General features: G+C 38.7%; 7 protein-coding genes across 20 annotated transcripts; 3 read left to right on the top strand and 4 right to left on the bottom strand.

The window, feature by feature from the left end:
- The first annotated feature begins 23673 nt into the window (after positions 1 to 23673).
- On the top strand, positions 23674 to 37632 carry Cpr92F (cuticular protein 92F). Its single transcript, XM_067763691.1, has 2 exons — positions 23674 to 23922; positions 36066 to 37632. Exons 1-2 carry the CDS (start codon positions 23911 to 23913, stop codon positions 37206 to 37208), a joined length of 1155 nt encoding a protein of 384 aa, XP_067619792.1. The 5' UTR covers positions 23674 to 23910; the 3' UTR covers positions 37209 to 37632.
- A 56981-nt stretch (positions 37633 to 94613) lies between these two features.
- On the bottom strand, positions 94614 to 167957 carry Oamb (Octopamine receptor in mushroom bodies). 2 transcript variants are annotated; one of them, XM_067763729.1, is made up of 4 exons: positions 167706 to 167957; positions 166049 to 166285; positions 146995 to 147400; positions 94614 to 95729 (listed from the first exon to the last, which is right to left on the bottom strand). In XM_067763729.1, exons 1-4 carry the CDS (start codon positions 167955 to 167957, stop codon positions 94750 to 94752), a joined length of 1875 nt encoding a protein of 624 aa, XP_067619830.1. In that variant the 3' UTR covers positions 94614 to 94749. The 2 variants fall into 2 exon arrangements, with proteins under 2 accessions (XP_067619830.1, XP_067619831.1); XM_067763730.1 differs by lacking the exon at positions 94614 to 95729 and adding an exon at positions 112335 to 116783.
- Positions 167868 to 324719, bottom strand: LOC137238557 (diacylglycerol kinase theta). 7 transcript variants are annotated; one of them, XM_067763710.1, is made up of 19 exons: positions 323401 to 324719; positions 295448 to 296385; positions 287551 to 287630; positions 287359 to 287461; positions 285921 to 286027; positions 285149 to 285233; positions 282889 to 283089; positions 266594 to 268348; positions 261463 to 261675; positions 258249 to 258385; positions 257583 to 257872; positions 257182 to 257503; positions 255848 to 256077; positions 255638 to 255786; positions 255297 to 255566; positions 247578 to 247863; positions 247329 to 247485; positions 247087 to 247194; positions 167868 to 168007 (listed from the first exon to the last, which is right to left on the bottom strand). In XM_067763710.1, exons 2-19 carry the CDS (start codon positions 295557 to 295559, stop codon positions 167954 to 167956), a joined length of 4659 nt encoding a protein of 1552 aa, XP_067619811.1. In that variant the 5' UTR covers positions 295560 to 296385; positions 323401 to 324719; the 3' UTR covers positions 167868 to 167953. The 7 variants fall into 7 exon arrangements, with proteins under 7 accessions (XP_067619811.1, XP_067619808.1, XP_067619812.1 ...); XM_067763707.1 differs by lacking the exon at positions 167868 to 168007 and adding an exon at positions 234329 to 237960; XM_067763711.1 differs by lacking the exon at positions 167868 to 168007 and adding an exon at positions 234329 to 235149.
- Positions 324720 to 336819: 12100 nt separating this feature from the next.
- AP-1sigma (AP-1 complex subunit sigma-2) lies at positions 336820 to 388049 on the bottom strand. 7 transcript variants are annotated; one of them, XR_010949212.1, is made up of 6 exons: positions 387875 to 388036; positions 387031 to 387209; positions 381746 to 381854; positions 381511 to 381648; positions 359890 to 360055; positions 336820 to 336988 (listed from the first exon to the last, which is right to left on the bottom strand). XR_010949212.1 is itself a non-coding variant. In XM_067763687.1 (6 exons), exons 3-6 carry the CDS (start codon positions 387207 to 387209, stop codon positions 352751 to 352753), a joined length of 483 nt encoding a protein of 160 aa, XP_067619788.1. In that variant the 5' UTR covers positions 387275 to 387325; positions 387875 to 388049; the 3' UTR covers positions 352736 to 352750. The 7 variants fall into 7 exon arrangements, 5 of the variants coding, with proteins under 5 accessions (XP_067619789.1, XP_067619790.1, XP_067619788.1 ...); XR_010949213.1 differs by lacking the exon at positions 359890 to 360055 and adding an exon at positions 380971 to 381156 and having other exon boundaries at positions 387875 to 388035; XM_067763687.1 differs by lacking the exons at positions 336820 to 336988; positions 359890 to 360055 and adding exons at positions 352736 to 352807; positions 387275 to 387325 and having other exon boundaries at positions 387875 to 388049.
- Positions 388050 to 397294: 9245 nt separating this feature from the next.
- GluProRS (Glutamyl-prolyl-tRNA synthetase) lies at positions 397295 to 435555 on the top strand. The gene is made up of 10 exons (XM_067763685.1): positions 397295 to 397476; positions 397614 to 398564; positions 400275 to 400446; positions 400505 to 400738; positions 400803 to 401406; positions 401463 to 401693; positions 425126 to 426559; positions 426623 to 426985; positions 434327 to 435258; positions 435324 to 435555. The coding sequence occupies exons 1-10, from the start codon at positions 397434 to 397436 to the stop codon at positions 435478 to 435480; spliced, it is 5121 nt and encodes a 1706-aa protein (XP_067619786.1). The 5' UTR covers positions 397295 to 397433; the 3' UTR covers positions 435481 to 435555.
- A 22558-nt stretch (positions 435556 to 458113) lies between these two features.
- Positions 458114 to 460672, top strand: Jasper (JIL-1 anchoring and stabilizing protein). Its single transcript, XM_067763683.1, has 2 exons — positions 458114 to 458876; positions 459055 to 460672. The coding sequence occupies exons 1-2, from the start codon at positions 458258 to 458260 to the stop codon at positions 460071 to 460073; spliced, it is 1638 nt and encodes a 545-aa protein (XP_067619784.1). The 5' UTR covers positions 458114 to 458257; the 3' UTR covers positions 460074 to 460672.
- On the bottom strand, positions 460379 to 462131 carry spn-A (RAD51 recombinase homolog spn-A). Its single transcript, XM_067763684.1, has 5 exons — positions 461885 to 462131; positions 461356 to 461820; positions 461208 to 461299; positions 461028 to 461157; positions 460379 to 460970 (listed from the first exon to the last, which is right to left on the bottom strand). The coding sequence occupies exons 1-5, from the start codon at positions 461987 to 461989 to the stop codon at positions 460722 to 460724; spliced, it is 1041 nt and encodes a 346-aa protein (XP_067619785.1). The 5' UTR covers positions 461990 to 462131; the 3' UTR covers positions 460379 to 460721.
- Between the last annotated feature and the right edge of the window lie 19053 nt (positions 462132 to 481184).

The raw sequence follows: 481184 nt of genomic DNA, 5'->3' as shown, positions 1-481184 counted from the left end.
AAAACAGATGTGCATTGATTGGTTCGGCATACAGTGCTACAAGTTTTGTTGTTGCTTTTTGCGAATGTGCACTGAATCTCTTTGGCAACTCCCAGCGAGGTTGCCGTTTTCGACTTTTTCTATCATATCCTGCAGAGTTATTTTCCTTTTTATTTTTGGGAGGGCAGGAAATATGCCAGCTAGACGCGGTTTGGGCCCACTTGGTATTGGTCACCAACTTTGGTACTATATGCTCCATGGTCGGAGTCGTAAGTACTGTCTCCTGGCTCCACCACCAGGTTGAAAATACAGCTCTCTAGCTTCTGAATCATCCTTTCGCTTTGCTCTAATATCCTGCCATAGCTTCGTCCCTGGATCTCGTTAGGATAAGAGTTCGTACCTCCTTTCACTCAATGGCTAATATCACAATGTTATGCATGCCAGTAACATTCAGCGGCGGAGTGTTTACATTTTTTTGTTATTTTAATAAACCTTGATACAAGTAATACCGAATGTAGCATTTTTTATATTAATAGTTTCACCTGACTGACTGGTGTCCCGTACAACGGATGGGGTTTTTCACCCACATATACAAATATTTCAAGAGCAGGTTTCTATTTTTATTTAGACATGTACCACACAATAATAACGCACTAAATACTTTGAAAAATTTTTAGTTTTTCTTTAGTTTAGGTCTAAAAATGAGAAAAAATGTCCCGTGCCAACCGTAGAATGCTAAAGTAGTAATTATTGTGAAGACTAGGTGCAACAGTATCACCTTCGCTGGGTGCTTCAACGCTGCCTCCGTTTAAGGTGGCGTAGACGGCAGAAATTTTACGTGAGCTTGAAACCTTCCATCTTCCGCCGAGTTTCTGTTAACATTTTAAAATTTTCCCATACTCTGTGCCGTATTTTTCTACCGGGTTGTGGCCATGGGTAAATTTTCTAACGTTCTTCGCAATTAAAAACTGCAATATAACAATCGAATACGACACAAAATATGTTATGTTAGCAATTATTTTTGTTGTATAGGGAGAATGTTTATAACAGTGCTTCGCAAAATTTTGTATGTGAATGGGCAAGGCGTAATAAACTTCAATTGCCAAGCCTGAAGTTCCTTCATATTTACAAACGCAACATCTTGGTTGATTGTGGCGATGTTATTGGAATGCATAAGCTTGTGTTAAACGCATCTATATGAAAAATGTCATTGTGCCGCGTCCATTAAGGTTGACAATGTGTGGAACTCTCAAGACTTAGTTGAATCTTTTGGTTCTAAATTTTTTTTCTATTCGTCTTACAGTTTTACGATGGATTATGAACAACTACCTTGCAGTTACCAACGTGATTCGGTCATAAACATATAAAATGATATATTTTGCTGCTGTGGCTGCAGACAAATAACAGCTGCTGTTACAACTTTCATAATTGCACTAATTGAATACATATTTAATTTCTATTGTGACCACTTTTACTATTAAATGCATTCTTACATACAATTGTGCAACCATCATCCAAGTAGATTCAAACCAGGGATGAAAAATAATAATTTTTTTTTCGGAGTCGAAAAAGTACTAGTCAAAAAATTTCCCTAGGTGAAAATGTTTGAGTTCCCAGGTATCCCCATAGCAATATCATGTCGAATCATGAATCCTTTTTATTTTTAGAACCTTTTCCATAAAAGTCTACATATAAAAGTAAAATCTGTATTTTTATTTCTTGATTCCGATAGAACTAGTTAAACTCGGAATTTTAAAAATAAAAGTCCGGAAATAAAAGTTAAATCCGGACTTTTATTTTATAAGGCCAAAATAAAAGCCGGCTTGATAACAAATAAACGGCTTATCCGAATTAAATTTTTTCTTTTACTTCGGATACGCCGTTTCTTTGTTATAAAACCGGATTTTATTTTGGCCTTAAAAAATAAAAGAACGGATTTAACTTTTATTTCCGGACATTTATTTTTAAAAGTCCGAGTTTAACTACTTCTATCAGACTACGGTAATAAAAACCGGAAAATAATTTGTATCTTGATCCAAATATATGAAAAGTCTAAAATTAATAGTTTTGCAAGGAATTATATTATAAAAGGTATAACAGTTTCTGCCCCTAATTCAAACCAAATACCTTGTTTATTATGTACTGTGGCTACTAACTGGTTAAACCAGACGAAAATGTTGTATTGCGGAACGGTGACATGACTTAATCCCAAGTGGAATATCCTCAAATCTTTGTAACACTTGGACATTGTTTTTTTGCTTTATAAACAAGAAATGAAAATGAAATGAAACACTTGGGCATTGTTTTTATACCTTTCATGAACTTGAAATGGTATATTAACTTTGGTCCGATGTTTGTAACGTTAAGAAATATAGAAGATAGACTCACCATTAAATGTGCCGAATTGATCAGGGCGAGGACTGAGTTGATATAGCCATATCCGTCTGTCCGTCCGTCCGCCTGTCCGTGCGTCTGTCTGTTTGAACGCAAACTAGTATCTAAAATTTTGAGATATCTCAATGAAATTTGGCACAAGGATGTATTTTTGTATTATATTAGACATTTGTCGGATCCGGTACGATCGGACTACTATAACATATATCTCACAAACACCCGATCGTTCAGATAAGACGATTTTGGTCATTTCTGCGACAATTTAGAAAGTATAAACGTTAAACTCTGTGATATATATTCTAATATATCATAGAAGATATCCTGAAAAAATCACTTTGATTGGAGCTATATATAGTTGTATCCCATACAACCGATCGTTCAGATAGAAAGATTTTTGGCCATTTCTCCCTTAATTTAGAAAGTATAAACGTGAAACTCGGTAATATATATTTCAATATATCATAGAAGATTTTCTGAAAATATCACATTGATCGGAGCTATATATAGTATATACCCAATACAACCGATCGTTCAGATAGAAAGATTTTTGGCAATTTCTCCCTTAATTTCCAATATAAAAACGTTAAACTAGGAACATAGAAGATTTCCTGTAAAAATCATTTCGACCGGAGCTATATATAATATATATCCCATACAACCGATCATTCAGATAAGGGGGTTTTTTGCCATTTTTTTATATTTATCTTAAAATCGTTTAGGTATGTACATCTGTACACTATATATTTCTTTTCTTATGCAGCGCATTATTTGGAGATTACGAATGGGATAAGATTATTGTTCAGCTCTATTCATGAAAGGTATGAAGTCTTCGGCACAGCCGAAGACAGTCCCGTCCTTACTTGTTTTGCTTTATAAAACAACATAAGTTTTCTTCTTTTTATGCTAAAGAGTGACATTGTCCCAACTGGGGTTATGATACCTCGCAGGCTTCTGGATATGTACTCCTTTTTCCGTCTGTATTTCGATTTTCTACGGACGTTTTGCTCAAACTAATTTAAATATGAGGAGGGAATACTGTTCAAAAAGCGGGCAGATGCATTTCTTAAACATAAAATTAACTACAACCTTATTTAAGAAATTTAAATTTAGATCCAACACCGTGTTTTAATACTTTAAGGCCCGGTTTTTCACTGCGACTTTAGACTACAGTTGGAGTTGGTTAGAGTTTAGCCCTGCCACTTTGGCCGCTTAAGCTGAGATGAGCAGCAAAATTGTATGTTATCGAAGGAAGTGGCAAGGTTAAACTCTAGTCAACTTTAACTGGAGTTTAAACTTGCACTGAAAAACCAGACATAATTGAAGTAGAACAGTTGTTTAACCCTTAAGCACCTAACACCGTCTACATACTGTCATTACTGAAATCAAAATACAATGGAAAACAACGTGCTTTAAAATAAAGTTTTTCCATACCTTTCCAATATCTCATTATAATGGTGCTTAGAAAGTAAATATAGATATAAATATAGCCTATTTCTTACGTCGACGGTCATTTTAATTTTCTTTTATATAAAAATTCCGAATTTTGTCAAGATACAACAACTTTTCTTTAGGCGTGAGAAAATGCTTGGTCATAAAAGGGCGGTGCCACGTCTATTTCCAAACTTTTTTTGCTTATTCCTTTTCTTGTCATAAATACGCTTTATAGGTAAAATAGCATGGCTTTTCGCAAAGATATTAGACGCCGTGTTGAATGTAAACAGCCCTAATGATATAAGCTTTAAGTAGGAGCCCACATGGTAAATTTTAATAAGTTATCTCAAACTTTATTTGAGTTATAGTGTTTCCACACGAACATACATGGCTAAATGAATCTTGCTCATTTTTTCACTCTGATTATTTTGATACACGGAGGTCTATATATATCTCGATAAGTTTATGCTTTATAAGCTAAATAATTCTTATATATTACTCTCGGTAATGCTGAGTAACACAGCACTGTACTGTGTTATTGTGTTAACACTCAGTAATGTGCGGCACGCACACGCACACTTATCGATTAATTTATAACACAGTGGCACACTCGATGGCACAAAGCTGACTGTTTCTATAGCACAGAGAATGACACTCAGATCGTAAGTGCACATTCATACATACTAGTCCATTGTGCTTGTGTGTTGATTGTACTCATAATCCTGCCTGGGTATTACGTTTAAAAGATGTGGGCACAAAATGAAAATGAAAATGTTCTATTTAAACAAAAGTTGTGGTTATATAACGTAGATTCCCTAAACATGGGAGTATGAAAGAAGATAAATGTTGCCATGATTTACTTTTCTAAATGGCGTCAAACGTGGCGTTAGAGGTAAGTAACACAGTACTGTGCTCTGATATTGTGCCAACACTCATATCGGCTTTCGATAATCAGTTATAACACTATTGTGTCAACACAATGTGTTAACACTGCAAAGTGTGCCTGTGCTAATGTGTTAACACTCAAAAAATAGTGTCATTACCCACCACTAACTCTCGGTGCAGCTGTGAGAGCCAAGTGATGTTTCGTGAGCAGCTTTTCGACGTCAAACTTTCCTTGTGTCACTGCTTGCACTTTCGTCTAAACGAAATATTGTAAAATTTCGCCTTAATGTACTGAGCTCAGGGCTAAAAACCGCCTAACTGATTCGTCGCAAGTCACACCAGCTATCCCAGTTTTGCGATAATTGAGCACAAAGGGCGGTCAAGCCTCCCCCAACTGCCCCTTCTAACTCAATGGAGGTCCCCCCCTCCTCTGATGCCGAACTGCGGTGTCGGCTGAAATACTTTCTTGGCCGGAGTGTCTTAGCCCATTCGCATTACATGACCTATCCATCGGAAAGCTCATACAACACATCGTTATACCTCTTTCGATACTCGCTGTCGGCATCACGGACAGGAACATAAATATTCCGCAGAACTTTTCTCTCGAACACTCAAAGAGCCATCTCATCTTCTCTGGACACCGAGCAATACATCAGGACAAGCGTGATGAGCGACGTGTAGAGCGTGATTTTTGCTCGTCGAAGCAGGACTTTACTTTTCAATTACCGACTCAGTTCAAAGTAACTATTGTTGGCAAGTGTTATTATTCCCTGTTTAATTTCTAAGCATCATAGTCTTGTTTATATCTGTTAACAGTGACGTGGCTGTCAAGGCGCGCATGCGCTGATTCTTTCATCGATGACAGCAAGTACTTCGTCTTTTCCGAAGAGGTTTCGCAACATCTAGAAAAGACGTGGAAGCAAGCGCGGGGCTGCAAAACCTCGGAAATAATTTGCAAGTCTTATGACATTAAACTAAGAATTTTTATTATTCATTCACAAGTTCACCGTGTACTTTATTGTATATATATGCCTTTCTGACGACATTACTTTTGTATCGGAATCGCGGTGTCAAGAAGTGGTTAAAATGTTCCGTAAGGTTACTTACGGTCGAATACAGCAGATACATAAATACAATAAACTGAAAGCAAGCAAACTGAAGCAAAAAACCGTTCGACTAATTCTTAAAAAGGTGGTTCGCGATTAATCCCTATTGCCTACAGTGGGCGTAAGTTGATGGTAGGAAGTCGCTTTCCACCCGAAAAAAATGCTTTTATCGTCCAGATTGAAGAATACATGAAATAAAAAAAGCAAAAAGAGATAAAAGAAAGTTTCGCTATATTTTGTACTGAGTTTTCCGGGCGAATAGGGACAGACTTGATAAAAACTACGTCACGACGAGTAAGTCTCACATCTTTCTAGCCGATTTTCAAGAGTAGTGCAACAAAAATGCAAAGGTAGAGACAAGCAATGTTTTTACAATGAAATAAATGGCGCTTTTAAAATGGGAGGGGCAGATGATTTGAGTTCCTGTGATGTTTCACTTGTTAGACGGTCAAACCCGTTAGTGCCACTGAAAAAAACAACGCTCAGTTTTTGGCAAATCTTTATATTTTTTGTAATATAGTAATAACAGGGAGAAAAGAACATACTACAATTTATAGACAAATAACTCGAATGGAAAAACAAGTAAGGAAGGTTAAGTTCGGGTGTAACCGAATATTACATACTCAGTTGAGAGCTATGGTGACAACATAAGGGAAAATAACCATGTAGGAAAATGAACCGAAGGAAACCCTGGAATGTGTTTGTATGACATGTGTATCAAATGAAAGGCATTAAAGAGTATTTTATGAAGGAGTGGGCCATAGTTCTATAGGTGGACGCCATTTAGGGATATAGCCATAAAGGTGGAACAGGGTTGACTCTAGAATGCGTTTGTACGATATGTGTATCAAATGAAAGGTGTTAATGAGTATTTTAGAAGGGAGTAATCCCTAGTTCCATAGGTGGACGCCGTTTCGAAATATCGCCATAAAGGTGGACCAAGGGTGACCCTAGAATTTGTTTGTACATAATGGGTATCAAAAGAAAGGTGTTAATGAGTATTTTAAAAGGAAGTGATGCTTAGTTCCACAGGTGGACGCCGTTTCGAGATATCGCCATAAAGGTGGACCAGGTGTGACCCTAGAATTTGTTTGTACAATATGGGTATCAAAAGAAAGGTGTTAATGAGTATTTTAAAAGAGAGTAATCCTTAGTTCCATAGGTGGACGCCGTTTCGAGATATCGCCACAAAGGTGGACCAGGGGTGACCCTAGAATTTGTTTGTACAATATGGGTATCAAAAGAAAGGTGTTAATGAGTATTTTAAAAGGGAGTGAAGCTTAGTTCCACAGGTGGACGCCGTTTCGAGATATCGCCATAAAGGTGGACCAGGTGTGACCCTAGAATGCGTTTGTACAATATGGGTATCAAATTAAAGGTATTAAGGAGGGTTTTAAAAGGGAGTGGTGGTAGTTGTATAGGTGGTCGCCTTTTCGAGATATCGCCATAAAGGTGGACCAGGGCTGACTCTAGAATGCGTTTGTACGATATGGGTATCAAATGAAAGGTGTTAATGAGTATTTTAAAACGGAGTAATCCTTAGTTCCATAGGTGGACGCAGTTTCGAGATATCGCCATAAAGGTGGACCAGGGGTGACCCCAGAATTTGTTTGTACAATATGGGTATCAAAAGAAAGGTGTTAATGAGTATTTTAAAAGAGAGTAATCCTTAGTTCCATAGGTGGACGCCGTTTCGAGATATCGCCACAAAGGTGGACCAGGGGTGACCCTAGAATTTGTTTGTACAATATGGGTATCAAAAGAAAGGTGTTAATGAGTATTTTAAAAGGGAGTGAAGCTTAGTTCCACAGGTGGACGCCGTTTCGAGATATCGCCATAAAGGTGGACCAGGTGTGACCCTAGAATGCGTTTGTACAATATGGGTATCAAACGAAAGATGTTAATGAGTATTTTAAAAGGGAGTAATCCTTAGTTCCATAAGTGGACGCCGTTTCGAGATATCGCCATAAAGGTGGACCAGGGGTGACCCTAGAATTTGTTTGTATAATATGGGTATCAAAAGAAATGTATTAATGAGTATTTTAAAAGGGAGTGATGCTTAGTTCCACATGTGGACGCCGTTTCGAGATATCGCCATAAAGGTGGACCAGGTGTGACCCTAGAATTTGTTTGTACCATATGTGTATCAAATTAAAGGTATTAATGAGGGTTTTAAAAGGGAGTGGGCCTTAGTTCTATAGGTGGACGCCGTTTCGAAATATCGCCATAAAGGTGGACCAGGGGTGACTCTAGAATGTGTTTGTACGATATGGGTATCAAATTAAAGGTATTAATGAGAGTTTTAAAAGGGAGTGGTGGTAGTTATATATGTGAAGGCGTTTTCCAGATATCGACCAAAATGTGGACCAGGGTGACCCAGAACATCATCTGTTGGATACCGTTAATTTATTTATATATGTGATACCTGCCAAGATTTTAAGGGTTTTTTATTTCGCCCTGCAGAACTTTTTCATTTTCTTCTACTTAATATGGTAGGTGTCACAACCATTTTATAAAGTTTTTTCTAAAGTTATATTTCGCGTCAATAAACCAATCCAATTACCTCACCATGTTTCATCCCCTTTTTCGTATTTGGTATAGATTTATGGCATTTTTTTCATTTTTCATAATTTTCGATATCGAAAAAGTGGGCGTGGTCATTGTCGGATTTCGTTCATTTTTCATACCAAGATAAAGTGAGTTCAAGTAAGTACGTGAACTAAGTTCATTAAAGATATGTCGATTTTTCCTCAAGTTATCGTGTTAACGGCCATGCGGAAGGACAGACGAACGACTGTGTATAAAAACTGGGCGTGGCATCAACCGATTTCGCCCGTTTTCACAGAAAACAGTTAGCATCATAAAATCTATGCCCCTACCAAATTTCAAAAGGATTGGTTAATTTTTGTTCGACTTATGGCGTTAAAAGTATCCTAGACAAATTAAATGAAAAAGGGCGGAGCCACGCCCATTTTGAAATTTTCTTTTATTTTTGTATTTTGGTGCACCATATCATTACTGGAGTTGAATGTTGACATAATTTACTTATATACTGTAAAGATATTAATTTTTTTGTTAAAATTTTACTTTAAATTTTTTTTTTTTAAAAGTGGGCGTGGTCCTTCTCCGATTTTGCTAATTTTTATTGGGCATACATATATTAATAGGAGTAACGTCCCTGCCAAACTTCATCATGATATCTTCAACGACTGACAAATTACAGCTTGCTAAAGTTTTAAATTGCCTTCTTTTAAAAGTGGGCGGTGCCACGTCCGTTTTCCAAAATTTTACTAATTTTCTATTCTGCGTCATAAATTCAACTCATCTACTAAGTTTCGTCGCTTTATCTGTCTTTGGTAATGAATTATCGCACTTTTTCGGTTTTTCGAAATTTTCGATATCGAAAAAGTGGGCGTGGTTATAGTCCGATATCGTTCATTTTAAATAGCGATCTGAGATGAATGCTCTGGAACCTACATACCAAATTTCATCAAGATACCTCAAAATTTACTCAAGTTATCGTGTTAACGGACGGACGGACGGACGGACATGGCTTAATCGAATTTTTTTTCGATCCTGATTATTTTGATATATGGAAGTCTATATCTATCTCGATTCCTTTATATATGTACAACCAACCGTTATCCAATCAAACTTAATATACTCTGTGAGCTCTGCTCAACTGAGTATAACAACTTTTAATGGTAAGACACCCTACCATTACCTTTAAACATTTGTTTTGGTAAATAAGTAATTACAGATATGGACGAGACCATTGCACGTTGCGTATGCGCCATGGTGAACGTGAAATAACCTCGACACTGAAGCTGACAAAATGCAGCTTGTGATACAAATATGACATTACGCGTTTACAAGTTTGTGTGATCATGCGAATGCATTCATCATCTATTTTTTAGTTTTATACTTCACGCCGACAGCTGAAGGTAGCAGGCAGCAATGGAAGAATGGTATCAACTTATGTATCTAAATATAACATAGGCATGTACGCATGTGCGTGCAAAATACCATGCAAAAAATGCTGTAAAAAGCCAACCTAATATAAATGCACGCAAATCATTTTCTGTCAAAAATCTCTCATGCACATACAACTTGTATGAGAGCAACCCAAATTGAATTTGCTGCGTGAAAACCTAACTCGATTTCCAATTTTTGTTCTGCGTGACATTTACAGCCCTATTCTGCATTTCGACTTGGATTGGAATTTTTTCGATTTGGCAATTTTGGTATTCTGTGTCCAATCTCTTTCGATCCAACTTCGAATCGTTCGATTTTGTGTATTCTGCATTTCGTAGTTCCGTTTTTCTAAGTTGCAAATTTGTTGGCGGAAAATTATTTTCGTTTTATTTTTTTCTTAATTTATAACAGAATTTTAACAAAAATGTAGTAAAACTTGTTGAGAAACGTAAAAGGCTTCATGGTGATTGTTTTTTATATGTTTCCAACACAAGTGCAGTATGAGACGTTGGCTAATTTAATGGCAACAAAGCGGGATATGATGACTCCTGGGAAGCTAGCCTTCGCATAGAATTCTTGCTTCGCTTGTATATTCTCCTCTTCACTTTGTTCAAATGTTATCCACTGAGGGCATAATTTTGGTTGCATTACATCCAGAAACATAGACAGTGACTTTGACACTGCTGACTCTACCATTCCTACATTATAATCCACCCCTATTTCATGCTGGTGGCCACCGTGGTGTGATGGTAGCGTGCTCCGCCTAACACACCGTATGCCCTGGGTTCACTCCCCGGGCAAAGCAACATCAAAATTTTAGAAATAAGGTTTTTCAATTAGAAGAAAATTTTTCTAAGCTGGGTCGCCCCTCGGCAGTGTTTGGCAAGCGCTCCGAGTGTATTTCTGCCATGAAAAGGTCTCAGTGAAAACTCATCTGCCTTGGAGAGATAAAACATGTAGGTCCCGTCCGACCAATTTGTAGGGAAAACCAAGAGGAGCACGACGCAAATTGGAAGAGAAGCTCGGCCTAAGATCTCTTCGGAGGTTATCGCGCCTTACATTTATTTTTATTTTATTCCATGCTGGTAACTGGCTTCTGCAAAAAATCTCAAAGCAGCTACTACAATATTAAGGGCAGATGTCGATGCCGAAGTCCTTGGACGAATTTGCCCCACAAAAGTATCTAACACATATGTACTTGAAAGCATCCTTATTAAGACGAAAGTTTTTTTTTGAACCTAAGTAAGAAAATAAGTTATTAAAATTTACCACCTTTAAGTTCAATTTCTTACAATTCGTCACTCATCTCAAATGGATTACACAAATCTCGCAATATTTGCCTTTCCATTCTCGCCTGGCCATTTTCGTATGCGTTGCTCTCCAACTCCACAAATAATACAGCGGCTATAGATTCCATTATATAATTTGTGTCTGTTCGTTGGGTCCAGTTATATGCCAAAGCAAGCTGCCGGAGTAGCGGGAAGGTGAAGCGAAAACGTAAACAATCCTTGCAGAGAGAATAAATAAATGTTTATAAAGTATTCTAGGCCAGTGCAAAGAAATTATTATCTACAAAATTCAGAAAACGTCAACTATAATCGTCCAGGAATCTGATTTAACAAAACTTGGTGGCCACGGTAGGGGATTTCCCAAAAGAACGACAAAAACACACTTACAATTATGAAAGCACTTTACTCAAAAAAATATAAAACTGCGGCAATATATTATATTGCTTTTTTTGTACAAAATGGCGTGGATAATGAAACATAAACGTTTTTCAGTGTTTTTTAAAATTTTTTTTAAATTTATTTTGTTCCAATGTTCACACATTCCGTACAAACAGCTGATTTCGAAAAATCATTTGCTCTTCCTCTTCTCGTTACGATTCCGTCGTAATGCAGAATACCGAACTTCGATTAAAGCTGGAGTCATTGGTGCCGTTTGTCGTATCCCTAACGTAATCAGCTGTTTATCGTTACGACGGTAAACCAAAAACCAATTGGTTGGCTACGATACGGTTACGACCTTAGCGGCACCAATAATCGATTGCATTGATTCTCATAAGGTTGGTCGAATCAGCTGTTAAAAGGTTACCGATACGGTTACCGATAAAGCACCAATGTCTTCAGCTTAAAGCGGAGCGTAGAACGGGAACGTAATCGAAATGAAGAATAGGGGTGTTAGATTTGACGTTTGCACACATGCTTTACATTGTCGCAACGCATGCTTATTTGGGTTAGAGCAAAAAACGTCGGTTGTTTGCGTGCGCTAAAAAAACGCAGTGCGGTTTTATTAGGTTGGCTTGTAAGTCTGGGATGAATCCGGATGCGACTAATGCCAGCTCACTTTTGTTTTGTGTACCTAAACGAGTGTGCTTTCCATCAAATTCTATACAATTCATTCTTCGCCTTGAAAAAAATTGTTGAGAAAGAACTGTCAAAAATTTGCATGCGCAACACCAAAAGAGAAGTTGCCTATAGTGAGCAACAAAAATATTCGTTTGTAAACTCGGTCTAACAAAATATTTGCAATATTTTAGGATTGAATTGGTATTGAAGATTGTTCAAAAAATTAAAAAATTCTGTAACAGAGATGGAAAAAATTAAGTTTCCAAGTTTAAGTGGGCTTTTAAACTTTTTTTTTCAACATTATTCTGTTTTCATATGTATTTAATTAGCGAGCTTTGCTCATATTGCTTTACACAATGGTTTTTGTTATTAGGGGGACTCATGTAACCTTATAAATGCCTTATAAAGTATGTAAACGTATAAATTTATCTAGTGCCTAAACGAGCTGTCAAATTTTGTATGCAAAATCATTTACACAATTTGTATAAATTACCGCGCACATTTCATTGTGTAAACGCGGTAAACTCAAAGGAATGCAACCTTGCAGACATTACAGCAGGCATTTTCATCAGAAATCTCCAAAATTAGCAAGCAAAGACGTTTTAGTTTTGATTTTTCACTTAATCTTGGCATTTTTTAATTTGTATAACAATCAAAAAATTTTTGTTTGGCAATAATACAGATGATAAACAAACAATCAAGTTTATCAAGAATATTACTAGGTGCGTTCATATAACAGTGTGTGTAAATGGATATAATTTTACACCTTATTATGCTTTCATGAGTCCCCCATTCATATTAGAGAAAAATTGTAAGTTTACAAACGGCGATGGTTACTAGGACATGTTTCGGAATTTCACTTCTTCATCAGCTAGCTTTTCGGTAGCTGAGCATTAAACTCGTATCTCCAACATTCATATCAGTGTAAAGGCAGATGACTTTACTACCCAGCCATATTAGAAACCAATTGTGCAGCGAACAACGGGACATTCATATGGCTAAGCAGCTAAAGGCATCTGCCTTTGCACTGATATGAATGTTGGAGATACGAGTTTAATGCTCAGCTACCGAAAAGCTAGCTGATGAAGAAGTGAAATTCCGAAACATGTCCTAGTAACCATCGCCGTTTGTAAACTTACAATTTTTCTCTTGTATTTTTGTTTTTTAATTATTTATGGTAAAGGGATCGCCGTAAACTCTTTTTAACTGGAAAAACTAAAATTTAACAAATTTGTTGCCTTAAGCTGGGAGCAAGTGAGGATGGGGAACGCATCCTTTCCAACCATCCTAAAAATGGTAATGATCCAAGAAAAAGAATTGAAAGCGCGTTCTCTTCTGGGAAATGTGGCTCAAATCATTCAGATTTATTTATATCTATCCACATTTTAGTTAAGGTAACCTTGTATCTTTTAATTTAGGCCAGTATCGGAATATCCAATGCACCTTTTTTAAACATAAAATCAGCAATAACGTTTAAAAGCTGAAGTAGGGTTCATTGCACCCGGTCTAGTTAGTTTCTGGCAAATAAATATTGTTTGGTGCATATTTACAAACAACGCCTTACTTTAAAATTTTCATTGGAATTTACAAACAAAAGCTATGCTTAGAGCTAAGTGGCATACCACTTTCCTCTAAGCTCCTATAAGTACTATGTGAATCTGGTTTAAAAGAACCGGTTGGCGTGAATTTCTGATGTGTGGTAAAAAAAAAATAAATAAAAAAATGGTTTTTATTCTAATACAATTGGGCGGAGGCGGTTTGGCTTTACAAGTAAATTTGAAAGCATTTGGTGTTTTGTAATATCAATTAATTTGGGGCAATAGTTGTTGCCAAGCGAATTTTGTTTTCCCAACAGTTTGCTAAAGTCAAAAGGTGGTCAATTTCATTGAGTGAGGTCAAATTTAGCATGATTCACCTGGTGTACGGAGGGACAGTTTAAAAATTTCGATATTTCTAATGTTTGTAAGTGGTATGTTTAGTACAGTGTGAAGTAGAGTTGTGTAAGACCCGGGATATTAATAAAAAAGTCTTATTACAAATATTTTTATTTAAAAAGGAGCATCTATATTAAGTTGGAGATCGTCCCATTCAATATGACAAAATAATCTGTTAAGCCATATTGGGAAGCCGCCTGTCTTTCCACATAACTTCTACTTTCTAAGGAATAGAAAAGTTTGAAGAGATCGATATGTTGTGAGGGTGTCGGAAAAAAATTGGTTTCATCGTCCTTAGAACAGCCGAAATGATGTTTTATTATAAATTGGTTATTTTACATCCGATTCTGTAATTTATATACCGTAATCTTGGTATTGAGAAGCTCTATAATTCCTAGTGCCCTTCTGTAATCTGCAGCCGGTTTGAGTCAGTTTTTAGGGGGCTGCTACTTGTTTAGCAGACATAACTAGGGATAAACGATTGCAGAGCGGGAAACCTACACGATGAACAGGCCAAAAGCTGCCACCCTATACCACTTTCTCAAAAAGTCGGAGCTGCAATTGCAAGCTGACATAATGACAGAGCCTCCGTAAAACAGCCCACAATAGTGCTAATTGTGCTTTTGAGGGGAAAGAGGTAATAATAGAGCTATTGTAGTTGCACAGACATCCACGGGTTCTCTGCTTAACGTAGCTGAGGTAGGCTTTGGCAGAAACAAAGTAATCCAGTCACACTGCATTCCAAAGCTTTATCGACAAACATACTAAGCATCCGTCGCTTCTGCGATACTGCTGATAGAAAAGTTAGCTGCGGATTCTTTGTCAGATAGCTAATAAGAATATAAGAACAAAAGCTGGCACTAACTTAACCATCTACTTTATTTTGACTACGTGTCTACCATATGTACGATGCGCTTGATTTCCTATGATAGAAAGCAGGTGCAATCGGCCTTTAGCTCACAAACTATTTTATTATATGCAGAACTTTGCGGCTGCACATAGAAATGGCTCCTGCAAAAGAAATGTTCAGCTAATTTTGATTATTATTTGAAAATTTTATTTTTTGCAGCAAACTTGTTTATTTCTTTTAAATAATGAAGACATGGCGAATTCAGTACCTCGCCGTGATGTCAGTTAATCGAAATCAATTAAAATTTTCTTTTGATTTGGCATTCTTCTGCACGGCGAATTGGTTGAATTCGCTTTCCCACCACCCTGACTCTTTTTAGCTCTTTTCAGATAAACAGTTTTATGTAGATTCAATTTTAAGAACATTTAATGAATTTGGGCTAGATTTAAAAAATTCAAGGGGATAAGGAACAGATAATGTTGGCATTATGGTAGGCAGAAATCGAGGCGTAGTAACTTTATTAAGGCAACATCAACGCTATGTCAACAGGCATAATATTTTGAAAGATACCGCTGTGCATATACATATGTAATGCTCCTATATTGCTGCTACAGGCTGGGTACACTCACAAGCATCAAATTGCCGATATATTATTGTTTAAATGTTTTGGAGTAAAAATTAAATTAAATTTTGTATTCTGTTATGTCTTTTATGAAAAAAATTAATAAAAAAAGAAAGTTGCCTTAAACTTTTAGTTTTTTTCTTATACCGTTTTCACACATAAACTTTATCGAATCACAATTCTATTTAATGAAATAATTAAGTTTCCCTTTTCATACGGTAACTGTTTTCTGTGAAAATGGGCGAAATCGGTGGAAGCCACCCCAGTTTTTATACACAGTCGACCGTCTATTCTTCCGCTCGGCCGTTAAAACGACAACTTGAGCAAAAGCCGATATATCTTTACTAAACTCAGTTCGCGTACTTATCTGAACTCACTTTATCTTGGTACAAAAAATGGCCGAAATCCGACTATAACCGCGCCCACTTTTTCGAAATCGAAAATTACGAAAAATGAGAAAAATGCCATAGCGGTACCCGACAGATGATGTTCTGGGTCACCCTGGTCCACATTTTGGTCGATATCTCGAAAACGCCTTCACATATACAACTAAGGGCCACTTCCTTTTAAAAACCTCATTAATACCTTTAATTTGATACCCATATCGTACAAACACTTTATAGAGTCACCCCTGGTCCACCTATATGGCGATATCTGGAAAAAGCGTCTACATATAGAACTAAGGCTCACTCCCTTTTAAAATACTCCTTAACACCATTCATTTCATACCCATATCGTACAAACACATTCTAGAGTCACCCCTGGTCCACCTTTAGAACTATGGGCGACTCCCTTTTAAAATACTCTTTAATACCTTCCATTTGATACCCATGTCATACAAACACATTCCAGGGTCACCCTAGGTTCATTTTCCTACATGGTGATTTTCCCTTATTTTGTCTCCAAAGCTCTCAGCTGAGTATGTAATGTTCGGTTACACCCGAACTTAGCCTTCCTTACTTGTTTTATTTACCCTTTCTTTGTTAATCTAGCCTTTTTTCTGAAAAAGTTCTGGCAACACTGCTTCCAACTTTTGTTGCAAGCAAAGAAGAAGAATTTAACATTTGCTTTGGTTTAGGGTGCTTTCACACTCGTTGGTAACATTTTTGCAATTTAACAAATGAATAGGACACAAAATGTGTTAGTAAGTATTTTCCTTGTATAGTGAGAATGTTTATAACAGTGATTCGCAAAACTTTTTACGTGAATGGAGAAAGCGAAATAATCTTCAATTGCCAAGTCTGAAGTTCCTTCATATTTACAAAAGCAACATCTTGGGTGATTGTGGCGATGTTACTGGCATGCATAGGATTGCATCTATATGAAAAACTTCATTTTGTCTCGGTCATTAGTGTTACGCACAATACCGTAGATAGAACCTTACAACGACGGCGGTGTAGCCGCCACATCTGTCACATTATTTTTACACCTGTTCTTATGAACGTCGTTATTTTCGGCGCGAGAGAGCAGCACGACAATCAATCACGAAAGCTGTTGTAGCCAAATTAAACCTAATTCTATTTTTGGGGAGCGACAGTGAGTGGCGTCCTTTTTATTTTGTCAATAAAAACTAAAATAGAAGTAAATAACAGGCAATAAAATCTAAAATCATTCTTTCTTTTGGGCGTTTTTTAAACATAATTCATATTTTTTTTCTAAATTTGTCGCTACTGTTTGCCAATGCTTGGCTACGGTTGTCGTCAAGCTTTGCTTTATTGTGGTTGTGGTCTGTAGACGCCGTGTTGAATGTGATCAGCCCTATTGGCGTGGTTTGCGGCGCTTGCATTTCTAGTGGATGGTTAGGACACAGTTAAACCAAAGAGGATAAATACAATAAGAGCCGTTTTGTAATAAGTAATTGCATACATTTTCGTTTCCAGTTGGTAAACTTTTGCAGAATACAACAACAAATATTATTGGTCGAATTCCACACACACAGCATAACAACAAGCCCCCTCAAACGAAACAATTGTACATAGCAAGGTCGTTTGCTGATCCGCACCGCCGTACAAAACATAAAATAACCCAAAACCTTAGATAACTCACTATCTAAGTTTTGTTGGACACTTGTAAAGCGCAAGCGTTTCTACACTCGATTGTTTATTAATAAAACAACCACATTTAAATAGAAAATTACTATAAAGGAATTTCTAACGTTGCTTCGAGTGTTACAGTAATGGAGCAACATATTGCTAATAACTACTTATCGTCCAGCTCAAAATATTACGAAATTTGCTTTGATACCTCCGCCGTTGCACTTGACAAACTAACAGCGCTTCAAATTCATTCAACCGGTTTATTCATTACTACGAACGCAGACATGGGCGCAGCTAAAAAATTCAACATTACATACCAGTCAATGAATATAGGAAGCAGAATCAGTCTCAGAGGCTAATTAAAAAAAAAAAACAATATATGCTAGTTCCTTGGCATATGCAGACTTGAATATTTTCAAAATAAAATTTGCGACAATCTATAATTTTCATTCCAAAGGCGCCTTGTACTTTAATATGTCAATTAATCGAAATCAATTAAAAGTTTTTTCGTTTTGTCACCACCTGGTATGGATTCGCTTTGCGATAATTGTGAATTCATACCAAGGCGAATCTTTAACAGGTGGTGGGAAAGCGAATTCAATCAATTCGTCGTGCAGTTGAATGTCAAGTCAAAATAAAATTTTCATAGATTTCGATTAACTGACATTTTTTTGTACAAGGCTTTGTATGGAAAATTATCAAGAAGAAGCAATCAGCTGATGGGATAACACCACCTGTAATGAATTCGCCTTGATTCATACAAGTGAAAAATCTTTCTAATCCTCCATTGCCATGCCTACCTCTCAAATAATAACCGACAGCCATGGTGCAATAACCAGGTGAAGTAAGCCGTCAATTGTCTCGCTCTAAATTCTTCTTTGGTCTGCCATTCGACTATCTGAAAATTTTTCACCAATGTTGTCCCCGAAAAAGTGTTGTTTTTTGCATTTTCCAGGAGTAACATATGCCAATTTTAGTACTTTTTTCACATAAACTATTAGGTGAATATCGATGGACCTTTACTGGATTTACTTACAGAAATTCAACATTTAGGTATCTTTGGTGTTGGCCGTGCTAAACTAATACTTCCATATTTTTGATATTATCATTATATACATATGTTTGGTTTGTTCCAAAGAAATTTAAACAGGTCTTTGTTAAAACAAACTATTTGCATTCACGTCATGGCGTGTCATATTCAACCAAAGATCTTCCCCTGTACAGTACTACTGAAGACTTTCGAAAAATGTTTTTCTCATTCCTACAAGAACCCCAAAATTGTCGTATTATACCTAATTTTGAAAAAACTTCGCCTGTTCTAAATATACAAAAAATTGTAACTCACTGTTGCTGTTTAGCCCTAAAAATCAGAACAGTAAGATGAGGGGAATGTTACACTTAAGGATTGTAATTTAGAATATATGAATCTAGCTCGCTTCGGATCAGCCTCTTATGGTTCTAGGCCGAATGCCGCTGGGCTAGTCCATGATACAAAAAATGGAGGTAGTTCCATTTCGTGTGACGTTAGCCACTTGACTTTTGCGGGGACAATGACAATTTCACTAAAAACAAGCTACCAGATTGAAAAATATTGCGAATTTTTCTAATTTTGATGGATTTTATATTAACGAATACGACTAAATTACTGTCATAGTTATTTTAAATAAAAAAGAAACAAAAAATTAGCCCCATGCCTTCGAAATATTTTAATACGAAATATCAGCCTAGAAAAGGTTTTTAATGAGTTTTTCGAGCTCCCGAAAATTGTTTTGGTGGAAGAAACTTGGATCGAAACATACAAAGCAAGGAAATATAGCCTTCTTAAGTGTACGTACGTTTGCTCAGAAAAATTTGGCAAAACATACACGTTTGTCAATTGCTTGCTCAAACGAGGTCCTTATAAACCGACACCGCAATTTCTTGACAAATTGGCTACAAGTCCACATTTTTTATTTTTTTTATTTATTTCATAATTCTGTCTAGGGGTCAAGCTGCCATATAGATATGAGTCATTAACCAACGTATGAGTCATTATCCACTATTTTTCAATAAAATTGCATCTTTTACTGTATTCTCAATCGATATATATGCACATAAATCGTGCTAAAGCATATTATTTTTGTCTCAGATGATCATTTCGTTTTCATCCTAAAGGAAATTTGCATTTAGAAAATCACAATTTCGCCCTAAACAGTAACAGTATGGCAACGATTCTGGCCAAACAACAAACATTATGAAACTTCAAAAATCTCCAAATAAGTCAAACATTTTGAGTGGAACTACCTTCTGTATCATGGGCTAGTCTATCCCCTGATATAAATAAAAAAATAAATGTAAGGCGCGATAACCTCCGAAGAGATCTAAGGCCGAGCTTCTCTTCCAATTTGCGTCGTGCTCCTCTTTATTTTTCCCTACAAATTGGCCGGACGGGACCTACATGTTTTAAGCCGACTCCGAACGGCATCTGCAAGGCAGATGAGTTTTCACTGAGAGCTTTTCATGGCAGAAATACAATCGGAGCGCTTGCCAGACACTGCCGAGGGGCGACCCCGCTTAGAAAAATTTTCTTCTAATTGAAAAATCTTATTTCTAAAATTTTGATGTTGCTTTTCCCGGGAGTTGAACCCAGGGCATACGGTGTGATAGGCGGAGCACGCTACCATCACACCACGGTGGCCGCCGATATATTTTGGTAAATAATAACTTGGTAACATTAGTAATACCTACATCATGAATTCAACTGTCAAGAATTTTTGGGTTTGATTAAGTTTGCTATTATATATTAGAAGAGAATATGTTTTAATTCCGACATTTAAATCCGAAATTGAGATCAGTTAAAGTGGCCAAATTGAATTTTTTATTTTTATTCGATCCTAAAAGTAGTAATGTTAACTCGCACAGGTCCTTTGTATTCATTTTTGCATTGGCGTTAGATATGCTGTAAAAAGCAATTTCTGTAATGGCTTTCGTAGCAAGGTATTTATTTTTCTACTCCTATTTCCTATCATGCTGTCGGCCATGGTGGAATCACCAGGTGAAGTAAATAAAAAAAGACAGAAGATGTACACTATCTGAAACGGTAGTGATGTATTTTCGACGGTCAGAAGAGGGTAAAATTTTTACCCGCTTTGAAAAAATAGGTGTTGAAAAATAAATACCTTGCTACGAAAGCCATTACAGAAACTGTTTTTTTCAGCATATCAGTGCCACCTACCGCAAATGTAAAATTGAATACAAAGGACCAGTGCGAGTTTACATTAGTTTTAGGATCGAATAAAAGTAAAGAATTCAATTTGGTCACTTTAGCTGTAATGAGCAGTAAAATTCGATGAATGCGACCAAAGTAAACTGACCTCAACTTCAATTGCAGTTGAAATTTTCATTGAAAAAACGGACATAAAAGAAACATGTGTTAGTCATATATTGTAGGTATATACGTCAGTTATTTAGTTGAACTTTTCCGGGCTCGATGAAAAGTTTTATAGTCACACTTGGAAGTGATCGTGATACTCTTAAATGTGTTTCCATCCCTTAAAATTCACTGACATGTTCTGTTCATCTGCTTTGTTGATTTGGCGTTGAGAGTCGGGAGTGAAACATATGATCTTCCAAATAAAAATAACAAACTTAATCAGAAGATGCCCCAAAATTTCTTGACAGTTGAATTCATGATGTATTACTTATGTTACCAAGTTATTATTTACCAAAATATGTCAGGGCATACACTATCCCAGTTGCAGTCGGCCTAGAACCAGAAGATGTTGTTGTCGTTGCTGTTGTTGCATTAGCGATAAAGACACTCTCCCGAAGATTTGGTGGAGTGTTATCGATGTTGGTGGTCCTTTGCCTGATATAGATCCGGCACGTTCCAGTAACAAAGCAAACATATGCTCTTCCAAATAAAAATAACAAACTTAATCAGAAGATGCCCCAAAATTTCTTGACAGTTGAATTCATGATGTATTACTTATGTTACCAAGTTATTATTTACCAAAATATGTCAGGGCATATACTATCCCAGCTGCAGTCGGCCTAGAACCAGAAGATTTTGTTGTCGTTGCTGTTGTTGCATTAGCGATAAAGACACTCTCCCGAAGATTTTGTGGAGTGTTATCGATGTTGATGGTCCTTTGCCTGATATAGATCCGGCACTTTCCAGTAACAAAGCACCATTAAAATACTAGCCCGACCATCTTAGGAACGATTAGCAAATATGACCACATTAAACCTTCTAGGCCATCCCGCCGCAGAAGATGCTGATCAGAAGCGAGCTGGATTCATATATTCTAAATTACAATCCTTAAGTGTAACATTTCCCTCATCTTAGTTGTCTGAGTTTTAGGGCAACCGAGCAACAGTGAGTTACAATTTTTTGTATATTTAGAATAATACTGTTTTAGCAAAGTATTTTCAAAATAAGGTATAATACGACAGTTTTGGTGTTCTTGAGGTAGGAATGGCAAAAGCATATTTCTTCAGTAGCGGTGTACAGCCGAAGATCCTTGTTGGATATGACGTGAATACTAATAGTTTGTTTTAACAAAGATCTGTTTCGATTTTTTTGGGAACAAATTAAACATATATAATGAAGACATCAAAAATATGGACATATTAGTTTAGCACGGCCTTAGTAATGGAAAGCAATACCAAATGATGCATCTCGGTAATTAAATCCAGTAAAGGTCCATCCATATTCACCTAATAGTTTATGTGAAAAAAGTACTAAAAGTAGCATATTTTACTCCTGAAGAATGCAAAAAGCAACACTTTTTCGGGGACAACATTGCCCATCTGCATTTCAAATCAGTTTTATATATATACCAGTCGTCTACAAAACTGTTGCAAAAATCTATTGAGAAAATGATGCTATATTGCATTTTTAAAATTAACTCGATTTTATAGTGAATATTATTATGTAATCTGATTTTTTGTAGACACATTTAAAAGAAAAGTTGGTTTGAAACACAAATGGGCAATTCTTGGCACTTCAATTTATTAACCGCGAGCAAAAAACCAACCTTTCGTCCATTCTCTGGCTATTCGCGACAGCCGTCAGTTAATATTTGACAGGCAGGTATGGCAATGGAGGAATAGAAAGATTTTTCACTTGTGTAAATTCACAATGGGCGAAAGGAATGCTTGTTTCGCAATAGAGAATGAGGCCCCAAAATTATTTATTTGATATTTGTTTGTTCTTCTGAGTAGATACCAATAAAAGTAATTTGATACTCAAAATTGTTTAAAAACAATTGTTAATTCTTATTTTAATTGTTTCATTAAAAATGATTTAAATGTATCCAACTATGATAATTTAATTTTAAATAGTTCAATTCAGAAAAAAATTGTTTAAATTAATTGAAATTAGTTTTATTTCAATTAATTTAATTTCATAAGTTCAATGCAGTTTAATCAACGAATAAACTGAATTTACTAATGAATAAATAATTTAATAACATCCAAAAATGTTGGGATTATTTCGCCACAGTTTTGAATACTACACTGATTTGATATGGGGTTCAAACAAAAACTAGTTTTAGGTGTTTTAGGACCCAATTGTCGTGATTAAGCCTTGGATATCTTACTGTAGTTTAATTTCGTACTGAATATAACAGGCTCTAATTGGTATTCGTTAATGTAAAGCGTGTCCATTAGTAATGGTTGGGGGTTTTGCACTACGCCCATGTCTGTTTGATCGATCGGTTTCTGGTTCTCTGCTTCGTTACAATTCGATTTCATATTGCTTGACGATTACCAAGAGTAATTCGATTACTTTGTGCTTGTGTAAACGTAATTGTAACAATGATGTGGTTGTCTATTGTAATTAGTTTTTTTTTTTGTTGTATGTGGCATTCTGTACAGAAATGTTGATGCTGTTATATACATATATGCTTACATGCATAGTTTGGCTGTGGGCTGTGTTACCATTCTACTATTATTACTGTTATTGTTTTTGTTTTTGCAATTTTTGTTTTTGCCTTTGTTACAGTTCAACTTTGCTAAGCTAAGTCTATTTGTAACATTATTTACTGCTATTATTGTATACTTTTTCTCTTCTCGATATTTTTCAGTTTCGGGTTCGTTGGTATATATTTGTGGTGCCGGTGACTTTACAGCACAGTTCGTTAACAGTCCTAGTCGCGGTTCTAGGAGGTTTAACCAACATCATAAATAATTTAATACGTTTAAAAAATAATTAAAATTAAAATAAGCCAAGCGTATGCTTATGTAATATTTGAGTTGGCTGACAAATTGTACTTGCAGTTTAATCTCAGGATTAAAGTTTTGTGTTTCCTTAAGAGTTGTTAAGGATTTAACTGTGTTAATATAATTTTGGTGTAATTGAAAGAGATATGAAGCCATTAGTAAGTAAATAATAAAATACTTAGTTTTAAATATTATTGAAAATGGAACATAACGGAAACTCCCTACAAAATTGTTCGAATTTCTACAAAAATATGAAGGAGCTTAATATCGAATGTATTTCACGGTTTGTCCAAATAATTACATACGCTTCACCTTTGAGGCTAATACGAGCGCCAGCCATCGAAACTCTGTAAACATGTAACACAAATATCAATGATTTTTCGCCATAGGAATTTCTTCCTCAAAACCAGAGCTGCTCAACGTCCATACACTTTTGTTTTTGTTTTGTCCTGAATTATAGGCACAGATACATTTCAAATATAAAAAAAATATTTTTTATCGCACTTCCATATGCCCTCACATATAATTACGACATGATTCAATTACTAGAGGTGTGTTCTCCAATGATGACAGAGCTTTGACACTCCCAAATTTAAAAATCTGGACGCGTCGCTATTACGAAGCAAGTAAAACGGGGAATAATTAAATCTCCTTCAGCGAAAACTGTTGTAGAAAAGTACCTTTAGTAGTATATTAGTAGTGATAATAAATTTGTAAATGCCAAAAAGTTTTGGGGGAACAAATTCTTTTCTAATTAATATTTCGTGAATTGATAAAGAGTTATGTTGGTTTGGTCACTCTTTCAGAATTTGTTTGAAGACGTTAGAATTTTATTCAAAAATACACTATCTCAAAATTTGTTTCAAAAACTTCCTATGTGAGCATCAATGCATTTTAACATAAGAGAGAGTTAATGAAAAGCATTCTAAAATAAGGCTTTCTTTAATCTAATTCTAATATCTTTTCCGTTAAGTATTCATGGAAGTGTTCCGGATAAACCGTTAATTTGGAATATTCGGAACACGTTAGTTTGATACTACCTCAGGAGGTTCGAATATATAAAATAAATATATACATAATATTCTAAATATAAACCGATTCCACAAATTCAAAATGGAGATGAATGTTTCGAACATAAGGAATGAATAAATTAATATGCTCAATCTAAATTGATTCATAAAGAAAATTATAAATGAACCTAACGAACGAATCACGGAACCGGAATATTTTAAATATTTAAAACTTTATTTTGTATATCTTAAGAAACAAAAAAAAATCCATTGTATATACAATTTCGTACGTCTATTGTGATTTGAACATCAATATAAAAAATTTTGAACATCACTGCTCAAAACAATAAAACTTTTCTAAAAACAAACAAAAACCCCATAATGCATTAATAAAGGTGATGTCAACACACAACCTCACTTTTCGTCAGCTCTATTTGCAGGTATTTACGTGTACATATTTCAAAAGTAATAAATTTTGATTGCTTAAGTTTTGGTACCAATTCTTCAAAGAAATTAGATTTCTGCAAAATTTTGTCTATATTTCGTTAGGGAATACAAAGTTACGTTAATCTTTTTGTCTAACAAATTCTGGTAGCTGCTTATATAGTTATTATATTTCTAAACGTATAGTAAAATATACTCCGATCGTAGTACAATTCAAAGGCAGTTATGTACAAGGCGGAACCCTACAACATGGCAGAATGGCGACATACCTACACGACATAACATATGTAAATAAAAGTTCCATGTACTTTGTTTTTATAAATTCAACGGGCTAATGTAAAAATCGTACCGCGCCGGAAGTTAATGTCTGAAATCAAATGAAAATAATACAAATCGGCTGTCCCGTGCTACCACCTTGTATAGTTCCGCCATGGTTATGTATGATAGACAACCCTAAAGCCCCCATTACTGATACTTAGCATAGACTAGACTTGACTTGGCGTAAACTTGGCAACTTAGCCACGATTATACTCCACTTGGCGCATAAAATCTGGCATCATAATCAGCGTTGAAATTTATTTTTAAATAAATGTCAATTTGTATGACAAAATGTCAAAATGAAATGGAAACAAACAAATGGCATCTCAAAATGTAAACGTCACTTAGAACTTACATAGAAAATCAAAATTCAACAGACTTCTAAGTCAAGTTAAGTTTTGAGTAATCAGTAACATGCAATGTTCATTTAACAGAACTGTAAGTGACAGTTCGCAAGCCAAGTCAAGTCTATGCTAAGTATCAGTAATGGAGCCTTAAAATATGTATCATTGTGGATAAAACAAGTGTGATATCTTATCCGTCAACTGCCTGACAGGATGTTCGATATGGCTACTTTGAAGCGTTTTGACAGCGTGTTTAATATGGCGACCCTTAAGGTTGATAGAAAAAGATACAGAATGAAACAGCGATAGTTAATAAAAAATCAGGTGATCTATTCTATTTGTAATTTTGACGTTTATGCAGAAGTTATCACACTTGTCCAAGGCGAATTCAGTGCCAGGTGTTGTTATCCCAACAGCTGATTGCTTCTTCTTGATTATTTTCCATACAGCGCCTTGTACTTTAATACAAGGCGAATCCATACCAGGTGGAGGCAAAGCGAATTCAACCAATTCGCCATGCAGAAGAATGTCAAGTAAAAAGAAAATTTGAATATTGATTTCGATTAACTGACATATTAAATTACAAGGCGCTGTATGGAAAATAATCAAGAAGAAGCAAACAGCTGTTGGAATAACAACACCTGGTACTGAATTCGCCTTGTGTTGGGATAACAACACCTGGCACTAAATTCGCCTTGCTTATATGCATGAAAGTTGTCTTCATTTCATAAATTAATTGAAGAAAATTTGTCTTTGCCCAATGTTATCTTCTAAGGAAGTTTTTTTTTTAATGTTTATTTATCTTTGCACATCAGAACCACGACCACAAGGGCTTTTATATTGCTACTACAGGCTGAGTACATCAGAGTGCCGATATATTGCTTTTCAAATGTTTTTGTTTTCGATAAGAGCATGCAGGTACCTTAATTTTTTAAATTTGTTCTTATCACACTTATATTGCTACAATCACAAATATTTTGTAGGCTTTATTTGATTTCGAATTCAAAACTCATTGCCACCATAGTGTACTAGCAATATAGGAGTATTACATACATATATGGCTTCAACGTATTTTACTTAGAAGTTCGATGGCAAAGCGTATAGTGCGAGCATTCCATGGAAAATCGTAAAATTTCGCCGATTTTCGAATGGATCTCCTCAATGCCAGTATATCTATATATGTGACCCGGCCTATGAAAAGGTGGCTTATGACTCAAAAAAGAAATTGCGACAAACAGCTGTTAAAGATAAACAATGCATTTCTTCAGTTTCTTAGTAGTTTTCTTTTTTTTTTGAGTCATAAGCCACCTTTTCATAGGCCGGGTCACATATATAAAAGTCAAATTCTGTGGGTATGTGTGTGTTAGCTATGGAAACGTATTTCCCACACTTCAATCATCGCCAAATTTTGGCTATAGGTTCCTTCGATCAACACGAAGATTTTAGGCTAAAAATAATTTCTATATATAAAAGGGGCGTGGCACCTCCCATACAAACGGAATCTTTCGTACTGCATAAATCTGAAGGTATACATGCCAGAACATTGAAATTCAGTAAGGAGTTATATGAGGTCAATCCCTAACACCAGCAAGAAAATATGGAATTAGGAAAGAGGGGGCACCTGCCATACTAATGGAATATATCATACTGCATATCTCTGAATGTAGTAATGGTAGGATAATGAAAATTGGAAAGGAGCTATATGACGCTAACTCCTAACACCTCCAGTAAAATGTATAATTGGGAAAAAAGTGGCGTGGCACCTTCCCCACAAATGGGATTTTTCAGAACTTTGGCTGCCTTTCAAACTTAGGTTATTTTAACACCTAAAGTTTGACTGCAATGTTGAGTTTGGCTGTTATTCCTTCTGTACGTTTAGTAATCTGCCCCCGTTAGCTTCAGTCTATCTAAATCTTCTACAAAAATCAAATTCTGTGTGTGTGTTCCCTATGGAAACGTATTTCCCACACTTCAATCATCACCAAATTTTGGCTATAGGTTCCTTCGATCAAGACGGAGATTTTCATATTTTAGAATTAAGAATTTTAAATTAAAATTTTTTTTGGCTATGCGAACGAGCGATCTTAGCTCCCAAAAATGATCATGTTAACAAAATCAATGATCGAATTCAAAACCAAATTCCTGGTGAAGCGACGAAATATAAATCGGTCGGCACAGTTACAGATGAAGATCATATTGTGAATTATCCACTTGAATTTCTGAACTCTTTAGAACCACCTGGAATGCCTGCGCATATATTAACTTTGAAAATTGGCTCACAATTGCTTCTTCAGAATTTAGACCCACCAAAATTGTGCAATGGAACCAGACTTTGCGTTAGGAAATTAATGCCGAATGTAATCGAAGCAACAACCATCAGCGGTAAAAGCGAAGGTGAAGATGTACTCATACCACGGATCCCAATGATTCCTACATATTTGCCATTCAATTTTAAGCTCTTACAGTTTCCTGTACGCCTTGCTTTTGCAATTACAATCAACAAAGTACAAGGACAATCGCTTACTGTTGCAGGATTAAATTTAGAAAGTCCGTGCTTTTCCCATGGCCATCTATATGTTGCTTGCTCTAGAGTTGGAAGGCCAAAAAATTTGTTTATCTTTGCACCGAACGAAAAAACCAAAAATATTATGTACCCACATGCATTACAATAAGATACAATAAACGAACATTTCACCAAATATGCGTACAAAATTCAATTCAATTTACAGAACAATAAACTAAATTATCAACAAACAAAAGAGAAAAGATAACGCAGCATTCATACGCCGGGTAAAGCTAGTTCTAAATATATCCCACTTAAATGTTCAAAGGAAGAAGGATTTAAAACTAGTATCAGCTTGAGAAAAAAGTAAAAAAAAAAAAGATTTGTAAAAAAAAAACGAAAAATAAAAGAAGCACCAACCCTAATTTCCTTGGCAACCATTTTCTCTATTCCTCCATATTAATTAAAATGCTGGAATATGTAAATTTCGCGTAATATAAGCAAACTGGAACTCATTTGTTCATGTATAAATAAGCATTGTTTTGGGTAACCGCTGCATCATTTTTTCTATATAGTATAAGGGAAAATCAGAATTTAAATCTGAATTTCGTACGTTAAACAATTGTTTTTTTCGAAACTTTGTTTTGTTATTTTAACAAGTACTCCAAATCCATTATTTGTGTTTTTTTTTTTTGTTTTTTGTTAATTTTAAGTTTCGCTGAAATTTCACCAGAGCACAAAATCCGGTGGTTTTTTGATGTCTCATACAAACGCATTTGGGAATTTTCAACACATATACAAAGAGCAGGTTCTACTTTAATTTAGACATCTACTACATAATATTAATGCACTAAATAGTTTGTCTGAAAAGGTTATAGTTTTTCTTAAGGTAAGATCTAAAAATGGAAAGATGCATACGATTTGTTCCGTTCCAACCTTGGAATGCTCCGGTAGCAAATATTGTCAAAATCGGGTGGGCGCAACATTATCATCTTCGCTGGATGCTTCATTGCTGCCTCCGTTTAAGAGGACATAGAAGACTTCCCTCTATGATCTAAGTACTCCCTGAACATTGATAACGCTATAAATTTTTCCTATTTTTTCGATCATATTTTTTCAGCCATGTAGCTTCATGGATCTTAGAGCTGGAAATGGAAACGTTTCGGGAAACAGCGAAGTAGATTGTCCTCACCCCATTAATTAGTATCTAAAATTTCTAAGTAAATGTATTTTTATGAACAAAATATCTAAATTTTTTCATCATGTACATGGGAAAAGCGATACAGGCTACTGATACGCGTATTTTTAATTTTTATATAGAAAATGGGCGTGGTTATCAACCAATTTTGTGAAAAGGAAAGATGGATATTAAATTTCATCAAAAGATCTTCAGCCGTTCTTGGATAGATTTTCAAGAGATTCGAGCGGGCTTAGTGGCCTTGTCACGCCCGTCTTTTCCAAATAGTTAGTGTTTTTTAATAAATTTTTAGCATTGTAGCTTTATAAATTACGGAAATATCCCGTTAAGAATTGGACTATCACAGAATCATATTTTATTTTGAAATATTTGATCTATGAAAAGTGGGCGTGATAGAATACCTACTACGCCCATTTTCAGAAGACAGGAAGTAGTAGTATATTCAATTCCATAGCAGAACATTTCTTTAAACGAAAGATATTGCAAAAAACAAAAACAAAAAAAAATGTGATGAGACCCCTCGAACAAATAGGCTGAAGGATAGACCAATGAATGGATAAGCAATGCTAACCTTAACATTTTTTTCGGTTAAGGCTACCATTTTTTTCGGTTGACTTAGAATATAAAAAAATGGTCTTGTTTACAATTTTATTCTAAAAAATGAAAAATGTTGCGAACAAAGCGAAAATAAAATACGGCAGATGTGGCGGCCACCGTGGTGTGATGGTAGCGTGCTCCGCCTATCACACCGTATGCCCTGGGTTCAACTCCCGGGCAAAGCAACATCAAAATTTTAGAAATAAGGTTTTTCAATTATAAGAAAATTTTTCTAAGCGGGGTGGCCCCTCGGCAGTGTTTGGCAAGCGTTCAGGGTGTATTTCTGCCATGAAAAGCTCTCAGTGAAAACTCATCTGCCTTGCAGATGCCGTTCGGAGTCGGCATAAAAACATGTAGGTCCCGTCCGGCCAATTTGTAGGGAAAATCAAGAGGAGCACGACGCAAATTGGAAGAGAAGTCTGCCTTATTTTAAACCTGGCGGGCGCAGAACATGAACACAGAACATGCTCAACCTTTTCTTCTTACAGGCCTAACTTATAAGCTTGTGAGGGCAGAAGGCAGTGTCCGGTTAATAGGCCCATCGTGAGCATTGAGTGTTATCTCTTGAGAGATATATGTATGTCTAACTGGGTATAAAAATTTATGTTGATAGAGGATTTAGCTTTTGTCAAATATTTTAGGAAACTTTCAAGATGAGAATTCATGCCATTTGAGCTAAGTTTTAAAGCTGGTATTATTGTCTTATATTACAGGTAAGTCATTACTATCAAAGACTTAATTTCGTTTGAATTGCTAATGGAAAGTAAAGCAGTCAGCTTTTCTAGTGACATCGCTGTATTGCAAAGGCAAGTGCTTCATTTATGTCAGATATATGTTAGGTATAATTGAGGTATTTTGACTAATAAATAAAACTTAAATATGGAATCATTAGCAAACAATTTTACAGTTGTGCCTTTCATCTAGTTAATTTTACCGATGATGAAAATATATCAAGAATAGAACGTTGTAAGCAGCACTTTTTTTTTTAGCAAATATTGCCGAATTTATCTAGCGATTATTGTTTACAAAGTCCTGTGAGTACTCCAAACGTAAATTTGGAAATCATATGTTTCTTGTCGCTTTAAATGGGAGCGCCATATTGCTTAATGTGACAGTTTTTCAGTTTTTAATTTCATAAATTAGCTATTGAATCAAGGATTTTGATTTAAATTTGCCACGAATTGATTCAAATCTTGAAGGCAACTCATAAAAAAATTTGCCGATGAAGGCAACTCATGAAAACTTGCAAGCGGCTCGCAAAGCTCGTAAACCGTGTAATCTGCGGAAACTGATATGAAAAATGATTTCATTTGCAAGACTTCCATGGTGACGAGGTAATTGCGAGTTTGAGTAAGTGGCCTTTTTATACTCAGTTGATCAGAGCTCACAGAGTATAATAACTTTGATTGGATAACGGTTGGTTGTACAGGTATAAAGGAATCGAGATAGATATAGACTTCCATATATCAAAATCATCAGTATCGAAAAAAAATTTGATTGAGCCATGCCCGTCCGTCCGTCCGTTAACACGATAACTTGAGTAAATTTTGAGGTATCTTGATGAAATTTGGTATGTCGATTCCCGGACACTCATCTATTTAAATGAACGAAATCGCACTATAACCACGCCCACTTTTTCGATATCGAAAATTTCGAAAAACACAAAAAGTGCGATAATTCCTTACCAAAGACGGATAAAGCGATTAAACTTGGTTGGTGAGTTGAACTTATAACGCAGAATAGAAAATTAGTAAGATTTTTGACAATGGGGGGGACACCGCCCACTTTTAAAAGAAGGTAATTTGAAAGTTTTGCAAGCTGTAATTTGGCAGTCGTTGAAGATATCATGATGAAATTTGGCAGGAACGTTACTCCTATTACTATATGTATGCTATAAAAATTAGCAAAATCGGAGAACGACCACGCCCACTTAAAAAAAGGTTTTTTAAAGTCAAATTTTAACAAAAAATTTAATATCTTTAGAGTATATAAGTAAATTATGTCAACATTCAACTCCAGTAATAATATGGTGCAACAAAATACAAAAATAAAAGAAATTTCGAAATGGGCGTGGCTCCGCCCTTATTCATTTAATTTGTCTAGGATACTTTTAATTCCATAAGTCGAACAAAAATTTACCAATCCTTGTGAAATTTGGTAGGGGATTAGATTCTAGGGCGGTAACTGTTTTCTGCGAAAAAGGGCGGAATCGGTTGAAGCCACGCCCCGTTTTTATACACAGTCGACCGTGTGGCCTTCCGCTCGGCCGTTAACGCGATAACTTGAACAAAAATCGATATATCTTAACTAAACTCAGTTCACGTACTTATCTTAACTCACTTTGTATTGGTATAAAAAATGGCCGAAATCCGACTATGACCACGCCCACTTTTTCGATTTCGAAAATTATGAAAAATTAAAAAAATGCTATAATTCTATACCAAATACGAAAAAGGAATGAAACATGGTAATTGGATTGGTTTATTGACGCAAAATATAACTTTGGAAAAAAACTTTTTAAAATGGGTGTGACGCCTACCATATTAAGTAGAAGAAAATGAAAAAGTTCTTCAGGGCGAAATCAAAAGCCCTTTGAATCATGCCAGGAATACTGTTCGTGGTATTACATATATAAATAAATTAGCGGTACCCGACAGGTGATGTTCAGGGTCACCCTGGTCGACATTTTGGTCGATATCTCGAAAACGCCTTCACATATACAACTACCACCACTTCGCTTTAAAACCCTCATTAATACCTTTAATTTGATACCCATATCGTACAAACGCATTCTAGAGTCAACCCTGGTCCACCTTTATAACGATATCTCGAAAAGGCGTCCACCTATAGAACGCCCACTCCTTTTTAAAATACTCTTTAATACCTTCCCTTTGAAACCTACGTCATACAAACACATTCCAGGGTTACCCTAGGTTCATTTTCCTACATGGCGATTTTCCCTTATTTTGTCTCAATAGCTCTCAGCTGAGTGTATAATGTTCGGTTGCACCCGAACTTAGCCTTCCTTACTTGTTATTTATTGTATTGGGTCTACACACGGTGAGTCCGAGTTAAGGGACAGTTTGATGTGTTAGTGACACAAATATTACTCTGATTGACTCGTTAAAATTAAAGTGATTTGGATCGGCGAGTCAACGCGTATACAGATCACTTGCTAGTCAGGCGCAACGTGTGCAGACATATCAATTTGAAGAAATTTTCATCGTTGTTTTCGAGAACTTTTTGAAATTTTTCAAGTGAAAGAACAATTGCCGCGAAAACCTTTCTCAATGGGTAGGGAATAATGTCCGACGGAACTCGAATTTTCGGACGAATTAGAACCCGAAACCGGATTTTCGCTTTTTTCTTTAAGGCTCGACCAAAGGCGAACCGAACCCGACTTCCCCATATCCGAACATCCCACCATTCAAAACATTCTTATTCGTTTTCAGATTTCAGTGAATGATTTAATGTTAGGAAGGTATGTTTATGTACTCGTATACATATATATGTTTCAAGACTCTTAACGTATATGTCCATTTGTATCCACGTATCATAATTATACGGAGAATAACCACAACTGTGAGGTAACTTTTTATTTACTGTTGAATGCAATTCAATAATAATAACGAAATGCTGATATTTCGAATAGTCCAAACGTACAACGTAGATAAAGAATGGTCTGAAAGAAAATTGAATTTGCCGGTTGGAAAATAAAAATCGGAGCTAATAAATAGTATATGTGATTGAAAATGCAAATACATATATACATATGTATGTATGTACACATGGCAAAATATACTACATATATTAATCAAATTCTTACATAACTACGTGTGCATGCATTATGCGTATTAGAGTGTTTTATTTTCATGGCGAAACTATTTTCTGTTATTTATATCAAAGAAAAACCAAACATAGCACGGCGATAGTTCAAATGAATACTCCCTATTTAGCTTTGAGCTCCACCCAAACACCTGTACCTAGAGTGTGCAGTTAGTTCGCATTTATTCTGTTTACGACATTCCATTGTACAAAATGTTAACATAATATTAAATTATTATTGTAAATTCTCATTTGTCCGGACAATTGTTTGCTATGTTAATGGCGGTTTTTCAAACAACAACGTATTCCATAATAGTAAGCATCTTATAAAATTTCAAGGTTCTAGCTGTTAAAATCAAGGATAAATGGCGAAAAGCCTCTTATCTGAACAATCGATTGTATGGGACATAAATTATATATATCACCGACCTTGATAATTTTAGCAGACAACAATACATGCTGCTAGCTGTTAAAATGGGGAAGAAATGACGGAAACCCATTCAAACAGCCAAACGGACGTGCCTAAATCAACACAGCTCGTCATTATGATCATTTTGGAATACTTATTGGTGCGCCCATTTCATCTCATTGCACGACTTACAATTTTGATATTCTGGACAAACTTAATGTACCACTTAATTTTTATGAAAGGTATTAAAACAACAATAAAATAAATTTTTCGAACGAATTAGAAATAAATTCGTCCGGAAATTGTATACGATTAAAACGTCCGGATGTACATATACCGACAGTCAAATTATTATAGCATTAGCTCGTTTGCTTCAATATTTTATTATTGACTGGGAAATTCGCCGTGGTGTGGATGTAGCGTACACCGCATGACGCAACGAAGGTCCTGGGTTCAAGTCCAGGGCAAACTATCATAAAAAATATAAAAACAAAAGTTTTTTCAATTAGAAACATGTTTCTAAGTGGGTCGGCCATCGGCGCTGGTTTGGCAAACACTCCGAGTATATTTCTGCCATGAAAATTTATATGACGTTCGGAGTCGGCATAAAAGCATGTAGGTCCCTTCTTGACAATTTTTAAGAAAAATGTAAATGGAGCTCGCCGCAAATTGGAAGAGAAACTCTAATGTTGTTGCTGTTGTTGTAGCGATAAGGACACTCCCCGAAGGCCTTGGGGACTTTTATCGATGCTGATGGTCCTTTTCCGGGTGCAGATTCGGTACGTTCTGGTACCAAGCCCGACCATCTCGGGAACGATTTGTTATGACCACATGCGACCTTCTTGGCCATTCCACCCTCCCACCCCCTAGATCCATTAGGAGTTCGGGGTCGCCAGATACTCGGCTGTTAAAGAAACAGGATTCGCCACGGATAAGTGAGGTTGCCAATTGGGTTTGGAGAAGCTATATATTGCGCTAGCAACCTGAAAGGGTTGCACTACAAAACCCTTTGAATCTGGTATTTTAGTCGCCTCTTACGACAGGCATACCTACCGCGGCTATATTCTGACCCCCTAACCCGCTGAGGGAAGAAGCTCTAATCTTGGTATGCTCTCTCCTTGCACGATTTCCGCACAGGAAGTTTCCGTAGAATAACTTTACCACATAAAAAAAATTTAATTTGAGAATAGGATTAGTTCTCAAATGCACCTCGAATGCGAATTGTTTGGGTTTTATTCTTAATGCAAACTGCACATCCATGATACATATGCGATCGGAGATAGTTCGGCTTTTGCCGATGCAGGCATGGTAATGTTAATGACAGTTGCGTAGATATTTGTGCGATTATTCAAATCGCAGTGGATGTTAAGTTGATTATAACTTCTGATTGGAACCGATGGCCTATGCATCAGCTCCTAAGGCGATTCGGACGTACTGTAATTTGGTAGTTTAAGCTCGATAAAATACTGTTTTACCTTAATTTAATTACGTACCATCTTAGACTCAGTTTAAGTTGTTCTTTAACCCTGCAGCTTTTAAAGTAAAATTATGAATAAAATTCTGTGTAACCGGTTGTAGGGCCAAGTTTATACATTGGTAGCCTTAATTCCTAAAGTTTTAAAATAAAATTAAAAACATAATTTCTCTTTTCAGATAATTTTTGCTGCGGTACTAGTATCAGCATGCAGTGCTGCTCTACATGGTGCCGTATCAACACAATTTCAACACCTTGATCCTCATAGTCATACTTACTCTTACGGATATGCTGATCCCAACTCACAAAAGCATGAAACACGATCCCATGATGGGGTTACACGAGGTTCCTATTCCTATGTTGATGGTAGTGGACATGTCCAATCGCTATCGTATGTTGCGGATCCTCATCATGGCTTTAATGCTGTAGGCACCAATTTGCCGAAAGCTCCTGCAAATCCACCTACCCACTTTTCCGCTCACACTGCTGCCGCACACTCCTATGTGCCATATGCCAATCACTATCCACAACATATTCCAGTACTGACACATGATGGCGTTCCGGTTGATACTCCAGAAGTGCAACATGCTCGAGCTGAGCATTATGCTGCTTATTCTGCTGCCGCAGCAGCGGCTGCCGCTCATCCTGATCCTCATGAAGCGGAAGGACATCATTTGTACAAGCGTTCACTATATGGACACCCGTGGAATTATGCCCATCAAAACGCGCTAGCCCATGTACCGCTTACTCATGATGGTGTTCCTGTCGATACTCCTGATGTGCATGCTGCTAAGGCCGCGCATTTTGCCGCACATGCTAAAGCCTTGGGTCATGTAGCACATGGGCATGGCGTACCTGTTGATACACCTGAAGTAGCCCATGCCAAAGCTTCACATTTTGCGGCCCATGCTGCAGCTCGTGTAGGTCATCCAATTGGGAAAACGATACCTTATCATGGCTATCACATACCTGTAATTCATAATGGCGTACCTGTAGAGACACCGGAAGTGCAACATGCAAAGGCAGCACATTATGCTGCTATAGCTGAAGCGTCAGCGCGATCTAGTCACGGAGGCTCACATGACGATGGTGGTCACTATGATCAAAGTTGGAATGGCTCAAGCAGTGAAAGTCATGCTGGAGGCTATAAGCATCACGGCCCAATCCACATTCCAGTCATTCACAATGGTGTACCAGTAGAGCCGCCAGAAGTACAGCATGCTCGAGCTGCTCATTTGAATGCCTTAGCCGCAGCTAGTCATGGCTCAGAGCATGGACGTTATTACGAAGATGACGGCAAATACCACTCTCATTATTATTAAGTTGCATAGAATAATAAACAAAACTAATCTCATTGCGGCATAGCGGAACGGAAAGAAATCAAAATACATATGTAAACGAATTACGAATTGTAAACTGTAATATCTATATCTCACCGAGAGTGAACTGTACATACATTCATATTTTTAAAACATATTTATCTGTATTTCATTTTATATAGAGTAGCGACTGTCATATTTCCTTTCTTCTACTACTAAATCCAAGACTTCTTACCAATGATGCAATTCATTCTTTTGAATCAATTATCGAACTATTTAAAGCCTAAAATAGTACTGAATTGAAGGTACATCTTTGTTACGAATTTCAACTATACACTGTTTGTAAATTAAATATTGTTGGTATTAAGAAATACATAAAGTGTACTATCTTTTTGTTAATAAAATTGTGTACGAATAAGCAGCTCCATTATTGACTTATTGAGAATTTCAACTGCGATGTGACCATACCTTCGGTGTATCAAATTCGAAAAATCACTTCTATCCATTTAATTTGTATGGTAAGTATATTTGATGACAAATTTCTCTTAGTAAATGAAAAAAGATCTGTTCGAAAATGTTTTATAGGGGTAACCATCATCACAGTAGGGTTGGCAGGTTAATGCTTATGTTTATTGATATCAGAAGTATTAGCACAGGAAGATTATATATATTTATGATATATCAAGGTACGATTGGATGGTTCTTGATATACCATCCTTCTCCGACCATGCGTATATCAGCTTCAGCATCCCCCCTAAAGAGGGCAGAGAAGGGAAGATTCAGAGGAAAAGCAAAGCCGCCATGGTGGAGCAATGAGCTGAGTCTTCAAAGAAGACATATAAAAGAAATGTTTAAGCTAGCAAAGACCGAGGAAAGCGAATCGTGTCGGGACGAGTACATGGATCTACTGAGGATCTACAAGCGTGAAATGTCCAGGGCGAAGAGAATGTCATGGAAAAGTTTCTGTGCAGACATAGAGTGCTCCAGGAGTGCACCACGATTGAAAAAAGTCCTAGCAAAGGGAAACATAGTCCAGGGACTAATAAAAAAAATAGTGAGGAATCCCTTGAGGTGCTTCTCGATACACATTTCCCACCGGGAGGCGGTTTAGAAGAGCCAGCAGACATCACTCACACTTCGATCACGGAGCTAATAGTGCCGGGATTGGTGACCGATACCAAGATAGAATGGGCAGTGAAGACGTTTTCTAAGTTTAAATCGCCGGGCCCAGACGGTATATTCCCGGCCATGCTACAAGTTTCAAGTATGGCCGTCGTGGAATGGCTTAAAATAGTATCTGATGGGTGCATAAGGCTGAATCATGTACCGCACTCTTGGAGTACTGCTCGTGTAGCTTTCCTGCCAAAGGCGGGGAAGATCGGTCACATGTATTCCAAAGACTATAGACCCATTAGCTTAACATCATTTCTGCTCAAAACCTTTGAGAGGCTGATAGATGTGTACATAAAGTCCAACGTGGATGAAAAGCTGCTCTCCACAACACAGCATGCGTACACCAAAGGCAAGTCGGTAGACACCGCATTGCATAGGGTGGTAATAAGCATAGAGAAATCCCTGGAATATAAGGAGTATGCTCTAGGAGTCTTCTTGGACATTGCCGGGGCTTTCAATAATGTTGCAAAATGGGCGATTATGGATGGTCTAAATTACATTAAAGTACATCCAGCATTAACGAGATGGATCGGCTGCATGTTGAATTGCAGGAAGATTACATGACAATGGGGATTGTATGAGGCCACGAAATCAGTGAACAGGGGCACGCCGCAGGGAGGGGTGCTATCACCTCTGCTGTGGACGCTGGTCATCAACCAACTGCTCAGGCGATTCGATGGGGGACCCGTAAAAGTTATGGCTTACGCAGATGACGTTGCAATTGTCATAAGGGGAAAGTGCCTTCCAACGATTAGCTCTTTGATGGATCGGGATATTTATAACTGGGCATCTAATGTCGGGTTGACAGCCAACGCGGAGAAGACGGATATGGTCTTGTTTACAAAGAGGTACAAGGTCCCAAATTGGACCAGGCCTAAGTTAGGAGGGGTGACCCTACAAGAGAAACCTTGCACAAATTATCTAGGAATTATCCAAGACAGTAAGCTGTCATGGAATCTCAACGTGGAGGAGAGGGTGAAGAAGGCCTCAACGCCACTTTATGCAGGTAAAAGAATGCTGGGGTGTACTTGGGGTTTATCGCCCTCTCTTTCCCATTGGGTTTTTACAGCAATTGTAAACCCTATTATATACTATGGAGTTCTTGTTTGGTGGAAAGCCACACAAAAAACAACCTACCTCAAAAAATTAGAGGGGGTATGCAGGCTATCAATGCTTAGCATTACGGAAGCCCTGAAAACAACCCCGACGGCTGCTCTGTATGCCATTCTGCACATTCCACCTGTAGACTTGGTAGCAAAGAACATAGCGTTAGCAACTGCAACCAGGCTTAGTGCCTCGGGGCAGCTTGAGCGCCGACCATACAGCCATAGTAGTATAGCGTCATCAATTACAGGACGAACAGACTACCTGACTCCCTATCTGCGCTTCGAGGGAGATCGTAAGGCCACCATAGAGGTGGATGGTTGGCGCAGGGGTGTTCAAATGGTGGACGAGGCGATACATGTGTGCACAGATGGTTTGAAAGTAGTGGAAGAAGTAGGGTCAGCGGTGTACTGCGTTGATCCAGAAATAAGCAGATCCTACAAGCTGACAATTTACTGTAGCGTTTTCCAAGCGGACCAAACCAGTACAAAATACTGGAAGACAATAACTTAAACTGCAACCGTGTTAACTTTTATATTGACAGCCAAGCAGCAATTAAGGCAATAATCTCGCATAGCACAGCATGTAAAAGTGTGTTATACTATTTTCACACAGACGGCTTATTGAATAATAAAGGCAATTTTCTACATTAAGACGCTTATTGAGCTCAATCTTCCCTACAAAGTTCGAATCTATAATTATTTCATTAGTAGCTAATCGAATGCCTAATGAAGTCAAAAGCACAATGCAACTCTGTTGGCAGCCTTCCGCTTCTTAGTTTTTGGTGTCATTTGTCAAAGTAAATGTCATTGTCTACATGGTGGAACGATACAAGGTGGCCGCATCGAACAGCTGATTATAACCTTTTTTATTTGATTTGATACATCAACTACCGGCGCAGTACAATTTTGACATTTTTCCATCGAATTTACATGTACATGGAATTTTTTTATGTTTGTAGGTATGTCACCATGCTGCCTTGTATCGTTCCGCCATGATTGTCTGTCATATAGCATTGTCATTTTATTCGCTTGACATTTCATCCTTCATACTAATCGAGCAGTTACTTCTGTGTGAAAGCAAAAAATTTACGATTTCTTTAGAAGGTGAAATGAGATCATTAAGTATCTGTGTGAAAACAGTATTAGAGTTTAATCAGTCTCTGGAAAGAATCGGGACAGGGAGAAGCATACATCTATATTGGGTCCCAGGGCATATCGGAATAGATGAGAATAAAAAAGGAGATGAACTAGCTGAAAAGGGCTCATCCCTTGAAACTTGCTCCGTAGACGTCCCAATTGGATTGGGCGAGATTAAAGGAAGGCGAGAGGTGCACATGATCGACCAAGTGGGAATGGCGTGGGTTCAAGCGCGGGGCTGTAAAGTGTCGAAAATTATGTGTGTGTCTTACAACCTTAGACTAACAAAGTTGCTTCTATCATTGAAAAGAGAGGAATGTAGACTCCCGACGGATATTCTGACTGGATACTGCCTTCTTACGTCGTATGCCTTTAAATTGGGCTTGGTCAGTGATAGCAGATGTAGGAAGTGCTAGTTTGAGGAGGAAACCATCGAGCACGTTTTGTGCTCGTGCTCTGCGTTTGCCAGGCTAAGACTCCAGCTATTAGGAGTGATACAGCTGTCAGATCTAGAAGCAGCAAGTGGATTAAGTCCTATAAAGATTCTAGTATTATCCAAGAGGACGGAGTTATTTTATAATATAGGTCCTGGTTTTTGATAGGGACTTTTAGTTTGGTCGTTAAAATAAACTTCTGGTTAAACTAAGGACTCATTCAGTCTATGTGAGGTCCTCATGGACCGGCCAGTTCAACCAAACCTAACCTGATTTTTTAAGTGACTATTGTGATCTCATCCTTGTTGTAAATCCAAATTACAAATTTAATGTTTTATTCTGTGATCTCAATGGCAATACAAAATAAATTCTTATCATGGCGGAACGATACAAGGTGGCAGCATGGGACAGCTGATTATAAACTTTTTTTATTTGATTTGATACATCAACTTCCGGCGCAGTACGCTTTTGACATTTGTCCATCGAATTTACAAAAACAAAGTACATGGAACTTTTATTTATGTTTGTAGGTATGTCACCATGCTGCCACCTTGTATCGTTCCGCGATGATTCTTATATTCATTCAGAAAATTAATATGTAAAATGCAAAGCTAATGAGACAATTAGATTTACTGTCAAGTATATTTGTATACAGTTGCATTGATCGCCCACATTCCTCCCCTTTTAAAATCTAACATAGTCATTAATTTTTTTTGTTAGTCCTCTATTTTCCCGAACTGGATAACGATGTTGACCTTGAGCTGGTTCATAACCTTGACTTGTTCAAAGGTTTCCCACCATCTTCCAAATTCGCTATTCCTCCAGATTTATTTATCTCTTCAACTTCTGTTTCTGGGATAATGGTAGGCTCAATTTCACTTTTCCCCCTATTTTTTATCTTCCAAAATCAGGCTATCATCAAGATCTGGCGGTTCAAATATATCAACCAACTCGTTTTTAGAGTAACGGCGCTTAAGCTGATTGGCATGAGCTTTGACACTGCAATTACCATAAGGTGTGATATGTTTAACAAAATAATTAACAGATCCATTCCTTCCTTTAACTATACCATCAACCCATTTCCATTCATGTTAGAGGAATGAAGTTGATAGAAAACTTCATCATCAACAATAAATTCCTTCCTTTTTGCCCCGTGATGTTTATTAAATTGATCTGCCATTTTTGTACTGCAAATCGAATATAAAATCTTTGGTTTAAGAAGATCAAACTTTGTTCGCATTGTGCGGCCTGTCATTAATTCAAACGGCGACTTCATACCTAGATTGTAGGAAGGTGTATATTGCTACGAAAACAAAAATTCGCGTAAGTTCTTGTCGAGATTTCCTGATGCTTTTTGAATCCCTTTTTTAAATAATTCTACAAATCGTTCGGTTTGACCGTTTGACTGAGGACTATAAAACGAGGTTTTTAAATCTTTTATACCTTTGAATTTACAGAAATATTCAAATGTACGAGAAACATTATCGGTAACACAAATTTCACATAAACCTTAGTGTGCAATAACATCATCTAACATATCGAGAGTTTTTTCTCTAGTTGAAAACTTGGTTTGATAATCTCAATTTTTTGGCCAAAACACTTTATCAGCAGCCAAAATTTTCATGTAGAGCTCACGATTTCTTCTCGTTCTCGAACACAAGCGAGATTTTCGAGACCCGAGAAATCGAGAACTCTACTTTTCGCGAGATTCTCGTGTCTCGAAGTACTCGTAAATCTCGCGAGCTTCTCGACATACATATACTTTATCTCTGTATGGATTATTATACACTAGCCTTTACCCGCTGCCCCGTCCCCAAGGAGAAAATAAAATATAGGGGTTATTCACGTTAGTCTGTTTATCAAGTTATATGTTTAAACATTATTTTTATCAATGTATTTTATTTTTGTAATAGAGTAAAAAAAATAATTAAATAAGCTGAAAACCTGAAAGGCACGCTTACGTGAATAGTGCAATACAGTTTTTGCGAATTAAAAAATAAAGTTTGTTCCTAAGTTAAATTAATTGATATGACAGGGATGAAATATTACAAAAAGTGTGTTTATAGTTATTACAGTTCGTGACAGGATCCATTTAAAAAAATTAAAAATACATAGAACGAAAAAGCTGTGTTAAATTTTAAAGATAAAACATACCGAATTTTAATTACGAATAATTTGCAGCGAATCCATAGCCATAAAAGCTCATAATTTAATAAAACCGTTTCAAAAGGCATGTGTGTTGAACTATTTGTTTCGGAGAGACCTTAAATGATTCCCGAAGGGTCCCCAAATGATCCCGAAATAGTACCGAAATTACCCTCACGCGATCCCGGACGTATCTCGGAAACCATCCAGGAATGATCTCGGAAATTTCCCAAAGTAATCCCGAAATAGTTCCGAAAAAGTCCCGAAATTACCTTGACGGGATCCCAGACAAATCCCGAAAATCATCCAGAAATGATCTATGAGGGGTCTCCAAATTACCCCGAAATAGCCCCGAAATTAAAATGACGGTGTCCCGGACGGATCCCGAAAACTATCCAGAAATGATGCGGGAAGGATCTCAAAATGATAACGAAGTAGTCCCGAGAAAGTCCCGAAATGACCCTGACGGAATCCAGACGGACCTGGAAAACCATCCAGAAATTATGCCAAAATGGTCCACAAATGACCCCGAAAAAGTCCTGAAATTACCCTGACGGGGTCCCGAAAACCATACAGTAATGATCCCGGAGGGTCTAGAAAATATCCTGAAATAGTCCCGAAATGACCCTGACGGGATCCCGGACTGATCTCGAAAACCATCCAGAAATGTTGCCAGAAGGGTCCTGAAATGATGACGGATACCGAAAACCATCCCGAAATAATGCCGGAAGAACCCCAAATGATCCGGAAAAGTGCCGAAATAACCCTGACGGGATCCCGAAAGGCAGCCAGAAATGATACAGGAAGGATTCCCAAATTAACTCGGAATAGTGCCAAAAATGTTCGAAATGACCCTGACGGGATCCCGGACTGATCCTGAAATTATCTCAGAGGGTTCCCAAATGATCTTGAAATGGTCCAGAAAAAGTCGCGAAATGACCTCGACGGGATTCCGCAAAGCGTCCAGAAGGAATCCCTGAAGGATCCGAAATGATGGCGGAATACTCCCGAAAAAGTCCCGAAATAACCCTGACGGGTACCCGGACGGATCCCGAAAATCGTCCAGAAATTATACCGGAAGAGTCCCCAAATGATCACGAAATAGTCCTTAAATAACGCTCATGGGATCCCAGACGGATCCCAAAAGCTATCCAGAAATGATGCCGGAAGGGTCCCGAAATTATCCCGGAATAGTCCCGCAACTACCCTAACGGGATCCCGAATACCATCCAGAAATGATCCCGGAAGGATCCCCAAATGAGCCCGAAATAGTTCCGAAAAGTCCCGACATGACCCTGACGGGATCCTGGACGCATCCCGACAATCATTCAGAAATTATCCCGGAAGGGTCCCAAAATGATCCCGAAATAGTCTCGTAAAGGTCCCGAAATAATCCCGACGGGACGCCGGACGTATACCGAAACCATTCAGAAATGATCCCGTAAAAGTCCCGAAATGACTCAAATATAGTCCAGAAAAAGTGCCGAACTATGCCGGAATGGTCCCAAAATGATACCGCAATAGTCTCGAAAAAGTCCCGAAATGACCCCGACGGGATTCCGCAAAGCGTCCAGAAGGAATCCCTGAAGGATCCGAAATGATGGCGGAATACTCCCGAAAAAGTCCCGAAATAACCCTAACGGGTACCCGGACGGATCCCGAAAACCGTCCAGAAATTATACCGGAAGAGTTCCCAAATGATCCCGAAATAGTCCCGAAATAACCCTCATAAGATCCCGGTCGGATTCCAAAAGCTATCCAGAAATGATGCCGGAAGTGTCCCCAAATTATCCCGGAATAGTTCCGAAATAACTCTGACGGTATCCTGAAAGCCATCCAGAAACGATACAAGAGGGATCCCCAAATGATCCCGGAATAGTGCCAAAGATGTTCCGAATTGACCTTGACGAGATCCAAGACGGATCCTGAAATGATCTCAGAAGGATCCCCAAATGATTTTGAAATAGTCCAGAAAAAGTCAAGAAATGACCCCGTCACGATTCCGGACGGATTTCGAAAACTATTCAGAAATAATCCCGGACGGATCCTAGAAACCATCCAGATCTGATCCTTAAAGAGTCCCCAAATGATCCCAAAATGATCATGACGGGATCCCAGATTGACCCCGAAAGCCATGCAGAACTGATGCCGGCAAACTCTCCAAATGATCATTTATCATTTATTATTAGTTATTAGTTCCCGAAAAAATCCAGAAAAAGTCACGAAATGCCCCCACGGGATTCCGTAAGCCGTCCAGAAAGGATCCCTGAAGGGTCCCCAAATGATCCCGAAATAGTCCCGAAATTAGCCTGACGGGTACCCGGACGGATCCCGAAAATCATCCAGGGAACCGGAAGAGTTCCCAAATGATGCTGAAATAACCCTCACGGGATCCTGGAGGGATCCCGAAAGCTATCCAGAAATGACCCCGATGGGATCCAGAAATGCTCCCTTAAGGGGGTCCCAAAATCATCCCGAAATAGAAGGATTCCCAAATGAATGCGAAAAAGTGCCGAAATAACCCCGACGGGATCCCGGGTAGATCCTCAAAACTACCCAGAAATGATCCAAAAAGATACCGAAATAGACCCGAAATGACCCCGCCGGGTTCCCGGACGGATCCCGAAAACCATCAAGAAATGATCCCGGAAGGGTCTCGATATGACCCTAACGGGACTACAAATAAGGTGCAGCATGTTAATAAGCAGCAATCGCGTTGGATCGAATGAAGAGTTACATAGAAACAAACAGGGGAACCTAATAAAAGCGTGCTAATAAAAACAATTGAAGGATGGCGGAAGGCGGGAGGGGAAGGAGAGGACCATTGATCGTTTTTCCAAAATTGTTTATATCTCGATCTGTATGAGCCAGATACCAAAAATTATTGATAAAGGAGAAAATTTACATTGTGTTATAACAATATATAGATTTTGCACCCGAAGGTGGGATGAGGGGGGGGGGGGAATGGAGGGTGTCACTGCTCACTTTGTAAGCCCTCGACTTATTTGACCCATTGAGTTTGTAATTTTGGTGAAGGTCAGTATACGTAAAGTTATAATGTGTAAAAATTGTTAAAAAGTAATTAGGCGAAGGGGTCGTGGACCCTCCACCCCCCTTTCCATGTTCGAAAAACAATTTCGCCAGTATACTATTGTCTCTGTCCCTAATTTCATCAAAATCCGTGTAGCCGTTCTGGCGTGATTCAGTCTCAAAGACGAAAAAATACAATAATTAAATTATAACTGTTCCAAGGGGGCGATAACCTCCTCCCTTTTCAAAAAAATATAGCTAGTAGATTCTTCTAGACTATTGGCTATATGTGTGCCAAATTTCATCCAAATCCGTCCAGCCGTCCTTGCGTGATTTAGTCACAAAGACAAACGTCTGGACAAACATACAAACATCCAAACTTTCCCATTTATAATATACTAGCATTTACCCGCGGCCCCGTCTGCAAGGAGCAAATAAAATACATGGGCTATTCACGTTAGCCTGCTTATCAAGTTATCTGTTTAAACATTTTTTTCTGTCTAATGCATTTTATTTTTGTAATTGAGTAAAAAAAGAACTAAATGAGCTGATAACCTGATAGGATCCCCAAATGATCCCGAAATTAACCAGAAAAAGCGGCACGAAATGACCCCGACGCTATCGCGGACGGATCCCGAAAACCATCCAGAAATGCCCCGGAACGTTCTCCAAAAGTTCCCGGAATAGTCCCAAACAAACCCAAAATGACAACGACACGATTCTAGACTTATCCAGAGAACCACACAAATGATCCCTGAAGGGTACCAAACTGATCCCGAAATAGTCCCGAGAAAGTTCCGAAATGACCCTGACGGGCTCCCGGACGGATCTCAAAAACCATCCAGAAAATATCAAGGAAGGATTCTTAAATTATCCCGACATAGTCCGGAAAAGTTCCGAAATGACCGCGAGGGGATCCACGACGGATCGCGAAAACCATATAGATATGATTTCGGAAGGGTCCCAAAATGATCCCGAAATGGTCTGGGAATGACCCCGATGGGATCCCGCACGGATGCAGAAATGATCCGGAAGGGTCCCAAAACTATCCCGAAAAAGTAACAAAAAAATTTCAAAATTAATCCTACGGCATTCCGGACGGATCCAGAAATGACCTCGGAAGGGTCCCCAAATGATCCCAGATGGTCCAGAAATGACCCTGATGGATCCGGCAAACCATCAAGAAATGATGCCGGAAGGGTCCCCAAATGATCCCGAAATAATGCAGAAAAAGTCATGAAATAACCCTTAAGGGTCCCAAAATGATCCCGAAATAGTCCCGAAAAAGTCCCGAAATTACCCTGATGGGTTCCCGTACAGATACCGAAATCCATCCCGAAACGATGCCGGAAGGGTCCCCAAATTATCCCGTATTAGCCCCGAAAAAGTCCCGAAATTACCCCGACGGAATCCCGCACGGATCCCGAAAACCATCCAAAAATGATCCCGAATTAGTCCCGAAGAAGTCACAAAGTGACCCTGACGGGATCCCGGACAGATCCTGAAATCCATCCAGGAATGATCTTGGAAGGGTCACAAAATGATCCCGAAATAGTCTCGGAAAAGTCCAGAAATGACCCCGTCGAGATCCGCGACGGATCCCGGAAACTATGCAGAAACGATGCCGGAAAGTTCCTCAAATGATCCCTTAATAGTCCTGAAATGATCCCGGGCGGATCCCGGACAGATCCCTAAAACCATCCAGAAATAACGCCGAAAGGGTCCCCAAATAATTCCGTATTAGTAGAGAAAAAGTCCCGAAATGACCTGGAAAACCATCCAGAAATGATCCCGAAAAGTCCCGAAATGATCCCGACGGGATCCCGGACGGATACCGAAAACCATTCAGATGTGATCCCGGTAGGTACCCCAAATGATCCCGAAATAGTCCCGAAATGACCCCGTCGAGATCCCCGACGGATCTCGGAAACTATGCAGAAATGGTGCCGAAAGGGTTCCCAAATAATCCCCTATTAGTCAAGAAAAGGTACCGAAATGACCCTGACGGGATCCTGTACGTATCCCGAAGACCATCCAGAAATGATGTCGAAAGGGTGTCCCAAATGATCCCGTCTTAGTCGAGAAAAAGTCCCGAAATGACCCCGACGGGATCCCGGACGAACCCCGGAAACTATGCAGAAATGATCCCGAAATAGTCCCGAAATGAACCCGTCGAGATCCTCGACGGATCCCAGAAACTATGCAGAAATGATGCCGGAAAGATCTTCAAATGATCCCCTAATAGTCCCGAAATGATCCCCGACGGATCCCGAAAACCATCCAGAAATGGTGCCGAAAGGGTCCCCAAATAATCCCGTATTAGTCGAGAAAAAGTCCCGAAATTACCCTGACAGGATCCCGGACGGACCCCGAAAACCATCCAGAAACGATGTCGAAAGGGTGTCCCAAATGATCCCGTATTAGTCGAGAAAAAGTACCGAAATGACCCCGACGGGATCCCGGACGAACCTCGGAAACTATCCAGAAATGATCCCGAAATAGTCCCGAAATGAACCCGTCGAGATCCCCGACGGATCCCAGAAACTATGCAGAAATGATGCCGTAAAGGTCTTCAAATGATCCCCTAATAGTCCCGAAATGATCCCGGACGGATCCCGAAAACCATCCAGAAATGATGCCGAAAGGGTCCCCAAATAATCCCGTATTAGTCGAGAAAAAGTCCCGACATTACCCTGACAGGATCCCGGACGGATCCCGAAGACCATCCAGAAATGATGTCGAAAGGGTGTCCCAAATGATCCCGTATTAGTCGAGAAAAAGTCACGAAATGACCCCGACGGGATCCCGGACGAACCCCGGAAACTATGCAGAAATGATCCCGAAATAGTCCCGAAATGAACCCGTCGATATCCTCGACGGATCCGAGAAACTATGCAGAAATGATGCCGGATAGGTTTTCAAATGATCCCCTAATAGTCCCGAAATGATCCCGGACGGATCCCGAAAACCATCCAGAAATGGTGCCGAAAGGGTCCCCAAATAAAGCCCTATTAGTCGAGAAAAAGTACCGAAATGACCCTGGCGGGATCCCGTACGTATCCCGAAGACCATCCAGAAGTGATGTCGAAAGGGACCCCAAATGGTCCTGAAATGACCCCGACGGGATCCCGGACGGGTACCGAAAACCATCCAGAAATGATGCCGTGAGGTACCCCAAATTATCCCGAAATAGTCCCGAAATGATGCTGACGGGATCGCGGACGGATCCCGAAAGCCATCCAGAAATGATGCCGAAAAGGGTCCCCAAATGATCCCGTATTAGTCGAGAAAAAGTCCCAAAATTACCCCGACGGGATCCCGGACGGATCTCGAAAACCATCCAGAAATGATGCCGGAAGATACCCCTAATGATCCCGAAATGGCCCCGACGGGATCGCGGACGGATCCCGAAAGCCATCCAGAAATGATGCCGAAAAGGGTCCCCAAATGATCCCGTATTAGTCGAGAAAAAGTCCCAAAATTACCCCGACAGGATCCCGGACGGATCCCGAAGACCATCCAGAAATGATGTCGAAAGGGTGTCCCAAATGATCCCGTATTAGTCGAGAAAATGTTCCAAAATAACCCCCACGGGATCCCGGACGGATCCCGAAAACTATAAAGAAATTATAACGGAAGGGTCCCAAAATTATCCCGAAATAGTCCCGAATAAGTCCCGAAATGAACCCGGCGGGATCCTGGATGGATCCCGAAAACCATCCAGAAATGATCCCGGACCCTAACGGGATTACAAATAAGGTGAAGCTAATTATAAAACCATGTTAATAAGGCAGCAGGCACGTTGGAGCGAATGAAGAGTTATATAAAAACATACAGGTAAAGCTAATAAAAGCGTGCTAATAAAAACGATTGCAGGAGGGTGGATTGTGGGAGGAGAAGGAGAGGACCACTGATCGTTTTTCCAAAATTGTTTAGATCTCGATCTGTATGTACCAGATACCAAAAACTATTGATTTAGGAGAAAATGTATATTGAATTATAACCATTTATAGATTTTACACCAGAGAGGGAGAAGGGGAGAGGGGGGCGGAGGGTGTCACTGCTCATTTTGTAAGCCCTCGACTTATTGGTGAAGGCCCGTATACGTAAAGTTATAATGTGTAAAAATAATTAAAAAGTAATTGTTCGAAGGGGTCGTTGGAACCGCACCTCCCTTTCCATGTTCGAAAAAAATTTCGCTAGTAGACTTATTGTCTGTGTCCCAAATTTCATCAAAATCGGTGTAGCCGTTATGGCGTGATTGAGTCACAAAGGCAAACGTCTGGACAAACATCCAAACATCCAAACTTTGCCATTTATAATATACTAGCCTTTACTCGCGGCCCCGTCCGCAAGGAGAAAATAAAATATATGTGCTGTTCACGCTAGCCTGCTTATCAAGTTATCTGTTTAAAAATTATTTTTGTCTAATGTATTTTTTTTTTGTAATTTAGTAAAAAAAGAGAACTAAATGAGAAGATAAGCTGAAAGGCACGCTTTCATGAATAGTACAATACAGTTTTTTCGAATTAAAAAAATACATTTTGTTTTTAAATTAAATTAACTGATATGAAAGGGGTGAAAGAATTATTACTCATAGAACAAAGGAGTGAAACTACAATTAGCTAAAACCAAAGAGAATTTTTTAGATGAAAATACTGTTGCTTTTTCGGGTATTTAGTTGGTTAAAATATTACAAAAAGTGTAATTATAGTTATAACAGTTCGTTACACGATTTATTTAAAAAGCTCAAAAATAGAACGAAGAAGCTGTGTTAGATTGAAGATAAAACATACCGAATTTTAATTACGAATAATTAGCAGCAAATCAACGGCCATAAAAGCTCATAATTAAAAAGGCATGTGTGCTGAACTACCGGTTGCGAAGAGGCGTAAAATGATCCCGGAAGGGTCCCAATATGATACTAAAATTCCAGGACAGATGCCGAAAATCATCCAGAAATTAACCAGGAGGGGTCCCAAAATGATTCAGAAATTGTCCCGAAAAGTCCCGAAATTACCCTTATGGGTTCCCGTACAGATCCCGAGAACCATCCAGAAACGAAACTATGCCAAAATGATCCCGAAATGTTCCCGAAATGACCCCGTCGAGATCCCCGACCGATCCCGGAAACTATGCTGAAATGATGCCAGAAAGGTCTTCAAATGATCTCCTAATAGTTCCGAAATGATCCCAGACGAATCCCGGAAGCTATGCAGAAATGATGCCGGAAAGGCCTTCATATGATCCCCTTATAGTCCCGAAATGATCCCGAACGGATCCCGAAAACCATCCAGAAATGATGCCGGAAAAGGTCCCTAAATGTTCGTGAAAAAATCCCGAAATGATCCCGGAATAGTCCCGCAGATAACCCCGACGGGATCCCGGACGGATCCCGAAAACTATACAGAAATGATCCCGCAAGGGTCCCAAGATTATCCCGAAATAGTACCGAAAAAGTCCCGAAATGACCCCGGCGGGATCCCGGACGGATCCCGAAAACCATCCAAAAATGATGATGAAGGGACCCCAAATGATCCCGAAAAAGTCCCGAAATGATCGCGATGGGATCGCGGACGGATCCCGAAAACCATTCAGTAACGATGCCGAAAGGGTCCCCAAATAATCCCGTATTAGTAGAGAAAAAGTCCCGAAATGACCAAAACGGGATCCCCGACGGATACCGAAATCCATCCCGAAATGATGCTGGAAGGGACCCCAAATGATCCCGTATTAGTCGAGAAAAAGTCCCGAAATGACCCCGACGGTATCTCGGACGAACCCCGGAACTATGCAGAAATGATCCCGAAATAGTCCCGAAATGACCCCGTCGAGATCCCCGACGGATCCCGGAAACTATGCAGAAATTATGCCGGAAAGGTCTTCAAATGATCTCCTAATAGTCCCGAAATGATCCGCGACGATCTTAAATGATGCCCTAATAGTCCCGAAATGATCCCGAACGGATCCCGAAAACCATCCAGAAATGATGCCGGAAGGGACCCCAAATGATCCAGAAAAAGTCGCGAAATGACCCCGACGGGATCCCGGACGGATCCCGAAAACCATCCAGAAATGATGGCGGAAGGGAACCAAAATGACCCCGAAAAACTCCCGTAATGATCCCGGAAACCATCAAGAATTTATCTCTCAAAGGTACGCAAATGATCCCGAAAATACCCCGACTGGATGCCGAACGGATCCCGAAACCCATCTAGAAATGTTGCCGGAAAAGGTCCCTAAATGTTCGTGAAAAAATCCCGAAATGATCCCGGAATAGTCCCGCACATAACCCCGTCGGGATCCCGGACGGATCCCGAAAACTATACAGAAATGATCCCGCAAGGGTCCCAAGATTATCCCGAAATAGTACCGAAAAAGTCCCGAAATGACCCCGGCGGGATCCCGGACGGATCCCGAAAACCATCCAAAAATGATCCCAGAAGGGTCTCGATATGACCCCAACGGGATTACAAATAAGGCGAAGCTAATTGTAGAACAATTTTAATAAGGCAGCAGGCGCGTTGGAGCGAATGAAGAGTTACAAAGAAACATACAGGTAAAGCTAATAAAAGCGTGCTAATAAAAACAATTGATGGAGGGCGGATGGCGGGAGGAGAAGTACCGCTGCTCGTTTTTCCAAAATTGTTTAGATCTCGATCTGTATGTGCCAGATACCAAAAACTATTGATTTAGGAGAAAATTTATATTGCGTTATAACAATTTATAGATTTTACACCAGAGGGAGAGATAAAGGGGGGAGGGGGCGGAGGGTGTCACTGCTCACTTCGTAAGCCCTCGACTTGTTTGAACCCTTGAGTCTGTGATATTGGTGAAGGCCAGTATACGTAAAGTTATAATGTGTAAAAATTATTAAAGAGTAATTGTTCGAAGGGGTCGTGGGACCCCCACCCCCCTTTCCATGTTCTAAAAAAATTTCGAAGTAGACTATTGTCTGTGTCACAAATTTCATCAAAATCCGTGTAGCCGTTCTGGCGTGATTCAGTCACAAAGACGAAAAAATACAATAATTAAATTATAACTGTTCCTAGGGGGCGGTACCTCCCCCTTTTCAAAAAAATATAGCCAGTAGATCCTTGTAGACTATTGGCTATATGTGTGCCAAATTTCATCCAAATCCGTCCAGCCGTTCTCGCGTGATTGAGTCACAAAGACAAACGTGTGGACAAACACCCAAACATGCAAACTTTCCCATTTATAATATACTAGCCTTTACCCGCGGCCCCGTCCGCAAGGAGAAAATAAAATATATGTGCTATTCACGTTAGCCTGCTTATCAAGTTGTCTGTTTAAAAATTTTTTCTGTCAATGTATTTTATTTTTTAATACAGTAAAAAAAAGAACTAACTGAGCTGATGGGCACGCTTACATGAATAGTACAATACACTTTTTTCGAATTAAAAAAAATACATTTTGTTTCTAAGTTAAATTAATTGATATGACAGGGGTGAAAGAATTACTACTCATAGAACAAAGGAGTGAAACTACAATTAGCTAAAACCAAAAAGAAGTTTTTAAATGAAAGCAGTGTTGCTTTTTCGGGTATTTAGTTGGTTAAAATATTACATACATTTTAATTATAGTTGTAATAGTTCGTTACAGGATTCCTTTAAAAATAGAACGAAAAAGCTGTGATATATTAAAGATAAAACATACCGAATTTTAATTACGAATAATTTGCCGTAAATCCACGGCCATGTGTGCTGAATTACCGGTTTCGAAGAGACCTAAACTGATCCCGGAAGTGTCCCTAAATGACACCAAATAGTCACGAAATGATGCCGACGGGATCCTGGACAAATCTCGAAAACTATCCAGAAATGATGCCGGAAGGGTCCCAAAATAATCCCGAAGTAGTCACGAAAAGTCCCGAAATGACCCTGACGGGATTCCGGACGGATCCCGAAAACCATCCAGATTTGATTCCTGAACGGTCCGCAAATGATCCCGATATAGTCCGAAAAAGTCCCGAAAAAACTCTGACGGGATCCCGGACAAATCCCGAAAATCGCCCAGAAATTATCCCGGAGGAGTCCCAAAATGATTCCGAAATTCACGAAAAAGGCCCGAAATGACCCTGACGGGATCCCGAAAACCATCCAGAAATGACTCTGGAGGGATCCCCAAATGATCCCGGAAAAGTCCACAAACCATCCAGAATTGATCTCTGAAGGTTCCGCAAATGATCCCAAAATAGTCCCGAAAGTCACGAAAAACTCAGACCCATCTCGAAAATCATGAAGAAATTATCCTGGAAGGGTCCCAAAATTACCCCGAAATAACTCTGACGGGATCCCGGACAGATCCCGAAAATCATCCAGAACTGAGCTCTGAAACGTCCCCAAATAATCCAGAAATAGTCCGGAAAAAGTCCCGAAAAAACTCCGTCGGGATCCCGGACAGATCCCGAAAATCACCCAGAAATTATGCCGGAGGGGTCCCAAAATGATTCCGAAATAGTCCCGAAAAAGTCCCGAAATGACCTTGAGGGGATCCCAGACCGATACCGAAAACCATCCAGAATTGATCTCTAAAGGGTCCGCAATTTATCCCAGATAAAGTCGCGAAAAAACTACGAAGGGATCCCGAACAGATCCCGAAAATCATAGAGAAATTATCCCGGAAGGGTCCCAAAATGATCCCGAAATAGTCCCGAAAAGGCGCGAAATAACCCTGACGGGATCCCGGACGGATCCCGAAAACCACCTAGAAATGATCTTTAAGGGCAACTGATCCCGAATTAGTCGTGAAAAAGTTCCGAAATTACCCCGACGGGATCCCGAAAACCATCCAGAAATTATCCCTGAAGGATCCCCAAATGATCCAAGAACAGTCTCGAAACTCCCTGACATTTTCCCGAAAAAGTAAAAAAATAAACCCGACGGGATCTCGGACGGATCCCGAAAACGATCCAGAAATGATGCCGGAAGGGACCCCAAATGATCCCGAAAAATTCCCGAAATTCCCCCGATGGGATCCCGGATGGATCCCGGACCATCCAGAAATGATGCCGGTTGGTACCCCAAAATGATCCCGAAATAGGCCAGAAATGACCCCGTCGGGATCCCGGACGGATCCCCAAAAGTATACAGAAATGATGCTGGAAGGTGAAATGATCCCCTTAAAGAAAGATGAAAAATGAAATGATCCCCTTATAGTTCCGAAATGATCCTGACGGGATTCCCGACGGATCCCGGAAACTATCCAGAAATGATGCCGGAAAGGTTCCCAAGTTATCACAAAATAGTCCCGAAATTACCCTGACGGTATCCCGGACGGATCACGAAAACCATCCGGAAATGATGGCGAAAGGGTCCCCAAATGATCCCGCATTACTCGCGGGTTCCGAAATGACCCTGACGGGATCCCCGAAGGATCCCGGAAACTATCCAGAAATGATGCCGGAAAGGTTCCCAAGTTATCCCAAATAGTCCCGAAATTACCCTGACGGTATCCCGGACGGATACCGAAAACCATCTAGAAAAGTGGCCGGAAGATACCCCAAATGATCCCGAAAAAGTCCTGAAATGATCCAGACGGGATCCCGGACGAATCCCGAAAACTATCCATCTAGGTACCCCAAATGATCCCGAAATAGTCCCGAAATGACCCCGCCGGGATCACGGGCGGATCCCGAAAAAGTCCTGAAATGACCCCGACGGGATCCCGTACGGATCCCGAAAATCATCCAGAAATTATGAAGGTAGGTACCCAAATGATCCCGAAATAGTCCCGAAATGATCCCGACGGGATCTCGGACGGATCCCGAAAACCAACCAGAAATGATGCCGGTAGGTACCCCAAATAGTCCCGATATGACCCCGTCGGGATCCCGCACGGATCCCTAAAACTATCCAGAAATGATGCCGGAAAGGTCCCCAAATAACCCCCTAATAGTCCTGAAATTACGCCGACGGAATCCCGGACGGATCCGGAAACCATCCAGAAATGATGCCGGAGGAGACCCCAAATGATCCCACTAAAGTCCCAAAATGACCCCGACAGGGTCCCGGACGGATCCCGTAAACCATCCAGAAATGATGCCGGTAGGTACCCCAAATGGTCCCGATATGACCCCGTCGGGATCCCGAACGGATCCCTAAAACTATCCAGAAATGATGCCGAAAGGGTCCCCAAATGATCCTGTATTAGTCGAGAAAAAGTTCCGAAATGACTCCGACGGGATCCCGGATGGATCCCGAAAACCATCTAGAAATGATGCCGGAAGAGACCCCAAATGATCCCGCAAAGGTCCCAAAATGACCCCGACAGGATCCCGGACGGATCGCGAAAACCATCCAGAAATGATGCCGGAGGAGACCCCAAATGATCCCGCTAAAGTCCCAAAATGACCCCGACAGGGTCCCGGACGGATCCCGTAAACCATCCAGAAATGATGCCGGAAGAGACCCCAAATGATCTCGCAAAAGTCCCAAAATGACCCCGACAGGATCCCGGACGGATCTCGTAAACCATCCAGAAATGTAGCCGGAAGAGACCCCAAATGATCCCGCAAAAGTCCCAAAGTGACCCCGACAGGTTCCCGGACAGATCCCGAAAACCATCCAGAAATGATGCCGGGAGAGACCCCAAATTATCCCGCAAAAGTCCCAAAATGACCCCGACAGGATCCCGGACGGATCCCGTAAACCATCCAGAAATGATGCCGGAAGAGAACCCAAATGATCCCGCAAAAGGCCCAAAATGACCCCGACAGGATCCCGGACGGATCCCGTAAACCATCCAGAAATGATGCCGGAAGAGACCCCAAATGAACCCGCAAAAGTCCCAAAATGACCCCGACAGGATCCCGGACGGATCCCGAAAACCATACAGAAATGATGCCGGAAGAGACCCCAAATGATCCCGCAAAAGTCTCAAAATGACCCCGACAGGATCCCGGACGGATCCTGTAAACCATCCAGAAATGATGCCGGAAGAGACCCCAAATGATCCCGCAAAAGTCCCAAAATGACCCCACAGGATCACGGACGGATCCCGAAAACCATCCAGAAATGATGCCGGAAGAGACCCCAAAGTATCCCGCAAAAGTCCCAAAATGACCCCGATAGGATCCCAGACGGATCCCGAAAACCATCCAGAAATGATGCCGGAATGGACCCCAAATGGTCCCGAAATGACACCGACGGGATCCCGGACGGATACCGAAAACCATCCAGAAATGATGCCGGCAGGTACCCCAAATTATACCGAAATAGTCCCGAAATGACCCTGACGGGATCGCGGACGGATTCCGAAAACCATCCAGAAATGATGCCGATAAGGTCCCCAAATGATCCTGTATTAGTCGAGAAAAAATTCCGAAATGACTCCGACGGGATCCCGGACGGATCCCGAAAACCATCTAGAATTGATACCGGAAGGTACCCCAAATGATGCCGAAATAGTCCCGAAATGACATCGACGGGATCCCGGACGGATCCCGAAAACCATCCAGAAATGATGCCGGAGGAGACCCCAAATGATCCCGCTAAAGACCCAAAATGACCCCGACAGGGTCCCGGACGGATCCCGTAAACCATCCAGAAATGATGCCGGAAGAGACCCCAAATGATCCCGCAAAAGTCCCAAAATGACCCCGACAGGATCCCGGACGGATCCCGTAAACCATCCAGAAATGATGTCGGAAGAGACCCCAAATGATCCCGCAAAAGTCCCAAAATGACCCCGACAGGATCCCGGACGGATCCCGAAAACCATCCAGAAATGATGCCGGGAGAGACCCCAAATGATCCCGCAAAAGTCCCAAAATGACCCCGACAGGATCCCGGACGGATCCCGTAAACCATCCAGAAATGATGCCGGAGGAGACCCCAAATGATCCCGCTAAAGTCCCAAAATGACCCCGACAGGGTCCCGGACGGATCCCGTAAACCATCCAGAAATGATGCCGGAAGAGACCCCAAATGATCCCGCAAAAGTCCCAAAATGACCCCGACAGGATCCCGGACGGATCCCGTAAACCATCCAGAAATGATGCCGGAAGAGACCCCAAATGATCCCGCAAAAATCCTAAAATGACCCCGACAGGATCCCGGACGGATCCCGTAAACCATCCAGAAATGATGCCGGAGAAGACCCCAAATGATCCCGCAAAAGTCTCAAAATGACCCCGACAGGATCCCGGACGGATCCCGAAAACCATCCAGAAATGATGCTGGAAGAGGCCCCAAATGATCCCGCAAAAGTCCCAAGATGACCCCGACAGGATCCCGGACAGATCCCGTAAACCATCCAGAAATGATGCCGGAGGAGACCCCAAATGATCCCGCTAAAGTCCCAAAATTACCCCGACAGGGTCCCGGACGGAGCCCGTAAACCATCCAGAAATGATGCCGGAAGAGACCCCAAATGATACCGCAAAAGACCCAAAATGACCCCGACAGGATCCCGGACGGATCCCGTAAACCATCCAGAAATGATGCCGGAAGAGACCCCAAATGATCCCGCAAAAGTCCAAAATTACGCCGACGGGATCCCGGACGGATCCCATAAACCATCCAGAAATGATGCCGGAAGAGACCCCAAATGATCCCGCAAAAGTCCCAAAATGACCCCGACAGGATCCCGGACGGATCCCGTAAACCATCCAGAAATGATGCCGGAAGAGACCCCAAATGATCCCGCAAAAGTCCCAAAATGACCCCGACAGGATCCCGGACGGATCCCGTAAACCATCCAGAAATGATGCCGGAAGAGACCGTAAATGATCCCGCAAAAGTCCCAAAATGACGCCGACGGGATCCCGGACGGATCCCGTAAAACATCCAGAAATGATGCCGGAAGAGACCCCAAATGATCCCGCAAAAGTCCCAAAATGACGCCGACGGGATCCCGGACGGATCCCTAAAACCATCCAGGAATGATTACGGAAAGGACCCAAACTGACCCCGAAAAAGTCCCGTAATGATCCCGGAAACCATCAAGAATTTATCTCTCGAAGGTACGCAAATGATCCCGAAAGTACCCCGACGGGATCCCGGACGGATCCCGAAAACCATCCAGAAATGATGCCGGAAGGGTCCCCAAATGATCGCGAAATAGTCCCGAAATGATTCCGGAATAGTCCCGAAAATGTCCCAAAATAACCCCGACGGGATCCCGGACGGATCCCGAAAACTATACAGAAATGATCCCGGAAGGGTCCCAAAATGATCCCGGAAGGGTCCCAAAATGATCCCGAAATAGTCCCGAAAAAGTCCCGAAATTACCCCGGCGTAATCCCGGACCGATCCCGAAAACCATCCAGAAATGATCCCGGAGGGTCTCGATATGACCCTTACGGGATTACAAATAAGGTGAAGCTAATTATAAAACCATGTTAATAAGGCAGCAGGCGCATTGAAGCGAATAAAAAGTTACATAGAAACATACAGGTAAAGCTAATAAAAGCGTGCTAATAAAAACAATTGATGGAGGGCGGATGGCGGGAGTAGAGGAGAGGACCACTGATCGTTCCTCCAAAATTGTCTAGATCTCGTTCTGTATGTACCAGATACCAAAAACTATTGATTTAGGAGAAAATTTATATTGAGTTATAACAATTTATAGATTTTACACCAGAGGGGGAGATAAAGGGGGGTGGGCGGGCGGAGGGTGTCACTGCTTACTTTGTAAGCCCTCGACTTATTTGACCCCTTGAGTCTGTGGTATTGGTGAAGGCCAGTATACGTAAAGTTATAATGTGTAAAAATTATTGAAAAATAATTTCTCGAAGGGGTCGTGGGACCCCCACCCCTCTTTCCATGTTCGAAAAAAATTTCGCTAGTAGACTACTGTCTGTGTCCCAAATTTCATCAAAATCCGTGTAGCCATTCTGGCGTGATTCAGTCGCAAAGACGAAAAAATATAATAATTAAATTATAACTGTTCCTAGGAGGCGGGGACCACGCCCCTTTTCAAAAATATATAGTTAGTAGATCCTTCTAGACTATTGGCTATATTTGTACAAAATTTCATCCACATCGGTCCAGCCGTTCTTGCGTGATTGAGTCATAAAGACAAACGTCTGGACAAACATCCAAACATCCAAACATCCAAACATCCAAACATCTTCACATCTAAACTTTCCCATTTATAATATATATATATTAGACTAGCCTTTACCCGCGGCCCCGTCCGCAAGGAGAAAATAAAATATATGGGCTATTCACGTTAGCCTGCTTATCAAGTTTTCTGTTTAAACATTTTTTTCTGTCTAATGCATTTTATTTTTGTAATTGAGTAAAAAAAAAGAACTAAATGAGCTGATAACCTGATAGGATCCCCAAATGATCCCGAAATTATCCAGAAAAAGCGCCACGAAATGACCCCGACGCTATCGCGGACGGATCCCGAAAACCATCCAGAAATGCCCCGGAAGCTTCTCCAAAAGTTCCCGGAATAGTCCCCAACAAACCCAAAATGACAACGACACGATTATAGACTTATCCAGAGAACCACACAAATGATCCCTGAAGGGTACCAAAATGATCCCGAAATAGTCCCGAGAAAGTTCCGAAATGACCCTGACGGGCTCCCGTACGGACCTCAAAAACCATCCAGAAAATAGCCAGGAAGGATTCCTAAATTATCCCGACATAGTCCGGAAAAGTTCCGAAATGACCACGAGGGGATCCACGACGGATCGCGAAAACCATATAGATATGATTTCGGAAGGGTCCCAAAATGATCCCGAAATGGTCTGGGAATGACCCCGATGGGATCCCGCACGGATGCAGAAATGATCCCGGAAGGGTCCCAAAACTATCCCGAAAAAGTAACAAAAAAATTTCAAAATTACTCCTACGGCATTCCGGACGGATCCAGAAATGACCTCGGAAGGGTCCCCAAATGATCCCAAATGGTCCAGAAATGACCCTGATGGATCCGGCAAACCATCAAGAAATGATGCCGGAAGGGTCCCCAGAAAAAGTCCGGAAAAAATTTCGCTAGTAGACTGTTGTCTGTGTCCCAAATTTCATCAAAATCCGTGTAGCCATTCTGGCGTGATTCAGTCGCAAAGACGAAAAAATATAATAATTAAATTATAACTGTTCCTAGGGGGCGGGGACCACGCCCCTTTTGAAAAATATATAGCTAGTAGATCCTTCAAGACTATTGGCTATATGTGTGCAAAATTTCATCCAAATCGGTCCAGCCGTTCTTGCGTGATTGAGTCACAAAGACAAACGTCTGGACAAACATCCAAACATCTAAACATCCAAACATCCAAACTTTGCCATTTATAATATATACTAGCCTTTACCCGCGGCCCCGTCCGCAAGGAAAATTTTAAATATATGGGCTATTCGCGTTAGCCTGCTTATTATCTGTTTAAAATTTTGTTTTCTGTCTAATGCATTATATTTTTGTAATTGAGTAAAAAAAAGAACTAAATGAGCTGATAACCTGATAGGATCCCAAATGATCCCGAAATTATCCAGAAAAAGCTACGAAATGACCCCAACGCTATCGCGGACGGATCCCGAAAACCATCCAGAAATGCCCCGAAAGGGTCTCCAAAAGTTCCCCGAATAGTCCCAAAAAAACCCGAAATGAGAGCGACACGATTCTAGACGTATGTAGAGAACCACACAGAAATGATCCCTGAAGGTGTTCCAAAATGATCCCGAAAAGGTTTCGAAATGACCCTGACTGGCTCCCGGGCGGATCTCAAAAACCATCCAGAAAATATCCAGGAAGGGTCCCTAAATTATCCCGACTAACTCCGGAAAAAGTTCCGAAATGGCTCCGAGGGGATCCACGATGGATCGCGAAAACCATACAGAAATGATTCCGGAAGGATTCCAAAATGATCCCGAAATAGTCCGGAATTGACCCAGATGGGATCCCGCACAGATCCAGAAATGATCCCGGAAGGGTGCAAAAACTATCCCGGAAAAGTAACAAAAAATCCCGAAATGGCTCCTACGGCATCCCGGACGGATCCAGAAATGATCTCGGAAGGGTCCCCAAATGATCCCAAAATGTTCCCGAAATGACCTTGATGGATCCGGCAAACCATCAAGAAATTATGCCGAAAGGGTCCCAAAATGATCCCGAAATAATACAGAAAAAGTCACGAAACGACCCATAGAGGATCCCCAAATGATCCCGTAGTAGCCCCGAAAAGGTCCCGAAATAACCCCGACGGGATCCCGGACAAATCCCGAAAACCATCCAGAAATGATGCCGGAAGGAATCCCAAATGATTCCGTAAAAGTCCCGCATTGACTTCGACGGGATCCCGGACGGATACCGAAAATCATCCAGAAGTGATGCCGGAAAGATCCTCAAATGATCACCTAATAGTCCCGAAATGACCCTTAAGGGGTCATGGACGGATCCCATAAACCATCCAGAAATGATCCCGATATAGTCCCGAAGAAGTCCCGAAATGACTCTGACGGGATCTCGAAAGTCACGAAACGACCCATAGAGGATCCCCAAATGATCCCGTAGTAGCCCCGAAATGTTCCCGAAATAACCCCGACGGGATCCCGGACAAATCCCGAAAACCATCCAGAAATGATGCCGGAAGGAATCCCAAATGATTCCGTAAAAGTCCCGCAATGATTCCGAGGGGATCCTGATCGGATACCGAAAACCATCCAGAAGTGATGCCGGAAAGGTCCTCAAATGATCACCTAATACCAAAATGACCCTGACGGCATCCCGGACTGATCCCAAAATCCATCCAGAAATGATCTTGGGAAGGTCCCAAAATTATCCCGAAATAGTCTCGGAAAAGTTCAGAAATCACCCTGACGGGTTCCCGGACGAATCCTGAAAGCCATCTCTAAATTATCCCGAAAAAGTCCCGAAATGACCCTGACTGGACCCCGAAAGGATCCCGAAAACTATCCAGAAATGATGCCGGAAATGTCCTCAAATGATCACCTAATAGTTCCGAAAAGACCCTGAAGGGATCCCGAACGGATCCCGACAACTATCTAGAAATGATGCCGAAAGGGCCCGCAAATGATCAGGTATTAGTCGAGAAAAAGTCCCGAAATTAACCCGACGGGATGCCGGACGAATCCCAAAAACCATCCAGAAATGATGCCGGAAGGGACACCAAATGAACCCGAAAAAGTCCCGCAATAATTCCGACGGGATCCTGAGCGGATACCGAAAACCATCCAGAAGTGATGCCGAAAAGGTCCTCAAATGATCACCTAATAGTCCCAAAATGACCCTGACGGCATCCCGGACAGATCCCGAAATCCATCCAGAAATGATCTTGGGAGGGTCCCAAAATTATCCCGAAATAGTCTGGGAAAAGTCAAGAAATTACCCTGACGGATCCCGGACGAATCCTGAAAACCAATCTTAAATAATGCCGAAAAAGTCCCGAAATGACCCTGATGGGACCCGGAAAGGATCCCGAAAACTAACCAGAAATGATGCCGGAAAGGTCCTCAAATGATCTCCCAATAGTTCCGAAAAGACCCTGACGGGATCCCGAACGGATCCCGACAACTATCCAGAAATGATACCGAAAGGGCCCGCAAATGAGCCCGTATTAGTCGAGAAAAAGCCCCGAAATGACCCCGACGGGATGCCGGACGAATCCCAAAAACCATCCAGAAATGATGTCGGAAGGGACCCCAATGATCCCGAAAAAGTCCCGCAATTATTCCGACGGGAATCTGAACGGATACCGAAAACCATCCAGAAGTGATGCCGGAACGGTCCTCAAATGCTCACCTAATAGTCTCAAAATGACCCTGAGGGCATCCCGGACAAATCCCGAAATCCATCCAGAAATGATCTTGGGAAGGTCCCAAAATGATCCCGAAATAATCTCGGAAAAGTCCAGAAATTACCCTGACGGGTTCCCGGACGAATCCTGAAAGCCATCCTTAAATGATCCCGAAAAAGCCCCGAAATGACCCTGACGGGATCCCGAAAGGATTCCACAAACTATCCAGAAATGATGCCGGAAAGGTCCTCAAATGATCCCCTAATAGTTCCTAAATGACCGTGACGGGATCCCGAACGGATCCCGACAACTATCCAGAAATTATGCCGAAAGGGTCCGCAAATGATCCCGTATTAGTCGAGAAAAAGTCCCGAAATGACCCCGACGGGATCCCGGACAAATCCCAAAAACCATCCAGAAATGATGCCGGTAGGTATCCCAAATGATCCCGAAATAATCCCGAAATGACCTCGTCGGCATCCCGGGCGGATACCGAAAATTATCCAGAAATGATGCCGGAAAGGTCCACAAATGATCCCCTAATAGTCCCGAAATTACCCTGATGGGATCCCGGACGGATCCCGAAAACCATCCAGAAATGATGCCGGAAGAGCCCCCAAATGATCCCGAAAAAGTCCCCAAATGACCCCGACGATATCCCGGACGGATCCCGAAAACCATCCAGAAATGATGCCGGAAGAGCCCCCAAATGATCCCGAAAAAGTCCCCAAATGACCCCGACGAGAACCCGCACGGATCCCGAAAACCATCCAGAAATGATGCCGGAAGAGCCCCAAATGATCCCGAAAAAGTCCCCAAATGACCCCGACATACTCCAGAAAAGGTTCCGAAATGGCTCCGAGGGAATCAACGACGGATCCCGAAAACCATCCAGAAATGATCCCGGAAGGGTCCAAAAACTATCCCGGAAAAGTAACAAAAAATCCCGAAATGGCTCCTACGGCATCCGGGACGGATCCAGAAATGATCTAGGAAGGGTCCCCAAATGATCCCAAAAGTGGTCCCGAAATGACCCTGATGGATCCGGCAAACCATCAAGAAATTATGTCGGAAGGGTCCCCAAGTGATCCCGAAATAAAACAGAAAAAGTCACGAAACGACCCCTAGAGGATCCCCAAATGATCCCGTATTAGCCCCGAAAAAGTCCCAAAATGACCCTGACGGGATCCCGAAAGGATTCCGAAAACAATACAGAAATTATGCCGGAAAGGTCCTCAACTGATCCCCCAATAGTCCCGAAATGACCGTGACGGGATCCCGACAACTATCCAGAAATGATGCCGAAAGGGTCCGCCAGTGATCCCGTATTAGTCGAAAAAAAGTCCCGAAAGGACCATGACGGGATCCCGGACGAATCCCAAAAACCATCCAGAAATGATGCCGGTAGGTATCCCAAATGATCCCGAAATAGTCCCGAAATGACTTCGTCGGCATCCCGGACGGATCCCGAAAATTATCCAGAAATGATGCCGGAAAGGTTCCCAAATGATCCCCTAATAGTCCCGAAATTACCCTAATGGGATCCCGAACGGATCCCGAAAACCATCCAGAAATGATGCCGAAAGGGTTCCCAAATGATCCCGTATTATTCGCAAAAAAGTCCCGAAATGACCCCGACGGGATCCCGGACGGATCCCGAAAGCCATCCAGAAATGATGCCGAAAGGGTTCCCAAATGATCCCGTATTAGTCGCGAAAAAGTCCCGAAATGACCCCGACGGGATCCAGGACGGATCCCGAACACCATCCAGAAATAATGCCGGATGAGCCCCAAAATTATCCCGAAAAAGTCCCCAAATGACCCCGACGAGATCCCGAACGGATCCCGAAAACCATCCAGAAATGATGCCGGAAGAGCCCCCAAATGATACCGAAAAAGTCCCCAAATTACCCCGACGATATCCCGGACGGATCCCGAAAACCATCCAGAAATGAAGCCGGAAGAGCCCTCAAATGATCCCGAAAAAGTCCCCATATGACCCCGACGAGATCCCGCACGGATCCCGAAAACCATCCAGAAATGATGCCGGAAGGGTCCCCAAATGATCGCGAAATAGTCCCGAAATTATTCCGGAATAGTCCCGAAAATGTTCCAAAATAACCCCGACGGGATCCCGGACGGATCCCGTAAACTATACAGAAATGATCCCGGAAGGGTCCCAAAATGATCCCGAAATAGTCCCGAAAAAGTCCCGAAATTACCCCGGCGTAATCCCGGACCGATCCCGAAAACCATCCAGAAATGATCCCGGAAGGGTCTCGATATGACCCTTACGGGATTACAAATAAGGTGAAGCTAATTATAAAACCATGTTAATAAGGCAGCAGGCGCATTGGAGCGAATAAAAAGTTACATAGAAACATACAGGTAAAGCTAATAAAAGCGTGCTAATAAAAACAATTGATGGAGGGCGGATGGCGGGAGTAGAGGAGAGGACCACTGATCGTTCCTCCAAAATTGTCTAGATCTCGTTCTGAATGTACCAGATACCAAAAACTATTGATTTAGGAGAAAATTTAGATTGAGTTATAACAATTTATGGATTTTACACCAGAGGGGGAGATAAAGGGGGGCGGGCGGAGGGTGTCACTGCTTACTTTGTAAGCCCTCGACTTATTTGACCCCTTGAGTCTGTGATATTGGTGAAGGCCAGTATACGTAAAGTTATAATGTGTAAAAATTATGAAAAATAATTTCTCGAAGGGTCTTGGGACCCCCACCCCTCTTTCCATGTTCGAAAAAAATTTCGCTAGTAGACTACTGTCTGTGTCCCAAATTTCATCAAAATCCGTGTAGCCATTCTGGCGTGATTCAGTCGCAAAGACGAAAAAATATAATAATTAAATTATAACTGTTCCTAGGGGGCGGAGACCACGCCCCTTTTGAAAAATATATAGCTAGTAGATCCTTCTAGACTATTGGCTATATGTGTGCAAAATTTCATCCAAATCGGTCCAGCCGTTCTTGCGTTATTGAGTCACAAAGACAAACGTCTGGACAAACATCCAAACATCCAAACATCCAAACATCCAAACATCCAAACATCCAAACATCCAAACATCTAAACATCCAAACATCCAAACATCTTAACATCCAAACTTTCCCATTTATAATATATATTAGATTAGATATTAGATATTAGATTAGATATTAGATATTAGATATTAGATTAGATAATATATTAGATTAGATTAGATTAGATATAATTTTGTTCACAATATTTTATTTTTTTAACGAGACGTCGAGAACACGGCTTCTCGCGAGATTCTCGAATCTCGAAATACTCGTAATACTCGCGAGCTTCTCGACTTTCAATTCAGTCGCTGCATTGGCCCTATTATAGCCATTTCGGTGTTTTTTACTTGTGGTTTTGTGGACATTTTCGCTTGTGCTCCAGAAGAAATCGTAAGCTCTATATAAGAGAGCCAATGAATCGATTAAATTGGATGTCGAGAAGCTCGCAAGCTTTACGAGTAATTCGAGAATCCTGCGAGAAGGCGTAAGCTCTAGTTTCATGCGATGCACACCTGGATGGCCCTCGTGAAAACTTCCAATAATTTGTGCCCGTATTTTGGAAGGAATAATCAGTTGTTCGCCTCTAAACAAACAACCTAGCACTTCCTTTAAGTCATAATATGGAAAATGTGGATATGAAAAATAAGCGGCTACATCAATATCCTTTATTTGCTTAAATAATTTGGGCCATTTATCTTCTCGAACTAAATCTCCTTTTTTTTTAAGTCTATGACAATCATTGGTGGCTACTTGAAGTTTAGTTTAGTTTATTAATAAATTTTTACAAGTGAGACTATTGTCTCATAACGTACATCAACATTCGGGAATTTACCAACAATGTAATATTTTTAATTTCTAAATTTATTTTTAATATACATATCTCATGTTAAATAAATAGATTATGAAAACTAATTGCCCAATTAGTTCTCGAAATATGTGCAACGACAGTATCCTCATCTGGTTTGGTAAATTTGGACATTAATCTTGATACAACATCAACACAACCGAAGCTATTTCTACCTATGACCTCAAAATGAATATCGTATGCTAAAACAATCAATGCCCGTATAAACTGGAATCCCATTCTTTGATCCAAAAATTGCCAACAATGGCTTGTGGTCTATTTGTACGAAGAAACGTCGACCTGCGATGTAAAAGTAAGATCGTTTCAAACCAAATATTAAAGCACGCGCTTCTTTTTTTTTTTTTCTATTACCCTGGAAGAGAATAGCTTAAGCTGCAACCGTGTTAACTTTTATATTGACAGTCAAGCAGCAATTAAGGCAATAATCTCGCATAGCACAGCATCTAAATGCGTGTTAGAGTGTAAGCAGTCTCTGGAGAGAATCGGGACAGGGAGAAGCATACATCTATATTGGGTCCCAGGACATATGGGAATAGATGGGAATGAAAAAGCGGACGAATTAGCTAAAAAGGGCGCATCCCTTGAAGCTTGCTCCGTAGACGTCCCAATTAGATTGGGCGAGATTAAGCGAACGCGAGAGGTGCACATGATCGACCAAGCAGAAAAGGCGTGGGTTCAAGCGCGGGGCTGTAAAGTGTCGAAGATTATGTGTAGGTCTTACAACCTTAGACTAACACAGTTGCTTCTATCATTAAAAAGAGAGGACTGTAGACTCATTACGGGTATTCTGACTGGACACTGCCTTCTGGCGTCACATGCCTTTAAATTAGGCTTGGTCAGTGATAGCAGGTGTAGGAAGTGCGGGTTGGAGGAGGAAACGATCGAGCACGTTCTGTGCTCGTGCCCTGCACTTGCCAGGCTAAGACTCCAGCTATTAGGAGTGATACAGCTGTCAGATCTAGAAGCAGCAAGTGGCTTAAGTCCTAGGAAGCTTCTAGTATTTGCCAAGAGAACGGAGTTATTTTATAACATAGGTCCTGGTTTTTGATAGGGTTTTTCAGTTTGGTCGTTAAAACAAACTTCTGGTAACACTACGGACTCAATCAGTCTATGTGAGGTCCTCATGGACCGGCCAGTTCAACCTACCTACCTTCTTTTTCTATTTGTGAGTAATTATTCTCCGCTTCATTGAATGTTGCAGCAAAACGCATTATGGGATGTAAAGATTTATCTTTGAAACGATGCATTAATGCGACCCCCATGCCATCTTTTGATGCATAAGTTGCCAGTACAATGTCAATTTTCGAGTCAAAATGTGTAAGAGCTAAATCAGATGATACATTTTTTTTTTTGCAATTGATCAAACGGTTCTTGATGAATGCTTTGCAGAGCTGTAAAACTGTGCAATCATTTGAAATTTTAAATCAATGGTTTAAGAATGCTTGCTCTTCATTCATTCATTCCTTGTTAAGGAATGTGACTTAAAAGTTAACCCATTCTTCATTCAGGAGTGGAAAAAAAGAATGCACTCCTGAACTCATTCGAAAAAAGAATGAAGTAATTGAATGAAACACAAACATTTTTCAACACAGAATAAGCATTGAGTGTGCACACACTTTTCTAGTACCAATCAGTTATGAAAAATGTCGTACATGCACAAAACCCGCTCAAATATCACATGGTTGCATTTAATTAAAGCCACTTCAAACTATCTACACAAAAATTTAATTATTCTCCGTGATGACCAGTTTATTCGTTATTTAAATGGTAATAAAGCACAAAGAAGTTAACTGGAAAAGTATTCTTATTGAAATTTTCCTAAAAATTTAATAATAAAAAAAGTAAATGACAAAGATTTCAACATCTCTGTTCCGAAAATTGTCATCGTTCTAAATAAGTGCTGCCAATGTGGCATATAAAAGGCTTGCATGAAAAAGTACTAATCTACACTTGAACGTCCTCAATTATTGATTAAACAATTGAAAGTTATATATTATAAAAGCTCTTAAGTTCCCTCATATATTCTTCCTAGGGGTTTATGGTCAAATACTGTATCTATACTGGTTTGTGAGTTTCCAAATTGCAATAGCAATATAGGTACTATTTTTCTCTATTTTCTAAAAAAAATATTATTCTAAACACAATAGTTTGTAATTACAGTCATTTAAAGTAGACTCTATAGGTAGTTGTAGTTTTTTGATAGGAAAGAAAATTAACTTTGAATACAAATGTGCTCAAGTAAGATAGAATTCAACCTACAAATGCCATGCAAATAGGCAGAGAGACGTCCTTCTCAATCACTAAGGTTCTCTATTTATATTCCGTCAAACACTGTCAAAACATCAGCTGTAAAAAATTGTAATCCGATGGAGCCAGTCAATCTCTTTGTGGGGAGGAAAATTAATAACCTCTGGAGAGTTTCTCCCAATGAAACATTTTTTTTGTGGCACATATGAAGGAAAACTGGGAAAGTGACTCAGGTGAATAGAAAAATGCTGAATCGCTGTAGGACGATACCATGGAATTAGACATATATTTATCGAAATTCTCGGAATTAGGAAGCTCCAACGAAATCGCCGATAGACCTATGTACTTTGATGTATTTATATTTAAATGACTTAAACTCAAGTATCTGTTTTTGTTATATTATCGACAAAAAATATCCACAATTTACTCTATTTGGTCAATGCACAATGTGTTCATTTACAAATTCCATTTTACTACAATAGCAAAATAAGTAGGACATATAGAACCATTTTGATATATAGCAAGAAAGCAATAGATTGTGTTTGCGAAGTTTAAGATAAACTGAAAAGAAAGAAACATTTACTGGCATATTGCGATGATTTAAGGCAATTGCAGTTTCACTATGTGATTCGCGGTTCGAATCTTGGTGAAACCTTTGATAACATTCGAAATTACCTGATGATTATTATGTGGCGGTCTTCGAAATGTTAAAATCGCAGTATGCCAGTAAATGTTTCTTTCTTTTCAAAAATAATGATTGGATATTCAATTATTACAAGCCGGTGCTAAGCTCATTAATTCTTAAATATTAAACTACTTGAATAATTAGAAGGGGCTATTATTTCTATTGATAAATTTTACGCCTTTTTTGCACCCAACTCCAAAATTGATTTAACATATCTGGTGGCAATGAATGTATACCAAAAAATAACCTTGGGGAAAAAGTATTTAGTACTGAATGGAAAAAAAGTGTGCATTCATTTCAAGTTTACATTCATTAAAGATTGGGAATGGTTCCTACATTCCCACTCTATATTGAATTATATTTTACCATTCAATAACACACACACTTTAGCTTTGAGTTAAAGTATTTTGAGCCATTCAGGAATGGAGATTTATAATATGTAACCGAAAAATCACAATTTTTTAAAAGAATGCTGAGAGAATGCACACTCAATTGATTCAATCTTTTTACAGCTCTGTATTCCGCTAAATTTTCCTATAATCTTTTGGGGCATACAAAATTACGTTAACCTTTATGTCTAAAAAAATTCTGGTAAACGTATAGTAAAATCTACTCCGATCGTAGTAGAATTCAAAGGCAATTATGTATGATAGAAAACCCTTTAAATTATGCATGCCGAACTTGTCAAAATAAGGGAAAACATCAACGGGATGAGAACACCTGAATACTCATTTCATCATGGCCGACCGTGTTTATGTCAAAATGCTGCCAAATTGCTAAGAAGTAGCCATCTTGAACATCCTGTCAGTCAGTTGGTGGAAAAGGTGTCACGCTTGTTCCTTGATTCAATCACAATCAATTGAGCCATGATCGGAAGCCTCGTGTCATTATTATTGTATACAAGTATAAACAGCCTGACAGGATGTTCAAGATGGCTACTTTTTAGCGTTTTGACAGGATGTTCAATATGGCGACGAACATGGTCGGCTATTTACGGCGAGTGATAGAAAGAGATACTGGATGAGATCACGATAGTCAATTTAAAATCAGGTGATCGGTTCTACTCTATGCAGAAGTTATCACACTTGAATTACCCACAATGGTTATTATCATGAGGGCAGTTGGCAAGCTGGCATTACATGTATGACTTATGTCGTTCGTTAAATCTCAGGACGGTGCTAATACCTAAGATCGGTGCATCATGATCCGACATTTTTATCAAAATGAGTTTTTTTATACTGCCTCTACCAAATAAAACGAAAAATTTGTACTACGCCCCAATTCATTCTTACAGCCATTACCCTGAGATGATTATTCATAGAATGGCCAGTGGACTTGACTGGTCTCAATGCAAAATAAAAAATTGCCCCTACATAAGCTCACAGTATCTTATTTTTTTATTCGATCGAAAGTCTTAAGCATACATACATAAAATACACAAGGATCGAGAGCAAATAATTAGGACCTTCGTTGGCATACCCACCGCTCATCGCTACTGAACGTGTCCGGGTCACTGTGTAGTGTAATGCAACAAATTTCGTTGACGGCATAGTATTCGGAGAACAATGCCGGATTAACTCATCTACCAGCTGCAAAGTTATGTTAAGACAGACCATGAAACAATTTGGAATATGAACGTTTTCCCAATTTCCAGCGGCAAGCATACATTCAAACGTATTCGGATTCACAACTTTTAATTTAATGCAGTCGTGTAGCTGACTTTCACCAAAAGTTAAAAAGTGTTTATTCGTTTCATTTCCATCGAACTGAAAAACTGTGAAGGGATCTTTGGATCTCACCATTTCATCTTGATATTTTATTATCAAATCTATAGGATAGTTGCTTCTACAAACTTTTATCAGCTCATGCGAATGTAAAACTTTACAACGAGAACTTAATCTACGGCTTTGTTTTGTAGCTGATAAATCAATGAATAGGAACAGCTGCACAAATAAAATTTTGAAGGAAAACATTACAAAATGTGTCACAGACTGGTAAAAAAAAAATTTAAAAGTGAAATTTTATTTTAGTTTGTAAACGTTTCAAAGTAGGTTTGTTTCTTTATTAATTGACAATTAATCACGGTGGTTGTGAATCCAGTAAAACGAAGACTTTACCCAGATCCAAACAGCGATTGACGATGTTATGGTAATCCTCAGGGCCGGCTCTACCATATACGCGAACTACGCAACCGCCTAGGGCACCAAATTCGATAAACACTTTTGTACTAAAAATCTTTTTGCAAAAAAAAAAAAAAAGAACTTTTGTAGGGGCGCTATATTTAGTTTCATTAAACAAAATTAATTTTCACCTTAGTTATATTTTACAACACAACTTGTCTGGTCTCATGCCCAATTTAGTATTTTGTTGATGATACCAATGTCGGTTGCGAGTGGTGAGCGTAGCTTTTCGAAACTGAAATCAGGCATGCTTAACCAACGAACCGATATCATTTCGTTACGATAATTAACGTTAATAAACGAAACAAAGTCATTTCGTTTCGTTTATTAACGTTAAAAACGTCAAATTAACGAAATGATTTCGTTTCGTTTTCTGCCATATCAAAACGGAATCAAATCGTTTATGTTCATTATTAATTTCAAACTATGCTGGCAAAGCTGATTGATGGCGGAGTCATTAAAGGTGAAAGCAATAGCCAAGCTGATTGCAACTTTTCTCATGAATTTTGACAGTACGAACATTTCTCAGAGTGTTTTTGACATTACCACCAACGAATTACACAAACAAATTATATGGAGTTTGTGTGTGTATGTGCGCTCGTTGTTACCACCTTACGGCTTCACCATGGCTATAGCATTGCCAGCACAATTCAAACATAAAGTATCACGTTTTTGTTAACGTTTTTAACGTTAACGAAAGCTTTTCGTTTCGGTTAAAAACGAGATACAATTTATCTTGATAATTTCTTTATCGATAATATTTCGAAGTGTTTCAACGGAAACGGTGGAAATTTTTTGATAAACGATTAGCTTAACGTTAAGGTGCATCCCTGACTGAAATTAATCAAAACGTACTTGCGTTTGGCCATGACTGAAGAAAGGCTTGCCGCTTTAGCATTGCTATCAATAGAGCAGGAAATTGCGCAAAAATTAGATTTAAGTAAAATTATATCAACTTTCTCTGACTTGAAGGCGCGTAAAATGAAGTTTTAGTAAACTCTAAGATAATCTATATATATAAAAATGAATGTCCGTTTGTGTGAGCCTTATAGAATCAAAAACATAAGTTGCGTATACCTCACGTGGTGGTTTGCACGTAGGTTTGGTTGCGATCGACGCACAGGGTCTCGAGATATAGCCCAAAACGTGAACCCGGGAACCCCTAGAATGTGTTTATAGAATATGGATAACATATGAAAGCTGTTGATGAGTGCTTTAGCAGAGGGTAATTTTCATGCCCCTGGGTTACTAGGGTCTCGAGATATAGGCCATAACGTGGACCTGGGTACCCCCAGAATGTGTTTATATCATATGCATAACATGTGAAAGATGTTGATGAGTGCTTTAGTAGAGGGTAATTTTAATACTCCTGGGTGACTAGGGTCTTGAGATATAGGCCAAGACGTGGGCCCGTTAACGCATAGACAGTATTTTTACATAATGGGTATCAAATTCGGGCTGTTGATAAGTGCTTCAGTACAGGGTAGTTTTCATACCTATTGGTGACTAGGGTCTCGAGATATTGGCCACAACGGGGATCAGGGTAACACTGGTATGTGTGTGTATTATCAATGTCAAATGAAAGCTGTTGCTGAGAGCCTTAAAGTAATTTTCATTGTGATATTCGATTTAGTCGCATCAACCTGGCAAAACTGATAAATATGCATGCGAAGCCGAAATAAAGACATGAATCAATAATACCCACATACCTATTTACATACGTCTTATTCGATTTGCCTGAAATTTGGTATATAAATTTGCCTATATAAGTGTTTACGATCCTTTTTTCCGGGAAGTGTACCAGAGAAGGACTGGGACTGGGATTAGGACTAGGACTGGAACTGAGACTCGGAGTGGGACTGGACTGAGACGCGGAATGGGACTGGAACAAAATACATACCTCCCTCTGGGACTGGCAATAAGGGATGAAGAGGAATGAAAAGGACTTGAGAGAAGAGAAAAGAGAGGAGACTGAGAAAGAGATAGAATGAAACAAAGATGAAGATATATGAAGTGAAAAAGACGGAGTGAGGAGTGAATGAACGGATTAGGAAAAAGTGTAGAAGGGGAGGGCAGAGTTAGACGGAAAAGGCTTATTAAATGTATGCAGATAGACCAAATTTAGGGCAGAACAACGTCTGCCGGGTCTTCTAGTTAAAAATACTTTTGTGTGTTAATATTTCGTTCTTTTGTTGAAAAAAAAATATATTTAATATGTATTTTAATATTTTTTTGTTTTATTGACACTAAGTTTGAATTTAATATTTCTGATCTCCAATTTATTTCTATATATACGGGAGAAAGGGGCCGCAAATAATAACTAGCCTATGGCCCAAAATTCTCTTGAGTCGGCCCTGGTAATCCTTTGCTTAAGCTCACAGCTTCTAAAATATCCCAAATTTATCGGGAGAGGTGTCGGTAATAGTCTAGAAGAGGGGTCGACAAAAATAGCAAGAGAAGTGTTAAAAGACGCGTATTGACCTCGACAACAATAATCCTAAGGCGGAAAAGAAAACGTTTAACTTAAAGATATTAGCGTAAAATCGAAACCTGAGATGGGATCCATAGATTTTTTGCGCAGGACACCTTTAAGCGTTGATGGCCTTCGGCCACGCTTATAAAAAATTATCCCTGGCTAATGCACTAATGGGGTGGGATGAAATTAAATGCTATTGGACGCGTATTAACAGTCGACCCCTGTTCTAGACTTTTATCGAGGTGTCAGAAGATGCGCTTTGGAGGCATGACAACGAATCAGGAGGAAATTTAAAAATTTAGTTTTTAACAAATGTCGATCTATACGAAAATTTGAGTCGGATCTATAGTATTTTTGCGCAGAACAACTTCCTGCATTGGCAGCCTCAGCCGTTTTTGAGTAAAACCAGGGTGAATGCTAATAACCGCTGTTTTCTCCAATAATCGATATACGCCTCAATAGATAATACATTTTTATTCAATTATCGGTCAAAACATTATACGTTATATGTATGTGCGTATGTATGTATTTAAGTACAGAGTTATATGTATAAAATTGGGAACGAAAGTGATACCCCAGATATGAGAAAGTGATGAGCCGATGCGAAGGCCATTGGATCTAGGAAGTTCATTTCTACTGTATTGCAATGCCACAAAAACCGAGGGGTTTATTTTTTCCTCTGAACACAATCTTAACATATCATCTACTAATTGCAGATGTTGAGAAACGCAGCCCATAATGGATACTTTCAAGTCGATTATTTGCTGTTTCCCATCTTTAGTCGTACAGTAATACTTAGATAAATTGATTAGTTTGATTCCAGCACAGTTTATTAATGGGCTTGAATAGTGAGAGATGAAATAGCGGTTCGTGGCAGCAGTTAGTTGAAATATAGCATATTGTGTTCCGATCGTTACCCTTTCATCAAGATATTTAAATAATATTTCTTCTGGATATAGTCCAATGCAAATACGCTTCATGTCAGCATTTCTAAGGATTTCACAGTTGCGCGGAACTGAATTATATTGGCCATTAGAAGTATCTGCTATGAGCAATAGTATAAAGAAAACTAAAATTTTACGGCAAAACATATGTATGTATGTATATAAAATCTATTGACAAAGCACTAAATTAATCCAGCTGACATTTTCTGAAGATTAAGCTGTAAACACAATGCGGAGCGACGACGATATACGCCACAAATTACCGCTCTGAATAAAAAGCGTCAGAAAATTTCACCCGGCATTGTGTTTTGAGTATTCGAAATATCTGCGCGTAGTATGAGAAATTTCAGAGCCCGACGCGGAGTACGCTGCGGAATATTATAGTGTGTGTACTTCATTGTAAATTTTACCAAGTAGTGCAACTAACAACTGATCGGTGAAAATTCGCACATTCACACGCACAGTTCTCGACTCAATTTCAAAAACAAACTTTAGATTATTTAACTCAATTTTTAAAGTGAGATAATCCTTACGAATTTATGTATATAGAATATATAAGGCCTTTTTGTTGTTATTAAAACAATAGTTTTATTTATATTAAAGCTTTTAACATTTTTTTTTTTAACTTTGAAAAAATTCCGAACACCATTCCTTCATTATATGACATTCGACTGCCTAGTCCACTGCCTTCCACTCTATTCGCAACATAACCTCTATTTAAGCTGCCAAACTATATAGTAATTACATTGTTTAAACAATGGTGTACTTATTGCTTTTGATCATTGTGAATTCATACAAGTGAAAAATCTTTCTCTTCCCCCATTGCCATACCTACCTGTAAAATAATAGCTGACAGGGAGAACGGCTGTCGCGAATGGCCAGAGAATGGAAAAAAGGTTTGTTTTTTGCTCGCCGTTATTAAACTGAAGTGCCATGAATTGCACATTTGTGTTTCAAATCAGCTTTTCTTTTAAATGTGTATACAGAAAATCAGACTACATATTGACATTCATTCCTAAAATCAGGGATGCACCTTAACGTTAAGCTAATCGTTTATCAAAACATTTCCACCGTTTCCGTTGAAACACTTCGAAATATTATCGATAAAGAAATTATCAAGATAAATTGTATCTCGTTTTTAACCGAAACGAAAAGCTTTCGTTAACGTTAAAAACGTTAACAAAAACGTGATACTTTATGTTTGAATTGTGCTGGCAATGCTATAGCCATGGTGAAGCCGTAAGGTGGTAACAGCGAGCGGACATACACGCACAAACTCCATGTAGTTTGTTTGTGTAATTCGTTGGTGGTAATGTCAAAAATACTCTGAGAAATGTTCGTACTGCCAAAATTCATGAGAAAAGTTGCAATCAGCTAGGCTAATGCTTTCACCTTTAATGACTCCGCCATCAATCAGCTTTGCCAGCGTAGTTTGAAATTAATAATCAACATAAACGATTTGATTTCGTTTTGATATGGCAGAAAACGAAACGAAATCATTTCGTTAATTTGACGTTCTTAACGTTAATAAACGAAACGAAATGACTTTGTTTCGTTTATTAACGTTAATTATCGTAACGAAATGATATCGGTTCGTTGGTTAAGCATGCCTGCCTAAAATCAAGTTAATAGATTAAATTTGAGCAGCCAGCTATGCAAACAATTTAAAATATGTAAATAATGCAATATACCAGTCGGCTACAAAAATATTTGAAAAACACTATTGCGCAAATGATTTAAGTAATCGAACAGCGATTGAACAGGTGATCGAGGCTGTTTACTATCATAAACAAATCAGCAAAGATCCCGCATTCCGGAATTGTTGTATTTGTAATCGAATTTGAAAAAAAAGTTTGATGACGTAGCGCTTTTGAAGTTTTTCGATTTATTACATTTCTCTCATATTTCGCTACCAGTGTTCGGAATATTTAAACCTGTTACCTGAGTAAACGACTACGGCGGAGTAAAAATAAAATTTGCGGAGTATATTTTTTTTCCTTTTTCAAAGCGGGCAAACAATTAACATCAAATTGGTTTGGTAGCTTGGCAATACCTTCGATTGTGTTTTCGTCATGAAAAGTTTCTCAGCAAAAAAGTTATCTGCCTTATCAGATGCGCATGGAGTCGGCCTAAAACGTGTAGGATTACCAAATAATGTTCCCATTAGCACACACCATTCTGGAAGAAAAGTGGGCTCTATCTCCCCGGATATATATCGCGAAAAATATTATTTTTGGTTTGTCATACATTTTCATACTCTTTTAATGACAGAAGGTTTCAAGACCGGGGCAGATTTCTGTAGGAATGATAATGGCCACCTGATAATTGACGTACAGAGTGTGGGGGAAGACGAACCTGCCCCGGTTGCCGATGATGAAAAACACACTCCGGCATCCAACATTGGCGAAGTGAGAATGGCAATATTACGGCTAAAAAATCACAAGGTGCCAAGTAATGACCGGATACCCCTGTTCAAACATGGAGGCGAAGAGCTGGTATAAGATAAAGAAACAAAAAAAGTGGGTCTTGCAGTAAATATGGACAAGACGAACTACTTGCTGTCATCGTGGCCTTTGTAGCCACGTCACTGTTGACGGATTCAAAATTGAAGACAGCGTAGGATTTCGTCCATTTGGGAAGCAGCATTAGAAGCAAAAACAATGTCGGCCTAGAAATCAAACGGAGAATAACTTTTGCCAATTAGTGCTTCTTTAAGCAATTGAAAAGTAAAGTCCTGTCTCTACGAACAAAATTTTCGCTCTATAAGTCACTCATCATAATTGTCCTGATGTATGGCGCGGAAAGATGGAAGGTGTCGAAAGAAGATGAGATGGCTCTTGGGGTATTCGAAAGAAAAGTTCTCCGGAGGATTTATAGTCCTATCCGTGATGCCGACGGCGAGTATCGATGGAGGTGTAATGATGAGCTATATGAGCTTTTCGCAGATATTACGATAGTGCAGTCAATAAAAACAGAAAGCTTCGATAGCTAGGTCATGTTATGCGGATGAACGAATACGCTCCGGCAGTTTGTAAACATAGGAAAGACACGAACAATCATTTCGTCCAATCGTTACTTTTAAATAATCAGCTTTTCATACGTACATATGCATTGAAAACTTAAACCAAAAGATATTAGGTAGTAATACTATTTAGTTTTCAACCCGACCCAAATAAACCTTTAAGTTAAAAAATGTAGTAGGAGGTAAGAGCGGAGCAAAATACTCCGATTGGAATAAAGTCTGAACACTGCGTCGCCAATAAAACATGTTGTCAAAAGCGTGACGTCACGCCAAGAAATTTATTTCCCAGCCAACTTTGATTTTTCGCTCTCATTTTTTAATGCGGGATCTGTTTATTGGTTCATGGTTTACTATTGTGAACGTTTTTATCAAACATTCGCCACTTGTATGAATTCACAATGTTCTTGATGTTGCAACCGCAAATGACGGAGTTTTACATTGTGGATTCGTATGAATTCACAATGGTGTTTTATTTCAAAATATAAACTATTTTGCACAAATTTAAAATTTAACTTTAAACAAAATTTTCAAAAATTGGTTAATATTTTTTCCTTTTCGACATTATAGTCCGGTTCTTTATGAGAGCTGTCAAACTCAATCACACTTGGTTAAATACCATGATTCAATCACAAGAGGTTTGCTCGACAGACACATTTTTTGACAATGCAGCCATTTTGCTTCAAAATCGAATTGACATCCGTTAACTGTGTTGTTTCTTTGCGAATTTTCGAAAAATTATAGTAGTAGAAATAGGAAGCAATCAGATAAGTACTTAACTGCATCCTTAGAACATTTATTTTAATTTTATGATGAATTTTTTAACTATGCCATGATCTATTAGTGTGGCTGAACATAGGTTTTATGAAAAGTACGAACACCAAGGAATCGTGCACTTTCGTAAACCTATGAACATACGAAACCCAAACCAATTCAAAATTCATCATTCAACGTCAAAACCTCGACTATTAAATCGATTCACGTAAAAATTCATTAGTAAATAATGGAGATGCCATAACGAAATGTACTCATTGGGCATGTTAACTTATTCAGGTAAAGTCCAGAACAGGAGTCTACTGCTAATACGCGTCCAAAAATATCGAGAGAGGTGACCTCGACAACAATAATTCTAAGGCGGAAAAGAAAAATTTATTTTTAATTTTTATTATTCTTAATTTATTATATATTTGCAGTTGAAGTTGGCAATTTTCAAGTGGTTGTTGTAATGCTTTTGTGCACTTAAAGATTTTGTGTACAAAGGGAATTTGCATACCTTTAATTTTGATCCCTCCTCATGGGTGGACCGGCCAGGGTAATTTTTTATAAGCTCGGCTGAAGGCCGCCAACGCGACCCGGGGTCATTTTTGTCAATATCTTTTGAACGAACTAAAACTTTTATTTCCGTCTTCGAATTTTTGTTATCGAGGTCAATGCGCGTCTTTTGATACTTTTCTCGATATTTTTGGGCGCGTATTAAAAGTCAACCTTGTGTTCTATTAATTCCGTATTTTCGGAACATTCGTCTCCATTTAAGAATTTTGAGAATCGGTTTATATTTGGAATATTGTGCATATTCGGACCTCGTGAGGTAGTACCAAATGAACGTATTCCGAATATTCTAAATTAACGGTTTATCCGGAACGCTTCCATGAATACTTAACGGAAAAGAGCTTTCCGAAATTTCAGAATAAAAAGGTGAATACTCCCGCTCAAAAGCTTAACTCTTCTGTCAATGTCAAGGTAGGAATATAAGGTTCTAAGACAATAAGCTATTTTCTTTTATTTTTGTTTTTGTCAGTTCCTTGCGGCTGCTGAGTAGTGTAACCCCATGTCGGCTGCCTGTTCAAAATCAAATCTCAAAATATTTTTCAAAAATTTCTCAATTCAGGATTTGTCACAAAACCGCCCTATATTAGAGTTAGATTGAAGAACGCTTCATCTCAGAATGCTTTTCATTAACTCTCTCTTATGACAAAATGCATTGAACTTATGCTCATGTAGGGCGTTTTGGAAACAAATTTTGAGATAGTGCATTTTTGAATAAAATTCTAACGTACGGCATTCTTCAAAAAAATTTCTGAAAGAATGAACCATAGCGGAATGATACAAGGTGGCAGCATGGTGACATACCTACAAACATAAATAAAAATTCCATGTACTTTGTTGTTGTAAATTCGTTGGACAAATGTCAAAATGGTACTGCACCGGAAGTTGATGTATCAAATCAAATAAAAAAAGTTTATAATCAGCTGTTCCATGCTGTCACCTTGTATCGTTGCGCCATGGAATGAACGAACCAACATAACTTTATCAATTCACGCGTTTTGGAAACAAATTTTGAGATAGTGCATTTTTGAATAAAATTCTAACGTACGGCATTCTTCAAACAATTTCTGAAAGAATGAACGAACCAACATAACTTTATCAATTCACGAAATATTTAGTAGAAAATGAATTATTTCTCCAAAACCTTTTGGCATTTACAAAATTATTATACTACCAAATATACTTGTCTACTACAATTTCACTTAAGGGAACTGAATTATGACCCGTTTTCCTTACTTCGTAAAAGCAACCCGTCCAAATTTTTCAGTTTGGGTGTGTCAAAGATCTGTCATCATTGAAGAATAAACCTCTAGTAATTGAATCATGCTTTGAATACAACAATTCCGGAATGCGTGGCATGGTGGAATCACCAGGTGAAATAAATAAATAAAGACAGAAAATGTGCGCTATCTGAAACGACAGGGATGTATTTTAAACGGTCATAACAGGGTAACATTTTTACCCGCTTTGAGAAAATAGGAGTAGAAAAATAAATGCCTTGCTACGAAAGCTCTTACAGAAACTGTTTTTTTTCGCATATCACCTAACGCCAATGCACAAGACCAGTGCGAGCTTATATTACTTTTGGCATCGAATAAAAATAAAAAACTTAAACTGTGATGAGCAATATAATATAATAATGCGTCTAAAGTAAACTGATCTCAACTTCAACTGCAGTTGAAGATTTCATCGAAAAACCGGACATAAAAGGGAGAGGATTGTCTACTGCAGTAACCTTGCGCACTTAAATCGGATTCGGGTTTGATGAAAAGTTTTACAGTCACACTTGGAAGTGATCATAATACTTTAAATGTGTTTCCATCCCGAAAAATCCATTGTTATTTCCATCTGCTCTGTTGATTTGTCGTTAAGATTCGGAAGTAAAATATATGTCCTAATATATCATATAAATTTGATCAGAAAATCCCCCAAAATCTCTTGACAGTTGAATTCCTGATGTGTTACTAATGTTACCAAGTTATCAGGGGATATTATAGCCTCGCGGCAGTCGGCTTAGAACCAGATGATGCTGATGCAATCGAGCCGGATTCATATATTCTCAATTACAATCCATAATTGTAACATTCCTCTTATCTTAGTGGTCTGTTTTTAGGGCAAAACAACAACAGTGAGTTGAAATTTTCTGTAACTATGTTTATAATCCATTGTTTTAGCGAAGTTCTCACATAAATAAGGTGTAATACGACAGTTTTTGTATTCTTGATGCAGGAATGACAAAAACATTTCTCGAAAGTCTTCAGTAGCGCTGCACAGGTGAAAATCCTTAGTTGGATATGACGTGAATAGAAATAGTTTGTTTTAGCAAAGACCTTGTTAGTAAAATTCCCAATGATAAGAATAGCTTTGCATTGACAACACTGACAAAATTGTAACACTTTTCTCTCTTCTGTTTTTCTCCTTACATTTTATATGAGTTAGTTGCTGTTAATAAATCGTGCGATGCACATTTAATGTTTGAGTGCGTGTTTAACTTTATTTCGTGGGTTTGACCTAACAATTGTTATGGGCCCAGACGAGATCCCGTTTCAATAAAAGCGTTTTAAAGTTATTGACGCGGTAAATGTTTTTTGTAATACTTCCGAAATAAGTTCGGGGCTATATCAAATTGAAAAATTAGATGAAATTAACTATGATGGATGGAAAATTCTTATCAAATCCGTGTTAGTGCATTGCGATTTATGGAGCAGGTTGCTGCAGAAAAATGGAAAAATTTGGACGAAAAAGCATTAGCTACATTGCTTTTGTGCATAAAACTGAGTCAATTACTGAATGTGAAAAATGCTAAAACTTCGAAAGAAGCATGGGAAAAATTGGCTGCAGTTCATGCACCTAGCAGTCCAGCGCGGAAAATTACAATTTTCAAGTCGTTGGTCAACTTGAAAATGGGTGAGGAAGATCCCATGGCAGAGCATTTAAACAAATTTTTTGATCTGTTCAAGAAACTTGTTGAGTTGGACATAAAGTTGCAAGACGAATTACTTGCAATTGTTATGCTTTCCAGTCTGCCGAAAAGCTATGAAAATTTCATTGTTGCGATAGAGTCTCGAAACAGTTTGCCAAGTACAACTGTACTTAAAACCAAATTATTAGAAGAAGAAAAAGGGCGAAAATCTGAGTGTGTGAGGTCCGAATCCAATGAGGTTGCATTTTTGCGAATAAGTCCCGCAATCAATCTCATCAACAATGGCAAGCGCAACAACAAAACAGAACATTCAAGGGAAAATGTTATAAATGTCATAAGAGAGGGCATTGTGCCTCGTCTTGCAAATTAAGTAACATAAGCAAACCGAGTGTTAATTGCGCTATGCTCAATGTTTCTCAGCATCGAAATAAGCTGAATAAGTCTATTTGGGTTTTGGACAGTAGATCGTCGTGTCACATGAGTTGTGAAAAATTGTCTTTCACTCAATTTTCCGAGCATCGTGAGAAGATAGAGTTAGCAGGAAATAAGTTCATTTACTCCGAAGGTATTGGTATTGTACGCGTAGAGACGAATTCTAGCACAATTATTTTACATGATGTACTTTATGCTCCGCAGAATGGCTGTAAAGTAGAATTTGGCAAAGAGACTGCAAGAGTGATGACACTTCATGGTGTAGAAGTATTGCGAGCGAACAAAAATGGTGATCTCTTTATATATGAAATGCAATCAAATAATTTGTGCTTTGCGACAGCAACAAATAATTACATTAACGCTTTTAAATGGCATAGAAAGTATGAACACTTGAATATTAAAAGTTTGGAGCAGTTGTCAAAGAACAATATGGTGCGCGGAATGAGCATAAAACCATTGGAAAAATTTGAATGTGACATTTGTTTAAAAGGCAAAATAAACTCATTGCCGTTTGCAAAAAATTATGATAAATAGTAAAAGTGTTTTAGAAATCATTCATAGCGACGTTTGTGGTCCTATGCGTACTCCATCGCTCAGTGGTGCTAAATATTTTGTATCGTTCGTCGATGATTTCACCAGAAAAATCTTTGTGTACTTTATAAAGCAAAAAAGTGAAGTGCTTGAAAAGTTTAAGATATTTAAATCTGCTGTAAAGCGCGAGATGGGTAGTAAAATAAAAATCAAGGCGAATCCATACCAGGTGGTGGCAAAGCGAATTCAACCAATTCGCCGTGCAGAAGAATGTCAAGTCAAAAGAAAATTTTCATTGATTTCGATTAACTGACATCAAGGCGAATCTATACTAGGTGGTGGCAAAGCGAATTCAACCAATTCGCTGTGCGGAAGAATGTTAAGTCAAAAGAAAATTTTCATTGATTTCGATTAACTGACATGTTGCAGTACAAGGCGTTGTATGGAAAATTATCAAGAAGAAGCAATCAGCTGATGGGATAACACCACCTGTAATGAATTCGCCTTGACTGACATATTGTTTTACAAGGCTTTGTATGGAAAATTATCAAGAAGAAGCAATCAGCTGTTGGGATAATACCACCTCTACTGAATTCGCCTTTATAAAAATATTTCATTCGGATAATGGCCGAGAGTACGTGAATAATGATTTTTGCAATTTCCTAAAGAAAGAAGGGATTCGCATAGCAAAGCGAGTAAATCGAACGTTAGTTCAGATGAGCCGCTGCATGTTGCTTGATATTTTTGTGGGCAGAAGCCATCAATATAGCTGTTTACGTGCGAAATCGTTCGCCGACAAAAATATTGCAAAATATTACACCACATGAGGCATGGACTGGCCGTAAGCCAGCTGTTTCTTACTTCGAGATATTTGGCGAAAAAGGCATTGTTTTGAACAAATTTCCGCAAAAATCAAAGTTCTCCGCAAAAGGAAGAGAATGTTTCATGGTGGGCTATGCAAGTGAGGCAAAGGCATACAGGTTGTATGACCCCAAGCAACGAACTGTGGTGATTGTACGTGATGTAAAATGTTCACAAGGTGAGCGTTTTTCCGAGGCGGTAGGTGATTTCACACCAGAAGATGTGTATGTGTTTGACAGTACGACCGAAGTACCAGCAGTAAATAGCAAAAAAGAAGTAAGTGAATGCACAAGCGACGCTAGTAGTTCAATATGCATAGATTTTATAAATTCTGAATGCACAAACGACGCTAATAGTTCAGTATGCACAGATTTTGTAAATTCTGAAGAATGCGACACGACCGTCCAAGCCGAGAATACTGAAAATAATGATGAAGTACTTCCAAAGGCAAGTTACGCTGAAGCCGAAAACATAAAAATGAAACTAAGCCCACAAGTAAATTTAATGAAAACGGATAATCCCTTAACAGTGGAAAATGCAATGCAACGAGAAGATGCAGACAAGTGGAAGTCTGCTATGCAGTCTGAATTTCAATCGCTTAAGTACAAAAACACGTGGACTTTAGTCGATTTCCCAAGTAAAGCCATAAAATCAAAGTGGGTGTTTAATGTCAAACGTGATAAAGATGGCGTTGCTGTTCAATTCCCTTGGTATTAGCGCTCGCTGCAGAATACAATTTGTTCGTACATACCATTGATGGGATGTTGGTACGGCATACCTTAATGGAAAGTTGGATGAAGATATATTTATGGTGCAACCAGAAGCATTCGTTGACAAAGATAACCCAAATAAAGTGTGCAAATTAAATAAAGCATTATACGGTCTTAAGCAATCAGGACGGCAATGGAATGAAGAACTTAATATTGCACTTATGAAACTGAATTTTGTAAAGTGCAACGGGGACGCATGTGTGTACGTTAAAAATGTTCCAGGCGAAGTAATAATCGCTGCAGTTTATGTCGACGATATATTGATTGAATGTTCGTGTGTCGATATGCTTGAAGAAATAAAACACCAAATATCTGTGCAGTTCGACACGGTAGATAAAGGACCCATTGATCAGTTCTTGGGTATGGAGGTTTCTAGAAATAGAGAAGGTATTCAGATATCGCAAAAGCAGTTAATCCGAGATTTACTTAAAGATTTCGGTATTTCTGAATGCAGAAATTGCTCAACACCTTTAGACCCTGGCGTAAAATTTGAAAGATGCGATGGTGGACCCAATTGTGTATTGGTAGACCAAAAGAAGTACCAGTCTGTCGTTGGTTCCTTAACTTATTTGAGCATATGTACCCGGACAGACATCACGGGAGTCCAAGGAAACTAGCTGTTTCAGCAGGAGTAGACCATAATGAAAGGAGTGTTAGAGGCGTTGGTTCTACATTAGAATTAAAGAGATGGTTGGTGTCATGTGGAGACACACTGCAAGCAGGGTATACATTTGGTATGTCGGGGTTGATTCTGGATTTGTAAGAGTTTAACCTGTTACCTGCGTTCCTCTTCCGAAAGTTTTTGGTACTGTTCTTTGAGTACTGGATTCACCGGGCAATTCCTGGCATAAAGGTCCGACGCCTGTTTGTGGAGTTGACCTAGGCGGTGTTGGCTCATCAATCAGATGTCTGTTGGGATGCCCAGGTTTCTGGGTAATGCCCGTGGCGATTCTGAGAGCAGTATTTTGGCAGGCGTGTAGCTTATTCCAGTGGGTAATTTTTAGGCTTGGCGACCATATAGGGGACGCGTAGCATGCAATCGGCAGGCCAATTGCTTTGTATGTGGTAATGAGCGTTTCTTTGTCTTTTCCCCAAGTACTGCCAGCAAGGGATTTGAGGATTTTATTACGGCTCTGTATTTCGGTACAATTGTGGCTGCGTGCTCACCAATATGTAGATCCTGATCAAACGTCACACCCAAGATTTTGGGGTGTAGGACAGTCGGTAGTGTAGTGCCATCGACGCGGATGTTCAAAATGGTCGACATTTGGGACGTCCATGTTGTAAATAAGGTCGCCGATGATTTGGTCGGTGATAATGTCAGGTTTCGCGAGGTGAAGAAACTGGAGAGATCAGGGAGGTAGCCGTTTATTTTGTTACATAGTTCATCGATCTTTGGGTCTGGGCCTGTGGCCATTATTGTGCAGTCATCGGCGTAGGAAACGATAGTAACTCCTTCTGGTGGCGAAGGTAGCTTAGATATGTAGAAATTGAACAAAAGTGGGGATAGGACACCAACCTGTGGCACCCCCTGTTTAATTCTTCTTGGTTTTGATGTTTCATTTCTAAATTGCACCGATGCCTGCCGACCACCCAGATACTTTACGGTCCACCTTTTAAGACATGGGGGAAGGGTAGACCCTTCCAGGTCTTGCAGTAACGTGCCATGGTTGACCGTATCAAAAGCTTTTGATAGGTCTAGCGCAACGAGTACTGTTCTATGGTGGGAGTTTTGATTTAAACCGTAATTTATCTGGGTGCTGATGGCATTTAGCGCGGTGGTGGTGCTATGGAGTTTTCTGAAGCCATGCTGATGGCAGGCTAGCTGCAAATTTGCTTTGAAGTAGGGGAGCAAAATGGCTTCAAGCGTCTTGGCTACTGGCGATAGGAGAGATATCGGGCGATATGACTCTCCTATGTTAGCTGTCTTCCCAGGCTTTAGTAGCGGGACCCCTTGGCCATTTTCCATTTTTCGGGTATGACAAATGTGGAAAGAGACAGGTTGAAGACATGTGCTAAATATTTGAAACCCTCTTTCCCTAGGCTTTTAAGCATCGGCATGGCTATGCCGTCTGGGCCCACTGCTTTGGATGGTTTAGCATGACCGATGGCATCCTCAACCTCTTTAGCGGTGATGGTAATTGGCGACAACAATAATCCTAAGGCGGAAAAGAAAACGTTTAACTTTAAGATATTAGCGTAAAATCGAAAAATTACGCCGGGTCCCTCCGAAATTGGGGTGGGATCCATAGTATTTTTGGGCAGAACAATTTTAAGCGTTGATGGCCTTCGGCCACGCTTATAAAAAATTACCCCTGGCCGGTCCACTAATGGGGTGGGATCAAAATTAATTGCTATTGGACGCGTATTAACAGTCGACCCCTGTTCTAGACTTTTATCAAGGTGTCAGAAGATGCGCTTTGGACGCATGACGACGAATCAGGAGGAAATTTAAAAATTTAATTTTAACAAATATCGATCGATACGAAAATTTTAGTCGGATCTATAGTATTTTTGCGCAGAACAACTTCCTGCATTGGCAGCCTTAGCCTTTTTGAGTAAAACCAGGGTGAATGCTAATAACCGCTGTTGCTGTTTTCTCCAATAATCGATATACGCCTCAATAGATAATATATTTTTATTCAATTATCGGTCAAAACATTATACATTATAGGTATGTACGTATGTATGTATTTAAGTACAGAGCAGAGCTGTAAAACGGTGCAATCATTTGAAATTTTAAATCAATGGTTTAAGAATGCTTGCTCTTCATTCATTCATTCCTTGTTAAGGAATGTGGCTTAAAAGTTAACCCATTCTTCATTCAGAACATTTTTCAACACAGAATAAGCATTCAAATGAATGCAGCCTTTGCTGAGTGTGCACACACTTTTCTAGTACCAATTAGTTATGAAAAATGTCGTACATCCACAAAACCTGCTCAAATATCACATGGTTGCATTTAATTAAAGCCAATTCAAAATATCTACACAAAAATTTAATTATTGTCCGTGATGACCAGTTTATTCGTTATTTAAATGGTAATAAAGCACAAAGAAGTTAACTGGAAAGAATACTTTTTATTAAAAATTATTTAAATTTAAATTTTATTGAAATTTTCCTAAAAATCCTAATATATAAAAAACACGTGTCACAAGTTTGAGGCCAATGGACTCCTAAACTACTGAACCGATTTTGAATTTGTTTTGCACCCCGTGTGTAGTTCAATCTAACTTGAAATATAGGATAGGTTATATCTCAGTTTATAGTCGCAATATTATTTTATTGCAAATTTTTTTATTTGTTTATACATAATAATAAAATGTTACGTATACGCACCGGCACTCATATTTTCAGGTGGGATATACTTCCGTTTAATTGGCTGGTATTTAATTAAACAACGTTCTTATCAATAACAAGTAAAGAAGGTTAAGTTCGGGTGTAACCGAACATTGCATACTCAGTTGAGAGCTATGGTGACAAGATAAGGGAAAACAACCATGTAGGAAAATTAACCGAAGGTAACCCTGGAACGTGTTTGTATGACATGTGTATCAAACGAAAGATATTAAAGAGTATTATATGAGGGAGTGGGCCATAGTTCTATAGGTGGTTGCCTCTTCGAGATATCGCCATAAAGGTGGACCAGGGGTGACTCTAGAATGCTTTTGTACAATACGGGTATCAAACAAAAGGCGTTAATGAGTATTTTAAAAGGGCGTGGGGCTTAGTTCTATAGGTGGACGCCTTTTCGAGATATCGCCATAAAGGTGGACCAGGGGTGACTCTAGAATGTGTTTGTACGATATGGGTATCAAATTAAATGTATTAATGGGGGTTTTAAAAGGGAGTGGTGGTAGTTGTATATGTGTAGGCGTTTTCCAGATATCGACCAAAATGTGGACCAGGGTGACCCAGAACATCATCTGTTGGATACCGCTAATTTATTTTTATATGTAATACCACGAACAGTATTCCTGCCAAGAACTCAAGGGTTTTTTATTTCGCCCTGCAGATCTTTTTCATTTTCTTCTACTTAATATGGTATGTGTCACACCCATTTTACAAAGTTTTTTTCTAAAGTTATATTTTGCGCCATCAAACTAATCCAATTACCATGTTTCATACCTTTTTCGTATTTGGTATAGAATTATGGCATTTTTTTCATTTTTCGTAATTTTCGATATCGAAAAACTGGGCGTGGTAATAGTCGGATCTCGGCCATTTTTTATACCAATACAGGGTGAGTTTGGATAAGTACGTGAACTGAGTTTAGTAAAGATATATCGATTTTTGCTCAAGTTATCGTGTTAACGGCCGAACGGAAGGACAGACGGTCGACTGTGTACAAAAACTGGGCGTGGCTTCAACCGATTTCGCCCTTTTTCACAGAAATAAGTTATCGTCCTAGAATCTAAGCCCCTACCAAATTTCACAAGGATTGGTAAATTTTTGTTCGACTTATGGCATTAAAATTATCCTAGACAAATTAAATAAAAAAGGGCGGAGCCACGCCCATTTTGAAATTTTCTTTTATTTTTGTATTTTGTTACACCATATTGCTGGAGTTGAATGTTGACATAATTTACTTATATACTGTAAAGATATTAAATTTTTTGTTAAAATTTGACTTTAAAAACCGATTTTGCTAATTTTTATTAGGCATACATACAGTAATAGAAGTAACGTTCCTGCCAAATTTCATCATGATATCTTCAACGACTGCCAAATTACAGCTTGCAAAAGTTTTAAATTACCCTCTTTTAAAAGTGGGCGTTGCCACGCCCATTGTCCACAATTTTACTAATTTTCTATTCTGCATCATAAGTTCAACTCACCTACCAAGTTTCATCGCTTTGTCCGTCTTTGGTAATGAATTATCGCCCTTTTTCGACTTTTCGAAATTTTCTATATCGAAAAAGTGCGCGTGGTTATAGTCCGATATCGTTCATTTTAAATAGCGATCTGAGATGAGAGCTCAGGAACCTACATACCAAATTTCATCAAGATACCTCAAAATTTACTCAAGTTATCGTGTTAACGGACGGACGGACGGGCATGGCTCAATCAAATTTTTTTTCGATTCTGATGATTTTGATATATGGAAGTCTATATCTATTTCTATTCCTTTATACCTGTACAACCAACCGTTATCCAATCAAAGTTAATATACTCTGTGAGCTCTGCTCAACTGTAATAGCGAATGATATCAAGTATAGCACATCACCAGGCCCGATGAGAGGGGGGGGGGGGGTATTACCCCTGGACCCGGGGTTTCTGGGGAGGACCGCGATTTAGAGGTACTAAGAAATTTTTTTTATTTCAGCAATTTGTATCTGCATTTCGTTTTAATTAATATTATAGTGAAGTGTGAAAAATAAAAATCTATATATATAGTCGCCCGCTTGCCAGAAGCATGAATGTGCCAAAATGAAAATGTTGGGAAATCGAGTTTCAAAGTTTATTGCTCCTTCAAAATTAGAAGAATTAGTTTCTAATGTAAAAGTGTATCTATATATTATATTCACACAATGCTCTTTCAACTGAGATACTCGCTCTGCTCGCATCCCTTCTATTTTCCAAGATTTAGCACATTCATTTTTCTGGCAGAACAAAAATTTTAAAAACTTATCTCATTTTTTGTTAACACATATATACAAAAAAATTAAAAGTAGCGGGATCAGGTAAATTGGCTCATGCTTTCTAGGCATTTTGATGCGGTAAATCCAAATACGCTATAAGAATTGGCCCAAGTGGTCATGTTATGGCCTTAACATCAAACCACGTAAAAAAATCACTGCAGATTGATTTTTAAATAATGTTAGGGCCAAGCGAAGACTTAGCAGGTCTATTCTGTTGGCGGATTGGGATTCGGAGCATAACAGTACTTGAGAAAACATCCGCGGTTGTGACTTATCGAAAGTATGTATGTAAATGAAAAAAATAAACACATTCAATTCAATTTCAATTATTGTAAACTTAGAACTAGTTCTTATTTTCATCAGAATCAGAATCTTCTGAAATGTTGGGTTCGGGTAAAGCGTTGCCCTCTGGATTTTTATGATAAGAACGATATGCTCGGTATAACTAGTTTTTTATACATTTTGTCTTTTAGTTTTGATTCGGCAAGAGGCAACGGCTTCGAATAAACCGGTTTGCCTTCAATTAAACAACGACCTTTTCTCATATATTCAGCTATTAAAAATTCTTCATCGGTATACTTTTTTTGAAGAATACATTATACAGCTCATCTTGTGTGTATCTCAACTAGCATATATATCGCTTGGGTAGTTATATATCTCCCTGGGTAAAATAATTATAAATAAAAAAATGGTCATACAATTGTATGTGAACCTCGAATAGTTTTGGTGAGTTACGAACTCCACTAATTTGTGCCCAACCTTCAGGTACGTATATCTGAACATACGAATGTGTGCTGTTTTTACTTTTTTTTCAAAAATTGTTGAGCCATATCAACGAATGTGTCATACAAACAGGAAAATCAGTACCTTGTTGCCAGCTAGAAACATGAATGTGCCACATTCATTTTTCTGGCTCAACTTTGTGTGATTGAATTATACGTTCGTGAAAATGGCATTGCAAATTATTGGGATTTCCATGTGCGTAGGAAGCTCTAGATTTAAGTAGAACCTAGAGAATCTAAAGGGTAATACAAGGAGGCCTATAACACAAAATCGACAAAATTGCACATTCATGCTTCTGCTTGGTGGGCGACGATATATATATATTTTTTTTTTTCAAGTTTCGGCTCGGTGGAGACCATCACCATTGCATTATATTTATTATGTAAAATTTTATAAATTGAAGTTGACAATAATTAATTCAGCAAATATAAGCGCGGATTTGCGTTGGCGGTAAGAAAAACATTTTGTTGCCAAAGAACCACGCTCGTCCATGTTACGGTATAATGTAATAATAATAATAATGATATGCAAATTTATGAATTCCAATTTGAACTGCGATCTGCATAAATAAGTTATATTCTTAATCAGAGCTTATGCTGCTATAAAAACTCGGAGACTTACAACAGCTTATACAGTGCTTCTTGGTATGCAGTTTTAAAGACGTGGTGTGCAGATAAATCTTGACGCAGAGCAAATATGAGGACCGCTACGGTAGGAGTAAATGAAGATAACAATTATCTACATATTAAAATATATATTTCCTAAATATATTTATGGTATGTAGCCTATGCCGTTTTTTTTTTAATCTTTGACAGGTAGCTGCCTTAGCCAGCCTTTATCTTCCTTCATTCGTTCACACTAGAGCTCATGTAATACCCTTGGTTGGTGCTCATTACCGGCTATAACTGTAGTGAGATTAGACCATTCCCACAATGACGGTCAGTGGAAACCTGTACCAGGATTGGAAGGTGAATATGTGACAGGGGGAGAAAATCAAGGTGACAATGTTGAAGAAGAAAAATAAGGTGATACAATCGATTCAGTGGTGAACGAGAGTAGTAGCAGCAGTGAGAGTTCTACGGATAGTATAAATAGCACTGAAGATGCAACTGAAAAGATAAATGGCGCTGGGACTGCAGCCGAAGTAGAAAATGCAACAAGTGATCTCGCCGGTTCCGGTACATCTGCTGCTTCTTCAGGAATATACGAAAATATCAACACTACGGGGAACTCTACATATAGTAGTGTTTTTTTGGTATATCAATTAGGGCCCAGTTTTAATATACAAACATTAGATGCTGGGGAGGCCGAATCACTAAACGCTATAGAAAGTAATAGTTCTATGGCTACAACAAAAAGCATCACTGGCATAGATAGAAATAGCGAAGTTGTTAGTGAGACAGGTGGAAATGTTGAGGCAGGTGGTGCAGGCGGTGGGGGTGGAAGTGCTGGAGGGGCTACGCGTGCGGATGGAACTGCTGGAGCCGCAGGTGAAGCTGGATTGCCCGGGTGGAATGGGGAAGAGGGCGGATCTGGAGGCCCTGGTGCTCCTGCGCCAACTTGGTTGTAGGACATGCTATCTTATCTAGCTCCCGAAACTATTCGAAGTGTTATAAAATGTGATTTAATGTTACACAATTTTGTTAAGTGAATACATACAATTTCAATATAAGTTAATATGTAAATCATTTCCAAGATGGTCGGGCTTGGACCTTAATGGTGGTTGTTGCCGGAAGTACCGGATCTACATATATCCGGTAAGGGACCATCATTATCGATAATATTCCCCAAAACCTTCGAGGAGTGTATATTACTACAACAACAACAACAACCAAATTGAATAATTCAATTCTGCATTGATTAAACATAATCTTAAATCATAAAAAATCAAATCGGTTTATGAAGCTCCTTTAATTGAAACATTTTATAGAAGTGTCATTTTATAAAGCATTTTTAATCTAACATATAAAATATATACATACATATGTATTTTTATATAAATAGTTATCCTGAAAGTTTGATATATTTTTCATAAACTCCTCTAACAGCTTGATTCAGTTTTGGTCAATTATCATCTTCTTACTATAGGTAGATCCATTTCATTTTCGCTTCCTAACGATTGTGCAGCTGCGCTTGGTGTAATGCTGAGCGTACGTTCACGCACTTCACACTCGTCGCCTAGGGAATGGGCTGCTGCGCTTGGTGTAACACTGGGCGTACGTCCAAGATAACGCCCCGCGGATATATCGCTGCCTCGTCTAGAATTCTTTAAAGAAATACTTTCCTGCGAGCAAGAGCAATGACAAATTATTGTTTTGAAAGCAAATCGAAAATCTTTGGAGAAAAGGGCATAGATCATTGGGTTAGCGGCGGAGTTGCAATAGCCGAGCCAAAATAATATAGAAAAGACTAACGGATCTATACAGTCTTGACAAAAGGCTCGAATAACATAAATTGTAAAAAACGGCAACCAGCAAAATATGAAGAGTCCTACAATAATAGCGAGCGTTTTAGCCGCTTTAGTTTCCATACGAAAACGTTTCACTTGTGTAATAAGATTTCTCCGCCTGATTCTTTTAGTTCGTTGTTGTTGAGATGCAATCGTTGACAAATCACTGGTTGGTGATTGTCGTTGCATGATCTCTGGCATACTGCGACCAACTAGTGGATAACTATGGTAATTCCTTTGATACGGATATAAATGAGATTCGATTGTTTCACGACCATTAACCGAGTTGTGCACAGCGTACAGCATCGAACTACTGGCAAAATGTTGAGGTTCTTGAGAACAGGCTGACTCACTACCAGTCAGTACATTGATGTTTTGACTGGATGCATAAGAAACAGATATCTTAATTTGGTCGTGGTAAGGCAACCGGCGTGTAGTATATTTTGAAAGTCGTTCTGGCGAAGGTGTACCTATTGATGTGGTAGTGGTGCTCTGAGTACTACCATTACTGTATGTTGAATCGTTCTGTTTCGAACAGCGCCCGTGGTGAATTCTCAGTGTGAGACGCTGCTCGTCAAAGCGCGAACCGATGCCTTTAGATCCTGCATGAAGATAAAATTATATATTATGAAACGCCCATGTTATTATTTATAATCAAAGTGACCCGCGAAATACAATGAAACAGCACTCGTGTTCTTGCAAGACTCGCTCACACGCGGCGTAGAAAACAGAATTCAATCCAGATAAACTTGAAGCTAGGGTCATGCCGCTGTTCAATAACCAATTTAATTGCATGAAAAATATCAAAGTTAATGCAGGAGTAAAAAAATATTTGCGAAAAATGTATTTAAAAAAGGGTTAACAGCACTAAACTTGGCGAATTTCATGTAAATTATTCTAGTTTCCCACAATTGCTTATGTTGGTTCTTTTCTGTATCTTCAAGTTTATCTGTTGAATCTGTTCGTTTCCAAAAGCTCACATTAGTTTAAATTTTTTCTAGCGAACTTAGGCTTCCTAGCAACACGATTATGGCTTCACTGTATTTCGCGGTAACTTTATTGGGTACTATTGGTGTAGGATAATACTTAATTCTTATGCTCTGCCATCAAATCAAGGCACGTTGAAGTAGTAGCATTATAGAAAAATAGAATACCTGCACTTTTTTGTCCCCTAGGGCATAATTACGTATAAAATTAATAAAAATTAATGTAAGCGTTTTAAAGAAGTAGACGTTCACTCGCCTAGGAGTATTCACACGTACATACATATTCAATCTTATCGCCAACAGCAAGAGTAGAAGATCAATAATTTTTATTAAGGTTTATGAAAACATTAAACGTAGCAAGTTGATGCCGCATAGTTCAATGAAATATGTAGGCCCGCTGAACATATGGAAACTTTTTAAAGCGTAATGAGTACAATACCGGCAAATAGGCATGCTTTACTGCGTATGTATATTCACTATTCACTCTCTCCTTCAAGTTAAGCTTCCCGACATCTTACTATCTAGAATTATTCCAAGATATTTTGTACAAGGTTTCTACTGTAGAGGCACCCCTTTGCAAAAAAAGATAGCAGTCGACCGCTGTTCTATGCATTACCAAATAAATAAAATATCATTTTACAAGAATTAGAAAATACCGGAAGATGAAGAACTTAATTTTGGCATCTTGGAGGATTTCTTCACCAAACCTTTAACATATTTTCTGTTTACGCGTGGAGCACTAATCGAAAATTTGATCAGTTATAAAAAAATTTTAGCAATTTCTTCCTTAACTTACTATGTAAATAACATCAGTTTTCTTTTAATATACGAACTATTTAACTAGATATTTTTACAGAAATACTGTAACGACAGCCTGTGGTAGTGGATGCAACATAAATTTATCAGAGCCCTAGGAAACACGTCAAACCAAATCGGCCCATCCTCGAACATATAAAGCAACATCGAACAGTCAAACCAGTTGCCAATGCCTAGTGCACAACCATGTCAAACCCTACTTCGTGTGTGTGAATGTATGTATGCATGGAAAGTATTTTCCCTTGTGAAAGCGTGAATGTCTATATAGATAGCTTGTAGGTGTCGGTTTTAGTGGCTGTGTAGGCATGTATGTATCTGTGAATAACGTTTATTGGCAAGAATGTATAGGTTATTCCTTCGGGTAATGAGTGAAAAACGGGCGAGGGAAACCTGCCTTTCTACTTTGGCGATGGCTGCGCTTAATAGCCGAAATAAAATATAAATTAATGATCGAAGTGTCCAAGACCGAAAAGGACGTCTTATATATAACTAGTGCGGGAAAATATAAAAAAAAAAAAAAAAAAAGTTTTTTTATAAAGTGGAAGAATAGCCGAATTTTTTTTGTACTGCAAGTGACCGCAAGTTTACGGAACCGGCCACCGGTACACTCAAAACGGACCTGCAACAAGCTTTAAGGTAAGTTAAAAGTACCGGTTGTTTAAATCAATTGAAATATAAAATATAAAAATTTTATAAAACCTAAAAGTTAATAAAATTTACAATTAAATTACCCTAAAATTTAATAAAGATATAAAATCAAATTAAATCTAAAATTTACTTAAACTTAAAATGTTAATGAAACCCAAAATTCAGTAAAAAGCGAAAATGTGATAAAAGCTAACATTAGTTAAAACCTAACGTTGAATAAAATCAAAAAATTTAATAAGATTCTAAATTTAATAAAAGCATAAAAATACATAAATCCTAAAACTAAATTAAACCTACAATAAATAAATAAACTAAAATTTAATTAAATCTAAAATGAAAGTAAATCGAAAATTTAATAAAAACCAGAAATCTAATAAATCCAAAATTTAATTAAACCTAAAATTAAATTAAATCAAAAAATTTAATAAAAACCAAAAATTCAATAAATCTAGCATCTAATTAATTAAACTTAAAATTTTATAACACCTAAAATTTAATAAAATCTCCAATTAAATTATCCTGAAATGTAATAAAATCTAAAATTTAATAAAATCAGAAAAAAAAAACTATAAAATTTAAAATTTTATATATACCCTAAAATTGAATAAAATCTAAAAATTTATAAAACCTAAAGAATGAAATAAAATCTACAATTTAATAAAATATAAAATGTGATAAAACCCAAAATTAAATAAAACCCAAAACCAAAGGAAACATTAAACAAATAAAACCCTAAGCAAATCAAGTTTTATAAAAATACTGCTATTTTTATAAAATAAATTACACCAAAATAAATTTAAGAAAAAAGAAATAGTAGTTTCCATTTTCCAAATAAATTAAATTTATAACCACTGTCATACCATAAATTAAATAAATAAATAAATTAATTAAATAAATAAAAGTATGAAATAATTAATGCGAATAAATAAGACACACATCTACGTAGCCACATATACATACATACACAGTATGAAATACAAATAAATAGAATTAATAAATACAAACAAATAGAATTTTTAGTAAGGTTTTGTTCTATTTCTATAACAGGTCCCCACCCGGCGGGGTTATCCCTGGACCGCATCCACCCAAGAAGTTTGGTGTTAAGTTAATTGCGTCAAAGCCGACGGCAAATCCGCATAGAGGAAACATCGTAGAAATAAAAACCTAGCGCAATGTTATTTTGAGCAGTCGGATGGAAAATCAACCACCAATAAGCCGGAGAAGGAAAGACAAAGGCAGCGAAAACCACAACATCCACAGAGAGGACGGAGAGACTGGCAGCGCTTTGTTTTTTTTTTTATATAACTGCTGTATATTTTATGTATATGTGTATAATTTTTTTTGTTATATGCGCCAGCGAATTTATTGTATTTTTGCAAGGAGAATTTAGTCTGGGGGCAATTCCACGGTTGGGGTCTGATTTTATCTTTGCACTAACTAAACTTTCGGTTGAATTTTTTTTATACATTTTTTTTTTTTTACACAAATCGTTTGTGAACTCAACCCGATAAATTTGATTTTTGAGATAGCCTTCTCTTACTTTTGGCGAGTTTTGAATTTAGATTTCTACTTGTTAGTTGCACCAACTGCAAGGCCTTGTAGCTTAGCACAGCTCGAAGCAAGAAAAAAAAAAACAAAAAAATATATAGGCGTTAAGGAGCAAACCAACAAAATAATTAAAAGTAGCTTTTAAATCGCAGTTTATATAAATATACATGTATACATAGCTATACATATATATATATGTATATATATATGAAGTCTGTAAAACACTTCTTTAAGCCAGAAAGCTCATTCCACTGGGCAAATATTTATAATTTGTTATCACAATCTACTTCACTACTATTTACTTAGTTAATCACCTACAATTTATTATTTGCATGGTTCCGGAACCAAGTTAAATACATGTTTTTTTTTGACCCCGTAATTGGGCTACGGCGTTTCAGCCCCATGACCGCGTGACTAAAAGCGGAAACTCATCCAAAGTAGCTCCTCTCTATAATTCATCTCGTTAGGCATTGGAAGGCAGAGCTCTTTACTATCTGTCCTTATCCATCGTTAGGTAAATACATAAGTGTTCTATTGTAACTTTTCAGCACGGCTCTCCGAGATGCGGCGCCTCATCGAGGGATAAAGCGGTAAGTGCAAGACAACAATATACCACGTTTACCTATTTAGTACACGCGTCTTTGCTGCGTGCGTATGTATATTCTTTGCTTTGGTTTTCTATTTTTTTTTGAAACTGCTTGAGGAAAGGGAGAGGAATTAGGTTGGATTGGGAGAAGCCTACAGCAGCGGCCGTGGCTATAGAACCAAGTAAATGAACAGGCGATAAGAATCGCAAATATAATTCCTTTTACACACTTTTTTTTTGCGGGTATCTTTACATTTCTATCTTGAAATTTAATGTTAAAGTAGCCGTTTTTCTTTGAAGTAAGGCACATATCACAGATAGATTTTGGTAACAATTGGAGAAAAGTTAGAAACACCTTTCAGCTAGTTTAAGCCTAAACATGAAATTTGAGTTGAATTCTTCGTTATATAATTCTTAGAGGTTTAGGCACATAGGCTTAAGAACCATTAAATTGTTTTTTTTTGGATTTGGTTATTATCTGAAATATACACTAAGAAATGCGTTTATAACGTTCAAAAAAAAAAAAAAATATCGATTTGGATTATTTCTAATTCTTCGGTATCTTCTTTGGGTTAATGGGTTGAAGTACCGCCATGAGTAGATAGGATTCCCCTTTCGTTTGGTGTAGGCGTTGCGCAGGTGCGGAAGAGGGGGCGTGGGTATGTCGACTGACAAGGACGAATGTGAGGGTAATTAGGGACTTTTTAGACTTTTGACGGACGGACTAGTGTCAGGCTAAGGGGGCTTCGCTCGGGATAAGGAGTCATAGCGAAGCCCAAGGCTACATTCCATATGTAGAAGAGGGAGGGTAGACTCCACCTGACCTGGACGGGCCTTCACTCTCCTATCACCTTGTCTCTTTCTCACCCTATCTCTATATGTACACACAGGCATGAATCCCTCTATATTTGTTTACGGGTACTGAAGGTGAGGGCGGTGGAAAAGACCCCCCTAACCGACGAGCTAGCCAGGGCTCGCAAGCATGCCTGCTTGCCACCGTCCCTTACCACAAAAACAGACAGTAACGTAACAATGGCGCCCAACGATATAGCCCAAATCTTTTCATTTCTTTTAGCATGATTTTCTGTTTCTCGTTCTTTTTACTTATCGTCTCCTTGAATAGCTTCGTTCATCTCTACCTCTAAGTCTATTTCATTTGCTATCTATCTAATACTTCCCTTCCTATCTTTTGTTTTTTTTTTGACTTGTTAGGGTTACAGTAGCAACGCAGTTTGGATCAGTCAAAACTGTTAGTGCTGCTATAACGAAAAAGGGGGGGTATATCTGTCTGGCATGGGGAGTACCTTGCCAAAGCTTCAACGTTTTTGCAAGTGGAATCCTAAGGCCTTACTGGTACTAAAAGGGGGATTATATTGAGAGTTTTGTTTTTGCTTAGTCGGCCACTGCTCAAGCTACCGTGGACGCAGTCCAGCATTGCGTGCACGTGAGGTTTGCAGTGAGTCGGCACAATGGGGGTAAGGGGTGTAATGGGTAATGGGAGAATGTGGCTACCAGATTCGGACTCAGGAATCGAACACTGTTGGGCCGCATTCGACACTGGGGGAACTTAGCTGACTGGGACTTGGGACGGATGACAACAAACCATACGGACTCAGCATAGCCACTACGACCTTGCTAAGGTGCAACGCCGTAAATACACCAAATGATTTTTTTTATGCACATTTTGTTTCAATTTTTTTTGTATAAGAAGAGGACCAAGTTGAACTTCTTTTAAACATACACGCTACGTACGTAGAACTACACGTATATAAATTTTAGAAATACGTATATTATTGATTGGAAAATACCCCCATGCACATTTATATTATTAAATTTATATAAATACATATGGATATCTTTTTTTGAAATAAATATATGAATAATTTTTCGGCACATGCTAAACACACAGGTATTTAATTAGTTCACATTATTGATCTGGATTTTTTTTTTTGATTGTTGATTAGTTTTATTTTCTTTGCAATAAAAACGGAATTAACTACGTGTTGCTTTTCTTTATACGAAATTTCACAAAAAAAAAAAAAAAAAAAAGAATTTATTATCTTTTTAAGTTTTTTTGAATTTGAAGAAAACTCTGCCGTTCACAGGCACATTTAAACACATCTAGCCATTGAAACTAATTTCGGTATTTGCATAGCTTAATATTCGGAAATGAATCAAGTTATTTTTGTCACTTCCGCACTTTTTAAAGTTTGGCAAAGTTTCCAAAGTAGATCATAATTAGGCTACACTTAGTTTTAATGGTATTTTTATTTTTTTTATTTTTTTATGGAAATCTGTATAAAATTAAGTTTAACTGGAATTAGTACACATATATACATTATTTATAAGTAAATCTTGGAATATTCCTTTTTTCTTCTCTTTTCATTGTATTTATTTTATATATATTATTATTTTTTTTTTTTTTTTTTTCGCAAACGTTTGGAAGTTTTGAATTTTTGAATTTTTAGATTTATACCTAGTTGTTATATTTTTCTTTTGTTGTTTTTTTAATCTTATTGAATTATTTTGTCTTCAAATTCGATTGGAATTTTTTTTTGAAGTTTTTTTGCACGATTTGCCTTCGAATTTAATGTACTGAATTTATTTTAGATACCTTTCAAAGATCTGATTTAGTTGCGAAGTTTGCGGTATTTGATACATAGTCGAACATCTTTTCTAAGGTTTCGATTCACCTTTGGTAGCGATCGGTGCAACGTTGTTTTATTTCGTTTTGCACCAAACCAACCAATTTCGGTGTTGATAAGTTCGGCTTGTGAACCCAGGTGTGCCAAATTTCCCTCGCTCGTGTGTTTGTGTGAGTGAATGGAGGAGGGAGACCACCCAGATAGAGTTACTGGTGGGTTGGGATTGTTTAGTACTGATAGGCGTATCACCAGGAGTGTGACTAGGCAGCTAGCGAATCAGGTGGCAGGATCCCTGTTTAATCAAATAGATACGGGAATACCATTCCCAGTTGACTTTGTACCTACCGACCTTTTTAATCGGTGTGCAGCCAGAATTTTCGGAACGAGTGAGAGCGATACAAGTAGACGTTCTACAGTGTCGATCATCAACCAAGTGGCCATCAACGAATCTAATAACAGCCTAAGTTTTTCTACAAAGATAGAGCGACTATTAAATATGCCAGAAACCGGAACACCAAGAGTTACCGGAGGAGCGGATGCCGGGCAAGATGGACAGCCAGTGAATTCGGGTGCTGGTAGTTCGAAGGCCTCAGGAAACGGACCAAGTGCAACTGCCGCCGGCACCGAACAGCTAGAGCGGATGATGGAGATGATGGCTACACAAAACCAAGTTATGGCGCAGTACATGAACGCGGTTCGTGACCTGAGGACCGACGTTTCGCACCTTAGCAATCGTATGGGGGACTTAGAAGTTTCGGCTCAAGCGCTGAACCAGCAAGCCGCTAACGCATCCACTCCGCAAGGGGGGAGAGATAGGGGCCAAAACAGAAATAATGCCGACGCTGCTACGGGTCAGGGCAGAAATGGGGAGCCATCGCACCCACATTGGAGGAAGGTCGACCTAGACAAGTGGCACGTCAAGTTCGATGGGTCTGCTAAGGGGATCACCGTGGAAAGCTTTTTATTTAGAATAGAGAAGTTAAGGGCTCAGTATGACATCTCCTACAATCGTCTCTTCACTGATTTCCATTATCTCGTGACAGGCTCCGCGCTTAAGTGGTACTGGCAGGTTCTTGAGGATCATGCCGACGACCCTGCTTTTGGCTACTTCGAGCTCAAGGCAGAGCTGTTGGCCCACTTTAAAACCGCTGAGTCTGATTACGAGATAATCAGGGAAATCATGGAGAGGAAGCAGTCAGGTCAAGAGAGTTTTGATGATTTTTATGGCGAGGTCCACGACTTGACGTTCAGGCTAAAGCAGAAAATCCCGGAAAAGGAGCTGGTGGGCATCATTAAGGGGAATTTAAAGCCTTATTTGGCAAATTTAACGTTCGCAGCAAAAATGGATACCTTGGCCGATCTAAAGACGGAGTGTCGGCGTGCAGAACGTCTAATCAAGGAGAATAGGAGTAGGTCGGCAAGGGCAGTGAGCGAGATGGTATTTCCCGCAGCACAAGTTGAGGCTGAAGTAGATGGGGGGAAGCTCGTCGAGGCACTCGAACAGCCAGCCAAACCGAGACTAGGGTTTAATCAGCCACTTAACAGTAATAATCCTGGGCCTTTTTCCACTGCTGGTGGTATGTCTGTTGGAACTAACTCCACGACCGGTCCCAAACCCACTGTTAACTCCTTCTGTACGTCTCCATTCCACTTAATGTTATGTGTTACGTGTGGTATGCCTGTGAATTACTTTGTCATGAATCCGTCGGAGGCGTTGAAAGAAAATAGGTGTAAGTCTCGTTTTCACAGTATGGTTTGTTTTGCTTGTGGCAGTGCCACGTCTTTTTGTGTTTTTAAGCCCGGGAAGGGAAACTCCACACTGGCGGAGATTTCCGGGACCTCCAGCCAGGAACAGGCACAACCGGAAACCAACCGGAATACAGGGTTTTGAAAAGGGATAGAACTGTTGGTGGTACAGAGGAAGTAGGATCTGGAGTGAAAACCGATTTAAAAAGTTTGCACCAAAGGAAAATTGATTATGAAGCAGCACGTAGGAGAATTTTTTGTGAGGAAATAATACTAGAGAAAAAGAAACGAAACTTTGAGAAAATAAGAAAGATGAGAGAAAAGGCAAAAAGAATTAAGAGGATTTGTAATAAAATTATCTCAACGATAGTAACGGTTAAGGGAGACAATAGGATCTTTGCCCAAACAACCATTGGTGGCCGTGACGCGGTAGCTCTTTTGGATTCGGGTGCGGGGGCTAGCTGTTTAGGAAAAAATTGTCAAAGGCTATTAGAGGGCAAAGAAAACTTAATACTCCCGATAAGTGGGCAAAACATTCGTACCGCGAACGGTGGAGAAACGCCAGTTGTGGGAGTAATCACCCTTCCCGTGCATTGGGATGGAATGTGTAAGGAATTGGAGTTTCTGATTGCCCCGGGGTTGCAACAGGAAGTGTATCTTGGTATCGACTTTTGGCAGGTGTTTGACTTGAACGTGGTGAGTAGGAGGGCTATGTTGCGTTCGGGACAGGTTGGCGTTGCAGAACTCATGCCCGCCGAAGGGGACTTGTCCTTTGATGCCGTGCAGCACACGTTGACGCTGGAAGAGAGTAAAGCGTTGGAAAAGGTGAAAGCGAAGTTTCCATCTTTTGCGATGTTAGGTTTAGGGCGTACAGATGTAGAGGAACACATCATTGAGGTCGTTAATGAAAACTTACCCGTTAAGCAGAGACATTACCCGATCTCGCCGGCGATACAGAAGCTTGTGTACCAGGAATTAGACAGAATGATAGATATGGGAGTGATAGAAGAGAGTAATAGTAGTTGGAGTTCTCCCGTATCGTTAGTAATTAAAGGAACAAAAAATAGGCTCTGTCTAGATGCGAGAAAAATTAATGAACGCACGGTGAAGGATGCATACCCTCTTCCCCACATCGACGGGATTCTTAGCCGTTTGCAAAACACACGTTTTATTTCCGCGATAGATCTTAAAGATGCATTTTGGCAAATACCACTGGAGCAAAAGTCCAGGGAAAAGACCGCTTTTACTGTGCCAGGAAGACCCCTTTACCATTTTACTGTGATGCCCTTCGGTCTTTGTAATGCTGCACAAAGAATGTGCAGATTAATGGACAAAGTTATACCCGCTTCTTTACGTGAATGTGTTTTTGTGTATTTAGACGATTTGTTAGTGTGTTCGGAGGATTTCTTGTCTCATTTGTCCTTGTTAGAAAAGGTCGCTCGGTGTTTGCGAGAAGCAAAACTAACAATTAATGTCGAGAAAAGCAAGTTTTGCTATAAGGAGGTCCGATACCTAGGATATGTAGTGGGAGACGGATGCATTCGTACTGATGCCAACAAAGTAGCCGCGGTGAGGGACTTTCCGGAACCCAAAACGCCGAAGCAATTACGACGGTTCCTCGGGATGTCCGGCTGGTACCGAAGATTTATCCAGGACTACGCGACGATCGCAGCGCCGCTGCACGACTGCCTCCAAAAGGACAAGATTAAGCGATTTACAATGACCGAAGACGCACGAAAGTCCTTTACCCGACTAAAACAAAGCCTGATTACTGCCCCTGTACTGACCCATCCGGACTTTTGTAAACATTTTTACATCCAATGTGACGCGTCGACGAACGGAGTGGGTGGGGTTTTGTTTCAATTAGACGAGGACGGCAACGAACGACCTATAGCATACGTTTCCGCTAAGCTCAATAAAGCTCAAAAGAATTATAGCATCACCGAACTTGAGTGTTATGCTGCTATCGTTAGTGTAAAACGATTCAGACCCTACGTAGAAGGGCTTCCGTTCACCATAATTACTGATCATGCCAGCCTTAAGTGGCTGATGAACCAAAAGGATTTATCAGGCAGACTGGCACGATGGAGCCTAAAACTTCAAGGGTATGACTTCGACATCCAACACCGGAAAGGTTCGCAAAATGTAGTGCCCGACACCTTGTCGAGGATGAATATGGACGAACTAGGCTTGAGTGAAAGGAATGTCGAAGTCTGCCTGAACTCACCTTGCTTTAAATCGGACGAATACTTGGAACTCCTAAAGATTGTTGACGGAAACAAAGACAGACTACCTGACCTGTGTACCTCGGACGGTTACGTTTATCGACGAACGCAATTTGACCGGGGAGACGGACTCCAATCGGACCAGACGTGGAAACTCTGGGTTCCGTCGGGATTGAGAGCGGGGTTAGTGGAACGCGCCCACAGTTCGCCATCTGTTGGTCACGGAGGTATCCACAAAACCCTAGCACGAATCCGCGAGAAATACTACTGGCCAGGGATGGTGACTGATGTACACAAATTTGTTAAAGAATGTGATATTTGTAAGGGGAATAAAAATCGTAATAATTTTCATAAGCCAATGATGGGAAAACAGCACATCACCGAACGGCCGTTTCAACGTGTGTTTATAGATTTCATGGGTCCATACCCACGTACTTGTGATGGCAATGTTTATGTGTTTGTATGTCTTGATCACTTTTCAAAATTTGTGTTTCTGAAACCAATGAAAAATGCGACTTCCGCGGAGGTAATAAAGTTTTTAGAGCGCGACGTCTTTCATGTCTTTGGTGTCCCTGAGTACCTCCACTCGGATAATGGGAAGCAATTTGTTTCTGAGTTATTTTCAAAGTTCTTGGAAAAATATGGAACAAAGCATATAAGGACAGCATTTTATTCACCACAGGGCAACGCCGCCGAAAGAGTTAATAGATCAGTTCTTCAGATAATTAGGTCCTTCGTAAATGAGAATCAGCGTAATTGGGACAAATGCATCAGCGATGCAGCATTTGCTCTCCGTAGTGCGGTGCATGCATCCATCAACTGTTCTCCTTACTATGCAATTTTCGGCCTGCCGATGATGCAACACGCGGCGTCTTACGAAATTTGTCGAAAACTTCATTCCGTGAAAAATGTAGATTTCCAAGTGGAGGCAGGGACAGACCGATTGCAACATATTCGCGAAAAGATCATGAAAGAATTAAAACTAGCGCATGAAAGAAGTCAGAAAGTTTATAATACAAGGGGTAAGGACATAAGGTTTCAGATAGGACAAGTGGTATACCGCCGAAATTTCAAGCAAAGCTCTCAAATCGACTATTACAACGCGAAACTTGCCCCAAAACAAGTCAAGTGCGTAGTGCTACGGGCGATAGGGAACTCCATGTACGAGCTTGGTGATTCCAATGGCAAGAAAATCGGCGTATACCACGCTAAAGATATGTTTGCTGTTTAGGTAAATGTTTAGTGCATGTTGCGATGTTCGTTACTATGTATGTAGGTTCCTTGTGATTAATGTTATCTGTACCTTTTTGGACGAACTACACCAGTAGGAATGAATTTTATCTAACCACAATGTAATTATTGAGGCGTTTTTTTTTATTGATGTAGATGTAGATACATATTCACTTGACAATCCCTTAAATCACTTTTTCGCTTGATTTATTTCCAGTTGTTTATTTATCCCTATTTTTTGATTTTTTTATTAACTTTGACCGACTTTCTTACTGCATTATTCTCTTTAGTTTAGTTATAGTCAGAAACCTGTGATATAGATTTGGGCTTTTATCTGTGATATACATATTTACTGACCTAGTATGTGATATAGCACGTAGTGAATCGAAATAATTTAAGTGCATGGTGTACACGTAGCTACTTTCGAAATTTTGTGAGCAATGCTAAGGCAACCAGATTAGGTAAAATTATGAAGCCCGGCTTTGGGGCATGGGTCGAAGCCACACGTTTGGTTAGGAAAATAGGCTACAGGCTGTGTTTATAATTTTTTTACGCACACGTTCCAAGTTGCGGGCAACCTCGACGACTGCGAGCCTGTAACGACAGCCTGTGGTAGTGGATGCAACATAAATTTATCAGAGCCCTAGGAAACACGTCAAACCAAATCGGCCCATCCTCGAACATATAAAGCAACATCGAACAGTCAAACCAGTTGCCAATGCCTAGTGCACAACCATGTCAAACCCTACTTCGTGTTTGTGAATGTATGTATGCATGGAAAGTATTTTCCCTTGTGAAAGCGTGAATGTCTATATAGATAGCTTGTAGGTGTCGGTTTTAGTGGCTGTGTAGGCATGTATGTATCTGTGAATAACGTTTATTGGCAAGAATGTATAGGTTATTCCTTCGGGTAATGAGTGAAAAACGGGCGAGGGAAACCTGCCTTTCTACTTTGGCGATGGCTGCGCTTAATAGCCGAAATAAAATATAAATTAATGATCGAAGTGTCCAAGACCGAAAAGGACGTCTTATATATAACTAGTGCGGGAAAATATAAAAAAAAAAAAAAAAAAAGTTTTTTTATAAAGTGGAAGAATAGCCGAATTTTTTTTGTACTGCAAGTGACCGCAAGTTTACGGAACCGGCCACCGGTACACTCAAAACGGACCTGCAACAAGCTTTAAGGTAAGTTAAAAGTACCGGTTGTTTAAATCAATTGAAATATAAAATATAAAAATTTTATAAAACCTAAAAGTTAATAAAATTTACAATTAAATTACCCTAAAATTTAATAAAGATATAAAATCAAATTAAATCTAAAATTTACTTAAACTTAAAATGTTAATGAAACCCAAAATTCAGTAAAAAGCGAAAATGTGATAAAAGCTAACATTAGTTAAAACCTAACGTTGAATAAAATCAAAAAATTTAATAAGATTCTAAATTTAATAAAAGCATAAAAATACATAAATCCTAAAACTAAATTAAACCTACAATAAATAAATAAACTAAAATTTAATTAAATCTAAAATGAAAGTAAATCGAAAATTTAATAAAAACCAGAAATCTAATAAATCCAAAATTTAATTAAACCTAAAATTAAATTAAATCAAAAAATTTAATAAAAACCAAAAATTCAATAAATCTAGCATCTAATTAATTAAACTTAAAATTTTATAACACCTAAAATTTAATAAAATCTCCAATTAAATTATCCTGAAATGTAATAAAATCTAAAATTTAATAAAATCAGAAAAAAAAAACTATAAAATTTAAAATTTTATATATACCCTAAAATTGAATAAAATCTAAAAATTTATAAAACCTAAAGAATGAAATAAAATCTACAATTTAATAAAATATAAAATGTGATAAAACCCAAAATTAAATAAAACCCAAAACCAAAGGAAACATTAAACAAATAAAACCCTAAGCAAATCAAGTTTTATAAAAATACTGCTATTTTTATAAAATAAATTACACCAAAATAAATTTAAGAAAAAAGAAATAGTAGTTTCCATTTTCCAAATAAATTAAATTTATAACCACTGTCATACCATAAATTAAATAAATAAATAAATTAATTAAATAAATAAAAGTATGAAATAATTAATGCGAATAAATAAGACACACATCTACGTAGCCACATATACATACATACACAGTATGAAATACAAATAAATAGAATTAATAAATACAAACAAATAGAATTTTTAGTAAGGTTTTGTTCTATTTCTATAACAGGTCCCCACCCGGCGGGGTTATCCCTGGACCGCATCCACCCAAGAAGTTTGGTGTTAAGTTAATTGCGTCAAAGCCGACGGCAAATCCGCATAGAGGAAACATCGTAGAAATAAAAACCTAGCGCAATGTTATTTTGAGCAGTCGGATGGAAAATCAACCACCAATAAGCCGGAGAAGGAAAGACAAAGGCAGCGAAAACCACAACATCCACAGAGAGGACGGAGAGACTGGCAGCGCTTTGTTTTTTTTTTTATATAACTGCTGTATATTTTATGTATATGTGTATAATTTTTTTTGTTATATGCGCCAGCGAATTTATTGTATTTTTGCAAGGAGAATTTAGTCTGGGGGCAATTCCACGGTTGGGGTCTGATTTTATCTTTGCACTAACTAAACTTTCGGTTGAATTTTTTTTATACATTTTTTTTTTTTTACACAAATCGTTTGTGAACTCAACCCGATAAATTTGATTTTTGAGATAGCCTTCTCTTACTTTTGGCGAGTTTTGAATTTAGATTTCTACTTGTTAGTTGCACCAACTGCAAGGCCTTGTAGCTTAGCACAGCTCGAAGCAAGAAAAAAAAAAACAAAAAAATATATAGGCGTTAAGGAGCAAACCAACAAAATAATTAAAAGTAGCTTTTAAATCGCAGTTTATATAAATATACATGTATACATAGCTATACATATATATATATGTATATATATATGAAGTCTGTAAAACACTTCTTTAAGCCAGAAAGCTCATTCCACTGGGCAAATATTTATAATTTGTTATCACAATCTACTTCACTACTATTTACTTAGTTAATCACCTACAATTTATTATTTGCATGGTTCCGGAACCAAGTTAAATACATGTTTTTTTTTGACCCCGTAATTGGGCTACGGCGTTTCAGCCCCATGACCGCGTGACTAAAAGCGGAAACTCATCCAAAGTAGCTCCTCTCTATAATTCATCTCGTTAGGCATTGGAAGGCAGAGCTCTTTACTATCTGTCCTTATCCATCGTTAGGTAAATACATAAGTGTTCTATTGTAACTTTTCAGCACGGCTCTCCGAGATGCGGCGCCTCATCGAGGGATAAAGCGGTAAGTGCAAGACAACAATATACCACGTTTACCTATTTAGTACACGCGTCTTTGCTGCGTGCGTATGTATATTCTTTGCTTTGGTTTTCTATTTTTTTTTGAAACTGCTTGAGGAAAGGGAGAGGAATTAGGTTGGATTGGGAGAAGCCTACAGCAGCGGCCGTGGCTATAGAACCAAGTAAATGAACAGGCGATAAGAATCGCAAATATAATTCCTTTTACACACTTTTTTTTTGCGGGTATCTTTACATTTCTATCTTGAAATTTAATGTTAAAGTAGCCGTTTTTCTTTGAAGTAAGGCACATATCACAGATAGATTTTGGTAACAATTGGAGAAAAGTTAGAAACACCTTTCAGCTAGTTTAAGCCTAAACATGAAATTTGAGTTGAATTCTTCGTTATATAATTCTTAGAGGTTTAGGCACATAGGCTTAAGAACCATTAAATTGTTTTTTTTTGGATTTGGTTATTATCTGAAATATACACTAAGAAATGCGTTTATAACGTTCAAAAAAAAAAAAAATATCGATTTGGATTATTTCTAATTCTTCGGTATCTTCTTTGGGTTAATGGGTTGAAGTACCGCCATGAGTAGATAGGATTCCCCTTTCGTTTGGTGTAGGCGTTGCGCAGGTGCGGAAGAGGGGGCGTGGGTATGTCGACTGACAAGGACGAATGTGAGGGTAATTAGGGACTTTTTAGACTTTTGACGGACGGACTAGTGTCAGGCTAAGGGGGCTTCGCTCGGGATAAGGAGTCATAGCGAAGCCCAAGGCTACATTCCATATGTAGAAGAGGGAGGGTAGACTCCACCTGACCTGGACGGGCCTTCACTCTCCTATCACCTTGTCTCTTTCTCACCCTATCTCTATATGTACACACAGGCATGAATCCCTCTATATTTGTTTACGGGTACTGAAGGTGAGGGCGGTGGAAAAGACCCCCCTAACCGACGAGCTAGCCAGGGCTCGCAAGCATGCCTGCTTGCCACCGTCCCTTACCACAAAAACAGACAGTAACGTAACAATACACAAGCTAGTATGTATGAAAGACTAAGTGGCCTAGAATATAAAATATAGACATAAAAGATGTATCTGAATAAAAACTTCGTTGTACAAAAAGGTATTCGTTTTAATCTTTAAATTCAAAGTGCTGCAACCAGGTGGTGGGCCAAGGCGAATCCATACCAGGTGGTGTGGCAAAGCGAATTCAACCAATTCGTCACACAGAAGAATGTCAAGTCAAAAGAAAATTTTTATTGATTCCAATTAACTGACATGTTGTAGTACAAGCAAGGCGAATTCAGTAGAGGTGGTGTTATCCCAACAGCTGATTGCTTCTTCTTGATAATTTTCCATACAACGCTTTGTACTTCAATATGTCAGTTAATCGAAATCAATGAAAATTAACTTTTGACTTGACATTCTTCTGCACGGCGAATTGGTTGAATTCGTTTTACCACCACCTGGTATGGATTCGCCTTGAGTACCAGGCGTTGTATTGAAAATAATCAAGAAGAAGCAATTAGCTATTGGGATAACAACACCTGGTACTGAATTCGCCTTGGCTGAAACTTAAGCGTTCAGGAGAAATTGCTGGATATAAATTTGACAAACATAAATTTTTCAAAATTTCCCTGAAGTTGTAGAGTAATTGCATTTTACTTGACATTTTTCTCCACGGCAAGTTGGCTGAATTCGCTTTGCCATCACCTTTTATAGATTCGCCTTGAGTAATTCAAAGAATTTCTGGAGATCAAAATTTATTTACTAAGTACGCCGTCGCCTGTGGTTTACGAAGTATTCGCAGTCGAGGTCTACGCGACCATTACCCGCTATATTTCTTTATTAGTCCCTCGACTATCCTCCAGCCATGATTTTCCCCCTTACCCCGCTGGACATGGAGTGTGTCTGTACAGAAATGTATCCATGAGATTCCCTTGGCCCTGTACATATCACGCTTATAACTCCTTAACACATCACTACATGCGTCCCTGCATGCTTCACTTACCGTGAGCTTGCCAGGTCCTTCCCTGTCTTCTAAAAAGACTTTGCTCTTTGCTCCAACATTGTGGCATTGTTTTTTCTCTGAATCCTAGGGCAAGCTCTATTATAGACATTCTTTAGAGTCTTTGATGAGAAGTTATTGGATTTCTCCAGTTCCTCAATATTGGCGATCCCTTTATGTTCTCCAAGTTTTACTTCTAAAAGCTGTTGGAACTTGGTGTTGTTCGTTGTTCTAGGGTTTTTAAATGTTTTCCTCTTCTCTCCCGGGTACCGAAGCAGACATACGCCTGGTCTCAGAAGGATGACCTCTTAAGAACAAAGCAATCATATATGTATATGCTTATATTACGTTCGGAGCTCAATGCGATATTAAAAGCATTGCTGGATGTTGGACCAAAATATGTTTGAATACCACCTTTGTTGACTGTCTGTATATTGCTCTGCATATATCAATTGTACTGCCTCTGTTCCACACGCCTATAACCAGACGCCCGTGCCTTTCCTATTACACTAGTCTATTGCACTCTACTGGTGGTGCTTTCGCATTACGGGCCATATAGCAGGATGCCAGAATAAAAGCCTGCTTCTTTCTTGGTCGACGGCAACCACTGCTAGATCATCAATAGTAAAACTAGGAAGTTTACTCTCACTCACCCTGTCTTACGTTTGTGTATAGTAAAAGAACCCGAAGTGGACAGTTATTCAAAGTAAAACCATTTTGACGAAATAAAATATTTTATGATTAAGAAAAGCAAGTTTAGTGAACCAAAAAGAAATAAACCGAAGTGAAATTATATTAAATTATATAAAATATCTTGAACTAGAAAACCTTGCAATTCAATTACAGTTACACTCTTTATTGTCACCCGTTATACGCTTTTATTTATTGTAATATAAATAAATACAGCATTTTATATTATAATTTTTAGTACATTTGTATGTATAGCAAGCATATTGATAAATAACAGTATTTTCCAAACATATTTTCTTTTGCTTCTTCAAATACTTGGCAAATTTTCGAAAATTTCGTCTTAGTTCAAATGCTATTTATGTACGTATTCGAAATAGGTATATCAAAATATGCGAATTAAAATAAAGAACGACGGTTTTTGCTTTATTAGTATTTTTAAAATTTCCACTGAGTTACGCTTAGGCCTGGTTTTTCAGTGCGAGTTTAAACTAAAGTTAAAGTTGACTAGAGTTTAACCCTGCCACTTCGGCCGCTTAAGCCGAGATGAGCAGCAAAATTTTACGAAGTCGTACAAAGTGGCAAGGATAAACTTTAGTCAACTTTAACTGGAGTTTAAACTCAAATTGAATAACCAGGTCTTAAAAATGGAATGAATGTCGCATGCAGATTTCCGAAGGCCATATTATTTTCAAGGCAAATCAGTTTACTAATCTAATTTTATTTGTTTGTGACCTATTCAAGTGACAAAGATGAAGTATTTAGTTGGTAAGGGCCCCATTACTGATACTTAGCGTAGACTTGACTTGGTTTGAGAACTGTCACTTACAGTTCTGTTAAATGAACATTGCATGTTACTGATTTCTCAGAACTTAGCAACACTTAACTTGACTTAGAAGTCTGTTGAATTTTTATTTTCTATGTAAGTTCTAAGTGACGTTTACATTTTGAGATGCCGTTTGTTTGTTTCCATTTCATTTTGACATTTTGTCATACAAATTGACATTTATTGATTATGATGCCAGATTGTATGCGCTAAGTGGAGTATAATCAAGGCTAAGTTGCCAAGTTTACGCCAAGTCAAGTAAAGTCTATGCTAAGTATCAGTAATGGGGCCTTAAGATTCTTCCTTTTTCGGTTACAGTTTTTATTTATATGGGAAGATCTGTATCTTTATAATTATATTTATGTTTATATAAATTATCTGTAGATGTTTATGAAATTTCAACTGAATGGTCCTGAGGTGTTATAGAGTGTATGTTGGCAATGTTTTTTTAAGGATGAGGATACCTCGGGAAAGTTTCTTTCCATCTTCTACCGCATGATTCAATCACTAGAGGTTTTCTCGGTAGACACATTTTTTACAAATTTTCGCCATCTTCCTCCCTCGGATTGACATCCACTGACTGCGTTTGCAAATTTATAAAAAATCATAGTCCATGGTAGAAATATAGGGTAAACAAATTGAAATTGCCAGCTAATTACTGGATAATTCCGTAATATTATTGTACAGATTTGATTGGAAATTTATTAAATATACCAGGGGCTGCATTCAGTAAGTGTGAGTTTTTTCTGCACAGCGAATTGGGTTGAATTCGCTTTGCCATCACCTTGTATGGATTCGCTGGTCACAGGCTTGAAGATATACCTCGTCAAGGCAAATCCATTCCAGATGATGGCAAAGCGAATTCAACCCAATTCGCCGTGCAGAATGTCAAGTCAAAAGAATGTTTGTAGCAAGGCGAATCTATACTAGGTGGTGGCAAAGCGAATTCAACCAATTCGCCGTGCGGAAGAATGTCAAGTCAAAAGAAAATTTTCATTGATTTCGATTAACTGACATGTTGTAGTACAAGGCGCTGTATGGAAAATTATCAAGAAGAAGCAATCAGCTGATGGGATAACACCACCTGTCATGATTTCGCCCTGTTTTGTATTGATTTCGATTGAATGACAGCTTGTTGTATGAAAAATAATCAAGAAGAAGCAATCAGCTGTTGGTATAACAACAACTGGCACTGAATTCGCCTTGATTGCGGTGAATCGAATGAACAAACAAACTTGTTAAATATTTCGAAAATAAATTCCAGGACGTATGACTTCACTTCAAACGACCGTTTGAGGTTCATGCGCGGCTGCATGTCGATTGCGTTATTGTTATTGTCCAGCTAAACGTCGCCCTTACTTTAACTCAGATTAGTTTATCGGATAATCCTTATCAGCGTTTAATCCACATAGGTTTGAATTCAGATAAAGTTTATGCCACCATCCTCGTCATCCGAACATCCTGAAATGGTTTTATGGAATGTGGCAGGCACCATAAATGCACGAGCAGCGATCATTTGGAAATTTTCTGCAGCACGGAATCCACTACGAGTACACACACAACGGCAAATAATTCGCTTAAATGCGACCCGAAACTCATTAGAAAAGAGAGCATATATAAGCGGGTTCACCGCTGAGTTGCAATAACCAAGCCAAAATAGAACTGAAAATATAGTTGGTTCAATGCATTCTTCGCAAAAGGCGCGTATCAAGTAAATAGTGAAGAACGGAAGCCAGCAAAAAATGAAGCCTCCAACAATAATGGCAAGTGTTTTGGCAGCTTTCGTCTCCATTAGAAAGCGTTTGATTTGAAACTTGGCATTGCGTTTACCCCCACGCCGTTTTGCTGACGAGTTGCTGCAGCTGTCTCCACACGTCTCTCTATCTCGTTTATTGTCGTCCAAATTGTCTGCTGTGCAATCAGCACGATCAGCTGAACCAAAAACTGTCTCGCCGATCTCGAACAAACTAGTTTTAAATGAAGCGCGCGGACCGTTCGTTAACACTGATTTGTTCCGCTGAGCTGTCACCAACGATGGTGAATAAGGCGGAAGCGAGCTGGGAGTCCCTGTTTGTATATCAAGTACATTTTCCGATGAAGGAAATGAAACTTTAATAGATATTTTCTCATGCCGCTGTCGATGTACCCACATCGAAGTCGCTCGTCTGGGCATGTTCGATTGGCAAGCAGAATCAGGATTATGGAACGAGTTGAACCGATCTTCACCATTGCTGTTAACACTAAGCGTGGATGACATGGAATGTACAGAGAGGGGAGTGCGCTGTTGCGCGTGGCATGGACGACCACGGTGTATACGTAGTACCAAGGGAGTGTCGTTGACTCCACTATTGCTGGCATCTCGAGGACTACCTGAAAGTATATAATTGAGGTTTGGCACTACAGATGCCTTTAACTGACTAAATATACAATAAATGTATTATATTAAATTTTTTCTTTCATAATTTTTCTCCAAATTTAGTGGGTGACACCAATTTCGCCATCGACTTAAATGCCAAATTTAAATAAAATTTGAACATTATTATAATAGTGTGCCTATTGAGAATACATATGTAAGATACTCACATATATACATATACAACCATTTTCTAATTGTTGATATGACAGTCGTTCGTTGTAAATTTACAAATTAGCGGGAGTTGCTTTGCCAACTAATAGTTTAGTAAACAAGTTTCTATCCAGAGTATTTAGATATAGTACAGAGAGCTACGTTGATTCCACACAAAGCCTTCCACTGCAGGCTTACGAGTTTTTTATCGTACTAGCAATGCTTAATACTTTACGCTAGATCCAAGGCTATAATCAAAAGTATAGGCTTGATCATTCGATGCCTCGGTGAGAGCCCCAGGAAATACACCCGGTATCAGAACATGTCGAAAAAGGCTCATACCATTCATATGTAGTCCTGGGCTTATATCGTGTCTTCCGTGAGTGAGATACTCGTCTCCTAAAATTTCTTAATTGGTTTCGTGCCATACGTGAACGTATACATGATATCGTAATTTGGTACTATCAGATCAGTTAATGTGCTCTAAAAGTTGTCAAAATCAATAAAATTTATTCGATAGCAAGAAAGCTTTCGAGTACTCTGCAATTTGTTTCTAAATTTTGTACTCTCTTCCATCTCATAGCGTTTTTCGAATACTTGTTTTCTTATATTTCCTTTTATTTCAAAAATCCACTTTCACAGGGCATTTGATACATATGTGTTCGGGGTATTTTATGCTCCGTACCTTCATAAAAAAAGGTTTTTTATTATTCATACATTGGTTCATTGGGCGCCGTTGTGGAAGTTCCTGGGTTCAATGCCCGGGCAAAGCCACATCAAAAATTAAAAAAAAAGTTGTTTCAATTAAAAGAAAGCTTTTCTAAGCGGAGTCGTCTCTCGCCAGGGATTTGGCAAGCACGCTGAGTGTATTTCTGCCCTAAAAATCTCCTCAGTGAAAACCCATCTGCTTTCCAGATGCCGTTCGGAGTCGGCTTAAAACATTACCTACATGTCCGTCCCGTAAATTTGTAGGAAAAATTAAATAAATGTAGCACGATGCAAATTGGAAGAGAAGCTCGGCCGAAAATCTCTTCGGAGATTATCCCACCGTGCATTTATTTTGGTTTAGAACAATACGAAATTATTTAGCTTCCACTTAATTTATAATGGGTGATAGTAGAACTTAACTTCAGTAAGAGGGACCATCCTTCAACAGTGTCACTTAGCAGTACCAACTCTTCTGTGTCCAATTACTTCTTGGCATTGCTTCGAACCTATGTAAAGTAGAAATTTGTTTTTTTTTCGACCGACTGTCATTCCGAGAATCAGAATTAGGTCAATAATATTGAATTCAGTGATTTAATATTTTGTCAAGTAAATCTATTTACTATTTTATATATGTATGTATGTATACAAAACCAATATGGGAAGTATTTAATTAATGGATAATGGATTAATGGTCTTTATTATTTACATATCCATATGTATAGGTAGTTACGTATACGTACGATTAAAAATTTGAGTCTATATTTTATACCGTTCATTGGTTTAAGCAGTTTTTACAACAATTTTAAAGTTTTCTTGTATTCACCTTTATTTTTAAAACTAAACCATCAAAGTCTAAAATTGCTTATAGACAATTTTATTTGTGTGCGTAAAAGGAAATTTAGTCAATTTATTCAAAAACTCTATGTCACATGGAGATTGTAAATTATAACAAAGATTTATTCTAGCAACAAACCTAATTAACATACATACATAAATATTACCTCTTGTAACTTTTTTTTGGTTTTAGCCTGTAAGAATCTTTCCATTGTATCTTAGCAATGACCACAGCAAAAAAAAGTGTTTATTTTTACTTTGTGCTTCTTTTCGGGAAATACTTATTCGATTCATTCAGTCTGTCTGTCTGTCTCATGGACCGGCCAATTTTCAACCGCACTTATGGAAACTGGAACTCAATTGAAACAGAAAGAACGAAGCATTTCAGCTGATTTTTTTAGTCCAAGTAAATGAAGAAGAAGGAAAGTTTGTATTTTAAACCACTTTTGGTTTGGTCATATACATACATTTGTATATAGTACAAAAAAGTTTTACATTAAGGCTCAAACTTTTAATCGTGTGTATATATGTAAACTTACATATATTAATATGATTAAATGTGTACGTATGTCCATGCAACAAGATGCAGGAGACCTCTCTTTTACAAAACGACCCACATCGTTGCGAATATGGAATCAAGTTGACAGATGAACCCAATTACATTACAAATAACTAAATGTCACGTAAGCAAATCTTCCTACCATTTGGTAGATTTTTCGAATTTAAGTATTGTAAAATCAGGCTAACACTAGACTTCATCTGTTCGGGAATCAGCGTATATACCGTAAGCAATGCCAGCTTGTAACAGGAAATCACTCTTGATTGACTTAGAAAAAATGGGAAATGACATGGCCGCTGGAGTATTTGAGAGAAATGTTCTCCGGTATATTTTGGGGCCTTTTCGTGTTGTCAAGCCGGTATGTGGAGGAAAAATTCTATAAATGAAGCCGAAATCGTAACCCTAAATGTAGGATGGGGAGCGGTAATAGTATTTTTTTTTAATACCGACAATATAATTTTTGAGCAAGACAGCGTCTGCCGCGTTATATTTATAAAAAATTAGTTCGGTCATAGCCTATTATCTGGTATGTGCCTTCTTAGTTCAAATACATGCTTTGTAAATATTTTAAAAATGGTTTCCATCAACGTCAAAATTGGTATTTTTTTTACAAACTTATCTATTATTAATGCCTTTTATTTCAATGTGTGATATATTACAAAAAGGATATTCACCAAATACAGTTTTTTTTCTTGTTCTTCTAAAGCCGGCCACTCGATTATTATTATTAAGTGATAATTAAATTTTCCATTATAAATAAACAATTTTTTGGAAGAGGAGTCGGTTAATCACTTTCTTTACCGATGTTCAGGACTGTAAAGAAATACTCACATTTCGGGGCGCACAGTTTTTCGACTGTATGGCAGAGGTTAGGAAGGTGGATCTTTCACTTCTACTTGGATTCAACAGCCAGTGGTTCGTTGAGGACCGCTAGGAAGTAGTCCGCTGGGACGAATATTCCGTCACCCGGGACTCACTGAGGGCACTCACAATGGACCTTCGGGGAGAGTCCTTATCGGCACAGCAACAACAACAATGTACAGAAATGTCTCCGAGTGAAAATGTGGAAAATTCCCACACATTACCTTTTAACCTAACCTTACTGACAAACTATAATCAAACATATACCTTACGTAGCTTGCATATTTTTTTTTTTTTGTCTCGGACGTTGTGGCAGCGCACTGCCCTCAAGTGGCCCGATGAAACCAGGCTAATCCTGTTTTTGTTTTTTTTTGTATCCTAATTCTTATTTATGTGTTATTTATAATTTTTTTGTTACCGAGTCTTTGAGAGGCAGTGGCTTCTTAAGCGCCGAGATCTAAAACCGCTCAGCTACAGAGAAACTCATCAGCTGAGAAATATAGATTCACAAAATACAATAGATTAAAAGTATAAATATAATTTTTTAATTATTAAGAGAAGATAGAACCGTCTGTTTTACATATATGTAATACTTCTATATCGCTACTACTGAACTGTGCAGCCTGTCAAACATTACAGTACAGATATACAACGAGAGAAGGAGACAAAATCTCAAGACTGTCGTTTAATTTTTGTAGAAAAGGGGCGTAGATATATGTATATTTCAACAAGCCGTCTTGCTTCTATCAATATTGTAAATTAGGCTATTCGGCTATTTTTATTGTTTTAAGAACCCCGCAGGATAGCATTACCGATTTGTGCTGAGTGTGCAGATATACGTATGTAAATGAGCCCTTAGCTGTTTTTTGAAACGAAAAAAAGCACGGACGAAAAAGAGTATGTTAGAAAAAAATTTACAAAATTGATATTATTTCAACACCAATAGCAGCCAGCCCAGTACCTACTCATATTTTGTTTACTTCATCAAAAATTTACTTCCTTAAAAACTCAAAATAAGTAAAATTTTGAAAACGTTTATATATCGTTTGTTCAAGCTAATTCACTTAAAATTATTTTTAAAAACGTTTAAAGAAATGCTTGTTGGGATATATGTATAAGTATAATTTTATACATGAATATTTGAATTTTTTTCATTTCAAAAATATGAATTTTTCGCCTCGTTTTTTTTTTACTATTTATGTAAATAATGTACTTTGTATGGCTGCAGCCCATGCTTAAATAAGAAATACATCAAGCCTTGTATTGTATTTGTTGGCCTTTTCATTGTTTAATCGACTAAACTGAGATTTTATAACAATTAGTATGCAGAAGTTGGGTAAAGGGGATAGTGACCCGTTTAACCCCTTTAATACTTTTTTTACACACGCTAATACAATTCACTAACACAAACAAAGCCCGCACATGCGCAGAACATACATTTGCACAGTTTCAGCAAATAATAGGGGGACTCATGATAGCATATAAACTTATAAGGTGTAAAATTATATCCATTTACACACGCGGTTATATGAACGCACCTAGTAATACTCTTGATAAACTTGATTGTTTTTCAGCTGTATTATTTCCAAAAAAATTTTTTTGATTGTTATACAAATTAAAAAATACCAAGATTAAGTGTAAAATCAAAACTAAAACGCCTTTACTTGCTGATGTTGGAGATTTTTGATGAAAATGCCGTCTGTAATGTCTGCAAGGTTGCATTCCTTTGAGTTTACCGCGTTTACACAATGAAATGTGCGCGTAAATTTATACAAATCGTGTAAATGATTTTTCATACAAAATTTGACAGCTCCTGCGTAAACTAGATAAATTTATACGTTTACACACTTTATAAGGCATTTATACGGTTACATGAGTCCCCCTAATGATTGACAGAAAATTTGCACATAGGAAGATAGGAAGGTATTGATATAGAAGTATTATATATATGCTTTTTTATGGCAAAGAGCGTGTCCGAAACATCAATTATTCTCGAGTGAGAGTTATAATCTTCACACAAACATAGAAAAGGTTCGTGTAGTTGGAAATTGCTTCTGCATTGTTTAAGAATTATAGGTTTATATTGCCTTGAAACTCGGCATGGAACATTCAAGTTTACTTCGTTCAAAAGAAATGGGCTTGAAATCGATCCATTTAAAAGTCTAGCCATAAATAGTACACCTAGCATTTCTCTACGACTTGCAAGGGTAGGAAGATTTATTAGTTTTAATCGATTAGTGTAAGGAGGAAGATTATACGGAGAGTCCCATTGAAGATTCCTCAAGACGAAAAGTAAAAACTGTTTTTGAATTGATTCTAGTCTATCCACATGAACTTGATAACGCGGATTCCAAATTATCGATCCATATTCTAATATCGGCCTCACCAATGATGTAAAAAGGGTTTTTGGAACGTAAGAATCACTAAACTCTTTTGCCCATCTTTTCACAAATGCTAAAACTCCTCTCGCTTTATTGACTGTGGCATTAATATGAGGGTTGAAACTAAGTTTGCAATTCATTGTAACTCCCAAGTCGACAAAAACATCAACGCTTTCCAGAGTTTGGCCATTAATTGTGTAGGAAGCTGGCTGTATGTTCGCACGTGAAAAACACATGGATTTACATTTTTGTATGTTGAGAGGCATAAAATTCGCATTACACCAAGTAAGTAAACGATTTAAATCCACCTGGAGTACAGAACGTTCTTCAACCGACGCGTATGACTTAAAAAGTTTTACGTCGTCGGCATACATTAAAATTTTAGAATATTTTGTAGTTGTGGAAACATCGTTTATAAAGATCAAAAACAGAATAGGACCGAGATGGCTGCCCTGAGGCACACCGGAGGGAACATCGATGACATTCGAACAAATGTTTTTGGGAGATCCAGCGAGTTAGGTCAGGTTTAAAACCAAGCAATTCGGGTTTATAAACAAGTAATGAGTAACAAAGAAAAATTAGCTCACTTTAGTGTTTGACGGATGTGAAAAGTTACATTGGAAGCCATTAAGTGTGAATTAATTTCAACTGACTGCTTAGCTGTAAATATTTATTTTAAAAAATGCTTAATAAAATGGGACTCCAGGAGAATCGGTTTATCTGCTATGGAATCGTAACATCTATGATCGTATAACTCGTCTCGTAAAAACTTTCGGAATATAACATACGTGATCGTACTACTTGTTTCGTATTCGGCATGATATGTATATGTATGTGAACGAGTGATTGAACGTAATCGCTGAATGATTTATTTTTTTGGTATTTTTACAACCAATTTGACGTTTTTGCGTATATTATTTGAAATACATATGTTCCAACATACTTTTGGTTCTGGAAAGAGCAATTCATTCAAAATAATCCGAGATTTGTTTGCTATAATATATAATCCCATTTAACTTATAGGACTAACATTTTGCCTAATTTTCTTTTGTATCGTATTCTATCCGTGTTACGATTCGATCCGTGCTATATGTTTTTCATGACTTAGAAGACAATCATTTAATTCCAGTTTTTTATCCGTAGTGTTTTTTTAGGCGGAATAAGCCAGGATGCACTTTGAATTCAATTTAATGTTTTGTTCACTAGATAATATAAGAATGCCCATTGGAGTCTGTTTTCAGAGATATATGAATCTGTGAGATCCATTTAGAGGTTGTTTAAGGTTAAAACTGTTAGCCTAAATTTTAAAACATTCATCTGTTTAAGCAGTTCTTGGAGCTTTTTGTACTACAGTGGAAACCTCTTAATTTACTACTGTGTTTTTTTTATTGTATTCTTTTTAAATTTCAGACATATTTAAACAATTCGCCTGAAGTCTCAAAACTAAACATAGAAAATTGTACAGACTTCTGCTTTTAAAACAAAGCTCAAAAGTTTAAAATGGTTCTGCAAATTTAAAGATAAAAATTTTCATTTTTGAAAAATGCTGTAAGTCATAGATCTTTTTTCCATCATATTTTTATACATACGAATGGTTATTATATGTTTTATTACAAATATGTGTTAGGTTAGTGGGTACAGCACATCGGTCCGAAACCTTGCCACCGTCCACCAGATTTTTCTTTTTTAAACTTCACTGGTTTAAAATATAAACCCAATTCTCCGTAACCATTTTCACGAATCCCTTAAATTTGAAATCAAATTTTCGTATCAATGAAGTAAAAGACCCCGTATGAAAGGGAAACTTAATTATTTCATAAAACGGTTGGGTTTTGTTTCAAAATCATAAGCGTTTACAAGTTGCTACTTTTAGATTGTTGAAAATTTTTGGTTTTGTTTCAAAGTTGATATTTTTAGGTCTTTGTGACTTTTTTGGTTTTTTAAGTCGCTGTTTACCCACAAATATTTTTGTTACTGAAACTGGTTACTAGAAGAAGAGGAGGTGACGACTAGTTTTGTGCTGTCTTTCTTCTGTTTCCAAATTCTCACTTTTGTAATTATTTTTTTATTGAAGAATTTTTTGTTGATTTTGAATACAGATTTTTATAATTTTTATTGATATTTCTAATATTTTACAATAATTTTACAATAATTCAAAAAAATAAAACAAATTTTTCGAACGAAGTGAAATATAATGTCAAATTGTTGCTTAGAAAGAGTCGCCGTGTTTAAATATCGAGGCGAACTCGCCTTGTGTAAATATGATACACAATTCCAAGGCGAATCCTAAATTCGCCTTGCGCAAATCCAAAAGAATCAGCAATCATGATTCAATCACAAGAGGTTTGTTCGACGGACACATTTTATGAAAATTGCAGCCATTTTGCTCCCAAATCGAATTGACATCCGTTAACTGTGTTGTTTCTTTGCGAATTTTCGAAAAATATTAGTAGTTTACAAATACCCTATAAGTACTGAACTATAATCTATGTATATATAAATCTAAATCTATAATTCCTTCAAACATTTTTTTTTTATTTTATAGCATATATGTAATACTATATTGCTACAAAAGGCTAGGTACATTCCCAAACATCAGAGCGCCGATATATTGCAGTTTAAGCGTTTTTGTTTTTGTATTCAATAATCGAATGCACCTAAATTTAAATTTTTTCTTGTCACACTTATGCTGTTACAATCACGAAAATTTTATAGGCTGTCTTGTTTTGATTTCGAATTCAAAACACATTTCAAGTGTTTTCTATTAGCAATATAGGAGTATTACATATATGTTTTATAGTGAATTTATTAACTATGCCTCGATATATAAAAATTGAACATAGTGTCACGGATATTAGCATCACTAAGTTATCCCATCACTAAGGCGATGCTAAGGCCATGCCAAGCAGTATTTACGTTAATAATCAAATCAAGTGGCGGCCACCGTGGTGTGCTGGGTAGCGTGCTCCGCCTATCATACCGTATGCCCTGGGTTCAACTCCTAGGCAAAGCAACATCAAAATTTTAGAAATAAGATTTTTCAATTAGAAGAAAATTTTTCTAAGTGGGGTCGCCCCTCGGCAGTGTTTGGCAAGCACTCCGGGTGTATTTCTGCCATGAAAAGCTCTCAGTGAAAACTCATCTGCTTTGCAGATGCCGTTCGGAGTCGGCATAAAACATGTAGGTCCCGTCCGGCCAATTTGTAGGGAAAAGCAAGAGGAGCACGACGCAAATTGGAAGAGAAGCTCGGCCTTAGATCTCTTCGGAGGTTATCGCGCCTTACATTTTTTTTTTTTTATTTAATCAAATCAAGTATACACATATATAAGGCAGCCCAGAGAGATGTAACACACAGATGCATTTACTTATACGCCTATGTGCGCGCGAGAGACTGTAAACTACAAACATTCACATCAATAATTCAATCTTTATGTATCTACATAAACGAATAAATAATTGCGTCTACACATATGTACCATTTACGAATACAAGCAGCGGAGAATCAATGCGCAAACACATGCATATATCTGAGAAGTTTGAGAGCTCATGGGCAATGCTAGTACATTCTGGAAAAATGCGAACGAGGAAACCAAAGGGTATAAAAGGCAACAGATGAAGAGGCGCTGTAATTCAGTTTGAGTTGAGCTATCAATCAGTTTGATTAAGCACGCGATCTGGCGGCCAATAGTAGAGTTTCATTTGAGTTATCAATCAGTTTGGTTATTAAGCCAGCGAGTAGCAAAGTATAAGTGTATTGTGAAGTACTTTAATAAAGGCCATTTTTCCATTATTCAATATTGGAGTTATTTATTCAACAGTTTAGTGATTCGAACTTAGCAGAGGATTGCAAATAAGAGGATTTGCAAGCAATTTCGTTACAATTGGTGTCAGAAGAGGAATTGTTGAATAAATTCCAGAGGACAACAAGGACATGGCAAAGTTCAGTGAATTGAAGATCCAGCAACTAAAGAAGGAGTTGGAGAGCCGTGGATTGAATACAAGCGGCGTTAAACTTGAACTTCAGGCACGGCTACGAGAGGCAATGGAAGCGGAAGGAATTGATGTGGAAGAGTATGACTTTCATCTTGATGGTGAGGAAGTAACAAAAATTGAAGAGAAAAACGAAACATCGCAGACAGTTACGAGCACAGACTTGAACATGATTTTGGCTGCAATATCTGCTCAAACATCGACAATGTCATCACAGATGGAATCCCAAGAGACACGAATTACATCCAAGATTGAAGCACAAGAAACGCGTATGTCAGAAATGTCGACACAGATTACATCAAAGATGGAGACACAACTGAAAGAACAAGAGGCACGCATAAGAGTACAACTCGAAGCGCAAGAGGCGCGTATATCATCAAAACTCGAAGCACGTATGGACGAGAAAATAACGCAGTTTGAAGAAAAAATCGAAGCCGAGGTGGATGCTTTGAGAGGTTGTTGTTGTTGTTGTAGCAATGCTCGCCCCACCTAATAGCCGCGACCGATCACAAATTGTCATCAATATCCTCTAACGGGAGTCCAAGGAAACTTGCCGTTTCAACAGGGGTGGACCATAAGGAAAGGGGTGTTAGAGGCGTTGGTTCCACATTACAATTAAAGAGATGGTTGGTGTCATGTGGGGACACATTGCAAGCAGGGCATACATTTTGTATGTCGGGGTTGATTCTGGATAGGTAAGAGTTTAACCTGTTACAGTATCCAGAACGAAGTTGAGCAAGAGTGACACGCGTTTCCCTGGGGAGTATTCGTTCCTCTTCTGCGATTTCTGGATATTTTTTTTCAAGTACTGGATTCACCGGGCAATTCCCGACATAAAGGTCCGACGCCTGTCTATGGAGTTCACCAAGGACCTGCTTGTGTTTTTCCGCTTCATACGGCTGGGTTCTCAGGTGCCGTATTTCCTCAAAATGCTTACGGAGATGACTCCTTAGCCCCCTAGGCGGTGCTGGTTCGTCAATCAGATGTCTGTTGGGATGCCCAGGTTTCTGGGTATTCAACAGAAACTGTTTGGTCAGCATCTCATTTCTCTCCCTGATGGGGAGTATTCTCGCCTCATTATGCAGATGGTGTTCTGGGGACATAAGAAGACAGCCCGTGGCGATTCTGAGAGCAGTATTTTGGCAGGCCTGTAGTTTCTTCCAGTGGGTGGTTTTTAGGCTTGGCGACCATATGGGTGACGCGTAGCACGTAATCGGCTGGCTAATTGCTTTGTATGTGGTCAAGAGCGTTTCTTTATCTTTTCCCCAGGTACTGCCAGCAAGGGATTTGAGGATTTTATTACGGCTCTGAATTCTTGGAACAATTGCGGTTGCGTGCGCACCAAAATGTAGATACTGATCAAACGTCACACCCAAGATTTTGGGGTGTAGGACAGTCGGTAGCGTAGTGCCATCGACGTGGATGTTCAATATGGTCGACATTTGGGGCGTCCATGTTGTAAATAAGGTCGCGGAAGATTTAGTCGGTGACAATGCCAGGTTTCGCGAGGCGAAAAAACTGGAGAGATAAGGGAGATAGCCGTTTATTTTATTGCATAGCTCATCGATCTTTGGGCCTGGGCCTGTGGCCATTATTGTGCATTCATCGGCGTAGGAAACGATTGTGACTCCTTCCGGTGGTGAAGGTAGCTTAGATATGTAGAAATTAAACAAAAGCGGGGATAGGACACCACCCTGTGGCACCCCTTGTTTAATTCTCCTTTGTTTTGATGTTTCGTTTCTGAATTGCACCGATGCCTGCCGACCACCCAGATAATTTGCGGTCCACCTTTTAAGACATGGGGGAAGGGTGGACCCTTCCAGATCTTGCAGTAACGAGCCATGGTTGACCGTATCAAAAGCTTTTGATAGGTATAACGCTACGAGTACTGTTCTATGGTGGGGATATTGATTCAAACCGCAATTTATCTGGGTGCCAATAACATTTAGCGCGGAGGTAGTGCTATGGAGTTTTCTGAAGCCATGCTGATGAGGGGCTAGCTGCAAATGTGCTTGGAAATAAGGGAGCAAAATGGCTTCAAGCGTCTTTGCCACTGGCGATAGGAGAGATATCGGACGATATGACTCACCTACGTTAGCTGGTTTCCCAGGCTTTAGTAGCGGGACCACCTTGGCCATTTTCCATTTCTCGGGTATGACAAAGGTGGAAAGAGACAGGTTGAAGACATGCGCTAAATATTTGAAACCCTCTTTCCCTAGGTTTTTAAGCATCGGCATGGCTATGCCGTCTGGGCCCACTGCTTTGGATGGTTTAGCGCGACCAATAGCGTCCTCAACCTCTCTAGCGGTGATGGTAATTGGTGACGCGCTGAGTTTGTGTTTATGTGTCTATTGGCTCTCCGTCTATCTTTGTCGACCGTAGGATGCATTATATATTGTCGGCAGAAAGCGCTCGCGCATTTTTTCGCATCCGACAGCACCTTATCGCCAAAGGCGATGGAAACTTTGTCTTTGTGCTTAGTCGGATTCGATAGGGACTTTACGGTGGACCAAAGTTTACCTACACCGGTAGAGAGGTTACAACCTCTTAGGTGCTCTTCCCATTTCGCCCGCTTGTGTTCGTCCACAAGCAGTCTGATGCGTTGGTTTATATCCCTTATTTGGGGGTCGCCTGGATCAAGCTGTCTTATAAGGTCGCGTTCCTTCGCTAAGCTCGCGGCCTCCGCCGGGAAGTGGGGCCGGATTTCGGGAATTCTCCCGGCGGGAATGAAATGTGCCGAGGCGGATTCAATGACCTTACGGAAGGCACGCTCCCCTTGGCGGGCATCAGTCGGGATAGGGAGGGCAGCAAAGCTGCTGTCTGTTGCAGATTTATATTCTTCCCACTTTCCTTTTTTGAAGTTTATGAAAGTGCGTTTTTCGGTGACGATGAAGTCGGCGGTACGCTCGAACGAAATAAGTATGGGCAGGTGGTCGGATGCCAATGTTACCATCGGCTGCCAGTTGACGCAGTTTACGAGTTCTGCGCTTACGATTGAGATATCTGGCGAGCTATGACAGCTTCCTACCATACGTGTGGGGCCGTCTCCGTTTATCGTGCAGAACGTCGTTTCGTCTATTTGAGCCGCCAACATCTCACCCCTACTGTCCGCCCGCAGGTTTGAATGCCATAGGTCGTGATGGGCATTGAAATCGCCTAAGATAATGCGATTGTTGCCAGTGAGTAAGGCCTCGATATTAGGGCGGTATCCACTGGGGCAACAGGTGACAGGAGGGATGTAGATGTTGATGATTTCTAGATTTGCATCGCCTGACCGGACAGATAGGCCTTGACGTTCTAAGACATTGTCACTGCGGTAGATGCCAGGATCAAATATATGATATTGCACAGAGTGGTGTATAATAAACGGGAGGCCTCCTCCATTTCCGCTCTCGCGGTCTTTCCTGTGGACATTATAACCAGAGCAGGTCTGCAATGCAGATCTTGCTGTGAGTTTAGTCTCTTGAATCGCAGCAATGCGGATGTTGTGCCGCTTCATGAAATCGACTATCTCCGTAATCTTCCCAGTTAGTCCATTACAGTTGAACTGCAGAATTCTGAAGTGCATGAGGGGTGACGCCGCCACTCTAGGGGTAAGTGAGGGGTGACTACGCCTAGGTTGTGGAAGGCCAGGACGCAATTGCTGTTGTGGCCTTGGGACTGGGCGCCCTTGGGCAAGCATTGGGGTACCCGGATGATTTGGGTTTGCGACCTGGCAACATGGCGCGATGAAACCCGTCGAGGGGTTGCCGTCGCGGAGACCAGAACATCTAGGAAAGTGGCACCATCCAAGGCAGGAGCTGCATTGAGCGGATGTCGCAAACCTATATATTCTGTGCTGGCAGACGGTGCAAACGGAGGCAGGGACTAAGAGTCTGTTTCCCTGACCTGCACTATTGCTGCCAGAAAAGAGGGGGGGAGAAGAAGACGGGGGCAGGGGCTGATGCTCAGCATTGCTACCAGCTCTACTACGAAGGTAGTAGTTATGAGTGGTATCAGCTGTTTGAGTTGTTGGCGCCGTGGGGCGCGAGCAGCAGCGGGTACTTGTTGTGGCTTGCTGAGCAGCGAAGCTGCTGGAAGGTAGTGGGGATACGCTTAGGCGTAGACTACGGGACGCCCTTGGGCGTGAACAGCAAGGAGCCACAAAAGATTTATAAAAGTTACGTGGACGTCGGGTTTTGGGATCAAGCCCAGAACAACCTGTCCGATGCAACCATCCCTTGCACGAGACACACTGAACAGAGTATGACCGTCCTAAAAAGATTCTTTTCTGGCAGATGCAGCAAAACCATTTCTCATGGCCGGGGTCAGGAGACGGACCCGGATTGGGTTCGATACCTTCCCGGAGTAAGAGAATATGTAGCAGTCCTGCTGCAAGGAGCTGCTGGGAGGATGACAATTTGTGAGAGGGACGAAACAAATTAAATGGGGTCACACTGAAATGACAGTCCTTGGTCGGGAAAAATCCCGAGTCGCTCCGGTACATAGAACCGACTGCCTTGGGAAGCGTGAGAGGTCGTATACAAGAGTTGCAATTAAACCGCCCAGCTGTTTCAGCAAGCAATACAAAGGTAAAAACACCATCCTTTGACGGTTCTGTTCCTTTCCAGGTCTTTAAGCTACAGTTTGAGAAGACCGCAGCAGTGAACAACTGGAATGCGGAAGATAAAGTTGCTGCACTGTTCGTGGCATTGAAAGGGCCTGCCGCGGAAATCTTACAGACCATCCCAGAGTACGAGCGGAACCACTACGAAACATTGATGAGCGCTTTAGAGAGACGTTACGGAAGCGAGCATAGGAAACAGATATTCCAAATTGAGTTGCAAAACCGCTACCAAAAAGCAAATGAGACATTGCAGGAGTTTGCTTCAGATATTGAAAGATTGGCTCATCTTGCAAATGCAGACGCACCCGTGGAATACACTGAAAGGGTAAAAATCCAGAGCTTCACAAATGGCATACGAGATGTGGAAACGAAGCGGGCTACATATGCGAATCCAAAACTAACGTTTGCTGAAACGGTATCGCATGCACTGACTCAGGAAACAGCCTCACTTTTGCAGAAGGAGATGAGCAAATCTCCAAGACAAATCAATCGTTAAACTAAAGCGAGTCAGCAGCAAGGGGCGACAGCTGACTCCCTCAATTGAATGCCCCATAATCTCTATCTCACAAATTGGAAGAAGGTCGAGCAATCTTACTGTCGGAGGACATGTGGATGGAAAAGAACGTTTACTGACTGTAGATACGGGTGCATCTCATTCCATCATTCGAGCGGATTTAGTCAACAAGAAGATAAGACCATTGCATGGAGCAATATTGCTTACAGCCACTGGAGAAGACACCCAGGTAATTGGAGAAGTAGAATGTGAAGTAGCAATTGGGAACGTCACGGTACTACACAATTTTATAGTGGCAGGTATTGTTGATGAAATCATGATTGGAGTGGACTTCTTAATCAACCAAGGCATCAACATCGATATGCAAAGCAAGACGATGCGATATAAGAACATGGATGTGCCACTTAATTTCAGCTACGAGAGAGGCTACAGTAGTAAACGAGTGATGGTGGAAGAGAGTCAGCAAATACCACCAAAATCAGAAGCAGTCATCTGGGCAAAGGTTGATGGAGATTGTGGGACAAACAAATTGTGGGTTGTCGAAGCAGCAAATAAATCAGCACTGAACATACTTGTAGGAAAAACCTTGGCTATGACAAAACAAGATGGACGTATTCCGGTAAGAGTACTAAATGAGTTCAAGTCACCATTCAATTTGACCAAAGGAGCTATTTTGGGAAGATGCCAAGAGGCCGAAGTAGTTATTAACTGTGAACAGCTCCAGGAACACGTTTCATCTAGTAATACTGATCCTTCAAATGATATCACGGCATGGACGCATGGGCTAGAGGAATCCTATCAGAGAAAGGCAAAACAATTGCTCATAAAATACGCGAACATATTTGACCAGGATGGTTCCAAACCAGGCCGCACCAATGTTGTGAAACATCAAATTGTTCCACTAGCGAAGCGGGAAGTTGTGAGTCAAATCATACAAGAAATGAGTGACAGCGGCGTTATCGAACCATCAGCTAGTCCATGGAGCTCACCGGTAGTACTTGTAAAGAAGAAGGATGGAAAAATGAGGTTTTGCGTGGACTACCGGAAGTTGAATGACGTTACGAAAAAGGATAGCTACCCGTTGCCAAGAATTGACGACACTCTGGACTCGCTATCTGGTACGAAATGGTTTTCCACACTGGACTTGAAAAGCGGCTACTGGCAAGTTGAGGTGAAGGAGGAAGATAAAGAGAAAACAGCCTTCAGTGTCGGTGATGGTCTTTGGCAATTTACAGTGATGCCTTTTGGACTTTTTAATGCACCAGCTACTTTTGAGAGACTCATGGACCAGGTACTGAAAGGACTACATTGGAAAACATGCTTGGTGTACCTGGACGACATCATCGTATTGGGCAAGAGTTTTGATGAACATCTTAAGAACTTGGAGGAAGTTTTCCAGAGAATAGCTCGCGCTGGTCTGAAGTTAAGTCCCAAAAAGTGTACGCTGTTTAAAAAGGAAGTAAATTATTTGGGCCACAAGGTAACTACAGAAGGTGTCTGTACAGCGAATGAAAAGATAGAGGCAGTAAAGGATTGGCCAAGACCACAGAACCTATATGAATTGAGAAGTTTTCTTGGGCTGTGCACATATTACCGCCGATTTGTACCAAATTTTTCCAGCGTAGCCCATAGCCTCCATGAGCTTACAAGAAAAAACAAAGCTTTTGAATGGAAGAAGGAGCAAGAAGTGGCTTTCCAAACATTGAAGGAGCGTTTATGCACTGCCCCAATGTTAGCATATCCAATTCCAGGAGCAACATTTATTCTAGATACAGATGAGAGTGGATATGCTATAGGAGGCGTTTTATCACAACTGGTCGATGGACAGGAGAAGGTAGTTGCATATTACAGCCGTTCGATTGGAAAACCAGAGAGGAACTACTGTGTTACGCGGAGAGAGCTGTTGGCATTGGTAGAGTTCATTAAACATTTTCACAAATACCTCTACGGCCAGCGATTCCGTGTCAGGACAGATCACGCAGCGTTGAAATGGCTTCTGCAGTTCCGTAATCCGGAAGGACAATTGGCACGGTGGATCGAGCGACTACAAAGCTACGACTTTTCCATTGAGCATCGAAAAGGTAGTACCCATGGAAATGCTGATGCAATGTCACGAAGACCATGTAGTTTGGAACGCAAGCACTGTTCAAAAGCCGAGGCTAAAGAAGACATTATAGATGTCCGGCTAATGAATATAACATGTACAGATGAATGGGACAAGGAACAGCTAAGAAAGTGCCAGCTAGAAGATGCATATCTGTCACGTGTTATGCAAGGGCTCGAACGAAATGAAAGACCAAACAGAGAAGAGATGTCAGCAGAGAGTCCCATTGCGAAGTCATATTGGGCACAGTGGAACAGTTTAGAATTGATATCCGGTTGCCTTCATCGAGTATGGGAGAGTGAGGATGGTAAATACAAGAATAAACTGATAGTTGTTCCCAGAAAGAGGATTCCTGACGTGCTCAGCGAGCTGCATAATGGTCCAAGGGGAGGTCATCTTGGAATCACGAAGACGCTCGAGAAGATTAAACAGAGATTCTATTGGGTTGGTTGCCGTCAGTCGGTCACTGAGTGGATTGCGGACTGCGAGGTTTGCAGCAGAGCGAAAGGGCCCAGAACACGAAGTCATGGCCAGATGAAGCAATATAACTCAGGTGCGCCATTTGAAAGGATCGTCATGGATGTCGCAAGGTCCATTTCCTACTAGCAACCGCGGAAACAAATACGTACTGGTGGTTATGGATTATTTCCCAAGAAGCAGAAACAGTAGCAGAAGTGGTTAAAAACGAATGGGTTGCAAGGTATGGTGTACCAATGGAGTTACATTCTGACCAAGGCAGGAATTTCGAATCAGCTGTGTTCCAGGAAATGTGTAAGTCATTGGGCATTCGAAAAACACGGACAACTGCATTGCATCCTCAATCCGATGGTATGGTAGAACGATTCAATAGAACATTGGAGGAGCACTTAAGGAAAGTAGTAGACAAGTACCATAAAGAATGGGATACCCGCATACCATTATTCTTGATGGCTTACCGATCAGCAGTGCATGAGACAACGGGCCAAACCCCTGAAAAAGTAATTTTTGGCAATGACCTTAGACTGCCAGCTGATTTGAAGTTTGGGATAGATGCCAATGCGGAGAGAAATGTCAGGAAATCCACTAGTGATTTGGAAGAAGAGCTAAGAGAAATGCATGATCTGATAAGGCAACGAACAAAGATTATGAGTGACAAGATGAAAGCCAGATATGATAAAGCAATTAATTCAGAAGGTTTTCAGGAAGGAGATTTGGTGCTGTTATACAACCCACAACGTAAAAAAGGTTTGTCCCCGAAATTGCAGTGTAATTGGGAAGGCCCATACAAAGTTGTAAAACGGATCAACGATGTAGTGTACCGCATACAAACCATCGGTAAACCACGAACCAAAATGAAAGTGGTCCATTTGGAAAGGCTGGCAACGTTTAGATCGAGAGATTTGTCTGATCGGGACGATCAGACCTAGGTGGAGGGCAGTGTCACGGATATTAGCATCACTAAGTTATCCCATCACTAAGGCGATGCCAAGCAGTATTTACGTTAATAATCAAATCAAGTATACACATATATAAGGCAGCCCAGAGAGATGTCACACACAGATGCATTTACTTATACGCCTATGTGCGCGCGAGAGACTGTAAACTACAAACATTCACATCAATAATTCAATCTTTATGTATCTACATAAACGAATAAATAATTGCGTCTACACATATGTACCATGTACGAATACAAGCAGCGGAGAGTCAATGCGCAAACACATGCATATATCTGAGAAGTTTGAGAGCTCATGGACAATGCTAGTACATTCTGGAAAAATGCGAACGACGAAGGAAACCAAAGGGTATAAAAGGCAACAGATGAAGAGGCGCTGTAATTCAGTTAGAGTTGAGCTATCAATCAGTTTGATTAAGCACGCGATCTGGCGGCCAATAGTAGAGTTTCATTTGAGTTATCAATCAGTTTGGTTATTAAGCCAGCGAGTAGCAAAGTATAAGTGTATTGTGAAGTACTTTAATAAAGGCCATTTTTCCATTGTTCAATATTGAAGTTATTTATTCAACAGTTTAGTGATTCGAACTTAGCAGAGGATTGCAAATAAGAGGATTTGCAAGCAATTTCGTTACAATAGGTAATTTTATAAAAAGTGAGGACACCAAGAAATAGTGCACTTTCGTAAACCTCTGAATATACGAAACCTAAACCAATTCAAAATTCATCGTTCAACGTCAAACCCTCGACTATGAAATCGATTTACGTAAAAATGTCATTAGTACATAATTGAGATGCCCTAACGAAATGTACTCATTGGCCATGTTAACTTATTCAGGTAAAAGTCTAGAATAGGAGTCTACTGCTAATACGCGTCTAAAAATATCGAGAGAGGTGACCTCGACAACAATAATCCGAAGGCGGAAAAGAAAAATTGTATCTCTGTCCGGAGATATTTGCAGTTGAAATTGGCAATTTTCATGTGGTTGTTGTAATGTTTTTGTGCACGAAAAAAGATTTTGTGTAAAAAGGGATTTTGCACGCATTTAATTTTGATCCCACCTCATTGGTGGACCGGCCAAGGTAATTTTTTATAAGCTCAGCTGAAGGCCGCCAACGCAACCCGGGGTTATTTTTCGGTTTTTCGTCAATATCTTTTGAACGAGCTAAAATTTTTATTTCCGCCTTCGAATTATTGTTATCGAGGTCAATACGCATCTTTTGACACTTCTCTGGATATTTTTGGGCGCGTATTAAAAGTCGACATTCTGTTCTATTAATTCCGTATGTTCGGAACATTCGTCTCCATTTAAGAATTTGGGGAATAGGTTTATATTTGAAATATTATGTATATACTTATTTGATATATTCGGATCTCGTGAGGTAGTATCAAATGAATGTATTCCGAATATTCTAAATTAACGGTTTATCCGGAACGCTTCCATGAATATTTAACGGAAAAGAGCTTTCCGAAATTTCAGATTAAAAAGGTGAATACTCCCTGTGTGGCAGTACCGCACAAAAGTTTAACCCTTTTGTCAAAGTCAAGGTAGGAATATAAAGTTCTAAGACAATAAGCCATTTTCATTTATTTTTGTTTTTGTCAGTTCATTGCGGCTACTGAGTAGCGTACCATCCCATGTCGGCTGCCTGTTCAAAATCGTACTATCTCAAAATATTTTTCAAATATTTCCTATTTCAGGAATTGTCACAAAACCGCCTTATATTAGAGTTAGATTGAAGAATGCTTCTTCTAAGAATGCTTTCCATTAACTCCCTCTTATGACAAAATGCATTGAAATTTTGAGATAGTGCATTTTTGTATAAAATTCTAATGTACGGCATTCTTCAAACAATTTCTGAAAGAATGACCAAACCAACAATTCACGAAATATTTAGTAGAAAATGAATTATTTCCCCAAAAACTTTTGGCATTTACAAATTTATTATCACTACTTATATACTACCAAAGATACTTTTCTACTACAATTTTCACTGAAGGGTATTGAATTATTCCCCGTTTTCCTTACTTAGTAAAAGCAACTCGTCCAGGATTTTCAACTTGGGAGTGTCAAAGATCTGTCATCATTGGAGAACAAACCTCTAGTAATTGAATCATGATCAGCAATAAAACTTTTTGTATGTAAACAGCGAATAAACAAATTTTGACATTTTAGACGAATTGTTCAAATAAGTTTAAAATCTAAGCCTAAGGTGAATAAAACTAAAAAAACTCATTGGTAAATTGAGAGGTTTCTAATTTAGTACAAAAAAGTTTCAATAATTCCTCAAACCGATATCTAAATATTTAACGTTGTATAAGGATTTACTTTTTTATTCTCATTACCACTATGAACTTGTTTAATTAAGTATTCAAAGATATAAATATATTTGATATAAAAAATTATAGCTTTTAAATAGAGCCATTTTTTTGCAAAATAAATAGGCGATTTTGTACTTTCATCGACGGAATGTTTTGTTTGTGTGCACACTCTAAACAATTAATTCCATATTAATAGATCATATTTTTTTGGTGTTTTTTTAGCATTTTATATGTGTAGTTAGACATGATATAGGGAGTAAACATAGAGATATTAAGAATTGCATACCCCTCAGTAAACATGGAACTTGAAATGACACATTTCAAATGCAATTCGAACCAACTGTGATCACAAAAAAATCAGGAAAAATTTAGGTGGGTACAAAATATATGTTTATGGGTTAGAAGATATTTTGAGAATTTGGATTGGGCTTATGTACATATGTATGTAAATTAGTTATCTTATTTACTACGATTTCTTTTTTCGATTCGGTGGTTTTCTATAAGGGCCGGCTTCACCAACTCTGGTTAGGTTATAATTTAAATGGAGAATAACAATCCTTCAGATAGCTTGATTGGACATTTCTGCTCCCCAGTGAAATAGATAAGTGTGAATATTATGTGAAAAAAATTACAAAAATCCATCCATTGGGTATACACGAAAACCAGCATAAAACCTGACTTTCACACTTTTCACTTGGATCGTTCATTTAGTTGCTTCTCTGAAGATTGTGAACTACGCTACTGTTGGCAGCTATAATTTCGAAATAGTAAAAGACTTCGTTTATTTGGGAACCACTATCAACATTAACAACAACATCAGCTCTGAAATCCAGCGAAGAATCACTCTTGCCAATAATTGCTACTTTGGCCTAGGTATATAAGCAATTGAAAAGTAAAGTTCCTTTCTCGGCAAACGATAATCATACTCTACAAGTCACTTATCGTACCCGTCCTGATATATGGTCAGAAGCATGCACCATGACATCTTCAGATGAAGTGGATCTGGGATTGTTTGAGAGAAAAATTCTTCGAAAGATTTATGGTCCTCTACGCGATGGCGATGGCGAGTACCGAAGAAGATTTAACGATGAGCTGTACGAGCTCTACAGAGGCTGCGCTGACTAGGCCATGTTACGCGAATGAAAGATGACGCTCCAGCTAAGAAAGTGTTTCTATCGGAACTGGCCTATGGAAGCAGAGGTAGAGGTCCGCTCCCACTCCGCTGGAAGGATCAGGTGGAAATGATTTAAATTCCCTTGGTGTGACCAATTTGCGCCAGTGGGCAGAGAGAAGAAGCGACTGGCGCGCCTTGTTGGACGGCCATACCGTTTAAACGGTTAATCTCCAATTAAGTAAGAAGAATAAGAAGTAATAGTGAGACAAGGTGATCATCATGAGGGTGATGTCCTATTTGTCATATGTGCCATATTAAAGAAAAATGGTATAGGAAACCATCACTCTCTTAAACATTGTGGAAATGCCAAACCAAAGTAAACACAAAAAAATTGTTGATTTAACATTTTTCACTTTTTTAAATGCCAAAAAAATAAAATGCTTATGAAATAAGTGAAAAAATATTTCGAAAAATTTTGAAATCAGTTTTTATGTACATATATGGCAAAAAAATTAGTTGCAAATATAATGGATGCCTCAACACGTCCTATTTTTGCAAGGGGACAAAAGAAAAGGCCTTACTTCTTAACCTCTTCTAATTAAGAAGCGAATGTTGGAGACCACCCCTATTGATTTTTCATTCATCCTTCTTCACTTGGTTGATACGTCTTTAACCCTTAAATATGCCGAAACTTCACTTTATAAGAGATCGTCAGTCTCAAGTGTCCTCGCTACTGCGAAAAAAAGATCTTGGATATTCTTTGGTTTGTTTTGGTCCTTTTCCTCGCGGTTGGAAGATGCATTTTTTAATTGGCGCTTAACCGTTTAGGAGATGCTGGTCGTTGCATAACAAGTCACTCCAGCTAACCCTGTTTTTCGATAACTGACGCCAAACGGGGGCTCCAAGAGAGATCAAAGTCTTCCCTCACCTGCTTCTCCGAACCCACGCCAGCAAAAGCCCTGTAGCTCTTCGCTGCTTAGCTAAACATCATCGTACAGTCGGAGTATGATAGTTCGGGGAGGCTGAATTTACCGGCTGAACGGTCAAAGTCTGCCGCCGTGGTGTAGAGCTAGTGTGTTGGCCTATCCATCAAAATATTTAAGAAAATTTGTATAAATGGTATTGATTGTCCCTCGGCATTACCTTGGCACCAAAAGTTCGTCCGCCTTAGCAGCCTTCAATTGGATGGAAAGCTAGACCTTAATCTCCTCAGATATATATCTCACCAAATTGTTATTATTAGTAGATATGTATCTCTTCCGTAAACCTTGGCGGTAAGTCGGGTTTTTCTTGTCATCGCACAGACGCAGATAAATTACTAAACGATTTGTTGAAGAAAATTCCTCAGAAGAGGATCGTGGCCTGATGCTTCTTTTTGCGGGAAACCACAATACAATTATCGAATTGAGAATTCTGGATTGCGGTTGACCGTTGAGATTTCTTTCCCACCAAAAAAATTCGGTTTTGGACAAAATATCATAATATTAATGTTATAACGCAAAAATATACGGTAATTATATACGACAGCATGACACTGGTAATACGCGTCCAAAAATACCGAGAGAGGTGTCAAAAGACTCTAATTGACGTCGGCAACAATAATCCGAAGGCGGAAAATAAAAATTTTAGATCGTTCAAAAGATATTAACGAAAAACCATAGTATTTTAGCGCAGAACACTTTTCTGCATTGGCGACCTTTGGCCGCGCTTATAAAAAATTACCTTGGGTGGGACCAACACCGGTTTGGAGAGCAAAACTATATCTGCGCAAAACACTTATGTTCCCAATTTTTTTTTGTGGGCACCACAAAATCAAAAAAAAAACAAGTAGGGAAGGCTAAGTTCGGGTGCAACCGAACATTACATACTCAGTTGAGAGCTATGGAGACAAAATAAGGAAAATCACCATGTAGGAAAATGAACCTAGGGTAACCCTGGAATGTGGTTGTATGACATGTGTATCAAATGGAAGGTATTAAAGAGTATTTTAAGAGAGAGTAGGCCATAGTTCTATGGATGGACGCCATTTAGGGATATCGCCATAATGGTGGACCAGGGCTGACTCTAGAATTTGTTTGTACGATATGGGTATCAAACGAAAAGTGTTACTGAGCATTTTAAGAAGGAGTGGGCAATAGGTCTATAGGTGGACGCCTTTTCGAAATGTCGCCATTAGGGTGGGCCAGGGGTGACTCTAGAATATGTTTGTATGATATGGGTATCAAATAAAAGATGGTAATGAGTATTTTAAAAGGGAGTAATCCTTAGTTCTATAGGTGGACGCCTTTTCGAGATATCGCCATAAAGGTGGACCAAGGGTGACTCTAGAATGTTTGTACGATATGGGTATCAAACGAAAGGTGTTACTGAGCATTTTAAGAGGGAGTGGGCATTAGGTCTATAAGTGGACGTCTTTTCGAGATATCGTCATTAGTGTGGGCCAGGGGTGACTCTAGAATGTGTTTGTACGATATGGGTATCAAACGAAAGGTGTTACTGAGCATTTTAAGAGGGAGTGGGCATTAGGTCTATTGGTGGACGTCTTTTCGAGATATCGTCATTAGTGTGGGCCAGGGGTGACTCTAGAATGTGTTTGTACGATATGGGTATCAAACGAAAGGTGATACTGAGCATTTTAAGAGGGAGTGGGCATTAGGTCTATTGGTGGACCAGGGGTGACTCTATAATGTTTGTACGATATGGGTATCAAACGAAAGGTGTTACTGAGCATTTTAAGAGTGAGTGGGCATTAGGTCTATAGGTGGACGCCTTTTCGAGATATCGCCATTAGGGTGTGCTAGGGGTGATTCTAGAATGTGTTTGTACGATATGGGTATCAAATGAAAGGTGGTAATGAGTATTTTAAAAGGGAGTAATCCTTAGTTCTATATGTGGACGCCTTTTCGAGATATCGCCATAAAGGTGGACCAAGGGTGACTCTAGAATGTTTGTACGATATGGGTATCAAACGAAAGGTGTTACTGAGCATTTTAAGATGGAGTGGGCATTAGGTCTATAGGTGGACGCCTTTTAGAGATATCGCCATTAGGGTGGGCCAGGGTGACTCTAGAATGTGTTTGTACGATATGGGTATTAAATGAAAGGTGGTAATGAGTATTTTAAAAGGGAGTAATCCTTAGTTCTATAGGTGGACGCTTTTTCAAGATATCGTCATAAAGGTGGACCAAGGGTGACTCTAGAATGTTTGTACGATATGGGTATCAAACGAAAGGTGTTACTGATCATTTTAATAGGGAGTGGGCATTAGGTCTATAGGTGGACGCCTTTTCGAGATATCGCCATTAGGGTGGGCCAGGGGTGTCTCTAGAATGTTTGTACGATATGGGTATCAAACGAAATGTGTTACTGAGCATTTTAAGAGGGAGTGGGCATTAGGTCTATAGGTGGAGGCCTTTTCGAGACATCGCCAATAGGGTGGGCCAGGGGTGACTCTAGAATGTTTGTACGATATGGGTATCAAACGAAAGGTGTTACTGAGCATTTTAAGAGGGAGTGGACATTAGGTCTATCGGTGGACGCCTTTTCGAGATATCACCATTAGGGTGGGCCAGAGGTGACTCTAGAATGTTTGTACGATATGGGTATCAAACGAAAGGTGTTACTGAGCATTTTAAGAGGGAGTGTGCATTAGGTCTATAGGTGGACGCCTTTTCGAGATATCGCCATTAGGGTGGGCCAGGGGTGACTCTAGAATGTGTTTGTACGATATGGATATCAAATTAAAGGTATTAATGAGGGTTTTAAAAGCGAGTGGCCCTTAGATGTATATGTGAAGGTGTTCTCGCGATATCGACCAAAATGTGGACCAAGTGATCCAGAAAATCATCTGTCGGGTACTGCTAATTTATTTATATATGCAATACCACTAACAGTATTCCTGCCAAGTTTCCAAGGGCTGTTGATTTCGCCTTGTAGAACTTTTTCATTTTCTTCTACTTAATATGGTAGGTGTCACACCCATTTTACAAAGTTTTTTCCAAAGTTATATTTTGCGTCAATAAACCAATCCAGTTACCATGTTTCATCCCTTTTTTCGTATTTGGTATAGAATTATGGCATTTTTTTCATTTTTCGTAATTTTCGATATCGATAAAGTGGGCGTGGTTATGGTCGGATTTCGCCCATTTTTTATACCAAGATAAAGTGAGTTCAGATAAGTAGGTGGGCTAAGTTTAGTAAAGATATATCGTTGTTTGCTCAAGTTATTGTGTTAACGGCCGAGCGGAAGGACAGACGGTGGACTGTGTATAAAAACTGGGCGTGGCTTCCACCGATTTCGCCCATTTTCACAGAGAGCAGTTACCGTCATAGAATCTACGTCCCTACCAAATTTGAGAAGGATTGGTAAATTTTTGTTCGACTTATGGCATTAAAAGTATTCTAGACAAACTAAATGAAACTGGGCGGAGCCACGCCCATTTTAAAATTTTCTTTTATTTTTATATTTTGTTGCATCATATCATTACAGGAGTTGAATTTTGACTTAATTTACATATATACAGTAAAGATATTAAATTTTTTGTTAAAATTTGAATTTAAAAAAAATTTTTTTTAAAAAGTGGGCGTGTTCTTCATCCAATTTTGCTAATTTTTATTTAGCACATATACAGTAATAGTAGTAGCGTTCCTGCCAAATTTCGTCATGATATCTTCAACGACTGCCAAATTACAGCTTGCAAAACTTTTAAATTACCTTCTTGTAAAAGTGGGCGGTGCCACGCCCATTGTCCAAAATCTTACTAATTTTCTATTATGTGTCATAACGTCAACCCATCTGCCAAGTTTCATCGCTTTAACCGCCTTTGGCAATGAATTATCGCATTTTTTCGGTTTTTCGAAATTTTCGATATCGAAAAAGTGGGCGTGGTTATAGTCCGATATCGTTCATTTTAAATAGCGATCTGAGATGAGTGCCCAGGAATCTACATACCAAATTTCATCAAGATACCTCAAAATTTACTCAAGTTATCGTGTTAACGGACGGACGGACGGACGGACGGACGGACATGGCTCAATCAAATTTTTTTTCGATCCTGATTATTTTGATATATGGAAGTCTATATCTATCTCGATTCCTTTATATATGTACAACCAACCGTTATCCAATCAAACTTAATATACTCTGTGAGCTCTGCTCAACTGAGTATAAAAATTACAACAACCACATGCAAATTTTCTTTTGCAAATATCTCTTGACAGACCCAAAATTTTTAACTCCGATTTCGGATTCGCGATCCTGGATCCAAAGCGCGTCGTTTGATACCCCTCTTGATATTTTTGGACGTGTATTAAGAGCGTCATGCTGTCGTATAGAATTACCAAATATATTACAGTTTGTTATATTTTTGTTTCGAAAACAAAACCAAAATAAAACAGTTCGGCTATGCCAAAGACTTCATACCTTTCATGAATGGGGCTGAACAATAATCTTATCCCGTTCGTAATCTCCAAATAATCGGATGTATAAGATAAGAAATATATAGTGAACAGATATGTACATACCTAAACAATTTTTAAGATAAATATAAAATAAAAAATGGCAAAAAACCCCCTTATCTGAACGATCGGTTGTATGGGATATACATTATATATAGCTCCGATCGAAATTATTTTTACAGGAAATCTTTTATGATATATTAGAATAAATATCAGCAAGTTTCACGTTTTTATATTGGTAACTAAGGGATAAATGGCCAAAAGTGTTTCTATCTGAACGATCGGTTGTATGAGCTATATATTATATATAGTTTCGATCGAAATGATTTTTTCATGAAATCGTCTATGATATCTTAATATATATATAAAACACGTGTCACAAACTTTTTTTCTGAGGGGGCCCGCGATTTAGAGGTACTATGACATTTTTTTTAATTCAGGAGAGTCTTTAGGTGTGTAGAGGGTAATTTTGATACCCCTGTGTGTCTAGGGTCTCGAGATATAGGCCAAAACGTGGGCCAGTGAATGCCTAGACAGTGTTTATACAATATGGATATCAAATGAAAGCTGTTGATGAGTGCTTTAGTACAGAGTAATATATTATCCAGAGACGGACTGGGACTGGGATTAGGACTAGGACTGGGACTGAGACTCGGAGTGGGTCTGGGACTGGGACTGGAATAAAATACATACCACCCTCTGGGACAGGCAATAAGGGATGCAGAAGAATGAGAACAAATTGAGAGAAGAGAAAAGAGATAAGGAGAAGGAGATTGAGAAAGATATAGAATGAGACGAAGATGGAGATAGATGAAGCGAAAAAGACGGAGGGAGGAGTGAATAAAAGGATTAGGAAAAAGTGAAGAGGGGGGCAGGGCAGAGTCAGACGGAAAAACCTTATTAAAATGTATGCAGATAGGCCAAATTTAGGGCAGGAAAACCTCTGCCGGGTCTTCTAGTATTAGAATAAATATCAACAAGTTTAACGTTTTTATATTGGAAATTAAGGGAGAGGTTGCCAAAAATCTTTCCATCTGAACGATCGGTTGAATGGGATATATACTATATATAGCTCCGATCAAAGTTATTTTTTCAGAAAATCTTCTATGATATATTAGAATATATATCACCGAGTTTCACGTTTATACTTTCTAAATTATGGGAGAAATGGCCAAAAATCTTTCTATCTGAACGATCGGTTGTATGGGATATAACTATATAGCTCCGATCAAAGTGACTTTTTCAGAATATCTTCTATGATATATTAGAATATATATCACCGAGTTTCACGTTTATACTTTATAAATTGCGGCAGGAATGACCAAAATCGTCTTATCTGAACGATCGGTTGTATGGGAGATATATGTTATAGTGGTCCGATCCTACCGGATCCGACAAATTTCTAATATAATACAAAAATACATCCTTGTGCCAAATTTCATTGAGATATCTCAAAATTTGAGGGACTAGTTTGCGTTCAAACAGACAGACGGACGGACATGGTTATATCAACTCAGTTCGTCGCCTTGATCAATTCGGTATACTTAATGGTGAGTCTATCTTCTATATTTCTCAACGTTACAAACATCGGACCAAAGTTAATATACCATTTCATGTTCATGAAAGGTATAAAAATAAAAATGTGAGAACAGTGAGAATTTTAAAGTTTTTTTAAACGTCATTTCGGCTCTCACCGGTTTTACCTTGTAATATTTGTATCATGGAAAGGACATAATGTGTGGTGATTCCACCATGATTCAGATATTTTTCTTGAAATGTCAAATAAATAAATCGATATGGAAAAAGCAACAAATTCTATCACTGGGTGAGACATCTATGTGAAAAGGTATAGTATAAAGGGAAATGACAGGAGGAGGATGAGAGAAAGTGCTACAATAAGATATGGAGCAGAGGAAGAAAAATTTAGCAAGGAGACGGAGAGGAAGGGAGACATGCATTATATTTTAAACATAATTGCAAGAAAACAATTCTATGTTATAAGAAGCGAAAAAAAACTAAATGCAGTTACCAAAATAACTTTTTTAAGAACTTCGCAAAAATATAAATATATGGTGTTATTTTTTTTAAAAGTCAGCATTTTGCCCATATGTACTTACACTTTTAGAGCACTTAGGCTGTTATCGCTTTGTACAAATACATACAGTTTTGGAGGAGTTTTATATTGGTATAACGTATAACTAAGTGATGAATATGATTTTCAGAAATATTTTGGTAAAGGTTATAAAGTACATATAACCAGTGAAAAGTAACGAGTTTAATTAGATAATAGGCATAGGAATTTATATACGAAGAAGACATTTACACTTTATTTAATAAAGAAAGGAGAAGAACAAACACGGAACGGTTCGGACTTGGGTTTCTTTTTTTATGCAAACTATTTAATTATATTAAAAGTTCAGTATAATATATCTGCTTTACTTGGGATATTTGTAAATATTTTTGTTTTGCATAACCAAAACGGATATACATACATACATACATATGTATGCTGTACTCTTATTTAGTAAAAATATGTTTTTTTACATGCTTGTGTTACAAAGTCTAGTTTTGACTTAGAAAACGACCTATTCTAATAGAAAGGTCGCAACTTAAAAATGTTATTAAACAGGACGCCTTTCGGCAGTTACAGAAAGAACGTCGTATCTCAGAAACACCGATTAAAATATCAGTATAATCTCTTCTATAATAGACATATTCAAAAATCGAAGATCAAAGTTAATATATGCATATAAAGATTATTTGGCTTAACTCCTAATCGGTTTTTTTATTAACTATATTCCCCATAAACGGTTTCACTCTCAATAATTAGTAATTATGAACAAATGGAATTACGAAATAAAAGAGAAAAGTGAAAAGTTGCAGCTTATAGTCTAGTTTCCTGGGATGGAACTTATATGAACGCTTACGTCAACTTTTTTATATTCATTATAGATTAGTGAATGTGTAAACGTGGTCTAGATCTTTGAGGAAAAATTTCATTTCCATAGCTGCAGCATTTTTAAGCGGACTCCTGAAATATAACTTTATTAATGAATTGGTTTACGACCTTTCTTTTAGCATAGAACGAAATATAAAAAATTAACAAATTTAAAGCAACTCATTGAAACTTACCTTTAGTCGTTTTGAAGCCCTGTTTGATGGCCCGCGTTGTTCGAACCGCCGCTTTATATATGCGCCAATAGAAAAATAGCATCACAAACATCGGAATGTAGAAGGATCCAAGTGCAGAATACAGTACGTATCCACGATCATTTGTCAATTCGCACTTTGACTGACACATGGGACTCCCATAAACAAATTTTGCAGCTGTTGTGGTCTCAATTACCTCTCCTATTTCCAGAGGCATATAGGCAGGATCATTATAACTTAGTTCGTTAACGACTGGCATTGTATTAAATATCTGCCGCTGTTGTTGTTGCCGCTGAGTACGGTCATGTTCTATCATTAACTGTGCTGGCGATAAAACTGTTGTGGAATACATGAGCGTATAATTTCCCCGAGTAAAGGTTGGTTGTACCTTTGGCAGGTAATACATTTAAAATACAATTGGAAAAAGAAAGAAATCATTCATTTAGTCGAAGAACTTAAACACTTTTGTTTTCTTTTTTATATGTATTTTTACATAAACACCGCCGCCGCCGTCGATTTTTGTCGTCACAACAATCTGGCCGTCTGGTGTCGATGACGAGTATACCATGGTGGTTAATACATATGTATAAGGGCTAGCCCAGAACATCCCCTTCGGGGAAACCACGCCTTGCACGAGACATACAAGGTGACAAGGGTCTCGAGATATAGGCCAAAACGTGGACCTGGGTACACCTAGAATGTGTGTATAGAATATGGGTATCAAATGAAAGCTGTTGATGAGTGCTTTAGTAGAGGGTAATTTTCATACCCCTCGGTGACTAGGGTCTCGAGATATAGGCCAAAACGTGGACCCGGGTACACCTAGAGTGTGTTTATAGAATATGGATATCAAATGAAAGCTGTTGATGAGTGCTATAGTACAGGATAATTTTCATACAACTGGGAGGCTAGGGTCTCGAGATATAGCCCAAAACGTTTAACGGGTACCCCTAGAATGTGTTTATACAATATGGATACCAAATGAAAGCTGTTGATGAGTGCTGTAGTACAGGGTAATTTTCATACAACTGGGAGGCTAGGGTCTCGATATATAGCCCAAAACGTGGACCCGGGTACCCCTAGAATGTGCTTGTACAATATGGATATCAAATGAGAACTGTTGAAGAGTGCTATAGTACAGGATAATTTTCATACAACTGGCAGGCTAGGGTCTAGAGATTTATCTCAAAACGTGGACCCGGGTACCCCTAGAATGTGTTTATACAATATGGATATAAAATGAAAACTGTTGATGAGTGCTATAGTACAGGATAATTTTCATACAACTGGGAGGCTAGGGTCTCGAGATATAGCCCAAAACGTGGACCCAGGTACCCCTAGAAGGTGCTTATACAATATGGATATCAAATGAAAGCTGTTGATGAGTGCTATAGTACAGGATAATTTTCATACAACTGGGAGGCTAGGGTCTCGAGATATAGCCCAAAACGTTTACCGGGTACCCCTAGAATGTGTTTATACAATATGGATATCAAATGAAAGCTGTTGATGAGTGCTATAGTACAGGATATTTTTCATACAACTGGGAGGCTAGGGTCTCGAGATATAGCCCAAAACGTGGACCCGGGTACCCCTAGAATGTGTTTATAAAATATGGATATCAAATGAAAGCTGTTGATGAGTGCTATAGGACAGGATAATTTTCATACAACTGGGAGGCTAGGGTCTCTATATATAGCCCAAAACGTGGACCCGGATACACCTAGAATGTGTTTTTACATTATCGGTATCAAATTGAAGCTGTTGATGTATGCTTTAGTACAGAGTAAGTTTTACACCGCTGGGTGACTACGGTCTCGAGATATAGGCCAAAACATGGACCCGGATACTCCTAGAATGTGTGTGTATTATGGATATCAAATGAAAGCTGTTGCTGAGAGCTCTAAAGTTCATTGTGATATTCGATTTAGTCGCATCAACCTGGCAAAACTGATAAATATGCATGCGAAGCCGAAATAAAGACAAGAATTAATAATACCCACATACCTATTTACATACGTCCTATTCGATTTGCCTGAAATTTCGTATATAAATTTGTCTATATTAGTATTTACGATGCTATTTTCCGGGACGTGTACCAGAGACGGACTGGGACTGGGATTAGGATTAGGACTGGGACTCAGACTGAGACTCGGAGTGGGACGGGGCCTGAGGCTCGGAATGGGACTGGAACAAAATACATACCACCCACTGGGACTGGCAATAAGAGATGAAGAAGAAGGAGAAAAACTTGCGAGAAAAGTGTAGAGGGGTAGGGCAGAGTTAGATGGAAAAAGCTTATTAAAATGTATGCAGATAGGCCAAATTTAGGGCAGAACAACGTCTGCCGGGTCTGCTAGTTATATATAAGATAAAAATAAACCTCACTTAATGTTATAAAATATTCCTATTATTTGCTTACTAACTCATCTGGCCATTTTCAGGAACTTTACTGAGCTTGAAAGCTTAAAGTACGAACCGAAGGTTTGAGGAGTCAAAAAAGTTGTTTCCTCGGCGGCGGAATGGTACTGCAAATTACTTTTCTATGTACTATAATCGATCGAATCTCATTTGCCTGCCCAATTCAAAGTAGTAAAACAAGCAAGCAAAAGGATCATAAAGGCCACGTCCCGAGCATAAGAAAATCAAATTATTTATACCGCCGGCGCCGGTATACTACGAACACTACACCGCTTCGCCCGATAAAGATATCGGTGTAAACCTATACATATCTTAATATATAAAAAACACGTGTCACACAATTGAGGCCAATGGACTCCTAAACTACTGAACCGATTTTGAATTTGGTTTGCTCCCCGTGTGTAGTTTGATCTAACTTGAAATATAGGATAGGTGACTGGGTGACTAGGGTCTCGAGATATAGGCCAAAACGTGGACCCGGGTACCCCTAGAGTGAGTTTATAGAATATTGATATCAAATGAAAGATGTTGATAAGTGCTTTAGTAGAGGGTAATTTTCATACCCCTCGGTGACTAGGGTCTCGAGATATAGGCGAAAACGTGGACCTGGGTACACCTAGAATGTATGTATAGAATATGGGCATCAAATGAAAGATGTTGATGAGTGCTTTAGTAGAGGGCAATTTTCATACCCCTCGGTGACTAGGGTCTCGAGATATAGGCGAAAACGTGGACCTGGGTACACCTAGAATGTATGTATAGAATATGGGCATCAAATGAAAGCTGTTGATGAGTGCTTTAGTAGAGGGTAATTTTCATACCCCTCGGTGACTAGGATCTCGAGATATAGGCCAAAACGTGGACCCGGGTACCCCTAGAGTGTGTTTATAGAATATGGATATCAAATGAAAGCTGTTGATGAGTGCTATTATACAGGATAATTTTCATACAACTGGGAGGCTAGGGTCTCGAGATATAGCCCAAAACGTGGACCCGGGTACCTCTAGAATGCGTTTATACAATATTGATATCAAATGAAAGCTGTTGATGAGCGCTATAGTACAGGGTAATTTTCATACAACTGGGAGGCTAGGGTCTCGAGATATAGCCCAAAACGTGGACCCGGGTACCCCTAGAATGTGTTTATACAATATGGATATCAAATGAAAGCTGTTGAGGAGTGCTATAGTACAGGATAATTTTCATACAACTGGCAGGCTAGGGTCTCGAGATTTATCTCAAAACGTGGACCCGGGTACCCCTAGAATGTGTTTATACAATATGGATATAAAATGAAAACTGTTGATGAGTGCTATAGTACAGGATAATTTTCATACAACTGGGAAGCTAGGGTCTCGAGATATAGCCCAAAACGTGGACCCAGGTACCCCTAGAAGGTGTTTATACAATATGGATATCAAATGAAAGCTGTTGAGGAGTGCTATAGTACAGGATAATTTTCATACAACTGGGAGGCTAGGGTCTCCAGATATAGCCCAAAACGTTTACCGGGTACCCCGTGTTGTGTTTATACAATATGGATATCAAATGAAAGCTGTTGATGAGTGCTATAGTACAGGATATTTTTCATACAACTGGGAGGCTAGGGTCTCGAGATATAGCCCAAAACGTGGACCCGGGTACCCCTAGAATGTGTTTATAAAATATGGATATCAAATGAAAGCTGTTGATGAGTGCTATAGTACAGGATAATTTTCATACAACTGGGAGGCTAGGGTCTCTATATATAGCCCAAAACGTGGACCCGGATACACCTAGAATGTGTTTTTACATTATGGGTATCAAATTGAAGCTGTTGATGTATGCTTTAGTACAGAGTAAGTTTTACACCGCTGGGTGACTACGGTCTCGAGATATAGGCTAAAACATGGACCCGGATACTCCTAGAATGTGTGTGTATTATGGATATCAAATGAAAGCTGTTGCTGAGAGCTCTAAAGTTCATTGTGATATTCGATTTAGTCGCATCAACCTGGCAAAACTGATAAATATGCATGCGAAGCCGAAATAAAGACAAGAATTAATAATACCCACATACCTATTTACATACGTCCTATTCGATTTGCCTGAAATTTCGTATATAAATTTGTCTATATTAGTATTTACGATGCTATTTTCCGGGACGTGTACCAGAGACGGACTGGGACTGGGATTAGGATTAGGACTGGGACTCAGACTGAGACTCGGAGTGGGACGGGGCCTGAGGCTCGGAATGGGACTGGAACAAAATACATACCACCCACTGGGACTGGCAATAAGAGATGAAGAAGAAGGAGAAAAACTTGCGAGAAAAGTGTAGAGGGGTAGGGCAGAGTTAGATGGAAAAAGCTTATTAAAATGTATGCAGATAGGCCAAATTTAGGGCAGAACAACGTCTGCCGGGTCTGCTAGTTATATATAAGATAAAAATAAACCTCACTTAATGTTATAAAATATTCCTATTATTTGCTTACTAACTCATCTGGCCATTTTCAGGAACTTTACTGAGCTTGAAAGCTTAAAGTAAGAACCGAAGGTTTGAGGAGTCAAAAAAGTTGTTTCCTCGGCGGCGGAATGCTGCAAATTACTTTTCTATGTACTATAATCGATCGAATCTCATTTGCCTGCCCAATTCAAAGTAGTAAAACAAGCAAGCAAAAGGATCATAAAGGCCACGTCCCGAGCATAAGAAAATCAAATTATTTATACCGCCGGCGCCGGTATACTACGAACACTACACCGCTTCGCCCGATAAAGATATCGGTGTAAACCTATACATATCTTAATATATAAAAAACACGTGTCACACAATTGAGGCCAATGGCCGTGTGTAGTTTGATCTAACTTGAAATATAGGATAGGTGACTGGGTGACTAGGGTCTCGAGATATAGGCCAAAACGTGGACCCGGGTACCCCTAGAGTGAGTTTATAGAATATTGATATCAAATGAAAGATGTTGATAAGTGCTTTAGTAGAGGGTAATTTTCATACCCCTCGGTGGCTAGGGTCTCGAGATATAGCCGAAAACGTGGACCTGGGTACACCTAGAATGTATGTATAGAATATGGGCATCAAATGAAAGCTGTTGATGAGTGCTTTAGTAGAGGGTAATTTTCATACCCCTCGGTGACTAGGATCTCGAGATATAGGCCAAAACGTGGACCCGGGTACCCCTAGAGTGTGTTTATAGAATATGGATATCAAATGAAAGCTGTTGATGAGTGCTATTATACAGGATAATTTTCATACAACTGGGAGGCTAGGGTCTCGAGATATAGCCCAAAACGTGGACCCGGGTACCTCTAGAATGCGTTTATACAATATTGATATCAAATGAAAGCTGTTGATGAGTGCTATAGTACAGGATAATTTTCATACAACTGGGAAGCTAGGGTCTCGAGATATAGCCCAAAACGTGGACCCGGGTACCCCTAGAATGTGCTTGTACAATATGGATATCAAATGAGAAATGTTGATGAGTGCTATAGTACAGGATAATTTTCATACAACTGGCAGGCTAGGGTCTCGAGATTTATCTCAAAACGTGGACCCGGGTACCCCTAGAATGTGTTTATACAATATGGATATAAAATGAAAACTGTTGATGAGTGCTATAGTACAGGATAATTTTCATACAACTGGGAAGCTAGGGTCTCGAGATATAGCCCAAAACGTGGACCCAGGTACCCCTAGAAGGTGTTTATACAATATGAATATCAAATGAAAGCTGTTGAGGAGTGCTATAGTACAGGATAATTTTCATACAACTGGGAGGCTAGGGTCTCGAGATATAGCCCAAAACGTTTACCGGGTACCCCTAGAATGTGTTTATACATATGGATATCAAATGAAAGCTGTTGATGAGTGCTATAGTACAGGATATTTTTCATACAACTGGGAGGCTAGGGTCTCGAGATATAGCCCAAAACGTGGACCCGGGTACCCCTAGAATGTGTTTATAAAATATGGATATGAAATGAAAGCTGTTCATGAGTGCTATAGTACAGGATAATTTTCATACAACTGGGAGGCTAGGGTCTCGAGATATAGCCCAAAACATGGACCCGGGTACCCCTAGAATGTGCTTGTACAATATGGATATCAAATGAGAACTGTTAATGAGTGCTATAGTACAGGATAATTTTCATACAACTGGCGGGCTAGGGTCTCGAGATTTATCTCAAAACGTGGACCCAGGTACCCCTAGAAGGTGTTTATACAATATGGATATCAAATGAAAGCTGTTGATGAGTGCTATAGTACAGGATAATTTTCATACAACTGGGAGGCTAGGGTCTCGAGATATAGCCCAAAACGTTTACCTGGTACCCCTAGAATGTGTTTATACAATATGGATATCAAATGAAAGCTGTTGATGAGTGCTATAGTACAGGATATTTTTCATACAACTGGGAGGCGAGGGTATCGAGATATAGCCCAAAACGTGGACCCGGGTACCCTTAGAATGTGCTTGTACAATATGGATATCAAATGAGAACTGTTGATGAGTGCTATAGTACAGGATAATTTTCATACAACTGGGAGGCTAGGGTCTCGAGATATAGCCCAAAACGTGGACCCGGGTACCCCTAGAATGTGCTTGTACAATATGGATATCAAATGAGAACTGTTGATGAGTGCTATAGAACAGGATAATTTTCATACAACTGGCAGGCTAGGGTCTCGAGATTTATCTCAAAACGTGGAACCGGGTACCCTAGAATGTGTTTATACAATATGGATATAAAATGAAAACTGTTGATGAGTGCTATAGTAAAGGATTTTCATACAACTGGGAGGCTAGGGTCTCGAGATATAGCCCAAAACGTGGACCCAGGTACTCCTAGAAGGTGTTTATACAATATGGATATTAAATGAAAGCTGTTGATGAGTGCTATAATACAGGATAATTTTCATACAACTGGGAGGCTAGGGTCTCGAGATATAGCCCAAAACGTGGACCCAGGTACTCCTAGAAGGTGTTTATACAATATGGATATTAAATGAAAGCTGTTGATGAGTGCTATAATACAGGATAATTTTCATACAACTGGGAGGCTAGGGTCTCGAGATATAGCCCAAAACGTGGACCCGGGTACCCCTGTTGTTGTTGTTGTTGTTGTAGCAATGCTCGCCCCACCTAATAGCCGCGACCGATCACAAATTGTCATCAATATCCTCTAACGGGAGTCCAAGGAAACTTGCCGTTTCAACAGGGGTGGACCATAAGGAAAGGGGTGTTAGAGGCGTTGGTTCCACATTACAATTAAAGAGATGGTTGGTGTCATGTGGGGACACATTGCAAGCAGGGCATACATTTTGTATGTCGGGGTTGAGTCTGGATAGGTAAGAGTTTAACCTGTTACAGTATCCAGAACGAAGTTGAGCAAGAGTGACACGCGTTTCCCTGGGGAGTATGCGTTCCTCTTCTGCGAGTTCTGGATATTTTTCTTCAAGTACTGGATTCACCGGGCAATTCCCGACATAAAGGTCCGACGCCTGTCTATGGAGTTCACCAAGGACCTGCTTGTGTTTTTCCGCTTCATACGGCTGGGTTCTCAGGTGCCGTATTTCCTCAAAATGCTTACGGAGATGACTCCTTAGGCCCTAGGCGGTGCTGGTTCGTCAATCAGATGTCTGTTGGGATGCCCAGGTTTCTGGGTATTCAACAGAAACTGTTTGGTCAGCATCTCATTTCTCTCCATGATGGGGAGTATTCTCGCCTCATTATGCAGATGGTGTTCTGAATTCTTGGAACAATTGCGGTTGCGTGCGCACCAAAATGTAGATCCTGATCAAACGTCACACCCAAGATTTTGGGGTGTAGGACAGTCGGTAGCGTAGTGCCATCGACGTGTACAATATGGATATCAAATGAGAACTGTTGATGAGTGCTATAGTACAGGATAATTTTCATACAACTGGGAGGCTAGGGTCTCGAGATATAGCCCAAAACGTGGACCCGGGTACCCCTAGAATGTGCTTGTACAATATGGATATCAAATGAGAACTGTTGATGAGTGCTATAGAACAGGATAATTTTCATACAACTGGCAGGCTAGGGTCTCGAGATTTATCTCAAAACGTGGAACCGGGTACCCTAGAATGTGTTTATACAATATGGATATAAAATGAAAACTGTTGATGAGTGCTATAGTAAAGGATTTTCATACAACTGGGAGGCTAGGGTCTCGAGATATAGCCCAAAACGTGGACCCAGGTACTCCTAGAAGGTGTTTATACAATATGGATATTAAATGAAAGCTGTTGATGAGTGCTATAATACAGGATAATTTTCATACAACTGGGAGGCTAGGGTCTCGAGATATAGCCCAAAACGTGGACCCGGGTACCCCTGTTGTTGTTGTTGTTGTTGTTGTAGCAATGCTCGCCCCACCTAATAGCCGCGACCGATCACAAATTGTCATCAATATCCTCTAACGGGAGTCCAAGGAAACTTGCCGTTTCAACAGGGGTGGACCATAAGGAAAGGGGTGTTAGAGGCGTTGGTTCCACATTACAATTAAAGAGATGGTTGGTGTCATGTGGGGACACATTGCAAGCAGGGCATACATTTTGTATGTCGCGGTTGATTCTGGATAGGTAAGAGTTTAACCTATTACAGTATCCAGAACGAAGTTGAGCAAGAGTGACACGCGTTTCCCTGGGGAGTATGCGTTCCTCTTCTGCGAGTTCTGGATATTTTTCTTCAAGTACTGGATTCACCGGGCAATTCCCGACATAAAGGTCCGACGCCTGTCTATGGAGTTCACCAAGGACCTGCTTGTGTTTTTCCGCTTCATACGGCTGGGTTCTCAGGTGCCGTATTTCCTCAAAATGCTTACGGAGATGACTCCTTAGGCCCTAGGCGGTGCTGGTTCGTCAATCAGATGTCTGTTGGGATGCCCAGGTTTCTGGGTATTCAACAGAAACTGTTTGGTCAGCATCTCATTTCTCTCCATGATGGGGAGTATTCTCGCCTCATTATGCAGATGGTGTTCTGAATTCTTGGAACAATTGCCGTTGCGTGCGCACCAAAATGTAGATCCTGATCAAACGTCACACCCAAGATTTTGGGGTGTAGGACAGTCGGTAGCGTAGTGCCATCGACGTGGATGTTCAATATGGTCGACATTTGGGGCGTCCATGTTGTAAATAAGGTCGCGGAAGATTTAGTCGGTGACAATGCCAGGTTTCGCGAGGCGAAAAAACTGGAGAGATCAGGGAGATAGCCGTTTATTTTATTGCATAGCTCATCGATCTTTGGGCCTGGGCCTGTGGCCATTATTGTGCAGTCATCGGCGTAGGAAACGATTGTGACTCCTTCCGGTGGTGAAGGTAGCTTAGATATGTAGAAATTAAACAAAAGCGGGGATAGGACACCACCCTGTGGCACCCCTTGTTTAATTCTCCTTTGTTTTGATGTTTCGTTTCTGAATTGCACCGATGCCTGCCGACCACCCAGATAATTTGCGGTCCACCTTTTAAGACATGGGGGAAGGGTGGACCCTTCCAGGTCTTGCAGTAACGAGCCATGGTTGACCGTATCAAAAGCTTTTGATAGGTCTAACGCTACGAGTACTGTTCTATGGTGGGTATATTGATTCAAACCGCAATTTATCTGGGTGCTAATGACATTTAGCGCGGAGGTAGTGCTATGGAGTTTTCTGAAGCCATGCTGATGAGGGGCTAGCTGAAAATGTGCTTGGAAATAAGGGAGCAAAATGGCTTCAAGCGTCTTTGCCACTGGCGATAGGAGATATATCGGACGATATGACTCACCTACGTTAGCTGGTTTCCCAGGCTTTAGTAGCGGGACCACCTTGGCCATTTTCCATTTCTCTGGTATGACAAAGGTGGAAAGAGACAGGTTGAAGACATGCGCTAAATATTTGAAACCCTCTTTCCCTAGGTTTTTAAGCATCGGCATGGCTATGCCGTCTGGGCCCACTGCTTTGGATGGTTTAGCGCGACCAATGGCGTCCTCAACCTCTCTAGCGGTGATGGTAATTGGTGACGCGCTGAGTTTGTGTTTATGTGCGTGTCTATTGGCTCTCCGTCTATCTTTGTCGACCGTAGGATGCATTATATATTGTCGGCAGAAAGCGCTCGCGCATTTTTTCGCATCCGACAGCACCTTATCGCCAAAGGCGATGGAAACTTTGTCTTTGTGCTTAGTCGGATTCGATAGGGACTTTACGGTGGACCAAAGTTTACCTACACCGGTAGAGAGGTTACAACCTCTTAGGTGCTCTTCCCATTTCGCCCGCTTGTGTTCGTCCACAAGCAATCTGATGCGTTGGTTTATATCCCTTATTTGGGGGTCGCCTGGATCAAGCTGTCTTATAAGGTCGCGTTCCCTCGCTAAGCTCGCGGCCTCCGCCGGGAAGTGGGGCCGGATTTCAGGAATTCTCCCGGCGGGAATGAAATGTGCCGAGGCGGATTCAATGACCTTACGGAAGGCACGCTCCCCTTGGCGGGCATCAGTCGGGATAGGGAGGGCAGCAAAGCTGCTGTCTGTTGCAGATTTATATTCTTCCCACTTTCCTTTTTTGAAGTTTATGAAAGTGCGTTTTTCGGTGACGATGAAGTCAGCGGTACGCTCGAACGAAATAAGTATGGGCAGGTGGTCGGATGCCAATGTTACCATCGGCTGCCAGTTGACGCAGTTTACGAGTGCTGCGCTCACGATTGAGAATCTGGCGAGCTATGACAGCTTCCTACCATACGTGTGGGGCGTCTCCGTTTATTGTGCAGAACGTCGTTTCGTCTATTTGATCCGCCAACATCTCACCCCTACTCACTCTGAGTGTGGATTTCGCTGTGTACGGACGTGTTTTGTAGTCGCGGACAGTTGTGTTGAAAAATTCAGTGTGTATACCTAAAGAGTATGCTTAGTGCGTTTTTGTAGCAAAACAAAGGGACGTAAAAACCTTTGTTTGTGTGATTTACTGTAAGTATTGGACATTTGGAGCCCCAAGTTAGCGGTCAGCCGAAGGTCAATCTCCGGCGGAGCCCTAATTTCTGTGCGCGTGTTTTGGTTGTTACCAATTTTCACCCTAACCTCAAAGTGCTTGCACGTGGAGGTATACTTGTGTGTGTGCGCGCATTCAATCGGCTGTGAGTGAGTACCCAGGTGAAAACTTGTGTGTGACTACACACTGTTCCGCTTGGGACCAGTGTTGGTCTACTTGCTCAGTGAGCAATTGTGGACTGCCTGCGTAAGGGGGCATAAACCCATACTCGAATTAGTGGCAGTATCAGCTGTAGCGTTTATAGTCTGCCCGTTCAGCTCGGCGTAGCTTCGTGCCGGTCGACTCGTCCCCGATACGGGGAACAGTGTTCCGTCCGTCGGGGCGGTGGTAGTGACCACGTCAGCATTTTGCTGACAAACAGCGTACGAGCTACGTCACCGCGCTTTTGCTATAGCTGACGGGTTGGGCTGCTACTGCTGCTGACCACTGGTTCTGAGTGGTTATAGCCCTCTAATTTAGGATAGCCTACATTCGCCCAGTGGGCATCGGTCTTCTCCTGGTGATTACTTCCACATCCGTGTCGTGTAAGTGTGACCAAGTTTGTCTCTGGCGACAGGCGCTTTGGGGAAATGAAGGGCGGTACAAGGGGCGGTGTAAGGAAGCGTCCGGGGCCGCGTTCCGTCGGAGGTCGTTCTTCTGCGGCCGCTGATGGGTCGACCTCGGGGGATGAAAAAGGGGTGAGTTCGCGGCAGTTCCTGAAAACGAACACCGGGAAGGCTACCGCTGTGCAAATCGGTCGCAAAGCGGGAAAGGAGACGGGTAAGTCGGGGATACCGGTGGCGTCGGGGAGGGCGACCACCTCAAAAATCGCTGAACGGGGAGGCAAGGGCGGGCCGAGTAAGTCCGCGAAGTCAGAGGATGAGGAGAGTACGCTCCCGAAATCCGAAATTATTCGCCTACCCTCCAAGGAGGAGCGGGATAAAGTCCTCGCCAATAAGAAGTTTTCCGAGGTGGGATTAGAAGTGTGCGAAAACCGGAAGCAAGGCACTGGGGTGGTCATTCGGGGGGCTTACGCGCAAATCTCCCCTGATGAATTCATGGAGGAGGTCTTTCGTCTGAACCTCGCGAAGGTTGACCCTGAGTGTCAGAAGTCAGAGGTTAGGCTGATCAGTCGACCTTGGAAGGCAGACGTCGAGGGAGCAACGGTGACCGTCACCCTGGAGGGACCGGACAAGTTAATGTCCCCCCTCTTGGATGCGGGCCGTTGCTATGTCAAATGGTTTTCCTTCCCGGTTCGGCCGGAGAGTCAAACCTATAGCTGCTTCCGTTGTCTGAGTTTTGACCACCAGGTGAGGGACTGTGGGTTGAAGGCTGCCGTCTGTCGGAGGTGCGGACAGGAAGGGCATATTGAGGCAAAGTGCCCTAATGGGGTACATTGCCGAAATTGTGCATTCAGGGGCAGACCCGCCGCACATCTTATGATGTCGGCGGAATGCCCGACATATGCTGCCGTTGTTGCCCGTGCACTCGCCAGACATTGATGGGTTTAGTCCTTCAACTCAATTGTCAGGGAGCGTACTCCGTTGTGTGTGAATTGGGGGCGCGCATGGCCGAGGAGAGTTGCAGTATTGCCCTGCTCCAGGAACCCTACACTACCAATGGTGTGGTGAGAGGGCTTCCTGGAGGGTTTAGGTCCTTTTGTGACCTTCGGGGCAATGCTGCGGTTGTGGTGAATGAGCCAAATTATGAATGCTTGTTGTTGAATGCGTCTGAATGGGGAATATGTGTGAGCATTGAGGGCTCCTTCGGGAGAGCCGTCTTTGCAAGCATATATTGTAAGTTTGGAGAACCCATGGAACCATACATCCGATACCTCGATACGGTGCTACTACTTGGGAGTAGCACGCCAGTTATCATTGGTGTGGATGCCAATGCCGTATCCCCTATATGGCATAGCAAAATATCCAGGACTTCTCCTGGATATGCTAGTTATGGACGGGGCGAGGCGTTGGGCGAGTGGGTACTCACCTCTCACGTTCATGTTGTGAACGAACCGAGTGGGTGGTACACATTCGATGGGCCCATGGGTAGGAGTGACATTGATGTTACTCTCATGAATGAGCCAGCAGCGAGAGCGTTCAGTTGCGGATGGAGAGTAAGGGGGGTGAGGGGATAAGCGACCATAATCTCATTGAGATTGTGGTTGCTCCCCGTACCACCCCGGATGTGCTTGGTACGCCTTCCGTAATGGGGTGGCGTACTGCCGGGGCAAATTGGACTCTGTACGGGTTATACGTCGAGCAGGAGGTGACTGCTACACCCCTCGATGTATTTGCAGAGCTCCCAGTAGATCAGCAGATTGCCCTCTTGAACGCCTGTATCTGGCGGGTCAATGACAGCATGTTTGAAAGGTGGAAGAAGGAGCGTTTTCGCTGTGTCAGGTGGTGGACGCGCGAACTGACCCAGAAGAGGAGATCTGTCAGGCGCCTGAGACGTCGGTTTCAACGCGCCCGGCATATCGATTCCGATGGTCTGTCCCAGGTTAGAAGTCAATTAAGTGTGGAAACGCGTGAGTATAAGAGAATGGTTGTAGAGGTGAAAGAGGAACAATGGCGCAACTTCGTGTCAGAAAATTCGAACGACCCCTGGGGACAGGTCTACAAGATCTGTAGGGGTCGCCGCCAGACCGAAGTTAATTCCCTCCGTGTGGGCGAGCGAACAATATCAACATGGAGGGAATGTTCAGAGCTGCTTATTGAAGGGTTCTTTCCTAGGGCGGGGGTCCAGGTGCCTCCCCTTGCACGGGACGTACCTGTACCTCCACTAGAAGTTGAAGAGCTGGATTATGCATTTGGCCCGGTTAGGTCTAAACGGTCTCCGGGTTTGGATGGAATAAACGGAGAAATGTGCAAGTGTTTGTGGAAGTTTATTCCGGAATACTTGGAAGCCGTTTATGATAAATGCATATGGGAGGGTTACTTCCCACGTGAGTGGAAAGCTGCTAGGGTTGTCGTTCTCTTGAAGTCGCCTGACAAAATAAGATCTGATCCTTGGTCTTACCGAGGTATCAGCCTTCTTCCAGTGCTTGGTAAAGTGCTGGAGAGGGTTATGGTTGAGCGGCTTCAGGAGCTAGTTGGGGGTAACCAATCGGATAGACAGTTTGGGTTCAGGAAAGGACGCAGCATTGAAGACGCCTGGATGCATGTCCAAGACTGTGTAGAGAGAAGCTCCAATAAGTATGCCCTTGGCATATTTATTGACTTCAAGGGGGCGTTTGACTTCCTGCGCTGGGACAGGGTTATCGAGCGGTTAGTGGAGCTCGGCTGCCCGGAAATTGCTTTGTGGCAGAGCTATTTCTCGGACAGACGAGCTACTATCGTTGGTGCCTGCGAAAGTGTGGAAAGGGAGGTGGCTCGTGGTTGTCCGCAGGGATCCATCTGTGGTCCATATATATGGAACATGATGATGGACTCCTTGTTAAGGCAACTCGAGCATCTTTGCAAATTCAGCGCCTATGCGGATGACCTCCTCTTATTAGTAGAGGGGGATTCTCGCGCCAGTATTGAGCGTACCAGCGAGTCACTATGTCAAGTAGTGGCTGGCTGGGGCGCCCATGTTGGCGTAGAGATTTCGGTGGACAAAACTGTGATGATGCTGCTCAAGGGCAGATTGTCACAGAATCGCCCACCGGTTGTCCGTATCGGCGGGGTTAGCATCAGATACGCGACGAAAGTCAAATACCTGGGGCTGACAATGGGTGAGCGAATGAACTTCCTGCCACACTTGGATGCTGTCAGGGATAGGATGCAGAATGTTTCGGGGCAGTTACGACGAATCATTCGGAGTGACTGGGGCCTGAGTCGCCGTGCCGTTCGCACAATATATCGTGGCCTATTCGTAGCATGTGCTACTTTTGGTGCCGCCATATGGTACCGAACGGTCATGACTGCTCATGGTCAGAGACGCGTGCTGAGCATACAGAGGTGCATGATGCTCCCATGCATGCCCTTGTGTCGTACCGTTTCCACGGATGCGATGCAGGTGCTTCTTGGTGCACCCCCTCTCGACCTGGTGGTTATACAGCTTGCTGTTTCCTTCAGGCTGAGAAGGAGGGCAAGTTTGCCGCTGTTGGAGGATGAATGGGCCGCCGACGATAATGTGGAGAGTGGATGGTTGGAAAATAGGCGTCGATTAGAAGGGGTGGTTAGAGGGAAGTGGCAGGAGCGCTGGGACAATAGTCCCAACGGCAGAGTAACGTACGGGTACATCCGGGACGTTTCATTTGTGGCGGAAAATCCAGACTTCAGATTTAGTCTGAGCCTGGGTTTTCTGCTTACTGGTCATGGTCCTCTTAATGCATTCTTGCATAAGAGGAGCTTGAGCGAAACGGAGGGGTGTGTATGTGGGGCTGCATATGAGGATTGGTTGCATGTGTTGTGCGAGTGCCCGGAGTACTCGGACATAAGGGATTTGGGTAGTTTTGGGGTTAATGTTGATGAAGGTAGAGTTGATGTGAGTGGAGCGCTCTCCACTAGTCGGACTATTGATTTGCTCAATAGGTATGCTTTTGAGGTGTTTAGACGGAGGAGACGTGGTGGTGACCGTGGTGGTTAATTTGTGTGTGTGTTCGTGGATGTGGGGGTTCTAACCCCAACTCACCCCTAGGCGGCCGGTCCGGAGTAGGTGGATACTCAACCGGAAGTGGCTTCGGCTGCGAAAGTCAGACCAAGACTTTAAAGTGGTACCACGGGGAACAGATAGCCCGCGGAGCTTGCTCCGTTTCTGTTCATTTGCGGTTGGCCCCTTTGGGAGCATCGTGGTGGCTGTGGTTGATATCCGAATGCGGTAAGAGTTGGTCAGCTCGAATGTGGAGTTGCATTGCAACCGGGTGCCATGACCCATAGAATGGAAGAGGTGTTAGATAGGCCTCCAACCCCACCAAGGTGATGATGTGTCCACTCACATTATCGATTGGTACCAAGGTAAGCGAGCCTTGGGGGCTGGTCAGACCCGCTTTGACCTGTGTACTTGGTACATGCGTGAGGTTAGGTCTTCGAAGATAGGCACTCACGTAAAACCTACACTCGCTCACCCCTACTGTCCGCCCGCAAGTTTGAATGCCATAGGTCGTGATGGGCATTGAAATCGCCTAAGATAATGCGATTGTTGCCAGTGAGTAAGGCCTCGATATTAGGGCGGTATCCACTGGGGCAAAAGGTGACAGGAGGGATGTAGATGTTGATGATTTCTAGATTTGCATCGCCTGACCGGACAGATAGGCCTTGACGTTCTAAGACATTGTCACTGCGGTTGATGCCAGGATCAAATATATGATATTGCACAGAGTGGTGTATAATAAACGCGAGGCCGCCTCCATTTCCGCTCTCGCGGTCTTTCCTGTGGACATTATAACCAGAGCAGGTCTGCAATGCAGATCTTGCTGTGAGTTTAGTCTCTTGAATCGCAGCAATGCGGATGTTGTGCCGCTTCATGAAATCGACTATCTCCGTAATCTTCCCAGTTAGTCCATTACAGTTGAACTGCAGAATTCTGAAGTGCATGAGGGGTGACGCCGCCACTCTAGGGGTAAGTGAGGGGTGACTACGCCTAGGTTGTGGAAGGCCAGGACGCAATTGCTGTTGTGGCCTTGGGACTGTGCGCCCTTGGGCAAGCATTGGGGTACCCGGATGATTTGGGTTTGCGACCTGGCAACATGGCGCGATGAAACCCGTCGAGGGGTTGCCGTCGCGGAGACCAGAACATCTAGGAAAGTGACACCACCCAAGGCAGGAGCTGCATTGAGCGGATGTCGCAAACCTATATATTCTGTGCTGGCAGACGGTGCAAACGGAGGCAGGGACTAAGAGTCTGTTTCCCTGACCTGCACGATTGCTGCCAGAAAAGAGGGGGGGGGGGGGGGGGGGAAGAAGACGGGGGCAGGGGCTGATGCTCAGCATTGCTACCAGCTCTACTACGAAGGTAGTAGTTATGAGTGGTATCAGCTGTTTGAGTTGTTGGCGCCGTGGGGCGCGAGCAGCAGCGGGTACTTGTTGTGACTTGCTGAGCAGCGAAGCTGCTGGAAGGTAGTGGGGATACGCTTAGGCGTAGACTACGGGACGCCCTTGGGCGTGAGCAGCAAGGAGCCACAAAAGATTTATAAAAGTTACGTGGACGTCGGGTTTTGGGATCGAGCCCAGAACAACCTGTCCGATGCAACCATCCCTTGCACGAGACACACTGAACAGAGTATGACCGTCCTAAAAAGATTCTTTTCTGGCAAATGCAGCAAAACCATTTCTCAGGACCGGGGTAAGGAGACGGACCCGGATTGGGTTCGATACCTTCCCGGAGTAAGAGAATATGTAGCAGTCCTGCTGCAAGGAGCTGCTGGGAGGATGACAATTTGTGGGAGGGACGAAACAAATTAAATGGGGTCACACTGAAATGACAGTCCTTGGTCGGGAAAAATCCCGAGTCGCTCCGGTACATAGAACCGACTGCCTTGGGAAGCGTCGGGTACCCCTAGAATGTGCTTGTACAATACGGATATCAAATGAGAACTGTTGATGAGTGCTATAGTACAGGATATTTTTCATACAACTGGGAGGCTAGGGTCTCTATATATAGCCCAAAACGTGGACCCAGATACACCTAGAATGTGTTTTTACATTATGGGTATCAAATTGAAGCTGTTGATGTATGCTTTAGTACAGAGTAAGTTTTACACCGCTGGGTGACTACGGTCTCGAGATATAGGCCAAAACATGGACCCGGATACTCCTAGAATGTGTGTGTTTTATGGATATCAAATGAAAGCTGTTGCTGAGAGCTCTAAAGTTCATTGCGATATTCGATTTAGTTGCATCAACCTGGCAAAACTGATAAATATGCATGCGAAGCCGAAATAAAGACAAGAATTAATAATACCCACATACCTATTTACATACGTCCTATTCGATTTGCCTGAAATTTCGTATATAAATTTGCCTATATTAGTATTTACGATGCTTTTTTCCGGGACGTGTACCAGGGACGGATTCGTACTGGGATTAGGACTAGGACTAGGACTCAGACTGAGACTCGGAGTGGGACGGGGCCTGAGACTCGGAATGGGACTGGAACAAAATACATACCACCCACTGGGACTGGCAATAAGAGACGAAGAAGAAGGAGAAAAACTTGAGAGAAAAGTGTAGAGGGGTAGGGCAGAGTTAGATGGAAAAAGCTTATTAAAATGTATGCAGATAGGCCAAATTTAGGGCAGAACAACGTCTGCCGGGTCTGCTAGTTATATATAAGATAAAAATAAACCTCACTTAATGTTATAAAATATTCCTATTATTTGCTTACTAACTCATCTGGCCATTTTCAGGAACTTTACTGAGCTTGAAAGCTTAAAGTACGAACCGAAGGTTTGAGGAGTCAAAAAAGTTGTTTCCACGGCTGCAGAATGGTACTGCAAGTTACTTTTCTATGTACTATAATCGATCGAATCTCATTTGCCTGCCCAATTCAAAGTAGTAAAACAAGCAAGCAAAAGGATCATATCATAAATGCCACGTCCGGAGCATAGAACTACTATGTATTTGAAAACAAATTTTGTTTTGTTTTCCAATGTTTACATTATTTGAATGCATACCTTTTGATCCTTCCAACCAACAAGAGGTGGAAAACAGATAACAAATGATAAAACCCAAATTCCAGCAATCAACACTTTGGCTCGCTTTGTAGACATTATATTTGGGTAAGTAACAGGACGAGTAACGGCTACATATCTATCAAGGGAGATGGCACATAAATTCAAAATAGATGCTGTGCACATCCAGACATCAACAGCAAGCCATATACGACACCAGATATCTCCAAATATCCACACCTGTAAAGAAATAAAAACAGTGAGATCACTAAAAAATAATGATGATATTATCACTAGTTCTTAAACATGACATTGTTAATACGTTTTGGTATAAACAAAGGATAAAAATCATTTTGTCTGTATTGAGGAAGTGATGCTGTGCTTTTTTGTTGAACTTCTCAGAAGATGATATTTTGCCTTACACTTTATTTGCAAGCGAACTCTTCCTATCAGAACGGTAGGATATCCTAATTTAAATATATTTCTTATTCTACCTCCATAATTGAAAAGGTCCATTCCTGATATGATATGCAAGACATGAACTTTGCTATTTCAGAAAAGGACTTTTACTAATTCGCATTAGCCTGCTTTGCGCTTCACCCCTTATCAGGCAAGTTGGCAAAGAAATGGCCCCAAATCTGAAATCGAACAATTGCAAATGACAGACTAGTATTTTAAATGATTAACTTAAAAAAATGTAATATCAGAGATGAAGGATTACATGCAACAAAGGTATAAGTCACAGCGACAATAGTATTTTACGAAAATTTAGTAGAATAAATAATCGACACTTTTATTTTAAACGCTATAACATCCACCAGAATATAAGTAAATAACTATCATACTTAAATATTTGTTACAAAGATCTGCATTCTTAGGGCGTTAAGGTTCATATGCCCAATAAAAAACATTTTTGTGTACACAATTTTTGTTTAAAAATTTGTTTCAAGTTTCTAACTGGGCATGTATATCAAATAATATTTACAAGTAATTAAGTTAAAAATTCTTACTTAGTTCCATATGTATGATCCAAAATAAAGTGCAAGTCTCGAAAATCAAAGAAGGAAGTTTCAAGTCTAAAATTATCGGTTTATATTCTTTGAAAAATGATTTCAACCTCTATATTTTGTATTTGTATTTGTTGTTGTTGTTGTCGAAGGCTTTGGGGAGTGTTATCGATGTTGATGGTTCTTTGCCGGATATTGTTTCGGTACGCTCCGGTAAGAAAGCACCATTAAGGTACTAGCTCGACCATCTTTGGAACGATTTATATGACCACATTAATCCTTCAGGCCATCCCTCCCTACCCACCCCTAGTTCCATGAGGAGATTGGGGTCGCCAGAGCATCGCCTGTTAATGAAACAGGATTCGCCGCGGCTAGGTGAGGTTGACAATTGGGTTGGAGAAGCTATATATTGCGCTGGCAACCCCTTGAGAGGGTTGCGCTACACAACCCCTTGAATCCCATTTCCTATTTTGTATTTTCATATTTTGTAAAGGTTGAGATAAATTAGTAGTTCTTCACATGTCAAAATACCAGTTATTTCTATCTTCTATTATTGCAAAATGGAACGAATTTATAAAAAAAAATTTATTTACAAAAATTCTGTCATTGTTTTGAAAACATCATTTACATATACATATATACAAATAACTCACCTTAAATACCTCCCATGTCGCGGAGAAAGGTAAAACCGCTAATCCAACTAACAAATCTGCCACAGCTAAATTTACAATGAAATAATTTGTGACGCTACGTAGCTTGTTTGAACAGAATACAGCAGCTATAACTAGGGAGTTTCCCGATATGACCAATAAAATGATAAATAAGAGTACAGTTAGCGAGATAACATTCGCGGGAGCTGACCATTTTAATGTTTTTATCATATCATCACACTCCGTACCATTCATAGCGGTGACTTAATTAATGGCATTAGAAATTGCGCGTACGAGTTCATTGCCTGAAAAGATAAAATCATCTAAAATTTAAAGAAATTGAATAACTTGTTATCATAAAAACATAATATTATTAATTGTTTTTTTTTTTTTTTTAATTTGCCAATAATAATTTTATCAATACGAATTTCTCATAAAATACGCTGCACAATAAATTTTCCGTACTCAACGTTAATTTATAACTCTAGACCCTCTTGCTAGATGTCGTCAGTAAGAAATCGATATTGCTAGTTTTTGTTATCGTGCGGAAATTTTGAAAGTCTCAGTTTTCGTATGGCCGTCGATATGTAACTAAAAATCTATATAAATTATTTTTTTCCCACAGAATTTACCTACTTTCAGTCCATAACTTAATAATTTCTGATTTTATAATTTGTGAAAGGGACTGCAACAACGGGAATTACATGAATGTAATGAACTTTGCGGCAAGATTTGAAGTGCAATCTGAAGGACGTTTGACCCCTACAATTTGTTTGACTGGTTTCAAAAAGTTTCGATATAGCAGAGTCAGACTATAAGTAAACTTAATTTTTTTCCGCAACCTTTACCACGGACGGAAGTTCATTGTAGGTGGACAAAAGTGATAAATTCGAAGTGCGGAAACCGGTTTTTTTCTCCTACTCACATTTATTTCAGGGCAAGGGACTTCGTTGGTCCTGTTTGAAATGCTTTTCAGACAAAAGCGGAACGGTCAAACCAGGTCAAACACACGAAAATTTATTCGTGTCGTGTTTTGAATAAGATACTACTGAGGACGACTTAAAGTTCTACATCGCGTCTAAAATGAAAGCTGATAATGTAGTAATAAGAAAACCTAAATTTATTTATGAAAGAGATATTTCGTCATTTAGAATTGACGTACTTGTAAAAGGCTTTGATTCCTTGTCGAACAGTTTTTTGTCATCCGGTGCTCTAGTGCGGGAAGTTGAGTAAAGGCCGAATACAAAAATTTAGGGCTTAGTAACGGTTTCGAGTAATAAGGACGCTCAAAAAACCAAGTGCAAAGACTTTGAGCATTTATTATCAAAATGATAGAGGTTTGAATATCAAGTTAGCGGACCTTCCTTTAAAATCGATTCACTGCAAATATAACATCACAACCTTTACAGAAACGTGACTCAAACCACATACCTTTAATGCTGAAATTCTTTAAAATGATTACCCAGATGTTTATAAATGACCGCATTGACAGAGTCGGAGGTGGAGTTCTGCTAGCTGTTCATTCTTCCTTACCATCTGTTTTCGATTTCATGGAATTTAATGCATTCGGATACACATAGACAAATCCCTTTATATCTACTTAGCTGTTTGCTTTATTCCTCCCGCATCTGATATAGACTATATGGAGCATATCGCCTTGCTTAAACTGTTAGATTAATGACTAAAACTTCCGATTCTATGATTGTTTTGTCGACTTTAACTTGCCTCATATCTCATGGAGTACGTTTGACCATAAAAGTGGCGTACAATGAATTTTTGGATGAAATGTGGGAGCTTTGTATTCATCAGATAAATCTAATTGCAAACAAGTTTGAAAAGATTTTAGATTTAACTTAGGTATGTCGACGATATATCTAAATTTTCTTTGAGTCGGTGTGATCCCTTGGTCTTACCAGAAGATGTTTACTATCCTTCGTTAGAAATAGTTTACGAGATAATAACTTATGTTCAAGGGTGTGATGTCAAAGCAACTAAATTTAATTGCAGCTTTGACTTAAATTTTTCTATATCTAACTTCAAAACAAATAAATAAAGAGCTATCTAAAAACAGGATTAAAAATAGATTACTTAAAGTATGCAACTGTGCGTCTGAAGTACCTTGCACTAAACAAAAGATGCTACAAAGCTTATTCAAGCAACATTCAAAAGAATTTAGCGACCCTTTTCTAAATAAAGCTCTTCATTAGTGAGACCGATACTTGAATACGTTTCAATAATTTAGAACCCAAATTACCAGGTCCATATAGATATAATTGAATCAGTCCGGAAACAGTTTTTACTTTTCGCGTTAAGGGACCTTCATTGGCATCCTTTGTATAATCTGCCCCATATACAATTCGTACCCTTCCTAGTAGAAAGGAAATGCTTGGAATCATTTTTATTATCAAACTGCTTAACGGTTTGGTTTCTAGCCCATTTCTCTTGAGCGAAGTGAACTTTAACGTTCCCTCCCGGCCATAATGATATTTCAAACCTGTTTCTGAAGCAGTGTCGAACTAATTTTGAATTAAATGAGCATTTCCTTTGTTTGTGTCAGAATTATTACTCTCACTATGCCACATTTTATATTTGGGACTCAATTTTTATCATTAAGAAAACTGTTCTTTCCTCCCTTAATAATTAACAGCTTTTCGGAGTCATAATAAGTAAATATAATAATAATATAATAAATGTAAGGCGCGATAAACTCCGAAGAGATTTTAGGCCGATCTTCTCTCCAATTTGCGTCGTGCTCCTTTTAATTTTTCCTACAAATTGGCGAGACGGCACCTACATATGTTTTATGCCAACTCCGAACTAGTACCTAGGACCTACCTAATTATTTTATAGGTTTTAGTATTATTATTACTTCATGTAAGTATTGTTTTCAATAAAACCGTTTAACTTAAAAATTTTTTTTTATTATTTTATTTTCAAGTTTTTAGTCTTAATTGCCTATTATTTCCCCTTGCATTTAGTTCATTTAGTGACTGATTATTACAAGGACTCTCTCCTGACAATTTGTTACAATCTAAGTCCTCAATACATAATCCTTCCAAAGACTTTACTCGACTCTGCGCCACGTATGCTTGTCCCTCCTCGAACTCCAAAATATTTCGATGTCACTTCTACCAGACTGTATGTAATATTTGTTCCAAATATGGACCAAATCGGACCATAAATACAATTTTTTTCAATATCTCGATCCTTGCGCTACCAAGCGGCGATTTTTTTCACAGGCAGTTTTCTATTCATGTATGGATTATGTGTTCCAAATATGAGCCAAATCGGACCACAAATACGTTTTTTTATATCTCGATCCTTGCGCCACCTAGCGGCGATTTTTCTCTGTAGGTCTCTTTCTATTGTATGTATTATGTGTTCCAAATATGAGAAAAATCGGACCACAAATACGATTTTTTTGAATATCTCGATCCTTGCGCCACCTAGCGGCGATTTTTCTTCATGGGTCGCTTTGTATTCTTTTATGTATTATGTGTTCCAAATATGAGCCAAATCGGACCACAAATACGTTTTTTTAATATCTCGATCCTTGCGCCACCTAGCGGCGATTTTTCTCCGTAGGTCTCTTTCTATTCTTGTATGTATTATGTGTTCCAAATATGAAAAAAATTGGACCACAAATACGATTTTTTGAAATATTCGATCCATGCGCCACCTATCGGATATTTTTTCTTATTATTGCATTGGCATCGAGTTCTGAACTATATTCCAAGTTTCAAGCTTGTAGCTTATCGGAAAGTTACTTAAATTTTAATTAAAACATTCGTTCACAACGGCCGTGCGTTTAAAAAACAAAAGTACGTGTGGCACTCGGGGACTGCCGCGGTAAAGCTATTGCATATTATCATCTTATGCAATTATAATATTTATGCAACATTTTGTTTTCTTTGATATTAGTTCAAGTTTTGTCTTTGATATGAATTCAAGTTAACCTTTTTAAGCGTGGTGACCGATAAGAAAACAAATTTTTTAATTTTATTGAATAAATGAGAAGTTAATATTTAACTTTCACTTTAACTTTAACTGTATTCTTAACTTTAACTTTCACTTTAACTTTAACATTCACTTTAACTTTAACTTTAACTTTAGCTTTATTTTTAACTTTAACTTTAACATTAACTTTAACTTTAATTTTAACTTTAACTTTAATATTCACTTTAACTTTAACTTTAACTTCCACTTTAACATTCACTTTAACTTTAACTTTAGCTTTAACTTTAACTTCAACTTTAACTTTAACTTTAAATTTAACTTTAACCTTAACTTTCACTTTAACATTAACTTTATTTTTGACTTTAACTTTAACCTTAACTTTAACTTATACTTTAAATTTAACTTTAACTTCAACTTTAACTTAACTTTAACTTTAACATTAACTTTAACTTTAACTTTATTTTTAACTTTAACTTTCGCTTTAACTTTAACATTTACTTTAACTTTAACTTTATGATTCGGGGTGGGCGTGAGCTTAGCACCTGCTAACAAGCCAACCTATTATAAACGAACGCAAGTCATTTTCTGTCAAAAATGTCTCATGCACATATACAACTTGTATGAGAGCAACTCAAATTGAATTTGCTGCGTGAAAACCTAACTCGATTTCCAATTTTTGTTCTGCGTGACATTTAGATTTGACGTTTGCACACATGCTTTACAAGCCAACCTAATAAAACCGCACTGCGTTTTTTTAGCGCACGCAAACAACCCGGCCCCCCAAAGCCCCCATTACTGATACTTAGCATAGACTTGATATGACTTGGGGTAAACTTGGCAACTTAGCCACGATTATACTCCACTTGGCGCATAAAATCTGGCATCATAATCAGCGTTGAAATTTATTTTTAAATAAATGTCAATTTGTATGACAAAATGTCAAAATGAAATGGAAACAAACAAATGGCATCTCAAAATGTAAACGTCACTTAGAACTTACATAGAAAATCAAAATTCAACAGACTTCTAAGTCAAGTTAAGTTTTGAGTAATCAGTATCATGCAATGTTCATTTAACAGAACTGTAAATGACAGCTCGCAAGCCAAGTCAAGTCTATGTGCTAAGTATCAGTAATAGCCCAAATAACCAGAGTCCTTTTTAATTTCGAAGTTCACAGTCCACATTTTCTTTTAGCAGACTGTGGGGAGTTGTCACTCAATTTTTACACACACTTATGCAATTGTTTTAGTATTTGTGTGGCCGGCTCCGCTTTAAAGCATGTGTGCAAACGTCAAATCTAAATGTCACGCAGAACAAAAATTGGAAATCGAGTTAGGTTTTCACTCAGCAAATTTAGTTTGAGTTGCTCTCATACAAGTTGTATGTGGTTGAGACATTTTTGACAGAAAATGACTTGCGTGCGTTTATATTAGGTTGGCTTGTTACATTGTCGCAACGCATGCTTATTTGGGTTAGGGCAAAAAACGCCGGTTGTTTGCGTGCGATAAAAAAACGCAGTGCGGTTTTATTAGGTTGGCTTGTAAAGTGAAAATCAACGACAGCTCTTTTAGTTTGGTTTCGATGGTCGTACGTTGAGTAAGTGTCGCACGCGCGCTTAAAACAGAGTAACAAACAGTGCGCGTGACTCGTATTCACCGTTGAAGCATTGAAATCAAACTAAATAAATAATTGATTTTGCTTTCGTGCTCGCTACGCGTTCGTGTTTACTAACACATTCTCAATTTGGTAACCGTGTAAATGTAGTGGTGCCCACCGCTGTTTATGATAGAGATCCAATTTTGTGTATTTGGCCTTTTGCTAACACCGAACCTTTACGAACCTTTTCGGTTTTTTTTTTTTTTTTGATGTAGTTGCCAAGTCCGCGATAAAATCTATGCAATAGCTTAAACAATCTTGGGGCCTCATTCTCTATTACGAAACGAACATTCGTTTCGCCCCAGGACGAATCGCTAGTGTATTTGCACTATGTTAAACACTTCATTTGACACTTGCTTTCGCCGTTATGTTTGATATAAAGGAAGAAACGTAAAGGCCGAACGGAAATATTAAAGAAAACCTTTGCTAGATGAAATCGTTTGCTAGATGAATCGTTCATCTGAGCTCTCGTTCGAATGAACCCCTTACATGTATTTTACTTAGTTGATGAGTAGTTTTAGATCTCGGCGGTTAACAAACCTTCGCCCTTCAACGACTCGGCAATCGAAAATAACAAATCCGTGCGTCATATGGATGCACCCCTCGTGTCGGTTGGGCAGGCTTTGGTGGGTAATTCCTTGCGTTTATTATTATTATCTATATATTAATACGCTAACAAAATTTCCATACAATCAATTGAGAGGCTGTTTCGCATAGTTAGCGTACGTAAAATCATATAAAAGTTATATGAATAGATTCGTATGGATCAGCCGAAGTGCATAGGCATATTTTTGTTAACAAATGTTACTCTATTTGTTTATAATTAATAGAAAAAGTTTTCTGTAAATTCGAAAATCCGTGCAAATATCGAAATTGCCATCTGTAGGACCCATTATGGTCAGAAACCCCCTGAATTCAAAATTCCAAAAGCTGCATTGTCGCATTGCTCAAATGTTTCATCTACATATGTACATATTCATACGCGCCAAACGGTGAGAGAACTACTGCCTCACTCATTTTCAGTTCAAATAAATTATTGTTTCCCATTGTTGCCACTTACCTATATTGGTCTGTACCAAAATCCTTAAAAAATTGTTCTAAAATAATTGTTAGCGCACAAAAAAACTTTAAAGAGAAGTAACAACTTAACCGGCCTATTTTTTTGGACAAATTTTACTTACACGTAAATGCATAGGTCTTTATTTAACAGATTCTTTGTTTTTCATTTCAGTTGCTTTCAAAAAAAATTAAATCACAAATATTAGGTCAACTTTTGTTCAAACTCACTAAATTTATTTATTTATAACAATTAATTGCAAATTTGACCCAAAATGTTTTTTGCATTTCTAGATTTTATGCTCATTTTAGATAAAGTACGTCTTATACTGAACAAAAAAAAAATAAAAATTTGCTACAAAAAATAACATTAAATTTTATATATTGTCTTTTATGCTAATTTATTTTATTTCTTATTTTATTATATATTCTTTTATTTCAACTTAGTTTATTATTATTTAAATGCAACTTGAGTGAATCGAAAATTGAAAAAAAAATACAAATTGATCGAATTTCGACCACAGACGATACTAGTTATTATTATTATTATTGAATTTATTTGTTGAGTACCTCCTTATTGGGTATAAATCATACACTTTGGAGGCCATAACCTAAAACAAAATGTACTAAATTAACAGTTTCTATTTTTGTATATATGTATATGTATATGTGTTTGTTCAAGCCAGGAAGTTTCTGGTGATGTGGCAGGTATCGATGGTGACTGACTTCTGGTTATTGTTAATCAGGCTTTCTTGCAACCGAAGCATGTCCGTATTTGTTCTGAGATGCTTGTCGATTACGCCTTCAGCGTAATCAGCACCAGCACCACTGGGATAATTTTTATTTCTGTAAGGTTACAGTTCCTCTTTGTTTCAACGGCTATCTCTGCATACCTACTGATCTTTTCGGCCTATGTACGAGTCATGTTTCTTGTAGCCGGAACTGCAACATCAATGAAGAAGCCTCTACTTTCTCTTTTACTGAGGATCGAGATATCGGGGCGGTTATGGAGTCTCGTGTGGCCTGAGTATATTGTTCTGTCATAGTACATCTTCACGTCTTCATTTTCCATAACTGTTTCTGGGTTGTATCTGTAGTACGGCGCGTCACCTACATGGATGTTGTATTTGCTAAGCAGGTTCTTGTGGAGAATTTTTGAAACGTTGTTGTGAAATTATATGGTCAATGGTTTCGGTTTGACTCATACACCTTCTACAAGTATCACTAGTGACATTTGGATCCTTTATTTCATTCTTTATGTAGTTATATCAATCATAAAAGCCTCGGTCTCAGCAAACAAGTTTCCATTCAATAACCATTTGTTTGACATCAATTGGTAAAGCTTCCCTTCAAATTTAGGGGTGTTAAGTTTGTATCTGCTTCAGTTATTATTTTTATCAGGCGAGATCTTTCAGATTGTAGCTGGAAGTACCATCGAACAGATTCTATTTGATTATCATGGAGTGTTTGGAGATCAACAAGCCCTCGTCCTCCATCTCTCCTTGACATTACCATTCTTTCACAGCATGATTTGGGATGATGGGATTTATAGGATGTAAGTTAGGGCGGGTCGATTTAAAAATCGCTCATTGCTCTGTGAAAATCGTCTTCTAGGGATCAAAATAAGAAACTTTGCCGAAGGAACTATACCTCTAAAACGAATTCTGGTGTCCCCCCCCCCCCCCCCCCCCTTTGGGTCGAACTTTTGGGTAGGGGCAATTTCAATTCTGTGTCTTGTGGTGGCTTAAAAAAAACAACACAAGCAATTTTACGATCTGCAATTGTGTCACAGTGATACCTTCATTTTTTAAAACGGTTGAATAAAAAACCCACACAACTATGTTTACGACATGCAAATGCATCACAGTGATGCCTTGGTTTTAAAAGGTGGTTGTAAAAATTTTTTTTAATTTCTTTTCTATTACTAAGTTAAATTCATTTTTTCATTTACATATGTTCTGACTAAATAAATTTCTAAAGAGAAAAATAAACTCCAAAAAGAAAAAAAATAGGCATTTCAAAGTGGGATTTTTCAAAATTTGCCCCTACGACCCAAAGGGGGGACATCAGAATTCGTTTTAGAGGTATGGTTCCTTCGGCAAAGTTTCTTATTTTGATCACTGGAATATGATTTTCACAGAGCAAAGGGCGATTTTTTTGCCTCCCCACAAATCAACCCGGCCTAATGTAAGTATAGTTCTGATTCTTCTTTGTAGCGATTGAATATCAGTTGCTGTCCATTTTATAATACCAAAACTGTACAAAAGGACAGGTATTGCAAATCTATTTATTGCTTTGATTTGGTTTTAGCTATTTTATGTATTCGAGACGTAAACTCCCTAGTCAGATTATCTTTGACTTTTACCTTAGCAATACGTTTATTCTGCGCCATCCCTAGATATTTATATATTTCTCCTTCTTCCATTTGTTTAATATTTTCGGTGTCTGCATTCTGGTCATCATATCTCGATATCTTGGTAATATATATTTTTTTACACCTTTCCAGTCCAAATTTCATGTTGATGTCATTGCTGAACATGGCTACGATTTTTGTTAAATGGTCCACGCTCTGGCGCGTGGATGCGTATATCTTCAGGTCATCCATATATAAAAGGTGACTCAGTACTTTTTGGTTGGAACCACCTTTAATTTTGAATCCATACTAAGTGGGTTGAGTGCAATGCAGAACCAAAGAGCAGATAAGCAGTCGCCCTGGAAAATTCCACATTTTATGTTGATAGCTGAGGTTTGAACCATTCCTGTATTTGTAGGTATTTGAATATTTGTCCGCCAGTGTTGCATATTGTAATATCAAAATTCAATTATTTAGGAGTTCACTTTGTAGATCTTCAGAACTTCTATTAGCCAGCTATGTGGTACACATGCATTTAACTTTTTTAACTTTCTAGATTGGCTGAAGGTCTGTTCTAGTACAATTTGGTCAATGGTTAGCTGTTCCTTACATCCTTTACTGCATCCTTTTTGTTCTACACAAATAATATCATTTTGCGTTAGGTGGCTGTCAATAAAGTGGTTAAGGCAAGCTGTCATAATTTTGTATATAGTAGGCAGGCAAGTAATAGGCCGCCCGTTCGCGGGATTCCCATTAAATCCCTTGTCTTTTGGGAGCAGGTATGTGACACCCTGTGTAAATTCTTCCGGGAATTTCCATGGATTCTGGATGCAAGGTGGTTTCTTGACATATCTTCAAGCCGCTGGTATCTCCTTCTCTCCTCATTAATCCAGTTTGCTTCAATTTTATGGGTTATTTCATTTGACCATATGGACGACCAGTACCTCTCTGCGTCTTCTTTATTCGGGTAACTATCTGTTTCGGTATTAGATGAGGTTGCCTTTCTAAGATTTCTGTAAAAGTTCTTCTCATTTACGCAAAATTTTTTGTTATTTTCACGCCTTTTATTGGATAGTTTGTACTTTCTCAGCCTTGCCGTTTGCACATTCAATTTTTTTTTATAGTATCTCTTGTTAGTACTGCATACTACTGTACTATAGTATGAACTGCCTAATTATTTTTTTTTTTTTATAAATAGACACAAGAGTAAATATACGGTGGTCGAAAAAAGGACGAAGTAGGCAATTGAAAAGTAAAACATTCTTTCGTACGGTGTGGAAAAAAGAATGGATGGCCCTTGAAGTGTCACTGCCATGAAATCAACGGCATTTATTGAGTAATGCTAGTGACGATCTGTAGGAGCTTTACGCATATACATATGATCATAATGCAACATTGGCAGTTATTGCTAAGAAGAAATAATTTATGTATGTACGTCGCAAAATGCCGCTGGGCAAAGTTCTGGGTCTGGTAAGGTATGTCGAAACTAAAAATTAAAGTATCGAAAAATAAAATGCCGAAAAAAAATGTCGAAACAATGTAAGGATTTTAACGATTCGGCCTTTTGTGTTTCGACAACTTATTTTTCGACATATCGTACGGATCCCCAAAGTTCTCGTTTTGCTTTGAACTCACAATGAAAGGGAGAAGAAAATCCATCACAAATATTTGTAATTGTTGCATCTAAATGTGTCAAGTAACAAATTAAAGTTTGAGCTCATTCCACTATCAAAAATAGAAGCAACAAATAAGGAAGGCTAAGTTCGGGTGTAACCGAACATTACATACTCAGCTGAGAGCTTTGGAGACAAAATAAGGGAAAATCACCATTTAGCAAAATTAACCTAGGGTAACCCTGGAATGTGTTTGTATGACATGGGTTTCAAATGGAAGGTATTAAAGAGTATTTTAAAAGGGAGTGGGCCATAGTTCTATAGGTGGACGCCATTTCAGGATATCGCCATAAAGGTGACTCTAGAATATGTGTTGTACGATATGGGTATCAAATGAAAGGTGTTAATGAGTATTTTAAAAGGGAGTGGGCTTTAGTTCTATAGGTGGACGCCTTTTCGAGATATCGCCATAAAGGTGGACCAGAGGTGACACTAGAATGTGTTTATACGATATGGGTCTCAAATGAAAGGTGTTAATGAGTATTTTAAAAGGGAGTGGGGATTAGTGCTATAGGTGGACGCCTTTTCGAGATATCGCCATAAAGGTGGACCAGAGGTGACACTAGAATGTGTTTGTACGATATGGGTATCAAATGAAAGGTGTTAATGAGTATTTTAAAAGGGAGTGGGCCTTAGTGCTATAGGTGAGGCCTTTTCGAGATATCGCCATAAAGGTGGACCAGGGGTGACTCTAGAATGATTTTGTACGATATGGGTATCAAATTAAAGGTATTAATGGGGGTTTTAAAAGGGAGTTGCCCTTAGTTGTATGTGTGAAGGCGTTTTCGAGATATCGACCAAAATGCAAACCGGGGTGACCCAGAACATCATCTGTCGGGTACCGCTAATTTATTTACACTCTAATACTAGGTTCAAACACACACCAAATTGGCAATTTATACTCTTTGGGCAATTTATTACGCAATTTGTCATATAATAAATTGTAATAATAAATTGCCAATTTAAAAAAAATTGCGTAATAAATTGTTTCAACCTGCAAATGCAACATTGTAAAGTGTGTTTATTGAGTATATTTAAACGTCACTTACGCATGGCTGAACTATATGGTTGGCTCATTTCATCAGCTGATTTTATGTCTTTCATTTCACTGGAGTAGGGACTGTCAAAAGAAGATGGCAAAATCAAAATGAAAACAAAACACTGAACACATTTTCTTACAACACACAAAAATTTCAAAGTTTTATGTTTTCATTCCTTCTATTCACCTAATACCAACACGCACATTTTGACAGTCTCAACAAAGATATGTTGCTACTGTAGGGATGAGCCAACCAGCTATCAAATTACTATTGTGTAAGCTAAATAGAGTTGTATGAACACCACTCAATTTAAATCGAAATAGCCTCAATTTATTTTTCTGTTTGAACATAGTATAAACTTTTTGATTAATTTAAGGACAATTATCATGGTCATTTTATGTTGAATCTCTTGCTGCTGCTTAAAATCATATTCGTTTCTGCCTAGTTTCCGCGAAGAGTCACAAATGGTATAATTTCAAACACAAAGTATAACAAACTTAGATTTTGCTACTGAGAATGTTTAGTAATTAAACATAAAATGCTGAAAAATTTTAAATGTGACGAAAAATGCACAATTAACGTAGCGTTATGCATATATTTGCAATCAAATATGCGTTAATGCTCTCAGCGAGCGCTCTGCTCTCAACATGCAACGCATTCTCGCTCTTAGTTCTGAAAAAAATTTTACCGAGAAAAGACGCGTTTGCAAATTCGGTCGGTAAAAAATATTCTTATATTGTGTAGTGAGAAGATAATTTAAGATATTAATTTAAAATATATATAGAAATATAATGAAACTTACCATCGCCATATGTACGCCCATAGGGACAGCGACACTTGCAATTTTGTTTGTTTTCACGACAATTGTAATAAGAGTTTTCTTCTTATAATTGTTACAAGGTGCATTTCTCACGAAATCACTGAAATATTTACAAAGTGCATCACAGAAATAATATATTTTCCTCAGAAAGTTACCAATGCATTGTGGTTGTTGTTGTTGTTGTAGCAATGCTCGCCCCACCTAATAGCCGCGACCAATCACAAATTGTCATCAATATCCTCTAACGGGAGTCCAAGGAAACTTGCCGTTTCAACAGGGGTGGACCATAAGGAAAGGGGTGTTAGAGGCGTTGGTTCCACATTACAATTGAAGAGATGTTGGTGTCATGTGGGGACACATTGCAAGCGGGGCATACATTTTGTATGTCGGGGTTGATTCTGGATAGGTAAGAGTTTAACCTGTTACAGTATCCAGAACGAAGTTGAGCAAGAGTGACACGCGTTTCCCTGGGGAGTATGCGTTCCTCTTCCGCAAGTTTTGGATAATTTTCGTTAAGTACTGGATTCACCGGGCTTTTCCCGGCATAAAGGTCCGACGCCTGTTTATGGAGTTCACCAAGGACCTGCTTGTGTTTTTTCACTTCATACGGCTGGGTTCTCAGGTGCCGTATTTCCTCGAAATGCTTACGGAGATGACTCCTTAAGCCCCTAGGCGGTGCTGGTTCATCAATCAGATGTCTGTTGGGATGCCCAGGTTTCTGGGTATTTAACAGGAACTGTTTGGTCAGCATCTCATTTCTCTCCCTGATGGGGAGTATTCTCGCCTCATTATGCAGATGGCGTTCTGGGGACATAAGAAGACAGCCCGTGGCGATTCTGAGAGCAGTATTTTGGCAGGCCTGTAGTTTCTTCCAGTGGGTGATTTTTAGGCTTGGCGACCATATGGGTGACGCGTAGCACGTAATCGGCCGGCTAATTGATTTGTATGTAATCATGAGCGTTTCTTTATCTTTTCCCCAAGTACTGCCAGCGAGGGATTTGAGGATTTTGTTACGGCTCTGAATTCTCGGAACAATTGCGGCTGCGTGCTCACCAAAATGTAGATCCTGATCAAACGTTACACCCAAGATTTTGGGGTGTAGGACAGTCGGTAGCGTAGTGCCATCGACGTGGATGTTCAAAATGGTCGACATTTGGGACGTCCATGTTGTAAATAAGGTCGCGGAAGATTTAGTCGGTGATAATGCCAGGTTTCGCGAGGCGAAAAAACTGGAGAGAACAGGGAGGTAGCCGTTTATTTTATTGCATAGCGCATCGATCTTTGGGCCTGGGCCTGTGGCCATTATTGTGCAGTCATCGGCGTAGGAAACGATTGTGACTCCTTCCGGTGGTGAAGGTAGCTTAGAAATGTAGAAATTAAACAAAAGTGGGGATAGGACACCACCCTGTGGCACCCCTTGTTAATTCTCCTTGGTTTTGATGTTTCGTTTCTAAATTGCACCGATGCCTGCCGACCACCCAGATAATTTGCGGTCCAACTTTTAAGACATGGGGGAAGGGTAGACCCTTCCAGGTCCTGCAGTAACGAGCCATGGTTGACCGTATCAAAAGCTTTTGATAGGTCTAGCGCTACGAGTACTGTTCTATGGTGGGGGTATTGATTTAAACCGCAATTTATCTGGATGCTAATGGCATTTAGCGCGGTGGTAGTGCTATGGAGTTTTCTGAAGCCATGCTGATGAGGGGCTAGCTGCAAATTTGCTTGGAAATAGGGGAGCAAAATGGCTTCAAGCGTCTTTGCCACTGGCGATAGGAGAGATATCGGACGATACGACTCACCTATGTTAGCTGGTTTCCCAGGCTTTAGTAGCGGGACCACCTTGGCCATTTTCCAATTCTTTGGGCCTGGGCCTGTGGCCATTATTGTGCAGTCATCGGCGTAGGAAACGATTGTGACTCCTTCCGGTGGTGAAGGTAGCTTAGAAATGTAGAAATTAAACAAAAGTGGGGATAGGACACCACCCTGTGGCACCCCTTGTTTAATTCTCCTTGGTTTTGATGTTTCGTTTCTAAATTGCACCGATGCCTGCCGACCACCCAGATAATTTGCGGTCCACCTTTTAAGACGTGGGGGAAGGGTAGACCCTTCCAGGTCCTGCAGTAACGAGCCATGGTTGATACGGTCATTTAGAGCGGTGGTAGTGCTATGGAGTTTTCTGTAGCCATGCTGATGAAGGGCTAGCTGCAAATTTGCTTGGAAATAAGGGAGCAAAATGGCTTCAAGCGTCTTAGCCACTGGCGATAGGAGAGGTATCGGACGATACGACTCACCTATGTTAGCTGGTTTCCCAGGCTTTAGTAGCGGGGCCACCTTCGCCATTTTCCATTTCTCAGGTATGACAAAGGTGGAAAGAGACAGATTGAAGACATGCGCTAAATATTTGAAACCCTTTTTCCCTAGGCTTTTAAGCATCGGCATGGCTATGCCGTCTGGGCCCACTGCTTTGGATGGTTTAGCACGACCAATGGCGTCCTCAACCTCTTTAGCGGTGATGGTGATTGGTGACGCGCTGAATTTGTGTTTATGTGCGTGTCTATTGGCTCTCCGTCTATCTTTGTCGACCGTAGGATGCATTATATATTGTCGGCAGAAAGCGCTCGCGCATTTTTTCGCGTCCGACAGCACTTTGTCGCCAAAGGCGATGGAAACTTTGTCTTTGTGCTTAGTCGGATTCGATAGGGACTTTACGGTGGACCAAAGTTCACCCACACCGGTAGAGAGGTTACAACCTCTTAGGTGCTCCTCCCATTTCGCCCGCTTGTGTTCATCCACAAGCAATCTGATGCGTTGGTTTTTATCCCTTATTTGGTGGTCGCCTGGATCAAGCTGTCTTATAAGGTCACGTTCTCTCGCTAAGTTTGCGGCCTCCGCCGGGAAGTGGGGCCGGATTTCGGGAATTCTCCCGGCGGGAATGAAATGTGCCGAGGCGGATTTAATGACCTTACGGAAGGCACGCTCGCCTTGACGGGCATCAGTCGGGATAGGGAGGGCAGCAAAGCGGCTGTCTGTAAAGGATTTATATTCTTCCCACTTTCCTTTTTTGAAGTTTATGAAAGTGCGTTTTTCAGTGACGATGAAGTCGGCGGTACGCTCAAGCGAAATAAGTATGGGCAGGTGGTCGGATGCCAATGTTACCATCGCTGCCAGTTGACGCAGTTTACGAGTTCTGCGCTCACGATTGAGATATCTGGCGAGCTGTGACAGCTTCCTACCATACGTGTGGGGGCCTCTCCGTTTATTGTGCAGAACGTCGTTTCTTCTTTTTGATCCGCCAACATCTCACCCCTACTGTCCGCCCGCAAGTTTGAATGTCATAGATCATGATGGCCATTGAAATCGCCTAAGATAATGCGATTGTTGCCAGTGAGTAAGGCCCTGATATTAGGGCGGTATCCACTGGGGCAACAGGTGGCAGGAGGGATGTAGATGTTGATGATTTCTAGGTTTGCATCGCCTAACCGGACAGATAGGCCTAGACGTTCTAAGACATTGTCCCTGCGGTCGATGCCAGGATCAAATATATAATATTGCACAGAGTGGTGTCTGATAAACGCGAGACCACCTCCATTTCCGCTCTCGCGGTCTTTCCTGTGGACGTTATACCCAGAGCAGGTCTGCAATGCAGATCTTGCTGTGAGTTTAGTCTCTTGAATCGCAGCAATGCGGATGTTGTGCCGCTTCATGAAATCGACTATCTCCGTAATCTTCCCAGTTAGTCCATTACAGTTTAACTACAGAATTCTGAAGTGCATAAGGGGAGACGTCGCCACTATGGGGGTAAGTGACGGGTGACTACGCCTGGGTTGTGGAAGGCCAGGACGCAATTGCTGTTGTGGCCCTGGGACTGGGCGTCCTTGGGCAAGCATTGGGGTACCCGGATGATTTGGGTTTGCGACCTGGCAATATGGTGCGATGAAACCCGTCGGGGGGTTGCCGTCGCGGAGACCAGAACATCTTGGAAAGTGGCACCACTCAAGGCAGGAGCTGCATTGGGCGGATGTCGCAAACCTATATATTCTGTGCTGGCAGACGGTGCAAACGGAGGTAGGGACTAAGAGTCTGTTTCCCTGACCTGCACGATTGCTGCCGGAAAAGAGGGGGGAGAAGACGGGGGCAGGGGCTGATGCTCAGCATTACAACCAACTTTACTACGAAGGTAGTAGTTATGAGTGGTATCAGCTGTTTGAGTTGTTGGCGCCGTGGGGCGCGAGCAGCAGCGGGTACTTGTTGTGGCTTGCTGAGCAGCAGGGCTGCTGGAAGGTAGTGGGGGGGGGGGGGGGGGGGGGCGCTTAGGCGTAGACTACGGGACGCCCTTGGGCGTGAACAGCAAGGAGCCACAAAAGATTTATAAAAGTTACGTGGACGTCAGGTTTTGGGAGCAAGCCCAGAACAACCTGTCCGATGCAACCATCCCTTGCACGAGACACACTGAACAGAGTATGACCGTCCTAAAAAGATTCTTTTCCGGCAGATGCAGCAAAACCATTTCTCAGGACCGGGGTCAGGAGACGGACCCGGATTGGATTCGATGCCTTCCCGGAGTAAGAGAATATGGAGCAGTCCTGCTGCAAGGAGCTGCTGGGAGGATGACAATTTGTGGGAGGGACGAAACAAATTAGATGGAGTCACACTGAAATGACAGTCCTTGGTCGGGAAAAATCCCGAGTCGCTCCGGTACATAGAACCGACTGCCTTGGGAAGCGAATGCTTTGTGGTAAAATGCAAGTATGTTGGACTCAGCATCAAAGAAATATATGTACAAGAGTTGGTAACCTGTTGCCTACCATTATCGCTGTAAAAACAGCCAAACAAGTTTAGAGTGTATATATGTAATACCAGGAATAGTATTCCTGCCATATTGCAAGGGCGTTTCATTTCGCCCTGCAGAACTTTTGTAATTTTCTTCTACTTAATATGGTAGGTGCCACACCCATTTTACAAAGTTTTATCTAAAGTTATATTTTGCGTCAATAAACCAATCCAATTACCATGTTTCATCTCTTTTTTCATATTTTGTATAGAATTATGGCATTTTTTCATTTTTCGTAATTTTCGATATCGAAAAATTGGGCGTGTTCATAGTCGGATTTCGGCCATTTTTTATACCAAGATAAAGTGAGTTCAGAAAGTACGTGGACTAAGTTTAGTAAAGATATGTCGATTTTTTCTCAACTTATCGTGTTAACAGCCGAGCGGAAGGACAGACGGACGACTGTGTATAAACACTGGGTGTGGCTTCAACCGATTTCGCCCATTTTCACAGGAAACAGTTAACGTCATAAAATCTGTGCTCCTACCAAATTTCAAAAGGATTGGTAAATTTTTGTTCGATTTATGGCATTAAAAGGATTCTAAAAGAATTAAATGAAAAAGGGCGGAGCCACGCCCATTTTGAAATTTTCTTTTAGTTTTGTATTTTGTTGCACCATATCATTTACTGGAGTTGAATGTTGACATAATTTACTTATATAATGTAAAGATATTCAATTTTTTGTAAAAAATTTTACTTAAACATTTTTTTTTTTAAAGTGGGCGTATTCGTAATCCGATTTTGCTAATTTTTCCTTAGCACACATATAGTAATAGGAGTAATGTTCCTGCCAAATTTCATCTGATATCTTCAACGACTGCCAAATTACAGCTTGCAAAACTTTGAAATTACCTTCTTTTAAAAGTGGGCGGTGCCACGCCTATTGTCCAAAATTTTACTAATTTGCGATTCTGCGTCATAAGTTCAACCCACCTACCAAGTTTCATTGCTTTATCCGACTTTGGTAATGAATTATCGCGCTTTTTTAGATTTTTCGAAATTTTCGATATCGAAAAAGTGGGCGTGGTTATAGTCGGATTTCGCCATTTTTTATACCAAGATAAAGTGAGTTCAGATAAGTACGTGAACTGAGTTTAGTAAAGATATGTCGATTTTTGCTCAACTTATCGTGTTAACGGCCGAGCGGAAGGACAGACGGACGACTGTGTATAAACAATGGGCGTGGCTTCAACCGATTTCGCCCATTTTCACAGAAAACAGTTAACGTCATAAAAGCTGTGCTCCTACGAAATTTCAAAAGTATTGGTAAATTTTTGTTCGATTTATGGCATTAAAAAGATTCTAGACGAATTAAATGAAAAAGGGCGGAGCCACGCCCATTTTGAAATTTTCTTTTAGTTTTGTATTTTGTTGCACCATATCATTACTGGAGTTGAATGTTGACAATTTTTTTTACTTATATACTGTAAAGATATTAAATTTTTTGTTAAAATTTGACTTAAAAAAAAATATTTTTTCAAAAGTGGGCGCGTTCTACATCCAATTTTTCTAATTTTTTTTTTAGCACATATACAGTAATAGTAGTAACGTTCCTGCAAAATTTCATCATGATATCTTCAACGACTGCCAAATTACAGCTTGCAAAACTTTGAAATTACCTTCTTTTAAAAGTGGGCGGTGCCACGCCTATTGTCCAAAATTTTACTAATTTTCTATTCTGTGTCATAAGGTCAACCCACCTACCATTTCATCGCTTTAGCCGTCTTTGGTAATAAATTATCGCACTTTTCCGTTTTTTCGAAATTTTCGATATCGAAAAAGTGGGCGTGGTTATGGTCCTATTTCGTTCATTTTAAATATCGATCTGAGATGGGTGCCCAGGAACCTACATACCAAATTTTATCAAGATACCTCAAAATTTACTCAAGTTATCGTGTTTACGGACGGACGGACAGACATGGCTAAATGAATTTCTTTTTTCGCCCAGATCATTTTGATATATAGAAGTCTATATCTATCTCGATTAGTTTATGCCGTTATGAATTACCGTTATGCGAACAAAGTTAATATACTCTGTGTGCTCTGCTCATCTGAGTATAAAAACATTGATGTTTGGGAGAGTCATTGCGTGTATGTACGTAATATGTAGCGAAATTACAGCGCAGTATTACATTGTTATACAGTTGGAACTATGTACATACATATGTTAATTTCCATGCAATTGATTGAACTCGAGGTTCGTTGGTAAGTTTTCAGCTTCGAAAGGTAAAATCTATCATTATGTCGTCTCTCTTATTAGTACGCTGACATTGTATGTACATACATACTGTGGCGAATTTTAGCATCACTATGTTGTTAGTAAATAAAGGCACAACAACAATAAAGTAAGCTGTCACTCTTGTGTACATGAACAAATCAACACGTGTAATCATCAGCCGAAAAACTCTCAATTACACCCGCATATGGCTGTAAATAAACATAAACTACAAATATACATGTATATAGATGGTAACCAAGCACAGGATACAAAAGTTCTAGAAGGTGAAATGTTTAGACCTTAGGAGAAATATGCGAACGAAGTAATGGAGAGTATAAAAGCAGCGCAAGCTGAGTAATCAGTAATCAGTTTTGATTTAAACACGCTAATGGATGTGAAGAATAATTGTTAAGTACTACTCCCAAAGTAATCTAAATAAAGAGCAGTTTTCAATATTGAATATTGGAGTGATTTATTCAACAGTTTAGAGATTCGAACGTTAGCGAAAGTGCATAAATAACCAGGATTTCCCTAAATTCGTTAAAATATATTAGCAAATCGTGGGCTGATAGGTAAACAGGCTAAAGGCTCCATTACTGATACTTAGCATAGACTTGACTTGGCTTGCGAACTGTCACTTACAGTTCTGTTAAATTAACATTGCATGTTACTGATTACTCAAAACTTAACTTGACTTAGAAGTCTGTTGAATTTTGATTTTCTATGTAAGTTCTAAGTGACGTTTACATTTTGAGATGCCATTTGTTTGTTTCCATTTCATTTTGACATTTTGTCATACAAATTGACATTTATTTAAAAATAAATTTCAACGCTGATTATGATGCCAGATTTTATGCGCCAAGTGGAGTATAATCGTGGCTAAGTTGCCAAGTTTACGACAAGTCAAGTCAAGTCTATGCTAAGTATCAGTAATGGGGGCTTAAATCTATTTTTTATCAAAAACGATTTTGCAGCACTTTGATGAAGGGAAACCTGCATCAACCAGGCAAAAGATTTAAGGTACTTTACGTGTATATTAAAACAAGTAAACCAATTTAATTTTGTATTTATTTTAAATGTTTGCAATGAAGAATTTTAATGGTCTTTTGCCAGTCATGTCAAATGTTTTGTTTGTGAGTAAGTGGGTTTATACTATAAGCCGACTAAAGAGTTTTACATTTATCTGTACGGAAAGTACTTAATAATGTAAAACATGCTATCCCACGTGCGCACCATACGATGGAAAATTCAGTTTCACAAACAAAGGCGGTTCAATACTTTTTACGTACAATCACCACCAAATGTAAGGCTACAACCAGAAACACTATACGGCAGAATACATTTTTTTTTCATTCATTGATATACATACATATGTATGTTCATAAAAAGAACTTAGAATAATTATAACTAGTATCGCCTGTTGTCGAAATTCGACCAACTTGTATTTTTTTCAACTCAGTCTATGCATCCAGTGTTGGGGGTAGTGCAATAATGCGTTAATAGTTAAGCAGTGAGTGGAAATATAGCAAACTGGTCTAACTTACTTAAATTTCTCATTAAGAGGTTGTAATTTTTGATTGTATTTTCTTAAATTGTCTACAAAATTTTCAAATGTAATTATAACGTTTTGGTATGGAGCTCCTTAAACAAAAATATAAAAAATATGTAAAATCAAAAGAAATTGACATAGAATTATCGTGAAATTACTTGAAATTAAATTGAAAAATAGCTTTTTACACACCACCCGGGAGGTCCCCGTTGGGGCGCTACCGAAGTTAGTTTTGTGTGATCGGTTCCCCAGTAGGCCTATATCACCCATATACATATATCGCCCATTTATTTCAATAGTATCATAATTCAAAAAACACGAACTTTTAGTTAAAAACGAAGAAATGTGCTAAAGGAATTTAGCCTATTTCACGTCACCCGTTAGGTGTGCAATTGGCGCTTTACGGAGTTTAATTTTGTATAAATACATATGTAATATGTAAGTGTGACACAAAAGGAAACTTTCGAATAGAATAGAGGATACCTTCATAAAAAATAAAAATATAAAAGAATTATGTAATGAGAAAGAAGGCAGAGTTTACTAAAAAAATTTAAATGAAAGAAAAAAAATAAAGTACTTAAAGTGCGAAAAAATTAAGTGAAGTGAATAAACAGTTCCATATAAAAACGCAATAAGTGCACTTAGACTTTTTTCCGGGTTTTAATGTCATCCTTGTGGAAATATAAAGACCCTAATATTCGGATATTTAATGTTGGGATTCCCATTGAGATCTATGTACGTAATTAATTTGTATTAAGTTTGTAAACACTCCATTTCATGAATATATATGACCATATCTACCATAAAATATCGTCTGTGAACGATATAATACTAAGATATAACAAAGCAGAATAAATTAGAAAGAAAATAAAAACAAACAAAAACATTGAAATTATTCTCGCAATAATATTTACTAAAATAAAATTGATTTCATAACCTTAAGCGACATAAACAAATTAGGATTATGGGATCTAAGCATCCGATTAATGGGCATATAATCCAACAAAGTTAGCCTAATAATAAATATAGTGGGTAATATACTGCCTATGCACTATTTCGACATAAAATCGAAAACGTTTTTGGGTCGTTTTTTTCGTTTAATATACAACGTGAAATTTTTCGATGCAATCAAGTTGCATTTAAATAATAATAAACTAAGTTGAAATAAAAGATAATATAATAAAACAAAAAAAGAAATATCAAAATAAATTAGCATAAAAGACAATATACAAATTTTAATGTAATATCTTTGTAGCAAATTTATTTATTATTTGTTCAGTATAAGACGTACTTTATCTAAAATGGGCATAAAATCTGGAAATGCAAAAAACATTTTGGGTCAAATTTGCAATTAATTGTTATAAATAAATAAATTTAGTGAGTTTGAACAAAAGTTGACTCATTATTTGTGATTTCATATTTTTTTTTAAAGCAACTAAAGTAAAAAACAAAGAATCTGTTAAATAAAGACCTATGCATTTACGTGTAAGTAAAACTTGTCCAAAAAATGGGCCGGTTAAGTTGTTACTTCTCTTTAAAGTTTTTTTGTGCGCTAACAATTATTTTAGAACAATTTTTTAAGGATTTTGGTACAGACCAATAGAGGTAGTGGCAACAATGTGAAACAATATTTTATTTGAACTGAAAATGAGCGAGGCAGTAGTTCCCTCACCGTTTGGCGCGTACGAATATGTACATATGTAGATGAAACATTTGAGCAATGCGACAATGCAGCTTTTGGAATTTCGAATTCAGGGGGTTTGTGACCATAATGGGTCCCACAGATGGCAATTTCGATATTTGCACAGATTTTCGAATTTACAAAAAACTTTTTCTATTAATTATAAACAAATAGAGTAACATAGAGGACTATGCACTGCGGCTGATCCATACGAATCGATTCATATAACTTTTATATGATTTTACGTACGCTAACTATGCGAAACAGCCTCTCAATTGATTGTATGGAAATTTTGTTAGCGTATTAATATATAGATAAAAGGAGGTCATTGTGGATAAAACAAGTGTGATATCTTATCCGTCAACTGTCTGACAGAATGCTCAAGATGGCTACTTTTTACCGTATTGACAGGATGTCCAATAAGGCAGCGCATAGGGCCGGCTATCTTCAGCGGGTGATAGAAAGAGATACTGAATGAAAAATAGTCAATTAAAAAATAGGCGATCGGCTCTATTTGTAATTTTGACGTCTATGCAGAAGATATCACACTTGTCTTATCCACAATGAAGGAGGCAGTCATTGAAAAACGGAGAAATCAGTTCTTTGTATCAATATTACAGATAAAATTAAAAAAAAAAAATAACTAAATAGATACATTCTAAGATTAGAAAAGTTCATTACCGTTTATATATAACTTGAATTTTCTACAAGACTTTCGTAATATAGCCATTAGTGATGTTTGTGGCTGTGTGCTAATTTTGAGCGATCAGCTGTTAGTTGCGTTCATGTTTGCCACACCATGTTTTCAGTTAGGACCAAAATTCATCGAAAAGAAAAAAAGACCAAATCTCAAAAAAAGGTCCGAACTTTTTTTTATTTTATCGACATACAAACAGTTCGGCAATTTACAAGAGGATGTTTCCATAGTTTCCTATATAAAATTTTACTAAATATAGCGAATAGGAAACTTGGCTTTTATTCAAACTGTACAAACAAAAATTAAGCGCACCGTCGGGTATTACATTTTCACATTTCTGGAATAAGTCTATGTCCTTGACCAACCAAATATTGTGAACCTAGTTTTGCTCACAAAGCTCTTAATTTCAAGATTATGTTATTGGTTGCAATGAAATAAAATGTTAAGCGCAGGTTTCAATAAGGAACGGTTCAAAAATTTGCGTTCTGGTGTTGTCGAACATGTGGTCAGTAAGTTATAAATGAAACCAAGCAATTATGTTAGCGCTATATTTATAAATGCTTACTTTTTCTCTAAACGTTTAAACTTCATACCAGAGCCTTGATTTGGTAAGTGTGAGTTTTGAACTCACATTTACTGAATATAGCCCCAGGCCTCAGATTAAAAATCAAACGCCTTTAAAGTTTCAACTGTGCAATAACGGAACTGGATTACATGTAATCAGGTACAAGAAATTAATTAACAGTGGTATTAAAGTTCATGGCACCTACAGGAATAATTTTACACAAAACACTTCTTCCGAAATCAAATCTCTTTTGCATTTGCTTCAAAAGCTGAACATAAAAATAAATTTTTTTAATTGCAATTTGTTGTAAATTTATAAAGTTATCGCTTTCATAAGGAATTTCTGCCTGACATCAAGTTAAAATATTCCTGGTGCCAAGATACTTCGTTTTCAAGTATCTTGCGTGGCTTCACATCATGATAGTCGTGGAATTCCTTGAACTCATTGAAAGATGTCGAAGTGCCAAAAGAGAAGTATGTAATGCTTTAAAATATTTGCATAAAATGTTTTGAAAGTGTTACTTTTTGTTTGTTGTCCCTCATAAACCCTCAATATCTCTCGGTATGCCTGCACATAAGTTAAGTGAATGGCAAGTACACCTAATAAAACACAAATTATATTCATTCTTTTATAAGTCCGTTGTTTCATCAATATTTTATAGCAATGTGTTTGCCCTAAGATCCAACACTTCCGTAATTAATGACTCAACTAAATTATCACTTTAGTGAAATGTAATTGTTCTGCTACATTGTATTGACTGAGCAATTTTCGTGGTAAGACTTCCATTGAAGTAAATTGAAAATTATATGTGGGTTAATGACTGTGTGGGAAATTTTGAGCAGTATTGTGAATTTTTACCTCAGCGAAAAAGAAGTAAAAGTACCAAAATCTTGGCTAGTGCCTAAAAAGGACCAAACTTGAATAAAAGGACCAGCTGGCGAAATAGGGTTGGAATGGTACAATTTTGGTCCAAATAGATCAAAGTGGGAACCGTGGTTGCGCTACTTGTTAAATATTACAATGATGTCGGCACTTTGCTGTTTGAGAGTATTACATACATATGTGCTTCTTTCACTGCATATTGTAAAAAAAAGAGTTCACATTTTCGATATTCTTTCATTTCTGGGTATAAATAAGGTTTTAGGCCAATATTTACATATGCATATACATACATACATACCTCAACCTATGAGAAGGAGGTTCATGTGAAACAAAAACGAAAAATTCATTTTTCTATTTATCTTCTGGTAGGGTGGATTATTTGTAGGAAAGGTAAAGTAGCCTACTCGATTTCCAATGTTTATTTTGCGTGACATTTCGGTTTGCCGTTAACATTTTTTACATTTAATGCTATCTGGGCTAAACAGCTTTTAATTTGAGCCCCGATACTAGGTGTGATTGGAGCTTCTAAAATACTAAACGGAAACTCCGCATAGTGTTCATCTTGAAGCTGTGAGTCTCGTGAAAAAGACTTGGATATGCTATCATATTAACGCAACCATAATAATTTTGGGCAAAAATTAATTAAATATTTTATTATAAAAAGTAAGAACTTGGTTTCACTTCAGTTTCGCAACCTCCCTTTAATCCGTCACTGAAAAATGGGTGCACGTATGTATGTATAGTATACATTGTATACATACTCTAATAAAATAAACTATAGCCCACATGTGACACGTTTCCTACCTGTTGTTATATCATATTTCGTGAATACCTACATATGTACACACAGCTCCACACACATATGATTATTGTTGCATCGTAAATTTTGTGTTGGTTGAAAACAGAAAAATTCATAAGAACAAAGTTTAAAAGAAACATGTAGCTCGAAAAAACACTTACATACATAGATATATTTACATGTCCACGGCAAAAAATTTGCATTTTATATAGGACTTTGACTGTGTAAACAATTGAAAAGTAAAGTTCTTTTTCGGCAAACGAAGAACATGCTTTACTAGTCATCGATGAGGCGGATCTGGGTATGTCCGAAAGAAAAATGCTTCAATAGATGCACCGGCGACGGCGAGTACCAAAGAAGATTTAATGATAAGCCGTATGAACTGTATGCGTATAGTGAATCAAAACACAGCGGCTACGCTCATAGGAAGAGGTCTACTGGAAAGACCAGGTGGGAAAAATGCCCTTGGTGTTACCAATTGGCATCAGTTAGGACAACGAAGAAGCGACTGGCATACTGGACGCTCCATACGAAACTTGTACGCTTCATGAAAGTTATAAAGCATGAAAGCTTAGCGTACAGCAATGCTAAAAGCCTTGTTTAGACATTGTTGAAGTGATTAAATAACTGGAAAGTGTTCCAAACTAGAAATCCCTCTTTTCACTAATCCACGGTGGTGTAAAGTTGCTTTTCATGATTTTCAAATACATGGGGATGCACACAACTTTTCCCACTTATTTTGTTTTTGTTTCGATGACAAATCTTTGGGCAATTCACAAGGTCTCCTATTCGCCGTATGTGCCGTACTTTAATCAAATTTTATATTGGAAACCATGGAAACAACTCCAAACCTAAAATTGTATATGAATACGACACTCTTTCGATTATAATTATCTAAATAAATAAATTTAGTACTTTTTTCACAGATTGTATCAACGCTTCGTGTGCAGATGTTGGGGCGTAGAGGAATCGTGGCTACATGAACTCTCTTGTACACGTCTATGATGCTATGCCTCGTGTACATCTTACCTAATACAATTTTTAAAACTACATTTTTCACTGCTTTTGGTATTATATTCAAAATCTATTGTACTAATAACAACGGAGCTATGCCATTTTAGAAAAGCCATATCTGAATGTAGTGAATGTAAAAATTAACGATTTTCTCTTATCCTCTAAAATTTTAAATTTGTTGGTTAGGCCATTTTTGAATAGAGCTTACTACATATATTTATATGTGCGCCTCATTGCCATAGGGGCGATGTTTTTTCCTACCATATCAAAGCTTACACGTTCATATCCTAAGACAAGTAAAAGAAAACACGTGAACTTGATCCAGAGAAGTTCTTCAAAACGGATCCGTCCCTGGTGACATGGGCATAAATAAACACTGCATGTCTCACCAATTGGTTGCACAAAAATAAAAATAAAAATATATAAAACAACACATTGAAGAGGAAACACTGGCCTAAATTGCCTTGGCGGAAAATCGGCCCAGTTTCAATTATTATAGCCTACTCACACAACTATTTATTAAAAACTTAAAAACTTTGTACCTAATGCACATTTTTCATATATTTTATGACTGATAAATAAATATGTAGGTACATATGCGGGCAAATAAGTAAATTTGTATGCATTAGGGTGACCTTTTTACCATTTAAAGTTATATTTTGAATGTCATAAATGAATGTCCTGTACAAACACAAAACAAAAAATATTTAATAAATTTAATTTTATACAAATTCAAGGATAAGCTTGATAAAATAGTGAGCTTCCTTGCTCCCAAAGCAGGGTATTCAAAGTAATACTTTCTGAGAGACGCACGACTACTGCGCGGTCAGCGTTACGCTCACCGTTAATATTAAGGCGAGACTGTACTTCCATAAAATCAATTTCACACAACACAATTTGTTTTCAAGTTGTTATTCTGGAACGTCTTCGTACCAAGTTCCAACGTTATTAAACTTGTTAGTCAAACGCTATCGGCTTCTCCAGATCCCATACCCATAGGTGGTACCATGCCTACATTATCAATTTATTTGTATGCACATGGACGGTACCACGCCCTTGTCGAACGTTTTTTTTATATACCTACCCGGAATGGTGCTGTCTGTGTATTTATATTATAAAATTTCGTTAGACCCTAAGCAGCGGCTGAAACTGGAAGTTGGAACAAACATATGTACATACTTACATGCTTTCATAAATATACATGTAACTGATAGCCAGATATATTTGTTTGTTGATGTGTTGAATGCTAAATTAAAACAATTTTTAAGCCATGTTTTCGCCTGCGGTGCAATTTCTGAGTGTTAAAGACAATTATTAAAATTCGGCCTTGTTTAAGCTTAGTGCACACTGTAACGTGTTACGAAGCTTGGATTCCGATAAAAAAATTCAAAGCTCGCGATTGATTTAGACTAGCGATTTAGTTGTGTTCTAGGGTGAGCTCGTGATATATACATATATACAATGTTGTGTATAATAAAAAAGAAACATTTTATGCAAAAATACTTGCAGGCGCTGTGTAATATTCAGCATCAAAGAATTGCTTAGTCCAACAACGGCCGATACTTTCACCCAGTAAATATCATATTTTGCTAAAAACGGATATAAAACGAATGCAGATGCCAAAAGGTATCGAATAAGAGACAGTATCGCTGCTACTTTACGTAGCAAGTTTTACGTAGCTTGAGTTGGCTTAAATTGGCAAGTTAACCTTGATTATATTTAAATGTTGTTGTGGTTGTATTATCGGCAAAGACACTCCCCGAAGGTTTTGGACAGTGTTATCGATGTTGATGGTCCTTTGCCGGATACAGATCCGGTACGTTCCGGTAACAAAACACCATTAAGGTACTAGCCCGACCATTTCGGGAACGATTAATATGACCACATCAAACCTTATAGGCCATCCCTTGCCCCACCCCCTAGTTCCATGAGGAGACTGGAGTCGCCAGAGCCTCACCATGTGCATGATACATTCATACTTGTAACAGGATTCCCCTCGCGGAGGCGAGGTTGACAGTTGGGTTGCAGAAGCTTTGAAGCTATAAAGTTTTGTATTGCGCTTATAAACCCCTTGAATCCCTATTATATTCACCCCTATTATGGTTGTCAATAGGGAGAAAATTAGTGTTGACGCTCATGAATTGGTATCGGCGTTGTCAAGGTCGATAACTATTGATGGGTGTTGATGCTTTTTTGGTATCGGCTAAAACAATTTTGAAGTTGTGTTGACGTGACGTGACACCAAATGTGTCAACATAGTTTTTGGTGACAACCGCTGCAATGCAACCAAATTTTGGAATGCGCTCGGACCGCCACCTAAAATGCTGAAGGTTGGCAAAAGGTGAAAAAATATTTATTTTACTATGTATGTGTATAGTTTAACTTTTTGTGAAATTCAAGGTTTGGAGAGACCTTAAAAGCATGGTCAAAAGAAAGCTTGTCCACAATAAACAAGCGTGCCACGGGTGGGGAGGATACAGGCAATTGGTGCTGAGCCCACTGGAGGAGCACGTAACGAATTTAGTACATTTTAAATCCCAAATTTTACACTAAACATCAAATAACAACCATACAAGAATATTGACTATCATATGACTATCATCTGATTGTCAGCAATGTCAACCTAATGATCAGCGCCTCATACAAACTTTCTATCACGAACTTAAGGGGACTTGCGCAAATGTGATGTAAACAACTGTGTACGTGTGAGTTTTTGTCTCCTTCTTATACACCAACATGGCCTTCTGATTAAGTATATAGCCGTACTGCTCACTCTCATTCCTTTTCCTGGATCAGTGCTGACACTCTAACTATCAAAAAGTGTCATAAATGATAGTTTACTGTAGATATCAGGTTTGACTGTTATACTATCATAACTGACCATTGTTATATTCCGCCAAAAATGAAACAATGCTTTTTGCTTTTTATTTACTTTATTTCATTACGTTTTTAATTTTGTACGTGATAAAGGCATACGTGTTTTTTATTTGTTGAAAATAAATAGTTTTATAAGAATTCGAGTTCAGAATGTTCAATTTAAATTCAGAAAATAACAAAACAACAGAAGAGCGCCTTCCTCATGCGGAAACACATTTAAAAATGAATCACCACTAACCACTATTACTTTTCGCGTATCAATTTTTTGAGTGCGCCCCATACATTCCGACAGCTTTTGGTGTTTTTTAATATTATATTCGATTTTTTTTCTTTTAGCATGGAGCTTTGAAATGCTCTCTTTTTCATTTTTTAAACTTATTTTTTATATGGTTTTCGTCGGTTGAAAATGGCGGAATTTAAAAAATAACAAAACAACCGTGATAATCATTTGATTGTCATATGACAGTCAGTAGTGACAACATGATTAAATCGGATAAACTGTTCTCGCATACATAAAATTCCTTTGAGAATTATGTATCTGTCTCACATGCATAATGGTATATGCTGTACGTTCTTTTGTTCTGTACCAGGTGTCCGAAGCTTTCCCAGTTTGATTCCTGTCGTCGGGCTGTCGTCGGGAACATGCGGACATGCGTGAGCGAACAAAGGAACATACATAAATTTGAGTATCAATGTTTACGTCATCGCAGGATCAGCATTGTCAATTACAAGTGTGAGTGTATTAGTAAAACTATCAGCGTTTCTTGTAGGGAACTGAACAAATTGTAAATAAACAATTGTCAAAAGTATAGGGATCACAGTTTTTCTATAAAATTATCGATAACACGTCAACATCAATACATTGTTTTAGTAAATACCCATTCTGCATTGACGTGACGTTGATGTCGATGAGGATACGAAGTGATGGTTGACATTGACAACCATTTAGTCGTGTTACCATCTCACAAAGTTCAAAAAAATAACGTCAGAATATATGTTTGCTCTCAAATAAATGCCAACAGAAATGATAAAATGAGATAAAAAGCATAAATGGTGTCCTAAAATGTTGAAATTATTTAGAGTTTATGAAGAAATTCGAAAGTCAACAAAGTTCTAAGTCAATTCTTTATGTTTTGAGTAGTCAGTTACACGAAAATTTTATTCAACTGAACCGTAAGTAACAGCTCGGAACTGAGTTCAATCCACATAACAAACTTTTAAATAATACACTCACACTGTTCAAGTCTTTTAGCACACCTCCCTCTCTGGTCCAGTCATGTTGAAACTGCATGGCCATGTCAAAGTGCACCGAAAAAGCAGTTATGTTTGCTGCTACGGAAACTGCTCCACTTATTTACATTTTTACACAATATTTCCTTAACCCACGATCACTTAATTATTTCATCACATGCAAAAAGGTAAATATGTAAGTTGCTTGGGTATTTTAAAATTTTAATACATATATTTTTTTGATGTGTATGTGGGTGTGCACAAGGATATTCGCCTTGCTACTACTGTACATTTACATTCACGTATAAACAGTGAATAACACTCTTGTCATCACTAGCCAACAGCTTTTATAAAGGATTTACGTAACGAGCACTGTTAAAATTACAATATGAAGTAAATATTTCGCATTGACCGCGAAGAGAATGCTTTTTTATAACTTTAGACGGCGTTGATCAAGGCCGCTGTACATAATTATTTTTACATTGAGAATATTTATTTTTCAATTGATACTGTATTATGTGGATATCATATTAAAAATTTGCGACAACGACTTCAAATTTGTTCGGTCAACGAGTTTTATTGTATATATTAAGGCGATGCTTTTGGACAAACTGGCAAACACCTTACTGTATTCAACAAAAGCACGTCAGCAGAAAAATTGCTACTGTCCACACTAATCCAAAGCTATTTTCGTTTACCCACCAAAAAATGGTATACACAACATGAAATACGCTAACAGCGCTTATTGCGCTGATTTGCAGTCCGCCTTATACATAAAGTTTTCCCCTTTGCTCAAAATAGTATCGCGACGGTGAATTGCTTATTATTGTTCGCCCCTCCAAAGTTGTTGGTTCAGTGGAATAGCTCCATCATCAGACCTATTCCGAGATAGCTGGCGCTAATTTGGAGCACCAAGAAATATCAAGTCCCCCTCTACCTATCTCTATCGCCTCTGCTTCCACAAACGGGTGTCGATTGGAATATCTTCTGCGACGTAGCGAATTCATCCATTCGTGTTACATGGCCAGAAAAGCTCTCGGCCCTTTACTTTGCTGATTTTTAGACTTTCTTTTATAAAAGCCGTTGATTTCACGGGAGTATTCATAAATCCTTTAGAGATATTTCGGATAAATCCTAGCCGCACATCAAGATGAGTATGCTAATAGATTTATAGAATGTAATTTTTCTTCACAGGGAGACAACTTTGCTTTTTAGTTGTCTACTCACTCTAAAGTAAAGGCCGCGGCACAATGACATTTTTCATATAGATGCGTTTAACACAACCTTTTGCATTCCAATAACATCGCCATTGCGTTTGTAAATATGTAGGAAATTCAGACTTGGTAAATGAAGTTTATTTCGCCTTGCCCATTCACATACAAAATTTTGCGAAGCACTGTTGTAAACATTCTCCCTATACAACAAAAATACTTGCTAACATATTTTATGTCGTATTCGATTGTTATATTGCAGTTTTTAATTGCGAAAAATGTTAGAAAAGTTACCAACCAGTGGGAAATATTATTTCACTATGCCAACACCGTTAGCCAAAGCAAATGTCAAATTCTTCTTCTTATGATTTGCTTGCAACAAAATTTGGGAGTTAGCTACTTTTCCCTATCAGATGGCGCCAGTGTCGCTCAATCTACCGTTCTCCATAAAAACGAGCAATCTACTCATAATGTATAAGCTTGTGTTAAACTCATCTATATGAAAAACTGCTTATGTGACGGAGCTATAACAGTTGCTGATAATAGTAAAAGCCCCGTCACATAAGCAGATTTACATATAGATGCGTTTAACGCAATCTTACGCGTGATGAGTAGATTGCACGTATTTTTATGGACACCGGCAGAACGAGTGACACTGGCATCATCTGATATGAAAAAGTAGCCATCTTCCAGCTTTTGTTGCAAGCAAAGCACTTGTTGGTATTTTTTCCAACATTTCATAGTTAAAAACTGTAATTTAACAAATGAATAGGACACAAAATATGTTAGCAAGTATTTTTCTTGCATAATGAGAATGTTTATATCAGTGCTTCGAGAAATTTTTAATGTGAATAGGCAAAGCTAAGCAATTGCTAAGTCTGAAGTTCCTTTATATTGACAAACGCAACATCTTGCGTGATTGTGGCGACTTTACTGGCATGCATAAGATTGCGTTGGACGCATCTATATGATAAGCTTCATTGTGACTCGGCCTTAATTCTCGGTTGTATTTCTAAGCTAACATTTTCAAATAGCTTTGAAACAAAACGCAAATTCATTTCATTTTATTTGTAAAAAGTTTTTAAAATTTTTCCCAAAAATTGCTCAGTGGATATAGTCCATGAGAAGAAAAAGAATTGTTAAATTTTAAACCAAATTTGGCTTGGTCACATATGTATAAGGCACAACAAATTTTCAGATTTAGACTTAAGTTTTAAACCATGTAAGGATTGAAATAAGGTAAAAAATATGTATACCTCGTCTAAGATTTTATGAACTGTGCTGTATTGTAGTCTTAACCAATTTCATGTCTGAAATCAGACGACTTATAATCAAATGATATACGAAAAATATTATATACCTATTATTTTTTGATGGGTATCCAATGAATGTCCTTACCACACTAACACAGTAATAAATATTTTTTTGAAAACATGCACACCTACGCACTGTCATTGATGCCGCTTTCCATGATGTCCGTATACATTTACAAATTTGCATTTTCTTGTGTTTGTTGTATTTTTGTCACCTCTTTGTTCACTCCCGCTAGCAGTTCAAGCGTCACTTTCATTTACTAATAAATACTCTCTCACTGTAATAACAATAAAAACAAGCGTACCAACAAACTATACTATATGCATTCAAACTTATACTAACTGCTTTTAATTAAGTCCGTTCAGAATATACGAGGAGCTTTATAAAGCTTTTGTGGATATTGTTACATTCCACAGGCAGATACTTTGAATCATATACATAAAGTTAGAAAGCAGTCATGGTGAATTCGGTGCAACTGGACCTTTTTTGGTACATTGCAGGAGCGTAATGTATAGTGTATAGTGGTAGTACACCAGTTAATTTCTGTATACGTTCTTTGGTACTACCTACCCCTGTTTTCCAACCTCTAATGATAGATGGCGACTCGAGACACACTGGAGAAATATAGCGTTCTTAAACAAAATGGGACCTAAATATCAATCGAGAAAAATAAAAGTTCTCTAATCGAACTCTTACATATTAGAGATATACGCCGCCGCCGCCGACAAATGTCAAAAATATCGGCGCGTTACTACATTTTCTACTCTTTTAAGACTGTCTAGGCCATTTATTGTTCATCTCGAAAATTGGTCCGATATGGAGGAAAGGGGTATCAAGGGATGCGCATCACGGCCAGTTATAAAACACCAATTGCGAAATTTAACCCTTTCTAACCGTTCAAAAGTTATTTGAGAAAACAGGCGCTTTCAATGCCAACTTAATACGGATTTCGCATCACCGAATTCACCAAGTTATTAAAACGAAACACTTAAAGAAAAGTTATATAATAAATTTAAATGCTCACTTCGCACAATTTTTTCAAAAAATTAATAAAGTACAATGAATTTAAATAAAGTGTCCCAAGTCGAACATATTTTCAAATTGTCCTTAAGTTGTTAAAAAGCAAGTTACCCGAAAAAGGTGTCGAATTTTATATCCCGATTTGCTGAAAGAATACGCGAAATCAATGATGCAAAATCTTTTAGTAGGTTCCAGTGGTTTAAATTCTCCTTTGAAATGATTCTCAGCTCATACTTAAGTTGTATATACAATGAATGTGGGTCGATTTGTATGGACGAAAGTTAACCGATATCGTGCTATCGATTTTTCGATAGGATTTGGGCTCAGGAAGAAAGTTCCACTACTCATACCCAAAAAAATATTTTTCGAGCCTGCGAAATTTAATTTTTTTGACTTTTTTCGACTTTGATTTTTAAAGTTTTTAGGTTTTTTTCATGACGAACTAAAAAATGTTCATATGTATACCCTGTCCGAACCAAAAATGTCCGCTAAAAACGTTGGCGATAACAGGGTATACATGAAAGTTTTACAATCAAATGAAAATTTTTTTAGTAGGTCATGAAAAAAACCTTAAAAATCAAAGTCGAAAAAAAGTAAAAAAAAATGAAATTTCGCAGGCTCGAAAAATTTTTTTTTGGGTATGTGTAGTGGAAATTTTTTTCCTGAGCCCAAATCCTATCGAAAAATGGATGGCGCGATATTGGTTAATAAATCGACCCAGTCTAATATACATATCTTCAACACGTATGAGAAGGGTTTGAAAAATCACTTTATTTGCTGAACTATAAAATAGCGTCTGAAATCTTAATTTTTATTTTCACACTTCATCATTCAACACCCAAGTCTCTCGGTTTGACATTTCCTAAAGTTGGCCGCCCTATCCCCAACTAGTCCCTTGGAGTGAATCACGTTGGATATAACCTATCAACCATGTTTAAATATGACCAACACGTGACGGCTTCTGTTACAAATGTGAATACGTAGGCACATTTTTTAACTAGGTTAGGCTTTGTCCTTCGCAAGAACACTCAAAGTGGTGAAGCAAAAGCTTGCTCAAGATAGTCGAACAAATGACCGGGTGTTCTACTAGTCTAACGTAGGGGTAGTCGAACTAGTCTGAAAACTGAAGGCGGTCATCCATAATGAGCTCTTATATCATAAAGCAGGAAACGAAGAGTATTGAGGTCAATATATCGAACACAAACGTCTGCAAATTTTGGTCTACATTTTAAGACTATTATCCACGGTCCTTGTAAAGTTTAAATTGTGTAGATGCGCAAAGGATTATGCGATTTTCACCCATGTGTTACGCAATGATACCCACTTAGACTGCTTATGATTTCGAGGGCTGCATCCTTGGCCGAATAGTTACTCCCTAACGTTTCAATGTGTTTTTTTGGTGTAGCTCGGAAGCATAGCGCGACAAAAACATCCGTTAGAAAGGCTTCGGAGCTACAACTAGAGCTTATAGGAAAGTTACGTCGACAAAGGTATGAGTTCGAAGTCGCAGTCCTATGGATTATGTGCTAGCATATGTTATAAGGGTCAGGATACGTGGTGGTCGGGATTGCTGCTGTTCGCACATGGGGAATTGTAGCTCTTAAAAACAGCCGAAAAAACTGAAGGCGCCCTTTGGCGCGATCAACAATAATCCAGCATTGATGCTAATCATTAAAACTGTGCCACGAGAATCATGACTATTAGAAGATAATTTATAGCAACCGTAAGTCGCCTTTGTGCGTGACCAGCATGGAGCCACAAATAATTTAAAGAAATCGTGCCGACGACGGATATTAGAGTTAGCCTAGAACATATCCTTCGGTAAAACTACGCTAAAAAAGTGTGACCTTTTAAAGTATTTCTCCCTCTCTCCGCAAGGAGCTACTCCCGAAATTTTTTTAGCGATCCACGAGATTTTGAGGCAAAAACCTTGGATCTTTCCGAAATGGCCGAAACGTCGATTTCCTTAAATACGTGTAAACAAAACTTTTCCAAGTATTATCTTTTTTTAATTTTCGCTTTACATGCCTCCCAGATACTGATCAGCAAGTTAATGATATTGTTCCAGATCGTCAAACATACCATTGACGTCAGCAGTATTCATTAGTTGTGGGCAATGTGATACTCTGAAGCAGGGGCGTAGCGACGGGTAGTTTTGGGGGTTTAAACCCCCCCAACCCCCTTGCCACAGGATCATTTGATTGTTGAGGTCCTTACAATTCAAATATTTGATGTTTTTATGTCTATGTTAATAAATTTCTTTATAATTCTGCTACGTATTTACTTTGTTGGTGATATTATATTTTTAATATGCAAGCATATGTATGTACTAAGTGAACACTTATATTTTAATCATATTCTGTTTCATAATAATTCTGCAATTTATTAAATATACAAATGTACATGTTAACTTTTACAATAATTTCATAAAGAAGTTTCCTTCTAAATTTGCCTAACGACCATCTACATACATATCAGAGAACAGCAAAAATCGAACACAAGAACGTTCGATTACATTCGGCAACATGATCGTGTTCAATGATCCAACTTGCTTAAACGAACATAATCGACATTGATTTAAAATCAACCAACTTACATGCCAACCTAATATAAACGCACGCAAGTCATTTTCTGTCAAAAATGTCTCATGCACATACAACTTGTATGAGAGCAACCCAAATTGAATTTGCTGCGTGAAAACCTAACTCGATTTCCAATTTTTGTTCTGGTTGACATTTAGATTTGACGTTTGCACATATGCTTTACATTGTCGCAACGCATGTTTATTTGGGTTAGAGCAAAAAACGCCGGTTGTTTGCGTGCGCTAAAAAAACGCAGTGCAGTTTTATTAGGTTGGCATGTTATTGCATGCGTGAATATAATCAATTCAGGCGTTTGTTTGCAACCGCGATTACATTCATCCAGGCATGCTTAACCAACGAACCGATATCATTTCGTTACGATAATCAACGTTAATAAACGAAACAAAGTCATTTCGTTTCGTTTATTAACGTTAAGAACGTCAAATTAACGATAAGCATGCCTGCATTCATCGGAGAGAAAAGGCAAATATGAAAACTCCATGCGTCTGAATATATGCATGATTCTTCTGCCCTTACGTCACGGCGACAAGCTACATATAAACATTGCTTACGGTTCTGTTTGTTTGCCGAACTAAACGATACTAAATCTAGTGCTTTGATTTTATTCTCCACATTTAAATAATCACCCCTATTACGGTTGTCAACGTCAACCATCACTTCGTATCGTCGTCGACATCACGTCGTATCAACATCAATGTCACGTCAATGCATAATTGGTATTTACTAAGGCAATGTATTGATGTCGACGTGATATCGGTAAAAATACGATCCCTAAATTTTTGACAGTTGTTTATTTACAATTTGTATTGAGCAAATTTTTTGTTTAGTGGACAAGTTGTGGATCTAAATAACTGCTGAAATCTATTAGTGCGCAATTAAGCATTCCGGGCAAAATAAACACAAGGAATTTGTTTACGAACTTTAGTGAATATATTGTAGATGATTGGATTTCTCTTTAGTACACCATTAGCAACTCCCTATTTCCCAGAGCGTGGTGCACTAATGGAAAACTTAATCGAATTCGGGAGGGGTATCAAAATACCCGAATTGACCTCGGTATTAATAATCTGAAGGCGGAAATAAAAAATCCTTGAAATTTCACAAAAACCTTTTAATGAACCACTTGAAAGCTTGCAACTGTTTTTGCAAATATTTCCTAACGCAAGTAAAATTTTTATATTCCGCCTTCGGATTATTAAAATCGAGGTCAATACGTGTCATTTGGTACCTCTCCTGGGGTTTTTGGACGTGTTTTAGCAGTCGACAGATGCCCTAGAACATTACCACAATTCTACTAAACTGACTGTTTTTGGTTATTTTGACTATTTTCTGAAATTGAATAAAAAATTAATAAATAAGAAGCATAAACATCAATAAAAATCTTATTTTTTGAATTTTTAATAGCTGAATTCTGTATTGCCGCACTTGTCGTCACCAAAAACTGTCGACAAATTTTGTGTCGCGTCACGTCAACACAACTTCAACATTGTTTTGGCCAATACCAAAAAAGCGTCAACACTCGTCAATAGTTATCGACGTTGACAACGCCGATACCAATTCATGAGCGTCGACACTAATTTTCTCACTATTGACAACCGTAATAGGGGTGAATGTTAAATTTACAGCATTTTTTCGAAGTACCCATTTCCTAGTTTGAAATATTGATGTATTTATTTATTAGTCTATGATATACAGAGAATCCTACAGACTAGATTACATAAGAATTTATATACTTACTATCCTTTACCCGCGGCCCCGTCCGCAAGGAGAAATTTAAATATATCGGCTATTCGCGTTAGACTGCTTATCAAGTTGTCTGTTTAAAATTTTGTTTTCTGTCTAATGCATTTTATTTTTGTAATTGAGTAAAAAAAAAGAACTAAATGAGCTGATAACCTGATAGGATCCCAAATGATCCCGAAATTATCCAGAAAAAGCTACAAATGACCCCCACGCTATCGCGGACGGATCCCGAAAACCATCCAGAAATGCCCCGGAAGGGTCTCCAAAAGTTCCCGGAATACTCCCAAAAAAAACCCGAAATGACAACGACACGATTCTAGACGTATCCAAAGAACCACACAGAAATGATCCCTGAAGGTGTTCCAAAATGATCCCGAAAAGGTTCCGAAATGACCCTGACGGGCTCCCGGGCGGATCTCAAAAACCATCCAGAAAATATCCAGGAAGGGTCCCTAAATTATCCCGACATACTCCAGAAAAAGTTCCGAAATGGCTCCGAGGGGATCCACGACGGATCGCGAAAATCATACAGAAATGATTCTGGAAGGATCCCAAAATGATCGCGAAATAGTCCGGAAATGACCCAGATGGGATCCCGCACAGATCCAGAAATGATCCCGGAAGGGTCCATAAACTATCCCGGAAAAGTAACAAAAAACCCCGAAATGGCTCCTACGGCATCCCGAACGGATCCAGAAATGATCTCGGAAGGGTCCCCAAATGATCCCAAAATGGTCCAGAAATGACCCTGATAGTACACCATTAGCAACTCCCTATTTCCCAGAGCGTGGTGCACTAATCGAAAACTTAATCGAATTCGGGAGGGGTATCAAAATACCCGAATTGACCTCGGTATTAATAATCTGAAGGCGGAAATAAAAAATCCTTGAAATTTCACAAAAACCTTTTAATGAACCACTTGAAAGCTTGCAACTGTTTTGCAAATATTTCCTAACGCAAGTAACATTTTTATATTCCGCCTTCGGATTATTAAAATCGAGGTCAATACGTGTCATTTGTTACCTCTCCTGGGGTTTTTGGACGTGTTTTAGCAGTCGACAGCTGCCCTAGAACATTACCACAATTCTACTAAACTGACTGTTTTTGGTTATTTTGACTATTTTCTGAAATTGAATAAAAAATTAATAAATAAGAAGCATAAACATCATAAAAAAAGCTTATTTTTTGAATATTTAATAGCTGAATTCTGTATTGCCGCACTTGTCGTCACCAAAAACTGTCGACAAATTTTGTGTCACGTCACGTCAACACAACTTCAACATTGTTTTGGCACAGATCCAGAAATGATCCCGGAAGGGTCCAAAAACTATCCCGGAAAAGTAACAAAAAACCCCGAAATGGCTCCTACGGCATCCCGAACGGATCCAGAAATGATCTCGGAAGGGTCCCCAAATGATCCCAAAATGGTCCAGAAATGACCCTGATGGATCAGGCAAACCATCAAGAAATTATGCCGGAAGGGTCCCCAAATGATCCCGAAATAATACAGAAAAAGTCACGAAACGACCCCTAGAGGATCCCCAAATGATCCCGTATTAGCCCCGAAAAGGTCCCGAAATAACCCCGACGAAATCCGGCAATGATTCCGACGGGATCCCGAACGGATACCGAAAATCATCCAGAAGTGATGCCGGAAAGGTCCTCAAATGATCGCCTAATAGTCCCGAAATGACCCTTAAGGGGTCCTGGACGGATCCCGTAAACCATCCAGAAATGATCCCGATATAGTCCCGAAGAAGTCCCGAAATGACCCTGACGGGATCTCGAACGCATCCCTAAATGACCCTGACGGGATACTGGATAGATCCCGAAAGCCATCCAGAAATGATCTTGGGAGGGACCCCAAATGATCCCGAAAAAGTCCCGCAATGATTCCGACGGGATCCTGAACGGGTACCGAAAACCATCCAGAAGTGATGCCGGAAAGGTCCTCAAATGATCACCTAATAGTCCCAAAATGACCCTGCCGGCATCCCGGACTGATCCCGAAATTCATCCAGAAATGATGCCGGAAAGGTCCCCAAATGATCCCCTAATAGTCCCGAAATTACCCTGATGGGATCCCGGACGGATCCTGAAAACCCTCCAGAAATGATGCCGAAAGGGTTCCCAAATGATCCCGTATTAGTCGCGAAAAAGTCCCGAAATGACACCGACGAGATCCCAGACGGATCCCAAAAACCAACCAGAAATGATGTCGCAAGAGCCCCCAAATGATCCCGAAAAAGTCCCCAAATGACCCCGACGAGATCCCGGGCGGATCCCGAAAACCATCCAGAAATGATGCCGGAAGAGCCCCCAAATGATCCCGAAAAAGTCCCCAAATTACCCCGACGAGATCCCGGACGGATCCCGAAAACCATCCAGAAATGATGCCGAAAGGATCCCCAAATGATCCCGTATTAGTCGCGAAAAATTCCCGAAATGACACCGACGGGATCCCGGACGAATCCCGAAGACCATCCAGAAATGATGCATAAAGGGACCCAAAATAACCCCGAAAAAGTCCCGTAATGATCCCGGAAACCATCAAGAATTTATATCTCGAAGGTACGCAAATTATCCCGAAAGTACCCCGACGGTATCCCGGACTGATCCCGAAAACCATTAATAAATGATGCCAGAGGGGACCTGAAATGATCCCAAAAAAGACCCGATATGACCCCGACGGGATCCCGGACGGATACCGAAAACCATCCAGAAATGATACCGGAAGGGACCTCAAATGATCCCAAAAAAGTACCGAAATTACCCCGACGGGATCCCGGATGGATACCGAAAACCATCCAGAAATGATGCCGGAAGGGACCCCAAATGATCCCCTAGTAGTCCCGAAATGGCCCTGACGGGATCCCCGACGAATGCCGAAAACCATACAGAAATGATACCGAAAGGGTCCCCTAATGATCCCGTATTAGTACCGAAAACCATCCAGAAATGATGCCGGAAGGGACCTCAAATGATCCCAAAAAAGTCCCGAAATGACCCCGACGGGATCCCGGATGGATACCGAAAAGCATCCAGAAATGATGCCGAAAGGGACCCAAAATGACCCCGAAAAAGTCCCGTAATGATCCCGGAAACCATCAAGAATTTATCTCTCAAAGGTACGCAAATGATCCCGAAATTACCCCGACGGGATGCCGGACGGATCCCAAAACCCATCCAGAAATGATGCCGGAAGGGTCCTCAAATGATCGCGAAATAGTCCCGAAATGATTCCGGAATAGTCGCGAAAATGTCCCAAAATAACCCTGACGGGATCCCGGACGGATCCCGAAAACTATACAGAAATGATCCCGGAAGGGTCCCAAAATGATCCCGAAATAGTCCCGAAAAAGTCCCGAAATTACCCCGGCGGGATCCCGGACGGATCCCGAAAACCATCCATAAATGATCCCGGAATGGTCTCGATATGACCCTTACGGGATCACAAATAAGGTGAAGCTAAATATAAAACCATGTTAATAAAGCAGGAGGCGCATTGGAGCGAATGAAAAGTTACATAGAAACATACAGGTAAAGCTAATAAAAGCGTGCTAATAAAAACAATTGAAGGAGGGCGGATGGCGGGAGGAGAAGGAGAGGACCACTGATCGTTTTTCCAAAAATGTTTAGATCTCGATTTGTATGTACCAGACACCAAAAACTATTGATTTAGGAGAAAATGTATATTGAGTTATAACAATTTATAGATTTTACACCAGAGGAGGAAAGAAGGGGGAGAGGGGGGCGGAGGGTGTCACTGTTCATTTTGTAAGCCCTCGATTTATTTGACCCATTGAGTCTGTAATATTGGTGAAGGCCCGTATACGTAAAGTTATAATGTGTAAAAAGTAATTGTTCGAAGGGGTCGTGGGAACCCCACCCCCCTTTCCATGTTCGAAAAAAATTTCGCTAGTAGACTATTGTCTGTGTCCCAAATTTCATCAAAATCCGTGTAGCCATTCTGGCGTGATTCAGTCGCAAAGACGAAAAATATAATAATTAAATTATAACTGTTCCTAGGGGGCGGGGACCACGCCCCTTTTCAAAAATATATAGCTAGTAGATCCTTCTAGACTATTGGCTATATGTGTGCAAAATTTCATCCAAATCGGTCCAGCCGTTCTTGCGTGATTGAGTCACAAAAACAAACGTCTGGACAAACATCCAAACATCTTCACATCCAAACTTTGCCATTTATAATATACTAGCCTTTACCCGCGGCCCCGTCCGCAAGGAAAATTTTAAATATATGGGCTATTCGCGTTAGCCTGCTTATTATCTGTTTAAAGTTTTGTTTTCTGTCTAATGCATTTTATTTTTGTAATTGAGTAAAAAAAAGAACTAAATGAGCTGATAACCTGATAGGATCCCGAAATTATCCAGAAAAAGCTACGAAATGACGCCAACGCTATCGCGGACGGATCCCGAAAACCATCCAGAAATGCCCCGAAAGGGTCTCCAAAAGTTCCCCGAATAGTCCCAAAAAAACCCGAAATGAGAGCGACACGATTCTAGACGTATCCAGAGAACCACACAGAAATGATCCCTGAAGGTGTTCCAAAATGATCCCGAAAAGGTTCCGAAATGACCCTGACGGGCTCCCGGGCGGATCTCAAAAAACATCCAGAAAATATCCAGGAAGGGTCCCTAAATTATCCCGACTAACTCCAGAAAAAGTTCCGAAATGGCTCCGAGGGGATCCACGATGGATCGCGAAAACCATACAGAAAGGATTCCGGAAGGATTCCAAAATGATCCCGAGATAGTCCGGAATTGACCCAGATGGGATCCCGCACAGATCCAGAAATGATCCCGGAAGGGTGCAAAAACTATCCCGGAAAAGTAACAAAAAATACCGAAATGGCTCCTACGGCATCCCGGACGGATCCAGAAATGATCTCGGAAGGGTCCCCAAATGATCCCAAAATGGTCCCGAAATGACTCTGATGGATCCGGCAAACCATCAAAAAATTATGCCGAAAGGGTCCCAAAATGATCCCGAAATAATACAGAAAAAGTCACGAAACGACCCCTAGAGGATCCCCAAATGATCCCGTATTAGCCCCGAAAAGGTCCCGAAATAACCCCGACGGGATCCCGGACAAATCCCGAAAACCATCCAGAAATGATGCCGGAAGGAATCCCAAATGATTCCGTAAAAGTCCCGCATTGATTCCGACGGGATCCCGAACGGATACCGAAAATCATCCAGAAGTGATGCCGGAAAGGTCCTCAAATGATCACCTAATAGTCCCGAAATGACCCTTAAGGGGTCATGGACGGATCCCATAAACCATCCAGAAATGATCCCGATATAGTCCCGAAGAAGTCCCTAAATGACCCTGACGGGATCTCGAACGCACCCCTAAATGACCCTGACGGGATCCCGGACAGATCCCGAAATCCGTCCAGAAATGATCTTGGGAGGGACCCCAAATGATCCCGAAAAAGTCCCGCAATGATTCCGAGGGGATCCTGATCGGATACCGAAAACCATCTAGAAGTGATGCCGGAAAGGTCCTCAAATGATCACCTAATAGCAAAATGACCCTGACGGCATCCCGGACTGATCCCAAAATCCATCCAGAAATGATCTTGGGAAGGTCCCAAAATTATCCCGAAATAGTCTCGGAAAAGTTCAGAAATTACCCTGACGGGTTCCCGGACGAATCCTGAAAGCCATCTCTAAATGATCCCGAAAAAGTCCCGAAATGACCCTGACTGGACCCCGAAAGGATCCCGAAAACTATCCAGAAATGATGCCGGAAATGTCCTCAAATGATCACCTAATAGTTCCGAAAAGACCCTGACGGGATCCCGAACGGATCCCGACAACTATCTAGAAATGATGCCGAAAGGGCCCGCAAATGATCCCGTATTAGTCGAGAAAAAGTCCCGAAATGAACCCAACGGGATGCAGGACGAATCCCAAAAACCATCCAGAAATGATGCCGGAAGGGACACCAAATGATCCCAAAAAAGTCCCGCAATAATTCCGACGGGATCCTGAGCGGATACCGAAAACCATCCAGAAGTGATGCCGAAAAGGTCCTCAAATGATCACCTAATAGTCCCAAAATGACCCTGACGGCATCCCGGACAGATCCCGAAATCCATCCAGAAATGATCTTGAGAGGGTCCCAAAATTATCACGAAATAGTCTGGGAAAGGTCCAGAAATTACCCTGACGGATCCCGGACGAATCCTGAAAACCAATCTTAAATGATGCCGAAAGTCCCGAAATGACCCTGATGGGACCCGGAAAGGATCCCGAAAACTAACCAGAAATGATGCCGGAAAGGTCCTCAAATGATCTCCCAATAGTTCCGAAAAGACCGTGACGGGATCCCGAACGGATCCCGACAACTATCCAGAAATGATACCGAAAGGGCCCGCAAATTATCCCGTATTAGTCGAGAAAAAGTCCCGAAATGACCCCGAAGGGATGCCGGACGAATCCCAAAAACCATCCAGAAATGATGTCGGAAGGGACCCCAATGGTCCCGAAAAAGTCCCGCAATTATTCCGACGGGAATCTGAACGGATACCGAAAACCATCCAGAAGTGATGCCGGAACGGTCCTCAAATGCCCAACTAATAGTCCCAAAATTACCCTGAGGGCATCCCGGACAAATCCCGAAATCCATCCAGAAATGATCTTGGGAAGGTCCCAAAATGATCCCGAAATAGTCTCGGGAAAGTCCAGAAATTACCCTGACGGGTTCCCGGACGAATCCTGAAAGACATCCTTAAATGATACCGAAAAAGCCCCGAAATGACCCTGACGGGATCCCGAAAGGATTCCAAAAACAATCCAGAAATGATGCCGGAAAGGTCCTCAAATGATCCCCTAATAGTTCCGAAATGACCGTGACGGGATCCCGAACGGATCCCGACAACTATCCAGAAATTATGCCGGAAGGGTCCGCAAATGATCCCGTATTAGTCGAGAAAAAGTCCCGAAATGACCCCGACGGGATCCCGGACGAATCCCAAAAACCATCCAGAAATGATGCCGGTAGGTATCCCAAATGATCCCGAAATGACCTCGTCGGCATCGCGGACGGATACCGAAAATTATCCAGAAATGATGCCGGAAAGGTCCACAAATGATCCCCTAATAGTCCCGAAATTACCCTGATGGGATCCCGGACGGATCCCGGACGGATCCCGAAAACCATCCAGAAATGATGCCGGAAGAGCCCCCAAATGATCCCGAAAAAGTTCCCAAATGACCCCGACGAGATCACGCACGGATCCCGAAAACCATCCAGAAATTATGCCGGAAGAGCCCCAAATGATCCCGAAAAAGTCCCCAAATGACCCCGACATACTCCAGAAAAGGTTCCGAAATGGCTCCGAGGGAATCAACGACGGATCGCGAAAACCATACAGAAATGATTCCGGAAGGATCCCAAAATAGTCCGGAAATGACCCAGATGGGATCCCGCACAGATCCAGAAATGATCCCGGAAAAGTAACAAAAAATCCCGAAATGGCTCCTACGGCATCCCGGACGGATCCAGAAATGATCTCAGAAGGGCCTCCAAATGATCCCAAAATGGTCCCGAAATGACCCTGATGGATCCGGCAAACCATCAAGAAATTATGCCGGAAGGGTCCCCAAATGATCCCGAAATAAAACAGAAAAAGTCACGAAACGACCCCTAGAGGATCCCCAAATGATCCCGTATTAGCCCCGAAAAAGTCCCAAAATGAGCCTGACGGGATCCCGAAAGGATTCCGAAAACAATACAGAAATGACGCCGGAAAGGTCCTCAAATGATCCCCTAATAGTCCCGAAATGGCCGTGACGGGATCCCGACAACTATCCAGAAATGATGCCGAAAGGGTCCGCAAATGATCCCGTATTAGTCGAAAAAAAAGTCCCGAAAGGACCACGACGAAATCCCGGACGAATCCCAAAAACTATCCAGAAATGATGCCGGTAGGTATCCCAAATGATCCCGAAATAGTCCCGAAATGACCTCGTCGGCATCCCGGACGGATCCCGAAAATTATCCAGAAATGATGCCGGAAAGGTTCCCAAATAATCCCCTAATAGTCCCGAAATTACCCTAATGGGATCCCGGACGGATCCCGAAAACCATCCAGAAATGATGCAGAAAGGGTTCCCAAATGATCCCGTATTAGTCGCGAAAAAGTCCCGAAAAGACCCCGACGGGATCCCGGACGGATCCCGAAAACCATTCAGAAATGATGCCGAAAGGGTTCCCAAATGATCCCTTATTAGTCGCGAAAAAGTCCCAAAATGACCCCGACGGGATCCCGGACGGATCCCGAAAACCATCCAGAAATGATGCCGGATGAGCCCCAAAATGATCCCGAAAAAGTCCCCAAATGACCCCGACGAGATCCCGGACGGATCCCGAAAACCATCCAGAAATGATGCCGGAAGAGCCCCCAAATGATCCCGAAAAAGTCCGCAAATGACCCCGACGATATCCCGGACGGATCCCGAAAACCATCCAGAAATGATGCCGGAAGAGCCCCCAAATGATCCCGAAAAAGTCCCCATATGACCCCGACGAGATCCCGCACGGATCCCGAAAACCATCCAGAAATGATGCCGGAAGGGTCCCCAAATGATCGCGAAATAGTCCCGAAATGATTCCGGAATAGTCCCGAAAATGTTCCAAAATAACCCCGACGGGATCCCGGACGGATCCCGTAAACTATACAGAAATGATCCCGGAAGGGTCCCAAAATGATCCCGAAATAGTCCCGAAAAAGTCCCGAAATTACCCCGGCGTAATCCCGGACCGATCCCGAAAACCATCCAGAAATGATCCCGGAAGGGTCTCGATATGACCCTTAAGGGATTACAAATAAGGTGAAGCTAATTATAAAACCAGGTTAATAAGGCAGCAGGCGCATTGGAGCGAATAAAAAGTTAGATAGAAACATACAGGTAAAGCTAATAAAAGCGTGCTAATAAAAACAATTGATGGAGGGCGGATGGCGGAAGTAGAGGAGAGGACCACTGATCGTTCCTCCAAAATTGTCTAGATCTCGTTCTGTATGTACCAGATACCAAAAACTATTGATTTAGGAGAAAATTTAGATTGAGTTATAACAATTTATGGATTTTACACCAGAGGGGGAGATAAAGGGGGGCGGGCGGAGGGTGTCACTGCTTACTTTGTAAGCCCTCGACTTATTTGACACCTTGAGTCTGTGATATTGGTGAAGGCCAGTATACGTAAAGTTATAATGTGTAAAAATTATGAAAAATAATTTCTAGAAGGGGTCGTGGGACCCCACCACTCTTTCCATGTTCGAAAAAAATTTCGCTAGTAGACTATTGTCTGTGTCCCAAATTTCATCAAAATCCGTGTAGCCATTCTGGCGTGATTCAGTCGCAAAGACGAAAAAATATAATAATTAAATTATAACTGTTCCTGGGGGGCGGGGACCGCGCCCCTTTTGAAAAATATATAGCTAGTAGATCCTTCTAGACTATTGGCTATATGTGTGCAAAATTTCATCCAAATCGGTCCAGCCGTTCTTGCGTTATTGAGTCACAAAGACAAACGTCTGGACAAACATCCAAACATCCAAACATCTTAACATCCAAACTTTCCCATTTATAATATACTAGCCTTTACCCGCGGCCCCGTCCGCAAGGAAAATTTTAAATATATGGGCTATTCGCGTTAGCCTGCTTATTATCTGTTTAAAATTTTGTTTTCTGTCTAATGCATTTTATTTTTGTAATTGAGTAAAAAAAAGAACTAAATGAGCTGATAACCTGATAGGATCCCAAATGATCCTGAAATTATCCAGAAAAAGCTACGAAATGACCCCAACGCTATCGCGGACGGATGCCGAAAACCATCCAGAAATGCCCCGAAAGGGTCTCCAAAAGTTCCCCGAATAGTCCCAAAAAAACCCGAAATGAGAGCGACACGATTCTAGACGTATGTAGAGAACCACACAGAAATGATCCCTGAAGGTATTCCAAAATGATCCCGAAAAGGTTCCGAAATGACCCTGACGGGCTCCCGGGCGGATCTCAAAAACCATCCAGAAAATATCCAGGAAGGGTCCCTAAATTATCCCGACTAACTCCAGAAAAAGTTCCGAAATGGCTCCGAGGGGATCCACGATGGATCGCTAAAACCATACAGAAATGATTCCGGAAGGATTCCAAAATGATCCCGAAATAGTCCGGAATTGACCCAGATGGGATCCCGCACAGATCCAGAAATGATCCCGGAAGGGTGCAAAAACTATCCCGGAAAAGTAACAAAAAATTCCGAAATGGCCCCTACGGCATCCCGGACGGATCCAGAAATGATCTCGGAAGGGTCCCCAAATGATCCCAAAATGGTCCCGAAATGACCCTGATGGATCCGGCACACCATCAAGAAATTATGCCGAAAGGGTCCCAAAATGATCCCGAAATAATACAGAAAAAGTCACGAAACGACCCCTAGAGGATCCCCAAATGATCCCGTATTAGCCCGAAAAGGTCCCGAAATAACCCCGACGGAATGCCGGACAAATCCCGAAAACCATCCAGAAATGATGCCGGAAGGAATCCCAAATGATTCCGTAAAAGTCCCGCATTGATTCCGACGGGATCCCGAACGGATACTGAAAATCATCCAGAAGTGATGCCGGAAAGATCCTCAAATGATCACCTAATAGTCCCGAAATGACCCTTAAGGGGTCATGGACGGATCCCATAAACCATCCAGAAATGATCCTGATATAGTCCCGAAGAAGTCCCGAAATGACCCTGGCGGGATCTCGAACGCACCCCTAAATGACCCTGACGGGATCCCGGACAGATCCCGAAATCCATCCAGAAATGATCTTGGGAGGGACCCCAAATGATCCCAAAAAAGTCCCGCAATGATTCCGAGGGGATCCTGATCGGATACCGAAAACCATCCAGAAGTGATGCCGGAAAGGTCCTCAAATGATCACCTAATACCAAAATGACCCTGACGGCATCTCGGACTGATCCCAAAATCCATCCAGAAATGATCTTGGGAAGGTCCCAAAATTATCCCGAAATAGTCTCGGAAAAGTTCAGAAATTACCCTGACGGGTGCCCGGACGAATCCTGAAAGCCATCTCTAAATGATCCCGAAAAAGTCCCGAAATGACCCTGACTGGACCCCGAAAGGATCCCGAAAACTATCCAGAAATGATGCCGGAAATATCCTCAAATGATCACCTAATAGTTCCGAAAAGACCCTGACGGGATCCCGAACGGATCCCGACAACTATCTAGAAATGATGCCGAAAGGGCCCGCAAATGATCACGTATTAGTCGAGAAAAAGTCCCGAAATTAACCCGATGGGATGCCGGACGAATCCCAAAAACCATCCAAAAATGATGACGGAAGGGACACCAAATGATCCCGAAAAAGTCCCGCAATAATTCCGACGGGATCCTGAGCGGATACCGAAAAACATCCAAAAGTGATGCCGAAAAGGTCCTCAAATGATCACCTAATAGTCCCAAAATGACCCTGACGGCATCCCGGACAGATCCCGAAATCCATCCAGAAATGATCTTGGGGGGGTCCCAAAATTATCCCGAAATAGTCTGGGAAAAGTCCAGAAATTACCCTGACGGATCCCGGACGAATCCTGAAAACCAATCTTAAATGATGCCGAAAAAGTCCCGAAATGACCCAGATGGGACCCGGAAAGGATCCCGAAAACTAACCAGAAATGATGCCGGAAAGGTCCTCAAATTATCTCCCAATAGTTCCGAAAAGACCCTGACGGGATCCCGAACGGATCCCGACAACTATCCAGAAATGATACCGAAAGGGCCCGCAAATGATCCCGTATTAGTAGAGAAAAAGTCCCGAAATGACCCCGACGGGATGCCGGACGAATCCCAAAAACCATCCAGAAATGATGTCGGAAGGGACCCCAATGATCCCGAAAAAGTCCCGCAATTACGACGGGAATCTGAACGGATACCGAAAACCATCCAGAAGTGATGCCGGAACGGTCCTCAAATGCTCACCTAATAGTCTCAAAATGACCCTGAGGGCATCCCGGACAAATCCCGAAATCCATCCAGAAATGATCTTGGGAAGGTCCCAAAATGATCCCGAAATAGTCTCGGAAAAGTCCAGAAATTACCCTGACGGGTTCCCGGACGAATCCTGAAAGCCATCCTTAAATGATCCCGAAAAAGCCCCGAAATGACCCTGACGGGATCCCGAAGGGATTCCACAAACTATCCAGAAATGATGCCGGAAAGGTCCTCAAATGATCCCCTAATAGTTCCGAAATGACCGTGACGGGATCCCGAACGGATCCCGACAACTATCCAGAAATTATGCCGAAAGGGTCCGCAAATGATCCCGTATTAGTCGAGAAAAAGTCCCGAAATGACCCCGACGGGATCCCGGACGAATCCCAAAAACTATCCACAAATGATGCCGGTAGGTATCCTAAATGATCCCGAAATAATCCCGAAATGACCTCGTCGAAAACCATCCAGAAATGATGCCGGAAGAGCCCCCAAATGATCCCGAAAAAGTCCCCAAATGACCTCGACGAGATCCCGCACGGATCCCGAAAACCATCCAGAAATGATGCCGGAAGAGCCCCAAATGATCCCGAAAAAGTCCCCAAATGACCCCGACATACTCCAGGAAAGGTTCCGAAATGGCTCCGAGGGAATCAACGACGGATCGCGAAAACCATACAGAAATGATTCCGGAAGGATCCCAAAATGATCCCGAAATAGTCCGGAAATTACCCAGATGGGATCCCGCACAGATCCAGAAATGATCCCGGAAGGGTCCAAAAACTATCCCGGAAAAGTAACAAAAAATCCCGAAATGGCTCCTACGGCATCCCGGACGGATCCAGAAATGATCTCGGAAGGGTCCCCAAATGATCCCAAAATGGTCCCGAAATGACCCTGATGGATCCGGCAAACCATCAAGAAATTATGCCGGAAGGGTTCCCAAATGATCCCGAAATAAAACAGAAAATGTCACGAAACGACCCCTAGAGGATCCCCAAATGATCCCGTATTAGCCCCGAAAAAGTCCCAAAATGACCCTGACGGGATCCCGAAAGGATTCCGAAAACAATACAGAAATGATGCCGGAAAGGTCCTCAAATGATCCCCCAATAGTCCCGAAATGACCGTGACGGGATCCCGACAACTATCCAGAAATGATGCCGAAAGGGTCCGCAAATGATCCCGTATTAGTCGCGAAAAAGTCCCGAAATGACCCCGACGGGATCCCGGACGAATCCCAGAAGCCATCCAGAAATGATGCCGGATGAGCCCCAAAATGATCCCGAAAAAGTCCCCAAATGACCGCGACGAGATCCCGGACGGATCCCGAAAACCATCCAGAAATGATGCCGGAAGAGCCCCCAAATGATCCCGAAAAAGTCCCCAAATGAACCCGACGAGATCCCGCACGGATCCCGAAAACCATCCAGAAATGATGCCGGAAGGGTCCCCAAATGATCGCGAAATAGTCCCGAAATGATTCCGGAATAGTCCCGAAAATGTTCCAAAATAACCCCGACGGTATCCCGGACGGATCCCGTAAACTATACAGAAATGATCCCGGAAGGGTCCCAAAATTATCCCGAAATAGTCCCGAAAAAGTCCCGAAATTACCCCGGCGTAATCCCGGACCGATCCCGAAAACCATCCAGAAATGATCCCGGAAGGGTCTCGATATGACCCTTACGGGATTACAAATAAGGTGAAGCTAATTATAAAACCATGTTAATAAGGCAGCAGGCGCATTGGAGCGAATAAAAAGTTAGATAGAAACATACAGGTAAAGCTAATAAAAGCGTGCTAATAAAAACAATTGATGGAGGGCGGATGGCGGGAGTAGAGGAGAGGACCACTGATCGTTCCTCCAAAATTGTCTAGATCTCGTTCTGTATGTACCAGATACCAAAAACTATTGATTTAGGAGAAAATTTAGATTGAGTTATAACAATTTATGGATTTTACACCAGAGGGGGTGATAAAGGGGGGCGCGCGGAGGGTGTCACTGCTTATTTTGTAAGCCCTCGACTTATTTGACCCTTTGAGTCTGTGATGTTAGTGAAGGCCAGTATACGTAAAGTTATAATGTGTAAAAATTATGAAAAATAATTTCTCGAAGGGGTCGTGGGACCCCCACCCCTCTTTCCATGTTCGAAAAAAATTTCGCTAGTAGACTACTGTCTGTGTCCCAAATTTTATCAAAATCCGTGTAGCCATTCTGGCGTGATTCAGTCGCAAAGACGAAAAAATATAATAATTAAATTATAACTGTTCCTAGGGGGCGGGGACCACGCCCCTTTTGAAAAATATATAGCTAGTAGATCCTTCTAGACTATTGGCAATATGTGTGCAAAATTTCATACAAATCGGTCCAGCCGTTCTTGCGTTATTGAGTCACAAAGACAAACGTCTGGACAAACATCCAAACATCCAAACATCTTAACATCCAAACTTTGCCATTTATAATATACTAGCCTATACCCGCGGCCCCGTCCGCAAGAAGAAAATGAAATATATGGGCTATTCACGTTAGCATGCTTATCAAGTTAAACATTTTTTTCTGTCTAATTCATTTTATTTTTGTAATTGAGTAAAAAAAGAACTAAATGAGCTGATAACCTGATAGGATCCCCAAATGATCCAGAAATTATACAGAAAAAGCCACGTAGTGACCCAGACGCTATCGAGGACGGATACCGAAAACCGTCCAGAAATGCCCCGGAAAGGTCTCCAAAAGTTCCCGGAATAGTCCCAAAAAACCCGAAATGCCAACGACACGACTCTAGACTTATCCAGAGATAATACAGAAAAAGTCATGGAATGACCCCTAAAGGGCCCCCAAATGATCCCGAAAAAGTCCGCAAATTACCCTGATGGGTTCCCGTACAGATCCCAAAATCCATCCAGAAGTGATGCCAGAAGGGTCCCCAAATGATCCCGTATTAGCCCCGAAAAAGTCCCGAAATGACCCGGACGAATCCCGAAGACCATCCAGAAATTATCCCGAAATGGTCCCGAAGAAGTCCCGAAATGTCCCTGACGGGATCTCAATCGGATCCCTAACTGACCCCGACGGGATCCCGGACAGATCCCGAAATCCATCCAGGAATGATCTTGGCCCAAAATGATCCCGAAATAGTTTCGGAAAAGTCCACAAATTACCCTGATGGGATCCCGGACGAATCCTGAAAACCATGCTTAAATGATCCCGAAAAAGTTCTGAAATTACCCCGACGGGATTCCGGACGGATCCCGAAAACCATCCAGAAATGATGCCGAAAGGGTCCCAAATGATTCCGTATGAACTGAGAAAATGTTCCGAAATGACCCCGACGGGATCCCGGAAACTATCCAGAAATGATGCCAGAAAGGTTCCAAAATGATCCCCAAATAGTGCCGAAATTACCCTGACGGGATCACGGACGGATCCCGAAAACTATCCAGAAATGATGGCGAAAGGGTCCCCAGAATATCCCGTATTAGTGGCGAAAAAGTCTCGAAATGACCCCGACGGGATCCCTGACGGATCCAGAAAACAATCTAGAAATGATGCCGGAAGGTACCCCAAATGATCCAGAAAAAGTCCTGAAATAACCCCGACGGGATCCCGGAAGAATCCCGAAAACCATCCAGAAACGATGACGAAATGGAACCCAAATGATCCCGGAAAAGTCCCGAAATGACCCCGACGGGATCCCGAACGGATACCGAAAGCCATCCAGAAATGATGGCGAAAGGGACCCCAAATGATCCCGAAAAAGTCCCGAAATGACCCCGACGGGTTCCCGGACGGATCCAGAAAACCATCTAGAAATGATGCCGGAAGGTACCCCGAATGATCCCGAATTAGTTCCGAAATGACCCCGACGGGATCCCGGACGGATCCCCAAAAACCATCCAGAAATGATGCCAAAAGGGACCCCGTATGATCCCGAAAAAGTTCCGAAATAACCCCGGCGGGATCCCGGACGGATCACGAAAACCATCCAGAAATGATGGCGAAAGGGACCCCAAATGATCCCGAAAAAGTCCCGAAATGACCCCGACGGGATCCCGGACTGATACCGAAATCCATCCAGAAATGATGCCGCTAGGTACCCCAAATGATCCCGAAATGACCCCGTCGCATCTCGGACGGATCCCGAAAACAATCCAGAAATGATACCGGAAAGGTCCTCAAATGATCCCCTAATATCCCGAAATGACCCTGACGGGATCCCGGACGGACCCCTGGAACCATCCAGAAATGATGCCGAAAGGGTCCCCAAATGATCCCGTATTAGTCGAGAAAAAGTCCTGAAATGACCCCGACGGGATCCCGGACGGATCCCGAAAACCATCCAAAAATGATCCCGAAATAGTCCCTAAGAAGTCCCGAATTGTCCCTGACGGGATCTCAAACGGGTCCCTAACTGACCCCGACGGGATCCCGGACAGATCCCGAAATCCATCCAGGAATGATCTTGGCCTAAAATGAACCCGAAATAGTTTCGGAAAAGTCCACAAATTACCCTGACGGGATTCCGGACGGGTCCCGAAAACCATCCAGAAATGATGGCGAAAGGGTCACAAATGATTCCGTATCAGCTGAGAAAAAGTTCCGAAATGACCCCGACGGGATCCCGGACTGATCCCGAAAACTATCCAGAAATGATGCCGCAAAGGTCCTCAAATGATCCCTTAATAGTCCCGAAATTACCCTGAAGGGATCCCCGAAGGATCCCGGAAACTATCCACAAATGATGCCAGAAAGGTTCCCAAATGATCCCCAAATAGTGCTGAAATTACCCTGACGGGATCCCGGACGGATCCCGAAAACTATCCAGAAATGATGGCGAAAGGGTCCCCAAAAGATCCCGTATTAGTGGCGAAAAAGTATCGAAATGACCCCGACGGAATCCCGGACGGATCCAGAAAACCATCTAGAAATGATGCCGGAAGGTACCCCAAATGATCCCGAAAAAGTCCTGAAATGACCCCGACGGAATCTCGAAAACCATCCAGAAATGATGGCGGAAGGGACCCCAAATGATCCCGAAAAAGTTCCGAAATGTCCCCGACGGGATCCCGGACTGATCCCGAAAACCATCCAGAAATGATGCCGAAAGGGTCCCCAAATGATTCCGTATCAGCTGAGAAAAGGTCCCGAAATGACCCCAACGGGATTCCGGACGGATCCCGGAAACCATCTAGAAATGATGCCGGAAGGTACACCAAATGATCCCGAAATAGTCACGAAATTACACCGGCGGTATCCCTAGCGGATCCCGAAAACCATGCAGAAATGATGCCGGAAGGGACCCAAATAATCCTGAAAGAGTCCTGAAATGACCCTGATGGGATCCCGTACGGATCCCGAAAATCATCCAGAAATGATGCCAGAAGGGACCCCAAATGATCCCGAAAAAGTCCCGAAATGACCCCGACGGAATCTCGAAAACCATCCAGAAATGATGGCGGAAGGGACCCCAAATGATCCCGAAAAAGTTCCGAAATGTCTCCGACGGGATCCCGGACTGATCCCGAAAACTATCAAGAAATGATGCCGGAAAGGTTCTAAAATGATCCCTTAATAGTCCCGAAATGGCCCTGAAGGGATCCCCGACGGATCCCGGAAACTATCCAGAAACGATGCCGGAAAGGTTCCCAAATGATCCCCAAATAGTGCCGAAATGACCCTGTCGGGATCCCGGACGGATCCCGAAAACTATCCAGAAATTATGGCGAAAGGGTCCCCAAAAGATCCCGTATTAGTGGCGAAAAAGTCTCGAAATGACCCCGACGGGATCCCGCACGGATACAGAAAACCATCTAGAAATGATGCCGGAAGGTTCCCCAAATGATCCCGAAAAAGTCCTGAAATGACCCCGACGGGATCCCGGACGAATCCCAAAAACCAACCAGAAACGATGCCGGAAGGGAACCCAAATAAACCCGGAATGACCCCGACGGGATCCCGAACGGATACCGATAACCATCCAGAAATGATGCCGGAAAGGTCCTCAAATGATCACCTAATAGTCCCGAAATGACCCCGGCGAGATCCCGGACCGATCCCGAAAACCATTCAGAAATGATGCCGTAAGGGTTTCGATATGACCCTAACCATGTTAATAAGGCAGCAGGCGTGTTGGAGCGAATGAAGAGTTACATAGAAACATACAGGTAAAGCTAATAAAAGCGTGCTAATAAAAACAATTGAAGGAAGGCGGATGGCGGGAGGAGAAGGAGATTACCACTGATCGTTTTCCAAAATTGTTTAGATCTCGATCTGTATGTGCCAGATACCAAAAACTATTGATTTTGGAGAAAATTTATATTGCTTTATAACAATTTATAGATTTTACACCAGAGGTGAGGAGAAGGGGGAGAGGGGGGACGGAGGGTGTCACTGCTCATTTTGTAAGCCCTCGACTTATTTGACCTATTGAGTTGTAATATTGGTGAAGGTCAGTAAAGGTAAAATTATAATGTGTAAAAATTGTTAAAAAGTAATTGTTCGAAGGGGTCGTGGAATCCCCACCCCCCTTTCCATGCCCGAAAAAAAATTTTGCAATTAGACTATTGTCTGCGTCCCAAATTTCATCAAAATCCGTGTAGCCGTGTTGGCGTGATTCAGTCACAAAGACGAAAAAATACAATAATTAAATTATAACTGTTCCTAGGGGCGGGGACTTCCCCCCTTTTCAAAAAAATATAGCCAGTAGATCCTTCTAGACTATTGGCTATATGCGTGCAAAATTTCATCCAAATCGGTCCAGCCGTTCTTTCGTGATTGAGTCACAAAGACAAACGTCTGGACAAACATCCAAACATCTAAACATCCAAACATCCAAACTTTGCCATTTATAATATACTAGCCTTTACCCACGGCCCCGTCCGCAAGGAGAAAATTAAATATATGGGATATTCACGTTAGCCTGCTTATTAAGTTATCTGTTTAAAAAGATGTTTCTGTCCAATACATTTTATTTTTGTAATTGAGTAAAAAAAGAACTAAATGAGCTGATAACCTGACAGGATCCCCAAATGATCCCGAAATTATCCAGAAAAATCCACGAAATGACCCCGACGCTATCGCGGACAGATCCCGAAAACCATTTAGAAATGCCACGGAAGGGTCTCCAAAAGTTCCCGGAATAGTCCCAAAAAACCCGAAATGACAACGACACGATTCTAGACTTATCCAGAGAACCACAAAGAAATGATGCCTGAAGGGTACCAAAATGATCCCGAAATAGTCCCGAAAAAGTTCCGAAATGACCCTGACGGGCTCCCGGACGGATCCCGAAAACCATTTAGAAATGATGCCGAAAGGGTCCCCAAATGATCCCGTATTAGTCGGGAAAGGGCCCCGAAATGACCCTGACGGGATCCGGACGGAACCCGAAAACCATCCAGAAATGATGCCGAAAGGGTCCTCAAATGATCCCGTATCAGTCGAGAAAAAGTCCAGAAATTACCCCGATGGGACCCGGACGGATCCCGAAAACCCTCCAGAAATGATGCCGAAAGGCTCCCCAAATGATCCCGTCTTAGTCGAGAAAAAGTTCCGAAATGACCCCGACGGGATCCCGGACGAATCCCGAAAACCGTCCAGAAATGATGCCGGAAGGGTCCCCAAATGATCGCGAAATAGTCCCGAAATGATCCCGGAATAGTCCCGAAAATGTCCCAAAATAATCCCGACGGAATCCCGGACGGATCTCGAAAACTATACACAAATGATCCCGGAAGGGTCCCAAAATAATCCCGGAATAGTCCCGAAAAAGTCCAGAAATGACCCCGGCGGGATCGCGGACGGATCCCGAAAACCATCCAGAAATTATCCCTGAAGGGTCTCGAGATGACCCAAACGGGATTACAAATAGGGTGAAGATAATTATAAAACCATGTTAATAAGGCAACAGGCGCGTTGGAGCGAATGAAGAGTTACAAAGAAACATACAGGTAAAGCTAATAAAAGCGTGCTAATAAAGGCAATTGAAGGAGGGCGGATGGCGGGAGGAGGAGAGTACCACTGATCGTTTTTCCAAAATTGTTTAGATCTCGATCTGTATGAGCCAGATACCAAAAATTATTGATTTTAGGACAAAATTTACATTGAGTTATAACAATTTATAGATTTTGCACGAGAGGGGAAAGGGGGGGGGGGGGGGGGTGTATCACTGCTCACTTTGTAAGCCCTCGACTTATTTCACCCATTGAGTTTGTAATATTGGTGAAGGTCAGTATACGTAAAGTTATAATGTGTAAAAATTGTTAAAAAGTAATTATTCGAAGGGGTCGTGGGACCCCCTTTCCATATTCGAAAAAAATTTCGCCAGTAGCCTATTATCTCTGTCCCAAATTTCATCAAAATCCGTGAAGCCGTTCTGGCGTGATTCAGTCGCAAAGACAAAAAAATTTAATAATTAAATTATAACTGTTCCTAGGGGGCGGAGACCACGCCCCTATTGAAAAATATATAGCTAGTAGATCCTTCTAGACTATTGGCTATATGCATGCCAAATTTCATACAAATCCGTCCAGCCATTCTTGCGTGATTGAGTCACAAAGACAAACGTCTGGACAAACATCCAAACATCCAAACATCTAAACATCTAAACATCCAAACATCCAAACATCCAAACTTTGCCATTTATAATATATATTAGATATTAGATATATTAGACTAGCCTTTACCCGCGGCCCCGTCGCAAGGAGAAAATAAAATATATGTGATATTCACGTTAGCCTGCTTATCAACTTGTCTGTTTAAAAATTGTTTCTGTCAATGTATTTTATTTTTTAATACAGTAAAAGAAAAGAACTAAATGAGCTGATAGGCACGCTTACATGAATAGTACAATACACTTTTTTCGAATTAAAAAAAAAATACATTTTGTTTTTAAGTTAAATTGATTGATATGACGGGGGTGAAAGAATTACTCTTCATAGAACGAAGGAGTGAAACTTCAATTAGCTAAAACCAAAAAGAATTTTTTAAATGAAAGTAGTGTTGCTTTTTCGGGTATTTAGTTGGTTAAAATATTACAAAAATTGTAATTATAGTTGTAACAGTTCGTTACAGGATTCATTTAAAAATAGAACGAAAAACTGTGTTAGATATTAAAGGTAAAACATACCGAATTTTAATTACGAATAATTTTCAGTAAATCCACGGCCATGTGTGCTGAATTACCGGTTTCGAAGAAACCTAAAATGATCCCGGAAGGGTTCCTAAATGACACCAAAATAGTCACGAAATGATGCCGACGGGATCCCGGACAAATCCAGAAAACTATCCAGAAATGATGCCGGAAGGGTCCCAAAATAATCCCGAAGTAGTCACGAAAAGTCCCGAAATGGCTCTGACGGGATCCCGGACGGATCCCGAAAACCATCCAGGATTGATTCCTGAACGGTCCGCAAATGATCCGGAAATAGTCCAGAAAAAGTCCCGAAAAAACTCCGACGGGATCCCGGACAAAACCCGAAAATCACCCAGAAAGTATCCCAGAGGGGTCCCAAAATGATTCCGAAATAGTCACGAAAAAGGCCCGAAATGACCCTGACGGGATCCCGAAAACCATCCAGAAATGACTCTGGAGGGATCCCCAAATGATCCCGGAAAAGTCCCCAAACCACCCAGAATTGATCTCTCAAGGATCCGCAAATGATCCAGAAATAGTACGGAAAAAATCCCGAAAAGATTCCGACGGGATCCCGGAAGATCACGAAATCACCCAGATGTTATCCCGGAGAGGTCCCAACATGATTCTGAAATAGACCCGAAAAAAGCCCGAAATGACCCTGGCGGGATTCCGAAAACCATCCAGAATTGATCTCTGAAGGGTTAGCAAATGATCCGGAAATAGCCCGGAAAAAGTCACGAAAAAACTCAGACAGATCCCGAAAATCATGAAGAAATTATGCGGGAAGGGTCCCAAAATTACCCCGAAATAACTCCGACGGGATCCCGGACAGATCCCGAAAATCACCCAGAAATTATGCCGGAGGGGTCCCAAAATGATTCCGAAATAGTCCCGAAAACCACCCAGAAATGATCTTTAAGGGCAACTGACCCCGAAATAGTTGTTAAAAAGTCCCGAAATTACGCCGACGGGACCCCGAAAACCATCCAGAAGTTATGCGGAAATGGACCCCAAATGATCCCGTATAAGTTGAGAAAAAGTCCCGAAATGACACTGACGGATTCCGGACGGATCCCGAAAACCATCCAGAAATGATGCCGGAGTTGTTTTTACAAAAAAATAAAAAAATAAATATAACATATATATAATAAATATAACTTATATACATAAATATACATATTTTGCATTTTGTAAGGCAGAATTTAAAAGCCGTACGTTTTTTTCCAATTATTTTTAATTGACGTAATTCTCTGTTTTATTAGAAAAATAAGCTTTCACCGAAGAAAATCGTAAGATAAATACGAAAGTTATAAACGATGAAATAAATATATCCACATTTCGTTATGTATGAACAGGGCATCATTCTGTATTGCAAACCAAAAATCAGACGCTTACATTTCCACTCCGCAGCCTGGATACCAAAATTACAAGCAGTGATAGATTTTTCTCCCTACGTTCTTTAATTATTGGCAACTCTATCAAACCATAAACTTCAGTTACTGTTTGCTTTTTAGTTTGTGAAGACGTTTTTTAGACCAACAAGTGCATAATTATTAGAAGTAAAAATAATGTCTGATGTTTTGCTTAAAACGCTTAGTGAGTGGAAATTGGAAAATGTTTATGAACATTTAAATTGTAAGTTATTTAACTAAATTTACGGCCTTCCCCAAAATTGCATTAATATTAAGACAACAATTTATTGCAGAAACAAATATGTACTCCTCGCAATGCTAAAGGAACTTGCTGTTTGTGTATGTTTGAAATTTTCAGAAATGCAAAAAATTGGTGAATGCATACTGAGCTCCACAGAATAATATTAATGCATTTTTGGAAAGAGCCGGTGCTTTGCATATTCTCTTGATTGCTATTTCAATAATTTATTGTTTTTTTACAAAGCTTTTGGAATTGCAGACTATGAAACGTTTTTGTATTTGACTGAAAGTGACGTAGAAAAAATCTTCAAGGACGACTTTGCTACAAAATTAAAATTTCAGTCGAAGCTTAAGCCATTACAGAGACAAAATGTAAAATCTTGAAACCTTAGTATTTCCGAAGATTACATAATTAAATATTTTAGGAAACTTATGAGATAAAAAATATCCTTGCACGCATAAAAGCCAGCTTCAAAAGTTTTTGCATTCTACCACAACACCGGGTTCTAAGGAATTCCCTTTAGGGGCTGCGGACTTTGTAAGTATAGAATTTAAAAAAATATATCTGCTTATGAATTATATTTTCACATTTAATTTCTCAGGATTTAGAAAAATATTTATCAACGAAGACTGAAAGTTTGTTAAAACACTTCATTGTGGAAACGAATCCATCTATTTTAACACAAAGAGGCCGATCAAATATTATTGAAAATGCAGTAGAATTTTATACATCACGATCTAAATTAATGCGAGAAAAAGATTTTTTGTGCGTTGCAAATTAGATTTGTGCCAAATTTCCTAGAGAAAAAGTGGTAAGCTGACTATTAAATGTATAAAGATTATGAAGATATTGTGAATATTGTGAATATTGCTAAAGCCGATATGACACTATGTTTTTTTCATGTATTTTTGGGGTATTTTTTCTGTTTTTTGTACGAAGGGGATGGTCTTATACAATACCCGAAAAATACATGAAGAAACGTAGTGTCATACCGGCATAATGTATTAGTTCCTTGTTATCCTTTTGAAATCAATTTGAAATTAAATTTTAAAAGGATTACTACAACAAGAGCAGCAAATATCCAAGTGGAAAATTGTACCATTTCATTAAAAATTTAGTTGCACGCTTGCGCAAGGAAAGTTTGTTTGCTGCAAAAAGGACTGCATTTCAATCGCAATTCGATTATTTGCCCGAAGATATCGAAGAGATTCCAAGTTCTTCAGCGACTGTCTTCGAAGATCACAAGGAGTGGCTCCGACATTTTTGTGAACCTTGGGAGGAGGTACAAAGACGTTGGTCACAATATGTTGTGCGACGCAATGCCATTCGGACCGTGATAAGATATCATGATGACCATCTGTAATGAAATGATTGATATCTTATGTAATGATACGATGTGATATCATGCGCAATTATTGGATGTAATGATATGACGTGATATCTTCTGTTATAATATGTTGTGATATTATATATTATGGCGTCCTTTAATTGATAAGTATATCGTTAAAATTTAGAGAGGTTTGTACCTGTAATATTTTTTTAAATCTCTTTACCAAGAAATAGTTAAGTCCTTGATCCTTTTGTGCTGGTACAGCTTTCCAAAACTGATTTCGAAATGACATTGTAATGTACCAAAGAGCAGAGTGAAGGGCGTTTGCTCTTGGATAGATTGAATTCACAAGCGAGAAAATTAAAATATCTTAAAGGCAATGGCAAGAAAAAATAAATGTACAAGCAACAATAAATGTATAAGCAACACACTATGCAAATGTGCTATTTTGGTCAGGTTGTATTTATTGTTACCGGGTGCTAAATATTGTGGCGAATATTCACACCACTATGCTGCTAGTAAATAAATGCACAGCAAAAGGCCGCGGCACAATACATTTTTCATATAGATGCGTTTAACATAAGCTTATGCATTCCAGTAACATCGCCACAATCAACCAAGATGTTCCGTTTATAAATATGAAGGAACTTCAGGCTTGACAATTGAAGTTTATTTCGCCTTGCCCATTCACATACAAAATTTCGCGAAGCACTGTTATAAACATTCCCATATTCTATAAAAAATACTTGCTAACTTATTTTGTGTCCTATTCATTTGTTATGTTGCATTTTTTGATTGCGAAAAATGTTAGAAAAGTTACCAACGAGTGGGAAAAATAATTTCACTTGCAAAGTGTGCCAGCACCCTTAGGCAAAGCAAATTTCAAATTCTTCTTCTTATGCTTTGCTTGCAATAAAAGTTGAAAGTTGGCAACTTTTTCATGTCAGATGGCGCTATTGTCGCCCCGTCTACCGTTCTCCATAAAAATACGCGCAATCCACGCATAAGATTGAGTTAAACGTATCTACATATGTCAAAAACTGCTTATGTTACGGGGCTTTAAGAGCAGAAGTTATTACTCTTATACACCCGCGTATAACTAGAAGACAAAACGTGAATATCAGACACATACAGGAAAAAAAATTAGCAGCTGTTCGCGAAAAGTCTAGACCTTACAAGAAATATGCGAAAGAGGCAACAGGGAATATAAAAGCAGCGCAAGCTCTCTTTTAATGAAGTAGGCGAGTATTGTAATTGTGAAGTACTACTACAGTAGAGTTGTAAATAAAAGGGTAATGCTGTAATCGCCTCTGTCTCATTAAAACCCTGCCACGTCTCCAACTACATTATAAGTTGAGCTCAGCTCCTAATTAACGCCCTACCTTACCAGGGAGACCTCTTTTTTTAGGCGACTGAAAACGTTATGAAATCAAAAAAGCAACAAGAGCGAGAAGAAAAGAATGAAATTGGGCTATTTAGACGAAGCAGAATGCAACGATGACCCCACAATAGGCAGAAATCCTCACAACGGGCGACGATTCCCCAAATAGTCTGGGTGAATTGCATAATGAGACAGAACGAAACGATAAAGATATGTTTCCAATGTTTTAGTCCAAAACACACTACCTGGAACCGCGAAGATCCCGATAGAAAAGATCAAGTAATTTGGGGAGGAGAGCTCCAACCCCACAAAATGCTGCTTACTTACGGCAGCAGAACCGACCAGAAGAGATCATATACCTGAGGGAGGTGCGCGATGTACAAGGGACATGTTAAACCAACTCGATAATTGTATTGCATGGCGGCATGTACAGAAATAAAACTAAAGACGCGCTCTTAATCAGCGAGCAATATAAAAGGAAAGGCACCGACTGCTGGTTGGACGGCCGCACTTTAGTAGCGCTTTTAAAACATACATACATATCGCACACCTAGATCAATAGTTAAGTCAAAAATCTGAAATTTCGAAGTTATGAGGACCTCTACTAATAGCTCCAGGAATCAGCGACAAAAACTTTGTAATAATAAAAGTTGCATTGGCGCTTATGGGGGAGTTCTCTCGTTTTTTGAACATTGAGATTTTTTTAGTTATTCTAGGGCTACCTTCCTTGCCTCGTCATGACATCGAAATTGTGCTTATCGGCTTGATTGTCAGAGCGGGCGAAGATGACGCCTTTGGTCATATAATTACGAAAAATTCAATTTTCACGATGTAACACCTTCTTTTTGATTGCCTTCGATGCCCCTCGAAATATGGTAGTATTTTCTTATATTTGCCGATAAAGCTACAGTGAGCCTGGAAGAAGGGGATGCCAAAGGGGGTTAACTCTGTAATCAATTATATTTCTTCATACGGAGCTACTTCAACATAGACTGCATCATGCCTGTTGCACCAGGAAATCTGGAAGTGAGCTTTCCAAATCATTACAATGAACACGAGTTTAAAGGTCATGAAGGTAGTTTGACTCCAACTCAGTATGAAATACATTGATCTATTTGTTAAAACTCCTCTCTCAAGATAACGAAAGAGCCAATTTGTCAAGAGTCCCCATGGTACTCGAGGAATGGGGAAATAAGTTGGAGATCAGCATCAAGAAGGTCAAAACAAAAATTTCATGAAAGGATTCAAGCTGTTGTAGTGAACTTTACCAAAAAACAAATAACACTTAGATAAAACTGCAGACTTTTTGCTCATCATGTAAACGTTGTCGTATACGGATGCTTCCACATTAATGGAAAGCTCGGGTCTGCTGTTTACTGTGTCGATACAGGAATAAGTAAATCCTTCAGGCCGCCGTCTTTCAGTTGGAAATTATAGCCGTAATTAAAGCGGCAGACATTCTGGAGGAAGCGTGCTTAAGGTGCAGTCACGTCAATATATATATTGGCAGTCAGGTAGCGATTAAGGGAATAGTCGCACACAGTACTTCATCAAGAAGTGCTCTGGAACGCAAAGATGCATTGGATAAACTTCGCTCAGGCCGGACCATACATCTATGCTGGGTTCCCGATCATAAAGGGATAGAAAGTAACGAAAGGGACAATGAGTTGGCAAAGGAGGGTGCAGCCCTCGCTGAATCGACGATAGCCGTCCCAATCCGTTTGGGATAAATAAATAGGAGACAGCAATTGCAAGCAGGAAAGGCGTGGACAGAAGCACGGAGCTGCAAAATTTCTAAGATCGTGTGCAAAGCCTACGAAGTGGCTCATATATCTGAAGAGAGAAGACTTAAGGCTCACGATGGACATAGTAGCTGGACACTGTCTTCTGACGTCACATGCTGATAAGTTAGGCCTCGTCAGTAACAGCAGATGTAGGAAGTGCGAGGTGCAGGAAGAAACGGTTGCGCGCGTTCTGCGTTCGTGTCCTGCGCTCTTCAGGTCAAGGATCCAGCTATGAGGGGCAGCAATTAAGCTAGGTCCTGCAAAACTTCTAGCATTTACCAAGAAAACGAAGTTATTCTATAACATAACTTCTGGCACCTGATTGGGGTTCTTCCGTTTGGTCGTCAAACAAATTCTGGTATCACTATGGACACATTTAGTCAATGTGAGTTCTTTATTGAGCGTCCAGTTCAACCTAACCTATACGCTGTCGTAATAAATCTGTGTTCACGTAGGTTTTTTTTTTTTTTGTAATACTTACCAAATTCTTACTTTTCCCTCTTTAAATACACACATTTTGTTTTTGTTTTTTTGCTTTACCTCAATTTATTTCTTCAATTTTTTAATATAGTTGTTATATAGTAGCTTTATTACTTATTTCTAAACAGTACATCAATTTCTAATGTTTAGGTAATTAATTTTTAGTTGTTAAATTTTTGTTGGTATTTATGTTTTGGACTTCTTTAAATATTTGCATGTGGTGTAAGCATTTCCTCAGATTATACTTACATAACATTCTGAGTTTTCTTATAAATAAAGGAATTATTTTTTTTGTTTTTGTTAATTAACGTAAAAATGTGAAATTAGAAGTATTTGCTTAGATAAATTTTTTTCCTAAATTTTGTGTCAAAATCGCCCATCAGCTGCAGATTTTTTGTGAATGCAGTTAATCGATAGATTGGCCATGACACAATTATCTTGTCAACGCATCCACCAAATGTCAACAGTTTAATTTAAAACAAAAAATATTAAAAAATATAAAAAAATTTTAGAGTTTGGCTTTGTTTCATGCCAAAAAGGTGTTGCAAGTGAAAGATACGTTGTAAGATCAGCATTACCTGTGTTGTGTATGATAGCCACATGGGGTTTTCACGGAATTTGAATAAATGGTTGATTACCCGCATTCACTGAGCCCCTAATCGTCGCAGCTAAAGTCGATTTTTTACAATCATTATTTTTTATTTACTTTTGTTTAAATTAAATACATAGATTTTCATAAGAGTTTTTGAAAGAGTAAAATTAGGCGAAAATGTTTATTTTTATTAATAAAAATCCTAATGTTTATTTACGCCTAAGTTCCGTGAGCCTTAGCCGATATTGATTGTTATAGATTTTCCTGTTTTTATAAAAAAAAAAAAAAAAGATTTTGTGTTTACCAATTGTAGATGAAATGAAATAACTTCAACTAAATTTTTTTTCGTAATACATATATTTTGCACTATAGCGCAAAACACGTATATATATATATATCTGTTTCTTTTTTATTTATTTTTTAATAATTTAATAAACGAAATTTTCTAACTTGAAAAATTTTTTTATTTTAAAATTTTAAACATTTGTTCATAATTTCCACATCTCCTTTAGTTTCTTGGCTTCTTTATTGGTTTATCAGGGCGTCAATTCGTTTTCTGTGAAGTGATAAAATGAAAATGAATTTTCTTTCATTTGAACAAATTTTTGTATGAGTTTTTTTTTTTTTTATTTTATTACTTCACACAACGTGAATTGGCTCCCAGAACTGGTAATCATTATTTTTTTGAGAATAGAAATTCCTACGTAGTTGTTTGTTGTGGAACATTTCATTTGTTATAAGCATTTAATTTTTATTAATTAAAATTTTTAATTTTGACTTAAATTCATACAACGCGTATGTCTGTGTTGTTTCTTTTGTTTTTTTTCTTCTTTTCTTTACAATGTTTACAAAAATCTTTTGTATAAATAAACATTTTAATGAAAGAGTTTATGAAGCAATCGCCTTCTACTGACGAACTGCACAAATTTTAACTGAAATTTTCTTTTTTTACTTAAATACAACATTTTACTTTCCAATCATTTTTTTTTTTTTTAAACTAACACAACTTGGATAAATCAAAAAAAGTTTAATAAATTTTTCTGAAGCTCTGATAGAAAACTTAAAAATGTTTCTTTAAAACTATTGAAATAGTTCGCCCTACATTTATTTATGTAGCATCATCCTTGGGCAAATTAAAAAAAATACGTTCATGTAACGTAAATTTAAATAATTTCAAGGATAAAATGAAGGTCAGTTTTTTTTTAAGTATTCATTACCCCTTAGAACATTACTATTCATCCTTGCTTGCCTTATCGAAATGCTGACCAGAATTCAAATTAAATTTTAAAATATATATAATACGAATTTAAAACTTAGAAATCTAGAGAGTAATGCAAATTTTATATCATTCCGATAATTACTGTCAGCAACAGAAATTTTTTTTTTCACTTTTTATTTATACATACTATGTACCTGAGTATGTAAATTTTTGTATCTTTCACTTTTTTAAGTCAATTCCTTGGTACTATGCTCTTAGATACATTTTACTTCATTTCTTTATTTTCTACGACACTTGTAGTTTGCATTGATTTAGTTTTGCCAATCGTTTTTAAGATGAGTACGATTAAGTACCTTGCACACATACAAATATTTATTGTAACTTCCTATTACTATTTTCGATATTTTCTTGCATTGCTTTGCTTGAGGTACATCCACAATTTGAGTGTGGTTGTTCAGAATTTAGCCTTGTTTGTTGAATTTGTTTATTTAAATACAATATACAGTTGTGAACACGAAAATGGCAGCAAAATGTATTAGCAAATATTAGGAGTTATCATCGTCATTTATTTATATTGGTGAATTTCAGAAGAAGATTTATTAAATTGTATAACGAAAACAATGGAAATGAATTTTAAAAACAATTTTCTTGGATAATGTTCCGGAACACTTTCGAAAAAGATCGAGAAATGTTAAGAAATCTTCATGAAAATATCGAAACTTTTACATAGACTTTTCAGAAGCTTTTTGTACACACAGTTTTGTAGTCCGAACAAAACAAGTTAGCAGTTTCTAAAAATTTATATTCATTTTTAACAAATTTGTTTTTTTGAATGGTGTTTCTGATTTTCTACCCTTTAAAAAAATTCATTTGCATTTATGGAAGGAAACGTATTACCCTTTTTAGATTTTTTTTTTAAATAAATGCAAACTATGCGAGATACCACACTTACACTTCGTTAAAATAAAATTTACCACAAAACGGTATGCTCCACCACAATTTTTCTTTTTTAGAAAACGTTTTTCTAAGAGATCTAACTGAAAAAAAATAACTTATAAAATTGGGTAATCGGGTTTTGCTGTTTTTTCATGTTCACAGCTGTGCACACATCTCTAATACTACAATGCAATTATATAAAGTAGATCTACTTCGAATAATGATCTACGGATGTACATATTTATTTATGTACATTGTAGGTGGTATAGTATATGTATAGTGAAAATGAATAAAATTCAGAGAGCGGCATGTATTTAACGTACTAATTTCGTATATGTGTATATGTGGCCACATGCAATAACCGCCTAAGTCCTACCTTTTTAAACGGGACTTAAGCAATTATTGCTTATGACCATAGATATGTGGGTATGTGTGTACTATGCGTGTACTATGCGTGTATGCATTCGGTAAAAAATTAAAAATGTGGAATGTTTTCTTTTGTTATGAATGATAATATAATTAAAACGAATGTAATTATGAAATTAAAGAAATTCATGTAGGTAACCGCTATTAAGTTTTCACATATGTACAGATATATGTATGTACTATATATAAATATACATACATATGTATGCATGGAAGTATGTATAGAGTTGGATTAATTGTATGTAATAATTGTCATAAATAAAAAAAATAATTTGATTAGCACGTTAAATCAAACGCTCACTATACCATATTCAGAAATCTGTGTTGTTTTGGGCATTCTCAGTGTCAGTGTCTCCGGTGCTGGTGTCACTGCTCGTTGCCATTACGGCAATTGGCGCTAGTGAAAGTTGCGATGTTCCTGTGCCGGAGACTGCCATCGAGGGTTCGGTATTGCGCCGCTTCATTTTGCTTTTATTCTTCTTCAACATAGTTGCCTATTTATGGCATTTTTCGCATTTGGTTTTTTAACGTTTTTTGTTTTGTTGTTATTTGGAAATTACGTTAATTTTGTAAAAGTTTCCGTCCGGTACATTTACATCGATAAAACAATATTTATGAGATGTTCAATATGGCCGTTATTATTTAAAATTATTGTTTATTTACAGTTTGTTTGCATAAATGTTCGAAATGGTTATGGCAATTGGTAAATGTTTATGTTTTTTAAAGGTGTGAATATTTTTTACGGGTTTATAGATATCCAAAGAATATTGCAAAAATATGGCAAGACATAACAAGAATAAGAAAAAAAGGAAATTATTATCAAAAAAATGTTAATGCATTATATTTTACTACTTAATTGAAAAGTTATAGCGTTTAAATTAGTTTTGGATTACAATTCAATATCTGTGAAGTTTAATATTTAGGCTAAGATTTTAAAAAGTACCTTCATATATGTACATGTGTACATGTCCATTTGTATGCAATATTAAAGATGAATACGTACATATATACATATATGTACATACAATCCACTATTCTATGCGGGTCTTCCAAACGAAAGTGGTGTATATATGTACATACATACACACATATATAAACAGATTTTAATTTCCAACGAATTAATGACAAAAACTAACTGCCTATTTCTATTTTTTCCCCAAAAATAAGCATAACCAATCCTTAGAATAGAAAAAGCGGCGTTTTTGTCGATATCTTTGTTTTTAGGTACATCTCTGGTAAATTAAAAGAACTGGGATTATCACCTTGTGGCTTACAAAAATTGTGAGCGAGATCGATGCAGTTTTCAATATTTCATAGGAATTATATGTGATGAATTTTATTAAGTTTCGCACCATAAGTAAGTAGGAGGTAATTAAAGCTACACACCCACACATACGCAGTAACGAAGTCTGCTTCTATGGTGGCAATGAGTATTCGAAAATGTGATTCACGGATGATCCTAACGCTCATAGAAGCTCACGCAAGGCTACGCATACATAAACGGAGTTAAACCAATGCATGACAATGAGTTTGATTTTAACTCGTGATAAGTGAACTACATCCTTTTGGGACGACGGTTAATGGCTGCAACTACTTTAGATATCGACTAAATTCTGACTGGTACGAGTACAGTCCAAAAAAATCTATTAATATCACTTTTTTGGGAAATTTTAACGAAAATCGATCAGGGTAGAACTATTAATATAAAAAGAAAATTTGGGGACAGCCGCATATTTATATTCGAATACACAGCGGGTTGCCCTAAAACATCTTGTAAGCAAGGGTTAAATACAATTATCGTTCGCTTTACAAAAGATTGCGTATTTTGTAAGCTTCAGGTGATTTTTGGGGATCGAACTGTTAGCAATATTAATTGAATATATATGTAGGTATGTGATTGACTGCACTACGATTGCGACTACTTTATTCGGAATTTCTCACTTCTTCATAATCACAATCGCGGTATAAATATTATTATGTACTGCACCTTCAACTGTGATAGTTCCCATACGAAATAAAAAAAATCAAAAGTCCGTCCCTAAATCTGGCGCTTATGTTAAGAGGTTCTTGTTTATTTTTAGTATTTTTCTTCCTGGCAAATACAGCCGAAATTATTTTTTTATTGTAGCTTGATTATTTGACAATCAATTTTTAAAATTGATATATGTATTTTGATATTTTTATCTTGAAAAGCTCTTTAAGTCCATCTTATCCCTATTTCAGTTCTGCAATCTTCTTCATACTTTAGCCATTTTGTCTTAATTTGATTAAAAGAAAATCATGCTTTAAGAGGTAGAACTGGTTTAGTTGGCAAAACTATAAGAAAACGACTTCCGAGCGCAAAACGGCATGTGAAGGAATTATAGAGCTTCTCAAGACAAAAATAATGGCTTACCAATTTAAAACAAATGGTTCTCAAATAGTCGGCAGTTAAAAAAAACTGTCGCCTGTACTTGCATAAATCATCAAAAAAAATTGTTTTTATTTTTCCAGGAGCCTCTGAACATAACCTTCAATTGTAGAGGCGGACGTTTGCAAATTTTTTTACGATAAAGTCCACTGTACTTAGTCGTGATTAAAAAATAGTTTAATTTACGATTATTACAATGGTATTGTTTGTCATCCAGCTTTGCTGTGCATGTACAAATCTTTGTACATATGTATGTATGTATATTTTATTGCTAAATTTAGGGCACTAATTCAATTCAAGTATTCATGAACTAAGTTGTGCAAATATTTATATTGAAGTGTGAAAAAATATAAGTAAAAAAAAAAAAAATTACGGGTCTGATGGTCTTATGAATTTCTAAAATAAAAAAAAATAAGTAGTTGTTCATAGTTTTGAGATAATAGGGCAATTAATATAATCTTGTAACCTTATACACCACATATACTTGGAAAAACTTTATGATAAAAAAAACATCTTTATAAGGTTTATACAGATATGAGGCACGTACAAGTTTACACCAATATCATTAACTTTAAGGAATTTACATAAATGTCTCATAACTGCATAGATTTGATTACGGTCTTGGTTAGGGCGGGTCGATTTAAAAATCGCTCATTGCTCTATGAAAATCGTATTCTAGGGATCAAAATAAGAAACTTTGCCGAAGGAACCATACCTCTAAAACGAATTCTGATGTCCCCCCCTTTGGGTCGAACTTTTGGGTAGGGGCAATTTCAATTCTACCTCCTGTGTCTTGAGGTGGCTTAAAAAAAAACACAAGCAATTTTACGATCTGCAATTGTGTCACAGTGATACCTTCATTTTTTAAAACGGTTGAATAAAAAACCCACACAACTATGTTTACGACATGCAAATGCATCACAGTGATGCCTTGGTTTTAAAAGGGGGTTGTAAAAACGCTAATTTCTAATAATTTTTTTTTAATTTCTTTTCTATTACTAAGTTAAATTCATTTTTTCATTTACATATATTCTGACTAAATAAATTTCTAAAGAGAAAAATAAACTCCAAAAAGAAAAAACATAGGCATTTCAAAGTGGGTTTTTCAAAATTTGCCCCTACGACCCAAAGGGGGGGACATCAGAATTCGTTTTAGAGGTATGGTTCCTTCGGCAAAGTTTCTTATTTTGATCCCTAGAATATGATTTTCACAGAGCAATGGGCGATTTTTTTGCCTCTCCACAAATCGACCCGGCCTAGTCTTGGTCCATCTACAAGTTTTCTAGTTTTATATGTTAATAAGCTTTTAGAGACTTAAAATTTGTTTAACAAATAAATATTTCATTTTGCAAAATCAACTACATTTTATGAAAGTGCCTCACATATATTAAATTTGGAAAATTCCAAAAAATACAAATTATTCAACTGACTAAGAAACAATTTCTGTAACGAAAGATTATAACCATTTTCTTTACTTTATGTTCACTTTTAAAGTACATTTTTAGCTATACCTTTTTTTTGTTTTTTTGTTATATGAATTTATAAATTTTTTACGGCATTGAGCTTCTAGTTTTTGATAAGACTTTATAGCTAAATAAGAAGTTGGTATATTTAACAAAATTTTAGTAGAAGATTTTTTGTAGTTGTATGCTTTTTGGAAGTTGTTTTTGTAAATTTTGTTGTTTGTATTTCTGTTCATTTTCTTTGCCTAACTTAAGCCTGTTGTAATTGCAATTTTAATTGTTTTTTTTTTTTCATTTGTGCTGTTTTTATTAGTTCGTTTGCATTTTTAACAATCATAAAAAGCAAGAAAACAAAATACTTGGACCGGACGGACGCGTTCTCTATGTGCCAATTGCCGGCTCACGATCGCGGTCACCATTTTCTGGTGTGGATCCCATATGGCTTTGTCCCAGTCCACTACAGGCACCTGCACTGGTACTTATTTGATTGGCACCCTGTACTGCTGCAGATGATGCGGTCGCTGATGCTGATAAGCTACTGACAAGTACGGCTGGTGAAATATGTGGCTCAGTAAGACGGCGTTTACCTCTATTCTTCTTCAGCATTGTGGCCTGTATTGGAAATGTTTGGGGAAGGAATGTTGAGAGGATGACCAGATAAGCTACATAGTCAAAAATCTTACTCATATTTCTTGTCATAAGTCGTGTGTGCTACTTTAAATATAGCTTTAAACTATTTACTTAATAAATTAATACACGTTGCCGTTGCATGTTGCTGTTATACATACACATGTACATATCGTCAATTAATCTACAAAACCATCGCTAAGCAGAAATATCTCCTGAAACTTGAAACTTATGAATTAAGGAAGAGCTTCATTGCTGTCAAAAATCAAACAGCAAGTTCCCACTAGGTTTTCAATTCTTTTTGTTATATATGTACGTACATCCTGTTTGCTTTGTTTTTACAATTTTTTTATTGGAAACCATGGGAACAGTATTCAACTTATAATATACATACATACATACAAGATATATCTACGTACAGATTTAATGAATTAAGAGCGTAAACGCTAGTTCTTTTTAATTGGCCTAGAAAAAATTGGATTACATGATGCCGGATATTAAGTTTTTTAATTGATAGTTTTGCAAATGCAATGACAATATATTAAACGTATTTTTTACAGCATAACATCAAACATATATTATTAGTATGTTCACCGTTCTCTTTTCTCAAAAAGACATTCACCATATTACCAATGAACTTTATAAAAAAAATGCTGTGTTTAGAGATTAGCATACAAGCAGGAGATTTGGTTATCTCGGTTCATTATCCGTTACTTTATTTTAAAAAATAAATGAGAGCTATACAAGAAAATCTTGTAAAATGCATAGTAAATTTACAGTGGCATGGTAGTCGATTTTTACATACATACATACACAAGTAGGCAGACTGAAACATCAAGACATCTCGCCTGCCGTTTCGAAAAAGCTTTTTAACAAGCTTTTGAAAAATGCTCTTTATCAGAGTTTAGAGCTGGGGCTTTTATGAAAAAAAAGGTTAGATGAGGCATAATTGAAAGCGATTCTGAGATTGGGTTAGGTTAAGTTCGGTTGAACCGGCCGGTTAATAAAGATCTCACATAGACTGAATGTGTCCATAGTGTTACCAGAATTTGTTTGACGACCGAACGGAAGAACTGCAAACAGGTGCCTGGACTTATGTTATAGGATGTGACGCCAGAAGGCAGTGTCCAGTTAGTATGCCCATCGCAAGCTTTAAGTCTTCTCTCTTCAGAGATATGAGCCACTTTTTGAGTCTAATATCGTACACTTTAATGATCTTAGAAATTTTGCAGCCCCGTGCTTACGTATGTCCACGCCTGTTCTGCTTGAAGGATCATATACAACTCCTCTTCCCTTTTAATTTCTCCCAAACGGATTGAGGCGTCTATTGTCGTTTCAGCTAGTGTTGCACCCTCCTTTGCCAACTCCTCAGCCTTTTCGTTACCTTCCATCCATTTATGACCGGGAACCTAATATAGATGTATGATCCAGCCTTAGCGAAGTTTTCCCAATGCTTCTTTGCGTTCCGGAACACTTCTTGATTAAGTACTGTGTGAGATTATTGCCTTAATCGCCGCCTGACTATCAATATAGATATTGACGCGATTGTAGCTTAAGCACGCTTTCTCCAGAATTTGTGCTGCTTTCTTCACAGCTATAATTTCCGCCTAAAAGACGCATCAGTAATCTGGCAGCCTATAGGATCTACTTATTTCTGGATCAACACAGCAGACAGCAGACCCTTCCATTAATTTGGATCCAGCCGTATACACGTTTATAGTATGTTTTTGCCATTTCTTGCCCCTGGCACCAACCCTCCGGCTGAATTGTGGCCCGCCCCAAGATCTCTTTCGAAGCTCAGGCAAGGGACCATATATTCCGTTTGCCCGATATTAGATGGTGCTATATTGCTATGGTCATAAGTCCTGCACTTAAGCTGGCTCGAGGCCATAAGCCATGTTGCCGTCGCTATCGCGATGTTTTCGGCCATTAGGTATGCAGGCAGGACGTCTAGAATGGCATGCAATGCTGGTTCAGGGGTACTTTTTAAGGCTCCCGTTATGCTAATCATTGATACTCTGCATACCACCTTAAGATTTTTTGGTATACGTACTTTTTTGTGTGGCTTTCCACCAAACAAGAACTCCATAGTAAAGTATGGGTTTTGAAAATTGCTGTAAATACCCAATGAGAGATAGGGTGTTCTTAAATCAAATTCTGAGATAGATTTTTCCAAACTTACAGCTGCGATGGAGTGATATTGCTCTAAGACGCCTATATATTGATCGCAGAGAGATAATCTCGAACGCCATTGTTTTGAGAAAAGAAAACGGTCGGAGTAACTCATATCTAAATTTGTGTGTGGAAAATGTTGGTAATTATGCAATTGTGTGACTAATACTACGTACCTTAATTCGTGTGTAAAGCTATTAAGGCCTATACAAAGAGCTACATACATACACATGTACATACATGCATATCGTCGGGCAACTGAAAAACATTCAATGTCAATTTTGCCATTTCGCGTTCTAGGACCGATTATTTTAGATCAATACTTTTATGACGTATCACTTCAAGATGACCTCCATTGTTATTCATTTAGATAATTTTTCGTGGTCCCTACAACCCAACTCGTCAGAGCAATTTTTGTGTTACAGTGTCAAACATTTTAAAAAGGGGCGGTGCCACTCCCATTGTAAACTTAGTTACTTAGTTATTCTGTCAGCTGCACAAATATTTCGATGGTAACTTGTAAAGCCTTTTGACCACTTTGGGTTAGGGTCCCATACCACGCTCTTGCAATAATCATTCTGTTGACAGGAGTTCACAACAGATTCAACCAAAATCTAGTTTTGTTGTTGAATGCCCCATTAATAAAAAATAATTTTTATATTTGCTTGTATGAAATATATGAAAATTATACACATATGTATTCATTAGGCCCAGAGTTTTGTTATACATATGTATGTATTTTAAATTTATTTTTTTTACTTCTTTCTTTTTTTAACGAAGTTACTCCAACAAATTGCTTGCTAATTCGGACGGATGGGGAAGATGTGGGCTAATTTTTCTGCGGGGACCCCAATCTAAGCTACTTGTAGCCTAGAATATGAGAAACCGTGTTCAACTTTCCAAAGTAATGCAGTCTGTATATACATTTTTTGATACGCAAAATTAAATAATTTGATCACGATTATCCACATGGATGGTTTTTAACTTTATGTTGCTGGATCCAAAGTCTTCCATGCAATTTAGATTAATTTTAAAAAAATATACTTAATTACTTAAGTACTATGTATATACTGAGCGTACTGTTAAAGAAATTCATAGACTGAGGGATGCCTATAGTGGGATCATCCACAACTATGGATACTACAATAAATAGAATTAATAATCCTGTCCCATCAATGAAAATGAATATGCCATCCATATTCTAATGATAATCCATTATTAAATCCCCATCCATACAAAATGTTTGCAGGAAATAGCGTGTATGTATATTTACATTTTTACATTTATGTAGATAGTTCAAATAAGGCTTTATCAAAACGGTATTGATGATGTAGAAACTGAATTTTTATAGGAAACAATTAAAATTTAATAACATGCTCCATAGAAATGGATATTGAATAAAATACGGCAGCACCAATAACGAAATCGACACATCAGCGAAGACATTTTCCTCAGGGTAACAAACTTAATTCGTCTCCCGTTTGAATCACCCTGCCGTCCTCCGCTGCTAGTTCGCGTTATCTACGAATTTGTTTCAAATGTATTGAACTTATGCTGAAATGGGGCCTTTTTGAAACAAATTTTTATGTGGCAGCAAGTACTGGGTGATATTTCACTCTGTAGTCGATTTACTAAGTAATAATTGAGCAATTTCGAAAGCAATATTCCAAAATTTGATTGAAAGTTGTATTTCGTTAGTTTTGATGAGTACATACATATATAATAAAAAAAAATGTTTTTTTCCTGCCTAAATTTATGAAAAATAAACAAAAATTATTGTTTAAATGAAAAATTTGGTTGTAATGAAGGTGATAGGTGAAATTTTGCTTAGTGAATATGTGAGTATTATGTGTAAAATAATTAGATGTGGTTTGATTTATGAGAATAAAAAGCCAAATATAGAGTTATTACCATATCACCCTGTATATATTAAAAAAAGAAACACTTAAATTTTTCTCGTAAGAAGTAGACTTGAAATTCGCGTATGCAAGATACATGCAATGCAATGCAAATTGTTCGACCAAGTTTCTGGCTACTACTAAACTTATTAATACTCGATTTTATGTCGTAAAAAATAGTCTGTGTTCGGAAAATCAAACACCCTACCTATATAGATCTTTAGAGCCGGTTTCCAGAAAAATACTTTTTTCTTCGCCTGTCGTAGCACTCCACTTTTACCCTTCTTACTATATATATTCAAGAACTATTCATAGGGAGGTACATTAGGGTAGGCAAAATTTGTGTCCGATTCAGCGTATGGTAAAATCTTGATTTTTGAGCAATTCGCAAAAATTTGAGCAAATAACCATGGCTCTTATTCATTCTTAACATGTATCTATAATGGAATATTTAAAAACTTTAGTCTTGGTTTACCCACCAATAAACAATGGTGCGGAGTTCCTTTTTTCCCCAGGAAGTCTAAGTTTGTTTGATAGTTGAAGTATATATTTGTATTATTAACATTTCATGCAAAGTACGCAAGGTATTTGCCAATCTATCTATTATGAAGTCAAAATTTTTTTATAGAATATACCATACTTATGGAAAATTATGCAACAACAAAATCAACAAAACATTAAGATTGCGGTTACTTTATCAAATTTGTATATGTTTATTGCACGTTGATAATTTATTTTTATTATACGCTAATCACATTTGTTCGTCGAAAGCAAATTGGCTCACCCTAAAATACGTCAGTATTTTTAGTATATATCTTACTTTAAGTACTTAAATTAACATTTGGTGGAAGTTAAGAGTACTTAAAGAATAGGAAAAAACTAAGATATGGTAAAGATGTATGTATTTATGTACATTCATACATAGGTACTATCAATGATAGGACTTGATCGAAATAATAGCAAATTGAAGATTGAACGTTAGACAAAAAATAGTTTATCATAATACGATATACATATCATACATACATATTTATGTTTATAAATACTCACTTTAAGTGCAGATTTCAAGACAACAACGTCACCAGGACTTTGTACCCAAGGTTCGCCATCAACTTGTACGGGCATATCTGAGTATAAATGGATTTTAATGTGACCACCCTATGAAAGAAGGAAATTAATAAATTATTTTATTTTACACCAAATGACTATGTATCTTTAAAACGTATATAACTAAATTTGTAGATTTTTCAAATATACATATTTACAATGTGCTAATAAATTTGGTTACAAACCTGTGCGATTCTCGTTGCTGTACGTATTCCAGACTGTATTTGCCCCAAATGTACAACACCCGTAACACCAACAATCTCCAATACGCCATCGTAATGATTTGGTGTAGAAAAATTGTCATCTTTATCCGGACCCCAGGGATTGGCACCACTGCCCCAACTATGTAAGACATTTATTCATTTATTTGTAAGTCTTAACTTGTAATCTTAAGAATTAACATTTTTTTAAAACTTAAATGAATTTTTATTTACCTTAAAATATTCAAGATGATAATACCTTCAACCGGTGGCAATTCCACAACTTTACCATCAACTTCCAATTTTAATTCCTTGTGCAAATCTTTTACTGTCTTACGGCCAACAATTTTCCGTAGTCCCATTTTAACGTAATAACCTTTGTTGTGGAGACGTGAATTGAATTTGTTGGGATTCTCTTCACGTGCATTGTGGAAATCCAGACAGAGATCGGCATCAATGCCAATACCGAAATAGTTATTCATGACAAAAATTTGGGAATTATCTTCATTCTGAGCGCCACCTACAATTTCAAAATGCATTAAGTATTTAATATATAATTAATTTGGTGGATTAATATTTGGCTGAGTTAGGAATTGTATAATACAAGTAGACACAGAAATTTTAAGATATATACATACACACATACATATATACATATATATGTACCTATTTATGTGGGTGTACATTAGGGCGTATCACGCTGTATGCAAAAAAAAAAGTTGTATTTATACATACATATATTGATAGCGAAATCGATAGTTAGATTAATGACTTCTATGGACAAAATCCGCTCTGAGTGAATATATTTACAACAATACATACACCTTCCATAGAAATCAAAGAACATGTAGATAAACTCGCTGTGCTAAAAAAAATGGTCCCGAATCTACACAGAGTAAGGCTGACGGCAAAGTGGACGCGAGAAACGTTGAAAATGATTTCTTATGGAAAATTGTAAAAGTTGTCACAGTGCCAGAAACGGTTCAAGCTTGTAAAATTTATGAAAATAAAAATGCTTCTCGCCTAGCATAGCTTGTAGTGAGCACTCTACAGTCAGTCTGAGCATTCGATCCAGGGTGGCACCTTTTCAGTTTTCTTGTAGTGATACGATCTTATATACACCGAGCCAGTGTTTTGATAATTGTTCGCGACTTGCGATAAATATGTGGCTCTCTTCCGAATCTCACAAATAAATACCATACAACAGGCCTCTTGGTAAGTTTGGTGCACTCGTCAACCATTTTCCGCAAGTTATTTTTTCCACCACGCAACTAGTGCTCGACAGTTTAGTGTCTGCTCTAATAACGCGACTGAAATACTTAACAAAACTTTGAAATTTATCTACCTTTCCCGATCAACTTTGCCTCTACATTTTACTCAAAGGGTTGATTTGATTCGTCGAAAGTTCTCTCATTGTTTTCTATGACATGAATGTCGTGTTATATCGTCGAGGCCAAGATAAAATCTGATAGCTCAATCTAACAAATTTTACAGTAGAACTAAAACACCTCGATTGAATGAAGGCGTTGAAATTTTAAAGTGCATTCAAAATGTATAGAGTTTGCAGGTTTTCTTTATTGATTGTGGTTACCAGCGATCACTAGAAAACAACTGGTACGATGATGAATGCCGCGTTGCAGCCGAAAGAAAAGACGCTATCTACAGATCTACGTTGAAAGCGAGCGAAAGCTACCGCGAGGAAGAGAGATGCCAGGAAATTGAACCTCTAGCCAACAGGAATAACTCCTGCAAGTTTTATGAAAAAATTCGGCAACAGACGGAAGGTTTTAAGTCCGGAATAAACTCCTGTTCGAACGAAAATGGCGAGCTTGTAACTGATGTCCAATGTTCCCCCACCAGATTATAACGAAGTCAGAATAGCATAACCAGATTTGAAAATGTGCCGTGTTAGCTGACGGATTGTCTGAGAAGCTATTGAAATACGGCAGCGAGGAGTTGGTAAGGTGCATGCATCAGCTTCCTTGCAAAATATTGCACGCCTGACGATTGGAATCTGAATGTTCTTTACCCAGTCCAGATTCAGCCTAAGTAGTATTGCATATAATATTGAAGCCCACCGTGAATCGGTATGGTAAATTTATCATCGTCACGATTTTCACTATGCGCAAAACCTTGCAAAAAAGCCCACGTAAAAATAATTGAGACACTACTTCGAAAAGGTGCTGATTACATGTCCCTATTGAATTTGGTTTCCTCCCAAAATGCAAAATGACGTTAAGCGACACCATCAGCTCAGTCAGAAGTGGGAAGGACCTCTCCGAGCCGTTCGAAACTAAACGAGGGTTCAGAAGGGGTGGCCCTCTATCGTGCGTTTTCTTTAATTTGATGCTGGAGAAAATAATAAAACAACCTTCAGAACTTAACCGCTCTGGAACAATGTTCTATAAAAGAGTGCAATAACTGACGTATGTTGACGACATTGATATATCAATTCCCGCGTCGTAAGTTCTGCTTCCTCCTAACTGGAAAAAGAAGCGGATTTGATGGTGAATGAGGACAAAGAGTCAGCGCATTTGCGCCTTGCCAACCACCCCAATATTGGCCATTTATTTGGGAACCAGCTTTAACACAAACAACTAAAATCAGGTTCGAAAACCCGCGAAGAATCACTCTTGCCAAAAAATGCTACTTTGGACTAAGTAGGCAATTGAAAAGTAAAGTGTTCTCTCTAATCACTTATCGCACCCGTCCTGATATATGGCGCAGAAGCATGCACACTGACAACATCTGATGTGGCGGCTCTGGGAGTGTTCGAGAGAAAAGTAAGTCTTTTTACCGGTCTCTACGCGTTGGCGACGGTGAATACCGAAGGAGATTAAAGATGAGTTGCACGAGCTTTACCCAGAAATCAATATAAGTAGTCCAGCGAACTAAAACATAGTGGCTATCCTAGCTAGGCCATGCTATTTTTCAAAACATTTTACTGGTACATACAAACGTTCTTATGTTCTTTTTTAACACTTTTATAGCTTCACTTGTATGTACGCTTGTTGGTACCTCTCTAGGCTAGGCACGTAAAGGATAGTTAAACCCACCTAGCGGCAATCATGAAGACTAGCGGAAGTGGTAAAATAACTCGATACAAAACGAGTTGTGCTTAAAGCGGATACAAGAACCTCTGTGCAACGGTGCTAGGTGCTATCAACATCAAATATCTAAGTGGATTGTATATACTAAAACGGCACCATATTTGCGTGTTGTTTAGTTTTTTTAAACTATATTTATTTATTCTCTTTGGGATCATATAGATTAGTAAGATATAAAATATGGGTCGCCCAGCTACGCCTACGATTAAAGTTCATATTTGTTGCAGGTCTTATCGTACCATTTTAAATAATACCATTATTTCGAAACCTTCGACAGTTCTACCAATATTTTTACCAACTGCAGTATCAGCAAAGCGCCTGAGATATACATACACACTTTCCTGTGATGAAATATGTATAAGCGTTTAATTCACGAATTCGTAACTGTAGCCACCGCTTTGTTGCAATAAATAGGTACTTGAAGAAACAATAACAGGGGTATAAAGCTATTTATTATATCCCAATTGAGCATAAATATATAAATCAATCCGATCATCATCATGACAGGATTAAACTGATTTTAGATTTAAACTTAATTTAAACCCGCACTACCCAATGGAATTGCGAGACATTTACCATCAAGTGATAAAAACATATTTTTACTTACATATATGGTTACACATACATATGTAAATAATAGTTTCATATTTTCTATCGAACTAACACTCAGCATTATCATTTACCAAAAACCGTTAGCCAGTTTAGCCTTATTTGTTTTAAATTTTTTTCACATTTTTTAATAAACGGTGCAACATAGAATGAATGGAATTCTTTTTGCAACGTCATAACTCGAGGAATATAAGATTTTATTTAAGGATCTAAAAGCCGAAATATGATAATAGAACTTGCCAGGGTTAGTAATCGGGGTCGCCCCTCGACAGCGGTGTGGCAACTCCAAATGTATTTCTGCCATGAAAACCTTCTAAGTGAACATTCACCCGCCTTACAGATGCCGTTCGTTATACCAATTTATAGAAAATAATTAAGAAGAAGCACGATGCAAATGAAAAGAGAGGCGTAATCTTAATATTCTTTTTTTTTAATTCTAAAATTTAATGCAAATTTTCGACCGCTAATTAGTATTTATTATACGAAAAAAGAATCTGTATGACTCAAAAAATGTGACAAATCTTATTATGTCATGGTGTATGTGTGTATGTATGGTTATCGACTGCTTTTAAATTATGATGGATTCGAGAAAAAAAGGAGACCTTAATGTGCATGCATTCTTTTAATATTATAAAAGATTAACTTAATATGTTCATTTGTACCTACGTTTTAATTTATACGCAAGTAAAATATTTACATGCACGTAGGTTTGTATAAGTGCGAGAAAATAGTTATGTAAGAAGATATGTATGTATTGATATGTATTGAATGAAGTAACGTACAGAACCACGACTCATCCAGCAATTCTTCCTTAGACCCAGGCTACGTATAGGTAAGGTTAGGTGGTAGCGGTCCTGATAAGGAAAGCTCACTTGGACAACACGAAGGTCCGTTGTGATACCACATACAACAAAAATAACGGTGACCTTGATCTAGCTACTTAGAGAATCGTTGGGTAGCAACAACAAAGTTCCGAGTGATACCGATCTCAACCTTGGATAAATCCCCGGGAGATCCAAGTGAGTCGCGACCGAAGTACTTTCGCCTAGTTCTGGCAAAAGCTGGGCAATCAATCATAAAGTGATTTGGTGATTCCACCTCATCATCCTCCCTGCAGCTACAGCAGGATGGAGTTTCCAGTATATTGAGACGTACCGTATGGATACCAATGGGACAGTGCTCTGTCAAAACCCCAATGACCATTGATAGGTGAGCCGTAGTGAACCCAATTATTTCGGCAGACCTCCTACCATCTACTTTCAGCCAGAAAGATTTTGCTACCCTGCAAGAGGTGGTGTCCGCCCAACGTTTGCTGAGCTGATTCGAGGACCAGGTATGGAGGAGCAAACCACAAGTGGCCAGCGGAATCCTGAAATCCCTACAGCCATCTTCATCCGGTGGCCCGGGACCCAGATAATCTTAATTATAAAATAGTTCGATGCAATCGCAAGCGAGGTCAGGCACTCCCAGACCACCCTCGATCGCACTGTAGTTGAACTCAAGACCTTGATAGCCGCTTGGCTATCAGAGTAAATGTTAAATTCTTCCACCGCATCCTCAATCGCAAAAACTTCCGCTTGGATTACACTGCAGTGATCAGCCAACTTAAACTTGCGGTTCACATTTAGCTCTTGCAAAAGACCCCCCCCCCCCCCCCCCCCCAACCTTTCCGTCCCACTTCGACCAATCCGTGAACAAGTTAACCGGTCCCCTGGCCCAGATAATTCCTCTTCTCCACTCCTCATTGGGGTGAAGGTTGTATAGGGAGCAGTTATCGGCATACAATAGTCCATCCTGTCCGGGATAAAGTCGAAACTGGTAAGAAGGCTAGAGTGGCCGAAGTCAGAAAGTCCATAGCCCATATCACGAAGCCTGACCAACGACCGGGCCGCCCAAAGATCAATGAGCTTTGCAACAAAATAAACGGCTACCTCCCTGATCTCTCCGGTTTTTTCGCCTCGCGAAACCTGGCATTATCACCGACTAAATCATCCGCGACCATATTTACAACTTGGACGTCCCAAATGTCGACCATTTTGAACATCCACGTCGATAGCACTACGCTACCGACTGTCCTACACCCCAAAATCTTGGGTGTGACGTTTGATCAGGATCTACATTTTGGTGAGCACGCAGCCGCATTTGTTCCGAAAATCCAGAGCCGTAATAAAATCCTCAAATCCCTTGCTGGCAGTACTTGGGGAAAAGACACAGAAACGCTCATAACCACATACCAAGCAATTGGCCAGCCGTTTGCGTGTTACGCGTCCCCTATATGGTCGCCAAGCCTAAAAACTACCCACTGGAAGAAGCTGCAGGCCTGCCAAAATACTGCTCTCAGAACCGCCACGGGCGTCTTCTTATGTCCCCAGAACACCATCTACATAGTGAGGCGAGAATACTCCCCATCAAGGAGAGAAATGAGATGCTAACCAAACAGTTCCTGTTGAATACCCAGAAACCTGGGCATCCGAACAGACATCTGATTGATGAGCCAGCACCGCCTAGGGACTTAAGGAGTCATCTCCGTAAGCATTTTGAGGAAATACGGCACCTGAGGGCTCAGCCGTATGAAGCAAAAAAACACAAGCAGGTCCTCGGTGAACTCCACAAACAGGCGTCGGACCTTTATGCCGGGAATTGCCCGGTGAATCCAGTACACGGGGAACAGTACCCAAAACTTGCGGAAGGGGAACGCATACTCCCCAGGGTAACGCGAGTCACTCTGGCTCAACTTCGTTCTGGATACTGTAACAGGTTAAACTCTTACATATCCAGAATCAACCCCGACATACAAAATGTATGCCCCGCTTGCAATGTGTCCCCACATGACACCAACCATCTCTTTAATTGTAATGTGGAACCAACGCCTCTAACACCCCTTTCATTATGGTCCAACCCTGTCGAAACAGCAAGTTTCCTTGGACTCCCGTTAGAGGATATTGATGACAATTTGTAATCGGTCGCAGCTATTAGGTGGGGCGAAACATTGCTACAACAACAACAAGTACAAAATGTGCAGGATCGTTTCCTCCTCCAACCAGCACTTTCAACATTTTCTATCACTGACTAAGCCTTATTTAAATGCATGTTATGCCAGAAGGCAGTGTCCAGTCAGAATACCCGTCATAAGTCTACATTCTTCTCCTTTTAATGATAGGAGTAACTTTGTTAGTGACCAGTTGTAATATCTACACATGATCTTCGGTACTTGGCGGCGCAGGTAAGGAATCAGGTAGTCTGTTCATCCTGTAATTGATGACGACGTAGCGCTTAAGCTGCCCCGCGGCACTGACTTTGACGCTGCGTTCTTTGCCACCAGGTCTACAGGCACCGTACCGTAATGCTAAGCATTGATAATTTTTTGAGGTAGATTCTTCTTCGTGGTGTGGCTGTTCACCAAGCAAGGACTCCATAGTATAACGTACACCCCAGCATTCTTTTACATGCATAATAGGCCTTCTTCGCTCTTTCCTCCACGTTGAGCTTCCACGTTAGTTTACTGTCTGCAATGATTACTAGAATTATTTTTGCAAAGGTTTTTCCTGCAGAGACGCCCCCCTAGCTTAGGCCTAGTCCAATTTGGGCCCTTGTACCTTAGGCACCTATCCTTATATACTCTTTATGGGCGCACTTGACTGGGTCGGTGTCCACGCAAAACGCTTGGGTGATAGTTTACAACAGCCAAAAATTTCTAAAGGGGCAAAAGACACGGTTTGACCTCAGTATCAACAATCCGAAGAAGGAGAAAACTTTACTTCTGACTATTACCACAGTTTTAAATAGATCACACAGGATGAACATTTGTATCCTCCTAAATTCACTTCAGGGTAAGCTTTCATTATAGACAACATGTAAAATGGATAATTCTTTTAAGTATCTTGGGGAGATCACTCGTCAAGTTATGCAGAGTACTTCATAGAAAAATTCCGTAAATGTTTAGTTGATATAATACAGGATAGATTAAAGGATTAATGAAAATATATTTGAGGTTTCCTTTTTAAAAGATTAACGCTAGATTACACTTTGTGCCTATTTTATTAATTATTGGACAAAATCATCAGCAGTCGATATCTAATATCACTTGTCTTGGGAATGATTCATTACCGATTTGACTTCAGGGTAATAATTATAAAAGCAAATAGCAATAATCTTAGTGGTAAATTGTAATAATAATAGAAATAAGTTCGGGAAAATAACCATCGTAATAAATATTAAATTTTGCACATCAAATGACCTGAAATTTCAGTTGATGTTATGGCCGGTAATTGATGATGCTGATTTGTTTGTTGCGATAGATGTGCTTGATGAGCCTTCTTCTTCTTACCAGTTGTATTTGAGGGTGCCTTTAATGCAGGCTCTTCTGGTTTATCTTCGGGATGAAATACTACTGTCCAACGGTCTAGGCGTATCTCTTCAGCCTCTATAACATCGCGCAATAAATTCAAAGGATCTTCACCGCCAGTATATCCGGAACCCCAGCATAGTACACGAGCCAGATCATTACCTATTCAGATCAATTGGAATATAGGCAAAATTACAAACGATATGTATTTTTACAGCCTCTTAATTACTTACCAGTACCCAAAGGTACTATAGCACACGGTGGGCTGGAGCATTCAGAATCTTGTCCTACATTGTCCAGGCATTGTAACACCCAACCTATAGTGCCATCACCACCGCATACTAAAATCTTGTAGTTGGCAATTTGACGGAAAACATATAACCTAAAAAACATTAAAAAGTAAATCAAATTGGCTATACAAAAGTTAATATCAAATTGTTTACCCCGGCAGAGGTCCGCCATTATCTAAGTCAAATACTTGGTATGGATTGAGAAGTTTTCTAAAGCTCGATATAAGTTCAAGGCCTTGGCAACCGCCCGATTTAACATTTACAAATACAAGTAACGGTCGTACATCCGGTGGGACCATGTTTGGTTCAATGTTTGGCAATAGCATAACGAGAAGTTTTTTATCCTCTATAATAGTTTCCCGTAAGTTATAGAAAGCTCGTACCTGGTAATAGAAAAAAAAACATGAAATTGATTTATGCATATGTATATGTAATACTCCTATATTGCTACAAAAGGCTAGGTACATTCCCAAACATCAGAGTGCCGATATATTGCTGTTCAAACGTTTTTGTTTTTGTATTCAATAACCGAATGTACCTAAGGGAACGTACCCAAACTACGTGACCCATTTTCTACAACTTTTTATCCCCCTCCCACCCTCGGTGACCTACGGTAGTATATTTTAAGACCCGCATCTCCCTTTAGTTTTCACGTAGTAGCTCATAAGTATGATTTTAAATTATTTTTTGTTAACTTAAAGAAAATTGTATTTGATTAAATTTGTTTTTATTAATTTGGCACCCGCCGCGTTACGCGAAGCGTGCGTGCGTACATATCATTATAAGTTAATAATATTAGGAAAAAAATGGATTTAAAAACATATTCGAACAACAACTTAATTTATAAAGTCTTTTTCTTTTTTATTTCTTTTCATCTAATTCAACTTTAACGAATACGCTTCCAGCATCAAGCCACTGGGATACATCCTAGATTATGGGAGCAGTAGCATCAGGCAGTTTCTTCAGACGTGATCATTTTTCCCTCGTCGACAGCTTCGATGTCTAACCACTCCGCGCTTAGCTCCACGATACATAAGATCTATTTTGGTCTCCTGGAGAGGACCTGCAGAGGTCACACGCGAGACACGTCGTCCACTGCATTACCGTACACGTTTTTCTGATGATTTTTTATGGAAATTTTTGACGTGAAATAAATTCCACAAAAAAATTGCAAGATTTTCTAGAGATTATTGACTACGTGACAAAGTCTCAATCCCTCCCCTCCCCCCTGTGACCAGGTGTAATACCTAAAGAAACCCCACCTCACCCCTAAAGGGGACACGTAATTTGGGTACGTTCTCTAAATTAAAATTTTTTCTTGTCACACTTATGCTGCTATAATCACAAATATTTTATAGGCTGCCTTGTTTTGATTTCGAATTCAAAACACATTGCGAGCATTTTCTATTAACAATATAGGAGTATTACATATAAGATCACAGTTAACATTCAAAGTGTTTAAATTCAATTTGTGGTATAATACTTACTGCCTTTGGTGCATCTTCGAATGATAGTACAACTGAACCATATTCATAGTATATAGGACCAATGCTTGTGAATTTGTTTTCGTCGGTCATATATTTATTTAAAATTTGTTCGTAGTTCCTTTGTGATAAGCCGGGTGGCAAATTTCCAACGAATAGTGCAATATTTGGGCCATGCGGATCTTGTTTATGTTGCATATAAAATCGCATTAATTCCATTTGCCTAATTGAATCTTTGCCTAATTGTTTCATAATATCCCATGGACGTTCATTCCATGACAATATACGTTCAGTGACACCACGATCTAATAATACTTCAGAACATCTACATTTGGGGAAATATTATAAATAAGTAAAAATCGACATTCAACAGTGCTTAGTACTGCAAATACATTTATATTCACCTGTAATCTTGAATTTGATTATCTTGTAAGCCGAACCTATCTAAAGCGTCTCTTATCAAATCTTTAATGATGGTGGTATTTTCAACCGGAACGCTTACATAAGGCTCCTCCAAGGAGCATTGCAACTTGCCTGGATATACGCGAACGAATCCCTTATCTCGGTCATGAAACCTGATATATATGGCTGGCCGTTTTCCTTCCAAATGTGTTAAGTTCATGACGGGGGTTGGATCTAACAATGGTGCATCTTCCATACCGGCTTGAGCATACAAATCAGTCATATAAAAAGCCTACATAGGCATATACGCATTTGTTACTTTTATATGTGTATTATTTTATTTGAATATTAAAAATTAGTGAGGGAGTTCAGAGTTTTATACATTAATTGTAAAAATATACTACGGCGTTTTATGTTGCGTAACTGTAATGTCGTAGCAAATATAATGCGGTATATTTTGTTAATGTATTATAAAAATAAATGACACCAGTTTGCAAATGCAATGATGTTGGACCATTTGTACAGAATACTGAGCTCCCTTATTGTAAAATTATTCGGGATATTTCTGAAGTCAGACGATATTTAAGTTAAAACAATCAGCAATCGTAAGCAGACGTTTAAATACATATATCGTTCCGTAACAGTGCTAATATTTATGTTTAACTTACGCTTGGATCTCGTGTTATATGGAAAGCTCTTAAAGCAGTTGTTAATAGTTGCTCTAAAGTGTATGTACGCGGTACAGTAATTACTCGATAGAGTTGACGTCTATATGAATTATTACCATCAAACACTTTGATCGTTTCTGAAAATAGGAAACCATTAAGCATGATACAATTACTGGTGGTTTGTTCCGCAATGACAGCAGAGCTTTAACTTTGTCGAATTAAAAAAATCAGAACAGGTCGCTTTCACGATGCAGGGAAAAGGGGGATTTATACAATCCACTTTAGCGAAAATTTAGTAAAATTTTGTAAATGCCAGCAGATTTTGGGGAAATTGTTAATTTTTGCTAGATATTTCGTAAACTGATTAAAAGCTATATATGTATATGGGATCTCACAAAAAGAGAAAAAATTTTGATTTAATATAGGACTTAATACTCCAACTTTGCCTTTGACAGAAAACCTCAATGAACAGTTCAGGTGCGGTATTATCGCTCAGAGTTTGTTAAACGCAAAACGGAGTAATAATTGTATCTATTCTTAAACGCCGCCGCACTAATATGTCAAAAGGAATCTTTTGCCAATCGCCGGCATACCAGAAAAAAACTGGTCACAAAATATTACATTATCATTAGAGGTTAATTTCATTTATTTTTGACAATTTTTAGAATTAACTCTGAAAAAAGACTTAACTTTTCGTTCTGCTTTTCCTCAAATTAATGAAAAGTTGTATACAAAAATAAGAAATTCTTGCTTATTACCATAACGTAATAAAACCAGACAGGTGAAGTCACAAGTACAATAACAAAAATTTTACGGCCACCATAATCCGGTCATGAATTTTGAAGTAGTAGGGAGGGAAATTTCTTGGTACTATTTTGCTACTTTTTTACTCTCTTAATTGAACTCGATAAATCTCCACATTTAAAACGGGACATGAAAGAAAAGAGAAGGGAAAACAGAGGAAATGGGAAGGAAAAGTAAAGAAATCTGGAGGGAAGGGGGAAAAGTAAAGAGAACAAAAGGAAGAGGGAGAGTAAAAGTAAGAATAAGGGTAATGGTTTAGGGCAAAGAATTAATAAGAGGTTTATAGGAGAAGTAAGAATAACATAAGGATAAGATTAGGAGTAATACGGATAGTTAGACTTGGATAAGAGCAAGAGTAGGAAGAGAAAGAGGAAGAAGGGAAGATTTACGGAAAAATGTAGGGGTTGGGGAAGTCGAATGGGCCGATTAAGGTAAACTGAAAAATGGAGGGGAAAGAGGAAATAAGAGACGAAGAACAGGGTTAGCCAAAGGAGAGGCGGGTGGGTAGATAGAGAAAGTCGGAACCATGTCTGTCGGGTTTGATCATACGGCTATTTCATGTTTGTCGAAACGTTTGCAGGGTCCACGAGAGCTGGTTAAAATAAAGTTCTGACAGGCCACTTATTTATTTTTTGCTATCAATGAATTTCTATAAGTTATGATTTTTTGGAACATCGTTGCTGTAAAACATCTGCCGCTTTATATTTTAACGCCAGCCACCTTTATGCTCAATACCTGCCTCTTAACGCTCCGTTACATATATAAATGTTGGATCTTGGGACCGTATACTGCCCATCCCGTTTAGCTTATTTGACTAAAACTTTTCCATTTCAACTCATGAATAGGAGGTAACACCCTCCCACAAAAGGTAATACAGACCACAGGCGTTGTTTTCCTGCACGTTACTTCATATTTTAGAAAGGCAATAATGTAGTATTTTTTATGATACTAAAAAAATCAATGCTGGAGATTAGTCAAGAAGCAATACTTAAATTTATGAGGGCGCGTATTGTCAAATGCAACTCCATTTTGTAATAATGACTTCACGTGTCTGGTTTATTGCATCATGCTCATTACATTGAAATTTTCCCAATTTAGGAACATTTTTTTAGGAAATGTTTTTTCTCATTTTTGGTAACTTTATTTTTTTGTTTTTTTTTTTTTGGAGTATGGGCCTTAGATTATCCTTCTTAAAGTCAGTTGTTAGGTTAAATACAATGAACGCGGCCTGAATATTACAATTATATACAGTGATTCCACAAACACTTAAATGGAAAATGGAGATGAATGTTCAAAACATACGGAATGAAACAGTTAACACGCTCAATAAGGGCACCATTCAGTATAAAGTGCACAATTCTTTGACTTGCGTAGTTTTCACACTAGTTGATCCAGAAAATAAAATATGTACTCCACAATTAAGTTGTTCAGTAGGAACTTCGCGGACAATTATAAATTTTTTACATCCTATGTTACTACGACTATTTTCATAAAAATCTTTGATTTGAAATACCCAGTTGAGATTACTGATAAGAATATCTTCTAGCACATCTTGATCAATCTATCCTCGTAGGTCGGAGAGAATAAATCTTAATTTTGTAATTCACTGACATTAATATTTAGCATACTTTTTTCAGGAACCGGCCGCCGTGGTGTGGTGGTAGCATACTCCGCCTATCACACCGAAGATCCTGGGTTCACGCGGGCAAAGCAACATCGAAAATTTAGCAAAAAGTTTTTTTCAATTAGAAAAAAGTTGTTCTAAGCGGGGTCGCCCTTGGCAGTGGTTTCTGCTATGAAAAGCCTCTTAGTGAAAACTCATCTGCCTTGCAGATTCCGTTCGGAGTCGGCATAAAACATGTAGGTCCCGTCCCGCCAATTTGTAGGAAAAATTAATAGGAGCACGATGCAAATTGGAAGAGCTCAAATCAATTCGTAGGCTATCGCGCCTTACATTTTTAAACGAGAATAAAGAAAAACTAGGGGAGAAGAAAGAGATAAAGTTGGACGAAAATATGGAAATAGAGATAAAGGGAGTGGAGGAGTGGGAGCTAGAGGGAGAGAAAGGGAGAGATCGAATAAGAAGTCATGCTGATAATCTAAAGTTAGGTCAGAAAGACGTGTGACGGGTCTGCTGGTTTTATATATTTTTGAAATCTTATAAATTGTATCCAATTAAACCACTCGAACTATAAAAATGGAACTTTGTTTTAACTTTATAATGTCCACTTGCAGAACGTCAAGCTATTTTTATTAGCTCAGAGTTAGTTAAAATTATTTTAAAATTTATAGCTTTGACCCTCATGTCAGGTTAACTCTGATTGGGCAAAATGTTGTGTTTTTCAGCCTAAAAATGCTCTGCTTTAATGCATTTTTTCGTTAATCTTATAAATATTTTTCTTCCAAATACCTATGTCCTTCTCATCGCTTTCTTTTTCTTTTTTGGTTTTATCCTTGTCTGATTTATCCGATTTATGTGAAGTCATTTCTTGCCGATAGTATGACGATGTACCGCTTCCTCCACTAATGGCACTAGCGTGCATTGCCTCAGATTTATTGATCGAGTCTTCATCTTTGAAACGTGGTGTATCGCCGCTACTGAATTCCTCAGATATACTTCTTGCTGTATAGCGTTTTGAATAACGACGTTAATAAGATAAATTATTTATGTAAAATTATATGTTGATCTTTAAAACACAATAAATATAGAAAATAAAAACTTGTTATATAAGTAATTCAAGGAGGTGTCATAAAAAATCATAGAACCATGAAATTTTCATGTTTTAGTCATGAAATGAGGTTCTAACTCATGATCTTACGTTACCACTTTGAATTACACAAGTTTTTACAATTATTTACAAATGTTAGTTGGGTTAGATGTTAAATTACAATACTTATACTTTCATTAGCGTACTACATTTCATACTTTTTTTATTTAGTTCTACTTTTAACATTCAATTCAACTGTACTAAGGCACTAGAATTTAATAAATTTTTGTTAGTATCAAATGTACCCATTCGTTCATGCCTTGGTTCCCCTATCAAATATTTTTTAATGTCATGATTGAAATGAGAATCCTGGTGGCACGACCGAAACGAGAGATGTCCTCCCATTTGTGGGATATAAAAACTATATTATAAACGAGTAAAAGCGTCGGCTTGCTGAAGAAAAAGTTGGAATTTTCAGTTAAACAGTTTTCCAATGCTAGTTTAAACTACAGTTAAAGTTGACTAGAGTTTGGCACTTTGGCCGCTTAAGCCGAGATGAGCAGCAAAATTTTATGTTATCGAACAAAGTGGCAAGGTTAAACTTTAGTCATATTTAACTGGAGTTTGAACTTGCACTGAAAAAGTGGGCATAAGGCCTGTTATGTCTGATTTTGTTTTAATTTGCTATTAACTGGTATTTAATTTCTTAATTACATATACAGATTTTGAAATAGAAATCGCATTATGGCTCTTGCACTTCTAACGATAACATGGCCAAAGGAAAGTGTTTCCAACATATTTGGGTAATGGGAAATGTAAGTGAAAGAAAATACCCTGCAGAGAAAAGTGGGTGACAGTCGCGCAAACGTTTGTGCATATATATTTTTTTATGTATTACTATGTACATAATTTGAAACAAAAATAGTTTTGAAACTATTAAAATATATGTATAAGTATATTAAACATTGGATTCAGAGCAACACTGAATTTATGCTCAGACAGGGTGTTTTTGTAACAAATTATGTATGCACCGTTTTCAAAAGTGTTCTGAGATAAGACGTCTTTGAAACGGCTGCCGATGTATGTAAGTACTGTGATATTCCACTCAGCAGTTGAAATAAAATCAACAAAAAAAGTTATTTCTAAGCGGAAACCATAGTTGGGCACAGTGCAGTTGATTTTCAATTCTATTATCACAAAATTTTTAATTTTAGGGAACAAACCACAGTGATAGTAACAAAAATGTTCACTACCACAAAAAAAAATAGTAAAATTGTTATAGTAGAAAGGTAATTTCACAATTTTTTCCACAAACATTTTTCACGCCTGTGGAAGGAATAAGCTAGTGTATATGAATTTCCACTACATTATAAAAATTGTGATACTGGAACGTTATTTTCAAGTAATCATATTCACTACTTTCCATAAGCTTCAAAAAATTTAAGTGATAGTGAAAAATATTTCCACTATCACTGAAAATTTAGAGCACTGTGTGCGACTTTGGCGGGAGCTACCAATGCAATTTAGTTATAAGCACAAAAGCGTCGGATTTCAGGGTAACACCCAAATAAACATAAGTAGGTATGTGTTTATGTACTCAGGTAAGTATGTATGCACTATTATACAAATGGCTGTTAGTAGTTTATGTTTTAGTTTAGTGTTAATATTAGTAAATTGTGCTGACAATGAAAGCAGATTTTAAAAGTGATGTTCCGTAATGCGCCGTTTGTAGGCGCATAGCAATCGTTTGATCGCATACCATTATGTGAGATTCCGCCTCATGATCAGACTTATCAAGTTAAACTAGGAACGGCACAGGTATAATCTCGAATCGGGGTAACACCCAAATAAATATAAGTTTATAATTTTAACAATAAGTATGAGGTAAAAAGATAACATGTAAATGGGCTCAAATGAATTTTTTAAAATGCTAATGCTGAGAGTACGGTGCTTTCGAAACGCTTTGCTAGTGGATATTTGTTTTCAAATATTTGTCAAATCGAAAATTTTGTATCACTCTGATGACTTTTACAATTTTCCTTAGAGAATATTGCTTATGGCTTCCACCTAAAGCTTTGAGCCTCCTCGAAACCTGACATAAATATTTTTAATAACATCTATGTATGTATGGTCAAACGTGCGATTTATTAGTTACAAACTGAAATGTCAGCTACTACCTAATTTAAATGATATGTATGTATATTTATATGTATGATATGCATTATATGAAGTACGATTAAATAATATTGGAAGAACACCTCTCAAGTGAATAATCCCATGTAACATTCTGCGCAGGCGCTCGATGGGAGTCATAAAAAAAGCAACTGAATTGCCTTCTAATATTTTTAATGAGTTTTTAGAGATAAGTTCCGAAACTCGTTTTGAACTCATAGATGTAGCTTTTTGAAATCCTAGATTCGATTTTTATTCACTTATATTCCAAATTTAGTGGCTGGAAGGTATATACCATATATTAGGGTGTCCGTTATTTATCAACTCATTTTTTCACACATCGCCCTAAAACTTTTAGTTTTAGACTTAAAACGACTTAAAAAATCCAAAAAAGTTAGAAACTTTCATTTCAAACCATGCCACATAAACAATACACCCTTAATTCCCAAAAGCCCTAACCAACAAAATTAAAATTTTAGAACTGGCATTTCGGGACTTTTTCCTGACATAAGATATAGTTTAAACACTCTTTTAACTTTGAGTGGAATCTATCAGTAAATAACTCCCGAGATCATTTCTTAATGGTTTTCGGGATCCCGTCAGGGTCATCTCGGGACTTTTTCGGGACTATTTTGGGATCATTTGGAACCCTTCCGGGATAATTTCTGGTTGGGTTTCGGGATCAGTCTGGGATCCTGTGGTGGTCATTTCGGGATGTTTTCGGGACTATTCCAGGATCATCGGGGGACGCTTCCAGAATCATTTCTGGATGGCTTTTGGATCCTTTCGGTATCATTTCGGGACTAAAGATATAGTTTAAATTCTCTTAACTTTGAATGGAATTTGTCTGTAAATAACTAAGGCCTTATTATAATTTTATTTTTATGTGATTACTTATCTTTGATTATTTGATCCTCCACTACTGTAATATTAAGTCAAAAACTATTCTCTTTTTTTTTAGTTCGGTTAGCTATTAAAGCGTGTTTTTTTAGTTTTTTAAACCGTTATTTATAAATCTTGATAACTCTGAATCTATTTGACCTAGACCAATGATATTTGATATATGGTTCAAATGGATCGGGACTACACAATTTTGGAAAATTAGGATTATTTCTGGATCGTTTCTGGACTATCTCCAGGTCATTTGGGGATTGTTTTTGTGATCATTTCGGGACTATTTTCAGATAATTTGTGGATTCTTTCCAGATTATTTTCGAGATTATAAGGGGACATTTGCGATATCATTTCAGAACAATCTGCAGATAATTTCGGGATAATTTCAGAACTATTTCGGGAGTATTTTGTGACTATCTCCAGATCATTTTGCGCTTATTTTGGGATAATTTCAGGTCCATTTCGGGTCTATTTCCAGATAATTTCAAAATTGTTTCAGGATGGTTTTAGGACTATTTCCAGATCATTTCGTTAGTATTTTTGGGATTATATCGAGACAATTTCAAGATAATTTCGGGACTATCTTCAGATCGTTCTAGGATTGTTTTCGCGATTATTTCTGGACTATTTCGGGACGATCTCCGGATCATTTTGGGATTATTTTTCAGGCTATATCTTCAGATCATAGGGGGATTGTTTTCAGGATTATTTTTAGAATTATTTCGAAACTATTACGGAATGGTTTCGGGTTTATTATCGGATCATTTTGGAATTGTTTTCAGGATCAATTTCTGCCTATTTCGGGATCCTTTCGTCTCATTTCGGAACTATGTTGGCATAGTTTAGGGATAGTCTCCGAATTGTTTTCGGGATAATTTTGCAATTATTTCGATATTGATTTGGGATTGTTTTAGGAATCATATAGGGAGTATATCGATCCATTTTAAATACAAACACACACAAAAAAGGAATGCGGATGTGGTAATTCTATCAAAATTTAGCTAACGCCAGTGATTTTTTTCTACTTTTTGAGGTTGGGGATGGACCTGAAGTCTTAACGACAATCCTGATACCGGATTCAACAAGCCAACATGTATGCGAATACATGTGTCCCATTACCAGATCGGGATACTTTTTTGTGCCTGGGTAATGCAAAACAAACACGACCCTATGCCATTGATTTGTTTCAGTTTTTGGAGGTTAGAACAGAGATCCGTTTAGCCAATTCTGATACATAATTCGGATTTGGCATCCCAAAATGTATGCAAATACATATATATATATATATCCCATTACTATTTCGGGGTACTTCTCATTTTTTTTGTGATGTACAATGTAAAACAAACTCTACCCAATCGCCAATGATTTTTGAGGGTGAATCGCCTACATATATTATATTTTCTCCTTGCAGACGGGCCGCGGGTAAAGGCTAGTTTTCAATAAACTCCCGCAATCAAAATTCATTCGAAGTTACAACTGAGTCATCTAAAGTTGGTAAATAACGTACACTCTAATATGTGTTAACATACATATATCAAAATATTATACATAAACTCGAAAGGTGTGACTGCATCTTCTGAAAAATTATAATTCAATGAGATAATTTAAAAAAGTAAAAATAATATAACGGTTAGGATAAGAAATAGTTTGCTCGTTTATATGTAATTACTTGTATAACTAATGTTAGCGAAAGACAAAACAGCACAGGACATTTGTTAGATTTTTTTTTATTTAATAATTTGCCGAAAATATCGTTATTGAAATCACCTCTTCGTTTGTGATATCGTTGCTTTCGCCATCCGAGTGATATGCCCTGCATGCGGCGTAATAAACGCCCGAACATGTGTTCTTCATTGTCACTGGTTCGCGAGCGGCTGCGACTGCTGCCACCGTCACTTATATCACCACCAGCAGCATCATCGCTGGCTCCACTATATGGCGGAACATCGAAATTTCGGTCAAAATTTGTAGGACTGCTAGTCCCACTACTATGCGTATGCGTAAGAGATTTCGGATCCTTACTTTCGATCAAATCAACATCGAACTCATCATCATGGCCGGTAAAAATTTTGCCACGACATCCGCTGCCCACATCCTTTAGCGTGAAGTAATCATCATCGTATGGCTGATAGTTACCATCCTCATCCTGAATTGTTATCTCTATACTTTGTCTCGCAGCATTGAGGCTGTAGGCACTCTTCGACGCCTTCGTCCCGGTTGACTCGCTGGGTATTTTTTTGGAACGGCGTCGGAAAAGACGATTATATTTTTTTTTACGCGCATATTGTTTAACTCCGGGCTCTTGAAATGATTTACTACGACTAACTGTAGTGTTGTGCGGTGTGATGATTAAGTGTTGTTCCAGGGGTTGAGGGGAATGCGATGATAATTCACTTGAATTTGGTGAACAACTAATGGAGCTGCTACCTTTGATTGTTTCTCCCTTTAATGGGTTTAGATTTTGAATTTTTGCTTTCATTGAAGCACCAGTCTTAGAGATTTTTTCTTGTGCACTACTAATACCTTTTGGATTCATTAGCTCATCTGTTACCAATTTTGGAACATTCGTGCTTGTTGATTGGTTCTCCGCTGCACTTAATGCTAATGGCACATTTTGAGCATTTTTATTTTTTTCACTTAATCTATAACGATTCTCTATTGATGTATTACTATTACTACTATTACAGCTTAAATTACTAGTTAAATTCATACTGGAGTTCAGATCAACATCGTCCGTCGTAGTTGTCATTTCACCACCCGTATCGGATGTTTCATAGCAGCTTTCATGCTTTCGCTTAATTGTGTCAGTCTTGCCTGTGTTTGCGTCACTTTGCTTTTTATCATCATAAGCTATAATTGGATTATCGACATTTGTGAGGAAAGTTTGCTTCGTTAGCTGAATATCACAGTGATCGTATTCATCACTCATATCACCGCAACTAACATCACACACGTCCACGTCATCAGGTTCATCCTCATCTGTGTTTGAGGAGAAATATTTCCGCTGGCTTGGCTGCATTCGTCGAAAAAGATTCGAGTACAAAAAATGGATCGAAGAGGATGTCGATGGGGATTTTTGAATATAAGTACATGGTAAAATCTCACTTGATGGTTTCGTATTGGTCATGTGTACACGATTGTCCTCGTTTGAATCTTGATAGCTTAATATATCTGTGCATTTTTCTGATTTTTGTATATTGACATTGTCTTCACTGCATTTTGAACTTGGACTCATGTTGTCACCAACTAATTGCGGGCAGGACATTGGTAGAGGTGGATATGTTTTTGGTGTAACATCCGGTGATATAAACGAGGGTGTAATGGACCGAGGTGAAGATGAAAGTAGAAAATTGTGTTTGGATATTTCACGGCGTTGTCTTTCGATAAATAAAATCTCTCTTAAACTTAGTTCGGGGGTATTATTTTTCGAATCGTCAATCTCTTCAACAGCAACGCACTCATTAGCGCTCATGCTCTTTTCAAAATTGGTGCCAACAAAGCAGTGTATTGTACTCAAATTCTCTAAAATTTCGACGAGTTTCCAAAGTTTTCAATAAAGAAACAACAAAAACAAAAAAAGGTAAAAGAAAAATAACTCTCAAATAAGAAACGAAATATTTTTATATATATGTACACACATTTATGACTAAGAATTAGTTTTCTAGATTAAACCAAGACCTTTCAGACCAATCCGCAGGAACCGCGCGCATCGCGTCAGCTCCTTTCTCAGCACGTCATGTCAGCCTCTTATTGGGCGTATGTATAGGTATACAACATTCATACTTTCTTGCAATCTACAAGTTAAGCCATTGTAGAAATGCATTAGAGCGGCTTCATCTCTAGGGAATGGGATGGTAAGCCCTTCGAGTGCATTACTAGCATAAAAAGCTTATCCGAAAAATGCATCGGCGTTGCAGAGGCCGTTCGCATAAAAGATTTCTGTCATGCCAATTTGTCGGAAGAAGTAAAAAAGTAGCACATGGAAGTTGGAAGATACGCTCAGTCTAAATCTTCTGACAGCCAAGAGCATACGTGAATGGATCATTATGACAAGAGCTTAAGAAAATTCTTACGGCAATTTTGGCTAGGCGGTCGTTTGTTTTAATCACCGGCGAAACTTATTTAAATTTTTATCGTTCTCAATCACATTTGTGGGTACAAACATAAAAATAGAAATAAATGCCCGATTTTGTATTTTATGAGATCATAATTGTATAAAGAAAAATGTAATATAGTTTATTATCAAAACTCAAAAGATACATAAGAAAGTATTCAATACACATAATAAATTTTAAAATAAGATATATGTATATGCACATATATGTAAAGGTAATGATGTTTTCTCGAATGAACAATGAAATTCCGATGCGTTGTTATGAGAAATCTGTATTTGTTATATTTGGCTTATCTGAGAAACTAAAAATGGGTAAAGTAATCGTTTAATGGTTATGTCCGCAAATTGTACAAGGAACACCACTGTGACTCCGGAAGTCGAACTAATGAACAGGTGTTTGAGGTTATTCAGCCTAATATGTTAGTTTAGTTAAAATAATAATTATTTGTCGATTTTCCTTACTCTTTCTAAAAAATTTACTGTTGACTTAATGTTGCATAATTTTGTAAAATAAATTTTAAATAAAAGGAAGACGAAAAAAATTTAAACAATTGACTTATACATACATATGTATATATACATATATATAAAAAGGAGCAGTACAAAAGATAGGAGCTAGCCAAGTTTCTAGAACAATGAGACGTTACTTAAAACTCGATCGCAAGATTCCACATTCCCTGAAAAGGTTTTCCAAAGATCTCTAAATATCTCGATTCCTGACTTACGTAGAAGATTTTTTAAAACTTATTATTTTAATAAAACTTTAAGTTATATTCACAGTTTCAAGTCCCTATCTCATCGGAAAAATACTTAAAACTCTACCGTAAAATTTCAAATTCGGACGAGTTTTTAAAATATTGAGATCCCTTCGCCACCTTCGCAAGATTCCCAATTTTGTACTGAAATTTTTGGACGAATATGAAATGAACCTAACTTAATAAAGAAAATTGATGACTTAAGAAAAACGTCATGAAATAACAAAAAACGTATATTGCAACCGAGAACAAAGACGTAAGTGAAATACATACACATGTATATGCAGAAAATATGTAATTTATATAAAAAAATAAAAATGAAGTTGGATGCGTGGATGGAATGTATATGAATACTTGGACTTCCAGTTAGTGAAAATCCGACCATAAAATGGTCTTTTGTTAATAAAAATGGTTGCACTACAATATGATGTATGTATGTATGAATTCAGGTTGTGTTGAGTTTAGTTTAATTTGATTTTAGTTGAATAGCAGAATATATCGCACACCTATGTTCATTAGGGTGGCCCTTATTTTCCAAAGTGTTCCGATTATCGATCTCACCCCCTAGAAATATGCGAATAGCCTAAAAACTAGAATATACAAAGTTTTAGGTCAATCGAAAAAGGGTTAGAGGTGGCGCAAAGAGCTTGAAGTCCTGAAAAATTACGAATTTTTACAATTTCTTAAATTTGGTCAACCCTACTTCATTTGTTATGGGTGAAACGTAATTTATCGTGTTTTAGTAAGTTCTAGAGATATTTGACTTTCAAATTAATCTATAACAACAAAAATTGGTCAAATAATAAAAAAGTTATAAAATAAATTATGCCTTAAACACGGTGTCATTACTTCAAGAATGTGTATATAATGAGTATACGTAAATGAGTTTTTTTCAAATTTTTTTATTATACATTTTTTTGAAAACACATTTTTAAAACATATACATATAACTTGTGAAACTTGCTGACACGTATATAATATGATATTATTTCCTGGGATCTAATTAATGATGATTTAGTATGTGATTCAAATAGTTTTTTCTAATCAGTTACAACTTGTAAAAAATATTGTTTTTCTTGTTCGTCGTTTGTAAGTGTTCTATTATATTCTTCCATAAGCTTTACTCCCCCTTCTGCTGTATCCTTAACTACTTTTATATTTATAACAGTATCCCTTGCTTTTTTATAGGTTCCTGTATCCCCCCAGTATACCTCCAGAAATTGAGATGATATCCCAAACCGACCAAAAAAATCAATTGTATTTCCTGTTACAAAATCGTGTAGTTCTTTTTCTATGAATTTATTGATTTCACTGGGCCTTAAGTGTAACATCTTTAAATATTCTGTTTCCTTGTCGCAGTTGTCTATGCTTTTGATTTTTTCCACAATCTTTTTCTTCATGGTACAAGAGACGTCATCATCGAACAATGCCAATGCAATACATTTTTCAGGCAGGTACCATAGGTGGTTACAAAACTTTTTTATTGCAATGTCAGATATTTATTATCATTTCTGTATTTATAAATTTCTTTAATAAAAGATAAGTCTTGAAGAGGTGCTCTATGAGCATAGGTACAGTAAAACCAAAACTTAACATAGAATTGTATAATAAACGCGCATATTCTTGCTATCGAATTCTCTTCATACTCCGTTAGTTTAAACTGTTCACGAAATAAATAGATTTTTAAGCAATACAATGCCTTAGACATCCACGGAGCATGATGAGTAGGCTTTGGTGTACGAAACTTTCTGCCATCACTTGCTCCTAGACATATAGACGTTAAATAACCCTCAGCAGAACTTCATAAATATGATGACGACAAGGTAGATAAAAAAAATTGTCCCTCAAGTTTTTTTCTAATAACGTTGCAGCTCCTTTTATAACGCCTGTGCTAACCGATGTCGTATCAAAACAACAGGCCACAATATCATCATTCAGATCCCATTCAAATAACAGTTCATACAACGTATCAGCTATTTCCGAGCCTGTTGCAGCATATAATTTTGAAGCTCCTATTAACTGTTCACCATTCCTGTAAGTAACAACAACTGGAAGTCGTTTCACCTTTTCACGACCTGTTATTTCTGGAAGTGGCTTTCCATCCCAATACAAAGTGCCGCAATTTATCTATTTAAAAAAAAACCTACTATTCAAAATTTGTTCATTCAAGAGCTGTTTTAATAAGAAAACGTCAAAGAAATTTTTTGTAGTTGTTTCCAATTTTAAAATATATATTTTCATTTCTTTATACTTTTTTTTTAATTTCTTTCGACATGCTTGTTGCAAGAACAAGTTGCAGTACAAGTGTAGCATTAGCAAAAATATAGTAAAGTATCCTATGTGGTTGGGGCTTTAGTTGTACTTGACAGGCGCACGCAGTGGCAACACGCATGGCAAGTACAACTGCAGCCAACGTCACACAAAGAAAGTAAAAATGAGAAATAATAAAATACGAGCGGTAATTCCAATTTTGTCCGGCTTCGGCATTGTCCGCAAATTAATTAATAAAAAGAAATTAAAAACTAAATAGTGAGTTTTTTTCTAAAACGTTATTAATAACAACAGTTGACTTGATGTTATGGCGGCGAAGGCCCCCTCGCGTAATATAAATACCGATACCACAAAAATGGCAACAATTTGGAGGCGGCGACCTCCCAAAAGAAGGCTTCCATTTTTGGAACGCCATATGGCGACCGTGAGGCTGGAGCCTCGGTCATTTTTAATTTGGCAGCGACGGTGAGTAGAGTGGAAAAAGTGGTGGTACAGTGAAAAAGAAAATTTTAAAACATTAAATAAAACGCTAACAAAATAATTTCAACTTGATAACAATACAAAGTTAATAAAATTTTTCTAATAAAATTTTTCTAATAAAATAACTTAAATTTATTTAACAAAAACGGAACTAATAAAAAGATTTCTAACAAAATATTTTAAAATTATAACAAAAACAGAGGTAGCAATTTTTCTAATAGAACATTTTCAAAATGTATAACAAAACGGAGGTAATACAATTTTTCTAATAAAATGTCCTAAATTTATATAACAAAAACGGAAGTAATAAGATTTCTAACAAAATATTTTCAAATTATAACAAAAACAGAGGTAACAATTTTTCTAATAGAACATTTTTCAAAATTTATAACAAAACGGAGGTAATAAAATTTTTCTAATAAAATAATTTCGAATCTAATAAAAACGGAATTAATACAATTTTTCTAATAAATATTTTCAACTATATAACAAAAAACGAAATACAACATTTTAAAATTTATAACAAAACGGAAATAATAAAAATTTCTAATACAATATCTTCGAATTTATAACAAAATACAGAGGTAATAAAATTGGCTAACGAAATACTTGCAAATATATACAGAGAAATAATAAGAAAATTTTAGAACTAAATCTACGACTACAAATACACATTAAAAGAAGCAGAGATAATACAAATTAAAGAAAAGGAAATAATAAGATCTAGTATAATTCGGAAAAACTTAATTCGCCTATTTAAGGGCAACTGTACCACCAAGCATCGACAGTAACAACGGCATTCCTCTACTCACCTAACAGCAGAAAACCACGCCATATATCGATATATATGCAGCAACAACACCAGCAGCGCATAATACTGGCAGCGCAGTAGCAGCAGCAGGACCAACATCGGGGCAGCAGCGCAGCAGAAAAAGCAGCGGCGGCTAGGCAGAACCTCGGAAGCAGCATTTAAGTATATTACTTATATATGTATATGTAGTTTTTGTGCAAATTTTTTTCGACATACACACATTTACATATATACATAAAATATTTTGGATTTCGATTAAAACGGTAGTACTGTTGAACAACCAAATACATTTTTGATTAAAGCGGTGCGTCCGTCTAAACTTAACAATTAATACTTTTTCATTTTTCAACAATTCTAAAATTTTCGAACCATTTTATAAAATTCAACATTTGCAAATTTACATTTAAATTTTTCTCTCAAGTTTCAACTCATTTTACGAATTCACATTTTTCTTCAAATTTTTAATATTTTCAAATTTCTAATTTAAAAGCTTCTCAACTCATTTTACAAATTCCCATACTCTCAAGCTTCAATTTTAATTTCAAATTTTCAAATCATTTCACATATTTTTCTTTCAAAGTTTCACATGTCTGTATTTCCATTTTTCAAATTTTCATTATACTTCAGTTTTTCTTTAATACTTACATTATTCAAAAAATTATTTTCACTATATAAGTGAACTAGATAAGCAGTTCACGTGTAATCTATAAATTTCGTAATTTTGATATAAACATTGGTTTGTGGAAAACCAATTCAGATTTTTTTTTTAAAAAACGGTGGTCCCGTGAAAAACCAAATGAGATTTTTTTAACAAAGCGGTGCGTCCGTGATTACTACATTACTGAGATTTTTTTGCCATTCATACTTTTAAATTTTGAACCCATTCTAAATTCAATTTCTTCTTTCAGCTTTTTAGTATCAATATTTTTGTTTCAATTAGATTCTCCAGTAAATTACAAATACTTCGCTAGCGACAATTCACTGTAAACCAGTTCCCTTTCCAACTTTTTTTTTCCTTTCAACATTTCAACTTCAAGTATACATCCAATAAGTGCTTCATTAATTTCATAGTAGTTTAAACTTAATTCTTTTGCTATTCTCATAACTACATGTACAACCTTAGAGATAGGAAGCGAGCCCACAAAACTTCAGATTCAGAAACAGATTCCAACAAATTAACGTCAAGCTCGGAAAGTTTAACTTCATCGTCGACCGAAAAATTCACAAAACAGGAAAATAAATTATCCTTGTCAGCAGATTTCGAAGGCTTCGAAGATTCTATCAAAAATTTAACTTCTAATTTAGACTCAAATCTCAACGATTCCAATAGTGCAAAATTAACTTCAACTTCTTCTAACTTAAACCCAGATCTTAACGATCCAATTAGTGCAAACATTGCCTCAACTTCTTCTAATTCAGCTTCAGATCTTAACGATCAAATCATGGCAACACTCGAGCAAAAGAGATCTTTCATTACCATGTGTGCTACTTCTATTAGAGAAAACTACAGCGGCGATCCATTAGCGCTTGAGTCCTTTATAGACAAAATTGAATTACTTGAAGAGTTCGCCGATGAAAATTTAACTGGTACTTTCATATCATTTCTAAAATCGAAACTCGAGGGTAAAGCACGCGAAGCAATTCCAACTGAGGTAAATTCCGTTAGTCAAATTAAAGCCGCGTTACGAAGTAGAATCAAACCCGACAATTCAAAAGTTGTCGCGGGTAAAATCGCGTCTTTACATGTGGTAAACAATAACTACTCGGAATTTGCCAAGCGTGTTGAAGAATTGTCAGACTCATTAGAACGTTCCCTGATCATTGAAGGTATGACGCAAGCGAAAGCTCACGAAATGGCTGTAGAGCAAACAGTTAACGTATGTAGGCTGAACACTCGTTCAGAATTAGTTAAGTCAATTTTAGCATCAACTACTTTCAGTGACTCAAAGGACGTAGTTGCAAAAATGATAGTTGAGCGTAATAATTAAGTTAAAGAACGTCAAGTGCTAGCGTTTCAGTCGCGTATTAATAGGCCAAATAGTTTTCGAGGCGGATTTAGGGGACATAATTACAGTAATAGGTTCAATAACAATAGCAGTCGTTTCAATAATAATAACAGCCGATACAATAATAATGGAAACAGTTATAGGTTTAATAACAATAGTAGAAGAGGCCACAGTAATAATTCTAATAACAATAATTCGGGCAATCGATCTAGTTCTCGGGGAAACAATAGTAACAGACGTGGAAATGCGAGTAATAATGCTAATGTGCGTGCTTTAAACGCGGATGCCCCTCAGGAGCGAACACTGGGGGAGCAAGAGCTAGAATACTAGATGAAAACTTTCCTAAAAACGCTGTTTACTGTTTGAATCTCAACTATTCCGATTTCATCGAATTAAAATGTAGTGATTCTTATCAGCCATGCACTTTTCTCGTAGATTCTCAAGCTGATATTTCCTTAATTAAATTTTCAAGTTTAATAAATAGAGTTCAAATCAACGTTAAAGATATTATTAACATAACAGGTGTAACAACAGATTCGGTTTCAACGTTAGGTACAGTAAATACAAATTTAATTGCATCAAATTTTTTCATTCCGCATAAATTACACGTAGTAAGTGACGATTTTAACATACCTTCGGACGGCATACTCGGCAAGGATTTTCTAAAACCATATAAGTGCATAATCGACTACGCAAACAATAGCATAACAATTAGCATTGGAACAGAAACTCATAGTATAAAAATTTTACATCGTATGACCACAGACACTTTAGTGATTCCTCCAAGATGTGAAGTTTATCGGTTGTTTAATTTGAAGAAATCTAAAAATCCTGTTTTTGTAGACGCGCAAGAAATTTGTAGTGGTGTTTTTACCGCAAAGTGCATTGTTGACACAAATAACCCAATTTTAAAAGTTTTAAATATAACCGATGAGGTAAAATATGTCAACAAATGCAATATAGTAACCGAAGAAATTACCAACTTCAACGTATACAAAATCAGTGAAACTTCAGAAAATACAAAACGTCTGGAAGAATTAAAAAGTGTTCTACAAAAACAAATGCCAAAATATGACCAATGCCAATTGCTTGATTTATGCATAAAATATGCCGATGTATTTGCTTTAAAAACGGACCGTATGACTCTTAACAACTTTTACGAACAGAAACTTAGATTGACTGACAAAAATCCGGTTTACATTAAAAACTATCGTTTGCCTTATTCACAACGGGAAGAAATAAATAGACAGGTTGATAATTTACTGCAGAACGATTTAATAGAGCCAAGTTTTTCAAATTACAATAGCCCACTAATTTTAGTTCCAAAAAAAGATCCCACAGGTCAAAAGGCATATCGTATGTGCGTAGATTTTAGAGCGGTTAATAAAAAGCTTATCGCTGACAAATTTCCGTTAGCACGCGTGGACGATATACTTGACAACCTTGGTAGGGCAAAATATTTTTCAACTTTAGATCTTTTTTCTGGTTTCCATCAAATTCCATTGCATCCTAACTCCAGGGACGTAACATCTTTTAGTACTGATAGAGGAGCTTTTCGGTGGAAAGTCTTACCTTTTGGTTTAAATGTAGCACCCAATTCATTTTCGCGTATGATGTCACTCGCATTTTCAGGCATCGCGCCTAATCAAGCATTCATGTATATCGACGATATTATCGTCATAGGGTGTGGCGAGACACATCATGTATATCGACGATATTATCGTCATAGGGTGTAGCGAGACACATCATTGTAAAAATTTAGAGAAAGTTTTTGAAACTTGTAGAAAATTCAACTTAAAGCTGAATCCCAACAAATGTAATTTCCTTCGTTCCGAGGTAACTTTCCTAGGACACAAATGTTCCTCGAAAGGATTACTGCCAGACGATTCTAAAATAAACGCGATTAAAAAATATACAAAGCCTACTGACAAAGATGCCGTTCGGCGCCGAACGGCATCTTTGTCGCCTTTGCAAACTATTATAGACGATTTATTCCGAATTTCGCAATGCTGGCAGCACCTCTCAATCGTTTGAGTAGGAAAAAAGTGGACTTTGTTTGGGACGAAGCTTGTGAAGTTGCTTTTTCGAAATTAAAATTAGCTCTAATGTCTCCTCAAATTTTACAATATCCTGACTTTAGTAAAGGGTTCATAATTACAGTTGATGCTTCAAAAGTTGGATGCGGTGCTATATTAAGTCAACAGCATGAAGATGCTGACTTACCAATCTGTTTTGCTTCAAAATCTTTTAACAAAGCAGAACAGAAAAAACCTATCATTGAGTTAGAACTTTTAGCAATATATTTCGCAATTAAACAATTTCGTCCGTACGTTTACGGTACACATTTTATAGTAAAGTCCGACCATCGACCATTAGTTTATCTTTTTAATATGAAGGATCCGTCATCCAAACTTACAAGAATAAGATTAGAACTTGCAGAATATAATTTTACAATAGTATACGTTAAAGGCAAATCGAACGTTGTGGTTGACGCGCTTTCACGAATAACGATAGACGAAATAAAAGACTCGACGAAACATGTTTTAGCAGTTACAACAAGGTCAAAGTCAAGACAGACAAAACCACAAAATTACGACAAACCCAAGACAGACGAAAGTAGTGAAACACAAGCAGTACAGGTTTACGACAAATTTTCGTACGACTTCTCGAAGAAAATACCGCGAGTTAAAACACAAATAACCTACGATAAAAGCGACCAAATTTCAAATTTTCAACTATGTGCACATTTAAAACACAAAAAAATCGAGTTACTTAATTTTGCGAATGCCAACGAAATAACGAATTTAGATGAGTTACTTTTGAGGCTTGAAAAAGTAGCCGACATTCACAAGATTAAGCAGTTAGAATGACCAAAAAATGATACATTTTTCAAATATTTCACAATCACAAATTTAAAAGATAGAGGAAATCAAATTTTAAAAAGTTTACAAATTATACTAACAGACCCAGTAGAAACAGTAACAGAGAACGACAAAAAACAGAAACTGATGAAAATTTTTCACGATGACCCACTTCTAGGCGGACACTGCGGTACGAAAAAACTATATGCAAAATTGAGAACTAAATACTATTGGAAATATATGAGTCATGATATAGCTAAATTCGTAAAAAATTGCAATAAATGTCTTTTAAATAAAGCGAAACCTAAAACAAAAGAACAATTAGTTATCACACCTACACCTTGCAAACCATTTGATATTTTAATAATAGATACAATAGGACCTTTACCAGAATCCAAATATAGTAACAGGTTCGCAGTTACCATGATTTGTGATTTAACTAAATATCTGGTAACAGTTGCAATACCAGATAAATCAGCTAAAACAGTAGCATCAGCAATTTTTGAGAGCTTCATTTTAAATTACGGAATAATGAAATCCATTAGATCTGATTTAGGAACAGAGTTTAAAAATGAAGTATTTTTCGAATTAACCAAACTTTTAAATATTAAACATGATTTTTCAACGGCCTACCACCATGAAACGGTTGGTTCAATTGAAAGAAATCATAGAGTTTTTAATGAATATTTAAGGGCATACCTAGATGAAACATTTTCCGATTAGGACACATACCTGAAATACTTCACATTTTTCCATAACACAACAACACATGCAGCTTTCAATAACCAATTTACTCCCTTTGAGTTAGTATTTGGGAAAAAGGCTACATTGCCACACGAATTAAAAAAAGAACAAATAGATCCCATTTATAACGTGGAAAACTATAGTAAAGAAGTCAAATTTAGAATGCAAAAATCACATGAATTGGCAAAACATTTAATAAATAAGCATAAAATTGAAACTAAAACACATTTTGATAAAACGGCACGTCCGTTATCTATCCAAGTAGGCAACAAGGTTCTTTTACAAAAAGAGCCTCATCAAAAACACGAAAATATATATCAAGGTCCATTTACGGTAACTAAAATAGACGGGCCTAATGCAACAATTTTTGATGAAACAAATAAAAAGGAAAAAGAAGTACACAAAAATCGACTTATGAAAATAAAGTAATATTTTATATAAAAAAAAAAAAAAATCCAAAATATTCTAATAATTTAATTGTTAGGTAAATAAGCACTGTTAAATAGCCAAGAAAGCACACAAAAAAAAAATCTGGAAAAAAAAACTAATTTAAAATGTATATACTTATATTTTTCTAATGTAAAATCAAGAAAATGAAAATTCAAAGTTAAATTGTATTATCAAAAATTACAGAACCAAAAAATAATCACTAATGTATAATATCATGGTAACTATTTAAATAGTATCTAAAAAATTTATTTCCTATGAAAATGAAAAATTTAATATAAACCAAATCGTTATACTAAATTGAATATGTACAATTTGTAAAAAAATTTTTTTTTCTAATATATATGTTAATATAAAAGTAAGAAGAGGAAATTCATACAATCTATATGTACATAAAAGAGAAAAAAAATACAAAAACGAAAATTCTCAAAAACCCTCATGTAATATTTAGATAACAATAAAAATTTAAAATTTCTTCTAATGAACGAATTCAAAAGGAAGGTACACCCTAATATATTCGTTCATTGGAACCAATTAACTATATAGAATGCAAAAAGAAGAATGTGGCAAAAATGATCAATTTGCCAAATTCCTCTTTTTTTCAAAGGAAGGGTGATGTAGCATTAGCAAAAAATTAGTAAAGTATCCTATGTGGTTGGGGCTTTAGTTGTACTTGACAGGCGCACGCAGTGGCAACACGCATGGCAAGTACAACTGCAGCCAACGTCACACAAAGAAAGAAAAAAAAGAGAAATAATAAAATACGAGCGGCAATTCCAATTTTGTCCGGCTTCGGCATTGTCCGCAAATTAATTAATAAAAAGAAATTAAAAACTAAATAGTGAGTTTTTTTCTAAAACGTTATTAATAACAACAGTTGACTTGATGTTCTGGCGTCGAAGGCCCCTCGCGTAATATAAATACCGATACCACAAAAATGGCAACAATTTGGAGGCGGCGACCTCCCAAAAGAAGGCTTCCATTTTTTGAACGCCACACAAGCTTAAATTTCTTGTGGCATCACGCATTTCCACCTGTAGACCTGGTAGCAAAGAACATAGCAACCATAGTAGTATAGCGTCATCAATCACAAGACGAACAGACTACCTGATTCCCTATCTGCGCTTCGAGGGCGATCTTAAGCCCACAATAGAGGTGGACGGTTGGCGCAAGGGTGCTCAAATGGCGGACGAGGCGATACATGTGTACACAGATGGTTCCAAAGTAGTGGAAGGAGTAGGGTCTGTGGTATACTGTGCTGATCCGGAAATAAACAGATCCTACAGGCTGCCGGATTACTGTAGCGTTTTCCAAGCGGAAATAGTAGCCGTAACCAAAGCAGTAGAAACCCTGGAAGAAAATAGCCCAGGCTGCAATCGTGTTAACTTTTATATTGACAGTCAAGCAGCAATTAAGGCAATAATCTCGCATACCACAGCATCTAAATTCGTGTTAGAGTGTAAGCAGTCCCTGGAGAGAATCGGCACAGGGAGACGCATACATCTATATTGGGTCTCAGTGCATATGGGAATAGATGGGAATGAAAAAGCGGATGAATTAGCTAAAAGGGGCGCATCCCTTGAAGCTTGCTCCGTAGACATCCCAATTAGACTGGGCGAAATTAAGCGAAGGCGAGAGGTGCACATGATCGACCAAGCAGGAAAGGCATGGGTTCAAGCACGGGGCTGTAAGGTGTCGAAGATTATGTGCAGGTCTTACAACCTTAGACTAACAAAGTTGCTTCTATCATTAAAAAGAGCGGACTGTAGACTCATGACGGGTTTTCTGACTGGACACTGCCTTCTGGCGTCACATGCCTTTAAATTTGGCTTGGTCAGTGATAGCAGATGTAGAAAGTGTGGGCTGGAGGAGAAAACGATCGGGCATGTTCCGTGCTATTGCCAATCGTTTGCCAGGGTAAGACTCCAGCTATTAGGAGTGATACAGCTGTCAGATCTAGAAGCAGCAAGTGGCTCGTAGGAAGCTTCTAGTATTTGCCAAGAGGACGGAGTTATTTTATAACATAGGTCCTGGTTTTTGATATGGTTTTTCAGTTTGGTCGTTAAAACAAACTTCTGGTAACACTACGGACCGGCAGCTTCAACCTAACCCAACCTAACGCATTTCGAAAGAAAATTTAAATAAATAAACTTCAAGTTTGGCTTCAAGGGATATATGTATTTGTGTATAAAAAAGTTTATTTGAGCGTTTTTTACCCGAATACCACGATTCACTGATAAACACATTTGCACAGACTTAATTTACTTTTCATATTTGTTTGTCGAAAGCAATATATATTTTGCCCTGTAACTCTGTTATTGATCGACCGATTTTGAAGATTGTGGCCATTTTAGAAAAGCAAGAAAATACAGATCTTATTACGGTATGGAAAAGCAGTAAACTTTCGTAGGGTCTAGAAATATGGAAGCCTGAAACACGAAATTTTAAAAATTCGTCATTTTTCAGGATTTCAAGCCCTTTGCGCCACCTCTAAATCTTTTTTGATGGGCCTAAAACTTTGTATATATTTGTTTTTGAGCTATTCGCATATTTTTAGGGGGTGAGATCAAGAATCCAAACACTTTTTTTTCCTCCATACAACGAAGGGCCACCCTAATGTACATATGTGACCTGGAATCATGAAACGACCCTATTGCGCGAAAACAAGTTTTCGAGAAAAATGCGTTTAAAGTTTTTGTTTAGCTTGACTCTGCGTAGCGGCTGGCCATTGTGAACGAATTTTGTAATTGAAATTGAAGTAACTTCCCGATAAGCTACAAGCTTGAAAGTTGGAATATAGTTCAGAACTCGATGCCAATGCAATAATAAGAAAAAAATATCCGAGAGATGGCGCGTGGATGGAAATATTTCAAAAAATCGTGTTTGTGGTCCGATTTGGCTTTAAATGCGGTTTGTTCCATTGGAAAGAGCGTTAAATTTCTTATAAGAATCACTCAAAAAGTGAAGAACGGTATTTTCGCAAAATAGGATCGTTTCATGATTCCAGGTCACATATATAGATAAAAAAAAACAGAGATCAACTCAAACCAACACAATGTTTAGGAGAGGCAAATAAGTAATTGACCATATACGCCAATGGAATTTTTAGTTTTCAAAAACCCATATCTGTGCCCTCTTTGGGGGGTAGTGGAAGTAATATTTAATAGTGTAGGTAGGTATACAAATAGGTATTGAATTGGGGAACCCGGTGGTGTGCATAACTAAAAAATTTCATATTTTTTACTTAACTATTTATTGGTCTAGGTGTGCGATATGTTTTATTCGATATTTTGTATATGATATGAATGTATAATATGGAAACTTAAATGGAGTATCACCCTATCCCGACTACCAATTAAAAATGGGCCTATCTCTTTAAAACGCATTAAACTTATGCTGATAGACCATTTTTCAAACAAATTTTGAGTTAGGTTATTCTTCTGATGAGGTCTTTTGGTGTCCTTACTATATTTATATATCTCCTTAATGCTCAAAGCCACCCTAGTGTACATACGTGCATACAGAGTGTAAGTATTTCTGTAATTGAATGTGTGTATGTGAGTAAATACTTACGGCATGAGTAATCTCGCACTAATGTTGTTTTTGATTTAACTTGTACCCCAATAATGGCTTCAATTGGCACCTCGGTACGGGGGATAGAGACCGAATGTGGAGGTAAATATATTGGTTGGAGTACACCGAAAGTACATTCGGTCGGCAGGTACATGCGACATCCTCCATGTGTGGTCATGCCGCACCATTCGCAACGGTATCCTGTATAAATAAATTGAAAAATTGAATTACTTCCAAGTAGTATTTGTCACGAGGCTAAATGTTTGGGTCTAAATATGAAACTTTTTTATACCAAATTTGATTTAAAATTTAGATTATACCGATCTTCGTGAAAATTAGTGCGCAGAACTGGCTCTCAATTTTAAACTAGGAAAGTCTTGCAATTAAAAGAAAAAAGAAAAATCTAGTGAGCGGGGACCTGATTTCGGTCCGTGGCCAATTAGAAAAAGTTGTCTCAAAATCAAATTTTTCTGCAGCGGTTGGAGTTATCCAACAAAAACTGCTTGAGAGGCCAATTTTTTACGATATGAGAAAAATCCTATTTGGATCAAAATTTCAAAACTCAACATTGAAAGCAGTTTTTTAAAAACTATTTTTCGTTTGTAATTCTTGCTCATACATATAAGTAAATTGCACTTCAAACGATGGCATACACTGTTGGTATTTGTTGGTACTTTCCGCGAAAATTATTGTTTGAAGAGATATCTTTTTACACCTTTGTGTTCAGCATCTCATAATTTACTAAAACGATTTTTAGTTTAAAAAACGTTTTTAAATTATTTAGTATTTGAAAATTCTTTGAAATTAATAATTAATTTGTAACGAAGTAAAATTTCGGCAAATAAATTTATTTGTACATATTTAAAGTAAACCGTTTTGTTGGAAGTGATAACTTTTTTAACATATTCGGGTTCAGCGTCCCAAAATTTATAAAAGATTTGATTTTTAAGGAACAGAAACAGTTAAGTTTTCTATTTAATAATTTGGGAAAAACTTAAAAAAACGTGACATTAGGACGGCCAAGGCGACAGCTGTTTCGATTATACCTTGTAAATCTCTTCAAAGCCTTTTCTCCCGGGAGTGGGATTTGAACCCGCACTCCTACGATGGTTGAAGTGTTACAAACGCAATCAGCCACGTCACCCATTTCTATTAGAATACAAAAAAGGGTAAACATTTAAATGATATTTTTCAAACAAGTTTTTCAATATTTAAATTTTTATGTTTGACATTTCTAACCTTAACCGTTGCCGAGAAATTTTGATTTGCGACAACTTTTTTCAATTTACTAATTGTGCGACGGCCCTCAGATTGCAGTAGTGTGCTCTAACCATTGAGCTACCACTTTTGTGCAGTGATGCCAAATCGGGGGATGTTTTAATAAAAAATTTCCTAAAAGAGGAAATTTTCTTATGCTTACTGAACAAAAAGTGGTATATTTCAAAATTCATGTTTTTTTGTATTGCATTTTTTTAATTACTTCTCAAGCACTTATTCAAGGCTACTTGAATTGAATCGAAACACTTAGCCCTTTCAAATCGGATATGAAACACGGCTAACCCAAATTCTTTCGAATGAATTTGAGTGAGAATTTAAGCAATGGCTGATGCCAGTGGAAGATGATCTCAAAGCATTTATGAAGATATGAGGTGTAAGCTTTCAGTAAAGCAAATTGGAAATGCTGAGGCTTAGAAATTCATAACAACATACAAAAAAAGTCTGCAGATTTATGTACATTTATAATGTTAAATAAGTAATTGCCCATTTTGCGTCGGTTATGGTTAAGACAGGATTTTCTGTTTAAGTCGGATGTATGTACATATACATATGTCTTTGGGCTGCATGGGAACACATGATGGAATTTCTCGCTCGAATGGGGAAAAAATTCGAAAAATTGAGTCATTTTGTGGGATTATTATTCTTGTTTCTATGGCATCACTGCTTCTAAACAAAACAAAACATATCCATAACACTTCATAAGTATAACAACATGTAAAAAAGAATATATGTACATGAATAAATTTTTTATTCCGCAATAAGTCTAAACTTTCGGACTTTGTTTTAAAACCAGAAGTGTATACATATTTCTATATTTATATCTTTTTGTCCCCAATATTCTAACATTAGTTTTTTTAACACTTTGGTGTTTAGATCTTTTGAATGGTTTAAGATTCAGGCTCAAACCATTAACCGTGAACATTTTTAAAGAAATACAAATTAAATCAGCGTCATTTGTTAACTTGGCTTCTGTTTCAATTACCTGTTAGGCATTCCGATGACCAGCACGTCTTCTTGCAGTAAGCACATTTCGACGTTGTTGGTAGATTGCCCTCTCGCCAATGATGCTATTTATTGTAAAGTAAAAAAATTATTTATGTTAAATTGTTACCTAACCTTACATTTTTAAATAAAATTAAACGTTATGATATAGTAAAAAAATTAACAATAAAGGAGTAAAGTTTTTAGAGTACGCCTTATTTTCTCAGTATGCGGGCCATAGTTCTTCGACCCATATAAGCGAGTGCTGCAGCAGAATTCAAGATGAGTTGTATGGGCTTTACGCAGGCATCAAATGCCGCACGCATTGATTGAAACAGGGAGCAACTAAAAAAACGCCATTTTCAGAAAGCTCGAGCAACTGATTGCTTCCCCCATATGTGCCGAAAATGGCTTCTCCCTGATAAGTGCAGGTATTATTAAATCAAACAGATATTGCATTGGGAAGCCCGCAGGTACATATAATTCCGAAATTTCATACTTTTCAGTTAGCTGCCTTTAGATCTAGGTGTGCGATTTATAATTCAGCTAATTGAAACCAAGTGACTAAATTTGGGTCTCTTGTTACTATCCACCAATTCTTTACGAGTGTTTTGGACACCAGTTCAACATCCGCCCATATACTGGCCTTTTGGGTACCTACAACCATTCACCATTTACCTGTTCCGCCTTCCTAAGCCCCATCGGTCAGTAGCTCCAATTTTATCCGTCGTTATAATAAGAAACTAAAATATTGAATTAAATTCGAAACTTACCTGATGTTTTACACATTGTAATTCTTTGCCGGGTACATACGTCGCATTCTCAGTGCAATCAGGCACTGCAAAATCTTGGCACTCAATATGGGCGAAATATTCACAAACTAGCAAATTCGTACAGAAAAAATAAAAATGTTTATTAAAAATGGTATGTAGTTTTTGTGTAAAGAAGTGATGCAGAGTATCAAAATAATAACGCTCACAGAAAATTAACAAGTCGTCTGGACTTTTAACCCGACCCGTACTGTATCCATAACAAAAAGTCCTAGACTGAAGCCCGGGAAAAGCCAAATACAAATCTTGAGAGGAAAATTTTTCAATAATTTTTTTTTTATTAGATTTCAGTTATTCCCGCACCTTGGCTAGGGAGGTCGATTATTAATATTAATTAATAAATCGGATTTTTGGCCCAAATAGCTTCACTTGTATGCAGGGTTGAGTCATTTTGAAATAAAACTAATCAAAATAAAAAATAAAAAATTATTCATCATTTTAAATTTTTTGATTGATGAATAAAAAGTTATTTTGTTATCATGGCGGAACGATACAAGGTGGCAGCATGGGACAGCTGATTATAATCTTTTTTTATTTGATTTGATACATTAACTTCCGGCGCAGTACGATTTTGACATTTGTCCATGGAATTTACAAAAACAAAGAGCATGGAATTTTTATTTATGTTTGTAGGTATGTCACCATGCTGCCACCTTCTATCGTTCCGCCATGTTTGTTATTCAAGTATTTTTGAATAATGAATAACATTTTATCCATGGTTCAAGTATATGGTTGGCTCATCTGTACAATAACAAAATATGTCTGTTCAAATTGTCAAAATCTGTGTATTGGTGTTGGTGCGAATGGTATGCAATGGAAACATAAAACTTAGCAGTTTTTGTATGTGTAAGAAAATGTTGCCAATGTGTTGGTTTCATTTTAAATTTGCCATTTCCTTTAGACAATCCCATTGACCATGCAATGAAATAAATAAAATCAGCTGATGAGATGAGCCAACCATATAATTGAGCCATGATTTTATCGTTATTCAAAATATCCTGAGTGATGATAATCGGTCATTCTTATTTTTGTAAATTTTGAATAAAGAGTTGAGTTATTATTCCTTATTTAAAAAATATGAAATAACAATAAAATTTCAATTTTTATTCAGTTATTCAAAAATAAAAAATAACCCCCCAGAAGCTCTGAAAATAAACCCATATGCGTAACAAGTTCGCTTGTAGTTCTAATGCTTCTTAGGGTAATATTGAGATGATTTTGGGGAGTATTCCCGGGGTTTTTGGGGTAGTTTCGGGGACACCCTCTGGATCCTACTAGAGTCTTACGGGGTTCATTTTGGGATCATTTCGGGATCAGAATAACGCAAATGTTGCATTTCTTATTATTTTTGACAAGTGAAAGAAAAAGTTTTGAAACGTACTTAGACAGTGCACCGCTGGGCTGTCATCCAAACGTCTACGGCAAACTGTACAGAACTTTTTTTTATGATGTGTAGGTTCAGACCAGCAATGAGCGACAGGATTCTGCAAAGCGATAATAAAAACACAAAGATTTTTTTGAATTATATTGTCTTTGCTTATTTCTTTTTAATAAAAGTGTTTTCATAGCTCACCTTTATAATACATGGTGCAATTCCAGAGCATGGCGTAACCACATTTGACACACAGCGATCATGAATGACGAAATTACACACTGAAAGATATGAAATATTTTTGTATTATTCTTATAACGCAATGTCTGTAATGCCAAAATTAAAATTTGTAATCTTATTAAATTGTAATTGCAATCGTCGGTAGAAGGGAAATACAAAAATATAGGATTTTTTGTTAAATGGTGTTAGTGATGCCCAAAATACTTTGAAAGAAGTTGCAAATTACTGCTGGAGAGAAAAAATTCCGAAAAAATGGAAAAAATGCGATAATTCACTACCAAAAAAATTTGCTCTCTTAAAGCTTTTAATGCCACAGTCGAGCAAAAAGCGACGAATTTTAACGAGATTTCTATGGTAGTAACTATTTTATTTCTTCTTACAGAAGACGATATTAATAATATAGTTAATAGTAGACTTCAGCCTAAATATTTTTAATGTTCGTTACATATCTCTTTAAATGTATACATATATCCAAAATATACATATATGACGGAGCTGTCAATAAAATTTAGAGTATGGGGGCATACTTTGATGAAGTGACGCGCACTGTTTCATAAAATACTTGTTGTAAAGTTTACATACTAAAAATTAGTAGGCGAGAAAAACAAGAATGAAAATATTTGAGTAGTTAAAAATATGAGACAGAGTGAAATTATTATTTGTTGAAAGTGCGTATGCGTCAATTCCCCTTAGACTTGTGATAATGACTTCGCATCCTGCGTCAACAGAAGCGGGCAATGAGCTAGAAGAGTTAAATAGTGAAAATAGTGTATGGACAAAATTATACGAACAACAAAATAAAGAGTTAAAAGCATTTGGTTGGGCTTCCAGTCCAAATAGTGATGTGTAGCTGCCGGAATTTGATCCAGATGGATTTAATGTAAGTGCACGAGCCTGGATAGCCATCGCAGATATGTGCATGGCAGAGAAGCCCTTAAAGGTTGCATCTTTAATGTTGGTTCTTACTCGTGCTTTAAAAGGACAAGCTGCAAATTGGCTAACACACATTTCGTACCCCGATATGACTTGGAATGAGTTCAGAGATGTTTTCATTTCAAGATCCGACTTTTCGGAGATAAACACTGCTTTCCTTATCAATTTAAGCAATAAAAAAACGAAAAGAAGATCAATGCCTTGCATCTTATGCAGCAACAATAATGACGTCATTATCGACAAAATGGAAAAATTTGCCACGAAAGAAATTGTCATTTTAACAGTGCTGGCACATGTGGCTCAGTTCGAGCTTCGTATTCATCGATTGGCTTTCACATCAAACGTGGGAACAAGAAAGCTTTTACAGCAAGAACTAAATTCGATGTCGTTCATCCAGAGGAAAATTTCAACAATGAGCAGTGAATGTGAACGAATTGATACCAAACGTCAGAAGTTCCATTTGCTGTCAAATGTTTCATCTGTGGTGAATCAGGACACAAAGCGGTGATGTGCAAATATAAATTGGATAAAACCACACAATTAACACCCCACCCAAGAAGGAATTACCAAATGGGAGTTCTTTTAATCCAAACAAGGCATCAGTCAAGTGTTATCGTTGTCAGGGTTTGGGGCAATACGCCAAACGTAACCGAAAATTTTAAAAACAAAACATCGAGCAGTATTGCTAATCGTAGAGTCGATATTTGTGCTGTAAAGTCGCCATCAGGTGTTTTACGAGAGTCAGATAGTGAAGATGAAGAAAATGAAAGCAATGACATAGAAATGTAAGAACACAATTTCCAAAAATTTAACACATCCTAGTTATCTATTTATTTTATTTTTAACGAAAAATTAAATTTAATCACTGGTGCAAGTGGTGGATAATGAAATGTAACCACTGGTGTAAGTGGTGGAACGAGATTGTGACACTAGTGTAAGTGGTAACATTGGTGATATCACCACTGATGTAAGTGGAGGAAAATGATAACGTGGCTTAGCGGACCGATATGTGTAATGAATTTAAATATCTTTATTTATGTTGAAGGAAAATCGTAGTTCTTATTATAAAACAAGTAAGGACGGGACTGTCTTCGGCTGTGCCTAAGACTTCACACCTTTCATGAATAGGGCTGAACAATAATCTTATCCGGTTCGTAATCTCCAAATAATCGGATGTATAAGATAAGAAATATATAGTGAACAGATGTACATACCTAAACGGTTTTTAAGATAAATATAAAATAAAAAATGGCAAAAACCCCCCTTATCTGAACGATCGGTTGTATGGGATATATATTATATATAGCTCCGATCGAAATGATTTTTACAGGAAATCTTCTATGATATATTAGAATAAACATCAGCAAGTTTAACGTTTTTATATTGGAAATTAAGGGAGAAATGGCTAAAAATCTTTCTATTTGAACGATCGGTTGTATGGGATATATATTATATATAGCTCCGATCAAAGTGATTTTTTCAGAAAATCTTCTATGATATATTAAAATATATATCACCGAGTTTCACGTTTATTCTTTTTAAATTGCGGCAGGTGTCAGTAAATAATAATTACCTGTAAATATACACACATATTTTTACATATTACATATTTATACTTTTATTTATTTGAAATTTTTCTTTCTTTCTACAAAACAATATTTATTTTTCTTGTTTGTTTTGCCATTTTGTTTAGGATTTCTTCGTGAGTTACTTCAATAGTAGAGTGAATGTTGAGTAGAGCCAGCCTGGCCCATTGTATTTCTTAGATAAGTTTTTAGCCTTCGAAGGGAAGAGAAAGAGCGTTCGCTAGGAGCAACGGAAACTGGAAGCGTCGCAGTAATTTTTATATATCGATGTACCGTAGGGAAAAAGGACACGGAACAATTATTTAATGCATCAATGAACGTGCTTGGTCGCTCCTCCTTTGGGATTGTCAAACAATGCCTTAAAAAGTTTTGCTATGTTTTTTATTATGGCGTAATACAAAAAAATATTCTTGATCATGTTTTCATTTGATTTACTTGATGAGAGATTTCTTTCATTGTATTTTTATTGAGAGGTGGGTAAAGCCGCGGCAAAACTGCATATGTTTTTTTAATTGATCTCTAGAATTTCAACAACGAAGCAACAATGTATAGGTAATGTCGATACAAAATTGCACTCTTCGAGACTCCTCTTCGTTTGCAAGAAAACATTTTTTTTTAATGGAACATTTTAGTGAAAAGTTAATAACTCGCCTGTATATTCATTTTGTAGACAAAACATTTGCCTACTCTCAAAAAAAAAAATTTATAGATTTATTGCAAAAAGCCTGCGAGTTATTAACTTTTCATTAAAATATTCCTTTTTTTTTTTAAACACTGTATCTTGCAAACGAAGCGGAATCTCGAAATATCGCTCAAGTGTATTTTTGTATCGACATTTCCTACATATCTTTGCAGTCTTTGTTGAAATGCCAGAGATCAGTGATCAGGGGTGGTTTGAACCCCCAACACCTGACTCCGAGTGTATTTCTGCTATGAAAAGCTCTCAGTGAAAAATCATCTGCCTTGCAGATGCCGCTCGGAGTCCTTATAAAATGTGTAGGTTTGGTGGTTAACCAAATATTTAAATATTTATTTTTAGAAATATTATTTTATTTACTTTTGAGTTTGAATATTTTCAAACTAATTAGAATTTTCTTTTTTTGAAGTTATTCAAAATTTTAAGTTAACACGAAAACTTAATTAAAATTATTTTAAAAATTAAAGTAAAGAGTACAAAGTAGTTAACACTATAGTAGGTTCCGTCCCGCCAATTTGTAGGAAAAATTAAAAAGAGCACGACGCGAATTGGAAGATAAACTCGGCCTGAAATCTCTTCTGACGTTGTCGCAACTTTTATTTTATTTATTATTATTATTTTTTTTTTTTTTGAATTTTTTCGGACAAAACCCAAGTCGACAACCACCCTCTATTTCATAAGAGTATAATTTAACCCAGATATGGACAACTTTTTTTAAAGCTTTGCAGTTGTATTCGGAAAAATGACAGTAAAAGAACGTTGTCATTATGGATTTATAAAAAACTGGATTTGATAGCCGTCCTATTTATAGGACACTGGGCACATAGCACACTGTCAACTGGTTTCAGAAAATGTATCAGAGGGATTTAAAAAGTAGTTAGCCGACAGTCTAGTTTGATTTTGAACATGTTTCACAAACAAGATTATTATAAATTTCCTTAAAGCGTTCCAATACAGACCTTCCCATGAGTATATAAATACACTTAAAAGAAATACCCTTATGAAGCGCTTAATTTTGCCAATGTTTACCTGTAAAGTTATATATTTCTGGGATAAATATCGGTCAGTCTCATTTTACAATAACTGTAAAAGAAGCTTAAAGTCATTGGGTGTCTAGAAAATGGTATCACTCTGAAAGTACTTCCGCATAGTGGTACAATAACTTTTTTTGACTTTTTCTTAACGAAACCTAGCATACCTTGGCTCAACCGTTTATCGCCATCTGAGTACCATTGATTGTTTAAATGAGACAAAGCTTTATGCCGGGAAAATTCTCTAAAATAAGTATGAAGTATGTTATATGCCCAATGTCCTACATATAGGACATTTAGATGTTTGATAATATAAAACCAACACCGGAAACAACAAATTCGAAAATCTTACTAAATCACTTAGACTATCTATTTTTTTTTGAAGGTGAATAAAATCGAAATATAATATTATTAAAAAAAATGCTTACAGTGGAAGTGTTACACAATAATCCAACTTTTTTTAAAAAATTGATAATTTTCGATTCAATATCACACAAGTTCTAGCAAAAAACTAACTGCTCGTAGTGTGGACCGTGAGTTACTTACAAACACCAAATTAATAAATTAAATAAACGCTATATAATAATGTCCTGTCTTGCTTTTGAAGCACGCATCTGTGTGTCCTATATATAGGACATTGGTCATATCTGGATTAATGTTGTTGTTGTTGTTGTAGCGATAAGGACACTCCCCGATGGCCTTAGGGAGTGTTATCGACCCGACCATCTCGGGAACGATTTGTTATGACCACATGCGACCTTCTTGGCTATACCGCCCTCCCACATCCTAGATCCATGAGGCGTTCGGGGTCGCCAGAGCCTCGGTTGTTAATGATACAGGATTCGCCACGGATAGGTGAGGTTGACAATTGGATTTGGAGAAGCTATATATTGCGCTGGCAACCTGAAAGGGTTGCGCTACACAACCCCTTGAATCTGGTATTTTAGTCGCCTCTTACGACAAGCATACCTATCGCAGGTATATTCTGACCCCCTAACCCGCTGGGGGATCTGGATTAATGTCTTTGTTAATATTTGAACATTAAATAATATTGTTTCTCATAACAGAAATATAATTTCAAGGAAATACTTCGGTTTCACTCGAACTTCTACTTTCTTAATTGTATTAGTTGATTGTATGAAAAAGAACAGTTGGTATACTAGTTGGGCTTTGGATTCATTCTAGTTGTGAGGCAGTTTCCAAGTAGTTGGCTTGATTTGAAACGCATTGTAGCGGAACTTACCAAACACTCAAGTACGATATACATATGCACATTATAAGTGGTATGCACTTATTTATGAACGACTGTGTATATATTCATACTATTATGGCCACCGCTGCGAAGCAAAGTGCCGAAATACTTCTGCATATGTACTAAGTGTGAACGTTTGTATATGCATGACTAGATATATGAAGCTGCATGAATGGCGACAGAATTGTGCATACATGCATACATATATATGTATATCATTTATACATATCTGCGTTTGTATGTATTTATTTACAAAAAAACGCTCACCTCGACTGTAAATGAGTTCATTCGTGACGTCAACGAACAAAAAGCTGTAGGTCAGCGGCCTACTTTCGCCTTATTAATGTGGCATTGCAACCTAGGGATGTTCAGCATGTGGGGTTTTAACATAGGCAATGTCAAGTAGTTTTAAAAAATTAGTTTGGAGCGACCGATTTTTTTTCTTTACTTTGACAACGTTCCGTTCCTGTTTAGTCAAAAATCCCGAATATAACGAAACATTTCTTACATAGTCTTTGTGGTTTTCACTGTTTTTATAAACTTGTTCCATTTATTGCCTACTTATTTGATGTGAGAGTGTGCATCCAAGCATCCTCTTGCGTGCATTCCTTAGCCCTATCTTCCACATCAACCTCGCACAACAATTTACTTTGATATTTTTTTGCTGTACTTTTCTTGCTCTTACTTTTCCCATCTCAGGCGTTGACCAATTAGGGACCTTATGTTCCTTGTAAATAAAAGTAGATCGATTTTATCCGAGATGACAGTTAACCCGACTCTAGATGCCAAGCCATGTACACACCAGTGAGCTGCAATTATTCATCTTTTAAGGTTATTAGTTGACTAACCAAAAAATGAGTATTAGTGCGTACACAAACAAAGAATATCAAGCACTTATATCCACTAAAACACGTTTACATAGTCATGCATCGTAAAATGAATAAGCGCTCATAAGCCACGAAGCAGATCAGTACTCAATTGTCTTATTGAGCAAGAAAGCCAACTGTGTTATACGAAAACACTAATTGGAATCAGTAAGACTAATAGTGCAATAAAATGAATATACTCATATCAGTCTTCTGAAGCTAGAAACACAACGATGTACACGAAACTAAACTGAATACAGCGCTAAAGAAAAACCGATAGTAAACGAAGTACACAGTGTATTACACACGAAACCAACATGCTACTGAGTTATAGCGACTATGATTTCAGTTTATACTCAACAATGTCATATATGTATGGGACATATGTGTTGCGGGGCACTCATAAGTATTTTCTATTTTATGTGCTAGTCACTCATAGTATTTTTCTGTACTTGACTAAGTACACATTTAGACACAATTTTTTGGCTCATGACTAAGTGCACTAATTTTATTAGTACTCAAAGCAGATCTCTGGTACACACCGAATCGCCTGGTCGATAGGAAGCAGATTGTTGGCAGACATCTGCCACTTACTTATGATGACTGAAACGTCATTCCATAGCCCGTGAGTTTGACTGGTTCCATGTCGAACCGCCTAAGCAATTGGTTGATGGCCAGCGTCCACAGTATTGGTGATAATACCCCACTCTGTGGCGGATTTAAATCCTTCATGCATATAAAATTAGAGGCATATATGTACATAGGTATGTTCATAAAATAATCATGAAACGCCGAATATATGACTAAAATCCGTTTTTGGCTGTATGGGCTGCATACTCATATTACATTGAAAGGCTTAGGTCTAATTCCTTCGGCAGTTAAAACCAAACATAACAAGGTTCCAGAAAAAGTGTTTACCGTACTGTGGTCGCAAGTGGCAGAATCTTTCGAAGGTGTTCCTGATATGATATTATTACTCCTTATTTTGAGACTGCAAAAACTTTTTCCCACTAAATATTTTGGATTCTAGATCTATTAATTTATGGATTTGTATCAGCTCTATCAAGGTAATATTTCAACCTCAATATTCTATTGGTTACCCCAAAACCAGCCACATAATTGTAGATTTCTATAAAGACTTCATCAACTATGTAAAACAGAGTCCCACATAGCATATGAAGAGTTATTCAAAACGTACCCTAAGGTCCGTTTTCTTATGTGAACTTCACAATTCATCTACCGTGCAAAGACAAATTTTGTTCAGAAAAAAATATTTTTTATCGGACAGATAAAACTTAAAATTTACCTAAGAAAACGGCTCTGAGCCCTATAAGCTGTATAGGCTCTACTTCATCGGCTACAACCCTAGGTGTCGAACACATCTTTCACCTAGATTGTTAGCGTAGCCTAGAACGAGCAGTAAAACTTTACCACATACACTGAAATATAACTAATTATTAGATGAGTTGCCAACAAAATTTGACCTTACTTACCTTCACATATATAACCGATCTGAATAATACCCCAAATTAAATCTGAGCAGTGATGACAATACGTAGGCTTTCCAAATGTTTTCTTTACGAAGGTATGGCCACCATCCGCCATTTTGCGATTTCTCTTTTGATATTTTCGAACTTTGCACGTATCGTTGGATCGCTTGTTGACGCCACTAAAATACCAAAGTACGACAACAACAACGATCCACGATCAGCGTTAGCAACTGGTTGCTTTTATTATGGCTTTTCTATAAATTTTCTGTACTCTTTGCTGTTTCAAAATACTTTTCTCAATCTTTTTTCGTATAGCAACGAATCGAATACTCAAATGGAATAAGTCAAATAAGAAAATTTGTTTGGATTAGTTTTGAGGCTCCTACTGTCTTCGTCGTCACTAAATGTGCCCCTGCTATCTTTCCAGGCCTCACAAAACCAGATTTTAAAAAAGGTATCGATTTGTTGGTAACAGAAGAAATTCGATATCGTCGTGTTACTGCCTTTAAAATGTGCGAATGTGTTTGTTCGAAAGCCAATTTTATGTGCGGCTTTGGTTGTTTTTTTTCTTCTAATTTTTTGCCGTTTCGTTTTAATAGTTTTTTTATTAATATATTGTTTTTGGTAGTTTTCACTTGGATCTGTATTAGAACTTGTTGCTTTTTTGACTCTTTGTACTGATTTAATTTTTTGTGTTGTTGTTTTTGTGCTCGATAGTAATGGTGACAAAATGGCGACGACGACGACAAAAATGACAGCGACGGCGGCATTTTCATCCATTTGTGCTCTTCATCCAGACATTTGTACTGGAAACTCAAACCAAATACAAAGCCAAAATGACTTTTCTTTTGTTAATATCCAACACGGATTACATTCAAAGATGTTTCACCTGATCTTTGGCGATGCTTCCTTTCACATAATACTCCTGGTTACCTATAAACCTATAAGAATAGAATTGCGACTTTTATTACTTATTTATTGAGCTGTAGACAAGTTCAATGTTAAAGTGGTTCAAAAAACCTCCTAATTTTTTATTTTTTTACTCTATTTTACTTTATAATCAACAAAAAACCCAACAAATATATATGACAACGATAAATACAAGTAACTTCAACTTGAATAAACTCGTTTGGTTTTGTAAACACTTTAAAGATAAGCAACAGGGTCAGAACATTCGACACTTTTTTGGAGGAGCACGCGTATCAATTTTTATTTAATGTTATATCAATACTTGTGGATAAAGATTTCTGTCAGTGTACAATTTAAAATGTCTCCCATTTTAAAATTCGATTAAAGAACGTTCTTTCTTGCTCAAAATTGTATTTGAATTTATGCTGAAATAGCGCTCTCTTCAAACCAATTCTGATATAGGCCATTTTCAAAACGATCTCTTCCTGGACGCCGAGTGTAGGGGCTGGTGCTGGAATATACAGAAACTTGAGATTAACTTTTTTAAGAATGACAAATTTATCTAAAAGAAATATATTTCTTGCATTTTCTTCTGGTCAGATTCCACTTCAGTATTGTATTTAGCATTCGCACATGGACATTAAAAAAAATGTTAGGCGCGATAGCCTCCGAAGAGATCTAAGGCCGAGCTTCTCTTCCAATTTGCGTCGTGCTCCTCCTGATTTTCCCTACAAATTGGCTGGACGGGACCGACATGTTTAATGCCGACTCCGAACGGCATCTGCAAGGTAGATGAGTTTTCACTAAGAGCTGTTCATGGCAGAAATATACTCGGAATGTTTGCCAAACACTGCCGAGGGGCGACCCTGCTTAGAAAAATTTTCTTCTAATTAAAAAAAATTGTTTCTAAAGTTTTTGATGTGGCTTTTTCCGGGACGCGAACCCAGGATCTTCGGTTTGGTAGACGGAGCACGCTACCATCAAAAGGACATTGCATCCATATTAATTGAAGGGATTATCAATTTTTATTTGATGTAATATCCATAGATTCTTTTCAGTATAAAACTTATTTACCTTTTGAAACAAAGCTTTGAAAAGAATCAAAGTTACAAATATTTTTAAAATTTTATTGGGCTGGGCGTATGAGTAACATTTGTTGCATTTTAATCTAGTTTAAGCGCAAGTATGTATGTACATATGTAGTACACTAAATTTTAAGCTAATTTGAGAGGAGTTCTGTACAGTAACTTGGTTGGTGAGTATAAAAACAGCTGAACAACGCTCACAGAGTATATTAATTTTGGCGAGGAAACAATGCAACTACGAAAACCAAATTCCTTGTGGGTTTTAAAATAGCTAGCGAGGCTTCGCCCACTTCTAACAAATTAATTAATCAAATATTATTAGTTGTCAACACAAAACTCGGTCAACTGATTACCCTTGGCACAAGAAATAACCGTGGAAAATATTAATGAAATCGGCTAAGGACCGCGCCCTCTTTTACATAAAAGATTTTTATAGGTACCTGAGGCAAAAATTACTTTTTTTCAAGGCTATTTCACTTCGAAAATACCATTAAAACGATAAATTTAAAAACATTTTGAAATGGGCGTGGCATCGCCCCCTTTTACCAATCATAATAATAAAGAGCCATGTAATAATAACATTATTATTATTATTTTTTTTTTGTTGTACATTTCCTCCTTATGCTTTATGCACTAACCGGGTTGTTAAGCCTCGGTGCTACTCTCTGTAGCAGCGAGCCTCTCCGAGTATAGGACTCCCTTTCTTTTTCTTCATGGGCTACCTACTAAAACCTAACCTCCCACGGCCCGCGCATTTTCCTCACCAGGGACAGCGTTTAGCATAACTTCGGGTACGGAAGCACGCTACGTGAGCTCTCTGGCTACTCTCACGTTATTGGGCTAAGCAACCATCTTGCGGTTTAGCGAGGAGAATATTCCTTGCATATCTGCTGACCATGTCCCATCTTTCATTTCCGCAGGTCATTTTATGGATGACACTGCCCGGGGATAGGTCGCCTAGTGTTACTTCCACTCTTCTTCGTTGCTGTGCGAAGTGATCGCATTCGAAAAAAGTGTGGCATACGTCGTCTATGAGCCCACAGTATAAGCAACTCGGATTTTCCCGGAAGTAGCCGTGGCCACTTAAAAACTGTGTCAGGTAGAAGTCGACCTCTCCATGTGGCCGTTCTAACCATGGCTCCAGCTCGGGAATCAGCTCCCTGGTCCACTTGCCTGCAGTATTGCAGCTCCATTGCTGTTGCCAGTGTCGGATAGAATCTTTTCGCGCCTGCGCGGCAGTAACATCACTGCATACTTCTCCTCGGAGGTGGTAAATTGATTTCCTCTCATAATAATAAGAACTGCGTCTGCGGATACCGTGCGGTAAGCTGAGGCAATTCGTTGCGCCCCTCTGCGTTGGACAGAAGTATGAGCTGCTCGGTACTTTCGGAATTTCATTGCATCCGCCCAAATTTCTGCACCGTACAAGAGTATAGAATCCGAAGCGGAAGCAAGCAGCTTTCTTATACATGGCCTTGTCCCGCCTGTTTGCCATTAATCGACTTAAGTATCCTATGGTCTGTGCAGTTTTCTCGCAGGCTTCTTGAAAGTGTTCCGAGAAGGTAAGCTTGCTATCTAGCCTCACCCCAAGGTATTTCGTGGAGCTGCGTGTTTGCACTTGTTGTTCTCCAACCATCATATTCATAATGGTGGCAATTCGTCTCTTCGTGAGGATTACGATCTCAGTTTTCGCTGTCGCGAGCTGAAGTCCCTGATCACTCATCCATCTATTTACACTGCGCATTACTTGGTTTAATTTAAGCTGCGCCAGCTCGCAGTTGCGTGCTGTAATTACGGCAGCCACGTCGTCTGCGAAAGCGACAAGAAAAGCACTTTCTGGCATGTGCAAACGAAGGAGGCTGTCATACGAAGCATTCCAGAGGTCGGGACCTAACACCGATCCCTGGGCTGCTTCGCCTGTTATCCTCACCTTTCTCTGACCTTGATTTGTTTCGTACGTGAGCCAGCGATCTTTTAGGTAGTCCCTTAAAATGGCTAGTAGATAAGGAGGTACCTTAAAAGAGTGTTTCAGCGCATGGAGCATGTCGTCGCACCTGACGGAATCGAAGGCATTTTTCACGTCCAGCGTGGCCAGTAAGAGAACCGGCCTAGCTTGGTGGCACGCGGTTTCGGCTTTCCTTACCGCATTTACAACCTCGGCTATGGCATCTATTGTGGAGTGACCTTTCCGGAACCCATGCTGCCGATGGGACAGACCACCTCCATCTTCAATGGCTGCTATCAGCCGTTGTTTAAGGAGGCTTTCCATCATTTTTCCGGCCGTGTCGAGCATGCATAATGGTGGAAAAGACGACGGGGAGTTCGGGTCTCCCTTGCCTTTCGGGATTAGCACGAGGTGCGCTGTTTCCACCTTGTAGGAAAGATCCTGGCTTCCAGGCATTTGTTATACATATGCAGCAGCAACTCAGGACTGCTCTTAGCAGCCAGTCTTATTGCTTCATGTGGTATCCTGTCCGGTCCTGGCGCTTTACCGGGCTTTATTCTGTGTAGGGCCGCTTTTGGCTCACCTTCACTGAACGGCTGCACGTCGTGGTCTTCGTGGGTGACGTGGTCACCTTCTCTGCTTGTGCGAGTGAGGAACAGAGCATCTACTATAATTTGCATCTTTCCCTCATCCATCGTTTGGTTCGGTGGGCGGAATTTCATCATTACTATTTTATACCCTTGTCCCCAAGGATCACGATCAACTTCTTTGCAAAGCTTTTTCCAGCTATCAAGTTTGCTTTGCTTTATGGTGGCACAGAGAACCTGTTTTGCTCTTTTGTATGCCTCCGCATGCTCTAGCGCGTCAGACATGCTGCGTGCGCGGGTTGCCAGCTTTCGCTTTCTATGGCATACCCTGCGTAGTTCGGAGATTTCGCTACTCCACCAGTGCACTTGTTTTTTACCTCTCCTAGGCCCTTTTCGTGGCATTGAGGTCTTGCATGCGTGGTTCAGGCAACGCATGGTGGCTTCTACCGTAGCGTTCGCTGCTTCGGCACTGTCGACTATCTGTCGTGCGCTCGCTTGTACAACAGCGGAGAACTTTGCAGCGTCAACCCTAGAGGCGTCCCATTTTGTTTTCATACGGGGCGGTCTCCCTGTCCGATTTTGCCCTGAGTCATTAAGATGGAAGGTGATGTAGTTATGGTCTCTACCGTGAGATCCTCCATCATCCTCCATGCAGCCGCCTTTGACAGCAGGTTTTCCGATACTAAGGTAATATCAGGGATATAGTGTCCAAAGCCTGGTCGCCGATATGTCGGGGTCGTGCCGGTATTCAGAATGACCAATCCAAGTCGGGCAGCCATTTCAAGCACTAGCCTTCCTCTGGAGTTAGTCTGGGGCATTCCCCACTCAACAGCCTTTGCATTGAAATCTCCAGGGACGACCACGTTACCGGTTTCATCACGCAAATCGTCTTCGAGTAGTTCTGGCTTATCTTTAAACCCTTGAATTAGATCGTTTGGGGACAGGTAGCAGCTCATTAGTGTGGTGTGTGCCACTGTTACGCGTACGTAGCCGTCTCCGACAACACGGCTTCATACGTGGGTGCCAGCGTCTACGATCCAGATCGCAGCAGCACCTGTTAAGTCTACGTGCCAGTCACTCCTGACTCTATAAGGTTCGCTGATGATGGCATAGCTGGCTCTGTTTTCAAGAACCAATTGGTCCAGCAGACTATCGGCTAACCTGCTTCGGTTCAGGTTGCATTGGATGAACCTGGTCACATGCGCGCCTGTTTGGCCTTTGCGGCAGCGAGTGCCTCCCTGAAGGTGCTGCATGCTCCAGACCCGGGAAGGTGGTCGACCTTCTCTGACTGGCATAAAAAGCACTTTGGAGTTTCCGTGCAAGCCGAGGCCTGGTGGCCACTCTGTCCGCACTTCCAGCAAGCACTGCTTCTATCAGGGCCTTTGCAGTCTGCTTTTTGGTGTCCGTAGCCTAGACACCTGAAGCATCGCTAGACGTCCACCCTCTGTCTAAGCCTGCATTGCAGCCAGCCGATACTGATCTTGGCCTTGGCTAGTAAAAGGACGCCAACAGCTTCGTTCACTTCAATGGCTGCCGTCTTCTGTTCACGCTGGTTTGCCGAGAAAATAGACACACGGACCTGTCCCGTCATTTCCCCGCCAGCAGCTTTCCTAGCAGCCTCGGCAACTTCTTCATCGATTGCCAGACAGTCCATGCCCAGCACCTCTATCCGCATTCGCCGTATAAGCTGCTTGGTTTCGCCCGCTTCTCCAACAGCGCTTCCTATCGCTTGGATGAACGCTGATTTATCGCCGCAACGAGCAGTTTCGATAAGTACACATTTGGTTTTTCGGACGGCGTGTATGACGGTCCCTGTATCTTCAGGCCGAAGCTCGCCCCGGATGGCTCCTACGACTTCGCCGTAGTTCTTTCCCTGGGCTGGTCTAACTACGAAAGTTGCCGGCCGTCTGTTTCTGGGCTTGCCTCTTCTTTTTGTCTTCTTGGCTTTCCCAGGTGGTGTCCTTTGTTCTTTCTCAGGGCGTGGTTTGGCTTTCCGGTTCCTTACGGTCGTCCAAGCCTCGCCCGAGATTGTCTTCGCAGAACCCTCATCGCACTTTTTCTTGGCCTCCGAGGCCCCCGTTGCGAGCCAAAGTTGATTCGTGCTCTTTTGTTCACACGAGCCGCTTTCGGTTCGGTGTATTCTGGGATTTTACCCTCTAATAAAGAGCGCATGCGACTCAGTGACTCTTCAAGTTGTGCCATGCTGTTCTTTATTTCCATCGACACATTTTTCTGTTTGGCCGCAGCAGCCTGCATGCTGCGCAGCACAACTCTTGCATACTCGAGGAGGTCAACTTGACTTGTCCTCCCCGGTGTTGCGCCGCATACGGAGGTTTCCCGCCCGTCATTGCCGTCACCTTGCTGTCCAGGGGTAGATGGGGTGGCATCTACTTTCCTACTGTTTTCTCTATCTTTTGTCCCCCCTTGCGTTCGCCGTGGGGTGTCCCTGGCCATTGCTGACCCGCCACCTTGTTTCTCTGCTGGTGCTATTGTCGCATTGGTAGCGGCTTTTAACACCGGCGATCGGAGCACCTTGCTGCTCCTTTGAAAAACGGTTACGCCGCTATCATTTACATCGTTACTTTTACGCATTTCAATTGTTTGGCTCATTTCTTTTCAGTTGGGTCCCCGCTCCAAGCCGCTATCTCCGCCCGATGTGCAGTCGCCGTTTTAGATTCCCGTGGTTATCTTTGCATGTGCAGGGAGGCCACGCGAGGGTTAACACAGGTCCTTATGAGAGTCTGTGTTCAGAGCCAGCGTAAGTCAGGAGTCATCTCAACTGAGCCTGCACCGCCAACTTAATGGTGACGTGGCTTCGAACGTACATACTTGGAGACCTGCCAAGGTTTTAACGAGACGAAGACGATATTAGCCCACCAGCCGTTTCGGCGAGGTGTCACCCTCGGCTACTAAGATGGTAGAAGTCCACGACAGCCCATAGCAATATTTTCCTTAACATTTTCCAGTTGTCGCCGTCAGGATCTTACTGGGCTCGATCCTGCGGGTGCTTATTGAAGTTTTAGGGCGGCCCCCACTCGCCCTGCCACCAAGATTCATTGGGTATGTGTGGCCTTTTGCGCCACGCCCTCCTCTATGGTCGCTCTTGGTAGGGGACTGCCTATTGGGTATTCGCAGCTAACCTACTAGATGCCGTTCACGATCCGCCACCTTGTGACCCCGGTGGAGCCCTGAGCTCAGCCATATTGTTATTATTATTATTATTATTATTATTCTTATTATTATTATTATTATTATTATTATTATTCGTTGAAGTTCGAACCATAGATGCAAGCTCCCGTTTTTCCGTCATCAAATTTTGATCCCACTGTTAACTAGACCTCTCGAGAGAGAGGCATAACTGGGAGAAAAGGTTGACCACCGTGAAAAACACGTAATATTTTTATTCTTTTTAAGAGACTAAGTGGAAAAATCGTTTAATGTACACGCCCAGCTTTGTTAATAATGACTGTCAAAAACCGAAACCAAATGACAATGGAAGCTCTCAGCTGAGTATATAATGTTCCATTACACCCGAACTTAGACACCCTTATTACTTTTTTATACCAATTCGTAAGTCATACGGAGATGTTTCAGGTTATTCGTTGTTTTGTCTAATGTAACTCGCTGTTAAACTTTACATAAATCTAAATTAAAATATATGTGTGTACATTTTTGTGTGTGCGTGTGTGTTTTTATACACATTCGTACAATACACGATCAACATAGGCGACATCTATGAATCGAAAAAATAATAGAGGAACACATGGTACTTTGTATCTGATAATTGTTTAACAATGATGAAAATCAGAGTTTAGCTCAAATCGCCTTTATTAAGATATAGATATTATTTGTTTAAATTTTCCCATTATCTTCATTTCAGAAGAAACGAAGGGAAATTAAGAAGGTAAGCAAAAGTGGAAAACCTACATGCAGTAACCATTCACAATTCACGTGATTTGCAGTATAAATTTGAAGCAGATGGAAAGCTAGAAGTAATATATGTATGTACATAATTACTTCTTATTCAGGTGCCACAACACTGTTTCCAGACCAAGTTTTGTTTCTTACTATTATTTGACTTCTTATAAAATGGTAAGGAGAGTCAAAGCTATTTAACTCAAGTGGCTCAAATACAATGCAGACAATTAGCTTACTTCTAGACTTCTTGTTGTTGATGTTGTGGGTGCTGCTGTAACGGTAAAAGCACCGAAAGGTTTTAGGGAGTGTTATCGATTATAAATATGAGCGCTAACAGCTTATGCTACCACCACAAATAACACAGGACCGATTTGTCCTTCGGGTTGCTTTTGTTGTTGTTGTAGTGATAAGGACACTTCCTGAAGGCCTTGGGGAGTGTTATCGATGTTGATGGTCCTTTGCCGGATGCAGATCCGGTACGTTTCGGTAACAAGCACCATTAAGATACTAGCCCGACCATCTCGGGAACGTCTGTATCTTATATTTGCAATTTCAATTGAAACGTGATTTATTTTGTGTGTGGGCTTAAGTTAATTACAGTTTAAACCTGCTCTTCTATAATGAGTAATGAGGGACAAATTTTATCATATTGAGATTAACTTTTAACACCGAAATATAGAAGAACTTGTGTCCATTGTCACAGCAAATTAGCCCAAAATTAGGTAAAACATTTTCATACAAATCACATTTGGTTGAGCTGACCGGCTTATGTGTTCATAGTGCTGCCAGAAGTTTTTTTAACAACCAACATTTATGTTATAAAACAATAGGATTTGAAAAAGTCTATAAATGTGTGAGTCTGCACCGTTATAAAAAATTAAAGATCTTACAAAAGCTCCTAAAAAGATGGGTATCTTTTGTGAAAAAATTCCAGGTGTAAGTATTAAAAACGCGAATATCTCCTAAACAAGAACTTTAGAAACAAATTATGGCATGGAAAGTTTTGTGACGAATTGGGCCATACATTTTGTACTACTTCCTTCCTAATGAATGTAGGACACACATGAGAATAGAGGATTAAGTTAACCCAATTTCTATAAATAAAATTTACAAGGCGGTACCGCCAGTGCGTATGAGCAACTTATACCCTTATTACAAAAATTAATGAAAGATATCTAATATCCACGCATCAATAATTTTCCACTTGATGTATAAAAAATCGATCCACAGAAAATTTTCTATCTGATGTAGGGATTATTACCGGACATATCTGCTTTCTAAGTGTAGACAATTTTGGTGTAAATGGCTAGCGCAATTTGGGGATTTCATTAAATTTTGGGAAGAAATTACACAACGCGACGTCAGGGGCCTTTTCATAGAAGTGGCCATTGTGACAATTGTTTTAATTACATTAGAGAAAATTATTGCCGACAATTTTTCTGTTCCATGGATATTTGAAGACAACTACGACAAAACTAGAAAATCGACTTGAACTTAATCGACAATTATCGGTTAGCCGGTCTGACAAAATTGTCGTGACCATAATGACAAAACCAAATAGCTCTGTCGGAATAAGAGGGCAAACTTTGACAATTTATTTGCATGATATTGAATAGAAATAATTGTTTGTTTGCTATTGTTTTAGAGAAAAAAAGAAGGAAATGAGATTAGACACTGCGAGGATTCTGAAACCCGACAGGGACAATGTTGTGACTTTTTTGATGAAATTTCGCAAATTTTAACTGTCTCTGACAAAGCGGCAAAATTCTATCGCGACAAAGTTAACCTTCTCAATTCTATGAAATACATTTAAAATAAGTTGTTTTTTTTTTTTTAAACGGTTTTATTTAGCTTGACTCTGTGTAGCGGCCAGTAGGCCGGCCGCCGCACAGTGTTTCGTGTAGAACAAGCTAGCTGGACAAAAACAAAGTTCTTATTCCAAGAAAAGTGTAATGAGAAATGAAAGAAAACAAACAAAATAACGGGATTTTTGCTTTTTTTTGATATTTTTGGTCATATAAATTGAGTAATTGAAGTAAGAAGGCAGGAGTGGCCGTAAAATGCATTGATTAATTTGCAAAATTCTTGTTGAATATTAAGCTTGATATTTCTTTTAAGTGAACACTTTTATATAATTTTTTTGATGGATTCTAAGCTCGAAGGTAGGTAAAACTTTTTAATAGTATTTCTTTCGCAATTAGAGTATTTTCAATATATTTAACATTCCGTTATTAAGAAGAAAAGGTATTTTTTCTCTATATTTTTAACTTTAGGGACAAAAAAATTACATACATCCGCGGACATCCGGGCTAAATTTTACATATGTTATAGTCGCAAGTATTCTCTAATAGTTGAAAGAAAAAACCATTGCGAATTCTTTGCACATCTATTTTTAATTTTTTTTTTGTAGATTTAGTTATCTCTACATATAAAATAGGATGTATGTACGTACCAGCTCCGACGAGATATTTGAACCTTTAAATCTGATCTACAAACGGCAAACCAATTCCCAGGTACAGGGAACAAACACGTAGCCATAAAACACACAAAAATAAACGCGAAAGGTCAACAAGAGCACACCAAAAGCAAAAAGGCGAAGATCACTGACTTCAACCTGCCACTACCTACCGCACCAGTCACCAAGGCATAAAAACAGGTACATACAAAGCAATCCTAATGCAGGTATAAACACACAGGAACGCTACACAAAACAACCACATTTGGTAGCATCTACGCCAATACCTGAATGTAATATAAATACTGCACAACTGATAACAAATCAGAACGATCAACGACACTTAAGATGGCAGCACAACAATCATCAACTATTCACCCTGTCGGAAAATCAACAACACAAAGCAGTTTAGTTATAACCGTACCAAGAACGGAGTTTTTTGACATTTGGGTTCAACATTCGAAGGAGACCAGATATAAAGAATTATTGAGTTTTGTTTTACTTAAGTACGATTTAAGCGAAGCAGCGGAGTATTCGATACAAAGTTTAAGCATACAAATATCGGCATATTCGTCGAAGTTGGATCAAAAGTAGAACACTTCTGGAAGACATAAGGAGCGATTTTTGAATAAAAACTCGTAGTGGCTTTCGGGTCCAGACTTCACATTTACAATAACGGTGGATTCAAAGTTGCCATCAGGCCAACCAACCACTTCTTCAGGTGGTTCGCCCCGGAAGACGAAAGAAGGACTTTGTTAGCTGCAGTGAAAAACCAAACGGCGTCGAGTGGATGACCTCTTGCAATCTAGAAGTCCTGGTGAGTTACTTTATGCGGCAGAAGTATCAACGCGTATATCCGGTAACAGAAATGTTGCTAACATTATAAAAAAAATCACAGGAAACCACTCAAATATCCGAAAAAAAGATGACATGTGAGCCAGATGCAAGATGCTTGAGCAATGTAGAAGCTTTAGCATACTACGTAGATAGCAAGTCGACGACTCATGGGTACAAAGCGACTCGGAAGTGGAGCATCAAGGCAGGCCATAAGGTTTATCCATCATTTTATAGTCTAAGAAAAGCTAAGGCAGAATGCTATCCAAATGAAATTGATGAGGGTGAAACACGTGCGGAAATTAAAGTCCAGTCCGTATTAGAAAAAACTGTTGAATGAGTTACCTTTTCTGGACTTAATGCTCAAACATAATACCGACGGAGGGATCGAATTCGATATATATCGTAAGCCAACATCGACTGATCGATTTATCCCAAATAGAATCGAACCATCACTACTCGCATAAATTAGCTGCCTTCAATTCTATGGTTCATTTATTAAGAATGTCGTGTTTATATCCTAACTGCTTAGTAAAAAGTGAATCACATCCCTTCGTGGCATGCTGGCTTTGCGATCGGCTTGCTCATATGAAGTGCGCCGGTTTATCAGCACGAGTGGTTGACGCACTTAACGATAACGATAAGGGAGTACGTTGGGCTTGTTTGAAATGTAGGCCTACCCAAATTGACCTTTTCAAGGTCTTCAAACAGGCCCGAGATGGATTTTCTGAAATAGGCAAAGAGATTTCCGCTTTATCCGAGAAGTTTAAGCATTATGAAAGCTTATTTAAGTCTTTCAAACATTCAAATGTGAACATTCCGGATAATAATCGTAGGTCTATCGATGTTTCTCTTCCAGCTCCGACTACGGATGCTGATCCCAAAGTTCCTTCACCTCCAGATCTTCCACCCCCAACTACTGAATTGATAAATCTGTCCTCTCCGAGTCCCTTGGCAGTTCAACCATCGACATCGAATGCTCATTCAGCTGTATCTACTGTACCCTCCACAAAAAGGAACCAGGTTCCCCAAAACCCCTCTGCGGAATCTGAACCGCCGGCTGGTAGATTGATTACTGTCCCGATTAAAAAGTCGATTTTCGTCTCCAGATTCGAGAGAGACACTACAGAAGAGGACCTGAAGTCGTACATCATAAGTAAACTTAAATCTGAAAATGTGTCTATTCGTAAATTTAATTTTAATTATCCTAGAGACATTTCGTCATTTAGGATTGACGTATCAGCGCAACATTTTGAAACAATTTTGAATAATTCATTTTGGCCACCCGGAGCCTTTGTACGTGAATTCGAGCATAGACGCAACGTTAATATTCGTAATCTTGCTACCGTTCCTCAAACCAATAATGCTGCAAAAAACTAAATATTAAACCTGTCCTTAATATATTTTATCAAAATGTAAGAGGCCTAAACACAAAACTAACTGATCTATACTTGAGATCATTTAACTGTAATTACAATATCATCGCTTTTACTGAAACTTGGTTAAAGCCTCATATTTTTAATTCGGAGATTCTTTGCAATGATTACCAAATATATAGAAATGACCGCTTGAACAGAGTTGGAGGTGGAGTTTTGCTCGCGGTACATTCTTCTATACCTTCCGCTGAGGTAAATTTACCTGTTATTGAAGCTACGGAATTTAAGTGCATTAGAACCCAGCTGGGAATAGGTTTTACCTATATTGCCATTTGCTATATCCCACCATCTTCAGATCCCTCGGTGTATATGAACCATATTTCGTTACTGAAAGATATCAGTTCATTGTTGAAGCCTATTGACTCGATAATTGTCTTGGGTGATTTTAATCTTCCGCACGTATCATGGACCACATCCGACCATGGTATTGTACCGGTTTCTTCAAAATTCTCCAGCATCGACTTTTTAGCAGAAATAACTGAACTTTGCCTAAGACAGATAAATATAGTTCCAAACATGTACGGGAGGGTACTTGATCTGGTATTTGTTGATGATACTTCAAAATCCATTCTTAGGAGGGGTGAACCTCTTACTGTACCTGAGGATCCTTACCATCCTTCGCTGGAAATAGTTTACGAATTGGAAGAAAGTTCTCGGAGTTGCACTACCACAGAAACCGACTCTAGTTTTAGATTCGAATTCGCGAAGGCTAATTTTAATAAACTCAACCAAATTTTATCTACAATAGTTTGGCCCAAATACGGTGCAGATATTGACAAAAACGTTTCTGACTTCAACGCCGTCATTCACGCTATTCTGGACAGACATGTACCTAAGCGTAAACGTGTTTTCACTGAACTAGTCCAAATATGGTACACCAAAGAACTGAAATCTTTAAAAAACAAAAAAACGCGTTCCTTCAAGCTGTACAAGAAGACGGGGTCACACTCCGACTACTTGAAGTACTCTATATTGCGTCATAAATATTTTGAATTAAATAAAAAGTGTTACAATACCTATCTCTGTGCCATGAAAAAGAAAATAACTTGCAATCCGAAAGCTTTCTATAATTTCGTGAACTCTAAACGTAGGGTTAAAGGCTTTCCTTCTGGTATGAAATACCGTGATGATTTCTCTAGCGACGATCAAGTTATTGCTAATTTATTTGCACAATTTTTCAAATCTAACTATTCCGCTGAATTAATTTCTTTGTCTAGTGAATACCCGTATGAACTTGACTCACTTAACGCAATTAATATTCCATCAATATCTCCAGAAGAGGTTCTTACATATTTAACTTCTTTGAAGGAATCTTATAAATACGGTCCTGATCTAATTCCCACATGTTTTCTCAAAAGATGTGCAGAACACATTTATCTGCCCCTAACTGATTTATTCAACATGTCCCTAAAACATGGAGTTTTTCCTTTTGCTTGGAAGGAATCTTTTCTAATACCCCTCCACAAAAACGGCAGTAGGTCATGTGTAGAAAATTATCGAGGAATTGCAAAATTGTCTGCCATCCCAAAGGTGTTTGAAGCCATTGTTACTAATCAGCTAACATTTTCCATTTCTGCATTGATTGCAAACTCTCAACATGGATTCTGTAGAGGCAAATCTACCATTACCAACCTACTTGAATTCACAACGCATGTTTCTAATGGATTTAGAGAAAATCTTCACACCGATGTTATTTACACTGATTTCAGTAAAGCATTTGACAAAGTTTCCCATTCATTGCTTATCCACAAGCTAGATCGACTTGGTTTCCAACCAGGTCTCACTCAGTGGATATCTTCTTATCTCTGCGGTAGAACGCAACAAGTAATTTTTAAAAATACTCTTTCAGAGGTCATTAATGTTCCCTCTGGCGTCCCACAGGGCAGTCATCTCGGTCCAATTCTGTTCTTGCTATTTATTAATGATATTTGTACCATAATAAAATATTCCAAAATTTTAATGTATGCTGATGATGTAAAACTTTTTAGGTCTTATGAGTCTATTGAAGAACGTCCATTGCTTCAAGCGGATTTAAACTGCTTAGTTGCTTGGTGCAACGCGAATTCAATGCCGCTGAACATCAATAAATGTAAGTTCATGTGCTTCTCTCGGAGATCTTTGCCAGCAGCCTCTTACGTAATTGATAATTTTTGTCTTGCATCAGTAAATTATTTTGTTGACTTGGGAGTTACGATGGATGCTAAACTTAGTTTCAACCTTCATATTATGACTACTGCCAATAAGGCTAGAGGTGTTCTATCATTCGTGAAGAGATGGTCTAAAGAATTTAGTGACCCTTATGTAACCAAAGCCCTTTTTAACACATTGGTTAGGCCGATACTAGAATACGGATCAGTAGTCTAGAATCCGCGATATCAAGTTCATGCAGATAGGCTTGAGTCAATACAGAAGCAATTTTTACTTTTTTCTTTAAGGAATTTTCATTGGGACTCTGCATATAATCTTCCACCTTATACTAGTCGGTTAAGGCTTATCAATCTTCCAACTCTCGCTAGCCGTAGAGAAATGCTAGGAGTATTATTTATGGCTAAACTACTGAATGGACTAATTTCTAGCCCCTTTCTTTTGAACGAAGTAAACTTCAATATCCCATCACGAGCGTCAAGACATTACAAACCTCTTCTTTTGAGGCAGTGTAGAACTAACTTCGAATTAAATGAACCTTTCCGGTGTTTGTGTTATGATTTTAACTCTCACTCGAATTCATTTGATATAACGGATTCACTTTTTACTATAAGGAAAACTGTCCTATCCTATCTTAACTCGTAACAAAATAAAAATAAAAATAAAAAATAAAAATCTTTATATGCTAAATCCTTAACTTATTTAACAATTTACTATATGTATAATTTTCTACTGTTATGTATATAATACTCAGCTGATGATTTTTATTCTGTAGCTGAGCAGTTTTAGATCTCGACGCTTAACAAACCTCCGCCTATCAACAACTCGGCAAAAACAAAAACAAATCCGTGCGTCATGCGGATGCGCCCCTCGTGTCGGTTGGGCGGGCTTTGGAGGGTATTAATCCGTTGGGTTTATTATTATTATTATCGCCTTATTAACGTCCCACTAAGCTGTGCTGCTTACAACAAAGAAAAACACAAAATAGTGAGCATCGCAGAAACTAATGGGTATTGCGCCAGCATGTTAGAGCAGCTAATAAGAAAACACCAGCGCAAAAAATTGCAAAAAGAGTGCAGTTCGTTTTTCGGCACAGTGGGCGAAAAAGACAACATGACTTGGTGCAGCATGACTTACGACCCATATTATTTTTCTGATATGAAACATATCTTTAAAAAAGCTCGTTTAAATTTGGCTCCAAAATCAACAACAAAACTGAAGGCCTTATTGAGATCATCTAAGGATAAAGGTGACATTTTGGACAATCCTGGAGTGTACTCAATCACTTGCTCTCATATAAATGACGACGGAGTAGAATGCGGTGCAAAGTACATAGGCCAATCGACGCGCACTGTACGAATCAGGTTCAATGAGCATTTAAAATACATACAAAGTATTGAGCCCAAAAGTGGCATCGCCGAACATGCATTATCGAATCAACACTCGATAAGTGAAGACGACTGTAAATTAATTAAAATAGAATCTAATATCAGTAGATTAAATATTTTAGAATCCCTACATATTTATGTAAATAAAAGTGTGTCAGTGAATCGTGATAGTGGCCCACTGTATACAAATCTTTACTCAGCTTTCTATTAAACTTCGTTTGATCCATATTTTGTTATTACTTAATTTTTTTTGTTGTATTATACTCTCTTTATGTCTTTTTGCTTTTTCATTGTATTAGCCGATAATATTTGACAAATTTGGATAGGCTTATTTTGTTACTTTGTTATTTCTGTTGACAATGGTTAGTTGAAAACTAGCAACTGAAGAAGACACCACGCGAGTGTTGAAACATTTGTCTTGTTAAAATAAAAACAAAAAACTTAAACGACTAAAAGGTGTTGTTTCACTTTCTTTACGGTGTCGAAAGTCGTTTAGCACTCAAAAATAATTTAATTTAATTTAATTAAATAATTAATTTTAAGTTTTTGTAATAAGTAATTTTCACATAATTAATTTAATTATATACATTGTTATTATTATTATTGTAATTCACTTTTACATTCCTGACTGGTACTATAAAATAATTTTGTAAAAATTGTAGTGCCAGGATAAATACTCAAATAAATACAAAATATGTATGTACAAATGTACAGTCACTCACATAAATAAGTAGACACCCCTTTTAGGCCAATTCTTACAATTTTCGCTTTCGCAAATTTATTTTAACTAATTTCCCATAAGAAAATTTGTCACGATCTATAACAAAAACTAAATTATATTTAAAAAATGTTTGAAAAATTCGACGAATTTTCATAAAAAATTTAAATTTTTTAAAGTATTGAGATTTGCAGTCCATTCAATTTAAGTACAATAAAGTAATATTCTTAAGTCCTTTAAATTTTTTTAGATCTATGTCACTTATTCACATGAGTTACTGTATATGAAATAAGCAAATGTATGCATATTTATTTATTTATTTATTTATTTATTTATTTATTTATTTATTATTTAAAGTCGACGACAAACTATGGTCGACTGCATAATATAAACGATATATAAATATACAACTCAAAAGATAAAATTTAAGATATATCGAGCTTTCAACAATGTTATATTACAAACAAAGAAATATTAATGAACATTACTATTTAATTTCAGAATATAATAATAATAAGAAATATGAGCAGAAATAAGATCTTATGCAGAAATCTTATACTGGCGGAATGCATCAGATTCCGCTCAGCATGATTTCGGAATGCAGTGGATTCCAATCTCCCTGTTGGAATGCAACAAGATTCCAATCAGCATGTCATGGGAATCCGGCAGTGCTAAGAGTAGTGTAATGAGGATACGCCATCACAAGGCATAAAAAAGTAACATGACCTGTGTTGTTGGAATGCACCGGATTCCAATCAGCTCGATGCCTGACCCATAAGATTATACTGCCGGAATGCATACGATTCCGGTCAGTGACTCATGAAAAAGCATGTTTTTTACGTTGTTGGAATGCACCAGATTCCAATCAACACAGTACTGTCTTGTTCCTTCTTAATGATACATGTTGATAAATGTTCCTCCATCCTTAAGCGAGATAGTTCCTGTGTTTTATCGAAGGAATAAAATGCCGGCAAATTAAATTAGCTTGTATCTCTTAAATTAGATAGGCAAGTATTGCATTACGTATAGTGGCAAAAGTACATTCAAGACTGATGCAGCTATACAAGTCATTGTAGTGCGCGCACCAGATAAGAAGAGGATTATTTTTAGCAAAGTTTCGTCGACAAAGTGGTAAATAGAAAGGAACGTAGTGTCTGGATACTCTAGGGGGAACCGCAAAAAACAAGCGGCTGAGGAGGTCCGCGGAATCAATTTCTCCAATAATGAGCTTATGGATGAACAATACCCCCAGTAATATTCTCCGATTTTCCAGAGTGGGTAAGTTAATAAGAAGAAGTCTACTTCTGTATGGAGGAAGGTGGAGACTTGAATCCCAATTAAGGCCGCGCAATGCAAATATCAAAAATTGCTTTTGAACTGACTCAAGACGCTTTATATGCTTTTGAGAAACAGGGGACCAAACGCATGAGCAATACTCGAGTATTGGACGAACCAGCGATGTGTAAAGAACCTTAGTGAGGTACGGATCATCGAACTCTTTAGCCCATCTTTTAACAAATCCAAGTAAACCCAACGCTTTGTTGGCTATAGATGAAATATGCATGTTAAAATTCAATTTCGGATCAAAAAGGACACCTAGATCATTTGCAATAGATATACGCTCCAAAGGCGTACCATCTATTACATAAGATTTCAATGCTGGCTTCACTCGGTGAAATGTCATATGCTTACATTTAGAGCAATTTAAAGCTAGTAAATTTGTTGTGCACCAACATTGAAACGAGTCCAAGTCGGCCTGAAGAAGATCCAAGGAACTCAAATCGGTAGGACAGTAAGTGTAGCAAAGTTTTACATCATCCGCATACATTATAGTATGGGAATATAATATTGTCTGTGGCAAGTCATTAATGAAAAGGGCAAAGAGCAAAGGGCCTAGATGACTTCCCTGGGGTACGCCGGAGGAAACTCCGAACGATTCCGACAAATTGCACTTGAACAGGACTTTTTGGGTCCGGTTAGAAAGATAGCTTTTCAGCCACATTAATAGGTGAAACGGAAAGCCCAGTAAATCAAGCTTATGAATAAGCAACTCGTGGTTGACGGTATCAAATGCTTTGCTGAAGTCCGTGTAGATGACATCCGTTTGCTTGTTCGCTAAAAATCCTTCCATAACTATAGAGGTGAATACAAGCAAATTTGTAGTGGTAGACCTTTGACGAATAAAACCGTGTTGACATGGAGATAAAAGACTAGAACACTGATATTGCAGTTGATTGGTGACAATCTGTTCAAAGACTTTAGGAATGACTGAAAGTTTAGCAATACCCCTGTAGTTTTCAACTTTTGACCTACTACCTTTTTTATGCAGGTGTATAATAAAAGACTGTTTCCAAAGTGCCGGGAATGACGCAGATCCCAGAGATAGCTCAAATAATTTTAAAATAGGCTCATACATGTTTTCGGCGCAGTACCTAAGCACGCAACTAGGAACACCGTCCGGTCCCGGAGAAAAGGTGGGCTTCAAAGATTGAAGACTCTGAAGAACAATATTACCATCAATAGCAGGATTCCTAATGTAATTCGAGCTATCTAAGCGATAGGGATATTGACCAGAATGAAAACCACTGGATGAATACGTGGACTTAAAGAACTCAGAAAATAGTTCAGCAACGTCGTCATCAGTGCAAGCTTTTTTACCTCCAAAGGTTAATGAGGAAGGATACGCAGAAGTTTTCCGCTTTGAATTTACGAAACTGTAAAACTTTTTGGGATTTCTAAAAAATTGGGCTTTACAACAACTCAAGTAATTTTTATAACAAAGCTGATTAAGACGGTGAAATTTAGAACGAGCTATTAGATATTTAGAGAGGTCTGCAGATGCTCCAGATTTCTTGAACCTCTTATAAAGCCTAGATTTGATGTTATTAAGTCTGATAAGTTGCCTTGAAAACCAAGGGGGCTTATTCGAACATAGGGTATAGCGAGTAGGAATGCAGGTATCAAAGAAGCTATCAAGCGTACTGTAAAATATAGAGATAGCCGAATCGACATCAGTGCAAGCATAGAGATCCGACCAATCATGAGAAGCCAACAGGTCATTGAGCATAATGAATTTCGCTTTGTAGAAGCATCTAGATGAAGTAAAATTTTGGAAAAAAATAAAAAAAAAGAACATATGGCTAAAAAAAATGACGTAGTTGTAATAAATGACTGCATATGAAACGGAAAATCTCATAAAATAATTTTGTCCAGCTAGCTTGTTCTACACGAAACACTGTGCGCGTACAAATTTTCTGTGTGTGAACGAATTTTGTAATTAAAATTTAAGTAAGTTCCCGATAAGCTACAAACTTGAAACTTGGAATATAGTTCAGAACCCGATGACAATGAAATAAAAAAAAAAACTCCGAAAGGTGGCGCATGGGTCGAAATATTTCAAAAAATCGTATTTGTAGTCCGATTTGGATCATATTCCGGTAGAAGTGACATCAAAATACTTTGGAGTTCGAGGAGAGAAAAGCATACGTGGCGCCGAGTCGAGTAAAGTCTTTGGAAGGATTATGTATTGAGGACTTAGAATTGGTCCGATATGGTCGAAATGGGTATCAACGGATGCACATCACTGCCAGTTATAAGAATCAAATTTTATTCTTTCTAACCGTTCAAAAGTTATTTAAAAAAACAGGCGTTTACAGTGTCAGCTCAAAACGGATTTTGTATCACCAAATTTATAAAGTTATTAAAACAAAACGCTAAAAGGAAAATTATAAAACAAATTTAAATGCTCACTTTGCATAATTTTTAAGAAAATCAATTAATGAATTCAAATTCAAATTGAATGATACATGTCGAACATGTTTTCAACTGGTCCTCAAGTTATTAAAAATTCAAGTTGTCCAAAAAATTGCAGATTGTTTTCAAAAATTATATATCCCGATTGCCAAAAGAATAAGCGAAATCAGTGATGCAAAGTTCTTTTGTAGATTCCAGGGGTTTAAATAGGGAAGATCTACGTAGGCCGCCCTCCACGAGCTAACGGGCTTTGTGGAAAGATCACTACACTACAAACAATTCACACTAGCAGCTTTCCTAGATATAGAAGGCGCCTTCAACAACATCGAAACCGGCACAATTATGAAAGCCCTGTAAAGGGCCAGAGTTGACAACCACATTTGTGGATGGACTCAATAAATGCTGGAAAACAGAACCATACAAGCGGATATGGGCTCAGTGACAATGACCCGCAAAGTTGGTAGAGCTACACCGCAGGGCGGGGTCCTCTCGCCACTGCTCTGGGTCATTGCACTGAACGAGATACTACTCGAACTCGACAAGAATGGTGTTAAGGCAGTAACATACGCAGACGACGTGGTCATTGCAGTCTCGGGGGCTTTTCCCTCCACGCTTAGCGACATCCTTCAGGGTGCGCTAAGCAGGCTACATACCTGGGCGGCATCGTGCGGCCTCAACACCAACCCTAGCAAAACACAACTGATACTGTTCAGTAACAGAACGAAAATACCAACATTTCGACTGCCCTCACTAGATGGTACGGAACTCTCGCTCTCAACTAGAGTTAAGTATCTAGGCGTCGTAATAGACAACAAGTTAAATTGGAAAACCAATATCGAAAAAGGGGAGAGAAGGCGTATATCGCATACTACTCGTGCAAGAGAATAGTCAGCAGAAATTGGGGGCTAAAGCCAAAACTCATGATGTGGCTCTATACGGCGGTCATAAGGCCTATCCTGACGTACGGAGCCATAGCATGGTGGCCTGCCCTGAACAAGCAATACAAAACTAAAAAACTAGACAAAATACAAAGGGCAGCATGCGCAGGGGTAACAGGTGCACTTAGATCGTGCCCGACGGATGCACTAAACGTTATACTTAACCTGCTGCCACTGACCCTCCACATCAGATCTATAGCGATCAGCACAGCCATCAGGCTAAGGGAGTCTGGATGCTGGACAGAAAAACGATATGGCCACAGTGACATCCTAACAAGGCTCGCCGATGTGGATTCGACAACAGATAACCTCTCAAAAACACTGATCTTCGACAGAAATTACAAGGTGCAGATACCCTCTAGAACGGATTGGTCGGCCGACAAAGTTGGCAGGGAGGGGGTCACCTCACTCTACACTGACGGATCCAAAATGGACTGCGGCATCGGCGCAGGTGTCTTCTCCAACCAACTAAACGTCGCAATCCCCATCCGCCTGTCAAACACAGCCAGAATCTTCCAAGCAGGGCTGCAAGGAACAGAGAGGGCCTGCATCTTCCTGCTGCAGAACCGGATAGACGGTGAGGTAGTCATATACTCCGACAGTCAAGCGGCGCTAAAAGCGCTAGAATCACCGTACACATCCTCAAAAGCCGTCGAAAACTGTAAGAGGGTGCTACGTGAAGCAGCTAACCAGGCAGCTATCACACTCAGCTGGGTACCCGGCCACAGGAACATTGACAGCAACGAAAAAGCGGATGAAATAGCAAAGGCGGGAGCGTCGTTAGACATCACAGAAGCAGTCGCCGTGCATCGACCACTCACATCAATTAAAAGAGACATTCTCACCTATCTTAGGAAAATAGCAATCCGTGATTGGCACTCTACGGACACCTGTTGAACCACCAAACTAATCTGGCCAGAGTACAACCAGAAAAGAACCGATGATCTACTACTTGGGCCCGGCTCCATAGCCGGGCAGCACAGCAACCAACCAACCAACTCCCTTGAAATGATTCTCATCTCATACTTAACAAGGTAATTTGAAAAATTCCTTGATCTTATATTCAAACCTCTGTTTTTTATTTGCGAAACTATACAATAAAATCTGAAATGTTGATTTTGATTTTCACACTTCATCATTCCAAACCCAAGTCTCCCGGTTTGAAATTTCTTAAAGTTGGCGGCCATATCCCCAACTACTCCCTAGCAGTGAATCACATTGATCATAGCCTCTCACCTACTCGTTACGGCTCCTGTTACAAATGTGAATACGTAGGCACGTATATTTACCAGATGAAGCTTTATTTTTCCCAAGAAGACTCAAATTGGTGAAGCAAAAGCTTTCTCAAGACAGTCGAACAAATGGCCGAGTGTGCAACTAACCTAACGAAGTGGACAGTCGAACTAGTCGGAAAACTGAAGCTACGCGGTCATCCATAATGAACTGTTATATCATAAGGCTGGAAAATGTATTTTATTTTATGCCGATTCCGAGCGGCATCTGCAAGGCAAATGAATTTTCACTGGGAAGCTTTTCATGGGAGAAATTGCCGAGAACCGATCCCGTTTAGAGACACTTTTTATATCAGAAAAACAATTTTTTTTTTAAATGCCATAAGTCGATCAAATTGACCGGCGCCGTGGTGTGATGGTAACGTGCTCCACCATCCACACCGAAGATCCTGGGTTCACGCGCCGGGCAAAGCACACCAAAATTTTAGAAACAATTTCAATTAGAAGAAAATTTTTCTAAGCGGGGTCACCCCTCGGGAGTGTTGGGCAAGCACTCCGAGTGTAATTCTGCCATGAAAAAGCTCTCAGTGAAAACTCATCCGCTTTGCCGTTCGGAGTCGGCATAAAAGAAGTAGGTCCCGTCCCGCCAAATTTTAGGAAAAAAATCAAGAGGAGCACGACACAAATTGGAAGGGAAGCTCGGTCGCGGCTGCGGAGGTTATCGTGCCTTACATTTATGTATTTGTTTTTAAGTCGATAAAGAATCTTCTTAATCCTTTAATGTGTGAGACGTTTCTCTTTAAATATATCTTTAAAATATATGTAAGAGCACACAAGGGCCTTGGCTAAACTCAACAGGGATGTGGCCTGAGGTTAAATCCCGACAAGACGGACCTGCTTCTCTTCACGAGGAAGTACAAGCCACCTGCTTTCAGACTACCATTCTTAAACGGCCAGCAACTAACCCTGTCATCGAGTACCAAGTATCTGGGACTAACAATTGACAGCAAGTTGAATTGGAAAGTATGCATCGAAGAGCGGGCACGGAAGGCCTGCATCGCCTTCTATGCCTGCAAATCAATGTTTGGTAAGAAATGGGGACTCAAGCCAAGCATCGTACTTTGGATGTACGTGGCGGTGGTGCGACCGGTGCTTACCTATGGTTCCATAGTCTGGTGGGAAGCTCTAAGTTAGAGCTACAATCTCACCAGCCTGCGAAAAGTTCAGCGCCCTGCGTGCGTTGGTGCCATAGGGGCCGGATGCACATGCCCCACAGCTGCTTTAGACCCCATTTTGCACCTGCTTCCGATCGACTTGCATATACTTTGTACATCGTCACAAACCGCACTGAGACTGAGAGAGTCTGGGTGTTGGAACGATACTCAGCAAGGGCATAATAGTATCCTAAAGTAACTTTCGGTTGGTACATGTAGTACCGAGGCAGATTACTACCCTCGCAAACTGAAGTTTGAGTACGGTTGTAATACCGTCATTCCAAGCATGAACGAGTGGAAGAGAAACCCGTGTATAAGGGTCGACGACATCCAAATCTACACCGACGGCTACAAGATGGAATCGGGAGTGGGGGCCGGAGTCTTCTCTGAGTCCCTAGATTTGTCTGCATCATTCAGACTCCCATCGCACTGCAGCGTGTTTCAAGCAGAAATCCTCGCGATTTGGCAAGCCTGCAAATCACTGGAGGGCTCGAATATAGCTGGTAAAGTTTGCATCCTGCCGGATAGCCAAGCAGCGATAAAAGCGCTTTCCTCGCCACACATTAACTCAAAATTAGTGTGGGCTTGTAAGCGACTCATATCCCAGTTATCCACCAATCTAGAACAACGCGTTATCTGGGTCCCGGGTCATAGGTGGATAGAGGGTAACGAGAAGGCCGACGAGCTAGCACGCAGGGGCTCATCGGAGATGAACGAGGAAATAACCATTGTCGAAGTAGGCATACCCTTAGCAGTAGCCAAGGGGAATATCCAAAGTTTCTACTTGAAGAAAGCACAAACAAAGTGGAATAACATCACCACCTGTGCGATATCAAAATCCATTTGGCCAAACTATGATGGAAAGAGGACGAGAAGTCTTCTGAACAAATCCAGGGCTAAAACACGCAAACTGATAGCAGTCTGCACCGGTCATTGGACAGTAGGTACGCACGCGGAAAAGATGGGCATTCCGTATAACGACTACTGCAGAAGCTGCAAAGATTCAAATGCCAGGGAGACAGTAGAACACTTTATGTGTAAATGCCCGGCTCTAGCTAGAGCCCGGCTATGGTTCCTTGGAACCCCGTTTCTAGAAGACCTCAGAGGGTTATCTGTGATAGCAATCCCGAATATTCTTAATTTTATCAACAACTCTGGCTGGTTGTAATACATTGACCGTAACATTCCGTAGGATTAGGCATCAAAACGGCTTTAAATAGCTACTTGGGCGACCAGGATCGCAGCCATTTCACCTACTTACCTACCTACACAAGTGGGTATATAAACTTAAATTTTCTTGCTTGTTTCAAAATATACGCTCTTATTTTAAAAAAGTTCCTTCACTTTTGGTAAATATTCCGAAGTACTCATTTGGTTCGAGTATACTCGATACTTTTTACTGAGTATGAGTACTAGCATCGATACGTTGATTATATATATACCGGTATCGATACTTTTTCTAAAAGTTCTAGTGACGGAACAACCAACAAAAGCCTAAACAGGAACTAATTTCAACTTAAATCTGAATACCTAACCGCATGCTTTGTTTTTGTAAACACCTTTTGCATCAGTAATAAAAATCATACGCTCTTTAATTAACCTGTAGATGGCATATGTATTTGCCTTGAATTGTGTAATTTCGATCATATCAACTCTACCCCGTACCCCGCTCCAACATTGCACTCCATACAGCATTCCAATTCAAAATACTGCGCCTGCATTTATATTCCATATGCATCCCCCATATAGCATACCTCTTACAAAGACTACGCTTACGCTTACACTTACATCTTATGCTTACATTCAGGATTCACCCATACCGTGAGCAAAGATGCCTACACAATGCCAACTTGAGGCTTTCGCCATAAAGATTTACTTCTTTACTTACTTTTATAACAAATAATAATCTTTAAATAAGGAAATTTACAAATTTATTGGCAGTTTTGCACTTTCACCGATTATTTCTATGTACATAGCATTGTTACGCGTTTGTCTTGGGTTTCATTGGTTTTCTCAATGTATCGCTCGTCTATTTGCTACCTCGCAACTTTATTTATTCGTTAAACCAACTCGCTCAAACTTTCTTTTATTTTGCTTTCCTTCGGCATGTACCGTTATAATCGTTGCTACTCTATCTGTATAAAATACTTATTTGGAATGGTAAATCCTTACTGCTCAACACATGCCTATATACATACATATGTATATACTCATGTTTGCATGTATATATGTATGTTTGTTTCCTAACTTGTGTGTGCAAGTCCTCGTTGCTTCTGTTGTTTTTCCTGTTGGTCATGTTGGTTCTCGTGTCCACATTCGTTAAGGTTTACGTTGACGTCCTCGTCAATGATTTTGCTATCTTTAAGGTCGATTGATGTAGAAGTACATAAGTGCGTACATATGTACATATATACATACGACTGTATGTTATGTATGTACATATGAATGTCTGTATGTTGTACATACGTATGTGTGTATGTGTTTGTGTATGGATATGTAAAATGGTTTAAGCGAAGCTGCGAACTTCATTTTCTTTGACTTTTACTCCTATACGACTGCTTTGCATTGCCATCTCCACATATGCATATGTATGTGCATATGTATTAGACCGGTTCGATTTGTGGGGAGGCAAAAAAATCGCCCATTGCTCTGTGAAAATCATATTCTACGGATCAAAATAAGAAACTTTGCCGAAGGAACCATACCTCTAAAACGAATTCTGATGTCCCCCCCTTTGGTTCGTAGGGGCAAATTTTGAAAAATCCCACTTTGAAATACCTATGTTTTTTCTTTTTGGAGTTTATTTTTCTCTTTAGAAATTTATTTAGTCAGAATATATGTAAATGAAAAAATGAATTTAACTTAGTAATAGAAAAGAAATTAAAGAAAAATTATTAGAAATTAGCGTTTTTACAACCCCCTTTTAAAACCAAGGCATCACTGTGATGCATTTGCATGTCGTAAACATAGTTGTGTGGGTTTTTTATTCAACCGTTTTAAAAAATGAAGGTATCACTGTGACACAGTTGCAGATCGTAAAATTGCTTGTGTTGTTTGTTTTAAGCCACCACAAGACACAGCAGGTAGAATTGAAATTGCCCCTACCCAAAAGTTCGACCCAAAGGGGGGGCATCAGAATTCGTTTTAGAGGTATGGTTCCTTCGGCAAAGTTTCCTATTTTGATCCCTAGAATACGATTTTCACAGAGCAATGAGCGATTTTTAAATCGACCCGCCCTAATATGTATGTTTATTGTAAGCATAGAGATGCAGACTGTTTTTATTATAAGGTTTTTTTTTTTCTTTTTTTTAACACTAATTTAATTCACTTAGATATGTATGTAGATATGTTTTTTTAGTTCTCTTAAACGAAAATCCGAAATTTATTTTGTATCAGTACCTCTCTAGATGGCTTTATCCACTTGTTCGAATAAATTCCCTTTTTTTCTAATTATTTTCACTTTGCTTGCTCTCTCTGCTCCATAGTTTTCATATATTGTATGCATGTACATATGTATTTGCATTTGTGTGTGTGTGTGTGGTATTAATTTTCTGGACACCATAGGTTTTTCTTCGGCACGTACTCATACATTTTTTATATATAATGTGAACCGTTTTTTTCGTATATTTTTCAAATATTTCCACTTTTTTCAAATTTTTGCTTCCAGAGCTTTATTTATTTATTTCGTGTTGCTTTTTTGCAGCGATTTACATTTTCACTTTCCACATCATTCATCATATAACTTTAATTTATGAATGTACATATATTTGTACATACATACATATGTATTTATGTATGAATGCATGTAGGTAAATGTGTGTGCATATGTATGTCACCTTAACTCTCTCACTCGATGATTCTGACGACTCTGCTTCCAAATTGCACATTTGGGTTTGTGGTAAGAATTTGCAAATGCACACTTTTTATAGAATATTTACGAACACGTAACATTTTGAAACAAGAAATTGTAAATTAAATCTGTCACAAAATTTCGTCTTTTAATAAAACATGAAAATCAGTAATTTTCACTTATTTTCTATTTAACTGATGTATACACACATTTGGTGGAACTTTTTTAGCTTTGCAGAATTGCTGATTTTCGCTGATCGTTTCCCCCCTCTTCGCGCACTATTAACACGTATTTTACTTATATATACATATTTTTATGTGTGTGTATGTAAGAACATTTATACATATATATATATATATATGTATATACGTATGTAAATATGTACCAGTGCGTGGAAATGGGATTTGATTTTTCCTTTCACATACTGGGTATAGAAAAGTTTTTTTGCCCAAAATTTCCTGCTGCTCCTGCTTTTTAACAAGAATTTTTTTCACATAATGATTTCACTTTGTTTTTTAACGTTTTCATTATTCAAATTAATTAAAAAAAACTAAAAGCCCATACAGAAATTTATGAAAATTTGTTTCTTTTCAATTTTTTTCCATTTTCGTAAAATTTTTCAATTGGAAAATATTTGTATGGCAATTTTTCTTATTGATTTTATGTAAATTGTTATTTAACAGTTTTTCAACATATTTTTTTTCTTTTGTTTAATTTTCCACACTGGTTGTGAAAACTGAATAAATCTACTTGACTAAATGAAATTTCTTTTCGGTAGGTATAAAGTTTTTGTGTGAATTTTTCAATACTTTTTCTATGTGCTACCCGTACAAAGAGCACACCGCTGGTGCTCTGTGTGTGCTCGCTCGCTGACGGTAGTGCGCTCTGCGCTGTGAAAATTTAATCGCATCTTTCGAACTCTATGAAAAATCTTCAAGACCAGTAATGCCAATCGTTATCACAAAGTTGCATTGTCGGCATAGTCGAGCAAAACGCACGAGCAAGAAGTTAACGGCTTCGCATTTTTGGGAGAACTTAATACTCATTCGCCCTCAATGAAAAACTGTCTTACAAACAGAAATGCTTTCCGCCACAAAGTTTCTGAAAATTTGTATGAATGTGTGTGCGTGTTGTATGTTGAATGTTTCCATACGCCACATTTGGATCTCCTATCAATTCAGTTTTTGTTTTTTGCGAGTTAAGAAATTAACGACGTTTGTTTAAATATATGTATATATGTACGTCTATGTATGTGTGTGTGTGTCCTACATATGGCCAAGAGTGGTTAATATTCATGTTATAATAAATGGTATTCGCATTTTATTATTTTTATTCACAGAGTTTATTGATATTTTATATAAAGTATAAATCAAAACTTCGACCCCCTGCTCGAACTTTCAAAGTATGGCGCTCATTAGATTCTCTGACAAACAGGCTACAAGGAAAAAAAATATACCTGTTGGAAGTAGTCGGCAATTATTCGTCAATCTACGTAAAAGCGTGCTCAAATATACATACATACGTACACACATACATTCATATATACACCCATATGTATGTTTCCTACAATATGGTATGTAAGTCAGTGTTGTCATTTCGTAAGATTTTGCCCTTAGCTCGTAAACATTTCATTTAAATGCTGTTATTCATAATCTTGTACCATCGACAACGCTTTTATAAAAACTTGTTTGCGAAAAAAATTATGGACGAAAAAGGCCTAAAAATTAAGCGATTCATTCCTTCAAAATGGAATAACTTTTTTGCTGTTAATTTTTGAAAAAGAAAAAGTTTGCATAGGGAGGGTTCAGGATTTTCTCAAAAGTAGTTAAACTTAAAGTGAATTTAACAAAGTGTGATTGACAGCTGAATATGATTGTCTTGTAAGGGACTATTATGTATATCAAAAAAATGTGCCCAGATGAATTAACCCTATGTGGTGCATGTAGCATTTTATCGATGTTTTTTGTTTTTACATTTTACCTTGAGTGTCATAAATAATGCAACTACAAAGAAAAGGAATATGAGAACACACAAGTTACATTTGTCTATCTGGCATTATATTAAAAGGGAATTTTGCTAATAATAAAACACAATTGTTTACAAAACCGTTTAAGCCATTTTTTTGTATTTGATTGCCCAAGATTTATGCTTTTCCGCATTATTTATCTACCCATACCCACTTCCAGGACTAATTTTTGTTAGAACTTTTATCTTTATACTCCTAACCTCCTGGAGCCTTTCTTCTATGTGTCATATTTTCTCCTCTCGAAAACTGGTTTCGAAAGGTTTTTCTGTTTGCTTAATTGTACCCAATTTGAAGGACTCGGTTCGATTGGAATGGGAACAGCTCCTGGAAACAACCGAGTACGTTTGTAAATACTTAGATCTGACTGACAGCTGATAACATCAGTTTCCCTAAGGAGAGTGCGTTCCTGTTCTGCGAGTTCTGGGTATTTTTCTTTAAGAACTGGATTCGCCGGGCAATGGATATCACTGAGGACCTGCTGGTGCTTTTTTGCTTGATACGGCTGTGTTCTCAGGTGCCGTATTTCCTCATAATGCTTACGGAGATGACCCCTTAAGCCCATGGGAGGTGTGGCCGCATCAATCAGATGTCTGTTGGGATGCCCAGGTTGCTAGGTATTTAACAGAAACTGTTTGTTCAGCATTTAATAAAATGCGTAATGCCATCGACGTGGATGTCCGACATTTGCCGTGGATGGTCGACATTTGCCGTGTCCATGTTGTAAATAAGGTCGCAGATAATTTGGTCGGTGACAATGTCTGGTTTCACGAGGCGAAAATCGCTTCCCAAGGCAGCCGGTTATATGTACCGGGGCGACGTGGGATTTTTCCCGACCAAGGGCTGCCATTTCAGTGTAACCCCATTTAAATTGTTGCGTCCCTCCCAAAAATTGTCATCCTCCCAGCAGATCCTTGCAGCGGGACTGAGCCATATTCTCCTACTCCGGTAAGGTATCGAACTCAATCCGGGACCTGTACCTAACCCCGGTCCAGAGAAATGGTTTTGCTGTTTGCCGGAAACGAATATTTTTATGACGTTCACACTCTTGTCAGTGTGTCACGTGTAAAGGATCGTTAGACCGGACGGGATGTTCTGGGCTAGACCCAAAGACCCGTCGTACTTAACCCAGCGGGTTAGGGGGCTTAGAATATACCCGAGGTAGGTATGCCTGCCCTAAGAGGCGACTAAAATACCAGTATGAGCAAGGGGTTGTGTAGCGCAACCCTCTCAAGTGGTTGCCGGCGTAATATATAGCTTCTCCAATCGAATCCTGTTTCATTAACAGCCGGGGCTCTGGCGACCACGAATAGATCTAGGGGGTGGGAGGGCGGTATGGCCTAGAAGGTTTCATGTGGTCATACCAAATCGTTCCCGAGATGGTTGGGCTAGTACCTTTATGGTGCTTGGTACCGGATCTGCATCCGGCAAAGGACCATCAACATCGATAACACTCCCCAAGGCCTTCGGGGAGTGTCCTTATCGCTACAACAACAACAACAACAAAATAATCCCGTCGTCCTCGTAATTATTAAAAAATCGTTTGTGTCACCTTGCTGTTCACGCCCAAGGGCGTCCAGTAGTCTGCGACGGAACGCCCCCCACTACCCTCTAGCACCCCGCTGATCAGCAAGCCACAACAAGTACCCGCTGCTGCTCGCGCCCCAAGCGAACCCAAGTTCCTCATGGAACTAGGGGTTGGTAAATAGTTCCCGGATGGTCGAGCTTGTACCTTAATGGTGCTTGTAACCAGAATGTACTGGATCTATGTTCGGAGAAGCACCAACAACATCAATAACACTGCCCAAAACTTTCAAACAGTGTCTTTATCGCTGCAACAACAACATGGGCCTGTAAGTGGCGAAATATTATTAGTGCACATGTACCATACTGTTCTTGGCGTCCTCTTATCGCAAATGACGGTGTTTTATTTATAAACAAAAGCTATCTTTCACAAATTTATAATTTCATAATTTTCAAAATTTTTCAGAAAGGGTTAAGATTTTTTTGTTTTTGACATTGAGAGAACTGTCAAATTAAATCACACTTTATTTAATACACTTTGGTTATACTTGCTATAGCGACCAAATACCAAATGCACAAAACTCTGAACTGCCGCATTATTTTAAGCTCTTTTTCGGTTTTTTAAGAGTGGGTTAAAATCAGAAACTGGAGTTTTCGGCTATTTGTGAGAAATTATATAATTAATTTTGCCATTTTGCAATAACATTCAATGTCAGAAAATATTGACTAAACCTCGATCCTTAAAATATCCGAAAACTAGGAATGGAAATACACCCTGTAAAGTTTTTTTTTTTAAATATCTTCCGTAGCAGTGCATGTAAGAAGTAAAAGCAATATAAACTAATGAAAGCAAAAAACTTTTTGGCCGATTATCTGGAGGAGTAAAGCGCGATATTTCCCAAAACGGCAACTTAAAAAGATAAAATAAAAATTTAACTTACTGTTGTTTTGCGTTGAGGTTCCAAAACACCTCAAACTATAACAAAATAGTGGCGAAGAAATTTATATTGTAACGAATTTACTGCAATTCCCCTTAACTAACGTTCGTATCGCTAAACTGTTGAATAAATAACTCCAATATTGAATAATGGAAAAATGGCCTTTATTAAAGTACTTCACAATAACACTTATACTTTGCAACTAGCTGGCTTAATAACCAAACTGACTGATTGATAGCTTAAATGAAACTGATTACTTGCCTCCACTGTTGTCGCCCTTTTATACTGTCCGACCTCCTTGTTGCATATTTCTAGGCTTTTCTAATTCCAGAACTTACTAGTTAGTTATAAATTTCCCAGCTACAACTACAGATGTATAATTTTTATAGCTTCTCTCATACCCCATGCGCTTGTATGTGTGAGCGATACTTCCACAATCACAATTGCATACCTTTAGGAGCATTTCAGATAAGATATCTGCGTTGCTTCTCCGCCGCATGCACGCGTATGTGTAGACATAATGATTGAATTATTGATGTGAATTCACGTCACTGCTTAGCATCGGCCTAGAGATGGCAGTACCCCTTAATGTTGCTAATATTCGTAACACTGCCCTCCACCTAAGTCTGATCGTCCCGATCTGACAAATCTCTCGATTTAAACGCTGCTAGCCTCTCCAAATGAACCACTTTCATTTTGGTTCGTGGTTTGCCAATGGTTTGTATACGGTACACTACATCGTTGATCCGTTTTACAACTTTGTATGGGCCTTCCCAGTTACACTGCAATTTCTCCTTCCTGAAAACCTTCCGAATTAATTACTTTATCGTATCTGGCTTTCATCTTGTCACTCATAATCTTTGTTCGTTGCCTTATCAGATCATGTATTTCTCTTAGCTCTTCTTTCAAATCACCAGTGGATTTCTTGACATTTCTCTCCGCATTGGCAACTATTATTGCCAAAAATTACTTTTGCAGGGGTCTGGCCCGTTGTCTCATGCACTGCTGATCGGTAAGCCATCAAGAATAATGGTATGCGGGTATCCCACTCTTTATGGTACTTGTCTACTACTTTCCTTAAGTGCTCCTCCAATGTTCTATTGAATCGTTCTACCATACCATCGGATAGAGGATGCAATGCAGTTGTCCATGTTTTTCGAATGCCCAATGATTTACATATTTCCTGGAACACAGCTGATTCGAAATTCCTGCCTTGGTCAGAATGTAACTCCATTGGTACACCATACCTTGCAACCTAATTGTTTATAAACACTTCTGCTACTGTTTCCGTTTCTTGATTTGGAATTGGGTATATCTCTGGCCATTTACTGAAATAATCCATAACCACCAGTACGTATTTGATTCCGCGGTTGCTAGTAGGAAATGGACCTGCGACATCCATGGCGATCCTTTCAAATGGTGCACCTGAAATATACTGCTTCATCTGGCCATGACTTCGTGTTTTGGGCCTTTTCGCTCTGTTGCAAACCTCGCAGTTGACAATCCACTCGGTGACCGACTGACGGCAACCAACCCAATAGAATCTCTGCTTAATTGTCTCGATCGTCTTCGTGATTCCAAGATGACCTCCACTTGGACCATTATGCAGCTCGCTGAGCACGTCAGGAATCCTCTTTCTGGGAACAACTATCAGTTGCTTCTTGCATTTACCATCCTCGCTCTCCCATACTCGATGAAGGCAACCGGATATCAATTCTAAACTGTTCCACTGTGTCCAATATGACTTCGCAATGGGTCTCTCTGCTGACATCTCTTCTCTGTTTGGTCTTTCGTTTCGTTCGAGCCCTTGCATAACATGTGACAGATCTGTATATTCTAGCTGACACTTCCTAGCTGTTCCTTGTCCCATTCATCTGTACATGTTATAGTCATTAGCCGGACATCTAATATGTCTTCTTTAGCCTCGGCCTTTGAACAGTGCTTGCATTCCAAACTACATGGTCTTCGTGACATTGCATCAGCATTTCCATTGGTACTACCTTTTCGATGCTCAATAGAAAAGTCATAGCTTTGTAGTCGCTCGATCTACCGTGCCAATTGTCCTTCCGGATTACGGAACTGCAGAAGCCATTTCAACGCTGCGTGATCTGTCCTGACAAGGAATCGCTGGCCGTAGAGGTATTTGTGAAAATGCACTCTACCAATGCCAACAGCTCTCTCCGCGTAACGCAGTAGTTCCTCTCTGGTTTTCCAATCGAACGGCTGTAATATGCAACTTCCTTCTCCTGTCCATGGACCAGTTGTGATAAAACGCCTCCTATAGCATATCCACTCGCATCTGTATCTAGAATAAATGTTGCTCCTGGAATCGAATATGCTAACATTGGGGCAGTGCACAACCGCTCCTTCAATGTTCGGAAAGCCACTTTTTGCTCCTTCTTCCATTCAAAAGGTTTATTTTTTTTTTGTAAGCTCATGGAGGCTATGGGCTACGCTGGAAAAATTTGGCACAAATCGGCGGTAATATGTGCACAGCCCAAGGAAACTTCTCAATTCATGTAGGTTCTGTGGTCTTGGCCAATCCTTTACAGCCTCTATCTTTTCGTTTGCAGTGCAGATGCCAACTGCCGTTACCTTGTGACCCAAATAATTTACTTCCTTTTTAAACAACGCACACTTTTTGGGACTTAACTTCAGACCAGCGCCAGCTATTCTCTGGAAAACTTCCTCCAAGTTCTTAAGATGTTCATCAAAGTTCTTGCCCAATACGATGATGTCGTCCAGGTACACCAAGCATGTTTTCCAATGTAGACCTTTCAGTACCTGGTCCATGAGTCTCTTAAAAGTAGCTGGTGCATTACAAAGTCCAAAAGGCATCACTGTAAATTGCCAAAGACCATCACCGACACTGAAAGCTGTTTCCGCTTTATCTTCCTCCCTCACCTCAACTTGCCAGTAGCCGCTTTTCAAGTCCAGTGTGGAAAACCATTTCGTTCCAGATAGCGAGTCCAGAGTGTCGTCAATTCTTGGCAATGGGTAGCTATCCTTTTTCGTAACGTCATTCAACTTCCGGTAGTCCACGCAAAACCTTATTTTTCCATCCTTCTTCTTTACAAGTACTACCGGTGAGCTCCAGGGACTAGCTGATGGTTCGATGACGCCGCTGTCGCTCATTTCTTGTATAATTTGACTCACAATTTCCCGCTTCGCCAGTGGAACACTACGTGGAGCTTAACGTATCGGCCTCGCGTCTCCAGTGTCAATTTGATATTTCACAACATTGGTGCGGCCTGGTTTGGAACCATCCTGGTCAAATATGTTTGCGTACTTAAGGAGCAGTTGCTTCGTCTTTCTCTGATAATCTTGATCTAGCCCCTCCGTCCATGCCGTGATGTCATTTGAAAGATCAGTCTTGCTAGTTGAAACGTGTTACTGGGGCTGTTTACAGTTAATAACTACTTCAGCCTCTTGGCATCTTCCCAATATAGCTCCTTTTGTCAGTTTTAGTGGTGACTTGAACTCATTGAGTACTCTTACCGGAATGCGTCCATCTTGTTTTGTCATAGCCAGGGTTTTTCCTACAAGTATGTTCGGTGTTGATTTGTTTGCTGTTTCGACAACCCACAATTTGTTTGTCCCACAATCTGCATCAACCTTTGCCCAGATGACTGCTTCGGATTTTGGTGGTATTTGCTGACTCTCTTCCACCAGCTCTCGTTTAGTGCTGTAGCCTCTCTCGTAGCCAAAATTAAGTGGCACATCCATGTTCTTATATCGCATCGTCTTGCTTTGCATATCGATCTTGATGCCTTGGTCGATTAAAAAGTCCACTCCAATTATGATTTCATCAACAATCTCTGCCACTATAAAATTGTGTACTACCGTGACGTTCCAAATTGCGACTTCACATGCTACTTCACCTAGAACCGTGGTGTCTTCTCCAGTGGCTGTACGCAATCTTGCTCTATGCAATGGCCTTATCTTCTTGTTGACTAAATCCGCTCGAATGATGGAATGAGATGCACCCGTATCTACAGTCAGTAAACTTTCCTTTCCATCCACATGTCCTCCGACAGTAAGATTGTTTGACCTTCTTCCAATTTGCGAGATAGAGATTATGGGGCATTCAATTGAGGGAGCCAGCTGTCGCCCCTTGCGGCTGACTCGCTTGGTTTTAGGTTTGCGTATGTGGCTCACTTCGTTTCGACGTCCCGTATGCTATTTATAAAGCTCTGAATTTTTACCCTTTCGGTGTATTCCACGGGTGCGTCCGCATTTGCCAAATGTGCCAACCTTTCAACATCCGAGGCAAACTCCTGCAAAGTCTCATTCGCTCTTTGGTGACGGTTTTGCAACTCAATTTGGAATATCTGTTTTCTATGCTCGCTTCCATAACGTCTCTCGACAGCGCCCATCAATGCTTCATAGTTGTTCCGCTCTCCTTCGGGAATCGTCTGTAGGATTTCGGCTGCTGGCCTTTTCAATGCCACAAACAGAGCTGCAACTTTATCTTCAGCATTGCAGTTGTTCGCTGCCGACGTCTTTTCAAATTGGAGCTTAAATACCTGGAAAGGAACAGAACCATCAAACGTTGGAAATTTTACTTTCAGAGTAGACGTTGACGTTATTGGACAGTTCAATTGTAACTCCTGAATACGATCTTTTAAAGCATCTATCTCGGCCTCCATTTTATCTTGTCGACCACTGAACCCTTCCTGAAACTGCGTTAGTTTCTCTTCCATACGTGATTCTAGTCTGCGATGATACCTATGCTGAAATTTGTGTCGACATTTCTGATATACGTGCCTCTTGTGCTTCAATTTTAGATGTTATTTCTGACGACATTTCTGAGATACGTGTCTCCTGTGATTGCAGTTGGGATGCCATATATGTCTTTTGCTCTTCCAGTTGTGATGACATGTTTGTGGATATTTGTGACGACATTTCTGAAATGCGTGCCTCCTGTATTTCCAATTGTGATGCCATATCAGCCAGTTGAGATGACACTGTCCATGTTTGAGCAGATATTGCAGCCAAAATCATGTTCAAGTCTGTGCTCGTAACTGTCTGCGATGTTTAATTTTTCTCTTCAATTTTTGTTGCCTCCTCGCCATCGAGAGGAAAGACATACTCCTCCACGTTAATTACTTCTGCTTCCATTGCCTCTCGTAGTCGTGCTTGAAGTTCGAGTTTAATGTCGGTTGTATTCAATCCACGGCTCTCCAACTCCTTCTTCAGTTGCTGGATCTTCAATTCACTGAACTTTGCCATGTCCTTGTTGTCCTCTGGAATTTATTCAACAATTCCTCTTCTGACACCAATTGTAACGAATTTACTGCAATTCCCCTTATTTGCAATCTTCTGCTAACGTTCGTATCGCTAAACTGTTGAATAAATAACACCAATATTGAATAATGGAAAAATGGCCTTTATTAAAGTACTTCACAATAACACTTATACTTTGCAACTAGCTGGCTTAATAACCAAACTGACTGAATGATAGCTTAAATGAAACTGATTACTCGCCTCCACTGTTGTCGCCCTTTTATACTGTCCGACCTCCTTGTTACATATTTCTAGGCTTTTCTAATTCCTGAACTTAATATCTCAGCTACAACTACAGATGTATAATTTTTATAGCTTCTCTCATACCCCATGCGCTTGCATGTGTGAGCGACACTTCAACAATCACAATTGCATACCTTTAGGAGCATTTCAGATAAGATATCCGCTTGTGTTGTGCGTTGCTTCTCCGCCGCGTGCACGCGTATGTGTAGACATAATGATTGAATTATTGATGTGAATTCACGTCACTGCTTAGCATCGGCCTAGAGATGGCAGTACCCCTTAGTGTTGCTAATATTCGTAACAATATGAAAGAGTCGTAGATATCAGCGTTGTATGCAGAAAGAATATACTCAAAAATCGAATATTTTCAAAATGGCGGTCGCTGGACACAAGATCCCGCCCCATAAACTCAAACTTAAGCTTACGGTGATGAGTTTTATCGGATGCAAAAATAAAACTGCTGCCTCTGTGAAATGCAAAGTTGAATCACCTTTTTACTGGACTATTTTTGATATCAACGAAAAAAATTTTGTTTTTGATATAATTATTTTTTTTTTATATCCATAATATTAGCCATATTTTTTTACGTGTGAAGTGGAGAATAGTGTAGATATAAAAAGGAGAGACATTTTTTAGTTGTAACTGAGTATAATGCGTACTAGAGATGATACTCATTCCTTTTCGTTTAATATAATCTACCTATGACTGAGAATTATTTACTCCGTACAGTGTTCAGGAGTCTGCGCATTTTAGATTTTTGCTGAAGTCAATTTCCTGTACCTAAGAAAGAGTGCGTCCGGAAATACAGTACAAAGCGTTATTATTTTTTGGCCGTCGAAAATTTCATGATCTTATTTGGAAAGTGATATGTTACAGGAACCATTTTGCAAAAATTTCCGCTCAGTGGCACACGTTTCGATATTCGGAAAACTTGTATTAACGCACTAGGTTTAAACTCGTACACGTAAACATCTCTTTGCGTTACATTTGTGTTTACAGATCATTTTACTTAGTAGAAAATCCAAATTATGTTCTCAAGCAAGTTTAATTTTTGGTATTTTTTAGCAATTCTTGACATTTAAAACACCTAACTTCCATTTCACCGGCATCAAAAAAGCCGTTTTGAGGGAAAAGTGGAGTAGTAGCTTTTCCCGCAGCTTCGACGACATATTAACCCATTCGAATCATTTGTATACAATGAGAACCATAAATTTACCGCTTTTGCTGACGCTAGGGTGCCGATGGAACTAGTGGGGACACGATATCGTATGCAAAGAATCGATACGTGCTCATATTTATTGTTTAATTTGCCGGCATTATTTCTTCCGTAAAAAGCAGGCACGATATCGTATAAGGATGGATTGGATACATGGGTTCTTCAACCTGAATATTTAAAAGTACTGTGTTGATTGGAATCTGGTGCACTCCAACAACGTTAAAAACATGCTTTCTCATCAGATACTGACCGGAATCGTATGCATTGTGATGGCATACCTCATTACACTACTCGGAGTTCTGCCGCATTCCCACGACATGCTGGTTGGAATCCAGTGCATTCCGAAATCATACTGAGCGGAATCTGATGCATTCCGCCAGTATAAAATCAGTATAAGATCTTATTATTGCTCTTATTTCTTACTATTATATTCTGAAATTAAATTGTAAAGTTAAATAACATATTTCTATTTTTAATATAACATTCGATGTATTTAAATTTTAACTTTTGAGTTGTATATATATACATACATATCTTTTATATCATGTAGTCGACCATTTTACTTTTGTTGTCGACTTTAAAATAAATTAATAAATAAATATTAAGTATCGCTCTACAAGTATCGGATATTTGATAGTATCGAATCAAAAAGGCTTGATACTCAAAGTAATCGAATCTGAATTGAAATGCTATCTCAGTATGTAAAGGTAATTCTTCAGTGCTAACTTGTTTTCGATTCGTGAAACAAATGAGAGAGGAACAAACATACAGATCAGTCTATTTGATCGATTAGCTCCATACTTACGTGAATTCCGCCATCTTCAGCACAGACGTCAAAACAACAAATAGATTGTATCACTCGATCTTTAATGTTACTATTGTAGTCTCTTTCTATCACCCGCTGAAGAACAACCTGTCAAAACGATGCATTAACGGTAAAAAGTTGCCACTTTGAACATCCTGTCAGTTGACAGATAATCACACTTGTTTTATCTTTAACCGCGAATTGCATATAATACTGCGGTCGAAATACTCGATGGCAAAAAGTATCGGTATCGAATGTCAAAAGTATCTTATCGAAACTCGTGTGCTTTGGTGATCATGTTGCACTAGCGGGAGGTTTATTTTCAGCAAAATTTTTTTCTGAAGTTAGGTTGTAGATTGCAATCGAATTAAAGAGCACGATTCCTGAAATTTATTTCTTGTTTTTCGTGTAATACGACCTTTCTGATTTTAACTGGCGCCCGAACAGGGCCAGAGCGCGAAAGGCTTAATAAAAGGAGGACCGTACGACCTGGGCCCGTATTACATTCCACGATCAATGACAGAAAACCATTTTTACTCAAACAATAACTATGCAACTGTTAGAGAATTTCAAAAAAAAAATTATAATAAATTATGGATCTAACGAGTATTATTTGTGGCTAGTTCACACATGTCATTATCCGAACCACCATTTCAGAGCTATTGTGATTTAAAAGACGAGTTTCGATTACGGATCGTAAAGCGTAATATATGTCCTCATTCGCCGGGACGTTAGTGGAAAACAAGTACATGAAATTTCGTCGTGGAGGTGGGGAGGCGCAATTATGCGCGCTCTAGGAACTCGTCCAGCTTCAGAACTACATAACTAGAATTCAGCTTTGAACCTCTGTTCGACTACGAACCTGACGCCGAAACTCCGCATATCTGCATGAACATTGTGATCTCAAATAAAGACATTTTTTTAAGCACAATATGTTTTTTACACGTTTTTAACATTTATTTATATTTTATTATGAAATTATATTGTATTTTAATATAGGATTTGAAATGACGTACGACATGCAGTTGCAAAGGTGGGTTATTGATGGACCATTTACTTATCCGAGGCCGTGATCGTCGAAAAAGCCCTGTGGAGTCTCGTCCTAAAATGAATAGCAAATAATTTTTAATTTATAAATTAACATCCCGGTTCCAATATTAAAATGTGTACGAAATATGGTACATTTTTGAAGAATTACAATTAACTGTTAACAAAGACTGATAATTGAAAATGTATTAAATAGCCTGTAATTTTTCAGTTGACTTTTAAGTGCCACATCAAAGAAAGAAAAAATGTACGCATTTATTCTAGTTAGAAATCGTTATCAGGTTATTAGAATAGAATGGTGGTTTCTTTGTGTTTTCAATTTTTTTTTTTTTGTACACACATATAAACACTGAACACATACTACATATTTATAGCCGTATTCTGAAGAGCTAGCAATAGATTTAACAAGTAAGGAAGTCTAAGTTCGGGTGAAACCGAACATTACATACCCAGCTGTACACTTGAAATGCTGTTTTTGTTGTTTGTTTTGTGTGCTTAATAGTGTTACAAGGCTGCGCAATAATACATATACATATGGTTCTATTCTGAACTAATTTTTCTTCGAGTTATGGCTCCCGAAACATTGCATTAATGATTGGAGCCAAAAGGATCTAAGTGCGCTCCTCCAAGCAATAAAATTTAATTGCTCGGCCAAAAGAACATGCAGAATTTTTTCAAGTATGCAGTTTTGTAGCCCGTTTAATTTTAGTATAATAAAGTGCTAAACTTAAGTTCGTAGTAAGTCTCGCTGATTTGAAAGAAGTGAAGAAGCCTCTTCCCTCTCTCGTCTGTGCCGCAGACTTGGGTTCAATACTTGACTAATGTAAAAGCAGGCTTACATGAAAATACATCATCGTATAGCAGTGACAAAATAAAATAAAATGAAACTGACGTTTAGAAAGTCAGCTGTTATTACAAAAAATTTTCATCTAATTCGTGGTATCAAATTTACATATTTTGTGTGCCTACGGCATTTTTGCTCAAGTTAAAGTGATTTGAAATGAGTGAACTAAATAACATTCACCCTTATCGCGAAGTTCACGCGGAAAAGTGTTCGCCTTCACTTTTTTGTTCGGGTGAACTTTTTCCGCCTATCGGCAATTTCGGGCGAACAAAAGTTCACTTCGAAATTGCTGATGCTCTATTGTGAACTAGCAGTGAACAAATAATTTACTTGCAATTGTGTAAATTTTGTAACCAAGCATATATTTCCTTAAAATACAACAAAAATAGAAATAAAAAAATGTATAAAATGTTTAGTATTGCACTTAGGTTGGTATTGATTGAGCGCGAGGAGAATATAAATGTGAAAGCGATTCGGAGGCAATTAAGGAACAGTTCTAACCCTTTGAAGCTAAATGATTCACTGTAAGCTAAAAATTACTATTTTCAGCAGTTTTAAATAACAAGTTATATTTTTTTCAATTTACTTAGCAATACAGGATTTTCACTTTTTTTCCACTCAGCTTCCGATTGTGCAATATTTATTGATTTATTTCTAATCATAAAAGTACATATAATTATAAGAGTACCAAATTTCAGAACAAAAAATTACTTACATTTTGTTTTCCTCTCGTTCGCCTGTAAAATATAAGTGAACAAATTTGGGTTTCCCCGCTGTTCACTTCGCCCGAACAAAGAGTTGCCGATAAGGTGAAATCTTTTTCGAAAACGAAAAATTCTTTCGCCACCCTCTGCGATAGGGTGAACAAAAACTGTGATTATTTCCCGTAAGTACTTGTGTTATATTAATCACACAAAGCTAAAAATATTTAGTTATTTAATGAAAATGTTTGCTTCTCGGTTTTCTAGCCTACAATTTTATTTACTACTAGGCGATACAGAATCTGAGGAATCAGAACCTTATGAAACGGATGATACCAGCGACTACTTTCCTCTGAGTTGTAGCTCATCATCTGGCGAAACTGTAAGGCCAAAAATCAGCGAGACTTCCCACGAACTTAAGTTTAGCACTTTATTATACTAAAATTAAACGACCTACAAAACTGCATACTTGAAAAAATTCTGCATGTTCTTTTGGCCGAGCAATCAACGTTCGAAATTTTATTGCAACAATTTTTGGAGCCAAAAGGGTCTAAGTGCGCTTGGATCCAGAAAAAAAATTGCCAAAAATCAGCGAGACTTCCTACGAACTTAATTTTAGCACTTTGTTATACTAAAATTAAACGGTCTACAAAACTGCATACTTGAAAAAATTCTGCATGTTCTTTTGGCCGAGCACTCAACGTTCGAAATTTTATTGCAACAATTTTTGGAGCCAAAAGGGTCTAAGTGCGCTTGGATCCAGAAAAAAAATTGCCAAAAATCAGCGAGACTTCCTACGCACTTAAGTTTAGCACTTTATTATACTAAAATTAAACGGGCTACAAGACTGCATACTCGAAAAAATTCTACATGTTCTTTTGGCCGAGCAATCAATGTTCGAAATTTTATTGCAATAATTTTTTACAGTTATTTTCCATCTGCAGTAAACATCCTTTGAATTAGTTGACTAACCTGCATTCATTTAGACAGGAATCATTTCAAACGCATTTACTCAGAATTTACAATAAGTAATTTACATTAACCTTAATTATCTCAATTCAACGTCGATGTTACTTAGATCCTTTTGGTTCTAAGCCCTTCATTTGTAAAATTGATTTTATCACAAGTGGGCGGTGCCACGTCCATTTTAAAAAATTTTTTCAAATTTTTATCAAGTCTCAGTCCACACATCAAATTTCAACATTCTAGGTGTATTATTTATTAAATAATCAGGTTTTTTGTGTTTTCCAAAATGTTATATATATAAAAAGTGGTTATCATCCGATTTCGCTCATTTTCAATACCAATCCATTCTGAGTCCAGATAAGCTCGTGTACCAAATTTGGTGACGATATCTCAATATTTACTCAAGTTATCGTGTTAACGGACAGACGGACAGTGGGACGGACGGACGAACATGGCTCAACCAAATTTTTTTTCGATACTGATGATTTTGATATATGGAAGTCTATATCTATCTCGATTCCTTTATACCTGTACAACCAACCGTTATCCAATCAAAATTATAATACCCTGTGTACAAGTACAGCTGGATATAATAAGTTTGAAACTTGATTTATAGTAAAATGCCGTCAGGTGATGCGGGGGGTTGAGAGCTTCTTGTGTTGTGAAATTTTGCAGTGAAAAATCTTCGATAACAGACTAAAAGTTGCTTTAAGTCATAATTTAAAAAAACTTACAAACATAGCCAGCTCATCAGAACAGGGACATTAATATCGTTACTTAAACGAAAACAAGTAAGGAAGGCTAAGTTCGTGTGTAACCGAACATTACATACTCAGCTGGGAGCTTTGGAGACAAAATAAGGGAAAATCATAATGTAGGAAAATGAACCTGGGGTAACTCTGGAATGTGTTTGTATGACATGGGTTTCAAATGGAAAGTATTAAAGAGTATTTTAAAAGGGAGTGGCCATAGTTCTATAGGTGGACGCCATTTCGGTATATCGCCATAAAGGTGGGCCAGGGGTGACTCTAGAATGTGTTTGTACTATATGGATATCAAATAAAAGGTGTTAATGATTATTTAAAAGGGAATGGGCCTTAGTTCTATAGGTGGACGCCTTTTCGATATATCGCCATAAAGGTGGACCAGGGGTGACTCTAGAATGTGCTTGTACGATATGGGTATCAAATTAAAGGTATTAATGAGGGTTTTAAAAAGGAGTGGCCCTTAGTTGTATATGTGAAGGCGTTTTCGAGATATCGACCAAAATGTGGACCAGGGTGACCCAGAACATCATCTGTCGGGTACCGCTAATTTATTTATATATTCAATACCACGAACAGTATTCCTGCCATGATTCCAAGGGTTTTTGATATCGCCCTGCAGAACTTTTGCATTTTCTTCTACTTAATCTGGTGGGTGTCACACCCATTTTACAAAGTTTTTTCTAAAGTTATATTTTGCGTCAAAAAACCAATCCAATCACCATGTATCATCCTTTTTTTCCTATTTAGTATTGAATTATGGCATTTTTTCGAAATTTTCGATATCGAAAAAGTGGCCGTGGTCATAGTCGGATTTCGCCCATTTTTAATACCAAGATAAAGTGAGTTCAGATAAGTACGTGAACTAAGTTCAATAAAGATATATCGATTTTTGTTCAAGTTATCGTGTTAACGGCCGAGCGGAAGGACAGACAGTCGACTGTATATAAAAACTGGACGTGGCTTCAACAGATTTCGCCCATTTTCACAGAACAGAAACAGTTATCGTATGTAACGCATTCTACGGTTGACAAAGCCAGACGGCGGGCAAACAGACGCGCACACAAGCATAAATACAGCGCGTCCCCAATTACCTTCACCACCAATGAGGTTGAAGATGCCATCGTCCATGCTAAACTATAGCAGTGGGACCAGACGGCATAGCCATGCCGATGCTTAAAAACCTAGGCAAAGAGATATTTAATTACCTAGCGCATGTCTTCAACTTGTCCTTATCCACCTTCGTCATCCCCAAAAATTAAAAATGGCCAGGGTGTTTCCGGTATTAAAGCCTGGGAAACCAGCTGACATAGGAGATTCTTATCTTCCGATATCCCTCCTATCGCCAGTAGCCAAGACACTTGAAGCCATTGTGCTTTCCGATTTTAATGCAAATTTGCGACTTGCCAATCATCAAAATGGCTTCCGAAAATTACATAGCACAACCACCGCGCTAAATACCATTAGAACTCAGATAAATTGCGTTACGTTAGACCTGTCAAAAGCTTTTGATATGGTCAGCCACGGCACGTTACTGCAAACCAAGGGTCACCCCTTTCTGGGCGAAAAAAAAAAATTCATTTAGCCATGTCCGTCCGTCTGTCCGTCCGTCCGTAAACACGATAACTTGAGTGAATTTTGAGGTATCTTGATGAAATTTGTTATGTAGGTTCCTGGGTGCTCATCTCAGATCGCTATTTAAAATGAATGAAATCGGACTACAACCACGCCCACTTTTTCGATATCTAAAATTTCGAAAAACCGAAAAAGTGCGATAATTCATTACCAAAGACGGATAAAGCGATGAAACTTGGTAGGTGCGTTGACCTTATGACGCAAAATAGAAAATAAGTAAAATTTTGGGCAATGGGCGTGGCACCGCCCACTTTTAAAAGAAGGTAATTTAAAAATTTTGCAAGCTGTAATTTGGCAGTCGTTGAAGATATCATGATGAAATTCGACAGGAACGTTACTCCTATTACTATATATGTGCTAAATAAAAATTAGCAAAATCGGATGACGAACACGCTCACTTCTAAAAAAAAAATTTTTTTGAATATCTTTACAGTATATAAGTAAATTATGTCAACATTCATCTCCAGTAATGATATGGTGCAAAAAAATACAAAAATAAAAGAAAATTTCAAAATGGACGTGGCTCTTCCCTTTTTCATTTAAATTGTCTAGAATACTTTTAATGCCATAAGTCGAACAAAAATGTACCAATCCTTGTGAAATTTGGTGAGGGCATCGCTTCTATGACGATAACTGTTTGTGTTCTGTGAAAATGGACGAAATCGGTTGAAGCCACGCCCAGTTTCTATACACAGTCGACCGTCTGTCCTTCCGCTCGGCCGTTAACGCGATAACTTGAGCAAAAAACGATATATCTTAACTAAACTTAGTTCACGTACTTATCTGAACTCACTTTAGCTTGGTATAAAAAATGGCCGAAATCCGACTATGACCACGCCCACTTTTTCGATATCGAAAATTACGAAAAATGAAAAAAATGCCATATTTCTATACCAAATATGAAAAAAGAGATGAAACATAGTAATTGGATTGGTTTATTCACGCAAAATATAACTTTAGAAAAAACTTTGTAAAATGGGGTGACACCTACCCTATTAAGTAGAAGAAAATGAAAAAGTTCTGCAGGGCGAAATTAAAAGCCCTTGGAATCTTGGCAGGAATACTGTTCGTGGTATTGAATATATAAATAAATTAGCGGTACCCAACAGATGATGTTCTGGATCACCCTGGTCCACATTTTGGTCGATATCTCGAAAACGCCTTCACATATACCTTTAATTTGATACCTATATCGTACAAGCACATTCTAGAGGCACCCCTGGTCCACCTTTATAGTGATATCTCGAAAAGGCGTCCACCTATAGAACTAAGGCCCACTCCATTTTAAAATACTCATTAACACCTTTAATTGGTTCCCATATTGTACAAACACATTCTAGAGTCACCCTGGTCCACCTTTATGGTGATATCTCGAAAAGGTGTCGACCTATAGAACTAAGGTCCATTGCCTTTTAAAATACTCATTAACACTTTTCATTTGATTCCCATATCGTACAAGTACATTCTAGAGGCACCCCTGGTCCACCTTTATGGCGATATCCCGAAATGGCGTCCACCTATAGAAATATAGCCCCCTCCCTTTTAAATACTCTTTAATACCTTCTATTTGAAACCAATGTCATACAAACACATTCCAGGGTTACCCCAGGTTCATTTTGCTAAATGGTGATTTTCCCTTATTTTGTCTCCAAGGCTCTCAGTGTAATGTTCGGTTACACCCGAACTTAGCCTTCCTTACTTGTTTACAATACAATTTGAGATAACTTTTAGTTTTCAATTGTCACAAAAAAAAAATGTTTAATAAAATTCATGCATAACACTTACACTAAAAAATACACAAAAGCGTGAATACCTTCATCCAATTTTATTAATCTTTCCAAGTACGTACAGTACAAATATTAACATCTATACAAAAATGTTACATAATTTATATGAATATTATTTATTCAGTTTTGGGCCCTTTTGTAGCCTGCACCAGTTAATTTGAAAATAATTTTTGTTGCATCCATACTTTCTCGAAGTATTCTCTCCAGTTGAGCCCAATACCGCTCGATGGAATTCATTCGCTGGATTCGAATTTAATTTTTCTTATAAAATTGTTGCTAACACTTTGAAGGAGCATCAGATTGGAGCTTGTGTAATCGGCTGAAGCTATGCCAAGTCAATAGAACCTAAATGTTTTTTATGAATGACCCAATCTTTGATATTCAGGTTTGACTGAAACGTGTTTTAAAATGTTAATGTTTCATTTCTCAGATATGCTTTTGTTGGACTTTTAAAATGAATTTTGTTGGACTGCCGGCTACATCCGCAGTTTAGTACCACTTCCAACCTGGTAAATCTACCCACCAAATATGAACTATCACCAAAACCCTTGATATATATTAAATATCAATGCAGCTTTTATGTGGTCAAAGAAAAGCTGCATGAATGCAGCTTTGTATAAATTTGTTTTCTATAAAAGAAGGTATTGAACAACTATAAGGGATCAGTGATATCTTGGAAATGACTCAAAAAACTACGAAAAGGACATGACGCTCTACTGGCATTTTGACAAATTTTTGTTCTCTGAAATCGGATCTCATTATCTAACGTTTGTGAATGGGATACATAAAGGAATCAAGGGGTTGAGAAGCGCAATACAAAGCTTTGTAGCTTCAAAGCTTCCGCAACCCAATTGTCAACCTCACCTACGCGAGGGCAATCCTGTTACAAATATGAATGTATCATACACATGTTTAGCAGGCGAGGCTCTGGCGACCCCAAGTTCCTCATGGCACTAGGGGGGCGTAATGGCCTAGAAGGTTTAATTTGGTCATATTAATCTTTCCGGAGATGGTCGGGCTAGTACCTTTATTGTGCTTTGTTACCAGAACGTACCGGATATGTATCCGGCAAAGGACCATCAACATCGATAACACTCCCCACGCTTCCCAAGGCAGTCGGTTCTATGTACCGGAGCGACTCGGGATTTTTCCCGACCAAGGACTGTCATTTCAGTGTGACCCCATCTAATTTGTTTCGTCCCTCCCACAAATTGTCATCCTCCCAGCAGCTCCTTGCAGCAGGACTGCTCCATATTCTCTTACTCCGGGAAGGCATCGAATCCAATCCGGGTCCGTCTCCTGACCCCGGTCCTGAGAAATGGTTTTGCTGCATCTGCCGGAAAAGAATCTTTTTAGGACGGTCATACTCTGTTCAGTGTGTCTCGTGCAAGGGATGGTTGCATCGGACAGGTTGTTCTGGGCTTGATCCCAAAACCCGACGTCCACGTAACTTTTATAAATCTTTTGTGGCTCCTTGCTGTTCACGCCCAAGGGCGTCCCGTAGTCTACGTCTAAGCGCCCCCCCCCCCCCCCCCACTACCTTCCAGCAGCCCCGCTGCTCAGCAAGCCACAACAAGTACCCGCTGCTGCTCGCGCCCCACGGCGCCAACAACTCAAACAGCTGCTACCACTCATAACTACAATCTTCGTTGTAGAGTCGGAAGCAATGCTGAGCAGTAGCCCCCGTCTTCTCCCCCCCCCCCCCCCCTCTTTTCCGGCAGCAATCGTGTAGGTCAGGGAAACAGACTCTTAGTCCCTACCTCCGTTTGCACCGTTTGCCAGCACAGAATATATATGTTTGCGACATCCGCCCAATGCAGCTCCTGCCTTGGGTGGTGCCACTTCCCTAGATGTTCTGGTCTCCGCGAAGGCAACCCCCCGACGGGTTTCATCGCGCCATGTTGCCAGGCCGCAAACCCAAATCATCCGGGTACCCCAATGCTTGCCCAAGGACGCCCAGTCCTAGGGCCACAACAGCAATTGCGTCCTGGCCTTCCCCAACCCAGGCGTAGTCACCCGTCACTTACCCCCAGAGTGGCGACGTCTCCCCTTATGCACTTCAGAATTCTGCAGTTAAACTGTAATGGACCAACTGGGAAGATTACGGAGATAGTCGATTTCATGAAGCGGCACAACATCCGCATTGCTGCGATTCAAGAGACTAAACTCACAGCAAGATCTGCATTGCAGACCTGCTCTGGGTACAACGTCCACAGGAAAGACCGCGAAAGCGGAAATGGAGACGGTCTCGCGTTTATCATACACCACTCTGTGCAATATTGTATATTTGATCCTGGCATCGACCGCAGGGACAATGTCTTAGAACGTCAAGGCCTATCTGTCCGGTCAGGCGATGCAAACCTAGAAATCATGAACATCTACATCCCTCCTGCCACCTGTTGCCCCAGTGGATACCGCCCTAATATCAGGGCCTTACTCACTGGCAACAATCACATTATCTTAAGCGATTTCAATGCCCATCATGATCTATGGCATTCAAACTTGTGAGCGGACAGTAGGGGTGAGATGTTGGCGGATCAAATAGAAGAAACGACGTTCTGCACAATTACGGAGACGCCCCCACACGTATGGTAGGAAGCTGTCACAGCTCGCCAGATATCTCAATCGTGAGTGCAGAACTCGTAAACTGCGTCAACTGGCAGCCGATGGTAACATTGGCATCCGACCACCTGCCCATACTTATTTCGCTTGAGCGTAACGCCGACTTCATCGTCACTGAAAAACGCACTTTCATAAACTTCAAAAAAGGAAAGTGGGAAGAATATAAATCCTTTACAGACAGCCGCCTAGCTGCCCTCCCTATCCCGACTGATGCCCGCCAAGGGGAGCGTGCCTTCCGTGAGGTCACTAAATCCGCCTCGGCACATTTCATTCCCGCCGGAAGAATTCCCGAAATCCGGCCCCACTTCCCGGCGGAGGCCGCAAACTTAGCGAGAGAACGTGACCTTATAAGACAGCTTGACCCAGGCGACCCCCAAATAAGGGATATAGACCAACGCATCAGATTGCTTGTAGATGAACACAAGCGGGCGAAATGGGAGGAGCGCCTAAGAGGTTGTAACCTCTCTACCGGTGTGGGTAAACTTTGGTCCACCGTAAAGTCCCTATCGAATCCGACTAAGCACAAAGACAAAGTTTCCATCGCCTTTGGCGACAAAGTGCTGTCGGACGCGAAAAAATGCGCGAGCGCTTTCTGCCGACAATATATAATGCATCCTACGGTCGACAAAGATAGACGGAGAGCCAATAGACGCGCACATAAACACAAATTCAGCGCGTCACCAATCATCATCACCGCTAAAGAGGTTGAGGACGCCATTGGTCGTGCTAAACCATCCAAAGCAGTGGGCCCAGACGGCATAGCCATGCCGATGCTTAAAAACCTAGGGAAAGAGGGGTTCAAATATTTAGCACATGTCTTCAATCTGTCTCTTTCCACCTTTGTCATACCTGAGAAATGGAAAATGGCCAAGGTGGTCCCGCTACTAAAGCCTGGGAAACCAGCTAACATAGGTGAGTCGTATCGTCCGATATCTCTCCTATCGCCAGTGGCAAAGACGCTTGAAGCCATTCTGCTCCCTTATTTCCAAGCAAATTTGCAGCTAGCCCCTCATCAGCATGGTTTCAGAAAACTCCATAGCACTACCACCGCGCTAAATGCTATTAGCACCCAGATAAATTGCGGTTTAAATCAATACCCCCACCATAGAACAGTACTCGTAGCGCTAGACCTATCAAAAGCTTTTGATACGGTCAACCATGGCTCGTTACTGCAGGACCTGGAAGGGTCTACCCTTCCCCCATGTCTTAAAAGGTGGACCGCAAATTATCTGGGTGGTCGGCAGGCATCGGTGCAATTTAGAAACGAAACATCAAAACTAAGGAGAATTAAACAGGGGGTGCCACAGGGTGGTGTCCTATCCCCACTTTTGTTTAATTTCTACATATCTAAGCTACCTTCACCACCGGAAGGAGTCACAATCGTTTCCTACGCCGATGACTGCACAATACTGGCCACAGGCCCAGGCCCAAAGATCGATGCGCTATGCAATAAAATAAACGGCTACCTCCCTGACCTCCAGTTTTTTCGCCCCGCGAAACCTGGCATTATCACCGACTAAATCTTCCGCGACCTTATTTACAACATGGACGCCCCAAATGTCGACCATTTTGAACATCCACGTCGATGGCACTACGCTACCGACTGTCCGACACCCCAAAATCTTGGGTGTGAGGTTTGATCAGGATCTACATTTTGGTGAGCACGCAGCCGCAATTGTTCCGAGAATTCAGAGCCGTAACAAAATCCTCAAATCCCTCGCTGGCAGTACTTGGGGAAAAGATAAAGAAACCCTCATGACTACATACAAAGCAATTAGCCAGCCGATTACGTGCTACGCGTCACCCATATGGTCGCCAAGCCTAAAAATCACCCACTGGAAGAAAATACAGGCCTGCCAAAATACTGCTCTCAGAATCGCCACGGGCTGTCTTCTTATGTCCCCAGAACACCATCTGCATAATGAGGCGAGAATACTCCCCATCAGGGAGAGAAATGAGATGCTGACCAAACAGTTCCTGTTGAATACCCAGAAACCTGGGCATCCCAACAGACATCTGATTGATGAACCAGCACCGCCTAGGGGCTTAAGGAGTCATCTCCGTAAGCATTTTGAGGAAATACGGCACCTGAGAACCCAGCCGTATGAAGTGAAAAAACACAAGCAGGTCCTTGGTGAACTCCATAAACAGGCGTCGGACCTTTATGCCGGGAATTGCCCGGTGAATCCAGTACTTAACGAAAATTACCCAAAACTTGCGGAAGAGGAACGCATACTCCCCAGGGAAACGCGTGTCACTCTTGCTCAACTTCGTTCTGGATACTGTAACAGGTTAAACTCTTACCTATCCAGAATCAACCCTGACATACAAAATGTATGCCCCGCTTGCAATGTGTCCCCACATGACACCAACCATCTCTTCAATTGTAATGTGGAACCAACGCCTCTAACACCCCTTTCCTTATGGTCCACCCCTGTTGAAACGGCAAGTTTCCTTGGACTCCCGTTAGAGGATATTGATGACAATTTGTGGTCGGTCGCGGCTATTAGGTGGGGCGAGCATTGCTACAACAACAACAACAACATAACACTCCCCAAGTGAGTGAGTGCCTTTATCGTTAATACAACAACAACACACATAAAGGACCGCCTTCTGTACTGAAACATTTTAATAATGGTGAATGATAGGGAAGACACGTTTATAGACACTTTGTAGAAAATCAACCTTATATACCCAAGCAAGATACATATCGTTGCTTAACTCCGAAAGGCCCTAACCAACAAATTTTAAATTTTACAGGAAGAAGAATGCCTTTTATTTTCACATTCACTACATGCAGATGTGTCGGAACTACTTTAAATTTTATTTAATACAAAATTTCAACAAAATCTGCCAAAACGCAGTTTCAGCTCTGTGAATTCAGCAATCGATTTTGAGGATTTACTATCGACCTGTCCTAATGGAAGGGTCGCATCTTGAAATATTTGTTAAAAAGCGGGTATTTCAACCACAAGAAGCAGACTAAAAAGGTTGTATCTCAATAATAAAAATTGACAAAAGCGATATGAATTCAGTTCAATTTATTTCCTTTTCTCAATTTACAAAGGATTTTTGTAAACTATTTTATAGAAGAGCTATAAAACTATATTATAGTTTAGCAAAGGCCAAAAACTTTTTTTTTTTTTTTCAGTTACTACATTCTCATAGTAGTTCGTGAGATGCGACTTTAATTATGGTTCCCCAGAGATCTGCCCTTTTTAAGGAATTTTCTGAGATACGTCCTTGTTAACAAAAGTTTTAAGTTACGACCTTTCTATTAGAACACGTCGTTGTGTAATCAAAATCATAGAACATTTACATTTACTGTGGCTAAATATTGCAGTTTATAAGTTCTAGTACCTACGGATATTTGAAAGAAAATTTAGACTAGAAATTAATATTTCCAAAATATATATTTACAGGTGCCTACTTTATTAATAAACTTCTTAATTTATTAAATATTCATTATCTCAAAAACGTGTAGAAAAATTTGTTGCGCTTTACATTACGGAAAGTATAGAGTATTTTACAGAAGTCCAATGTCTCTTAAAGTGCCCTCAACAGCTTCGTCCTGAAGTACACAAGAAAACAAAGTGAGTGTGTGCAATGTACATAGAAAAATGTGACAAAAAACAAGAAAACAACAACATGTATGAAATATTAGTAACTTAATTAAAATAAAATTTTAATATTTTAGTACTATTTGAGTAAACATGAATGAGTCGCTAACTCCATAAACGTTGAAAAAAATTTCGGATAAAGTTATGTATGTATGTATGCATGGCAAATGTTTGAAATAATTGATAAGTGTAATTGGTGATGGCCAAAATGGGAACACAAAAAAATCCATTGAGAATAATCTATTGCCCATAATATATTAACCAGGGAGACAAGAATTACGACACATAAAAAGATTACGATTGTATTAATGATAATTTTATTTGCCTAAATTAACAGTTATAGGAATCGTAATTGAGAAAATTGACAACCACCGATCACTCATACACAGGGTGATGAATAACTGTTACGTTCTTTTAAAGGGATAAGCAGAAAATGAATTCATTCAGTGTAGAAAGTTTTAGAAAGGTCAATTCAAATACAAAATTCATTGTTTTATTTTTTCCATCTACTTGGATCCACATCCAGTTGATAGCTGCATATGGGATTAGATTGTGGAGATGATGAGGACCATAAAACAATTTGAGATACAACAATTCAAGCAACGCTTAAAGTGGACATTGAACTAAACTCTCGGCCTGCACTGTTTTCATACGAAAACGCAAATGAGAAAGAAAATTTTAACTAATGATTAAACATAAAACTTAAGGGCTACTGAAATATAAATTACATCGTCTTTTTTAAATTCATGTTTCATACTTTAAATAAAGCTTTTGTAACAGTTATTCGTCGCCACGCTGTATATATATAGTCCTTATCTCCTAGTGCGTCTATTGATGTATGAGTATGATGTTATAAAGGATGTTGTTATTATATAAATGAAAAATGTTTATTAAGATAACTAGGGTTTTCAAATACGGGAGAGTCGATGTTATTACGATGGCGTTTATGGGACGCCCAAAACCAGACCTGTTAATTTTGAATTAGCATTAGTATTCAATTAATTAGATGCCTATTTTAATGGCCAATGATTATTTCAATTGTTTTCCGTAAGAAGCAATTACTAATTGATTACCATTAGAAATAAATCCAAAAAAAAGGCATGATTTTCTCCGATTATTGAAAAAAATCAAAAATAATCAAAAGTAATTCAAAAAGGCTTTTTTGATTACTTTTGATTTTTTCGATTATTTTTTATTTTTTTTTTTTTTTTGATTTTTTTTTGATTTTTTTTTTTATTATTTTTAATTATTTTCTTTGCTTGTTGAAAGAAAAATTCTGGTTTGTTGCATGCCCGGAATAATTTCTTCATACAAGTACATTATAGGATGCAATATTAAATCGTAACCGCTTATCAAGGCAAATATATACGGGCAACATATAGGGCGAATGGTATTGAGCGTTGATCTAAACATATTCTCCGGTAAGTATATACACGAGTATAATATGCTACACTCATTATATAAAATAATAACGATCCTCTATGGTTCATCCTTAAGTCAAGCCAATTTTGTTTTGTATACAAAATTAATATATCCACTATTTCGGATTACGTTATGGCTATGCACTGATTGTTTTGTACATAAAAATCATTGGAGGTTGTACCGGTATATCTAGGCATATGGGTACATATGTATGTACATATGTATGTACATACCCACCTACAAATTATCGTGTCTATAAGTGCTTCCGATGAATACCAGGGGATTGCGTATTGTTTTATGACAAAACAATATGCTCAAACAATATGTATGAGTAATACTACTTAGGTTGATGGTTGATAGCTTCACTTCCAACCGGAGCGATCCTCTTAAGTTGTCATTCATCATCATGATTAGTTGTCTAACCAAAGGTTGTTATATCCCAGATAAATTTATTAACATATGTCCATGTACATTGGATTAAAACTTCTTTTTATTTCCTTATGATTACGTCAAGGATATTTTCTATCTTAATCTTAAGTTTTGCATAATGAGCCATATTTTTAGTGTTAACAACGGAAATTACAGAAAAGTGAGGTTTCGTCCCAATCTAATGTACATGCTCAATGGTACAGTTAGAAAATGTAAGCTTTAGTAATTTCATGTTATTTTTTATTAATTGTTTATATATATGTGTTTTCGTAAACATAAAAATTGCACAAGTTGATGTTTTAAAAGGAAATAGTGATGTTATGAAATGTGTATCTAATTAGTAATTATTTCCATCAATTAAAAATTCTTTCATTAAATTAACATTGCCAAAAATAACGATATTTCGATGGAAATCAAAACTTAAAAGAAAGTAAAATAAGAGGTTGTTATGTATATTCATTATCTAAAAGTTCTTTTAGTCATTATAACAAATTTGCATGTGCTTTCAATAAAGTTAAGGTTTCGAATGAAACGTCCGACAAAGACTGACGCCTTGGAGAATTTATAATTCCTGCAAAGGAAAATAGTCGCTCAACAGGAACAGAAGAAGTTAAAGGCGTGCTGAAGAGTTTTGCAGTTTCTTTCAACGCACTTCGTGTTTTCCAAATGTCCATGCTAGTATATGAATCACCCAGCTCATATGAATCATACAGCTCATTTTGTTCCAAATTTTTCAGCCCACCTTTTGTTGGAGAACATTGCCCCACACTGGCGATGATATGAAACCAATATTACTAAAATAAAGCGAACAATATGATATAAACTGTGATTACAAAACAATCAGTGCATAGCCATAACGTAATCCGAAATAGGGGATATATTAATTTTGTATACAAAACAAAATTGGCTTGACTTAAGGATGAACCAAGAGGATCGTTAATATTTTATATAATGAGTGTAGCAAATTATATACGTGTATATACTTACCGGAGAATATGTTTAGATCAACGCGCATATACCATTCGCCCTATATGTTGCATGTATATATTTGCCTTGATAAGCGGCTACGATTTAATATTGCATCCTAAAATGTACTTGTATGTAGAAATTATTCCGTGCATGCAACAAACAAGAACTTTACTTTCAACAAAGCGGAAAAATAATCAAAAGTAATCAAAAAAAAAAAATAAAAATAAATCAAAAAAATCAAAAATAATCGAAAAAATTAAAAATAATCAAAAGTAATCAAAAAGGCCTTTTTTGATTACTTTTGATTACTTTTGATTTTTTTTTTTTTCAATAATCGTAAAAAATCATTATTTTGTTTGATTATTTTTTTTAATTAATTGAAAAGTAATCATTAAAAATAGAAAATAATGGCAAGTAATCATTAAATGGCGTTTAAAGAAAATAATCAATGGAACGGCTAATCATTACCATTAGTAATCATTATTTAACAGGTCTGCCCAAAACTAAACTCTTGAAGCCATATATTTATGTATACCACCAAATTTGGGGAAAACAATTGATTACCAAGTTTCCGTAGCGTTTGATGGCTTGAATAACAATTTTTACGAGACATCCATTTTTTTCTACTCGTTGAGCCCTGTATAGCATAGCTACATACAAAGCGCCATCAGAAGCTATTTTATAGAGCACATTCTTATAAAAGAAACCTCAAAGGGCTCGCGAATCATGAGTCGTATGAAAGATAAGATTTGATAAAATTTTCTAAAGTGTCCAATGCTATATTTTTGAACGCACGTGTCATTGGAAAACCACGCAGGGAGCTCAATCAGTTCAATCTTGTGTACATAACGGTGGCTGGAGACGCACGGTCTACAGCAGGCAACAGAAAAAAGACAGTTGATACGCTTATCTAAGATCTCAAACCGCTAGAAAGTGGTTTCGAAATCCTCTCTGGAAATATGACCTCAATCAATGTACTTAATTATTTAGGTTTAAATTCAACTTACAAAGAGAGAGGGCATCTAAAAAGACTGGGAAAATACAATTCGAATGAAGAACCGCTGAAAGCTACTAACTTCTGTATCAGATTATCATCACAAGCCGTACAAGTAATCCCTAGAACAACCCCATCGAGAGATTAAACCTGGGAGAAATAAGTTATGGGTAGGAAAACACAGACGGACCAATGGCACATTAATATTTTGCGCCAGTAAAGCAAGAGAAAAACATTTAGGCTGTGGCAAAGCCGCTGAACAATTAGGCATATAACTAGCATAACTAAACACATACATATGTCAAGGCATGAAACACCAGAAGCTTTTGCGAATCAAATTATTTCGTTACCCAAATGCTCTCTGGGCATGAGTAGGTACTTCAAAAAATATTTGTACATAAAGTAAAAAACCGAATATAAGGAGAGCTTTTACTGCGATGAGATGAGGACAACGCGGAATACGCCTTCTTCAAATTCTCGCGATGAACCCAGAACCGACAAATGCTTGAGCAAATAGTCGACCAAGTCGATAATGTTACAGCAAAAATTCTTAGTGGCTCAGCAGAATGGCATTTATCAACTTCACTCGGAACAAAAAACGTACCCCTTGCAACGCCACACTGCACCGATGCAAAAGCAGTTCCGGGATAGGCGACGGTTCTAAGTTTTGTCCACACCCTCAATTCCCTTATAAATTTGGAATTAGTAAAGAAAAATGTCTTATGCCCCTTTTACCCGCAACTATTCCAGGTGCAGGAAACTTGTTTAATAAGGATTAGGTGGTGCCGTGCTAACTGGTGGTGAGTGACACGAGTAACACTCATACGTACAAGCGCACTTTTCAATAAAAGAACACATTCCCCTGCAGCCGAAAATTCTAGGACTGAAGAAATCTACCGTCCTAATAAAGAATGTGGGTATTCGCCGTCAAATTCGTTTATAAGGAATATAAATTTGAACTTTTTTTCACATATGTAAATAGAAAGATGATTATTCATTATGTTACACGCAGCTGAGAAGCAGGGCACAACCATATGCAGACATCTTATTTGAGATGCTCCTAAATGTAGGCAATTATAATTGTGGAAGTGTCGCTCACACATACAAGCATGGGGTATGAGAGAAGCTATAAAATCGTGCAATTTTAGTTATAGATGAGAAGTTTGAGAGCTCATGGACAATGCTAGTAGATTCTAGAAGATGCGAACGAGGAAACCAGAAAGTATAAAAGGCCGAAGATGTAGAGGCGGTGGAATTCAGTTTGATTTGAGTTGTCAAGCAGTTACGAATAAGACGATATCTAGCGAGCAATAGCAGTATTATTTTAAAAGTCATTTTCATTTAAGCTATCAGTTTGGTTATTAAGCTATTCGTTGCACAGTTTGAGTGTTATTGTGAAGTACTTTAATAAAGGCCATTTTGCATTATTACAAATTGGAGTTATTTATTCAACAGTTTAGCGATACGAACCTAGCAAAAGGGCAAATAAGAGGATTTGCAAGTAAATTCGTTACAATACTATAAAGCTTCTCAGGGTAAAATCTTTGACAAGTGCTACGTATTTACATACATATGTAAGTGGGAATCAAATTTCTTAAAAAAAGATTTGAAAAGATTTAACATTCAATATCCAAATACAAGAATATTATTAAATCCCGAAATTTTCAAGAACTCATATCTTCTGTATCAATACGAAAAATCGGTAGTGCAAAATCTCTTTGGTCGGTTGAGTTGGCGTGGAAAGCCGCATAGATACTACATGTTGTAGTTCTGACACACTGAATCCATGTTAGCGGCTTCCTTTCTCCTAGCACCCTCCTCCCTCAACTATTCCATCATAGAATATTTTGGGAATCGGTGGCCTTTGAATTTGAGGAGTGAACCATGTAAGTTTGGTGTGAACAAATTTTTTATTAATACAAGTTTAATTTTCCTTCCACCCGGGTGGTACTCGGACCGGTTCCGACGTCCCCAATATGTCAAAATGACGTGGTAAAGAAATTAATTAGTAACATATTGTCACCAAAATTTACATCTTTGTGGCAATTTTAAGACATGTACGTAATTCAACTCTATACGTCACTTGCAAATAACTGAGAAATAAAAAATTGCTTAAATAAAACGATCAGGGGTCGAAGATCGTTATATTCTCAAGGCCTTCTACCATTCCACTACTCAAGATGTCGGCTAAAAAGCTTAAAATAATTTAATAGTAGAAGGTCATCTTAACGCTGCCATCTATGACTATAACATAAAGATAATTTAAAAAAAACTAAAAAACATGCCGTAGCACAGACGTTCGTGTCTCCGCTATTAAGCACAACTCGTTTTGTAGCGAGTTATTTAACCACTGCCGCGAGTCTTCAATAATTGCCGCTAGATGGGTCTAACTCTCCATTGCGCGCCTAGCCTAGAGAGTTACAAACAAGCATACATACAAGTGAAGCTAATATAAGCGTGTTAAAAAGGGGAACGACTGACTCGTAATTTCCACTGGAACTATTTACTTTAGTATACAACTGAAACTACATACAAATTTTATTTAAAATAATAAGGTTTACTCCATGACGCAATAAAACCAGACAGGTGATCTCAGTATTATAACAACAAAAATTTTACGGACTTCATGATCCAGTCATCAGTTTTAGGAAGGGAAAATTTTGTGTACTATTTTGCTAATTTTTTACTACCTTAGCAATTTAAACAGAGTCAAACTCGATATATCTCCACAATGGCAACGGGAACATGAAAGAAAAGAGATAAGAAAACAGAGAAAATAGGAAGAAAAAGTAGAGGATGTTGGAGGGAAATTTTTTATTTGGATTAATTTATTTGGATTAAAGTCGACACAGACACAATGCGGTCGACTACTAAGATATATAAAACATAAAATTAATGTTAGAATTAAAAATATTTAAATTCAACCATACATAGGAAAGAAAGTACAAAATATCAGGCCAGACGTGACAGTATTGAATTATGCAACTCGGAAAACGAACATTCAAAACTGATGCAGTTATACAAGTTGTTGTAGTGCGAACACCAACTTCACAGTGGATTATTTTTGGCAAAATTTTGCCGGCAAAGTGGTAAATAAAAAGACACAAAGTGCCTGGACGTTCTACCAAGAACAGCAAAATTTAGTCGACTTACAAGATCAGATGAGTCGATCTCGCCCATAATGAGCTTGTGAATGAACATTACCCCGAGTAAAGTTCTTCGATTTTCTAAAGTTGGCAGATTTATAAGGAGAAGCCTATTTCAATATGGTGGCAAATGCACACTAGAATCCCAGTTAAGACCACGTAGTGCAAATATAATGAATTGCTTCTGTACTGACTCAATACGCTTTATAAAGTTTTGATACCCTGGGCACCAGACACACGAACAATACTCTAAGATTGGTCGTACCAACGATGTGTAGAGGGTCTTAGTCAGATACGGATCATTAAACTCCTTAGCCCATCGCTTCACAAAACCGGAAAAGTAAAGAGAACAAGAGAAGATGGAGAGTGAGAGTAAAAGTAAAAATAAGAGTAATGGTAACACCGAAGTAATAAAAGAGGTTAAGAGGAAGTTTAAAAATGAGGATAAGAGTAATAGTGAGAGTTGGGCTTGGATAAGAGCAAGAGCGGGAAGAGTAAGAGGAAAAGCGGTAAGATTTACGGAAGAATGAATGAGCCGATGAAGGTAGACGAGAAAATACCGATGGGAGAGGAAATAAGAGAGGAGGAGGGTAAGACAGAGAAGAGGCGGGTGAATAGATACGACGATGTCAGACCAATGTATGTCGAGTTTGTTGTAGGGCTCTTAAAAATCTTCGAATAACTCGATTAATCGAGTATTCCATTATACGATTTTTGTACGATTATTAGTTGAATTTTAATATTCGAATATTTGATTTTTTTCGATTATTCGCGATTATTAGAAGTTCGATTTTATTGAAGTGTTCATCCAAAAAAATTACGTATACGCCATGTACATATTTCTTCTTTGTTGGATCTTTATTCATTTGATGGACTAGTAGATATTGAACTCTTTATGGTATATCTCTAAATAGGTGTCCCCAAACAAATAAAATTTTTCGAGTTTTCCGATTCTGGTGAAAAAAACATAAGTAAGCGTACAAAACTTTCGGGAAAAATCAATTTTTCTGAGAAATTTTCAAAACATGGTCAAATTATAAACTTTTTACAATTTTTGGGAACCTATTCAAAGTCATCGCAAATATCTTTAACTTCAAAAATAAAGTGGATGTCCGCTTTTCTCCAAAGTGTCTTCCTGATCTTTCTACGATGAAAAGCACGCTCGATATCGGCCGAGTTGTGATGAGTGACAATCGGCTGGCATGAGAGCTTTAAACACCGATTTCTCGAGCACGTGTGGAAAGTATTTCAATTCAATTTTTGACCACTTTGTATATAGCACAAAGGTTTATATTTAAATCCGCCTAATTAATCGCAAAAATTCAGACGGTTTTTACAAATGCATACTTGAGCAACAAGAATCTAAATACCTCCCGGCAAGTGGCAGTATTTAGAGCCAGTAAAATACTACAACTGAAATTTGTTCCAGAGATATGTCAACGCTAGTTTCGTAATTACTTTCAGAGTGTTTCTCTATAATTTGAGGGATCTTACGGAGCCTTTTTCATATTTTCCAGTATTACATATTCAGGGAGTACATTAAGTACTATTAAATACCAGACATGTTTGGCAATATTTATGATTTTTATTACGGAATTATTTGAAAGAGTTTTGAAACTATTTCGGATGAGTTCAGTTCAGTCAATCCTTAAATCTTTCTTGAAATAGACCTGCCCCATCATTAAATAATAACAAAAATAGTGGCAAGATAAGCCGGGCACGTCGGTGCATCAGTCACTTATGCAGTATTACTGTGACTGTGTTTTGTAAGAGACAACAGTTTGATCAAAGAAGCCTTAAATTATGCAAGTGGGACGAAATTAGTAACTTAGCTATTTTGTAGTTTTTATTTTTTCCTATTGCCCCGGCTGTGAACACGAAGAGCTTCCCACGGCAGCCGGTTCTATTATTATTTTAACACATTTGTACAAGTGGGACTATTGTCTCTTAAAGTACATCGATATTTGGATATGTGTACAATATAATAATGTGAGTATAACAATATTTATAATAATATAAAAGAAATAACAAGAAATAGCTAGAAAAGTGTTTTTCGTATATCAAAAAATTCCGGCAAAGCCAATTTAAAGCGCGATGCATTTCGCTCATTTTTAATAAAATTAACCCTCATAGCGCCTGAACCGTTAATGATAGAACCTTGAATCAACTTGTGAATTAATGTACAGGTGGGTACCTACTAATTACAAAAACAAAATGGATTGATAGTACTGAAGAACGTCCTTGATGATGAGAGATATTTATCGCGTGGAACGATGATGGTTACAGGTTCTGTCAGATCTAGCAAAACATAGCCTTCGGAATAGGTATTCTGGTTGTTTTTTATAACCTAATTTATACAAGAAAATTAGATTGTGATAGTTTAAGAAGGTAGTAAAACTGCAATCAAGTATTTTAAAAGAACATTTGTCACTATGTTAAGCTTAACATAAAAAATGTTTTACCTTTTTCTTATATCTACACGGTCTCATACACATATTATGCATTCGTTAGTTTATACTTCATAACGTTAAACTTTTTTATTTTTATTTTGCTATTGTAACTTTGCTACATATTTAAATGGACAGGTATAAGAAAAATGCTCAATAAAAATTAATGAAATGAAGAAAACTCTGAAATGTGCTCAAATTTTCGCTTCGAGTAGATATATCTTGCACAATTGTTCAATGCAAGTTGTAGCTTATTTCAAGACTTGCAGTCAATATCACCAAACACTAGCCCTCCAAACGAAATGAAAGGAACTATTAGTGATGTGACTAACATTAATTTTACATTTGGAGGAATGAAAGCAGCTGTGTACAACAATTTCCTTAACACAAAATAAATTTTTGATAAAACGTAATTAATATGAGCGACACAGTTATAATTGGAATTTAATTTGAACCCTAGAACCCTAGCACTAGAACAGAATCCAAAGTAGTGTCGTAATTTCGTTAAGAGAATGGAATGATCTACTGTGTCAAAGGCTTTAGAAAAATCTAAAAGTGACATCACAGTCAAATCACCCCTATCGTAGGCAGGGCGGATGTCTTCAATTACCTCGAGTAAAGCCGTTGCACAACTATGGCTGGCTCTATAACCAGACTGGCGTTCTGAGAGGTTGTTCTTATTTAGGTGTTCGGTGATTTGGGCCACCACTTACCATCGCCACCAACGGCATTGGACTTTATTGAGAATAGACTTCTTATGACATCATCCTCTGTAGCTGCAAAAAATTGAAATTTGTTATCTGGTGTGTACATCACATCTTCATTAAGTTTGAAATTCCGATTATTTATATTTCTACTCGACTGTAAAAAGAAGTCATTGATGGAGCCAGGGTCCAAATCGGATTTCGAATCATTTTTACATGCAATCCCTACTGATTTGATATTTTTCCACAAGTTCTTGGTTGGTAAATTCGTGCCAAGCCTTGTTTGAAAAAGGTCTTTTAGAATTTCTTACTGTGAGCGTAGCATGATTTCTGGCCAGACGATAATATTGCCAAATTGCTTCCAAATTTTATAAGACTTACTACGTGCTTTGATAGCCAGCAGAATACAAATTATCCATTAATGTCATTGACCTCAAGTCATTCTTTAATAGGTCTGTGTTAAGGTCACCACAGACCAAAATATGTTTATTTGTATATAAATTCAGACAATTTTAGAAACAAATTGTCTAGCTCATGGAATTTACTGGGGTTGTACACACACAACTATACACTTCTTTAATGCAACACTAACTTCTATAGTCAAGTACTCAACAGAATTATTTTCGTTGGATTTGAAGATAACCTGATGCCTCAACGATGTTTTACAATATAGGGCAACATCTCCATCTCTTGCCCCGGTTTTCCTATCATTCCGTGCCAATCGTGTCGTGTAGTTTATAAAATTCATCCTCAATATCATCTCTAAACCAAGTCTCAGTCACACAAAGTATGTAAATTTTTGTATTTTGCAAAATTTGGTTCATGCAATCAAGTTTCTGGAAATTAAGATTACGTGCATTTATGTGGCAAAGCTGTAAACCTGTATGACTGTTGCTTAAAAGGGTTAAAATGGTCTTGAGACATTCGTTGTCAGTACTCAGATACTCATTTTCACTTATCATTAGGATTAATGCACTTAGCGCTACGTAATGGTTTGTGGAATTGAAAATAATAAAGAGGTATGTGTAAATAATAAACATACATATTTGAAAAAGTAAGAGAGATAGATAAAAAAGTAAATGTAGTAATAAACATAAATATAAATCTCATGCTTGCTTCGTGGTAGAAATGCGTCATCGTTGTTTGACTTAGCTGACAAGAGCATTTATTTCTCCTCCTCCTCCGTGTTTATCTGCACTCTCACGTATACATGTACCGGAGCGACTCGGGATTTTTTTTCCCCGATCAAGGGCTGTCATTTAAGTATAACCCCATTTAATTTGTTGCGTCCCTCCCACAAATTGTCACCTCGGAGCAGCTGCATTGCTCTATACCCTCCTGCTCCGAGAAGGTATTGAACCTAGCGCCGCTCCCAGGCTGTGGTTCTGCTGCATATGTATGTCGGAAAAGGATTTATCTCAGACGATCATACTCTTGCCAGTGTGTCACGTGTAAACAGCATCGTTCCGGCAGTTCTCGGTTAGAACCCAACGTTCGTCGTCCCCGAAATTTCTATAAAACCTTTGTGGCTCCCTGCTGTTTACGTCCAAGGACGTCCCGCGGTTCACTCTGAAACCTACCACCGCCACCTTCCAGCAGGCCGCATCAACTGTCCGCTGTTTTTCGCGCCAAATGGTGGCTCCTTCTAACACGGCCGCTGAAACTCATCACTACAATGTACGTAGCATGGACAGTAGCAATGCCGAGCACCAGCTTTTACCCCCGTCCCTCCCCTCCTTTTCCGACACACGCACTAGCGTAAGGAGTCATCAACTCCTAGTCCCCCACACCGTGTGTTCCGTATGCCAGCTTAGAATATTTACGATCCCGACATCGGTTCAATGCAGTCCATGCCTTGGCCGATGCCACCATCATAGATGCTCTGGGCTTGCAAACGGCAACAGTCCGACCTTGCTGCCAAAACACTAGTACCAACTCATCGACACCACGTACTCTAGCAGCAATCGGACAGCACACTCGACAATATTGTGCCAGCTCGCTCATAAACTGCGTTGAATGGCAGCCGATGCTTACTTTAGCTTCTGACCACCGGCCCATACTCCTTTCAATACAGCGACCTGCCAATTTCATCACCTCTGAAAAGCGGACTTTTATTAATTTTAAAAAAGCCAGCTACACAACCTTCACGAATCAATCTTTTGCTGCTCTCCCCATCCCGATTGATGTCCGCCAAGGCTAGCGTGCGTCCCGCAAGGTTATCGCTTCAGCTCCCACACGCTTTATTCCGGCCGGTAGAATATTAAGTCTAAAAGGACCTGCTCCTCGGTTCCTGCTTCTGTCTTTTACCAAGATAATGTAGGTACAAATCCTAATGCGGTAGTGAACCTGTTTGCGGACTATTTTAGTGCTAATTTTGCATCCTATGATGATGCCCCTTCTTTCGACTTTGCATCTGATTTAAATTCTTCTCTGGATTTCGATTCAGTGTCAATTTCATGTGACGATATCTCAAGTAAATAAAAAAATAAAAGATATCTCAAGTGGTATTACTAAATTAAAGCAATCCGTCAAGACAGATTCTGATGGTCTCTCAAGTGCCTTGATTAAAGGTTGTCCGGCCTTAGTTTTGCCTTTTGAGATCCTGTTTAATATGTCACTTCAGTGTGGGAAGATTATTGATGCTTGGAAACTTGCATCGATAACTCCTATCTACAAATCTGGAAATAAGAATGATGTCTGTAACTACAGACCTATATCAAAGCTCACTACTGTTTCGAAGTTATTTGAATGTGTTGTAAAAGACAACTTATTCTTTTCAGTGAAGTGCCTAATTTGTGCCAAGCAGCATAGTTTTGTTGCGGGACGTTCGACGGTCACCAATCTAGTGGAGTGTAGTGAGTATTGTATATCTGCTTTTGTATCTGGATACCAGGTGGATTTTATTTATACTGACTTCTCCAAAGCCTTCGATAAGGTATCAATGAGATCCTTATTCATAAACTTTCCTGTCTTGGTTCCCACTCAACTTTTCTGCAGTGGCTAAAATCTTATTTAATTAACAGATGGTGTATTGTCTGTATTGATGGTGTATCATCCGATCCATACCTTGCGACTTCCGGCGTTCCGCAAGTATTCTTGGACCCTTGCTCTCTGTCCTGTTCATCAACCACATAGTGCTTGCTTTTCGTATGCTAGGTTTCTCTTGTACGTTGATGATCTTAAAGTTTTCTCCATTATAAAGTATTCGCGTGATATGTTCGAACTTCAGTGTGAAATTAATAGTCTCTATTCCTGGTGCGTTAGATCGCACCTTTTTTAAATATTAGTAAATGCTTTCACGTTGACTACTCTAAGTTGCGCTTTAAGTTTAATAGTTCATATACCACTGCAGACTGTCGATAAAATCAAGGACCTTGGTGTGGTTTATGATACCAAATTTTCTTTCAACAGCCATGTAAACTTTATCATACCCAAATCGTATGCAATGCTTGGTTTTATTCGGCGTAATAGTTCAGAGTTCTCTGACTCGTATACACTTAAATTGCTCTACAATTCATTTGTACGATCTCATCTTGAGTATGCCACTATCATTTGGCGACCGTTCCAACAGTTTGCAATTAACAGGATTGAGCGAGTTCAAAAAGTTTTTCTTAAATACTGTCTGCGATCACTTAGATTTACTAGCCCTCTTCTTGTAAATCTTAAACCTTTAGAAGCGAGAAGGTCTATTCTTTCTTTGACCTTTTTATATTGCATCATCCATGGGGATACAGATTGTGCTGCTCTTCTTGAGAAAATTAATTTTAATGTTCCAAGAAGAAAGCTTAGAAGCTTTTACCCTTTTTATGGCATTAATGGTAGAACGAATTATGCGAGAAATGCCCCAATTACCCGCGCTATGAGTGAATTTAATAAGATCTTATATTTTATCGAGCTTGATTTCTCTTTGTCGAAGAATGTTTTTATTAATTTATTAAAGTGTGTTTTTTAGTTATCAGTACTTTTATATTAGTCTGTAAGTGCTAGTTTTTCATTGACTTGTTAACTTTTTGTATTTCTTAATTGTAGTCTCTTTTTTAGTTGTATGAAAATTGCTAGTAGTCTGCCAGAATTTTGTTAATAATATGCTGTATAGTTTTTTCATTGGTAGTATACATATTAAAACTTCCTTCCCCACCAGAAGGAGTTACAATCATTTCCTATGCCGAGTACTTTCTAAAATAAACAGCTATCTCCCCGATCTTTCCAGTTTCTTCACCTCGCGCAACCTAACATTATCACGTATCATATGGACGTTCACGTCGATGGTATCACACTACCGACTGTCAATCACCCCAAGATCTTAGGGGTAACGTTCGATAATACTCTAACCTTCAAGGCCCATTCCACCAAACTTGTATCTTAAGTACAAAGTCGCAACAAAATCCTAAAGTCGCTTGCCGGCAGCACCTGGGGAAAAGATAAAGAAACGTTGCTAACCACGTACAAAGGTGCGCGTCACCAGCTTGGTCGCCTGGTCTTAAAAACACATACTGGTAAAGGCAACAGGCCTGTCAAAATGCTGCAATCAGAACTGCCACCGGATGTCTCCTTATGACCCCCGAACACCACCGACATAGTGAGGCCAAAGAGCTCAATATTAAAGAGTACAACGAAATGCTGAACAGACAGTTTTTGCTGAATTGTCACAAAGCCGGACATCCTAGCAAACAACTGCTTGGAACATCTCCATAAGCACTATTAGAGGGATTTGATGACAATTTGTGAATGGTCATGCCCATTGAATGGGGCGAAACAAGCAGAGCCGTAGCTTGAAATGTGAAAGCAATGCTCTGGCTCTACTATTAGCTATATTTCGGCCTATTTCGGTGCTGATCCCGAAATTACCCCAGGAGGCCCCAAAATAGTATTCCAAAGCATTCCGATATAACCCCGAAGTGAACACTAAATGAACTCAGAAGAATCTTGAAATATGTCCCAGGATCATGAGAAAATTAATTGTATTATTTGTATAATTTTGTAATATTGACTTCACCTGTCTGGTTTATTGCATCATGGGATTACATAAAATAAAAAAAGATCTGTCAAGAAATGTATTTTTTAATGATTTCCGTGAATCAGTCATTTTCAACAGAATGTCTGAGATTGGTCTTTGTTTAAACCTTTCAATGAAGGTACCAAAGGGTTTATAAAAATAAATATTTGATATCTATCTGCGGGGGCTAATTTTTCCCAGAGGATTTTTCTATTATAAATAATATATCTAGATCTAGCCCTATTTTATTAATATGGTGGCATACCTGATAGGAACCGAAAGAAGAGTATTAAATAAGTATAAAAATAATTTAAATTTTTTTCACACATCATGACCAAGTAACAAAAAAATTTATCGTGTAAACTAAAAATCCCAAAGTAAGGGGACTAAGGTGGAATTAAAAATTTTTATTTGATGTGGTATCCATAGTTGTGGATGATCTAGTAATAGATTTCCCGCAATAGGTACAAAGTCCCGAAATTATTTCAAAACAAAACCCAAAAAGGTTAATAAATCTAAAAAATACAACCCCGTAGACACGTATGTCTTCGAAAAAAGAAAAAATAAAGATTTAAAAATCTAAAATAGAAACTTGTGTGTACTTCTGGTTTTAAATCAAAATCCGGAAGTTAAAACTTACTGCTGAAAATCTAAATTTTATAATTTCATTTTTTAAAAGCGATGCATGTCATAAATTCTGTTTCACAACATTTTTGCATACAAATGAAATGTTACATGTTTGTTACACAGTCATTATCACGAAAACCGGTATAATCTAAATTTTAAACCAAATTTTGTTTGGTCATATATGTGGTACAAAAGTGAGGTGCAACTTTAAATTTATTGATGAAACCATTCCGTTTTTTATCATCGGAACATTTGGAAGTCCTTTTATTTTAAAACATAAAGGACGGAGTCTCGCGGGACTTAAAAGTGCATTTTGTTACTTTACTGCTTTTTAGGAATTTAAAGATCGATAAATTTCTGTGATTATAATTTACTCATAAACTTTTTTTTACGAGCATATCGTCGGCCGCTAGCCAGAAGCATGAATGTGCAATTTTTTCGATTTTGTGTTAGAGGCCTCTTTGGATTACGCTTTAGATTCTCTAGGTTCTACTTAAATCTAGAGCTTCCCACGTACATGGAAACCCCAATAATTTGCAATGCCATTTTCACGAATGTATAATTCAAACACACAAATTTGAGCCAGAAAAATGAATGTGACACATTGTATGACACATTCGTTGATATGGCTAACCCTTTCGGGACGGAGTTTTATTCGGTAAATGGGAATAGCCTGAACGAAAAATTATACTCACACCTATTCATTGGGATAAAAAATTATGTTCTGCATACTCGAAAATCCCGGACAAATAATCCCAATAGGCATTTTGGGTGGGATATGAGATCCCAATAAGCATTTTATGTGGGATATATAATCCCAGTAATTTTTTAATTGGCTTTAAAAGTTCAAAAAAGAAATTGAGAAAAAGCTGTATTGATAGAATAATTCAATATATTTTATTTTGAAAATGGTTTAATATAATATAATTAATAACTTATATATGAAAGGGTCCAAAACATTTGTAGCAGAGCGCGTTGTTACAGCCTGAGCAAACCATTTTTGTTCGAGTTTCGATTCCAAGCGAGGTGCAGCGTACGCAACGATAACGCTTTTCTTGTTCCACTGGCATATGGTCTCCAATATTGAGGCAATCAGTTCTTGAACGTTTGGATGGTCTACCTCCCTGTCGACGGGGAAATAATGATTACTTCCTTCCGAAATCATTTGCTCAGCAAGTGGGAGCAGAAAGTCTTTCAGGGGTAACTTTTGCTTTTTATTTTCACTGTAAACTATCTAAGCATTTGTGACGCTTGCCATTAGAAGCTTATAGAAAACCTTTTTCTACCACTTTTGAGACTTGCGGTTGAAATCGTAAACGGCTGTCTTTTGATCAGCAAGATCCACGCCACCCATGATTTTGTTATAGTCGCTAATACTTTTTGGGCATAACATTTTCTTTTTGGATCCATCCTTTTGCTTTCTCTGAACGTCTTCAAGAGATGCCGTGTGACAGTTTGAAACTTAAAGGACTTCTTTTGAATCCATCCAGCGGGCTGCCAAAATGCCTCTGGAATTAACTTGAAATTGACTTTCTCCTCTGGCTAGCTAATAATTTTATAGATGTGAAAAATCTATCAAATGCTAAACAAGCATCCTTTTCACGAACGGAAGAGACCAATTTAAGAACGACTTTTTCTCCAAGAGTACTAGGTTCGCTCGGCATAGTATTTGCTTCCTTACCAGTATAAATATTTAGATCGTAGGTATACCCTGTTTTTGCGTCACACCGCATACACAAGTTTATTCCCCGTTTTATCGGTTTCATTGGCATATATTGGAATGCACATTCACTTCTAGCAGCTGGAAAGGTATGCTTTAGACATTGCAAAACATCAAAAATGTAATAATCCTTTGACACGTCATCGGGCTTATCACAGTCATTGAAATAAAGCTTCGATGATAACAGCAAAAATCGACCTCGAGACATAAAATTTTTTATAACAGAGTTTCCAAGCGATGGATTTTTACTCCAATGGGCACGGTAACTTGTTGTAATGCATTATAAGGAAAACTCCAAGAAATACCAGAATTTCATTGAGGTCCGTTAAATTTCTTTTTGACTGAGCTCGGCGATTCAAAGCTGTCAATCGCTGATTGGTGCATTCCGCAATTCTAACACACAAACTGTATGGAAATATTTTTGAAAATACTTTGAAATCGCTGTCATCTGGAGCTATGTCTATTAGAATTTTACATTCTCGCTCTGGGTCACATCAGAAGAATATTTAACTACTGGGCAGCTAAACTAGTTTCGTTGTTTGCTCCAGAAAGTCCAGGGACCGTATCAAGATTATCATCATTTTCTATTTGCGAAACTAAACCGTTTACCTCAGCATTCTCTTGGGTCACATTAACACAGTCCTCAATTTCTGAAGCATCTTCAGCATCTGCGTCGCTACTGTCTAGCAAGTAATCGCTTCCTGATTCCTCAAAATCACTACCCAAGTCTGATTCCTCACACATTATACGCCCCAAGTCCTCAAGATTTAACTTACGTTTCGCCATCTATTGGGACAAATAATCCCAGGCAAAAAGAGTATTGGGAAAAATAATCCCACATAAAAAGCTTATTGGGATTATATATCCCACCTTCATAAACTGTATTTTAACTTACCCTTCTTTATTAAAAATTTTATTCAAATCAATGGATATTACTTATTAAAGTCTTTTTATCATAAACAAAATACAAAATTTCTGATCACACGTCTATTGCGACTAATTTTGCGAAAAAACGAAGCCAGACTGATAAAATCTGATGGTAGTGCGCGATTCCGTGAAATGTGACATCAAAACGCAAAAATTTACCGTTATAATTTTGTTTACAACTCACAAACGATACCTAAATCTGTTTTTGGGAGTTTTTGCTTAAATAATAGCGTACATAGAAAAGAAAATACATACGTTTGAAATTTGCTGGGATGTATTATCCCAGTAGTCCCGAAAGGACTAAACAATTTTTGAAAAAAATAAGAACAGCACATATTCGTATGTTCGAGTGTACGTGCCTGGTATTTTTCAAAAAAATTATACCGATGAAGAATTTTGAATAGCTCAATATCCGAAAAAAAAAATAGTTGTTTAATTGAAGGCAAACCGGTTTATTCGAAGCCGTTGCCTCTTCCCGAATCAAAACCAAAATACTTGGAAAAATTGTGAGAAAAACTGGTTATACCAAAATAATATCATTCTTTTTATAAAAATATTGAGGGCAACGCTTTTCCCGAACCCAACATTTCAGAAGATTTTGATTCTGATGAGAATAAGAATTAGTTCTATTTTTGCAATAATATCTTAAATAAAAAGACATTAGTGTATATGAAATTGAATTGAATGTGTAACTTTTTTCATTTACATACATACTTTCGATAAGTCAAAGCCGCGGATGTTTTCCCAAGTACTGTGATGCTCCGAATCCCAATCGGCCAACGGAATAGGCCTAGCAGGTCTTGGCTTGGCCCTAACGTTATTTAATAATCAATCAGTAGTGATTTTTTACGTATTTTGAGGTTAAGGCCATACCATGACCAGTTGGGCCAATTCTGAATAAGCTATAGGATTCAGCGCATCAAAATGCATAGAAAGCATGAGCAGATTAACTTGATCCACCAACTTTTAGTTTTTTTGTATAGATGTGTTAACAAAAAATATATGAGCTTTTTAAATTTTTGTTGTGGCAGAAAAATGAATATGCTATATCTCGGAGAATAGAAGGGATGCGAGCAGAATAATTATCTCAGTTAAAAGAGCATAGTGTGAGTATAATATATAAGTACATTTTTACACTAGAAACTAATTCTTCTAATTTTGAGAGAGCAATAACAATTTATAATTTGAAACTCGATTTCCCAACATTTTCATTTTGGCACATTCATGCTTCTGGCAAGCGGGCGACGATATATGTTTCCCTGGAATTAAGAGCTGGAGTATATTTAAAGGCATCTGTCAAAATAGCATGTAAACAAAATTATGGGATTTGAACAAAATGGATTTGTTTCGAAATTTCTCCACAAATTTAGTATTCTGAATAAATATTAATTTAGAAAATATCGTCTAGCAATTAATCGAAATTTGAATTATTAGCATCGACGGAAATTTGGAAAATTTCTTATTCCGATAGCATTCTACTCAACGGGACCTTTAATAAAAATAGCATCACTTCCCAAATATTCGTTGCATTGATTTTAGCTTGGCTTTTGCTAATGCACTGAATTTTTTTTTTTTTTTTTACAATCGCCATCGACCAGCGTTATTATTCGTATCTAGTTTCAAATTTTCAGAATAATCCCACTCTAAAAATAAATTCGATGCAACACAAAAGTTATTAATTTCTTAAATAGTTTAGCATGTTTTGCAAGACGTTAGTTTATATATACAAATGTACTGTTAGTATGTAAAGCACAAATTTAATTATACATATATGCATGTACATATGTGATTTGATTTATTATACATAGGTGAACTCACAGTAATTAGTAAATGGTAAATAATTTTAGTCATTTAATTTAAATACTCATTGAAATCCTGTTGTAGTTGCAGGTCGGTTACATCGTTAAGTAGCGGAGGGGGTAAGCGTTAATTGTAATGAATAATAATATAATAAAGAAAACCGGTTATACATTTTGAATATGAATAAGTAATGTATGTACATATGTACGTATATAATATACAGGAAAGCGTTAATAAAAGGATTTGCAAAATATTTAAGTGCGTAGTGGACAGCAGGCACTACAATTAATTTTCAGTTCCATTTCGATTTTTCCAACAAACTATTCAGAATCGCTAGTAACATGCGTTGCCAACTACTACAAACTTAAATCTAAACATGCAATACTATTTGTACGCAGGAGCAAAAAAATAACTAACAACAATTGGCTCAGTTGGTGACTTTTAAATCGTATTGGCTTGCATATATATATTTATCTCAAAGTTATATTTGGGCCTATCTTGAAAACCTTATATATATGTACATATTTTTTTTTTTTTGGCGGTCGCCGTGGTGTGATGGTAGCGTGCTCGCCTACCATACCGAAGATCCTGGGTTCACGCCCCGGGCAAAGCAGCATCAACATTTTAGATACAAGGTTTTTCAATTCGAAGACCATTTTTCTAAAAGGGGTCGCCCCTCGGCAGTGTTTGCCAAGCACTGCGAGTGTATTTCTGCCATGACAAGCTTCTAAGTGAAAACTCATCTGCCTTGCAGATGCCGTTCGGAGTCGGCATAAAACAAGTAGGTCCCGTCCCGCAAATTTGTAGAGAAGCTCGGCCTCAAATCTCTTCGGAGGTTATTGCGCCTGACATTTATTACCTCTTTTATATTAGGTCGGTTGAATGTTTGTCCGCTTTTCATACAAATCTTGCAATCGATTTTTAAGTAACTTCTCATTGAACTACTAACGTGAAACTTTATGCATAGGTTAGAACACCGTGAAAATGCAACGAAAGGAAAAAAATCCGTTAGGTGGCGCACGGATCGAAATAATTAGATAAGAATTTGAAGATTTTCAAACCAGCTTTTAAGTAAGTTCTTGATGATTTCAAGCCTAATTCAGAGGTCGATGACAGCGGATGACACAATACAAAAAGTTTCGCTAGGGAGCGCACGGACTGAGATATTTAGAAAAATCAAACGGAACGGAGGGAATTTTGGGATTGATTGTTATGTAAGTTCTCATTGAGCTACAAGCGTAAAACTTAACAGATAGGTTAAGACACTGAGAAAATGTAAGAAAAGGAGAAAATAAAAATAAAATAAAAAATTTAAGCGCTTCTTTTATGTAAATAGACAAAAATTAGCGAAAAATGCCTCCTTATATAAAGACAAATGCCTGCTAAACTTTTATTTTTAAATTTTGACATAGAAATTGCAAAAATATTTATGAGAAGTAAAAATATAAAGATGGAGCGCAATTGATTGACTAATAATATCTCCTTTCCTACCAACTTTCCAATCCAAGTAATGTGCGCTCCACTTTTATTAAATTTTTTACTGATCATAAATATTTTTGCAATTTTGCAACCGTATCTAAATTGTTTGAATATATTGTCAAGCGAAAGATGTTTTTTTCCATCAAGAGATATATTTCTATCAACCAACATAGCTTCATGTCTGGTCGATCCACGGTTACTAACCTTGCCGTGTTTCCGAATTCTGTACATCTGCTTTTAATGATCACCTACAAGTTGACACTTTTTATACTGACTTTTCCAAGGCCTTTGACAAAGTGAGTCACACACTTTTAGTTGAAAAGTTGGCGCATCTGGGCTTTCACTCTACTTTTTTATCTTGGATAAAATCGTACCTTTCTTATCGGCACTGTATTCTAGTTGTTGACAATTTATCATCTTATGACTTTATTGCCTCCTCTGGTGTGCCCCAAGGTAGCATTCTGGGACCCTTACTCTTTATCATTTTTATTAATGATATTTGTGAGTGTTTTACCTTCTCCAATTTTCTGCTATACGCTGACAATCTTAAAATGTATTCCTCTGTTCGTTCTCTGTATGATCCATTTAGAATTCAGAATGATTTAAACAACGTTGTTTTGTGGTGTCAAAAAAATCGACTTTTTCTTAATGTCAGTAAATGTTTCCATGTGTCGTTTGCGAAGTCTCGTTCCTCTATTCCATTGGCAAACTCTAATCTATCCACCCTGAATGAAATATCCGACCTGGGTGTTATTTTCGATGCTAAGTTTTCACTCTTGAGCCATATCAACAGCACTATAGCAAAATCGTATGATTGCTTTCATTCGTCGGTTTAGTTCGGGTTTTAGTGACCCGTATACGCTGAAGCTCTTATACACGTCACTTGTTCGCTCCAAACTTGAATATGCGGTCTTCATTTGGAGACCTTATTTTGATTGTCATATCAAACGACTTGAACGTGTTCAATAGGTGTTTTTGCACTATGCCCTACGTTCATTAAATTTTATAGACCCACTTCCACCATATATTGCCAGATGCAAATTAATCAACCTGAAATGGTTAAACTCTAGAAGAACTATTCTCTCCCTCTCTACAGTGTTCGACATTATAAATGGTATAATAGATTGCCCTCTTTTACTTGAACGTATATTTTCCATGTCCCGCCGGGCTATCTTAGAAATAACGATCTTTTTTCCTTGAAACAAGTCAGAAGTACTTATGCTACCAATGCTCCTATCTATAGGGCTTTAAAGGAACTTAACACTCCATCGGGTTCTTTTCCCTCTGATTTATTTAGCTCTAAAGCCAAATTTGTAGCTTCACTACATGTAAGTTTTGATTAATATTGTAATTGTATAATCTTGTAATATTTATATTGATCACTTAACATCTATTATTTATACTAAGCCAAAAAAAAAATAAAATAATCCAAAGTTTTGTCATTAGTCTGTAAGTGCACTCTCGTCATGTATGGCTACAAATAAATAAATAAATGAATAAAAATTTCTATGTCAAAATTTAAAAATCAAAGTTTATCTCGAATATGTCTTTATATAAGGAGACATTTTTCGCTGATTTTTGTCCATTAGTATTCCTTTATACTTAAAATTTTTTTATACAATTTTTTTTTTTTGTATTTTTTTTATTTTTTAAGTTCTCAAACCGAATGAAAAGCTGATTCTGTTCAAGTGACGATTGGATAAAATCTTGTTGGCGTTAATTCATCGTTCGTGTGTAAAGAAGTTTTTGCACAGATTTTACTCACCCTACAAAATACAGCACTTCTATAAGTTTTTCTATTAAAATGATGTACGTTGAGTCAGTGGTAGTAGAGGTCAATGTTTATTTTGAAAAAATTAAAGGATCTTTAATAAAACAAATAAGCTTGATTTTCCTCAAACACAATCATGTACAAATTCACGATAACGAGAAATGTGTATGGTAAACCACAAACAGCCGAGTTGACTGTTAAGTCTGATCTCCTCTGGTAAAATTTTATGTGCATGTTTAAAAGTTTGAACCTAAACCTCAGACGGGCATACTCTTGCCAGTGTGTCACGTGTAAAAGATGGTTACACCGTTCGGGCTGTTCTTGGTTAGAACCCAACGTTCGTCGCCCTAGAAATTTCTACAACAACAACCTTAATCTGAAACTTTTTGTACAACATATTTTGCCAACCCAAACTTTGTTTAAAACTTAAATTATACCGATTTTACTGAAAATGAGTTCTCAAAACTGAAAAAAAAACGAGTGTAGGGTGGCCTGGTTTCGAGCCGAGGTGCCCCGGTTAGCAGTAACTTGCTCTGCCTACTGAGCTATCATATCTGCATATGACTTGCAGCACTTTTCACAAATAAAGTTTTTTATTTTTAAACGTTCAGAACGAAATTTACACTTTTGGGGTTTCTGTTAAAACCAGACGTGCATACAAGTTTCTATTTTTAAAACTTTTTAGGTTTGGCTTTTATACAACTAGGAGATTATATGCAAATTGTTCAAATATGCTTAAAACTTTAACTGAATAGAATTAAATATTGGGAGGTTTGGAATTTGAGTAAACAAAGTTTGAAAAATGGCTTAAACCGATGAATGATTTATAATTTAGGGTCAAATGTCTAACCTTGTGATGTGACGTTTTTATTTGTCCTATTAATTGGTCATCCTACATGTTTTAGGCCGATGTGAAAATGTGCAAGTGACTTTTTTTGAAAAATTGTATTTTAATGCAGTTTTAAAACTGAATTCAAAATACATCGATCACAAAAAAAAAATATTTAAATTTTTCATTTTTACGTGCTGTGGGCAATGATGTGTAAATGTGCTAAGTCGTCAGCTGTTAAAAAAATGTGCTAAGTCAACCTGTCAATAATATCAATCTGAATTACTAGTCATTTCTTTGTGCGCGCATTTTATTTATTTATTTAATTCATTCAGTCTAAAAGTATATGCTTTGTTGTTGTTGTTGTATTAACGATAAAGACACTCCCCGAAGGCTTTGGGGAGTGTTACCGATGTTGATGGCCCTTTGCCGGATATAGATCCGGTACGTCCCGGTAACAAAGCACTATTAAGGTACTACTAGCTCGACCATTTCGGGAACGATTTATATGACCACATTAAACCTTCTAGGCCATCCCGCCCTCTCCACCCCCTAGTTCCATGAGGAACTTGGGGTCGCCAGAGCCTCGGCTGTCAATGAAACAAGATTCGCCACGGTTAGGTGAGTTGACAATTGGGTTGGGGAAGCTATATATTGTGCTGGCAACCCCTTGAAATTGGATTTACCCAATTGAGACATGCCTTTGGTTTATGATAAATGCATTGCGCTGACTATAATCTACTTCAATTCTTACATGTCGATAACTACATTATTTCTTACAGACTAATTAAAAATAGAAAACAATTCATGCTTAAACTTATATGAGTTGTTATTAAAATTAATAACACTACTGAATCGATTTGCTAGATGTATAGTCCTAGTTATAGGTTCATTCATAGTATAATTTGTTTTATGAGTTATTTCGATAAATAATCTATTATGCCGAAGATCACGCAGTGGAATATATGGAATGAACAAATTAGATAAATCAGAGCAATTTGTGCTAAAGTGGATCCGTCCATGGCAGGAGCTGCATTGGGCGGATGTCGCAAACGTATATATTCTGTGCTGGCAAACGGTGCAAAGGAAGGTAGGGACTAAGAGTCTGTTTCCCTGACCTACACAATTGCTGTATTCAACTGTTGAGCGAGCGATTGGATTTGATTGTGGTGAAAGCTATGAGTCGTCGTTATCACTAAATTGCACATAACCGCCTAGGCCATTTAAACTGCTGCGTAGAGATGCGACACAAAATCGCTTGCAGCACCTGGGGGAAAGTACAAAGTACCTTTGACGATGTAGAACGCAATTGGCTGACCGATCTTTTTTGCGAGCCACCAGTATGGTCTTCCGATCTACATAACCTCCACTGGATACAGTTGCAGGCCTACCATAATTCTACACTCATAACTGCTATGGAATGCTTGGTTATGACATCTGAATAACACGAACTCCTCCTTGTTGAAGATCGAAATGATATGCTAAACAAGCTGCTTCTGAAATTTTCTAAGCCGGGATTTCCCGACCGAAAACCGTTTTATCCAGATAAATACGCGCTGGCCCGCAAAGGTTTCTAAACACAGTTGGCTTAAACCGCATTTCCATACGTTGCAGATAAGTACGCACATTTCCAGGGCCCGATACCATCTCGCCTTTCATAATCTGGTTAAAGTACTTTCAATAGTGCTTAGTCCCTCCAAAACCTTCCGGGATCTGGGGTAATTAAACACTTCCCAGTGAGTTCCTTTTCACCTTGTCACTTGCTCAGCTTCGATATTGTTACAGAGTAAATTCTTACTTATCCAGAATCACCCCGGCATGCGTCATGTAATCCGCATGACATACACCACCGAGTTAATTGTAATGTAGAACCAACAACTCTAGCAGTAAAGCAATTTTGTAAAAAAATTTTGGAACTTTCTCAATTTTATAGGAGTTAGATTCATAGAAAGGATTCCATATTATTGAGCAATATTCAATACCACTTCTGACCAAGGATATATAAAGTGCCTTCAACGTCATAGGGTCCTTAAAGTCACTAGTGTTACGTCTACTGAACCCAACCATTGCAACAAATTTTGAAACAACGAAATCAATGTGACTAGAAAAAGAGAGTTTGGAGTCAAAAATTACAACCAAGTCTTTGCTTTCTTGACAACGATTAAGATATTTAGCATTTAGTTTGTAGATAAAGTATGTGCCAGTTGTCTTTATGGAATAAGACACACACACAGCATTTGTTTGAATTTAAAAATAAGTTATTGTCTGCACACCATCCGACAAAAGAGTACAGATCAGAACCGTTAGAAATAAAATATATAAATAAATGTAAGGCGAGATAACCTCCGAAGAGATTTTAGGCCGAGCTTCTCTTCCAATTTACGTCGTGCTCCTTTTTTTTAATTTTTCCTACAAATTGGCGGGACGGGACCTACTTGTTTTATGCCGACTCCGAACGGCATCTGCGAGGCAGATGAGTTTTCACGGAGAGCTTTTTTTTTTCATGGCAGAAATACACTTGGAGTGTTTGCAAATCCTGCCGAGGGGCGACCCCATTTAGAAAAATTTTCTTTTAATTGAAAAACCTTATTTCTAAAATTTTGATGTTGCTTTGCCTGGGGTGTGAACACAGGGCATTCGGTGTGGTAGGCGGAGCACGCTACCATCACACCACGATGGTCGCCAATAGTTAGAAATAGTTTGACAAATAAATAGTATTTTTTGTGAAATATATAGTTTTAGTGTTATATTTCAATCATTAAATGGAAGGAGTGATGGGGAAAGATATTGGTAAAAAGTGCTAAGTCAGGAGAAAAAATTTGTTTTGAGTGAGGAAATTGTGCTAAGTCATAAAATAGCTGCTGGGTTAGCATACATGATTTTTGTTTATCTTTTTCAAAGCTTCTACACTCAAAAGTATTGCAACTAAGGTATCCTCATTCACAGTTAAAAAAAGGTTATTTCTAAAATTATTCAGTTTTTTTCGTCTCCTGTAAAATTCGTAAAAAGTGACTAAGCACATTTTCACATTAAGCTAACGATATGTATGTATATCTGAAGGAAGCTTAATTCGAAAGTGCTTGAAATACCAGTCATAGAAAACGCCATGTATGACAATATTTTCATGTAAATATATATCAAAATCTGAACAGTGGTAAAAACTAAAAATTAAATTGGCATATTTTCTGAACAACCCTTCTAGAATTTTCTATCGCGAAAATCACTAATTCAATACGACATTTCTGAATAAATTATCGATGGATATATGTATAGCCGTTGTGCCGATTTCTCATGAGCTTTCAAGAAGAACTGTTCCCCCAAAGCGAAACGACATTTAGATACAAAAGCGGCACAACATTTAGAAAAAATTTCGATAGGAATGGAAGTAACTTAAGCAATAAGACGAAAAATGTGGAGGAAGATATCTTCAGAAAGCAAGTTCTTTTATCAGATATTTTGGTACGTTGAAAGAAGCAAAAAATATTCATAATGGTATAAAAAATTGTATGACTGAAGTGGATAGAAACCTAGAAAGGAAGCAGAGAGAGAAACTGGGGATTTTGTGTCAACAACAAAAAAGGCGCCCTTGCACGGAGTGTCTGCCATGTACTCACTTTTTCGATGAATCGAACACAAATCAATTATCTTATATCTGGCATAGTCAAGTCTGCAACAGCAACAATAGGATCAGGAGGCGCCAAAATGGCTATGGGTTCGTACTCGATAATAACACTGCGAGAAAAATATTGGTAAACTTTTTAAATATCTAAAAAAAAAACGTCGGGCCATGCAACACAAAAACTATTTTAATCAAATACAGGAAATGGGAAGCATTTAGTTGGAGAGTTCTCAAAAATTATTTTCATAATGGCGAAATCAAAACCTTACAGTTATTCTGCCGTCCTAAAAAAAGAATGTGGGTGTCAACATTTTTACTGAAACTAACATATTGAGCTTAATTCGTTTGTAACTCTCCAAAGTATGCTGTTTCTTTTTTATTTATGCAAAAAAAAATCTTCAAATATCAACGGATTTACACAAAATACCAGGTCTGATAAAACCTTGCTCACTTCGTCTCTTGACATTTACAACTTTGGCAGACAAGCGTAAAACGGAAATGGAATCCCAATGGACGCTTTATAATATATACATATATTAATTATATATAATTTATTGCAATAGGTTAGGTTAGGTTGAGCTGACCGGTCCATGGGGACCTCACATAGACTGAATGAGTCGGTAGTGTTACCAGAAGTTTGTTTTAACGACCAAACTGAAAAAACTCTATCAAAACCCAGGACCTATGTTATAAAATAACTCCGTGCTCTTGGCAAATACTAAAAGTTTTCTAGGGCCTAAGACACTTGCTGCTTCTAGATCTAACAGCTGTATCACTCCTAATAGATGGAGTCTTAGCCTGGCGAGCGCAGGGCACGAGCACAAAACGTGCTCGATCGTTTCCTCCTCCAACCCGCACTTCCTACATCTGCCATCACTGACCAAACCTAATTTAAAGGCATGTGACGCCAGAAGGCAGTTTCCAGTCATAATTCCCGTCATGAGTCTACAGTCCTCTCTTTTTAATGATAGAAGCAACTTTGATAGTCTAAGGTTGTAAGACCTACACATCTTCAACACTTTACAGCCCCGCGCTTGAACCCACGCCTTTCCCGCTTGGTCGATCATGTGCACCTCTTGCCTAGTTCATCTGCTTTTTTATTCCCATTTAAATATCACGCAACGTGACATCAAAATTTTGTCAGACATGGCCTAAATGCTTAGGACACGTTGCTTCGCTCTGACGCTTTGACAGCACGATAGCCGCCTTGCCGCTCTTTTCGCTTTGAAGCGGCCAGAGCCTTTATGTAAATCCGCCTTTAGGGCTATTTGCATTAGCTGTGTTTTTTTTACATCTATAGACGTTTACGCTTAAACTTTATATGGACTGCTAAGCATCAAACTTTATCTACTCCGCTGAAATTGCTGCGCAGAAAATTAGTACTTCTAAATTTCAATACGCATTATACTCAGATGTAACTGAAATATGTTTCCATGTTTCACCTCAACACTAATACCTCTACAAATGGTGTGTGTCCACTATTCATCGCAACCGATTCAGCTATATGTTATACATTATGGCCACGAGAGGTTTGTGTCTGCGCTTTTCGGTACACCCTGTGCTGTAGCTAGTTGTTTAACCACTGCCGCTAGATGGGTCTCCTAAGCATTATATACGTGAGGATAAGCGTTTTTTTACCCGGAAACGTATATACGTGTAAAAAAACACGGCTATTATTGGGCAAACGGAGTGGGTTATCTACAACCAATCCAAAATTTACTACAGATGGATTGTAAAAGAGTACAAATGTATGTATTCTTAAAAGCTGGAACCCATAACTCGGTTCCATATAAACTACACATTTCCCAACTTTATTTAAGAGGGGTATTGCCATTTAGAGGACTGAGATAGAAAAAAAAATCGGTTATTTAATTAATAAGGACTACCATTATACGTATGTGTATAAATAAATACACACCAATAATTTTTAGACAAAAGTCCCTGCCTTCAAGTCCAAACAGGACAAGATACATATAAAAGTGGAATAACCAATACATACATACATACTGTTACGAATGTTGGCGGCACTAAGGGGTACTGCCATCTCTAGGCCGATGCTAAGCAGTGACGTGAATTCACATCAATAATTCAATCATTGTGTCTACACATACACGTACATGCAGCGGAGAGGTAACGCTCAAGCACATGCAGATATCTTATCTGAAATGCTCCTAAAGGTATGCAATGGTGATTGTGGAAGTGTCGCTCACACATACAAGCGCATGGGGTATGAGAGAAGCTATAAAAATTATACATCTGTAGTTGTAGCTGAGAAATTTATAACTAACTAGTAAGTTCCGGTATTATAAAAGCCTAGAAATATGCAACGAGGAGGTCGGACAGTATAAAAGGGCGACAACATTGGAGGCGAGAGATCAGTTTCATTTAAGCTATCAGTCAGTTTGGTTATTAATCAAGCTAGTTACAAAGTATAAGTGTTATTGTGAAGTAGTTTAATAAAGGCCATTTTTCCATTATTCAATATTGGAGTTATTTATTCAACAGTTTAGCGATACGAACGTTAGCAGAAGATTACAAATAAGGGGAATTGAAGTAAATTCGTTACAATACAAAATAAAATCCCGGGCAACTTTCAAATTGGAAAACATTCCAAGTATTAATAAACATCCTACATCTAAATGAATGGACGAAGGATAATTTACAGATTGCAATTTTAATGATTGACGCACCCATTGAACCTTGGAAACAGCAGATTAAAATCAAAGACAATTGTTCAAATGCTACACACTTTAAAAACTTATTATTTGTTTTTTTTTTTTGTTTGCTTTTGTATTGTTTATGGCAAGCGGATAATAGGTATTATGTAATTGACAAGTTTTTAATACATTCGGCAAATATTGCATTATCTAAGGAGCCTAATTATTTGATAATTAGTAACTTATCCATTAATTATTAATAATAAGGTTACAATAATTTTTGTGTTATAAATAAAAATTTTCAATTATCTATTGACAAACACGTATTAAAAACAACTTATTTAAATTGTATGTAAGCATGCATAATATTCCATATAAAACAAAACTAAATATTCAAGACAAAACAGAATCGATAAAAAATTGTATTAAAAAGGTAACAAAGTAGTAAGTAAGATATGCCATTCCATTTTTTTTCTTTTAAATAATTGCTAATATGAAATAAACAATTTATGTACCAACTTTCAATATTTTTGATAAATATATTAAACTGTATTTAAGTTACCAATTAAAAACTGGAGTTATTGAATCGTGTAGAAAAATTCTTCTTTCTATGTAAGCATACAGTTATGAACTCAAATATTGTAATTAAGTATGTATCGCCGAGATTGTTGTTGAAAAAATTTAAATTTTGCAATTGAAATTAAAGTTTGTGCATCAGTTTTTGTAAGCAGAGTTAGAGAAACGATATCTAAAGATCAAAATGTATTAAAATATTTATAAAAAGATACAAATATCCATTCATGGTTGAGAGGGGGACAAACAAAACGAATGCAAACACATGATGCTATGATATATGTATGTATATATATTGATACTGTTACAAAAAAATTAAAAACGCGCATATTGGTTATGGTAAATTTAAAATAGGTAGGCAGAACTTGCGAAACTACAATGCAAAGTATGATGCAAAACGGCATGTTATATATGTAGTATGTTATACGATAAAAAAAAAGTGTATACCCTCTCTTCTACACGATATCTAACATAAAAATTTTAGAAAATTTTCTAATTTTTACAAATCATATGCTTCCGGTGTACTGACCTCTTGTAGCAAATCCTGAGATGCAATCGCTTTAAGTACATTCTTTTTTGATGTCTCCTGTATTTCACCGCCAATTAACAACTCGTCCAAGATAAAATAGGCTTTTTCAAAATTAAAGATAATGTCCAACTCACAAACCTATTTTATTTGAGAAGTAAATAATGCGAAATAAATGCATTAAAGTACTTGGAAACATACAAGCTTCATCTATTATTATTTGTAAAGATTAACTCACACTTCCAAAATATTTGTCCAACAGTTCTACATAACGGTGAATGATTTCAAGGGTTAGCAATTCATTGTCGTTTTGCTCTATAGCACAGCAGAAATACAAACTTGCATACCTAGAAAAATATATAATAATTTATTTTATATTTTTTTTTTATTAACAAGTTGAAAAGAGTTTAGGTTAGGTTGAACTGGCCAGTCCACCTCACATATACTGAATGAGGCCGCAGTGTTACCAGAAGTTTGTTTAACGACCAAACCGAACGCTTTCCATATATTCCCAAGGCAGTCGGTTCTATGTACCGGAGCGACTCGGGATTTTTCCCGACCAAGGACTGTCATTTCAGTGTAACCCCATTTAAATTGTTGCGTCCCTCCCACAAATTGTCATCCTCCCAGCAGCTTCTTGCAGCGGGACTGCTCCATATTCTCTTGCTCCGGGAAGGTATCGAATCCAATCCGGGTCCGTCTCCTGACCCCGGTCCTGAGAAATGGTTTTGCTACATCTGCCGGAAAAGAATCTTTTTAGGACGGCCATACTCTGTTCAGTGTGTTTCGTGTAAGGGATGGTTGCATCGGACAGGTTGTTCTGGGCTTGATCCCAAATCCCGACGTCCACGTAACTTTTATACATCTTTTGTGGCTCCTTGCTGTTCACGCCCAAGGGCGTCCCTTAGTCTACGCCTCGCGCCCCACGGCGCCAACAACTCAAACAGCTGTTACCACTCATAACAATCTTCGTAGTAGAGTCGGTAGCAATGCTGAGCATCAGCCACTGCCCCCGTCTTCTCCCCCCTCTTTTCCGGCAGCAATCGTGTAGGTCAGGGAAAGAGATTCTTAGTCCCTACCTCCGTTTGTACCGTTTGCCAGCACAGAATATATATGTTTGCGACATCCGCCCAATGCAGCTCCTGCCTTGGGTGGTGCCACTTTCCTAGATGTTCTGGTCTCCACCCCCCGACGGGTTTCATCGCGCCATGTTGCCAGGTCGCAAACCCAAATCATCCGGGTACCCCAATGCTTGCCCAAGGACGCCCAGTCCCAGGGCCACAACAGCAATTGCGTCCTAGCCTTCCTCAACCCAGGCGCAGTCACCCGTCACCCTCAGCGTGGCGACGACTCCCCCTATGCACTTCAGAAATCTGCAGTTAAACTGTAATGGACTAACTGGGAAGATTACGGAGATAGTCGATTTCATGAAGCGGCACAACATCCGCATTGCTGCGATTCAAGAGACTAAACTCACAGCAAGATCTGCATTGCAGAACTGCTCTGGGTATAATGTCCACAGAAAAGATCGCGAGAGCGGAAATGGAGGCGGCCTCGCGTTTATCATACACCACTCTGTGCAATATTATATATTTGATCCTGGCATCGACCGCAGGGACAATGTCTTAGAACGTCAATGCCTATCTGTCCGGTCAGGCGATACAAACCTAGAAATCATCAACATCTACATCCCTCCTGCCACCTGCTGCTCCAGTGGATACCGCCCTAATATCAATGCCTTACTCACTGGCAACAATCGCATTATCTTAGGCGATTTCAATGCCCATCATGATCTATGGCATTCAAATTTGCGGGCGGACAGTAGGGGTGAGATGTTGGCGGATCAAATAGAAGAAATGACGTTCTGCACAATAAACGGAGACGCCTCGACACGTAGGTAGGAAGCTGTCACAGTTCGCCAGATATCTCAATCGTGAGCGCAGAACTCGTAAACTGCGTCAACTGGCAGCCGATGGTAACATTGGCATCCGACCACCTGCCTATACGTATTTCGCTCTAGCGTCCCGCCGACTTCATCGTCGCAGAAAAACGCACTTTCATTAACTTTAAAAAAAGAAAGTGGGACGGATACAAATCCTTTACAGACAACCGCTTTGCTGCCCTCCCTATCCCAACTGATGCCCGCCAAGGAGGGCGTGCTTTCCGTAAGGTCATTAAGTCCGCCTCGGCTCGTTTCATTCCCGCCGGTAGAATTCCCGAAATTCGGCCCACTTCCCGGCAGAGGCCGCAAGTTTAGCGAGAGAACGTGACCTTATAAGACAGCTCGATCCCGGCGACCCCCAAATAAGGGATATAAACCAACGCAACAGATTGCTTGTGGATGAACACAAGCGGGCGAAATGGGAGGAGCACCTAAGCGGTTGTAACCACTCTGCCGGTGTAGGTAAACTTTGGTCCAGTGTAAAGTCCCTATCGAATCCGTCTAGCACAATGAAAAAGGTTTCATTGCCTTTGGCGACAAAGTGCTGTCGGATGCGAAAAAATGCGCGAGCGCTTTCTGCCGACAATACATAATGCATTCTACGGTCGACATAAATAGACGGAGGGCCAACAGACACGCACGTAAACAAAAGTTCAGCACGTCACCAATTACCATCACCGCCAAAGAGGTTAAAATGCTTAAAATCCTAGGGAAAGAGGGTTTCAAATATTTAGCACATGTCTTCAACCTGTCTTGTCATACCCGAAAAATGGAAAATGGCCAAGGTGGTCCCGCTACTAAAGCCTGGAAACCAGCTAACATAGGAGAGTCATATCGCCCGATATCTCTCCTATCGCCAGTAGCCAAGCCGCTTGAAGCCATTTTGCTACCCCACTTCAAAGCAAATTTGCAGCTAGCCTGTCATCAGCATGGCTTTAGAAAACTCCATAGCACCACCACCGCGCTAAATGCCATTAGCACCCAGATAAATTGTGGTTTAAATCAGAAGCCCCACCATAGAACAGTTCTCGTAGCGCTAGACCTATCAAAAGCTTTTGATACGGTCCACCATGGCACGTTACTGCAAGACTTGGAAGGGTCTACCCTTCCCCCATGTCTTAAAAGGTGGGCCGCAAATAATCTGGGTGGTCGGCAGGCATCGGTGCAATTCAGAAACGAAATATCAAAGCCAAGTAGAATTAAACAAGGGGTGCCTCAGGGTGGTGTCCTATCCCCACTTTTGTTTAACTTTTACATATCAAAACTACCTTCGCCACCAGAAGGAGTTACTATCGTTTCTTACGCCGATAACTGCACAATAATGGCCACAGACCCGGGCCCAAAGATCAATGAGCTTTGCAACAGAATAAACGGCTACCTCCCTGATCTCTCCATTTGTTTCGCCTCGCGAAACCTGGCATTATCACCGACTAAATCATCCGCGACCCTATTTACAACTTGGACGTCCCAAATGTCGACCATTTTGAACATCCACGTCAATGGCACTACGCTACCGACTGACCTACACCCCAAAATCTTGTGTGTGACGTTTGATCAGGATCTACATTTTGGTGAGCACGCAGCCGCAATTGTTCCGAAAATCCAGTGCCGTAATAAAATCCTCAAATCCCTTGCTGGCAGTACTTGGGGAAAAGACAAAGAAACGCTCATTACCACATACAAAGCAATGGGCCAGCCGTTTGCGTGCTACGCGTCCCCTATATGGTCACCAAGCCTAAAAACTACCCACTGGAAGAAGCTACAGGCCTGCCAAATTACTGCGCTTAGAACCGCCACGGGCTATCTTCTTATGTCCCCAGAACACCATCTACATAATGAGGCGAGAATACTCCCCATCAGGGAGAGAAATGAGATGCTAACCAAACAGTTCCTGTTGAATACCCAGAAACCTGGGCATCCCAACAGTCATCTGATTGATGAGCCATCACCGCCTAGGGACTTAAGGAGTCATCTCCGTAAGCATTTTGAGGAAATACGGCACCTGAGAACTCAGCCGTATGAAGCAAAAAACACAAGGAGGTCCTTGGTGAACTCCACAAACAGGCGTCGGACCTTTATGCCAGGAATTACCCGGTGAATCCAGTACTCGGGGAACAGTACCCCAAACTTGGGGAAGAGGAACGCATACTCCCCAGGGAAACGCGAGTCACTCTGGCTTAACTTCGTTCTGGATACTGTAACAGGTTAAACTCTTACATATCCAGAATCAACCCCGACATACAAAATGTATGCCCCGCTTGCAATGTGTCCCCACATGACACCAACCATCTCTTTAATTGTAATGTGGAACCAACGCTTCTAATACCCCTTTCATTATGGTCCACCCCTGTCGAAACAGCAAGTTTCTTTGGACTCCCGTTAGGTGATATTGATGACAATTTGTGATCGGTCGCAGCTATTATGTGGGGCGAAACATTGCTACAACAACAACAACAACCAACCGCCCTTTGCGCCCTCCTGTTGGAATTGGATGCAAGAATTATTGAAGACCTCTTTGCAGTTCTCAAGAAAAAGCTTAATCAATTTGTCTCATTTATTCCCGATGCGAGATAAACTTCTAGCGTCATTCGCATAAAGCTAGTTAAAGCTTTTTTCAATAGTAACCATTTTAATTTCAATGTAATTTTCAACCTTCTATTTTGAAGACAAACTTGTATATTACACTGCTCCCCTAATAGCTGCCACAACTCACAAATTGTCATCAGTATTCTCTAACGGGAGCAAGGAAACTTGCAGTTTCAGAGAGAAAGGGGTATTAAAGACGTTGCTTCCAAATTGTAGTAGAAAATAAGTTTGGTGTCATGTGGTGACACGTTGCACGCAGGACATACACTTTGTATGTCCGGGTTGATTCTGGATAGGTAAGAGTTTAACCTGTTACAGTATCCTGATAGAAGTTGAGATAGAGTGACGTGCTAGAATGGGTCTCGCTGGGGGCGCTACTTTCTTGTACGACGAGTTTGGGGTATTAGACTTTAAGAACTTCTGTTTCATATAGCTGAGTTCTCAGGTGCCGTATTTGCTCTGGATATTCAGCAGAAACTGTTCAGCACTTTATTTCTCTCCCTTATGTGGAGTACTCTCGCCTCACGGAGTAAATGGTGTTACTGCTCTAAAAGTGTGTAAGCCTGTGCTTCGGATGAGAGGATGGGCCGAATCCGAAGGCGGAAAAGAAAAATTGTATCTCTGTCCGGAGATATTTGCAGTTGAAGTTGGCGATTTTAATGTGGTTGTTGTTGTGTTTTTACCCACAAAAAAATTGTGCATCACCGTGGCGGTAGCCACGGTTATACCACACACCCGGACTTGGCATGGCGTATTCCAGGGTTATTTTTTATAAGCGCGGCCGAAGGCCGCCAACGCAGAAAGGTGTTCTGCGCAAAAATACTATGGATCCCATCCCCGGTTCGGAGGGACCCGCGGGTCTTTTTTCGGTTTTTGTTAATATCTTTTGAACGGGTATAAAAGGTTAACTTCCGCTTTCGGATTCTTAAGGGATAGCGCTGAACAAATATCATTTACGTTAATTTACAACTATGCACAAATCTATTAACACTTACCTCTTGTACACAATTTTGCAGTCTTTCCACTCCAAGAAAGAGCACATTTTGGGTTTACGTGCCAATATTGTGGTAACCAATTCTCGCGTAATTTTCTTCTTCACTTTATCCGGATATGCCATGTACCATTTTTGTAGTCGTAACTTTCCTTGCCGACTGAACAACAACATAAAAAGCATCTAAAACATGTATTTTCAGAAAATTAAAGAAATACAGTCAGCCATTAAATTTAGAAGAAAAAAACCTGGATGTCCTGTTCAGCTTCCTCTGAAACATCCAACTTTTCACACTAACACTATATAAGAAGGAAAAAGAATGGTAGTAGTGCAGTTTACGGTACCCACCCTAAAGTTGGGCCAAGACTTTCGAGTGAGGTATCAAAAGACGCGTATTAATCTCGAGAACAATAATCCGAAGGCGGAAAAGAAATATTTTATCTCTGTCCGGAGATATTTGCAGTTGAAGTTGGCGATTTTAATGTGGTTGTTGTTGTGTTTATACCCACAAAAAAAATTGTGCATCACCGTGGCGGTAGCCACGGTTATACCACACACCCGGACTTGGCATGGCGTAGCCCAGGGTTATTTTTTATAAGCGCGGCCGAAGGCCGCCAACGCAGAAAGGTGTTCTGCGCAAAAATACTACGGATCCCACCCCCGGTTTCGGAGGGACCCGGGGTCTTTTTTCGGTTTTTTGTTAATATCTTTTGAACGGGTAAAAACTTCCGCTTCCGGATTCTTGATCTAGACGTGAATACGCGTCTTTTGATACCTCACTCGAAAATTTTGGCCCAAATTTCGGTGGGTACCGTAAACTGCACTATTACCGAATGTCTTGTACTTACCATGTTCTACAAAGATGTAAGAAAATTACTAAATCATAAAATAAATAAGTTTTTATCTGGTTTTCAATTTAAAGCTTTTAATAATAGCCCACTTTGCAGTTTTTGAGATTGTTCAATTGTTATTGCTATTTATCGATAGCATTGTGAATTCACAATCCTTTACCACATCGCCATATCGATATTTTTGACATCCCTGCTAAACAGAACTGACCATTGTAAACTTTACCAAGTAGCGCAACCAACAGCTGATCGCTAAAAATTTGCACACACACACAAACATCACTAATGGCCTTATTACGGAAATCTTTTACAGACGGCATTTTCATCAAAAATATCCAACATCAGCAAGTAAAGACGTTTTAGTTTTGATTTTTCACTTAATCTTGGTATTTTTTAATTTGTATAACAATCAAAAAAATTTTTTTGGAAATAATACAGCTGAAAAACAATGAAGTTTATCAAGAGTATTACCAGGTGCGTTCATATAACCGCGTGTGTAAATGGATATAATTTTACACCTTATAAGTTTATATGCTATCATGAGTCCCCCTAATGTTTACATCAGGATTGTCATGTCGCTTCTAACAACCTGTTAGAAACTTTACTTTACGCCCTGATATAAATCTCCATCAGCCATATCTGTCAATTGATGCCTCAAATGACTGACAGCTGTCTAGCAGGTACCCTACAAGAACATTATCATTTAAGACGACATTGGATAGTCAATAATAGCCGTTTTTTTTACATGCGTATACGTTTACGTTTACGCGTAAAAAACGCTTATCCTCGTTTAGATAATGCTTAGGAGACCCATCTAGCGGCAAGTAGCAACATGTTGTACAGAAAAGCGCAGACACAAACCTCTGGTGGCCATAGTATATAACATATTGCTGAAACGCTTGCGATGAATAGTGGACACACACCATTTGTTGGCGTGTGTATATGTGAGTACTACTCTGGCTGATGGTGAGTATCTCTCTGCTGCCTTGTATGTACATGTATAACGGATGATTGATTTGTTTACGTGCATACTGCTTAGTATCGGCTTAGTGATGGTAGTATCACTTAGTGATACTAATATTCGTCACAATACTTTGAAATTTTTGTGTTGTAAGAAAATGTGTTCACTGTTTTGGATTCATTTTGAATTTGCCATCTTTTTTTGACAATCCCTACTCCAGTGAAATGCAAAAAATAAAATCAGCTGATGAGATGAGTCAGCCATATAGTTGAGCCATGCGTAAACTGTCGTTTAAATCATGATGGAATTATAGAAGGTGGCGGATTGCGCATGTAAACTTTATTTTAAAGGCAATTTTTACGTCAATTTCCTTTAGATCTTGTTTTTTTCTCTCTTTCTTTCATTCGCTGAAGAAGTCAAGTGTCACGTAGATGCTCAGAACGAAATAATTTTGAACTCGTGAATTCGTGAATGCACAATCTTATGTGTGTGAATTGTGCGTTTCTACTCAATAAACACACTTTCAAGGTTGCATTTACAGTTTGAAACAATTTATTACGCAATTTTTTTTTAAATTGGCAATTTATTATTACAATTTATTATATGACAAATTGCGTAATAAATTGCCCAAATGGTATAAATTGCCAATTTGGTGTGTGTTTGTACATAGTACACTCGTAGCAGACTGGTGGCTCTTGTTATATTTATCATCTATGGTACTAATTTTATTCGCAGAAATTTAAGTCAGTGAAAGAAGGCACTCGGATGGAGTGGAATGAAGAACGAAGTACGAAGAGCAAAGTTGCGTTGGATTAATATAATTTCAATCATTGTATCAATATTAAAGATAAATTTAGAAAAAATAATTAAATACTTGGGTATAAGCAAACATTTTCTTTCAATTACTGCAATTAAGGTGTCCTAGATCATTGTTTACTATATAGTTTGGCAGCTTAAATTGAGGTTATGTTGCGAATAGAGTGGAAGGCACTCGAATTGAGTGAAAGAGACACTTGAATGGAGTGGAATGAAGAACAGTAGGAAGAGCAGAATTGCATTGGATTAATATATGTAACTTCAATCATTGCATCAATATTAAATATAAATTTAGAAAAAATAATTAAATACTTGAGTATAAGCAAACATTTTCTTTCAGTTACTGCAATTAGGATGTCCTAGATGCTATATATTCCAAAATTATAACATTTTATGTCTGTTTAAAAATTAACTTGAAATTCCCTAAAGATTTCCGTAATATGGCCATCAGTGATGTTTGTGTGTGCGTGCTAATTTTGAGCGATCAGCTGTTAGGCTTGAATGTAGAGCTGCATACGAGGCGTCAGCTGCATGAAAGCGACAAAGATTGAAATTTTCGTGTAGCGTGTAGCTAAGCGTACAGCAATGTTGGTCGCTGAGCGTACGTACGCTTGAAAAAAAGGAAGAAGAAGATGTTTGTTTACATTTTGTTGTATGCAAATTTGTGAAATTAGTTAAAAAATGTTACTTTAGTTAATAAAAGTGCGAGAAAGGTATATTACCAAAGGGAAAAAGAGTATTAAACACCACAACAGCTTGGTTAGACATTGTTGAAACGTTTAAAAGCCTAAAAGTGTTGGAAACTAGAAATCACCCTTTTCTCTAGTCCGCGGTGGTTTAAAATTGCCTTTCATAATTTACAAAAGCACGGGGATGCAAACAACGTTTAATACCTATTTTCCTTTGGTTTCGGGGACGGATACAGCTGAAGAAATTTAATTTTTTATTTTTTTCAATAATTGTTTGCTTTTTGTAGCGACGCTCGAAAGTAGCTACGGGTGCAGGTCTTGAGGCGTAGAGAAATTGTAGCTATATGAAATATCTTGTACGCGTCTATCACGCGTAGCCTCGTGTGCACCTTGCCTTAGTTGCACTACTTGGTAAAGTTTACAATGGTCAACTTTTCACTATAGTGACAGTTCCCTGGTGTGTCATCCTTAGTCATTGTTTACCACAAATCACACACAGAAGATTACGCATTCCCGAGTTCGAAATTGCTTCGTTCTGCGCTTCTACGTCACACTTGACTCCTTGAGCGAATGAAAGAAAGAGAGAAAAAAACAAGAGCTAAAGGAAAATGACGTAAAAATTGCCCATAAAAAACAGCTGATATTTTGTTTACATGCGCAATGCGCAATCTCGTGTGTTTGATGTGTGATTGTTTACTATATAATCATTGCAACTAAGGTGTCCTCCCACTCAGCATTTAGATGATTAAATTTTGAATTTACCTACATATCAATACAATTTGATTTCTCTTTCTGACTAAATAATGTGTTATAATACAATTGAGCAAAATAAATAATCAAATATTGTAAGATCATAAATGCAACCATGTCAACTAATTAAAGCTGGAGTCATTGGTGCCGTATGTGGTATCGCTGTATCCGTATCCCTAACGTAATCAGCTGTTTATCGTTACGACGGTAACCAAAACCCAATTGGTTGGCTACGATACGGTTACGACCTTAGCGGCACCAATAATCGATTGCATTGATTCTCATAAGATTGGTCGAATCAGCTGTTATACGGTTACCGATAAAGCACCAATGTCTCCAGCTTAATAGAATAAGCAAAAATACATCACTGTAAAACTGTAAAGCAAGAAAAGAGAAGATGGTGGACTTCAGGTTCATTATTGGATTGACGGCTGAAGAATAAAGTACTAAGATAACTAATCCGGACGTTTCTGCTCTTTTATTAACCATCGAATGTAGAAATTACAATATAAATACTTTTGATGATCAAAAACTGAAAATCATTCTTCGATCACTTTTTGGAATTCAAACTTTGATGATTAAATTTTTATGTTTCATAAAAACAACAAAAGGAATAATCAGATATGCTTACCTTTGAAGATCAAAAACTGAATATAGTTTTTCAATCACATTTTGGAATTATATTTGAATAAAATGTGTTTAGGTAATCAAAAATTTATATTCGTTTTTAATTCAGCATTCTGAATCTTTTATGAACATATTTGTTGACTGAATAATGAATTTTATACTTGTTAAAATTTTACTTTTCAATGAAAATCTTATTTTTTTACATACGCATATTTTTTCAATCATGAACCTCAGAAAAAATATATAAAAATTTTATTATTTATACAATTATACATATTCGATATTATTTTTGTTGCTTTTTCGGCCTTTGAATTGAAATAATTTTAATGATTTTAAACGAGCTCTAGGCCACACATTAAATGAAATACAGACACTTGTTGTATATATTTAGCGTTATATTTAGGTTGATATTTCGATTTCAATTTGAAATCATCATCAGGACTGAAAAATGTTATAATATTAATAAACACATAAAACTAAATTGCACAAAAGTATATCATCATATACCTACATTCTTGACTTCACCTAGTCGACTAACTTAATATTTAAAGTTAAGACCAGAGGCATATGAACACAAAAAAGGTAAACAAGCAAAAGGAAACACCGCTATGGTAAACAAAATTTGATACAAACAACAATACATGAAATGGTAAAATGCATATGTACATACATATGTATAAGAGAATCTTCCATATAAATAACTATAATACAAGACGAAGATGAGGATAAAAAACGAATTGATGGCACTCTCAGCATTTCTGGTTGCTGTTCTGCGTTATCAGCTGTCTGTATGCTTGGGCAACTCCACCGTCCGTGTCGGACTTGAAATTCATGCGGTTTTCGTTTTGAGTGCCGATAATATACAACATTTCTAAAATGTAGCGTTTATTGTAATGTGATTCTTGTTGTAAAATTTTTAAATCATCAAAATCTGGAGAGTGTCCCAAAGTTTTACAATGCTGGGAAAGAGCTGTTTGGTTGTCATTATAGTGATCGCGATTTTTAATATTAGATTTGTGCGCGCAAATCCTCGTTTTCAGTTTGGATTTAGTGGTCCCAATATATACCTTAGGGCAAGGTACCTGGGATCCGTCACCGTTGCATTTAATTTTGTATATAACGTCGGATTTATCGTATTTCCCGATCTTACTCTTCGTGTTGCTATATATTTGTTGCAAAGTGTTGTGATATTTGAAGGCAATTTGAAATTTTTCTTTGTCGTATAAATTTGAATATTTGATTCTGTTCGATAGGCCATGTACGAAAATTGCCGATTTATATATCCTTTCGTGCGTAATTGTTTTGATTTTACTCGGTTCGAAATGATCACGTATGTACCGATTAATTAGATGAGTGGGAAATTCATTATTTTCTAGGATATTTCTTATTATTTCTTTATTTTTCGCGTGGTACATTTCATCACTGATTGAGAGGACTCTTCTTATAAAATTTTTTGCCGTGTTAACTATTGTTGCCTTGTCATGCTTGGAATAAAAATTCAATAATCTCCCGGAGGCTGTGGGTTTTTTATACCAATCAAATGTAAGGATGTTATCTTTTCTTACAACGAGTGTGTCCAAAAATGGTAACTGTCCATCACTCTCAACTTCTCCTGTGAATTTTATGGACCTGTTGTAGGTATTTAGTTAAGCCAGCATTGCCTCTATCGCGTCAGTTCGCCCAATAACAAAAATATTGTCTACATATTTACTGAGAAGGCGCGGAAAAATTCAGAACTCATATATATTTGACGACGAGAGCCTGGTCTCGTTTGATGTGGTCTCATTATTCCCCAGCATCCCGGTAGATCATGCTTTAGAAATCATTGCGTCAAAATGGAATATTATCAAAATACACACAAATTTAACCAAAGAACTTTTTCTAGAAGTGGTACGGTTTTGTATCAAAGAAAATAGATATTTTAAGTTTAATAACAAGATTTACGAACAACGTGCGGGAATGCCTATGGGGTCACCCGCATCGCCGGTTATAGCAGACATCGTAATGGAAGAATTACTATGCAAATTTGAAGAAAAATCACCCCATAAACCGCGCCTTCTCAGTAAATATGTAGACGATATTTTTGTTATTGGGCGAACAGAGGCGATAGAGGCAATGCTGGCTGAACTAAATACCTACAACAGGTCCATAAAATTCACAGTAGAAGTTGAGAGTGATGGACAGTTACCATTTTTGGACACACTCGTTGTAAGAAAAGATAACATCCTTACATTTGATTGGTATAAAAAACCCACAGCCTCCGGGAGATTATTGAATTTTTATTCCAAGCATGACAAGGCAACAATAGTTAACACGGCAAGAAATTTTATAAGAAGAGTCCTCTCAATCAGTGATGAAATGTACCACGCGAAAAATAAAGAAATAATAAGAAATATCCTAGAAAATAATGAATTTCCCACTCATCTAATTAATCGGTACATACGTGATCATTTCGAACCGAGTAAAATCAAAACAATTACGCACGAAAGGATATATAAATCGGCAATTTTCGTACATGGCCTATCGAACAGAATCAAATATTCAAATTTATACGACAAAGAAAAATTTCAAATTGCCTTCAAATATCACAACACTTTGCAACAAATATATAGCAACACGAAGAGTAAGATCGGGAAATACGATAAATCCGACGTTATATACAAAATTAAATGCAACGGTGACGGATCCCAGGTACCTTGCCCTAAGGTATATATTGGGACCACTAAATCCAAACTGAAAACGAGGATTTCCGCGCACAAATCTAATATTAAAAATCGCGATCACTATAATGACAACCAAACAGCTCTTTCCCAGCATTGTAAAACTTTGGGACACTCTCCAGATTTTGATGATGTAAAAATTTTACAACAAGAATCACATTACAATAAACGCTACATTTTAGAAATGTTGTATATTATCGGCACTCAAAACGAAAACCGCATGAATTTCAAGTCCGACACGGACGGTGGAGTTGCCCAAGCATACAGACAGCTGATAACGCAGAACAGCAACCAGAAATGCTGAGAGTGCCATCAATTCGTTTTTTATCCTCATCTTCGTCTTGTATTATAGTTATTTATATGGAAGATTCTCTTATACATATGTATGTACATATGCATTTTACCATTTCATGTATTGTTGTTTGTATCAAATTTTGTTTACCATAGCGGTGTTTCCTTTTGCTTGTTTACCTTTTTTGTGTTCATATGCCTCTGGTCTTAACTTTAAATATTAAGTTAGTCGACTAGGTGAAGTCAAGAATGTAGGTATATGATGATATACTTTTGTGCAATTTGGTTTTATGTGTTTATTAATATTATAACATTTTTCAGTCCTGATGATGATTTCAAATTGAAATCGAAATATCGACCTAAATATAACGCTAAATATATACAACAAGTGTGTGTATTTCATTTAATGTGTGGCCTAGAGCTCGTTTAAAATCATTAAAATTATTATACATATTCTTCAAAACAAGAAATATTGTAAATGCTGCTAGTGACCGAAGATTTCCCCAACCATTTTTCCACCTTCGGCTTCCAAGAAATACAATACAAAAGTTGTGAGCTATTTGAACCCTAGGTAAGTAAACTATCTTGACATACCTGGATACGGCTTGAACATCCCGTACCGCATCGTATTTTAAGGTATCGTCTATCATAGCTGATGTTGGATGTTGTAGTCGCAGGTGTATATAGGTCAAGTTTGTTTGCGAGTGACCTGTGGTTCAAATAGCTCACTTCCGCATGATTTATTTTGAATGAGATATGAAGAATAAATGCATCATAATCGCATTCAACAATGATTCAAAAATCTCAACCAAAACCATTGAAATATGTTCACGAATACGATCAGAAAATGGATGTAAAAAGCAATCAAATATTACTCTAAAACAATTAAAGCTCAGTTTTACAATGATTTCAAATATGAATAAAAAGCGTTTCGAAATAGGAATCATAAATGATTATTTATGAATAATCACATTTAAGGTACATTTTTCTCCCGACGATACAGTTATTTTCGAACAGAAAATGCTTTTAAATTTGAACGTTTTTAATCATCTTGGGGTATGATATTTAAATATTTTTTGATCAAAATTTTCAAAAAATGCTGGCTGGGCTAGATGCTATATATTCCAAAATTATAACGTTTTATGTTTGTTTAACTTGAATTTCCCTAAAGATTTCCGTAATATGGCCATGAGTAATGTTTGTGTGTGTGTGTGCTAATTTTGAGCGATCAGATGTTAGTTGCGCTACTTGGTAAAGTTTACAATAGGGGTACTCATGTAACCGTATAAATGCCTTATAAAGTGTGTAAACGTATAAATTTAAAAAAAATAAATAAATGTAAGGCGCGATAACCTCCGAAGAAATCTAAGGCCGAGCTTCTCTTCCAATTTGCGTCGTGCTCCTCTTGATTTTCCGTACAAATTGGCCGGACGGGACCTACATGTTTTATGCTGACTCCGACCGGCATCTGCAAAGCAGATGAGTTTTCACTGAGAGCTTTTCATGGCTGAAATACACCCGGAGTGCTTGCCAAACACTGCCGAGGGGCGACCCCGCTTAGAAAAATTTTCTTCTAATTGAAAAATCTTATTTCTAAAATTTTGATGTTGCTTTGCCCGGGAGTTGAACCCAGGGCATACGGTGTGATAGGCGGAGCACGCTACCATCACACCACGGTGGCCGCCACGTATAAATTTATCTAGTGCGTAAACGAGCTGTCAAATTTTGTATGAAAAATCATTTACACAATTTGTATAAATTTACGCGCACATTTCATTGTGTAAACGCGGTAAACTCAAAGGAATGCAACCTTGCAGACATTACAGCAGGCATTTTCATCAGAAATCCCCAACATCAGCAAGTAAAGGCGTTTTAGTTTTGATTTTTCACTTATTCTTGGCATTTTTTAATTTGTATAACAATCAAAAAAATTTTGTTTGGCAATAATACATCTGATAAACAATCAAGTTTATCAAGGGTATTACTAGGTGCGTTCATATAACCGCGTGTGTAAATTGATATAATTTTACACCTTATAAGTTTATATGCTTTCATGAGTACCCCTAATGTATGTAGTAAACAATGGTCCACATTTTGTAAATGACAGCGTTTAAACACACAAGAATAACCTGGCGTTTGGAGTATCATTTCTACCATTGTTTACTATATAGTTTGGCAGCTTAATTCGAGGTTATGTTGCGAATAGAGTGGAAGGCACTCGCAGGCCGTGAAAATAGGCACTCGAATGGAGTGGAATGAAGAACAGTAGGAAGAGCAGAGTTGCATTGGATCAATCATTGTATCAATATTAAAGATAAATTTAGAAAATATAATTAAATACTTGAGTATAAGTAAACATTTTCTTTCAATTACTGCAACTAAGGTGTCCTAGATGCTATATATTCCAAAATTATAACATTTTATGTCTGTTTAAAAATTTAATTTCAATTTCCCTAAGATTTCCGTAATATGGCCATTAGTGATGTTTGTGTGTGTGTACAAATTGTGAGCGATCAGCTGTTAGTTTCGCTACTTGGTAAAGTTTACAATGATTTCTACTCTGCCATAATCAGCTGGTATAACAGCTTCGGAGCACAAAAAAAAAATATTAGTGTGGCAGATACAGATAGTATCAAAGTCATCTTGGTATCAAGTTAAAAACTATTTTGATTCTTCTAGTTGTTGTGAATACGAAGCTAATAAAAATGACTATTAAGTTAACAGCAAATATTAATAATCCGCCAATAAGTAAGTTTAAAATACTTTAATTGAGGTTATGAAACCTCGTAGTTCTTTTTGACCATCAAAGAGGCACTTTTAGCCCATATATGGCATGCAAAATCAGGTGAAATCGCTTTACTATAACTTTAATTTCACATTTAAAGGTGGTTTGGCGACGGCTCATCTTATCAAGCAATCGGTGAATGTTGAAATAGTGTGGGGCAATGCAACTACACTACAATTTCCAGACAACCTAAGACTATTGTGTCATTCTAACAACGATGTTCTACGGGCACTTGCCCGCGCGGCACCCGAATACAAGCTCTATGGCGAAACTGCTGTCGAGCGCACACAAATCGATCACTGGCTGTCATTTTCATTAATATGCGAGGAAGACATATCCTGGGCGCTATCTTTTCTAGAAAAATCAATTGCCCCAATCACTTACCTAGTCGCCAATAAATTAACAATTGCAGATTTTGCAGTCTTCAACGAAATGCATACTCGGTATGAATTTCTTTCTGCAAAAGGAATACCGCAACATGTACAACGTTGGTACGATCTTATAAATGCACAACCACCAATCCAAAATGTTTTAAAAACATTGCCAGAGGAGGCACGATTTGCAATTAAACAGAACGAACGAAACAGTGGTGTCAAAATAGATGAATGTGATGGCTCACCTTTGCCTGGAGTTGTGAAATCAAATGAACGAAAACAGGAGGGAAAGTTTGTTGATTTACCGGGTGCAGAGATGGGTAAAGTTGTAGTACGTTTTCCTCCAGAAGCATCTGGATATTTGCATATAGGGCATGCAAAGGCTGCATTGTTAAACCAATATTATGCCACTAATTTCAACGGAAAACTAATAATGCGTTTCGACGATACTAATCCCGCTAAAGAGACTGTCGAATTCGAGGAAGTTATTTTAGGTGATGTCGACATGTTACAAATCAAGCCAGATGTATTTACTCACACTTCGAACTATTTTGAGTTAATGTTACAATATTGCGAACAAATGATTAAAGAAGGCAAGGCATATGTCGATGATACTCCCGCAGAACAAATGAAGCTTGAGCGTGAGCAGCGGACTGAATCGAATAACCGTTCAAATGGTACGTTGAACTGATAATGTGATGTTTGTGTCACCAAAAGTATGTTTTGCACCTAAATTTAATTGTAAGAGTTGTAAAGAAATGCAATCCATGCATTCCCATTCATGGAAAAAGAGTTTGGAATAATGAATAACTTTATATTAATAATAATTTTTATTTGCTATTGCGGAATAATAATTTTAGAGCTTTCATCATCTCAAAAACCCAACAGATCTGCTGCAATTACATAGTGTAGCTGTAATGATACAATGGAATGCAAAGAATTGTGGAACTCATTTCACTTTTACAATCCAAAGAATGCAATCCAGTATATAAAAAGTCAAGGAATGGAAAAAGATATAGTTATTCAATATTATTATTTCGAATAATGACTGTTGTTGTTATAGCAGTGCTTCGCCCCATCCAATAGGTGCGACCGATAACAAATTGTTATCAATGTCCTCTAACGGGAGTCCAAGGAAACTTGCTGTTTCAACAGGGGGGGGGGGGGGGGACCATAATGAGAGGGGTGTTAGAGGCGTTGGTTCCACAATACAGTTAAAGAGAGGGTTGGTGTCATGTGGGGACACATTACAAGCAGGACATATGTTTTGTATGTCGAGGTTGATTCCGGATAGTTAAGAGTTTAACCTATTACAGTACCCAGATCGAAGTTGAGCTAGAGTGAGAGCGTTTCCCTAGGGAGAGTGCGTTCCTCCTCTGCTAGTTTTGGGTATTGTTCTTTGAGTACAGGATTCACCGGGCATTTGCTGGTATAGAGGTCCGACGTCTCTTTGTGGGTCGTCATAATGACTCAAAATGTTGTATTCATTGTTCCGGAATAACAAAGAAATATTACTATTTTATGAGCCTGCAATTAAAGGAATAATGAAATGCATTCCTGAACACCTCTGCTTCTTGGGTAGTCCACCTTCCTCTTCTGCAAGAGTGGGATAACGTATATTGATAGCGGAGCTCACCGGATACGACTTATCAAAGGTGTTTACCAACTCTGCGGATTAAGCTTAGGCTCGTGCTTTTTTAGATTAAATAACTGAGATGGTAAGTGCCGGATCTAATGCTTACGGAACATCATTTAATTATGTTCCTTTATATTGCGGCCACCGTGGTGTGATGGTAGCGTGCTCCGCCTATCACACCGTATGCCCTGGGTTCAACTCCCGGACAAAGCAACATCAAAATTTTAGAAATAAGATTTTTCAATTAGAAGAAAATTTTTCTAAGCGGGGTCGCCCCTCGGCAGTGTCTGGCAAGCGCTCCGATTGTATTTCTGCCACGAAAAGCTCTCAGTGAAAACTCATCTGCCTTGCAGATGCCGTTCGGAGTCGGCATAAAACATGTAGGTCCCGTCCGGCCAATTTGTAGGGAAAAATCAAGAGGAGCACGACGCAAATTGGAAGAGAAGCTCGGCCTTAGATCTCTTCGGAGGTTATCGCGCCTTACATTTATTTTTTTTTATATTGAGCATACATGCAGTCATTCGCAGTGTGTGTTTTAAGTCGAGCGAACAACTCTGTTGATTCCTATCAGTAGCTTCTGAAAACATTTGAGAAAACTTGTTTTTAGAGGTCCCCGTTCGTGTTTTTTTAAGAGTTGCTTAAAACATACTGAATTTTCAAAACCGAAACATCTGTTACTTTTGGTGACGCTTTTTAATACTTGATCATTAGTTTTACAAGTTAATTAGATGTTTAAAAACGTATTCCACAGACGTTGAAAAAAATTTGTCTCTATGGAACGAAATGGTAAACGGAACGGAGAAGGGGCAGAAGTGCTGCGTTCGAGCGAAAATTGATATGTCTTCACCAAATGGCTGTATGCGAGATCCTACTATATACCGTTGCAAAAATGAACCACACCCAAGAACGGGCACAAAATATAAGTACGTAATTACAAGATAAGTAAAAAGAAATCGATACCTAAATATTCTTTTCTTAAAGAGTCTATCCCACATATGATTTCGCTTGCCCAATTGTCGATTCAATTGAAGGAGTTACACATACGTTGCGCACAATGGAATACCACGATCGCGATGATCAATTTTATTGGTTTATTGATGCTTTAAATTTACGAAAACCATACATCTGGGAATATAGCCGTCTAAATATGACAAATACTGTACTATCTAAACGAAAATTAACTTGGTTCGTAGAATCAGGATTAGTAGATGGATGGTAGGGGAAAAAAGATTTACTCCCGCTTATATTTTTAACAGCGTATTTATTTGTATATTAATAGGGATGATCCACGTTTTCCCACTGTACGTGGTATTATTCGCCGCGGAATGACTGTTGAAGGGTTACGAGAATTCATCATTGCACAAGGATCTAGTAAATCAGTGGTTTTTATGAATTGGGACAAAATATGGGCCTTTAATAAAAAAGTTATTGATCCAATTGCACCTCGATATACCGCTCTTAATTATGATAACAGAGTAATTGTACATGTGGAGGGGGCAAAACAACAAAAGATTGAGGTTCCAGTGCACCCGAAAAATGAAGACCTTGGTAAAAAGGTTGTAGTACTAGGTTCTCGTGTGTACATTGACTATAATGATGCTGCCGCTTTAAAGCAGGGTGAAAATGCTACTTTTATTAATTGGGGGAATTTGTTTATAAAATGTATTCATAAAGATAACAACGCTAGAATAACATCAATTGATGCAGCCTTAAATTTGGAAAATAAAGACTTTAAGAAAACCTTAAAGCTTACCTGGTTGGCTGTTGAAGATGATCCTTCGGCATATCCTCCAACATTTTGTGTTTATTTTGATAATATTATTAGTAAAGCAGTTTTGGGCAAAGATGAAGATTTCAAGCAATACATTGGCCATAAAACTCGGGTAATTTTGAGATTAAGTCAATTTGGAATTTATTTTTATTATATTTTAAATATTAGGATGAAGTAAAAATGTTTGGTGATCCAGAGCTTAAAAAATGTAAAAAAGGGGACATTATACAATTGCAACGCCGAGGCTTCTTCAAGGTTGATGTGGCTTACGCTCCACCTAGCCCGTTTTCAAATGCGACAACGCCAGTTATTCTATTTTCCATTCCTGATGGCCACACTAAGGATATGCCTTCGTCAGGCTTAAAAATTAATACTGCAGCCAAGGACGCCAACAAAAATGTGAGTTTTATTATCGGTACTACTATCAAATAGTCTATAAACAATTAGGGTGCTCACAGTCCCGTCTTATTGTTTAAACGGATAATAAGTTTTTGAAGGAATATGAGAGACTATTCAAAGTGTTGACTCTCAGCAGAAAATATTTGCAGGAATTAAAAAGAAAAGAAATTTTTTTTGAAGTAAGCTTTCCCATATAGAAGGGTTTTTGTTGCGTTCCACGTAATAATTTTTAAATTCAAGGATTCGGTTAAGAAAATATAGTTTGAAACTAAATGGAGAAAATTAAGATATGGAGATAGTTAGTCCTATAAAAGTAATAAAAATTAAAAAATTGACGTCGTGGGACTTCCGTGCATAGTCAAAGGCTCTATGACATTTGTTACGCCAGCCTTTATGCTGCAATTACGCCGGCAACAGTACTTTTTCTTTGAAAATGTGTCACAACCGGGTATACGCTCGTGTTGCGCAACATTAGTGAAAGGGTATCTACATGAACCCAAAGTGTGACTGTGTGTGTGGATGCAAACGAGGCCAGATGCATCTGTGTGCGTGTAAATTTGTAAGACAGTTATAGGGAAATGCCGTTTGGATACGAACTCAGGGTTCGATCATTATTTAACTAGAATCCAAAATTCACAGCAGAAATAGTAGTTGAAGTGTGCGGTCGTGAACCTAAGTCTCGCCTAAATTTAAATCAAAAAAGTGCGCGCCATTTTTGAAACAAACAAAATTTTAATAAAAGTTTTTTTAACCGTTGTGGGCAGCTTACGAATCGCAAAGCCCAGGCAACTGGAAGGAAGCCGCTGTGAATCCTGCTACAGGTAAGAACATATATACATATATATACGTGTTGTGAAGTGAAATTAGTGAAAAAAGGTGAAGCCCATAAAATTTATTTAACTCTTTCCGGGGCACTGAGAGAAATCGCTAAAAATTAAACACAAAGATTATTTTATTTCTTTTATTTAAGACATTTAGTGAAGAAAATGTAAAAAAAAAATGTTATCCTTGCAGGATTTTGCACAAGGATGTGGTACGATTTTTATACCATCGTGTATAGAATGCGAGGATTACTTATGAAACTCATTGAAGCAAGTTTTTGTTTTGTTGAGGCAAAGTGGCACATTACAAGTGGAGCACATCCACTGAGTCCTTCTTTGGTGGCTTGTCGTGCTGCAGTACGCACATCTACGTAAGGTTGATCTGACTGGTTGGTGGGATGACGAGGATCGTAGGCTTGGATCTACATAGGGTTTGTTTTTCTTTATGCGGACTCTAGCTTGCTTTTTATTTTTGGTTCCAAGAGTAGGTGGTGATGCTGAACTGCATAGTATTGAAATCAAATCAAGTTTAAAGTCCTTAAGGGGTAAGTGGTATCCTAGACTTTTAGAAATAATAAAAGGATTCACCACTGCAACATCTAGAAAGTGAAAAAATATTCGGTGCCACCACTTGGGGCTTTTTCCATTCAGCTCGTAGTACTTCTTTAGCTGATCTAACTTGTCAACGTTATTCATGTGCATGTTATAGTCGTGTATTATTTCAGGCTTTTCGATTTCTTTGAGAGAACCATTGCTTGGGCGCTGTTGTACCTTTACAAATTTACTAGGATCATGAAAGTTAGATAAAGCTGTAACCTCTCTTTTGTCAATCCACTTCATAAAGAGTATACTGGAATCACTAATTTGCCAATCATATTCCCCCTTTTTAACTGCTTACCGGGTTTAATATCGGTAGGAAGAAATTTTCGATTGGTTCGCACTGTTCCGCAGCCATATATCAACAGCTTTTTCAGTTAAAGAATCAAGTTTTTTTAGCCATTGTCATTCAAGTACGTATATAATGCGCGGTGGTATACTTTTTATACCAGCAATTTCAAACACTTTTGTTTATTTTTATTCCACTGGCTGAGTAATTAATTCAAAACACTTTATTTTTCTTAAATTGCAGGAAACCGATGCTGCACGTGCTTTTATTTACAAAATATGATAAATTTTGAGTAACATTTCAATACTTCACTATTTTACTCATTTTGTACATAAAAAACATATATATGTATCTCTTTCACACACTTGCTATATTTTTTTTTAGTAAATATAAGCTTAACTTTGCCTTTATAAGTGGTAAAAGAAGTATACCAATGCGCATAAAATTCAGGAAAAATATTTGAATAAGTGGTATAAATTTCATACCACCGCCCCGGAAAGAGTTAAAACTTAAAGTGAATAAAAATTAAAATAAATAAAAACTTAAATGAAAATTCAATTAAATTAAATAAAATTAAAAACTATAATAAATGAAAATTAAATTAAATAAAACTTAAATTAGATAAAAATTTCGACAGATAAAAATTAAATTAAATAAGATTTAGATTAAATAAAAAATTAAATAAAAATAAAAATTAAAGGAAATAAAATAAAAATTAGGTTGAATAAAAATTAAATTGAAGAAAAATGAAATTAAATAAAATCCGAATGAAAGGAAAACCAGATTAAATTAAAGAAAATAAAATAAACGCCAATTAAAATGAAGATAAAATTAAATAAAAATGAGAAAAAAACCCAAGATAAAATTAAATAGAATAAATGTCAAATTGGACGAAAAGCAAATTAAATAAAAATTAAATTAAACGAAAATTAAACTAAATAAGAAGTAAATTATAGTGAAAATGAAGTCAATAAAATCCAAATCTAGTTAAACTAGAGGAAAATTTGATAAAACAAATTGCAGATTTATATTTATATATGTACATACATACCGGTGTGCAAATCCATTGGCCAATATATGGACACCCAACAGAAAAAAGTTAATAATCGTGGCCAAGAAAGCATGTGTACCTAATTGCGAACACCAGATACATGAATATTTCCAAAAATTACCAAGTGTATCTTTTTTTTGTATATCTTTACAGATTATTAGTGGCAGGACGCAGACAAAGGCCTAAACCTTAAAAATCTCAAAGTTGGCTATACATACCAGCATACAACTGGGATTTGGGAAATGCCTCAAGGTGCAACGCCCGCTAATACATAGCGACGGGGGAGTTCTGTTCCACACATACCGAGAGAGGGAGAGAGAGATATACACCGGGATTGGGTCACCACTCCAGAGCACAGAGACAACGTCAACACCAGCTATTAGCGCCAAAGACAGCGTCAGTGGCAAAAGAGGCAGAGCAATAGGAGCGGCGACGACAGCAACGTCACATTCACCAAACGCTGCTATCGCCGACGCCAATACCACCGGCAGCGCAGCGACAGATCGCTGACAGCGCAACCAACAATTCAGCGGCGGGCCAACGCTAACCGCCGCCGGTGCCATACCGCCGGAGTCATACCTTGTTTTCTTCCTTTCCTTTATTATGTTTTTTTAATTGGAATGGTTTACAAATTTTCCTTTTTTTCGCCACCTTTCTTTCGGGGTTTTTTTTTTGTCTCAGATCCAAAAAAAAAAAATAATTTAAAATAAGTTTCCCACATTTTTTCCTCCTTTTTTTATTTTGCTTATTTTTATTGTGCATACTTATTGCCGACTGCCGTGGGTGATTCACTCGTTGCCCGCTTTCACGAGTGAATGAGACCGGCATTCAACTCTGAATCCCGCTTGGGCGAAGTATGTAGGTATGTGTACGAATTTTCTTGTTTTCCTCCACAGATTCTCTGCGGCTTGCTGGTACCAACAACGCTGAAGTGATCAGGTGAGTGATATTGTGTGTTCCATTTTTTTTATGTACCTATGCACATTGGCATTTATTTACACATTAAGAACATACGAACCTAGGTCAGGGATTAGAGGTGTGAAACATTTCAAATGAATTTTTATTTGTCCGATAAGATACATATGAATGTGGGCGATTTATCTTAAAAAGACGTATTTTGGGTAAGAGTTTAGAAAAAAAGGAGGACAAAGGATCGCGTACATTAGGGTGTTCAGCGTTTGGCTCGCATTCTTTCTGCTCATTACCTTTTTTTTTGCCTCTAAGTTTTCGTATTTTTTTTTATTACCATTTTTTTTTATTTTGTTTAAGAAATTGAATTAAAAAAAAAAAAATAGGAAATAGTTAGTTGTACTTTTAAGTTTAAGAAAATTGAATTAAATACTAGGTTAGAATCAAATTTGGAGTTGAATTATTTAAATGTTATATTAGATGCATGTTTGGATTTTTGCAAGAAAAGGGTAGCAATAATGATAATAATTTGAATAAATAAATAAACATTGTACATATTAGAAATATGAAATTCCACGTTTAAAGATTTTGCATTTGAAAAGATGGAAGGCTAAGTTTTCGTAGGCCTTGGTGAGGGTGTTGAACGTGGGAATGGAGGGGACGTAGGGGTGACGACCGGGCAATTGTCGACATGACTTGAGGGACCTTCAGACGGACGGACTTGGGTCAGGTTTCTGGGGGCGCTGTAAAATAAGAGGAGTCAGCACAGCGCCCTTGGCTTCGCCTTCAATACGCTGAAGAGGGTGGGTAGACTCCCCCTGACTTTGGACGGCCTTCCCTTCTTTAACCCTTCTTCTTCTGCTTCTTCCTCTTGGACTTGTTTCTCCTTAATAAATTTTATCAGGCATGATTCTCATAATTTTGTTGTCGTAGTTGTTGGTAAGGCTGGTGAGCAGAAGCCCACCTCATTCGACGAGCTAGCAGGGGCCAGCAACCATGCCACACGCCACCTTCGCCTTACCGCAAAAGTCAACTACATAACACATTGGGCACATATTACACGGAGGGTAATACATTAGTTTCTGCTTACCAAATCAATTCATAACGAGCGAAAATACTCCGAATTGCGACTACTTTTCGATTTGACCGTTTTAGTGATCTTCGAACGTTATTTGAGTGCCTATATAGGTAAGCTCTTCTTTGTTTTAGATATTATTAAGGTTTATAAGAATTTTTAGAGAATAAAATTGTTGTGCTTATGCCCACTTGCAGACCGGCAAATTTTTATTTTAACTCAAGAGTTAACTTGTCATGAGGGGTTAAACTCATACATTTTTGAAAAATTGTTTAGCTTAAAAAAACCAGCTGTTCTGCAAGTTTGCCTTAATTTCAAAATTGCAATGTTAACACAGATGTATATAAATGTGTTTGTGCACTGAGATTTTAAAAGAATTTATTTTTGGACTTAAAAATATTTAAAGACTTTATGCGACTGCGGTTTCATTTAGTTTTCGCAAAAAAAAATATTGTAGAACGTTTGAATACTCTGAAGCCGTTAAACCAGTGGTGCACAATGACGGTAGAGCTTCGAATAAAAACGCTACTTCCTTGTAGTTGTATGTGTTTACATGGATAATGTTTGAGTATAGAATTCATGCACGCGATGTTAACTGCTTGAAGTACAAGCTTAAGCTGGAGACATTGGTGCTTTATCGGTAACCGTATCTGTAACCTTATAACAGCTGATTCGACCAACCTTATGAGAATCAATGCAATCGATTATTGGTGCCGCTAAGGTCGTAACCGTATCGTATCCAACCAATTCGCTTTTGGTTTACCGTCGTAACAATAAACAGCTGATTACGTTAGGGATACGGATACAGCGATACAACATACGGCACCAATGACTCCGGCTTAAAAGTGATTGACTTCTCGCTTTACAACATGGCTTTCGCTGCGCTCACGCGACATGTACGCGAACGCCGAATGGCTTTCCGAAGCATTGTGAATGATAACTAAGTGTGATATCTTATCTGTGAAATGCCTGACAGGATGTTCAATATGGCTACTTTTTAGCGTTTTGACAGGGTGTTCAATATGGCAGCGCCTATCTTCAGCGGGTGATAGAAAGAGATACAGAATGAGACAGCGATAGTCAAATACAAATCAGGTGATCCAATCACTTTGGAGTTTTGACATCTATGCAGAAGATATCACACTTAGTTATCATTCACAATGTTCCGAAGCTCTCGAGTGAGCCACTGCTTTCAACAAGTAATTTGCAAATTATTGTTTTTTACTACCTTTAGTATTGATACGGGCTTTGATTAAATACATTAAGCTATATTTTCAACCAGAACTTTAACTTTGTTAAAAAAATATCGGAAACTGAACAAAACTAGAAAAAGGTTAGACTCTGCGAGATAGGCAGAACACGAATGCTGTTCTAATAAATATATAACTTCTAGTATTAAAAGTACTAATAGTTTTTAAAAATAAATTTAATTAAACAATTGTAAGAGCTTTAGAGCCCCAACACATTCGACTTTGCGTCGTTTTGGCGCTGGCGTGACTTTGAAGTAACGCAGGTTGAAAGTTTCGCTGCCACAATGAACGGAAAGGAAAAAGATTAAACTTTGATTTTTTGTCAATAAAAAATTAGGAACAACATTTTTTTTTCAACAGAACACAGAAAATTATATTTATAATTATATTGAATGGCAATGGAAATTTTACCTAAATTGCAGACAATTTCCAGGAGAAATTGACAACGTAAGTCTTTGAGCTCCGTTTACGTTTCTTTGCGGTTGCTTTGCCTGCATATAAAGAACATAGCAATGAAGACGTGTGAGTTCAAAGTCTGCTGTTGACGCAACGTAAGTGCCAAAGCAACGCAAAAGTCGAATGTGTTTGGGACTTTAGTTAATATAAGGGCCGTTTTCTCATTTGAACTTTAAAATTTACCTGCCCTATAAACACAAATTTTGTTCACAAAAAATCATTTTATAGGACAGATAAACATTAAAATTGACTTGTGAAAATGGTCCAAAAACAAATTAAAGCTTTAATAAAATTTTAAAATTAAGGAAACAAAAATACTTTTTAATTTGAAAACCCGTTAAAAATAAAAAGGAATATCAAAATAAAAAATTTATAAAAAATATATTTAAAAAAATAATAATAAAAAAATTGGAAAAAATCGTATTATGCAAATATTTTCAGTTTACTTCATTGGGCGAAATGACTGATTTTTTTGAAGTTAAAGATTGATATTGAGAACAAAGAATATAAAACATGTGGTTCCTAAAAAATTAATTAATAAAAAAAAACTAAAAAATACAAAAAAAAAAACACAATAATAATGGTACAATATATTTGTATATTGTTAAAAAATAAAAGCAAAGTATTCAAATGATTTTTGCTGATTGAAAAAAACTAAACAAAGAAATGCTTGAATGTCAAAGTCTTTTTTTGATTACTTTTCATTATTTTTGATTTTTTGCAATAATCGGAAAAAATCAGGATTTTTTTTTACTTTTTTCTAATGGTAATCAATTAGTAATTGCTTTTTACGCAAAACAATTGAAATAATCATTGGTCATTAAAATAGGCATCTAATTAATTGATTACTAATGCTAATTCAAATTTAACAGGTCTGGGTTCTTTTTACCGGAACGTACCAGATCTGCATTCCAAAAAAATGTTCATCAACATCGATAACACTCCCCAAGGCCTTCGGGGAGTGTCCTGATCGCTACAACAACAACAACAGAAGCTATGGGAAGCCTTTTAAAGGGATGCGCTACACAACCCTTTGAATAATTTGGGGATTTAAATAGCCTCTTATGACAGCAATACCTGCCGCGGGTATATTCTAAGCCCTCTAACCCATTGGGAGTATCTATTTTATGGTCATGTTTTTCTCTAACAGTTACTTGATGCCTACCAATTAAATTACTACTAAGTAAATTTTAAAACAAAATTCTAAAAAGTAATGGCAGGAATGCAGAAAAACCGAGTCCCTTACAAATTTCAGGCCTCATGTAATAAAACTTGATCGAATAAAATACCTCATACTTTCATAAGTATAAATGTGCATACATACATATTGTAACGAATTTACTTGCAAATCCTCTTATTTGCCCTTTTGCTAAGTTCGTATCACTAAACTGTTGAATAAATAACTCCAATATTGAATAATGGAAAAATGGCCTTTATAAAAGTACTTCACAATAACATTTATACTTTGCAACTAGCTTGCTTAACAACCAAACTGATTGATAGTTCAATTGAAACTCGACTATTGCCCGAGATCTAAACGTTGCCAGCCTTTCCAAATGGACCACTTTCAATTTTGGTTCGTGGTTTACCGATGGTTTGTATGCGGTACACTACAACGTTTATCCGTTTTACAACTTTGTATTACACTGCAATTTCGGGGACAAACCTTTTTTACGTTGTGGGTTGTATAACAGCACCAAATCTCCTTCCTGAAAACCTTCCGAATTAATTGCTTTATCGTATCTGGCTTTCATCTTGTCACTCATAATCTTTGTTCGTTGCCTTATCAGATCATGTATTTCTCTTAGCTCTTCTTCCAAATCACTAGTGGATTTCTTGACATTTCTCTCCGCATTGGCATCTATCCCAAACTTCAAATCAGCTGGCAGTCTAAGGTCATTGCCAAAAATTACTTTTGCAGGGGTTTGGCCCGTTGCCTCATGCACTGCTGATCGGTAAGCCATCAAGAATAATAGTATGCGGGTATCCCACTCTATGGTACTTGTCTACTACTTTCCTTAAGTACTCCTCCAATGTTCTATTGAATCATTCTCGGATTGAGGATGCAATGCAGTTGTCCGTGTTTTTCGAATGCCCAATGATTTACACATTTCCTGGAACACAGCTGATTCGAAATTCCTGTCTTGGTCAGAATGTAACTCTATTGGTACACCATACCTTGCAACCCAATTGCTTATAAACACTTCTGCTACCGTTTCCGCTTTTTGATTTGGGATTATGTATACCTCTGGCCATTTGCTGAAATAATCCATAACTACCAGTACATATTTGTTTCCGCCGTTGCTAGTAGTGGACCGGCGCCATCCCTAGCGATCCTTTCAAATGGCGCACCTGAGTTATATTGCTTCATCTGGCCATGACTTCGGGTTCTGGGCCCTTTCCCTCTGCTGCAAACCTCGCAGTTCACAATCCACTCAGTGACCGACTGACGGCAACCAACCCAATAGAATCTCTGTTTAATCTTCTCGAGCGTATTCGCGATTCCAAGATCCTCCGCTTGGTCCATTATGCAGCTCGCTGAGCACGTCAGGAATCCTCTTTCTGGGGACAACTATCAGTTTCTTCTTGCATTTACCATCCTCACTCTCCCATACTCGATGAAGGCAACCGGATATCAATTCTAAACTGTTCCACTGTGCCCAATATGACTTCGCAATGGGACTCTCTGCTGACATCTCTTCTCGGTTTGGTCTTTCGTTTCGTTCGAGCCCTTGCATAACACGTGACAGATCTGTATCTTCTAGCTGGCACTTTCTTAGCTGTTCCCTGTCCCATTCATCTGTACATGTTATAGTCATTAGCCGGACATCTATGATGTCTTCTTTAGCCTCGGCTTTTGAACAGTGCTTGCATTCCAAACTACATGGTCTTCGTGACATTGCATCGGCATTTCCATGGGTACTACCTTTTCGATGCTCAATGGAAAAGTCATAACTTTGTAGTCGCTCGATCCACCGTGCCAATTGTCATTCCGGGTTACGGAACTGCAGAAGCCATTTTAAAGCTGCGTGATCTGTCCTGACACGGAATCGCTGGCCGTAGAGGTATTTTTGAAAATGTTTAATGCACTCTACCAATGCCAACAGCTCTCTCCGCGTAACGCAGTAGTTCCTCTCTGGTTTTCCAATCGAACGGCTGTAATATGCAACTACCTTCTCCTGTCCATCGACCAGTTTTGATAAAACGCCTCCTATAGCATATCCGCTCGCATATGTATCTAGAATAAACGTTGCTCCTGGAATCGGATATGCCAACATTAGGGCAGTGCACAAACGCTCTTTCAATGTTTGCGAAGCTACTTATTGCTCCTTCTTCCATTCAAAAGCTTTATTTTTTCTTGTTAGCTCGTGGAGACTATGGGCTACGCTGGCAAAATTTGGTACAAATCGGCGGTAATATGTGCCCACCCCAGGAAACTTCTCAATTCATGCAGATTCTGTGGTCTTCGCCAATCCTTTACTGCCTCTATCCTTTCATTCGCTGTATGGATACCTTCTGTCGTTACCTTGTGACCCAAATAATTTACTTTTTAAACAGCGCACACTTTTTGGGACTTAACTTCAAACCAACGCCAGCTATTCTCTGGAAAACTTCATCTAAGTTTTTAAGATGTTCATCAAAGTTCTTGCCTAATACGATGATGTCGTCCAGGTACACTAAGCATGTTTTCCAATGTAGTCCTTTCAATATCTGATCCATGAGCCTTTCGAAAGTAGCTGGTGCATTACATAGTCCAAAGGGCATTACTGTAAATTGCCAAAGACCATCTCCGACGCTGAAGGCTGTTTTCTCTTTGTCTTCCTCCTTCACCTCCACTTGCCAGTAGCCGCTTTTCAAGTCCAGTGTGGAAAACCATTTCGTACCAGAGAGCGAGTCCAGAGTGTCGTCAATGCTTGGCAATGGGAAGCTATCCTTTTTCGTAACGTCATTCAACTTCCGGTAGTCCACGCAAAACCTCATTTGTCCATCCTTCTTCTTTACAAGTACTACCGGTGAGCTCCATGGACTAGCTGATGGTTCGATGACGCCGCTGTCGCTCATTTCCTGTATAATTTGACTCACAACTTCCCGCTTCGCCAGTGGAACACTACGTGGTGCTTGACGGATCGGCCTCGCATCTCCAGTGTCAATTTGATGTTTCACAACATTGGTGCGGCCTGGTTTGGAGCCATCCTGGTCAAATATGTTCGCAAACTTTAGGAGCAGTTGTTTTGCCTTACTCTGATAGGCTTCCTGTAGCCCCTGCGTCCATGCCGTGATGTCATTTGAAAGATCAGTATTACTAGATGAGACATGTTCCTGGAGCTGTTCACAGTTAATAACTACCTCGGCCTCTTGGCATCTTCCCAAAATAGCTCCTTTGGTCAAATTGAATGGTGACTTGAACTCATTGAGTACTCTTACCGGAATACGTCCATCTTGTTTTGTCATAGCCAGGGTTTTTCCTACAAGTATGTTCAGTGCTGATTTATTTGCTGCTTCGACAACCCACAATTTGTTTGTCCCACAATCTCCATCAACCTTTGCCCAGATGACTGCTTCTGATTTTGGTGGTATTTGCTGACTCTCTTCCACCAGCACTCGTTTACTGCTGTAGCCTCTCTCGTAGCCGAAATTAAGTGGCACATCCATGTTCTTATATCGCATCGTCTTGCTTTGTATATCGATTTTGATGCCAATTTGCGAGATAGAGATTATGGGGCATTCAATTGAGGGAGCCAGCTGTCGCCCCTTGCGGCTGACTCGCTTTAGTTTAACGATTGAGTGGTCTTGGAGATTTGCTCATCTTCTGCTCTGCGTTTACGACCACCCACATTTTTGGAACTGTTAGGATTGGTACTGCAATAACGTGCAATGTGCCCTGGCTTCCCACATTTAAATCATTCGACGGCACCATCGTTTTTCTGCTGCGTTCCTTTTAATGCTTCCAAAATTGTGTCTACCCAGTCTGGCCTTTCCACTTCCACGCGATGAGCTTTGTATGCGGGCTTACTCAAAAGTGACGCTGTTTCCTGAGTCAGTGTGTGGGATACCGTTTCACCAAATGTTAGTATTGGATTCGCATATGTACCCCCTTCGTTTCCACATATCGTATGCCATTTATGAAGCTCTGGATTTTTAACTTTCAGTGTATTCCACGGGTGCGTCCGCATTTGCAAGATGAGCCAATCTTTCAATATCTGAAGCAAACACCTGAAATGTCTCATTTGCTTTTTGGTAGCGGTTTTGCAACTCAATTTTGTTTTCTATGCTCGCTTCCATAACGTCGTTCTACAGCAGCCATCAATGCTTCATAACTGTTCCGTTCGTACTCTGGAATCGTCTGTAAGATTTCCGCTGCAGGCCCTTTCAATGCCACGAATAGTGCAGCAACTTTATCTTCCGCATTCCAGCTGATCACTGCTGCGGTCTTCTCAAACTGTAGCTTGAAGACCTCGAAAGGAACAGAACCGTCAAATGATGGTGTTTTTACCTTTGGATTGCTTGCTGAAACAGCTGGGCGGTTTAGTTGTAACTGCTCCATACGACCTTTTAACGCTTCTATTTCGGCATCAATTTTGTCCTCGAGATGATACCTGTTCCGAAATTTGTGCCGACATTTCAGATATACGTGCCTTTTGCGCTTCCAGTTGAGATGCCAAATATGTCTTCTGTTCTTCCAATTGCGATGTTATACGGGTTTCCTGCGATTCTAGTTGTTTTTCCATCTTGGATGTTACTGTCCACGTTTGTGCAGATATTGCAGCTAATATTGTGTTCAAGTCTGTGTTCGCCATTGTCTGCGGTGTTTCATTTTTCTCCTCAAATTTTGTTGTTTCATCGCCATCAAGATGAAAGACATACTCGTCCACATCAATTGCTTGTGCTTCCATTGCCTCTCGTAGACGTGCCTGAAGTTCAAGTTTAACGCCGCTTGTATTCAATCCACGGCTCTCCAACTCCTTCTTCAGTTGCTGAATCTTCAATTCACTTAACTTTGCCATGTCATTGTTGTCCTCTGCAATTTATTCAACAATTCCTCTTCTGACACCAATTGTAACGAATTTACTTGCAAATCCTCTTATTTGCCCTTTTGCTAAGTTCGTATCACTAAACTGTTGAATAAATAACTCCAATATTGAATAATGGAAAAATGGCCTTTATTAAAGTACTTCACAATAACACTTATACTTTGCAACTAGCTTGCTTAACAACCAAACTGATTGATAGTTCAAATGAAACTCTACTATTGCCCGCCAGATTGCGTGCTTAATCAATAACTGATAGCTCAAATCAAACTGAATTCCAGCGCCTCTACATTTGCTGCCTTTTATACTCTCTGATTTCAACGTTCGCATCTTCTAGGCGCTTCCAGAATCTACTAGTTGCCATCAACTCTCAAACTTCTCAGCTGTAACTTCAATTGCACGATTTTATAGCTTCTCTCATTGCATACTTTCAGGAGTATCTCAGATATATGCATGTGTTTGTGCATTGATTCTCCGCTGCTCGTATACGTACATGGTACATATGTGTAGACGCAATTATTATTTCGTTTATGTAGATACATAATTATTGATCTATGGATATGCATGATATCACTGTTTAGCATCGGCTTAGAGATAGCAGCACCCCTTAGTTTTGCTAATATTCGTAACAATATAATATTGTCAAAGACAGTTAGTAACGTGTTAACATTCGAAGAACAATCGGCATATGAATTTAGATTTTCTATTCTTTCTGTAAACATAAATGTCAACTTCAATTACTTTTATTAAATTACATAAACATAACTTGGAACTTTTATTATTTAATCGGGTTTTAATAGTTCAGAAGTAGGATTCGCGTGGGCCTACAAAATATTTTAGACATATGTACATATATGTTTACATATCGAATGTACACATAGTCACAAACGAAGTTTTCTCCTCAACGCGTACATTGTATGTATGTATGTACGAAAATAGAGCAACGTTCTCCGCTCAAACGAAATACTTACAGCTCCGACATATAAGCAGTTTTTCATATAGATGAGTTTAACACATGCTTATGCATTATGAGTAGATTGCATGTATTTTTATGGAGAATGGTAAATTGAGCGACACTAGCGCCATCTGATATTGAAAAGTAGCCAACTCCCCAATTTTGTTCTAAGCAAATCATAAGAAGAAGAATTTGACATTTGCTTTGGCTAAGGGTGTTGGCACACTTTGCAAGTGAAATTATTTTTCCCACTGGTTGGTAAATTTTCTAACATTTTTCACAATTAAAAACTGCAATATAACAATCGAATACGACACAAAATATGTTAGCAAGTATTTTTGTTGTATAGGGAGAATGTTTACAACAGTGCTTCGCGAAATTTTGTATGTGAATGGGAAAGGCGTAATAAACTTCAATTGCCAAGTCTGAAGTTCCTTCATATTTACAAACGCAACATCTTGGTTGATTGTGGCGTTGTTATTGGAATGCATAAGCTTGTATTAAACGCATCTATATGAAAAATTTCATTGAACCGCGGCCTTTAAAACGAAAAGCTTAACAAAAAGGAGCAACGTACTTGGCTCAACGGAAAATATTTGAAACGATACTGGCAACGGATCGTCATTCACAGCAAACTGCAACGTTATTGTTGTAGCGAAAGGCATAAGACAGTGCAAAATTCAACGAATTAATAGCGTTTTCTTTTCTGAAATAAATTGTTGCCTAAGTAAATGGTAAAGCCTTAATAGAGTTACTCCTACCCTCCTACCCCAGAAAATTGTCAACATTTAAGAGTATACAAAGAACATTTCAACTCACCATATTCACTCATATCACAAATCACACAAGAAGATTGCGCATGTAAACATTAGATCAGCTCTTTTTTATGGGCAATTCTTACGTCATTTTCCTTTAGCTCTTGTTTTTTTTTCTCTCTTTCTTTCATTCGCTCAAACAGTCAACTGTGACGTAGATGCGCAGAACGAAGCAATTTTGAACTCATGAATGCGCAATCTGGGTACTCATATTAACAGAGTATATGTGGAACTTAAGAGCGAATTAGAGTTTCAAAGAGTTGCACTGCCACACCATTGTACAGGTCTACAAGTAGGATATGTAGCAGCACGCGCTTACACAGCCACGCTCACCGGATAAAATGCTTGTTCTTGTTCGTTTTTTTTTGTGGATGCTATTTGGCACTGTTGTACTTGAAAAAAAAGTTTAGTAGCTGCTATCGAAAACTGTTTAAACTTTTTTTTTCTTATATTACAAAGAAATATACTTATTTACTTTCAAACGAGCACTTAATTACATCTCTCTTTAATAACCATATATTTTGGACAATTTTAATTAACAAATTGCGATACTTTATTACCGGGGACGATTGCTAAAACACGACCAAAACCGTCCGGGGAGGTATTAATAGACGCGTTTTGGCCTCGCTTCCAATAATTCGAATACCTTTTCTCTTCGGACTATTGACAACAGGACAAAACGCGTCTATTCATTTTTCTTTCCGCTTTTTTGGACGGGTTATTGCAGTCGACCTCGGTTTCAATCTGTTTTTCGCGGAGAACTTTTGAACGGGTAGAAAAACTTAACTCACGTGTTTGTATTCTTAATTCTGAAATAACTACGCGTCCTCAGATACCCCAATTGAAGACTTTTTTATAATTTTCTGAAGGACCCATATGGGTGCACTTAAAATTTCCTACTAAATTCGTTCAAAAAAATTTACCATCACAGCAACCCATATCTGATATTACGATCCCTTTTTTGCTTCCCTGTGTCGCTTTCGACGAACCAACCCCGGTAATTTTGACACTTCGTTCAGTGTCAAAACTCATGTTCCACGCAGGTTCCACTGGGTTCTACGCTAGTTTGACACTGACCGAAGTGTCAAACTGCCGTGTGTTAGAAAGGGAAAGAAATTGTTTCCCTCTCATACATATCATACTTGTAAACCTCTACAATGCTGCCACACCGCCATTTTATACAGGGTAAAAGTGTAACGCTTTTGCGTTGCGAACAGGCAACAATTTTCACAAAAGAACGAAATACCCAGTAAAGGCGTTGCCTGTTTTATAGAATAGAACAACAACCCTTCCGCGGCGTACAAAAAGCGTAACACTTTAGCCAGAAAAGAAAATGCTATAAGTCTGCTGAAGCAAATGCAGTAACGTAATATGTGTGTACAAGACAACGACAATCAACGTTACGGGTGCAAAGGAAGCAGTAAAGCGAACATACACATAAACCCTACTCAACGTATTAAACGGCGCAAATCAACGCTAACGCAGAGACGGCGCAGCGATCTAGCTTCACAGGAATTGTTCCAACGGCAGCAGACGCTACGCAGAATTGTTCTGCCTAACGGGAAAACAAACGAAAGTTGTTGGCATACTTGCTTGGGGTTGAAGTGGAAAAATACTGGAGTGGCAAGCAGACAACGACAAGAACGGACAGTTTTTGGCAAGCAACGGCAACGAAAAGAAGCAAAAGTTAATTGCTTAAGCAACGGCTTGTAAAATAAAGAAAACAATTGAAGCAAAAGTCACCATGCAAATAAAAAAAAAATCTTTAACTGTGGCATAAATAAATAAATTATTGCGAAACGCAAATATTTCAGTGACAGGCAATAAAGCACACAAAATTGCTGCATTAATTCAACATTTTCATTCTGATGAAATTGATGCCAATGAGATCGATCAGGAAGAGCCTTGGGAAAGACCAATCAGTGAGTTGAGGGATATGATCACGGAATTAACAAGATCATTGCAAACGCAAAATGCACCACGACCATCCGCAGAACCTGTTACATCCCAAGACACATTACGAGAATCCAATGTACAGTCGACCACACAGCAGGCAACCACGTACAAAATGCAAGACATCGTTGGAATCTTACCAGAGTATAACCCGTTGAAGAAATTAATCACTGCACAACAATTTGTAACAAAGGCTGAGCTGCTGCAACGAACATACTTATGGAGTGACAATTTGCTACTTTGGCGGCACAACAAAAGCTCGTAGGCGTAGCAAAAAGCTGGCTGGATGCTCAACCGGTGTTCCAGTCTTGGACTGATTTTGTGAGTATGCTATTGAAAGATTTTCCGTGTATAGTAAATTCTGCGGAAATTCACAGGGAACTTGGCCGACGCTAGGGAAAATCTGGCGAGACGTTGATTGAATATTACTACGAGATGTTAACGCTCGGAAGACGGGGTAATTTAGATGACGCATCCATAAACTTGTATACGATCAGTGGTATAAACGATCCACAAACAAGACGTACGCTATTAGCAATGAATCTAAACACCAGCAATGAGCTGCTACAGTCAGTAGAAAACTAACAAACGGTACAGGCAACAAATTCGATACAGCCAAACCCAACCTCAACGTCTAGCACTAGCATGCGTACTGGAGGCTCTGGACAATCGCAACGATCAGTGAAGTGTTTCAACTGCAACGAATATGGACATATCCCTGTTAAATGTCCGCAACCACAAAAGAAACAACGTTGCTCTAAGTGCTCAAAAGTGGGCCATGACAGCAAGGAATGTCGAGTAAACACTAAGCCAAACGTAGCAGAGAATTTGGAGTCGAAAAAACCTTCACAAGTGCCACCTATAATTCAACACGTCACAATTGATGGTAAATCTTACGACGCCTTGATCGATACAGGCAGCGACCACTCACTAATAAGAGAAAAAGTAATACCAACGATGCAATGCGTCCCTGCATATAAGCGCTTTAGAGGTTTTGGAGGTTCAACCGTGGAGTCTACGCGAAAGGCCGAGGCGAAGTTAATGATCAATAACGAAAATATCAACGCAAACTTATACGTAGTACCGGACAATACACTTGGGTATGACCTACTACTTGGACGAGATATTTTGTGCGGAGCAAACAAACGGCTGGTTATCGACAATGGGTCTTTACAGTTACAAGTCAAATCGAACATGTTTAAAATCAACGATCAGCTGAATGATACACAACGTAACGATATAAATGCCATGTTACATGAGTATGAAGATTACTTTGCGGAAGATGTGTGACATTTGGCAACTCTGTGCGTGGTAAGACCATCAATAAATATCGTCTGCATAAAATAATTAAATTACTGTGTTTGAAAACACTATATATTAATAAAACACGAGACAGGCAAGTAGCATTAAATTTTAGTACTGTGAATTGTGATATACACTTGAAGCGTCATTTGGCAGTGTCACGTCCAATTGTTTTATGCCTTACACTGCTCTTCCTGCTGCCCCGAAACGTCGATTGAGCAAAGGTTCTCGCACACCGAAGACTCCGAAAATTGATGAGGGTACAGTTGTCACCCTAACAGCTGTATATAATACACTGAAGGAAGTAGAGTCGAAGGTACACCAACAGACTGATCAGTTACGAATATTAATCGAGAGTTTCTCTCAGATAATTGGTGAGGTGGAAGCTCACAAAACGGATCGAAGCGGAGATTTCATCGCTTTCTGCTGCTGTTGGTGAATCATCGGAGCGTATATTGCAGCTGAACGAGAAGCTGGAAAAGTCTTAGGCTGAAGTCGAATGATTAAAGGTGGATCTTGCAAAAAGCTTAGAGAGTAGATCGACTCCTGACATTTCTGCTGACGCTGTCGCCTTCGGCGTTCGGTTCAAGGAAGGAGAAAACCTTAAAAGCATCTTCAACCTTGTTTGTCTGTCCATTGACTTCCAGTCTCCACAAATTAGAGACATTTTTCGAACTAAGCCCCCGCGAGCTGGAGTCAATGCGGCAATCATCATTAAATTTCATTCACCGCTGGATAGGAATCGTACTCTCCGAGCTTTTGGCGACTACCGTAGGCGTACGAAATCCGTCGTTACGTTGGCATCTCTTGGAATACAGGGTAATTTTAATCTTCATGAGAGCCTTCCTATTGAAAAGCGCATTCTTCTCCAAGCAGCGATTAAATTACGACGAGAGAGGAAGCTGCAGGCGGCCTTCAGTTTTCGTGGCTGTGTTTATATCAGGCAAGGTAGCGACAAAGCCATGCAGCCCACAAAGATCTCATGTGAAGAGGATCTGGAGCAGTTTTGCTAGCCCTAAGCTTATATATTTGTTTGTTTTTTTTTGTATTCTATTTATTTTTATTTTTGTTATGTGAAGATGGCGCAAATTTTCTGTTCGTTTTTGTTTTTACGGTATTTGTGCTTTCAATCATTTAAAGTTGCTTTAGCCCTTTCTTCCTCTCCTTTTAGTGTTTGGAAACAATAGGTATTCGAATAGCATTGAAGACAATGGCCTTGCTATGCTAAACATATTATGCAAACGCCAAAAAGGGTTTAATGTTGTTCATTTCAATGCGCGTAGCGTGAACATCGAAAAAATTGATATTATTAGAGCTGTGTTCGAACCGTCGTGTTGACGTTATTTGCGTATCCAAAACCTGGTTTAATCTGAAGTCAAGGACGCCCATTTTGACATAAAGGACTACGTACTGTATATGATGGATAGGAGGATAAAAACGGAGGTGGTGTAGCTATATATTGTAGAAAGTATCTTAGGAGTCGGTTAATATCAGGTATATCTGATAGCGGTACTGAGTATTTGTTAGTTGAAGTGTCTGGTCCATTGTCCAAAGTTCTTTTATCGTGTGTTTATAATCCTCATAAATGTTGTAGTGTTAAGGAATACTTTACAATGTTGTCCTCAGTCGCTGTTGATTTTACTGATATTATTATATGTGGAGATTTTAATGTAAACCTTTTATGTAGTGACGTGAATACAAGCTTGTCCGGAACGAGCCCACTGCTATTATAAAGCGAGAGAAGTGTAAATATTTTAGTAAAATGTTGGACACATCATTGCCGAATCATGTTTTGTGGCGTAATTTAAAAAATCTTCGTGTACATGTAAGTGACAGTTCTAATTGCTCCCTCGGCCCCGACCTCCTAAATAATGCATTTGTTTGCCGCGTCTCCCCGTCTTGTTTTAGTACGAGTACTGCTGACGCTGTCGCCGCAACAACGAGAATGAACGACAATTTTAAACAACTTATTGGCCAACGATATAATCTGTCCAAGAGAGCGGAGAGAGCCGAATGTGCATCGATTACAGGGCATTGAACGCCGTCAATGTACGTAGGAACTTCCCAATGCCCGTGGTCGAAGAGCAACTCTTTAAGTTAGCTGGAGGGAAATTCTTCACTACATTGGACATGACTTCTGGCTATAACCAGATTCCGATGGATGAAAGCAGCAAGAAATACATGCCGTTCGGATTAGTCAATGCGCCAATGTACTTCCAGGAAATGATCACCAAAGTAATGTCAAAATTATGTAATCGAGACCGAGTCATCAGCTACGTCGATGAACGAATAATAGCAACACCAACAGTGGACGAGGGTAAGAGCGTGCTAAAAGAAGTCTTGGAGGCGATACGTCAATGTGGTCTCACACTCAGACCTTCCCAATGTAACTTCCTTTGTGAGACCGTCAAATTTCTAGGTCACAATGTAGATGACACCGGCATAAGTCCAGGTGATGGCATTTCCCAAACCATCGAATGTCGCAGAAGTACGTCAGTTTCTGGGAATAACCGGATTCTTCAGAAAGTTTGTAGAGAAGCATAGCGACATCGCAGCACCACTAACAAAGCTGTTAAAAAAAGACGAAGTCTTCATTTGGTCAGAAGAACAAGATAGAGCATTTGGTCAGCTAAAGCAAGCAATCACGTCTAAGCCAGTACTAGTCTTGTACGATCCAAGTAAATCACATGAGGTGCATACGGACGCCAGCCACCTTGGTTTGTCAGGTATATTGCTACAGGAAGAAGCTGATGGGCTTAAACCAGTGTCGTTCTATAGCCGTTAGTGCAATGATGCAGAGTCACGCTATACAAGCCACGTATTAGAAGTCCTGGCCATAGTGGAAACACTAGACAGATTCAGAATGTATCTGTTAGGCACGAAGTTCAACGTAGTTACGGACTGCAATGCGATCGTGACGACAAAGGCAACATCGAAATCGCCACCACGTATAGCCAGAAGGTGGCTACGCCTACAAGAATATGAACTTGAGTGTAGGCATCGTCAACGCTCGAAGATACAGCACGTCGACTGCTTAAGCCGTTCGCATACCCTACCTCCATCTGAGCCGGAGACTGTAGCTGAAAGAGTTCTAGCTATAGCCAGTGAAAATAGCGACGACTAGATTTATGCAATGCAGATGCAGGATGAACATGTGACGATTGTTACAGCTTTGAAAACAAACGGCGATGGAGCATCTCAATTCCAGGATGACTGCATCATTCACAACGGTCGATTATATCGAATTGTCCAAGATGAGCGACGACTAGTTATTCCTCAGGCGATCAGGTGGCGTGTCACCAAGTCTTGTCATGATGACGCTGGCCACTTTGGAGTCGAGAAAACATTACAACGTCTGCAAAAGTATTTTTGTTTCAGGCAAATGAGACGATACGTAAAGTCTTATATCGCAGCTTGTCCCGAATGTTGTTTAAATAAGATTAAAGGAGTCAAACTGGAAAGTCAAATGCATCTCACCGAAGTTCTACCAAGTCCATTTCGAGCAATGTATATGGATCATCTTGGACCGTTCACCAAAAACAAGCGAGGAAACCAATACGTCATTGTTTTAGTTTGTGGCTTCACCAAATACACGATATGGAAAGCGGTACGTAACACAAAGGCGACACCAGTCCTATCAATGCTGCAAGAAGTTATGGCAATTTTCGGGCAGCCTTTACGAATTACCACTGACCGAGGAACTGCCTTTACATAGAAGGAATTCGAATCCTTTATGACACACTTCGGGATTCAGCACGTCAAAACAGCTGTACGAATGCTTCGAGCACACGGCCAGGCAGAGCGCGTCAACCGCACCATATTGTCAGCGATTCGATGCTCAACAAAGACCACTAAATAGTGGGACAGCACCATTTCCAACATCCAGTGGTGCATTAACTCGCAAAAAAAAATAACACAACAAAGACTAGTCCCAACGAACTTGTGTTCAATTTCGATTTACGATGCGTCAGCGATAATCGTCTAATACAATCACTAAGCGATGAAATATCCATGCCAGATGACGACGACAAACAGGAAAAGCTACAGAGCGCCATACAGAATATCAGGAACGAGAGACAAAAATGGAAGCTAAGATACGATCAAAAGCATCAGATTCCACTAGTATACAACGAAGAACAATTGGTCGTTATTGACCATGTACCAACCGCAACAGGTGACACACACAAACTCGATCCGAAATTCAAGGGTCCTTATATTGTTACAAAACAGCTGGTTCATGATCGATACGTTGTGGAAGATCTACCCGACGCACCCCGTACACAACGAAGATACTGTAATGTAGTCTCCAGCGACCATATGAAACCATGGTGCTGTTTAAGTCCAGAGCTCGAAGGCGAATATGATGAGGCAACCGAAAGTACAGAGGATGAGACGTCCTAGGAGGACGAATGTCAGGAAAGGCCGAGCTGTCAAAGACAGTTAGTTACGTGTTAACATTGTAAGGGTGCAGACGTGCGAGCGAGCATAAGCTCAGGACAATCGGCATATGAATTTCTATTTTCTATTCTTTCTGTAAACATAACTCGGAACGTTTTATTATTTAATCGGGTTTTAATATGTATATAAAGATATTGCTAGACCAACAACTTTCTTCGCTTATAATATGCAACGCTTAGTAAAAAAGCAGCTATGGTTAGTCAGATTCAAGCAATCGCCTACTTCGGTTCTAACTTCTGTAAATGCAACTTTTATTTAATATTGCATGCTGACAAATTGTTAGAACAACCTTTTAATAACACATACATAAATTTAAAGTCAGCGGGTAAGAAAAAACACGCTAAATTGTTGGTATCTCTTTGGAATTGTTTCTTGTGCATTGCCTTAATGTTGTTTTTAAAAGTTGTTGTTATCTGTTATGCCATGTTCAGTCCCATTGCTTACGTTGGCAAAACATAAATTGCATACTTCTGTACGCGCATACAACCAATTTTAATATATTTTGGATAACCCAATTTAAGACTTAAATTAGTATTTAATTTCATTATCTATGTTTGACTCGTACAATTCCCTAACGAGATACTAGGGAAAAAATCTTAAAATTATCTGTGCTTAAACCCAACTCTCACTGAACCAAATGTGCTTGTTACATGGACCATATATTATAATATTACAACGAATTTAACTTTTGACTCTAGCGCTCCCTATATTTCAGTTTTATACTTTATACTATTATACTTATAAAAATAAATTTATTTAATTATCTTAACTTTCTGAAAAGATTAAACGTTAAATCGTGCAAGTATAATCATAAAAAATTTTATCTCCGAAACGCAGAGAATTGAAGTTAAATCCTCAATCATTTGTTCAATTCTTACAATATTTCAGCAATTTACATATATGATAAGAGAATACTTTAAGGTAGACTAAATTTCGAATTTGAATCATGGATGTTAAATGTTTTTGAAAGATTTTAAAATTTAAATATTTATTGACAAAAGTGATTAAAATAAAAAGTCAGAGCAATTCTCTTTGTCTAGGAAGCGTTGTTAACGTAGAAAATATTCCACGTTTTGTAGATCAAATATACAACACTCAGAGAACGCACATATCCTTTCGATCTGATCCTGCATTTAGCATAGCATATGTAAAATAAATATTGTTTTTTAAATTAAAAATTCAGCTTCAAAATTCTTGTCACATTTATAAGTTTTTTATTGAAATATTCTTCATGGGTTTGAGTATAGAAAATATAGAAACCGTAGAAAATTTTTCACAAATGTGTTTTGTTGTCGGCGTGTAGATAGAAATAGAAAACTTTCTACGTTTTCTAAGGTTTCCAAACGCCGGCTAAATAGATTTAATAAATTATAACAGTTAAAGCTCTTAGTGAAGATGTAGTATTAGGTAACAAATATGTGTTGCATTGCAAATTTGGTCAAAAATTGTATAAAAGCTGCTTTCATTCACAGAATAATGTAGTATCAATTGCCGAAGTAGCCAAAGCATCGCTATTGGATAAACAGATCACTGAACAAGGAAATATACGTGATCTAAAAGATAAGAAGGTTGGTAAAGATGAAATCGATCCCGAAGTTAAAAAGTTGCTGAAGCTGAAAGCTGATTACAAAGCAGCTACAGACAACGACTGGAAACCGAATCAAACGTCTTCGGTCAATACTACTCCTTGTGCAGATACCACTGATGCCAAAGAAATTAACGAAAGCATTGTCAAACAAGGTACTTTAGTACGTGACCTAAAAGCAAAGAAAGCACCAAAAACTGATATAGAGCCTCAGGTTAAATTGCTGTTAGGACTAAAGGCACGTTTTAAAGCTTTAACTGGGCAGGACTGGAAACCTGATACTGCACCAATTCAAAGTCCTAAAACCTCAGTTGAACAGGTACTAACCAAAATTAATGTTCAATGCCATAAAGTGCGTCAGTTAAAACTGCAGAAAGCTAATAAAATTGCTGTGGAAACAGAAGTAAAGGAACTACTTTCTCTCAAAAATGAATATAAACAAATTACGGGTAACGATTGGAAGCCAGAGGTAGTAGCGCCAGTTATTGTTAAAAAGGAAAAGTCACCTGACACGCCCTCATCTGATGTAGTCAATGCTCTGCTAACAAAAATTGCAGTACAAGGTGATAAAATTCGTCAACTAAAGTTTAATAACGCGTATAAAGGAGTATTAGATATTGAAATTAAATTACTGCTAGCGCTTAAAGCAGATTATACGAGTCTTACAGGACAAGATTGGAAACCGTGTGCATTAATTTCAGTTCCACCAGCAACAGAACCAATTAAAATTGACTTAACAACCGATGAGGACACGAACATTAATGAACTTTTAGAGCGAATACAAATTCAGGGTGACAAAATTCGCAAACTGAAATTGGAAAAGGTACCAAAATCCACCATCGACGTAGAAGTTCAGACCCTATTAGCACTTAAAGCTGAGTTCAAAGACAAAATTGGCGCTGATTGGACACCGAACGTCAAAGCTGTACCTCCAACTGTTTCTCAGACCAAAAGCGATCCAACAACTGTAACAATGTCTGGCTCAACGGAAAAAGAGTTGCTCACCAAGGAGATCAACGAACAAGGTGATAAAGTACGCAATGCAAAGTCAAATAATTTACCAAAAGAAGAAATTGATTCTGAGGTAAAGAAATTGTTGGCGCTTAAAGCGAAATACCAAGAAGTTACTGGCACTGATTACCCCACTTCTGCTGTACGCAGCTCGTCGAAAAAGTCGGGTGAAAAAAAAAATTCGGCTCCCAAAAAGGAAGCAACAATAACTAAAGAAGATAGCAATGTGATGGCAATTGGACCAAAAAAGCAGACTCGCCTTGGTTTGGAAGCCATTAAAGAGGATAATTTATCTGAATGGTACTCCCAGGTACTGTTTTGCTTATACATACCAGATAAGACATATTACAAACTTTTATTTTTATATACTTAGGTCATTACCAAAGGAGAGTTAATAGAGTATTACGACGTTTCTGGTTGTTACATTTTACGTCCATGGTCATTTGCAGTATGGAAAGTAATAAAAACGTGGTTTGATACTGAGATAACCCGTATGGGCGTAAAAGAATGCTACTTCCCCATATTCGTTTCACGTGCTGCCCTTGAACGCGAGAAGACACACATTGCTGATTTTGCTCCAGAAGTGGCATGGGTAACAAAATCCGGTGAATCGGACTTGGCGGAGCCAATCGCGGTGCGACCTACCTCCGAGACAGTTATGTATCCAGCGTATGCTAAATGGATTCAATCATATCGCGATTTACCCATCCGTTTGAATCAGTGGAGTAATGTTGTCGTAAGTGAAGTATATTGTATTTGTCTTATATATCGTGATGTTAATTTACAGAGGCCCTAACCAACTACTTTCAAATTTTACAGTGGAAGTAAAGCATTTTATTTTCATATTCACGACATGCTAATTTGGGTTTTCTAAAATGATTCAATAATTATTGGCTGTAATACTATTCACACTAGAACGTATCACTTAAAAATGGGGTGACTAATACACGAGTTGTTGTTGTTGTAGTAATACTTCGCCCCACCTAACAGCCGCGACCGATCACAAATTGTCATCAATATCCTCTAACGGGAGTCCAAGGAAACTTGCCGTTTCAACAGGGGTGGACCATAAGGAAAGGGGTGTTAGAGGCGTTGGTTCCACATTACAATTAAAGAGATGGTTGGTGTCATGTGGGGACATATTGCAAGCGGGGCATACATTTTGTATGTCGGGGTTGATTCTGGATAGGTAAGAGTTTAACCTCTTACAGTATCCAGAACGAAGTTGAGCAAGAGTGACACGCGTTTCCCTGGGGAGTATGCGTTCCTCTTCTGCGAGTTTTGGATACTTTTCTTTAAGTACTGGATTCACCGGGCAATTCCCGGCATAAAGGTCCGACGCCTGTTTATGGAGTTCACCAAGGACCTGCTTGTGTTTTTTCGCTTCATACGGCTGGGTTTTCAGGTGCCGTATTTCCTCAAAATGCTTACGGAGATGACTCCTTAAGCCCCTAGGCGGTGCTGGTTCATCAATCAGATGTCTTTTGGGATGCTCAGGTTTCTGGGTATTCAACAGGAACTGTTTGATCAGCATCTTATTTCTCTCCCTGATGGGGAGTATTCTCGCCTCATTATGCAGATGGTGTTCTGGGGACATAAGAAGACAGCCCGTGGCGATTCTGAGAGCAGTATTTTGGCAGGCCTGTAGTTTCTTCCAGTGGGTAATTTTTAGGCTTGGCGACCATATGGGTGACGAGTAGCACGTAATCGGCTGGCTAATTGCTTTGTATGTAGTCATGGGCGTTTCTTTATCTTTTCCCCAGGTACTGCCAGCGAGGGATTTGAGGATTTTGTTATGGCTCTGAATTCTTGGAACAATTTCGGCTGCGTGCTCACCAAAATGTAGATCCTGATCAAACGTCACACCCAAGATTTTGGGGTGTAGGACAGTCGGTAGCGTAGTGCCATCGACGTGGATGTTCAAAATGGTCGACATTTGGGACGTCCATGTTGTAAATAAGGTCGCGGAAGATTTAGTCGGTGATAATGCCAGGTTTCGCGAGGCGAAAAAACTGGAGAGATCAGGGAGGTAGCCGTTTATTTTATTGCATAGCGCATCGATCTTTAGGCCTGGGCCTGTGGCCATTATTGTGCAGTCATCGGCGTAGGAAACGGTTGTGACTCCTTCCGGTGGTGAAGGTAGCTTAGATATGTAGAAATTAAACAAAAGTGGGGATAGGACACCATCCTGTGGCACCCCTTGTTTAATTCACCTTAGTTTTGATGTTTCGTTTCTAAATTGCACCGATGCCTGCCGAACACCCAGATAATTTGCGGTCCACCTTTTAAGACATGGGGGAAGTGTAGACCCTTCCAGGTATTGCAGTAACGAGCCATGGTTGACCGTATCAAAAGCTTTTGATAGGTCTAGCGCTACGAGTACTGTTCTATGGTGGGGGTATTGATTTAAACCGCAATTTATCTGGGTGCTAATGGCATTTAGCGCGGTGGTAGTGCTATGGAGTTTTCTGAAGCCATGCTGATGAGAGGCTAGCTGCAAATTTGCTTGGAATTAGGGGAGCAAAATGGCTTCAAGCGTCTTTGCTACTGGCGATAGGAGAGATATCGGACGATACGACTCACCTATGTTAGCTGGTTTCCCAGGCTTTAGTAGCGAGACCACCTTGGCCATTTTCCATTTCTTGGGTATGACAATGGTGGAAAGAGACAGGTTGAAGACATGCGCTAAATATTTGAAACCCTCTTTCCCTAACTGTAGAACTCTGAAGTGCATAAGGGGAGACGCCACCACTCTGGGGGTATGTGACGGGTGACTGCGCCTGGGTTGTGGAAGGCCAGGACGCAATTGCTGTTGTGGCCCTGGGACTGGGCGTCCTTGGGCAAGCATTGGGGTACCCGGATGATTTGGGTTTGCAACCTGGCAACATGGCGCGATGAAACCCGTCGGGGGGTGGCACCACCCAAGGCAGGAGCTGTATTGGGCGGATGTCGCAAACCTATATATTCTGTGCTGACAAACGGTGCAAACGGAGGTAGGGATTAAGAGTCTGTTTCCCTGACCTACACGATTGCTGCCGGAAAAGAGGGGGGGGGGGGGGGGGGGAGAAGACGGGGGCAGGGGCTGATGCCCAGCATTGCTACCGACTCTACTACGAAGGTAGTAGTTATGAGTGGTAGCAGCTGTTTGTTGGCGCCGTGGGGCGCGAGCAGCAGCGGGTACTTTTTGTGGCTTGCTGAGCAGCGGGGCTGCTGGAAGGTAGTGGGGGGCGCTTAGGCGTAGACTACGGGACGCACTTAGGCGTGAACAGCAAGGAGCCACAAAAGATTTATAAAAGTTATGTGGACGTCGGGTTTTGGGATCAAGCCCAGAACAACCTGTCCGATACAACCATCCCTTGCACGAGACACACTGAACAGAGTATGGTCGTCCTAAAAAGATTCTTTTCCGGCAGATGCAGCAAAACCATTTCTCAGGACCAAGGTCAGGAGACGGACCCGGATTGGATTCGATGCCTTCCCGGAGTAAGAGAATATGGAGCAGTCCTGCTGCAAGGAGCTGCTGGGAGGATGACAATTTGTGGGAGGGACGCAACAAATTAAATGGGGTCACTGTTGTTGTTGTTGGGTTGACAATGCTTCGCCAAATTCAATGGGCGCGACCACTCACAAATTGTCATCAAAGTCCTCTAACGGAAGTCCAAAGAAACTGGCAGTACAACAGGGTCGGCCCATTGGGATATTGGTGTTAGAGACGTAGGTTCCACATTACAATTGAAAAGATGGTTGATGTCAGGTGGGGACACATTGCATGCAGGACATACATTACGTATGTCAGGGTTGATTCTTACGACAGTATATATACAGGTATATTCTAAGTCCCCTAACCCGCTGGGGATACTTTATCATTGTGTTTTGTTGCGTTCGACAAGGCTTTGACGATTGACCCCAGTTTACCAACAACCGCAGAGAGGTTGCAGCTCTTTAAATGATCCTCCCTTTTAGGAGGTGATATTCCTAATATGGGGGTCTCTAGGGTCGAGTTGTCTCGCCAGGTCACGTTCTCTTTCTAAGTTTGCAGCTTCAGTCGTGAAATGGGGTATGATTTCTGGTATTTTACCGGCCGGAATGAAGCATCCTGAAGCTTAAGCGATGACATTGCGGAACGCACGCTCGCCTAGCCGGACATCAGTCGGAATGGGAAAAGCAGCAAGAGATTGGTTTGTAAAGGTTGTGTAGCCTTCCCAGTTAGCTTTTTTTGAAATTTATAAAAGTGCGCTTTTCTGACGTGATAAATTTATTAGGTCCCTGTATTGTAAGAAGTATTAACAGGTGGTCAGATGCTAAAGTTAGCATCGGCTGCAATTCGACGTTTATAAGCCCTGCACCGAGGATGGAAATGTCTGGTGAACTGTGACAGTTACCAGCAATTTGCGTGGGAGTATCGCCGTTTATCGTGCAGAAAGTCGTATTGTCAATTTGGTGTGCTAGCTGCCTACCTCTGGTATCGGCTGGAATGCCAGAGTTCGTGGTCAGCGTTGATATCGCTAAGAATAAGACGGTTTTCGCCACTGAGTAGCGCGATGTTATTAAGGCTGGATGTTGTAGCCATTGCAAGATCGAAGGTCCGATCTGGCAGTTAGCTTTGTTTCTTGAATTGCGGCTGCTAGAGGGTGGCGGAGATACACTTGAGCGTGAACCTCGGGTCCTTGGACGCAAACAGCAGGGAGCCACAAAATTGTTTGTACAAATTTCAGGGGCAACAAACGTGAGTTCTAACCTAGAACAATCCGAACTGTTCAACCATCTTTTACACGTGACACACTGGCAAGAGTATGACCGTCTGAGGTAGATCATTTTCCGACATATGCAGCAGAACCACAGCCTGGGACCGGGGTTAGGTTCAATACCTTCCCGGTGCAGGAGGGTATGGAGCAGTCCAGCTGCAAGGAGCTGCTCCGAGGATGCCAATTTGTGGAAGGCACGTAACTAATTAAATGGGGTTACACTGAATGACAGTCGTTGGTCGGAAAAAGCTCCCGAGTCGCTACATTACATAGAACCGGCTGCCGTGGGAAGCATACACGAGCCACTCTGGCCCTACTTAGTTCTGAATACGGTAACAGATTAAATTCTTACTTGTCCAGAATCAACACCGATATATGGTGTATGCCGCCGTCCTAATAAAGAATTTGGGTATCCACTTTGTTTTTCGAAAATGCGTTATTTGTATAGGCGACCACGTCCTGAAATGCAAATTTATTCGTGCAAAAATATCTTTAAAATTGCAAATAGATATAAAGTTATAGTGGTTTTTAAATAACACATTTGCAGTATCTATATACATTTTTCACAAATCCTAATAAAAAATGCGGGTATCTACAAAATGACAGCAGTATCTACCCATTTTGCAGGAAACCAATTGAAATTTCAGCATGTTTCCTAATCAAAAACACTGTCATCGCAGATACGGCTGTTTCAAAAAAAATCTCAGCTTTTTTGCTACTACTTTACTTTATACAGGGACTGAAAATAATAATAATTTTTTTTTTTCGGAGTCGAAAATGTCCTGGTCAACAAATTGTCCTAGGTGAAAATGTTTAGAGTTGCCAGGTATCCCTATAGCAATATCATGTCGAATCATACATCCTTTTTATTTTTCGAAGTTTTTCCATAAAAGTCCACATATAAAAGTAAAATCTGCATTTTTATTTTTTCAGTCCGATAGAAGTAGTTAAACTCGGACTTTTAAAAATAAAAGTCCGGAAATAAAAGTTAAATCCGGGCTTTTATTTTTTAAGGCCAAGATAAAAGTCCCGCTTGATAACTAAGAAACGGCTTATCCGAATTAAGAAAATTTTTTTTATTTCGGATGAGCCGTTTCTTAGTTATGAAGCCTTCTTAGTTATATTGGCCTTAAAAAATAAAAGCCCGGATTTAACTTTTATTTCCGGACTTTTATTTTTAAAAGTCCGAGTTTAACTAGTTCTATCGGACTGAAAAAAAAAAAAATCCGAAAATAATTTTTATCTTGATCCAAATATATTTACTTACTTACTTACTTAATTGGCGCTTAACCGTCTAAACGGTTATGGCCGTCCAACAAGGCGCGCCAGTCGCTCCTTCGCTCCGCCAACCGGCGCCAATTGGTCACACCAAGGGAGTTTAAATCGTTTTCCACCTGGTCCTTCCAACGGAGTGGGGGCCGCCCTCTACCTCTGCTTCCATAGGCGGGTTCCGATAGAAACACTTTCTTGGCCGGAGCATCATCTTTCATTCGCATAACATGGCCTAGCCAGCGCAGCCGCTGCGTTTTAATTCGCTGGACTATGTTGATGTCTGCGTATAGCTCGTACAGCTCATCATTAAATCTTCTTCGGTACTCGCCATCGCCAACGCGTAGAGGTCCATAAATCTTTCGAAGAACTTTTCTCTCGAACAGCCGCTTCATCTGCTGTTGTCATGGTCCATGCTTCTGCCCCATATAGCAGGACGGGTACGATAAGTGACTTGTAGAGTATGATTTTCGTTCGCCGAGAGAGGACTTTACTTTTCAATTGCCTACCTAGTCCAAAGTAGCATTTATTGGCAAGATTGATTCTTCGCTGGATTTCAGTGCTGATGTTGTTGCTAATGTTGATGCTGGTTCCCAAATAAACGAAGTCTTTTACTATTTCGAAATTATGGCTGCCAACAGTAGCGTGGTTGCCAAGGCGCATATGCGCTGACTCTTTGCTCGATGACAGCAAGTACTTCGTTTTGTCCTCATTCACCATCAAACCCATCTTTACCGCTTCTTTTTCCAGCTTGGAGTAAGCAGAACTAACAGCGCGGGTGTTTAGGCCGATGATATCAATGTCATCAGCATATGCCAGTAATTGCACGCTTTTTAGTCCAAAATTAATAGTTTTGCAAGGACTTATATTATAAAAGGAATAACTTTTATACAAAGCCGCATCTACAAAAATCTACGCACAAAATTGTAGATACTGCTTCTGGATAGGTTTCATAACAAATTTTGAGTAAAGGGAGAGCAACATCTACAGTTTCGTGTATAGCGTTTTTTGCATAAACAGAAAGATCACATCACAATTTGTCTATATCCTTAATTTTTAATTGAAAAAACAGCATATGTTAAAAAGTACAAATGCAAACACGTTATGTTCAATATCTCAGTTTAGAGAATGTAGATACCCACATTCTTTATTAGGACGGTAGTTTGCCCTACGTGCGATGTGTGACCACATGACACCAACCATTTTTACAATTGTAATTTGGAACCTACGCCTCTAACATCAGCATCCTTATGGTCCTACCCTGTAGAAACTGCTGCTTTCCGAGTGGTCACACCTACGCACAAATGCAAACACGTTATGTTCAATATCTCAGTTTAGAGAATGTAGATACCCACATTCTTTATTAGGACGGTAGTTTGCCCTACGTGCGATGTGTGACCACATGACACCAACCATTTTTACAATTGTAATTTGGAACCTACGCCTCTAACATCAGCATCCTTATGGTCCTACCCTGTAGAAACTGCTGCTTTCCGAGTGGTCGCACCTATTAAATGGGGGCGAAGAACAGTGCCTCCCGTGTTCCAATACTTCGTAGAGATTTCAAAAGTTTAAACTTTTTTCCAGCACCCTGTAAAGACAGCTCCTCATGGAACTTGAGGGTGGGGAGGGAGGTATGGCCTGAAGGTTTAATGTGGCCATATAAATCGTTCCCAAGATGGTCGGGCTAGCACTTTAATGGTGCTGTGTTACCGGAGCGTACCGGATCTGTATCCGGCAAAGGCCCATCACATCGATAACACTCCCCAAAGCCTTCGGGGAGCAACCTTATCGCTACAACAACAACAACAACACCATACGTGATACGGTTAATGCAAAATAACTCACAAACTCAATTTCATGCCGCAATGTAAACTTTTTTAAATTTTTTCTGAGGATTTATTTTAATAACTATATCATGCATACAAAAATCTGTGAAAAACGCAGATTTGAAAAAATAACAGTTATTTGGGGCCTTTGTGAATTAAGCTAACGATCTGTATGTATGCATGTACATGTATAATATTTACAAACAACAACGAATTCGCCACTTTTATGTTTAGCGATGGGAGTTTAAGCATCCACAACCATTTTTACGCACTCGCGAATTCCTTTGGCAAGAAGGTCATACAGCATTTGCAACAAAGGAAGAGGCTGATAAAGAAGTGTTAGAAATTCTTGATCGGTATGCGCATATATACACAAATATTTTAGCCATACCTGTCGTAAAGGGTCGTAAAACTGAGAAGGAGAAATTCGCTGGTGCTGATTATACTACAACAGTTGAGGCGTTTGTTTCGGCATCGGGACGTGCCATTCAAGGTGCCACCAGCCATCACCTAGGTCAAAATTTCTCGAAAATGTTCGAAATCGTCTACGAAGATCCAGATACGCAACAAAAAAAGTACGTATTTCAAAATTCATGGGGTATAACTACGCGCACTATTGGTGTCATGATTATGGTACATGCAGACAATCAAGGATTAGTATTGCCACCGCATGTTGCATGTATTCAGACAATCATTGTGCCTTGTGGCATAACAGTTAATACTAAAGTTAATGAGCGTGAACAATTATTGGATGCGTGTAAAAAGCTAGAAGTGCAATTAAACGCGAAGGGTATACGCTGCGAAGGAGATTATCGTGATAATTATTCACCAGGTTGGAAATTTAATCATTGGGAATTGAAAGGTGTACCACTGCGTATTGAACTTGGTCCAAAAGATATGAAAGCAAATCAAATCGTGGCAGTGCGTCGAGATACAGGAGAGAAACTCATTTTAGCTTTAGACGATGTAGAGTCTAAAATAAGCCAATTGTTAGAAACTATACATGATAGCATGTTAGCGAAAGCGAAAAAAGATTTGGCTGATCATACGAAAGTAACGAAAAATTGGACAGATTTCTGCAAATTTTTGGATACTAAAAATATACTGCTTTCACCATTTTGCGGAGAGATTAATTGCGAAGAAAAAATAAAGGGGGATAGTACAAGGTATGCGAGATTGTATGGTTTTAGAACATATTTTTATCATTCACCTGGTAATTCTTTATTTTCAGGGAGGAGGTTGCAGAGCCTGGTGCTCCTGCAATGGGCGCTAAATCACTTTGCATACCGTTCGACCAACCTGCGGCTATAACTGCAAACGAAAAATGTATTCATCCAAGTTGTACCAATAAACCCAAATTTTATACTCTTTTTGGGCGTAGTTACTAAAAAAACCAATTATGAGAATAGAGATGTACCCAAATCTATAATCAATGAATATATTTTCCTGAAACTGGTTACAAATACTATTTTATTTTTAAGCAATATAAACAGCAGCATTATTTAGTATACTTCTACTTCAGTCATCTTTGAAGTAGGGCTGATGATTTAACCCTGGTTCTTGGATACCCTGGCATTACCCGGATACCAATATGTTTGATGTCAAGTTCTTAGACGGCACTACGCATGTTTTTGTTGAAAGTGAAGTTTGGAAAAAAAATTGGAAAAGATTGAATTCAGAACGGAAATGAAAAATGTATACATACATATCGTTAGCTTAATGTGAAAATGTGCTAAGTCACTTTTTACGAATTTTACAGGAGACGTTAAAAACTTAATAATAACCTTTATTTTCAAAACTGTGAATGAGGATACCCTAGTTGCAATACTTTTGAGTGTAGAAGCTTTGAAAAAGATAAATTAAAATCATGTATGCTAACCCAGCAGCTATTTTATGACTTAGCACAATTTCCTCACTCAAAACAAATTTTTTCTCCTGACAGCACTTTTTACTCAATATGTTTCCCCATCACTCATCCCCTTTAATGATTGAAATATAACACTAAAACTATATATTTCACAAAAAATACTATTTATTTGTCAAACTATTTCTGCCTATTGGCGGCCACCGTGGTGTGATGGTAGCGTGCTCCGCCTACCACACCGAATGCTCTGGGTTCACACCCCGGGCAAAGGATCATCTAAATTTTAGCAATAGGGTTTCTCAATTAGAAGAAAATTTTTCTAAGCGGGGTCGCCCCTCGGCAGTGTTTGGCAAGCACTCTGAGTGTATTTCTGCCATGAAAAGCTCTCAGTGAAAACTCATCTGCCTGTTGTTGTTGTAGCGATAAGGTTGCTCCCCGAAGGCTTTGGGGAGTGTTATCGATGTAATGGTCCTTTGCCGGATACAGATCCGGTACGCTCCGGTACCACAGCATCATTAAGGTGCTAGACCAACCATTTCGGGAACGATTTATGTGGCCATATTAAACCTTCAGGCCATTCCCTCCCTCCCCACCCCCAAGTTCCATGAGGAGCTTGGAGTCGCCAGAGCCTCGTCTGTTAGTGAAACAGGACTCGCCACGGATAGGTTAGGTTGACAATTGGTTTTGGAGAAGCTACATATTGCGTTGGCAACCTGAAGGGTTGCGCTACAAGCCCCTTGAATCTGGTATTTTAGTGGCCTCTTACGACAGGCATACCTACCGCGGGAATATTCTGACCCCCTGTTGTTGTTGTTGTTGTTGTAGCAATGCTCGCCGTACCTAATAGCCGCGACCGATCACAAATTGTCATCAATATCCTCTAACGGGAGTCCAAGGAAACTTGCCGTTTCAACAGGGGTGGACCATAAGGAAAGGGGTGTTAGAGGCGTTGGTTCCACATTACAATTAAAGAGATGGTTGGTGTCATGTGGGGACATATTGCAAGCGGGGCATACATTTTGTATGTCGGGGTTGATTCTGGATAGGTAAGAGTTTAACCTGTTACAGTATCCAGAACGAAGTTGAGCAAGAACGACACGCGTTTCCCTGGGGAGTATGCGTTCCTCTTCCGCAAGTTTTGGATAATTTTCGTTAAGTACTGGATTCACCGGGCAATTCCCGGCATAAAGGTCCGACGCCTGTTTATGGAGTTCACCAAGGACCTGCTTGTGTTTTTTCACTTCATACGGCTGGGTTCTCAGGTGCCGTATTTCCTCAAAATGCTTACGGAGATGACTCCTTAAGCCCCTAGGCGGTGCTGGTTCATCAATCAGATGTCTGTTGGGATGCCCAGGTTTCTGGGTATTCAACAGGAACTGTTTGGTCAGCATCTCATTTCTCTCCCTGATGGAGAGTATTCTCGCCTCATTATGCAGATGGTGTTCTGGGGTCATAAGAAGACAGCCCGTGGCGATTCTGAGAGCAGTATTTTGGCAGGCCTGTAGTTTCTTCCAGTGGGTGATTTTTAGGCTTGGCGACCATATGGGTGACGCGTAGCACGTAATCGGCTGGCTAATTGCTTTGTATGTAGTCATGAGCGTTTCTTTATCTTTTCCCCAAGTACTGCCAGCGAGGGATTTGAGGATTTTGTTACGGCTCTGAATTCTCGGAACAATTGCGGCTGCGTGCTCACCAAAATATAGATCCTGATCAAACGTCACACCCAAGATTTTGGGGTGTAGGACAGTCGGTAGCGTAGTGCTATCGACGTGGATGTTCAAAATGGTCGACATTCGGGGCGTCCATGTTGTAAATAAGGTCGCGGAAGATTTAGTCGGTGATAATGCCAGGTTTCGCGAGTCGAAAAAACTGGAGAGATCAGGGAGGTAGCCGTTTATTTTATTGCATAGCGCATCGATCTTTGGGCCTAGGCCTGTGGCCATTATTGTGCAGTCATCGGCGTAGGAAACGATTGTGACTCCTTCCGATGGTGAAGGTAGCTTAGATATGTAGAAATTAAACAAAAGTGGGGATAGGACACCACCCTGTGGCACCCCTTGTTTAATTCTCCTTGGTTTTGATGTTTCGTTTCTAAATTGCACCGATGCCTGCCGACCACCCAGATAATTTGCGGTCCACCTTTTAAGACATGGGGAAGGGTAGACCCTTCCAGGTCCTGCAGTAACGAGCCATGGTTGACCGTATCAAAAGCTTTTGATAGGTCTAGCGCTACGAGTACTGTTCTATGGTGGGGGTATTGATTTAAACCGCAATTTATCTGGGTGCTAATGGCATTTAGCGCGGTGGTAGTGCTATGGAGTTTTCTGAAGCCACGCTGATGAGGGGCTAGTAGCTGCAAATTTGCTTGGAAATAAGGGAGCAAAATGGCTTCAAGCGTCTTTGCCACTGGCGATAGGAGAGATATCGGACGATACGACTCACCTATGTTAGCTGGTTTCCCAGGCTTTAGTAGCGGGACCACCTTGGCCATTTTCCATTTCTCAGGTATGACAAAGGTGGAAAGAGACAGATTGAAGACATGCGCTAAATATTTGAAACCCTCTTTCCCTAGGCTTTTAAGCATCGGCATGGCTATGCCGTCTGGGCCCACTGCTTTGGATGGTTTAGCACGACCAATGGCGTCCTCAACCTCTTTAGCGGTGATGGTGATTGGTGACGCGCTGAATTTGTGTTTATGTGCGTGTCTATTGGCTCTCCGTCTATCTTTGTCGACCGTAGGATGCATTATATATTGTCGGCAGAAAGCGCTCGCGCATTTTTTCGCCTCCGACAGCACTTTGTCGCCGAAGGCGATGGAAACTTTGTCTTTGTGCTTTGTCGGATTCGATAGGGACTTTACGGTGGACCAAAGTTTACCCACACCGGTAGAGAGGTTTCAACCTCTTAGGTGCTCCTCCCATTTCGCCCGCTTGTGTTCATCCCCAAGCAATCTGATGCGTTGGTTTATATCCCTTATTTGGGGGTCGCCTGGATCAAGCTGTCTTATAAGGTCACGTTCTCTCGCTAAGTTTGCGGCCTCCGCCGGGAAGTGGGGCCGGATTTCGGGAATTCTCCCGGCGGGAATGAAATGTGCCGAGGCGGATTTAATGACCTTACGGAAGGCACGCTCCCCTTTGCGGGCATCAGTCGGGATAGGGAGGGCAACTAGGCGGCTGTCTGTAAAGGATTTATATTCTTCCCACTTTCCTTTTTTGAAGTTTATGAAAGTTCGTTTTTCAGTGACGATGAAGTCGGCGGTACGCTCAAGCGAAATAAGTATGGGCAGGTGGTCGGATGCCAATGTTACCATCGGCTGCCAGTTGACGCAGTTTACGAGTTCTGCGCTCACGATTGAGATATCTGGCGAGCTGTGACAGCTTCCTACCATACGTGTGGGGGCGTCTCCGTTTATTGTGCAGAACGTTGTTTCTTCTATTTGATCCGCCAACATCCCACCCCTACTGTCCGCGCGCAAGTTTGAATGCCATAGATCATGATGGGCATTGAAATCGCCTAAGATAATGCGATTGTTGCCAGTGAGTAAGGCCCTGATATTAGGGCTGTATCCACTTGGGCAACAGGTGGCAGGAGGGATGTAGATGTTAATGATTTCTAGGTTTGCATCGCCTGACCGGACAGATAGGCCTTGACGTTCTAAGACATTGTCCCTACGGTCGATGCCAGGATCAAATATATAATATTGCACAGAGTGGTGTCTGATAAACGCGGGACCGCCTCCATTTCCGTTATACCCAGAGCAGGTCTGCAATGCAGATCTTGCTGTGAGTTTAGTCTCTTGAATCGCAGCAATGCGGATGTTGTGCCGCTTCATGAAATCGACTATCTCCGTAATCTTCCCAGTTAGTCCATTACAGTTTAACTGCAGAATTCTGAAGTGCATAAGGGGAAACGTCGCCACTCTGGGGGTAAGTGACGGGTGACTACGCCTGGGTTGTGGAAGGCCAGGACGCAATTGCTGTTGTGGCCCTGGGACTGGGCGTCCTTGGGCAAGCATTGGGGTACCCGGATGATTTGGGTTTGCGACCTGACAACATGGCGCGATGAAACCCGTCGGGGGGTTGCCGTCGCGGAGACCAGAACATCTAGGAAAGTGGCACCACCCAAGGCAGGAGCTGCATTGGGCGGATGTCGCAAACCTATATATTCTGTGCTGGCAGACGGTGCAAACGGAGGTAGGGACTAAGAGTCTGTTTCCCTGACCTGCACGATTGCTGCCGAGAAAGAGGGGGGGGGGGGGGGGGGGGGGGGGAGAAGACGGGGGCAGGGGCTGATGCTCAGCATTGCTACCAACTCTACTAAGAAGGTAGTAGTTATGAGTGCTATCAGCTGTTTGAGTTGTTGGCGCCGTGGGGCGCGAGCAGCAGCGGGTACTTGTTGTGGCTTGTTGAGCAGCGGGGCTGCTGGAAGGTAGTGGGGGGGGGGAGCGCTTAGGCGGACGCCCTTGGGCGTGAACAGCAAGGAGCCACAAAAGATTTATAAAAGTTACGTGGACGTCGGGTTTTTGGATCAAGCCCAGAACAACCTGCCCGATGCAACCATCCCTTGCACGAGACACACTGAACAGAGTATGACCGTCCTAAAAAGATTCTTTTCCGGCAGATACAGCAAAACCATTTCTCAGGACCGGGGTCAGGAGACGGACCCGGATTGGATTCGATGCCTTCCCGGAGTAAGAGGATATGGAGCAGTCCTGCTGCAAGGAGCTGCTTGGAGGATGACAATTTGTGGGAGGGACGAAACAAATTAGATGGGGTCACACTGAAATGACAGTCCTTGGTCGGGAAAAGTCCCGAGTCGCTCCGGTACATAGAACCGACTGCCTTGGGAAGCGATTCTAACCCGCTGGGGTAACTCATCTGCCCCGCAGATGCCGTTCGGAGTGTGCATAAAAAAACTAGTTCCCGTCCCGCCAATTTGTAGTAAAAATTAAAAAAAAAGAGCACAACGTGAACTGGAAGAGAAGCTCGGCCTAAAGTCTCTTCGGAGGTTATCGCGCCTTACATTTATTTATTTATTTTATTTCTAATGGTTCTGATCTGTACTCTTTTGTCGGATGGTGTGCAGACAATAACTTATTTTTAAATTCAAACAAATGCTGTGTTGTGTCTTATTCCATAAAGACAACTGCCACATACTTTATCTACAAAACTAAATGCTAAATCTCTTAATCGTTGTCAAGAGAGTAAAGACTTGGTTGTAATTTTTGACTCCAAACTCTCTTTTTCTAGTCAAATTGACTTCATTGTTTCAAAATTTGTTGCAAAGGTTGGGTTCAGTAGACGTAACACCAGTGACTTTAAGGACCCTATGACGTTGAAGGCACTTTATATATCCTTGGTCAGAAGTGGTGTTGAATATTGCTCAATAATATGGAATCCTTTCTATGAATCAAACTCTTATAAAATTGAGAAAGTTCCAAAAATGTTTACAAAATTTCTTTACGTATGCTTCACTGGCCAGACGGCCTCCCATCATATACCAGCAGTCACAAATTGCTTGGTTGTTGTTGTTGTAGCAGTGCTTCGCCCCACCTAGCAGCCGCGACCGATCACAAATTGTCATCAATATCCTCTAACGGGACTCCAATGAAACTTGCTGTTTCAACAGGGGTGGACCATATTGAAAGGGGTGTTAGAGGCGTTGGTTCCACATTACAATTAAAGAGATGGTTGGTGTCATGTGGGGACACATTGCAAGCGGGGCATACATTTTGTATGTCGGGGTTGATTCTGGATAGGTAAGAGTTTAACCTGTTACAGTATCCAGAACGAAGTTGAGCAAGAGTGACACGCGTATCCCTGGGGAGTATGCGTTCCTCTTCCACAAGTTTTGGGTACTTTTCTTTGAGTACTGGATTCACCGGGCAATTCCTGACATAAAGGTCCGACGCCTATTCAACAGGAACTGTTTGGTTAGCATCTCATTTCTCTCCCTGATGGGGAGTATTCTCGCCTCATTATGTAGATGGTGTTCTGGGGACATAAGAAGGCAGCCCGTGGCGATTCTGAGAGCAGTGTTTTGGCAGGTCTGTAGCTTCTTCCAGTGGGTAATTTTTAGGCTTGGCGACCATATGGGTGACGCGTAGCACGTAAACGGCTGGCCAATTGCTTTGTATGTAGTAATGAGCGTTTCTTTATCTTTTCCCCAGGTACTGCCAGCAAGGGATTTGAGGATTTTATTACGGCTCTGGATTTTCGGAACAATTGCAGCTGCGTGCTCACCAAAATGTAGATCCTGATCAAACGTCACACCCAAGATTTTGGGGTGTAGAACAGTCGGTAGCGTAGTGCCATCGACGTGGATGTTCAAAATGGTCGACATTTGGGACGTCCATGTTGTAAATAAGGTCGCGGAAGATTTAGTCGGTGATAATGCCAGGTTTCGCGAGTCGAAAAAACTGGAGAGATCAGGGAGGTAGGCGTTTATTCTGTTGCAGAGCTCATCGATCTGTGGGCCTGGGCCTGTGGCCATTATTGTGCAGTAATCGGCGTATGAAACGATAATGACTCCTTCTGGTGGTGAAGGTAGCTTATATATGTAGAAATTAAACAAAAGAGGGGATAGGACACCACCCTGTGGCACCCCTTGTTTAATTCTTCTTGGTTTTGATGTTTCGTTTCTAAATTGCACCGATGCCTGCCGACCACCCAGATAATTTGCGGTCCACCTTTTAAGACATGCGGTCCACCTTTAAGACCTTCCAGGTCTTGCAGTAACGTACCATGGTTGACCGTATCAAAAGCTTTTGATAGGTCTAGCGCTACGAGTACTGTTCTATGGTGGGGTTTTGATTTAAACCGCAATTTATCTGGGTGCTGATGGCATTTAGCGCGGTGGTGGTGCTATGGAGTTTTCTGAAGCCATGCTGATGAGAGGCTAGCTGCAAATTTGCTTGGAATTAGGGGAGCAAAATGGTTTCAAGCGTCTTTGCTACTGGCGATAGGAGAGATATCGGACGATACGACTCTCCTATGTTAGCTGGTTTCCCAGGCTTTAGTAGCGAAACCACCTTGGCCATTTTCCATTTTTTGGGTATGACAAAGGTGGAAAGAGACAGGTTGAAGACATGTGCTAAGTATTTGAAACCCTCTTTTCCTAGGCTTTTAAGCATCGGCATGGCTATGCCGTCTGGGCCCACTGCTTTGGATGCTTTAGCATGGCCAATGGCATCTTCAACCTCTCTGGCGGTGATGGTAATTGGTGACGCGCTGAATTTATGTTTATGTGCGTGTCTGTTAGCCCTCCGTCTATCTTTGTCGACCGTAGAATGCATTACATATTGACGGCAGAAAGCGCTCGCGCATTTTTTCGAATCCGACAGCACTTTATCGCCGAAGGCGATGGAAACTTTGTCATTGTGCTTAGACGGATTCGATAGGGACTTTTCGGTGGACCAAAGTTTACCCACACCGGCAGAGAGGTTACAACCTCTTAGGTGCTCCTCCCATTTCGCCCGCTTGTGTTCATCCACAAGCAATCTGATGCGTTGGTTTATATCCCATATTTGGGGGTCGCCTGGGTCGAGCTGTCTTATAAGGTCACGTTCTGTCGCTAAATTTACGGCCTCCGCCGGGAAGTGGGGCCGAATTTCGGGAATTCTCCCGGCGGGAATGAAACGTGCCGAGGCGGATTCAATGACCTTGCGGAAAGCACGCTCCCCTTGGCGGGCATCAGTAGGGATAGGGAGGGCAACAAAGAGATTGTCTGTAAAAGATTTTTATCTCTCCCACTTTCCTTTTTTAAAGTTTATGAAAGTGCGTTTTTCTGTAACGATGAATTCGGCGGTACGCTCGAACGAAATAAGTATAGCCAGGTGGTCGAATGCCAATGTTACCATCGGCTGCCAGTTGACGCAGTTTACGAATTCTGCGCTCACAATTGAGATATCCAGCGAACTGTGACAGCTCCCTACCATGCGTGTGGGGGCGTCTCCGTTTATTGTGCAGAACGTCGTTTCTTCTATTTGACCCGCCAACATCTCACCCCTACTGTCCGCCCGAAAGTTTGAATGCCATAGATAATGATGGGCATTAAAGTCGCCTAAGATAATGCGATTGTTGCCAGTGAGTAAGGCGCTAATATTAGGACGGTATCCACTGGGGCAACAGGTGGTAGGAGGGATGTAGATGTTGATGATTTCTAGGTTTGCATCGCCTGACCGGACAGATAGGCCTTGACGTTCTAAGACATTGTCCCTGCGGGCGATGCCAGGATCAAATATATAATATTGCACAGAGCGGTGTATGATAAACGCGAGGCCGCCTCCATTTCCGCTCATGCGATCTTTTCTGTGGACATTATACCCAGAACAGGTTTGCAGTGCAGATCTTGCTGTGAGTTTAGTCTCTTGAATCGCAACAATGCGGATGTTTTGCCGCTTCATGAAATCGACTATCTCTGTAGAGGCACCCTGTACCCCTGTAACTCTATGTTTTGAGTTTCACATCGCTGCATTCCTGCATTTCTGCAATGTCATTTTATACCAAAACAAAAGACAAGTTTGACGGCTCGCACATAGCACAAATACATACATACTTTTGATAGACATTTTGGGTACGATTCCTTTTTGCATTATAACAACGAATCAGAGGCAAAATCATCATCGCCAAGAACAGCAGCCGACCAGCAAATACAATTTGGAACCTGCACTGCCTTGCATAACTTTGGAAACTGCACGCAACTGTGCATAACATTTGGAAATAAAAAACAAGTCATTTTAATTGTGTTAATAGTTTAATGGGACTTTCATGAAGTGTAATTGTTAATGTTCAAATAAATGTTGACTTAATGTTATACAAAAGCTCCTAACTTCAATAGCTCGTATACCTCTACAAAATTCTTTTCAAATTTGTTGTTCTCCAAATTATCTACATATGTCGGCTAGCTGTAAAACAAAAGCATAGAAGTTGGAGTTGTTGTAAAAAGCCGTAAGTAAGTTGAACAGTTACATGAAAAAGTTTTTGCCATAGACTTGATCACGCTATAGGGGCGAGTGAAGATTGACGAAAATTCGAGAATTTACGTTTTGCGGAAATTAGCTGAAATTTGATTTTTGGTACCATTGCTTGTTGGCGACAGTGGGTGGCAGTGGTTACAACTTAAGATCGCAAGGTGACCAGGTGGATGCAGATGCTGAGAGCATGGATGGTGTGCCAATTGCAAAATTTTCCGCGGTTGTTGCCAGTTTTAAGGCATTAACGGATGCTGTGACCCAGTTAAGAGCAGCCACAGAGGAGAGTCAGCGTGACATAGAGCGCCTTCGAAATAAAATCACGACAGAACTGCAACCAGCAGCACCAATGGACCAGGTGAGTGGAACGCCAACTGAATCTTTGCTAGAACGAGAAGCTAGTGAATCAACAAAAAAGTTATACGACTTGCCTATATTTTCGGGCACCACGGAAGAGTGGCCCCTTTTCTTGGCTAATTTTAAAGATACAACTGAAGCGTTCCGTTATAGTAAAGACAGAACTTGATGCTGCTACACAAGTGTTTAGTTGGCCGAGCAAAAGAAACGGTAGCTTCGATGTTGATATATCCAGAGGATGTGCCAAATGCCATTGCTGAACTTGAGTTTCAATTTGGTCGTCCAGACCTCATAGTAAGAAGCCAGCTCACCAAAATCCAACAGTTTCCGAACATTGCCGAAAATAAGGTTGAGCAAATTTTGTCGTTTTCAACAAAGACCCGCAATGTCGTAGCGTTTCTAACCTCAGCTAAATGTGAGCACCACCTGAATAACACCACGCTCTTAGGTCAACTTATTATCAAGCTGCCACCTAGCAAGCAATACGAGTGGATCAGACATGCGGTGAATAAAAAGCCATATCCGACAGTAAAAGAGTTTTCGCAATGGCTGAGTGATCTTGCCCGAGTGGTTTGCCTAATGCCACAATCAACCATTGCTACGAGAAGTCAACAACCACCACCGCATCCACAGTCCTCGCGGCGCTTAATGATAGTTGGCAGCGAGCGTCAACAAGAGCATACAGCCAGTTTAAAGTGTTACGTGTGTGATGGGGCACACTCGATTAGCGATTATCAAAACTTTCATCAGTCAATGAGTGCACGTGATCATTGGGAAAAGGTGAAAACCTTACAGCTTTGTTTCTCGTGGTTGCGGAAGGGACATAACACATCTAATGGCCGTTCCAAAAAGCCTTGTGGTGTGAACGCATGCTGCCGATATCATCACAAAAGTCTGCATGAAGCTCCGATCTCAAGCTCTACCCCGCCAACAGTTCAAAACAGTGGTGCACCTTAGCCGCTACTTAATTGTAGGGAAGCCATGTACAAAAATAGCCAATTTTTCAAATATGTACCAGTGTCGTTGTTTGGGCCGAATGGTAAAGTAGACACTTATGCCATGATAGACGAAGGATCAGCCATATACTTACTAGAAGACAGCGTAGCCACGAAATTGGGCCTCAAGGACCGTAAGCAGCCATTACCGTTACAATGGTATGGTCAGAAGTGTACGACTGAAGAGCCTTCGAAAGTGAGCTTCAATATACGGGGTATAGGTGCACCTGCGACGTACAGCCTCCAAAATATACGTACTATTCGGAATCTCGATTTGCCAACGCAATCCTTTAGCAAAGCGGAGTATAGCCATTTAAAATTTTTGCCATTAGAATATTACCATCAAGCTAAACCATCATTACTTCTGGGCCTAGACAATACATATTTAAGTGTGCCATCTACAACCGTGCAAGCCAACAGCCGAAGCCCAGTAGCCATTAACACGAAACTGGGGTGCATAGCATACGGTTCAACCCGAGCACCAACTACAATGCCTGTGGTGCTGCATATACGTGAAAAGCACAGTTTGTCATCGCTACATGAAATGGTCACTGAATATTTCGCCGCTGACAATTTTGGTGTCCAAAACGAATCAACTAAGCTACTCGAGTCCGAAGATAATGAACAAGCACGTCATATGCTGGAAGACAACACGCGGCGCATTGGTAAGCATTTCGAAAGCGGTTTGCTGTGGAAATGTGTTCCGCCAGCACTATCAAACAGCTACGCTATGGTATGCAGTCGTCTCTTGGGTATTGAGAAGAAAATGTGTTTGGATAAAGAGTTGGCCACCAGATACAGAGAAGAGATTGCCAAATATATACGAAATTGTTACGCCAGGCCACTTTCCAAAGACGAAGTAGGTATGCATACATGTTTTAACTGGTATTTGCCTCATTTTGCAGTTCAGAGCCCCCCGCAAACCGGGAAAAATGAGGATCGTTTTCGATGCAGCTGCAAAGGTGGATGGAATATCCCTAAATTGTACGCCACTAAAGGGCCCGGAACGAGCCAAGCCGTTGCTGGACATATTATTCAAGTTTCGAGAAGGCGCAGTAGCTGTAGCGGCAGACATACGCGACATGTTTTCGCAGGTGGAAATAAAGCAGCCAGACCAATATACCCAGAGATTTTTATGGCGTAATGGCGATTCCCATCAGTCAGGTGCGATTTGCTCACCGTGCATAGCAGAGTACGTGAAGAACAAAAACGCCGAGGATTTTCGCCTACAATACCCAGACGCAGCTGCAGCAATCATTGATAGCCACTACGTAGACGATTTCGTATCCAGCTTTCACAACATAGAGGATGCAGATCGCATATGCAAAGAGGTCAAGTTTATCCACGCTCAAGCCGGGTTTCAACTTCGATCGTTTGTTTCTAATATTAGAGAACTTGAAGCCAAACTTAACTCGGACTCTAAAGCAATATCTCAACATGTAACGCTAGAAGGGCACAGTAGCTGCGAAAAGGTTCTGGGGATGTATTGGAATACGGCAACTGATTCATTCGAGTTTACATTCAAGTTTCATCGCATTTCAAAGGCAGTACTAGACGAAGAACGTGGCCCAACAAAACGCGAACTTTTGAGCATTTTAATGTCAGTTTTTGACCCTTTCGGCCTTCTCGGCGATTTCTTGTTATTCGCCAAAATACTGATCCAAGAAGTTTGGAAGACTCGCATCGAGTGGGATGAGCTACTGCTACATGAACTTCACCATAAATGGTTTGCTTGGTGGGGTGAGTTCAAACACATCGACGAGGTCAAGGTTGGCCGTTGTTACTCATCTTTGCTACAGTCACCGACATCCGTTCAGCTCCATATAATAGTAGGCGTCAGTCAAGTTGCATTTGCTGCAGCTGGGTATTTTCAAGTCGCGAGCTCCCAAGATTGCGACGTTACTTTTATTGCCGGTAAAACCAGGGGCGCACCTGAAAAGCTTCTATCGGTGCCAAGACTGTAATTTCAAGCAGCTGTGCTAGGCGTCCGACTCGCCAAACTCATATGTCAAGGTCATAACATTCGCAAACGGTACTGCAATGGGTTAATTCAAAGGAAAGAAAGTTTAAGCCTTACGTAAGCTATCGTATAGCAGAAATAATATCGTCGTCCAAGCCTTCTCAATGGCGTTGGATACCAACATACAAGAACACAACTGATACAGCAACTCGTCCGAAATGGCCGCCTAAGGATCGAAGGATGCAAAGTAAGGGAATATAGCCTTCTTAACTGTTCGTACGTTTGCTCAGAACATTTTGACAAAACGTACACGTTTGTCAATTGATTGCTCAAAGGAGGCCCTTATAAACCGACACCGCAATTTCTTGATAAATTGGCTACAAGTCCACATTTTTTTTTATTGTATAATTCAAGCGTTGCGCTTTAGGGGGGAATTGTTAAACCATTTTTAGAGAGAGAAATACCCTGTAGATCTGCAGGTTAGCCAGTAATTATAAGTGTTTTTGCCCTTTGACATAGATATGCGCAGACTTTGGAGGTACACTTTTTCTCAACATGCCTTGAGAAATATCCACTGTAGGGGCATGATAATAGGGCCATGCTAGAGCAACAGGATTTTTCGTGTATTTTTTTCTATCTAGGGGTCAAGCTGCCATAAAGATATGAGTCATTAACCAATGTATGAGTCGTTATCCACTATTTTTCAATAAAATTGCATGTTTTTCTGTGTTCTCAATCGATATATATGCACATAAATCGTGCTAATGCATATTATTATTGTCTCAGATGACCATTGCCTTTTCATCCTAAAGGAAATTTCCATCACAATTTCGCCTTAAACAATAGGCATGCATCACTATCGGAAGATGACATTTCTAATTATATCTGCACTAAGCTTGGAGTTGAAAATAGTGGCATCAATGTCTTCAAGTTTACTTTTAAATGTGCGAGAGACATATCTTCCTTCAAAATATCGGTTCCTGATAAATATTTTGATAAGGTACTGGATACTTCCTTTTGGCCGACTTATTCTGTGGTTCATGTATACTCTAAAAAGCATGTCAATACGTCAAAAAAACTAAGAGACCTGTGCTGTGAGAGCAGCACATACCTTGATAGCTGTCTACCGTCCTGTTCAAAAGGTCGGGGAGTTGATAATATTTCCATAAATGGAACCCAAAAGCAATTGATTATCTACTATCAAAATGTCTCCGGAATGCGAACTAAGTCTAACGTAATGTACAATATGAGTTCGCTTGCGGACTATGACGTGTTCGTTCTTATTGAAACCTGGCTAAATCCTGAGTTCCTTTATGCTGAGTTTTTTGACTCTAACCTGTATACTTTCTACCGCATGGATCGCGATTTTTTCAAAACTGGCCTCTCTAGAGGCGGTGGAGTTTTAATTGCCATAAGCCGGCACATCAACTCGTCGCTTGTGGAGCTGAAGGATGAAGACTCGCTTTTGGACCAACTGTGTGTCTCAGTTCGCGGCATCTCTGAAATTTTTATCTGTGTGTCATACATTCCACCGTCTAGTCTATACTCACTTTATAAGTCTCATGTAGATAATATTACTGATTTAGTTCGTTCTTGTGATAGTGGTAACTTTTGCATATTGGGTGACTTTAATTTACCTAATATTGAATGGTCTTACGTCGATAATAACTACTCATTGGTTCCGAACAATGTAAACACCACTTCTGAGATTTACCTTATTGACAGTTTCTCAAGTGTTAGTCTTTCTCAGATCAACGGCTTCGCCAATCAACTGTCGAGAATTCTTGATCTTGTCTTTCTTAATGATAATTTTAGCTGTACGGTCACTGAATGCATGGAATCGTTGTCGTGCTCTGGTTTGCACCACATTCCGCTTATCCTCGAAGTAGAATTCTATAACTTCGAAAGTATTGGAACTCTTAATGAGGATCCTAGTTTTTCATTTAGACGTGGAAATTATGACTATATATATCAGGAAGTTTCTTCCGTTGATTGTGAAGCCCTTTTTCTGGGGTGTGATCTTGCTCGATGCTTCAGCTTATTTAAAAACATTGTAATCTGCATAAACAATATACCTCAGAAAATGAAGCGGTGTTACAGAATAACATGGTATACTAGAAAACTAAAGAGACTTTAGAATCACAGGAATAGGTTTTACAAAAAGTTCAAGGCCACTAAGCTAATGGCGTATAAAGAAAAATACCTGCGTTATTCAAAATCATTCAAAGCGTTAGGCAAGAGGCTCCATGGTAACAATGTTCGTAATTTTGAATCCGACATTAAGGAAAACCCTAGGGCATTCTGGACTTATGTAAATTCCAAAAAAGATGCTCAAGTATCCCAGCCTCAGTCATCTATAATTCTGAGCATGCTTCATCTGGAACTGAAGCGGCCAACCTTTTTGCAGCCTTCTGCTCCAATTTCGTTACGCCACCGGAAGACCCGCAGGAGTTGCAACTGTGGTTGACAGTCCCATTAACTTTGGTGCGCTGACTCTATCGATTGAAGATATGGTCGATGGAATCCAGAATATTAAATCATCTACCCATACTGATATTGACGCCTTATCGTCTTATCTTTTGAAAAATTGTTTGGCTCTGGCATTCCCCCTCCTTTTAATTTTCAACAAATCTTTCAGGGATGCACCTTAACGTTAAGCTAATCGTTTATCAAAAAATTTCCACCGTTTCCGTTGAAACACTTCGAAATATTATCGATAAAGAAATTATCAAAATAAATTGTATCTCGTTTTTAACCTAAACGAAAAGCTTTCGTTAACGTTAAAAACGTTAACAAAAACGTGATACTTTATGTTTGAATTGTGCTGGCAATGCTACAGCCATGGTGAAGCCGTAAGGTGGCAACAACGAGCGCACATACACACACAAACTCTATGTAATTTGTTTGTGTAATTCGTTGGTGGTAATGTCAAAAATACTCTGAGAAATGCTTGTACTGTCAAAATTCATGAGAAAAGTTGCAATCAGCTTGGCTAATGCTTTCACCTTTAATGACTCCGCCATCAATCAGCTTTGCCAGCATAGTTTGAAATTAATAATCAACATAAACGATTTGATTTCGTTTTGATATGGCAGAAAACGAAACGAAAACATTTCGTTAATTTGACGATCTTAACGTTAATAAACGAAACGAAATGACTTCGTTTCGTTTATTAACGTTGATTATCGTAACGAAATGATGTCGTTTCGTTGGTTAAGCATGCCTGAAATCTTTAGAGTGCGGCGAATTTATTGATGCGTGGAAGATAACCTTCATCAGCCCTATTTTCAGGTGTGGTAACAAGAACAATGTCGCGAATTATAGGCCCATTCCAAAATTATCATCTGTTTCAAAATTATTCGAGTATATCGTGAAACAAAAAATGTACTTTGCTGTTAAACCTCTAATCACTGAAAATCAGCATGGTTTTATGGCCGGTAGATCCACTGTAACAAACCTATCTACCTTCTCTGATTTTTGCATATCTTCTTTTAATGACCGTTGTCAAGTTAATACTGTGTACACCGATTTCTCAAAATCATTTGATAAAGTTAGTCATTCAATCCTGATTTCTAAATTGACTCGCTTGGGCTTCCACTCGATGTTTTTATCATGGATTAAATCATACCTCCACCAGCGTAGCTGTGTTGTGGTTATAGACAACAACTCTTCAAACCCATTCACAGCCACCTCCGGGGTGCCTCAAGGTAGCATACTTGGCCCGTTGCTTTTTGTAATTTTTATAAACGATATTTCCACCTGCTTCCAGCACTCTAATTTTCTATTATACGCTGATGACCTAAAGATTTTTAATACCATCGCAAACTCAGACGACGTGATTAAAATGCAATCTGATTTAGATAACGTTGCTGTTTGGTGTCGTGCCAATAACTTGCCACTAAATGTTAGCAAATGCTTTCTTGTAAACTTTTCTAAATCACGTGGCCTCATTCCCACTTCCTACTCTCCTGATGGTACCCACCTCTCAACTCTTAACAAGATAAAGGACTTGGGTGTTGTCTTCGATTCGAAATTTTCTTTCACGACTCATATAAATTCTACTATTGCTAAGGCGTATTCACTTCTGGCTTTTATTAGGCGTTCCTGCACAGACTTCACGGATCCCTACACCCTCAAGTTATTGTTTACTGCACTAGTTCGTTCGAAGCTGGAATATGCCTGTTTTATTTGGAGGCCATATCATGAATGCCATATTGTTAGGCTTGAACGTGTGCAGAAAGCGTTTGTTCGGTTCGCGCCGCGCTCGATGAACTTTTCTGAACCGATTCCATCTTATAAATCCAGGTGCTCACTTATCAAATTAGAGACCCTGGAATGCATAAGAACTGTCCTATCGCTCCGATTCCATATCCCTTCGTAATATACCTATTTTCTATACGGATTGTGTCCGAACCCTCTATGCCTCAAACGCACCTTTGCTTAGAGCTATGACCGACTTTAATCGCATCTCTGATTCTTCAGCTATTGATTTTGCTCTTTCTAAGTTTACTTTTAAAACAATACTTACTGATATTTTTTCAAACAGATAAATGTTCTGGTCAATCTCTTCATAGCATGTAAGTTTTATTGTGTCTGTACTCAACTTATGTACTATACTATTAAATAATTTTAATTAACATTGTTATCTAGTCTGTAAGGGCTTTAAATGTCATAGACTGAAATAAAGAAATATAAATAACGGTATGGCAAAGCTTCTGGCAAAACAACAAACATTATGAAACTTCAAAAATCCCCAATACGTCAAAAAATTTTGAGTGGAACTACCTTCTTCTGTGTATCATGGTGTAACCGTTCTGGGCGTAATAATTTTTTTGAAAGGTTCCTTTATTTTTTCAATGAAAATGTTCACATTTTCGTTAAAATAATGTATGTCAATTTTCGAAAATTTTGACTTTTCTATTTCTTCAGCAAATAGGGTATTGTCAAAGCGGAACTTTTTTATTTCTTTCACGAGCTTATTGCATCTTTCCTGCGCGGATATAGATTTGGTCTCCAAACCGGGGTTGGACCCACCCAGGGTAATTTTTTATGGTAATTCTTTACTTTAGGGACAACTGCTAAAACTCGGAGATATTTGCATACAAAATTGAAAATTTTTATGTGGTTGTTGTAATTGTGATGATTTTGCGTACCCACAAGAAAAACTGTGGGCTAAACAGCCCAATTCTAAACGAAAATTCCGTGCGAGTTTTTTCCCTTCTCCCATTCCTCGTATTCTAAATAAAAATTCCTTGTGAGTTTTTTCACTTCTCCCTTTCCTCCTATTCTGAACAATGTTCGAAAAAGCGGAAACCGGTTATGGGAGAAAAGTAGGTATTATGAATGTGAGGGAGAGGGAGATTTCTCTGCCATTTCATAGGAATTTTTTCACTAGTTAAATTAAAGGGAATGTATCAAAATAGTTAAAGGAAAATGGTTATTTTAAGACAGAACACTTATTTGTACAAATTTGTGCTAAAATATGTAATTAAATTCTACCACAATATTCTCACTGTTAATACAACAACAACAACCACAATAGTCTTTATTTTAAGTACAAAATATATCATAAGCAACAGAAGAGCTTTTGGTATATTTGATGCAGCCATCCAGAAATTTCGCAAGGATTTTTAAGAAGGCTTAAATAGATTTTGGCATATAGTGAAAGGCGAACTCAACTCGACTTGGACGCCAGAAAATTGCTTTGCTGAATGAAAGCAGGCAACTCCAGTGGATTTGTGTTATCCCGCCGTCTTCTTCTTCTTATGCTACTCTGGTGATGTTGCTGTGGCACAAATTCATTACTCATTTCAGTGAATAACACATGAAATGCAATACTGTGCATTGTTTATATTTTATTTCTTAATTTCAAACAAATTTGCAACAATAATTAAATTTTTCAATTTTTTAAACGAAATAAGAAATGCGCAACGAAATTTCAATTCACAAAACAGCTGACATCGAAAATTCGAAATTCCTATTCCCCAATTGGAGGAATTTTTCCGCGGGAATAAAAAAATCCGCGAGAACAAAATTCCGCGAGAATATTTAGAATTGGTCTGAAAGTGTTTTGCGCGGACATAGATTTGGTCTCGAAACCGGTGTTGGACCCACCCAGGGTAGTTTTTTATGGTAATAGTCTAGTTGAGGGGTCGACTGCTAATACGCGTCCAAAAATATCGAGAGAGGTGTCAAGCGACGCGTCTTTATTAATAATCCGAAGGCGGAGAATAAAAATTTTAACTCGTTCAAAAGATATTAACGAAAAACCGAAAAAAGACCCGCGGGTACATCCGAAACCGGGTGTGGGATTCATAGTATTTTTGCGCAGAACATCTTTCTGCGTTGGCGGCCTTTGGCCGCGCTTATAAAAAATAACCCTGGGCTACGCCATGCCAAGTCCGGGTGTGTGGTATAACCGTGGCTACCGCCACAGAGATGCACAATTTTGTTTGTGCGTACAAACAACAAAAACCACCAACTTCAACTCGCCAACTTCAACTGCAAATATCTCCAGACAGAGTGTTATGGATACGCATCTTCGGTGGAAGCAGTAAGGAAGGCGGTCGGCATGATGTGGTGGTGCACAGTGGCTAGTCATTGTCGGCTGGGGCGGGTCCTTGCCAACCTTACTGTTCCTGCGCCATAATCAGAAAAAAGGTCCTATCGTGCCTATCAAAACTAGCTGTCAAAAAGCGCAGAGACGACTCAAAACGCTTATAATTCAAAATAAAACAACATCCGCCCGAACCGGATGTCACGGACAGATCGTTAACATTCAAAAAAATTCAAATTCAAAAAAAAACTCAAAAAAATCTAACGCAAAAAAAAATTTACCGAACCGGACATGGCCGGTTACTAACTCTGAAAATCAAAAAAAAATACTGAAAATAAATACAAAAGGGTATAAACAAAAAGGGCCGAATATAACTTGGGGGCGCCGCGAGTGTTGTTGCGACGCCTGGTGCTTGTACCCACCCTCAAAATCCATGGCCACCGACGCACCTAATCTTTCGGTGGCCCCTTACCTGGTAACCCTACGTGCCTTCTAATTGAGCCAGAACACCAGCATTTCCATTTTAATTACAAAGTTTATTCAAATTTCATTATTATTAACGTATGTATGCTACAAAAAAAATTTTACGGTAGTACAGGTTTCTTAACCAGGGCTACCGCCTAGGCTCCAAAGCCAAAACAAGGCTGCTTATAGCATCGTCCCAAGACAACTTCAGAACAAAAAAAAATGTTGAACTACGAGCAGCTATTTACGTTATGAAAATGTATGTAAGCGCGTGTAGCATATAAAGGGAGAGAAAAAAAATGATCCAACAGTTTCCCACTTTATTGGGCCGAAATTGAAAACGAAATCTAATATGAATATTTAAGTCTGACTAAGTTTGTCCTGTTGGGAGTTCCTTTCTTTTCTCTTACTTTTGCTCGTAATATTTCAAGCTATACCTATATTTATTTCACCCCCTTTTTTTTTGATAAGGGTTATAGACGATTGGTGTGAAAAAAAAAATTTAATTAAATGTGCTTATGGATAGTAAATAGACTACATACAAAGTAAAAATTTGGTTTAATGCCCTTTTTTTTGTTATTCACAAAACATATTTTAGGGCTATAAAGTTTGGATACAAATTCCGATAATTGGGGCCCCCTTACAAAATTATTATGTTATTGTAGTAGAACTTATTTTGAGTTTAACAAAATAGCAAATTGGTATAACGCACTAATATGTAATATGTACTAAGAAAATTTGTTATAAAAGCAATTAAGATTAAATTTGGGGTAAATCATACTCCTCGAAGAAATCGTTTCACATATTGAAGTAGAACGTAAACTTTTAAATTCATAGTAAAATTAACGGAATCGTTTTACATGCTCAGGTAAAACGTGAACTTTTAAATTTATAGTAAAATTAACGAAATAGTTTTACATGTTCAAGTAAAACGTGAACTTTTAAATTTATAGTAAAATTAACGAAATCGTTTTACATGTTCAAGTAAAACGTAAACTGTTTTGCATTTACCAGTATTTATTTTTTTTTTTCTTGCTTCTAAGTTAATTAAACCTCTTTAACTTAACATTACGTTACGTCTACTTTTTTAACTTTACTACAAGTGGATGCTGCTTGCTCTGTTTAACTTAGGTATATGCATGTATGTATGTATTACATGTTAAGATTCTATACTAGGGTTTTAGCCTTAAATTTGAATATGTTTGTATATTAATAATATATGTTGTTGCAGAGTCATAAAAAAAATGAAAGAACAAGGTTGAGGCTACAAATACGTATATTTAGTCAGTATCGGGACGAACTCACCGCTTTAACCGCTGATATTCGTTGTCGTAATCGGGATGGCCGCAGGCCTAGGTTCGCTGTCCTGCGGTTGTTGTTGTAGCTGGTATTGTTACGCTGGTATCGTTGTAGCCTGAATGGTCGTAGTTGATAATGTTGCGGCTAGTATTGTTGTAGCCGGTATGGTCGTAGCTGATAAGGTTGCGGCTAGTATTGTTGTCGGTGGTACCGCCTGCTGTTGGTGTTAATATTAGTGGCCGCAGGCCTATCGTCGCGGCCCCGCTACGTGCGTTGCAACTGGTGTGGCGGTACGTCTGGTGGTTGTTGCGCTCGTGGTTGGCGCTAATGAAGGGGTTGGGGCAGGTACTACCGATGGTGATGCCCGTGGTAATAGTAGGCGCCGTTGGTGGTGGTTGGCGCTTTGGTCCGAGGTAACCGAATGACCCGGGTGGCGATAAAGCTTCGTGCTGGCCTTTACGAGCCGGATGACTTGGCCATTTCGACGTTAGTTGTATTACGCGACAGCGTACTGCTGGCCCTGGAGGCGGAGGTGGTGTCGGACGCTTTTCCGCCGGTGGTAGTGTTCTTCGTAAACGTAGAGGAAGGGGTTTATCTCACTAGGTGTGACTGTGAACGCCGACCTACTTCAACTGGATCTTGGGTCAACACAACACAACAAAATTAGACGCGTAGAAGCGAGGTTTGTCGGAATGAACGGTTTCGGTACTTTGCGCTATCGGCTCCTTCCTAGTTTCTGGGCATTTACCTGTTTACGCGCACAGCCGGCGAGGGTGTTTTGTGATTAGTTGAGTATCGTTGGGGAGGCGCAGTTGAAGTGAGCAATAAAGTTACTGAAGCAGTATATTAACTGAGCTTGACGCCTTTGCTGTTGAAGTTGTGTCCCTAGGTGTTATATGATCCCTTATATATAATTGCAGGGCCGCCAAAAATTTTGCTCAAGCAATTTACCAACCTTCCTCCTTTTTTCTTGCCGGAAACACATGGCAATTTTCGCTAGTGATCGCCGTTCTTTTTTTCCTTGCTTTCGATACTTTTGGTATCGCAACTTTCGCCCCATCACTAGGTGTGTTCGCGCGAACACGCTCCCAAGTGAACCGTAACCGTAGACCGTAGCAGCAGACGCTGACAAGAGATAAAATTTATCTTTTCCGCCTTCGGATTATTGTTCTCGAGATTAATACGCGTCTTTTGACACCTCTCTCGATATTTTTGGTAGCGTATTAGCAGTCGACCCCTCAACTAGACTTTTACCCGGTTTTCTATGGTTACACGTTCTCTGACCGTACTGCATGAATTAAGCTGGAGACATTGGTGCTTTATCGGTAACCTTATAACAGCTGATTCGACCAACCTTATGCGAATCAACGCAATCGATTATTGGTGCCGCTAAGGTCGTAACCGTATCGTAGCCAACCAATTGGGTTTTGGTTTACCCTCGTAACGATAAACAGCTGATTACGTTAGCGATACGACATACGGCACCAATGACTTCGGCTTAAAACTAGTCAGTTATTATCGATAAACTGGGAACCTGAAATCGAACATGTCAAAGCAACCCTGCTAGACAATAAATTGCCGCAAAAAAGTGGAGAAAATCGAAAAGTTGACTGAAAGAAAAGCGCACTAAACAAAAGCGTGGAATAAATCTCATATAAATAATTTTTTGTTCGGAAATCAACTAAAAGTACAATCGAAATGGGCAAAGAGAAGAAACAATTCAGCATTGGCGATTTGGTATTCGCTAAGGTCAAGGGGTATCCGGCGTGGCCAGCAAAGATTACTAAGTATAACAATAAAAAGTACAGCGTGTACTTTTATGGAACTGGCGAGACGGCAAACATCAAAGTTGAGGATCTTTTTCAATATGCTGAAAGTAAGGAGAAATTCGCTACTGATAAGAATCTAAAACGTACGAACTTCCGTGAGGCCATTGATCAAATCGAAGCAGCGCTGAACGGAGAGGATTCGGCCCCAATTGATTTGCCTGGTGCTACTGCAGCTGTGGGCGAAGTTCAAGATGATAGTGCCGAGGGATTGGCAGACGTCACAGCGGATAATACGCAAGTGGACGAAAGTGCATTACAAGGAAGTATGGAAGATGTTGCGGATTCTGTAGTTTCAGTTAATGAAGAATTGAAAGCAGTTAAAACAAAAGAAGAAAAACAAGTACCAGTGGTTACCTCCACCACAGACAACACCGAACTAGTTAGTCGCAGTGGTCGTAAAATCAAGACAAAACGATACATTGATGAGGTACAAGATGGGCCCAACCTATCCCATTCCCCACCAACCAAAAAGAAGGTGCCAGCAGAAGGTAAGTGCATTTTAGTTTACATATGTCCAAATGAAGGTATTTATTTAATAACTTAAAAAAATATATTCCTTATAAACTTTGTTATATAGTTTAAGATATCCCTTAAGTTATTTGGGAATCATGACATATCAAATAATCAAATTAATGTTTCTTTTTGTGCATTTGTTCTTTTCTACAGGGGTTGCTAGCGAAACAAAAAAGTCCAAGAAAGGGAGTAGTTCCTCCAAGCCAACAGCTACTATAACACCAACTGTGAAACCCTCCGGTGGAAATAAGAGTGATATATACAATAATTTGTTATTGGCATTTGTGCCGCCAGCAAAATGTGTTGGCATTAAATTGGATTACGGTAAACCAGAATCATTTGCAAGTACGGCTGAGCTCGCTCAGTGGGAAGAAAAAGCTCGAAAAGAAGCAGAAGAGTTAAAAGAAAAATTAGAGATTGGACAAATTAAGTTAGAGGCCGTAAAAGATCGTGTAATTATAAATCCACCACGTGCTAAAATTCATCAAGATGCCACAAATAGATTTACTAACCAAATGATAGAGCAAGAGGATGCATTATTTGTTGAACGGGATTTTATACAAATGTCCCAACAATTGCGTGAGAGTTTGGGACTTAAGAGCGCTGATGTTAATCGTTGTGTGGAATTACTTAAACTATACAAAGACTTTGAATTGACTCAGCTTATGTTGCTGCGTAATCCAGATTGTGTTGATATTATAAGACGCTTACGGCGCTATGTCGGAAACTTAAAGGAATGGTCTTTAACCGCAGAAGAAGAAATTGAATTTAAAGCCAAAGCAGAAACCATACGTAATGAAGCAGTTGTCATATACAATTATTTCAAAAAACTATTCAAAATTGCTGCCGATCAGCAATTCTGGGAACCATTCTGTGATCAAGTAAAAACTTATAAGGAATGCACAAAACATATTAGTGAACAAAATCGTATCACAATGACCGAAAAAACGTATATGAATGTTCTTGCTAATTACAACAAAGATGGTAAAGGAAAAGACGTAGATTCGAAAAGCGATGCTGGGAAAGAAAATTTGAATGAAGAAAAACTCATCAAACCGAATACTGCTCACAAGCAAAAGTCCGGACCTAGTGAGGAAAACGAGTCGGAGGAACTGGAAGAATCCATAGCCAACAATGAAACCAATTTAATAGAAGCGACTATAGAAGCTTAAATATCTGTTTATATGACAATCCATATAAATAACCAGATAATTTATTGGCAAACCAATACCGAATTTTATAAAATAAAAATAAGACACCATTCATACTAAGACAAGAAGTCCTTCAGTTTTTTTTACACTTATGTATGCATTTAGTATGTAATATGTATATTTATATACTTTTTCATCAATAAAATATATGTATGTAGTACATACATATGTATGTGTATGAATGTATATTGTGGCAAAATTTTCCGAAAATAGTTATTTCAGATTAATATTAAGAAATTGTTTATAAATTAGGATGATGTTAATCAAATAGTTCATTAATTCTTCATAGCATAGGATTCTTTCTGCCAATCAATTATCCTGGATTATGCTGCAGTCTTAAGTGTTTGAGCTCATTCACCAATATCTTTGGTACAATTTTGAAATCAGTTATTAAATTACTATAAGTTTTCCAGTTGAAACCATAAGAGAAGCAAGTTTTGGAAAGCTTTAAACTGAAATATAATATTTATTTTAAGAACTCCAAAACTATTCATACCATATTTTGAAGTTTTTATTTAACAGTAAGTACACATAATAAACTATTAATACACAAGAAATAAGTTTTTTTCATATATTTCTTATGTACCAACAAAATATTAGCCTAAAGAATTATTCCTTTGCATCACCGATACCGTCAGGTAAAATAGCAAACGTCGCTTCACTCTCCGGCAAGCAAGGAGAATCATAAATTTTGCAAATGCGGGTATCCCCGCGACCCTTGCGTAAATAAAGACGAGTTGTCGAGGCATGCGCAATAATATTACCGCCAATTGGTTTCTTTGTATCCGCGGCGTACATAGCTGGTCCATTGTCAACAGAAGCCACTACTTGATTTGTTATAATTACAGCAACGCCGAACTTAAATAAAAATCGCAGTTTAATAATGCAAATAAGTCTATCTGTCACATGACGAACCTCATCGGCTAAACGTAACAAAAGACGCAGGAAACGTGCCAAGTGCATTTGACGGGCAGATAACTCACCACGTCCTGCATAATCTGTACGATAAAGAGCAGTTGCACTATCGACTACTAAAAGCGCATATCTAATCAATTATTAACAATTAGTTTAAAAAAATACTGCATAAAAAATTACCTTGATTCCACCATCATGGCGGCAGCTTGTGTTAGCAATTGCGTCTGATGATCTGTATTGTAGGCGCGAGCGCATGCTATATTGTCCAATACCTATAAAACTTAGAAGTTGTATAGAGAAATGGTTCGTGTGCATCTTCTATGTATACCTGCTCTTTTACTAGTTTGAAGCGTTCTGCAATGGCAGTCAAACGCTCCGGTCGAAATGTACCCTCTGTGTCGATATAAAGACATTTACCCTCTCCCCCATTTTGGCTTATAGGTAGTTGACATGTAACAGCTAATGTGTGGCATAGTTGAGTCTTGCCACAACGAAATTCTCCAAACATTTCGGTAATGGATCCAGTCTCTATGCCACCACCCAACAATTTGTCAAGCTCTTTGGAACCAGTTGTCAGCATAACAATCTCTGAACGCTTTTGATAAATAGATGTGGCAGTTGCGAAACCCATTGGAACAAGTTTAACAGCCTCCGTCAGGATTTTATCAGCTTTTGTCTCAGAAAATCCGCGTATTTGTAGCAACAGTTTCTTAGGTGAGAAAGCGACTGACTCTACGGTATGGAATCCAGCCTCTTGCAATCGCTTAATATCATTGTTCGAAATACCATTTACCTAAAGCAATCAAATAAATTTAAGGGATTAAAAAATAAATATATTTTTTAAACTTGACCAGTACCTCCAGCTTAGTGATTGACACAGGTCCGAATTCGTCTTCTAATTCCAAGGTGCAATCTACTGTAGTAGCCGAAACTATATTCTGCTCCTTTTCCATATAAGCCATTACTAGTTTACTAGGAAGTTAAGCTTTTTCAACCGATAGGAATCTTTTGTTGATATACAAGGTACTTTATTTATATATTTCTTTCGAGGTATCCAGTAGCAAAAGTTTAAAATTGCGCTTCTGCCTTACAGCAACAACATACCTATGTAGTGATTGTCAAAATCTGCGTGGTTAGGCGATTGAAATGGAGAGAAAACTAAAACCATTGTGAATGATAACTAATTCACAATGACTAAAACTTTGCAATGACCTGCAGTTACCCAACGACGTGTGTAAAACGTTACGCGTATACGTATGCCGTACGTACACAAATTTGTGCAAAATTTATGACCGTAGTGGCGACGAAAAAAATGTCGCCATTGACCTGTTTGAATGCATGCATATAGAAACATCAGCTTTTTCTTTTTTAATTTTTGATGTTGTAAAAGGCTGGAATTAATATTAAATACGTATAAATAGATTACATATCTGCACTTTTACATAATTATTTCGAACTATTTTCTATTTTTCAAATTTTAATTAGGTGTTTTTGCAAGACGCACACATCATTATAGCTGTGAAGTTGCATTTTATTTTGCTGTGTTTATTTTGCGAATTTTAAATTATAATATCTAAATTGTAATACTAGTTTGTGACAAAAATAAGTGCGAAAACCTAGAGTTCATTTTAATACAATTGGTTTGCTTTGAAAAGTTAAGATTTTGTGAATTTTTAAAGTTTTAAATCAATTTCTTATTATTTATTTTGTGTTTGCCGAGTCATTGTGCATTTGTGTTTTTGTTGCAATTTTGATTGGCACCTTTTCACCTTCCAATTGTTTTTGTGCGCACACTTTTTGTTTTTCTCGCAATTTACTGTCTTCGCAGCTGTTTGCGTCGCTTTTTAAGTGTCAAGTGACAGTGACTCTAAAACTGCTAGCTACCGCTAAGCTCCCAAACTTTCAGAGTTGCTTTATATATAACCTTTCTCATTCTCAGTGCTATTTCAACTGTTTTTTCTTTGTAATTTACAAACATATCTTTACCATTTCTATATCCTTGTACTAGTCTATTTTCATTAACTTTTATAAAAAATGACTTGCATTTTCAAAAACTGTCAGGTAAAAAGCGAATCCGAACGTTTTGTCTCTTGCTGGCTTTGCGATGGGCTCGCCCATGGAAAGTGCGCGGGACTGACGACTAGAGTTGTTGACACTGTCAATGATGGGGAGAAGGGAGTACGTTGGGCATGCATTAAATGCAGATCAACTGAGGTTGACCTATTTAAACTGTTTAGACAAACACGAAATGCGTTTTCTGAAATTGCTAAAGAGTTTTCCATAATCACGGAAAAGTTCAATCATTTACTATCAAAACGTTAGAGGCTTAAATACTAAATTAACTGACTTATATTTGAACACTATTCACTGTAACTATAATACTATTGATTTTACCGAAACATGGCTGAAACCCAATGTTTTAAATTCCGAAATTTTTTGCGGTGAGTATCAGACCTATAGAAATGATCGCTTAAATAGGACCGGAGGTGGCGTCTTGCTAGCTGTACATTCTTCAATTCCATCTGAAGATGTTAATTTAGCCGAAGTTGATTCCATCGAGTTTAAATGCATCCGAATCTTATTAGGCCGGGGTCATATTTACTTAGCCGTTTGCTATATTCCACCGTCTTCTGATCTATCAGTGTATATGCACCATATTTCACTGCTACACTGCTACAATCAGTCAATCCGATAATAAAGCCCACGGACTCAATGATTGTTTTAGGCGACTTTAACCTGCCTCATATATCTTGGAATACCGTTGATCACAATATTGTCCCCGTATCATCCAAGATGCACAACAATGACTTTTTGGATGGAATTACTGATCTTTGCCTTAATCAGATCAACTTCTTTCCGAATAAGTATGGAAAACTCTTAGACTTAGCATTTGTTGACGACATATCTAAATTCTCTATAAATCGGTGTGAACCTCTTGTTTTGCCAGAAGACGTTTACCATCCTTCTCTTGAGATAACTTACGAAATCATAAGCAACGAAGTCGGCTGCTCTAACCTAACACGTGTCTCTACCAGATGCTTTGATTTTACCAAAACTAATTTCAACAATTTAAATAAAGAGCTTTCTGAGATAACGTGGCCTCGATATAAAGAGGATGTAGAGGAAAACGTTTTACATTTTAATAAAACCATTTATACTTTATTTGAAAAACATGTGCCCAAACGCACATGCTCGTACATTGAACCAGTGCAAGCCTGGTTTACTAAAGATTTAAAAGCTTTAAAAAATAAAAAATCACGTTTATTCAAATTATATAAGAGAACCGGTTTACATTCTCATTATGCACAGTACGCTATTTTCCATCATAAGTATTTTGAACTTAATAAAAAGTGTTATAAAGCTTACATATGTAAAATTAAAAGAAACATTATTTGCCACCCGTCGTCTTTTTATGATTTCGTAAATTCTAAACGCAGGACTAACGGGTTTCCTTCTGCCATGAAGTTTAGAAATAGCATTTCCAGCGACGATCAAGAGATTGGAATTTTCTTCGCTCAATTCTTTCACTCTAATTACTCTGCTGTGGTTGATTCATTACCTACAAATTATCCGTATGAGCTCCATTCTAGTAACTCAATATATGCCCCACATTTGCTGCCTGAAGATGTTCTACTACATCTAAAGACCCTAAAAGAATCCTTCAAATACGGTCCCGATTTGATCCCAACATGTTTTCTTAAAAAATGTGCGGAATACATTTACCAGCCCCTTACTGATCTGTTTAACCTCTCTTTAAAAAATGGCATTTTCCCGACGGCTTGGAAGGAATCTTTTCTTATCCCACTCCATAAAAAAGGAAGCAAGTCGTTGAAAACTATCGTGGAATAGCAAAGCTCTCCGCTATCCCTAAGCTTTTCGAAGCAATCGTTACTAATGATCTTACATTTTCGATTTCTACATTGATAGATATTTCTCAGCATGGCTTTTGTAGAGCCAAATAAACCACAACCAATTTGCTTGAATTTACAACTCACGTCTTTAATGGGCTTAGAAACAATCATCATACCGACGTTATATACACTGATTTCAGCAAAGCATTCGACAAAGTACGCCACTCATTACTTGTTTATAAACTCGAATTGCTTGGTTTTCAACCTGGCCTAACTCGCTGGATATCCTCCTATCTTTGCGGTAGAACTCAAAGAGTCATTTTCAAAAACATTTGTTCGAATGTCATCGATGTTCCCTCCGGTGTGCCTCAGGGCAGCCATCTCGGTCCTATTCTGTTTTTGATCTTTATAAACGATGTTTCCACAACTATAAAATATTCTAAAATTTTAATGTATGCCGACGACGTAAAACTTTTTAAGTCATACGCGTCGGTTGAAGAACGTCCTGTACTCCAGGCGGATTTAAATCGTTTAGTTACTTGGTGTAATGCGAATTGTATGCCTCTCAACATAGAAAAATGTAAATCCATGTGTTTTTCACGTGGGAACATACAGCCAGCTTCCTACACAATTATTGGCCAAGCTCTGGAAAGCGTTTTTGTTTTTGTCGACTTGGGAGTAACAATGAATTGCAAACTTAGTTTCAACCCTCATATTAACGCCACAGCATTTGTGAAAAAATGGGCAAAAGAGTTTAGTGATCCTTACGTTACAAAAACCCTTTTTACATCATTGGTGAGGCCGATATTAGAATATGGATAGATAATTTGGAATCCGCGTTATCAAGTTCATGTGGATAGACTAGAATCAATTCAAAAACAGTTTTTACTTTTCGCCTTGAAAAATCTTCAATGGGACTCTCCGTATAATCTTCCTCCTTACACTAATCGATTAAAACCAATAAATCTTCCTACACTTGCAAGTCGTAGAGAAATGCTAGGTGTACTATTTATGGCTAGACTTTTAAATGGATCTATTTCAAGCCCATTTCTTTTGAACGAAGTAAACTCGAATGTTCCATACCGAGTTTCAAGGCATTATAAACCTATAATTCTTAAACAATGCAGAAGCAATTTCCAACTACACGAACCTTTTCAATGTTTGTGTGAAGATTATAACTCTCACTCGAGAATAATTGATGTTTCGGACTCGCTCTTTGCCATAAAAAATACTGTTCTATCTTCTCTTAATAATTAAAAAATTATATTTATAATTTTAGTCTATTGTATTTTGTGAATCTATATTTCTCAGCTGATGAGTTTCTCTGTAGCTGAGCGGTGATCTCGGCGCTTAAGAAGCCACTACCTCTCAAAGACTCGGTAACAAAAAAAAATTATAAATAACACATAAATAAGAATTAGGATACAAAAAAAAAAAAAAAAAAAAAAAAATAGTATGTATGAATTAAAAAAAAAAAACAGGATTAGCCTGGTTTCATCGAGCCACTTGAGGGCAGTGCGCTGCCACAACGTTCGAGAAAAAAAAATGCAAACGGTCAAAAATTAGCACACAAAATATTTAATAGGCAACTCTGTCTAGTGAGAGAGCTGACACGATATTACGGAAAAAGTCAACATTGTTTTGATTTCTACTTTCCGGGCTACGTACGTACGTGCGATGCACGTCGGTTAGTTTTCGTTTACATCATTGTAAACTTTACCAAGTAGCGCAACTAACAGCTGATCGCTCAAAATTTGCACACACACACAAACATCACTAATGGCCATATTACGGAAACCTTAGGGAAATTGAAGTTAAATTTTTAAACAGACATAAAATGTTATAATTTTGGAATATATAGCATCTAGGACACCTTAATTGCAGTAATTGAAGGAAAATGTTTGCTTATACTCAAGTATTTAATTATTTTTTCTAAATTTATCTTTAATATTGATGCAATGATTGATCCAATGCAACTCTAGTCTTCCTACTGTTCTTCATTCCACTCCATTCGAGTGCCTATTTTCACGGCCTGCGAGCCTGCGAGTGCCTTCCACTCTATTAGCAACATAACCTCGAATTAAGCTGCCAAACTATATAGTAAACAATGGTACAATGGTTTACATCCATGGTTCAACTATATACAGGTTGGCTCATCTGTAAAGCAACAAAATATGTCTGTTCAAATTGTCAAAATCTGTGTATTGGTGTTGGTGCGAATGGTATGGAATGGAAACATAAAACTTAGCAGTTTTTGTATGTGTAAGTAAAATGTTGCCAATGTGTTGGTTTCATTTTGAGTTTGTCATCTCCTTTTGACAATCCCTTCGACCATGCACTGACATAAATAAAATCAGCTGATGAGATGAGCCAACCTGTACATAATTGACCCATGGTTTACATCATAACATCATAGATGAATGGGATTTGTTGTCACTTTTGTTTCGAGAGAACGCTGTCAAAATACACATTTTTGTCAATGATGCCACTCCAAACAAAAATGAATAGATCTGAATATGGGAATTTTTGACATATATTTCGGCGATTTTATAGTTTCAATTATTTAATAAAATGATAGTTGAAAAATATTAATTTCTTTAAACTTATTTTACAATAACAAGACTAGTTAGAGTTAAATGTAAACAAATCTAAGTAAAATTGACATTTAGATTAAATTAATTAGGCAAATGTTGTAACGCATTGAACTCACAGTGACAACCAAATATTCTTTTGAAATTTGAGTAAATCGGACCTAGAATATAATAATTAACATCATTTAGTTGATAGGGCGTATCTTACATGTCTAACGTTTCAGGTTCTGTGATCAAAACGGACTGGTTGCATCGGGACTTCATATTTACATAACTTGTTTTTAGTGATAACTTTTGAACGGGAAATAATACTTCTAACTAATAATATTTACACTAAAAAAGTATTTTTATTTTCTTCCCCATAATTTTTGAACGCATTTCTGCAGTTGTAGGTCAAACTAAAGTTTACCGACATTTTTCGCCAGTTTTTTTCGAGGGATTTATCTGTGATTGTTGCCAGCACAAATTTGAGCAAAAATCCTTCATGAGAACATAAACAAATGTTTCGTATCAAGTCATCTTTGGTTTAAGGGCCAAATAAACGTCCTTAACCCTAATGCCATAGTCGTAACCATACCAGAGCTGTAAAAGATTGAATAAATTGAGTGTGCATTCTCTCAGCATTCTTTTAAAAAAACTGTGATTTTTTGGTTGCTATTATAAATCTCCATTCCTGAATGGCTCGAAATACTTTAACTCAAAGCTAAAGAGTGTGTGTTTTGGAATGGTAAAACATAATTCAATATAGAGTGTGAATGTAGGAACCATTCACAATCTTTAATGAATGTAAATTTGAAATAAATGTACACTTTTTTTCCATTCAGTACTAAATACTTTTTCTCCAAGGTTATTTTTTGGTATACTTTCATTGCCATCAGATATGTTAAATCAATTTAGGAGTTGGGTGCAAAAAAGGCGTAAAATTTATCAATAGAAATAATATCCCCCTATAATTATTCAAGTAGTTTAATATTGTAACGAATTTACTGCAAACCTCTTAATTGCAACCTTCTGCTAAGTTCGAATCACTAAACTGTTGAATAAACAACTCCAATATTGAATAATAGAAAAATTGCCTTTATTAAAGTACTTCACAATAAATAATACTGCTATTGCTCGCCAGATAGCGTCTTAATCAAAACTGACTCTAGCGCCTCTATCTGTCGCTGCCTTTTATACTCTTTGATCTCCTCGTTCGCATCTTCTAGGCGCTTCCATTTCCAGAATCTACTAGTTGGCCATCAGCTATCAAATTTCTCAGCTGTAACTAAAATTGCACAATTTTATAGCTTCTCTCATTGCATACTTTCGGGAGTATCTCAGATATATGCATGTGGTTGTGCGTTGCTTCTCAGCTGCGTATACGTACATATGTGTAGACATAATGATTTGTTCGTTTATGTAGATACAAGTCACTGTCTGCTTTATTGTTGTTGTGACTTTATTTACTTAGCATCAGACTAGGGATGTGAGTATCACTTAGTGCCACTCATATTCGTCACTTTTAAAGCTCTGAATCTTTACCCTTTCAATGTATTCCACGGGTGCGTCCGCATTTGCAAGATGTGCCAGCCTTTTGTTACGGTCTGCTGTTATGGTATACGGTTACGGTTCACTTGGGAGCGTTTTCGTGGGAACACACCTAGTGACTAGTGATTGGACCAAAAAGTTGCGATGCAAAGGTATCGAAACAAAGAAAGAAAAAAATTGGCGATTACTAGCGAAAAAGAAAAAGGAAGAGATCCACGAGTTTCCGGAAAAAGTGACTTTTTTTGGATTACGTTTGGGGCAATACCACCGTTATTAACTTAAAAATATCACTTAAATCATAAATTGTGATAGCAAAATAATTGGCTTACAACAATTCAATTAGTTTTATTCCGCGATACAATTCCATATCGATCGGTTACTAGTAAGATGCTTCCTAGGTGGTAAAATACGCGAAAGTTACAAACTATATAAGCAACATTTGCAAATGATCGTGCAATTATAAAAATTCGCGCATGGAGGAGCAAATGGCTGGCGTTAAAATGAGCAACACAATCTCTGCGCTAGATTTCTAACAAGTTACAACAAGTCAGGAAGGAATTGCATAATAGATGAAATATTACCGACAAGCCGCAAGGAAATATAGCACCCAAGAGAACGGTGGTAACCACAACCAACAGGGCCGATTCATATAGGCCGCTGCATTAACATCCACTTTGGGTAACCACAACCAACAGGACCGATTCATATAGGCCGCTGCATTAACATCCACTTTGGGTAACCACAACCAACAGGGCCGATTCATATAGGCCGCTGCAATAACATCAACTTTGGAAACGACCATCAGGGCCGACTCGTATAGGCCGGCTGCGACATCACCTACTTGGACCACAACAGCAGGGCCTCGAACACCGGCCTGCTGCAACGAACCTCGCAGCGGTGAGTCCGTTCCAGTTACGACAAAACCACAATTTTTTTTTTGGAAAAAACATGAAAATAAACGAGTAAATTTTGTGTCGGGTATTAAGGGTTTGATTTGCTAAAACCAGAAAACAATAGCGAACATTTCATACTTACATAACAAAAATATGTCCTTTACAGTAAATTTGCATACCCGTCACTCTAAACTTTGATGACTTTTTTTCGTATATATTTTTATACCTCTGATTTTATATAAACCTGCGAGAAAGAAAAAGGCAGCGAAAAATGAATTTGTAAAATTTGTTAGCCATGTTCCTCATTTTGGGTTTGTCGTGAAATTGGATAAATGAAACAAATTTAACAGTTGTAATGTAACTCAGCTTTGAAAAGAAAAACTTTATAAACTTTACTTTTACCCTGATTTTTGTATAAAACACAAAATGTGCTCATTAACTCATTCTACTTATATCTAATACTATGTACGTATGTAACTTAATGCATTCAACCAAATTCTTACTTTGTATGTAGTATACTTACTATGCATAAACATATTTATTTACCCATTTTTCTCACACAAAGTGTTTATACTGAGTATCAAAAACATAAATATATGTATAATTGAAAATATTACGAACAAAAGCCCCAACATAGCGAGCTTAGCTAGACTTAAGTATTCATATTCCCATTTATCCCCGCATACCTTCACGCCTTAAATAGTAAAAGTTAACATGCAATGGTCTTGTGAGTTATCGTGTTATATTGCCACACTTAACAATTTTTACGTGTTAGGTAGCACCAAAGGTTTCATTTTCAATTTATAGTGGATAAAGTGTGAACGGTTGAATTAGTTTTCTCTCACTTTATACACTATATACATATTCGTAATGAAAATAGCTATTCCGCATACTATGAATATATTAGAATTAGATTATATACCCGGTTGCATAACAATACTACAAAGTCACAATTGAAAATGATATGAATCAAATACACAAAATTAAACCAAGTCTAGCATTTAGTTATACCAGTTAGTTACGACAAAAAAAAACGATAACACTTAGTCTAGTATACATACATATATACAAAATACAGAAAAAATGGGAAACGACCTTATTAACTTATAAGTAACGTAACTCCATAGCGTTTTTTTTTGCAAAACATTCCTATTTATTATCTTACCACATACCTACAATGTACTACATTTGAATTTATGTACAATTAATCGTAATCGTAAGGATAACTAATAAAAAAAAGCAACAAAATAAGTTTACACATATTTGATAGAACGACTGCTAAATTACAATTACAAGAAAAAAAAATTGCAACAAATTAAAATGTGTTTAAATAAATTTAAATATATAAAATAAAGAAAATAAAAAAAAAGCAAAATCAAATCTAAGTTAAATTCTTATGTGTAATAAAATAAAATAAAATAACTAAAGACACTGAGTACATATAAGAACGCCTATTTAAAACAGGAAAAAGACAAATAAATTAAAATAATACGATACGAAAGCTTCGCCACACTTAGAAAGCGTAAAATATTCACAAAATTATTTTGCCATGTGCTGACCGGGTAGTTGGTCGATAAGTATGTGGGACTCAGTTAAACGGCAAGCAGTGTGCAATTAAAAGGAGCACTTTTACAATTCAGTATTGCTGGTTTTTACTGCTGTCGGCTTTATGTGTCGCTTCTTTTCTTTTTCGGTGAATGCAGCTTTTCTCTTTATATATAATTTCACGTTTTTTTGTCTGCGTTGTCGTTGAGCCAAAAAAAATATGTATATGCTCTATCTTTCTGCTTCACGAATTTTTTTCCACCTTCTTAGTTTTCAAGCCCGGAAACGCATGCCAATTTTTTCGCTAGTGATCGCCGGTCTTTTTTTTTTCTTGTTTCGATACTTTTGCATCGCAACTTTTTGGTCCCATCACTAGTCACTAGGTGTGTTCGCACGAAAACGCTCCCAAGTGGACCGTAACCGTAGACCATATCAGCAGACCGTAACAAACCTGCTTCGCTTTGAAAACCTGACGATGAAGCGAACAGGAAACCGGATCCTCTGTGGGAAGCCACTGCCAGGGACCTCCGACGACAAGCAACGTGGGGCACGACTCACCCCTGAGATAAGGGTCTCAAAGTCCTACTACGGAGCTAGCCGGGCAACATAGGTCCATCCAAAAAAAGGTTAAGTCAAATTGGGGATTAATTCTGTTTCCTAGTTTAAAAGGGCTTTGCGGCAATTAGACATTTGTTATGGAGAACACGTCAAAACTCCGAAAGATGATTTCTAGTGGTTATCGCCCCCACAGAAAGGCAAACCAAAAAAAGGTGTAGACATTTCGATAAGGAGAACTCGTCCAAACTCCGAAAGGCTAGTACAACCCAAGCTTGGACTGCCAGGCTGTTCACGGTTCTCGGTGAGTACGCGTGTGAACATCCTATGACGTCATTGCTCGGGGAGAATACTGGGCGAGATGTCCCCGACCGCCAAAACGCCCAGACAGGGTAAAAAAAATCAAATTTGTAAGTTTAAAAAAAAAAAATTATTTTATAAATTTGGAAAAAAAAAATGCCATTACTCCCGGAAGGGATGTTTCTGGTGGGCATTCGCCCGAACGGTTGGTCATTCGACATTATAATTGAAAAAATAATAATTAGTTAAGTCGTAATTTTGGGTATCTCAAAAAAAACTTGTGCGTAAAGCAGTTAAGGGTTAAGAAAAAAGACCTGAATTCACCCCCTTCACCCTATAGTCTAAAAGATGGTTTGGAAAAAAAAAAACGTATAAATATATGTAGAGAAAGAACGAAAAAAATGTTGCGCGAGGGAATGAAAAAAAATTCGCGTACACAGGGGGTGATGATGGGAATGCTGACAAGAAGGCAATAGGGCTACAGGGAGAAAAAAAAAGAAAAAAAAAAAAAACACAAACTCATTCATACTTGTCCCTAGTGCTCCCAACCGCAACGCATAAGGAGGTCTTAAGGGACTGGTTGGGGTCACTAGGGTCAATTTCCTACACACACAGGTTGGTCCCAACACACCCAACCGCAACGCAGAGGCGGTCTCTGGGGACGCGCTAGTGGGACTGGCTGGGGGTGCTGAGGCCTCCCGTCCATTCACCCGGGACACCCCTCCTGCCTCCGCCGTATGGGTGGAGCTGCTTCAAGGGCCGCTCCCCAGACTGGTGTGACAGGAAGAGGTGCCACTTGAATCCCAGATCAACCCGTCACAATCTAGGTGGCACTATGTGTTGCCACCTGAGACGTTGGATGAGCTGGGATCCTACAACTCACACACTCACTCATACTGAACACTACAAATTCGGCAAAAGAAAGAAATTATAAAAATTAAACGTTACAGAAAAAAAACCCAATTAGCGGACATATATTTAAACCAGAGCCGACTAACGGACAACTTCTGGTTACAAAAACCCCAAGTCTACAAAAAAACTAAGTGCGTTCAGCACTGCCCCATCGGGTGAATACCAAAATCCGGAGGACTGACGTGTAGTCACATGGCTCCGTCAGCTACTGCCCCCGATGACCAATCTGAACAACCTGATCCGTCAACCATTCCACCGAAACGCAGGTGGCTGCTCCTGCGGCTGCTCACCTCGGACTAGTGGGACGGTCAAATTCACAAGTTGACCAGGAATGACCAGCGCGACAGCGCCTCGGGCCCACGTTGGGCGCCATCTGTTATGGTATCGCATCTTCGGTGGAAGCAGTAAGGAAGACGGTCGGCATGATGTTGTGGTGCACAGTGGCTAGTCATTGTCGGCTAGGGCGGGTTCTTGCAAACCTTACTGTTCCTGCGCCATAAACAGAAAAAAAGTCATATCATGCCTTAAAAAAAAAAACTCAGCTGTCAGATTCAAAAAAAAAAAAAAAAAAAACCGACAGAAGCGCAGTGACCGACTCAAAACGCTTATAAATTCAAACTAAAACAACATCCGGCCGAACCGGATGTCACGGACAGACCGTTAAACATTCAAAATTTAAACTTCAAAAAAAAAAAAAAATCAAACGCAAAAAAATTTACCGAACCGGAGTTATTAACGCTGAAATTAAAAAAAAACGCTGAAAAAAAGGAAAAGGGCCGAATATAACTTGGGGGCGCCGCGGGTGTTGTTGCGACGTCCGGTGCTTATACCCACCCTCAAAAACCATGGCCACCGACGCAACTAAAATTTCGGTGGCCCCTTACCTGTAACCCTACGTGCCTTCTAAATGACGGAGAAAGTCAGCAGTCCCATTTGATAACTTATTTATTTATAATTCATTATGCAAATAACTTAAGCAAAAATTTTAAACTTTAAATTTGAAAGTTCTACAGGTCAAATTTATTTATTTTCAACATTCATAAATTTCAAATCTGAGAGTTCTAGTGTTTGCGAAAAATTTCAAGATACTCAAGATAATGTCGTTTTTTGTTTATTTCGGATGAAAAATAAGTTTCTTTGATTTCGTTGCAAAAATATAAGCATGCAAAAATAAAAATTTTTTTTATAAAGTATTTCCGAAATTGTTCTTAAACACGTTTTACTATTTTCGGAGGTGTACAAAATAAAATTTTTTCTACTTATGCGATGGCGCAAAATTAATCTCAAAAATACTGGAAAATATAAAAAAAGCCGTGCCATTTTGACTAACAATAACTGTTGCACACAAAAGTGGAACGATGTAAAGAAAAATGTATAGAATTTTAAGCTTACAGAAATTTGAATTTTAAACAGCAGTTCTTGAGAATTATTCATAATTGCAGTTTAAAAAAAAATTAAGTGAAAACGAAAAAATCCACTTCACTTTACTACATTGCTATTTTCTTTTTAAACTACATATGCTTCTGTATGCAGTACGTACCATATTTTTTTAATATTTATCGCACAATTTGTATATTTCTGCATTTGCCTGCTAATTGGCATGATTTACAAATTATTTTATTTTCCATTTAAAAAGGAAATGGATGCACCATATATGTACATACATACTTGTATATATACATATGTACGTATTTACTTAATATTTTTAAAAAGTTTGATACATTTTTGTTCTTTAAAGATCGTGCTTTTTCTGTAATATTTTTTTTTTTTTTTTTGCTTAATGACAAAATTTTGTTATGGTATTACACAAAATATGCACAGTTGCGACAACAATATGATTTATTTTGAACCTTATTTGCAAATACTCAATAAATAGATATCAGTAGTTATGAAATTTAATAATACACATTTATATTTTTTTGTAATTCACATGTGTGTTTAAATTTAGTAGGGCGGAGCGTATTTAACAAAAAATGTATGTTGCATTATGTGGGGGGGGGGGGGGGGGGGGGAATATAAAAAAAAAAAATGTGTGTTTTATTTAACACTTAGCGCTTGTACAACACACGCTGACTTCTCAAACTAAATTCTAGTAAAACAAAACTATATAAACCAGTTCGAAAACGTTTTCGAAGAGAAATAAAATCCAAAGTTGGGAAAATGTTCATGGAAGTTTCGCAGTTTTATTTGGAAGTATTTCAAAACGAGCAATGATTCCCCCCACTTTTTTTTCTCTAAAAAAACTGTGAAACATCCAACAAAACTCGATGGTAAAAGAAAAGAGTCTGGAAACCCACGTAAAAATTCGAAACTGTCATAAAACGCTCCTCAAAAAAAAGTCGACCCTTTTTCAAATATTTTGACCGCTTTTATGAAAATCTCTAAGGCTTACTTAGAGGTTTCTTTAACTAATTAAACCTAAGTTTATACATTGCGGGTACTTACATAGCCGTCAGAGTACGTACCGTGGGCCTCTGCCGGCGTGGTTACTGGTGATGTTGTTTTTCTGGTGAAGTTGTCACTGTTGTTGGTTGTGGTGCGCGGTCTTGGGCGCGCTGTGTTGGTACTGTTGGTGGTTGTTGCGCTCTGGTCTGAGGTGATCGAGTGAACCTGGTGGCAATAAAATTTCGTGTTGACTTTTACGACCTGGATGACTTGGTACTAATTTGGCGGTCGTTGTATTACGCTGCAGCGTTATGCTGGCCCTGGAGGCGGAGGTGTTGGTTTAAGAGTCTTCTAGCAATTTCGCTTGTGCTGGTACTATTATAAAAATGGTTATTTGAATTCGGACTTGTCGATGCTGTCGTATCAGCAAGATTCGTTAAATGTTTCTTAAATGTCCTTTTTGCTCCGCAGGAAATTGCAAAAAACGGAAGATTACAAACTGTTCGATACTAGTTAAAAGCTTCGCCACACTTAGAAAGCGTAAAAATATTCAGAAAAATTATTTTGCCATGTGCTGACCGGGTAGATGGTCTATAAGTATGTGGGACTCAGTTAAACGGCAAGCAGTGTGCAATTAATAGGAGCACTTTTACAAGTCACTATTGGTGGTTTTCACTGCTGTCGGCTTTATGTGTCGCTTCTTTTCTTTTTTCGGTGAATGCAGCTTTTCTCTTTATATATAATTTCACGTTTCTTTGTCTGCGTTGTCGTTGAGCAAAAAAAATATGTATATGCTCTATCTTTCTGCTTCACGAATTTTTTTCCACCTTCTTAGTTTTCAAACCCGGAAACGCATGCCAATTTTTTCGCTAGTGATCGCCGGTCTTTTTTTTCTTGTTTCGATACTTTTGCATCGCAACTTTTTGGTCCCATCACTAGTCACTAGGTGTGTTCGCACGAAAACGCTCCCAAGTGGACCGTAACGGTAGACCGTAACAGCATAACAGCAGACCGTAACAAGTGACTAGTGATGGGACCAAAAAGTTGCGATGCAAAGGTATCGAAACAAAGAAAGAAAAAATGGGCGATCACTAGCGGAAAAGAAAAAGGAAGAGATCCACGAGTTTCTGGAAAAATTTAGTTTTTTTTGGATTACGTTCTTAACTTAAAAATATCACTTAAATCATAAATTGTGATAGCAAAATAATTGGCTTACAACAATTAAATTAGTTCTATTCCGCGATACAATTCCATATCGATCGGTTACTAGTAAGATGCTTCCTAGGTGGTAAAATACGCGAAAGTTACAAACTATATAAGCAACATTTGCAAATGATCGTGCAATTATAAAAATTCGCGCATGGAGGTACAAATGGCTGGCGCTAAAACGAGCAACACAATCTCTGCGCTAGATTTCTAACAAGTTACAACAAGTCAGGAAGGAATTGCATAATAGATGAAATATTACCGACAAGCCGCAAGGAAATATAGCACCCAAGAGAACGTTGGTAACCACAACCAACAGGGCCGATTCATATAGGCCGCTGCATTAACATCCACTTTGGGTAACCACAACCAACAGGGCGGATTCATATAGGCCGCTGTATTAACATCCACTTTGGGTAACCACAACCAACAGGGCCGATTCATATAGGACGCTGCATTAACATCCACTTTGGGTAACCACAACCAACAGGGCCGATTCATATAGGCCGCTGCAATAACATCTACTTTGGCAACGACCATCAGGGCCAACTCGTATAGGCCGGCTGCGACATCACCTACTTTGACCACAACAGCAGGGCCTCGAACACCGGCCTGCTGCAACGAACCTCGTATAGGCATGCTGCAACATCGGCCACAACCACAAGAATAGCCCCTATGGCGCAGCGGTGAGTCCGTTCCAGTTACGACAAAACCACAATTTTTTTTTGGAAAAAACAAGAAAATAAACGAGTAAATTTTGTGTCGGGTATTAAGGGTTTGATTTGCTAAAACGAGAAAAAAATAGCGAACATTTCATACTTACATAACAAAAATATGTCCTTTACAGTAAATTTGCATACCGGTCACTCTAAATTTTGATGACTTTTTTCGTATATACTTTTATACCTCTGATTTTATATACACCTGCGAGTAAGAAAAAGGCAGCGAAAAATGAATTTGCAAAATTTGTTAGCCATGTTCCTCATTTTGGGTTTGTCGTGAAATTGGATAAATGAAACAAATTTAACAGTTGTAATGTAACTCACCTATGAAAAGAAAAACTTTATAAACTTTACTTTTACCCTGATTTTTGTATAAAACACAAAATGTGCTCATTAACTCATTCTACTTATCTTATCTAATACTATGTACGTATGTAACTTAATGCATTCAACCAAATTCTTACTTTGTATGTAGTATACTTACTATGCATAAGCATATTTATTTACCTATTTTTCTCACAAAAAGTGTTTATACTGAGTATCAAAAACATAAATATATGTATAATTGAAAATATTACGAACAAAAGCACCAACATAGCGAGCTTAGCCAGACTTAAGTATTCATATTCCCATTTATCCCTGCATACCTTCACGCCTTAAAGAGTAAAAGTTAACATGCAATGGTCTTGTGAGTTATCGTGTTATATTGCCAAACTTAACAATTTTTACGGTTTAGGTAGCACCAAAGGTTTCATTTTCAATTTATAGTGGATAAAGTGTGAACGGTTGAATTAGTTTTCTCTCACTTTATACACTATATACATATTCGTAGTGAAAAAAGCTATTCCGCATACTACAAAGTCACAATTGAAAATGATATGAAACAAACACACAAAATTAAACCAAGTCTAGCATTTAGTTATACCAGTTAGTTACGACAAAAAAAAAGATAACACTTAGTCTAGTATACATACATATATACAAAATACAAAAAAAATGGGAAACGACCTTATTAACTTATAAGTAACGTAACTCTATAGCGTTTTTTTGCAACATATTCCTATTTATTATCTTACCACATACCTACAATGTACTACATTTGAATTTATGTACAATTAATCGTAGGTAGGTAGGTTGAACTGGCCGGTCCATGAGGACCTCACATAGACTGATTGAGTCCGTAGTGTTACCAGAAGTTTGTTTTAACGACCAAACTGAAAAACCCTATCAAAAACCAGGACCTATGTTATAAAATAACTCCGTCCTCTTGGCAAATACTAGAAGCTTCCTAGGACTTAAGCCACTTGCTGCTTCTAGATCTGACAGCTGTATCACTCCTAATAGCTGGAGTCTTAGCCTGGCAAGTGCAGGGCACGAGCACAGAACGTGCTCGATCGTTTCCTCCTCCAACCCGCACTTCCTACACCTGCTATCACTGACCAAGCCTAATTTAAAGGCATGTGACGCCAGAAGGCAGTGTCCAGTCAGAATACCCGTCATGAGTCTACAGTCCTCTCTTTTTAATGATAGAAGCAACTGTGTTAGTCTAAGGTTGTAAGACCTACACATAATCTTCGACACTTTACAGCCCCGCGCTTGAACCCACGCCATTTCTGCTTGGTCGATCATGTGCACCTCTCGCCTTCGCTTAATCTCGCCCAATCTAATTGGGACGTCTACGGAGCAAGCTTCAAGGGATGCGCCCTTTTTAGCTAATTCGTCCGCTTTTTCATTCCCATCTATTCCCATATGCCCTGGGACCCAATATAGATGTATGCTTCTCCCTGTCCCGATTCTCTCCAGAGAATGCTTACACTCTAACACGCATTTAGATGCTGTGCTATGCGAGATTATTCCCTTAATTGCTGCTTGACTGTCAATATAAAAGTTAACACGGTTGCAGCTTAAGCTATTCTCTTCCAGGGTTTCTACTGCTTTGGTTACGGCTAATATTTCCGCTTGGAAAACGCTACAGTAATCTGGCAGCCTGTAGGATCTGCTTAATTCCGGATCAGCGCAGTATACCGCAGACCCTACTTCTTCCACTATTTTGGAACCATCGGTGTACACATGTATCGCCTCGTCCGCCATTTGCGCACCCTTGCGCCAACCGTCCACCTCTATTGTGGCCTTAAGATCTCCCTCAAAGTGCAGGTAGGGAATCATGTAGTCTGTTCGTCTTGTGACTGAGGACGCTATACTACTATGGCCATATGGTCGGCGCTCAAGCTGCCCCGAAGCATCGAGCCTGGTTGCGGTCGTTAACGCTTTGTTCTTTGCTACCAGGTCTACAGGTGGAATGTGCAGAATGGCATACAGTGCAGCCATCGGGGTTGTTTTCAGGGCTCCCGTAATGCAAAGCATCAATAGTCTGCATACCCACTCTAATTTTTTGAGGTATGTTGTTTTTTGTTTGGCTTTCCACCAAACAAGAACTCCATAGTATAGAATAGGGCTTACAATCGCTGTAAAAACCCAATGAGAAAGAGAGGGCGATAGGCCCTACGTACACCCCAGCATTCTTTTACATGCATAGAGTGCCGTTGAGGCCTTCTTGACCCTCTCCTCCACGTTGAGCTTCCATGACAGCTTACTGTCTAGGATGATTCCTAGATATTTTGTGCAAGGTTTCTCCTGTAAGGTCACCGCTCCTAACTTAGGCCTGGTCCAATTTGGGACCTTGTACCTCTTTGTAAACAAGACCATATCCGTCTTCTCCGCATTGACTTTCAGCCCGACATTAGATGCCCAGGTATGAATATCCCGAAGCGCACGATCCATCAAAGAACTAATCGTTGGAAGGCATTTTCCACTTATGACAATTGCAACGTCATCTCCGTAAGCCGTAAGTTTTACGGGTCCCTCATCGAATTGCCTGAGCAGTTGGTTGATGACCAGTGTCCACAGCAGAGGTGATAGCACCCCTCCCTGCGGCGTGCCCCTGTCCACTGATTTCGTGGCCTCGTACAATCCCCATTGTGATGTAATCTTTCTGCAATTTAACATGCAGCCGATCCATCTGATTAAGGCAGGATGTACTTTAATGTAATTAAGACCATCCATAATCGCCCATTTTGCAACATTATTGAAATGCCCGGCAATGTCCAAGAAGACTCCTAGAGCATACTCCTTATATTCCAGGGATTTCTCTATGCTTATTACCACCCTATGCAATGCGGTGTCTACCGACTTGCCTTTGGTGTACGCATGCTGTGTTGTGGAGAGCAGCTTTTCATCCACGTTGGACTTTATGTACACATCTATCAGCCTCTCAAAGGTTTTGAGTAGAAATGATGTTAAGCTAATGGGTCTATACAATTAATCGTAATCGTAAGGATAACTAATAAAAAAAAAAGCAACAAAATAAGTTTACACATATTTGATAGAACGACTGCTAAATTACAATTACAAGAAAAAAAAAATTAAAATAATACATAAAATAAAGAAAATAAAAAAAAGCAAAATCAAATCTAAGTTAAATTCTTATGTGTAATCAAATAAAATAAAATAACTAAAGAAACTGAGTACATATAAGAACGGCTATTTAAAACAGGAAAAAGACAAATAAATTAAAATATTACGATATAAATAAAATAAAACGGAATAAAATAAAATGAAAAACATTAAATTAAATGAAATAAAACAAAACAAAACAAACAGGAGAATA

This window comes from Eurosta solidaginis, chromosome 1 (genome assembly GCF_040869045.1).
Source record: "Eurosta solidaginis isolate ZX-2024a chromosome 1, ASM4086904v1, whole genome shotgun sequence".
Classification (NCBI taxonomy): domain Eukaryota; kingdom Metazoa; phylum Arthropoda; class Insecta; order Diptera; family Tephritidae; genus Eurosta; species Eurosta solidaginis.
The sequence above is the reverse complement of the archived record's forward strand: the minus strand, read 5'-3'. Positions and strand labels throughout refer to the sequence as shown.

What these genes read in the sequence shown, in the direction of transcription:
- GluProRS (XM_067763685.1), top strand. Translation starts at nt 397,434, where the DNA reads ATGACTATTAAGTTAACAGCAAATATTAATAATCCGCCAATAA. An exon ending in TATCTGAATGGTACTCCCAG is followed by an intron (nt 426,560 to 426,622) that starts GTACTGTTTTGC and finishes TTATATACTTAG; the next exon opens with GTCATTACCAAAGGAGAGTT. An exon ending in ATCAGTGGAGTAATGTTGTC is followed by an intron (nt 426,986 to 434,326) that starts GTAAGTGAAGTA and finishes TTTTATGTTTAG; the next exon opens with CGATGGGAGTTTAAGCATCC.
- spn-A (XM_067763684.1), bottom strand. Translation starts at nt 461,989, where the DNA reads ATGGCTTATATGGAAAAGGAGCAGAATATAGTTTCGGCTACTACAGTA. An exon ending in TGTCAATCACTAAGCTGGAG is followed by an intron (nt 461,821 to 461,884) that starts GTACTGGTCAAG and finishes TGATTGCTTTAG; the next exon opens with GTAAATGGTATTTCGAACAA. An exon ending in TCAAACTAGTAAAAGAGCAG is followed by an intron (nt 461,300 to 461,355) that starts GTATACATAGAA and finishes TAAGTTTTATAG; the next exon opens with GTATTGGACAATATAGCATG.
- AP-1sigma (XM_067763686.1), bottom strand. An exon ending in TGGACAAATATTTTGGAAGT is followed by an intron (nt 381,649 to 381,745) that starts GTGAGTTAATCT and finishes CAAATAAAATAG; the next exon opens with GTTTGTGAGTTGGACATTAT. An exon ending in CTCAGGATTTGCTACAAGAG is followed by an intron (nt 352,808 to 381,510) that starts GTCAGTACACCG and finishes AGTACATTTTAG; the next exon opens with GATGCAATATTAAATCGTAG.
- Jasper (XM_067763683.1), top strand. Translation starts at nt 458,258, where the DNA reads ATGGGCAAAGAGAAGAAACAATTCAGCATTGGCGATTTGGTATTCGCT. An exon ending in AAAGAAGGTGCCAGCAGAAG is followed by an intron (nt 458,877 to 459,054) that starts GTAAGTGCATTT and finishes TCTTTTCTACAG; the next exon opens with GGGTTGCTAGCGAAACAAAA.
- LOC137238557 (XM_067763706.1), bottom strand. Translation starts at nt 295,559, where the DNA reads ATGGCGGATGGTGGCCATACCTTCGTAAAGAAAACATTTGGAAAGCCT. An exon ending in GATCGGTTATATATGTGAAG is followed by an intron (nt 287,631 to 295,447) that starts GTAAGTAAGGTC and finishes CATATCTTTCAG; the next exon opens with TGTGTAATTTCGTCATTCAT. An exon ending in CCCAGCGGTGCACTGTCTAA is followed by an intron (nt 286,028 to 287,358) that starts GTACGTTTCAAA and finishes CGAATTTGCTAG; the next exon opens with TTTGTGAATATTTCGCCCAT.
- Oamb (XM_067763729.1), bottom strand. Translation starts at nt 167,957, where the DNA reads ATGAATGGTACGGAGTGTGATGATATGATAAAAACATTAAAATGGTCA. An exon ending in TTGGTTGGAAGGATCAAAAG is followed by an intron (nt 147,401 to 166,048) that starts GTATGCATTCAA and finishes TACCTGCCAAAG; the next exon opens with GTACAACCAACCTTTACTCG. An exon ending in GGGCTTCAAAACGACTAAAG is followed by an intron (nt 95,730 to 146,994) that starts GTAAGTTTCAAT and finishes ATCTTCATGCAG; the next exon opens with GATCTAAAGGCATCGGTTCG.